Consider the following 576,716-nt stretch of genomic DNA (forward strand, 5'->3'; position numbering starts at 1 on the left):
GTGGATGAAGCAGAAGAGGTTCTGAACTTTGAGAGGTTGTCTAGGCATGCTTGAATCAGGTCATCTTTCTTTGTGATTGTGGTGATTCCACACTGTTTTGACCATTGCTTAGAGTCACTGAACTTTAAAATGGCATCGCTTTGCTGAGGTCTTCTGACTAATGAGCTTGTCTGTCTGTAGGAGGTACCAAACTCATTGCTATTCATTGCAACAAAAAGCTCATTTAAGCTCTCCCCTCCCAGTCCCACCCCCATGATAGTACTAACTGTGGCAGTCTTAAAAGAAGAATTAGAGTCCTCACTGCAAGTACCATCAAACATTCATTGTCTGGTACTCTTTGAAAGGAATAGTACTGTACCCATCATTGTGGACTTCTGATATCCTAATTACCTGCAAGCAATTCAGGTCACAGACCTCGTGTTTGAGTTTTCCCTTTTCAATTGATCTCTTGGAGTTTAAGAACAGTAATAAAAGCTGAACTGGAAACTCTCACTAGAACTTAGAAATAACAGTGGAAGGCATTTAATCTTTTCATGACCATTAGTGAGAATTTCCATTTGTGTCCACACTGATTGTGATCACATTACTGGCAGAGACATGAAAAACAAGCAGAGAAGAGACAAACATTTGTTCTTTAGTCATCCATTTTGTGGGCGTGACGTCTGAAGAGTCAATAAACCACACTGTCAAACTGATACACCAGTTTGTATATTGGTGATATGGCATATAATGAGTTTTTTTTACTGATACATAGAATCTGCAAAATAATCTTTGAACACTCCCCCATCCCCAAAAATTGCAAGGGGGCCTCTCTGCCCAGCACTCAGCAGTCTCTGATAACTATAAGAAAGCAGATTCTACCTGTTTGAATGTTTGTGTCTTTTTCATGGTGATTTTTTTAATGTGGATTTTTTTCCCTTTTTAATTTATGGGAGAAGACTAGATTAGTTTATATTTCATGATCAGTCTTTAAGCAACTAAATAAAAAAATTAATTTTGCTAATATATTTTCAATTATACTTCGTTTCTCAGAATCATAACCTTATAATTTTTCTGCTGTGTGAATTAATTGAAGTAATCCAAGAATTTTCAGTCTGTCTAATACTATGTGCATAAAGTCTATTTTATAAACTTAGCAAATCCATGAATTCAAATGATCTTCCTTGAATTTTCTTTTTCTGTGTTTCATTGGTTGGAGGATGTTATGCATTTTTTAAGTGAAAGAACAAACTTATGAGCCATTATCTGTTGCTATTACATTAATATCTTTTTAATATATCCCAAATAACCCCACTGTAACTTTATTGCATTCTCTTTTTAATATGGTTTGATTTATTATAAAAGACAAGGCTGAAGTGATAAAGCCTTGCAGCAAATTCAGGTTAGTTTAACTAATTGGCTTCAATGAAGTTAGATTAGCAGCTAATATAAGGCACCTCTTACTTCATCTATGCCACTGGCATTAGCTTCCAGTTCTGGAGACAGTAAGCAAACTAGAAGTCAAACACATAATTGAAAATATTTGTCTTGTTTTTTCTGGAGTTTCCAGATTACCTTTAGTTGTCTTTGCAGATTCCCAGTTCAGGGAGCTTGTGCCAATAACCAGTGAACCAGAATTTTCTGCTGCATGAAATGTTACCAATTTGTTGATTCATCAAAACCAATTCAGTATAATTTCTGTTTATTTTGCTGTGATTGGCAAATATGGGCACGGATTTTTATATGCATCTTGATATCCGACTGCTGTAATAGTTCCTGTCTGGGAATCATGAATAACAATAATGAGAACCATAGCCCATGTGAGAGAAATTCATGATGCATATGCATCTGTTTTTTGGACCATTTTCTTCTGTAATAAAACTCAGAAAGTCTAAGTAGTGTGACATAATGATGTAGGAAGCATGGCAAGGGCAGGCTGTGAAATGTGCTGCATTATACAAAGTTTCTTGTTGAGGGTGCAGTACTACCGAAATAGATGCTATTTATGCTTCATATTTAGATTTTAGATTTTTATTGTCAGGCTGTGTACAAAAAACAGTTTTGTCTTTCCAAACAGATTTTGCTATTTGTACTTTGCAAGTTTTTCCTTGAACTGGCTTTTGTTTCTGTGTTGAGAATGATAGGATAAAAAATGTTTCCATGGAGCAAATGGTTTTAAGAAACATAAACTGTACTAAAATGAAATTTAATTCAACCTCCATCTGATGAACCATTGAAAGTCTAGGACATTAGATGATACTGGAATATTTAGGGTGAAAACTGCATTCCACGTGGGAACATTTAAGACTAGCAGAGAATACTGAGTTGCACAAAGGCAACCGAGAGGGGTAAGAGGCTGGAGGACACACAGAATGCTGCAATGTTTTCCTATTTATATTTTTTATTTATATGGGTTAAGTTGTACAAATCTAAATGTCTTTTGGTGAATTCAATTAAATATGACAATTGTCTCAAAACTAAGTGGCAGAAATGTCCCAAGGGAAAGATCAGATATGTGATCTTTCCATAAGTGTCTTGCAGAGGCTTGTAAGAGCTAATAAGGTCACAGGAAAGCACGAGTGCAAACAACTGAGAAATTTGTCATCTCGATTTATTAGTGCTGTGATAACTTTGAGGGTCTATTTCACACAAAGAAAATGTTGAAATATGGCCTATGAACTATATAGAATACATGTCTTCTAAATAACAAAGCTGTTTCTTCTGCAGAACTACACAGTATCATTGTTTGTCCACTTATAAAAGAAAGTGGTTTTGGTGTCATGGTAGCCATGTCCAACACTGATCCAGTTCATAGTTTTGTTTGTTTTCTGCTATGTGAAAATTTCTGTCATTACATTATACTTTGTGCACTTCCAAATTTCTTCTGGCTGATGACACCTGCCCTTATAATTTATTTTTTTCGGTAGAACAGCACCAGATGCTTTGCGGAGATTCTGGTACGTTTCTGTGGTGTTTTTATACTTACTACTTCAATAGTGAAAAGGAAAAAAAATCAGATCATAATCTTTCTTCTGTAGATCCAGTTTTAATCTTCCTCATGCATTTGAACTTTGTGATCTTTTGTTACTTTAGTGCTTTCAATATGTTACTTGCTGTCAGGTTTGGTCACTCACCTGGCCATCTCATAGTTTGTTATGGTAATTCTGTATTATCCAATTTTCTGCTTTCCCTTTCCAGATTGGTTAGCCAATTGGCACCAAAACCGACCTGCATTCTTGATGACTTGCTGAACTTAATTTTACCATATAAATAATTTTTATCAATATCATTCTGTCATAAAACTCTTTGTGCACTGAATAACATTTAAAAATATTTTCTTACTTTCTATCATTGATTAAAAGTCTCATTGTTCTCTGCCATTTAAAATCTAATGCCCGAAGTGAATTAATTGTATAACTGAACTCCTTTAAAGCAGAGCATATTTTGAGATGGGGTGACACTGTTTATGATAAACAGGCTCTGAAAAGCATTAAAACAAAGGAAGGAACAGCCATAATTCATTCTTGTTCAATGACAATATTTTGGATCTTGTTCTTCTAAAACATTGGAGGTTTATTGAATTATCAAGATCTAGATAACAAAACAAATTGAAAACAGTCAAATAAGTGAAAAGTATTTTCACTCTCATTCATTGGAATATGATAATTGATGCGGTTAAAAGGAGAAATTGATGTTCATACCAGTAGCTGGACATAGAGCTATGGGTTTTGTTCTCCTGTCCTAGCCCCTACAAATGGAAAACCCAATGGCAGGAAAAGTCTCTTCCATGTAGATGCTAAATTTAAATAAACAAAAATTTCATTGAAGATGTTTTGATCATGGCAGTGCTTGAAAATTTGAGGCATAGAAAGGCTAAGACAAAGCTATAGCTTTTCTTTGTTGAAAAGTGTCACATTAAATGCAAAGCAGTTGGAGGAATGATTGTTGCTGTTAGTATTTTTACTTCAGTCTGGACCTTCACAAGGTAAGAAATGAAAAGGCAAAGAAAGAGGAGAACAAGCCTAATAGCTGCATTAAACCAAGTGGTATCTTCAATTGGTGCTATAATACACAGTGTGCTGGATAGCCTTCTGTTTTCACAACAAAATTTTAAAGCCTTTTTTCAGTGTGAAGTAAAATATTCTCTATTGCTGTGTTCCTGACAGCATCACAATAGAAAGGTATGTTCCCTCATTTAGCAAAACAGCTGAATTAATGAGTACTTCTCTTTAGGTTAGAATTATGTCACTTATAGCCATTGAAAACATTAAATGTTTTATTTGTCTGTATATGAAAGCAATCAAATATGCAATAGCTTATGAGTCCCGTAACTCCCCTAAGGGCAAATTTATCAAGAAAGGGTCACCATGTATTTGAGGTAAGGTATATTTTTTAACAATTCACAATACCAATTTGAAAAGAATTTTTTTCTCTTTAAAAAAGACTGCCTAGGCAGAAATGATCTCTGCCCTATTCCTGCTTTTTCTGTTGCTGTATGCTTATGCAGTGTTAACATCGTGTGAATCATTTGCAGATAAGGTCTCCTGGCTGTGCATGGGACCCGGTGATCCCCACACCTGTGAATTTCCCCAGGAAAAAAACACCTTCCCTTTGGGGCACTCTAGTGCTCGATGGGAAAAGCACCACTTGCTGCTCTTCTGTGAGAACACCACGTGTGGGTGTTGATGGTCCATTCAGCTCAGGGTTTGTTCTGTGTCAGTGGTAGCAGGAGGTGTGGTTTAGGGGGAGACATTGATTACCTTGTTAATATGGGGAGAGACAACCAAACCCAACAAGGCTGAGAGAATAATGGATATTATGAAATGTAACTCTTGTCAAAACTGATTTAGGAAAAGCAGACAATAATTGAGATAAATGGCTATGCTCCATTGCACTTCTTCCTCGCCCTCTTCTCCCCCCAGCACTACAGGGACATACCAATGTGCTTTTGCTTTTTTTAGTGTTGGCTTTTTGTCAAGGTTACCATTACTTGACTTTCGTGATACTGTGTTGTAAAGCTCCAGTCTAATTCCTTTGATGTTCTGTTTGGAATATAAGACATAACTTCTAGGGATAACTTCTAGGTATAACTTAGAAACATGTACTAACTGACTGGAAGCAGTCACATGCATCCCCAGAGGGACAGGAAGGAGCATTGTGAAGGAATGTAAAACTCATGGGTTGAAATAAGAACAATTTAATAATTTAAATAAAAACAGTACTATGGCTAATAATAATTATAACAATTATAATGCAAAACAGGGAGAAGGGGAGGAGAGGAACAAAATCCAAAGGGAAGGGAGAAAAGGAAACAAATCATACGCAATATAACGTTATGTTCACCACCCACTGACAGATGCCCAGCCAGTCCCTGAGTGTTGAGTGGCAGGCCCTGGTCAACCCCTCCCCATTTATATACTGAGCATGACATCCCATGGTATGGAATATCTCTTTGGCTAGTTCAGGTCAGCTGTCCTGGCTGTATCCCCTCCCAGTTTCTTGTGCCACTCCAGCCCTCTCGCTGGCGAGGCTACTGGATACCTTTCTCTATTGCACTCCACTTTTCTGGGCAACATGTACTATCCTCCTTGAAGGGATGCCTTTCCTTAACGCTTGACATGAGTCACCTCCAGAGGCTGAGGAGTTGTGTTCCTTTTCCAATTGCCTTGTCAATGCCCCCTTCTTTAGCAAGTGATCTCAGCTGCTTGGCTTCCCTATCCTCTAATTCCAAACTATTAGCCCCATTATCCCAGGACACCTAATCATCTTTGTAGCCATCTGCTGGACCCTCTCCAGTAGATCCTTGTCTTGAACTGGTGAGCCTAGAACTGGATGCAGTACTCTAGATTTCTGAGCATTGGTTTGAACAGCTAAGAAACCCAAAGTGTATGACAGAAACATGGGCTAAATTTCAGAAAAGAAACTTTTTAGAGTCTTCTTCAAGCAAAAGATTGCAAAGATTTGTCTACCAAAATAACCTGATTTAGAGAAAATTCAATTGACTTCTCAACAATGCCAGATTTGGGCTTTGTCTCAGTAATGCTCGTAAGTAACTTCCATAGTACCAATTACTGAAGCGTGTTTTAAGAACTGGAGCCTTGGAAATTGAAGTCCATCACTTAAATGCAAAAATAAACACATCACAGTCTTCTAAAATAAGTCAGAAAAGCAGCAGGTTAATTTTGATATGTAATACTGGCAGGGCACAGGGGGAAGCTATCTGTTACTATTTCTCAGTAATCCTAAAGAAGTTGAGTCAGTACCGAAAGGAAATGCGTACATGTAGTTGGGAAATGGTTCCTACAGCTGGGTTCCTTTGCATGTGGGGCCCTACTTACTGGTGCTTCCCTTCCATTTCAGCTGCAGCGTGGATTTGTGGTTTCTCCATCTTCTGGATCCTGTATGCCTGATGTGCCAGTTAGCTGCTTGCAGACCTGCCACACAGGGCTGGAAAGACTGGGGACCTGTGGGTATCTGTGTGAAAAGGTAGAAATGAGTTAGCTGTGTGAGCTTTAGGCTGCCTCTGCCATGGAAACAGATGCCCTTTCTAAGGGGGGCACGTGAGTTCTCTGCTAAGTAATTGAGCTCAGGGCAGAGAACCACTATCTTCAACACAGCTAAACAGAGGGCTCCGTAGACTTTCATTACTCTGTCTTCATGTATCCTAAACCTACTCATTCATTCATGTCCCCACTATGAAATTCTGCATACCTTGTAAAGCTAGGCCCTAGTGCTGTCTTCATTGTTCCTCAGCCACAGTATCACCCTGCTCCTTACTCACCCAGACTTCTGCATTCCCATGTCCTGACATGAGACGTACCCTCTTTAGGATAATCCCTTCCAGGATAATCTCCTAACGCACAGTACTGTCAAAGGACCCGGTGCTTTTGGATTCGCTGTATGGGCTTCCCAGAATCTGTGTCAAGCACATCCAGCTCAAAGCTATGCAATAGTGCAGAAACCAGTGCAGCAAGATCTGCACCTAAACAGCTCACAGGTCCTCAGCCTCTCCCCTGCTTCCTGGTGAACCTTGGTGCCAGGGGGCACAATCTCAGATTGCAGCCTGCTGTGTACACGGGATCCCCAATCTGTAGCTGGTGAAGGGAGCAAAAGACATTTTCCTGGCTGCTGCGGAGGGTGAATGACCAAAGATGAAGTCTGGTGGCTGCTCTGTGTCCTGTTTTTCCCAGAGATGTGTCCTCCTTTGCTGACCATGGACTCACGCTCTGTAACTCCCACCATAGACCCCAGCTCGGATCCTTCCCTTGGGCACTGGGGCTGGGAGCAGGGGGCAGGGGGCTGTTCAGCAGCGCTTGGCCTCTTTGGAGGCCTGTGTGCCTTGTGAGCTGGGCATTGGCCATCACCGCGCCGCACCTTCTCCCCAGCGCCTTATCCAGGGAGGGGTTTGTCCTTGAGGCCTTGAGATGAAACCTGGTTTCAATCCATCCTTATTGTTAAATCACTCTGGTAGCAAACTTTATTTACATTTCATAATTACCTTAAAGTCTCATTACAGCAGACACCTGGTACTTACCATCGTATTTAAGGTTGCAAAAACGTTTCCATAGCAACAGCTGTCTCTGCACACTGCAATTTTGTAGAGCATTTCCCTATTGGCTAAAAAAAACCCACAACTGCTCTCTGTCCAAGGTTTCATTTTCTAATCAATCAATTCTGAATTAATTTGAGGTGAAATAATATATTATTTCTTGTTAGGAAAAAACCCACACCCACTCCATTTTCTTCTGGGAAAAAACATTGCAGAAATAGACGGGCTGAGGACTACTAGTATTGTTTGGGCTAAGAAAAATCTTTGGGTTTAATTTAGTTCTAATTAAAGTAAAATAATACCATGGGTGTATGAGGCAGTGATTTGGTTTTGACCATTAGTTGTACGGTTGTGAGTCTGTCCTTTTACTTGACTTGCTTGTCAGTTTTAAATAGTTAAACGTTTTAAAAAAGTAATAGTTAACTATCTTAAAAATTAATTTTGTTGGCACATATTGTACTTTGAATCTTAGCAGTCCAAACAGTAAAAATGACCCAGTGTTTTCAGACTACATCCCTTTCATATTAGTGCACGTGTAACATAGTATCAGTCAAAGCTAAAGCCATGCTGGAGAGCTTTGGAGCCTCTAGCTTTGAATTTTACCCACTTTGACATGAATCAGACCCAGGATTTGCTGCTTTAAATGTTTTGAACTTAACAAACTGATTTTCTTCAGGCTTGTACTGACCCCTGAAGAAATCTATAAAGCAAATCTGATTTGAAGAAAAATACCATTTTAGTTCTAAAGTTACTTGCATTTAACAAAATTAATTGTAAACTGATACAATCATAGTAATGCTGTTTCAGATCTCATTCTATCCATGTTCAACCATTGTTTCTTTATTTTATAATTCTTGGATTTTGGTTTCTCAAGCTTTATGAAGACTCTTTTTGTTGTCTTTTTGGAGTATTCTGCATGGTCAGCTTTGTTCAGTTTGGTAGACTTTAATCGATATAAATCCCATTTAAAACATTTGAAGAATTTAAATTTTGAGCATGTATAAAGACCCAAATTTGGGGGATAGAAAAATGTATTAGGAGTCAAGATATATTTATGTTCCTTTTATCAGTATGTGTATTATAAATATTAATCTGGAAATGCATGGTCAGCTCACATGTTTATTGAGTTTCCTGTGCATCACCTTTGTGTCCACAGCAGCTGCAACAGAATTACAGGCCTCCTGTTGCACTCTCTGGTGCCTAGCAGTTCTGTGCATGGTGCTTCCAGCTTGACCCCAAATGCCCTCTTGGCCAACGGATTACAGCCCAGAAGTAGTCTTTTTTTTTTCTTTAAAAAATGCAGTGCAGGTTAATTGCACATGTACATTTTGAGAGATCAGAAGACAATAATGGTGTTATGTTTAAATTACTTTTATTATTTGCACATATATGTTACTATGATCTGAGGATATCAGTTTTATTGACGTATTGAAATTACTTCCTATTCAAACTAAATATATATGTATCAGTTTTTATACTACAACATTTTTTGTGTGAGGGAATGAGTTGATGGAAATTACTCAGGTATAAGTAGAAAATTAAATGCATTGAATTACATACTGAAAGTGTGTTACTAAAACAAATACAGTACAAAGAGTCTGAATACTAAAGCTGGTAGTGTTTATGTAATGTGACCATATTTTCTTCATTTAACATTCAAATGTATATCATTGCAATTTTAACGTATTCAAAATACTGAGCTGTAGAACTTTGACCGCAAGTCTGAGATGCATTCAGTGCATTTGAAAGCTGTTAAGATAATGATAGAGATTTTTGGAAGGAAACCTCTTTTCCAAGATACCTGTGGTCTGGGAACAAATTTTGCTCCCAAGGGCACCAAAGCACATACTGATTTCTAAAAAGACAAATGATCCAATTCTTATTTGAATAAATATTTCAGCAATTTGCCCTTATCATGTTGTAATGGGATTAATAAATGGTATATTTTGGACAGTTACATTACACAGGAAATACCTGTTTTCCCCATTTATGTTAAAGAATATATTTTCTAAATTATCAGAGACCTACACCTAGTTCTATTAAAATTCAATTATTTCACAATTTTGAACTATATCCCTTTGAATTGGTAGTTCAGCAGCAGATTAGCAGGAAAAGACACATTTACATTCACTTTTTCACCCTTTGCATCCTCATCCATCAAGTTCGGACCTTCTGGGTTTTTATCATAAATTTATTGAAATGTTAATGTATAATGTGAGAGTGCAAAAAGACACCTAGAAAATGTGAGGGAGAAAAATCACATGCATCTAAAATGACATTTAGAGTAACTAAAAAGAGCACATGGATCTTTTGTTGCTTATGTTCAGGTGCTGGCTTTCAGAAGTTGATAATATTCCTTAGTATCTGCTGAATGTGTTTATTTCTTGAGCCTGGGGGGCTATTTTTCAATTATAGCTGAGTTTCTGGATTGTTCAGTAACAGTAACATAGTTTTTGCAGTCTGACACTGCAAGTTATGTGCAATATTAAATATCTTTACTCTTGGTGTTTGAATAACATAAGCAGGTCAATAAAATAGATGAAAGTTGTGGTTTACAAAAGCAGGTCTAGCTAGAATGGCAAATTGATCTGTGTTTCATATTCAACAGCAGGTAGTGTTCCTATGAATATGGATATCCAGACATGCCTTTGTTAATGAGAGAGGATGTCAAATTAAATAGAAAACCAACACATTTTTCTTGCAAAACCAGTCATTTTCCTGGGTGTCTAGGCAGCTTCTGCAATTTTCTTTAGTGTTCTATCATTACTACATTTTTGTGTAGTGTATTTCCAATCACTTTTTATAAGATGATTTCTGTTGGAATGACTGTCTGTTGTTTGGGGCTTGATATTAGTGTTTGATGTTTGATATAGTGGTACCATCTTCTGACAAAGGCTTTTGAGAAATGAGAATCAATTCTTTTGATTTTAAAGCCAGTCAACATGTTGACCTGAGCGTGGACCTCCAGATGATTATTTGCTATGTACAAATAACTCCCAGTATTTTGGACAAACTCTCAGCTTTTGATCCAGCCCTTGTGTGGTGCTAAAGAGCAGGATAACTACTGGAAATAGGCAGGAGTCGTCTCTCCTTTGGGAGGAATCTCTGGCAGGGGCATATCTAGTACAGCCCCCTCAATACCACCTTCTTTTACGTTCTTGATATACTGGGTTTTGTTTTGGTTTTGGGTGCCTACTATGGTGTGGGCAAGAGATGATGTTGTGGTTTATTCATCTGATGTTTTGTTGGCAAAAGTCATTCAAAAAGTGATGTGTAGCTTGTGCAAATCTGATACAGCCTTGGAATTGCTCTAATTTACACTTTAGAGCAGGAACAAGCCAAACTGGGTTTCTCCAGGAATGAGAGAAATGAAAACAGCTGTAGTAATATTATTCCCAACACCCTTAGGTCTTCTGATGAGCACTTGAGGACCTTGCCTTAGGTTGCTGAAGTTAGAGATTGAATTACAGTACATTAAATTCTGTTGTATTTGTTGTTAAGTGTGTTTTATATGCACAGAAAAAAACCACAAACCAACCAGGAAAAAAGTTTTAGTCAGGGGACTGTCATTTTTGCTTAACTAGAAAAGTGAGGAGTTGACATACAGAGCTTTTTTTGCTATGGAGGTCACCATAACAATTGAAGAAGTATTATTTTCATTTCATACTGTCCTATAGGAAGCTTTGGGTCACTTCTTATATCTCTGTTAGAAGCACTGTAGAATTTTTGGCAGTGACTGGAAACATGTCCCTGAATTGAGGCTGTCTGAATAAAGATGGCAGGCCATCTGCTTAATCACTATAGGATTTACAGTTGGGGTTTATGCTACTAAGACATGATGTGAGGTCTGTCCATACCTATACCCTGGGAGATCTCCTAAGCAAGTTTTAAAAATATGAAATAGATTCTTTTCAATTCTCCATGTGCAAGCTCTTCATTTTAAGTCAGGTGCCTGGAGAAGCCCAAGTGGACTGCACTGGCACAGCTGTCTTTATCAGACTGCTATGCACCTTTCTAAAAAGAGAGCAGATTGTTTTCACAGGACCAACTTGCTAGGAAAACATCAGTTATTGTATTTAGACTGTTGACTGGCATTGATGATACTTAAATCTGTGTTGCCAGTTAGAAGTTAACTGTTCCAGGCTTTGCATAAAGCTGACCAGTTTCCAGTTCCCCTGCCACCACTTTTACTGCTTGCAACACTGCAATAACATTGGGAACATTTAGTGCCTGAGGATTCCCTTAGATTTCTAGGTTTGTTAAAAAATTGTCAGTAGCTCAGACAACTTCTCAGCTATTCATCTGGGCATGTTGATTTGAAACTTAAATTTTTCCAGATGCTGCCTTACATCTTTTATTACAGGTCATGTAATTCTGTTTTGTTCAGTCAGGTAGAATGAATATATCTTTTAGTGCTCAGTTTTAAACATAGCACAAAGAATTAAGAAACATGTCTTCCTTTTATGCATTGATGTTTGGTCGTACTAACTGTATAAAGCACTGAAAATATGCCTTGCTTACAAGTTATTTCAGAACTTGTTTTTAAGAGCATGTTCTTGATGTCTGTGACCCCAGTTGCTATTTAATTGATTCCTTCAGTGTTTTTTAACAGCCATTTGCATTGTAAGTCTTGTTACATGGGTATTAACCCTTTGCTTTGTACCTTTGTTGTTATGCTAGTATGTTTTATTGATGATTAAACTGCAATTTTTTTGTTTCTCTTGTTTTTAAATCTGCTGCATTTTTCAGATTTGTGAAAGTGAGGGTTGCTGGCATTCTGTAGGATTTTTGCCAGTGTTTTCAATTTGAAACGTAGTATTCTTAGCAGGGATGTGTTTGCTATCTTACATGCATAGGATGTGAAAGAAAAAAAATGTTTCAGGAGATAGATACTTTAAAATTCTTGTTCTCTCTTTTTTTTAAAAGCTTTTTTTTCCTAAAGAAAGAAGTTACAAAGTGTATTGGATATAGAATTAAAGAAACATAATAAATAGAGTGAAAAACCCCAAAAATCCCAATTGTGGTATAAAAATATTTCTGAAAAAGTGGGCCGATTACACAAGAGAGGTTTTATTCAGGAGGAAAAGAATAAAGTCAGGGGTGGTGGTTTGTTTTTTTTTTTTTAATTATAAGTTTCAACTTCCTAGCTAAGTACAGAAGTCATGCAAATGAGAGAAAGGTGAAGGAATTGAGTCCTTTGAAAGTGAAACAGTATATGTCTCATCTTAGAACCAGGAGGGAATTCAATGAACTATTTAATATAGACGACACTCTTTCAAGTTTATTAAATAGGATTTCTCAGTCTGTGAACTTGCACTGGAAAAAAATTCTGGCTAATGTTGAAACTATTTGCTCTATTTATGACATTGTGGTTCAGCTCAGAGACAGTACAGGCAATGTCACCCAATTGAGAGCTGACCAGAATGGGATTTATTACATTTATTGCTGTCTGGTGTTTTGAGATCTGTGGAGAGCAGGACTTGCTAGTTTCATATCTTGACTTAGACTGGAAAGAAATACTTTCACCAGAAATATCAGCTGAAGTTTTACAAAAGCAGATTTAGTTTGAATCATAACATGTTATGTGCTATCGGCAAGCTTTCATTGCATATATGTGGCCCAGATGGCAACACAGGGAACTTATCAATATGAGGCAGGAACACAAGTAAAGTATTAGTCAAACTGAAAGCTCAGTTTGTTGTTCCCAACATTAACCCACTGTGGTTAGTTAGGCTGCTGGAAAAAAATCTGGTCTTCCTGAGCTGACAGCTGTATATGGACTAGTATGTGTAATAGCGATTAACGGACCCGTTTCCTATAAATTTATGTAACTATTCTTTTTGGTCTTATATCTCTAGAATGTACCTGCTCATGTTTAACTGTGCACTGTGTATAGAAAGGTGCTTTTGGCTACCATTGGCAAGTCATTCCCTGTAAACTTCTCTGTACTACGTTTTTAGCTTTCCCTACATAACAATGGCAGTGCTGATGTTCTACCCCATCCCTCCCTCCTGCCACCTCTTTCTAGAATTGAAATTTTGTTCTGTGGACTTCAACATTGGTCATTCTCATCTCTGCTGTTCTGACAGGAAGACAGATGAAAATCCTCAAAGTAATTGCTCAACAAATTCATATTTCCATTTTCTTGACCTTTTAGAGGAAAATTTTGTGGCCCTAGTAATTTTCCCCCCTCCTTTTTATCATTTGTTTCCTTTTCTGTGCATCAATTCTGACACAATTTCTCATGTTCTTCCTTTTCAAAGAATTGAACTGTTATAAAAACCCTCCAGATTTTCACTGCTGTGAACTGCAACACAGATAATACACTTTGTTTTTCTGCTAACTGAAAGTCCATCAAGCTTGCGAATTTTGCCTCTGATCAGCCACTACCCTATCCTTGTAAAAAGGGATGAGGCTGTGCATTCCACTGTACACAGAGCTACAAATCACAGCAGCAATGTCACAGGGATCTTGAAACTGACAGAGGGATCTTGCTGCTGAAACGACAGGACCCAAAAGTTAATGTGAAATTACGCAACTGCATTTTGAGGGGTTTTTATCCTTGAATATACAGAGTTACAGCGGTTCTCCAATCTAGAAACATAAACGTGTTCAGAGAAAAAAAGAACAACCCCATTTGGTATTGTGTGGCTTACACAATTAAGGACTCTGAAACTTACTGTGAAAAGGAATGTAGACTTGTGGCTCACTCCTGCCCTTCTCTGGACTAGCCAGATGTGAACCAGGTCTAGTCTGGAAGCCAGCTGGCCTCATTGGAGAGATGTTGCTCCTAAGCTAATGTAAGGCACTGTTGATTAACTCAGTGTCCTGCTAATACAACTGCATTAGCTGCATTACATCCTGAGTGGACTGAAATTGCCTCCCAACCGCTTGATTTGGAGCACAAGCAAAGAACTGTCTGCATGGGTCAGGGTAGACACAGTATGAACCATAAATACAAAAGACCTGAATTTCTGAAAATGTAGGCTTCTCAAGTCTCTTAAGGCTTGCATATTACAGCTACATCTAAATAGTTAAAAATGAAATGAAATATCTAGTTGTAAAGCACACAGTTGCAGCAGTCTTCTGATCATTAATTATATTCTAGGAGAAACCGTGAATAGGTCTGGGAATAGAAAAAATAGAAATGTTTGCAACTAAATTACCTTCTAAATTCACTCTTAAATTGTGTAAATATGGATACTTGGTTCTTCTGTTCCTTTTTTTTTTTTTGATGATTTTGGAAATAAATCACATGCAAACCATCTCCCATTACTAAGTAGTATAAAGGTTTACAGTGTGACAGAAACACTGCTTATACTGTTATTGTGAATAGCAGTTTCTGTGTTTCGTTGCTGAGAGCTGCTGTTTCAAAATATGCTTACAAAGACTCAAAGGAAAATAACCCCATTTTCTAGAAACTTTCCAAATGTAATATTCTTCAATAACTTCATGCAATTCAGTAATAGAATGGCATGTTTGCAATGGGCTCAGGAAAAGTATTTTTACTTTTTGAAAGCTAGTATGGGATAGCTGAAATAAGGAGAGCTTGGGCTGTTTATTTTGGGTAGATATTATCTCTGAGAAATAAAAGCATAAGGAATGCCATCTGGCCTGTGAAAATATGCCTCTGAAATGATTATGGTGTTAAGGAAAACAGTCTACTAACATTTAGCAGTGTAATGAATATCATTGCTATCACTTTAAATAGGATAGCAAACCTGAGGATTTGTTAAGAGCAAGAAAATTCTCCGTTGTGAGAGGAACAAAATTCTTCTGTGTCATTTATGGCCCCTGGTCACCAATTTAGATAAACTTCTCAGCTGATGCAAGACTGTTAGCAATGCAAAGCGGGTGCTGAATTACCATTCCAGCTTTCCTTGGGATAGAAATATGTGTCTGCAGCTGCAAATGTGAAACCTCCTACAGATAGTCAGTGTTCTGTTCCTTAGATAGCTGGTGTTTCTCTTGGCACTTAAAGAACCCTGTATTAATCTCTAGAGATATCAAAGTATCGACTGTGACAACAATACATATATCACAAACTGTACAAAATGAATTTGTGCCACGTCACCTGTAGAGCCTAATAAACATACTGATAATTTCCAGCCATAGAAAAGCTTTGATATGAACAAGGAATGCCTGAATGGTTTGGAAGTGATTAGAGTATAGTTATCATTTTACAGTGCAAGCCTGGTAGGTTTTCACTTAGCCTCGTGAATGTGTGCCTGCCTCTTTCAGAAACAGGCAATGAATTTTAACCAGAAAGAACATACCAGTTGCTTCTGCTACTCCTACCTGAGTGATACTTTTGCAGCATCCTTCTCTGGCATTTACATTATTGACAAAGTAATTTTAGCTGTGCGTAGAGGAAATATGGGAAGCAAACAAACCTATTCTCACTTATTAATTTTATACTGGACTCTGAGCAAGTGGGTGAAATTCCTGTTTTCAAATGTGACTGACATTTTTAGGTCCTCCACACTTTACAGTTATCTAATATTAGTAATTTTCTTTTTCTGAATCCAAGAGGATTGGACACCTGCTTTTTCTGTTAACCACTACTTAAAGTACACTCTAGATCTGTAGAAAAAAAACCAACCCACCTCTGAAAATCAAGTAATGAAATTTGAGACATATTTGAATTATGACTTTCAATTTCCTGCACTTCAGTGTCCCCATCTGTACAATGACCATCCCAGCTGGATGTTGAGGAGGCTTCTCAGCTTAGCAGTAAGCTGGACGGAAGTCATTAGTACTGTTTTCAGATTGCACTATAAAAACTCAGGAGAGGAAAAATCCATGGTAGTTCCCTTTCCCCAGTGAAGCTTTTTCCTTGCTGCTCTGTCAGAGGAAAGACTGAATTTCTGTTGTCCTTCAATGGACTTGTCTCTAAATCTCACAGATATTGGGCCCTATGCAGAAACTCGGAATCTCCATGGCAGTTATGTGCCACTGGTGACTGTGTAAATCTTGTCAGCACAGCCTTAGGAGATCTGTACTGTCTGCTAAAGGATGCGGTGGAAACAATGATTATCTGCACACGCTGCACTTCTCCATCCTTTTATACCCATCCACCAGCATGTCTGCAGAAAGTGTGGACTATGTTTTAGTAGAGTGGCCTCTACTCAAATACACATCATGTGGGGAGCTTTTGTAGGCCCATATCTGTCCCCTACAAAATGGTTTTGATGTTGGCCAACTAATGTCTACTGCATATATATAAAAAAAGTCCTACTGTGAACTTGCTGGGCTGGCTATTAAATACATTACTCTTCTAGTTGGAATGCCTGCATTGAATAGTAAATTCCAGGGTCTATATTTACCTTTGTAGTGTCTAATTAACTCCCTGTGAAACTGGTCTTCAGGCCTCAGGTTTCTACGAGCTATGAACCAGTCCTTAATTCTCTGTTAAATGCAGGGAGTTCTCATTTTAAAAGTTATCTTTTGTACGTTGAAATTTAACTAATTTGAACATCAAATAGGCATTGAATTTTACATAATTTTCTCCCTGAGTTTTGATAAAGCAGTGAGCCTGCACAAAAGGTAAAATTGCTTCGCTGACCACCCTGAGCAAGCCATTTTTGAATAAAACTTTCTCTTTGAGCACCAGTTAAAACCTTGTGGAGATTTTGATGATACATATGAAAGGCACCTTGTCTGTGCATCGCAGCACCTCACGACTATTTGCTGGAAACTGCAGACCAAGACAGATTGTTGTGCAATGCTGGACAGCTTCCAACCCATTTCCTCCAGTGCACCTGTGCTGCAGGTAGCAGTGACTCAATCTTTGCCAACTTTTATATGGAGTTATTTTAATTTATATGAAACTCCATTTATGAAAGATCAGGTTTTCAAGCCCTTGATTGATCAGTCTCAGATCTCTCAGAAGTATTACATTCTTGGTAATGTATCTGCTCAGTCTTACAATAATACTTACAGAGTTTTCTATCATTATAGTTTCTGATTGACAGGTTTGAATTTTTGGTGGCTGAAATAGCCTGAATTTCAACTTTCTGAATTTTACAAGCTATGCTAGGAATCTGCATGGGGAAAATTTTCCACTTCTAAGGTAGGGTTCAGACAGAAAAGGTAAAACAAACCTAAAACCATTTTGATATTTTTTTTTTCTAAGTAAGGTTTTAACTAATTTATCTTACCCATACTGTTTGAAAGAAGAGTATGATACTTTGATAAATAGAAAATAATTGAATATAACAGCAGAAGTAGTTCTTTTATATTACCTTTTTGACTCTCTGTTATTGCTTGGAAAAGCATACCAATAACAGTGCAATATCCAGGGAAGTTTTACACATTTACCTCTTCTGTACAGTATCAAGTACATTTATATGTAACATGTTTATTCCTTGGGCTTACACAAGATACACCACCCCCCACCCCCCCCAAACATACATTTGCAGTTGAGTGGGATAGTTCTTTGCAAAATCCCTTGCTTAGTCATTATCAATGGGGTTGTTTATTAATTTCCTACTAAATTTCATGAACCTACCACTGTTGAGAACAGATATGTTGCAACTGGGATACAAAAGGAAAGATTATATGCTTGATCCTGTTTGTGCATGTTGGGTTAAATGAGCTCCAGTGGGGTGGTGGAGCTGTGCTTGCCAAGTCTGACTGTAATTGGAGATACAAACCAGAGAATTAGAGACATGATAATTAGAGATGTGACCCCCCTCCCAGCAGAGGAACACAATTAAGTGGTTGAGCCTTTGGCCTCTCAGTAAGGAAATTATGCTTGTTGAAAGAGGACTGTATTTTAATAACATCCCATTTCGTAAACCCCAAAAAAGCTATTTGTCCATGCTATAATTCATATTCTGGGGAAAACAGTGCTGAATTTCAGATATCTATTTGGATCAAAATCTAGCATCATCTATTTCCATCTTAAAGCTTAATTAGGTGCATACCCAGAGTAGCAGCAGTAAATTACTGATATTACAGCAGTTACTCATTTTTTATGTTTTCATGATATTAGAGGCATTTGAGAGATAATATAATGTGGAAACAGAGACAGTAGAAATGGTCCAAGGTCATAATGGTAGTACCAGTTAGAAAAAACAGGCAGATTTTTTAATATTGCATTTTATAGTCAGTTAAAGATGCTCCCAAACAGCTTTACTCATGAATATCAGTTTCTTTTTTAATAACCTTTGGGCTTCTGCAAAGCAATGACATTAGTGTGATTGTTCTGCATGTGTATTTCTAGGGCAAAGTATAATGTAACACAGAAGCAGCAAGACTATGTTCTGATTTGCTTGTTGAACTGTTCTTCCCCCAGATAAGATGTGAATGGATGAAACAGTAACACCACAATTTTTTAATGATTACTTCTGGTCTGGACAAGCAAAAAAACTTTTTTTTTTTTTTTGGTAACTTTTAGGATTGTAGTTCAAAGGTAGCAATTAATTAAAAAAGCAGTTATGATGAACAGTTATGATGGGTCAGTGTCCAGTTTATTCCATCTGTGATTATCAGTATGTGGAAAGGTCATTCTGAGATTCTGAGTTTAGGGGTTTTGTATCCAGTGAAATCTGCACGGAGCTTTGCATTTTGTAAGTAGAAAAAAACAAACCAAAAGCAAGTATAGATTAAGAGCATCCTCATAGAAGAAATCTGTTCCAATGAGATCTCTCTGTTGCCAGGTAAGGTGGTGAAAGGGTCACACCAATTGCAACTCAAGTACTTATTCAGGAAATATTAGAAAAGACAGAACCTATTGACCGCGGCCTTTGCTTAGACTGCCAGTCAAACTTGTCGAAGGGAGGAAGAAGACCCAAATTAAAGGGATGGCTTTAGGGAGCAATTGCAGTAGTCAGTTATCTTAAGTGAAACAGGTATGGTAGTGGGATAAAGACCTACAAAAGAATGAAACCTTGCAGGCTATTTTGATGCTTTAGAGATGTCTTTTTCTTCTTCTACACATCTCAAATCTTAGTCATAAAAGGCATTTTCTAGATGTTTTTCTTCAATATTGCTTGGGATGAATGTCTAAATATTTACATGAAAGATACATTGCATATAAATATTTAGATGTTAGAGGAAAGATAGTCTGAAACATCTTTACAGAAACATTCCTTTGCAGTAGTAAGATCAACCTTGTTTCTGTTTTGTAGACAAAAATAACTGAAGTTGTTTGCCTAGAAGATTCAGATCTGGAAAAAACTCAAAGATTTTTCTGTGTAAACACTGTGCTGACTGTGGTCTATCTGTTATTGTATGAATAATTTATATAGATCTGGAGACTTGTGGTATGTTTTAATGTCTTTCAGGCAAATGTATTCATTTTACAAATAGATAAATCAGACAGTTAAAAATCTGTTTCATTTGCTGTCTCAAATCACTCTGAATGGTGATTAAGTTCCAAGTTATGGCCCCTGATTCCACTGTCTTGATGCAAATTTTGCACTTCATCTGTGCAGTCTTATTGCCCTGAGGTTTTGTCTGGCAGTTGTAACTGAAAGGTGCCGGAGAACAAACCCAGTTACTGATTGTATGTGATAAGCAGAATAGAAATGGCCTTTTGCTCTGTGTGGCACTAAGTCTGTGAGCCAGTGAGAATAAAAATTAACTACATAGTCTGAGCCACTCTTATCTTCAGCAGTCCTCTGGAGATCATGGAAAATCTTAAAGCAAATATACTGAATTTATAGTCTTAGATTCCAAGTTTTTCTTTTAAGTACTTTTTCATAGAAATGCTGCTATTGGAACACAAAAAATATCACATTTCCAAATGGGAACAATTTCCATGAGAGGGTCCTTCAGATGAGGGCACGGTCATGTGCACCTGCAAACCCTTGTACATGCAGAGGTTTCCCTGTTAATGACAATTCAAGGGAACTCTCATGGGTTAGTTCAACCATGGAGGAGCATGGTACTTAGAAATGGGGGTAATTGAAAACTGCATTGTCTCTCTTATTGCACTCATTGGTAAACTGCATGTTTTGCATATTTCTGTAGCAAAAAACCCCTGGTGGTGGTGTAAGGCAGATCAAGTGACGGGCCAACGCACATGCATTTTTCACTCTGAAGCAGCATGGAGGTTACTGGGGTCTCAAATGCAACCCTGAAACTTGGTGCAGTCCATCCCAGGGTGACAACGCAGTGAGCTGTGCAGACTTAGATGGCATTGTTCCCAGAAGTGTAATCTTCTGAAGTAACTACTCTTTTCCAGAATATTAAACCCACTAAGTAAGTATCAAATGGCATCATTCAATGCAGGAGGATAGTTAAAGGAGTGGATGCTCATTCACATGACTTTGATTTTTAGATCATTATATATAAAGCTCATGAATCTTCACCAAAATGCTTCATTCACTGAAATCCATAATTGATTTTTTTTCACAATGAGAGTTGTGCTGAACAAATCAATTTTTAGCATCTGTCTAAAAGCAGAGATCATAAATCACCTGTTTTACTACAAACTCATGGGATTTCAGTAGCAGGTTTTTAAAGCCTCTTGGACTAATTTTACATGAGGGGTATATCTACTTATTCTGTTGTAAAATTTTCTTCTCTAGTAAAATCTATGTGTGCAGCTAGGAGACATTTTATTTATTTTATTTTGTTTTGGCTCAAGACATTTACTGGCTTTTATTAAAATGAAAAACAATGCAAAAATACACTGAGCTTAATATTTTATTTGTTTTTGTTTATTTTTTACAGTGTTCTGTAAAGTCCCTCATGAAATTTAGCGCTTACCTTGTGTTTGTTTAATCAGTTACTTAATTTGTATTCCATTCGCTCTTAAGTATCTTGCTTGGAGTGAAAGCCCTACTATATTAGGTGCTATGGAAATGTGAACAAAGAGGACAATCTGGTTTTACCATCTGCTACTTGGTCTTGTGAATATGCACATATGTGGCTTGTTTTATGCAGCATATACACTTTCTGTCATATTAAAGGTAATGTTTGCCATATATTAACTGAACAGATGTAAGTCTTTGCCTAAAGTTTCAGGGCTACAAGTGCTGATTGAGTAGTTCTTGGTAAGAGACTTAATAGAAGTTTGTGCATGTGTGTGTAAGAAAGAGCTGCAGATTAAAACACATTTTGGGAAGGAGCAAAAGAAAATGACAATTGCAGTGTCTATGAGTATAGGCTAGCCTCATGCATAGCTGGCTAGCCCGTTTCTTTTCCAAGTCATGAACTGTAAAGAACAGATTGTGTACCTGCCATGGAATTACCTACTATTAGCTGGCTTCCCATGGGTGTTGTGGCATAAGTTTTGCTACTGACTTGATAAGCAACCTTCATTAGCATGCTTGCAGTTGTGTTTCAAGGTGTCAGTGCTATACACCTTTGCATTTTTGCTGTCTAAATTGGGATGCTGGTATCTTAATTTGATGTATCATCTGGCAGTGAAACTGAGCAGAGTTAGAGGATTTTGCATAATTGCAAAAGATGCAAATTGCCCATGCTCTGGAACTGGAGAAGAGAGGTTCCCTTGTCTTCTGGTTCAGCTTGTGTATCCACAAATTAGAGATTATGCTTAACCTTGCTTTGTGCAAGATTTGTAACTCCTCAACTGATGCAATTCACTGGGATTATCTTCTTTAATTTTATAGGTTTTTATTTTATTTTATCCACACTCCTAATAAATCAAAGTTTTACTTTCTAATAGGGTTCAAGTTACACAGCAAATCTTTAAACAATACAAATATCAAAAGTTAATTATGCAAATAATTCAAGTACTCCACTGAGACCTTAGGAGAGTCAGACTCAATTAATCAGTTATAATTGAAACCTCTTAGTGCTTATTGTGTTTATTTTTTATTTGGGAAAATAATTTTTGAAAGGAAATGACAATCACTCTCCAGAGTGCCAGGCAGTCTGCTAGAGCACTTTCTTGGGTCTGGGAGTCCTGGGCTCTAAAATCCTCATACAAAGGAACTGAACTGTACAGGTGCCCTACCCACTGAATTACTTTTTATTTTTTAAAAGGGGGTGGTCCTAACAATGGTACCAGACCATTACATATCTGACCACATCTTCTAATTATCAGTCCTGAAATAACCAGCCCCTCTGGGTTACCTGTGGTTTGACGCAATAAGAGAGATACAGTTCCATCACTCCAGAGAATGGCTGAGATTGATCCATGTAAAGGTATGCACCACTCTGCCCAGCCTGGAAACATTCTGCAGAATTGTGGAATGTACAGAAATTCTCTGTCGAAAAGTTAGCCTTGTATGAACTTCAGGTACCCCCTGGAGGTACCTGAGGGCTGAGCTGTGGTTTTGAGTGTTTCAGTTTTTACTTCTGTTGCCCAGCTAGATTCCTTCTGGATGTAGATTTATACTGTATCCTTTAAAACCTCTTTATTTTATATGTATTTGTGTCTTTTCTATTCCTCTGTATGGAGCACTGGTGCTTTTTAATAAACAAGATGTGAATTCAATTAATTTTAAGTCTTTGTGACTTTCCTGTTACAAAATGGCTTCACTGCTTGTATGAATAGCTTTAGCACAAATATTTTGAGGACGCTTCTATCTTGTATTTCAAGTTGATATCTGAGAAGTGCTATATGTTTATTTAGAACAACAAACAAAAGCAGAAGAATCACCAGTGGGCAAAACAATCACTGTTAGTTTGGTCTTCATGATACCAAAAAAGCCCTACCCAGAAACGTTTCCATAGCCCGTCAAGATGAGAAATGAAATCGAAACTTATCTGGAAATGACAAAGATGCTCTTAGAGATGAATTCTCATGAAAATCCATCAGTGTGGCAGAGGAAGATTGTATTTCAGGGCAGTTCACCTGTCTGAGCTGGAAGGACTCTGAAGCTGCAGACAGTGACAAAATGCTGAGTCTATTATTTGCATATTTATGTCAGAGCTGAAGCTTGCCAAATTTAAAATGTCCTCCCAAATTATATCCCATGACAGGAAACTTGAAATGGGAAACAGTATAATTTTGTGATTAACAGTGTCATATATAATACGGCTGCTTCCAGAAATCTGGGTATCTTGCCATGGGTGGATTTTTCTTTCACATAGCTGTAGTTAACTTTGGTCAACTGTTATTGTATATATAACTTTAATATGAATGTGTGTGGTTTTTTAAACAGAGATATATTCTAGTGTGAATGGAAGGTTAATCAGAATCATATTCAGAATGATAGCAATACTGGTACCAAAGATAACATAATTTACACCATTCCCAAAGGCTAATTATTTTCTACATCCCATTTAGAAAAAGTACATGGGGAGCCAGCATGTGGGAAGAAAGTTTGAAATTTTGGAGGGGTATCCTAAGCCAATCACAGGGTTTTTTAATGAACAAAAGCTAATGAAAGTACTTAATATTTTACCATCACATACCAGCATACTCTTCATGCCAATCCCTCTGCTGCCTTCTAGTCTCTCCTCATCTCTCTCTCTCTCTCTCTCTTTCTCTCTCTCATGATGCCCATTTTCATTTCAATGCCTCCTTCACCTGTTTTTACAGCTGCATTATGCTCTTTAAGGCATCTGCAATTGTTCATAGTGAAAAGTAATATTAAAAAAGATGTCAATGTACCATGTTTGCTCAGAGATTATGTGATCACACCAGAGAAGCTGGAACCATTCTCAGCTTTTATCTACACAGAGAAAGAACTGAGTGAGGAAATAAATTATTTTTACATATTGGGATTTCATGGGACTGTGATACATACGTGTACCTGAAACCAGATCGAACAATATACAGTGGCAAGTGATATAAAATTATATTGACAGACCCCAATTAAGCATATTCGTTCAGAGTGATCATTCTAAAATTCCTGATGTTAACAGGAATAGATTACAATTTTAATACTATGCTCATGCAAAATTCAGAGAAGTTGTTGTCTGTATTGGTCATTGAATAAGTTTCTATTGTACTTCCTGCTGTTTGCCATTTAAACACCACCCCACACCCACACTAGCATTTCCAGGTTAAGCAATAATGTGGCAATTAAAATTCAGGATGCAACAAAGCTGGAGGTGTATTTTCCTGCCTTGTATAGTAACAGTGATTCAGATTCTTTCATTAAGCCAGGGCAGAAAGGATTTCAATCTTCCGCTTTTTTAAAAAGATGTTAAAAGTAATAATAGGTCTTGTGCTTCTCTTACAGGGTGGAAAAAGCACTGAAGCAGAAGTGAAAACAATCTGTTTTAAGTAATGTTTAAAGCTCTAATAAGTGTGAACTTTTCAGCACAGGCCCTATGAAGAGCTGTAAGTGTATTGGCATGCACCTAGTTTGGAACAGTTGCCCGCTTTGTTATGCACACAGGTGAGTATGCACATATACTCTCACAGCTAGATCCAGGTGAATGAGCTAAGAATACAATGTCTGAAAGAACTTGCAGATACAGTAATTTTGATGTAACTTTCCTTAGACCTTGCTAATGCTCCTTTTGTCCTTAGTCTGCAGATGTTTATACACTCAAATTTGGTAGCACAATATCAAATTTCAATAATTCTAATATTTGACACTTAAACAGATGGGTATCTGGACAAATTAATTTTTTAAATGTATGAATATAATCAGTGGATATACTTAAATACTTGTGTAATGAAGGCCCTTGATAACTGTACTTTTCCCTGCCCAGGAACAACAGATCATATTCAGAATATTTTCAACCAATTAATTGAAAAAAGTGTTTTAATATTTTAAGCTAAATTGTATTGAGTAATTTGCTATCTGCTTGCAGAGAGAATCTTAATTAGTTGAAGCAGTTTATTAATTACTCATTCAGCTCTGAAGTAAACATGCTTTTACGTAAAGGATTTATATTGATTAGAATGGAAATCGTGATGCCCTTGAAGCCACTCTTAGATTTAAAATCTAATGTGAGGGGATATGTAAGGTTACATCTTAAGAATCTGACTCATTAATATTTTCATATTTAGTAATTACACTTATCACATGGAATGTCTTTTATTATAGTTTTAGAATTTCCATGGTGATTGTGAGCTGAAAGTGTAATCATGGCCTTTAAATATAATATAATTGATTCATGTTTGCTTGGAAAAACTACTATTAAGAAAAAAAAAAAAAGTAAGCTGTGTCCTGAGGCTCATTTTCATTTTGAGGAGTGTTTGTAATAAGACATACCTAGATACATTGTCTGTTTTGTACAGAGTAGCATTTTCCTATGTAAGAAGTAGCACTAGATTAGACATTCTATCTTGGATTTACTACACAGATGTATTTAAGATTGTCCTTGATTCAAACTGGGTAGATAGTATCCAATTTAAATCACTTTATTGCTTTTGTTGGTTTGTACCCATGTTTTCAGAGACTTGTCCTTTCAGAAAAAAAAGAGTAAAACATTCTGCTGGGGCCAAATTCTGCACTCATCTGTTATTTGAACAATACAGTTCAAAGCAATTGTGTGACTTTAACCAAGGACATAATTTGATGTCATTTTCTGAGGACAGCTGCATATAAAGATAACAATAGAGTTACTAACACCTGTATTGTTTAAAACCATTGTTCTTACTTTATCATACTATTGTATTTATTTCACATGAACACTTCCTAGCACTTAGACACTTGAAACACCATCTCTTCCGCCAGCCTTGGTGTGTACATAAGTGATCCAGTAGAAATAGCAATTATGTCCAACAAATAATGACCAGATACAAATCAATCTGGACATCAGGTTTCAGTGGGAGACATGCCATATGGCACCAGGACCGCAGCTGTTTGGGTGTGTGAGTTGATTGAGAAAATTGAAGCCACTCTTAGATTATAATAATTTTACCTGAATATTCTTTGGGTTTTACTTGATTTTTAGCACCAGTCCTATGTCTCTCCTTCACTCTCAAGTTTTTTTTTCAGTCTCTCAGCAAAATGTGTGAGACTTTTCAGGCCTCCAAATGGCCTGATACACTTTAGATTGATATCTGTGCCACAGGTACACTTATGAACTTTGTCAGCATTTTTAAAAATGGGTACACAAGAATTGAGCACTTCTCTTGAGAACACCCAGGTAGAAATAGCCTGAGTTTCAGAATAGCTGAATTTCCTGGAACGACTCCAGCCCTTTTCAAACTAATATATTTTTTTTGTAAGGGTTAAATTGAAGACTTTTTTACTGCATAACTGGAAATGAATCTTTGAAGGGTTAACTTTTAGAAGCTTTGAGCAACAAATGCTGGCTGAAATGTTGTCTATCTGGCTCCTATTTGGACAATTTAGACACATTCTGGGCTCGTCACAAGGAGCTAGCACATTAATTTCAGTAACTTACTGATTTCTTTGATTTTATGTTCTAGTATATTTTATTTAGGACCAGGGTTGAAATTCAGTATTAGCAGCTTTTGAAATACCTCTCCTCCAAACACACTCTTTAAATAGCTACCAAAGACTGTAGAATTTTAAACATGAATTTCAGGGCAAAGCAAGGGAAAAGTTACAAAGTCTCATTTGGTGACTAAATGCTCTAAGAATTAATTGCGTACCTATCTCACCTGGAACTGAAATATGACTAGCAGTGACTGAGCTCCATGCCTAAGATTCAGAACTGTCTCCATTTTTCATTTCCTGGTACCATCCCACAGGATAGAAAACTGCTCTAGTTTTATTCCCATTTCAGCTTCTTGAACACTTTACATCTCATGAGCTGCTTATCTCTAGAGTTCTCCTTCCTCACTAGTTCACAGTTTCTGAATGTGAGTAAAAGTATTTTGTCATTTGACTAACTACTGACTGGCCTTCTGTCACACTGACACCTCTGTATCAAATCCCATAGAATTTGGTGCTGTTTAATTAAACAAAAGATTGTAAACACATAAGTGCAAACACATAAATTACACAGTAATGCAGGCTGCATTATATTATGAGATGTTAATTTTACATTATAAAGTAGCCATTTGCTAAATGAAAATGAAGGGTAAATTGCAAAAACCTGTAATGATGCTGTAAATTATTTTTGATTTAGAACTGTCTGAGACTTCTCCTTGTAACACGGTGACAGTAGCTTTTCCCAGTAGCCATATTAAAACATAAAATGTAAATGGCTGTGCAATGATGTATGAAATCAGTAAGTATTATGATGGTAATTTGCCCACCAATTCTATCTTTAAAACCTGATGCATTCGATGTTGTTTCCAGATTCAGATGTAGTAACATAGATTTTTTTATTATGATTTTTATTTCTATAGTACAAAATCTCTAGACCTAGAGCTGCAGAAGGCTGTTGGGTATGTTGTAATTTTGGCTTCTCTGTATTTAGTTGAATCCCTATACCTTTGCAAAAATCCTGGCCATGATAGGTAAAAGTTGAAAAGCTTAAAATCTGCACTCTTGATAATAATGTAAAACAAGTAGACTTGTAGCTTGTAGAATGAGCTTTTTGCATCAATTATCCAATATACTTTGCTTTTGTAATGATTTTTTCCCAATCATTTGTACTACAGACAATGTAACATAAGTTCTTAGTGTATAATGTCATTGGTATCCGTTACCTTCTAAAGTACATGTGGCATACGGAAGTCCTTCAGGCTGTAAGATAACGTTTGTGTCCATACACTTTTAGGTACATTTGATGGCAGAGCAGTTTTATTTTTTTTCTCTCTCCTTTCTTTCACTATTTTCCTCAGTAAGCTAAATTCCCTGTACTTATCCTTTAATATTCCATATAGTGGCTGTATGTCTATAGCAGTAACTGGAGTAGTACTGTTACATTGTAGTTTGTCTTGTGTGTCTCCCCTAGCTCAATGTGTGGACTTGATAATAGTGTTTGGGCTTGCACCTGTGGGATGCTGAGTGCTTTCCTGCAGGTTGGATGTTCAGTGCATGTAGGATCAAGCCCAGGATAAATACGTGAGCTGGGTTCTTTGTAAAAAGGAATCATAATGAGTTTATGGGGAAACTGATGATTCACTGCTTTGAGAAAACTACCCTAGAGAGTTGTGGATCTGTAGTAAATACAGAGCCCAGAACTTTAAAAAATGCTTATATTGATTTTCTTAAATGAGAAGGATTGTATAAATCAGCAGTTCCCACAAGAATTTTATGGCAAGTCTGTCCAGTGTCAGAAACTTCTGTTCTGAATTCATGGTCAGAATCTGTGTCCGACTAGAGCAATGGCTGGAAATCTCTGTGGCTGGAAGGAGACAGCAAGTTGAACCCTTGTTTGGAGTGAAAGTTTCTATCTGCTTTAGGTATGGAGAAGGGAAGATTTTGTGTTAAAAATGTAAATGTTCAGATAAAAAGGTGAATTGGGGAGCTCATTTTCTAACCCAAGTATTGTTTTAATGTTACAAAAGTAATAAAAATATAAGGTTAACATTGAGTAATACTGTAGCCATTGATCATGATAACACGTTGCTTTGATCACAGATGGCTCTGCATGTCCAAACAAGCATTGCTGATGGTCTTTGTTTTTTTAATGAGTTATATTATTCTTCATACTGATTCTTTTTTAAAATAAATATATATTTCTTACTAAATCTTAGCCTCATTATTATATGTGAAAAAATGCAAAGAATCAAATACATTTAAAGTGCTTTTAAAAAGTCTTATTTAAATAAGTCAAACAATTTTACAGTGTCACTGACTGAAAATCATAACAATAAATGGTTTTCTCCTGGAAATAATTCATTTAAGACTATGCCAGATGCAGTCTAACTATTTTACAATCTGTTCTGTCATATATAGGACATTAAGATTTAATATAATCTAACTTAGGACACTGAGATTTAATAAAATCTAACTTCCTGAATGTTTTGTCTTTTGGAAAGCATTTTCAGACTTTTCTGGGACTTGCTTGAAATATACAGTAGTTCCTCAGACATAATTCTCTAATTTTGAGCATCAACATGAGATGTGAAAATGAATATCTCTTCTGTAGATATGGGAACTCTATGCTTTTGTTCAAATTCTGTAAATGAAAGGGAATAGTATTTATAGTTCTACTATAAGACTAGTTTATGTCCACTTCATATATCAGAAAATACACTTTAATTTTATGATACTATAAAATTGAAGGACATGAAGCCCTTATCAGTATCACAGTTATGAAAGGTTTATAACTTTCTCCATCAGTTGCATGGGGATTATGTATATTCCTAATTATGCTGCACCATGATATTTTTCAAAGAAATTCCCTAATTTAAAGAAAGTAATGTGCATAAAGGAAAAAGTGCAATCTTAAGTCTGAAAACTATATTCAGATGCTTACCAGAGTTCTGACTGATAGCCTAACCAATTTGAAAAGAAAGTTGGAATAAAAACATTTACAGAAACTGAAAGGGATTGCAGGAACATTTAGTGAAAAGCAGCCTTTGTGGCATATTGTGTTTCTGATAGAGATATTTGTTTTATTCTGGAATATATGTTATACAGGGATTGATAATAAAGTGCAGTATTGTAAAATGGCTGTTTTACAACTTAAGTAGACCTGTTGGCTCCTTGGCTCTGCTTTGTCAACCCATCTCAGTAGGATAGGTACATGGGCATCAATTTTCATTTGGAAAACTGAGCTTAAAATTATGCAAATGTGCGTAACAGCTGTATTGAAGCCCCAAATTGAGAAATGGTATTTAAAATTTTAAAAGCACTGGACCCAAGTCTGGTGGCTTAATCCCCTGTAATCCTGCCTTGGTAGGGTTCATACAGAGCTCAGTATTTCATAAAGCAAGAGAAGTATTTTCTCAGCGGAGCTAACCTAAATACTTTATACATAGATAGTATAAAAGAAATTTAGTGCAAGCCTAGTCTTCAGTGTTAAACCAAGAACATGCCATCATTTTTAAAGTACAGATTCAAGCTGGAATGTTATCTCATCTCCTTCTGGCACAAAGTTGTCCTTAATCAGACATTTTTAATGGATTGTAGTGAGAAGTAGTCAATGTGACAGTGTTCAAAAAGGAATGATGGTGATACAATCTCATTGCCTAAAAGGCTTCCCTATACAAAAAATTTCAAAAGAATTCCTGTTGTTTTTTCACCTGAGTATTTCCTTATCTAAACCCTACTGTGTATATTTTAGCTTAGCTTCCTCAGAATATTTCAACTTTCAGTGATCTACCTTACTATTTATCTGTGTCATAATTGATGATCCATATCTTTTTGGCAAAAGTATATAGAATATTTATTGCTTTATTTCAACTTTCCATGACAATCAGAATTAGTCTATTTAGATGGGGAAAGCATTCTATTGGAAAATGCATTACAAACAAAATGTAGAATAAAATGTATGTGTGTATGCATGTGTTGTGTACAGCAAAAATAATGACATCGATTTGCAGTATCTTTGAAGGGTTGACATTAATTTGAACGTTTTTATGATGCAGATGTAAAACTTGCTGCTGATGGATGTTAATGTTGTAGGTAAGACCCAAAATGAATAAATGGATTATTTGCTGCAGACATAATACTGGATTTTGTGGTTAAGTATGCATACAAAGAAGGTAAAGTGAATGGAATGTACAGGGAGACTTCCTGTTAATTCCCTTTTTCTTTTATATTTTTTTTTTTTTAGTGTATAAACATGATGGTGTCCAGACATATATGGCATGCATTTCACATGAGTATTCTATTTATCTTATATAAAGGACCTCTTCCATCTATAATTACAGTCAGTTGTTAGAAACACTTTCTTGCTAACGTTTGATTTTTTATTAGTTGTAAAATATTTCACCAAAAAGACTTCTTCTAAAGCTGTGTCTGCTCCAGAATAATCATTTTGCTCACTGTCTCTAGGGTCAATGTTCAGGCCTTTGAAACTTGACCTGTGGAAGACACATTGAAGTTGTTTCTAAGAAAATAATTTGCACAAAACCTCCTTTTCCATTTTGACTGAAGTGGACTGGTTAGAAACTTTCACAGACCAGACCAGAGAATTAAAAAAATTCCAGTGTGTTTTTGTAGGATAGATTAACAAAAACAAATAAAAAGATTTCATGTCTTTCAGCTTATGATAAATACATATTTTTTATGTACTTCTAAGTTTAAAAATACATTAGAAGCTTTTATTTTTAGGTAATCTCTTGTACAATCTGTTTTTCATAGATCTATGTGCGCAATGTAAAGTGATCCCTATTGAAATGAGAGGATAGGAAGAGAAAACATTTTCATTCTGACAGCTCAGTCTAATGGAGAAGAGAATGACTGTTTAGTGGGCCCAGTAATTCTTCCAGGTGATATTCCAACTGACATCCTTTGTTGTATTTTCAGACCCCAAGAAGCAGATTAAGGCCAAATGAAAGATCTTGGTAGACTATTCCTTATTAATTTAAAATTTTTAATTTGAAGACTCCCTTTTGAAATGGAGGATTAAATTCAATTTATTTTACATTGATTAGCAAAAAACATAAATTCAAATTATGATTTGATTTCCATGAACTTTTATATGCAAATAAAGTCATGGCAGTTTTTTGTTTGTTTTTTGTATGTTCCCCCTCCTCCCCATTTGTACAACTAGAGCATTTTAGATGTAGTTATATATATCTCAACCTGTAGAAATGAAAGAACTAGATTCTCTAATGATGTGGTACACCAAAACATAGTCATAGGCAGCACTTTAGATGAAGCTGTAATTAATTTAAATTATAAATGTAGGAAAGACTTGGGTGACAGTAGGAAATGGTTGTTGACTTCCATGTATGATGCACCACTGAGTTCTGACAAAAAGCTGATTACATATATCCTTTGCACAAAAAAATATGCAAATGTTCTGCCTGGGGCAGCCTCATCAGTGGTGTTCAGCTGTGTCACAGCCTTTGTGTGAGTTCACAGATGGAGCTATGAACGGTGCATCCATTGCCACGGCTTGGACAGACTGTGCATTAACTAGAGGTGCTGCAGCTGCTTGCAGTCATGGAGTTGTTTTTCTTTGAATTTACCTATTGCTTGGGAAGTAATTGGCAACAAGAGCTGGTAGGAATTTTTCTGATAAAATAATATACTGAGCAGATATTGAAAATTGGTTAGTTCCTTTGCTGGAGGAGACTAGTGGGTCAGTCCCGTTCATGGGCAATAGACACTCTGGGTCACAGTCCACAGGGCTTTCCCATGACAAGTTCCCTCCAGAGATGTGGGCTCTGAATGTGTTGAATTCAGTTCTCAAGGAACGAAGTGACCAAGGGGTCTCTGTCCTGAATCCTGCTGTACTTCAGAGTGAAATTGTGTTAAGGTTAGGGCTACGAGGTTCCTGGCTCTTTGCAGCCCTGGGGTTCAGCTTGCGTGCAACATGGTTGCTGTGCCCAGTGAGCAGTGTGGGAGGAGCCCTGCCCTGCTCTCGGGGGCTTCTGTGCTTCACTGGTCCTATGAGCAAATTGTCAAGTTAATTTGACATGACCACAGGACCTTTTGTTCAGGAATACTGCAATTCAGTGTTTTTAGGGCAAATTTTTCTCAGAATTTCTGGCTTATTGAAAATTGAGAGAGAGACTGATGCCAAATCAGAATTAAATTGATGGTTTTATGAAATACCTATCTAGGCTTTAAAGCCAGGTTTATTGACCACAGGGAAGATTCAGCTCCTAGAGTTATGAAATTAATTGGAAGATAGTTGTATCTGTAGTGTGAAGTATAGTTGAAACAAAGTCAAAAGGAAAACTGATTTGTCATTATATATATACCTTACTAATAGGTTTTCTTTTAATTGATTGAGATGTCATCAGGTGAGCTATTTTGGTGACTTTTCCCTATCTTTATTTACTAGCATTTGCATCTATAAATGCAGGCAAACACTGATGTCAATTCTCATAATGCATTAGACTAATTGCATCCCATTTTTAGCCTGAAACTCAATTAGCTGAAGATGTAGCAGGAAAACAGCAATGTGTAATATGGAAGAGAACTGGAAAGTACTTATAAAATCACTGCCAAAGAGGATAGTCTTTTATGGTTGTGTTTTTTTTCTAAACTTGTAACTTAGTTTTCTTTAGAGATATGGTTGGAGTCCTGAAATATATTTAATAGGCTTCTGAATTTGAAATGTTTTAGTGGCTTTAATAGCTGAGTTTGAGCTGCTTTTGGCAGTCACAGATACGGCTGGCTGGGATGGTTTGTCAACCCAAACTGTTCATCAGGCTTAGTCTGGGAATAAAAAATGTCAAAGTTATTTGAGAAAGCTCAGCAGGACAGTGGAAGGTCCAGTAGTTGCCATTAAAATGTTATGGATGTGGTTCCAAATGACAAGGGGACAACCTTGCACAAAGACATCCAGACAGAACAGGAAAACCTTTCCAGAGAAATTGTAATTATTTTGACAGAAGATATTATATGCCAAATTTTTAAAAAAATGGCCAACTCCCAAATTGTCATAACTAGTGTCAGGAGAGATTTTACAGTTCTTGGCTGCTGGCGTTTCTCATGGTAGTGTTAAGGGTGACAGAAGTTATGTGAATCTCTGTGAGATGGAGAACAGAATACAGTAGATGAGAACTTTCTGGTAACTTGCTTTACACTTGCAGTTCAATCCAAAAGGATTTCAGTACCTTACTGGACATGTTCATCGTTTTGTAAAGCTGTAGCAGAAATCCCCAATAATCTAGTAAGCCAAATTCTGCAGCTTTGCACATTTACATTTATTCCAGTGTATATAGTAATTTAATTTTACTATTAGATGGTGAAAAGTCATTTTAATTTTATCTTAGTTTTTCCTTTTAGAAAGGAGGAGATAGTAAAGAGACATTTTTACTAAAAGATAATACTTGAAATAACTTTTCTTTTAAAATACCACTACTAGCACTTCAGAATAAAACAATTGTTTATTCTTATGTGGAACTCTTCTAGCAATGAAAGTGATGTACCTTCTCTTTGATAAGCACAATTTTTTAGGCTACCTAAGAAATTCATTTTAGGAATGTGTACTTGAATTATGCGAGGTTCTGAAGGCAAAGCAGTTTATTCTGAATATTTGAGAGTAAATAAAACCTCATAAAATGATAATGTACACTTTTCAGAGATTTTCTTGCATTTGATCTTGTTCTTTTAGGTTGCTGTCTCTTATGGCCAGTATTTGATTCTTTTACATTTTTTCTGCTTATAATGGTATCAAGTTTCTCTAAGAAGATTGAATGGAATTGAGTGTGCCTGGAGAGGAGGTTATGAAGGCTGAACTGGCAGCAAGTGGGAAGGCTTGAATTCAGAGCGGCAAGCCTGGCCTTAGAGGGGGTGGCAGGAACTTCCTAAGGACCAGAGAAGATTGGGTAGATTTTTCTGCAACTCAAAAAATTAATGACCTAGGTAAAATCAACTGTAGAACCAAAGATGTGACTGCATGGACAGTAGGCTGGGAAGAATTGTGTATAATTTATTGTGTTATGATTTCATTTTCCTTTTGTGACTTAGAAGGCAATTCTTTTAGTATAATTCCAATGAAACTTGTCTCTTTGGAGTTTAAAAGCCTTTCAGTATTCTTTTGGGAGCTTGCTACAGGTGAAGGTCTCTGCAGATGCACTGCAAAGCCCTGGCTACCACAGGGTCTTTTCCTGTTAACTTCTGAAATAATAGTGCTTGGCCTGGAATCATGCATATCCTTTTCTACTGTATGGCTTTTTTAGACTGGATGAACAGCAATGACATTGTAGATGACTCTACAGTGTTTTTACTACTCATCTAGGGAAGCTTTAAATGCTGTAACTCTGTTCCAAACAACTTTTGGTGTATATATTTTTTATTATGTTGTAAAATATAAGCTTCAAAATCAGTTGTCAAATGTTACTTTGGTATAAACACTATGAAACTTCAAGAAGGATGATATGACTGTAGCTCACAACAGTTTTTGAATTCAATTGGTTTTCTTACAGTTAATGTTGTGGACATTAACCAGTGCTAGATTTTCCTGTGTCTTTGAATATTAACTCCCAAATATATAGGCTCATTCTGTCTGTAAGATAAGCCATATGTTTTCCAAGAACTATATTCTTTGTAAAAGCACAAGTGTCTTCATTGTAAACAGGATGGGCTATGTAGGTGTGCAGTCATGACCCCATTTTGGAAAACAGTGATTTTTGCCCTGAGGGCATGATTTCTTTGCAGTGTGGTGAAACACCTCTGAGTTAGTCCAGTAGAAGTTTGAAACCGAGACTCTGCTCAAGGGAGTTATTCAGGTTGTTCAGTTAACCTGGTTCTACTGTTTCCTGAACTTACATTTGTGTTTCTCTGTCATCCTATGTGGTCTCCTCCACACCTGTCTTCAAGTCTTGTTCACTTCTGCTAGAACTTGCTGTACTGAGAAAACTGGGACTGTCAGACAGGTTGGTGTTCTATTTGACCCCAGGGTTTATGTGTTTCTGTTCCTCAGGGAAGAGGAAAACGTTCTGTGGTGCTTTTAAACTTACAAACAAAATATTTGGTCATAATTCTTGCCAAAGTAAGAAGTTTTTCACTGTGCAATGATAACGTCATCATTGTTTTCTTTGTTGTTTGACTTGTTTCACTGAGGTTTATGTGTTTCTGTAGGAAGATTCAAGGGGTGTTTTCTCAGATGCCAGGAACTGCTGCAGAAAATATTTTACAGCTCTCCTGATGGATTTCAATGTATTCTGCAGAGTGAAGGTTTGAATCTGAATGAAGATGTATTGAATGAAGGTGTGTGAAGTTCCGAACAGGAACGTCCAGAGGACTCCACTGGATGTTGTGGCACCTGAATTACACTGTCCTCTACTTTCCTCATTGATGGCAGACAAAAATCTTCCATTTTCAGTAAAGTACAGCAAATTTAACAACTGTAATATCATCTTGCTTCATGTTTTTTCCAGGAAAACCCAAAATGATTGGGGTTTTATTGGTGCTTAAAGCATACCTTTCCATGTTGAGAAAACTCATTGCTTTTCTATACCACCCTATATGTGTCTATCTGACGTGTTTTGCTATAATTTGTATTGGAACTCTGCTAATGGAAGGAATGCTTTTTTATTATTATTATAAATACTAGTAATTGTTTGTTAGATGAGCATACATAGGTAGATATATGAGGAGGGAAGAAATGATTTTTAAATATTCCAAAAATATTTCCGACACATTTTTGTTATCAAGGTTTTTTTCCGAGAATAAAAATTGCCATTAGTATGTCTGAGTAGAAAATTACAAGCACAAACAGTGATCAGTTCTCAAATGGTTCATAACAATTAGTTACCAGGAAATAATTCATAGTACTTTTGAATAGTGAAATAATAAAAAAAAAATCCCAAATTGTTTTAATAGTAATGAAAATGGAAGAAGGGATACATTTTTTCTAGAAAGATATTAATTGTGTATTGCTAGCCTAACTGTCAATTCTTCAATATTTTGAAGGCAGATAAACTTCTGGCTAATGTTGTGTTCAAAAGGGAAATTTTAATATGAGAGGATGAATGCTCACTAGATATGAAGTTGACCCATAATGTCAATTTTTGCTATGTTTGAAAAAAAGCCCTCAGATTTTGAACCTTGGTTTTTTTTCCCCAGTGTTTTAAGTAATGGAGAAAAAATAAAGCATTTTAAAGAAAACTAATCTCCCACCTGCAGAGAGGGTTAGATGTTGAGTAATGGTTATATAGCTGTTAGCTGCAAATAAGCATGAGCCTTGAGCAGTATTGCTAATACTGATGATGTCGAAGACAACTTTTTTGTTAACCTACATTTTACCTGTATTAAAGGAAAAGGCATTTTTTCTACTAAGAAAATAGTCATTGCTGGCAGAAATAGCTGGATTATTTGGGATGCTGTTCTTATTACTTCTAGGAGTGACAAGAGCAATAGGTGCGTATATCACAAAACTGGCAAACATCCAGGAGTTACCCTGAGCAGAAGAACTAATGCAATCTTTCAAAAATTTTTTTTTAAAATGTTCATTTCTTTTCCACAAACATAACACAAAGCTTCTAGTACATTATCAGCATATAATATGACTCCCCAACACAATAATTCAAGGACCTTATCATCCCAGGGCTTTATGCACCTGCTGAATGTCCCTGGTATCCTTTGGTTTGCCTTTATCTCCCTCCCGTTTCACTTGTATGTCTGACTTGCCAAGAGACAGAGCATTTGCTGTGACAGATACAGAGCTGTACCACACTGTTTGGCCAAGTGGCTGCCCTTGCTTCACACAATACTGAACTCTACTTCCTTCCTTTCCTTTCCTACAGTGCACAACTGGCTCTTTATTGATCACTGCTTCTTAGAAAACCTCTAAAAGCCATCTGTAAGAGAAAAGCTGAAGTATTCACAGGTTAACAGTTTAATGACTTATAGTGCTTTTTTTTAATCACTTATTTTTAGGGTCATTGCTGTCCATAGCAAGTAAAAAGAATATCTGACTTTTCACATAAAGATTAGTGGAATTACAGCTCACACTGCGTCTCATTTCTGTTAGACTCCAGCTAGTGTATTTGAAGCTGCTTAGAGAGAAGCTGTAGAGTTGTTATGAGTCTAAAGTAGTGCATTAATAATCCATCTCCTAGAATTCTTTGGCTGGAAGTAAAATACAAAGTTATTATTTATTTCAGCATGTTTTATTTATGACCTGCAAATGACAGCTATAGAAAAAGATTATAGGGGAACATAGAAGTTTTAAATAAGAATAATGAGTAAAGTGATTATATAGAACAGAACTGGAAACATTTCCAAAACTGCAAAAAAATTACATTGTTGTGAGGCATGAATTCTTATTTTAACTATTCATCTATTTTTAAAGGAGAATGGTTTCATTCTAGGGTCCTGATAAAATACTCTAATCAAAGCATATACTTAATCTTTCTCTGAGGAATGATTTAACTTATGGAAATTTGGCTGTGTATACTATTTTCTGATTTTCTGGATGTATGTTTTCTGAGGTCTTTGAGCCACAGTAGAGGTAACATATTAGTAAGAAAAATTTAAACATTGAAAATAATGTCTCTGCATTAGAAGAGATATCATTGTTTGGGGTTAATCAAGCAAGATATTGTAAATAATGTTTTCTGAATGGTTTCAATAATCACTTGTATAAATTCATTTTACTATACAAAAATGTGGTAACAGTAATACATTATTATGTGATTGGTAATATATATAGTAATATATTTAATGTAATCATATAATTGCACATGTTGTATTAGTATTATATCATACATAATAATACATTATAATTATTAACAATTATTATTAATATACTATTGGCTGAAATGTAGATGATACTGTTATTAGAACAGTATTGTTAATGGCCTTCCCAGTTTTTACTAAGAACATATGAGTACTAACAGTATTTTTAGTTCCTCAAATACGCTGGGCAGTTTGTTTCAGAAGCTGTGAAAAGCTATTGGAGCAGCCACTATAGATTGGCTCTGATTAGTAGGGGGGAACTAAGAAGCCAAGTTGAAAGTACAAGGTAAAAAAAAAATCATAAAAGACAGAACTCACTTCTTAAGGAAAAGAAGCAGCAGAATAATACATTTCAGAGAAATAGACTTCCACAAATTCAGGGAATTGATATGTAGGATTTCTTGGGAAGATAAGGTAAGGGATAAAAGAATGCAGCTGCTGAGGGAGATGGAGAGTTTGCTTTTGTACATGTTGCACAATGGGGAGGTGAAATAGGAATGATAGAAACAGACCATAATGGCTGTATCAGGAGCCCTTCAGTGACTTGAAGATCAAATAGAAATCATACAAAAGGGGGACAAAGAACATGTAACTAAGGGTGAATGCAAAGGAATAGAACAAGTCTGTAGGGATAAAACTGGCTAGAAATTTCAGTTAAGAAGGGACATGTAAGATAACAGGCAACAGGGCTAGAACCAAGAGGAAACAAAGTATTTCCACTACTAAACAGAAAAAGCATAAATTCTCCATAAAATCCAGAGAAGGCTAAAGTGTCCAGTAACTCTTCTGCAAAAATGCTTAGTATCTCAATATTTACGAAGATTCATGTCAACAAGGAGACAGAAGTTTAGGTCAATTTACCTAAAACAAATGTTTTGGGATACTTCAGAGATAAATGGTCAAGTTGACAGGATCTGACTAAATTCTCCTTCTGATACTTTGCAAAAGGTAAAAAGCTGAAGTAACTTTCAAATTTATGATTATCTTTTTGAATGATTGCAGCCAGCAGCTCTGCAGGAGTGTCAGTATGCTGTTTCATCTCCATCAAGCTTCCCACAAAGGCAGATGAGTTTTGAGAATCTGTACCAGCAGTCATTTACCTAAACCTTCCTTGTGTGTCACAGTCTCCGAGGGAGTAGGGAGGGGATTAAACAGGGGATCTCATCTAGCTCTAATATCTCTGGCAACTACAGTAAAATGGTACTGCCACATACAAATGGGCCAGCAACCAAACAGAAATGTTTTCCCGTCCCAACAAGGAAAAGGTTTCTCCAGGCATTGCAACTGAATTAACAGCTGAGGAGCACAACTGCTTTTCACAGTAGGTCCTATATCCACCAGCACGTCCACGCCAAGGACTCTCATAAACTTGGTGCAAAATCGGCAGGGTTGAGTCAAAAGCTTAAGTGAGGCAAACAGCTAGCAAATTCACAGTTCACATTAATAATTATTTCATTAGCTTCAAGCTAAATTAATAATACTATTAGTAGTCTGAATCAAAACCTTTCATCCGTGCACATCTGAATTCCAAAATATTTAATATTCTGATCCAGATCCAAATTCAGAGCAAGAGGGAGCAACGTGAGTCTTAATTTTTCAACTAGGAGTTGCTCAAAAGAGCATTAGCAACAGGTAATGAGACTCAGAAAATTCATACTTACGTATTTTGTGACAGCACTCAAGAATTTCCAATAATGTGCTGTCTCTGCAACATCAGCAGGTAAACAAAAAAGAAGAGTAGCACTTTGCAGATTTATATGCACTCTTAGAAGCACAGCCTGCTACACAAAGCTGAACTCTAGGCCTATTCATGCTAGGGAACAATCACCTTCCCTAGCTCCAAGGGAAGTCCTAATTTGGTGGTCTTTCATATTGGAGGTTTTCAAATACATAGTCCAGCCTTTCTTTAGACTTTCCCCCAGATTAATGGTGGTTCAGGGAGTTTTGATTAAGTCCTAAATATACTTATGAGGGACAGTGTTTCATTTGCAGCAAATAGTAGACTGGACTTGCCTCCCTTGTACTTTCTAGCTAAACGGTGTTTGTTATGCTACCTTGCTGTCTTCTAGAATGCACTTTGATTTTTTGATAGTATGGCTATTAGCTAACTTTATGTCTTTCTCTCTCTCTCTCTCTGTGTTTTGTATATCTCGTTCATTTTGTGGTGGGGTTTTTTTGGTGGGTTTTTTTTGTTTGTTTGATTTATTTTTAAGAAGTGGAAGTATTTCTTCTAGCAATGAGCAATATTGCAAGTGTGTTAAGATTTTTATGTTAAGATAAACTGGAGGGTAAGTGAAATGAAGGCTCAAGGTTTATAGTAAGGACAGATGCAGGAATCTTTGGGCACTTCTGAATACAAGTAAATTCACAGACTCTTGAAACAATAAGTACCAATTAGGGCATAATCTTGTTTTCATGTAGAAGTGTCCTTTTACACAGGAAAGGTGAAGACAAATTGGAAATTAAATGTGAAGCTCAGGAGATGGGAAGTGGAACATAGTCCAGAACATGTTTTTAAGGTATATATCTAAGATTAGAAACAAAGGAGGATCCAGTGACCAAGAATAGGGACTGAGAGAGAAAGCAGCAGGAGTTGGAGTGGTGGTACAACTAAGCGTGTACTCAGTTCTGCTGATGCCCGTTATTGTCAGTTGAATGCACCATGAGTTTCTAATTGCATCGTGGCAGAACCTCTTCATCAGCACAATTGAAGCACTGTATGTTAAGTAAAACCTGAGAGAAGGAATTGAGCTAAAAAGGGTCAAAACAAGACTGTGTCTTGCAGCTTATGGAGAACATGATCTACAGTGAGCTATTATCTCTCTGTGGTTCTTTAGCACTAATTGCCAGCCTTTTAGGTGTATTTATGCCACATGTGCTCATGCCTATTATTTCTCTTCACATAAATGTTAACTGACATATAGTTAGTGTACTGAGCTGTGGAAATGGCTGGATGAAAGCATTGACTTTTTTAAAAAAATATTTTTCTTTTGTATTAGATGCTAACTCTTTAAATTACTTTAAAGCAGTTGAATAACTCACTTGAACTTGTTCTTCTGATTGATTGGTTGATTGTTTTTTGGTTTTTTGTTTGTTTGTTTGTTCGTTTGTTTTTGGTTTTTTGTTTGTTGTTGGTTTTGTTTTTTTTTTTTTTTTTAAGGCAAGGTTAAGGATAAAGGAGGAACATATCACTGTCCGCTTTTTCCAGTACAATCTTACTGTACAGCTAGCATATAAACTTTCTCCCTGGACTAAAACATAAACATGTAGTGATTTTTTCCCCCTCCATTTTGTTGCTAAGAGTTTTACATGCTTCTCAGGATGGAAAGTCATATAAGGCCTATGGGCGGAGAAGGATTTAAATAGCCAGGAAAATACTGATATACATCTGTTGCCAGAATTAGAACATTAAATCTAGACTAGATAGTGCTGCATGTCACTATACTACTACTAACATACTATAAGTATCTAACTATGCTATTATCGATCTCTGTAGCATAGTAGTAGGCTAGTTTGAGAAAAAAAATTAAAAGCTATGTAAGGGCATCTCCTGAAAGTAATATATAAATCTTGCAAAAGGCATAGCTGTTTCTACTGATGACTTGCGAAAACAAAGAGTCTGAGAAACAAGTTATGAAATCATCTTTTAAAGACTTTCATTGAATCTTTGTGGAAAAGCAGAAACAAGCTACACACACATATTTGGAGAGCATACGAAGCACTACAGACTGTTTTCAACCTGTTCTTCGTGCTGTCACAAGAAAATCTTTGGGGAGTACCATCTGTTAAATCTACTCAGGAACAACAAATTAATTTTTAAACAGAACTTAAATCATGAAAGTAAAGCTCTACTTCTTGACACATCCTACTTCCTTATAATTAATATTTAAATGATTTGGGTCTTAAAAATTATTAATGAAAAATCAATAGATGAGGAAATACTGAAAATTACGTTTTTTTTTCCCACTTCATTTCACGGTGTTTCTCAAATCTCTGTTCTTTATTTAGATTTAAGGACCCCAACACAAGACAACGACTAGGTTCCTTATTGTGTTCTTATTCTGCTTTTACCTAGAATTTAAGCTCCTGAGGAGTGAGAAACTTTATATACCATTATAATTAATTGTATTTAGGTTTAGAAATAATGATTAAGGGCTGTGTCAGATAATGCTGAGTCTCCAGAAACATGTCTGAATTCAGTTTACTGGGATGTTCTCTGACAGTTGTGCTGCTATATTGCATCTTATAAAGCTATACTCTTTCTTGTAGACTAATTTATAGTGGTTGAATGTGAAGAGCACTGTCACCCATCTGAATATCTCACTGTATTATATCCATGGCTTGAAAAGCCCTCCATGTTGCATGATGACTGACCTTATTCTAATGTTCACAGTAATCATGTTAAAATGCAGCTTGTGATTTCAGTGTGCAGCTTAAATTTCTACTTTATTGCATAATAGATAATCTTGTGTATTTGTGAATAGAGCAGAAAAAAATGACTGTGTCCTGAGATTGTTGGTAAGTAGAGCTGCTGGAAGTTTTTTTGCAAATTTGTGAGATCTCTTACATTTTTCTGGTTTCCTATAAAAATAAATTATTTTTACACATACACTGAAACATCTGTAGGTACAATCCAGTCAACACAGAGACTTGTATGTCCTTCCCATCTTTCAGAGGAAAACTTTCCTTCTGCCTTCTTCCTGCTCTGCACTCCTCACCATTGTTTAGAAAAATGAATATGAGATGAACTCTCTTTTTAAACATGTTTTGCTGAAAGGCTTTTGCTTTAGGCTAATCTTTTCCACTTGGCCAGCCAGCCAGCTTTTCTTCTGGGACCTCTCTGACAGTCGCTGTAGTGTTTGGCAGCTTCTGGCTCTGTAAGGTGTAATGGCTACCTTTTAGATTTTCTGTTTTCTTCAGACAGTACAATATATGATGGTAGAAGTGCTATATATATTAGCTTTTTCTTCTGAGAGGCAACGACAGTGAAAGATTACTGTTAATCACATACTGTTGTAAACATTTCAACTAGAAGTAACCGGAAGAGTAGAGCAATTATTCCTACTAATTTGCTCCATATCATTCTTTGACATTATAGGCAAATCAGCATGAAAATACTTTCATTCTTCACCTGAGCAAAAAGTTTTGTGTTAGGACAGCCATCATGACCAGTTTCCTTTGCAGTCAGTCTGCACCTTTTCAATTTATTTCTTAGTGTGCTATGTAAAATATGAATGTTCTTTCAGTGGTGCATATAGCATGATCTGCTTTGTTTGTGCAATATGACATGTTTATGTGCTATCTATTGGCACTTATTAAAGTGAATTTGAGTTGTCACATGCCAAACATTACCTTTCTATTTCACAAAATGTGTGTGGAATGCTCCTGTGGCAGAGTGACTTTTGTGAACTGGGCTCTTTGACAAGTATTTTCATGCTGAGGAATCAGATGCATGGGCACCAGAGTAGAATACCATTGTTTAAAATTACGTGAACTAGAGACCATTTCTTGTTAGTTGAATTAGCGAGGTCTTTCTATCAAGTGTAATTTTGGCTTTTGCATAATTTTGCATTCTTATAAACACTGAATCTGAATTTAAGAGCAATGTAATAATCCCTGGCTAAGAATTTTAGAGATTAGAAATGTTGAAATGAGTATTTGTGATGACACAGCACATTTTTTCTGGAATTTGCAGTTTTGCAAAAGCTTGGATTGTTATTTTAAATTCACAGGCCAACTGAGTATTTCCTGGAATTTAAGTTTTTATTTCTCAGGTGTTACTTAATAAAAAATAAAAAAATACCTCAACTCCTTTTTCAAACCAAAACCCAGTTCTTCTCTGCCCCCATTCTGTCATCCCCGAAGAGCTGGTATGGTACTGCTTAGAAGTCTGGTTGGTGTATATCCTATGAAAGGGAATTTGGCAAAAAAAATATGCATGGGATGAAAACGGATGCTTTTTTTCTCTTTGCATTTTGTACAGTATGTTGTTTTGTTTTCCTCTCAGATCTAAATTTTATTTTGTGTGTTTAACTTGTGTCTTACTCTTGGCAAGGGTTTTAGCATTATATGTGCTTAAAAAAGGCATTAGTCCAAATAAAATGAATGTTTTCAGGACAGGCCAAAAAAGCAAAACAAAACTGAGGTAAGAGGATAAGTTACGGTGAGATCTTGGCAATGCTACTTGATGTTGAGAAAACCTGATCAGAAGTTAATATGTAATAGATTTTAAACTATTTTCCATTGAGGAAGAGTATGAAGTGGGGATTTACAGAGTAATGAAGTGCATCTATAACAATAGTTATTAGGGGTACTATTACACAAGGAGTTATATTCCTCTAAGAAATCACTGTAACTGCTTTATGAGTAAGAGAGAGGTTTTTTTTTCACACAGGCTACATTTCTGCTATATTTCTAAAACACACCTGTGAGAATTAAGTGCTGTTCATCTGTTGCCACTGAGCCTCAGGGTCACCTTCAGGCACTGCATGCGTAAGGCTGGAATGAAACCCTACAGTTCAGAAAGGAAAACCAAAGCCCTTTATCTGCTTTAAATTGTCTGAACTTTGCAGGAAAACCCATAGAGTGTGGGAAAGATGACTCCATAAAGGCCACCTAGTGGGATTTTGAGACAAATTATTTCTTAGAGGAATTTGCTCCAAGCCTGTAGTGTGAAAAAGAATTTGTACATCCAGGCTCTAGAGTACTTAACTGTACTTACCAGTACAACTCACACTGAAAGATAATTCTGCAGAAACAGTGGGGAAACCACATGTAACTACAGAATACCATGCAAAAAGCTTGGTGGTCATTTCAGACAACCTTAATTTCATTTCTGATCAACAGCTGTAAGCTTAACATTATTTGACCTGCTGTGCATATATTTCCTTAGCTGCTGTCTAGAAGCAGCCCATGCAGACAGGTTACTGTGAATATTGAATTATTTTTTTTTTAAGTGTTGCTTGAGTATTGTTATTTCTGGATTCCTTAGAGCTAGAAGTAACATTTGAACTGGTGTTTCTTGGCATGTCAAAATTTTTGTGTCAGACCAAACCCAAAGTATAAATTTAAAAAGAGATATTTGAACAGACATTCATTTTCTTTGATTCCTAAGGCAAGCTGCTCAGGGTGAAAGCATCAGAAATGAGAAGGTTGTTTTAGATGGAAACAGTCTGTTCTGTTTCTGTCAAGATTGGGAGTTGTTTTTTGGGTGTGTGTGGTTTTTGGTTTTTTTTTTTGTGGGGGTGGTTTTTTATTTATTTTTATGTATATATATTTTTTATAGTTCCTGAAAGTCAAGAACCCTTGTGAAGTGGTTTACTTTGGGAATTCTATTGAAATCAAACCTGCAGGGGAAATAGTAAGGGTTGTAAGCTGACAAGAAGTGAAAGCATCTCCTGCACATCCAGGTGCCTTACTCTTTAACGAGCAGGATGTTGTAAGTCTTCCCCATGGGTGGTGAGAACAGCTCAAAATGAACCTAAACTTGGGTGCAGGTCAGTAAATTCTGGCAATGTAATTTGCATTTTGGATGCAGTCTACAAATTTTTCTCACTTTAGAGCCTGTTGCTCCCTCAACACTGCTCAGTCTTTGATTATAAAAGGGTTATTTGCTGGTAGAAAAAAGCCTAAGTGACTGGCAATTACTTACTTATGGTGACTATCACATAGGTGTCTGAATGGTCCAGAGGGTTTTAAAATCTTGTTTTAAAGTGCCTAGGTACCAAAAAACTTTTGTTACTAAAAGCTGTGCTTTCTAATTCTAGAATATAAACAATATAATCTTGCAAGTTACATCACAAGATCAGTGTTACTTGAAAATATTAATATGTATATTATTCATATAAATCTTGCTGGGTTTTTGTTTCCAATGTCTTATGTTTGTCTTCATATACTGAGATTTTACAATTGCAATGTATTATCCTTCCTTGCTTTTATTCCCATCCTTAAAAACTGCAGGGGGGCTGGGGCCTGGAGTGGTCAGAAAGCAACCCCTGCTAACTGATTTTGCTACCTAGAAGTGGTGGTTTTTATGTGATGGGAGAAAGTATGAATCAGAACAAGGAGACATAGTTTATATTGGAAACAAGATCTAGTCTTTTAGGTTAAAGAAATAAAACTTATTAACTGTCTTTGTGATGTTCATGCAGCATATCACAACAAAACAGTAAAGAGTACTATTGAGCTTGCTGAAGTTCTGAGTTTAAAAACAAAAATAAAACCAACAACCCAAATAATGATTGTCACCACAAAACAAATATATCTGGATTCTCTTTCTTTAACTCTGGACATGAAGTTGTGATAAGTATGTGCAACTAACACGGGGAGAGTGCATGGTTTAGTTACTGGCCACAGCTGGGCTAAAATGAGTTAAAAATGGGAAACACCTGTGTGTCTGGGGAGGGACACAGGGGTGAGCCTTGTGCTACAGGTTGGAGACTGCAGCTGCTGTGGGGAACCCTGTTAAGGGCTGAGGAGGCGCTGGGCTGTGGGGAGACCCATTGAGGGGTTCTGGGGTGAGGAGGTGTCCTGCTGAGGGGTGCTGGGCTGAGGGGAGCCCCGCTGAGGGGCTGCAGGGTGAGGAGGTGCTGGGCTAAGGGGAGCCCTGCGGTGAGGAGGTGCCCCACTGAGGTGAGGGGAGCCCTGCCGAGGGGTGCTGGGCTGAGGGGCAGCAGGGCAAGGAGGTTCCGTGCTGGGCTGAGGGGAGCCCTGCTGAGGAGTCCTGGGCTGAGGGGAGCCCTGCTGAGGGGCAGCAGGGTGAGGAGGTGCTGTGCTGGGCTGAGGGGAGCCTCGCTGAGGAGTCCTGGGCTGAGGGGAGCCCGGCTGTGGGGTGAGAGGAGGTGCTGTGCTGGGCTGAGGGGAGACCCACTGAGGGGTGCTGGGGTGAGGAGGTGCCTCACTGAGGTGAGGGGAGCCCTGCTGAGGGGCAGCAGGGTGAGGAGGTGCTGGGCTGGGCTGAGGGGAGCCCTGCTGAGGGGTGCTGTGCTGAGGGGAGCCTTGCTGAGGGGCAGCGAGGTGAGGAGGTGCAGGTGGAGGTGAGAGGAGGCCTGAAGGATCCTCGCTGGGCAGGGCAGCACCCGCCAGAGAAGGCGGCTCTTGAGCCCTCTGGGTGCTGCTGGGGAGTGGTGGTGGTAGAGGTGGCAGCTGGATTTTCAGGGCTGGATGCCAGTAAAACTTGTGAATCCTGTCCCTAGTTCCTCGGAGTCTCCTCTGCTTAAAATGTGAAATCTTTTTTTATTAGGAACTTGACACAGGTGAAGGTGCTAGCAGGACCACCACCAAACCTGCGTCTGGCTCGGGGTGCCCCATAAAACAGGGATGTGTCCAGCAGAACTGGGGTGTGCCCTGAGAGAGGGGAAAATGGTGTCGGGGGAGGACCTGCCAGCAGGAAGATGGCAACCAGTTGAGGAAGATGGTGGCAGACGGGAAGAGGCAGCTGTCTACTCTGTATCTTTTGGACTCTGGTAAGACAAAGAAGATTTCCTTATTTTTATTTTCCATGCAGAAGAGGAAAGGAGAATTATAGGAGATAAAAGAAATGAGACCTGTTTTTGTGGTGTGAGTCATCCTCTGCTGGGTTAACCTGGTGGGAGAGGGCCCCCTTGTCCTCAGGGAGAGGGGGTGGTGTGAAACAAAATGAATCCCATACCCACTCCAAGTTTGTGTTACTATACAAATTAAAAGTCTTGAGGGAACTGTTTGAGATTCAGTAATTTACTGTTGGCATTATTTTAGAGCTACATTTTCTAACTCAAGTCCCAGCTTGTGACACAAAGTAGCATGAGCGCTTGTGAACTGAGGGATAGCAAGGAACAGGAGAAGTCTCACTGGACTCAGAGTAACTTTTTTAGTTCAAAGTTCTGACCTAGAAACAAACTTGGCTAAAATACTGGTAAATCTTTAAGTTCATTATAATGTCTAACCACTGAATTAGTCTGGGACAAACATTTATGAAATATTTTTCTGTTATCAAAAGTAGACATTTGTATTGGTACCTTTTGATTCAGTTTCCTGAAATTCTTGAAGTTTCTTGGTAATACTTGAAAATGTGGATTTATTTAACCTAAATAAGATGAGATGTATTTTTGTAAGCAAAAAGAGTAGAAAAATGTAACTGCCAGTTTAATTTTTCAGATGATGTGCAAATTTATTTATTTCAATGGAAAACTAAAGCTGCTACTTGTCACTCTGATGGCTCTGTTAATCAGTAAACATTCAACATTACAACATAATTTGGAAATAACGCCACTTTCCAACTTTGTCTTCTAACTTTGAAAGAGGTTAGCTTCTACCCTCTCAACCTTTCTCATTTAAATTCTTTCAGTGAGGGTCTTAATTGGATTTCTTTATTATGACTTGTGCTGCATCCTAGCTATATTTTCCATTAGCAAAGGAAAGAAATGACAGAATACTGGATGAATGTTGTTATGGTCTGTTGGGAGAGTATCAACTGTAGATGCTTGTGATTAAAATCGTCACCCCTTAGCTTTTAGATAATCTTAACTTTCACTTCTATAAAGTTCGTTTTCTTTTTTTCCCTGGAAATATGAAGTGATTTCTGGGGTTGAAAACTTATCTTCTACTCCTTCTGCTCCTAAGATGCTCTTTGTTATTGATGTTGCTCTGAGTAACTGAAATATTAACTGTGTAATTCCTATTTTAAATTCTAGTTGCATGGCTGTGCTGTACAATGGTAATGCAAGGGTGTCGGGATGACACCATAGTCTGAAACAGTATTTAATCAAAAAACCCCCAATCCTCAAAACAATGATGGAAAATTTAGCTGCTTTTTCTCTGAAATTTGTTTTCTGATTTGGTTGCTTTTTTGATTCTTAAGAGGCAAACTCCAAAAAATCGATTTGCATCCACCTCTAACTGACAGTTTTGAAAGTTCTTTATTAGTTGTCTGTCAGTGCAGTCAGGCAGACATCATGGAATCTATGCAGAGTGTATTTGCAAATACAGACAATTCAAATCAGTAGTTAGGCCGTCAAGTTTCTGGCAAGATACGGATGTGTTACCTTGCAGGCATTAACATCATGTGGATGACATGTTGTAATGTACTGTCATTCTCAAAAGAAATTTGTGCTTCTCAGATTAAGGAAAGGTGGGGGGCCTCAGCAAGCCTTCCTGTGTTGAAGGATGAAGAATGTGATGTACTAATTCTCTTTCATTCAGGGCAACCTACTTTAAAAAAAAAAAAAAAAAAATTGTGCAAGGCCAAAATACAAAGCTTGCGCTCAAATACTGCATCTGCACTTAAGCTGTGAATGCATTCAGGTTCTTGGGTAGCTAGATCCCAGTGCAGCAGCTGTCTGGTATGTAAAGTTGCGGTTAGTCAGATAATACATTTTCACTTCTGAGATGTATAATATGCTTCTTGAAGTGAGGTTGTATTTTCACTCCTTGGAAATCTCTTGCTTCAGTATCTCTTGATTTTGTTGTGATAAATCACTCTTAGGAATAGAAATTATGAACTTTTCTGGTAGGTTTCAAATATATTTCAATATAGAATAAATGAACATTTAATATAAACGTTTTGTATTCCTAAATAAAAATACAGAAAATATGCTTTAGTCATATCACTTTACATCCTTTCTATCCTATTGCTGTAGTTTTATTTCTTAAAGTTATACATTGTGCCAAGTCAACATGGTTTTTATTTTATAAGTAAGCTTAATTAGTCTGACAATAAATTTATAGGGGAATGAATGATACCTTTAAATATGACTTCATGCTTAATTTTGTCATCTAGCTTCCTTTTCTCAAACTTTGGACTGCTTAAAATAATGCTCTCTAGAGGCAGAATTACTTTCTAACATCCAGTTTTGGAAGTGAGCTATATTTTTATTGCTGTGAGCTAACAGAAAAGCATGATTCCCCTAGAGGCTGTTCCAAACAACTTTGTAAGAAAAGACAGAAATATTTCAGGACACAGATTATCCCTGAAAAATATATACAGCTGTCTAATAGAGCAACCTTCTCAGATCCCATCCATGTCATAGGATTTTTTTTGGTGTCTCTAATCTTCTTTTACAGAATCCAGTTTTGTATTCCATTAGTATGCATGTGTATATTCTAATAGACTATAAAAATGCTGCATGACCTACTTACAGAGAACCTGGTTTTACATCCCATTAGTGGGCATGTATTTTCACAGTAATAGACTTTTAAAAACACTGTGTGACCCATTTATTCTGCTTCATCAGTGACTCCTTATGTGTAGTGTGTATATATATCTCCTTTTTCCATTGTTTGAGAAAATACAACAAAACCTTCCAGTACTGAACAAGAGCTCTGTGCTGTTTGAACTGCTTAGACACTAATATGATACTTAGTCTGCATAAAATAATTCATAATACTTGAAGGCATTTGCAGTGTAAGAAAACAGAATGTAGATAAAGCAACCTGTACTTAAAGGAGGATTAATATTGCAATGTAACCTGACCTATTTTTAAAGGAATCCTCCTAATTTTACTGATTTATGATTCCCTGTTGAAGTCACTCATGCCTGCCTTGATCTGGTTTCCTCTGACACTTATTCAAGATGTTGAACAAAAATGGAATTTCTATAAATAAAGAAAGCATCTTTTTTTTTCTTAGTGTAATTCCCAAATACTGTGAAGGATCACATCTTTTGTTTGTTCAGAACCTGCCATCTGCCTGTGTCATTTGGTATGCCTTATTTTCCATGCCACCCTTGATTTTATAAATTTCTACCAAAATTATCCCTCAATTTTAAAGATTGAGGAGACCTTGTTGATTTTAACATAAAACTACTTAATAACTTAGCTCACTTTTGTCAGCCCTCTTTATACTTTCTGCTGTTCTAGTTTATCCTTTTTGAGGATAGGGAGACCAAAAGTTGATGGCATTTGAGTCCACCACAAACTGCATAATGGTGTTTTAGTCTGTTTCTTAATACTGCCTAATAGTCACTGTTTTGACTGCCATTCAACAGGAACATGGTGGCTTCATGAAATTAGCTGTTACAACCCCAGATCTGAAATCCAAGTGAAGGAACAGCTAAGACCTTATTGCATATACAAAGTGACCACTTCCCTATTTGTATCTTGGAATGTTATTTCAATTTAGCTTGATCTGACATGGAGGGTACTTTGGCAGATCTTTAGCTCTTTCGCACCATGCGTTTCCAAGGAGATACAGTATCTCGCAGTAGAGTGCTGTCCTTGGAGTGTCCCCAGGGTGCCATGGGTTTAGATGATCTGTGCAGAGGTCCATCTGCTTTCAGGCATGCCCTACAGTGTTTTAAATCCTGAATCAGAAGCATACGGTAGTGGTTTTATAGTATCACTCTTTTTGTATCACTCATACTGGTGAGGCGAATATGCACTGTATGAGATAGGAGACTTGAAAACTTAAGGTTATCCCTTGGGGTCCTCATCTGCTTGTGGGATAGAGTTATCCTAGGAGCAGCTGTGCCACTTAAACCTATACAGTGGTCTCACCCTGGATTGACTTATATTCTTCCCTACATGCACATGATAAACACAGGTTTATAGCCACAATGCAACTCAGACATGAGTCCCAGAATTCAAAGAGAACATAGAGATAAATATTCTAGTGCCAAGAATAAATGGGCGTAGCACAGGAGAGGAGGAAAGAGTGGTCTGGTTCAAAGGATTTATAAAACTATACGAACACTAGTAAGAGACGGTATTGTAGTTCTCTGGAAGTATTAACATGTCATTGGTGTGAAGCTGATCCACTGAATTAATTGTATTTAATCTGGGGGTTTTAAGTTGTACTTCTGAGCTGGAAGCAACTGCAAGGAGGAATTACACAAAAGTATACGATATATATATTTTTTCCCTTCTATTATATTGCAGAGGTGTATTTATTTATTTTAAATGTTATAGCTAGGTTCATTAATTGTGTAATTGGAATTTTTAGTTAAAGTAGAAGCTGATCCATTATAAGATCAATATTGTAGCAAACTCCTGATGCATAGTTAACATATTTGATCTGCAGTTAATCACCGTACACTAGTAGGGAATGGTACTGTATTAAATATTTTTTCTAACAACAATATATGACCTACAAGCTAATGTTTAGAAAATGACCATTTTGTTCTGACTTTTCTGTTGGGAACTCTGAGTGTAAAGAACTTGAAATAATTTCATTTGGAAGATGTACATTAAAATCTTGATGAAATTTACTTACAGTGACTCAGCAAAAGAGATGGGGAAAATGCTAGGAGCTACTGATTTATGACCACCTATTTAGTTTTGCAAAACACAGTGCATCTTCGCTCACATTACCGTTATATCATTCATAGCGGTCTTATGTGCCTTGAATAAACGGATATGTGACCTGGGAAGGTGCAAGATCAGGTTTTAGTTTGTCAAGGTGCCTTAGATGAGGTAGTTGATCCATTTGATATGTAGCAACGTGAGTTGTACAGTGTCTATATATACCTAATTGTTTAATTTGGACTCCAAACATTAAGTTCTTAGAGTTGTAATGAGAACATGTTCAAAAAAGTGATGGAAGTCTAAAACTGAGACAGATTTAATAGGAATAGCTGTGTTACATAAGCATATTTTTATTGCTTAAGCAAAGTCTGTTAATCATGCAGGGAAGTTTTTACTGTAGTGAACTTTTCACTACCATAAACCTGAGTTACGCGGACTTCTCAAAGGGAAAGTGAAAATGATCTATCTTTATATGAAACTGTCAGCATTTTATCCAATTGAGTTTTGGTTATATTTACCTAAATATTCTTTTACTTTTGAATGTCTCTAACCACTGATGTTGACATATTTTCTAGAAAACACCATTTAGAACTCTTTTCACATGTTTTCTGTGTTTTATTTATTTATTTATTTTCCTGACTGAGGGAGAATCACAGGAATAAGCTATCAGGCAGTTGCCAACAAAGTAATCTCTTAACTTAGTAATTAGGAAGAGTTTATAGGGAAATATATAGTAATAGTGCTCCTTTTTTGTAGTTTTTTTTTTAATAGTAGTTTGCCTTTTTTGTTTTTTAATTAAAAAAAACCCCAAACAACCAAAAAGCCCCCCAAAATAACATCTTTCCTCCTCCCATTTTGCTTCCTCCTCTGGAATGAATGTTGTTCCCATTCCTGACTGTAGGTCAAGTAGATAAACGTGGCTTGAATGGAACTTATTTGAGCTTGCAGATAGACTGCTTTTGTTATATTTTCAGCTTTATGAAACCATTAAAATAAGGGTAAGTTCTGAAGATGTTTAACTGCTCTCACACTTCATTTTTAACTTCCAAATGCTTGCAAATACTTCTGCATTGACTTCAATCTGAGGAGACAGCTGCTGTTTTGTACAGGATGAATAAACTGAAGAAGGGAGTAAGCTCTTTACTTGGCATATAGAAACATGACTACTCAGAGATTAGTCATTTGACTATTCCACAGTAATACTAACAAGTGTGTAAGGTAAAATGTCCGTTTATATGTTTTTGCTTCTAGTTTTATTACCTATATTTAAGAACTTTAGCTGGAGGATCCAGAATACTTCTAAGCCTGGATGGTGTATTGCATTTATTTGCCAATTGTTAAGAAATTTTAATATTGTGTTTATTAAGTTTATCTGTTTTATTTTCAGAACTGGTTCCTTCTCTGATCTGAGGTTTAACTAAATGACGTATCACTTCCCACTTGCCAAAATATTGACTGCTGACTAATTATAGTTTATAATGTCTAGTATTAAACAGTCAAATTCTGCTGCAGAAAATGTGATTACTGAATGTTTTAAAGATATAAAATACATTACTTTTCAGAAACACGGTCTGTTTAGCTGTGAGAATAACTTTGTGTAGGTTTCAGCAGAATAACTGATCAAGATTTCAGGTTTTCACTTAGCTAATGAATTTTTTTGAATTTTCATTTTTAATGATCTATTGGGCCCAAATTGCACATTACATAACTCCATCTAGTGTCACAGAAAATTACTTACTCCTTTCATAATATAAATCAAGATATAACATCTCATTTTTATTTAAAAATAACAGTTGATATGTAAAGACTTTTTAGACAATATTTTTGTATAAAAGATGAATTGAAAACTTAATTCTTACCATTTGTATTGGTGATTAAAACAGCGAGTATCCAATTGTCTCCTGGGATTATATCCTTTGAGTAAGAAATAACAAAAATGAATTGCATTATACCAATATAATTTGCAATTGTAGGACAAATAGCTGATCCAAATAGATTATTGTAGAGAGAGTGGCTATCAAGGGAGACAACTGTGAAAAAAAAATTAAGGATGGAAGGAGGCTTAGAAGTGAAGCTTAAAAACAATAGCATACTTATCTGGATGTTTGTGTTGCTTTCTCCATTTTATGGGTTACTCAGTGAATAATGAGAAGTAACAAGTCCTTTGCTGTTGTATGTGCACTTTCCTGCACCTCCCCCTCACATCGGTACTTTCTTCAATTTGCAAGATTGCTCTTTCTCACATAATGGAACTACTGTGCTAATATCTGTAATATTATTAACTTTATTTAACACAAAACCCTCAATTGATACAATAACAGTTGTCAGAGAGGTAGTGTTGCTGCAGTTATTTGGTTAATGTTTATTTTATTTCTAATCTTGAGTGAAGCTGATTCTGTATAACTGCAGCATAAATCAATTGAAATGACATGGTATCAGATTGTTACTTCATCTCATTGACAACTATATCAGTTTTGGAGAACTTTACTCTCTACCTCAGCATATGAACCAAAAGTTAACTACCACTAGTCAATTTCACTAAAAGATGCAATGTGTCTTTTGATACAGTATTAGTATTTCGTTCCCTAAACCAAAGCAAATGTAATTTTTTAAAAAATGTGATGTCATTGAAATAAATATTACACCTCACTTATCATAGCAGATTTTGAGGATCTATGGCTAGCCACACAAGTAGCATTGAGATGAGGAAATGCAGTCTGAAATTTTATTAATTACGCTAGTTTTTTAGAAGGCAAATGTTAAGACTGCCCAAAATGCTAAGCCTAGATTTTTCTGAATAAGAATTCAAAGGGTGTGCCTATAATAGTGTTTTAATTTATGCTTTTGAAATGATTCTCTTGATCTTTCTCATCTATCATTCTTTGTTCTACATCATGAAGTGAAGCATGCAGTTTTCGTCATTTTGGATGACTATCCATGGGACTAAACTACAAAATAAAATCCTATGAAGAGTGTATTTTGTGGTTCTTGGGACCTTAATGTCTGGGCTTATTCTGCAGATCTGCTGCTATCAGTTCTCACTGCTTGGTCATGCAGATGTGGCCAAAGTTGGGTCTATGGTTTCATCAGATCTAGTATCAAACTAAAATCACAATGTGGTGTGAGCAGTGTTGCCCTCCAGGTATGCTCTGCCACAGAGAAAATGGTCTCGATGAAGAATGTTATTAAGATACCACGGCATATTTCACAGGAACAGGATTTAATATTTATTGGCTGCTCAAATGCCAGTGTTGTCATATTTTGTGAGGAAGAAGGGCGTAACACTGTCTTGAGAAATCATGTGAGGAAGAACAAGGTGTTTAGGCTCCTTGTGCTTTTCATATATAGCACATATATAGTGTGTATGGCTCCCAGTACAACCAGTGGAAGCCACCTGAGGTGCTCTGATTTGCTTCTTCTTGCATTAGTTAGCAGAGTTTTGCCCAATATATGAGATCCCACATGTAATCCAGTGTTGTGCAGAGTCAATGGAATTCAGTTTTCACTGCTCTTTTAGTAGGAATTAGACTCTTGGTGTAAAGCTTTGTAAATATTTTAAAACTGATGTTCATCCCTGATGGGTAAAGACAATGCAACCAAGAACAGGAGGGTAGCACTTAGACGGAGCACTGAATAATGCAGCTTGATAAACACTGGCCAATAGACACTGCAGCAAATAATGATGCCCTTCTAGGGGAAGGTAAAGCACTGTCCGAGGGCACTGGGGTGGTTTAGTATGGAGAAAAGGCTGAGGGGAGACCTTATTGCTCTTTACAACTAGCTGAAAGGAGGTTGTACCAAGGTGGGTCTTGGTCTCTTTTCCCAGGTAGCAACTGACAGGATGAGAGGAAATAGACTCAAGTCACACCAGGGGAGATTTAGATTGGTTATTAGGAAAAATTTCTTCACTGAAAGGGTTATTAAACACTGGAACAGGATGCCCAGGGAAGTGGTTGAGTCACCATCCCTGGAGGTATTGAAAAGATGTGTAGATGTGGTATTTGGGGACATGGTTCAGTGGTTGACTTGACAGTGTTGGGTTAATGGTTGGACTTGATCTTAAAGGTCTTTTCCAGCCTAAATGAGTCTATAAAAACTGGTACTGTTGCAGACTAATTGGTGCATAGTGTAAAGGCACCTGGAATTAGATTAGCATAGACACCTCTTGAATAGAATTCCAGGGACTGTTATAGAAGATGGGTAATATTGCTACTGGGGTAAAAATGCGTGCTTGCTTTTGGCCTAGTAAAGTCTCAAACAGCTACCTATGCTACAGGAAAACTGGGTAACTCTTAAAAATACAAATCAAATTTAGAAAAGGAAGTTATATCTTTAAATGTTCACTTACAAATACTATACTGTAAATTAGGGTACTGGAGAATGGAGAAGAATGGGAAAAACTGTTAAGAACCTAAGTAAAACATATGTAAGGGAAGGTCTTTCCTTTGCCATTTGTCCTCCTAGGTGTATAACTTCTCAGGAAAGAACTTTCCTAAATGCTGAAAAAGGCAAAAAGTGAATTTCATAACACTGCCCAACAAAATTCCATGCTAAATTGGACAAGTTGCCTTCTCAGTTCTGTGGCACATAGCTGAACAGTTAGTTATGGAACAGATTTTTGTAATAAAGATATGAGTAGGTGGTAGCACTCTATTCTCTCAGAGGAAAAGAAACTGAGGACCACAGAAATTTTTAGTATTGATTTATATAATGTATTTATATCACACTTCATCATTAATTTGAGTAGTATTGCTTTAAATTAAATCTATTACATTAAATCTGCATAGATTACAACTCTTTGTCTAATAAAAGTTAATCTTAGTTCAAGGTTCTAGCATTTTGTATTTTTAATTAGTAAAGCCAATAGATATTTTTTCCCCTTAAAACAAAGATCCTGCATAATCTGAAGACTTCTTAGGTGCTTAGAATGAATATTAATAACAGTCCCTCAATCCCTGTAGACCGAGCATTAAGTGTTCATATTTATATAACTGCCACACTGTCTTTTTTGAAGAAAGAAGTTAATATTACAAATTTTGTCTGGAGAGAATCATTATTATTAACCTAATTCAAGCTGCATTCACTTTTGTTGATTTTTTTTTTTCTCGGTGATTTGTGAGAGAAGTTCTGCATCTTTCCCAGTAAATACCTCAGGAGGGTTAGTAATATGACAGAAAAATATTATGTTAAAATCTGCAACTGGTGCAACTCAAGCATTTAGTTTTGTTTTGTAGCTGAGCTAAACTCATTTCTTGCTGTGATTCATCTGGTGTGGGATCACATGATCTCTTCATTTAAAGTAGTAAATCTTTGATGCAACTTGAGAATGTCCATCCTATTATATGGCCAATACTGCTGACATTCCTCCATTTGAGAGCAATCAGAGAATTGCTAGAAATCTATTGCTAATTTACCTGGCATTGGTTTAGATGAAGCTACTGCACCCAGTAGTTACTGAAACCAGTCTCTTGAGAGTGAGGAATGAGGGCACTTTAGAAATTAAAACTGTTTTAAGGTGAAATGCTAGCATAGTTTCGCAAATAGGAACTGTCACTTCTACCAACAACAGTGATAGCCTTTTGAACTTATTTCATTGTTTACTCAAAATACAGAGTAGTGTAAAATATCTTGAATATATTGTTTGCAGTCTCCTCCATCTGTGAGTGCACTGTAACAGTCTTGTTCTCCATCTGTCTCTTGTTTCTATCATATGGTTGATTCAGTAAAACCTATGGTGGTGTTCTTTGGAAGAGTCTCAAACAGAAACCAAGTAAACACTACTATGTGAAATATTTAAGCATATTGCAGTTATTTTAATAAATTGTATTGCTCAATTTAGCACTAGTGATTTAGATTTTAATAGTCCTGAGCCAAATCCTGAATATAAATAGATAATTTTTTTCCCCGGGGCTTTTAACTTTTTTATTTAATATACTATAAAAAGACATTGGATCATGCTTTATTTATGTCTGAGTGCTTTGAATCTAAAGCAGCTGCACAAGTGTACCACGAATGTCAGTTAATCATTTTAGCAATAGTGGGGATGATGTGTTCTATAGCAAAGTAAGAAAAGAGAAACCAGCTTAGTTTAAGATTTATTCACTATTGTTTACGTTAACATGGCTTGTCAGTAGACAACTGATTTTTGTCCATGAAGGCAACATATTCTGAGATATGCTTAGAAAAACTCCAGGCCTTGAGGTCACTTATTCATGAGGAATTCCATGTGTTATTCTAGCCTATCTCCTTATTTGTCCTTTGTGCGTGTATTTCCACTGAAGTATGGGATGACTGATAACTCTGGAGGCTCCTGTAACATTCAAGTTAATGCCAAATGTTTATGTAATTCCTGTGAATGAAATTTAAAAATTGGATTCTAGGCTTTATTTTTGGGTACATGTCTGGCATTACTGATTTTAATGCAGATCTTTCTAATTATCAGTGTAATGACTGGGAAGATAACTTTTCCCACAACCCTCTTTTGTAATGTTTTCACATGTAATATATTTTTTAACAGCACATTCAAAGGCAGGTCTTTAAAGATGTATAGGTTAGCATCCTGTTATATCTTTGTGCAATCTATTTCTTTATTAGTTTCATAATAATACAAGATGTTATACATAGTTTAACACTTGAGGAATTATGCTGGAAAATGCAGTGGTTAAAAACATAAATGTATTCACTGTTCACTTTTCATGGACCACACTTATCTTACAGATTATTTGGGGGTAATAAGCATAATATTTGCATTTAAAATTGAAGTCCAACTAATGAAGATATTGAAACATGGAAATGTCTTGGATTTTCCACACTTATCTTACAGATTATTTGGGGGTAATAAGCATAATATTTGCATTTAAACTTGAAGTCCAACTAATGAAGATATTGAAACATGGAAATGTCTTGGATTTTCCCTTCTAGAATTGATCTACAAATATTTGTCTACAATTGGCATAATTTTTGCACTGACATATCTTCATGAAGAATTATTTTAATGCTTTTTAAAGTTTTGAAAAGAGCATATTATAATATGCTGTTTGATGTAATCAGATTAGTGAAGTCCAGTGGCTTTGTTTATTTTTTCTTCTCACATAGGCTCCAATCAGTTTTGCTTAAATCCTTTATGATAGGAACTGCTCTTGTTAACATAAAGCTCCTGTCTGATGCTTGCATTTTGCAGAGGAAAAGTTTTTCACAGTATAGTGGTGACTTATGTGTGAGGTACTTGGTGTGACAGGGCCTGCTATAAACTAGTTCTAAGTAATTCTTGCATAGCATGCTTCAAAGTGGAATTCTTGTTCCAGAGAGCAAACAAACAAAGAGAAAAAAATAAATGTTTTATATGGTCCTTTTTCCTTCTTGATTTGATGAAGTTACTGTGGCTTGAAGCACTAATCCATATTGGATAGCAAGGAGCGATTTGTTATGTGACAGAAAAACAATTGTGATTTCAGCTAGCATGGCGGGTAACACCTGTAGAGAATGTTCTGGGAGGGTGGAGGAGAGAAGGAAAATGACATGAAGTTGTCTCCTCCACTGCTATCTCAAACACTAATCTCTATCATAAATTCCTTCTGCTCTACTCTAAACTTTGTTAGTTTGGGGGATGTTTTTATTTGTTTTCCTTCAATAAATTAATTCCAAAACTTTTCTGAAGCCTCAATGTTACAGTGGTTTGAAACCTTAGAATTTCCTGCTGTATTGATAGCTTTTTTCAGGTACATTTGTATACAAATACTATTATTGGCATGTAGTTTGAAGAAATCCTTTGTCTTCTGGGTATGGACACAGAAGGTTCTATATCCTTCAGCCAGTTTTGCTGGATGAAAAACTTTTTAGTCTTTCCCTCTTTGACTGTCTTTCTAGTCTGTTTCTATGTTTTACCTAATATAATTGGAAACACTGTCTTTATCGAACATGTTACCAGAACTATATAAGATATGACAAAAGCTTTGTTATTGCCTTGTACGTTTGTATTAGTACATGAGTATGTCTTCTAGAAGTGTTTGACCTCTCCTTTTCTAATCTTCCTGCTGTGCAAATGTCATTCTGTCTTTTGTTTTCTCTTGTCACCTTCCAAGTGTCCTCTTAGAGCTGGCTTAGGCTTTTCAAAACTGAATTTTGCTGTCTCAGGGTGAAGATGCTAGACCATTCTTGGCATAGAAAGGAAAGAAGTTGAACTGGGAAGGACTGGGGGGGAAGCAGCTGGAGAGTCACCTAGGGACAGCAAGTGCTGTGTTGGTGAGGGAGAAGAGGAAAAAAAAGATGGCGGTTTCCATAGAAACATAGAGTAGTCTGTGGCAGAAGGGACTATAAGGATCAACCAATCCAACTCCCGACTCCATACAGGGCAATCTAGAAGTTAGACCATGTACTGTGCCTTCGTTAGCAGTTGCTCCCAATATTCCAGCCCCTATCGTGCCTATTCTAGCAGGCAGTGTGTCCTTTTGTGGCTACTACTCCTTCTATGCTGCTTTGCCAGAATTTTTTCTTCTGCCTCTTTGATTTTTCTAGTGTTGTTAGAATCGTTTGTCAACTATATTTTTGAATCTGTGGTTGCGTCTTTTCTCTGTGCTCTGTCCTTGTTGGCATAGCTCTGTGGATCACTGTCATCTTCAATGGATGCCTGCCAAGGTTACAGCTCAGCTGCCGGCTGGTAATCTTATGAAATAAGGCTGTAATTATACCACGCACACACCCCCCCACACCCCCCCTTTTGACAAGCTCATAATAAATTAGAAAAATTATAATTTCACACAAATCTGGAATTTTGACATGGATGTTGTACATTAGGTGTTTGGAAACATAAAATCCCACTTTGAAAAATACCTTTGAAGAGCTGCTCCATGCAAAACTTGTGGAAGTGCCCTTATTTTGCTAGCCATTGGTAAGTAACTGATGCTGCTTCTGTGTTATACATAAATGTATAGAGAGGTTGACTCTCACGTTTGTTATGCAGGAAGTCTAGCACAACAAAGCCTCAAACTTGTTGACCTGTAGGTGCTGTGTCTGTGAAAGGTAAATAACAGGGGTATGGTAGGTGTCAACAGATGGTACTACTACATGCAGTCTTTCAAGTATTTTTTTTTTTCCTTAGCCTATGAACATATGTTCAGTCTTGGAAAGACATGCTGTGTTGCTGTTTTAGCTTTGGTTATGCAAGGCTTGATATAGTGACAGGTCTTTGGGAGAGGGAGTATGAAAGCAGCAGGAGAATTTGCTCTCTACCCAGGTTTCTGATTAAATTCAATTCTTGAGGCAGAGCTGTTCTTTGAGAACTGCCCACTGCTGTTGGACTTGTTAGTGAAGGAAGAGATTGCCTGTAGGCAATTTGATAATTTCTGTTGCAAGCCTTGAACAAAGGTCCTGTGTCAACCGAAAAAGTTACATGTAAATTATACCCAGACTTAACATCATTGCTTTCTCTTCCATTAGGAAGTTGACCTGCAAAGTTCCAGACATCTGCCATCCTTTGGAAGAGCAGTGTCAGAATTAATGTTACTGTGGGAAGAAAGGGCAACAAGGAAAAAATATTTCACAACATCATACACATTGTGTATGGTATTTCATTTGAACAATCTGTTTGACAAATTCCATGGGCTCTACTTCTATTTAAGAGAGAAAGTAAAGAAAAAATAAGCAACTGAATATATGTGTTCTGGAAAGCAAATTTAATTTCATCATGGGCCATAAATATAGAATGGCTTGGCAGTACAGAGAAGTACATTCTTTGGTTAAGAGGTATAGATATTAGTGAAGGAAGAAAACATGTTTTGGTGTTTAAAGTGCATGGAAATCTTGCTCTGTGTTCACTTGTACGTGTGCAGCCTAACAATGGTCATTTTGTTAGTCGTATCTGTTGTTCTGTCATGCCTATTGTTTTGGTATTGTTCGAAAGTAAAGCTGAAAATTAAATTTTTTTTGGTAAAAAATACTATTATTCCCCAGGTTCTATTTGGAGAGAATCTGATAAGTGTATATACCTGTTAATATATGAATTCCAGTTCAATTTATGAAGTATGTTGTTATAGTCTGTCTTTTTCTTTGTAACATACCTCAACTGTTGGAGAGAAAAACTTGGTCTTTGATAGTCTTTTCCTGAATAAAAAAAGATATTAGTAGTAATTACCAGTTAGTCAGCTAGTGTGGCTCTGAAAAGTGTGCTGATGTCCTTGTGTCTTATGTTGGCCACTACTCTGTGCATGAGTCTCCCCCAGTCCTGCTTGTGAAAAAGAGTTCTGCCTGTGGGTGCCACATCATCTCTCACTTTGGGGGACACGCTGGGTAAAGCCATGCTTGCAAACATAAGACATTCTGAGAACATAAAGCCTGAGCCAGGGACTGAATCAGAAAATCAGCCTGGGAAGAAGGACAGATAATGCAGGAGAATGTGGAGACAAATGGATGAAGCATATGTACCTTCTATTTTTTTTAAATTTTCATTTTGGGCAATAATAGTTTATGAATTTTCCTGCACTGGGCAGCTTATTCAACCTTATGCCATCTCCTTGTTTGTTCTAATATAGCAAACTAATTCAGATTCAAAATAACCTTTATTTGGAGCACATAGTTACAGGCTGAAAGCCACTGAGAGAAAAGAGTGGGAATGTATCTAAATTTGCCTGGCTCCTCCGGCTAAATCCCAAAGTTTGCAGAAGAATAAAGCTCAGGATGGAAAGCTTGGAAGGGTGGTAACAGGTCTCTGGAGAGATGAAATGAATGTTCACAGGTGCTGTAGGGGAAAAGTTTGACCAGGAACATGTTATAATTCAGAACTGTGCAAAGTGAGAGAAAAAAATTTGCTCATCTATTATGCTGAAAACAGAAGAGCTTTTGGAAAAGGCAATGTTCTTTCAGCTCTGCAATTCTTTTTTTGGTGATAGGTTGTGGGGAGCCCCAGGACAGGCAGCCATCAGTAGTAAATACTTTGTGTCCTAATGAAGGAGGCTTTAGTAAAGCCGGTAGAGATGCTTCTAAGTGATACTTGGGCTTTTTTTTTTTTTTTTTTTTTTTAATTATGGTCCTGGAAGCCCTAATCAGGTTGTTAGTTGAAGTGTAAATTATCCTGAGGTATAGTTTAGGTGTATGGACAAATGAAATAAATTTGGACATACTAGTTTGTACAAAGATACATTTACAATTATGATTAAATTGCCTCTTTTGAGTTGCTATACTGAACATTGCAAGGGTTTTCTTGACAGAATATTGACAAATCACAAAGCAAATCAGAGAGGAGAAAAAAAGATGAACAGGTACATATGGAAATGGAAGTAGAAAGAAAAGGTTTTAAAACACTTTCTTTTGTGGAGAAAGTGTGTACAAACAAGCTTGAATGATACAGATGCCACCAGATATCCCAGGAATCATTTGTGCCTTATCTTACATGTATAGTGACGCAAATCTTACATGGCAAATGATGCAATAAAGCAACCAATCAAGGAATTCCTTAACTTTGGGTTTGTATACCTAGTGGGTTTGATGCACACAGATGAAATCTCTGCGCATTTGTGCGTCTGCAGAGAAGCAGGCCTTTTAAGAATATTCAATACCCAGCTTTATGTTGGCTGTATCTACAGCAGGTGTTAGTAGCATTAAACTGAATAGATTGCCTCATCATCAATATGTAAGGTTCTGTTTATCAAAAATACTTACTTTCATTCTTCCCTCTGCTCCTCTGGAACAGGATTTGAAGAGGACTTGGGATCAATAGTTCCAGAATATAGAGATTGCCTCTCCTATTTCTGTAGATATTTATGGTGAATTTTGCAATTTTATTTTTCACATCTTTCTAGCAAGTATTTGAAATCTGGCTGCATGCATTTAATCTTTTGAAATGCACATTGATCAGGTGAATTGATATATGTATAGGTGAAGGGAAGTTCAGATGAAGGTATATTTTGGAGGAAAAAAGAAAAAAAACTTCTGCTGCTCCTGGTGTGTGTGTGTATGTATATGCTTTCAGGGTATATACTGTACTGAAATACAGTTATGTATCACCCTCTTTATATTTCAGCTCTTGTTTATTTATATCAACATATTTGGATGCTCCAAAACATGTTTATTTTTTGTAATAGTGAATCAGTGTGCAGGAGAACTAAACCATGCAGCCTGGGAGTTGCTCATCAGCTGTATAATGAAGACAAATGACATGTTAAATCTTGTAATCTGATTATGCAAAAATAGCTTTTCATGACAGCAATGGCTTTGCTTTGCAGTCTGTAGAAAGCCATGCACCATGCATCTGATTAATCATGCAAAATAAGATTGAAAGGGGTGTGTGTGGGGGAAGTGCTGTGTGGCTTAACCTGGTGCTGAAAATCTTGTTCTTCATGGACAGATTTCAGGGGTGAAAGAATATCAAATGATAGTGAAATTCTCATGTTGTAGTCAGCCTAATTAAGAATTGGTTCTGTTACTGTGATTTAAAACCACCTAATCTCCAATAACAAATATTTCCCAGGATTGGTTAGATGATAAATCAAATGATGAGAACGACAGTTCTAAACTCCTGACCACTTGACTTCCCTGTGGGATCTAATTATAAAGCAAATTTGTTGATGATATCTTTGATAATAGATTCTGGCAACCAAATGAATCTAGTTTTTATTTGTCTTGGCTGGGAGGTGTATGGTTTGGGACAGTTTCTATCAGAAGCCACTTGTGGGTTTCTGAGTTTGACTTTTTTTTTTTTTTTTTTTGGTGTGTGTGTGTGTGTGTGTTTTTTAATCTGGAAAATGCACAATAAAGCTTAAGTTTCCATTGTCCTTGACATCTACAAACATTGTAATGAGAAATCTCAAAAGGTACAAGATGACTGAACTTGCTGTGTTCCTGACCCAGTGTTTAAATAAAGAGAACCACAAATCTTAGACTTGCAGGTGTCTTGTCTTGGGAGATTTTCAGATTGATGCAGTTCAGAAATCCTCCTGAAAATGAATATTCTCTTAGCACATTGGATATGTGGAGGATAAGGATTGTTTATTCTTAAAGCAGTAAGTGAAAAATTGTACAGCAAATGGCTGGAGCTGTTGTGTTTTAGGGCATAAACTAGAGTACTGTATCAGAAAGCAAGGAGAAACTGAGTCAGATGATAGGAATATGTCTTGCATTCATCCTCAGACTTTCTGTGAGCATCAGGGCAATTATACACCAAGGAATGGTAATGAAAGCAGACTGCATTACTGTGCAGCATCATAAAAACCCAAACCCAAGCACTTGATGTGAATGTTTTTCACTTATGCCAGAAAATAGCTTCCTTTTTATAGGGATTTTCTGTCACAACACAAAGCAATATTTTCTGGATATTACTTTTGTCGCTAGCACTGCAGCTAATCTCATCAATGATATGCGATTCCATCATTTCTGCATTAGTACCATGTGTATAACTACACAGTATTTCTACTGTGCTGCAGGAGAAATGTGACTTAATTTTCCAGAAATAGGGCCTGGCTGTGGATAGAAAGCTAAGGTAATGACTGCACGTTCACTTTAAGGCAGTTGATGGAACCTCAGAACCCTTGTGCAACATTTCAAGGCTGCTCTGTACTGATATGGTAGGGACTGATCATGAAAAGACAAGACAGAACTGAACAGGCTCACAATACATACAAGTGGCTTTTGGAAAGGAGGACACCCATGCTTTCTCTCCTTGTTCACACAGTCCCTTCCTTTCCCAGCTAGGGACTGCACAACAGCATTAACAGGGAAGGATTTGTAATGTGAAACTTGTTTTAGAATGCGTTTTAATCTCGGGGCTGAAATTCAATGTGTTTCCTAATGGGAAACTTTGGCAACACACAGGGGAGAGGTTCAAGGACAGCTAGCTGAAAAATGTCTTGGAATTAATTCAGGAAAATCAAAGATTGCTGCTTTCAAACTGATATGAGATCCTGTCATCTTTACATAGTTTAATTACTTTAACTCAGGTTTCTATTATCTAAATACATTGTTGTCGGAAGAATGTGAACTTGGCTTCTGGCAGTAATTAAACTACACCATGTTTTCATCTGAAGGATGCACCCAGTTTGCAGGATGATCAACAGGACTGCAAATGTACTGGTTTTGGCTTAGCCTATGTAGTTGTTCCCTGATGAATGCATTTGCCTTCCAGGGTCAAGGGGAGTGAAACAGTATCAGTGGAATATTCAGTAAGGAAGGAAGCAACATCTCCTGAGTCTGTGGAGAGGCAAAGTATAAAAGTTCCATTTGCACAGTGTAGGTTAAGAAAGTGATTGTTCAAAATGCAATAAACAGAGCATCTTTGACAGATTTGCTGACAGCTGGCTGCTAAAGTCAAATTTGGAAAGTCATCTTTGCTTTATGACAAGTGTGATATGATTCTCTGTTGCTTTGCACCTTATACCGTTATTCATACCAGCACATAAGACTGCAAAAGAGGTGTAAAAATTTGTTAGAGTAAGATTCTTATACGTTCTTCATACTGATGTTAGAGCTCAGAATTGGAAAGAATCGGGGCATGATAAGTGCTTGATGTCTAGAAACAGTCTGACAGTGTGTCAGTGATCCAGCAGACAGGAGAGAGCAGTTTGTGATGACAGGGATCATAATTTTGTTTCAGAGTCTGAATGAAAGAGTTGGTTTATTTTATGCCCCAAAATGTGGAAGATGCTGATCACTCTTTTGGATCATTTTTTCTTTAGAAATAGCTGCTCCTCTCTCTACAAGCTGCACTAGGCAGAGATTGCCTTTATGGAAGTGCTAAATACATTGAGGAAAAGTACTGCAAAGTCATTCCCCATTGTGTAGTTTTAATTGAACACCATTCACTGCACCCTCAGTCAGGAAATGGGAGAAAAGGAAGGTGACAATCTTTGTGGTTTATGTCCTATCTGTATTATCTTTCCCTTTTCTGCTTGATGAACGAATCGTCTGCCTTTATAATTGACAAAATTTACCTTAATTCCATAAATGTTTAGTTTCTTTTCTTAGGAAATGTTTATCTGGGTAAATAATTTCCTTGGAGAGCTTAAAGACAGAAAAATGATATACAAATGAATAAAAGCTTCTTGAAAAAGATTGAGCTATGTATTACTAGCAACAGTTAAGACCCTGTAAATTTAAAAAATTTTCTCTCTATGGTCTTTTCCCTAACCAGATGGAGATGGTAACATCCAGTCAACCTTCACTAAGCAATTGCCGTGAACACTTAGTATATGAGCACAAGAGTTTCTTTGTGCTCCTCAGAGATTTGGCGTGCAGTTTCAGAACAATCTCTCAGTGGTGTACAAATGTTTCTGAGTTCCTCAGGTGTGGGTTTTTTTCAACTGAACTTGGTTGTGACCTGTAAGCTTCATATATAGTTGTCTCCTTTCCATGTTTACTTGGTACAGGTGTAAAAATTCTAAAATTAGTGTCTTGATTCTGAATGTTTGTGTTTTGTATGCACATTTTTCTGTGAAATATGTTCTGGAAAGTGTGAATTCATGCAATAACTGCATAATAGTAGCTCACATATGCCTGCTTTATCTTTGGAAATGCAAAATCTATCCATTGATACCAAAATCAGCAGAGGTGAAATTGTGTCAGCAGTAGTGAGATAATTATGTGTGTGTTTCCTGGTGTAGATGGAGTCTTGGTTAGTGCTGCTAAGCTCTGTAGATTCCAACTACTAACAGAAGGATGGCATGCATAATTACTTATGAGACTGACAGTCTGTATTGACTCATTTATAGTTTTTAAGTGTATGTAAAGTGCTTTTGTGCAGCTGAGCCAGAATCTAAAACCCTTGTGAAAACATGGGAATGCAGCGTTGTTGTGATTAAAGGAAACTGATGCATGACCTAGTGGCAGCTTAGCTAACAAGAAGAAATGACAAATCATTTCTTTTACTAAGCTAAAATCCAAGAAAAGAACTTAATGGCTAGAGGCTATAGGGATTGATGTGTGGTTTAGGTATTTTCTAAACAATTAGGAAGTAAGTGTGTATATTGATGAATATTTTGAAAGGGTCAGGGAAATGAAACCATGGCTTTCTATAGTAATATAATTAAACATAATACTGACTGAAGAAAAACATATCACCCTGTATTTAGAGCATATGTCATTTTAGATCTAATTTGATGAAATTTGCTCATTTGAACATTATAAGCTATAGAGGTTTTTGGGTTTTTTTAATTAGTATTATTAGAATCAGGTAGCATACTTAGCAAATATCTATGTGGATAAGAAATAGATATATTTTTTAAAAAAGTAGAATTATTAAGCGTCCATCAAGGCAGTGAGGGTAGTGTTGAGGTTTTTTGGACCTTTTTCATGTGTTTCTGACTATTTTGTTGTTACTTTTGTTTGTTTCCTAAACTGTTTGCATGAATTCCTTTTTATCTGATCATGGTTTTCAGAATGTATTTTGATGTGTGTGTGTGATGGCGGTCTTGATTTTGCAAAACAATGCAACCTAGAACTTGTAACCTTCATTCCAATCAAATGAGATCTGTTATGTTTAATATTTGTGCAGTATGATCTGGTAGGAGCACTTCATGTGTTTCCTTTCCAGCTCTTGATAATTAAGAAGTTTGTGAAGGAGAGGTATAATGTGTACACATTCAAAACAGCTCTCTTTTATTTCAGATATACTAACTTTCAGAGGAAGAACTCTTTGTGGAGGTGGAGAGTTCCTTAGTGGGTATTCTTGAGTATATTTTGAAACAGTATCCCTAAGTAATTATTCTGAATTATTATTTAAAGAAAATTGAGGCGTAGTCAAGAAGCTATATACTAAATAAATATCTTTGGAAATAGGATACCTTTAATGAATGTGTTCTGTGTGTATATATATATATCTTCTTGTTAACAAGCTTCAAATTGAACTTTGTTTCTTAGTCTTTTTTCTTTCTCAAGTCCTTGGATTGACCTTTGGATAATTATTTTTTTGCATTTTTTATCTAAAAAAACTGCACATAAACACTACATTATACATACATCCTTCTTAAAATGGACTTACCTGCTTTGTGTAAAGATGTTACATTTCAAATAAATTTTGTGAAAAAGTCAAACTACTTAAACAGTAGTTTGTGTCAGTTTTTCAAGTGTAGAAGTTTAATTCTTTGATAGTCTAAGATAAAGGAAAGTTAAAAGTTCAAATACATCTCTTCTTAAAAAGGTGTGGGTTTTCTGCAGTGTAACTCTTGCCAGCTGACAGAATAACCTTGACAGAGTGTAGGTGTTATCCTTTGGGTATTTTTCATACATATTTATTTTGCTGTCCTAGGACCATCCAATGGGAATTAATTACTTCAGCAATGATTGAAGAAATCTTATTTTTAATCTAAGCCATTTTCTGTGAAGTTTAATTCATAACATAAAAGCAGCTCCTGGCTAATAAAAAAAAGATGTATTTTTAATGAAAAAGAATTGCCTTGAATCCTCAGCATCCAGTAGACATGCCTCTCTCTCTCTCTCCAACAATCGTAGCAGATGATCTTTGCCATATAATGTTCTTCCTTATCTTCTAATTACTGGAAAAATTCACGTTTAATAATAAAAATTGTCTTGACTGAACTAAGGGGCTTTTAGAGAGGTAGAGGAGGCTGGTTTACAGTTCAGTTCTCTCACATTAAGAAATATTAAATACATTTGGGAAGAGCTCAGGGTAGTAAGACTTAAAGTCCCTAATTTTCCAATTTGAATACAGGCACAAATTTATCAATTAGCTCTATATTGTGTGTGTGGGGTTGTAGAAATGTTAATAGTGATATTTCCAAATGACCCTCAGTTCTCTACCTTTTTATGTTTCTGAATAATTTTTAGCAGCGTTATAGTTCACAAATAGTATGGTCACAGGCCAATGAAGCAAAAAACTCAATTTCTTGAGTTCTTGGGTTGGTTATTTAGAATAATGCTGCAGCATGACTAATTGTGAAGCGTATAACCTGCAGATGATAGAACTGGCATGCAGAAGCCTGGCTGTATTCCTTATTCTGGCATGGATTTCTTGTGTGACCTTAGGCACCTGTCTCTGCTTCTGTTTCCCTTCGTTGTAGTGTGCCTTACCTGTTTTGAGACTACCTTTACCTACTTCCACTTGCATTTTCATATAGATAATAGGTGGCATATATGAACATAAACATGTTTTACTGAAACGCAAATATAAGCAGATAACTTGTTCTTCACTACTTTTTCCTAGAAAAGTATTTCCTGGGAAAGTATTTTACATAGCTGTAACTTAATTTAAAATTCAGTATAATCATAGATCAGACAGCATGCTAAGTCTGAATTAAAACCTTGACAGCTTTGAATTTTAAATTTGGATCTCAATTTGCCCCTGTAGTTTAATGAATTTAAGTAGTTCCTTAAATGTAAAAAATACTCAGCCTTTTTTTGGAATATTTGATTATTTTTTTTTTTCTTTGGACTTGCCATTTTGACATCTAGAGACAGCACATATAGAAGTACTAGAATTTTGCCAAATGAAGCAATATGTGACAATGACCTAAAACCTCATAGGTTTTTTTAAATTATTCCATATTTTATTTCTGAACCATTTTGCTTCTGGGAACAACTCCCAGTTCCTATGGTGTCATGAGTTTTTGTTTTTACATAGGAGTGTTTCAGCTAGACACCTTTAAGATACCTGGGGGAATCACTGTAGAGCTCTGTGACTGTAACTTCTAGGTGAAGTGTACATCAAAACCTTAAAAAATACTATGGCATGAGTATAGATTTACTTCTTTTGTTTTATTAGGGGAATTTTTAATTGTATTTGAGAGGCTGTGAAATATGAAGTACTTGTGTAATCTTGGTATTTGCAGTTTAGCAGAAAAATTGCTAATTGTCTTGCAGGGTTTATTGATGGCTGTGGTGCGTGCAACATCTTTCAGTTCCTAGCAGTAGCTCTTGCGTTTTTAGCTGGGAAAAGGTATAAAATTATTGAATAACCTCTTTCAAAAAAACCAAAACACCTTCTCTGAGTTGTATGAGAGAAATTCAAATAATTGCAAATTATGTGATATATTTTTTTTATGGAATAAAAATTTAGTGTTCCAGAAAACATAAATGCTATCTGCTTTTAATGGTGAAAACTCAAGTAGAATTTCCATTAGTATCTTGCTAATGAACAGTGAGTGAAAAGAAACAGATGGACTGGTCATATATGAATTGAGTCAAGAGAAAAATCAGTAAAAAAGAGAAATAATTTGCATGGTTTTGAACAGCACTAATGCCTGATTCCCACTGTCTTTTCTTATTATCAGTCCTTGTATTATGGTCAAATCTTGGGCAGCTTTACCAGCTGAAAACAAAGAAAAAATTTTAAATCATAATTGTCTGTAGGTATATGGCATTGTAACTTTAGTTTTTGCATGAAAATGACTAACTCTTTAGCAATGGTACTGGCTGTAAGCGGCAGTTGTAGAAGGTTCTGAAATGAGACAAAGAGGTTCAGATTTTACTTATCTAATTGATGTGCCTGTTCAGTTGTGTGGTTTCCCGATTCCATTCCTGGTTCCATTGAGAGCTACCTATGAGGCCCTAGGTTGAGCTGCATATTTGTGTTCAATAGTCTGCGTAAACTGTTCTCAAGTTCCCCATGCTTTTGCTCTCTTGCTGTCATTGTAATCAAAATCCCAGGAGTTATATTTATTACATTAACCATTAGGCCATATCACGCAGAAAGGGTCCATAGGATTTTGTCTTAAGGTGTTAGTTGTGCAATATAGCTGTCACTGACTGTTGTCATATTGGATCTTCAGAAGCTGTGTCTGTTTTTGGTTTTTTTTTTTTTAAAGCAAATACTGGGTATTTAGGTAAAGAAACATTATGAAATATTCTCCAGTGATGACTTTTAAATTGTGAATTAATGATTTGTTTGTCTCTGAATATTGAGACCCTCACTACAGTGAAAATGGACTTATTTTTCTTATTGATATCTCCCTCTAAAAATTTCAAGGAGTCAGATTATTCATGGGCTTTTTTTTTTACTTACTACCTACAATTACCAGAGGGCCAATTTGCTTGAAAGGTTGGTTGAAGTCTTCCTACTTGGTCTAATATAATCATTGAAGCATATCAAACAGTAAACACCCATAATTACAGACAGAGACAGTGACATACTCCATATTGTGCCTCAGGAAAAAACCAAGGTGCAATGGTTAGAGAGTAAATTCAGGAGCTAAGGCTGCCTGAATTTAAGTTCTGATTCTGTCACTGGCCCTCTACAGTTTGAACAAATAATTTAATCCCACTCCCCCAGTTTCTCTGTGTGTGAACAATTGCGATGGGACATTGCTTCCCTCAGATAATATGATTGTGCATAGGCTAGCAGCACAGGGTGAATGCTGAGAGGTACTCACTGTTCTTGAAATCCTGACTTGCAATCTTTGGCTCACTGATGGCCTAATCAGAAGTTTGTTCGTATAATACCACTGCGAAATGTGAATTAAAAAACGAGGCTGCATGTTAAAGCAACGTACACATCTGTAATGGAGACTGGAAGTTAATTAATCTACACATGGGACAGCACATCATCTTATTCTCTGGATGCATTTTTGTACTAACATCATGTTTGGCACATCTCTTTCTTAGGGAGAAGTGCAAAGTCCATTGAATTCAACAGGAACAACTCCTGTTGTTTTCAGTGAGATATAAATCCAGCCTCAGAGAGAAAAAAAATAAAAGGTAAATTCTGAAATCTAGTGGCTTTCAAAGGAGAAAATTAATTCAGTGAAATTGAATTGCTTTCTATGTACTGAGTCTGTTAAGTATCAATGTAATCTTATTCAACATTAAAAAAATATTCTAATGATATTTCATTAAAAAATGGGAATAGCTTTCATTTTCATAATTATAATGCTCTTCCTTTGGCAAAATAAAATAAAGTTTACTTTTAATAAAATGTCAATACCAAAATGTGATATAAAAGAATATTTACAATGGTCTGATAAGCTAGCAGCCAAAGTGACTTCAGCCCTTCAAGTTTTATGGATTCTGATTCTTCTTTTTGAATCTTTTAGCAACCAACCATGCTCTTATCTCAAGAATAGTTTTACAGAGCTCATTCCTCTATTGTAGAGGTTACAAATCTCATTGATAATACTTTCTTCCAGTAAATCTCATTTGTAAATGTAATTGTACTGGTGACAAACACCATGTTCATAGTTAATTTCATCAAGGGTTTTTTTTTCTTTTGTTTTAATGGTCCTGATTTTGCAAAATGTAAATCTGTTTTGAAAAACAGGTGCTTATAGGCAGGCTTTGGTACAGGGTCAATATTGCTGCTTTTGAAATATGTGTTTTTTGGTGGTTCTTTAAATAATGCAGAATTATTTGCAGGGCTGGTTTCTACAGTAATGACAAAAAATGGACAAATACCCTTACTAGGAATGTATCTTGAAAACTTCCCAAGATTTCTTTTAAATGTAGTAGTTATTAGGATTATCTTTCTCAGCGTGAGTTTATGCATCCATTTATATGTTCCTTTTGGAATATAGATTCTGGTTCAGGTAGTTTATGTTCACAGTGCTTATGGAACTGGTTGCCTAATCATGATTGCTCCATGGGTACTACTGAAGTAGAGTGGATATTAACCTAAACTGTTTGAGTTTTAACGTTGGAGAAAAATTGCCCTTTCCCAAATTGCCTTTCTCTAATTGAAGTGGGTGGCCAAATACAGAGTTAGTTTTGGGTTTCAGACAAAGAACACACCAGTAAGCTCCTGGACTGCCATACTACGCTGGTTATTACTCAGATCTTTGGGACTCTACAAAGCCCTGCTGTGCAGTAGTCTCAACAGCTAGAATGTGTTCTGTGGTACAGTACTGACGGAAAGATAAAATAAATTAAGAACTGTGCCTCATGCAGGCCCAGAAGCAAAGGCACAATCATTTGGATTCCCAGGCTGAAAATCCCATAAACTTAAAACTATGTAAGCGACCCAGCACTCCTGCAGTGTTTAACAGGTCTCTTCACTCACACTGTATGCTTTTAGTTCTGTCTAGGCAGAGTCCAGCTTGTGTTAATGGTTTTGTGGTTTTGGTGTTATCCTGTCCCACTCCCCTCCTCCCTCACAATTTTCCTTATTTTTCTGATACTATGGCATTGTCTGACTATAATTTTACATAGTAAAGGGTGCTCTGCTGTGTTTGTTGCCACTGAGTTCAATAGCTGTCTCTAATTTCTGTTCAAATAGCGCCCTGACAAAAAACCTTTTATGTGCATGGGGTGTGGGCAGAAAGAATGGGAAAAGGCTTTTGTACCACTTTCCTGTCAAATATTAGCCTAAGGAGTACTGAAAATATATTTGATACTTGATATTTATCTAATCAGATTTGTTCTTATGGAATCTCACAATGGATCCAGAACCTTATTCCTCTTGCTGGACCTCCTTCACAACATAATCTGAGGAGTTTTTTGTTTTTTCCTTTCTTACGGTTAGTCACAGTCACCTTGGTATATAGAAATCTGCTAATTATCCTCTGTCTGTCAGTTGTCTAAATAATCTGCAGTGTGAAAGTCTCAAAGGACTCTCTAGTTGACAGGCCTGATTTAGAATTGTGCAGTCTTTTTTTACACAGAAAGGCCCTTTTCTTTCAGTTCTGCCCTTCCTTCTCTGTTTTATTGCAATGTATCTTTTGGTTTTTGTATATCTCTCCTTTTTCAGTGATGTTTTATTTGATACTGTCATCCAGATGCAAACTGGTACTGTAAATAATGTTCTTCCAAGCTTGCCTCCTGTTTGGCAAGTTATGTTTTCTAATATGCTCACTTTGCTCTCTGCATAAAGAGGGATGTTCTGTAAGTATTCTAGTTAATTGTGCCTGCTAATAGAAACAATGTATGACATGCTGGATTTTAAACCAGTTCTGTGTTTCAATAAGCTGATTCTAGCCATTGCATCCACCCAGATCTCTCCAAGTTGGTGCTAGCCTCAATACCTGACTCGTAGCATTTAACAAGGGTTTAACCCCCTTCTCACAGATTATTTAGCCAGCCAGTCTAATTAATAGCATTTGCCAAAATTGCAAGCTGTTTATAAGCGCTTTGTAAATAGAAAAGACATTCAATTCCTGCAATAAATTCTGTATTTAACCTTTGCTTATTGTCTGTGTGACAGTGAAGGATATCCATTCAGAGTTGTACTCTTCATTGTTTCCAACCAATACAGCAGACAAATGTTAAATGTAAACAGTATTCCTGGTTTCTGCTTTTTCTGCTGTGGAATTTCTCCCTGATGAGAAATGAAATTCTCTGCAGCAGAGAGATGGTGTGCTGCAATTATATGGGCCATTGAACATTATAGAGCATATTTGATAGGAGTTAAGTTCACTGCTGCTACTGACTCCAGCTCACTTCAGTGGCTCCTGTAATGTTTTGTCTCTAATGTCAAGCTGAGCAGGGGAGAATGAGGGACTTGACCTAATTTCATAGTGGTCATTGTGCTGAGGAAACTCAGTCTGGCACGTGAGTTTCTCACAAATTAGATAGGAAAAGAGGGTAGCATTTTTAAGGGTATATTGAATTGATACTGTCACCTAGGTGCAAATTAGCATGTTGATACATTGACGCATCATTAAATGCAAATTGCTATTGTTTCTCAAGCTCCTCAAGAGAGTATTTTACCTAGATAATGCTTTAGTGTCTTGGATATATATTATCCAGGGAAATAATCTCTGCAGTCTCTTTAGCTTTAACTTTTTTGTGATGGCCTTCAGGCTAGGAACACGTTTATCTTTTTGTAACAGAAGGTAATGAAATGTGGAACTCCTGTATTCAGACTCCGCTTAGCACAAAAGGAGTGAGGAGACCCTCTCAGGGATCGAATTCTGTCTTGCACCTCCACTGAAATCACAATCAACAGAAGTAACTCTTGGACTAGACTAGAACATGACAAAAATACAGAGGCAGGTCTACCTTTCTGTCTGTAATATCAAAGTCACACCTAGTGTCTTCTGGTTCTGCTGTGAGTTAAGGAATGCAATCTGTGGCTGGTCTGCCTGTCAGCCCTCTTCTGCATCCATCCCTCTCTTCTCCGTCATCTTTTCCTCTGAGTGTCATCCCCATACATTTGGGAAAACACAGTGAAGGTGGGTATGTAAAAAGATACTTCACTGGCTGATTATGTTATGAAGCTGATTATGTTTTCCTTTCTTATCTCTGTAAAATATCCAAATATTCATGCCATTTTACCCTTCATCTGTAAAGCAGTCTTCTCTTCCTGCCACCCCCCTGCTGAGATTCCTTTCTCAGCAACTACCTCCTTGTCTTCCAAGGTCTTTTCTTCTACCTGAAGAACAATGATCACAGCTATTCATTCAAAGCATCCATACTGTGTCACTTCAATTGTAAAAGCAAGGCAAGGTCATGGCTTGTGTTTCTGTTTCTTTTTTTTATGTATCTTTCAAGTGTTAAAGTTTTAGTCACTAAGACTTTTAAAACGTAACAGTGCAGCTATTCTGTGTATCCAGTTCACTTGCATGTAGTGCTATTTATGTATGTCTGCTGTGTAATGCATTACACACACAAACTCTGTGTAGTTTTATGGACAAAGCCCTGCCATGTGTTGTAAACTAAAATCAAGCTAGCAGGCTTTGTGTATGTAATGCACAGTGCCTTCTCTACTCAAAGAAATCTAGAGGACTGTTATCTAGAGGAGGGGGGTGTGATCATTACACTGTAGTTTTCCATTAGCGGTCCCCTGTTCAGTGCGTATTTTCTCAATTCCCTTTCATTTTTTGATTCTGCTAGTCAGTAATTGTCATTTGTTTTCTTAGTGTCATGACCTCAGGCCTGGAGGCTTAACTCACATTGCAGTCAACTGCCATCACTCAGCAACAATAAAACCTCCTGCTTAAAAAGGTAGAAGTTACCAAACAAAATGTGTGGGGCTTCTTAGACTTCAAAGGGCTGAAAGTTAGAGCTGCCTCAGTAACTATCAGAGGAACTGCAGTGAAGCAAGAGCAGTAACTGTCAGCAAGCTCTTATATATCTAGGGCAAGTGAAGATACAGATGTCTGATTTTTGCCTGAGTACGCTCTGTTAAAGTCCATGGTGCTTACCAATGCAAGTATTTTTTATCCCTTACATATATAGGGAAACAAGAGTGTAAGCCCAGTTTACAGACTGGAGCTGTGAACCACTCAGTAAACTGGTTCAATGGCCCATAGTGCTTTCTGGGTTGTCCTCTTTGTCTAAAACTCCTAATACGGTTGTGAAAAACTAGAGAAATAGGTGTTATGTGAGATCCCAAGTGAATGCAGACTGGATCCTGGGACTCTACTGTACTTTACTACTGCACTGTCAGTACTGTAATGAAAATGAGTAACAGAAAAATATTAAAGAACAGGCTTCTTTCCTTGGATTAATGTTTCTAATTATCTTTTTATAGTTGAAAATTAATCAATGACATTTTAATGGCTTTCACTACAAACTTTACAGTATGTCCACTTGTTGTGTCATATTCTGCAGTGATTAATTTATTTACCTAAATTCACATGGATGGCTTCCAGGTTTGATTGCTGTGGTCTTTCAAATTGCACCTGACTTCTCACAGCAAAATGGTCATAGGCCATGAGTCGCTTAGGAACAGTTTGTTTACGTGAGCTGATTTTCAACTGTAGAATCTGTTTGAGAAGATCCTTTTGCCGATTTTTTTCTCAGTTGGGTTTGTCTTCAAATTAGGTTTTATAGATTCATCATTTACAAATTGATCCATACTCTGTAGCGTGTATATGCATTCACTCAGAGTAGCACACAAAAGAGAAGCAGATGTTCTCCAGATACATGCTTTAATTTTTCTTTGGTTCAACACATACTCACAGTGACATCTTTTTGATATATCCCAGTTCTGCTCATTAGTCACAATCTAATGTTTGTCTCCTTTCTTTTATAATTTCTAAAATAACGTAGACTTTTTCCTGAAAATTCATTTTTATGAATTTTTGGTAGTATTAGTCAATCACATAAATGTGATGCCAAAAGGCAATCACAAATGATACAAAAATACCATCAAAATAAGCATGTGTAAACATCTGAATACTTTGCAACAGTTGCCCAGCTGTATTTTACAAATAACAGTGAATCATTTATTTTAATTTTGTATCTGCTAGCTGAATTTAATACAATAGTTTAATGTTTTCCCCATATTTGTTCAGCTCTTTTTCTGAAGTTTTCTAGGGATGTGTAAGAAATGGGTATTTAATTCAGACTAAATTGGTAAATTATTCTTCTGGCTTCAGAGTTTGCCTACAAATTTGATTTCTACAGTAATTAGCATGAGAATATCAATGAAAGCTAGTAAAATAGAGGAACAGAAAATGGAAGTTATTGTTTCATTATTTTTCTTCTGTAAGCTTCTCAAGTAGTTCTGCTGATAATCTGTCAGATGTAAAGATATTCTTTCCTATTTGACACTAGCTGGCATGTTTTCCATACCAATTGATAGTTTTTCTTACGGAGTTGCCCTGTACACACAGTGTATATGTTGTCCAGAGACTCTTGTTGATGTTGACTCCAAAAGTTCAAGTCAGATTTCCCTTGCTCAGGGAAAATACTGCTTTTCTTGGCTTAAATATGCTAAAGTATCATCTACCAAAATCTGCAGTTTGAAATGTCTGCATTTTATTCTCCTGTTGCACAGATTTGATACCTAACATCTTTTTCTCAGCTTGCATAACAGCTTTAAAATAGCACTGAAACCTTTTCTGTATCGATCATGTTTACCACGTGAAATGTTTGAGTTTACCTTACTTGTGCTACACCTTTCCATATACTTGCATTTTGATTCATAACAATGTTTAAAACAGTCCTGTGATGCAGAGTTAACACGTTTTCCTTTCATCTTCCACATGACAAATTTTGATGCAGAAAGTAAATACTTCTCTGTTAAAAATAGTGGAACATTACAGTGTACTGTTTGAAGCTGTACATTATGAGGGTTTGCTTTACCACATTGTCTGATTCTTCTAGTGCGTGCAACTGAGGGACACCACTAAGAGCAGTAATTGACTTCCCTTGACAAGTTCAGTTATTATTCCTTTATGGGTGAATCTCAGAGATAAATAATTCAATGGGTGGTGGATACACTATGCGTTTACAGTAGAATAAACAGCTACAGAATAATATAATAAAAGTGCTCCAAATAAAAAATGAGAAGCTGCTTACCCCAAACTTTCTGTTTTATTTCAGAGCCATGAATTATTTGTTGTGGAATTCTCTTTACATTTTTCCACAATAGTGTTCTATATTGCAGGAATAACCTCATCTCTTGATTATTCCTCTTTTAATTTGAGACAAAGTCTGCTAATGTTTTCTTACATTACATCTTGGTAACTGTTAATAATTCTGTGTTTTAAGTGTCATCCACTGTAGACACTTTGGGCTATGCCTTGTAGAAATACAGTTAGGAAGCAGTATGACTTGCACATACAAACAGAAATTTATCAGGAGGCAGTATAGTACTGACTCAGAAAATCCTCTTCGCTTTTTTTGAAATTACTGGAGTTACACCTCAATTTTTACTTTTAAGTATGCCACAACACACCAAATACATCTGAAACATTAAAGATTTGCATTAGTTTCAAGATTGATTTTTGGGTCTCTAAATCCTTGGGAGAGTTTTGCAAGTATTTGCAATTACAGACAACCCATAAATACCCATCAAAATCTCCCTCTGCCGTAATGTTTTCTGCAATGCATCACTATCAGCAGGATATACAATAATAAGTTAACTTGCGTCCTATTCCCTCTGCTATGATCTTAGTGGGAGTACTGTTAACTCTGTAAAGGCTGTGCAGATCTTCTCTAAATGTCTAAATATACTTACAGCAAATCTACTTTTTAGTATTTGAGCAAGCGGATTGGGGTGTTGAAAGACATCCTTAAAATCTCATTTAAATCTCTCACAAAAAACTATCCTGGAGAGAATCTGGTTTATCTATGTGGACTCACATACTATATTTTTTAAAAGACTGGCATCAACGTACTAGCTATATGTCTTCCCTTCTGCTTATTTATTTTTCCCCCTAAGCAAAGCTGAAAACTTCAACCTCTGTTATTAGAAACATTTGTAACCAAAACCAATGACAAACACGTACTATTACAGAACATTATACTATATATATATATATGCCTCATTTATTCTAGTTTTTTAGGACACTGACTTACCAAATCTTATGCTTATAAAAGAGCCAGATGCTAGACACTGGAAATCGCACTTTGATATATTACAAAGCTATATTGTAAGCCTACTGCATGGCCTTCACGTGCACTTAAAACCTACAGGTATGTAAATAATATCAAATGATGAAACTAGAAAGCAGTTTCTTCAGGCTTTATTTTACAATTTCTCACTAAATATATTTACAGGACATGGAGTTTGCTTTAGTGCAATACATAGTAATGTTGCATAAGTACAAACTGTTGAACTTTCCTAAAAAAATAAAGAAATAAAGACTTAACTGATGTTACAGCTAAGTATGTAAAGCAACATTAATAAATCTGAGTGAAAATGCTAACAGCATCTTTTCTTTTCATAAACAACTTCTAGAAACAAACCACAAACCGGCATTACATATTCCCAACTACTAACCCTTGTACAGTACCATATCATTTAAAAAATGATTTTTTTTTAAAAGCACATATACCGTACTGTATGGCAGTCTTTTTCTACAGATACTGACTTACTCTGTTAATACAAATATGATATAACCTTGGCAGTTTTGAAGAACAAAGTTATCTCAAGATATCAAACATCAGTAACAAACTCTGATAAGCACAGCTTCTTGAGAACTTGCTTTAACAGCATTTCTTCACAGTGATATTTATGAAAGGTTGGAAAAAGATTAGCATAAAATATTTCCATCCTTTTTCAGTTTTTATGCAAAAATCATTACTTTTATATCGGTAATTATAAAATTACAAACACTTTCTATAAGTAACTGCATCTGTAGTAATGATAGAAAAAGTTGTCAGTAAGATACCTAAAATGAGGCTTGCATAAAATGATAGTTTGAAGAAAAGTAGGTACATATTTTTTAAAGTAATAATAAGGGTGGTAACTTATTTAGAATAAGCAGCACAGCAGTTTAACAGACAACCTATTAATCAATTAAAAAAGCTAATTATTTATTAATGTTAAAAAAACCAAGAAACTGTGATGAGGTGAAATCAACATTTTAAAAGATTTGATGAGACATTTACTCTTAATCTTAGTTTTGGCACTTTATTGGAACAATTACTTTACCAAAGACCAAAATATGTATAAAAGTTATACAGCTCCTTGACATACCTGGCAGATATAGTACATAAGTACTGGCAAACACTGAAAACATAGTTAGTTAAACATTCCCACAGAATTGCACATGCATGCACTATTTGGACAACAGCATTTTATCTATGTTCTTGGAGGTGACAAACTTGCATTACTTGGGTATTTTAGGCCATTTCTTCAGCAGATCTTGTTTCTGATTTAAGTCTTACAAATTCTTTAGCAACTTCATCATTGGTCCTCTGAGAAAGTATTCTAAGAATTGTTAACCCAGTTTCATCTACAGAGATGTTTCTCAACAAGGGGTACCAAGATGAACAGCTACCTTTCTCTGCTATGTTTTGCAGCTGAATAACTGTCATTCCTATAATGCGATCTTCCCTAGCAAAGCAGTAATCTTTCACTGAGAGGTGAAGTTCGTAGGCTCCTGGCTTATCTTCATTACTCAAAATGCTGCATGGATTAAAAATATGAATTTAGAACAAGGAGTTCAGTTTAATTCCCCTAGGGAATGAATGTAGTCTAGAAATCTTGTAAAAATTAAAGCGATAGTGGTAGTTTAACTTCCATAGTTCCATTTTGTTGTGACAGAGTATTGTTTATTTTTAACCTCCTACACAGTTAATCTTTCAGGTGCTACTGATGATGTAGCCTCTGTTCCCACTGACCTGAACAGAGACAGAGAACTGATCATTCCCTCAATATCGGAAATAGTTACCTTCCCCTAGAAATTAGCTGAAATGTTCAACTAGTTCCACAACTATCATAACCACATCTTTAAACCACTTGCAAAAAATAAAAATCACTAGCAGAGCCTCAAAAGGAGCTCTGTGGTCAGACACTGAGAAAGTGAACTCTGTCCTAGACAGGTCTGGGGGGTAAGGGGGGAAAATGAATTGGTCTCAGTTAGGAAAGGGGGAGGAGGAGTAAACAGATGAGACGTGCTGTTGAGAAGTACTGAATCTGAAACTCCAAGTTAGGTTCAAATTTCTTATTGCTTTAAGGATTAAATAGAGAGAGAATAGATAGAGATAAATAGAAGGATTTATAGAAGAGATAAATAATAGGATTAGCACTTGCACAACCCTTTACATATCTAAATATCTCAACAGTTATAAAGGCCCAGGTATTTAGCAGTTACAATTAATGCTTCAGTTCAGATAACTATTTGGGCAAATAGATTTTCTAGGTATATAAAGTCATTCCTGTATAGGGAAATGAATTGTACATTTTACGTCTTTTGTAAGACTGAAAGCTTAGTGGTTGTCATTTATCTTCATATAAAACAAAGATACAACTTACTAAATAATTTTGAAGTGGTGTCTATATCTACAGACTCCAATGTGTATAGTGGCTTTGGGATGGTTCTTTTATGTTTTTACCAGTTTAACTGCAAGAAATTCTAACAAAAATTGCCTAAATTATGCAATTAACAGACAAAAAATACTTACAATTGGAAAGTTTCATTGTATTTTGGTGACCAGGTGTTGCTCTTTGTCTTGGTTCCGTGTTTCCTCTTCTTGTCACTTAGGTTAGGACCTAATATGCAAACTTCCACAAATGGCCGGAACATAGCTGTTGTTTGCCAGTTTAGATTATTAATTGCTACAACTGTAAAGAAATAAAACAAATGAAGTTAAATAAAAGTCCCTTAGAAGAGCTCCAGTTAATTATCCAGTATGACTTTGTATAGCCAATGAAAGGTGACCTGAGAACTTCCCTACAGGATACCGATTACCTATCAAGCCTAGGAGGAGCTTTCCCTGTTTTCTGCCAAATAGGATGTCTGACTACTTTCAGTTACAACAGTAGAAAATATAAACATATATTTTACAAAAGCTTTCCATTAACAGCTCTTTTGTCTGCTAACTTTGCTGTAATTAAAGAATCAGCTTATACTAATGTAAATGACACTGGGTTTCCTCTGGAATTCCAGGTTGTGCAGAACAGATATTTTCTTAAAAATGGAACTTTTAAAATCTTGGTGCAGTCATTCACCATCTAGCTTTGTTACAGATTTTGGAAAATTATATTATATGCAAGCAATTCAGAAGTGTAATTTGTAATGTTTGAATTTATGACTCCATCACTTCATTAACTGTCCACACAGAGAAGTACAGATAGTACTTACCTGCATAATCATAACATCTACTGATGTTGAGCAAGGAAAAAGTATGCTCCTAATCACCTGAGGCTTTACAAGTAGTGTAATACTTAATATTTGTTATTTCATTGTTGGTATGTGTTACTTAAGATGTGGTACTTGAGGGTTTTGGATTTCGTTGTTGCTTTCTTTTTAAAACTAGCTATTTGAAACTTACCTTTTACAATGACTTTATGCTCACCAGTTCCAGGATGTGTAGAGACATCCACCTGTATAGATATCTCACCCACTGAATTATTAGTGGTTTGGCCTGAAATAATAATTAGTAGGTTAGCACACCTGGCTTCTCAATACATCAAAAGAAACAGACAATGAAAGAAGGTGAGCAGTTTTTTCTGTCAGAAACACTTAGAAATATAGAACATATTTCACACTTAACTGGGAATCTGTTATGGTTTCAGAAGTGATTTTGCCCCCAAAATACCCCTCAATTGCAAATGTCTATGTAAAGTGCCTCAGCAAAATAAGGAAACTGCTTTCACCTGGAACCTTCCATACTGGTTATCATTAGGTGCATTTGCATCTTCAAATGCAAAAGTTGGTGGCTTTGTCAAACATTGTTTGCATGTGCACCCCAAAAATCTTACTGCAAGTATGCATTTGGAAAACTATTTCTATATTGTTATTGATAAATCCTTTGCTGGGGGTTATGTCTAAGCAAACTACTAAAGTTCTGCACTAACACAGACACAGGAGCTAAAAGTAAAAAGGAGAAGGTTGTAGGTATGGCAGAGGAGCCAGGAACTTAATTTTGAAAGACTTTATTTTTGAGCGCTAATGCAGGTTCCAGGTCAATTGACACATAATGATTCCTTTAAAAGGACTTTCAGTATGTGTTGTAATGTCTTTTAATATATCAGGTTATAACAGTACAATATAAGCAAAATTGGGTATGTTTATTTGTTCTTTAATTGGATGACTGTGAACGCTGAACTCTGAACACTTGCTCCCCAGTCTAATCTCTGTGAAGCAAATACTAAAGCAAATTACCATCCCTTTATAACTGGCTGCTCTTTTTGTGGGTTAGCAGAGGAAAGATTCTATCTTCTAAATTCCTCACCCACTGGTTCCCCATCCATCTATATGAGAAGGAGAAGCAAACATTCATTTAGAAGTTTTCTAGCAGCTCATGCAGGAATTCAGGAAGGGGTGCAGAGAAGAGGGGTGTCTTGTGTAATCATACTGGGAAAAAATATTCCACCCCCCCCACCCCCCAAATTAGTTTATACCCAGAATATGTATCTTTTTCCCTTTATCACACAGTCTTTTTCTGGATTTCACCATTAGTATCTTCCTAGAAACATGTTCTGCAGTGATGTTTAGTCGTCGTATTGGCATAACCCGATTGCAAGGTCAATTAAATACTCTTACTGCAAGTGTTAGTGCTCCAGAGAACAAGTGTTTTCCCTGATAAATGTGGAAATTCAGTGCTCAATTAACTTCCTCAGCATCCTTGAACACTGTTCTGCATTTTCCAACTTTCAGGTGAGTTTGGTTTGGAATTGTCATGAATCCACATTTAGATTGTACTCAACCACCTTTTAGCAAAGTACACAGTCTCGGTATCTTAATTTGGTTATAGCTGCTGCTTCTGAATCGCAGGGTACCTGTACCAATTTCGCTGCTAGATGTATTTCAGTGTCAGCCCGAGGGTTTGGATCGCTACTGACATGTAAACAGGCAATTTGTTAGACATCAGATTTTTAATGACAAGAAGTTTAGTTTCAGTGGCAGCAATTAATTTTCTTGTTGTATTTGGACAATTACTTAAAGCTGTGGTATATGGGATCTTTAATGAAGTTACTGAATCATTCTACATCTTGTTCATAATAAATACTACTTCTTTTTTAAAAAGCATATATAAAGAGATATGAATGAAATGGACTAGAAAAGCCAAATAAAATCAGTAGAACAGCTTTATTTAGAAGAGTAAAATAAGGTATCATCTGAGTGTACAGTGAAATTAGTTTTTATTTAGAAAGAGAAAGGAAATTCTCATTTGGTCATGGTCATACAGCTGATTTTATTTGCTTTTGCAAACACACTATCTTTAGACTATCAGTAAGTAGCATAATACTGACACTGAGTTTACGCTTGTTGAAATAAAATTTATTTATAAAATAATAAAAAAAATATATTTGGAGTGCAAAGTGCTATGTAAAATTATTCTGTCCAGAAAACCAAGATTTTAAAAAAGGTCTCATTTTCATTACACAAAACGTGGTGTTTTTAATGGAGTTATATTTAACTCAGTGGGATGACTTGTGTGAAAACACCTTCCCCTATATTCATGTGGATTACATGAATCAAATGAAGGTAACACCTAAAATTCAGAAGGAAGCTTATCCAGGCTAGTACCCCAATACTATAGCTAATATATATTTTTATATATAGGTTAGTATTATTTGCTTTCTGATGCTGTGGAGTAAATCAAAGAGAATAGAGACTGGAGCTTCTAGAGCATTAATCTGTCTTGTTCTTTCATACTGTGAAATTCCACCTTTTCAAATTGTTAAGTACTGCATGGAATTCAACCTTAACAGGTTCTGGTGGACCTTTTTATGAATGATGCTTTTGATTCCACATATAGCTATCTTCAGCTATGAAGTCTGAGTCATTTATCTTTTGTTCTAATGATAAAGGTTTCATTGCCAAGCTGGACAGGAGAAGAGAACCAAGAATTAGCAACATGTAAATCATAGGGACACTGAATACATAGGATAAACTGAATGTACTGAGAGAGTGTAAGAGAAGTTCTCAAACTCTCTTCCAATCAAAATTAATAAAAATTTACCACTTACTACAGTGGAAGGTGAGTCAGGCTGATCCTGAATTTCACTGAAAAATCAATTACTTAAAAGATGTTTTGGTTTAGGGTTTTTTAAGAGAAATCAGGAATGTTTTAAAAGAAAACAATTAGCGTTTTCATTTGATAGCTTATGCAGCATCTTGTGGGTGATGGTAACAATGGAGCATGCTATGTTAACCTGTAATAGTGATGCATTAGATCTCACCAAGACAAAATTTATGAATCTGCAAGATAAGTCTTGCTCTGGCTCTCCAACTTATTAACTATGCAAAGTATATCCTTGCAAAGGTCTCCTAACTGATCTTTTTCTTTCCTTTTCCTAGTAGCCCATAATTCACAACAGTGCTCTAAGCCATATTGCAAATATATAGTGGGATTAGTCCTGTATGTATAGCACTGTTTGATAAGTTATAAAGAAATCTGTGTAAAACATCACACAGACAGCTGACATTAAAATGATCCTACATTTCACTATTGCTGAGGAAAACTCCTGCAGCAGAATGTCTCAGCCAGCAGAGACAATTTCTGTTCTAGACTCTAGTGGAGTCTGGAATATAGGCTTGGTTTCTTTCTGTTACCACCCCATCCATCTTGCATTTATCTCTCTCTGACCTGCTGAACAAACTAGAGACACAATTCTTGGACATTCAGTGTTTTCTTATAGCAGCTTTTGTCAACATTAAGAACTACAGCACTTCTTTTTAAAGTCTCTGATCTCAGAATCACAGGATGGTCAGGCTTGGAAGGCATCTCTGGAGATCATCTGACCCAACCCCCTGCTAAAGCAGGATCACCTCGAGCAGGTTGCACAGAGTCACATCCAGGTGGGTTTTGGATTTCTCCAGAGGAGACTCCACAGCTTCTCTGGCAGCCTGTTCCAGGGCTCAGCCACCTTCAAGGGAAAGATGTTCTTCCTCATATTCAGAAGGAACCTCCTATGTTTCAGTTTGTGCTCATTGCCCTTGTCCTGTTGCTGAGCACCACTGAAAAGAATCCTCCTGACACCCACCCTTAAGATATTTGCATACATTCATAAGATCCCCTGATCTGTCTATTTCTGCTGGTTTGTTTTCTTTCTTGCTACTAATTCTTGTGAAGTCACAGCAGGAGTTAGTGATTGTGATTGCACTGTGGAAAGGTCTATTTATCCTACCACATTTCAGAAGACAATTTAACTGACAGATTGCACTTTTCTTTCTTTAGTACTGTAATGTAACTAATTAGAAGGTTAACAAGCACAAATAATTCTGCTGTGTTTTTGAAAAACCTTATGGTTGCTTAACTATTACTATCTCTACTCTAAACTCTGCTTTAGATTTTATTTGTTAGGTTATTTATATGAATCAAAATACACCATACTCTCATAGGTGGGTTTTAAAGTGATCACCTGCATTTAAACTGCATTCTTTTGCAGCCATAGTACAACAAATAGTAAAGGAGAAAATATATTTCCGCTGGCCAAAGGTGCTTGTTTCTCAGTGGACAAAAAGTCTAAAAAGCTAGATTTTGATTTCTCCCTTATTTAGCATCTGAAATGTTATCAGTGTGATAGTTGTTGCAGCCCCAGTGATCTTGACAGAAGGGAGCCATTTTTGAACAAGGACCTACTCAAAAGTTTCTTAGTCATGGTAATCATCTTGGCTACATGTGCACTCAGAAACTCATTCTTCTGTCTTCTATTCTTAAGTAGGTAGGTACTTTTGGAGGTGGACTTGTAGAGAAAATAGCAGAAAATACAAATCGAAAATGAGTCATTAATATTTTGTAAAAATAAATCAGAAACTCCCTATATTCTCTAGCATAATACTCCTGCTAAATGCAAGGGACTTCTCCTGAATCAGTCTGTGATTGTGCACAAAGTACATTTCTGTGAAAGGGGTCCTTTGTCCTGCTCAATCCTTTAGCAGCAGAAAGTTTTGAAAAAGTTTTCCCATCAATCAGGAGGACTTTAGAAAATAACTACTAGGTTTGCATGAAAAAAGAACCCAGCAGAAATAAATGGGATGCACAGAAAATGAGCTAGCATAAAATTTAAGAATAGAATTTGAGACATTGAGACCTCTAATGGAGTATACTTTCCAGCTGCTCTGGGAGTTGGGACTTTGAAACTGGGATGCTTTTGTTATTTCTTGAGGAAAAGAAAATTAAAAAGGAAAATGTTAAGAGCAGGTTGTTTGTGGGGCTACTAGGAGCATTGGTATGCAGCATGGACCTCAAAAAGTGGCACAACACATCTGAGAAGCTGAGCTGATCATTGGACCGTTCATAGGTCTGAGCTCTGCCTTTCCAACCACCCCAGTTATGCTGCTAGGAATATTTAAGATAGCAAACTAAAACCAGTTTGCACTATTTGTATATTCTAATATAAAAATAGGAAAGTTTATATAATGATGCAAATTGTCATACAGAAGTATTTATGGAAGATAAAATTGCTGTGTCTGAAAAGGTATTGCTTGACCTATCTGTTAACAGAATTAGTTGTTATCTGGTATTGTGTTTAGATAAATGTTGTCATCAATCTTGCAATCTCTTCTTTTTACAGTTCAGTATAGCAAAATGTGGTAGCTATATGAAAGCGAAATATAGCAGCCTTCAAAACTAAGCAATGAAAATAAATAATTTGATGGTTTAAAAAAGTCAGACAGAAATATGTGGTACTGAACCCTAAGAGAAAAATCTGTCCGTGCACTCAGCCATACCAGCCTTCTCTCTCATCATCGCTCAATATGAGTGATCAGCAGACTTCCTTTATTGTCTCTTACAGTCACCTTTTATGCCTTCTTATAATTAGCTCATACATATTACAAAAGTTAAGCTCATTATTGGTTAGTTGCCTAAATACCAAGCCTGCCCCTAGTTTCTCTTCTGTAGTTATCGGTTCCCACCTGCAACATTCTTTTCCCACCAAAATCTTCCTGTTATTGTGTAACAAGAACAGCCAAAGACAGTTATTTTTGCTTTACTTCAGATAAGCTGAGAGCAATGTGCATTTTTGTCCAGCCAGCTGGACTATGTCTATGTGACCCTTTTCAGCTAGTCAGTTATCCACAATTCCCCTGTTTTTATTTTGGGCGACATAGGCTTGGTTGACCATTTTCAATAACAGCATTTTAACACAGGAAAATACACAGCCTGTAGTACAGAGTTTGAAAATGGTTGTGTAATCCTAGGTTAACATATCATTTCATGATGTGGAGCATCAATTATATTATGTTATGCCTTATGATAGCAATTCTTTCTATTCAAACTGCTTTAAAGATCTTTTGGCATTCATTGTATCTTCCTGCTAGTAGTTGCATGTAAAATCCTTAAAGGCTTTATTTGAGGGCCTGTTTCTCACAAGATAAAGAATAAAAGAGTAGTAAACTGTGTGTCAGAGAATGAGCAATAGATTGAGGACGTGCTTGCAAAACAAGGATTCTTCTTATGCTGCAAAGTAGCAAAAGAGGATAATAACGGAATGTTTTTATTGCTCTTCAGCCAGGGACATATTCTTTTTTCATCCAATAACAATTACAGCTTTCAATAACAACAGATTTAAATGGTTTTTCTTGTCTTGATTTTTTTTTAACTCTTGAGCTCTAGAAGCATTAGTTGTCAAAGTGATTGTAGTCTGTGTGGTATCCATTCTTGCTTAGTGATGCTTGCAGGGACAATTTTAACTCTACAGTGATATTGTAAAAGTAAGACTAACTTTTTTGCAAAATATCTAGGAGGACAATATGCAGATGTTCTCGTACCTTCCATTGTCTCTGTAACCCTTTCCCCAAACTTGCGTTGCATTCACAAAGTTTGGAAAAATTGTGGTTTATTCAGAATTATTCAAGAAATTGTTTTATTAAAAAAAAAGAAATCTTGACTGTTAAAGTGGATTGTTTTCTTCCTCTACCTTCTGTCCAGTTTATAGATCTGTTTAGCCTTAAGTATGTGGTTAAGTTGTCAGAGTGTATACATAGGAGACAAAGTAGAGATATGAGACAAGGAGGCACAGTCAAAAGTGGAGCTTTTTGGAAATTCAGGCAACACTAAATAGAAAATAAGGGTTGGACATTGTCACCAAAACCAGCAGCTGGGTGTCCAAAGCCCCATGTGGCTCTGGGTTTATGGTCTTCAGTTCAGGTTCCAGAAAACTCAGAAATATACTGTATCCCCCTCCTGATGCAAGATGTTATGGATCTCTGAGGAGAGAATTGATTCAATTTCTGGAAGCTGGAATGTATTAAGCAGTCTACACAGTGTCCAAAAGAGATCAGTGTCTGTTCTCAGGTGTTTGAAAGCAGAGCTCCTAATTTGTATCTGAAAGGCTTTTTATACTATCTGCAGTTATTACAACATAATAGTCTATTATTTGCTTAGAAATGAAAGCACTAAATGTCTGAATCTATTGAATATATATATATATTGTCAGAAGGCCTTTACTTGAATTTACTATATATATTTTTTCTTCACACAATTATATTCCGGTTTTCCATACATTCATGATTCTTTACATTTAATTGATGGGCACAAATGACCCCTAGGTTGAGAAGGTAAACATGAATTAATTATTTTCTTTTATGCAAAGAGAGTGCTTCGTTAAACAGAAAAGGAATCTGACATTTACCAAACACCCATCTGACTTTAAATACTAATATGTTTTGTACTGAACCAACCAGTGCTTATATAACAATAATAGAAAGGTAAGATGAGATTTGACGGTGATTTGGTTTTCTTTTTGTTCACCTTGGAATTTCATAATTTGCTCATGCCTTAGATTTATATTACCATGTTGGTGTTTGGTATTTCTCTTCTTCTAGTTGGCATGGTTCTATAATCAACTCTAGATTACGCACGCTGCTCCTTTCTGCCCTACTTCAGGTCTCCGATTCCCCAACTTCCATACCAAATGGAAGTGATTCTTTCTTACTGAGTTTTCCCAGCCTTTCATTTTACTTTACACTTACCTGATTAAGCCTCTCTGTATGTCTACACTGCCTCCTTCTAATGTCTAGGGTTAATATATTTTTATAGTTCTGGGGGCTAGATGTCCTTCTAAAGTCCTTCCTGGACTTTTGTAGTGACTTGACTTTCTCCCTCTCTCATCCAGGTACTCACAAAAGTTGTTGCAAGTGGTGACTTTTGCAGTATTTTTGCCCTGAAGTAGTCAAATATAACAAGCTAGGCTCTGAAACAATCTTTATAACTTTATTAAAAGTTTGTAGATCTATGGAGGTTTACATTTTTTCTTCTTTATTTTTTTAATTCTGTCTTTTAGGATTTGGGATTTTGAGACCTTCTATCTCTCTGAGGATTAGAAATCTAGTTTAAAAGAAAAACAGCTACCTGCAAACTAATCGTCATGCGTGACACGATTTTATTACTTGAGACTTAGGAAAAGCTCACTAAGCACTGTGAGCCAGGCAATAAAACCAGCTGAAGTGGCAATGTTGCCCTCTGGTAACCCTATCCTATCCCATTCGCTAGCTAGCTGCTTCGGCATAAATCTGACCATTTATTTAAATACGGCACCTATGCTTTCACCTTATTTTCTATACAGGACAAAGGAATGAAAAAGTTGAAGAAACATTCAAGCTTTCACAGTCCCAATGCTCCAGAATTACACAAGCTATGGAATCAACAATCTTACTCAGACATACATTTATCATCTTCTGATTAACGATGCCAATAAAATACATGTATATTTGTCTGGGGTTAATTTATTAGAAAAGAAAAGATCAGGGTGACTAATCAAGTTCTTTTTCACAGGACCTGGAGGCTCTATAATTTAGAGGAAAATCTTGAGTGCATGTTTTAGCATTTTTATTTCTACAAAGGGTAAGTTAAAGCTAAATTGTTTGTATTTGATTAGAAAACGTGTATCATTTATCTTAAGGATCACTTGATGTGAAGGTATTGACAGAAGATTCTGCAGCATGTGTAAACCTCTCAATTGTACAAAGCCACACTATCAAAATACATTTTGTCCTATTTGATTTTCTGTAATGTCAGACAGAGTGATATCAGAGCAGAATATTATGTTGTGAGTAGATAGTACTGGTTTGAGTTTCAGGGTGGAATCCCCAGTGAAGACCTTCCCCTTCATCTCTGTCTGGTGTATGCCGTGCTTCGCATGAGGGCTGGCAATTGCACAACCCCAGTGAGACCCTCCAACATCTGTAGCCACTTGTATGTCTATATAGTAAGAAACCAGGGATGAGCCAGCTTTGATGTGGGAGGTGAATATCCTGTTAGCATCATCCATCCATCCATATGTATGTGTGTATATATATATACACACAGTCCAGTATTTTAACCAGGCAACATACAGGCAAGTATAGCCTCTAATATTAAGAGGTTTATATATGTAGTGAATGCTCTACTAATACCATTGTTATTTTTCAAAACCGATGTCATCTAACTGATGGATAAGAGGAGCTTGTGTTCATTTTCTTGAAGACTTAAGAGAAACTGTAATATACAACTTAATTTAGGTGCTTTGTTGTTTCATTTAAAGAGTAACAAAAGGAATTTTCCATTGTGATATCCTCTTAGGTGAATGTTCTGTAAAGACCTTACACTTCACCAGCAGTCTGGGGGTTTTTATATGTGAACTTTTAAAATATTTATTTTCTGCCACTATTCTGAATGCATTTGTTTTGATATTAACATATATGCTAGAACACTCCTATTAATTGTAATTCTGCAAGTTTCTTCATTGTTCTTGTATTTTCTGTTGTTTATTACTATACATTCCTTGGAAATGTATGGTGATTTCTGCAGTTTATAAAGCAGGTCTGGTTTTTTTCTTTCATGAAATAAGGCTGTGTAACACACGATTGTGATCTCAGTTTGAAACTGCAGTGGGTGAAGCAGGGATTATTTCTTGAGGAATATACCTGTATTCTGATAGAATACAGGTAGAGCTTTCAAAATATGACACTTCTGACACACAAAAGAGCAGAAAAAAACCTTTGTTTTTTCACTTATAAAAGCTGCTAAACGATTTTTGTTTTCTATAGTCTGATGTCATCTATCTGCTTACCCAGACTTTAGCATGTTTCCTATTTTCTGTTAACTGTTAGTTTAGTACTTGAATCTGATTCAAGAAGATAGAAGACAGTGAGGTTCTGCTTTGCCTTGTACCATTACAGGTTGCAAAGGAATACAGAATTGAATTTTGGCTTGGCAGCTGAAAATAATTTATCTTCATTTTTGATCATGTAACTTCCCTATGTTGGTGGCTTCAGAAGATGAGTATGATGTTACTGTCATAGTTAGTCATTCTCATTAGGTGAATATTTTTAATTCTGCTTATTAACGTGTTTTCAGATGCTTCTTCCCCTTTTAGCTTTCAATTGCCCAGCATAAGAATGAAGATATTTGGTACAAATCAGCTGATGTGAAAGAATAGCCTTTTTTGCAGCCGTTTAAACACACAAGTAGGGGTTGTAGTATGAGCTCCATGTTGTTAGATGAGTATTGATTTTTCTGCTTAAGTAATACAAACTCTTTAAAGTCAAGCTAAAAAATATATTGCAGTCCTGCCGCTATGGATTGCTATGTTGTATACCTTACAGTAACTAGCATTCTCTAATGAGGTTTATAAAACTAAGCTGCTGTAAGTTTATAAGAAAAAATATTTTTCTATTTCCAGTAAGTAACCATTTTAGATGCAACAGTGACATTTACTTTGGAGAAATTACTGGTAATAAATGACAGCAAATTCAGGACACTGTAATGTTTGAGATGCTGTCTTTTTACGTAGTTTACTAAAACCAAAATAATTTAAAGGATATCAAAATTAGAAAGAAGATTTATGGCTGTGGTTTAGTTTAGCAAACCTTCAGTAATTTCATAAACTATAGCTTGTGTTGTGAATGTTTACATTTGGGTTAGCATCAACTCTAATAACATTTGGACAAAACTTAAGTACTCTAAAAGGTGAAGGTATAACTCAATTCAATAAAAAGGTATCTGGTGGGCTGAAAATTTTCTCCTTTTTTAGGAACAAATTTCGAGAAGCATCACCAGGATTGGTCTGAGCTTTAAATAACAGTAAGTCAAATATTCCATAGAGTAGGAAAGTTTGATCAATAGGCCAGTAGATACAAAGGTAGTTTTACTTCAGTGTTTTGAGTCTGTTCCTTTTCTTCTGAAAAGTAGAAATATAGTAAAGAGTTTATTCTTTGGCTGTTATTGTTTTGTCTTGATTGCAAAAATGTGGTTGAATTTAGCACAATTTAGTTAAAATTGGCTTGTCCTGCCTGAACTGAAATGTGACCACCTTGTCTAGAGTTGTAGGTTGACAATTTGCATAAATATACATAAATATATATGTACATTGATGTACAAATATATGTCTTTTGCAGAAACCTTTGAGTTTTCCTTGATGATATTCTGTGCTTCCTTCTAGCCATACAGCACTGAACCACCAAGTCCCTGCAACTGAGCAGGGTTTTATAGGTCAGGCATGGCAGTGCGTTACTATTTCACAACTGATTCATGGATGGCACAAGTGTAGTGTGCACAAACAATTGTTTAGTCGCAAAAGATGTTGAAAACAATCCGTATTATAGTCTGAATGTATGCAAAAATCTTATCCTTCAGCTGAATTTAGAGGACAAAAAAGATCACTTTTACAGTACAAGTGAATGTATAGTATTAGTGGTGTGCAATCTAAACCTGACAATTTACAGCTGACACAAGTCCAAAGGACACAGAATTAATCAGACCTGAACCTCAGGGGATCTGTTTGGTAATGGTGTACTGTTGCTATGAGATTCTCACTTAGCTGCTTTATATGCTCTTTGCAGAAATCTCAGTGACCATACAGTGTGTAAGGTACCAGTTACTCAGGCTTTGAAATGCACTTCACTAAACTGCCCTCAGGTTTTTCAGAATCAATGTCCATTTTAGAGACTCTAAAAGTGACCTGCTCCACAAAATGGTTCTTGGCAGTGCTAACTTTACTGTATGGTTGAGATTTAAAAGTCTTTTTTTCCATTGCTTTGAGTTTAATTACATCCAACTGTCTATTGATTATGGATTGGTTACCTGCACAAATATGAGGGCAGGTATAAATCTAATTACACTTCAGAGAAAGTTTCTGATTTGAAAACAGGGTCATTTTAAGTAGATGCTAATTATACAGCTACAATTGTGAGACTGGAGGTTGTAATAGGTAAGTTTTTCAGTTCTTTTAAATAAGACATTAAAGTATGATGAAAAGCTATGAGTCACTTTTCCTTAGCTTTCATTCCCAGTGGCTACACTTCTGATAACACTGGTGTGCAAATATAGGCATGCTAATGTGTGCACAGAAATGAACACAGACCTCAGGCTGAAGTCATGATGAAATACAGAAAATTCAAGTTTGTGGTTCAAGATTTACAAAAGATTTCTGCTTATGGCTACAACCTGGATAATTTTTTCTCCTGAAGTTACAATGAAAGTATGCATAAGAAAAAGCCAAAAATGCTAGTTATTGATAATTTTCTGCCTAAATTCATAATGTTAATCTTCTTTGAGAGGGGGAAAAAGAATCTATTCCTTATATATTAGAGTTTTATAGCAATTTTCTCACTTGTAATACATGAATTATTAACAGAGATCCCCAGTCTTATATGAAAACTGCCTAGGAAATCATTCCTTGAAATTAATCTTGGGGCAAGCTGCAAAACTCATGTTTCATGCTTTTTATACTGCAAGTAACATATTGTACTTCAGAGGTAAAAGCAATTGATTTACAGCTTAGCTACCTAATTAAATCTTCTCTGATTCTCATGAGTGGGAGCAGGGTAATTCTTTATAGATCAGCAAATCATATTCCTTCCCAAAGATATTAAGTGGCAGACAGGCCATTTTTACAAATGCTCATTACATGCAAAAGAAAACTAGTAAAGTTACTATTATGCAAAAATCTGCAGCTTCTAGAATGAGGAAAAATATTCAGCTTGGAATATAATGCACATTAGACATATAAAAGCATTCCTGTATGTACTGTAGAGGTATAAAAACACTGTCCTAGACTGATTAAAAAAAAAGGTAAGGAGTAGCTTCTTTTTGGAAACAGACGGAATCTTTGCCTGAAAGTATAACCATGAACTCTTGCCCTCTTACTGAAACCATGGAAAGTCCTCTTCTGAAATACACTATTAATGAATGGTATAGAAGGGGACTCTGCATTTCAGTTTTTTTTGCTGGGATACACCAAAATTAGAGCTGCAAAAAGTGGCTTCGGTGTTGCTGACATCCAGATTCAAAAAACATCTAATATCATATCCTTGCATGTTCTCTGTCTTGGTTTGCTTTTGGGAAAGTATCAAAATCTTGAATTTTGGTAAGCGGGCAAAAAAATTATGTGACATTTTCAGCAGGATGGTTTTGAGTCTGAATTCTGAAATGTACAAAGGAAAAAAATCCAGACAGGGAAAATAATGCTGTATTTTAGCCTACAGAAACCTTCTATTCCTTTTGAATCCATCGATGACTTGCTAAAAGTGTGGGTTCTGTAATGGGGAATCAATGTGCTACATTAAGGACGTGTTGCTCACAATTTATTGTTCTTAATCACAGAAGAAAACCTTAATGTATATAGGTCATGCTTTTTACAGTTATCTGTGATTAGTAATTAATATTCTCCATCTCTGAAAGTATCTAGAGCTGCCAATGTACTTAACAAATTTACTCTGTTTCTGCAGTTATAATAGACCCTCTGGTATGGCTTCTACAACCCTGTCTGTGTTGGAGTGCTCCCATAAATAACCCTGATACTCAGCGTTCAGATAGAGCTATGGGACCTATTCTTCCTGTAAAGTGACAAGCTGATAAATGCACTTCCCTCAGGTAAGCTCCCTTGATTGACAACAGCAGTTGATATGGGATAACATCACATGGGCAAGTTTGTGACAATAAACTCTAAAATACCACAGTGTTGGGAGAAAATGACTGGCAACCAATCATTTAAAACATTTAAAATATAATTTGACATAATTATACCTTTTTTACAGATCACTTACTTTGAGATGTCTGAGTGTGTATAAACTTCTTTATCAAAGCGTCTGTAGTTTGTGTGTAAAGGCTAAGAGCATATCTCAGGGACTGTAGGTCTGGGCTCTTTTCCAGGAAATTCTTTTTCAGCCCACTTCCTCCAGCATGGAAGTATTGCTAAGATGAAAAAAAAAATATTGTCATTCAGAGAGGCACATTATCTGAAAGGCCTCAGTTACAAACATACAATTTTAAGTAAAATTCTTGCACAAACTTTAAAAAAATAACACCTGGCATATGTAGCTAGATTTATGATTACAGCAGGTGACATAACTGTCAGCGTCTACTACACAGCTTCTTTCCAAAGGTAAAAATTTAAGCCTTTTGGGAGAAAAAAATATGCAAAATTTTCATTTTGGTCTTCATGATCTCAAGTATTTATATATCAAAACTGGATATATGTGTATTTGCAGGGTTCTTTTAGGTTGTGGAGAGTGGAATCTGTTTTAATTATACCTAACAAAAATTTCTCTAAAATCAAGGCATGGTTTACAGCACATGTAAAGGATATATATATATATATAGGCTAAACAAATTTTAAACCAATGTTTTGTTTAAGCATTTTGCAATCTATATTTCAGTTCTAGGTCTCAAGATCAATGTACAAAGCTCCCAGTGGCTAATTAGTAAAAGCAAACAAGGTTTTTCAGGAAAACACTGTGACTACTTGATGACATGAAATACTAGTCAACTCAATACAGGGCGTGTTGGGAGCTGTTAAGTAGAATCTAATCTCCCTACATTTTTGGAGTGTTGCCAAAGGAATATATGTAATATATACATTTCAGTCATATATACAAAATACTTGATCTCAAGCATATCTGTGACAAAGCAGACCTGCAGTCCACACATGTCCATTGCATGTTAGTCTACATATTTCACCTTCTGATTCTTGAGATTTTTGCAGGAGATGGAACAGAAACGTATTTTTCATAACAAAGTCATTATTTACATTTCTGTGTTGATGGCTACTGATCATTAAGGGGAAAAATAACAGTAGGAGCTAAACAAAGTATCTGAAGTAACCAGGCTGAAAATTTTTACATTGTTTTAATCCTGTGTGGGCAGTTAGTTTTCAGTTTAAGAGGATCCAACTTAATTACCTTTATCTTTTCATCATTGCATACTTATGTTAAATTTGTAACTTTCCAAGTGAATTATTTCATACTATATGTTTCCAAAAATCTCTCTTAATTGTTTGAAAGTATATTCATGATTTCACCCATGATCTTAATCGATTTATAAGTAAGTGCTAAAATCTGCTAATATTTCCTGCTATTGTGAAAACTACTACATTTTTTTTTTAGTTGTGTCTTGCAATAAAATATCTGCAGCAGCAGCTGCAAAGGACTAAAAGCTCCATGAAAGATAACAGGCATGTAAAGGAACAAGGACAGCCGACCCTAATATTCCTGAGTTTTTATGTTTTTTTGCTTTTGCCCATAAATGGTAAGTTTTGCATGCAAAACCACTAATAGGAACATATTCTTGTATGGAATAAAATGCAGAAAAATAATGAATAAACAGAGTATTACAGATTCAGTTGGACACCTAATACCCTGTTCTTTGGAGATGTAAACCTTAAAATAGTTCACTTGCAACTCATGCTCCAGGCTGAGGGGCTTCAAGGTTTATAGGTGACAAAAAGAGGCTTGAAAGTCACTGACATAGGCAAGGTACAGATACAAGTGCATGATGTCAAACATGTGGAAATCAATGCTGTAGCCACTGCAGTCCCAGCCAAAACTTGACAAATGCCACACAAGTCATACTGGGTGGTAGTTTCACTTCCTAGAGTGCCTCTGGGTTTATAGTGCTTGCAAAGACAAAAATGGAAACTAGAACATTATTATTAATATTATTATGAATGTGATCAATGAATTATCTCTGGGCTGAGATAATGAGATAACTCAGTTTGAGGTAACTGAGGCCAGAAGGACATTTCTTCTAACAGTAAATAGCAAATTAAGCTAAAAATAATAATATAAATTGCTAAGGTTCTTTTTACATCGTAGAAAGACCAATGATATGCTATATACATTTAAGATGAAAGTTTATTCCTTTATGTTCTTCAAAACATTAATAACACCATCACCTCTTAAATTCTAAGTTGCTTAGTGAATTAATTTTGGTACTAAAAATAGATCAATAAAAGGGAAAACAAAAAAAGACTGCAAGCACAGAGGTACTCCTCCACACAATCCCTTCCTTTTTACAATAATCAATTACTTAATATTTTAACAGATACCATATCCCATTTTTACCATTCTTCTTATTTGGGCCACCATTTTTTTTGTTGTTGTTTTTGAACCATATTTATGTAACATTACCAAAAAATTGTAGATTTTTATCATTAAACTTACAAACTGCATTCCTAAAACAACATAGCAGCCTTTTTCTTGAGTTAACTCACAAGGTTTGTCTTTGTTCACTTTCTAATAGTGTAAGACCAATTTCTGCATGATCAAGGCTATTTGCTTAGTATTTTGGAAAAAAAGATTTTGCCATATCATGTACTAAGTACAGTAAGCAGGTTATGTCATGTGATTGCCTTACAATGTTTTTCAGAAAGCATTATCTTGCTCTGTTTATGAATGTAGCGCACAGAGATAAGAATATGGAATTAAAAGAGGATTTTCCCTATTTCTATCATTCTCCAATTCTAGACTTTTGGTTAGTAATGTCTATTTAATATCTGCCTATGACTCTTAAGAGTTTAAGCACTGGAAATTCAGGCAAGGTTAGAATTTACATTTTCCCCTACTTTTATTTATTTAGAACAAATGCTTCGAAAGGAAAATAATTAGATTCACATACTGAACTGAGGACTCCACAGGGCTTAATTTGGGAGCACGTATTATTTCAGCATTTTATTCCATTTCTGTTTCCACAAAATATCCCCAAATATTATTTTTATTTCTGAAAGAAATGCCAATTCCACTGCAAATACAAAAAATGGCAAGCGGGTGTCTTCTCTGATACTTTGTTCTTGTCTTTTGAGACACTATTTTGTTGCATAAGACTTGATCACGAATGTGTCCTCTTTTTATATCTTCAATTTTATACTTAAGTAGCTGCCTCCTTACCTTCCTGATGTGCTGTTTCTTCAGCAGCAGACATGAAAATATGCTGTAATTCTATAAATTGATTGCTTTCAAGTTATTTACACCAAATAAAGATCCAGGCCAATGTGAAAAAGACTGATTAGTACATTAAATAATATCCCTTAATGGCTTCTTTTGACTTCAGAAACCCGGTCTGTGGAGACTGTATCAAAGTCTCCAGTTTGGTATAAAAAAAACACCCCACAACAAAAAAATAATACCAAAAAGGAGTTTGTTAATCTCTGTACTTCTACATTTAGGATCATAATGCAATAACAATAAAACAAGTGGAAGTGAAAACAAAGTTTTCAGAACATTTCATCTGGCTTGTGGCCTGATCCTTTCATCCTCCCAGACAGGTCAAATCCTAGAGTTACTTTATCAATTACCAATAAATTTATTTGTATTTCTAGTAAGGAGATTAGCACCAGGTAACGTTGGATGGATTGTCTCTAATATGGGTCCTTTAGAAATCTAATGTAAAACATTTACTGCAATGCTAAGATTTTTCTAAAGTAGTTTTATGCATTACCAATATCTATATTAATAAGGAGCTGGTAATGCATAAAATGAATTTTTCAGAAGTGGTTTTAATAGGTGTGTGACTAATATGATTTTTTGTTTGCACTGAAAAGGGACCAATGTGTAGAATAATTAAAGAGCAATTTTAAATTAATCAGATTATTTAGGAGTGACAGTAAATTAGGTGGTGAATTCCAAACTAAAAAGCTGATAAATTCAACATTGAATTTAAAATAGTGCACAGTAATGCCTGGCATTAAAAGCCCCATTTTCTGGTGTGCTATAGAAAATGTGTCACGTTTGTGGGAATGTGCATCTAGAAATAACCATGCTTCTTAGGCTGTCTCCTCCGTGGGAGAAAAAGAGGCTGTGCTGCAACATAGTAAGGGTTTTAGCCCAGGTGCTTCAGCTACACTAACTCTAAAGGAACAAAAGAATCATGGACTTTGGCTACCAATTCCTTTAAGAGAACATGTTCTGTCTACAACTAGTAGAATAGTTTTCCTAACTTCTCTGCAATCAGACTGTTAGACATTTGCTTTCAAGTCAATACAAGTAGCTCAGGATCAAATGGTTCTTGACTTATTAAAGGGATCCTTATGATTCTAAGGGACCATTCTATATTAGAATCTGTTTATGTCAACCATACTCTTGGTCATTCCAGCACAGAACAGAAAACTACGTAAAGCTGTACCTTTATAGTAGCTAGTGCTACTTCCATTATTGCACATTGCCTCAGGGTCAGGCTTCTGGCTTCCTCTCGAATCACATGGTCCTGCAAAGCAAGTCAACAATGCACGTGATTTTGAAAGACAGACAGTATTGTGGCCTGAAAAACAAATAAAGCCCAAAACCTCCAAATGCTCCCCAAGTCCCTGTGATTAATAGGAATTAATTCAAATTCAGACTTCTTTTACAACAAATTATAACCTAGAGCAATCATGTTGTTTTCTGAAAACAGAGACTGGAGAGAAAAAGAACCAAAGTTTAACACTAAACATCTGTGTAGCATTACTTCTTTCCTTAGGATGTATTAATTCTCTGTTCTGGGGTGCAGAGAAAAAAATAAATTTTAAGCTTAAATAATTATATTAGAATGATACTGAAATAATTAATTTTATTAATAAACCTGAGAGTCTAAGGATTATTTGTTAATGCTGCACATTACAAAAAAAAAAGGGGGGGGGGGGTGATTAGAACATAAGTTAGTCAAAAAGCGACTATACTCCTGTCAAATCTTTGTCTAAAATAAGCATCCTGTGATTTATTTAAGCAACATTTTAACTCCTCTAGCAAAAGGAGCAATTCATAGAAGCATGAATTACCACATTTCTGCCCAAATCTGAAACCCTAATGGCAAAATTGATTGGCAAACAACTGACATCAGTTTCAGGCGCCTGAGCTCTCCAACAAGTGTATTATAGACTTCTGTAATGTAGTGCTGATGAGTTTACTCTAGAGGTACATGCTATGTTTCAATGCACACCATAAATAATACGCAGAAAAAAATGACTAGTATTCTCACCCTAGAGTTTTTTTCAGAACCAGTTGCAGAGGGCAACACAAAGATGTCATAATTTATTTTTTTGTGATGTTCAATGCTTATAAGGCCTAATTGTGCAATATGGGAATGATATCTTCTTGATCCATCTAGTGATCACTTTACCATACAGCCATGCAGTCTTTTATCCTGAATTTGGTTTTGATGAGACTGTAAAATCATTACTCACCTGTGAATACTCACTGCCATATTTAATTTTTACTATAGTAAATAAGCACGAGGCTTGGCCTCACAGTCACTAAAATTTCTTCTTTTTTTATTTATCATTAGAACAAGTCATTCACAGCTTCATTTGGCTCCATTACCTTGAGTTTTGAGAGTTGTCCAAGATCTTTGGCTGCACTGAATATCATCTGGGGCCCCTGTAATCACATTGAAAATTCAGGAAACAGACTCACTATATAGCATGTTTGCTTTTTATGTCAACATGATCTTATTTTCTGCTAGGACACTAGCCAAAATCACTGTTTTGCAAAGCAAAATGAAAATTTCAATTACACATAAGAGATATTTTCATTCAGTTGATAAGACCAAGTATTTTAATGCCTGCGGCATGATTCCCTCCGGTACCCCATACTTGATACACATATTGCATAGCAGTTGACAGTGGATTCGTGTGCTCCTGTCTGCTCTCTCATTTTATATTTAATACTTTTAAGCTGATGCTGTGATTATTCTTATACAGTGTGTCAATGAGATTGTTTTGTCCCTTATCATAGCTCTCAGGTGCTATGAGAATGTAAATAACCATAGGGCGAAGTGAGCAACCCTGAGGAACCTGTTTACAGTGAAAACTCAGTTGAGTAACACACAGCATAACGGCGTGCTGGTAAGCCAAAGCCAAAGTTTTAAAGAAAAGATACCAAAGTATTACGAAGTTACACCAATATTTTACAATAGCCAAATCCTGACATCATAATAAGGCCAATACCTACAGGTTTGTCTTGGACAAACAGAATCCTGTTATAATACCATGCTTACATTTTTAATCAGAATTACTCCAAGAAATATTACTAGTGCAGTTACTTGGCAGCTCAGCAAGGCAGAGTTCTGAATATCTGGATTTCAGAAAAAATAAAATTTGAGTTTTACATACTTACATAACTTACATAACACAATACAGAATATTTTTTCATTAGTCTTTCTGTTCCAAAAGGTTTCAGTTTGCAGAAATAACTTTGCTTCTGCATGATTGAATTGCAAAAGATGTAATATGGAACTGCAGCTTAAATATTCATTATTTATTAGTAGTGAGAATGGCAAGATAAATATGAAAAGTAAAAAATAAACCCTGCTTCTGAATGTCTATGCCTCTTACCCTCAGAAAGAAGGTAATACTCAAGGCTACAAAAGGGAAACATCTCTTTTACAGTATTCTACTTTTTCTTGATTTTGTTTAATTGTTCAATGGTAAATAGAAGTAGCAAAACAAATGCAACAAGCTATACACCTTTCACCATACCTGCCAACTATTTTTCGTGGTCCTTAGTCATTACAGATTATATATTCAAGATATTGTATCATCTTCTACCATAAAAATGGTGAGCAAAATATGGAAAAATATGCTGTGGACAATTTTCTAGTCAGAGGCTCATATTTCTTAAGTGGGTGTGGAGAAGTCAGGATCATTTCAGGTTTATGAAGAACGGGGCAAAGAACTTTAGAAATCCCAGCTGTTGCCATTTGAAATTATCTTAAAGAGCCTTGAACGATAGGTGCAGCCTCTGCCTTTAACCAGTAACTGGCTGACAAACAGAAGCCTTCCTACCTTTAGCTACTAACTAATCTAATATCCATCCAGAAGACTAGGTGAGGGGGAAGGAGGGCTCCTTGTCTCTGCTTCTTCACCACCCTTTGTGTTCTGCCTGAAATGTGAAAGTTTTGCACTCCAGTTGTACTCCCATAACTTAATGAAGTACAAACTTGCTAAACTAATGACTGGAATAACCTTTTTTGAAATGGGCTATAACATCAGTGTCAGCTTATTGCTTGGTGTGATTTCTGAGCATCAGTAAGGACAACAGAGGTGCCTGCAGATTCAAGCAGATGAACTGAAATCTCTGTTCAGCTGGTGGTCAAAGGTTATTTTCACTATGGTTGAAAGACTAAAATATTGTTAGTATTTTTTAAATAAAATTCTACATTCAAACTCTTGAGGGGAAAGGTTTGAAAAAATGTTTTACTGTCTTAACTAACTGAGACATATTGTGCTATTTTCCAAGCGGGATTACTAACTCTTTGACAGATAATTCTGTATTCTTGGCAACCAATTACAAAAAATCAACAGACCCCCCTTAACTCTGAAACATGATGTTCCATGAATCGATGTAAAACCTGATCCTGCATAAAGCTAACAGAATGCTCATGATACCTGATGGGAAATGCAATTACCCAATTTAAATGCAGATAAAATTTGCACCAAAATGTCTGAGAAGTAAATTAAAAATCTTGGAAATATAAATTTGACACAGTCACTCATTGAAAGAGAGTCTGTTTCTAATTAAGCATTGTAAACAAAAGCATTATAGTAAATAAGAATGAATTCAGTGGATGGAGTCCTGGCTATGATTTTGTGATTAGCTCTACTCTAGAATTTTTAATATCTCAGGTTATGTCACTACTACCGTAGCACCATTTATACATGTTCTATTAGATTTCCTCTTGCTTCTCCAGCAATATTCTTTCATGTATCTTTAATATATTATAATATGATTTAATGATATGTCTTTAACATACAGATACTGATGAATAGATTTTTAGCAGTTTAACTGATATAATAGGATGTATATAGTAAAGTTGCCTGAAGGCACACTACGGCAACGTCATGATTAACTTGTCATAAAGTTGCGGAATTTATTCTAGGCAAGATTGAAAATGAGAGGAATTAACGTTTATGTTACCCCAATAGCTCAAAAAAGCAAAAAGCAATTAAAAAAAGGCACTCCAAGCCAGACTTTTTCTTTCATCCTTAGAATCAGGTTTTATGGGTGCCCTCAGCTCTGTCACCACTCAGAGTTCATGTCAGGCAATCACCCACACTGGTCTTGTGTGCAGCAGCACTACTTTCTGTGTTAACTTACAGTTTCATTCCCTCTTATTGTCAGGCTGTAAATGCAGTCCTGCCCGAAAAGGAACCCTATCAAGCCTGCTATTAAAATACCCCCAAACTTTAGAGCTAAAATTGGATTGGCTTGAGCTTCCTGGTGTTAAGTGCTGTCTCAAGATAAGGAATGGCACAGCAAGCAGGACTAGAAAATGGGATAGGGCATTTTCCTGGCTTTCTGGCAGCTGCGAAAATGGAAGCAGTTGAATTTCTGGTGCAACTGGGAAAGGCGAGGAACACTCTTGCTGTTACTGCGCATGATGAAGTCAAGACAAATCAAACTTAAAAGCTCTTATACGAAAGCACATACAAAGTGCTTTACAAATTCACTACTTTTATGCTGCAGTCATAAAAACTGCTCCAAGTTGGGGCAGGCGGTGTATGAAGGAGCAAGGTCTTCCTCACCAGCTACAGAAGACCAGCCTAGCTACACTACTTTGAAACACTATAGAGCAACACACTGCATACAGTCAACGTATATTCCTCTGGTCAAGGTACAGAAAAGGATAGTATCAGACCCCTTGGCATACAATTGATAAAGCACATTATTACAATCCTTTATAACGTGTGAACTACTGCTGGGGCACTTACGGTTTGGTCAGTCAGTGGTGGAAGCACAATTTGTTTTTCTATTTTGTTCAAGACTAACTTCCATAGCTCTTTTAAAACCCGTTTCAGAACTGTCTTCTCACAGATTTTTGCAGAGACACTTAAACTGGAATAAAACAAAAGACAAACCAGTTTCCAAAACTAGCATTAAGACTTCAGAGGTGCTGCTCAGTTTAATGGCCATTATGGTTTTAATCATCTACCAATAAGGACTTCTCAATGGCTTTGTTATTTTGCAATATTATCATTAAATATTTCTAGTTAAAAGAAAAAAAGACTTGCAGATTATAAAATCATGTACATTTCCACTATCCAAATTATTGCAGTATATATTACTGATATATATATTAAAAATGCAAAATGATGAGTTATAAAGTTTGATGGATGATACTGTTCAGCACTCCCAAGCCCCTAAATTAAAGTTTTAATATATAATTTTTTTATGTCTTAAAATAACCCCAAACATCTTCCTTGCTGTCATATTTCTACTGTGATGTAGAACTAGGTGTTGATAGCTAATGCAGATTCAGGGATACAATTTGGAAGCATTTATTTCTATATAATGGCATGTCTGCACAATCATACTATCTATTACTAATGGTAAAATTAAATTTTTGGAGGATCTATATACTTAGATTTGTTTAAATTTTATTAAAGAGTACATTCATAAACCGTCTTGTATGTATCCTAATGAATGAGTAGTGTCATGAATAAAGTGCTGCTGTTTTCAGGCACAGGAGAAAATATTTCAAAATAATACCATGCAAATGCATACATGGGGAATTTTAAAGAATTTTATCTAATAAAAAAGATTATTGTAAAGTCATTATACATATTGCATCATAAATATGCCAATTCAAATTTCTAGCATCTCTTTCTACTCTTAGTAAGCAGATAAATAAAAGCATTACTAAGAAATAACTAAACCCCAAACCATATTAATAGGATATGTTTATAATCCTGTTATATATTTGTAAGAAAGGGGATGTTCTCTAGCAGATTTTTGTTTATTTAAAAAAAAAAAAATAATTCACATATTTATTTTCTGTGCATGGGTTTAGCATCTCCTAAAATTCCATTCAACATTCCTCTGGTGAGGAATATTTGCCATTTGCACAACAATTTAAAACCCCTTTTTTTGTTTCCGTTATGTCATTATTCAATTAAATCTCTGACGCTATGAAGGCTGGTTTGAGAAATGGGCAATTTGGAATTGAACCTGACAGGAAAAAGTCAGATTACCCAGTTTTTTTAACGATGAGTTTAGGATAGCACATGTAAGTGTATAAAAACTTTTGGCTTTTCTTTAAGACTTGTACTAGGAGTCAACATTTGAACGCTAATTAAAATTTAAAACCATACTGCTTGAAAGCAACACATACTCTTCTTGTAACTTAACACATAGGACTAGACAGATAAATATATAGGTGAGAAATAAAAGGCTGACATATAGATAAAGCAGCTAAATATTTTTCAGGCTTTTCAGAACAGCTGGTCCTGTCACTGCGGGATAATGAGGAGATAAGATACCCTTACTTTCAGGGCCCAGAGTGTGTTTGCAGGACTACTGCAAAATACAGTTTTTTACCAACTGGAAAAAATAGATCTGCTCTGTAAATTTCTAATGGTGACCAGGCTTTTAGGTACAGAGAAGTGCATGTTAGTAAGCAGGGGGATGCTGGGTGCCAGCCTAGAACAAATACCAGACAATTTCAGTATAGGGAATTGACTTCTGTTCAGTACCATCTCCTTCATAGCAGAGCTTGTGGAAGAAAGACTGCATACTAGCTCCTTTGTAATGCCTCAAAGCATGACAAGAAATAGAAAGGCAAACGTGTAGCAGCTTGTGTAGAAATCACTTAGTATAAGTAAACAGGTTAAGCATAGTATTCTGCACACATGTGAATGCTACAATTACTAAAATACTACAGAGTGTTTCTAGGTATGAAATGATGCTTCAGGGTAAAACCAAGTATGCCTGACTGCAGCATCCAGTTCCTAATCTGCCACACCAACCTGTCTGCACACTTACGTTTTGTCCAGGAAATCCATGAGAGGCCGAAGCACAATCTCGGCATCAATGGCCGCACTGTTCTTGTTGGCTGCTGCATTCCCGTTTCCTCTCATTTGATTCAGTTCGTTGCTCATTTGTCTTACACAATCTTCAATAATAATTTGGAAACTATAGGATGGGGGAAAAAAAAAAAAAGACAGACTGAATTCTGGGATAGAAAACATTTATCATTTTGCATCAGGTTCTTCAACAAGATATAAATCTTGTGCAATGATGGAAAATTTACAAATGCAAGATACTGCAGGTGCTACAGACTGAAAATAATTCCTCCTAAGGATTATAGCTCATATAACTAACTCATGTACTGTTTTCATTTTTTCCGCCCTTGTTTCCATTCTGTCACTATGCTTTACATATTCGTAGGGGTGCCAAGTAATTATTTTCTGAAAGCAATGGATGTAGCAGAATCTGTAGTTTAGGGTATGATTGACTACCAGCTAGCAATGACTTCTCAAGATTTTGTTTTTGGTGTGAGGACAACAGAAACAGGTGACTATATTTTTCTTTTGGTGGTTAATATGAACGAAGCATTGACACTTTTCTTCAGGACAAATAGAAAACTACTGCTTTTGCCATGTTTAGCTCAATTTGACTTTTTCCTGGATTTCACGCAGAGTGCTGTCAGAAGCTTTGCTTACTTCTTTGCCAATAGAAAAAGCTAAAGTATTTGGACTGTTTTAAATATTATTTTGTAAATAAAGCCTACAATAGGTAGTTAGACTCTTCCTCCTGGAAGGAGTCTTCTCCACTTCGAGGTGAGTGTGAACAAATTCTTGCTCCTCAAGTTGTATCTGTTCAGCTTTTTCTAAAAACTGTTCTTTTTCCTAACTGATCTGGTTGAGCAATGTGTCTGACAGTCTTCTAGTGTCATAAATGGCTGACAGTCTTGGTCAATACATTCAAACAATGCAGAACAGCAGCTACTCAAAGTCAACAGTTCAGAGGCAGAATAAGGCTCTGCACACACGGTAATTTGGTTTATGAATTGATTTATGATGAACCAAATTGGTTTAAGATTAGTTTATGAACAGAAATGCAAAACAGAGGCCATAAACATACCAGGCTTATTAATATGAAAAGTTAGTGGCAAAGATTAATTTGAGGAAAGTGAAAGAGAATTTACTATGAGAGAAAAGAAACATTATAATTAGGCAGTAAGCTGTTCCAGCTACATGGCTAATCATAAAAAAAGAACACAAATCTCCAGGTGAAAACAATGGAAAACCTGTAAACTTTTCCAAGTACACTTGGATGTGTACTTACTTACACACTTCAGAACACTACATAAAGTCAACATGAAGCTGCTATTGAAGCTGCTCATGCAAATCCTTGGGATCTTTGCCTCCAATAAAAGTCAACATAATGCATTTACTTTTCTTGACATTATCTGTCTTCCTAACATTGTTAACCTCACAAATCCCAGCAATAAACTGACCCATGAGGAATTTTCTAGGTATCTATCTGGAGCATATCTCAGATTGACCTATTTCTGGGTTTTGTTTTGCAGGAACCTGGTTGGCTCATTTAGAAAGAACCCCTGGAAAGAAATAATACTTATGCACTGACAACGATCAGAGAACCAGGGTCTAGGAGGAAAAATGAAGCAAGACAGTACGGCAAACTAAGCACGCTCAGAAAAAGTGAACACTGTCCACACAGATGGTTCGCCGATGGATTAAATAAGAACTACAGACTTCGCTTAATGAATACCACTACAGCACTAAGCCCTCTTTCTTAGATTCCTTTCTAATTTGAAGCAAAAATAACTTGCAGCTTCTTATAGCACTGGCACTGCTGGCACAGCATCATACTCATTCAAGATTGCAGTGCACACTCTGATTAATGAAGGATTTTGAAGTAAGGCTCAGAAAACAATTTTTGCAGAGCCACAGGCAAGCAAGTGGTGCAAGACTATTCACAGTGACCATGTGAAGCAGACTAAACATAGGCAGACATTCCTGGTTGAAGCAGGCTACTTGGAGAAAGCTCTCAGTCTCAGGAAGTAACATAAACATGATCAGAGAGACAGGTTTAACACAGCATCAGTCAAGAACAAACCAGCAATTTTTGTTTTCCAAAAAGCAGAACAAAAGTCATCAGCCTCACCTCTGTAGCATGTTCATGCCCACAGATGATTTTCAGTTTTCTTTACAGTGAGGTTACTGCTACACTCTACTGCTACAGAGTCTAAACACATACACACACAAATGCACACCACTTCAGACGCACACCAGTGCAGAGGCAAGCTGCGCCTCAGGACATCCACCCACCCAGATGTAACCAACAAGGTAGGTGTTTGAAGGAATACTTAAGTTTTGCAGTAAAATAGGTTTCTTACCTTGTAGCATACGTTACGCTGAGTTCATCCAATACACTGCTAAGTTTCACCTGAAGTTCTTTTAGAACAATGCTAGCTTCAGGATCCAACTGCAAAGAGGTAAGTAATGTCATACTTCTATGCTGTGGTTTTGGGTTTCCCATAACAATTAATGAATTAGGAATTATGTGCAATGATACACTGCACTATGGAAAACCAAGTGTGGAAACACCTGTTAGAACACAGGATTGCTTTAGTAGGCCTAAAAATCCAATTACCATTTAAAGGAAAAGATTTGATTTAACGGTGAAGAATTATATTGTTAGAAATCAAAACTGTGCCATTAAACAGCAGCTTTTTATGGGATGGTGTAAATTGAATTGGTGGTCACAAGAATAGAGTTACCATTATCAGGCAAATGGTATACACAAGGCATACCAAGAGAAGGAGGCATGAGAAGTTAGTGCTTGTGTTAATAACAGCGCAGATGTTTCTATCTTTTAATTGTTTTTCTCCATTTCACCAATGTGATTTGTGTGGAAGATGTTTCCATATTCCCATCAATGCAGTGTAAAAGTAGAACAGCCCCTACTGGAAAATCCATGCTGCTTCTACTGATACAGTGTGAGGGAAGGGCATGTACTGAATTTCAGTACTTCTGTTTCTAAAAGCCATTAAGACATACATAATTCAAGCACAGAGCAACACATTCTGATGCAACAGGGAGAGCAGCTCCTGTACCCCTGATACAGGTTTTCTAAACACAGGAAAAAAGAGAATGCAAGGGAGAAATACACTTCTACATTTACGGGATGGGGATCCATGCATAGATATTTAATCAGAAAGGTACTCTGCAGATACTGATCAGCAGTTGTTTATTTGCTATGCATTCTGTTTCAAATTAAAAAAATTGACTTTTTGTCTCCTTGAGCTTTAGTGTTTAGGGAAAATAGTTACAGTCCATCGTTGGATATGATTGATGATCATCAGGATCAACAGCTGAATATGAATTAATAGCTGATGTTCCAGGTCTCTCAGCATTTTACATCACCATGTTAACTAACGATTTTCAATGATAATCCTCAAATTCTGGGCTCTGTCCTGCAGTAAGGTCAGATACAGACCTTCTGACAATTTGAAAGGAAATCGCACATTTAGAATACATAATCAGCTCTATCAGTGTCTGTGTTTTCATCTCTTTCAACTGCATGAGTAGTGTTTAGTGCTTGTTCTTCATCTGATGCTTCAGAGTACTATGGTGCAGTAGGTCAGCTCTTTTAATCATACTTTAGAGCCAAGGGGAAGAAGCTGTGTGAGAGCACATTGGATAACTTAACATGAGACTACACAGGAATTATAAGGCAAAGTAAAGAAAAAACGAACTCTGAAACACCCCCAAAGATCAACTGTGTTCTAATCTTGGACCACCCTTTCTCTCCTTAGAGGTTATGTGTGGTTTAAAAGCATAAAATCCAAGATTTTCATTATAGTTTTCGAAGAAAACCTGAAAGAGGAGACAAGGGGGATTGTCACACATCCTTTAGAAGATCCTCAGTGATGTGTAGCACTTTTCTAATCTGAGAAGCTCATATTTCAATGCCGTGATAACTTACCGATTTAGTTTTTAACTACTTTGCATTGAGAGAAGTTCTGTTGCTTCTCCACTTCATGTCTTAGTAGTTTCCCTGGCAGATATACTCTGACAGTTCATACACTAAAAGTGATTGTTTTCCTTTATATGAAAAGCAGGGATAAAAAAGCTAATTTTACTGAAATGTCTCTATTAGTTAACGAAGCTAGAGTACACTAAAAAAGGCAAAGATTTTTCCAGGAAATACATTTCACTAGGGAATTATACTGCTTCCTTTAGTGGAATACATAAAGAACACAAATTTAAGACCACTAGAATATTCACATTTAACAAATACTGAACACACAAGCATTCACGCTGAACATAGTACACATCAGAGAAAGCACAAAATACCAGGCAGGCAGAAGACTAAAATTTTCTTACCAGATCATGCACAAGCTAGAGAACCATCTTGTTACTGGGACTACAAAGGCCAATGTAGTTACTTTCTATCAGAGGTTGTTGTGATAACCAGAAAACACAATATATTTGCTAAATTCACCTGGAATTGCACTTAGCCTGGCCAAAATTTGATTAAATATTAATATCAGATTGTGGACATAAAACACATTATAGAAAGATGCATGCAAGTGCTAGACATTTTAAAGGGCTTTGTGCTCACAAATTGCATGAACAAGTTTGTGTGTGCACAGCTGGAGGCATCTGGCAGGACATCCAGCCCTGTGTATACACATGCTCATGTTTATTAATGCAGTATTCATAGGGAGGAGTGGAATATAAAGAGGTATGCGGGCTGACCATCCAGGTGCTAGACACCTGGTGATATTGTGATGGCTAAGAATATGTTAACAAGATTTTAAAAAGCTATTGTTATTTAACTACTTGAAAAATACAGTAGTTTGAGTGTCTCACTAGGACTAAACCGTGCACTTTTCATTTATTTTGCTGTGTGCCCTCTATGTGCAAGTGAGTTCCCAGGGCAAATTAGAGGGTCCTTAGGCATCAGCCCTTGACTGGCATCATCCAAATATACCACAGCCATGAGCTGCTTTTTTTCTGATATCGTATGGCTAAGATGGGAATTGTTATGATGTTTCTATACTATGAAAATCTAGAGGCACTTCACAAGTGGTAAAGGTGGTTTTAGGGTGGCCTTGTGCAGTTGAGATAAGGTAAGCCAGCTTTTGGTACCTCTGCACATCACACACACTGCCTACTGTGGATTATCTTCTGTTTAGCTCATCTTCCATGCATAAATGAATCAACTGACTTTTTAGCATGAAAAATGTCTGCAGCTATGATGCCTTACTTAAAAAGCAAAATATTCAGGGAAAAAAAAAAAACTAATTCCGCAGAAGCAGAAAGTGTTACTGTCCCTCCTAAATATTCTAAAAGGCTGTAGTTCACAACATGACTACACTTCAAGAACATCACAGTTTTGCTAAAACAAGCTCAGAAAGGAATTTTATTTGTGGTTTAGAAGGATCTATTATTTCAGCAATGGTTTGAACAACTCCTGCTAACACATTTTATACCACGTTTGTGTATTCTCAGGAAAGCATTGTGTGGGAATTGCGCTATAGCGCTGTGCAAATGGTTTGGCTTAATGAAGCTGACAAGCTGCAAGACTTAATGCAGGTTGACATCATAACACTCCCTACTTGAGACAGTAACACATAGCTCTCAAAATCACCATGTAAAGGAGGTACGTTTCCCAGCAACGGAGAGATTAATTCATTTATCAAAGGCTTTCCAGTGACCAAGAGAAGTCCTCAGCATTCTCAACTTGGCTTACTTACTAGCAAGGGAGTAATGATAAAAACAACCATCTCTGTGTCATGAGCCAATCTATTTATGGAGAGCGCAGAGTTATTATAGGACGGGAAGTGTATAAGAACTCAGGTAAATGCAATCTGTCGTTCTTCATACTAGTTGCTACTAGCAGCAGTTTAAATAAGCATGCTCAGCTGCAGAATTGTAGCCACCAGATGTTAGATGTTAAATGATGAATTTTAGAGCTAACCTAGCCCTAATGTTACCCAACTTTGCAATCAGCCAGAAGGAGAGAAGTGAGACAAAAGACAATGCTGGTCAGCATCTGAGAAGATGTCTCATAAGGATACACAGATATGAGAATCAAGAATCTACAGTATTGGAGACATTTCCTCCTCAAGTCTCACGTGCTCCATAGAATTTGATGAAGAAGGAAAAAAAATATGCCATGCCTGAACAATTTTTCAGGAAAATAAGAGGAAAAAAAGCTCTAACTGAGCAGATTATTGCTGGGGGGAGAAGAGATGAGTGTCATTAATGTGCCATATCTAATTAAGCACCAGAAGAGAGAAAAGACCATATATCCCTTAGCTTCTTGGGTTGCATTTATAGTTCACAGCATGTGCAGGTTAGGCTTAAAATTCATAGGTTACCCAGGTGTCAAATTCTGTTTTTTTCTAAAGAGCAAACTTATTTAGGTAGTGGAGATGTTCTTAACATGTAAATCATACTTTTCTACCAATTCTTAATTTTCTTGGCTTTCTTAGGCTCATAAATATTGGTTATTTTGCCATCTTTGTAAATAATACACTTAACTTTTACTCACAGCAGAATATACTCCTAAATTTGCTGGCACACTTCATAAGATCTGTTAACTATGGATTATAAAATAGCTAATTAGAAGTTTTTCTTCTGAATGCTAAACAAAAGCAGAGAATACTTTTGATGAACAGCTGAAAAAATAAGATGTTTGAACATCATTGTTTCCAAATGCCGTCTGTCTAAAATTGTGAAATCTTTTACACATACAAGCCTTGGAAAAGAGTTAAAGACCTAATGAATATGGCTGTTTTCAACATGATGTGTTAGATTGAGCTGTTCCATGTTGCAATTTAATGTGTGCTGGTACGGATACAATCTTGTTATACTGCAAATTTGGTAGTGTTTCTATAGAGATCTCTACAGAGATGCAAATTACTTTTGCATGAGTTAAATGGAACTTCTTTAATCTGCATTCCATTTATCTGCAATTTCACAGGTCTAATTGCTTATAGTTTCTTAATGGGGCCACCTGGTTACTTCCATTCAGAAAATAGTTTTACATATTGTATGTACATCTAGGAAAGATAGGGGTATTTATCAGTTCCATTGCTTTAGTGGCTCTCTGTCTCTGACAGACATCATCCTTCCTCCACCCCCACATCTGACTATCTAGGTACTGTGATTTCCATTTTGAGATGTTTGGCTGCCACTGCTCTAAATACCAGGATCACTGACTTCACAGATTTAAAGATGGACACTTCAGGACTATTCTGCTTAAGTCTGGGCCTGTCATCTCATCAAAGTCTTTAGAACCACATCTAGATTCCTGTAGGAATTCCTAAGCATTACATACAAAGTTGGAACTGAACTTAACTGGTGCAGAAATCTGATTTACCTACAGACAATGTAATACTGTTGTACACAAATAACCTGCTTTTGCTTTCCACCTTTTTTTTTTTTTGATCCTAATTGCTGTAACTCATTTCTGCCATGTTCTGCCATCTGGTGAGAAGCAACACAAGCATTAACTTTTTTTCTTTCCCTTTTATCAGCTTCCAACTTGTCAGACATGAAAAAAAGATTTAGTACAAATGTATGCACTCCTTTTGGAGGACACAAACAGGAGCTAAACCAAAATTCTACATTATGATGATCTGTTCCCATGATTTTGGACTTGATTGTTAAAAAAACAGATGGTGGGTTGGGTCCCACTACTACTCTTACTTTATTATGGCAGACTGATCATATTTATAAGAAGTACCCTTCCCTGCTTGGCTACAGCAGGAAAGAAGAGTTAATAGAGAAACTGATGTCGTTCAGACCATTTCATTTTAATGGCAGGGGAGCTGAGAGCCCATTTTTTTCTCTTTATAGAGCTCCCTGCCCTGCAGTATGCAATAAGCCTACTCTGAACATAGAGATTGCTGCTTGATTGTGGTATTTTGACTGCATAGTTGGAAAGACATACCGCTCACAATGTGACACTAAGGAGATTAACAGCATTTAATTTTTCTTAGAATTAGTTTTGTTTCAGCTGAAATAGGTCTCATTATTCGGCTGAAAATCATCTGACTTTTTATGCCCTCCACAAGAAAATATTAAACTATTTTCTCCCTGCAAGGAAACTGCTTACAGATTTTATTGCTGGCTTTGTTTCTTATAAGTACGAGTTCAATAAGGCAAATTGGCCATTAGCATTTATGGTCTTGGAATAGCTGGGGGAATAAGTATTCCAATGTGAGGACAAACATTTTAGGGGAACTTTGATTTGGGTGGCAAAAAATTGAACATGAATGTACTTTTATTTGAGAAATTCCCCTAATGAGAAACAAACAAAACTTTGAATGTATTTTTTAGATCTTTTTTTCTTCGACCATGAATCAGAGATGTTCTTAAGTTAACTAAGGAATTTTAGAAAAATATCTCCAAATTCTCTCCAAGGTTTGCATGTTGCACCACATTTTAGGAAATGTTGCTTCGATACTGTAACACCCTCAGTAATTCATCATCATTAACATCAAAAGGGAAAGCAAAAAGGATGAGAATTGAGAAGAGATTTTGAAAGAAAATGTTATGAAAAACTTTTTTTAATTCTATTTTTATTATATAAGCTACTGGGAGCAAAAGAAAAACTAATACCTTGAGGAAAGTGGAACATTTTTGAGATTCAAGATAATATTCTGGTTTGAAAATAATTTGATCGATGTAGGCATAAAGTCCTACTCAGACTTCCTCTGCCCTTGTCTTCATCAGGATTTATGGACTTATAACTGTTATGATTCATGACATCCAACATGTAGGATTGGGTCCAAGACCTTTATACAAAAGTACTTCGCACAGAACATAGAAGCATGGAAGACAAGATTATCTGTACTATTCAGAGAGTGAAAGGTGATTAATAGGGACCACAGAAAACATAGCCACCTCTGGATGATAAATATGTATTTTCAAAGTTTGATATGAAATCTTCCATGACAGCAAGGCTGCAGAAGTTTATTACATGTTCTCTGGAGCTGTAAGTATTTTTGCCATGGCATCTTCAGGAAGCTATTACTATCTCAACAAAATCTCCTCACCCTGGAGTTGATCTGTAGGTTCATTAGGAAGGTGCTATTCATTGCATGACACGGGGACTATCTTATGTGTGCAGTGTCCCACCATAGAAATGGAACATGAAATAATGTGTTTTCCAATTCTCTTTATAATGTGGTCACATTAGATCAAACTTTTACAAAACTATCAAACTACAGTTCAACAAGGAAAAGCTGAGGTATGTGTAATTTCTTTTTCAAAGCCAGCTACTGATAATAAGGACAGTATATTCATGATCTAAACATTGGTTTTTAACAAGAAGATAGGATTCTATAGCTTGGAAAGATGTTAGTTTCTTCATTAGCATTCAAAACAGTCAAAGGCTACAGTCAGCAAAGTACTGAAGCACACGTTTATGTCCTTTTACTGTTGACAGGGCTTCAGGCACTTTTAAGTCTTCTGAAATATAAAAGGAGATAAAGCTAAGCATGTTCTGGACTGTTAAGTAGCAGCTCTTGGTGAAATGGTGCCAAATCTTGAATACAAGCAGGCCCTGAGATACTGAAAAGTGCACTTTAAAAATGTTTTATAGATTTTTTAGAAACTCTGAAAGACTTTACACTCTCTGCCTAGCAAAACTTCAAATCAGAGTGTCAACTGAATGCCCAAGCATAGCTCTTTTTGACTTTAGACCGTAGGGAATTACACAAATGCATCAATGGAAATTAGTAGGAAATGTAACTGTTCTTAGCCTTAGAAAATATGCTCAGGAATAATAAAAGATGCTTACTATCACAAACCTCATAAGAGAATCTCTCTCCTTCTTTCTTCTGCTCAGTGGATTGCAAGTCAAAGGCATTAGACAAAGACATGACACATTACAGACAAAGCACAAAGCACATATTCTACAAAATTTTCAGATACAGGCAAAACATACCAGTACATAAAAAAGCAAAGTATAGTCCAATACAAACACTAAATAAAGCTGCACTACAGATTGCAACACAAAACACCCAGTGCTGGTTGAACTTTACAGATCATTAGCATGTTTCTGTGAAATAGTGTTGGGTCTTTCTAGTATTGACAGGATATTAAATAGGTCTTGTAGACTTCTTTAAAAACAGTTTGATTTTCTTTGCAAGCAGAAGTGAAGGCTGTGACTAGGTTGAAAACACGGTGCTAATGATCTCTAAGGAACTTTGAATGAACCAGGACACAAATATGATTTACCTCCTTTCCTCCCATGGACTCAAACATTTTCTCAAGCTGGACTCTTAATTGTTGAATGTTGTTCATCAAAATACAGGGCTACAAAGAGAGCACCAAATGTGAGAACGTGCATGTTATGTTCCTTTTATATACGAGTATGTGTATTCACAGCCTCTGGGCTGAAGACTAGATCTTCAGCAGCCCTACATTCCTACAATTGTGTTTTTTAGAGCAGGAGCTCAGGTTCCCAACCACTGCTGCTTTCCCTTCCTTCTTTAATTCCCATTCCTCTTTCCCAAGTCAGCAAACCCACTCAGCCAGCGACCACCCGTTGCACTTTTAAGACAGTATTGCCCCACAGGAAACTGAGTACCTCCTCCCCCACAGCTGAGCAGTTTCCAGATCCCATTATGTCACATCCTGAACATATATCCCTTGTAGTTGCTAGTAATACTGAATAGAATTACATCTAGTGGATTAATGCCGGTAGTACATTATTGTCTCTTGGAAAGCAGACACAATAATGATCAAAGTACTTCGGGAGTGAAATGGGGTGGTGGGGGGGAAGGGATTGCCAGGTTGCTTTCAAGACCAGTCTTTGCAGAAAACTGACACCACTGTAACCCACATAATGGCCGATGCTTAAGTACTTGAATAAATCAACAGGCAATTTTGTTAATAACAATAGTATTTCAGAAGTGTACATTTTGCGTAGCCTGAAAAGTTGGTGAATGAATAAGGCAATATAATTTTGTAAATGTATTATCTTTGGTAAACACATATATTAGTTTAAAAATAATGCTGTTTAAACTCATTTCTTTAAGATGGAACACAGACCTGAAGTGTAAAAGGCAACACTTGCTGGATGAATATAAAGTAAGAAGTAAAACATGGATAAAATTACACAGCTTATTACAAAATTATGGAAGAAAGGATCTATTACCAGAATTTTGTGTACTCAGATGACATATGCTAATTTGGTACAGTGCAGGGGAAGCAGTAAGACGATACTTGCTAGAAGAGTTCTGGTTTGCCAAAGTCCGTGTGTTCTAGTGCATGAGTGCATTAATCTAGACACTGAAGTAATGCATTGCAATAAAACATACTTCTTTCAGACAACAAGAAGGTGATGGCATGGTTACAGTGATTGATACTCATTTCTACCTTTCTAGTTCAGGGCATGTTCCAATGTAGGGCTGAAAAATGGTGGGATTTGATTTTGGTATTCAAAAGATCAATAATAAAAGAACCTTTAATTAGTTCTACATTACTCTCAAAGGAATTTGGTGTCAGAGTCCTTCTCAACTGAAGGCAAAAACCCAGAGATTTGATCTAACTTCTTCATACTTACATTACTGCTTGTATAATGGTTGAAATATCACCTCTCTTCCTGTCTCCTGAAAAATCCACAAACCCTATTTCTTCTATTTGTTTGTTTACTTTCTATTAATTTCTGATTGCTAAGACTGTGTCCTCCTCTCCTGTGCTTTTTCCTTTTTTCTGACGTATCCATTATTCTGGAAATTATCTACAATATCACAAATCAATGATCATGATTTCTGATGGGGGAATAAGTAGCTGAATATAACATCTTGGTTCTTTTGTTGAATATTGCTATAAGATAAATACTTGATACCGAGGCAGTTTTCAAAGTTTCCTTTGAGGCTTGCTAAAGTTGCTTTTTTAGAGCCTAAGCCTACCTTGGCTCAATGGAAAATTTTCTATTGCTGTCAGTAAATAACAGAATCAGAGCTTAAAAAAACTCCTTATCTTATTATTTCATTGTCACCCCACCCTTCAGAATACTCTTTGCAGCAATTTACAGGAATCAGACTGCCAGATGCAACATAAAAGTGAGTGGCAAGTACAATACATAAAACCAGATTTGTTTGTAAACTCTGACAGGAGGTGGAAGGTAAGAGGATGTTTTTAATTAGATACATGTCTTTGAAAAACACCTTTGATATGCTTTTATTTGAACAGTTTATGTGCACATTTTATAGTGTTTAATAAAAATAGTAAAATTATTGACTTGAAAAATGCCAAAATCTAACTTTAATCATAAAAAGTATTTGTTTTAATCTCCTCTATGAACTCTAATGCAGAAGATAGACTTTTAATATAATTGAGATCACTAAATTAAATGGTCTTTTCTTAAGCTAAAAGTATGTATTTCAAAAAGGTAGATACTGTTAAAAGTTATGTCTCCCAAAGGCATTTGATAGAATACTTTATACCACAATGAGATTAATTCCATCTAAAGCCTTAGTAAAGATCAGCATATGAGGGTGACTCCAGGAATCAATCACTCCACCCATTAAGGAAATCTTACTGGGCCAGCCTAAAGACTACACAAACAGCTTGCCTCAATGTCTCAATATTATGTATCAAAATTCATTTTTTCTAGAAAGCATAAGCTTTTTATAATATTAACATTAAACTGAAAGAAATGGAAAAAAACAACTACAAATTTTATTTCTTTTTTTTTACATTCAATTTTGAGGATAGTTATGGCTCATATTGCTCAAACACAGAGACAGATTATTTTAGATGAAGTTTGGTTTGGACTGATTGACATCAAAGTTGAAGACATGTAACACATTCACTCCTCCATGCTTGGGAGAGTGTTGTGTTCTTTTCAGCTCTGTATTTGCCCTGGGAGAGAGGAGAGGAATATGAAGAATGTGTATCTGTAAAGTTAAAAATGCATGAAGATTGAAATCCTGCTAGATTATGGGGATAAACCCTGGCAATATGGCGTGCTGGTCTGTCACACATCAACTGGTTTCTAGGATGTGTGGGAATGGTTCAAAGTTGCATCAGTGGAAGTTCAGGCTTGGCATTAGGAAACATTTCTTTACCAAGAGGTGTTCAAACACTGGAGGAGGCTTCCTGGAGAGGCAGCCGATGCCCCAAGCCTGTCAGTGTTTAGGAGGCATTTGGACAATGCCCTTAGTACCAAGCTTTAACTTTTGGCCAGCCCTAAAGCGGTCTGGCCGTTAAACTAGATGATCGTTGTAGGTCCCTTCCAACTGAACTATTCAATTCTATAACTGGTGTATTTCCTAGTGTTTTTACAACTATAAGTGATTCTCCTTACAAAGGGATTGCCAAACTTGGCCTGGTTCCTTTACTCATTTCAGATGCTGAAAAGATTTACTACTGCCAGAAGAAAGATGTGTGGATATCTACTAAAATAAGTCTTTTCAACATGTTTACTGCAAAGGGCTTCAAGGTTAAGATGATCTGAAGTGGGAAGTTAAATCTGAGACATGACACATCTATATGCATAAAAGTCACTTCTCTGTAACAACCTGAGTATAAAACTTCTACTTAAGAATAAAGTTTTGAGTTTGGTATTTTTATTTATTAATTCTGCTTTAGGCAAAATTGTATAAAGGGAACAGAATGGTATAAGTCTCTCCTAGCAAATATATCTGTGGCCTGAAAAATTACTAAGTTTAGTCTTTTGTAACGTTGCTCATAAGCAGAACCCCCAATAACTGATGTTTAGCTGCAATAGATGTCTTTCTGAATTGTATTATTGTGTATACGTTGGTCACCTGTAGATTATGACACTGTCTCATACTACAGAGAGCACTGGCAAGAACAAGCATGTCCTTAAGCCATGCACAGGGATGTGACAAATATGGCTGAGGTCTGCACGTGAGCTACATAAGGGCTGTACTTTTATAGGGGAATAGTATGAGGACGGGCTGCAATTATTTATGTAATCGTAGATTGATACAGCTGTACAAATTACTACTAAATATAGCAGACATAGTGCTACATGTTGCCTGGCTTAGGAGTACTAGCTTTGATTGAATATCAAAGATACTAAAAAGTCGGTTTACAAGAACAATTTTCATTGGTCATGTTAAGCTATTGATAATGTCTTGAAACCACACCTTTAGTATCTATATCTTTTATTTCTGAGTCCATGGCAGTCTAGTCCTTCATTAGGGAGTCCCTTGTAAGTAGTGAGGCAACAAAATAGCACATGATTTTCTCTCACTGCTGCGTGCATAAAGCACAGAGAGCGAGTGGTAGTACCAGAAAGTCTGCACACACTCCCTGCATGGGGAACAACAACCTTATAAACTCTCTAATGAATAAATTGATAAAAAGAAGCAAGCCAACACAAAAGGAAAACTCAAACAAAAGTATTTCCTTTTGTTTGGGAAAAAACATGAAAATATATTCACCATATTCACCATTGTATAAGGCTGTTATCCAGGGAGTGTATCCAGCCACCTTGTAAATTCTTTTCTACTTAAATACTGAAGTTATCAACTAGGATTCTCTAACTAATGCCACCTATTCCAGCTTTTACACAGCAATGTAAGCAGCTATGAAAACATGCTGACCTTATGAAAAAAATAAAGCAAAACAAAAATCCCTTCCTCCATACGTGCTGCTTCTCATATACCAAAGTGATTCCATTATCAAAAAGTATAGTAAATCATTTAAAGGTAATTTCTGGGGTGGAAACAGAACACAGGTTTTTACTCACCACATTTTCTTTATCACAATATGAGCTGAAGTAATTTGAAATAATTACAGCATACTGAAGAAGCACTTTGTTGATAGTCTAGGAGAGAAGAATCTTTTATATTGTAAATTTCATCATATAAAAACAAAAATAATAAAAAAAACACAAAAAGGAGGTTTATATAAATTATAGATTTTACAGATGCTTACACATTTATTACATAGTATTTTTCTAGATATAATATAAACAATCCTGTAAGCGTATTTTCAACTGCCTGCAGAACAGATGGTACGTTGTTCTTAATGGAATGTAATCTTCAATAGCAGACACACCTTAATTTTAGTCCTACTGTTTTTCAGAAGCATTGAGAGCTCTACTCCTTGCAGCGTGCTACGTACTTAATGGAGCAGTAGCAAGCTCAAAAAAATCCACTATGGTGACAATGCATAAATTAAAAATGTAATGGAAAAATAAGACCAAGGGAGCACTGTCCAAAGCCTGGCAATATGATCTTACCTTACAAATACCATGCAAACAGGAACTTTGTTTGCAAATGAAAAACTGTTGCAATGGAAGAACAGGAATAAATGTAAATGCAAACCTTTGTAAAGTCATCAGGAATCTAATGGAAATCTAAAGTTTGTGAGGAAATATTTCAATCCAAATAGAAAGCTGGCCTAACAAAGCTGAGTTTATCAAACAGCAGATGAATAAAAACTATCACCTCAGGTTTTCAACCAAAAATACTTTATTGCCATCCCACCCTTGCACTGACTAATTAGACAACTGCATTTCACTAAATTACTCCATTAATGGAATTGCAATCAGCGCTTAGCAAGAATAATAACTGATTGTTGCATGTCTTTCTAAGGATCCCAGCCAGAGATAGAAGAGATTGATTCTAAACAAGATTGGAATTACTTAGCCTTGAAGTACCATGGCAATACAATGCCACTCTCTCTGAAACTTAGTTGAGATGCATAGATTTTAATTTACCTTTGCAAATCTTCTCATTAAATGAGATAGTGCTTCTGGATTAGGACATTCCAGTTTCCTAATAATCTCAAAGCTTTGATTGAGCTGTGTGAAGACATCAACCACAGAACAAGAGAAGAGGGCATGATCTGATGTTTGCTGAAACTAGAGAGAAATGTTAAAATTAGTTAATACTTGTTCAGAGATCAAAACTGTACTAACTGATTTTCTTAGCCTTGAAATTCTTCCTTGTGTCATAAAACTTTGTACATAAAAAATAAATTTAAAAAAGTCTTACTGATAATACTGAGAAATGTGGCTTCCCACATTTCTATTACTTTCAAACCTCTTAAAAATAAAATTCTCTTTCATGACGTCAGTACTACATCAAAGTTAGGTGAAACCACAGATTGAAGTCTATGGGGAACTCGGGCAGATGGAATTAAAGCAGGAATTTATCCATGGGGTTATCTTCCCAGAACCATTACTGACTGTATCTTGTGAGTCTAACTCCGATACTGTGGGACCAAATGCACTTCTGGTTTTGCAGTACTAAATAATTGTCTTAATACTTTATTTTCTTTAAAAAGTAAAGGCTCACCCCATCTTTTTTGTCTCTTTCTAGTGCTCCATGAAGAAATTCCATTGAGACATCCTCATTTTCATCCAGCCACTGAATGACAAATGGTTCAAACCACCTGAAAATTAAAAAACAATTCCGTAAGGTAAAGTAAGTAATGTTTCATAAAGACCCTGAGAGGAGAGATGCCATATCACCCAGTAGTTTGGCATCTTGTGTCTTCACATCTGTTCTAGTTGTTAAAAAGTCTATCACCCTAGAAGAACTTTTCTCATCAAAGACACTGGCTGCCAAAAGGTCTTTCAGGCTTCAGTTCCACAATGCTTTAACTGGTCTATCCTATTCATGCAAAATTAGCAGTAGCCACCAAAGAAATGCTTTGCAGGTCATCATATTCTGCACGTTTATTTTTATTTAAGAATGTGTCTGTTATCAATATTGGTTCTTTGTTAACATTTATTTTTTATTTGTATGTGAAATAACTTGGATAAAACTATGCTTTAAGAAAACATTAGCTGTGTTTTATTTTTCTTCATTTTTTTAAAAATCAACACAATAACAGGCCCCAAACCACCTCAGCAAATCAGTAGATTTGCAGAAGATTAAGGAATGAGATTAAGGATAGCTCATATAAAAGGACAGGATTAGATGTTTTAATGGCAGGAGGAAAGGTGAAAACGAAAACAGCAGCTGAATATTAACCCAATGAAGTAAGGATAATTTCAGTAGCATATCCCATTAGCATTGTGTTTTTACCCAAATTTGGGTATGAAACAAATGCAGGGTTCTGTAACTAATACTGCTGCTGTTCCCACATTTCATACCTTCCTCAGGCACTTCTGCCCAAAATATTTTGTCATCTGTGAGGACCTGTAGTTACAACAGTTGGATAAAGTATCCTATTAAAATAGTTAATCACACTTTCAATGCCTGGACTATTTGATTTGATAGAATGAAAAATTAAAGAGGAGGAATGTGAAAAGCAAAGGGCTGTCAGAGCTATGCACCCTGAGTTCTTGCACAAATGTGAGCATAAATATTTGACCAAAATAAACCTTGCACCAAGCCCAAACTCCTGAAAGCCTTGCCTATACACTACTTACAGGGAGTATTCAGGCACTGCGTCCTTGAAAGCAGAGAGTTCTCGCACATATTCATTATAAAACCATTTCACTTTGAAGTGCAAATTCATATAATCCGTGCTTTTGCATAAGCGCTGCTTTTCATGTTCTGTAATAGGAGTTGAAATAAAAGCATTTAATAGCATTCTAACAGTAAATAACATTCTTGTGCCTCAGTGCACTAGTGACATAATAATACAGTACTTGCATTTTAAAGCACAGTTGGTTTGATTTTTTTAGCAGTGCTAGTACCCACAGTTTAAATTTTCAGGTTCTGAGTACCCTTAGGGAAACCAAACCAAACTGAGCCAAAGACCAGACCACAAGTTAGGCTTTTCAACTCTCTCCACTGCTGTGAGGAAAACTCAAAAATTTGCTGAGTTCCTGTTCTTCAGGTTATTCTTCGGTTGTTACAAAACAGTTCAGAAGCTCTATCAGGTGTCAAGTTAAAAAAGACAACGATAGCTATGTAGCAGCCAAATGAAGTAATGTATATTTATGCCATATATATGCCAAGTAGCATATAAATGCCAGTCCTATATGAATCTGTGAAATTTGCACTAGTAAATGGGCTGCATTTATCACATAAATTTAAGAAAAAGAAAGAGGAGACTCCGCTGCTCTACAGCCATCTGATTTATACGTGGCACAAATAAAAAAGCTGCTTTAATAAAGCATTTTTGAAGTTTTTCAAATAGGCTTCTCCACCTTCTCAGTGTCCTCCTGTTTTTAACATATGGGATATGCAGATGACCATGGATGGCAGGAGCCATGAAGCCACCTGTAACCACCTTCTGCATTTTTAAAGACTGATTTGATTAGTTTGGAACAAACGCCTGTCTTTCTTCCAGGATTATGGTCCTTATTTTAGCTTATCCACTATGCTCTGCAGTCTTCCCCATCCAGCCTGTTCAGATCCCCGGACCACTCTGTTCTTCCACTCCATCAGCTAACTGGCATTTCATCCTTGCTCAAGTCTTCAATTTCCTTCACCCACAGCAGGAAGCCATGGATACAAATCTTGGACAGAGTAATCCTTCTTTCACTTACTGCTCACAGCCTCCTAAAACCTCCACAGATCTCATCTGTTTGAGGTGCCATGTCGCTTGCACATCCTTCCTTAAGCAAGAGATAATCTCTCCTTTTCCAGGTCCCTTAAAAAGTGACCTAATACAGATGTTTGGCACAAATGCCATTCTTGTGTAAATAGTATGTATTAAGAGCTTACCTCTTTCAAAACTCCTTGCTCTTTACTTCTGCTTGCATCATAACATAGTATTACAGAATTTTTTCATATATATTTGGATGTGAGCCTGATTTTATATAACAACAGGAGCATCCCATCCTCTGTCACACACACTCCTGAATGTATCACTCAGTTGTCTGTCAAGGCAAATGCACTATGAAATACACATTTTTCAGATCCGACCAGGTACATTAATAGGAAATTTTTAGTTGTATTATTATGCCAAATCAGCACTTCAGTAATATCACTGAGCCATACAAGAAATAAATATTTTGAAAGCATATTATTATGCAGTGAATTACTGAGTTCTGTGGGAATCAGCTTATCAAGTGCCCCTGTGGGCTTTAAGCATTATGTTAGCACTTTCACCTTCAGTGCCTTTTCATCCTTCTCCAGAAAAATCAGGAAATCAGTTTCTGTCTAAATATTGCATTTGTTAATGCCCAATTGCTATCTCAGAGTACTAAAAATTCTTCCTAGCATAGTATCATTGGTTACTAGCCTTAAACATAACCACAGAGAGAAAGATGTATGCCTACTCTAATGGTTCTTACTTTCTACAGACCCGAGGAATCTTATTTTTTTATTCTGGTAGGAGTTTTTCCACAATCTATTATTGTAGACAGCTAGATGACCAAACTCATCATTGCTCAATAAAAGCTAGTTCTTACAAGTGAGACCAGAACAATTACCTTATTGCTGTCACATTCACTGCAAATCTACTGCTTAAGTCATTTTAAAGAAAAATCTGTCATATTGCATCCCCAAAGAGTGGCATTTCTGAAATTAATAGCATTTTTTCATTCAAGTGTTGCATGAATGGGTTATTTGATTATACAATGCAACTTAAGAATGTTTGCTATAGTATCACAAACCAATTCAGTTTTAGAAATTAGCTGCTGCCAATGATGGGCAAACTTGTCCAGGGGGTACAACTCATACAATGCCATTCACTGACATTTTGTTAAGTTTAGATCTAGGTGATAACACATCAGAAATGCGCACAAAAGTAATTCATGAATAACTGGGGTTTTTTTCTTCAGGCTGTCATATCTTGGAAAAAAATATTTTAAAAGACCCTTCTAGGATATTACTTGTAGTTACATATAAGTGAAAAATGCATCCGGAATCCTTAATATTAACCTATGAGAACATCAGAAGATACTTCACATGATCTACAAAATAATTTTGTATCCTTGCATATTACCTCTTCAGTTTATATAAACCAAAGAACAGAGGAGACAGGTGCCCATATGGAGTCAGCCCATGACAATTTTAACTGGATGGTATTAGATGGGTTTATCCACCGTAACCATGGATTTTGGTTAGACAGCATAGGAACACCACTGTAGGCATTCTGAATTTCAATTAGGACCAGACTGCTTTCTTAACTTCTGAAAAATGTGCACAAGTTAATGCAAATGTGAGAAAACATAGGATATATTTAGGCAGTTTGGAGATCTATGTCTTTTTTCCTGGAAAGAAAGCTGGCGCCATGTTTTCCTATGCATATATATCCATTTTGGACTTCCTAGAAGACAGATGTAGTAGCTGTGCAATACAACTCTTTGTAAAAAAGTCCACTCTTGCTTTGCAAAATTATCATACTACTGAGTCAGTCTTGAACTAAACCTGCCAATTACACACTGTGCAGATATGCTCAGCAGAGATCATGACCAAAATACTAGACCTTTCTCAGACTTGATTCTAGATAAATGTAATCTCCAGTATAGTAAACCCAATATTATTAATCCTTTTTTGTGCTGCTACTTTTATGAGATGTTTTTTTATATGCATCTGTTAATCTACTGAGTTTCTTAACAAGGACATTTGCAGTTCCCACTGCTGATAATGGCACATTATCCTATATGATGAATCAGTGAAAAAAAATACTGATAAGATTTCTGTAAACTGTAAAATTTTGTAATCTTTGTGTAAGGGGCACTTTAACTGCTTTTATCTATCACAGTTCCATTAAGAGTATCTTTTTTACAGAACTGATTACACTGTGGGGTTGTGGTTTTTTTAGCATCTGCTTAGGGGTAACGCTCTAATGCACATATGCGTTCCACAGGTTTTCAGTAACAGACAGTGTAACTGCAACTACAATGAAAACTGTATGAAAAGTCGTTCCATCTTAGTTGTACAAATTATGATTACAGTAACAGAAGACTTCCAGTAAGCAACACCACTGAGGAAAAAAAAAAATAAAATCTGTTCAGGTGTTGTGTAACCAAGAAAGAAAATTTTTTAAAAGACTTTATGTAGCATGCATTGTTATATGCAGTGTGTTTGGTGTATAATGAAATCAGCCATGGACCTGCTAGCAGATAATCTAATTGCAGGCAATTGTTCTTTTACAGAAAAATGTATGAAAAGACCTTGCAGAAAGGGCTTTTTTTTAAAGTGCTCTGTAGAGAGACAAGGTACTTTCCTCACAGGTCTGTGACCAAACAGCAATGCTTTGGAATCATGTATTTCTTGCTCGTTTTTCCAGTAATTACTGAGGAAACCAGAGAATATTTTCTTTAGGCAGCAAACAAAGAGAAACTGCAATACAACTATTGTGCTTTGGTCCAGTGTTTGTAGAGTCATAGCATTTTGTCAATTAAGTTATAACGATGACTTATTAAGCAGAAACATCTACATGACACTAGGGACAATGTCATTTAACAAAATGGAATAGAATCTTGTTCACTACAGAATCCTCCTTCATTTTTAACCTTGAGGTAATAACATGACTGAACATCCATGTAATTTTTATATATATTAGTTGCTAAAAAAGGAAAAAAAGGGTAATTGAACAACTTTCATAGAAGACGACCATTTTAAGTATTCAGGTAATCAACTTGATATTTTGTTCAAGTCTAATTTTCCCTTATTTGGGAAGCTAAGAGCAAATTTTTTTTTTATACAGCAGTTTCCTAGTTACTGTTTTTTGGAACAACATGCAGTTAAACTGCTTGAAGGGTTCTAATGAGATTGTTTTAAAGAATATTGGAAATCCTTATGAACAAAAAACTGCAAGAAGGAAATTTGTTTATAAAACCCGAACAAATTAACTAGATATACATAAATATGTAACAAAAAGGCCGATCCAGTTTCCAGGCTTTAAAGATAATTTTTCAGAGATTAATAACTACTGCAAAGAATATTTATGTGTAGCAAATTAATTACATCACAGTCAGTTGGTTTGACATTACATACACACCTAACAAACTGTGGGTTTATTAAAATGGCAGTAACTGAGACTAAGCATAAGGGAATTGTGTCTGGATTAACTGTGATGGATTATTCCCCATCAAAACTCAGATGCTATTTTCAACCATTGTGACGTAACTCCGTATTATTTCCCCTAATTACTTATCCATCATTCTAGAGACTACGAGCTGCATATTTTATCTATTTCTTTCACAACTGTTGTTTCAGAAAGCCTGCTATTTCCAAACTTTCAGTCGCATCATTGGGAAGTATTTGCATGGCACAAATGGAGTATGGCTAGTGGAAGAAGAGCTCTTAAGGAAGTCCTATGAGGAATGATACTGATTGAATATAAATTGGTATTCCTCCCTCTGAATCACTGTGGAAGCATCACACCAGTATGATGAACCTACGTTTTGGACAGAAGTAGAAGTTAACCCTTTGGGCATTTGATCCCAATGCAATTTCCCTATAGTACAGGGGCTGCTGGCTATGCCATTGCCTCTTTTAATGCGAGCATCATGCTTACAGTGCTCCAGACTTAATCCCTGTGCTGCTGAACTGAACTGGAAGACTGATTGAATGTAACATACTGGATCAGGCCACAAATGAAGAAAAATGTAAACTTAAACAAATTTAATAACCAACTGAGGCAGAAAGATTACATTCTACTAGACAGCTCATCCCAGGGTTCTCGTACTTTGCTAAAGGCAATGGAAGTCACTGGTTATTAATTGAAATACACAGCAGGACACAACCAATCGATAAATATGTATAATTTGTATTGCTCTTGATAACGTGAAATACTACTGGCCTTTCTGAAGGGGCTCTTTGTGTCAAGATAAATATAAGAAACCAAAATTTGAAAACCTTCTGCTATTATCTCCTTTTTTGGACTGCACTTATAACTGATTTACAACTAAAACCCCCTCTAATTCTCCTTTTAAAAATATATTGTATCCTTCATAAGAGACTTCTACATATTCAATCTTTTCTCTGCATTTACTTGGAAGTTTTCACCAAAATATCTTTGAACACTTAACAAACATAATGGATTACACCTTGAACATCTCTATGAGGTGATTAAGCTGTGCTATTACATTTTACAAATGTGAAGCTGAGGCATGGGGAGACCAAGTGAATTTACTAATGGAACATACATAAACTATGAAAGGCAGCGTAGACCTTATTCAAAGATTTCTTAACCACAGAGTCACATTTCCTCACTGAACAGAGACCAGGGAAGGAAGGCAGACTGTCTCATTCTGAATTGTGAGAAAAAATGGATTTACAGTTCTTTTTTTTTCTTCTCATCTGCAGTGGAAGCGTACTAATCAATCCTTGACTTAATGCAGTGCACTTTAAAAGCTGCTATGACATTGCCCTTTATATTCAAGGAGGAGCTGTCAAAGTGAGCGGTTGCTTCACATTTCACAGCAGGTACAAGCGAGTTGAGAGCCACCTGCTTAGCATCTGAAAAGGCAGAGCTGCACATTGCTTTGAGGGAGAGGTAAACTGCTTAAGTAAACTTCAAGGGCATCAAATACCAATGTTACATACTATCTAAGAGATGCAACGTGCAATATCATGAGAGATGTGTGAATCTGCTGCAAACAAGCCTATTTCCTACTACAAAACATTGCATTTGCCATTTTTTACCTGCTGTGTTATTATATTGCGTAAACATTTCAAATTACTTTAGGCAAATTCACTTTGGTATCTTTTTAACATGAGTTGCTTTTTTACTCCTTATTGAAAATTTAGCCTATTAGTCACAGCAATTAATTACAATTTCACAGTCAAATGCTTCCAGAAAAGTGGAACATGCACTCACGATGCAAGATAAGCAGCTTGATTAAGTGTACACTTCCTCTGTCCTGCCTGCAACTAAGACAAAGAAAAATGCCAGTACAGCAAATAATTTAGTAAGATCAACCTCAGTATAACTTTTACCCTTCAGTATCACATCAGAGTGAAATTTATGTACCATGAAAGGTAAACAGATCAATAATATTCAAAGAACAAACACTCGGAGTCAAAATTCTGTATCTGGATATACACAGCTACAGAAGGAAGTAAGTAATTGCTTCCAAAGACAAATAATCTGAATTGTGCTTTGTTACTGTTAGTGGAATTCTTGCTTTGTGCATGAATTAACCATGGAAAGCCTAAGGACATGCAAGCTATGAATGGAGCAGAAGTTGCCCATCCTATATGACATGAGATTTATGACGATAATTAAAGGCCTAGTTCTGAAGAATATAATTTCAAATACTTTGTACTGAAGTTTCAACGTTTATTCAAAGTAATCACACAATCAGAAAGTAATAGAAGACGAAAAGCAATGCTGGTATAGGAGTCTAATTTACATTGATTAGGCTTCCATAAACCTCTAATATGTATAAAAATTGCAAAATGAAGAGAGAATATGCATGATTCTTGGGAAATTTTATCACATAATTAAATGCTATATTTTAATGATTGAATCTGGGAGGGAAAAGAAATAAAGTAATAACGTAAGCCTTAACTGTATTGGGTTACTGCCGAATACCGCTGAAAACCGCTGAATACTCAACTTTGGATCTTCTATGTAATTTTTATGACAGGTTACTTTCATTTACTTATTGTTTCATTTTTTAAAAATGTATCTTTCCATAAAGGAAACATTTAGTCTTGATTCTCTGCTCTTTGCCTTGTCATAAGAGTGCAAAGTGAGCATAAAACATTACCAAATAGGCATGGTAGCATTTTATAAGCAATTAGTAGAATGAAGTACAAAACAGGAAGAATCAGGCAGCAAGATAAATGTGAGGTTGCGCTTTAATAATTAACTGTGCTGTACCTGGCTCTGCCTGTAAAGCAGAAGCAAAGGCAAACCCAGAGGTGTTCTCTAATTGTTAACCAGCAAATTGCATGTGAGGCTTATTAAAAGATAATGTGGAAACAAGCACCTTTAATGGATTTATCCTGTTCCCCTGGGGATGCTGGAACCAGTATCCAATATTTAGTTTAGAACTAATGTATTCGCCCATAAGGGGAAATGTACCTCTGTATCTACAGAGAAACAAGAGACTAGTGAAACTCTGTATGTGGGAAAAGTCCTGAAAGTAAAAGGCTGAGTCTTCAACTTAAAACAGAGGCTGGGAGAGGAACAGAACAGTTGTTTGCTGAATGAGGAAAGATTTTATGAAGCGTCTTAGTGTGAAGTTTAAGAATAGGCAGGATTAAAAATAGCATGCAGGTTGCTTGTTATTTTTAATTTTCTCTTACTCAAATGTTTTACTCTACTTGATAAAGAAAAATAGTTTAAGAAAGCTGTCATTGGTTACTGTTTCTAGAAGGACAGAAGTCTAAAAAATAATTGGATTCACAGGGTGTTTAGCTCACAGAATTCACGAAGAGGTGCAGCAGCTGGGTTCCACTCCTACTCTGCGGATATTATGCAGCTCCACTCTGACAGAGATGAGGGGAAGAAACCCCTCAAGAAATAGGACAGGGAAACTCAAGTCCTAGCTGCCGGCCTACTACATGACTGCATTTGGGGAACGTCCTGTAGGAAGAAAAGGATGAACCTTTTCTCCAACCAGCAGATGCAGAACTGCACTGAACAATGCAGGTCCTGTAAATGACTTACTGTGGGGACAAAGTCACAATTTTTTTTTTTCCTTCCCTCTCCCCACCCCCACCCCCCCCCCCCAAATGATTCTGGACAAAAGACATAACTAGTTTTTGTAAAAGTGCAAGCTGCAGTGAAGTTGTAACATCTTACTGGTGAAGAACAGTAATCAAGGACAAGAAGAAAGAAGACGTAAGTTATTCTTCTGGGCTGAGATACCTAATAAACTACAGGAGGAAGCCCTGGCTGCCCCTGGTATGAGAGCTCTCTCCCTGCTCCTGTAAGTGATATAACAGTCCCTTCAGCTCAACAGAACATTTCTCTCTTATTTGCCTACTGAACTCACTGGTGTCTGGAAAGGACTGGGCTGTGTGAGCTATAAATAACTCATAATTATAATCAATTTAGGGTTCATTTAGTGCACCATTTACAGTCTAATAAGCTATCTAGCATGGTAGGACTAGCATACGTTGACTAGTAAAATTGTCTTGCTCACAATCAGGCAACGTTCAGGAGAAGTTTATACACAAATGTTTTACAGTCAGTGACTGCCAGGGTAAGAGCTAATAACAATGTTTCAGGACAAGATTAATATTCAGTGGTTAAAAAGATTACATAAGGCCAGAGTTTTCATTATTAAATATATGGGACAATATACACTGCTATTATTGAGTGACAACTTTAAGACTAAATAATGAAGTCAGGCATTCACTGATGCACTGCAATTTTCTAGTAACATCTGCTCCTATGAATACACCTACAGTCAGACATAAAGAAGCTTTAACTTATTAAGATTACCATAGACCTGTACTGCAGTGTAAACACTCAGTAGCATTTATTATTGTTTTTCTGGTTCAATATATAAAATTAAAGGAAGTGTGTTAGGGAATGACCAAATGTTACAGCCGGCATGACCCCAAGTACAAGTTTGTGCCATGCTAGTGATCTCTGAGGTAGTCCCAAGTAAGATGACACATTGATACAACAAAATACGATGCCATGAAGAAATACTAACTTAACTCCTGGGAGCAGTTCAGTCCACTTAATCTGTCTTAATTAGCGGGTCTAATTAACTTCAACAAAATAGTGCCATTTGGTACGGCTACAGTGCTTTTTAGGCAAGCCTAAGGATCTCTGTGTTGCATGTATATAGGTACTCAGCTGGATTTTCATACTCACAAAGCTCAGCTCTCTGGCATGTACAGGATGCAGCTGCTATTAATATCACTGCCTGTTACTCCGACCAAAGAACACTTGTAACGCCCCTCTTCCTCCAATTATGTTACATTCAATCTGATCGATTATCTGCCAAGGGATAATTTTTTATTAACTCCAACCGTAACCACCTTGTCTCTGCCTTCACAGTCTCTCTGAATCCCCTCTGACACTACATACTATTCCTCAGGTCTCTGGAAAAATTAGGTTGGAATTTTGTTGAAATTCAAATATTTGGTGAAATGTGTGAATGCAGAATGAGATTCAATAAAACAAAAGCTTGCATTTTAATACTGAAGAAACCCTGCATTCTGGTGGATGCTGCCCTGCTCTCCTTTCCATAACCTCAGCCGCACCTCCCCAGATCTGCTCCGTAGTCTCCCTTTAAGTCAAGAGTCTATTCTGTCTTAAGGGAAACTTCGTAAAGCTGGAGTGAAAATAGACTTGAAATCTGTGACCAAATGGTGTGACCTTTCTCTGGGCAGCATTAGCCTTGCTTTTTTTTTTTTTTTTTCTTTTCTGTGCTGTCCCTGTGCACAGCATCAACTCACAGAGCTGCTGCTTCTCTTTCAAACCACTTTTATCAGTTTCTGTCATGAAAGAGGAATCTGTCAGAGAAACAGGAAGATGATAACTGCTTATGTATCGGGGACAGCAGCAAACTTAAAAAAACCCTACATTAAAATGGTGTAATGACTTTCTTATTCTTCTCCTGTTTTTACAAAGCCTGACACTTCAGAGTCTTCACTCTGCAGGATTGAGGCTGTTTATTACTGTATTTACCCAGCAGCTCATTCATTTCTGGCCTGATCCTCGTCTTGACTTCTGGCCACTACCAGAATTAGATTGTCATAATAACAGCCATTAGAATGTTCTCTAACAGACTGGATAGCTTTGGACATTTGATGTGACCTATTCAAAAGTTAGAGATACAAAAGATCCAAAAAAGATATTTCTGAGAATGCAGAATAAAAAAAGATAAATTTGTAATTGCATGTCTAATTTCAGCTCATTACTCTGTCATCATCTTTTAACCTTCACATCTTCATACTTGGAAAGGAAAAGATTTCTTACCATATGAAGTCAGTAACAAATCACTTGCACTGCTGGTGAAATTCTCTCTCTCTTCTCATTTGTTTGTACCAAAAATACAGAATAATTTGAGGACCAGACAGTACCAATACATTAACATCCTATAAACTCAGATATGCTTGTGTAAACTAATTGCCAAACAACAATGTATAATCTATCACACAAATCACTGTTGCTTCACGAATCACCTGCAAAGAAGGAAAAAAAAAAAAAAAAAAGAGGGCCAAATCTAACAAAGTCAGCTCTCAAAGAGAAACGTGGTACTTTCTCCATGCAAAATCTATACATGACGATAATCCCAAGCTCCTTAGATCAGAAAAAAATCAGAACCGGTGTGAACTTAATTTGTTAATGTTTGCATAAGACTTTTAACACTAAGCAAAGGCTGAACTTAAGGTGGAAGAAAATCTAGAATGACACGTTGAACTCAATACCAGATTTCAGTACAGCAAGCCGTTTCCCCCGGCAGCAGCCATCTGCCCTGTCTCATGCATATTCGCTGCCTTGGTGCTCATAGAGACACGAAGCTGCTGTGCTCTTCTCCAGCCGAAGGCCACTGCTAGGAAAGCTGCGGTTCCCTCTGCCTTCCCCATGTCACAGCAGCAGCCTCCCAGCAAGGCTGTCCTGGGTGAGGATCAAGGGAGAAGGCCAGGCAGAGCGGTGCAGTGACGGCTGGTGGCTGGCTCACAGTGAGAGGACACAGCCGGAGCAGCCACTCTGAACCGCGCTCAGGAAAAAGGGGGAAAAGGAATGCAAACGAGATGTTCCAGTGTTAGTATTCTCTTAGAGAATGGAGTTATGACATAAGCATTTCCTGAATTTAAGATGATGGGAGTGGCTGGATACATTTGGGAATATATAAGGCAGGAAAAACTAGAATCATCTTGGATGAGCTAATTTAATCTTTATCATATCAGCAATCCTTTTGCAAACAATGTTGTACATTTCATTGCTTCTTGACTGGATGCAGAAAGGAATCAACTCTATAACAAAAAAGATGCTGCTTCAGGAGATTAATACTAAATGGAATCAGGCAAAGATTGCATCCCAGCCCTGGACACTACCTATGAACAGATGGTAGCCTACGTTAGTAACTTGGAAGGCGAGACTGGCATAGCAAATGCAATGCATTTTAATGAACTCCATTAAACCCATGAGGATCGAGTGTAACCACGTTTAAGGGCTCGCTCCCAATCTTGTAGAGTTCAAAGCAAAAAATGTTATTGCCATTAACAACTGGAGAATCAAACTCAGTTTATAAAATATCCATGGAAAGCGTTAATGATTAAAACCCAGCAAAGCTGGAGAGAAGCAGCATGCTAATCTGTATTTTGTGACCAGATTTATTGAGGTTCCTGTTTAGGAATGAAACCACAGAAGGTGAAATTATGTATATTTATAATAATTTATAATTAATTTAAATGCCTCTTAATTACTATTTATACACAGGAACTGTTTCACTACTGATTCTTGGAGTGACTTAGAATTTCTAATGACAAAAATGGCATTTGCTTTCCTCAGAAAGACAGTATCCACAGCAACACTGAGATGAGACAGTATGTAGGGACTGGTTTGGAATAGAGACGGAAAGTCAAGTGTCTCCTAATGAGTCCTCTACTATCTCCCTCTGCAGAATTAGGATATTAACATTAATATCTGTTTTATTTGATCCAGCCCAGCCTTCCACACTTAATGTATTGTATCACTAACTTCTCCTCAAAAGCTTCCTGTTCTATTCTTGACAACCAAGAAACAAACCACGGCTTGAGCTGAAGCTGCGTTTTGAGTGATCAGTATGCTCTACTTAGCACACAGAGTGAAAAATCTTGTGAATTACGTTGTTGCAGTACAGAATATTTATAGTTCGATGGCTAAACCGCTGGGGTGCTCAGGGATGTCTGTGTGCAGAGCATAACTATACATTCAAAGTTATGAAAGCATGACAATATAATGACTATTAGAAATTCTTATTAATCTGTGCTAGCTATCTATGAGTGCAATCACAACATCAAGCTGCTGAGCAGCCATTTCTGATACTTGTTCCTGATTTACAGCCTCTCCTGATACAAGCTTGTTCTCACAGATGTAACCAGGAACATGTTCTAAATCAAAATAGTGGTTCTCATTTGGTCTTCACGCTTTTGACTTCTTTGATCACTCTCAAAGTCATGACTTCAATAATGATCTAAACGTTCACGTGAATATACGTATTATTACCAATATTTCTATCACTAATTAAGACCATTTCCTCAATTCCTCTCTTATGTATTTTTAAAAAGTTTCATGCAGGCATTTTAACTTGGTTTTCTGCAATAACCATATTTTAATGAGTGGCTTTCAAATCTTTAGGCGGAGATTACCTGCTATATAGAAAAAAAAAGAAAGTATATTTTACCTACGGTTAACCACAGCACTATCTTAAAGAACAAAAGGAAACTGCATTTGATTCTGTTGGAGCTAGAATGCATACAACCTGCCTTTTGAACAAAAATCCCAAAGGTTTACTTATCTGTGTGTGTTTCCTCCATAAATTCATTCCATGAATGTTTCTTACAGGCAAGTTAGCTATTTTCGCTAGCCAGAAAGTATGGAATGCCTACAATGCCCCCTGGCAAGCATATTTGTGGTTCTTCTGACATTGATGATTTTGTCAGATTTAGGTAACAAGAAGTAGCATTTCAAGTTACAGTTCTTTTGTCTCCTTCTTCCACAGATAACTTCATATAGTCACAGTGCAATGATTTTCCTCCTTTACAATGCTTCTTTTTTACTATCCTATGAAACATCTGAAGTAAGTATGCCAGAAAGCTCTTACCACCCACAGAAATCTGACGCCAGGTGTGATTTGCAGTGGAAATCAGTCTTGGTGAACTCTCTAGTGTAATTAATAGTTTGTTCTAATTACCTTCCAGCGCATATTTCATGTCCTGGGCAAAGAGAGTCCACATGATTTCAGCACTGACTTTCCCCATGTTCAGCTCTTGAGGGAACCTGCAATCAATCACATTACATCAGTTCACTTGCTGCTGAAAATTATGCTTACAGCTGCACAAATATTTCCAAAAAATAATTCCTCTAGTATGCATTTACCATATTTTGTGCTTTGTACAATTATGTGAACCATCCAGTCTTCAAATAAATACTTTCCTTAGTCTGATGTCAGGGGCCTAAGTAAGCAATTAGTTGAGTGTTGCACATATCCCCTCACATGACCTTTTACATCAAGAAATGTCCATCTATCTTGCTGATAACTCAACTTCAGATAAATCAGATGGCTTATGAAAAACCAGGAACAGTTGGTTCAGGTGTTTAGCAGCTACAGGTTTTCCTTAATTCCCTTGTTACACTGGAAAACAGTGAAGCTTTCTGTGGAGCTGTATTGGTTTATACTAGTTGAATCCAATTCACTGTTTGAAGACGTGTACCTTGAAGTATGGATAAAACAGTAAAGAATATAAAAGGTGGAAAAATGCTTAATTTTGATTCAAAATTTTAGGTGTACCCTTATGCTTTGTGTCATCTTTGAAAAACAGTTTTTATGTATCTTTTAAGTATTTTCCCACAGATTTTTCATAGATTCCAGCTGCTTCTTATTCTATGTAAAAGAAAAGCTTTAATCTTTCACTTACCATCTTCCCTCTTAGCTACTAGCAAAAGCCAACATTTTAGTGACAAGCACTGTATGTTTCACATCATATTTAAAAGGAGAGCTATTTACTTGTCCTTTTTTTAAAAAAATAAATATATAAACCCCAGTCCTTACTGCAGAGGTGGGACTGACATTAATATGAGCCGTTCTCAGGGCACAGAAGCAGACCAAAGCAGGTCACACAGCTAAAGAGCAGAAAGTACTGCACCTCCGAGCGGTAAAACGACCGTTTGTACTACAGCGGTGCAGTGAGAGCCATACGAATACACCAGCAGCTCAACGTGAATACATAAACCCATCAAAGTCCTAAAAGACCATATTCACGAGGAAACACACAGAGCTGTGTGGCTTTTGTCTTGAGTTTATCACAGCACTTTACCTGAGTAGAGAATTTGATCCAAAGTATTTTGACCTTTTAATGAAGTACTAATCAAATTCAGGAAACATTCTGTAATAATTTTTGTGAAAGTGTAGGAGGTTTTAAAGTGTTTTTTTTGCCAAAGAAAGAATGAAATGCTGTGCAATTTAAGGTTGCTAACAATATAATCTATATACTTTCCAGGGACATATTTGACCCTGATCATATCTGCAAAGTAACAGTACTTAAACAGCTCATTAGACTGTCACTTTGATACGAAGCAATTGCTAGCTCAGATCACTTATATACCTCTTTTATGCTAATTGATGCTCAATTACAGAACTTTGTTTTAATTCTGTTAACACAAAATTGTTGTTCGAAAGCTCAAAGGTATTTCAACTGTCTTAATTTCTTTACCTCCAGTCCAGTCTGAGTGCTGTCTTAGCACCCACTTGAACTTTGACAACACTGCTCTGAGGAAACGTTTAAAAATTGATTTAATATTGACATGTCTTTTGTCCATAATACAAACCTGGCCATAATGTAAGTCTGATAAAAATGTATTTGTTTGATTAGTGGTATATATGTGTATTCTTTTAACTTGTGAAAATACACACACAAACTGCAATTATGTTTTCACTATGTTGCTTAAATTACTGTAGTTCAACACAGTATCTTCAATTCATCCCATCTGACTTCAGTTAGGTACCTTAAGTTCACGCCCAGACATACTAATTTCTGTGTCCTTGAGAAATATAAACTTAAGGCATAATCATCAACGGGACATACCGATGAAATCCTTCCATCCAATGCCTAGAGTATGGATATTTGCAATTTTGTAGTTGCATGGATGCATTTTTTTATACAGCCCTGCAGGACTGACTGCCATTCCCACACATCCTGTTTCATTTTATCTGACACCATGACCTCTTGGCAGGAGATTACTGTGACAAAAATGATCATACAACAGAAAGCTCTCCGCGTTTTAGTATAAAACTTTTACTTTTCACATGTAATTAATTTGCTTCATGACGGCTATGACACCTGTAGGTGTATCCATCACAGACTCCAATAACTGATTTTTAATTTGTCCAGAGTAGGTTAGTAACGCAATGTGGACAGTTAACCTAATCAACATTTTCAGCCAGAGAAATTGATTTAACATGCTAATGAACCAGTACCCAATATGCCCGTAGATCTCATTGTGTTCCAACGTTAGCCATAAAATAAACCTCCAGCATTAGCATGCTGGGGAATGACATCACATAGTTTGCCAGAGTTCAGCTAGACTATTTCATGAAAGTTTCCGACAGTTTCATGGTTTGACTTCCAGATAACTTAATCCTGATTCACAAAGTAAAAACTACTTGTTTATCACATTATAACTACAGAACTCTGGCTTCAGCACCGTCCCAACTCCTTCTCTACACGATGACACCATTGCTTTTCCACTGTTCTAATTTATGAGCAATACTCGTATCCGAGCTGGTGGAATCCCATAAGCGATGTAAGCTCCTGCTTTTCCACACTGCCTTCACAAGTCTGAATGTTCGCTACTGCAGCTTCACCCAGCTCCGACAGGTATGCACAACAGAAACTGTGACAAACATTGTTTTCACACATTAGAAACAACCATTTCATATATGATTCATGGCTTTCTTTTACCCTATCATTCACTTGAATTGTGCTGACACAAGAAAATCCGCTTTAGTCTCTTACTCTGCTCTGCATTCTCTACCCTGTTCACTGACATACTGCCATTTGAGAAGTACATCTTCTACCACAAAACTAATTAGTGACAAGCTGCTTATTTACTACTTATAAACATTTTTCAGCAAGAAATAGCTGTTATCTACCATTGTTAAAATTCCTTTTGTAAACATACTAACTATAACAGTTGAAACCTGAATTGCATGGAGACCTTAAAGCTGTACGGTGAAGACAACTTGATTTTACGTTTTTCAAGTATTATTAGTTTACAGAGGATCAAACAGAGATTATCAAGAGTGTAACTAACATACCATTTCTGCATATATACTTGTTCTTAAATGGAATGTAAGGTCTAAATAATTTCAAATTATTTGGTCAATTTCTGACATCAAAATCCTGGGATTAGATTTTCCCCCTTGGTACATATTTACATTTATCTAAGAAATACTTATGTGTAATTTCAGTCAGCTATTCTTTTAATGACTATTGTACAAAGTGTACAGGATTAACGGAATACACCATGCATTCAAAAGATTTTCTCCCGACTGTCCATAAAAAGGCTAAGACCTGTGTCAGCAAGTATCACAGAACTGTGATGGAGTAAAATTTTGTCCTTAAGTACAAAGGCTGTAATATTGTGGCTACTATTTCAACCATTAGCTGGCCAGGATAGCTACGATTAACATGATACACTCTTTCTCCAAGCATCCAGTACTGACCACACGGACAGCAGACTTGATGTTGTTTTGAGCTAATGCAGCTATTTTTATAGAATTTTTTAACAATTTAAGCTGGAATGGACACCTGAAAGTCATTTAACTAAACCCAGAAAGAATCTCAAAGTCACATCAGGATGCTCAGGGCCTGTGCAGATGAATCCTGACTGCCTCATGAAAATGACACCACCTTTCCGGACAGCCTATTGCTGTGTTTGACCCCTCTCACTGTGGATAAGGATTTGCTCTTGTATAGCTAATAGGAGTTTCCCTACCCGAAATTTGTGCTCGTGCCTTTTACTGTGCACTTCTGGAAGTGGTTTGGCTCTGTCTTTTCCTTGTAACATCTCATTAGGAAGCTGAAGAATGCAACCAGCACTGCCCTTAGCTGTGTTCTCCTCAGGCTGTGTGAACTGCTCCCTCAGCTTCTGCTCACACATCACATCTTCCATCCCCCTAAGCTTCTTGTTGTCCTCCACTGTAGTTCCCCAGTTTGACAATGTCTGTATTGTACTAGGGAATCAAAACTGGAAAGAACCATCCAAATGCAGCCTCACATGTTCTGACCAGAAGGAAGCAATCCCTTCCTTCAACCGGTGGGCTCTGGTCTTCCTACCGCAGCCCAGTATATTACTATGCAAAATACAACTCGCTGCACTAGCAGCTTTAATCATAAGGGTAGCAGGGTTTAGTCTCTTCTTAAGGTCCTTAAATTGCTAAAATGGTAGCTGAGCTTTACATAGTACCGTGTTTTGATTAACATTCCTCTGTTGCACGAAATTTGTTTTAGTAACAAATGTCATGGTTTATGAGAGTTCCATTATCACAGTCTGAAAAGCAATTAAAAACACCCCTGGAATTAAAAAAGAATTTCTGAGATTTCCACAGATTTAAAAAAAACCCAATGAACAGATATTCAAATTACCTCTTAATTTCTTACTCAAATCAAACAATCACTTACATATTTTAAATATAAATGCAAGAGTTATCCATTGAAATAGGCATTTTAAAACATGTCAAATTATCCACTTCATCTCCATTTGACAGAGTTCTTATGCAAGTGTGGGCATACTAATATAGATCTCAAGAAAATTAAGACCTGTAGAACTTCAAATAGGCAATTTTTTAATGTACTTCATAAAACATAGCACATCAGGAACAGAAGCTTTTCCAAGTGTGTCAGGAGTGGGGTTCTTCACTCAGATAGAACTCACAGTGTCTAGCAGTGAAGCTGGTTCAGCTTCACTAGTTGTAGCAGAGGTGGCAACTTCCAAGCAAGCAACATTTTAGATATTTCTTCTACCACTTCCCAAACCTTGTGCTGATGGGCACAGGACAAAAGTCTGTTGACCTTCAGGCTGCTGCTGAGGCAAGATACTTGCTCTTGCGGCTATGTTACTGTTAGGCCTGAAGGTGCAAGCCAGCGGTAGTAAATCTCACTCGATACCACGATCTGCGTCTTCCGCAGTGCCACACAGGTAGTGACTTTGCAGATCTCATTTAGAGCAGCATCATCACTGATTCCAGCACAGGTGTGCTGAGGGCAGGCTGACTTAGACTGTCCTTGAAATCTAACATCGAACATACGTCTGCATCCCTGTGGTCAGTGTTAAGTGTCAATACAAATCCATCCTATCAGGGCAAGCAAAGAAACCAACTGTAAAATGACAGGCTTGCAAGGAATGTTTCATGCAGGGCTGTTTCTGTGAACAATGTGGCAAATGTCCATATTATTTCAATGAATATTATGCTCATTTTTGTTGATTTGATTGTTAAGAAGCGATCTGTCATAGAGTGACAAGCTGGTTAACGCCTGCGGGACTTTTTTCCCAGTCTTTTTTCTTCTAGGAAATAATCAAGAATGCTTCTAATGGCTCCCCATCTGCCAGGAGTTACTGGACAATATTGGCAATTTTCACAGTGTGCTTCTAGTCTCTGGTACTTGCTGGGTGGTTTTTACCTTTTCTAAGGGAAGCGCTAAAAATTGTGTCATGTTTACTTCACAATTTATACTAACATACGTGTTTTTCATCTCCCTAACATTTTACATGTATTTTAAACTATCTACCCCACTGTCATACCTCCACTTGTGCATTCAATTAGAGAATACAAGGGCACATGCACAACTTGAGGCTGCAGAATACTGATGAAGACTTTATGTATATATGTACTATGTGCAAGTGAGAGCCTTTTTTTCCTGTGGGGAAGTGTAACCGGTACAGCTAAGGTGTGCACCTCTTCTGCCACCATTTTCCTCAGAGATAGCTATATGCATGAGTGGTCACATTTACTTTAATTTGGTTACTAATATTTCTAAGGTTTCTCATGTAATAATAATATATTGTTTACTATTTACATTACAGTAGCACTTCGAAGCTTCTGGTAGGTTTAAGAAAATGCTATGCAGGAACTTTAAAATACATAATAAGAGAGAATCACTTCAAAACTCACAGTTTAAAAAGACAGAGAATGGGGAAGAAGACATGGTAGAAGAGACTTGCTCAAGATCCTATGACAAGTGAATGCCAGTCAACAAGAGAACTGAAACTTCTGAATCTTCTGAGCCCTCTTCTGAACCAGGACAGAGTTCTAGTTTGCTTTAATACACACACACATACATAAAAATATATATACACATACTATTGCATGAATTTTCAGAGAAAATGTGAAATAAATACGAATAGAAAATTCCAGGTTATCAATATTTTATATTTATCTCCAAGTACATAACTCCCCAAAAGCTTCGTCTTCCCTCATTCCCAGCTTGCACTTTGTCAGGATGCACTCAGCATTGTCAGACGTACCACGCTGTCTGACTAAACCGAAAGACTGAAATATCAGCATTATGAAAAATGCTCATGTTAGGATTGTATACAATAAACAGTAATGTAAACTGCAGAGCAGAACATGACTGAGATTTTATTATGCCTGTTATTTTCCGGTACTAATCTGTTCAGATTGGTTTGGCTTCTAAGTATATTATGTAAATTTAATATTTTCAACATCCTCTTCATTTTCAAATTATAACATCTGTACGTCTACAGGTAAAGAAGGAGGAAAAAAGCCTAGGCTTGAAATTTGTTGCCACTGCTAAAACTCCTTGGAGGAACTTAAAAATAGTATCTTAAGAAGGATGACAGCTTCTTATAAATTTCATGTTATATGACATTCCTTCCTGCCGTCATGCTAAAATCAGTACTTGACAATTGTAAGTACAACTTTCAGTTTGAGCTATAGATAGTTCTGGCACATCTTGAGTTTGGTTCAAAATGTCAGAAGCAGCAGTAATGTTTTTTCAACTGTAATGTATCTTTCTGGCTAAGAATAATGACAGAAGAAGCTATATAATTCTGTTTTCCCTAACAGTGACCTTCACATAGAATCCTTGGACACTGCTCGAGGAAGGCATGTATCACAGCAGTCACGACTGACTTATCTGTGTTTGGGGCCACAACTGATGGCAAATTCTGACATATATAAAAATACAGATACAATTGGAAGCAAAAATTAGTCAAAACATTAAAATATAAAGAGGAAACAAGTCCTCAAGAAGAATCTTTCCAATTCACTACATTTGAAAAAAAAGCACCAAACCCAAAGTCAAATTCTTCACAGACCCAGGCAGTTAGATTAGTGCAGAAGTTCTCTAGTTCTCTGACAAAATATGCAGCAATTAGAGTCACACACAGGGCTGATTCTCCTTTTCTTACCGAGGCTTGATATAAGAGAAACTTCATCTACAGATGAACGAGCTCAGTGAGAAACCATCTCTTAGTAAAGGACTGAAACGATTATTATATTCCAGACCAGTTACAGACAGCTCCAGGATTTCTTAGCATGATTTATTGTTGTGCCCCAGATGTTAATGGATGCTAAAGCTGGGGCTTGGATTCAAACAGTAATCCAGAAAAAGCCAAAGGGTATCCCAAGTGCTTCAATGTGCTTAAGAGAAAGAGATCAAGTCTCATATTCTAAGAAGAGCTGGACTGCATAAGAAACTAGTCAAATGGTTAGTCAGAACTAAGCTGGATGGTCTGGGGTTTATTTTTCTAAATCAAAGACTGAGATACCATCTCTAAGTTGAGTGAGCTGCAGACAGAAAAAGCCTAAAGAATTTTTTAAATGGACAGTGACAGAAATGGAAGACCAGGGGCTTACTGGGTGCCGTACTTCAGTGCAATGGCTCATCTGGTCATTCTGAGCAAGGGGATGGCTAGTATTTCTGCTGTAAGAAAGGAACCAAGAATCTGACTCCTATCACATATTTCTTACTCTAATGAAAACAGCATTTCATATTTCTGGATTTCAGATAAAGGTCTCAGCAAAAAAAGGAGAGTTATTTCTCTTTTTCCTAAGCTCTGTCTTAACTGCACTCCAGAAATGCAATTACTGGAGTAGATCCCAAGTCATCTCTCAGATTAAAGTCTCTGAAAGAAACCCAAGAAAGAAATTTAGGTTTTCATTCTATTTTGCAAAGTCTTTTACCTTGCTCAGGGGAAGGAGATCTATTTGAAGGAATATACGAGACACACATTTATCAGAAAAGATGTACACATCCTAGAATTTCTTCATGAAGTTGGAGGAAGGATAGTTAACAGTATTCACAGAAGTACTGGTTTATACAAAGGCCTTTTCCTTTTGAGATCATTTGTTCTAGAAGAATGATGGTAGCCATGATCTGCTCTCAAAAGCAGAGGCGCTGTAACTCCAGAAGCTGTAAAGCAGCACAGAAAGGAAATAGCCTCCTTCCAGTCTCCTGTGTTATGAGTATCTACCTAACATTAAACTCATTATTCTGTAATTTGGTTATTATTGGTTATACCCTCATCATCGCGGTAATGAAACACAACTGTATTTTTCTACACATGCTATCCTAAGCCTGCGATCTAAGGACTATACGTAAAAGAAAATGTGGGCTTCTTCCCTGTGTGTGAACCCCCACAAAGATTTGTGTTTTCTGTTCTTGCGGAGTCAATCTTCTCTCTGTTCCCTACGTCTAAGCATTTAGTAAAACATGTTTCCATAATTTGTATACTTCAATTTAGTGTTTATGGGTTATGTGTATACTTAATTCTAAGCTGTCTCTGAACTTGCTTTCCAAACCTCATGCTAGTTTCCATACGTATAACAATCAGAGACTGATGGGTGCTATGCAGCTATCACCATTATGGGTATTATGCAGCTATCACAGCTTCTCACATATAGCAACATCGCAACAATAACTAACAAGGCTTAATACACAACAGAAGCACACAAAATTTCCCACATGCTAAAGATAAATGGTAACACCAGCAGCTGACTTAGTAAAGGGAATGGATAATCAATGGTCAAATTCTAAAGCATCTATGTAAGTAAGGAATTTTGCGTTATCTGTATTTTATCGTGTTACTTTTAGGTAAAAAGACTTCTCTTTTGCGAACTATTTCAGAATGTGGTCCCTAAGCAGCAAAATATAATAGAAATTTCGCATGCAAACATTCACATATATTTCCTAATCTTTGTAAAAGCCACACATTTTCAAATTTCTCAGTGAAGGAAGAGGATAACCAGGAGAGTGCTCTGTTAGTCATTGTTTCCTCTTGCTACAATTATTTCTGTCTCATAGGCCATATTTTCCCAATTTCTGTGTTATTTTTAGGGAAATACTATAAAACTTCAGTATAACTGAAACATTGTTATTAAATCACCTTCCTCACTTGCATGACAGTCTCTAATCCTCAACTCATACGTCAATCATACAACACTATTTGGTGGAACTTCTTAATAAACAAAATATGCTAGGTTTTCATGGGAAATAAATTAACCATTAGGTTGCCTGTACATGATCATTTCTATCTATTTCTAAAAATACTAAACTGCTTATAAAAGATAGTAACTTATGAATGTCTTCCCTCTATTGATTTTAATTAAGTAAAAATTTTATGACAACTGTTTACATTGGCTAGCTGTAAAAAAGTGTTATATATAAAACCACCAATCAATGGAATGAAATTGAACTCAGCTTGAAAGAAAACAAGAAAAATCAATGTATGAAGCAAAACATAAATAACACCCAAAAGCACTTAACCTAAGATAGTACTGCATGTCTTCTCTAGTTCAGTCCTAAACTAAGAAATTCCAATCATGACAATTTAAAATGCTTTTTCTTATTTTGTGCTGCCAAATCTGCAGTCTGTTACATTTTTAGGAATAGTGAAGTCCCTGAACCTCAGATGTACATTCTTAGAATAGCTCGTATTCCATACTTGGTGGGTTCAGTCTCACTCAGGTGCTGGAGAGAGCCTGGTCCTGGTGTGTGAATACGCACATTTTTGTGCTGTGCATGCAGCAACAGGTTAGATGGCTCTCTCTGTGGAGTGCTGCGCGTGGTCACTGCTTCACTAGCTCTTAAGACAAAAGTTCTATCTGATTTTGGAAAATATGTATTCTATTTAAACCATGAGCAGAGTTCATTTATTCTCACTTTCTGTGCTCTATCCGCCATCTATCCACAGCTGTTTTTTTTTAACCAAAGCAATGTTCCATTTCCTGAAGAAAACATAATGGACAAGACAGATACTTCGTCCAGTGTATCTAACTAATCTGTTCTTAAAGGGTATGATAGATTGCTACATTAGAAAATGGCAGCAAGTCCTGCGAAAGAATAGAGTATTGCTTTGCTAAACAGGATACCATTTACAAATTTGATTAACTAAGTGATATTCATATGCTTCCAGAGAATGAATTGTAATTGATAGTGAGGAATATCACTGAATCAAGACACAAACCACATCAGATACACTTTCCATTATCAAATAAACATTCTAGAGTTAGCCTGACTTAGTCCAATTCATGATACAGTTGACCTGATCTTTTTTACTTCCATGCTTTTGAGTTTTTTTTCCACAAACACGTATTTCATAACTCACTGACTCATAGGTTACAGTTATGCTGTTTCTTCAATATAACTTACTGTCCTTGACTTCACTGATGTATTAAAATCCTAGTTCCTGAAGCATGAGGAAATCTGCTCCTGCACATATGCCAGTTCTTTCCACACTGTGGAATGGGAAGGGAGTGTGTGAAACCTCTTGGAGGTTTGCTTTTGCAGCAACTCTGATCATTTCCATTTCCAAACACTCGGTATCATTTGCCATTCTATGCTGAGCTGATATCAACATGCATCAGTTAGGTTCCTTGTCCTTATTCTCCTTTAATTTCTGAATGCCCAAATCATATATCAATTAAATATCATGTTTGTTGCAAAGAGAGCTCACTCCCATTGTATTAGATTTTTCTTTGCTCTCTCCTATTTTCTTTTGCAATGTTTACCTGTCTCGGCTTTTTAAATTTTAAGCTAATGCTATTTGACTTCCAAAATTTAACTTTGGTAATCATACAGTTCCTGCTGCCCCCCCACCCCCATCCTGTAGGCTCTGGTTTTTACCTTAACATTCTCTTTGAGTTGGTTATTCACTATGTCTTCCCCAAGAACATAGGGCTGAAACTGCTCCAAGTTCTCATCTCTGACTGCAAATACAAATTCCTAACAGATTTTCCAATACTATTTCACATTTGAGTAATTTCTCTAAGTATCTTTGATCAGCTTTTCTGAAACACCATCTATGCTTTCATTACCCAAATAATTAACAATATTCACTTCCCAGTTCTTCATTGAATCAGATAATGGGGGTATCAAACCTGGTAATCTCAGACAACATTAATAGCATGTGTTCTTGAACTGTAACTATGATTTTTATTTCCCTTTCAAAATGTGATTTTTAGCTATCAGAGACTAAATATTCCAAGTGCTAGCTAACCCAGTATTTCAGCTTGCCCATGCAGTAGTCACTAAACCACAGTTCTAAAAAAAAGTACTAAAGAAGTACTGAAGTACTAAATAAGGGTATGAAACACAGAGTTCACAGAGGAAAGAAAACAGATCTTTACATTGCAAAGATTTAAGTTATCAGTAAATAACAAATCTAAAAGTCCCACCAGGGCTGTCTTGTTTCTTAAGGGTGTATTACAACAACACACACGATTATTCTGAGTAAGTGTGCTACACAATTAAGGGAAAATATTTTACTAAAGATGTGCAGAGGCAAAAAGTTTAGACCTTTATTTCCAAATATACAAGCATATTTCAGCTGAAGAATTTGTTCTTGATTTTTTAATCTGTTCCTTTTAATGGAACAGATATTTTATTTTATTAACAATTTCTTCTGTCTCATGGTGTGTACAATGCATGTTTGACAAGTGCTGGAAAGTCCTAACTTTGCTTGTGCATCAGGTTCTAATCACATTTTACATTGTTTTAACTAGTAGAATGAGAATTTTACAACTTAAATAGTAGACTTCATACTTTTCCCCTCAAACTTGTCAAGTTTCTTGTGTCATGTAAGACCCACAAGTTGCCCATACAACACCCATTGAATGGTCTGGTCTGGTCCCTCAGTTACCACAATGCTTGCTGAGGCAATCACACCATGTTTCAGCTGGATTTATCATCTGATACAGTTCAAACTGCTCTATCACAGCATCCTTTTTACCTCCAAGGTACATATAAAATTAGGGTTTCCAAAACTGCTTGAGGGAAAAAATTCTAAGCCACATCATACCATTGTGAAACCCCCCATCAGAATACTTGGAGCATTTCTACAACAGGATTCAAATGGATATAGGCCTGAATATTCCACTGAGACATTGCATGGCCATCTATTTCTGATAAGGAGTCACAGTTTTGCAGTATTCTTGTGCATTTAACTGATATTTTCTCTTCTAGGACAAGCAAGGGGCAAGAGGCTTTCTGTCATTTTTCTCAACAGTTTTTACATGATGCTTTCGTATTGGGAGAAGCTTTTCTTTTTTAAAAAAGGTGTGCAAAGCAACTCTGAACAGTTTTTCAATTTCTTCCACCCACAGCATCTTCATCTCTTGCTCCTGATATCTCCTGTTTCTCAAAGACACTTTATTCCTAGTGTTCTTCCACTTCCAAAACAACAGTGAACACGGGAGAGAAGTCACAGATATAAACTCTCTCCCTTAACCTGTCCCTACTCCATCCACTCCTGATTCTCATTTCACATCTTACACAATCACTCAGCTGTGCTTTAGGGAACCCCCTAATTTCCTCAGAGGAAATCTGTCCTTTCTCCATTTCTTCCTCACATTTGGGTAAGAATATAGCTAGAACGATTTTTATGATAATTAACCACCAATTACTCTTAATTTCAGTGATGAGACTGAAATAAAACACACGTATGTATTTGTTCCATCTGAATGTTTTATAGTAAGTATATTTGCTATACAGATAGTCAGATAAAAATCTGCACTTTCATTAAGAGAGGAACTTCACACTAAGTTGTATAAATGGAGTAAATAAGAAAAGAGTGTTATTTCCTCTGTAGAGTAAGAACTTGTTCCTTAATAATGCCGCTGCAGAAAATTATTGAGCAAAGAAATGTTTCTTACCAGGACTGAAACAGTCCTTCATTTATTTAAAGGAAAGAAAGGGATCAGAAGGCAACAAACTCTTCCAACTTCTGGTTAAGACCAGGAGGTTTCTTTGGTAATTACACGGTGGGCCCATAAAAAGTGTGGTACCTTCTACCAAGAGGCAAGCACAGCTCCATGTACAGAGTGCCCTTCAGTATCTATCCTATTCTGGCTGAAAGAAACAGACTTGCTCTTGCTCCCCTTCAAACCGTTCCATTAAATGCCACTGTAGGCACCTCTAATAATTGTTTAGCTATAACAGAGATGTAAGTTTAAATTTTAAATTTTGCATAAGTCATCAGAGCTAGACTATGCCCAGATTTTCTAGAATCTCTCTGTAAAATAGCTCCGACGAGCTACAAGAGCTAAAACTTTTCCCTAGGCCTTCACCTTGTCACATTTCAATTAGTGCAACATCTGTTTCTCCAGCCTTAATGTGTGAAACATGTTCCTTTGCACTCCTCCTGTGTATTTTATTTTCAAAACCCACTACTCTATCTCTTCTTTCTGTGTTTATCGATTGACTCTCTCGTCTCTACTAGTGTATCAGCCATAAGCTATTTGACTTGTCTTGGTTATTGATTTTACCTCCCTCTCTGCTACCTGTTCACTTCTGAGAAGTAAACTTCCATCTCCGGTAAATCCAGGATATTGCTCTTTTTCAATTTTACAAATTTTATAAATTTTCAAATCAGCCTGGTCAGGCTTTTTGTCTATCCAATCATAAATTTGGAGAGTGTCTTTTTGTGAGGCTCATTATTCTTTTTACAAATATATCCCTAAAACTCTTTATAATGCCTAAACCAGTCGCAGCATAAATTGAACACCTTTTGTGCCAAGATGCTACCATAACATTAATACCCTCACATTGTTTCACTGAACGTTCCCTTCTCCCTATCCATTTAGTTCTCTTGCATAATATGTTGCTATTTAATTTTTTTGGGGGGGTGTGTGTTCATATACCACATGTCTTTAGTTCTCTTTCCATGATCAGAGCACTAAGTCTTCATCAAACCATGTCAATGTTATATCCTGAATTTTTAAATATCCCTAGCCAGATTATATTTAAAATACAACTACTGATTCAGTTGCATTTCCTGCTCTAATTTTAATAAATCCATGTTTCTTAATTTTTACGGGGAAAATAATTACTTACTGGTTCAAAACAGGTGTGTATGCCGTTTTATCTTCATCTATGATGGTGACCATCAGAGTAATAAGCTGTGCCCAGAAATCCAAATTCTTTGTTGTTGGTCCCTGGTCTTCTTTAGGAACTTCTTGTTTCTTACCCTGTTAAAACAACAGTGAATATATTTTATATTAGAAAAATTATAGAAAATATTATGGGATTTCCACCTAAAGATTAGTACTTGGTTGGAAAGAGTGATGTATTAAGACTCTTCAGAAATTTTGGACAAGGACTGTCTATCCAACTGAGACTGTGTGACAGACTATACCTGGCTGTGGACATCTATCAAAAGACATACACAGAGAAAAGACAGCCAGGTCAGCAAAGATCATCAATAGAGACTTGGTTTTTAGTGCATGTCCACCCTTTAATGAAATACATTCTTAAATTCTTGGTTGTGCTGAAACAGAGTGCAGGTAAAATTGTCTGCTAAGGCAGAACTTTAATATCCTACACAATAAATACTGAACAAATCAATGATAAGGAACATTTCTTTCTTTGTTTTGGATTATACATTGAAGTTTTCAAGCCCAACAACTGCTATGCTGTTCTCTCTAAATGAAGCAGCAGTTAAATTTCCCTTTACTTTTTAACAGCCAAAATAACTAAGACTATTGCCCAAACTATTCTGCATAGAGATTTTTCCGGAGACTCATAGATTGACTGGCAAACATCACAAACTGTGCAATTAAGAGAGGCAGAGGAAAACACATTAAGTATGAGGGGAAAAAGAATAATCCCTGGACACATAAAAACACTAGGAAAAGGTACACAGGAATATTCAAAAGAGAGGCTTGCCAAGGTGGCACCTTGCCAAAGATTTTAAAGCTATGTGCAAAACCAATCTGTTATTTGATTCAGTTTTTTATCCAGGGAAATGGAATTCTTCTACACTGCTTGTAAGTGAAGAGGACTGCAACCAGTTTTACATCCAAAGCAGAGAACCTGAGATGCCCCATTACATTTCTGTAATAATCACGAGGGAGGACAGGACACACTGATATATCCGATGGATTGCCAATGTGACTCTCTAGTCATTAATTAAAAGTTGGTAAGTAAAGCAGTGGGTTTTACTCCTCTTGACTAAAAGCCTGCTTTCTGAACCTTTTTATATAGCTGTAAATATGTATTAATATTCACCACTTACAAACATTTATTAAGAATTTTATACTTTTTAATGTCACTAAAATGTGCATTTACAGCTAGATTTTGTCTCTACAGTTTTGATTTATGAATTCTTAGTCTACAGGTTCCTAGACAAAATTATTTTTCAGTTCTTCACTTGACAGAAGGATCAGATTCCTTATCAATGTCCAATAAATAACTTCACAGCAGAGAACCAACTATGATAAGAAATATTTTCATCTCTATGTGAATGCACACATACATACACACATAATTTCTGCCGCACAGAAGTATGTCTATGCGTGCTAGATCTACACAGCTGTCAGAAAGGGGTCTTTTCACTCAACTAGCAAGCCAGAAAATAACCATGCCTATTATTCCGCAAGTTTAAACATATGCTCCCTGTACTTTGTAGTCCAAACATGACCACTCCAATGGACCCCGCGTCTCTTTGAATAGATACGACACTATACTAGTGTCATAGTGAATTAATGTTATCTTAACCTCAATTAACTTGTATCTATTAACAGCATTTAGAATGGCAGAAAGGGAATTTCAACAACACAATTGAAACTGTTTTTGTGGTCACTGTGGAATATTTTAGAAGAGCATCATTAATCACACTGCTGATCTACAAATGCTACAGTTTCAGTGTCTAAAGCAACCGAAATAAAGGTGGGGCTCAGAAGCAGTTACAGTGGACCGTGTGACGAGTATCACCACCAATTAACAACCACACATGCAAACAAGAGTGCTTTTCAAAACAAAAATTAATATTGGAATATTAATGTCACTCATGAGGGCCTTCCCTGGTGTACATTATACTTCTATTAAAAGACCTTGTTTCCATGTCAAAGATTTATTTGTAATATAGCTTTTTTTTTTTTCTCAGAAGCTAGTCCATGTTTAAACTAAACCAACAGAAAGGCAGTTGTAGAAGACCAAGCCAGTTCACATTTAGTCTAGTGTCTTATCCAAGAACCACGTTTCACAGAAAAAACCTGCAACGGCATGTATCTGAGATAGCTTTTACAAATTGTGAATGTGAATCACAGAATGTAAAATTCTGTTAATATAGATAGCAAAAGGTGATTAATTTACAAAGTAATAGTTGCACAAGGAGGTGCTTTCTACAAAAATTATCTGGCACAGAAATATTTTAAAAATCAAGATAATCTTCTCAAACTAGCCAGAGAAAGTATTTTTTAAATAGTCTCACACAAACAGATGTAGTTGATACTCTGAAAGTGTACATTCCACCCACACCCAGCTGTAATTTCCATTCTTTATCCTAAAATCTAACTAACGGCTTAGAAATGCTCAGAATCACTGAAGTTGTTTCCACATTAATTGTTATTATTGTTGGCTTTATTACTTGCTTTATGTGGTTTCTGGCAACAGATGCCTTCACAGAAGCATCATAATGAGGTGAAACAATGTTGGAAGATTGATTACATGGATTATTTGCAAACTTCCAAAACTGACAGAAGAAAGTTCCATCTTGTAATAAAAATCATCCTGAAACAGAGCTATTTTCATATTCTACAAATTTCAGTGATACAATTTGTTTGGTTTGAAAACATTTCGATTAGCGTAACTGAGAGGCATAGTAAACCGCATTACAGTGTAGAAAAAATGAGCGGGAGGACAGCATCATAAAATTATACTTATATTTTAACATATTCTTAATGCAATGAAGCACCCTTCTAGAGGCACTGAAGTTAATTTCGATACTGTTTTGCTGAAGTCTGCTTTGGTGATGTGGGTTCACCATTAGTCTCTTGCAACCAGTCAGTGAGAATGCCCTCTTATTACATAAAAAAAAACAGTTAAGCTTTTCCTGCTCTGTATTCTCAAAAGACATTCATCTGTTCTAGTTTTGTAGCTGTGATGATAACAGCTCATGTCTCAGTCTCGTGATTTGGTCCCATATCCAACCAGTTCTCAACAGCAGGTATTCTTACACGGTACAGTGTATTTAGTCTGTGCAGAAGCTGTGGAAAGGCCTTTAAAATGCCAGAATTAGGTTAGTTTGTACATAAGCAAAGTAGATGCTTACAACAATTTACACAAACAAACTTTCTCGAGTATAAACATGGTTAACTATATGGTCTATTAAGTGGAAAAAGCTTATCTTGATAATAGCAACTTTCTTTTTTCATGCAAGTGACATCCATTAGAAAGAAACTGCCAGTATCAAACGTGAACTAAACAGCCAATTTACCCAAGTACTGCCACATTGGCACAAATATGGTGACAAGATATATGAGCCACTGAATACTGCTTATCATTATAGAGGATCATACCAATACTGAGAGTTTAAAAAATTGTATCTGAAAAGGTCAAGAGGAACATAAATTCTCAATATATCAAGATGACAAAATCACTAGTTAACAGATACTGTTCATGATTCATGACTTTTCAAAAAAAATATTTTCTGGAGTTGCCTATCTTAAATTTTTGGTGGATACATAATTCACTGAACAAGCTAAAATCGCAGATTGTGCTTGTAGTAACCAAGAGAGCTTTCAGGAAGCATTGATACAAATGAAAGTTTGCCAGTTAGAAGAATCGCCTTCTTTTTCACCAGCCTTTTCACTTAGGAAAGCCTGCTTAAAATATCCTGACCCTCTGTAACAAAACTTGGGGTGGTAATGCTGTCCACATGCACAGACCTGTGACATGCCATAAGAAGGTACTGTAGTACATCCTATACTTGAAAGCTCAATAATTAACCAGCTAAAGCCAGAATAGTGATATTCCTAAAAGGCATCTGCTGACAGATCAAACAAACAGTAATACCATATGATGGCTTACCATCAAGACAGGACAATATAGGTGTTATATGCTCACGTTAATTGATTTGGCTACCTCTTGTCTTTAGGATGACTCTAAAGTTGTAGCATATCATATATCCTTTACCATACAAAAATGTCTAGCAACAATATGAAAGTGGCAAACTTAAATAATGAAAAATTTCAGGAAAAACAGACTACACGAAACAGGCATGAGAAGGAAATGTGATTGGTTGGGTACTAACAAATATAGCTGTTTGCCTCATTCTGCTTTTAAAAAGGATACATTCTCATCCCGTTTCTCCAAGATGACACAGCTCATGATTGCCAGCATGGGAAATTTTTGATCATTATACTGAAGTTCACTGTTACCCATTTCCTATGACTTAGAAAAGTTTACAAAGCAATCTGCTGCAATTATAGACATGTAATTAGATCCAGATTAGGCTTGTATTGCTAAGGATCTTAGATTCCAAATGTTCCTTTAATTAAGATCTGTTTGTTTATATAAAATCTCTTTGGTTTTCATCTCAGCAATGCCCCTGCCTTATACAGAATCTATGTACAGTGAATGTACTCAATGGATGATAAATCTGCTCATCAGGCATTAGACTTTATGGTGCATGCTTAAATTGGGTGTCTTTTTATTAAATCTTTGTGACAGGGAATACTGTCTTTACTAATAGACAGTTCTAAGCAAAATCCTACAACAGTATATTAAAACTACTTAAAGTTATGTGAAAACTTATTTGGAACACATGAAATAGGGTAATATCAAACAGCAGTCAATGCCAGGAACAACACTGGCTTCAGCGGTGATCCCACATGCGTTGGAAGAGAAAATCTTGAAGAGCATCACAGGACTAATGCAAAATACAATTAGTTCCTCACTTTCTATCAAGTGTCCCAAGCTGTTTTGAATAAAATTTCAGTCAGTTCCAGAGGAAAGAAGTTCCAATTATTTTATAGAGCTACAGTAAGTTAGATGTGCTTGCCTAAGGAAAGCTGTTTTAATTCACTTTTAGTCATTTAGGAATCCAGCCTACAGATAACCTAATGGATGTTTCTTCGTTTTTTGTAATATATTTTGTTACAGGATATTTAATTTTATTGAGAACATCATAATTTCATTGGAAAACTAGATAATTGCAAACACCGTATAAGTAAAGTAGCTTTAAAGAGAAGTCATATTATTCACTTAAGATTTACAAACAGGAAATCCTGAGGATTTTGTGGGTTTTTTTAAAGGCAAGATCCAGACTAGGTGATTTATAACTGTTTGTCTTTTGCCATAGAACACATCAAAATCAGAAAGAGGAAGAGCAAGTTTTCATATATTATGTATCAAAATAAATTCTTTTCTTACACTGAATCGTGTTTTTTCTCAATTTCATTTTACTATCGATTTCCTAGTCACCTGAGTTCAAGTACAAACAATGGATCATGTGGCACAGAGGCAGTGGCTGGAATTTTGATATTGTCTTAAAGAAAAAGAGAAAATGTTAAGGGATTTTCCCCTATATGTTCAAGAAAAAAAAAAAGGCTAAACTTGACAAGCAAACATATTTTGCACTCTGGAAAACTGGCTGAGGGTGAAGAAAGCAATCTCAGCACAGTGTGAAGCAGAATTACAATCTACATCTGTATTACCCTGAGACAAATCTGTAAAGGCTGGTCTGTCTGAGGAACACAGGGCTTTCAACTTCTCTCATCATTGATTTTACCTGTTTGCATGACAAATGTCTGGTTTTATTTTGCTTCGTCTTTCATTTGTTATGTTCTGTGCAATCAATACATGACATCTGTATGGGTGTAACTTTGATAAATCCAATCCTATGATTTCAGAAACTAATCTGCACAAAGAGTACATCCAATGCAAGCCCCAAGCTAAGTTTCAGAATATGATATTTTCTATATAAATAATGAGAGAATGGAAGCTGAATGGAAACCAACACAGTAGCCCTGATTAGCGTGAGCCTACAGACTGCAATTTTATAGACCAGTCTTAGCTGAAGATGTATTACTTTTAATGGTACTTCTGTATTTGTAAACTGCTCAGTTAATACTATTCAATTTGGATGAGGTTAAGAATCATTAGGCAATACACAATATGCACTATAGATACATAGCACACACAGATAGACATTGACATGTATTACCCACACCTATTTTTATAATTTTATATATTTTTTTATACTTTCATGTAGGTAAAGAATGAAAATTTGGCTTTACAGCATTTACTTAGAAAGGCTAAACACAGAAACCATTTGCAGGCACTCAAAATACCTTCAAAACATGAGGGATTTCCCTGAAACAGTACTCCCTACACAGTCCTACTGTATAGTAACTCCTAAACTATTTTCATATTTGAAACAGAAACCATATTCCACGTATCCTTCTCCAGTACTAACTGAACTGAAATGGAATCCTTTTGGATAGATTCTAATTAAGATTCTTCACTCTTTTTCTTTGAGGAACGGGATGTGAAAGGAGCCGATCTAATTGCTCTGCCCACTCAGGACAGTGTAACATGCACGGCGACTCTGGAGTGGCAAGGCCAGTGCTACCCTGGTTTGGTTTGCACACACCCCCCGCCAAAAAAACCCCCAAAAAACAACAAAAAAAAAACAAACCCAAAAAGCACTGTGCTTATGCAGGGAACAAGTGGAGAAAGACCAAGGTGAGCCCCGCACTTACTGAAAGCTCTTTGCAGCAACCCGTGTAACCTACCTGCTGTCCTGAAATATCTACACTACAATATTTTTAAGAACGTGGAGGTCTAATTGTAATAATACCCTGCTCTCTGCAACATATCTAGATTAAAGGGCAACTGTGGAAAAGAATGGATTCACAATAACATCATGCATCTTTAAAAATTTATTTATTATATACTATACATCATATATTTTATATGATATATAGCATACAATAAATATTACAAATTGGATGGATAGAAATGTTGCTCTTTGCAAAACTATAAAAAACCGCATTTCATGTCTTAAGACAATCTATCAGCCACTGTAGGCCCCTTGCACTGTAACATGCACGCTTAACACTCCGAAGGTTATAACGCCAGAACAGTTTACAAAGGACCATGGCTCCAACATTATTGCTTACAAGGTTTTGAATTCAAATCTACTTGCTAAACAAAGAAGAAACAATGATGTTTTAGACCAGTCATGTACAGCTCCAGTAAGGTAAATCAATTTTCTGACCCAATGAGCAGAAGGGTAGTTCTCCCTAACACTGTCTCACAGGCTGTTTCCTAATGTAAGGACACAGCAGTCAAGATCACTGTATGTCCCACACGCTTTGTCTCCTGCATATCACACTGGGACTCTGCGCTTACCTTTGCCACAGGAGAGACATCTTAAGGTTATGATAGATACTTCCATGAAAACATCAGTGCAATGATAAAGCAGCAAAGACAGCAAATCAGCCGTGAAGAATTATCAGAACAGAGCACGCAACAAAGAACATCCTTATTCTACTTTCTCTCTCCGTGGGTGATCGTATTTTGAACATTATGTCCAAATCTGGACCCTCCCCTTCTCCTCATCCTGAAAATAATATAGCAGAACTGGAAAATGCTCAGAAAAGGTCAGCAAGGTTTATGGAAGATACAGAATTATTTCCATTAAAGGAACAAATATATGAGCTAAAGTTTATATAGTTTATAAACTTTTCCTTGGCTAGAAGTTTATCAAGACATCTGCTTTGCTCACTATCAGAGACAGGATGATAAGCCAGATGAATCTTTCATCTCACGTAGCATGGCCAGTCTCATGCTCTTAATCTTTTGGCCACAATGTGATCAGAAATGAAAGATGAAACAGGGGAAGGATGGAAATGAAATGCAGTAGTGAGGACATTCAGAGGACATTCACTATTAGAATATTCTGTTTGGAAACAGAAGTCTATTTACAGCACGGATGAATACATGCATGATCACGTTAACCTAGATAGAAAGGAGGTTGAAGTACTTTGGCTTCAGCTCAAGTGTGTAATCAGGAGGCCACATGGTTTTGCATTCCTGAATTGATGCCTGTCCTGTGATTGCTGTACTACTAATTACCCCATAATCATCAACCTACAGGAAGTATGTCACAAACTCAGATGCAGAAATCTCTGTGTGTGGATTTCTCAGAATTGTCAGTGTTTCCATTTCACTCGATTCTAAGTCAATGTTTAGTGGCCATCACTCTGGAGCTGTATTATGGAAGGTCAGATTTCAATGTGCAATTGCTTTTGCCAGTATTCAGACACAAATTGGACTCGAAGCAACTGCACACAAATGGTGAATGATCAATAAATAAAGGAAACTGTTTGCAAAGAGCTATAAATCCGAACTACTTTTAAAAACATGTTTACAACTAAAGGGGCTGGATTGTGAATTAACTGCAATCTCAAAAAATATTGATTAGACTTTCATTGTTTATGAGAATCTTTATTTAAGCTTTGGGTAAAGTTCAGGGGTTTTTTGCTCATTGTTTTTAATTAATAACTAATCTTTACCAGCATTCAGATTTCAGCACTGAAAAGTCTTCAGTCTTCTTGAGATCTAACATTAACTGACAACAGTTCACTGCTATGCACCTAGGGTTAACATAAACAGTTGAAGAGTATAAGGCTTTGGATAGCAAACCAGTTTGTTTGTTCATCTCTTCTGATAACAACACTACCACCCTTCCTTACTTCAAGGTTGAAGCTCTACAGCTTTCCCTACTTTCCCTTTTACCAGCTCCGTGCTGCCACTGGATGATGAGCTATTCTCTTGACTTTCTACCTAGCGTACTCAAACAAGCTTCTAACAAGCAATTTTATCTGTAAGAATTGGTCTGTCTCTGATAGGGAAGTCTCAGCATGGGGTTTGGAATATCACAGCAAAAATGCATCTTTCTGCTGTTCTAAAGTACCTTATCAAAGGTTTTTCTATTACAGTGGCTGACATGCTGCCCATCAAAAACAATGCTACTGCATAAGGATAGGTCTCTAAGTACCCTCCGCATGCCAGATCTGAAGACATTAGAACCTTTTCAGTGCATCTACAGCAGTATGTGAATATAACAAAGAGCCTCACAACAAATATTACTTGGCACTGAAATTTGCATGCCTGAAAAATAGGACTCCCTGGTATAAACAGCTTTCACTACTGCACATACTTCATGATTCAATTCTTATAGTATTTGTATAAGAAATTAATAATCTACTAATCCTTTGTCATTTTTTATTAACGAAAAAGAAGTACATCCCAAATGGAAAAGTGACCAGGGACTCACAGATGGGTACTGCAAGACTGAGCCAGCTCTCAAAGTGTACGTCCATCCACATGCATCTACAGCATAATCTACAGCATCGTGTTAATACCGAAACTCTGATTCCCAAAAGCTAGGCTATCGTACATTACTGACCTGACCTACGGTGCTATATGTCTACGCAGAGATAAATTGCAAGGGAAGAGCACTGTGCTGCTACAGCTGTATAACACCTGGTTCTAGAACTAGTTATTGTGTTGTTAGTTCCTGGTCTTCTGCACCATGCTTCACTGTGACAACACACAGAGCTAAGTATCAGACAGAAGGAAAAGGTCTCCAAAATCAGGTTTCAACACTATTCTGCTGAGCAGGTGTCAAATATAGAGTATCCCAGTGTTTTTCTCCAGTATACTGGTGGTATCAGTCATGAAAGGATTTGTAGTGATCAAGAGCTCTTCAGAGAACAGGAAGTTTGATTTGCATTTTATTGATTTCACTCAGTGGAGAAGACTGCAAAAAGAATTATTGAAGGGACTTCGGTCATTTTGAGTGTCAGCCAAGTTTTCAAAATCTTTTTGTTGTCTTAAGAAAACAGAAACAGTGACGTATTTGTAAATTAAGTCAGAAGGTTATCAAAGTGCTTCCTAAACTACTAGTTCAAGGCATTCTTTTTTTAATATAAAGCAGCTAGCTCCCAATTCAGATCAGTGTTAATTAAAAAGAGAAAATACTGCATCTGCTGCATAAGGAATCAGGTAATTCCTCATCAGAGTGCTTTGTCTCAAATAATGAGGACATTGTCAGTATATGTGTCAGTAAGACCGTCAAGTAAAACACATGTTTTATCATCTGTAGTACTCATTTGCTTTATGTCATCAGCTGTTCTTTGTATTCTGGTACGAGACTGTTGTATGACGTTTTGCATACTGTTAACATTTACCATGCTTCACTCCAGGAAATATTGCTGTTCCCCAGGGGTGACACAGTGCTGCAAGGTATTTGCTTTGTAACGGTGGTTGTCTCTCTGGCATGAAGGTAGCGAGTAATAAAGAGGCAGTGGGAATTGCTGAGCCTATTTTATGGTTCACTTCTTACTCTTCTTAACAGTGATAAATTTTCCAAAACTACAACTTAAGCACCCTCAATTTCATCATTTATTGTTCTATTTTCACCCCAAAATCAGACAATTACACACATTCAGACATTAAATATTTTCTAGAAATACTGTGGCAGGCATCTTTAACAATTTTAGGTTGAAGACAAAAAGCAAATGCAAAAGGTTACATACAGAGATAGTACATACTAATGTGCAGGAACCTACTACTGCTGGCCAGGTTGAAATACTACTCCTTAAGTAGACTGTCTACGTTCCACTTTTTCATAATATCATCCACAATATGATTCAGGCAAGAAATGAACCATGGTAAACCCCTGAACCTGCAGTGGGCCTTGGCAGGAGAACAGCTGCCAGTCTTTCCCCTGAGTAAGAGCAGGTGGTGACCTACATATGAACCATTTCTTCTTGCTTTGGGGTTGATTGACTCCAGTTCTCACTACTCACAGCTCAAATCTCAGTTGTGCAGCTAAAACACGAACCTCCTGTGCTATAGGTTCCACCAAGCTGTATACCTATCTGTTCCTAAAATTAAATGCATACGTAGATACATTGGTAGCAAAATATAAGAGGATAATGCAGAAGGCACTTTTCTTGTACAATTCTAGAGCTGATGCAAAATTTAGGTAGCAATTTCAATTATTTTACTCATATCTATTAAAGCTATATCAGTTTGATTGTATTTCTTAGAATTGCATCTCACTTGCTGTGAAACGAAGTTTTGCTATCTGTTATTAAGATATGTGATTGTCATTTGATTACTGTTAGTGATGAGTTATTTTGAATGTGGACTAGCTATCTTAAATTTAAATTTTGCTTATTGCACATTTTCACTAAAATGTCTTGTACTTGCTAGTGATCGTAACTCCATAGACACTTGCCTGCTTCAAGTTTCTGCATACAAACTCACCTGCTGGAAATCTTGCTGAAAGAGAATAGAAAAGGCATACGAATACAGTGAAATGCAGTTAATTAACTTTTCCAGCTGAGTGAATATTTGTGGATTTTTTTATTTTTTTCAGGCCTTCGCATTACTCTATCATTAATTAAGTAGAGTTGTGTAAGAGAAAATTAATGCAATGACATTGCCCCCCAAAAAAATAAACTGGAGAGAGACATCACTTTAAACTTGTTTTACGTTCTCTACCAATTAGAAAGGCTACAATATCACTGCATTATATAATAGTTGGGTTAAAATAGATGGGTTAAACTATAAATTAAAAATAGATGGGTTAAACTATGACTTCACAGAAAACAGTGAAAATTTTAAAATACAGATAAACATTTGCATGCGTCACAATGCTTTGCAGAAGTAAGATGACTTCACTTTTAACTGTTTACTAAAACAGCTAGCATCTGCCGATAAACTCTGCAGACTTACGCGATTGTCTAGCAACAGCTCATAATATATTTAAAAGACAAGATCAAATTGCTGCAGAGTAACTGCTAGCAGGAAAACAGAACACTTCATAAGGCAAATATGTGCGATGTTTGAAGCTGCTGCTAATTTATACTGCTTCTCCATTTACAGCATCATCTGTTGGAGAATAAACATACACAAGCACTCAGAGCGTGGAGTGTCTATGGGTGCTGGTGAGAAACTCTTATGTTCAAAGCTTGGCAGCTAGAGATAAGTTTTCTGATGTGACAGGAATCCAACATTAGAAAATAAATTCTTACTTCCAAAAACTTGAATGTATAGCATGTACTGCCTCTCCTGAAATACAGGAATTAATATTTTGGATTCCAGTGAAATGTGCTTTCAGATAAAATTTGAGGTCTTTTATCATGTAATATGACTGTTCTCATCTATTATATACTACACAGCAATTGTGTATTTGCCAGAAAAACTTAATTCACCCTTTTCAAGGCTGGAATAGTCATTGAAATACCATTTTTCAGTGTACCACCCAGAAGGCAGAAGTAAGGAACAACAGGTAATGTAATAAAGCAGTGATGCTCATTTTAGACAGTTGTATAATTTTGCAGATACAGATTTCTTAATTTTCATATTACTTACAGAATAAACTCTGGCCATATTGTAGGAAAAAAAAAATCAAAAGCATTATCCAGGCTTTTGCATGGCATTTGGAATATAACAAATGCTATAATTATTTTGCATTGATAGTTCAGCCCGACAGACTAATTTTAAGAAATGTTATAGAATTTTCCTTTACTTCCTTGAAGCAATTACTAAAGGTTGGATCCAAGTATGCACCACAGGTGTTAAAATATAAGGCTGGAAAGGCAATATATAATTTTCAAAAAATTGTAATGCTTCTTTTCTAGAGCTACTGAAGTGAAATAATACATTTTTAAAATTTATTTTCCAATTACAGATCTTAAATGAACAGTAATCAATCTAATGTCATATTCCCTAAAGCCCCTGGACAATTTTACAGTTAGGTCCAATATTATGACCAAGTTGTGAATTAACATGTTCATTTTGAAACTCATTTTGTTAAACATTTTAGAGTTCATAGCCATCTGTAGGTTTATTTATGATATATTGCTCCTTCTAACATAAATGAAATGAAAATAACCTGAGTGCTTTAATATGAAGGAACACTGGAATGCTTTGTGTTTACTTATGGTAAACTAACAATAATAAATGAGCAATAGCATGAAACAAGTTCATATTGGCCTTACCTGATCAACTAACTGGAAGTAGAGGTCATAGCAATTGTCAAAAATGTATTTGTAAGTTGAGTCCAGGCAAGCTCTTACACAGTCTTTCACCACAGTACTGGCTCGAGGTGGGCTCTGCAGTTCAAGGACCTAATAAAATATTTCATAAATGGTAGACTGTCAGAATTAGATTGAACGCAAAAAATCCAAGTGTTACAATGAATAAAGTTCTGTAATACAAGATGAAAAGTGTTTAAATATAGCAATGATAAAAATATTTAAAATTGTGTTGACTTAAGGTGATCTTAGTTTAAAGATGCATTAAAACCCATATTAATTTAAGCAAGTAGATCGCATCACTAAGTTTTATTTGAAAGAAAGTATTCGTATGATGATAGAAGCATATGTGTCCAAGGGTTTTCACCTCTAGTGGAAAACCTAAAGGTTTTTCTATTATTTAGGGAATAATTAAACCATATAATTTCCTCTGAATATCAGCCAAATAGCTCTTCACTTTTTAAAGCAATAGGTTCCACTTTTTATTACACTTTAGGATACATTAATTTGAACTTCAACTTAATGGATTATTTTAATTCTTATGTAGTGCCTAATGCAGTGAAATCACATGCTTTTGTGACAAACGCTGCTTTCTGTTTCTGTATTTTCATCCAGTAATATTGATGTGTACCATTCCGTTCTAAAAATATTTTAGAAGTTGACCACCTAGATATCAACATCTGGAGTAAGTAAGGAGAGCAGAGTTATAACTACCAGGAAAACACTATTCTATGACACGTGTTCCTAAGAAGTTCAACTGAGTTTACTTTATGTGACTTGACTTTAAACTAAATAAAAAAGTATTTTTTTTGTTTCCTTCAGGAGATGTAAAAATCATTGTTAAAAATGCAAAAGACGGTTGTTTATTTTTCAAAGATAATGGCTTTTACCACATTATTAATACAAAGGATGAATAAGATGACTTTACCTCAATGATGTTCAGTAAGCTGAGAGATCTAATTTAAAACTGAATCAGATGAATCAATTAAGAGCATTAACTAGAGTATGATTTTCCTGGAAAATAAAAGGCAACAGCTGCTTCTTTTTTTTTTTTTTTTTTTTAAGCCATTGTGCAAATAAAGGACAATACCTTCATTCGAAAAAAAGTAATGCTGGTAAGCAGGTCCACAGTTGATTTTAGATCTTGGAGTCTTTCAGTATTACTGGCAGGAAAATTATCCTGGTGAATTAGGAAGAGAGGAATCAGGTAAAATTGGAGTTACAGGTAAGATCCTTGAACAGCTAAGAAAAAAAAAACAAACCGCTGGGAAAACAAAGATGCCGCTTGGAAGGATTAGAAAAGTCCACCTGTTACCTGAAGCCTGCCTGTAAGGAAGTCAGTGATAAGCACCCCTTCAACATGAATAGGAACACCTCTGGATAATGCTCCTGTATTTGTAATATGAATGATTTAAAATACTGTGATAATTCCAAAACATGAATGGAGTACAAAACACTACAAAAAGACTGGAAAATGTTGCTAATAAAAATAATTTATGGGTTCTCCATGGTACATAAACTACTTGGAGGCACAAATGCAGTAGTAAGCTTGATGAAGAAATCTATGAAACATTTGCTATGATTTCTAGATTAACAGGAAGACTGATGGGAAGCAGCGTTACGATCATGGCTTCATACTAACACAGCCAAATATTCTCATGCTCCTATATTATCTGGATAACATCCTTCAAAATTAAAAGATCCTAGGATGAACGTATCTGCTGCACAAAGGATATGGTCTTAAAAACTGAGTATGTGCAACTTCTACTACCTCTGATACCTTAAGGTTCTTTTACCTATTCCCTTTCTCCTTCAGATTTAGAAAGCAGACCAGATGAACACAGAAATCCTTGAGTTGGAGGCTGCCATTCCTAGAAGCTGAAAGGAGAGTCATAGCTGATGGAGCCCTATATGGCGTATGTATCATCCATTCATGATCCAGTGGAATGGAAAAGGAGAGGGAGTTCAGAATGGTATGATAACTTGCAGGTACTCAGTCCATGCTTCTTTCCTGAAAGGCTGGGTTTGGAGCATACCTCGGTGGAAAGAGCTTCCATAAGGCAGAAATGAAACTGGAATTCCTACCATGTAGAAAAATTAGGAGTGAAGTCTCTTTCAAGATTCCTAGGATCTTAGCATGGAAGTTGCAGCAAAGATGTGAGTCTCTCAAAACAAATACAGCAGTAACTGTAATTTGCACCACGAGTCAGTGAAGGCAATTCCCAGATAAATTAACATAATCAAGATATGGATTAATTTAACTGAAGTTGTTGAATTGTACTCTTTCTTGAATGTCTGGTCAACCTTTGAACCATTCTTAGCTTTTGCAATGAAAAGAATAACTTTTTTTAAATTGGAAAAATATTGTTGTTACACTGCTTAAATTCTGTAAACTTTTGTTCCAAAATTTGGGGTCTTACGTCAGCACTCAATATTTTCAGCTTCTATGCCAAAAAGGGATTAATCTCTACAACTTCTTTAAGCAGATAAATCCCACAGGGATATTCACAAGAAAAAACATTTAAGTTGTCCTCTAGATAGAATATGTTACACATACCCTGTATTTAGATAAATCAATCCTCAGAGAATTGTGCAACTGATCCAGCAGTTTTATGAACTTTTCCCTCTGTAAAAAAAAAACAACAACAATATGTTGCATAAGAATTTGCAGTTCCTGTAACTGGTGGGTTTTTAGAAATCTGCTTTCCATTTGTAACTAGGAAAATTGATTGTTTTCCATTGTTTCATATAGAAGTGCTTGTCTGAGATATCTGTGTTTCAAGGAAACATTCACTTTATTTTTCATTTCTATCCTATATTGTGATTTACCTGGTACACACTCAACACTGTGCAGCTGTGCAAAACATTAGTGAGGTAACATTGACTTTCCTATGCAGCATTTTACTTTCTTAACAAATGATGCATTGTTAAATAACTCAAAATATCTAGAAACTGAAAAGCATTTCCTGATGTCTCTGACCAAAAATGCAAACCCAGCATCAATTCAGCATAAAGTCCAAAGCGTTAGGTTGTGTTAGCTAGGCTTGTTAAAGCAGATAAGCTTGTTAAATTTTTATATTTGCCTTGTAATTGCCTAAACTCTTAGAGAAAGCACTTCCCCCTTCCTTTAATGTGTAAAAAGTGATGCTCATTTACAGCAGAATTTGGTGTAAAAGTATGAATGAAAATTATGCTTCAGAAACAGTGCCTTTTGTAGGAATAAGCTAAGTAGTACTATGCAGTTAGTTTTCCCTTTCAAATGTGAAGATTAATTTGTTATCTTGACAGCTGAATGCGCAGTGAAAGTATTTTGCTATGAGACATGCAGATGAGTCATGCCATCCTCAAGTAATACTAATTAGAGTTTCCAATTAACAGTCTTCAAGTTCGAACATATTCCGTAGCCCACTGCACAGAACCGCAGTAATCCTTGCCAGCCTACATGAAAGCAGGAGGCTTGTGGAAGCAGCAAGGTCTGGAAGCTCTCAGTCTGCGTGATTGTATTCACACCACCCCTGAAATACGTGCCGCACTACTATGAAAACAGAGTTCTTTGTGCACTGTCTCTCATCACTGGAGCACTAACCTACACCAAAAGGCACTAATTTGGCACAGTTCCCTGAAGGGATCAATCAAAAGGGAACTTTTTTGTCATTCTATAAATCCGTACTGAACTATTCAGCCAGTCAAATCCTTCCCAGCTGTAGCCTGAGGACTTGAATTTGAGATGTTCTTTTTGATGAATGATGTGCAGCTATCCACTAACAAATGCCCTTTTACCCAAGAGAGAAAAATAATCTAATATTTTGCCTATAAGTCAATTGTTTGAAAAAAGAGCTCCAAATCTCTATTAGTGATGCTTACTACTGTCTTTCCATCCATCTGTTGAACTCTGAATTGGATTGGAATTTGCGTCAAAGGTAAACTGGCATTAACATCAGAGAGAGGACTTAATCTCTGTCCAATCTGAGGATAAAGTAGTTCCGATCGTTAGAAAAGTGGAGAAAAAAAAGAACAGAAAATCCAGCAAAACATTCTAAATTTCAAAAGCTGGATCAAACTCAAAAGTCTAATAGACCTTGAACATTGAGAGTAGCCTTGTATCAACAGAGATGTAGAGTCATTCCATAATAAACCATTGATTAGCTTATAAAAGAAGTAGTTTATTAAATAAGAACATAGCAATATTGTGCTGCAATGGTAATACAATAATTAAATCATAAATATTCTGATAGTGCTTTTCATCTATAAAACTTTTTTACTTTATGGTAATGGAGCAATGTTAATATTCGTCTTTCAAAGCAAACTCCTAGCAGCAGGAGAGAAAGCTCCTGTTCAAGAACATGCTGTCTCCAAACTAAAGACCCAGCCCTGGGGACATTTATATGTGCGTACTTCCACCAGGTTTAACATTTAAAAGAAAAATAAATAAATTGGTATTTAGAGTAAATACTTTAAAAAAAAAATCCAAAACTGAATGGATGTGAAAACAATGACTTAATGGATTTTTAAAATTTTTTACAGACTCAATGACTTAGATTTGAAAATACATTAATATTTGTACTGCTTTAGGAGTATTTAGAACTAATGGTTGACTATTTACAGCTGTAAGCAGTAGCAGCAGATCCTAAGAACATTCAGGATTTAGCAATAATACAAAAAAAATCAATCTTTGGTATTATTACTACACAAAGTGGGTTTTATAGATACATGTTCTATCTCAAAGGTACTTGTGCATGCAATGCAAGCTAATATTTAGCTTCAACTATCTGAGACCTTGTATTAAAAAATTACGCAGGAATGCTTTACTTAATATACTGCTACAAATCCAAATTTGTTTTAGCATCCAGTGCAAATTTTCTTTACAAAACTAAACATTTATACTTTTTTCCAGGCATGGACTGAATTACTTTACTGAGCACAGTCTGATAATTGTGTTTTTGACTTCTGATGGGAAGACAAAAGCAAAACCAGAATTATGTCTTTCTTGTTTTACTACTCCAAATGTATAATTTCATAACGTTGTCTTGAAAATCCTGAAATTCATAATGTTTCTATTATTCTTAATACTGGAGAAGAGCATTATTACCTCTAACACTACTTCAAACAACTATAATTTGTATTTAATAAATTGTAATTATGTTTGATATTTTATTTTGTGTCAATAAATGATATTTTACAAAATATTATCAAGAGTTCATAGCTACTGTTAAATGAAAAAAAGCTTTAATATTGGCCATACAAATAACAGCCAAAAAAACCCCAACCAGGAATGAATGCATTTTTCAGCATTAAATTGTATTTATACCCTTATCTCTGACTGTATCACGTGTAATAGTAGTGATATGAAAGCAATCTCTTTGAATTATTGCTCTCAACTCCCCAATGAGTGTAGGTGAGCAGATTAGAATACAGAGTGAATGAATCTTATTTTTTATCATGTTCAAAGACTAGGAAGTCTACACTGTGAGATACTTACCCACAGAATGAAAGTTAGCAACAACAAAAAAAGTGCTACCACATCCTGGTATTCCTCCTACAATCTCAAATACTTACATCCAGGTTTGGACAGTGCACCATTATTTCAGCAAAAATAAGAGTCCATCATTATAGGCTGTTTTGAGAAGAAGAATAGTACTTATGGCTAAATCCATTAGGTTAATATGAGCTCACTGATGACACACCCTAAGAAAGCAAACTGCAACTGATAGTCTAGCGCAGTTAGTTTGCAAGCCCCGCTGCAATAAAACCAAAAACGGATTGTTGAAGATTTTAGTACTATGAATGTGTGCCAGTAATTTCTACACTATATGCCTTACGTTTCACTATGTAAAGAACTGAACAGTACCTTCTCCAGCTTTTATAATGACTGATTTTAGAGACTCAGGGTAAAATTTTCAAAAGCTAACAGCAACTCTTATTCTTTAAAAGACCAACTTTTAAAAAATTTTGAATTTAAAAGTTAATATGGTATCATGTATTAGAAAAAAAGAATGAGGACTAGATATGCTATTAAAAAAGTCTACTTACCCCGAAGTTAGTAGCAGCAAACCGGTCTGAAGCAGATACATTCGTTGCTGCCGTAGTATGAGCATAGAAAGCATTTATATTGGCCAACAATGTACTCATAACTGCTGGAACACCAGGGCACATATATTTAGAAGACAGACAGGAAAAGTGCCTACAATTCAAACAGATTGACAGTTATTAAAAACGGCAAAGATTCTGCTCTTCCTCTCACCACAATTTCTTTTTGGCTCCAATGATGTAGCTTTCAAGCTACCTCATGGACAACTGCACAGAAATATTTGAGGAAAATCCAGACATACTTGATATAATTGCACACTGTTATTTTCTTGTTGCACACTGTTGCAGACTGATATTTTCACATTGAACACAAAAAGATGCACATTTGCTTCTCACTCTGTTAATCCTAAATACAAAACCATGGTTTAACAATTGCTGTTAAGCAAAACATTCATTATTGAACACAAACTTAAAATCAAACATGAACTTACAATCATAAAAGGCTGCAAGAGATCTATGCTCTGGTGGAGGAGGATTTAACTGGTGCCAACAAAAAGACTCAAACCAGCATTTTAACGTGGCTTGTATTTTAGGCTACATTATTAACGAGTGGTGAGGCACCAAGCAACTGTGTTCACCTTCATTTGATTTAGGCCATATCTGAAACTGTTCCACTTTGATTCAGGCCAGTAAAATTTAGGTAATCAGTCTGTTAAACTGGAACCAGCCAAAACCAGAGCTGCAACGTAACAGCACTGTTTATCTGTTTAAAACAACAGAAGATGCCTGCTTATAACAAAGAGCTTACAACATAAAAAACATGAGATAAGATGGATAAAAGATCTAACCCATGAGAGCGAACAACATCATTGCGAAACATAAAACCTTAATTTCAAGATTTATAGTTAGGCAGGACTGGGAGGGAGATAATGGGGTAAAGAGTAATTGTATAGAGACATGAAAGAGACTGAGGGGGACTAAGCAAAGAAGATAGTGAAAATGAATATACAGTCAAAGAGAAGACGATGAAGAAACTCCAATAACTGGAGCTCTCTGCATGTCCGAAGGCCCTGATTTTGGCAGCATGCTTCTCTTTGCTGGAGTCTCTGGCTCCTCTTGACTGTTTCTCCTTGGGAGCATAAGGCAGAGCAGTGTGCTGGGCCTGAACCACCTGGGCCCTAGTACCCATCCAAGAGAAAAATTAACACAAGGTACAACTGAACTCCATCCTGCTGAGCTTAACCCACGAACCCTCAAATGGTGCCACTGCCCAGACAATGTCCCACCAATGTCATTCAAGATTTTTTGTATCTTGTATTTGGATTCCTGTTCCTAAAGTTATAAAAAATGAGCTCTTTATACTTTCTTGCAAGCCTGCACACAAACTCTACCTACACCATGCTTTCTGATATCCTCCTACTGTCTCGGCAGTCCTCTCAATTCCTTCATTCCGAGACTTGCCTTGTGCTCTTGTCACTGACCCTGTTCATCATATTCCTGCTTTCAGATATTTTTTCCTAGTGTGCCCCATGCCACTGACTTTGTGTATTTGCTGATGCCTTTTTTATAACCCTTTGAGGTGATCTGCGGTTTCTTGACTGCCAAACAACTCATACTTCTGCTAGCCTATAGTTTTTAAAAGGGAAATTGGGAAAATGGAGTAAGCCAGTAGAAGACAGCAGGCAAAGTCTGTCTTGCTTCTGCTTTTCCAGTTCTCCTCTCACGGTGCACAGACTCTTACTACAGAAGCTCATCTATAGATTCAGAAATAGGGCTAAAACATTGCTCTGGGCTGTCAGTACCTCACATCACTCCAAGCCCTCTCCAAGTTTCATTTACTTTGCAAACGAGACATCTAAATTGTAATGTTTACTTCAGAAACCTGTGTCAGGTCACAGATATGCTAAAAAGGAAGAAAACTGCCAAACTCCCCAGTGTCCAGGCTCAGGAATCAGTCTTCATTAACATACCTGATACCTAGCTTATCTGATACCTGAATGGTTATCAGAAATGAACACCATAAAATTATTGGCCAAACTGCTCTCCTCAACAGCCATAGTCAATGAAACAGACTAGAGAACCTCTAAGACATTTGAAATAGAATCAGCTGCTCTCTGATTATCAAGCTACTTGCTTGATAGTAAACACATCCACCTACAGTTAGGTGATCACTATGGTCACCACAGGACAAAAGTTTCAGACTCATCCTAGGTGTAAAGTGTGTTTTAATTACCACTGAGTGCTCAAAACATGTGTGTGATCCATAAATTCAACTATTTCATTCTTTTTTTCTAAAAAAAAAAAAGTAGAAGAGATGTATAACAACTGACCCTGTAATTGAAAAGTAGTTGGCTGGAAAACTTCTAAAATTGTAATTTTCTAACTCTTTTGCATCTCACTCAAAATAAATCCTCTTATAATTTAAGTCGTAACTCCCAAGAAAAAAAACAAGTCCTTCATTATGCATGTGCAAATACCTAAAGAAAATCCCAGCACATATTCGTATTTTACTACTTTTAAGTATCATCCAAAGTCTCTGAAGTATTAAGGACATAAGATTTCAACAGGAGTGGATACTAGGTATGAATCAAGCCCTTAATCCTACTCCAAAGCTAAACTGAGAAGCTGAATAATTTTTGGATTTTCTAGTTTACCTGACTGGGCAAGGAGACTGGAAGAGAAGGGATCCAATTGGGGACAGGAGGCAGGAGAGGCAGGCTCATATTAAAGAGATTCTAGGGCTACAATTCTCATGTATGGGGTATCTCTGTATTTGCAGCCCTTCCAGACCAAGCCAGGAGACCCACTTTTTGGGCTTTCTCTAGCATTAAACCAGGGGTCCTCAAACTAGGGCCCGCGGGCTGGATACAGCCCCCCAGGGTCCTCAATCCGGCCCCCGGTATTTACAGACCCCCACCCCACCCCACCCCGCCGGGGGTTGGGGGGGGAAACCAAGCAGCCGCAGATGACTGCCTGCCACTTCACCCACGTGCCAGCCCCCTGGTTAAAAAGTTTGAGGACCCCTGCATTAGAATCTCTTTAAAGTATTTTTGAGCTGGATTTATGTATCACATAGTCTTGCACCAATATATAGTGACACTTAAAATTTGTGTCATAGTAGACATGTTCAAAGTGCTTTGCAAATATGTCTCAGCATTCCTGTAAGATAGATCACTAAGCGCTACTACCTCTGTTTTACAAAATTAAGAGAAACTGCGCAAATCTACACAGCCAATCAATCACATGGGCCAGCACTTGAACTCAGCATTGCCAGCTATGTGGGTCACAGGGACAATACTACCAAACCTTTCATTCATTGCCAGCGTTTTTCAGAAGTGCTTTTAAATACTGCAAAGTGAACAAGTGTAACACAGCTATCTGCTCCTCAGGAAAATCTTTCATTGTATATCATGTTTATTATCAAGTAGAACAATTTCCTTTGTGTAAACTACAACAGTGATGTCAGGTGATTCTCACCAGTTTCAGGTAACCTGTAAAGTTAATAGAAATCTCACCTGGTCTATTCATCACATGCATTTTGAAAATGCGATTATCAGAACTGTCTTTTTAAAAACTGACACCAAAATAATTAAGATATACTTTTACCATTCACCTTTAATTTCCAAAAATCTTCTAGTGGACCTAAAGATCCTTAGCGCATGAAGAACCCCAAGCTGGAGTTAAGGCAGTAATAACCCCACTTGCCTTAGAGTCACACCTGTAACATGCCCTGCTGAAGGGAGGAGGCAGACAAAAGGGGCAGTCAGCAGCAGTCAGTGTGAGAAGCCATTGAGACTGTTATCAGCTGCCCACAGGAAACATGACAAACTGCAAAAATAGTTGGGGTCAACATCTCAAGTTCAGCGAGTTGTCTTATGCAGGTTCTTCTAATGACTTCACATTGAGCTACTCAAGACCTGGACTGAGCTCTTGTCTTGAAAATAGACCCAAATTGTACCGAATTGTTGTAAGGAAAATTTAAACCTATTGATGTAGTGTATGTCCTTATTACAGTACTAAACTGTTCTACCTGTAATTTGGTTAGTGAAATTGATGATAAAACATCTGTGTCAAGTGACAGGTTATGTGAATTTTTGCTTCTCTCCTTCATTTAATTAAGATCTCTAAAATTCACAGGACCTATTAAGTTTATCACAGGCAATATGGGTCATGACTCAGAGTGCTGATAACCCATTTCCTTCTGCTTGCTAAAATAAAAGAAAGAGGAAACTTCCGTGTTTTTGTAGGCATCTGAAAACAGCAGCCAGTGGCAGGAGTTATTAACCATTCCTAATGGGCATATGATGTCACAGCAACCATTGCTATGTCTCATATATTTCAGAGTAATATGCATTGTTTAAGTTAGAGTCATGTGTCTAAAACTAGGCCTGCTTGCCTCAACTTTCTTACCATGCAACTTCCTGACCAACATGCAGTGCCTGTGATTCTTCCAGTTTTTCTGCTAGTGTGACTCGGCAAAGAAAGAAGGCTAATTAATGTGCTGTACTCAGAAAGCAAATACTATCAATGAAAATTACTTTAATGGGTGATTTGTGTGCTTTTTGCAATGCAGCCACATTAACTGAAGGCTAGCAGGAGAACAAGATGGCATAGTTAATGCCCATTAACCTGCTGGAGTGAGAACTATGTTGCTGATTTAGAAGCATTAGGTTCTACCTGTGGTGACACTCTTGCCAGTGAGAAGCGGAGATCTTAATAGAGCTTTTATTGCACTTGATTCCACTACGCAGTAAATCCAGGATGCTGACATCTTGTATAATGTCAGTGTCTAGCCAAATACTGTTTTGATTCGTGCTTTGCTTTTTGCCTTCTAAAGAAAAATAGACTATGTTGACAGATGAATGAGAGGAAGAAAATTTTTTTTTTGGTGGTGGAGGCGTGGCTTAATATATGTAGATAAACTTCCAATACGATTCCTTCCAGACATTGAATTTACAGCATAAATCACCATCCATCAATACAGTCATCAAAATAAAGGCCAGCTGGATCACTGAGCTGCTGTTCTGTTTTTGTTAGTCTGTTTTCTGTCATATCTATTTTCTTTCCTATTCTCTCACACGTGTGCTTTGACTTTTGGGACTATACACATACCATTTGTGTAGTTAACAGAGTCTATGTGGCTGCTGTTTATCACAAAAACCCCACCTCTTCTGACCCATATAAGAATTGCTGTAATTTTCTTTGATTCTTTTTCCAATTCAGACTCCACAAGGAGTGGAGGAATATAATAATTATAAGAAGAGTGGATTATGGAATCTATACAGTCAAGACTTTTCAAAAAGCTGCAGTTAGTGCAACACATGCAGTCTTTGTATTGTATTTTGGATTTGGGTCAATGGGTGATTTTATATTCACATGAATTCCATATCTGGTAACCTAACAGCATATTTCTGTGCTTAGGAACTGGGCAGTTAGAATCCATATCTTGAGAGTAAGACATCCCATCTAAGCAGGCATCCTTTAGGGAAGAATTGTCTCTATTTAGTTTCATAAAAATGTAGACATCTCCAATAACGGGTGCAATCACACTTGAATTCATTCTCTTTATAAGTTTAATGAAAAAGGTCTCACTGGGGACAATGACTCAAGCAGAAAAGTAACCATCTATATGATATCTTTTCAGTTGATACACACATTCCAGTAGATCTTTGATGGTGCACAGGTAACCTCCCTCTGATCTAGACTAACTCACACGTGGCATGTTTTAAATCACAGAAAATGCAGAAATTCTTTGCTGATGCTGGTTGAGAGAGGAAAAGAGCTTGAGCTTTATGTCTTCAGGACTTTTAGTCAGTCACCTATTGGACCGATTTTCCATGAAGCGGTCAGGCACTGAAACAATAAACTGATCGAAATTATTGTTTATCTTTGCTGAGCTGCCACAATTGTGGTTGATGAGTATACTTGGTGTATTTGGAAAAATCAAGGCTATCCTTTTGAAATATTATTTCTGTGCTCTAAAGGAATAAATATAAATAAATGTTAACGTGAGAGCCAGAAACAAATCACTGGGGTTTACTAGGATGGTCACAGATAAAAAAGCTGCCAGTATGAACCTGCAATGATAGACAAGTGGGGTTGTTTATTACCATAGCAGAACAGAATGCCAAATTATTCTAGGAAGTGGTACTGTAGGGAGGCTTAATCAGATTTACGTTGTGTTCAGAAATGCAGAATGGCGTATGTTCCCACTCCAGCATATGCTGTCTACCCACATCTAAAAGGGTCAAAACTGCCTACCATTAAGTGGCAGTAAAACTTTATATAATAGGTAATTTAAAAACTGCAAACAAATATGAATTTAAAAAATTACATTCAGACAAAAAGAACACCTCATTAGCAACACCCTAAAATTCACTTCAGCCTGATACAGTTCATAAGAAGCACGCGGATACTCTCTGGGGTCTGGATCATGGGCTATCAAAGCACACTCAGTCTTGCATTTACAAATGCAAACATTTTAATTTACAATGTTATTATGAGAAATGCAACAGAAATACTCTGAAACGAGATTCTCAAGCATAAAATGCTTACATAATATTCCTTTGGGCCAAGTGATTAAATTCAAATTCTGTCTCTGTTGTATGGTAGAAAATTACTTTTACTTTACTAGAAGCACATCATAACCAAATGGAAATAGATTATTCTATTTTCCAAATCAAGAAGCTGCACATTTTCTCCCAGCCATTAATGTTGTTCCAGGAGAATAAGGTGATCTCATAAACGCAAATAAAACCAACAGATAATAGTCCAAAAGAAAATTCCCCATGGCAGAACTACTGTCTTCACTACTCTCGTCCCCAAAGTCTGCGTGCTCCAAGAGACATGTCTGCAGATTAATCAGGAAAACAATGCACCTGGATACGTATTCTTCTCCAAGTATTATTTGAGATTACACTGATTATTGATTTTACTCCTAACTTAAATAGGAAGTGGCCTACCCCTCAAATAGGGGTTGCTCATTGTTAACATGCAACATTTTAAAACATAAATGGACATGCGTAACAGGGCAACGAAATCTTAGCTTTTATTTCCTATGTAAATTACCTGTGACTACCAATACTGAAATAACTTTCTTATTACACCTGCCTTCAAATGCCTGGTTTGCAGCTGTTAACAGCAAGGAATTTTGGTAGAAAAGGTACAGAAGAAAGCAAGAACAAAAAGAGGGCAAACCAAAGTGGGTCACTCAATGTGAAATGGCTTGGTTAGAATTTTTGAGTAAGCATTCCTGAAAAATGTGTTGCAGTCCTTGCTCAGCTGCATCTTAGATGTGCAGACTAAATGCACTTCCTTTTCATGAATATCTGGTATATTATGTTCTGTAAGAATAAAGTATCTTTATATGACAATGTAACTTGTCCATTTCGAACACTGTTAAATAAAAAAATCTTTTAACACTCACATGTCAATTATATTGCTATTTTTGTAATGCTGACTTTGAATTTCTAAAATTAGTTTCAAACTTTCTCTGGAAAATTTCAGAGTACTGGCATTCATTAAGAGACGAAGGAAAAGAAACTTCAAAAGAACTTTTCAGTTGAGGTTGTCCATCAAAAATACAGGCATGTTGTATTGAGATAACCAACTACTGGGGTTATAGTTAAGAGGAAACACTGATGCTAAATCAGTCCTGCTTTATTTCCTAAGCAAAACAGTAGTAACAGCCCTCCCTTGGCATCAATAGCTCTTGAGAATTCATCTCATAAAAATGAATTCATTTTGATACATACAGCAGGAACAACCCTACCATTTCAGAGATTAACATTTTGGTAAAAATGGCATACCAAATCTAAATTATAATACTGAGATAGTTAATAAGTAACACCACTTAATCAAGATGTAAAGACATACATGGCTAAAGAGAAGTGAAACACAAACCCCCAAATATTCATGAAACTCAATGCATGAGTTCCTTCATAGGTAGTACAGATAGATATACAATACCACAAAGGAACCTAAGCTTAATTAATTATTTTGTGCAATATTGTTTAAGGTCCTTGGAGGAAGAGCATTAAAACCCTATAGATTCCAAATACATGCTCTACCTTTCTATTTTATAGAGGTACAGTACAATAATTTACAATAAGCTATATAAACATGTCCATTGCAACAGCAGATGGTGTTGTCATATCCTGCAATAAAAATAAATCTTCACATGTTTACGTGCCCTTATATTTAAGATAGTTTTTTTAGTATGTACTGTAAAGAGATGGAGGAAACAAGATACATGTTCTGATTAAAAATTCCATATCAGCTTTCTAGAGGGAAAAAAGTCTGTATTTCTTCTTTAGAGGACACTGGGAGTCCTCTGCTTTCCTATGGCTGCAATAGAAGCAGAATACAGTCTTTTTTGCTGGCAGACATTTCAATGGAAAAATTAAGAATACATGAATGGAGCTTTTGTATCCCCAGGCCTCTATGCTCAGTGGTGTTGTGTTCTAAAGTGATCAGACAGCTACTTTAGTACAGATAATGTGGCAACAGGCTTTAATACCATCAAAAATGGTTTGCATGAATTATTTACGTATACTATGGAAGTTTACTATAGCCATTGCTGGTGTTCTGTGATGATTTCTGTACTCTTAGAAAGGCGTACAGAGTGAAACCCTGTTCTACCATTCTAATCCCATCTGAAACAGCAGAAGTCCTTCTGATCCTTGCCACATATCAGGATCATAAGTATTGAGAAATGCATTAGTGGTAATACTAGTAACAGCTTATAAATTACTTTAATCCTATTGCAGGTGAGAAGCACTTCAATGAGAACCAGATGGACAAAAACGATAAGAATTTTAGATCAGGAATGGGAGTGAAATGGAGAACAAAAGCATGAAGGCTTGAAACCCATCACTTCCCTCAAACACATTCTTGACAGTTGAGCAGAAAACCAAACATTATACTTACGTCATAGCTTGATAAATATCTTCAATTCCATAGCGCATTGCAAATTCATCCACAATTTCTTGTGCAGCATCATCAAAGTACACCTTCCAGGCTTCATCACCTCTCACTTCAGGGATTTTTACAACACCATTAGATTTAACTTCCGTCAAGTAATGGAACAGATTCTAAATGTAAGAAATATTTCAAATAGGAATTTGCAGCTTTTAAGTAGCAGTCTGAAAGGATATCCTATATAATAGGCATCAATATGTTCATTGTTGGCTGTTTGGGGTTTTTAGTTTCTTGGTTTTGTTTCTTTTAAATTTGCTGAAGAATGGCAGTAACTAGTCATCATTTGATACAACACTCCCCCCCCCCCCCCCCCCCCCCCAAGACTCTAAACATGCTTTTTGTAACAGAACTCTGGTAGTGCAGGCTTGTGATTCAGCACATTGATCCATCTCCTTGATATAAGGTCACATCAGTTAACTGGCACAGAGAGACTACAACATAAAATTGTGCAGAAACTTTCTCTTCTCTATCATATGCCCTTGCTAATGAATGAAATTGTGATGTTTAAAATGCTCACTACATAGTCTTTCACCTTCAATTGGATCTGTGACCAATAAATTTAAAATTCATTATTTAAGAACTGTAAGTTACAGGAAACATATCAGAAATAGTGCATAAGCCTCTCAGGTAGTGAAAGGCACGCTATAAATTTTAGATTTAGCAATCTTAGGACCAAAGCTAGTATTTAATTTAATGTTAATGTCACAGAATAATTCTCAGATTACCTTGCTCCATATGTATCTAAAAAATGACCAACAGACTTTTATTTCCAAAAAAAACACCAAAATATTGAAAAAGTTTTGCTTTTGGTAAATAGACATAACTGTCACGTGGATTACCTTAAAGCAACAACATTTTGCCATTTATGTCACAGGTTGCAACTTTACAATATCAGGTCAAAATCTGTGAGCACAAATGCCCTAATATATATTAGTGCTGAGCTTTCAGCCATGTACTAGTACCAGCCTTCAGAAAATACTTGTATTTTTTTAATAGAACTTCAATGCGCATCACTGTTTGAGGGAAGAGGAATCAAGTACAAGAAAATCTTTCAAAATACACATTGGTTTATCAGTGATGATTTTTTTTTTCAATATTGAAAAAATTAATCTAGACAACAGGAGAACAAAATTTTATATTGTGTGTACTTCTGCTTTTTCTCACTCTCTGCAAAATATGGATTAACGCAGCAGGAAAGAAGTCCTTTACAATTAATAGCTATGTTTCTATAATACACAGAAATGGTTGTATCTTCCTGATGTTAGCAACAACGTATGGAGCACCAAAACACTAAACCAAAATACAGCACAGGGAGAACTTAGCTGACTCCCCCTCTTCTTATTCTGATTCCTGCTGGCAGGAATGATCTGTTGGCAATACATTGTTCTGCCTTTGACTCTGAGCCTGGTATGCCATCAGCAGTACAAGGTGGGATATCTAACATAAACTTGTCCTGCGGCGTAGATACTAACGTTCTGTAGCTTTTTTTCCTTAACTTTGCCAACATACCTCATGTAGACAGGTGTACTGCATGTGGTAGGGAGCAACTTTCTCCTCTCCTTTTATTTCAACGTTGATTTTCAATCTAATGGCACCAGAGACAGCTGATTTATCTGTTCGCTTTTCTGAAGAGAAGAAAACCAATATATTAGTAACTACCAAGAACACATATATATCATATGAGCTTGCATAAATCATTCTAACTTAATAATGTTTTTAAAGCCAGAAAGACCTGCTGTGAAAAACAAGAGATTTTTTTTTAATACCTCCACACATGGTTCAAGCCATTAAGCAGAATTCCAAACTATGAAGGAAAGAATCTTTCTTATTTTATTTGCCAAATTCAAACCAGGCTGCACAACATTTTATTTGACACTTTCCCCTTTTCAATAGAAATTATTTCTATTTTCGAGCTGGTAACTGTACTAGTTATTATTATTTTCATTACTGATATTTTCCCTTAGTTATGAGGACTTTAGCGACAACCTGAACCACTGTGTCTGGGTGTGGTGGGTTGATCCTGGCTGGACACTGGGTGCCTGCCAAAGCTGCTCCATCGCTCCCCTTCTCAGCCAGCCAAGGGAGGGAAAATATAATGGAAGGCTCGTGGGTGGAGAAAAGTGCAGGGAGGGATCATTCAGCAGTTATCATCAATGGGCAAAACAGACTCAACTTGGGGAAAATTTAATTTATTACCAATCAAATCAGAGTAGGATAATGAGAGCTAAACCTAAATCTTAAATCTTAAAGAACATCTTCCCCCCACCCGCCCAGGTCTTCTTCCTGGGCTTATCTTTACTCGCAATTTCCTCTGCCTCCTCCCCTTCAGCGGTGCAGGGGGATGGGGAATGGGGGTTGGGGTCAGGTCAGCACATGTTTCTGCTGCTCCTTCCTCAGTGGGAGGACTCCTCACACTCCAGCTCACACCCTGCTCCAGCGTGGGGGGTCTGTCCCATGGGAGACAGCCCTCCAAGAACTTCTCTAACCTGATCCTTCCCACAGGCTGCGGTTCTTCATGTACTGCCCCAGTGTGGGTTCCTCCTGGTGGGTGCCATCCTTGAGGCACAGACTGCTCCAGCGTGGGTCCCCCAAGGGGTCACAAGCCCGGCCAGCAAACCTGCTCCAGCCTGGGCTACCCTCTCCACAGGGCCACAGGTCCTGCCAGGAGCTGCTCCAGCTTGTGCTTCCCATGGATGACAGCCTCTTTTGGGCATTCACCTGCTCTGGTGTGGGGTCCTCCACAGGCTTCAGGCGAATGCCTGCCCCACCGTTAATGTCCATGGTCTGCAGGGGACACCTTCCTCACCAGCCTCACCATGGTCTTCACCACAGGCTGCAGGGGAAGCTCTGCTCCGGTGCCTGCTGCACCTCCTCCCCTCCTTCTTCGCTGACCTTGGTGTCTGCAGTTGTTGCTCTCAGGTGTTCTGATCCCTCTCTTTGGCTACAGTTGCTGATCTTAAATATTTAATTAGAGAGACACTAGCACCATCCCTGATTTGTCTCGGTGTTTGCCAGCAGCAGGTCCATCTCGGAGCCGGCTGGCACTGTCTCTATTGGACACAGGGGAAGCTTCCAGCAGCTTCACACAGGAGCCACTCCTGTAGCCCCCTGGCTACCAAAACCACACAAAAATGTTCTTAGCAGAACTTGATCACAGAGCTAAGATGAATATCACAGAGGAAATTATACGAAGAACTGTGTTTATATGATCTCTACTGGTCTGTTTAGTTGGTGTTGCCCATTCTGGAGGTTACTGATGTTCTTTGGCTTCAATTTTCACTTCTCCAATCCACTCCAGCAGTATAGCTGAGTCAATAGGTATTAGAATTTTTATGATTCTTTCACAAAGTGCTGTGATGCAAGTGGTGATGAACAGTACAATTAATAAGAATTGGCATTCCACAAATCCAAATGTTTTGAGTGTTTCACTCCTCTTTCCTCTCTATGATGTGAAGTACTGCGGTTGTGTCAATGTTTATCAGAATAAAACATGCCAGTCTTTTTAGAATATTAGAATTATCATGAGCCATTTACCAATACTTCTCTTTAGATGCTGACTGAAAGGTTTTTATTCTAGATTCTTCCTTTTGCAGAGCACATAGATTTTCAATATTATTAAAATGCTTCCAGTCAAATCAGTTCAACAAGCTTTGTTTTAAAAATCTGTTTCATAATAATTTATATCAGTTTAAGTCACTGAAATTTTTGAAGGAATAAAATTCAGGATTCATAATGACTCGATTTCCTTACCTTTTAAAAAAATCTCATTTATAAATAGGAAACAAAGCAAGGCTTTCTTTCAATTGTCAATGAGAACTCAAATGGTTCCCTGACAGATCTATAAATGCCACTGGGAAATGAAACTGGGAAAACAAGGACTGTTGGTTCGGAAACAAATGCTCTACAATTTCAGAAAGTTATGTCACATAATTCACCAGAAATTTTCAAAGAGCAGGCAACCTACATAAAAATGTTAATATCACTTTTTTTGTTATCAAATATAGGAGACTAACTTTTAAAGAGCTACTCCACAGCATTTAGTGCACCCGAAGAGATTTTTAGAACTGAAGAACAGTTGCATGCTTAGATTTAGATAAAGGAAATACATTCAGAGACATGCTTTCATTGATTTATTTCCGGTTGAAAGAATGATACTTCTTAAGACCTGTCCAGACAAGCAAGTGCAGTCATTAAGCACAGCAGAGAGCATTTTGAGCTCCAGCAGGCTGTCTTCTGTTTATAGACACATTTGACATGTACAGAACATAAAACTCTAGCAAGCAAGTTTCATGAAGAACCACAGGTGTAACCACTGTGAAAAGCAAAGATGATTAGACCCAGAATGGTACATAATTTTTAAAAGTATATGATGAAATGAATAAGGACAACAAGCAAAATATTTGCTAGATGTAACTTTGTAGATGTATTTCCCACAGAATGCTACTGTGAATGAACTAGTCTGAAATATTGGGTTTTCTTACATATTCTTAATTTTTCATTAAAAAGAACTAATTTTCTTTGATATTGTGATTATTCTGCTTTCTGTAATTGTCATAACTCTGGATCAAACCCAAGAATGTATCTTTCATTTTTAAATCAACCTGTAATACAGAAGATTCTAAGGTATGTATTGGTACCAAAGGTATATACTTTGAAGTCCTAAATCTACAGATGCTGAGATTCCACCTAAATTTGTTTTTAAAAAATTAGTAAGACTCATACCTAAATTATACCATACATCCATTTCTCCACTCAGTGTTCTTACTTCAATGATTGTTTGCCCAAGGAAGTCATCTGATTCCTTTTTGAAATGTTGTTTCACTCTAGATTTAATGTCGTCATCTTCATCCCATACTCTCACTTTTATTCTATCTGTGGAATTATGGCATTCACTGTAAAAAATAATAATAAAATACAAAATGTGATACATAAGCTACATGCATTTGTACTGCTGTCTAATTCACTGTCCTTGATTTCCATATACCTGCTTAAATGCATAAAGTGACAGAATACAAACAACCTGCAACATTTAGTGGAATAAAAGGCGATAGCACACTGCCAGGGACAAAACTACAATTACTGTATATAAGAGAAAGTAAAGAGCATAACTTGACTGAATTATATATACAAATGGATTGTATTTAGGAATGTCTATTTAAGAATGTAATGAACTCCTCATTAAAATTATTAATTAATTTACAATGTGTATTTCTTGATACTATTATTTAACAAATATCTTAGAAAACATACTGTTAGATCAGGTTTATTCATTTAGGAATGCTATGTAGTACATACAGCAGACTGCAAAAATAGTAGCCTATAATGTTATAATAAAAAAGTGAGAAAATCTTAAAGAATATTTCCAGTATCTGGCAGGTTTTGAAAAAAACCCAGCAAGTATGCACAAACTTCACAGCACAAGACACATAATTAAAAAAACCCCAAAACCTAGGGAAATAAGTAACTGCTTTCTTTAGAAGATACATTACTTTTCTCCAAGACCTCCATGCTCTGGTAAGGAGGAGTAGGGACAGACTGCCATGTGCTAAAAAATTCCTTGCAAATTGAAGTGGCATACTAGCTTCTCATAAGCTGAGTGGATTTAAGAAACTACTGGATGTATGAGAGTGAGGTGGCTTCACTTGCAACCTGCAGAGCTCCTGGTGAATAAAAAATTATTACTTCCAGCCCATACTGCATGTATTTCCACAAAAATGGAAAATAAACTTTACTGCTGCTTATTCCTATAAGCCACACTGAAGACTGTTCACTGTTGGTCAGTGTTGGCTTTTGATGACTTCACTGAAATATCCCAACATTGACTGCAGAAATCCGTGGTAGTGAAAAACTTTCCAATGACTTTTTAACAGCCAGTACAGATCTGGTGGCAGTTATAAACCATGTCATACTCATGCATCTGTACTAACTGGATGGGGTTTATATCCATTCAGTAATACTAAAAAGTATTTTAGATCTTATGAATGTTTGTGTATCTTTAAATGTAGCTTTAAACTGTAGCAGCAAATTTTCATCTTCAGCAAGGTCTTCGTTTGACACTAGTTTAAGAGTTCTGACTTGAATTCTATTCCAAGCACTATCACTGCTCAGTCATCTGTCTCAGCGTTTCCAGCATTAAAAGAGTAATACTATAACTTATCTCCCAAATGGCACCCCTCAGGGGTGTTCTAAGAATTAATTAGTGGTGGTAATGGGCTTTGGAAGTATAAAGTGTTTTAAATGGTATTATTACTGTCAAGGCCAATCAGTCACTAAAAATGCCATGCACAGCTTTTAATCTGCCTCACTGTGACATCAGATACATTCAGTATCACAGAAATGCTTGTGCCTGTATTCCAAATTTTAACACTGCAGATATCGCCGATAATTAAAAACCACCTTGTTCTGTGATTAGCAAAACTAATTAAGCTTAATTTAATTTTATCTTATGATTGTCTTCCCTGACATCTAACAAACTGCAGTCACATACTGAATCTTCTCCCATAATTGGGATTTTCATAATTACTCCTTCATAACCCTGTCGATTATGGGGTGAGCTCATACTGAGGACACTACTAGGATCTCATCTCTGTCTGACCACCTATTTTGATAGAACATGATGGATGTAGTATTAGGCAATCTGTGAAATTTCTCTGACTGACCAAAAAATTCAAAAGCTATAGGCAAGGACATATAAAATATAGGAAGACACAGATGGATCAAATAAACCTCTTTGCCTTAAGAAACTAAACTAAACCCAGAAACCATTTAATTTTCCTGAAATGTAGTCCTGAATTATTTCTTAACATTGCTAAAGTCCTGAATTGCATTTAGCTGTGCACCCTGTAGAAATATTAAACAGGGGATTTGTAGAGTGGCTTAGGGAGATCCATCGCTGGTGAGGCCATCATTTATGTGACCCACATCACTGTATATGTGCTATTAGTAGAAATCTTGTTCCTGCTTTTCTTCTCAGGGAGATGTTGCATATAAGAAGTCATTAAATGGTACTTCAGTACAAATACTGTACTTGTATTCTCCTGAGACAACATCAGTTTTCTTCTGATGTACACTTAGCTGATTAAGGAATATTTATTGAGATACTCAGGAAGACTGCACCTTTCCCTGATATCCTCATTTGTCTCTCCCACATCTTTTTATCCATTAACCTTAGGTTACTGAAACATGGTGAGACCTATCACAACCAATGGGTTTCCTCAAATGTTCATCTTTGTGTCTAAGCCTTTAGCACTGAGTCAGCTCTGCTACAGGTTTGTAATGTTCCTGTGCAAGACCCCCAAACTACCACAGATTTGTGACGCAAGAACAGAAGTGTGGATGAACACATATTTCTACTGGTGTACCCTGTGCCAGTGAGACTGCAGGAAGATTTACTATTAAAACCACAGAGCTGTCTCTGCATGATTCTACTTACCTGCCCAGCCTCTCCCAAAAAGCACTATATAATGAGGTGCACTTTCTGCTTTGGTCACCGATAACATCTGTGCAGAAGCTCTGTGGCTTTGCAAAAAGCATTGGGTGGAATTCCTGCTTCTGCTTAACCTGCCCCGGAAAATGAGCTCAGGGAATTCAAGGCAAAGACAACATAGGCTATTTTCATTGTTCCTCTTCTAGCCACTCTGCTTTATATGCTCAGTAAAAGTATTCACTAAAGTGTGATATAGGAAGGTGAAAGCGAAACGCTCTTTAGCATACACAGAATGAAGATACTGATGTGTTTGAAAACTGGAAAAGCTGCAGTATATTCAGAGATGTTAGACAGAAGAGATTGTTTTAATAATTTATCAGCAATCTGGTGATGCTACATTACTTCTGCTTTTACAGAATAATGCACAGACATGAAATAATCCTCACAGCATTCCTGCTTATTCTAATGGCTAGAGTAATAAAAAACTGTAATAACAAACTATCTTTACTATAGCAGCCCAATGTAAATTTAACATTAGGTGCACTGCCATGGCCTTACTGTATACCTCCTCTAAGAGATCTTCACCCAGTGTTAAAATAACAACTAATTGATACTATGCTAATTTCAGTAAAGAAATAAATACAAATTAATAAAGAAGCTGGTAAGGAATGTATGGAGAATAACTACCCACTGCCAAAATTAAATACATTCATTATAACAGCATTCTTACCTTGGAGTCTTCAGTAAAAACTCTTACATCCACTAACAAATTTGCATACTCCAAATGTAAGTCTAGGTGGAGAGGTTTGGTTTTTTTTCCCCTACTCTAAAAAAATGTTATTTCTATAATGAGAAGAAAATTATTTTTCCAATAAAATAAACTATTTTGGTGAAATTCTGTAAGCAATCAGCAGACAAATGAGGCTACATCTGAGATATAGAAAACAAACTTGACTGACGACTTGCCTTTGCAACACCTTTGCCTGCCCACTTCCAGTTTTGCACATTTTGTAGCTTACCTTTTTTTTCTAAATCAACTTTTAATCAATCATTTCACAAATGAGTAGTCTAAAAATCACACATACGCTACTTTCAATCAGACCTCCAAAGAAGAGGAGAAAAATCTTTCCTGTCAATAATAAGACAGACATCTCTTTAGAACTGGTCTTGCATTCCCTGAGCACTCAGCAAACCAGTTCAAGCGTAGACAGCTAGTGGTAGAGAACCTATGAAGAACTTGCACTCTAACAGGAAAATTTTTAAATGCCACAATGACCAGGTTCTTTCTAAAAAATATTCTCAAATGTGACAGAACCAAGAAATGTAAAAAAGGGAAGCATTACACTATTCTTACTCCAGTTTTACAGCTGGGATAATGATTCACAGACAGATTAAATCACTCTACAACCATCTTCCTTACTTCTTTCTCATAGTGCCCGTTCCTCCTTTTCAAAATGTATTTAGCTTTTTTTTTTCTCCTGAAGCATTAGCATACATTTTTATTCACAACAGTGGTGAAAAAAAAAACACCAGGAAAGTGTGAGATAAGTTTCTTCTACACTATAAACATTCGCTCTGCTCTCCAATAAGGATATCCAACATCCCAACAATATTTACCTATGCAACTTTCCAGAAAGGTCAAATCCAGAGCCAACATGACTTGCCACATTTCCAGAGAAGTCACTCTGGTTGCTGATGGACAAACCTGAAGATCTTTTAATTTGTCTTTAACAGGCTACTTCAGCTGAAGACTGCCAGCCTGCCTATGTAAAAGCACTTTGTGAAGAATCGTTGTGGTCTACTGTAACTGAAGTACACAGCCTTTGGTTTTTGCTGTATTTTGTTTCCAATTTCTTTTTTTTGGTAGCTTCTATTTCTGTTTAGCCTGTTACAAAAGTACTTAAATTCTTTTTGGACGTATACTCTTAAGCCATTTAAAGAAAACATGCTATATACCACTTTGTGATACTAACCATAGATACACTCATATTGTTATTTCAGATGGATGTTGCTTTAGCTGTAGACCATTACATATACCTAAGATGTCTTCCACAAACTAAAGGAATAGATTTTGGAAGACAATAATTTGTACTTTTAAGTGCTATATTCATTCAGTGAGTCAACACTGATGTAATTGGAAAGCAGATAAAAATCAAGGTGCCACTTGGCTGCATGAACTATCTATGAGAATAAGTAGCTCAAAACATAGCAGATTTAAAAAAAACCACAACCATAGCAAATAATGGATCATTGTGTTTTTTAAACCACTTTACACACAAGCATAAGAAATACATTTTGTATAGCAGGTAATGCATGGAAAACAATTCAAGAGTTGAACCTTGCTAAAGTCTTAATTTTATTCTCTTATACTAAAATATCTTGGATGTCATACAGTCTAGACAGAGAATGGAAAGTGATAATAGAGATTTTGTCCTAAAAGTATAAAGAAACCCCACAGTTCTGGAAGATAGTAGGAGAGTGAAGTGCAGGTATTACCCTCATGTTTATTATTATTGCCATTACTGCAAGCCAGAACCAGATACGCCCACGGCATTGCTATAAGAAGTCTGTCCATTGTTGTTAAGTGTTCAAGGTGCGTAGTGTCTCAGGAAATCTATCTGTTCTATACGTCAGTAGCCCCACTGCTGGCAAAGTTTTTCTGAAGTCTGATTTAAGCCTCTCTAAAAAGAATTTGTGTCTATTTCTTCTTGTTCTACTATAATAGTAAGCAAGGAAAAAAGATTGTTCCTTTTGTCTTCACAGGAGAAAGGATGTGTTTAAAGACATCCTTACTTTCACTACTTTTCTCTAGCCTGGACAGTCCCAATTCTTTTAACAGTGTGGTCATGGGCCATGCTTTCTGATATAGCAGAATGAGACTAATTATGCCTTTTTTTGCTTTAGTTTACTCTGTCATAACAAAAAGAGATGTATAAAATTAACCTAGATTGACAGCAGTTTGAAAAAAAAGACTCAGACCAAACACACTGTACTGTGAAACTGAAAAACATTATTGCTGAACAAACAATTTATCATTTGAATTGTTGTTTAACAGTGTTCTGCTCTGTTGTTTGGGGCTGAGGCTGTGAGATACAGTTATTTTAATTAGCAGGATGTCTCTCAGCGACTTTACTGCTTATTGAAGAATTCTTAGAATGGAAAAATCCAGTAAACTAATTTGTATTTTTCTACTACCCAACTGGTTTTGTGTAACATAATTCTCTTACATACTCTTGCTTATGAAACAATCCTTAAGCTGCTTCAATAATTCTTACAAGAATTTGGAGATGTGTGCTTGCTAGACAACACTGCCAGAAAAAGCAGATTTCCATATTTCAGCAATCAACCATTGAAAATAGTCAAGAAATGAATGACAGTGGAGAACAGTTTTATTATAGAGTATAGACCCAGAAGTCTGTACAAAGCTGAAAACTGTATCGCCAAAATCTCTCTTCCTTGTAACTAAAAAATAAAAATGCAGCCCCTCTTCCTGTATGAGATGCCACACCCAACCAGAAGAGGGAAGGTGACAGACAGCTTGTAAGACTCTTCCTTTGCTCTGGCATTGAAAAAACTCTCCTATCACTGATGTTTTATTGAAAAAATAAAACCTGCTCTGTTATCTCCTTTTTAATAACGCCAATAGAAAAGATCAAAGCCCTTACCACCTATATTACATTCATTAAGGAGCATCTGCTGGCCTATTTACTTCTCTATATTGTGTATAAAAAAATATACATTTCAAGGAAAGAAATATTCTTGCTCTGATAGTCTTGCTTTTCTACTGGGGTGCATGCAGCTGTATGTAACCTCTACTTTAGTTACGGTTTATGAGTTCCCATATTAAAATCTATGCCAATATCCCATGGTCATTTAGCAGAGTGTTACATTATGTTTTGTGAGAAATATTCACTCTCTGCTTACCATATAATTGTATCAGGTTTATGTGTGATTCTGCAAAGTAGAACACACTCTTACTCTATCTGCTATGAGAGAGCAAATGCACAGTGGGGAGCCAGTCTTTTTTCCAAGTCCTTGTTTTGGAACAGATGAGGAGATTTAAATGCATGTTTTGGTATTATGAGAAAATATACGATTACAAGACTTTGAGATACATTTTATTTCTGCAATTTATCATTTAGGAGTTATAATGATGATTAGCATTTGATTTTAAATAGGGCTATCAAATATCACCAGTAGAGCCTAATGAAAGTTCCTGAGTCAATGAGATAGTTATATCGATCTACTTTAGATTTAATCTTGTAGTTAAACATCTATAGTTTACTTAATACACTTTAGAAATTCTCATATACTTTTAATTGAAATCCAATGCATTCAATAATTCAGGGAGATAACTATTTTAGAAAGTACAAGTGCTATAAAAATGATTGAAAATGTATTCGGTTCAAAGCAGTTACTCAGGAGATTTACGCTATAGTAAGGTTTGGTGGTTGTGGGTTTTTTATGTTATTGCTAGAGCAGAAAATGATAGTAATACTTAATGCTGGGTGAAAAAAATATGTAGTATGTTCACGTTTCCAAGGATTTTATGATAGCTTTGCCCACATCTTTGAGAAAGTACATTTACAGCTTCATGCCAAATTTGCTGACCTGATCATGCACCTTTAACCCTATGCAACTCATGCAATTAAATGCTAGAGAGTAATTAATCTCCTACCTTTCGTTACTCACAGTCATTCAATGAGCTAGACACTTCAACTGTTACTGAAGTAACACAACATTTGAAAACATGATCTGTATAGTGGAAGCCTGTAAAAAGTTTCCGAGTGTTTTCTCTGAATTAACAATTCATCTTCAGTACTGGCATTTGAATCTGCGAAAGAAATGGGCTACACCGTTTAATATAGTTGGATTACCTAGTACCACTTCCAGACAAATAGAAGCGGCATATTTGGTCATACCTCCTTCAAACTCACTAGTAAAATTATAACCTGCTCACCAATAGGGTAGCAGATTTTAGTAAGAAAACCCAAACAAACAGAGAAAAGAAAATAGCTGTTGTGCTACATGCGGTGCTTAGGGATATGGTTTAGTGGTGGACTTGGCAGTCCTGGGTTAAGAGTTGGACTTGACGATCTTAAAGGTCTTTTCCAACCTAAATGATTCTATGATAACAAGGCAACTTCTCGTGTTATGACACTGCAGCTCCTTGAAGAAAAGAGACCGCTATTTCAAATGCCTGATCCCTAACAGAATATTTTTCCATGGCTAATGTAGGTAGGAATAATGACAACTGATGTCTTCCATACAGTAGGAAAGAAATGTAAGAAGAAACTAAACAATGTTATAGCCTGAAGACAGTTATTTTACTTGTGCTGAGTGCTTATTTTGAAACTGTCTGTTGCACAGGGATCCTGAGCTGTTCTGCTGCTTTGTAAATTCAAGGTTGCCTAAAAAAAATGACACATCATTTTTATCATCACTGACACATGATTCCATCAAGTTGTATCAAATTAACATCTAATTTTGAATAGCACTATTAGGCATAAACATATTAGACTTCTATAACATAGTAATGAAATGTACCACTATCATAATACCACTATTATAATGTGTCAACAGCTTGCATATATTCTCAGTAAAAATGCATAAAAACCCTTTGTATTTTAGAAACACTGAAATTGTATATCCTTTTTTATTATTATAATTTCATATTTTTATAATTTACCAGGGGTTTCACACAGCTTCCATAGAATACATAAGAACTTTGTGTGATAATACTGTGGTAGATGATTTCAGGGTAGGCTGGAACTTTTCTGAACAATTTTAAAAGTCTGCCTAAATAAATAGTTCTCTTTCACTTAAAATTTTCCAAAGGAAGCCTAAGGTTTACATTAGCTTTTTGAAATCCCTGACTGGCTTTAACAATGGCAGTTAAGTGCACATCATGTACTGTGGCACATATAATCAAACTGAGCAAAGAATAAATGCTGAAATACTTTTGCTACACGTAGAGGAATAACAGCGAGCAAATTGATACTATTCTCAGTCAGGTATGTGTTGTATCCTAAGGCAGTATTTTCAGGGAAGGAACAGCACAGTACCTGTGAATTGGGATTTCCTGCACTGTAACATGTCTTTCCAAAAGAAGTTCTAGGAACTAAAACTGGCATGAAATCATATTCAAACCTTAGTCAATCCGGTACAGACTGAAACATCTACTTTGCAGTCCAGGTTGAACTCCTGTGATATGCTGACGCCAAACTTTACAGTATTCAGCTCAGAGGCTGTGGCCAAAGGAAGGAGAGAGGATTGTACCACACCCTCGTCACAGCAGACTTCCTGACAACACTCAGTCTTGGAAAGGAGAGGTATTACAAACAGCCCTGCCCAAAGACTGAAGCATACCAGTTACTTTCAGATACCTTACTTTCACCCGGGAGAGTTGCAATGTTGAATAAAAACACCTTTAACTTGCACGGTCAGTATCTGAGATGTAGGGAGGCATTTATAATGCAAACGTTTGGTATGTAAGGTCAAGGTCTGAAAACTGTTACTTAAGTTCCCTAAAAAATTAGAATAGACACCACCAGTAGATGCCCCAAAAGACATAATCATGAGCTGTATGACTGCTGTATGATAAAGTCACAATAAATTTATATGCTCTTTCCATTCAGAACTTGCTAATTTATTAATGCTATGAATATGCATAGTATAGCCAACAAATATTTTCAAATTAAAGTAATTATTTCACTTGGTAGCATTATTTTACCTAGACATAAATTAAAAACCCAAGAAACTACAGTATCTTCTATACTTACAAATAGAATTTTTCATCCCATACTGGATTCAGATTTCCAAAAATAGTCTTTGTTCTCCGCTTGTTTTTGCCAACTTGCACAGTAACATACGGGTCACTTGAGCCAGTTTTGTCCTTAGCCTGTAAGCCCTGAGCACAAAGAACTGCAACAAAAGGAGGGAAATGTGCTTTAGCCCTCATAGCCTTTCATTGCCAAGAAATAAATGAGACAATGACAACAGCAACAGGAAACAAAGACCTCAAACTGAGGGCTCCTGAAACAAAGCTTTCTAGATGAATTTTCCCAACATCTGTTACCCTGGAGATAGACAAGGCTTGTCTAACTACCCTTCTGGACTTACAAAATTTGCAAATATAGTTTAAAAGAGTAATACATTTAAAGATTCACTACAGAATGCAAAGCAAATACTTTTCTTACCATGCATAATTCAGATACTCTTCTCAAACTTTGGTTTAATCAACATGGCAAGTAACACAATGCTGTTGTATAACTTGGCTTGAGTCTAATAATTCCCTAAAATTTCAGTTTTCCCCAAATAAATAAATAATGATTTAAAAAAATTCTCCAAAGATCCAAACTAAAGTTTCCAAAATAAAACCTCCAGTTTTCAAAAATCTGCACTGTAGATTATGTAACTAAACCTGAGGGATACGATTATGACTGGTTTTCCTCATGTGAGAGATGAACCACGAGGATTTTCAGAATAGTTCCTATTCTGTCACAGACAGGGTGACAGTTCAGATCAATTATCATTAACTGTTTATGTATCCATCAGTCTTTCTGACAGTTAATGTTGGTGCATAATTAAATTATATGTATTTTGTGGCAAATAAAATACACACAATTTGATTTTCCATCATAATTCACAAAACTGGAAATCTCAGGAAAAAGCAGAACCATCAAATAGCAGCCTACCAAACCCAGAGAGCTGCAGCTAAAACACCTGCCATGGCTCTTGGCATCAGCAGAGCTTGATCTTATTGTTTTGCACGTATTATTTAAATCCTCTCAAGTGATAACATTTAGTTAACATTTTCTTATGTCAATCATTTTGAATAATGAGTCTCCCTTAGTGCACTCAGAAAAATGATTACATAAAAATGGCACCTTCTTACTCAGCAGATCAGCTCCCAGTGTGGGTTCAGACATATCTGCTGACTTCAGTGAAAAAAACGTAAGGTTCTGTTACGTTTTTCACATTCCTCATTCCTGAAAAGACTAACTCTTAGGAAACTACTAGAGCATATTTTCTCTTCCCCATTCACTATAGATCCAAAGGAAAATTTTTAGAAGGCAAGGAAGTATTCCTCTCCTATGCGTGCAGGAGATTTAAGTGCCAGCTTAGAACATGTTTTCCAGAACTCCTAACTATAATGCTGGCCTGAACACAAGGCAGCCATGAGTATGCTTTAGAGGCCTGGTGACAGTCCCAACACTCAACAACTGTTCTTTTGAGTTTCATGCACTGTCCCACACAACCTTCAGAATGGCCTCCCTTTTTCCTAAACCATCTGACTCACAATCCCAGATTTTCCCTAGATTTCTTCTGGCACATATCTTCTCTTCTTCAGCTCCACGTACAGTTTACGCACTGACCCAAATGTGACTGGGCTTGAGTCTGGACTACAGAGCTATGTGTAGCTAACAACACACCTACAAACTCTCATGGAGTAATTAATTCATGGTCCACTTGACCAATGTTTTACTTCTTCCCCTCCTGAACGCCAGCTTTACATTTCATCATTGGAAAGCAATTCAATCTCTCAGTGACCCTTCCTTGATGCATAAAAAAGGTTGCCATGGAATCTAAAAGTACTATAGTAAAATATTTCGAGCATGTAGCCCAAATACATTTATCGTTTCCAAATTATATACACATACCAGTGTGCTAATACATTATGTACATTCAAAACCACACACAAAACCAGAAAGTAGAAAAAATGTGAGATTAAGACAAAATAATATTTAATTTTTTTAAAAAAAATTAATGTCACAGAAAAGCTTTGGTTCTCACAAAAAGCATATTACTAATAGTAATATTTTTAGTGAAAGCAATGTGACTGAATATGCATCATTATTTTTGAAAATATTGATTTAACACTTTGTGATACAGTGATTTGAAGATCTGGGTGTAAGTCCAGTTTGCTTTTATACTCAGTTTTAATGGCTGCCATAGCTGAAAAAGATATGTCACAAGGACACGTAGATCCAAATGGAAGAACTGTATCACTGGCTGCACTTACTAAATCACTACACTCATTTTTAAATCACATCCACCAATTACACAAAAGTTTTTGTTGAAATTCAGCTGGTAAATTTCTGTCTTGCCTGATGTCAACCAGTTGTTCTTGCAAAGTAATGGGAAAGCGTTGCAGATTTATATTTTTAACAAATAGGTTCAAAACCCACTGGAACCTCTCATTTGGAAGATTTTTAAACAAGGTAGAAAATTCCATATCCAAGTTTTTTAAATCCACAGGTCAGAGTTTTTGTAGGTGACACACATCGGTTTTGGCAGCAAAATCACATATGGAAACATTTCCAAACACCCGTTTTCATAATGCCCTCACCATAGCATAAGTTTCTTTCAAAAAGCAGTTACTTTCTCACTCCTTGTTATAACGTCACCTTTACCTCGAAAGGACAGTTTAAACACGTTCACTTTTTCAAAAATATCTGCTAGGTAGCATACTACTGACAGCCAGCTGTCATTACAGAAAGACAGGGAATTGGAAACGCTTCTCTTTTTGTAAGAGGAAAATGTGTTTCTCATCTTTGAAAACCCTTTTACCATTTGCTGAGATAACCAGCAAACCTCTGTGCAGTGCAGAGGGGTTTTATTGTCACTCTCCCATCTCATCACTAAATACTGTAAGGACTTACTGTAAAGAAGAAAGACTTCACAGAAGCCATCAAGTTTGACTGCAGCAAATGCATTGAAACCTGGCTTAGGAAGTTTGGGGTAAGGGGTAAATGCAGAAAAACCTCTGATGTATTTATTTATTTATTTATTTATTTATTAATGATGAGTAGAGCATGATGCCAGTCAGGGAAGGAATTTACAGTCTTCTATAACTTAGGACCCAACATACGCTAAGCTATTTATGTGGAAGTACGTATCTGTGAAACACCAGCAGGAAAGACTACTGCTGTTGCCTTTCCAACTTGTTAATATTTTGCTCCTCAGGAAGCCTGGGTTCTCTTTCCATCTTTCTCTAAGAGCCAACAATTAGCTTAGGTTTGCCTCTAACTTTCTTCACTTGGTGTGGGAAATTCTCTTCAGGGTATAGTTGGCAAACTGAAGGAAGTGTTCACTTGTACCTGTTTGGCACCTGTGAGGCCACACACGGATGAAATATTGCTTCTGCACTTTGAAGGTCCCCAGTAAAACAGACTGACAAACTGGAGAAAGTCAATAGAGAGTTGTCAATTTGGTTAGGAGGCTGGGGCACATAACATATGGAAAAAGGCTAAGGGTCTTGGTTTGCTTACCCTAGAGAAACGAAGACTAAGAGGAGATCAAGCTGCAGTCCTCAACTACCTAAAGAGTATGTGGCAGAGACAATGAGTTCCCAGACAAGCCCCTCTAGTTGAGGATGTCCCTGCTCCTTGCAGGAGGGTTGGACTAGATGACATTTAAAGGTCCCTTCCAATTCAAACTGTTCTATGATTCTATGAAGCTGGACTATTCTCAAACCACACAGTGAAATAAGATGTCACATCCGTAAGCTGAAGCAAGAGATATCACAGCTGGATATAAGGAAAATGGTTTTACAATGTGAGTGGTTAATAACTGAAAAAGCTTTTCCAGTAAGCAGGACAGATTTCCCAAAGAGAATGTGGATCTCCATCCCTGGAGAGTTTCAGATCCAGTCTGGACAAAGCCCTGAGCAAGCTAATCTAACTTTGAAGTTAACCCTGCTTTTAGCAATTGGTTTGAATATACTGTAGAAATCCCTTCTAGCATCACTTCCTGAATTATTCTATGATTCATTTATCAGGTCATAGTTCTGAAGAACTCAAGTGAGTATGATTTTTACTTCTAAAAGAGAAGAAACAAGCCATTCAGCAATACGTGAGTTTTGTATCAACACTAGTAAAGTGATGTTTACCCAGCAGATAGACAGTCTGAAAACATTTACACATTTATGGAGTAACTTGTTAGAATGATGCCATCCATCTAGTCAGGGTATCCTAGCCACTTGTTTCATAAACAAAAGAGTATTTTTTTACAGAGTGTCTGTGTTTGATCTTACAGAGGATATATGAAAAATATCTTGTAAAATAAGTTATGAAAATTACCATATGTACAGATGTGAAACACTGGGCACCAAGAACTGACTTAAACATATCTTTTATGCAAGTTCCTGTTAAGTAGTGAGAAAAATGCATGTGTTACTTAAGCATACACCACTTATTTAAAAAAATATAGCTTTTGTTTCACTCATTTTTAGAAAAACTGACTAGTAAAATCTAAGAATAAGTTCCTAAAGTTAATCTCCTTATCCCACATAACAGGAATAATACAAATCCTGGAGAAAGGGTAAATATTTGATTTACTTTTAATATCAGAAAAGGGTTTATTATTTTTCATTACATTAGAACAAAATTGAGGCTAATTTAGATGTGAAATCTAATCAGTCCTTTAATGTTTCACATTACTGCCTTTCAATTCTTTGGTCTTTTAGCTTAATCTCTATTTGTCTCTAATCCAATATCACATAGTCAGGTTGACCTCTGTAGTCAGCTGAGCTTTTATTTAGATTTTCTGTGCTGAGGTTTTAATTCAAAAGCTGAAATGTCAGTCAGATGGCCTGGAAATCTTCATGAGCAACCAGGCTAATGCGGTTGTAAGCAATCTTGAGTATGTTCTGGGTGCGCAGGTTTCCCTGGCTCAGCATCACTAAACTGAAAGAATGGATGATGAGTTTTAAACTAATGGGGTCTGGAATTGCAAGCTGCAATGCTCTTAGCATCACAGCCATTGAAAACCCATAAATGCAGTTGTGGACTTTAACTCTTGCAGTTGATGACAAAAAGTTAAGCACTAGCACAGGAGATACTGGTAAGAGATAGAGGAGACACAAGACAACCATTTACTTACATGGCACATAAAATAATTTTGCCAACAGCTGTAGCTTAAACCTCTTCCAATTAGCATGCTACAAATTCAACTATTTATAGATGCACCAGGTATGCAAATGAACACACAGTTCCAGGTCTAATTATAACAAATCTTATTCCTGAACAAGGGGACTAGGAAAGAAAGAGATCCTAAAGCAAACATTAGAAAATTTACCTGTAATTGTTATTTTTGCTGACCATTTGGATGTTCCATCCAAAACACTTTGTTTTGCTGCTTTTGTATATTGTACAAAATCTTCTTTGGAAATATTAAACATTTCCTGGATCACTTCAAACACCTCTGGTCTATTTTTTTCTCTAATCTTCATTCTTTCCTTCATAGCACTAATAATATTCTGTGTTTTATCTTCTGCACCATGTTTGGAACTTTTCTCAGCAGCTCCTGAAATGAGAGAAAAAGCCAATACTTTTATTAAAAAGTTGCTATTGTATTTCTTTTTTTCCCCCTAGAGTCTCCAGCCAATTCTCGGTACTGCAGTACTCAAAGAAGATATGCGTTTCATGTGGATAATATCAAGCCTCCTGTATTTTTTCCTTGTGATATGTAAAATTATCAATTCATTTAGTTTAACATGACAGGTTGATATTCAACTTCAATCAAGTATGTGTTAAACCTAGAAATATTTATTGAATCAGTACTATTCAGTACTAATCGGTACTGTGAAAACATCTGAATATTTGAGTAACTTTTTTTACATAATTAGGCATACTGATTCTTCCAGAAAGGTGTGTAGAATTGTGCAATATCTTGGCCTGTCTGCTCTGTCCTTTGCTTCTGTTACTAGAATACGTAATATATATAAAGTACATAATATATATTACTATATATAAAATAACAGAATATATATATGTAAGAATATTTCTTTCTTTTTTTTAAGTCATAATAATATAATGATGTTTTCACTGCTTGCTTTCTCTCCTTTTGGAGTAAAATGGTACAAGAAACCATACCTGGTTCGTTAGGACAACCCACCCCCCCTCCCCCAAATTAGTAGAAACAATATTTAAGCCAGGTGTTTTCACCTCATTTTTCAGAGAATTTTTTGTTTGGCAGTGAGGCATTAATCCAAACTCTTGACATGCTCTCTCACAGTGGAGATTTAGCAAATAGTAGAAAGAAAGATGCATAGCAGCTTCAGACAGTTTCTTAACTGCTTAAAGATATATCTCAATATTTGCTGATGCTGTCTGCACTCATGGAAAGTTTTTCATTCCTTCCTGGAACATTGTTCATTAAAAAAAATATAATTATCACATAAATCCACTTAATGAAGCATTAAAACATCTACTGAATGTAAACATTCACTGGATTTAAGCATTTAGATTAGTTTAGGACTACCCTAACTGTCAAACAGTCCTGTAACACTGATGACATCCTCACTCTGGATCAGCAGTGCACTCTATCCCTTCTTTAAACATCGTGCATGAACAAAGGAGTGCTTCACAAAGCTCCATGTTAACAGTGGGATCTTCTGATGGCTATTTAAGGGGCTCTCCTATGCCTAGGCTCCTAAAAAGTAGACACGACATTATACTCGGGTTTCAGCTGAATAGATTAAAAGGAATGCTTTTCCAAGAACTCTAACACCGGAACCACCCAGGGAATTTCTGCAAGGAATACTGCGTCTAGTAGATGCAAAGAAGGTTCTGGGAAGAGTGAGATGAGGACAGAGAATCTTATGAAATTTAATTTTGCAAATTCATTGTGTTAAGAGTGATGTGAACCTGCATTACCCTGCTCTTAAGAACTGCAGGCCAGGGATAGGTTTATGAAATAGAAAGATGCAGATGTACTAATAGATGTAAATATTGTGGCAGTAGATAATAGAAAACCATCTAACTAAAACGAATGTATTTTCAAGAAAGTAATACATCGCTTTGCTTCAAAGGCTTGTGTCATGCAGCTGGAAACCTAGTGACAGAACACAGGTATTGCAGGGTCAGTTCTGAGATGCAGCAACACTTGCCCTCTTTTGCCAATACACTGGCAATTATTCACAGCTTGCTCCAAGTGCAAAATGGCTGCATGCTTTGTTTTCACATTACTACAAATTACCAGTGTAAAAAAAAAAAAAAAAAAAAAAAGAAAAATAAAGAAAAGAAAAAAGGAATCACTAAATTGTGGTATTACAACTCAATCATTAGACACCACACCTGTGCCGTAGTAGTATTAAATTTTAGGGCCTCTTGAGTGACCACCCAGAAAATAATATACCACAGGTATGGAACAGACAGGTTTCTCTCTCCATTAAAATTGTCATTACTGATAATTTCAGTAAGTAGATAAGGATGGTAGAAGAATTCAAAAGATATTATCTATGTGAGAATAACTTCTAGACTGTAATAACCTGAGGCGGTATGTCAAGTCTACCCTTATTTTATAATGTCTAGAAAACAAAGAAAATACTCAGGTGATTTGCTGATTTGTCTGGAACATCAAACCTACCACAGCTTTTACTGTTTAAAAAAAAAGATTATAGGGAGACCATGCTGTCACAGGTTTTATTCATGGTTCTTCCCAGGAGAGCTCTGAAGAGATTTCTCTCCCTAAAAAATCATACCTGGTCTCAGAAGCCCTTGAAAAGCCGACATGAAGTTCTTATAAAATGTCCTTTGTCTGTCAGAGGAAAGCGTTTCTGATCAATGTCTCTACAATACATGTTTTATTGGAATAACCTAAGTGTACTCTTGAAAAAAAACCAAAAAATGTCCATCTTGGAGCTGAGTAGTAGAAGAGAAACACTTGTCTAGTCGGAAGGGTATTAAAATGCTGAAAGCAAAAATTTAAATTCCTGCAGTGCTCAACAGGCCATTTTATCTTTCAATAAGACTGACATATAAAGCAAGATGGAAGAACACTACACATTTTATAATCAATGACACATTAACTCTTGCTATAGGTATTGCTAAATTTTAGCTCATGTTGTTAAATACTACTTGAGTGTTCAAGGAACGGAGTGTGACCATCGTCATCATCGTTATCACTAGCAGCAGTAAGTACTTTACCCTTCCAAAAGGTTGTGAAAACCTCATCCAACTAGCCATCCTCAGCTCCTGGGAGGATCAAAGTATTATTGTTCCCTTTAAATGGACAGTAAAATTAAGTTTAGAATTATGCTGAACAATTTGCTAAACCATTAGAATTCAGATATCTCAATAATGAAGAGGAACATAGTTCCTTCTTTACAATGGCATCAAACACCACTGTGTTCTTTTGATGGCGTTTTTTTGCTAAGGCGCTCTCAGCTTGCAATGACTAAAGAAGAAACTATTAATACATCTGTAGCACTGGAAAGGGTTATCTTTCAGCTTAAGATCTCAGTGAAGTCTTACAGAACAAATATTTTATGCTCTGGTTTCTTAACTTTTTTTTGTTATCTGAAGGTTTCTTAACGAGGATGAAAAAGAGGGAGAAATAAGGCATAATGCCGTAATATTGGAAAAGCATGAGGTGAGATACCAGATACCAATGATTCCAGATTGTCAAAAGGCTGAATTACATGGCTTCTTCAAGTTCCATGGCTACTAAATCTTGAGAAATCCTGATAATCTCAGCCCAAGTATCTCATTTTTTGAATACAGAAGAACAAAGTTCTAGGGATTAAGGCTTTTCCATGCTGAAAAATTACAAATTAGTAGAAAAAGAATTAAATGCTACCATGAAACCAAATACCAGTTAAAGAATTCTCTGGCGATTTTATCACAAAAGAGATGAATGCTGACCTGCCCAGAAAGCATGACAGGTGGCTCCTGCAAGATGTAGAAGAGCAACATCTTTAATTTTCTATTTTCTGCCCTTCCTTAGCAGATACAAAATCATAACCAAGTGATAAACTAGGGACACAATCTGAATAGCAATAATGTATTCCTGTTGAAAAACTTGCTGATTTTTGAGAGTACAGATAAAATTGGAATATTTGTTCAAACACAGCTTCCTTTAGGTTTTACTGAAAAATCGGCACAGCCTTCTATTTACCCTAAATTATTTATTGCAGCCATTTTTACATACTCTATTGCTGACAGTCTACCAACAGCTCTTTTCATGCAGCATTAAGACTAATTAAGACAATATTGTTACTTATATTGCATAGGAAGTTAATAAGCCCCTTTTACCCTAGGGACAGATACAAACAGATACAAACTCAACATGATTGGAATCAATTCTGATTTAAGATTGCACCTACTACGAGGAAAGGGATATCTTGTTGAAGATGAGAGGTCTAATGAAAGTACTACTGATTTTGTTTAAACCTAATTTAGAGCAAGTTTAGGTATTGACTTTAAAGAGCTTAAGATGTTGATTTTCTGCAGCCTACATTAGCAATCATTACATATATAAAAAATAAAACCACAGATGCTTGGAGACCTAGTGATTATGAGATAGCCAAAAGGATGACTGTGATAAATATAACCACAGTGAACCACACACATTTCACTTTATGATACTGTAGGCATCAGCTTTCTTCAAAATAGATTTATCTCTTAGATATTTCTTAGAAAGAGATTTAACCAACTGCACCGGTCAATTATTTTTTTCAATGGAATGTTGAACATTTTTAACATAAATGAAACAAAGCACATGAACCTCATTTTCAAAGTAGTATAACATTCCAACTCACAGAACAATTAATCAGCTGCAAAACATATGACAAGATGCTCCAAAAGGTTTGCATACCCTTTGCTGGGTAAAATGTTGGCTGAACAGCCAAGCCCAAAGAGTGGTAGTGAATGGAGTTACATCCAGCTGGCCACAAGTGGTGCTCCCCAGGGCTCAGTCCTGTTTAATATCTTTATCGGCAATGTGGATGAGGGGATTGAGTGCACCCTCATTGAGTTTGCAGAGGACACCAAGTTAGGGGCCAGTGTTGATCTGCTGGAGGGCAGGAGGCTCTGCAGAGGGATCTGGACAGGCTGCATCAATGGGCCGAGGCCAATTGTGTGAGGTTGAACCAGGCTCGGTGCCGGGTCCTGCACTTGGGTCACACCAGCGCCACACAGTGCTGCAGGCTTGGGGAAGAGCGGCTGGGCCCTGCCCGGCGGGAATGGGCCTGGGGGGCTGCCTGGGCCGGCTGGGCATGAGCCCCCCGGGGGCCTGGGTGGCCAAGGAGGCCAGCAGCGCCTGGCTTGTGTCAGACACAGCGTGGCCAACAGGGCCGGGGCAGTGACCGTCCCCCTGCGCTGGGCACTGGTGCAGCCGCCCCTCGAATCCTGGGGTCAGCGCTGGGCCCCTCACTGCAGGGGGGACATTGAGGGGCTGCAGCATGTCCAGAGCCAGGCAGGGGCTGGGGCACAAGTCCTGTGGGGAGTGGCTGGGGGGGCTGGGGGGGTTCAGCCTCGAGAGGAGGGGGCTCAGGGGGGACCTCATCACTCCCTACAGCTGCTGCAAGGGGGTTGTAGGCAGGTCTCTTCTCCCAGATAACAAGCACTAGGACAAGAGGAAAAGGTCTCAAGTTCAGATGGAGATTTAGATTGGATACTAGGAAAAATGTCTTTACTGAAAGGGTGGTCAAGCATTGCAACAAGCTGCCCAGGGAGATGGTAGAATCGTGTGGATGCAGCACAGCTATATGGTTTAGTGACGGACTTGGCAGTCATGTTAATGGTTGGACTTGATATCAAAGGTCTTTTCCAGCCTTAATGATTCTATGATTCAATTTCTAGACCATTGACCATTATGTATGTAATTACACAATTACACATAATACTGTATAAAACACTTGATAGTTATCTCTTTGCCACAGAATAGGTCAGCATTTTCAGGAAGCAGCAAATGAGAGTCCTAGCAAAGAAGCTCAAAATCCAGCAATAGCCCGATTCCTTGAAGAATGTGCAGACAATTAGCTTCAACTAGATTCATTGTGATCCATAAAGATTTGCTTCAAGACCCTCCTACAAGATGAATTTCATTTTTGAGAATATCAGAATCAATTCAGTGCCCCTTCTCCATGTTTTCTTCCTCCTGTACATAAACAGTGCTAAACAAGATGTGCATAAGGGGACAGATTAATTTAGGAAAGCTATTTCTACTTCCTCCATCAACTTAATGAGCAGTTAGTTGGCAAGTCTCTTGCACGTATCCTGTTACCAGCAGAAGTCCAAGCTCATCGTTTTAACTCATTTTCATGTCTCTAAGTCCAGGTAATTCCTGGTGATTCCCAGAAGAACTACGGTGTCAAAAGCCTACCTAAACTGGAGAGATCAATGGGCTGATGTACAATTAATTCTTTTTAGCTAGTTTTAAAATATACATAGAACAAAATGGGACAATTATTCAATAAGAGTGAAGAGGAACTGAAATGATGAAAGCATACCTCCTTTTGTTACAGTCCAGTTAAAAGAAGTTATTTGCACTTATTGAAGAAGCTACAAGTATATTCTTTATAACTTCTGAAAACTCACCACCAGAAATCATATTAACACTGCACAATATACTTTTATAATATTAGATTTTCAAAGCAAACATTCTTTTCTCACTTGTGAAACTGTCAAAAGCTTAGCTGTCAAACACTGCCCAGTTTCAACCGTAGTGTTGAATCACAATTAAACACAGTTAAGCAGTTTGATTTAGACATTTGTCATTGATTTATGCTCCACGGGGTCAGCTGCTCTGGGAAATTGTGATTAGTCCCTGAACAAAAGGAAGAAAGAAGATTTGACTGGAATATCTGTGTACTTTTTCTACATGTAGAAGCTAGGTAAACTCTCAAGACATTAACAGTGAACAATGTGGAAGAACTCCAGAGTTGTAAAAGCCCCTTCCATTCCAAAATCAAAATATCAGAAAGTTTATAGGTCTAAATTTTTTGTTGTTTCAAGTCTCGTGTAGTATTTATATTGCAACCTCAGATATTTTTGGAGGGGAATGCATGGTGGCTGGAATCAATTTGGCCAATGAAAAAGCAAAGACAAAAGACTTCCTAACTATTTTTTTTTTTCCCTTAAACATACATGATTTGATATTTCGAAGGGACAAGATCCTATTTAATGTTTCATATTTTTGTCTATTCTGTAGCACATTAATATGACTATAATAAGTATTAGGAACTTTTTTTCATCTTTGTTTTGACATTTCTTTTGTTACGAGTTAAACAAAACAAAGAGGGTTTACATCATGTAACAAATTACTCTAGATGTTGCCATAGGCAGTGGAAAGTAAATAATGCACTCATGCTACCAAGCATTATTTCGTAACTCACCAGCAACGTTTGGCAAGTTCCAAGGACAAAAGCAGAATTAACAGAAGGTATTTAATGAACTTTCTGGCTAGCTCCTCAGCCAATGAGTATCAACATGCCTTCACGGATGATCTGGCCTTTCATTTCAGGAAATGTCTGAGTGTGTGCACAAAATCAAAAGGTGTGAAGTATTGCAAAGCTTTAGCTGTCAGGAAATACTCACTCTGCAAACAGTCTGCGTTTAGGAGATCTTGGCACTTCTCATGACATTTTACACCACATTCGGTGCACCTCATGCCTTGTCTAGCTATGCCCCAAAGTAGACCTTCACATTCATAACAGTATGTGGGAGTTGTAGCTGTCCAAACTTCAAAGTTATGAGGTGTAGTTGATGATATTGGATAGATCAAAGCCTGCAGCGTCTTCTTGAAGACATGTATTTTCTGTTGGGTAAGAAAAAAAATAATCAAGACTTTGGCTGAAGTATTGCTTAATACAAGTGAACTGGAGGCTAAAGTATATGTCATTACACTTACAATGTTGCAAAATACCAGAGTATGCATTGAAGTATGAACTAATTTGCAAAATACTGATTTATTCATTTTGCCTTGCACTTTGAAGACAGAATAACTGGATGTACATTTTCACTGATTACAGAAACAGGAGAATTAAGTTGGAATCAAGTCAGTCAGTTAACAGAGTCCTATGTGTTTTTCCTATTTTGAGGCAGAAATTTAAAAAATCATAAGTGTTGCACTCACAGATGCATTTTAAGTAACTACCTAACACATTACTTCTGAATATTTAAATACTTCCTACAGGAACTCAGACACACTGCACAAAATTAACCTCAGTTATACACAGTACTATTCTTTAATATTTTGTGTGTATATAATCTCATCAAATAAATGCAGGCTAATTCTGTGTTTCCATTTTGTCTGTATCCCTATAATAACATTCTCACAACTTCCTTTTTAAGCACCAGGATGCTTTTTAGCTATAAACAATAATGATCCATACTCTTAAAGTTCCACGCCCATTTCTTGGACCGTTTAGCTTAGGACACATAACTAGTTCTAGCAGAACAATTATTGGCTATTTACTAATTAGTACTGCAAACAACCTGACTCTTAGCTACTTAGTGCTTAATAAGGTGAAACCAAAGCAGTCCCTGAAGTTTTGTGTATAAAGCACAGGCTTAGATGGCCACAATGGTCTGGTTTGTTTATTCAAGCTTTGTTTTTAGGCATTCAGATATAAGTCCTATTGTTTTATTTGGAACAAGAAATACTCAGCAGCCTGTAGGCCGTACTCAGCACCACACAATAATACAACCTTGGCAGTCTTTTTTTGTTTGTTTGGGTTTTTTTTTTCCCCAGTAACTGCACACATGCCTGCCATAAACGTATTAGAAGTTCTAGATCCATTCCCTTATAAATGAATACATTATTTTTTCACAAAGAAACCATATTAAAAAAGGTAGCACAGTAGGAAATGGGATATTTCTTAAAGTCTGTCCGTCCTACCACCTCTTCAAACTAGGGGACAACATTTTGGAATTTGTGTGGTTTGTCCATATCAGCTTTAGCATCACCGCCACAGTTATAGATAGCATAGAAAGCAAGGCTAACTTATTCCATTAAGTATTTGTTAACACTACTGTAATTTTAATATTCAATTGTGGTAAGTATATGCCAAATGCAAGATATTAGCCTAAAAACATGCTGACATGCTCTTGGTTTTATCTATCTGCATCTCCGCTCAAACATATGAAATATTCTTCTAATAATAAATTGTCTGATAGAATATTTTTGTGTGCATATCTGCATAATGTTGCACAGAGTCATCAATTAAGGGAATTTTGCTACCCCAGAAAACTATTACCATGTAGTCACAAATCTACTGATTCATAGGTTCAGGCACTACAAATAGAAACAAATATTAAGTACTCCCACAGCTCTTACTGAAGTTCATAGTTACATGCTAAAAACAACATCCATCCTGTGAAGCCTGGCCAAATAAATGTGGTCAGACACTTCATGGACGTTTGATCCTAGCACCTCTGAGAACACTGTAGAACCAAACTTAGAAAACAAGCTGAATATAGCAGGACAGACTAATACAAATATTGAATTGCTCTCCAGGGTGCTTTCTTAGCCTTTCCTCCACAATTAGCCACTTAGTAACTCCCCTGAAAGCAAGCAAACATCTGCACTGGTTTGATTTTGCAGACCCTAAAAGGGACTGTGCTCGTCATGGACACCTAACTTGGCAAATGTCATCCTGATGTGTTTCTCACACCCTTGCCTCCCATGTCACAACTTACCAGCTACAGGGATCAGAAAGAAAATGTCAAGAGCAACCTAAAGTGAATTTATGCAGCTTGTTGAGGAATCATTTTTCTCAGAAACCACCAGGTCTTTTGAAGATTCCTTTGCGGACTACAGTCTCACACTCCTGAACTCTAGTAGTATCTGTACAAATCTTACCCTTTCATACTGTTCAGCTTTGATGTTTTTTCACCGTATAAATAATTTTAGAATTTTGCCAGTAACTTTTGTCTGTTTCTGAAATGGCAGCAAGTATTGAAATGGCACAGCTCAACAGGCCTTGAAAAAAACATCTGAGGGTAAATGAAGTTTTCAGCTGAAAGACATAATTTGTAGATCAGTTTTGCTGCTGAACATGATCTTTCCCCTGTTGTTAATAAAGAAAACTACAATTGTAAAGAAGAAATTTATCTTACTGTCTAGAGGCTTTCATTACTAATACTCTTCTCTCTTTAAATGTATCTATTATATGCATTTACTGAGCTCTGGGCATAACATTTAGCACTGTTAATATATAGGTTTATTTAGTTATCTGCTTATCCTCCAAAGTGAAGTTTATTCCTGTCACATATACTTCTTCAGTATCTTTGATGTATTTTCTTCACAAACTTGCATCTCTTTGTTCAGCAAAGCAATTAAATGAATGCTGAATTGAAAGCATACGTTTAAGCATCACTGAAGTTAATAATTTGACACTGCTTAAAATGTCTTTGGATCGGTGCCTGAGAACATAAAAACTTTTTGTGTCATGAATGTGTTATACCAGGATAACAATGTCAAGTGGCAAAGCTCAAATCATTTAACTCCAGGTTTTAATTGTTTGAGTAAGTGGCATTTAATTTTTTAATAAAAGGCATTAGTTCAAAGAATTTCAGTACTGATTCTAACCTGCTTCCATCAGAGCCACTAATATTCCCTCCAGAAAAAGCTGAGGGAGAGTAAAAACCAGAAAAGCCTTAATCGGAGGAATAACTTGCCCAAAGGGGATTTTCTTCCTTAACTCTCGCCAGTGTCTGCACTTCATCTGGTTTTGTGGAGAGTATCCAGAGAGTTCTTTTATGCCTGAAAATGTCTGTTCTTTTTGTTTTCAAATGTTGCTCTACCCAGTCTTAATGGTGCCTTAGGGCATTAAGTTCTGCTGGCTACTTACAGACCAAGTAGAAAAGTATTACTTTTTACTTGTTTTAAATATCTTGCAAGTAGTTTTACTGGCTGTACCATTACATTTATTTTCAAAAGAGTATCCGCTTCTTTTTAGTATGTTTAGTAAGGGCTGGCATACAACAGGCTTCTCTTAGTCACCTCTTCTCTGAATTAGCTTTTTTCATTTTCTAATCAAATAAGCTTTTATGTATCTAAATTTTATTTGTTGTCTGCCTTCAGACTTTTGTCTTTATTTAAGAATTTATTAAGAAATACCTATTTCTAGTACACAATTTTTCATATGTCCTCGTTCAAACTGAGGCCAAAAAGCATAATGGCATAAAAATACATCCAACTTATTTTTCCCTTTCCTCCTGAATCAGAGTTCAATATTCTCTCCTGATTGACAGCAAGCATTGAGAAATGATTGCACTAAGCTCTCCATTGGGATCTGCTGTCTTCTTTTTTCCTCCTGAACAGTATCACTTAAGTCAGAATCTATAAGTGTAGTCCTAATTATTCTTTCTTGTACTGAATTAGTTGGCAACTAATATTATCTCCAAAACTTGCACCTTTAGCCTTCCAAAGTCAGTCTGGTAGTTTTTTGCACGAGGGGAGGCATGTAACTGTATTTGTTGTCATAAAAGGTGGTAATACTTGTAAGTGGTTTTCCTAGTGTCACAAGAACGGTTTGGGTTGGAAGGGACTTTAAATATTACCTAGTTCCAACTCCCCTGCCATGAGCAGGGACATCTTCCACCAGAACAGGTTGCTCAAAGACCTGTTCAACCTGGCCTTGAACACTTCCAGGGATGGGGCATCCACAGCATCTCTGGGCAACCTGGTCCTGTGCCTCACCACCCTCACAGTGAAGAATTTCTTCCTAATGTCTAATCTAAATGTACCCTCTTTCAGCTTAAAGCCATTACCCCTTGTCTGATTACTACGTGCCCTTGTAAAAAGTCCCTCTCCAGCTTTCCTATAGGTCCCCTTCACTGGCAGGTGCTATAAGGTGCCCTGGCACCTTGTCTTCTCCAGGCTGAACAACCTCAACTCTCTCAGCCCATCTTCACAGGAGAGGTGCTCCAGCGCTCTGATTTTCTTCGTGGCTTCCTCTGGACTTGTTCCAACAGGTTCATGTCCTCCTTAAGTTGGGGGCCCAGGGCTGGATGCAGCGCTGCAGGTGGGGTCTCACGAGAGCGGAGTGGAGGGGCAGAATCCCCCCCCCCCCCCCCCGACTTGCTGGTCACACTTCTTGTGATGCAGCCCGGGATAGGGCTGGCTTTCTGGGCTGTGAGCGCACATTGCTGGGCCATGTTGAGCTTCACATCTACCAGCACCCCCAAGTCCTTCTCCTCAGGGCCGCTCTCAATTCATTCTCTGCCTGTATTTGTGCTTGGGACTCCCCTGACCCACATGCAGGACCTCGCACTTGGTCTCGTTGAACTTCATGAGGTTTGCACAGGCCCACCTCTCAAGCCTGTCAAGGTCCCACTGGATGGCATCCCTGCCCTCCAGCATGTCAACCACATCACACAGCTTAGTGTTGGCAAACTTACTGAAGGTGCACTCAATCCCACTGTCCATGTCATTGACAAAGATTGCTGGGTTTTGGTGTTTTTTTTGTCTTTTTGACAAAGATTGTCATTGACAAACGGCACTGGTCCCAGTACTGACCCCTGAGGAATGTCACTCATCACTGGATTTGTTTAGAAGACATCTTTTAATAAAGATATGGAGTATCTTAGGGTCTTTTACTGAACTAAGATATTTTTGTAGCAGCTGTAACATTGATGGAAAAAGTCTTTATTTTGTATCACTTGCATGGCATAATTTCATTCTCAATAATTTTCCCGCAGCTTTTAACTTCTTTTTAAGATTCCATAGTTCTTCTCTACTTTATCAACCTTTGTTGCTATTTTGAGATAGCAGAACTAAATACCTACTGCTCCTACTGAAAGATCATTTCAAACACCAGCTGTTTCCTACTCATCAATTCACCTCTGAGCACTACCTAACTGCTCCTTTAGGATCACCATATAAACACAGAAAGTTCACAATAAATCAGAGAACAGTAATGGACGTGTGTATACTTGTGCTATGGGTTTCAGTTTCCAGAATATCTGTCAATATATTCTGCTCTTCCAGTTCTTAGCAACAGTGTAAGAAAAATTCAACACTTCATTTCTTTCAATTTAGGATACATTCTAGAAGGCTATGTTTCACTAGCAATTTAAGGAACATGAAAGAGGCCTTTATTCCTTCAAATTTGTGCTTTTGCTTAGTTCAGCCGTGTAAATCTGCTTGCATCACACTTTAAGTATCCCTGAAGAAAATGGCACCTGTTGTGTTTTTGTTTAAAATTAATGTCTTTTGCAGAATATGTTAAGTCAATAAGGGAAAACCACAACACAGAGGTTTTACTAGCTGTAAGAATACAATTTTTTTTCAAAAGGTTCTTCTGGGCACTTCTTGTATGAATTAAATATTTCCTTATCTAGAATCACATTGTTATTTAGCAGCAGTTACATTTACAAAATCAAATAATGCCTGACCACCTATAAGAACTGGGGAAAAAAATAATAATCACACAGAAATCTTATTGCAGAGTCCTGTCATTCTAATTGTACTCACGATGTGAAGAGAAACTTCAGGATGCCGAAAGACTGCAGGTAAAGCATGGTGCAGCTGGACTATTTAAAACAAAACATTTCCCCAAGCAACTACTTTGTAAAACAGAAATTTCTTGCTTAGTCTCTTCTGACCATCATTGATATGAGTCAGCAGAAGCAAACCTGGTCTTGTCACTGTGAACCATGCAGCAAATTTTGCTCAAGATCCCTGAAAGTGGCTACACAATAAATGGAATGCTTGTACACTCAGTTTTATCCAGTTTGGAGTGTCGAAGGCTGAAATAATTTCTGAAGAGTTTTGAACAAAAATTTCTACATTATTTAAATGACTTAAACCTGCCATTGAAAACACTCACCATTTCATCATTGTTTATGGAGGTCCGGATGAGCATGGCCATGGAAATACCAGATTTTCGGGCTGCAAGTGTCTGTTTAAAGCAAATGCGAAACTGTTAAAAATTATACTGGTAACTCCAGTTGTTTAATTTAATGGAAGGCAAGAAGTACTTGACTATGCTATTGAATTTAAGCAAAACTGTAAGACTTACAAAACCTTTTAGTTAATGTTTGCAGCACACAACTTTTAAGGTTTCAGTACATAACGCAAGCATGATTTCTATCATCATTACTGTTTATTTCAGCAGTGCCCAGCTGAACTGCCATTTCTAATATAAAACCTGTTATTCAGAGGTTTATGACTCATTTTTTTTAAATCACAGGCTGTCACTGTTTTTCCGCTTTGCCAACCAAATTAATGTGGTACAAGGATAGGCATCCTGCCCTAATTTGGGAGCTGTCTGTGCCTGCAGCAACATGGGAGATCATTTTGCAATAGTCTTATGGTTCAAGTTGTCAGTCCAGATATTTTTTTGTAAATCACTAAGCACTTTTAAACTGTATGTATGTAGATAAAATGCTACTTGTCTTAAATAAAAAGTCTTTGGGAAACCTAAAAGTATTTTTTTTCCACAAATACAATATTTATTCAATACTACGAATAGCTATATGGAGAAATAAAAAAAAAAAATGGTTCTTGGAAGGAGGAAACCAGGATGGAATTCTGCCTCAGTCTGTCCTCTTTTGCCCACATGATGTTATGGGTATAGGAACATCTCCCAGTTTCGAAGACTACACCCCATTTGCTCTAGTATAGTACATCAAAAGCACACAAAATAAAACATTTTTAATATAGAGTAAGGAAATTTTATCTACCCTACTGCAATATCCCTGTAATTTAAATGGGTCCTTAAGAATGAATTAGAGAGTATAGTGATCAGAAGGAAAGAGACCCCAAGGAAACAAGTTCTGCGTGTTTTCCAAATAATATTTCAACTCTGAATAGCACCTCTGCTATCGGTAGTCCTTTTCGCCTGACAGAAACAGGTCAGATTTATTCCACTGTACAAAATATTAACCATACACTGCTATACTACTGTATTTTACCAGCAAAATTGGGCCTATGCATCCCTCCCCCTAGTCTAAATCATCCCAAGTGTGCCTGTATACTTGTGCTTTATCTCTGTTCTTCCGTAATCCAGCGTCTGCTTTGTCACGTATTGCTGCTCTCAGTCTAGCAGTGGGAGGATGATCAATTACACCACCCACTAACCAGAAGTCTGTTGCCTTTGTTGCGAGGATACAGACTTTCACCTTACCATGAACTGGGTCTCTGTAGTCCACCATTATAGAGTTTCAAAGATATTTTGCATATGACATTCTTATTTTTGTGAAATATATATTGGGTCAGAAGCATTTTAGGCTTACACCAGCAGAGGAATTGCATCATTAATCTTTGGATGGTGAGACAATTCTGGTTCCTTCCCATTTTATACTTTTAAATACTGACATAATTTAAATTGATTTTTTTTATTTAGAGATATTAAGACTGTTAATTTTAATTTTAAATGTTCACTTCCCCCTGAGAATGTACCCATTCAATTTTCAATACATTTCCCTTGATGATAATTAAACTTGCAGACAGACACAAAATTATTAATCTTGTGAAACCAATTATGGGGGTAAGAAGTCATCCCCGGCACAGAAATATTTGATTTGATTCATCACTGTCCTGCCACAGTTACCATGGCATGCAAAGACGCCCCCGCCCCTTCATTTTTCTTTGAGCAGTTTACCAAGTCTATGCCATTAATTTGCTATCAGTTTTGCCACTTTTTTGTTAATAAATAAATAATCGTTTGCTTCTCTGTGACCACCTTTCCCTTCTATTTCCGTGAATATGAGAAATTAATTAGTGTGCACCAGTGAGATTGACAAAGTGACAGGAAAGATGAAACAGTGTCCAGGCTTTGCTTTTTCAAACTTTTTGTGACAATACCTAATGCTACAGGACCTATGCATCAAAGTGAGAAGTGACAAGCAAAAACGTGTTGGGAACATTAAGAAGAAAAGAAACAATTTTCATAATCGGTAGAGTGTTATGTTTAAAAAGATTAATTTTAAAAGCACTCATCTTCTCATCCCTCTTGAAGCATATTTCTTCCCAAAGTCTTGGAAAGTAGTCATTTACATTTACTTGCCTGCAGTATATTGTATAGTTTTGACCTCTAGTCTTCATGTCACTTATACTTAGAGAAAGTGATTTGATCCTTTTAGGTCTAAAATACACAATCCTAGCTATTTCAGGCTATAGAGCAATATGGACTACTTGTCAGGGCAGGAATACAAAGGGCAATAATAACATTAACCTCATATATAAGGCAGTGAATCCTACTGTGTTCTGTCCTCCAGCAACATATCAAAGTACACGAGGCAGCAGGAGAACTGCAATTTCATGCTATCAGTATAAGTCAATAAACAGATAACTATTTCCTGAGAGAAAAAGGAAATTTAGGGAAGAAATTCTGACCCTGTCACGTGTTCTTGAGGCCCAATTCTCCCACGGACTACTCCCAGAATCACGTAGCTTAGCCTTTTTGCTCCTTAATCAGAAGTGTGTCTAAAATCATAGTACAGTGACCTATATAAAATAACAAAGTCTAATAGGAAACAGATAATTAGGCTGTTCTTAATAAAGTGTTTGTCATGCTGAAAGGATAATAAGAGAAAGTGATACCTAGAGGGATTTGTGATAAACCAGTAAAGTTAGCAGTCATTAGGGATTAAATTTACAGGGGTTTTAGTGAAAGAACTCACAAGAATTACTTCCATTTATGTTTCACTGTCAGAATAAATGGTATCTTCAAGAGAAAGCCCATAAATAAAATGTTTCTGAAATACTGTAGTTGGTGATAATTCAAGAGCTTGAAGCACTGAACACACAGAGAATAGTGTCTGTTCTTAAGAATGGAAAGAAGCAAGGAGGAATGAGTATTTTGGAAAAAGAAAGGGAAAAGTGCTGCCAGACTCATTTATGGGAAATAAGGTGACAGGTTATGAATGTAGCAAGACAATTTTTCCCCCTCCTTCCCTTCTGTTTTTAAATAGTAGCAGGGAAGAAAGGTAAGTGCAGGTCATCATCTGGAGCCTCCATGAAGAAAGTTCAAATTGCCAGAACATCAAAAGAACATAGTGAGCAACAGAAACCTGAAGCCTTTCCATACTGTCTTTTAACAGGACACAAGACTTGTTCAGCAGTTTACACTTGCTCCCTCTCAAAGCGAAGTTCAAACACTACCTCACGTCTTTCCTTACATGGGAATTTGACCTACAGAGGTTAAAGATCTCCATGCAGGTACTATTGTGTCATAAACATATGGAGAAATTTATACAAAATAACCCAACAAAACCAATAAGAGAAGATGATAAAGCACAGCATTGTCTATTTAATTTTTAAATGTTTTAACAAATTCCTGATACATGATGTAAAATAACTTGGCTTCCTTGGTGCTCAAGTCCTTTTAGAGCCCCTAATAACTTGTGTCTACACTGTCTTATGCATCACCTTCAATTTTGCCTTAGCAGCTTAAATAAATAAATTAATATAACTGGAAGTCATTCTAGCAAAAAAAGTGGTAACCATAAGAGAATTGGACTCAAGCTACAATTAAACATTAAATGGAAAATTATGTGGGTGAAGAAAGAGCTGCCTGCCACAATGCAATAAAAGAAAGCTGTGTTTTGAGCAGCTGAAGTAGCGGGGAGGAAGGAGCTGTCAAGCTAACGTTTTGCAACTGTTCATGAGTGCTGGTTGTGCCATGCAATACTCATTCCTCATTTTTTACAGAGGGTTTCTGTTTTCCTGACCTTTTTTTCTTTCACAGTTTTTTTCTTTACAAGAATCTATAGACTGCTATCACCAGGGGAAAAAAAAAAAAAGTTGAAGGCAAAATATTTGTTACCACTTTACCGATCCTGTTATATTTTTAATGCACTGTAAAAGCTACCCACTAGAGGTGAATCTGACAAAAAAAATACCGGTTTGTGCATTTAAAAGTTGTGCGACTTCAGAACTGTTTATTTTTGAGCAACTACAGGTAATTTATCACTCTGGGGATCTTAACATTATTATTTTGAAAGGCAGACTTACACTCTGTTTTGGGAGGGGGGTGGGGCAGAGGGGAAGGAAGAAGAACCCCCTCAAAAGGAAACAAGCTACTGTCCAAAATTACTTACCCACCTTCCATAATTTTTCTATTAAAATTTTGATGTCTGATCCTGAAATGTTCAACAGAACTGCAGTATTAAGGCCAGAAAACAGATTTAGAAAGGCAACGGCAATTCAGCTGAACACCATGATCATTACTGGCCACCACTGTAATACCATTGTACTTTTTCTTCATATTTGTTTTCATAGAAGAGACTAGAGCATGCCCCATCCAGCCTTTAAGTTTACCTTGAATATTAAGGTTAGTCAGAAATAGCATGGAAAACAACAAAAAAAACCCCGAATCCATCAATAATTTCATAATCTCTCCAAAACTAGTTCTTAATTCTTGGAACACACTGGTGTAAAATAGAGGAATATAATCATATTATTATGTTTTCCTTTTAGTTGAATTAAAAACCCCCACAAATATACAAATACTGTTTGATTATTTTTATGGTTTATCTATTTAATGTATGAACATTAAAATATTTAAGCCAATTTCTCTATTAATGATTAAAGAAGTTAAGAAAATGGAGTGCAAATAGGTTTAATGTAAAATAGTCCAGATATTTGGCTTTTATCTAATGATTACTCTGATGATGTACAAAACCTAAGAATATGGCAACTGCAATTTATATGGATGTCTTCAATCTTAAAAGAGTTCAAACTACCATAATCGAGCTCTAGCCTCTATAAAGGCTTTTGTTGAGGAGACATTTACATAAAAAGAAGTATCAGTGCATTACTGTTTTAGATGAAATGGGCAGTTTTCTCATATGGTGTGTCCACTTCAACAGTACGAAGCAAGCAGACTGCTTCACAACTGCAGCAAAGATTCACAAATTATTCCTGCGTTCTTATAATCAAATGACAAAGCTAAGTATACATTCTTGAATGACCAAAAGAAGCAATCTGCCTGATTACAGTGATTGTAAAATATAAAGTCACCTTTAAATCAAATGAAACCAGGAATTTTCGAGAGTTTCCGTAACATTTGAAATGATGACTTGCATTAACAGAAGCAAAGACTAAAGCATAACGAGAGGAAAAAAACAGAGCTAAATACCTTTGTCTATGACTGGGCAGATCACCACACCTACTTGGCCATCGGGAGTTAAGCACTTCTAATGTCCACTGTAATTATTGTTATCCCTCTCCCTGCCTGCAGTTCCACCCCAAATTAAAGCTCTAACTGATATAAAAGAGAGAACATGTTTGTTTAAAAGTAGAAGTTACAGCAACTCGACTCCGTTCTGGCTCCACATTAAAGAAGTCTGTTCAAGCTCCCTGTACTGTTATTCTAACAGCTCTCTGTATTGTTCCTGCACTTGAAGGATCATTTCTCCTTCTGTTATTTTTCCCTCCTATAGCAGATATATTCTACTAGAACTCTAATAATGACCCATACTGAAATTCATCACTGCAGCAAGGAGAACTGTTCCTGGAAATGGATTTTGACTGCCTTATCCTCGCTAATGACTCCAACCAAAACAAGCAGGAAAAGCCGTCTCAACCCATTAGTGGAAAAACTTACAGATTTAGGAGGAAAAAAACCCTAGTAAGGCTTCTGTTGAAAACTGGATTTTTCAAAATGTAAATTTAAGGAAACAAATGTGAGTCAAAGATACCAATTTAAGATTATGTATTTCATTTTGATAAACGTTACATTGAGGTACCATGCTGAAAGCATGAAAACTAATGCAGAGAAACCGGGAGTTCAGAGGGACTACGAAAATAAGAAGGGACCTTTACAAGTGCCAGAGTTAGTGGAAAAAGAAAAATATTTCCATGAGTCATTAATCTACTTATCAGAAAGTACACTATCATACCTGAGATTCGTTTTTTTGCTTTGGGAAATTCACCTTTTACAAAAGAGATCAAAATTTTTGTTGATTGATACAAGAAGATTTAAAAGCAGGGAGCACTTTCAACTCTTTATCTAGGTATCTAAGGCTGTTCCACAGGGGAAGCACTGCAACTGGGTGCTAAACAATCTGCTCGTATCATTAGAAAGGATTTTGGAATACACAGATAAATTTCTAACATAAACTTCTCCTAACATTTCTGCTATAAATGATGCCGAGAATAAGACATTCACATAAGACACAACTTCACTTAGGATAAAATTCTTGGTGATAAAATAGTTTTTCTATTTTTCAAATAAAAGATCATCATAAATTATGACATTCACAAATGCCCTAAGAGTTATTACGACAATTTTAGAACATTTATCAGTATAAAAGCACTTACCATAGCCTGAAAAATCCAGCCAAGATAGGAAAGAAATTATAAAGAATATTAATAATTTGTCAGATTTGTTGCAACAAAAAAGAGATATAAAATTATATTTATTTCAATCAGTGTCAGAAAGAGTCTAGCACTCAATTACAGCAATATTATTTCAATTTTTCTGAAACAGCCATATAAGTAAACATATAAAAAGATAATTTATTATGTATTAGATCTTACAAGGACTTGAGAATTAAGTTACTGATTTAAATGAGATGGTTTGGAGTCGATCTATTATAAGTTCAGAGCTCACAGGTGACTGCTTGAAATGCACATACCTTCAAACACAAATAATGTCTCATAGAAGATGACCTACACTAAGTCTGAAATAAGTTCCTCTTAAATTAAAAAAAAAAATTACCAGCTGAAGATCTACAACTGCAGAATTGAATTGTTATATAATTTACTATTTTAAAGAACATTTAGTTAAGTGCTATACTCTAAGTCCATAATGATTAAATTCCGGAATAAATTTCAGTTTTAAAACTCTGCAACTTAAACTTCTAAAGGTAGAATTCATTCAGGAAAAGTTATCCTTCAACAACTGGACATTAAAGTAGTAATCATAACATGGTAATCATAAACATATTAGAATAATAAAATAAAAGTTTTATTCCACTATTCAAAATGTGATTTTTTTTTTATTTGATAAATATTATGTTTTTCAAAGTTAATAGTTAATATTTAGATTTTGATGTCTTAACTTGTTCAGAGCTATGCCTATCTGTAAACAGTTCCAACAGTTATGAATAAAACAAAGCGCTATTTACTATGCATGAAAGCATCATAAGGCAGCTGTCAACTGTACTCATGTATAATACAACTTAAAGTGAAATGTCTACTATAAAAAGATGGTTTCAGTGAATACAGGCTCTACTATGTCATGAATTGCAATTTTTCATTAATTTCAGAACAAATTATATTCTAAAATGGTTGCTGTGCTTTCTGTTTGTGACCCTTCAGATAGTATGGTATATCGCTGTAAAGGAACTGAACAGAGTACCTAAGAATATGTTGAGCAATAATTTCACAAAGATTGATCTTTTAAAGATATCTATAGTAATAATTTACTTTGGCTGACTCCTTATAAATTTCCTTACAATGAGAAATTGGTTTGTAGGCTCACCACCACCCAGAGTAAGTATGTATTTTATCAAATTATGAATTCTGTGTGTCAGTAAAAGAAAAACAGAAATGTGAATGGCCCTTGAAATTCTTCAGAGCAGAGAGATTCTACTTAATCTTGTTTAGACTAGAAGTCAGAATAAATCTCAAAGGAACTGCAATTCTGTTCATCTTTCTGAAATTGATTTGCCTAGATTATTATTTTCTACAATAACTGTTAAAATAACATACCTCATCTTGTATCAAAAGTATGCATAAATCTTTAAAACATTCATACTGAAACAGAGTTGCTTTTTAAAAGGAACTTTCTTCCTCTCACAGTATTGTAATAAATCAAGTCAATCAGTATCCCAAGCACTCAATAACAGCTGTGTTCATAAACTAATTCAACACGAAAATGAGTAGTTGATTGTACAAAACGCACATTACTTGATTAACAAGTAATATCTAAATATTTGATGAGATACCCAGACTTATCTAGTGCATTGTAACAACTGCATCATTGACTTTTACTGGCCTCAACCCATTGTCTCAAGATACCTTTTTTCCATGAAACAGTTGTTGACAAACTATCACTCACATGCACAATAGTAATTACACGAAAGTCCTAGACAACTGACAAATGAATCAACAGTTTGATAGCATCAGAAGTTACTTACCACATCTCGAACAATGGGAAAAGATTTCTTTCTACGCAGGTCTGGCATACTATCAATTCCATACAGCCCACGGCCAGCACTGTAGGTGAAAAATCAAAGAACAAAATAAAAACCTGGAGCTTACAAGTTTGCATCCTTAAGAATGCATTATAATTATATATATATATGAAAATAAAATACTTAAAATATCTATATTTATAATTAAAATAAAAATTAGCAGTTATCAGCTAAAGAAGTTAAGTGTTCCAATTCTTAGGAAAAAATAATTAGAGTGTTCTCGGTGTGGCTGTTTTTTTCTCCTAACATTCACCCAAAGCAAAGAGCAGCTGAAAGACCGTTTAATACCTCCTAAAGTTGTTTACCATGGATTTAGACGTTTTAACAGCAGCTTTCCATCAAAAGGACTTGTATATCTGATAGCTGAGATGGAGCTCAACATTGTACAGGATATCATTGCTGTCATAAACTTGGAGCCACTTCGAAGAATGAAAAGCTGACACACCAACAGGATTTAAAAGAATACACACTGATCCAGGAACAACCTGCCTTATCATCCCTGACTCTTCAGAAAAGGTAACAAAGGTATTATGCTCCTGAACTTTTTCCACAGTAGATGTTGGAAGATTGCTATATACCTTGCCAAATCTAATTCAGAGATACTCTGAGATTCTCAGAGAAGCTAGGATACCGTATTTTTCCAGACCCAACATTTTCCCCTCCATGCTCCTCGTTCAGCACTTCTCTGAAATACCCTTTTTAGTTGTTCTATTTCTATCTCTGTGTATAAAAGTACATGTCACAGCAAAGAGTTTATCATCTGAAAGCCCTGGCTTTCTTTATATGCATCACAATTATTGGGTGAAAAGTGATTCAACTGAAATTAGTGACAGAATTTTCACTTGCTTTGAAGGGTCCGTACTGTTCCAAACACTCCTTTGCTGACTTGCGAATTATAACCCCCCACCAACAGTAGAGTTGACAAATTCTATATTTATTTAAGCCAAGACTCTGGCTGATGATTCCTGTTGGATATAGATGTTACAGAGTTCCATAGTTGCAGCTAGATCCAAAAGGAATTATAAATCATAGACCTCAGCTGTTACAATTTGCAGCCTAGCATATTGATATAAACTGAAATCAGTGCTGGGCTATGCTAATATACCAGACTGTAGGCAGTTCGGGGACAGACTCTATATCTCCAGTGCCAATATCTGCAAGATGAATCAACACAAGCCAACAGAACCCATCAATCAGAACTATAAATAAAGAGAGGTGAAATACATTAATAGAATCATTAAGGTTGGAAAAGACCTTTTAGATCATCAAGTCCAACTGTATACCCTTCAGAATCACCTACACATTCTTTTAATCTTGTAATACAACATACCTGCAAAGACCTTGATAAAGATCTTCCAGTGTGTACACTGATATACACAAGATTCAATGCCCAAAATGGATGGGTTTAACAAAGTCAAGAATCTTTCTCCACAACTTTAAATCGAATTGAGATTAAATTCTAAAAGCCCCATGCCCAACTCTCCCAACACCAACAACCATTTAGACTTCAAAGATCCTTCCTGTCTTAATAACTCAATATTCTTTTTCATGTGATGCTAAATTTAGATGATGAAAATGCTATTTTTTCCCTAATGAATTATAACTATTAAAGTTTTTTCCAGAAATTGTATAATTTTCCCCATTTGTTAAAAAAAAATAAAATAAATCACATTTCATTAACATTTTGCAAAGCAAAAATTAGTTTCACATAGCCAGAAGGAGTAAAGCTGGTAGGAAAGCAAATTTTATTTCCTAATAAAGTTCTCCTAGGAGAACTTCTGAGCTTCTCAAGCACTGATGTTCTTCAGGGAAACCCTGTTCAACAACAAATTTTCACCCTTTCCCTTGCAAAGAAAATAATAGATATATTTTAACTCATGACATGTCTCAGAAATGAAGCATTACTTTCATCCTTAAGTTGTATATTGTTATTTAAAAAAAAACAACAGACATTTGATGTTAGATTAAATTGCCTGATTCTGAGAGATGACAAACCTCCTCAAACCCTTCACAATGGGACTTGGTCTTTTGGCACTGTGCAGGACCGAGTCACAGATCACACTCAGAATGAAGTGAAGAATAAGGGTATAAATTGATTCAAAATACTGCTTTCTTAAGATACTACAGCAAAGACAATGCAGGATCTTTAGAAGCTGACTAAGGTGAAAATGCTTTTGGGTGCTCTTTCTCTGTGATGTTTTCAAGTTTTGAGGTGCTTTATTGTTAACAGATAAGGTCTTGCAGAAAGTTTCTTAAGTTTATGTCATTAATTGGCATCGCACTTATGGGGTGTATTGTGGGCAATATAATAATAAAATATCTGGAATACAGATAATTTCCTATTATAGGGGCTTAATTAAAGTTTTTTTAAGGGATGTGAGTTGCTATTAAGCTACTAGTTCCCAAAGCAGAAACTTGAAATAAACATGAGCTTTATATACTCCCCAGAATGTATATAACATTTAGCTACAAGACAAGGCCCAAGTTCTTCTTTATTGTATTAGCACCTATTAGTTCAGAGACAATTTTGTATTCTGCAAAAATTGAAAGTAATTTTTGAGCTTTAGGAAAAGTTTGCAGTTTCATTTAGATCCATGTTGACCAAATCTAATTAAAGATATAAAAACAGTATATGGGAAGAATTCATTCCTTGTTCTAGGCTCTGAAACCCCCCTGATGTACAAAAGGAATTATTTCCAAGACTTTGAAAAACGAAAGCTTAACCTGAAGTCTCTAAAAGAGATAGATTGGTAAATTTCTCAATACTAACAAATATGTACAGTACATACTACAACAGTATGAGGTATTCTTCTTGTTGAAAATCCTTTAACCAGAAAAGAATTCAGCATGTTCTTTCATAATAGCCCTATTCTAAATGGTTGATATTACTGCTAATACTTCTGTACAAGTACTTAAGTTTTAACATGAATGTAGTCATAGTCATTAAAAAAAAAAAAAATAAAGTAGTCAACAAAGGAGCTAAGTTTGAAATTACTGTTTAAAATCTTTTGGTTGATAGAAGGTCATTTGTTTACCAATGCAGTAAGGAATGGAGAACTACAAGCTGACTTCATATCAATGGCATTAAGGTGGATCAATAAATTCTGAGCTATTCACAGCACTGGATAAAAGATACATTAACAGCTGTGACTGACTCAGTAAAAAATTCCTGTACAGAATACAGGCCAGTTGGTCCAAAGGAAATTTGTAGGCAAAAGGACAAAATAATGTATAAAAGACATAAACTTGTCACATGAGAATCATTAATTATTCTTCTTATTGCAAAGAATTTGAAAGGAATGGTACAAATATTCCTACACTTACTGGAACTTTCCAGGTTTGGTGAACTGGCGTTTCTTATCTTTTGCCCATTAGGACATTTTTCTCTATACTCAAATGAGAACTTAGTGCATGTATCATACACTGTGCCTGAAATTGATAACTGCCCATATCATGAACAAGCTGCCTAAGGCAGCAGCAAGAAGTTTATGCCTAAAACTGATCCATTCTGCTTCACAGTCTTGAGCAAAGCTTGAGTGGACCCATTTTCCGTGACTCTAGATATAGCACAGAATACACTGATGTGTTATGTTCACACAGATAATCAGATAAGCTGTCACCCTACACAATCAATTGGCTTCACTTCATCTCCACCAGTGACTAGACAACAGAAAACTCATTATTCTAGAGTTTTACTAAGTCAGGACTGATCTACTGGGGAATGATTTTTAAATTTCTTTACAAATAAACTGGGAGCTGGTAAAATCGTTAACTCAAAATGTCACCCAAAATCCAATAGGATATGGAGGTGAGAAAAGCATAAATACATTTTCAGTGCAAGGAGATTGCAGGTCTGGTGCAATTTTCCAGAGAAAATTGGATCTGACTTTTGGTGTCACATGATATTTTAACATAATTTGGATTGCACCTGTCTGTACTTATGAAGAACAATTCTTCATAGAGATTACCAAATATTTAGGTTGTCAGTAGGATGCTGAAGAAAGTTAAAGTCACATGAATAGCTTTAAAGCATTATAATAAACGATTTCCACTTAGTCACAGCAGCAACAATAATACCTTATTTAGTCTGATCCTGCTAGTGTTCATCAGGCCCACACTGTTCACTCAAATTATTCTTTCTTCTTTATTACAGACAAAAATACGACTTGAAAGCTATAATCAAAACATTCAGAATGAACTCTGATGAAAAACTCTATCTTCCACTAAAATCTGAACTTTTTCTAGACTGGCAGTTTAGTGTAGTAGTTCAGATGCAACTCCCAACAGTAAAATATATAACAATTTCTGTTCTGTAACCGGTAGGTAGTCTGTATGGCGAGGAACGTGACAGATGATCTATATGTATGCACATATATATATACACACACGCGCGCGTACATATAATTTTTTTGCAGATGCAGAATTGATCAGCTATGTTTTCCTTTCAGCCCATTTAAGCAGACTGTTCCTCTACTAAACTATTCAAAACCCTCGGCGAGGTACTCTGCTGTATACTTGATATATTTAGCTGTCCAAAAACTTCCAACCTTTTTCCTTCCAATTCAGTCCTCAGTTTCAGAGGACTGAATTACAAATTGAGAGCTATGGCACTGCACGTATTCACTAGCGATTCTTAGAAAATCACAGTTTAAGTTATAGTAACATTACAAATATTCAACAAATACAGTTTTATAAGAGGTATCAATTTTATGTCACAAAACCTGTATTTGATCAAAGTAAATCATTGCAAAAACATTGGTATTTTTGTCATTAAAAATGAAACATCTCACTATTTAATATAAAGAGGTTTTTACTTTTTCTTCTTTTTTTCATTCCTAGGCATAAAGATTTTGGAAAGAATCACAGCCACTCTTTAAGGTCTGTGTAAATGAGTTCCTCTCCAGATGAAAATAATCACAAAAATGAAAAGGTGAAGTTTCACTGTTTTGTTTTTTAAATCATTCAGTATTGAAGATACATTTTAGGTTACTGGGATACTTCATTGTCTTTAAGTTCCTAGGATTACATAATATTTCAGATTAGATTAGTCTGTTTTACAGCCTAATTAAGTTTATTTAGTTAAATGTGATAAAACGCCTAGACAGCTTATAATGCTGGTCTGATATCATGAAAATTGAGATTAATTTTTTTGAGAATTGAGCTGGGGGTGAGGAAGGGAAGAAGAAATGTATCACTGCTGTATATTATAATCACAAAATGTAGCCAGTGGCATTTGTAAAAACAAAAATGGAGCCATGTAATTTAATGAAAATAATTCTGAGACAGCCACACTGTCTGAAGACCCACAAATCCACACTTGGGTAGCAATTCATACTTTTTGCTGGAGTAGAAAACTAGAATTCGAGGTCTACAATTGTATATGAATACTGGGAGAAAATAGTCACATTAGAGAAGTACAGGACTGGATTTACAGCTTTTCCTGTTCCTCACTATATTAAAATGCCATCAAAGAAATAGCTCTGAAAATGAAAGTTGGATTAAAGGAGTCTTAATATGACCTAAAAATACTATATTAAGAAATGAAAAATAAAAAATAAAAAATGAGCAAAATCTCTCCATAGGAAAAAAAACCAGTTATCCTAGCCAATTCAAGAAGCTGTCAGAAAATTTTGGGGTAGACTAGGCTACACTAAAAGACTGTATGCATTCCAATTTTGACAGACTGTGTGCTCAAATGAGTATGTATATTATTGTCATGGAAATTTTGAAATTATGTTTGTGAGTCATATTTCTGTAGTAAAGATTTGAATTAATCACACTCAGGATATACTGATGGATGCTCAGGTTCTGACTGAGGCAGAAAACCAGACTTTGTGACTATAGGTTTGAGCCTCTCTCTGCCTTCCAATCACCGATCTGTTCAATGTTCATTCCCAGGTGCAAGCCAAAGAGGACTAACAGATATTCCAAACTGTGCTAACAGGCCTCGGGGACCATCTCAGCTTTTGGAGAAAACAAAATCGCTTGCAGAGAAGTTCTTACTTCATTTCTTTCTCCTGTCATGCTTCTTGTCACATTACAGGGAGCTGATGCTAGGTAACTAAAATGACTTTAAGTTAGCTTCAGGCAATTTGGCCTCAAAGTGCCACCATTTCAACTTGTAAACTTTTTTCCTTTATATTTTTTCAACATTTTGAAACACAAAAAACCCCACCAAAACCAATCCAAAACTAACCCATGCAAAACCCTCTAAACACTAAAATTATTTCCTAAGGCCCAAACTAAAAAAATGTTATTAAACCCCAAGCATTAGCACAACTGCATTAAAACTACTTTTGCTGATATTCTTGACCATTACACCAGAGCAAATAAGTAGTAACACTGATGAAGACAGAGTATTCACAGTGCTGCAAAAATTGTCTAGAAGGAAAACCTCATCTCAATTTTTATAGGGAAGAGAAAAATCCAAACATCCTTCTCAAAATTAACACTCCCTTAGCAGAACTGCTGCAATACCATAAAACCAAGGATTCATTTTGAATTCCCTCTACCATCCTTGAAGCCTATGTAAATGGTTTCCTTAGTATCAACATGGCCATAATGAAAAGGCATCAACAAGGGAAAGAAAAAAAAAACAATTTGCATAAAGCTTGTGAGAATTTATAAGGTTGGGATAGGAAGTCCTACAAGACAAATTAATTTGCAAAAACAGAAGACCTTCCTAGACCCAGATGAGGTAATAACACGCTAAGCTTAGTTTACCTTTGACAATATGCATCCCTGTGTTTGTCATTAACATAGGATCATAGCATCTAATCAAAATAATAATATAAACCTACTGGAGCAGAAAAGATAAAACAAATTAAAAGCAATACTAAAACATCAGTGCCAACCTAATGAAGGTGGTGAGACTGTATCTTAACAAAAAAAAAAATCCCCAAAACCTTAATTTCTCTTTTAATTCCAGATATTTATGTAGCTGTGAACTTTCAGCATGCTGTATCATCATGGAATCATGGCCAAACAGCTTTACAATATTTCCATCTCTGATATTAATTAATAATTTCTGCAGACATGGTATCACATGGATTTAGGAACACATAACTAACTGTTCCCAGCCTACACATGTTTGAGTCTAGGTAGCATTCAACTAAAACTTCTTCAATAACATCCAAGACAATTTATTTCTGCATCAGAAAGTCTTTGATAAGACAGTTAAACATAAAACAAGGAGAGTTAAGCCGAAATGAAAAGTGCAGAGAAGACTTAGAATCTGGGAGGCTGCAAGTTCCTTATCGGTGTGGATGACACCTAAAGCACACTTCAGCTGGAAGTTAAGGGGATGGGTGAAATGGGAAAAGTCGAGAAATCAGCAAGAGGCAGTAGACTTGAAACATGAGAAACAAGAACAAATTCTTGAAAATAAAGAGCACAGCTTTAACTGACCTGGTAGTAGACAGTAGGTGGGTGAAAAGAGTCTTGAACCTCTCAGAGCAAATCTAGACACATCATTCTTGACTTGTAAAATTTCAAACAAGGATTCTTGAAAAAGTAAGCAAGAAGTAAGCAGTTCTACTAACTTCAAGTTATGGCTGAAGTTTGACAGATATAGCAGGAGAGAGGAGTCTAGCTCAAACCAGTTGGGCAATTTGGATATTTTTTTTAAAAGCACTGTCTTCAGGATTTACATCTAATTCTTCTAACGCATCAAGTCCATATTGACACATTTTTTTCCACAGAAAATTCCCAAATTGCCTGTTGGCTATATTAAAATCCTCAAAGGCATCCCTCTAGTTTTCTTTGTAGAGTTCCCTCTAGTTAAAAGAGAAAAAAAATGGTAACCCTTTCATATCTTAGCTGAAAGGGTAAAGCACTTACCTAGAGTACAGGAGAGTTTATTTCAAACTTTAGAAGCATTATCACGTTCCAAACACTATCCTAACTCTTACCCTACCAATTTAGGAGATAAAGTGTTTCTCCCATACCTTCTTCTGATGCACCTGCACCATTCTGTAAGAAAGCAAAAAGTATGCATAGAGTGTTTATGCATTTCCTTTCTATGTTCACATAAACAGTCTTTGGTGCAGGGTTTTGCTATTAGAATTTTCTTTTCAAGAACATGAAGATCAAGGTAGACTGCAACTTCTAGATACATCTACAGATATCAGCAAAAGCATGAAAGCAACAAAATAACATTTCTAAGGTTGTGCAAAGTGGATGTACATAGACTAAGAGATAAACTCAGAAACTCACATTCTGAAGGCTTTTTGTTATTCAGGAGCAGTTCCATCAGCAGTGAATAAAACTCATCTTGTGTATAAGGCATTCTTATGCCACAAAGAGCTACTTCTGACAAGCAACGTCCATAAAATCACTCTCATCTATTATTCTGCTCTATAACACAAAATATGACTAAAATTGAGGCTCTTACTGGACTTCTATTACTGATCACTAAGGAGCAGCATATAGAAAGGAAAAAAAATCCACATTCAAGAATAGTTAACAGTCTTCTAGGAGAAAAAAATTTATATCTGGACTGAAAAAATGGAAGGCCAAACATGAATACCATATAGAGGTATATTTGTGTTTATCTGTAGAAGCATTACCAAGAAGGAGAAAAAAAAACACAAAACCACACCAAACTTGTAACACCTAGTCTTTATCTTGAAATACAAATAACACATTTATTAAAAACTTTGCTGAAACAAGAGATTTTTCAAGTATCAGAGATATGTTGACTGGGGGGAGTCTGAAGCCAGGTTAAGACTAGTTATTGGTTAATATTTCAACTGCAAACAACTAGGAATAAATTACTATCTGAATGCATTCCCTCACTTCAGTAATACTGACTGAATATACACCCTGTAGAGAAATAAGGCAATTGTGGAAAACCTCTAGACATGGTTTGGTGTCCAGAGTGTTTCTAGTTAGCTATGTTCTAAAAATCTCTTGATCTTGTTTGTACTCGGCACCCACAAGTTTAATAGTAATTCTGGGTTAGTGTGCTTCAAAACCCACTTCCAATTGTCTTTTGATTACCAGTAGGTATTTTAACAGATCGGCTTATAAATGATAGAGGAAGAAACCACAAGACAAGACGTTTCCAATTGCTTTCATCGTAAAGGGGTACCCTTCTCTGTAAGAATCTAGTGAAATAATAATAAATCCTGTTTTCCACATGAGAAATTTATGTGTTCCTTATGGTAATAGTTGACTGGAATCCAAGGAATTATCTGAAGCAGTTGCTTTACCTGCAGGACACTGAGGCTTGTATTGCTTAGTAGTCAGTGTTCTGTGTTTTGACATGAATGAACGCGTTGTCAAATTTTCTCTTTCAAGAAGGAAAACTATACTCTTGTCTCTTACTTCTCCACTACCTTATGTGGTCCCTGGAGCACCATTAATTGCTCTCCCTGCATTCCTGATGCGATTAAGCTTAGTTACAGGCACAACAATTCTCAACAAGAAAAAAAACCAAAAACCAAACAACCAGCAAAACAACCAGCAAGCCAAATCACCCAACCCCTCACTAAAACCTCAAATCTATGCTTGAATTTTTTTCTTTTTGAGGGAAAGAATATTTCTTTCCACAACTGCAGCACTGCTTCTATTTTTCAGAACTGTTCTCCAGTTTTACTCCACAAAGTTTATATGAATTGTCACTTTATGAGGGACTTCTGAACTTTTCATCAATCTTCGAATTCATCTGGGTCCAACAGCTGCTTCTGCGTAATTTGGGATAAACAGTGACTCTTTCTTTCTTTTTGAAGCCTAAAAAGCAACAGGGAGAAAAGCAGCTTTGGCAAGGGTTTGCCTGGAGCAGGTAGAGGTGGCCTTGCAGTGGCTTGAGATGTCAGGATTGTTGGAGGGGTGGGATTCAATGGAAGAGAATGACAACAACAGCAAAGACCACATTTTTAAACTGTGGAGGACCTAATAGTATGACAGGCTGGAACGAAGGAGGCTGGAGCAGATGTGAACCTGTGCATCTATGTTTTGGGTTTGGTGGGAAGAGACAGAGGGAAAGTGCATAAGCAAGGTAACATGCTAAAGAAGGGCTACATCAGAAATTCTGATCAGTGCCGCTTAGGGTGAAGACTGGTAGTCTGTGGATACAGGCACATATAGAAGGAGAACGGTAATAGCCATTGGACTCCTGCATATATTGGGAGGGGAAGCAATTGGGGCAGTCGGCAGGCAAGTCATTTCCATGTTACTCCTGGTAGTAGAGCAGGAATATCATTTTATATTCTTTAAAATGTTGTTAATTAGGTTTTGTCCCTGTAACCCTCACTATAAATATTTAGTTAGAAGCACTACAGGAAAGAAACAACAGAACTAATTAAACCAAAAAATCATTTCAAGTACACAGAACAAACTAAAAGATAACAGCACAAGAGGGGATTGGTGCACAATAAGGTGCACAATATCCAATAGAGACATGGAAAGGCTGACCCATCAAACTCTCCTATTTCACAGACAGATAAAAAATAAATGTACACCTGCCTAGGAAGATACATTTCAGTTTTAAGTGGAGAGTAAGAGAATCCCCTGGGAGATCCAGTGGGAAAATACAGTTCCACTAATACATATGTGCGCTGAAAACACACGTCAATTTATTCTTGGAGAACTGCATATTTAGTACTTTTTCTTGCATCTTTACTGAAACAGCCCTGACTTTGGGAATATGAACTAGAAATTCTCCTATGCACAGATTTTCTGTACAAGAACAAATTCAGTCCTTCTAATAACATTTAAGAAGACCATAAGTACGCAAAGATTGTTGGCTATCAGCTGGAAGTAAAGATTAATACACTGATCTGGATTGGGAGATCAGATTTGTTGAAAAAAGGGAGAATAGCTACATTACCAAAACTAACAAACTGGGCAATGCTGTATTGACAGTGAAATATTAGTCTCTGCATATAGTCTTTGGAACATTAAACACTATAGCCAGAGACAAACTGTTATTTAGGTTTCATTAAATTTACATTATTTCATATAAATTTACAATTAATTTACATTAAACTCTCTACTCCCCTCCCTACCTCCAATAATAACTCAACAACATCTTGACATAGATGATGAAGTTGAAGGCACACAAGTTATCATTCAAGGGAAGAAGGAAAACCTGTAATGTTGGTTATTTTTTGTGTGCTTCTGAAGATATTCTGCATAACAATCATCTATTTGAATTTGTCACAGAATTCAAGAAAAATACATTTGTTTTACCATTGAGAATATGCCACTGAAGGAAAACAGTGATTGTTTGCATGCAGCACCATCTGTGAACCATTAGCAAATTTCAGAATGGATTAGGCCATGTGGTAAAATTATCAGTCTCTGATATGACTGACATCAGACAAGCAATGAGTTAATAGAGAGCAAGTCTCTGGGAAAAGTAAAACAGTACTACCCTAGATAGATATATCTGATGAAAAACCCAGCTGATGGACATATAATTTTCAAAAATACTGAAAGGATGAATTCCTAACATACCTCAACTTTAATAAAATGAAGAAGAAAAATTAAATTAAGAAGATGTTATTTGATACTGGCATGGAAAGAACAGGAAAAGTGGAGCTTTTGCTTTTAACAGAGAAGTAGCATAAGAAGCCCTGGACAACTGTATTTGGTCTTTGCCTTTTCTTTCTTGCCCTGGCTTTTCTCTCATTCCATGCAGCATAGGGGTGATCATTGCAGAGAATGAAGGGTTGTGGTATGTGCCACAGACTCGGAATGTGCTGGTGCGTGTGAGGTGGGTTCACAGCATTGAACTATGAGAGAGAGGGAAGAGTAAGGCAGAAAAGAGGCAATTAAGATACTTTTATAAAGCAAGGTATCAAGGGTTGTGATGAAAAGAATCTCCCCTCACTTCAAATGGCACCTTTTGGGGAGAGTAAGAGGGAAGAGGAGTCATAGCTAAAGCTGCAGAAAGTTGTGCTGGCAGTGAAGAGGCTGAGGGATCATAGAATTCAGGATTAGTTTTTGCATGCAGGAGAAAATGTGATTACAAGAGGCACAAAAGTCTTTGAGGTATCAGCGTTCTTCAGCTGAATGAGAAGTTAAATGAAAATGGCATCACTGTTTTCAGAGTGTGATAGTGAAACAGGGGCTTGCACAAAGATTGCAGACAGCAAAGGGAACAGAGGCCCAGTCCGAACTTTGTCAGCAAAAAGAGTAAGGTTTAATCTAAAAACATGAGCTAGTATTGAGCTACTGTCAGTCATCTGAAGTAGTCTTATGCAGTGGTTACAGGATACCTGTACAAGGGATTGACAATTTATACTCAGAGGACTCAATAATTCAATTTATTCACCTGTGAATGGAAGAGAGGGCATAAAAAGAGCAACTTCTGTCTGTATAGTCCTTGTCACGGGCAAAAGGTCTCCTTACATCTATGAGATTATTTTTTGTGTGAAACCCACAAAAAATAAGAATTCTATCCACTCTTATATTCTAAGTCCTACATCTACAAGGAAACTGTAATTAAGTAATTGGCTAAGGAAAGTAGTGCATACAGCAAAACTGTATGATCACATGCAGCTTCCTGCATGCATAGATATCATTACCTCATTGTCAGTTCCTACACTTACAGAATCTGATTGCAAAATGCTATTCCTAAACTACAGAGTAACTAGATGTTAAACTATTTCTCTTTGGTTTGCAGATTGCAAGCAGTTTGATAGAATGAGCTCTCTCTTATTAAGCTTACTTATATGGAGGGCACACAATAAAAGGAAACAAAACAACAAGAAGAAAGGAAAAAAGAAAAAAATCATGTGAAACTGAAAATTTTCCTTAATATTTTGGTTATATTAAGAAATCATTCTTGAGCTTAAGCAGTGAAAGCCTAACCATATGCAGTGAGTGAAACTGGGTCATTGAAAACCACAGATATTAAATCCAAAACAGTTTTGGACTAGCTTTATTTTCAGTTTCAACTTTCTGACTTTTCTAGAGGAAAAAAAATATTTCTTCTTATTCTAGGAATACAGCATTGAATGTCATATACAATTCTGCACTGAACAGCACCTGTAAAACTATCTCAGAATGCCAATTTCTACACTGTTTCAAGAATTTGAATTCATGTTGATGTTAAATGTTGTTCTCTTATTAGTTCTGAAAAGTATACATCAAATTCTTAAAAGCAGTTATTGAAAGCTATGAACAGCTATTATTATTATCATCATCGTTATTATTAATACACAAAACTCAGAGTTTTGTGCCAGGCTCACACACTAATGCTTCTGAGTATGAGCATCTTCAGTTTCAGTAGACCACAGCTTACTCTGTAGTTTTTAAGATGTCAGATTCCTGCTTCTCAGTCGTGAGGTACATTGCTATTAGTGGTGTATCAAATTATAAATTACTGAAACTTGAGGCCATCAAAGCCTATGACTAAAAATGAATTGACACTTCATAGAACAAAGGAGAAAAAAAAGGATTTCTTTGCCGATATGACAAAGAGAATTTGAGGCAAATATCAGAAGCTGCCTCTGTGATGCCTTCTGGTTCTGATATGCATTAATGTTTTCCAACAAAGAAGCCACCAAATACAAATTGTCAGGCATCAAATCAAAAGGTTATCGCCATAATTTGCTAGCACAGTTGCAATGGATCCGATGAAAGCCTTCCATGGTTCCATTAGAAGACTAATATGAACGTGAGCATAGAGAGCTTTTGTAAACATTTTTGTGGCTAATACATTGCTGAAAAAGTCAGTAATCTAATCAAGAGGAAAAAAAGTTGCTTCAGAAGTGGTAGTTTCATGTTGACAACAGAATTCCAACAGAAATACTAAAGTTTTGCATTTGGAAGTTGGGAAAGAAAAATCACAGCACTTATATTGTTCTGTTTTTAAAATATAGACAACAGAGTAGTTAGAAAATCCCATTCAAAGAAGCAGTTGTTTTGGCATAGTGAGAAATAGTGCTGATCAACAGACAAGGCAAAAGTTGTTATCATTTTAGTGCTGAGATATTTTTGACCTTTTTGACCTTACAAGAGAACTGTAGCTGATCAAGATGAAAGCAATGTGCAGTTTGTGAGCCAAGAGAAATATACTATAATTTTATTTTAATACAAAGAGCATCTTAATAAAAAAACCCCAACACATCAAATATCTCATACAATATTAAAAATGTTTCATGTTGCATTCATCAACTAATCCTGTACAATATCACATATGGCCTCACACTTTTATAGCAACTGTGAAGTTTCTATGGGCTGGAAAAGGAAGAAATACAACGCTAAGGTACGCCAAACTACATAGAAACTATGTAAGCTGCTGAAAAGCTGAAGAGTGTTTTTAAATTTCTTTAAGGTTTAGCAGTAAGTACAAATGTTATTCTAACTATACCTTCCACAGCAGCATGTGAGCGATATTAGAACAAATTAATACCATTAGTACCTTTTAGAGATACCATCCACACACACACCCTCCCCCGCCCCCCCAAAAAAAGGAATCTAAATGGGAAACTTGATAGTGTCTAGCATCTGCTATATAGAGGTACAAATGAGAAGATGGAAGATAAATTGATTTGATCTCATCACCTTGTCTTTCTAACAAAGCATAACTATAGCAAACACTGTACCAGCAAGAGGATAATATTCCATTTAAATTTTAACTAATGTAACTGATAGATTTTACCAATGTTTTTTACTGGGTTTTTTTCTCTCCTAACTGAATAATAAAGAGGTATCCAAAATAGGAAAGATGGATTTTCCTTAAAGAAAGGAATCCCTGGAACTCGATGTAAATTAACTCTGTCTGATGACAACCAAACAAAATGTATAGGTTTCTGTCACATTCACTCTTAGAAACTGGAAAATCTTTTTCTCGTGACCTTTTAGATTCCAAATATTAGACTTATATTATTATACTCCTACACACTAACTAAATGAAGACAAAATTAAATTACAGCTTCAAAGGGCATTTAATTTTCATAAAAAGAGGTAAAAAATCTTGCCATCCCATTGACCTGTGCAAACTGAATTTTATTACTTTCTTAAAAATTGAAGACTTAAAAATTAAAAGACGACATAGACAATAAAACTGACTATCTTCCTTTTAAAATAATTCAGTTTCTTCGAAGAACAAAGCTTAGAAAAAATACCATAACGCTATGAGGCTAATTTGCAGATATGCATAACAAAATTCACAGTCATATTGGTACTTACCCACTAAATGCCTGGACTGCATAAAGCTTGGAAGTATCCAAGGAACTTCCACTTATTATCCGAGCCTTTAATAAAGACCAAAAAAAGTACAGTTACTCAGTTGCTCTTAGTAAGTCTTGGGCACAATTTAACTGCATCAAACATATAACACCTAATATGAAAATGCTTAGCAGGGTCAGCTCCAGGCCAAAGCTAGAGTAACTATTGCTTTGGAATACATTTTTGTAGTGTTCAGCATTTAGTGAAACACACTGGAAGAACCCATGGGAAGATAAGATATTGCTTCCCAAATATTGTTGTCCTTTAAGTCCTATAGTGTATGCAGTGTAGATGATAATTAGAGTCAAAAACCCCAGATATCATGTTTGACAGTAGCAGACCCCTGTGCTGGCAATTATGATAAGCACAACAGTGAGGGTTATCCTGTTTATAAATGCAACAGACTCGCAATACACTTAAAGGAGAATGAAAAAGTGGAAAGCTGGGAAAAACATGCAGATTTCACAACTAAAATGAAGGAACCAAACAGGTCAAATAATTCACAAACGAACATCAACAAAATACATGATCCCTATAGTAAATACATGATTTTAAACCTTTTCATCCACAGAACCGCTATCTGAAAGAGAATTGGGAAGAAGGGGAATATAGGTTAGACAGAACAGTCTCTGAGAAAATATCTTATACTATAAAAAACTGTCTGTGCAGAGCAGAATCCAAGTAACACCTGTGCTTAGCTTTATTATTGCAGCGAGACCACTGTCACTACATTTTAAACAAGCAACAAGATGTTTTTAATAGATAAGAAGCCCTGCCGCTTATGCAGGACTGTGTAGATACCATACAATTTATATATTGTATCCCACCTCAACATATATTTTAGGATTTTTAAAAGTATATTTAATATTAATGAATATATATTTAATACAGTTGCAGTATTCAAAAAAATAGCATTCTATTTTAAAGGAAAAAGCAAATGTTTCTACTTAGGGTATTAAAGAAAAAAAGCCAAACAAAACTTCTGAACTGTAACTATTCTATCCTACAGAAATTATCCCCAAATGCCAATAGAACTAAAATTGTCAAAGTACAAGATATGATATATACATCTATATGTCATTAGAAATTGCTTAATGCAAAAATGTTATGTATTCACATTTACTATCAGACAGGAAATATTTGCTGACAATGAAAAGCTACCCGTATATTATTGTCTTGTCAACTGAAAAATACAAGCACATTTTAAATGATTTTCATATAGTATTTCACCAAAAGTGTCTTTTTTTTTTCTTTTTGACACTTTATAGTACAGTGCATATATGAAACAGCATTGTTTTAATTGTCACTTTACTGATGTGTCCATTTTTACTCCCCAAATGGAGTACACATTCTACAGCCCCTTTAAATAGTTCACGTATTTTTAAGATATTTGAAGATAACTCACATTACATACAGTACAATATAATCATTTACAGCTTAAACACACACCACGTTTCAGTTTTAAACCAGTTTATCTACAAGAAAATATCACATTCAAACACACACATGAAAAATATATTGACAAGTGTAAAGGTGCATACAGTACAGTAGTGACGATCCAGGGAACTAAAAGGCTCTATTGTTCCACTAATTTTAGAGGCCACTTCTGTGATCAAAACAAAGCACATGCACAAGAACATGCAGAATAAAAACTGGAGTCAAAACAAGTTTTACCAGTCAGATTATATCTGCTTCTGTATTATTTAAAAGCGTTAAAGAAGACTGAGCTACTAGTTATCACAACACCGAATTTGAGTCCACAGAAAATGTAACTGTGCTACGGTCTCTTCACCTTTGTGAGACCACAAAACTTGCCAGTTTCTTATGTTTGACCACAGATCTTAGCTTCTCTTTCACAGCTATTGTGAACAATCCTTTTAGAAAGAGTATGCCTAAAAAAATGAACTATAGTTTATTGCTCCAAGGAAAACTTATGTTTTGAGTTACACAGAATATTAAATTAAGGCTGTTACTAATAGTAGATGCCACGCTTTAGTAAAAATAGAGTGACCACATTTCTGTGCATCAAGAATATCTGCTTGCCATTAACTGATACTTTTCACAGTTCTTCTGAATAGAAATCAGCATGGTATCAATTTTTAATGTCATATTTTAAAAGAATCCATTACTATTTTGTTTCTGCTGGGACATGACCTGTTCTGATGTTTTCTCACTTCAAAACATCCCCCCACCCCACCCCTTCAGAAATAATAGAATTTTTATTTCGCCTTAGAAATGAATTCTTGACTAAAACCAGCTATAGCATTTTAGTTGTCAAATTACCATCATTTGACTGAGTAGATTTATTCAAGATTTATTAAAGTTTTTACATTTCTTTCTTTCCTATTTATGAATGTATTTGTCTGACAACATCAGATATGATTGGCTCCTCCACGAGCATATAAAGAAGATCTGGACCACCATATGATCTTACTTTCCCAGTATAACATTATAACATTTTCACAAGCAGGGTAAGAGCAGAGCCAGGAGTAACTAGATGACTGTAGGCTGGGCTGGCTGTGGAAACAAAATGGGATATGCTTTTATGAGGGCTAAAAGAAATAAGAGGAGTAGTTAAAACCAAAGTGCTGGAGCAGCATTTGGACAGGTGAATGCAGGGAAGAGATCAAGAGAGAGGATATACCAAGGACTCTAGGCAGGAGAGACTGAATTAATTCTCAAACTTGTAAAAAAGACGAGCCCAAAAAGTGAAGAGAAATTTGGGGACTAAAGGAAGTTTTAAGCATGAGATGACTTGTAAAGTAAGAAGCCTCACCATAATCTGTTCATGCCACCTTCTTTCTAGAATATCGAATCATAATAATATTTGTAATACTGACATTTAAAGATGTATCATAAATCTTAGTATTATTTATGAGCAATTCAACGTTTAAAGTCTGCAAGTACTTTGCTACCGGCTGCCTAAAGATTCACATGAATTATATGTTTAATTCACTTGCTTAGAAAGTTATATTAGAAAATACCAAATCGTTGAGACTTGTCTTCCACGTTAAATGGAATTTTGTATTTCAGAGCATGAGAGATGGACATATGAAATTTTCTTTACCTCTCTGGGGTTTCAGCCAGCTTCATCTAATTTCACTACACTTCCTTTACTGAACCATATTTTGGCTAAATTTAAGAAGGAGAGCAACAATCAAAAATTAGGAAGGCAAAAATGGTATTACATTTTTGGTTTAACTTGTTTTCTTTGCAGTTGCTACCTAAAAAAAAAAATTAAAAAATGCACCAGTCTAATGGCCTCTTTTCTCAATAGAAGTTGCATAAAGCAGACAACTGATGTAAATTTCCCAAAATGAGATTTTGAGAGCATCTCTTCTTTGTAAAAAAACGACTGCATCTTCAGAGACAAAAACTTCATTTTTTACTGCTTCTTCTGAACTTGCCATGAGTGAAATTATCTGAATGAAGGAAGTGTTCTCTGTGTGTATGAGAGCACCAAATCAGGAAGTGCAGTCACCAAGCAATTCACTTCAGTAGTCATTAGGCTACCAGAATAGACAGCAACATTCCTTGATGTAGATAAGAAATTCATTGTGATTATGTAAGAGACCACTGAATGTATTTTCAAATCAAGGATACAACGCTAGACATCTATTATACTGTTGAATGACAATGATTTACTTAAAAGAGCTTATCTTCATAGAACTCACTTCTGTCATCCACACATTCTATGGCAAACAACTAACCGAAAAAAAATTATGAACATACTAAGAACAGTGTAATCACTGGCTCATTTAGTTAACCCTATGGGACACTTCTTAATTTACTTATATTAGTTTGGTTCTCCTTAGGTGTTTAAAATTCACTACATCCTGAAATACCAGTATAGCCTTCATATTATGCCTCTATACCATATGTCATTTTAGATAACCAGAGGGTGTTTTGCTAGGATTATAGCAAAAATCCATGGAATCATATTGCTCCATAATTGTTGCTATTTCAGCTCAGCGCACTCCCTATGAACAGTGGAATGATGAAGAGTAGGATGATCATCCAGCTATTTACTACTGAAAATTATATTTACAAATGTCAAATATTGAAGGCAAAAGGAAACACCCCCAGTACCCTCCCGCTTTTTTTTTAGGCACTCTTATAATTGCAGGCTCCATTATATTCAACCAGGTAACTGGTAAAAAACAGGGGGGAAAATGCTCTTAGTTAAAGATATTTTAGTGGTACAAGGTTTCTGTGGTTCATTTAAGTTTATAGAATTATAAAAATTAATACAAAAAGAAAAGGTAGCATATCATTAACTACAGGAAAGAAAGCATGATGATCAGCTCTCATACCACATTTCTCCAAATAAGCTCATTTCCTATGCAAAATTTATAGAAGTCAACAATAGAACACAAAAACTTTAGGAAGGAGAGGACAACCTTAAGGAATATTTGGCAAACCATATTTTAAAGTGCCCATTCTTAGCTAGAAAGTTCTCTCCAGCTCCATACCATTCTTTAGCACTTATCTCTACTCCTTCTTTACTACGACTCCCTAAGCCTCCCATAAGGGGACATAGACTTTGAGGTAAAGATAGAATTAAAAGTATTCACTAGTTAAAATTAGTCTTTAAGGTTCCATTAATAATAAAAAGTTCCAGATATTTAAAGGCTGTATAACACTCAACATGGCCATTAAGCCCTGGCTTCTGCTGAAAACGGTTCACAAGTACTCACTGAGGTAAGTTAGTCCCCAGATGGGGAGAGGAGTGGGGAGTGTGCGTGCAATGAGGGAGGATTATTTGGCATTCTTTCAGCTTCCTCAAATAAACCCCAAGTTATTTTCTGTCCACATATCAGTTTAAAGGCTTTAAGAAGGCTAAATAAAATTTCCAGCAAGTGTTTATTAATGGTACATAATTACTATTCAAACTCAGTCTGGAAAATGACTGTATAAAAGTTGAACTTTACACTGTTTTCAACTGTTTTCAAATCAACACATGGTGTGATTTACCCATTTTTAATAGCAATGTTGCCACCTGTAACTTACCACACAATATAGGAATTCATCATACAAGATAACTAGTTTCTATACCCAAACTTCCTAGAAAAAAAAAAAAAATCTCTGAAGGATGTTGAAAACACAGATTCTTCTAGCATGAAAGATAAATTAGCAAGGGAGATACCGAAGTGAAGACAAAACTTTGCTTTTGTAACTTACAATACCATCACAAATACAACTGGACAACGGTCTCATCATTCAGCAGAGGTTTTTATACCAAAGAAGTTCAGAAGATTATTTCCCCCTATCGCCCACAATCAAAAGCCTCCTTCAAGCCTTGTGTCCTACTTCTCTCTTGCATTTTTCTGAGCAGCAGAGCATCATCCTAATACACTTCTCTTTCTTTAATGATTGCAAAACCTTAGTTCACCAACTGTGCCACCATAGCACAAGAACTGCAATAAAGTTGTAAAATTCTGAACTCTTAGGAAACCCTATAATTAAAATAATATTATGTGTGCTACCTTGTTTTCCCCCTCTTGCAAGTGTGCACCAGTGTACAACACCAAATTGGAAAAAGATTTAAAGTTCATTGTTTTCTGAAAGTACCATTTTAATCTGTAATTCTGCAAAACAGTTACAAGAATGTCAAACTGACTGATGATTACGTCATTCCTGGAAGCAAACCCTTTAAACGTAGTATGTGCTGGATTAGGTAATAATACAGCTGTTCCAAAGAAATAACATGTGTAAAGTACCCAGTCAGAAGTATTTTGTAGTCTGAGCCGGACAGTTCTTATTAGGTATGTGTTGCTAAGAAAGAAAATAAAGGATGACAAACAGCATAAAATAAAAGCAGCACATTAAAGAAGTAGATTGTCTGTCCAAAACAATAACACAAATTAAGCCATGCTAAGATAATAAATGTTGTACCCAGAAGCTAATATTATCACTACAGAACAGAATATTACAGTATGTAAGCCTAGAGGAAGTTGTGTTGCTGAAGCATATTCTAGGAAGATACACTGCATAACGCTTGAAAGATAATATTAAAGCTAGCACATCATAAGAGATGAGTGATGCTTGTCTGACAAAGAGAAGGTCAAACTTGAATAAAGCTTGGTTGACAGGAGAAATAGAAGAATTGCTGCCAGCACTTTACTAGCAGTGATGTAGAAAAATTGCTAGCGGATACCGTTGAGAGCCAAAACAGGAGGTTATCTTGGTGAAGATAAAAAACTGCATTTGTGTCTTTATTAATAAACTGGTCTGCAACACTGAAACAAGGGGACGTGTCTTAAGAACATCTCTGGTATTTAGAAATTGAGTCCCATTAGACTTCTAATGGCTCTTGTTTTCTATTGTCTTTCAACAGTTACTAGATACTTCTATTAACTTCTGAAATTTACCTCTGAAAGCATAAATTGGCTATCAAAAAACCCAAGTGGTTATGAACTGTGGTATGATACCAATGCTTCTTTATTTTTGGTGGCCTCATAAAACTACAGTCCTCTTGAAGACCAGGCCTTCTTGACAGCATCTGGCTTACCAGAGTGATGGTAGGGAATAAAACGCAGAATGCATTTTAAGCACTTTATTCCGACCCCAGAACACATCAGAATGCTAAAGCATACATTATCCATAAAGGGACATATTTTTATCTCTTTTGATACAAATTATGACTGTAAATACAACCAAGTAATTAATTATAGCCTATGAAAGCAAACAGATATTTGATTATGGCAAGCCTTTCCATTCCACACAGCCAACATCGCCACAAAATATTTGACTTGGACCATTATATCATGGTCTTACTTGCCAGCTGAAGTCCCACTGCGCTTCTTCCAAAAAAAAAATCCAAACAAACAACCACTTGGTTTGACACCAGCTGTGAGAGTAGTCCCTCAGGCCTAACAAGCAAAAGCATGTTCCTTGGCACTCACACCAAATAGGAGGATTTCACCGAGACATACAAGTTGGTTTGTGGTAACAGCATAGACGGAAGTGACAGTAGGACAGGAATGTTAAATGCCTGCCTGGGACACAGCAGCAAGCTGATGGCCACCTTGGCCAACAAACAATATATGTGCAACAGCAAATAATTTAGTGTCATAAGAGCAGAGCAGAAGGCCAAAACAGTTGGTGCCAAAGACACAAGTGTCCACACCACAAAGGTTTTGGGGGTATTTACTTCATGTCCTGTGTACTGAAAGCCCATTAGTTGCTGAGCATGTCAGGGGTGATTGTGGAGAGCAACATCTGGCTAGTCTGCATCAGTAAAATACCTAGATCACACTCAGGCATTCCAGTGGTCAAAGTAAATGTGGTGAATTCGGAAGACTGAGAGATCTGCTTCAAAAGAGTATCCCTGCTGTAAAATAAAATGCTAATGGCGGCAACCCTATAAATTATATAAACATCCTACTGTTAAAGACCAAGACAATATATACACCTAAGATCAAGAACAAAGGAGCAGAACATAACATCTGGGGAACAGTCACATATGTCACAGGCTATGACATTTATAGCTGCTGTTATTATGAAGTTGTTTCTTCTCCTGTGGAGTTGCATCCACTTCCTAGCCAGTATTTAAGGAACTATCTAAAATAGTCTCAAACAATTTAAAAACTATCTTCAAAAAATTCAAACTAGGAGACTAAAAAATTGAGATAAGCCAGACTAATTTCAAGACTTACAGTAGTGAAAGAAAAAATGAGTCAATGTATAATCACATACAGAATAATAAGATGACATCAGCCAATGTTGTTTACTGAGATAAGACAAAGAAATCAGATTTTCTTCTATCAATAAGCAAAGCAGCTTAACTGATACGAGAGAAGAAAAAGACATTAAATACCACAACACTAATATGATTTTTGAAATTTGTTTTTCCTGACATACCCTATGTAAGCAAGTTAAATATAGTAGAGGTGAAATTGGTAGAAAATACTGTACAGTTGTATTGCAGTATTTGGGAGTAATTCTTTTGATGGAAGTATCGTGTTGGGTGTCAACCAATATCGTACAGGTCTATTTTAGCCAATGTTCTCACCAAGCTAGATGTAGAGAATTTCATAGAGTCTGCAGAAGACACAAATCTGGAATGGATTGGCAACACTTGAAAGGATGGAGTTAGATTTCAGAATGTTCTTCACATATTATTGAACTCACTTTCCTGCCTCAGCATTACTGTAAAAACTGTTTCTATGTTTGGAACAGAAAAGGAAAAAGGCAAAAAAGTGATTAGACAGCAGTACAAGGCATATAGCATATTTGAAATTGAAATAATTGTTGATGGTTGATGTAATATTAGTGCCAAAAAGGCTACTGTCATTCTGGAAAGTATTAGTATGTGTCATGTGAGACAGTCAGCTCTATAAGCACCTGTTAACTTCAGCTGAAGTTGTTTTTCCAGTTTTTGGAATCACACTAAAAGTAAACAAATTGAATAGCAAGAGGATGATAAAAGCCAGAGTAAGCAGAGGTTCACAAAACAATTTGTGAGGACAGACTGAAAGGATTAGGGTTTTTTTGTCTTATTGAGAGACTAAACTGAGGAGGAAGGTGGTGACAGTGATTCAAATGCATTAGAGTAGAACAGAGTAATGCTTTCCTTTTCTCCATGGCTAATGATGTTGGTTACATATTAGATGTCAAAAATCAAAAACAAAAAACCGGGCAAGAACATATGCTTAGTCACAATTACAAAATATACAGGTAGCATTCATGTCATGAATACTGTAAAGCTCAGCACACTGTGTTCTGTAATTAATCACCTTTTAACTGAAGCACCTAAAAAAAGTCTTAAGATAATTCTCAAAAAGGAGACTGACCTTAACAAAACATTTAAAAAGCATTTATTTTTCCCACTGTTAGCTTTTATGCTGCAGGTAGAAACAACATCAAATTACACACTGTTTCAGCTCTGCTTGAAAGTAATGTTGGAATAATTAGGCATAAACCAATGAGACTCACAGATGTTAAGAGCTACAGACTGGTACACTGGAATTCAAAGCACAAGTTTGGGTTCTATTGGATTTTTCTGCCTCATGGGTATGCATAAATCCTTTTGATTCCACAATCTCTTTTTATAGTTAATGGGAAAAGGTATGTCTCTTTGTCCTCTGCTTTGATTTTTTTATAAAAGAAAATTTCAACAAACATGGCTTTTAAAGTTCCCAAACAAAATTTCACTACTTTGTTTGCAGTATTTTCCCTGCCTCATGGAGGCAGAGAAGCATTAGCTCTAGTCTGTTCATGATAAATGGAACAGGAAGACCTACAGGTTAAGATTAAAAACTGCTTAAGTTCTTAGTCATTCATTTTATACATATTCTTCTCTTCTGGTTTATTTTACACTCGGTAAGTTCATCATGTCTCTCCTTTTTCCATCTTGGTATATATGTAGCTGATGGACAGGAATTCCTTTGGTGAGGCTGCAATTACCCTGATGATACCTACACCTACACATAGTTTGTGTATCTGTGCTGGCAGTGACAAATTACCCGCTGCTGTTTCGCCTCTGATCAAGAAACTCAATTTCTCAAGGAGAAAAATCAGAGTCAAAAAGATGTTTTGCCACATCACATCTCTCAGACTCTAATGTAACATAAACAAGCCCAACTAGTTTCAGTAGCCAGCTCCAGAGAAACTACCAGCATATCAGTCAGCAGCTTGCTCTTTACCACTACTTGTTTAGTGACAACACATTACAGGCTTTTCTGTGTTCAGCAGTGTTTTCTTTTTTTTTTCGAGTCAACCTGTATCTTTTTATAACACCATATTCTTTATCATAGCATCAAGGATGTTGTTAAACAGCTCTATCAGCAGCACAATTAGAAGGCATGGGCTATCTGGAAAACCCGCTCTTTACATAGGTTTTAACTGAAAATTACTAAATTTTCAGTGGAGTAAGCTTTACATCAGACAAGTGCAGAAGAAAACTGTCTTACAAAAATGGTATGTATTAAACAATGTAAGAGTGTGGGCATCTGTACGTATGCATCTGTGTTTTGCTAGAATTTATGTATCAATCAATCCTGCCTTTCTTTTCAGGTTTACCAAAACATCTGATCATGCAAGCTGTCTTAAGAATACTCTCTACTGATCAAGGAGGCAAATCTCACGGTTGACAAAGTTTCATCACTGTAAACAATAATTTTGCATCAGCAGGAACTGGAGAGATTTCAGATATTTTCTCCCATTTAAAGTCCCAGGGAGACACCTGTGTAGGTGCTCCACTGATCACCTGAAAAATGTGCATGAAGAGAAAGTCTGGCACTAGTCCCATGAAAGCAGTCAGAAGCTTGCTTTAGCAGCAAAAGAGGGAATCTCTTTAGTTTTACACTTCACTGTCATATTCTACTTCCCTAATAGATCAGAGGAAGATTTGAACATATTTATGAACTCATGTTTTCTTTGTTACTACATTTTTTAAATGCGTATCTAGGTATTTTTTCAGCCAGCTGCTTTAACAAGTTTCCTTTTATCCTGAAGCTGCATTACAAAATGATGCAGAGTTATTTCTGCTTCTAAAATGCAATGATATAAAGGAAAAGCTTAAATGTTTTACAAATGAAAATAGAAAATATTTCTTAATCTTGGTGATAAAATACCGGTTTGTGTTCATTTCCACAGCAGAACCAGTGTAAGTCAGTCCTTGGAACTAACATTCCCGCTCTGGTTTCTCTCAGAACTAGCAAATTTATTTTACATCTGTTTAAGCACAAAAATGGCAGGCAAACTGCATGAGTATTAATCAATCTACATTAATTCTAAACTCAGTGAAAATAGTGTTGAATAGTCTCCTGTTCTTGTAAGGAGTAGACTAGTACTTTTTATAAAGAAAACTAGCAGTTGTAATTAATTACTTTTCTTAAAAAAGGAAGTAATTTTCTAAACAGAAGTGGTTTGGGGTGGTTTGTTTTGGGGTTTTGTTTGTTTGTTTTTAATAAACAGCCAAAATATGGATGACTTCTGCTAAACCTTACTGATTAAGAAGGTAGGGGGTGGGGTTTTGAAGGTTTTTATGGTCAAAGAATAGGTATAGGTATTCCAGCAAAAGGGCATCTGATAACAATAGTTGATTTTTTTTTATTCCCAGATGGTTATGCAAGTGTATACGTGACACACATTTTCCTGATGTAATGCACACTGATTCAGTAGGAGTTACTATGCTAAATTAAACTGTTGATCTTCAATTTATTTTGTTACGATCCTTTTTTCAGAGACGCAGTATTACAACCTAAGATTTTCTGATAAACAGAAGCCTGTAACTACAGAATTAAAACACAAACAACTATAAGAACACTATTATGTTTTCTGAAAGCCATACTAAACCATTTTTTAAAGAATTCTTTCACTTACGGTTTCTAAAACATGGATTATTTTTTTAACAGACCTTGGGAAAAAATCTGTAACTTCTTGTTAATAAGGGTTTGGTTTTATTTGGATGGTTAGTCTCTAAGATTATGATCATTACTCTCAATATAATCTTCCTTACTGTAATCCCTCTTTTGATGGACTGAACATGTAGTAGCAGCAAATTCATCCTTTTATGATGTCCTAACTTTAGAGTAGATGGTGAATATAACTACTCACTTCCACAGACAAAAGATGGATGTATCACCTTTATCACTGACTGATTAGATTTCTTTGCATAATTTTTCTAAGGCAACCTTTCTATACTTCTACTAATCTTGAGCTGAACAGACTGCCATTTACTGTCTTAAAATCTCTGATATCCATTTTCCCCATCAAAGGATAGAAAAGAAGTGGGAACAGAAGAGTATAAAGACTTAGGCCTGACTCCAGAATGAAACCAGTGGCAAGAAAAAAACCCGCATATACTCTTGCGTGCATGAAAGAAGTACACGAGGCAAGGACTCTGTCAAATCATTATATTTAGTTCACCTGCAGCATATCTTGACTGAACTGATGGAGCAGTTAATAACTATTTAGGACACTTTTATTTCCTGTAATATTACTGGAAGATTTCCAGAGTGCGCACACACTCACAATATATATAAAAGAAAAAGGATTTTCTAGAATTTTAGCTAAGATAGTTGAGTGCAGGAATATATTGTATTTATCAATTCCTACCCACATCATTAGTTTCCTGCCACTTCAGCTTCTTACCTGCCCCCACCCCCACCAAAAAAAAACCCAACACAACAGACAGTTGGAAAAACTGGATTATTACATTCTGTAGTTCATTGAGTTCATTGTCATGCCCAATGCAGCACCAAAACAGATGCCTTATCTTGCAATAAATCTTGTTTCCTCAGTACCACATACATATTCAAGTGTATAGTAAGGGTATCCACTTTTTCCCCAGCTTGTTTATACAACATGTCTGTTCCATTGGCACCGTCTTCTGATGTGAATATGGAATAGAATTTACACTGATGAAAAGTCTCTATAATCTATCTGTTTACAATATTTACATATGAAGAAAAGAGCAATAGATGATTCAAATATGAAAAGTATTATGTCCTCAAATCCAGCTCTCAGTACCTCATACATTAGATGAATATATTTTTTTTTTTAAACATTGCAGATCAACTATATCAGCCACACAAAACACACAATCAGCTCTTATATTAATGCAGTCTTCTGTCACTCCACGTTAGAAAAAAACAGTAACAAACTTTTAGGGATATGGTAGAGTACAAACACCTTCTATATTAAATACTGTGGTTTCTATACTTAGAAGCAGAGAAGAAAATTTTGGAGCTTGGTATTACTGGTAACTTCTATTAACTAGAAGTGTTCCTTTCTGGGCTATTCTTTCACAGTTACGCAAAGACTAATTGCTGTATACTCATCCATTAACTTTTTCCCATTAGATTATACCTGAGATTAGAAAGATGGGAAATGCCATTTAGCGCAGGTTAGCATCTGAAAGGGATAATATTTAAAAAAAAAAAAGTTTCATTATTTTGTACAAAGTGATGCTAAACTGAAAGGAAACACAGTGTACCCACAACTTCGCTTTAAGCCTTCCAGTGGGGGGTTCTGATGAGTGTTTACAGTGCAGTACACCTAAAGCCATATAACGCAGGTAAAAATGATATCAACTTAAAGCTGCATTAGTTCAAGACAGCTTTCAATATCTATGTCTAAGCTTTCAATAGTGCCCCAAAACCATTTTTCACCAAAGGATAAGTATAAACTGAAGTTTGTATTTAGAATTTTTTAACAACAAAATACTTGAAGAAATAAAGTGGTAATGGTAACAGTGGAGGTCTTACAGATTTCAAAGAATTCCCCACAAGACAAACATACTTTTGTTATGACAACAGCAGATTGATAAAAAAGGGGAAAAAGATGACTGTCACCAACAACCTCTTTTATACTATGGTATGAACAAGACTGACTGGCATTAGCTGTTACTACTGCCAATGAAGGAATTTGCATGTATTATGCCAGGCTGACCTGCTAATATACATGTTCTATTTTTAATAATTGCTGTAGTATTTTATACACTAAACTAGAATTCTGCCATCTGACTAGACATCCTTCCCTCACCCAAACTGCACCAGCAGCCTGAGAAGGAACTTTACTTTTAAGGAAAAACACCTGCAAACCCAAAACCAATTCACTATATTTTAATCAGCCAACATACTTACCTCAAGCAATTAAGAAATAAGATGGGATATATGTCTACTTTTCATTTCTCTTTCTACAAACAATGGTTCTCCCTGAAAGTCCACTTCCTAACACAACCAATGTAAATCAGATGTAGGAGAACTCTTCAATATTTAAAAGCAATTTATCTTTCTAACAGGTTTCTTATTTCCCCATCAGTCTCACCACCACCAAGCAGGCAATTGCTGTGACCAAGGTAATGTTTTTATTTATCCTGTTTCCACCTGAATGGCTATAAAATGACCGAATTATTTATTAAATAATACCAGAGCACTTGATTTTCATCTGGGCCACAGCACCTATCATATCAAGTCCAACTACAAAAAATTATATTCCCACAACAAAACTGGTACAATGCTACTAGCTATAACTATTAGTTACTAGTAACTGTGCACCTACACAGGTGCATTAAAAAGAAACATGGTGGAGGTAAGACATAAAGGAAACAAAAGTCCGAGTACCACAAGACAGGGTTAGATTAACTTCTAAAGCCTATATCCTTTGGGAAAATGCAGCTGACTCAGGCAGTTCCAGCAAACAGTTATTACAAAAAGGCTAGAAAAGCTGTCAAAATAAGAAAATATATACTTGTTTCAAAAGAGGTAAGTTGGAATAGACAGAGTTTGAAATATGCATTAGTAATATACTTATTTTGCTGACAGCTTTGCTTAATGTGGAAGCAAATGACCACACTGCAAGGGGAGTGCGGTAATACATTACTGATTCTTTTGGTTTCGAATGTTAGCATCACACTTCCTCCTTCAGGCACGCACAAAATAAGGCTGTACTATACTGATACTTTAAGTTCTGTTCTTCAGTCACACACTACTAGATGTAATGCAAGTCCTTCCTGTCAAACAATAGAAAACACGCTTTTATCGACTGTTAAAGAGGCAACCCCCATCTCTGGCCCCTGTAATCTGACTTCATAAAAATCACAGAATGGTTTGGGTTGGAAAGGACCTCAAAGATCTTCTTAGTTCCACCCCCCTGCCACAGGCAAGGACATTTTCCACTAGACCAGGCTGCTCACAGCCCCATCCAGCCTGGCCTTGAACACATCCAGGGATGGGGCATCCACAGCTGCTCTGGGCAACCTGTTCCAGCATCTCACCACCCCCACAGTAAAGAATTTCTTTTGTACCTGTATGTATGTATACAGTATGATAAGTTCACCCATCCTGACACCATAAACAATCTACAGGTTACTCTGTGGCAGAAATTTCAGACCAAAGGCTTTTTAAAATCTGACCAATCACCAAATGATCAGTAAGATCTTCATCAACTAGCTCAAGAAGCTATTGCTTGTAAACTACCATTCATACAATAAGACTATATTATTATGAAAAGCAATTCAGAATACTGCATGAAACTCTGGAAGTTTATCCAGAGCGAGTTTCATCAGGAGAGAGAATGATGCTTATTCTAAGTCAAAGACAACAAGATAGGCATGGAATGAAAGAAGCCACTAGAGAAAAAGGAAGCTAAAAATAACAAGTGAGGACTGGAACAATAAACAAAAGGGTAAGAGTTGTTCTAGATTAGTGTGCAAAGAAAAAAACCACTTGCTAGCATTTATTTGATATTTTTCTAAAGAGCCATCAATCCTTCCATTAATATACATGCATCATCACAATTCCTCTACGTTCTTATGGAACTTCAAATCCGAGAATTACTTATGTACCACTAATGCCTCCTCTCATCCATATACCTTATTACTTTCACTCCAGTATATCTCCAAAAACACACTGTAATAAATAATACATAAGCAATCAGCTCATAGTGTATTTTTTCTCTCCAGGTAGGGCCAAAGAATAGGACTATTCAACAGGGCTCTTGTACACTAATAAATTATTTATGTACCAAAGTTTCAATGACCTTACCTCAAATGTTACCAGAATGAAAATAATAGGACTCTAAACTTTTCATTTGTAATAAACTGGAGAAATAACACTAGCGTATTATCAAGCTATATCTCTGGCTGGCCAGATTGCTATCTACCTGCTCCTGCCTACATGGAGAGATGAAACAACTCATTAAACAACAGGTTATATTTTGGTTATGTAACGATCAATTCAACAAACCTGATCTGCAACTAGTATTTTTCCATCCCCAAATAAGAAATCAGAAGTTGACTGTGAATGAGTTAAAGGTGTAAGAGAGTTAAAAAATCAAACAAAACCATAAAAGTAATTTAAACCCTAGATCAGCTATTAGTCACTCTGCTTTAAAGTTATTACTGCCTGTGTAAATATTAAAAGGAAGGTATAATACTCCATACTACTATTTGCTTAAGTAATAAATTGGACATTCATGAATCCGCAGGTAAAGAAGAGGGGGCAGGCTGTGAAAACTGAGAGGCTACAAACTGTACATTTTTTGTGTTTTATAGAACTCCTTTAAGAACTGATTTACAAAATGTTTTTTCCTATACTAAATCAAAATTGACGTGCAATTCAAGTAATAAATAGAAGTTAAGCATGTTTTGTCTTAGAGGACAAACTGACATTAAGACAACTTCATTCTTCAAAGACTGCATACAAAGTATTAAAAGAATGTATTTCCTTATCACAGAACACTTGTGGCTGGAAGGGACCTCTGGAGGCCATCTTATCTAACAACCCTGTTCAGGCAGGGTCACCTACAGCAGATTAATTGGGACCATGTCCAAATATCTGCAAGAACTAAGATTTCATCTATGGACTCCATTATTTGTAAATATACTTTCTATAGTATCAGTCTTCTAGCTCACTGAAAGTAAAATCAAGAAAGATTTGGCTACAGTAATACTGCATGTCAGTCTGCAGCAGTTTTTCAGCTAACACATTCTTTGAGTAGACTAACTCAGCTAAGAATCAGATCTTGCAAGTTCTGCAGACATTAAAAGGTAAAATATCATATTAATCCATTAGATACAAAAAATGAAACACTGTTCTGTTAATAAGTATTGCCAGGTATGCTACAGGACTTGAAGATACATTTGCAACAAACCAGTTTGTGACTGCTGAGTCAGAATCCCTGATTGAAACATGTCCTCTCTTTTGGTGTGGAAAACTAAGTACAAAGAGAAAACACAACTGCTACTCAAGAGGCAATGCACACTGTTTTCAGAATAATCTGAGAAGTAGTGTTGTCATAGCAGTACATCTGTAAATTCCCTTTAACCTCTTGCTGTATTCCCTTCACCTTTATTTCAGTAGAAACAAAAACTGAAGTCCTAGTATGATGTCTTATAACCATGCAAACGCTTTATGTCCCATAGACCACACACAATAACACACTTCCATAAACTGGCCTTGGTGTCAGTTGGCTTCTCTGTAAATATAGTACTAGAAATGCTTCAGTAATTCAGAAGAAAAAAACCAAGAGACTGAAAGAGGTCTTTAACCTGCTGGGTTTAAAAAAGAACAAATACATTTAATTGATAGAACTGATCACATGAGATAGAAAATGAGAACTAACTTTGATGTTACAACGGGCTATGTTATCTAGTAATATACACAAATGCACAGACTTTAAATAGTGGAACCAATTTAAGTTTCACTATTTTGGGTCTTCCCTGTGTGCTCTATTTAATAGGTTCTCAGACCTTTATATTCCTATTTGTACAATGATGACTATGTCAAATGACTGTGGTGCCCCTCTCCCATGCCTCACAAAGACATGGGAAAAGGCATGAAAATACTAGCTATTGCTACCTGTTTCTTCACACATACACCATCTAGTGTCTAATACAGTACTTCAGAAAAATATCTGCAAAATGCAAATCTATAATCTAATATCATTGTTTGAAATGTAAAAATAGACTTTAAAAATAAACTTTCATGTCAGCAATATTCAATTGCTATGTAACATACTTTCAACTTGACTATACGTTTAATGTAAAAGTAGTTGTGTACAAAAGAAACTTTATAGTAGCTCAAGCTTTGGATGCTTATTATTACTAAAGACACTGGCTAAAGGCACAATTCTTCATTTTTAAAATTAATGTATCAGATTATAATTTTTTCAAGGTAGATAAAGAAAGCAAAGATTCAGTCAAGGTGACAATGGTAATTAGGTGCTCCCAATTAAATGCAGCACATGCAATATTTTAACATTAGCATTACAATGTATGTTAATATTGAAAATCTCCATTAATTACTAGAGGTATTAAAGTTATGTATATGACTATCTGCTTTAAAGTCTGTTAACATGGAAGATAAAGATCATGAATAAATCTGTGTCAGCACCTTCTATGGTTTAAGTTCCTTTCTACCACCTCTTCATACACGTATGCTACTATTAACATCTTCTTTTTCTTTCCTCCACACCCTTCTCTTCCCTTTTTTGGGGGACTGACTACTTGTTTGAGGGCTTACTGGGAGTATGACTAAGGACAGAATTCAAGTCAATTCAGACTTGCACTCTCACAAGTTACAGGTTGCACACAGGATGCAGAATGCTGCTCATCAGTATGAATACAGAACAAACCATACCTTGAAAACTGTTAATGCACTGTAATACCTGAACACTCCAGATTACTCTTGTAAAGTACATTTACAAAGCTATAAGAAAATCAATTACAGTGTACTGTATTTGTACAGTACAGTAGTTCTTGTTATAAGATTTAAAACTTGTGAAATTTAATTTTCAAATTACTGAAACTCAAAGCAATACAAGTGCTTAAAAAACACGTTTGATTAAACATATTAAGAAATTCCCTCAAAACAAACTTGTGAAATGTTAACCTTTTGGCTTCCACGGAATTATTTCACCCTATAAACAAAACCAGACAAAAGCAGATTTTTTTGTCACCAAATTGAATGGAAGCAGATCAAGTACCACACAGAAATTAACATCTAAGTAGAGTAAGAATAATGTTTTACTTAAAAGATGACATTAAGATACTATTACCTCCAGCAAGGATTTTCTCTTCCAGATCACTCATTTGTTTCCTGTATGCTTTTAAAGCAGCTTCCTTAAATGAAGGTCGTATTCTTTTTTTCTTTGGCATTTCAGCAAGCATCTCTGGGACATTCTGATTTTCATCTTCCCTTACTTCTATGTCAGCAGCTATGTCACTTTCAACCTCCAATATCGCTTCACTGACCACACCATCAAACTGTGCGTCATATTGCTCCTCTGGTAGTATTGCATACGGAGTTTCATACGAAGGCTGCCCCAGTTCGTATTCTTGGACCTGCTCACTAGTTTCACTACTATTAGTTCTGTTTTCTAGTTTAGCAAGTACTTGTTCCATTACTTCTACATAGTCTGTTTCATTCTCACCAGGTGGTTCAATTAAGTCTTCCTCATAGTCCACTTTGTAGCAATAAGGCTCGGCGTAAACATCAGAATCAAGTGTTGTACTGGATTCATTTGCAGTAGACTGAGATAAAGTTCTAAACCTTCCCATGAAAGATGATCCACTGTCTTCATACCCACTTAAACTTTGGGTACTTTTATTCCAGACCACTTCTAAAGCTGACTTAGCACGCTGAAGTGTAGATCCAAATTTAGGAAAGCTGAAAGTCTTATCAGAAAGATCTATGCTTAATCGGCTATGCCATGACTTAGGGGCTGTTTCTTCTGAGTCATCACTCGGTAGTTCACTCTGACTTCGGTACATCATAGGCAATCGGTTTTGATTCTGATAAGGGGAAATAGAATTTGTTTCCTGATAATCATCATATTGACCAGTCCACTGACTTTGTGATTCGCTATCAAGGCCTGGACATGATGGAGAAGTACCGTCAAGGGTAAAATCATAGCTTTCAGTATCGTACTGGAGGTCAGAACTCTGGCACTTTCCAAAATCTGATGTCTGTTGATCTGAAGGGCTGCTCATATCATACACAAAAACTTCCTGTGTCGATGAGTCCAGGCCCAGATCTGCCCCTTGTTGCAACCGATTCCAGTCTTTCCAGGAAGAAAGATCATGTAAAGAAAGCTGAGAATCACCATAGTGGCTTCTGTCTCCAGATGCACATATTATTCCATTGCTTACTCCACTATCAACAGTTTCTATGTTCTCCACTTTATTTTGCTGTGGATACTGTTGCATATCTTGGACAAAAGTCTGTTCCTGGGAACTGCCATACCAGTTTGTAGAATCATCTTGCCTTCGCTGCCAAAGTTCTCGATCAGAGGAAGACAAGAGTGAACTGCCATTTGTTCTGCTAAAATACTGGTTTTCTGAAAAATCCTCAGAGTAAGACTGACACAATTTTGAGAAATCTGACTCGGAACGGCTAAGTTTTGGTGTTGCAAAATCATTCTGTAAATGCCATAGAGGAGTCATGTCTGAATAATAGGTCTTTGATTGCTTTTCCATGTTGTCAAATTCCGGTGACTGATTCCCGTAATTTCTAATGTTTGAACAGGTGCTATTGTCAGCAGTTTTATTAAGGTCTTTAGTATCTGGGGACTCAATACTCCCCTTTGTAGTGCTTGTTTTTATTTGAAGTGCTGATTTAGATATCTTTGCATAACTGTTCTTATTTATGTCCGATTCCAAGTCTTTATCACTGTCAGGTGACTCCCAGTCGTGCATTTTAGTTTTTGTCTCCACAGTTAAAAGCTTCATATCCATACTCTCGTATGTCTGAGAGGAAGGTAGTCCTCTTTCTTTTTTTTCTTTCATTTCATGGGAAAATATATCTGTAGAAATTCCAATGCCAGTTCCCTTAAGTTTATATGACTTTTTTAAAAGTAAGTCTCTCTGTTGTGATGACTCAAAGTAAACAAGAATAGGTCGTGGCTTTGCATTTGGACAGTCTCTTTGTTGCCCCAGTCTTTGGGCAAACTCAATTTTAATAGTGCTTTCTGCCTCTGAGAACCCCATTTTATCTATCAATATTTTGTAAACTATGCTTTCAGTTCTTTCAAGCCTCTCTTCCGGCACATTTAGAAACCTAAGACTTGCTTTGTTTCCTGGGTGGCCTATCTGCTTAATGTAGTCATGTATGTCCCGAGTTTCTCTTCGGGACTGTACAAATCCAGTTCGCAATTGTTCAATTTCATTTTGTACAACTTCTACACTACTAGAAATTTCATCAATTGATTGTTTCAGAGCATTAACATGCCCTCTTAATTCAGAGAGTTCTGTTTCAATCTGACTTATACCCTGAAGCTCTTTAAAGATCATTTCCATAACATCATGGGTTTGACTAATACAACCTGTCGAACTAAAACCAGGTTCAAGAGTATTTGATTTCTGGTGACGGCCAGTTCTGTCTAGAGATTTACTTCTTAAGCCCCATGTTTTCTTCCATGTACTTAGTTCTGAGTCTGATGAGACACATTCTTGGCTCTTCTTCCATTTCCTTAGTTTTCTTAAAGCTCCCAGCTTCAGGGTGTGTAAAGTGCGTTCTCCATCTGAGCTTCCATCAGATGGTGCAAGGCTGCTTAAGCTTTTTCTGTTGCGTCTCACAGGCATCGTGTGTGATAAGTATTCGTTTTTCTTGCTATTACTTTTTACCTCGCTTAATGACTCAGAATATGAACTATCATTAGAAGACAGATCTGGAACTATATCTTCATTATTACTGTTTGTTACCAAAATATGCTTTTGCAGTCCATTGGCTATGGCAACTCTGTAACTGAAAGTTGGAGAAAGTGAAAATTCTCTATTACTTTCCTCTTCTTCAGTTGATAAGTTGCGAGCAGAGGGACACTTGGCAATTTTTTTAACAGTGCTTTTTAAAGTATTTGAAAATTTTGGATTCTTTGTTTGTCCAATCTGAGTTAAGTCTTGTTCCTTTTTGCTCTGACAACTCTCTTTCCTCTTTGTACTATTTCCCGATTTCTTTGTGAACATTCCTTTGCAAATCTTATATATGTAAGATGAGGTCAGGCTCTTTAAGAAGGCAGAAACCATGGGTTGTAGTTTATATTAAGCCGTTTCCATAAAACGCAATCTTTGATCCAAACAAGTATTTGTATCTCCAAAAGGGTCATCAGTAAATATCTCGTCAACAGATACTGTAGACATATAAGCTACTGGTAGCATTTGACAGAAAAAAATAAAAAAAAAATAAAAAAAATAAATCACACATCTGCTTGTCCGAAACCAAATCCTGAGGGTGTTTTGTATGTCTTGAAAAATCTCACTCTGCTGCACATGGTTTCTTGAAGTGTCTAAAAAGGAGGGAATGACATTACAATGGCTGCCAAACAAACTTATCATTCAATAATACTCATTTTGTTTTAACTGGGTTACAATGGAATCACAGAGGAGTTAAGTATTTATTTATACTTTCCCCATAAATTGTCTGAACAGAATTTTCAATTAACAATTAAAGCTAAAAGCTGTTATAGGCAAATATTTTCAACATAAATGAATAAGCTATACTTATTTACAGGCTTCTTTGTCCGGTTTAATTGTCTGACTTTAATTGAGATATTTGGTATTAATGCTGTCTGCTTTCTTTCGGAGTAACAACATTTCAATGTAGATCCATATAATATACAGCAGTGGTAAAAAAAACCCAGGGGAACAAGGTGTTACTAGCTAGTAAAATAGAAGTAGAAAGGTCTCTCTTGGTTCAACTTTTGGAGCAAGGCAGGATTCTGTGCAACAAATAAGTACTGCATTCACGAAGTACTGTTCTATATTGAGACTGAATTATACATATGACTATGATTTGAGAAATAGATGCTTTCATTATATAGTAGACTTTAACACGTGTTATGGTAAGCCAGGACTTGAAGTGGGCGTACCTTCTTGGTTTCTCTTCTTTAAAAAGAAGGAAAAAAAAAAACCCAAACCAACCCAGAAAATCATAATGACAATTGATGGAACATTCTCATCCAGGTTACAAAATTTTACATCATTCTGGTCACAGAAAAAACACTCTACACAAAATGAGAGAAAGAGGGAGAAACAAATATGATTTACAAGTCTCAGGACAAAAACCGGTGCCATTACAATGGGAAAGCAATTTGATCTAAAATACAGAAGAGTGAGAAAAGATTTCATGAGTCATCTGGAAGCTTCTATACCATAAAACAAAAGTTTGTACTCCATAGAAATGTAGTCAATGCATTTTAAAAATATGAAAGTATTTTTTTTGTACAGCATATCATTCACCTTTCTGTCTCATAGCCGCAGAATAAAACCAAGACAAATAGCTCAGAAAAATCCAACAAAGTAGCAGCTCTTAAAATGGCCATTTCAGTTTCTAAACCAGCTAAAAATTCTTTGGCAGCATAAGAAGTTTGTTTAGATACAGGATATATGAAGGGTTAAAATTTGCTCTGTGTGTCTTAAGAGGAGTAAAGGATATGAACTGTCCTTGTCTGAAAACAGTATGGCACTGTGTGAAACATAATGTTCCACTCACACACCTCAAGATCTGCTCTTTTTGTTACAGAGTTTGTCTTCACTGACCTTACTATTATACTCATGTTATGGTCAATAATAAACACTAACTACTGATTTATACTGCAGCAGCAAAATTCAGTATGTTGAAGAGAGGCCAACAAAAGCTGGTAAACCCCTGGTTGGTTACTGTTACTTAGAACAGAGAATATAAATGGGACTTACTTCTTTCCTAGTGTTAACAAAATTGAGATGCAGCCCAAGAGCGAGCAGAACAAGAATAGACAACATACTTCATCCTTCCCAAAGTTGCTGCCTGTTATTTTATAAAAGATGAAATACTGTGGAACACGAATCACATTTTCAACACAGATACATCAACATAGCTCATGACTTGTTTTTCTTCCAGGCTTATGTCTGAAATCAGAGTATTAAGAGTGAATTAAGAGCAAGCAATGTTTGGAAGAATGCTCAACAAGACTGCATGCAATTTTCAAGGCATGAAAATGGCATTTCTCAGACTATTACAAAGCTTTCACTAGACCCAAGGCTGCCTTGCATCCACATATTAGAAGAAGGTGGAACCATCCTGGGGCACTTTTCAATATCAAAGGGATGTTTCTAGATGTAGAAACACTTGTTAACCATTCAGCCCTTAACACTGAGTGTTTATTGAACCATTTATTGAACAAGAAGTTGAAGTGTGACTGCCTGCCTCCTCTGCCCACACAACCACAGCTTTTTAAGTGCCCTCTTATATAAACTTCACTCAGATGACTCAGGCATTCTTCTCATTGAAAAGACTTCAAACCAACAATGTATAAACAAGCTAGAAGGTTTATTTACTGGCTCAGCCTACAAAATATCAAGAAATAATGAAGTTATAATTGGAACCTGGAACATTTCCATTAATTTTAAATAAGATTTAATTCTTCTCTGTAGAACAATCTTGATTTCATAGCCAGCCATATATATGTTTTATCCAGTGCCTAACCTATGCCTTTTATCAGAGGTAACTGTAAGTATTATAAATAGCTGCAAATTCAGCACTCAATTTATGTAAACTCACTTTCTGACAAGGCCACAGTAAATGAAAAGTTGTACAGAGATCTGCTAAATGGAGCAGATTTATGTTCTCTCATGCGAGTTCCAGTCCATCTCAGCTGTATTAGTCATGTGATCTGTTCATCAGTTTACAGCCTACCATTGCTCTGTCAAATACTCATTTTTGAAAATTGTATATCTCTACACATGGAATCAAGTTGGAGTCACTACAGGTCTCGTCCATTTCTTTTTGCAAAGATTTGCATAGGGTTGTTCTTACCATTTTAAATCAGTGTAGGTTAAAACTCCAGGAAATAAGGAACAGTCTTTTGAGAAGCACATAGGACTAAGTCACTTATTTGAATGAGCTGGGAGTTGTCATTCAGTGATTTAACCAGGTCTCCCAGTAAACCACCATGACCTCATTTTTTATTTTCACTTTGCTTGTTTATCGATCTAAATCAATTTATATGATAAAGTTGAAGACAAATAAGTTAACCCATTCTAAGCACAAGGAATCAAGCTGAAATGTTACAGCAGTAAAATATAGACTACGCTAGATGGTTATAGAGCAGGAAACTGGAAACTTATGGATTGTGAGATTAGAAATAAAAGAAATTGGTTCCTTCTGTAAAGAAAGGACACAATGACACCTCCTTCAACATTTTACCCATAGAAAATCTGAATATAGACTTCTGTCAATCAGCTTGACAGTGAACAGTCAATTTGGACTGATTTCAAGAAAAATGTTGATAAAGCATTGTCAAAATAAAACTTGTCAGTTGGAAGCATCGTGCACAAAGGATCTTATTCCCAAGCCTAAAACTAATGTGTCAGGTAGAAGGCGCTTAGAGTGGGCAGGTTTAAGAATGATAGCTTTAAGTAACGCAAGCAGTATATTTTAGTTACATGTCTGAATACTAGACCCTCATAGATTCCAATTTTTTTTTCATTTTATCAAATCCAGCCCTCTATTTTTACAAAGAAATAAAAATTGAATCATTTTAAAATTAATAATTCCAGTATTTAAAAATAATAGCTGGATCACTGCTGACCTTCTGTTCAGATCCCAGTAAATGAAGCCATAGAATAGCAGCCCTCGCCATTAGAGCTGTCCCCTCAAAAAAGCAAGAAATAGGCAGAACCACAGCCTTGTTTAACCTCCACACTTAATCAACTACAAAGGCCCTGTGTGTATTGGAAGGGGACAGGGAAGGTGATGACACTGAAGTGCAGTCTCCTTCTATAAAAAGAATATACGACAGTTTGTGTTCACGACACCAAGACAGTAGGGGAAAACAAAACAAAACCAAAGTCTTTTTCTGCAGCAATAATGCTCTACATTACTACCAAAGTAGTCACTACTGCCTTATAGGCAGCAACATCTATCTGTGATATGGAGAATGCGTCACAGAAATGAATCAATCGCACATGACAAACAAAATATAAACAATCCACCCTGCAGCAGCAGAAACTGAGGCTGAGAGGTTCTCTTACCATCAGGAACATAAAGAATCACTAACAAAATAACTAGAACTTGGATCTACAGGTTTCTCAAGTATGATCTTTTATTAGACTTATGATTGCCTGGGAATAAGGTTATCCTGACATAACTGTACTTACCATTGGTGTATATCTGCTGGGCAAAACTGATGCTACCTTTCTTTAGACAAGCGTAACTGTGTATACTCCAGATTGCTTCGTTAGTTTACTGTAACAGTAGCATTATAATGACAATCATCTCAGATGATCTAATTCAAAAGAACTTAATTTGGAATAATTCCTTTATATTCTTCTTAAGTTCTCCTTATATTCTTAAATAATGGCATTTTTCATCTGTGTTATTGGTGAGTTTCTCAAGGTAAAGTGATACTCAACATTGCACATGCCACACAGATGACCTGCCTGCAGACCCTAGCAAAGACAGGGATAACTGCGAGAAAGCAGTTCTGCTTTCTCTTTTAGATAATTACTCATTGCTCCAGGAATTCCTCAGTTTTTCACCAGCAGATTGGCTAGAAAGCTATTCCTGATGTCTGTCAATACCATTTTGAAAGATCACTGTATCCGCTTGTTTATCTGGTGATATTTCTTTATGGATCCTGCTATTAAAGTATCTAACCACCATTAAAAACGCTGCTTTTCTATTTATGGGAAATGTTACCAACAACAAACCACCAAACTGCTTTTTCAAACCCATTGCAGGAGACTATAATATGCTTATTTTTTAACTCACAAGGACTATTACTGTCCTGAAGAGCTTGTGCACATGCTCATCAAATGCACTATGGAATCCAATCTAAATATTTAACAGTCACATTGCAAGACTTGTCATTTATAGCTGTTACTTATCTGTTCTTTCAGCATACAACAATTGATTTTAAGGATAACAACAGATGCAAGCAGCACATGCTTGAGACTGACTTTGGCTCATTATGATTTAGAACAGCATCTGAAACAGAAACCATATATAGAACTTTGTGTATCAGTGAATTAACCTAGTGGTTTAACATTTATTTGTAATCAAACTATTTTGTGATACATAGAAACACATTGTCTTCAAGACAGGTTAGAAGAAAATGTAAATTTCCAGCTAGCTAGGATGAGTAATTATTTTGGAGAGAAAAGTTTTCCTCACCGCTTCCCTACTGCTATGAAAACTTTGGGAAAAGAGTGTTTTGGTTTTGGTTTTTTTTTCAGAATCAAAGATGTTTTTTTCTCAATTACCGTTGAAGAAATACATGAGTTTTAGAAAATGAACACCTTTGTATTGCAATAATTTTTCTTACCTTTTTGGTTACCCTATTCTTTGCGCCTTTGTGTCTATTTATAATATTCACATTTCTCTCTGAAAAGTCTTGTTACAGCAACTGTGATGCTGAAGTTGCCAATTAATTATTTATGAACTACTAATAAAATTGTTGAAGACATTTAGAACACTTTGTTTCTTTAGACACAAATGTGTAGTATGGTATTTATATTACAAATATGAAAATTTTATGTGAACCATTTGTCCTTAAAGAACAGTGGCCTTGACTAGAACTCTACCCAAAAGGAAGATATTTGCCAAATATAGTAGATTATTATTTACATGCTAAAAACATATTGAACGGATTCCTAAATTTAAGGTGTGCACCATTTGGAGAGTAGTAAATAGCTTAGTATAGTGTTGTTGAATATGTTAATGCATAGAAGGATTAAGAGACTTTAGGTGATTTGGAACACAGCTTGAATGTTACTTGGCTAAACGTACTAACTTTTTTTCTTTAATATTTCTAGTTGTTTCCTCAACTTTTTAGGTGAAAAGAAGAAAAAAAGAGACTGTCATGTATAAAGAAGGTGGCAACAGAAACTGAGAGTCCTTTCCCCAGCCTTTTACAGCTGTATATATGATATATGCTGTCCTACATAAACTTACTTTTAGTCAGTGCTCTCACTTCAAAAGCTGCTAAGATTCAGAGATAACTCCACTTAACAGTCCATTCTTATTTAAATGCAGGCTACAAAAGGAATGGAAAACCTGGAGAGGGAAAAGTTATTTGCTAACAATATGGGGATAATTGTATTACTAAGTCAGTACCAGGCATATTAGCTTCTAAGCATGAACAAGACTATTACATGCATGCTATTATGTCAGATTACCAGAAATATATAACAAAATTACTGTATAGAGTACAGAATAATCAGAACCTATTTAATGCCTTTAAAAAATAGAAAGCATCAGCATGCATTTGACCAAATCTCGGCTCTGTCCTTAATTTTTTCTGTGTTTTTAATAGTTTCTTCAGAGCATTATACCCTGAGAGCCCAAGTGATTTAAATTTACACTGAAGTATAGCACACATGCAGAAGACATATTTACAATATACTGAGTGTACACTCAAAGTTTGATGTAATACTAACATTTCAAACTTTCCAGCAACTTTGAACAATCTCTATAATAATTCCATCAGAAAATAAATAATAATAAAAACATATCCCTCCATTTTCTACAAAGTATGGAACTTTAATCCTCTAATTGTACTGGCCTGAGCCTTGGGATGGGCAATTCTCTGCCCTGAATTAGATCTCTTTTGGACAGAGACCGTGCCATGGAATCTGTGACCAGGTGTGCACTACATCACTCTATATAACACAGATTATGTTAGAGAGCTGTGGTTTTCTTGTGTGGTTGGTTTGGGGATGGGGGTGTGTGTGTGTGTGTCTTTTTTTAAACTACTTACAGAAATTCTCTATGAGACATCTAGATTAAGGGAACAACATTCAATGGGCAAAATATTACTTGTGAATTCTCTGGATTCCATTCTTCCACCACAAAAAGTTTTTAAATATTTTCTAAAATATAGTTAAACTAATAATTCTATTAAATTTTTAGAACACAATAGTATGAAATGGACAGTTTTTTATAAAGGTCTTTTATTCAGTAAATGGTAGCAACCATCTGTGACATTTAGATTTGAAAAATGCCAGAAGCACAAACCACTACAACTACTGCTGACAGCGACATACATTAGGATGAGTGGCACACACAGAGCCATGCTTGCTAACCACCTGAAATGATGTTCATTGATAAGAACAGTAGATATTAAACTTAGTTCTAGTTTTGCTGCAGAAATTTTATACGAAAAAAATTTCTGCTTTCTTTGCTTCGATATACCGACAGCTATGGAGTGATACTTAAGATTTCCCCAAGAAAGTAAAAACCTCGGCTTTAGAGCTATCAACCTAATTGAATGACACAGATGAGAAAAACAAAACCTGTACAAGAACCTTCTTAGGTGCCAAAGAATTTTTATGCTTCTGAGCTTCTGTTTTACTGTAATGGTCTCAAGGCAGAATCTTGTATACTACTTCATTCTTCCCAGATTTTTCACAACACTACAGTCAAAAGAAAATTGGGAATTTTCGGTCCTTCTTGGTACTTTAGTGAACTGGGAGACATTCTGAGCTATCAGTCTTTTCCTCCTTGATAATATTCTGGAATACCCAGTACTTCACCTATGATTTCCTGAGTATTTCCACAGCAATATACAGTCATTAAGATAATGTTGTGCTGACATCACTGCAGAATCAAGCAAATGGTATAGTGGCAGAAAACCTTTATACAACTCTTTTTCAGGTTGTGTAAATTCCACTGAAAAAAACTCATTTAACTGACATTATGACTTCTTTCTATACGAAAGGTCTACAAGATGACAGATAACCATATTTTCTATCATAATATCCTTTACAAAAGTAATTTCTGATGAACAAAAGATGTTTTAACCTTAAATATTGCTTCTCATTTTTAATGCTTTTAAACTCAACAGCATAGCATTTTCTCAATGCTTTTCTCAGTATGTTGATTTCTATGGTAAGAATTAGCACTGATTTTTAGAACACTCAAATGTGTCAAGTAACCTTACATTTTCAATTGCCAGATCATAGTTGTGTATTACATACAATAAAGGTATCTATTTACATAATCAACAGCTTCATTCAGGAAACAAGCAGTGTATCACCTCCTCTGAGAAAAATAACTACAAAATAACTACAACTACTATCAGAGTTTATTTTGACATCAGTAAGTAGTTAAATAATGTTATACTAATGAATGCTTTTAAGGGACAAGAATTCCTGTCAGCCAAGGGTTAACATCAGTATTAAGATGCTGGAACTGATATTAACTCTTTTTGTATCAACATGTTATTAAAAAAATATTTACTTTAAACTGGGCTGCATTCAAATTAGAAATGCAACAGAATTGTTTAAGATATTTCAGGACTACTGAACATTCAGGTGAGCTTTATTTTTAATTTCTTAAATGTTTTTAAAATTTTTCCTAGACATGCTCATTGTAACAGAACTATTAGTGTCCTTTTCCTAAGGGCACATAGCTTTATGTTCTTTTTCAATTATTATACATGATCAGTAGTCAACTGAAAGAAAACAGTAAGACAAAAAATGCAATAGGATCCAGGTGACTACAGAAAGTTGGAGGTTAATTAATACAGTCAGTTTTTATATCTGCATAATTCTCCCTCTTAAAGCAAAATGAACCATCAATCTCACAGTAAGAAATTAGTTTCAGCTACTATTACTTGGCCTCTGGAATTGCAGAGGGCAAAACACTAATGTTATCTTCTTGAACGTAAAAGCAATGATAAAAAAAGTATTAAATAACTATGGGGGGGGTTTAGGCTGTGGATTGGGGGAGGTACATGAGAGAGGGTATTCTAACACATAGGTTTAGCTGAGGAACAGAATCAAGCATGTATTCTAAGCAAGCTGCCTCTTCAAAAGAACGCTGCAGGGTGTTCATCTTGAAGATTAATCAAGACCCAGAAATACATAAGCATCTGTAAAGCTCAATTTATTACTAATCCTACTGTGGACTAGGAAAAAGTACCGGCAAATATAAGCAAAACACTATATTTTCACCATGTATTCATGTATATAAATTATTTACCTTTTTATATCAATTAAAATGTTCCAACTCATTGCAAAATCAAATACTATATTGTCTTACTCATACCATGAACTTACCAACGTTACAAAATAACCCCCCATACTTTTTAATGAAGTGTTGATTCTTAAGTCTACAAGACCAGACAGTTTCATCAGCATTATAGCATTAGAAAGCAAATCAATTACAAATCAATGCATTGCATTAGCTAGAACAGCAGGAGGTACATTCAGAATGAAAATAAGGAAAGGAAACAAAGGAAACAGAAAAATGTATGTAGACTACATACAAAAATACAAAGAGGATACATACCTGGATTAAATTCTTCTTAAAAATAAAATACAAATTACATACCACCACCTTTATATTATTTTCCATTTATGCAGAAATACTGTACGTAACTCCATTACTATTTTGCCATTCTTCCTTCAGCCTTAAAAACGGTACAATACAACATGAGGCTGCTTCTCAGTGATTCAACTCAAGTGCAATGAGGCATGCTGTTAGTCCGCAACGGTATCTGTTCTAAATTCCACCGTATTCCCTAGGCAGCATTAAACGGTTTTTTGTTTGGGTTTTTTCTGGGGGGGTTGTTTCTTTTTCCCTCCCTCTCTGTTTTTTTCTCCCCTCCTACAACTTGTGCTAACAGCTAAGAGCAATCATGGTGTTAACTACTAATTCATTCTGCAGCTCGGCTTTATTTCTCCTCTGTAATAGCAAAATGGGAGTCAGTGTCCTACTCCCGCTCAAATACAACATCAACGTGAGAGAACAGTAATCATCCTGGGCTTATGTGCTGGTAACTTCACCCGTTGCTGTTTCCTCCTGCCACTGCTTCTGAATGCAGTATTCGCTGCAATAGCCACAGCCCTCCTGCTTGGAAGGCAGCCCCTCTGCTTCACAGATAAGAGTAAAACAGGCTTATTGAGAAACCCTGCTCACAGAAACAACACACACAGCGCATCGTGAGAGCAAGCAGGAGTGTCAGTGGCCACAAGGATAACTGTGAGATACTATTTCCTGCTTGGGAGGGCCATGTTTCAACCAACCTTTTATTTATCAGTCTGACATGACCCAGAGAAACAGTTGAACAGCTTTCTTTCAGCAGAGCCTTCACCAACAGCTGATAATTTTTGGCAATGAATCTGCTAAATGGATTCATAACTATTTTCATTCCACGATTATTTAAAGATGCTCCATATAATAAGCAGCATATCACTGTTTTTCAGGAAAATAGTTTTGTATGTTCCCAATTAATACCTAGACAGTAGGACTCGGTCATTTGTTTACTGGCATTCAAATAGCAGAATGGATTATTATTGCGCATGCAGTGAGTAAATTCTCCTGTACAGAATACAACGGGTGTTTTTTCAAATGCTGGCTGATTTAATAGTGTGCGTAACTCCGCATTCAGCCTTACATGTACTGAAGTATACTTAAAACTCTGGCACATGAAGAAGTACAGAAATACAACCAGAATGATCCTATATAAAACCATTCTACATACAAAGTACACACATAATCTAAGTGTAAAAGTTTCATCAAGTATATGTACATGCATAAAACCACAGGTATACTATTATCCCCTTTAATCTTGGGAGGTAGCAGAAATGCCATACAAAATCCTAAGTTTTCAGCTAGTAAATTATGTTTCCTGTATAAAAATACACAAAACTCTGGACTTTCTGGTAATACCTGAAAGCAACTTTTAATTCAGTTATTTACTTCATAAATATATTAAGGATACCTTGAATAAAAAGCTGCACGTAGAAGTATTTAACAATTTTTAGTAATATTTATTTACAGCTTATTGGTCGTAGCTTTCACTTTCTGCAGTCCTTGTATTATTGTTAGTAATGCAATCTTGGGATACGATGCTTTATAAGTACAACTTATAAATGGAACATTTCTAGAACAAAATCTCTTACAGTGGTAAAATTAATATTTTGCAATTTTTTGTACCTCATTGCAAAAATAATTACATACCACCATATTTATTATGTCCGGCTGAAATGAATACAACCTGTAAATACTCCATTAATTAGATTTATAGTTAAGAACCAGATGAATGAATGGTTTATTATTCAAACCCTATTGTAATTATTAGCCTGTGGCAATTACTTAATATTGTCTCAACTTAAACTGATGCTTCAAATCTGCCACATTGCATACCAACAAAGAATACAATAAAGTTTTTATCTAAGTGCACAACAGGAAATTTCACTGATATTAATACTCATGTGATGTAATAATAATGACTCTCAAAATCACCAGGACTGCTCATGTAAGGATTAAAAAAAAAAAAAAAAAAAATCAAGAAAATTGAGGCAGCCTAATCAAGCATGGCCACCCACAGCAGATACACACTTACAACAGAAATAAATAGGGTTTTTATCAGGATTAAGCAAATGGTCTTGAGACTACAGATGGTAAAACCAGTAAATATTGGAAATGTTTTCCAAAAATATAAGGGTTTGTCATTTAATAAAATCCGGTTTGTAAGTAGTGTTAATTCATGACACTTCAACTAATATCGTCATCTTCAAGCAAGACTCTGCTTATACTAATCTGTTATGTCACCAGATGTTGAATGTTTCAGTTTGAAACCACTTATTTGATAGCCCAGCATAAGCAGGGAATCTTGCTCTGCCAAATGAATCATTCAATTGATATTTAAGATGGAAAACCAAAACCAAACCAAAAATCAATCCAAATCCTCAGAACTAATCACGACTTATCTGCTCTGGAATTAAAATTCCACACAGAGCTTGGCCAAGCCAGCAAAAGGCTGACTTTGCTTGTAATGATGCTGACCAATCAAGAATCTAGTTTCATGTGTAAGTACATACTCATTACTTGCAGCTGGAGTTACCTTTGCAACAAAGGTATGTTATATCTCTGTGTCACACAGCCCTTTCATAGATATGATGCTAAGAACTTCCTATAGTAAATATATGAGTAGAGGTGTTCATTCTGTATGGAGGCTAGAATTCTCACAGTTCTGGTAGCCCAGACACTTGTAAACCAACAACTGAAAGGAAACTACTATTCATCAGCCTTCAATAAACCAACACAGAGGAGCAGTTTGCACGCGCGGGCTACCTGCGTTTTGTTACTTGCCAGTAACCTCACATGTTGATGAAGCTGGCCTTAAAGAATCACACATTTAAGGGTTCACACTGATTTACTGTACTTCACAAACACAGTGTTAAGGAGAATAAACCCCACACGTAAAAGGAACAGGAGAATACTGACTGTGTACAGAGATGTTGCAGTTTGTTACAGAATCCTAGCCAATCCCTATATCTTAATTGAGAAAAACAACAAAACCCACCAAACTGAGAAAAACAACAAAACCCACCAAACTGAGAAAAACAACAAAACCCACCAAACTGAGAAAAACAACAAAACCCACCAAACTGAGAAAAACAACAAAACCCACCAAACTGAGAAAAACAACAAAACCCACCAAACTGAGAAAAACAACAAAACCCACCAAACTGAGAAAAACAACAAAACCCACCAAACTGAGAAAAACAACAAAACCCACCAAACTGAGAAAAACAACAAAACCCCATCAAACTGACAACAAAAACCCACTAAATACCCCTGTCTCCCCCCCAAAAAACCCAAACCACACCCCAAACAAAACACCCAAGGCCAATGAACAGCTATTAGCCTTCATGGAGAGAACAGCTATTCTGCCTGCCTGTTGCCAGGATTATGTGGCCATGGCTTTCAGAGATGATTCTTGGCATTTTTAGGAATACAAGTCTTGCCTAGTGAAAATGTTTCACTAATTTCCATTGCTATGTTCAAGTAATAAACCCAGTATTAAATAACATATAACTGTTATAGATATTATTTGACTATATTGAAACAGTGGCGATTATAAACCGATGGAACAATTTGGAAGTCATTTACATTTCATGATGGATTTTAGGCCGAAAGTTGAAAAAGCTGCCACAGAATTAAGCTCTTTCTCTCACCCCCCGCCCCACCCCCACCCCTCACCCCGCCCGCCCCAGTTAAGGGCTGGCTGTTTCTTTGCTTTCATGGAACGAAAGGCAGTAACTGTGTTAGTTCTGAAATCGTAATACTCTGACCTAACCAGAGTGGGGGGGCGGGGAGGAGCAGGAGGGAAGCTCCCCCCGGCCGCCTGCAGGGTGCCGGGAGCGGGGAGGGGGATGGTGGCGGCCGTGCCGCTCCCAGCGCGCCCCCTGCTGGCGGCCGTGCGGCGCGGCGGGCGCCGTTTCAAATGAGGTAGCAGCACGGTCGGAGCCAGCCCCGGGGAATTCAAGAGGCGATCACATTGCCGAGTTTTGTTTTGACCTATGGAAAGTTCTCCTACAGCTCTTAATAGATATTCTACTCTACAAAAAACAGAGGGAATTGTCTAGAATATTGCATCTCCACACCCTTTTTTTTCCAGCAGCACACAGAGTTTTAAAGATATTTTTCTCCACACAAGGTATTTTTTTCTTGACAATTATTATTTTCTTTAATGTAAAGCTTAATGTTTCCTTCTAAGGAGACGACTGTAATAAGAGGGAGAAAGAAAATATAACTATGCATGCGACAGAAATCTTGGTATTTCATAAGTGCACAGGATCCACCAGCTGGTTTGGATTTTACTTCAGAAGACTGTCCTAAGTGTGTCGGAGTTCCTGAAGTTACAAAGGCTAAAGCCATTTCTTATTCCACATGAAAACTTTTCCGAACACTGTTTCCTTAAACCAATTGCTAGGTTTATAAAATCATGAAGTTTGAAATCTGTTAGGTGAAGTAAAACTACTTTGGGGATTTTTTAAAAAAATAGCAATTAGCAGACAAAAGGCAAACAATTTACAATCACGATGACACCTTACTGTGGGCTGCAATTTAAACAAAAGTTGGCCCTGATTTCAGAAAGAACCACAAGATGGGATCAAAACAAAAAGCAAATACAGGGGGGCAGCCAGGGGAATCCCAACAACTACTAAAAGAAAAAAAAAAAAATCAAGAAGGGCCAATAACTGAGCCTATGTCAGGAGGATAAGGGGAGCTTTCTCCCCATCCAGATATACAAGCACCCGGAGTCATAACGGTATGTATTTGAAGTGGTAACGTTCTCCTGAAATGTAATCCTCTCATTTTGTGCTTTCCTTATGACTATTTTGTTCTTTGTTGCTCTCTAGGAATGGTTCAATATAGAGACTACTTGGGTTTCTTCTAGGAATGTAAAATGTTTTCCAAAGAAGGATTTTAAAATTAAGACTCTGACTCAGTTGCCACTTCTTGTGTAAGGAACTGGTTTTTGCTTGATGCTTTGCTTTCTATTATTGTGTCCCTTTATGCTTTGCCATAATTATAACATCTTCTGCAGTAAGTGATCTCTTACAGATACTATCATTAGAGCATTAAACTCTTCACTAATCATAGAAAAGACAATATTTCTGTTTTGAAATATCTAATCAGATTATTGTTCTACTAAACTGTCTCTGATTCTGGAAGAAAACACCAAAAGGTTTGACAGAATATGATCTTCATTATTCTTCCACAACCACAATAAAACTAATTATGCAGCTTTGTACTTTATGCAGAAGAATAAGCTGGTCTTTAAAGAAATTAATGTAAAATGGCCAAGGACTCACATTAGCATTACCTTTCAGGAAAAACCTTACCTTTTTATCTTTTATCATAAAATTGTCAATTATTGGCTACATTATTCAATATTTATTTTTACTCTCTTAAAATTATGTATAAACTTATTACTGGTGATATTGACAGGAAAGTATAATGAATTTAGAGTAACATAATTTATCTGCTTTTTCACATTTGCCCCATTATTAAGAGGGAATAATAAAAATTGACTTGTAAAGTAATTTATTTGCACTGATTCTTTACACCTTGGTTCCAGACAAAACAGCCCTTATAATATGCAAGTGCTGCCTCATACCTAACTACATGCATTAGACTGTCCTGGAGCTTTCCTGTCTCGGGTCTATAGGTGCATGCATTCCAGTCCCAGCTGAGGAACTGGTTGTTACCTTCAGCCTGGGATTTCATTTTCTTTGATCCAAGGTCTCCTCAAATACAGTACAGACGTCTGACTTCAGCTGAGCTTTACAGGGGAAGCTGTAATTATGACGTGAGCAAGACAAGGACCAGAGCGGGAGACCAAAAAAAAAAAAAAAAAGGGGGGGGGGTTGGGTAGGGTGGTGGTGGTGTAGCTAGCAGCTCAAGAAGAGGTAGCATACTGATAAGAAAAGCAATAAAATGGGAGAGGAGGGAGAAAAGAGAATCTAAGGATGGCAATTCACTATCAGCAATGATCAGCCCATTTCAAGGAGTGGCAGAGGAAACCATTCCCTGCTTTCCCATCCCAGTAAAGCATGAAAATAGAGCAGAAACACTCGGTCTTATCAGGGTGATGCACGTATCAATGACTAGCCTAGTAACCTCCTAATCCTAGCCTTCTGTTGTTCATATTAAGTACTAAATAGTTGTTCTACACTCTGAAGTCATATTTATGTTGTTTGCAGAATCTCTTTGCATATGGTAAAACTCACTGGAACAAAACTGACCTAGAGTGGGAGAGTTCAGCATCTCCATTCCATACTTAAATTCAAGTATATACCTAACAGCACTACGAAAAGCACTAATTAAAAGTAGTCTCGAGACTTGCCATGACTGGCAGCAGCATGGAAAGATTCAGCAATAAAGAGCACACCACCCAACTGGAAAAGAAAAATTTCTTTGGTAGTGAATTAGAACAAGAAACCCCACACATCTGAAAATTGGTAAGGAGTGTAGATCACAAGAAAGAACTGTAATGATGAAGTAGGAACTCTAAGGCAGACGCTGCAAGGATAAGCTGAATGCTTGCAACAGTCCTGCTCACAGTGCTAGGATTGCCAGAGAAACGGGTTACATCAGTAAACCTGGAACCAAGGTAGTTTGCTGTCCTAGATATCTTTTTTTAATATTTTTTTTTTTCTCTGAGCCATTGCTTGGATTCCATCACTGTATTTCATTAGCTTTTCAGTGTATGACCAGTCATTCTCTTTGTCAAGATCCTGACTTTATTAGTGCTCCGTTCTTGGCTACTCTCAGCTTTCTTTCCTATCCTAGATCTCCCACTGACATGATTGCTTGTCATTCCAGTATTTCTCTCTCCTCATCCTGGGACTTCTTTCCCTTTCTTGCCATCATGTTCAGTACTCCACCAATTCTTATAATTAACCACCCCAACTTTCTTTAATGCCATGGATTCTCACCTTTGCAAACCTACATATTCATCTTTCAGTACCTTCAGTACTGCATTTCAAAAGCCAGCTTTTGCCTCCACAGGATGGTGCCCTTAAAGAACAGCCCAACTGATTAATACTAATTGGTTTATTTTTCCTGTTTTAAGTGAAGCACACATTCTCACTTGTAAACTTTCTCTGATAAGAACCCTGCTGAGTTTCAGTCTTCCAAGGATTGCCTCAAATGTTCACAAGATGCTCTATAATTCAATTACAAATATGCTCCAGGAGCTGTATAATTCTATAGCACGTTGACTTAGCTACAGGCTACCAATAAAACCAGTAATAAGTCATTTAACATGAGTCCAGAAACAACCTGCAAAATGCTGTAACATGGTTACTCAAAATAGATACTGAAACAGAAGGAAAGGGAAGAATGTTACCATGGTCCCTTTTTGAACTCTGAAGCAAAGGACAGAATTGAAATTCAGTTATCGAAGCGAGCATGTTACACTTGTTTATTTTCTCTTATGACAGTCAAAAGAGAAAGCTTAGTTTTCTTAACATCTATCGTGAATCATGCTATCTCACTTTTTGAAGAGGAAAGCAAAGTGATAATTCTTTTTTCTGACCTTGCTTAAACAGAATTCTCAAATAATGGTGCAGCAGCTCATAAAGGTTTCTTCCAGGGTCTATCATTCTTAATACCTCCAATTAACTGAAGAAAGCAATTTTTAACTTTTACACCAATTTAAAGGAGAAGAGGAATAAATCATAAAATACCTAAACTCACAATACCATAAAAGTTAAAATAAGCCTTCAAATAAGTTAACTTTATTCTGATAAAAGGCATCTCCATTTTCTTTTCTTCAAAATTCTTTTGTCTTTTTGATACATTTTTCCACTGAGAAACTTTCAGAGGAAGTAATTCCAAGGGAAAAAACAAACAACAACAACAAAAAAAGTGCTAGTGAGTTTACTTAAAAAGATAGGAAATAAGAGAAACAAAATCAGGGGTTTTTGTCAAAGTTAAGGTAAATGTGATTTTATCATTTTACGTAGTACATATCCTACACAAAAGCCATAAGACATGAAAGATAAGGTGGTAGAATAAATTTTAAGTTAAAACATAATCCAGTTACAGTTAAGCTTTGCTAGATAATTTACCAAAAGGGCAGCACAAAACTTCCATACAACTAGCAGTTAGATGTATTGCTTTTTATGACTTTCCTTCATGCCTCTGATAAGAGGGTTGTGATCCTGACCTATTAGCTGAATTTCTAATCCATTATCTCTGCATAGAACCATGTATTCTAGGCTGCAATCAGGATGAAGTCATTGCATGATTTTTGAAGCCATAAACGAAGATGAAATCAATCTCACATTTTCTCTTTGAGGAAATAATTGATGCTATTTGCAAGCACTGTACTCCTTGTTGCGTGTTCAATGGCCACAACACAAGTGAGATACACTCTTGAACTTCTGCCTTTATCAGTTTTGTCAAAGTAAACTTCCTAAATTCCACTTTTTGAAAGCTGCAGGGTCAACTATGAAGTGATCTTAGAAATGTTAGTCCAATCTCCCCACAGTGACCTTTTTACCATCTTCATGTAAACTCTAACAGTTCAGGCACAAGATAGTCAAGATCACTTGTACCACAGTAGTAGAACTGCTTGATATAACCAACCAATATCTTTCTTCACATAATAACAACAAAAAATAAGCGATTCATAAAGAAAAGACATCCCAGAAAGTCTTTTAACTCCTCAGGTATTTTGAGCTTCCTCATAGCGTCAATTGATATTTTAAAACATTGTCAAAATATCTTAAAATTGACAAACTTACACTGATACTAAATTCACTTAATTGAAAAGAAAGTGCACTTCAACATCTCTTTGTTTTCAAATTGTCAGTTTGCCACTTTTTAAATATGTCATCCTTGAAATAAACTCACAAAACTTTAAGAAAAGAAGCTTGTTTGCTGACAGCCATTTAGCCCAATCAATATGCTGCTTGTCACTTGAACACTCATTTCTTTTGAATTGCATCAGGATACAAAATATCTATTATTAACACTTCATGGAAAGGACATACCTGTTTATTCCCACTTCAAGACACATTTGCATACAAAATATTACCTGGAATGCAGCGTTCAAGAAATTGTTCAAATGAAAGATGGCTTTTAAAAAAATAGCAATTTCTTTCGGCCTATTGAAATCTTTTAAAGGGAAGCTTTGCATTAATCTCAGAGCCCCATAGCTCCCAAACAAAGAATGATTTCTGGTTACCCACTCCTAAACTCCTATTGATGTCACTGTGTAATTCCTGCTTTACTATTAGTTTATCATGGCTTTTCTCTCAATAAGACAGTAAATCAATAGTGCTGACAGAACTCAGCTACTGATTAACTTCTCTCTGTTAGTTAGTGTTCTCACACTGAGCATCACCACTGCATCCACCATATAGTTAACCATGAATCACAAAGAACAGCGTAAGAACAATACACAGTGAATAGTTAATTCTATATAATCTTTTTCTAAAATATTGTAACACATACCAATATTTTTTTAATTTAATGGCATAAACTATATACAGATATGCTATACTCATTTTGCAAACTAAGAAATAAAGCAAACAGGGAAGATTTGCCTAGGCAAATCTGTGTCAGTATCACTGTTGAACTCCAAGTTATAAGACCAGTCAATATAGCGCCACTATTTTGTCACGTTTTGTTTCCAATACTCAGCACAGCTGTGGAATGATACAAGGGGTAACTCACATGAGTAGTCTCCTGCTTATTGTTAGCCTTAGGAATCAATTACTATGCTCTGTATTTTATAAAAAAGCACATCCATCTCAGAGAAGTGACCATTATTTATTCAAGTGAGTCAAGCAAAACAGTCTCTACCACACATAGGATTAGTAGCTAAAGATATAATCGAAGTGATGTACAAAACTGGCGTCGGAGAGAGGAAAGGGGAAAATCCATTTGATAGTACTCAAGGCTACCACTGTGTTAAAAAAACAAACAAACAAAAAAACCCCCAAAACCCCAAACCTCTAAATGCATCTTTTTATAATTATTGCCAGTACTTCATATCACTCATTTCAAATCTGTTAAAGAGCTAAGGCAAACAAAAAAAACCTCCACCTGTTACTGTTTCTAGCAGCACAGTGAACATGAAACTGAAACACAGATACTAGGATTGGATTACTGTAAAAGAATTCTGGTTTGGATTTTTGTTTTTTTTAATCAATAAGCAGAGCAGCAATTAAAGAACCCTATCTAGTCCTGCACTGTCTTTTTAAAAGCTATTCATTTCTGATTTACAGTTTTCCCTCAAATGATTAACTCCTCTCCCCTCCCAAACATGGGAGGGATTTCCCCAATAGTTTTATCTTAGTATTGCTATATCCTATATGATTGCAACAAGGTCTAACTATTGTTATTTCAGAGACACCGAGGCAATTTATCATAGAGAAAGATACATTCTCCAACAACAGTTTGGCACTTTTCCTGTCTGGTCATACAATGCCTCTGGTGAACCACTGGATGTCATCCCACCTTTGATCAGAACTGCCTAATTCAATTTCTTATTTCCATAGGTTAGGATCAAAAGCATGCACTCCAAATATTCTTACTGGAACTTAAGCCACCTGTATATTTTCTAGTACAGTAAGAATTCAGGTTTGTTTCAGCTGTGAAGAAATACTTGAAGCAATAGTGCTCCACTACTACTTCACGGGAGGTATTTTGTTATTGTCTATTTTAAAGATCATCCACTTGAGAAAACTACACACACACACACTCATCTCTGTTCCAAGCTAAACCTACGTTCCTAAGCCTCCAAGAATAGTTAAAAAATACAAAAAAAAAATTACCGTTACTTCTCTGTTCTCTAAAGGCCTCCAGTGATGGATATGTTACCTACACCCTGCTCTAATGCTTAAAAGCCTTCCTTGTGCTTACTAAAGGTCATGATTTCTTTTTCCAGTTCGTTAAGGATAGTAACAGTTCCCTTCTTGTGGAAGCAAGATCTTACAGCATAAATACCTACACACAGGGATTACTTTCTGTGGAAAATTACTTATTTTGCTTTATCTGTTCATTTGCCTCCGTTATGAGGCTCTATGAATATTACATCTTCTGTAAAATACATCAGGAATGTTTAGTTTCCTGATCTTCTTGTGCTGCTTGTTCTTTTTGTCGATGGTCCTTTTTTAGCCAATTCCAAGAGTAAAGCTTATTGTGATTAGGCATTGGCAGAGATTCATCTTCCATGCCTCTCAGATTTTCTAAGCAAAGAATAGCATTTAATGTCACATCAATTGTACTAAATCAACGATGAGATGTTACTAGTATGTTTCTGAAAATCAGTTTATCTTCAGGAAGAAAAGCCAAAAGACCAAGGCAACACACATAACTAAGCCACTGAAGCATAAAGCACTAAGATCATAAGCATATTTCAGGCACAATAACTTTATCAGAAGAAAAATCTTACTCAATTTGTAGGTTAAAATGAAGTTAAATAAACTCTTAATGTTAAAGCAAACTACTAATCTGTTATAACAAGCAATCAGGCCAAACATTTTATTTTGCTTTGTGCAAGGTCTCTTAATGTGTGCACAGGCCCAGAAAAAACAGAAGCTTGGTTGAATAAAATGCTAGCATGTAACTTTGCATTACAAACACATCTAATTTTCACTAAAAAAAGGCCGCTTATTAAGACAAGGTTTAGAACTAAGCTCTGACTTGCCTTCAGCATTAGGCATGTGCTTGGTGCAGGCATCATGGTAAGAACGTAAGCCACCCAACTGAGAACACAAAAGGTGCCCATTTCCCTGTATGACTATTTCTATTACCATGGGAAATTCCTAATATAATGTTCAGTTAAACAGCATCAGAACGATTTAAATACTTTTTAGATTAAAGTTTTTCCCCTCTAATATCTACATGTCTCCTTGCAAGACAACTCAGCTGTTCAAGAGCTGGGTTTTCATAGTCTCCAATGTCCCAAATTAGAAGCATATGAAGACCAAAATTTAACAAGCTTACAATGAAACAGTAATTCAGGATTTAAATGACATTTTAAATATTTACAGAAATTTTCCACTTCTTTTCAGAAAGACTTGCACATGAGATATTTGATTACATCTCCCATCCACCTGATATTCAAACTCTTTAAAAGACTTACAATAACTTCATCACCATCTTTCAGCCCCAACGTAATACTAGATTAACTGCTGAGTAATTTTTCCTTATTTCAGTGCGGTGAGTTAATCTGACTACTTTGCTACAAAAAACAGTTCAATGGCACAGTGACAACCCAAGATTCCCACTCATGCATGCTAACTTGTTTACTTAACCATCTTCTAACTGTCAAACTCAAAACTACTTTGAAGAATGGCAGTAGGAAGAAGCATATTAACATTCCTTCATTCAAAACTTCTTTCAAAATATGAATGAAATGCAGCTGATTCATCAAATCATGAAGTTACTGACCACATCACATTATTTATTTGCTTTTAAACTTGGAAATAAATTTATCCCACTGACTAGACAATTAGACAAAAGGATGACTGTTCACAGAGAGATTCTGTAAAAGCATCTTAAGACTACAGTAGTCTCCGTCTACAAAAAAACCTGGATTCTTTGGCATTTTGATGACAGTTAGGCCAGGACTTGTCCTGCCTACTTCCTCTAATGAGCTAACATTCAGCTTCAAAAAAAATAAAATTAAAAAAAAATCAAACCAGTGATAAAGTAGGATGCAGAAACTGAGATCATGTGAATCAGAAAAACACTCTTCCCACAAGACCCCAGTATAAACAGATCTTTTTCCCACTTTTTTCACACAGGCTCAGTCTATGAATTATCACAAAGGCAACAGAACTCAGTAAAAAAGAAAACTGAATTGATTCCCAAAAAAGCAGGAAAAAAATAGCTCAAAGGAACTGATGAAGCTGCATCTCAGATGGGTTTGATTAGTATTTACCACTAAACAGGTTTGGCTTTACTGTAAAAGCATAAAGTGGCACTGGACAGCACGGCACTCAAGAACAAGCAGTATTTTCCAAAAAGCCTACACACAAGTGAAACAGGAAGGTAAATCCGTGACCTTTAAGTTTTTTGGTAGGTCATTGTACACACTAAAGACAAAACTTCTGTGTTTCTCAGAAGTTATCAGCAGTAAATTTGCAGTAGTGTCAAGGCTGGAAGGCAACTGATGGCATTCTTTTTCTGTATTTTTACTTTCGAACTCAAGACACAACTCCCCAGTATAAGCTAGTTTCCTCCTGTACAACAGACTGTGTGAACGCTGAACAGGAGCAGATTTTAATCCACAAATTATTTATTAGACCTTGGGGAGTTAAGATCCAAAGTCTCATACAACTTATCTCAAACTTCTTTCAAAACACCAATCCCAAAAAGCTGTGTGAAATAATTACCACTTAAATACTGGACAGTGGAGACAGCTGCTTCATAAGCATTGCTTCAAAAAGGCTTGGTTGCTTTAAAACAATTGATGTATTTAAAAGGAATTACAGAAAAAGCAAAAAAAACCCCCAAGAAAACACAAAAACCCCACCCAACACCACACCTTAAAAAAGCCCATTTAGTTAATGACAACAGATAATTATATATTGCTACTTTTAACACTTTTTTACCCCCAGAAACATAGAATATTTTTTTTTAAATACAGGTGTTGCCTCATGTAGAGTTCTGGGAGTATCTCTAGTGTACATTCTCTTGGATTGCTGACTACCTCAGCTTAGGCACATGACTTCTTCCTGCTTTGACCAGTGATATTCACTGGTCTCTTTTCCTTTTCATGGAAAATTAAGAAACATTTACTTAAGGCACTAATGCCCGACTTACAGCAAATGGATTCAGTTCCTCTAGGTCTACAACCTTCCTGCTACATACAGCCCTTTCAGAGAGACTAATACTGACTGAGGCTGCCAGCACAGGGAGAACAACTTTGTTCCATGTAGAGCTGTAACTGCACTGCGAGAAAGAGCCATGTGGAGAGACCACCCTGCTGTGCTTGCCTGCCACACCAAACCTTACCAGCAGCTAATGTCAAACAGTTCAGTGCAAAAAATGGGATTTTAAGAGTTGGATTATTAGCTCCCTTTCATTAACCAGGAGTGGCATGGAACTGACATAAGAGATAGTACTACTTGGCAAAACCTGATTATGTCTGAATTCCCAGCTGCTCATGTGAGGCCATAGTTTGTACAGTTTCGGAGCAACAGTGAAGAAGAAAATACTTGGTACCTATGCTGACCACATAAACAAAGCAAGTGATCAGGATAATTTCCCTTAATTATCACATCTAATAAAAAAATGTTTGCTTAGGCAGTGGTATCATCAGTAGATCTTACAAGATATTTCTAGGAAAAAATATCAAAACAATGTTTTAAAACCCATTTATATTAAATATTATTGAAGTACTGATGTTTCTTAATATAAAATTTTTTTCAGAAATAGATGCTGAAGTTATGGTTTCTGGATTAATATGCAACACAGATAAGATGGCCAAACTATAATCATTTCCCATGCCTCTAAAGAAAGTTTCAGAATCTCATCCTCTTTCTGTTTCAGAAGAAACAAAATACCCCGAGGCCAGGGAACCACACAGATTTAAGGACCAATGTAAGGAACTGTCTCTACTGTCAGAAACTCAGTCACACCCTCAGATCCCACTGTAACTGAATAGCGGTTTACAGGAACTAGAAACCTTACACTAAATGCCCCTTCCATCTGAGAAAATTCTTTAAATTATAGTAACACATCAGTAGTTTTAAGAGCAGCTCTTACCTTCTGAATAGCCCTGGCCCATCTTGCTTTTGCGAAATTACTTTCATCAGCTTGATCTTTATTTCTCCTGGAGAAGTGGGGGCAGAAAAAAAAAAGTACTTAGAACAGCAAAGTATGGGGAAAAAAAGAAATACTAAAAGACCTTAGATAAGTCTATGGACAAGCAAATCAAAGCCAGCTAGAACCATCATCCATTTGTTCTGTATTTCCTCTGTATATAGTATCCTCTACATACTGGAAAAAATTAGCTCTGTGGAGGCTATTCTTTACATAAAGTCAAGAAAACTTATCCTGGTAATTAGTGTAACAGTAACTTTACACTTAGTAGAAAAGAGCTGATCCAAAGTCACACACTCATCCTCCTACTCTATATGACAGGCTGTTCAGTAAGTACTGTTTCAGCACGTGGATTCACAAGTGCCTTTGCTTTGTCAGTACCAAATCCAAACAAACTATGCAAAATAATGGAGGAAAATACTTCATTATGATCTATTTAGCCATATTATTTAATATGGAACATTTATTTTACTCATGTCCGATGAATGACTTGACACCATGAGCTAGATCAATATTTGTTGCAGGGGATGACCAGGTTTGAGATAATCTTCTAATGTATTTTTCCATTATTGACATCTATTTTCAACTCCAGTTCACTTTCTCCAGAAGGTAAATAAAAGTAAAAATCTCAGAAAACCTGATATTCCTATTTCAAACAGCTTTGTTTCTCTCCTAGGGTTTGAATGTTAAAATCAAATATAACAAACTGAAAATACTTAAGTTTTTATAACTACTGTTTTGTCTTATTTTCATTACAATTGAAGATAAGGGTAAAGAAACACATTTCTCTTCCATCTTCTCCCTATTAATTTCAAACTGCCCCGCCACACTCTACTTGGGCTGTTAGCTGATAAAACAAAACAATGTTTACAGTGAAGAGTGCCCAGACCTGACAGTGATTTGGCTGTAAAGTTAGAACACAGCATACATATGCTTGGTTTAGTATACAGGAAAAAATAAGCAGGCACTAGACAGTAACTACAGTGAAACACATGGCAGTATCTCCATATGCTGATTTGCTCTGCTGTAACAAAAATATTAAACTGCAGTTCTGAAACAATTCCCACCTATTCAGGCATTCTGAAGCAATCAAGCTATATTCAAGCAGAGAAGACAGACTCGCAGTATCCCCTTTGGATTACAGGGGGTTCCATTAATTTGAAGAGTATACTGGCTTGAAAAGACATGATTTCTGTTCCATATATTATTAACATGCTATAAAAAAGTATTGGTAAAGGAATATCTTTCCCAGTTATAGTGGTTCATAAATCAGGATTACAAGGTCTTTGACACTGAATGGCAAGAAAAGAAAACAGCAACAACAAAAACCACTCAAACCACCAAGAGAGGAAAAAAAAAAAAGAAACCTTTGAATTCCTTCAGTAAACGCATATCCTTTTCAGACACAGAACTAGCACTGTCACCAAGTCTTTGCAAGCTGCACTAAGTGTGTTACTAAGAAGACATCAAGACATCTTGGAACCATTTATTCCTCTCAAGGCTTGGAATAAAGCTCTACAAGGGAAGAAAAAAACCCCACAACATTCCGAAACAACATGCCCGCCCCCCCCGAAAAAAGCCACCACAACAAAACTTACATTTGATCACATAAGCACCATTAACAGAACTCTAAAAAATCTTTGAAATAAGAATATGTTATGCAATCTGTTGCCCCCACGCAGAAGCTGTACAGTTACACAGGCCCATTATAACGAGGTTTCATTATTCAGCGATTTCACCACACCTGTGAGGAATGTTGGTTGAAGCTGAAAAATGCCAGTTCAGTTCATGGCTGTTAAGGACAGGTTAAAATTAATTACCTATTACTACTTAGTATAGCCTCTACCACTCTTGCAAGAATCTAATTAAAAAAATACTGCCTTGTACAATAACAGTTAAGTAACAATATCAAAATACACAGTAAAATTCTATAGGTACAATCTATAGAAGACAGTGGCATCCCGTCTATTAAGTAAAGTTGCAGTATATTTATATTATACCTCAGTGATATCCCTGGGTTCACACATTACTGTCTAATTATCTTGGACTTTTGGAATCATGCTCTTTTATCTGAGGAGAAAAATGTTCTCTCTGATAGGCACAGCTGAGTGCACATGATGCAAACTAAGTATGAAAAGGATTGTCTTCCCCTGCCCTTGTCTCAGAGGCTGAATATTTGCAGGTTTAGCCTTTTTCCTTTTGACATCATTCACTTTTTTGTATTGTAAGGTAAATCAGCCAAGTGATACTAGTAATTAGCCCAACCTATCCTGCAGCTGTTAACTAGACTGGAAATACTAGTTAATAATTAACCTTAGGAATTCTGAGGGTAATTAACCTCAAGGTCAGACAGAGAGCTGGTTGTCAACATTGATTGAGAAGGAACAGAGAAAAACAGCTCTCTCTGCCTTAACTGAAAGTAAATAGGGTCGAGGGAATTCTTAAGTTTTGAGGCAGACAAAAAATATTTAACTGGTTTGGGAGACTTTTAGAAAGTCATAATTCTGTGATCAGACTGCTGAGCAGTGCAGACAAGGCAGTTCAATACATTTCTGCTCGTGCTACATAACGACTCGCACAGACAGGCACAGTAGGAGCAGCTTCTTTACCTGTTCGCTTCCTGCTGACACAGCAATAGGTCCAGTTTAGTCAACAAATGATTAAATTTCTATACAGATCTATCAAAATTACTTGGTCCCCTGGCAGACAACAGTTTCTCAATACTGACTGAAGCCTCCAGATGACTTGCAGTTTACAGGAATTCTGAGTAGCAAAGACCAGCAGATACTACTGGGAGCGATCTGTACTGCTAACTGAACAACATATGAGGAATGTGTTTTGTTGAAGACAAACACATCACTATAATTTTTTGAAACCAAGAACAAAGCAGAACCAGAAGATTAGGACACAAGCATTAAATCAGAAGATATGGGAATCATAGCTGATAATTAGAAGACCATTAATTCGCTGTGGCAGACAACAAAAAAGTTTGGAAACCAGACAAATGCCTTAAGAGTGCCTGAAAATCACACTGATTGACAGTTTCTACAACATAGTGCCCAGCTGTGGTCTCTGAACCAGTGCAGTTCACAACACAAGAACAATCAGAAGGGGAAAACTGGAAGAGAAGTCTCATAATGAGAAGACCAGCAATATTTGGATATGGCAAGCTAAGCGAAAAGCCTGGGTCAAAACTTTGACGCATTGTGCATCAAACTTGGTAGGTCTCCACATCTCCTAGCCATAAGGACCAAAATAATTAACCTTGTTGCAGTCAATTTACCAACAGAAGACAGTTATGTGCAATGGAATGCACAGGCTGGATAAATGTAAGGGCTGTTCAGTCTGGTTTATCAAAACCCAAGGATTTTTAATAGAAAACAAAAGTTACACTGACACTTTTACTTAACAGATGTTTTCCTCTCAATTATGCTGCCCAAATACATTAAAATTGGTCTAGTATTTCAATGATGATTTGCATTTCCTGTAAAATTAAATCTCGCTACAGAATTTGGTGTAAAGCAGTTAATTATATAGCAGTTGAAGTGTGGCCATATACACACAAACAATGATATCTTCTAAATGTTTGTTTGCAATAGGCAGTCCTGAACATCTGCATTGATTCCTAACCATTCATCATTAATGTTGATTTTGTCAGCTTTGAATATAACTGAAAATAAACTATGGAAGAAAAATGGAAATAACTACATTCTATTATGATGTATTATGACTTCTTAAATCAGCAGTTCCCACTCCCCACTAGCAACAAGTCATGCTGGAACTAACATCTTATGCTTAAAAACAATCTGAAACAGAAAGATTAAGCAGTTGTACTTGGGTGGTATACTGCCACACAACTGTGATTTTTTTGTTGTTTTGCTTTCTTCAAATACGCTTTTCAGGAAGTTGTGATAATGGGCATTCTTGTAAGAATATGGGATAAGGATGCTGATGGTGATTTCTAGTTTTATTCTGCATTCTTTTGTAGTTAAGAAGGATAAGAAAGAGTAATTAACAGCTTCTGTTCTCTAGAATACCAAAAAAAGTAACTTCTGAAACATGCACAATTTAACATGCATTGGAAGTATATGATATGTTCATAAGATACTTGAAACTTCTGAGGGAGGATTTACATATCTGTTACTCATTTATACCGCAGCAGCCCAAGTTCTTTAGGAATATCTTTGTGTGCAGTGAGGCCCTAGATGTAGAAGCTGCTACCACAGTCTTGCATATCAAGCCAAAGTGACATTAGCAATATTACATACACCTGGGCTACAAAAGCTTGTCCTTGTTATAGCACCTGCCAGATGATCTGAAGCTGACTGCACTGAAAGAGCTTCCAGCTGACAACAATCTTTGCATCAGTAGCTTTCAAGTCGACTCATGCACTCAGAAGGGAACACCGTTCTTATTGGAAAGTATATCTAGGATATGGAACTCTAAAAATGGCATCCCATTAAGGATTATTGTACTATAAAGCTATAATTCCATTTTAACTAATTTCATAGTTCTCGATTACACAGTACAGATAGAAGAATCAGTACAACATTAAAAAGGAGTAAGTAGCAGTTCAGTAAAGTTTAGGAAGAACTGTAAGCAGTACATGTCCATCTTGGCTATAATCACAACTTGATAAAATTGCAAAGTAGAATTAAGCAAGCCAGACTTCCCACAGTTAGCTATAACACAGTAAGGCTTACTCCTTTAAGCCTTGCATATATTCATATAACTTAGCATTACCCAACTACTTCATAGAGATATTTTTGTGTGTCTTAGTGACAACAGAAGGCAGGCTTTGCTCCAAGATACTTTTTTTGTAGCATTAAATCTATATCCCTACACAGGTTCCTATTTATAGATGCTCAAGTTGCATTTGAAAATTTAGTTTTCAAACACAGGCAGAGAACAATAGGTCAGCAACCAGTTACTAATCTCTACAGTAAAGTTTTAGTTTTAAATTTAACTATACTTTCTCCTTTTGCATTTGCTTTCTTACGGTCTACAATCATAAATTTCAGTAGCTATATGGTCATCTTCAATCATATGTTTATATCAGTTATATTGCTGCTGAGTTTCACTTGAAATAGTTTGCAGTTCTGAGTTCTTGGTGGTTTTTTTCTGTTTTAAAACTAAAATTGTGAGTCTTTGTTTGGGACAAAATATTTGATTTTATCTTCACTTGTATTTTGAGAGCAACATTATCTACAGTAATGAAATAATATTTTCTGATTTCTTTGAGATCACCTTGTGTACCTGCCTAAAATACACAGTACAGCAATAACATCCATCTTCTAACCATTCAGATACAAATGCTTAGTAACACATGAACAGAAGCTAAAATAGGCTTACATATGCTTTAGTTAAGTTCTTAGCCATTTTTATTTCCCTAATTCTTTTTCTGGTTAATTACCTAATCATTAAGAAAGTAAGTCTTATATAAGACATACACCTTTTGACTCACCTCTAGAGAAAATGAATGAAGTTTCAAGGCATGCATTTATCCCCACAATAGCACTCATATTTTTCCAAAGTATGAATATTTCCTCCACTTTTTTCAAGGTTTCCATAGGTATAATTTGTATTGATACTGATCTTGATATTTTCATGAAAGATGTCTATTCCTGCTTGTTTTTTAGAAGTAACCTGAACCAAGTCCATTACCTGCACAGCTGTTAAAGATAACCCATCAATGACTGCAGCCTGGTTACCCCTCCTCTTCCTGGGCATAATTAACTACTTGTTGCAAGGGAAGTACTTGTCTCTCCCTAGTGTGTTTTCATCCTTCAGACTATACATTTACGGGTTGCTGCTGTTAAAGCTGATTCAGGAAGTCAGAGCTTGCTTTAACAATTATTTTCAAGTTAGGTTATTTTAGTATTCTGACTTACAAACTTTTGTTTCATATCAGGTAAATAGTAAACTAATCTGTGTTGTTGAGAATGGATACTGGGAAAGGGAGACAATAACTGCTTAAATCTCTGTATTTGTCAAAGTCCTTAATTTGGTACACTATGAATTTAGCATGTAAATTGTGCTTGTCCTGAATTTTACTACCATAATTATAATTAATAACAATTATAGTTTATTATAATTAATTATATATATGCTTTTCTGCCTTCTTTTAAGTAAGACCCATCATAGTAGCATTCAAACCTCTTGCACAGGCTTTGAGGCATCCTGTGATGTACCCATGGACACTAGACCTGAATTTAGTGCTCTAAGCATTTCAAAGGATTGACTGATATCTAGGTGAAATACAAGTTTTGTCACTGATGTGAAAGGAGGCAAAACCTCACTCTAATACAGCTTTAATTAATTGAGCTGGACAAATCACATGAGCTCAAGATTAAAGATAGTTTCCATATATGAACAGGACAGCAGCCCAAATAAAAGGTCAAACTAAAATGAAATCAGATAAATTCTCTTTGTGAACATAATCTGAAACTGCACTGACAGAAGAAGCAGAGAGGTAAAATCAAACATTTTGTTGGGAAATGGCAATTTAGAAGGATTAAATTGGAATCAATAGAGGAATAGGGAAGAACAAATTCTGAAAGTGTTCTATAGCTGAGGGGTTGTGGATTATGAAGTTTCTTTCATCATCTTTGAGTACTTTTTTTTTCTAATGCAAAAATAAGCAGAGAGACATAAAACCAGTTGTCATTCAAGACATACTGTTAGATCCTCTGTGAAACACCTTAATTTATACTGCCGTTTGCATGTTATGATAAACTAAACACTCTGAGGCACAACTCTACAGTATGATAGAGGAATTCTATTTCACTCTGACAGCAAAATGCTGAAAGATCTGTTTGTGAATCTCAACAGTTAGAACTCCATCAGTGCAAAAGCTAACATACACAAAAAGGCAAGATGTTTTGTATAGAAACCTCAATTCATATTGAGAACAAACACTTAGACAGGGTTTACAGTGACAGCCAAAGGAATGTGACATTTTATTATACTCCTGAGACAACCACAAAATTATTTAGGAATAAACTTATCAAGTGCATAGATTTTTGTTTCTTTTACATCACTCCAAATGATGTAGATGCCTTTTGGATTCAACACTGTGAAATTTTCTTATTATTTGATGAACTATTTTTCTCAAATATTAATGTGCACTTTTCTCAAAGGGCTTGGTTTGCAAAACTAAGTGGCACTTTCCTTTTCATTATGCTGAAGGAACTTATGCAATTACATTAAACCTGTTCTGAAGAACCACTGCAGTTGAAGGCCTGGTGCTAGAGCGTGTGAAAACAGATGTACAGTAATCCATGCCTAAAATATTTAAATTCCAACTCTTGCCACTCAAAGATGTGAACTGGACTGAAAGCTGTCATTCTCATCAGTCCAAACCACAGCTTGTGATTTTGATCTTAGTATACTTAGTATCGTGCCAGTAAGTAATAGCTCGTATTTTTCCCTATATTGCTACAGAACGGTATCTTTGAAGACAGATTCTATTTTTTTTTTTAAAGTGTGCCAAGACAGCAACTCAACGTCTTACAAATTAACCTCCAGGCTTTTCTGGTGGATACAAGGGTACTACAAGGCAGTCTTGCTACCTAAGAAGTCCTCTCCAGATACATTGTCTCTTCAGTGCTGCAACAGCTACATTAATTGTTTCCCAAGTGCAAGATATTTATCAGAACAAAACAACATACAGTTAGGGCAGAAACTGACTGACAAGACCAAAGGCTAATCACAGAAACCAGGTGACACAAAGAAGTACATCTTGGTGTAAGACACAAGCATGACACCGTTCTGCTGCCCAGTGAAGAGCCAGCTTCTAATCAATCCTGAATCTGTCAGTGTCATCTTGGACTGTTCCCAGAAATAGAACAATATTTAACACTTACAGAAATGTTATGGATTACTCCAGATTTTGCCCAGGTTTGCTGGGTTTGTCACTACGCAGCATTTTTTTAGTCATCTGTTTCTCACCTATTTCAACATGGTATCATTAAAACCATTGTTTTCTTCTAAAATGTCCAACTCAAAAAATAATAATGTGGGTACAATTTGGAAAGACATTTTTCTTTATTCAGATAAACTCAATCTTTCTTGCATGTTATCAAGTCTCTGTATTCATAACCAATGCCTAATCTTTCAAAGTTTTTCAAAAAAATCAAAATCTATAAAGTTTTTGATTGTATATGCATGCAATAAAAAAAAAGTGACTTTTAGAATTAGGATGGGCCTACAGAGCGTGTTACATCAATCTCCCACATCCAGATCTCTCTCTCTCCATTTCTATATCAATCTTAGAAAAAATATCCAAAATATCCAGTATCTTTCATGTCAAAGACAGTGTGAAACTCATTATTTGTAAGAGAAGTTTCACAGAAGATGCTGTACCATGATTATTGCCTGAACCTGGCCTCATGCATGAAACTGTATGAGTACTACAAATTTATCGCGTACCTCAAATAGATCCTTACATGGATTCAATCCATCTCTACTTCTAAATTAAGTGAAGCATAGAAATACATAACTACTGATAATTCCATCAGGTTGAATAGCTGTAAGATTTTTGGCTTATTGTTTTAGTTAATGAAAAGATATAATAATAGTAGGACATAATAATTAATATGTAATAGTTAAGAAAATAAGAACAATTTTTGGAAGAATCTGTTCTTCAGAAGCTCTCAAATGATTTAAAGAACAGGAAATGTCCTTGCACTCCACCTGTACCAGGACACTGAACGCTTAGCTAGTGTCCTACTATAATCCTTACCTACTGCAGCAAAATCCAGAACCAGATTTGCTTTAGGTAACTAACGCTGTTCCTATTTTCTCCTTCTAGCCAGCTTGATTTGCAACCAGTAAGGAAGAGAAATAACAGAAGAAACTCCAGTGCTCCACACAGACTTCTTTAAGAATATTTTATAATGGAAAATCTTATATGAAAGCATGTGTACTTACCTGCTGTAAATTAGATCTAATCTGCCCATATTTAAGTCATCTTTAAACAGACTCTTGCACTGCAAAAAGCAGTTGGGTTTTAGTCCAAACTTTATCTGTACCTGCAGCATCTGCACTTACGTGATCAGTGTTTTCCCTGACTTTCAGCAATTGCTGCACCATGAAGGAAAAAAGCTGCCTGCCCTCTCTCCACACCATTGGCATATAGGGCTTTTCGAACCTTGAATCTTGATATCCACGTCAGAAATGAAAGTGTTTCCAAGGGAGATGATTTTACAGTTTGGGTCTACAAATGAATCTACTGCATAGTAACTAAAAGGAACTGAGCTCAGGAGGACAATTAATTCAGTGAACTTGTTTAGTCATATATCAATGATTGCTAGTCCATGGACAATATGCTAGAAATGTCTGCATTGATAATCCACATCAATACTTGAAATTCCATTTGAAAAATCCATACAAATAGGTAATCAGTTAATGAAATGAGGAAAAAAAAATAATATGAATTTATAAGCAGCAGCTTACTGCTTTCATTGCAGACTAAACAAAATTCAAGACATGAGTTTGTAACCAAGTAATTGCTACGCAAATGTTATAAATTAATTCTCATGAAGTTTACCCTGCATGTGAATGTGTTGGTATCTTTCAGGGAACCAGCTTAAAGATGAAATATGGCACAGCACTAGGAGCCTAATGAAACTTCTCATAAACACTTGGTCCTCTTCCCAAGGGAGCTCTCTTTTCTCCTCTGTTGTATAGCGCTTTCTGTAGCATTCTTGTACCTCTACCTGAAATGGCTGCATTTTCCTTTTTTTTTTTGAGACCTAGTCATACAGACAAAGGGAATTGCCTTGCACAAGTATCGATACCCAACTTGACCATTTTAGCTTTTCCATAAATGAACAGCTTTTCTAGTAGTTTCAAGGGAATATTTGCACAGAGGTTGAATATACATCTTCTACACACAGCTGTAAGTATTAATCAGATAAACTGGTTCCCAGAAGCTGACAAGGCTACTTAAATAAATTACTACTTCTGCAAGTAAGGTCTAAGCAAAGTCTATTAACCTATATGCGATGTAAACTTTTGGGGAATGAAAGACAAAATAACTGCATAACAGTAAAGTGTTAATACAGTTACATGAGAACAGAAATGCATAAGAAGGAATAGGCCTTAATCTAGGACACACAAAAAAATCCAAAAGCCCTTCTTATTCCATTCACACCTAAAGAATTCATTGTGAATAATGTTATTACACAGAATCTCAGGGGAAGTCAGAACGATTTGTCAATTATTATGAAAGGTTGTCACCATAACAACAATACAAGACCATGAATATTAATAATGAAGTCAATTAAAGCTCAGTATCAGGTCACAACAGGATGCAAAACAATCACCAGAACACTTCTGATAGCCATAAGCAAAACAGACATTTGTGAAAAGATTTAAAGAAAACAAAGTTATAACATCAGGTTACTGGGAGGAACAAAACAGGATATAGACTGATAGGGATAGATACTGAAAGAAATTAGTAATAATCTCTGCCATGTGGAAAAGATATTTATATTTTAGTTTAATACATGAAGTATTTTATAATTACGTTTTGTAGGCTTATTTTATATGTACCACAAACTTGGCTGTATCTTTTGTGCCAGAACTAGACATTATACCTCTTTTCCTCTCCTACTGGAAGATTGTCCATGATTATCTCATTCCTAGATTGGAACATAAGGTCATGTTCAAAAACAAGGTATGACCTGCAGAATGTGTATATTTAAAAATTGTGCTGTATTAAACCCCAAATACAAAAATCTGATTTCTACAAGTTATTCAGAGGACCCCAAGCAGAGCCACTGAACAGTTCTAATTCCTTCTAATTCTGCCACAGAATGCCTGTCTTTACAGAGACGTAACATAGATATATATAGATATATATATCTACGGATATATAAAGCTCTCTAATTACATTTTCTTTTAATGTGAAATAATTTGGACAGGACCATTAAAAGAAAAAATTCAGTTTTATCAGTTCCATTTATCATCAACATCTCAACAATTTAAAAAAAATGCGCAGCAGTAATTTTCTATCAATATTGCCTGCCTCTCTATCAGGGCCCTGAGTGCACCAACAGACACAGTAAGACCAGCCCTGCCTGGGGCCTCTGCAGGGCATCCATGAGCCCCACAGCTCCACTGAGGTTCAGCCTTGGTGCTCCAGCCGCTGCCTGAGGTTACCTTAAAGGAGTGACTGTCTCTAGCTCACGTGCAGCACTGCCTGTGTACCCATGGGTCCAGACCCTCACTCCTAGATTGACTGCCTGGCTTGAACTTGACCCTGCTTCACTGTTACTGACCTGCCTGGTGATCACTGTGTTGTGTCTTACCCGGGTTGCCATCACTAAACCTGATCCTGACTCAGCAGTCCGACCTTGAACCTGTTTCATCACCACAAACTTGTCTAGTCATCTGCAAGACTGTTTGACCCTCGCTGCTATTCCCAGGCTCGCCTAGGGATAGTGGGCTGGGGCACTGGCTGGTGAGGCCGCTGCCCTGCATGCTGTGTTATCCTGCCTGACTGCCCACCCCCTGGGGAGCAGCTGGCTGCACTGCCTCATCTTCACTTACCTAAGGCCTTAATTCTGCATGCCATATTCATAAAAACTCAGTTGAGTATGAAGATTTTTGCTTTCAGTGTGCCATGAAGATCAGATTTGTAGCTGTGCACTAGTTAATTTTACAGCAAAGTTTTAAATAGATCCTACTAAGAACTTCATGATGTGAATTAAAGCATTTGACTTTAAAACCAAACAGAAATAACCTACCAAAATCTACTTGGGATAATTCTAGGAATGAAAATGTACATCAACATGTCATATTAGCTCACCATCATTTGTTCTAAACTGCAATTTTGCCCTGCCAAAGTAAATGTGTTTTGTTCCCCGCTACTCTTAGGAGTTTTACACATAATTGTTTTTCCTGACAGAATTGTCAATTTCCTACATGTTTTTTGTCTCAATTCTCTCAGTGTTCTTTTTCCTCAATGTCTTTCAAGTAGAATATTTTCACTGCATACTTCTAACTGTTAATTTATCTCCTTTTCCACATTTTTTCACTCAAAATTTTTGAACATCTAAGAATAAAGCTGGTAACAATTGTAAAGTTGACAAAGTAGAGGCATATAACAAAACCCATAAAAATCTCTTAATCTTCAAATTCAATATTTATGGGACTTAGTATTCTCCAGCTCTAATTGTAAACTTTGTCTATACATCTATACTTTTCCTGCTGTGGAGACATACTGCAACATTCTTTAGAATTCTGAAGAAGTGTGTTGGCTTTTTTGTTAAAGTAGATTTTGAAAGAATTACTTTTGCTCCATTCAAGAGCAATAGTTCTAGGCCACAGAAGATCTGAAGGAAAAACACATTTGAGAAAAGCTAGAGAATGGAACTGAACTTGGAAAGGGCAGCAGAGCAGGAAAGATCATCAATGAGCACGTTAGCTTGAGTGTCAGTTGAGAATTAAGCCTGAGAGAAAATGGAATGAACTCTCAGTGCTACAGTGATATTCAAAAGGGCTTAATTTTACATAAGGCTGTAAGCCACTATTACAACAACTTTCTCTTATTGAAAAGATCTGCCTTACTATGATAAAATAAATCAATAACATAATTTATTTACAGTTTTAAATAGCCGATCTACAAACCTAAAGCAAATATTACATAAAGCAGAATACCTTCCTACCCACACTGCTTTCTATAAATCAAGTAGAAAGCAGCTGCCCAAGCAGTCAAAGAGCTTAGAGGAATGTTCTTTAACATATGAAAACAGTTCGTATTCAGGGAAGTCACTCAGTTGGCAGGTGTTTTATTTACACGGCCATTTTACCTTGCCTTTGGAACACAGAAGTATCACATGAGTTAAACTGTTATCTAGCAAAAAATAAATAAATAAATAAATCAGCTCTTTTAGAAAAAAAAAATCAAAGAAGATATAGTTACACCAGCCACTTATCAAGATTCATATTCTCTTCTGAAGATCAGATGTTTCTTCTTAGGTTTTTTTACTCTTAGGTTACCTTCAAATAGATTGTGCTTTCAGAAAATGCACTGATGAGCGTCTCATACTACAATACCGGCTTAGAGAAAGAATGCCAATCTAAAGCAGATGATTTTCAGCTGAGAAGTACAACAGTTTTTGCTAATATTAGGTCTTAACATCTCTGTTTAGTTAAAAAAATCTGCTAGTTGTTCTTTATATACTTTTTCTATAGCTAAGGAAAACTCAGGTTACTTCACCTACCTATCCATTAACATAAATAAGTGTTTACTCAATATTTTTTATTTGCATTTAAAGCAGAGACTCAAAACCAGCCATTTGTGCTGTAGGAAATAACCACATATTGTAAAAACATTCATATTAAGCACTGTGCAGATCCCAGATATTCTATCACACTAGATACTATAGAAATTAAAAAAATACTGTTTCTTTTCATCTTAAAGATGGGTATATTGTGCTATTAATGCAAACTAGAAGATATCATGATAAACTAATTTTCTCTTTCTATGTACTGTGAAGATTCACATATATCAGCTATGATTTCTGCATCCAGGCTCAGTCATTATCTTGAAAATAATTTGATATAGCTCAATTAGTTCTAATTGTTTTATCTAGACATTTTCCTAATCAAGAAAGGGTTTGAGGAGGAATAGGAGATTTAAGTATGTAATATTGTTTTGAATCTGGGAGTTATATCCTGAAGAAGTTACAGGGAAATTTCAAATGGCAGTGGACACCCATGTTTAGCCAAACTGAATTCTACCAGAGTCCCTGCCTGAAAACTGTTCCTTGGAGGCCCCCCTCCACCCCACACATAAGAAAAAAGAAAACAAAACACCACAGATCCCTGTAAGTACAGTATGTCTGAAAGTACAGTATTGTGTTGATGGAGCAGCTTAACCACTTAGATAGAATATGCACTTGTATGAAACATACTATAAGATGTTCCTCACAGCTTTCCACAATAAATGAAGGTGCTTCCTTGGGAAGTAGTAGTTCCCTTCTTCAAATGTGTGGAAAAGCATAGTAGCAGTGATGAGAAAGAAATGTGCAGTGATACAACTGGAGCTCAAAAACAACGGCACAGGGACTGCGATCACATAACATGGGGCTTCATTTTAGAGAACAGTCTCAAAACAATAATTAAATGCAAAACCCCTCATGAATTACAATGTCAACTGTATTTTATATTTTAGAAAGTAATATGCCAGTTCTGAAAGGCTGGGAACTGGTGGACAGTCATAGCCAAAAGGCTTATGCATGACCTAGTCCTACATTTTTTGTTAGGCGCCTCCTCCTTTTCTTTCTTTTGGATTTTACTTCTTTTTGGTAGTAAATATGAAAGGAAACAATAACACATCAAGGAAAGCTATCTGTAATACAAATTTGAGGAACAATCTGTCACTGAATGACCACAACAGAAAACAAACGTATCTGGACAACCACTAACTGCTTAAACAGCTACACAGTGGAAATACACTTTTACTTGCGGGAGTTCCTGACATATAGCCAAGAGGTGGAGGTGGAAATTTTCATGGTTTAGAAATAATTTTATGCATGTCTATCAATTTTTCTCTCATCTGGGTATGAATAATTAAACAGATTACTGGACAAATGGCTGTAAATTGATCACTTCAAATGAATTTAGACCTTAGCAAATCTTTTCTTCTCTGTATTTAAAAACAGGGAAGATTAATTACATTTTTAAGAGGCCATTTAACTCTAAGAATGATTCAAGCATTAAGAAACTTCTAAGATTACCACATTTAAGCTTTCTTTTCAGTTTTCACCCATTAAAAAAAAAATCTTGTATGTTTCTGTCATACCACATTAATTCAATTAATAACACTTTAATGACTATTACATTAAAATTAACAATGCTAGCGGTTACAGATCATGAAGTCAAATTTTAGTAAGATATCTCCTCTTAACACTCAGCAGTTACCATCACCCAAAACATTAGATTGGAGGAAACACTGTCAAAGCCAAACACTTTGGAAACAAATATTTAAAACCAACTCTGTCCATAAAATCTACATAGGTCTAGTATGATTCTGTAAGCAGCATACCCCTCCTTCATTTCTTGTACAAGGCTGTATGACAATATCTACTGATACGGCATATGTAGGTAGAAATAAACCTGAACAATGGACATTTTTTTAATGTAATCAGGTTGGGGTTTTTTCCTCTTTGTCCAATAATTGATTTACAGGTCTGCAGAGAATACAGTAACATAAGACATCAATATTCTTTTTGAAAGACAGATCCTTATCTGTGTTACCATACTTCCTTAGGTTTTGGGTTTATTTGGGATTGGTCAGTTGCTTTTAAAAATAAATATTTTGTTTAATTCTGCTTGTTTTGAAAATGCCCCAATCAATTTTATGCCATTCAGTTTACTTTCTGATTGACAGGCCCTTGCATGGGAATTTCTTTGTCTAAGTGATTAACTGCAGACCGCAGCATTAATGCTTTTCAACTATTGTCATTAATATCGGCAATGTATTTGATCACTGCTTTTAAAATACAACAAACGTATTTAATACAAGATTTTGAGGGTAACATTTTCAAATGCTGAGTGACTACGATCCTTTGAAAATGGAACATATCAGCTTACTTTTTTGATGTGTAGATTAATGGATTGGTTTCAATTGTGAAAAGCATTCTCCATTTTAATTTTCCAGTTAAGTGAAATGTCTCCAGAACAAACACTATAAACTTACTGAGAATACAAGCACAGATTGTACTATTTTAGTGTTCGTGTGTTTCAAGTTGCAAGTCTGTGAACTGCATAAACTAATTTTATGCTAACGTAGCTTGACTGTAAATAGAACATAGAGTTTTCATCTAAAGCTTTTTATCAGCTTCAGCATTTCATGTAATACTGTATGTACTTTATTCACTATCTGCAATTCTAATTCCAATCATTGTAGCTTAAGGTAATTACGTCATATGATACAATAGATGTACATGTTACTTCCTGAGTATGCTGAGACACAAGAAGCACACATGAAAAATATAATCTTACTGAAGAGTATAATTCAAGTACTTATATGCATATTTTTCCTGAAGCAGTAGCACATAATTATATGAATTACTCACTTGTGTTCTTCTCCATCATTTATAGATTTTTAAATTATAAGGCCCTTTTTTTCAGTCATTCTGGTGTAAAATCTGTAAATTTCTGGCTATTCTGGATATGCAGCAACATATTTGTACCTTAATGGTACCAAAGAGATTAACCATGAAATCCTTACTCTTGCAAGCAGTAGCATTCAGCACTGGATATTAATAATGCATACAGAATGAACCAATTGATGTATCATATGGTTACTCTACACAACTGGAATGAAATATATATCAAGGTACTTAATTGCTGAGTTTTTTAAAAAGTTACAGTCATGTGTTCATTAATTACATTCCTTGGAGAAATACTCAGATTATTTTCTTTTTAAACAGTATTTTCCCTTTCTTTCTCTCAGACTCTGGCAGAAAATATATTGCTGTAATAAGAAGTCACTTAATCATCTACCACATCCTTCAAATTCTGATTTAGATAATTTATGATCTATAGAAAAAGTTAATCAGTTACACTTAATTAGCTATCATTCTACATCTAGAGTCAACTGCCATAAACACCATTTATATATATAACCAAAGAACTGACAAAAAAATATCAGTGTAAAGAACAGATTAATGAAGAAATTTTGTTAATTCCTTAATACTTAAATATTTACAGGGTAGTTAAATTTGGTGTTTAATATAGCCAGTCAAAACAAATAATTTAATCTACTTCTGTAACTTCTCAGGTTTTTCTTACATATTTTTATAGTACAACACAGTTATTTTGAATAAATACATATCTTTATCTTTAGTTAAGCTTTAAAATGATCATCATCTTTCTGTCATACTCTTTAAAATACCTACTACTAGATAAAAAAACTTTCCACTTAAAAATATTATCTTGTAATTCAGAGGTGACCCTCAATTTAGTAACATGAAAGTTCATTTAAATTCAATAAAATTATCTGAGACAGAGGCAAATAAAAAGAATTCCACAGTCAGGTTAGATTAATTTCTTTTGGTTTAGCTTAACCTACTCAGAGGCTCAGATCTCTGTTGAAAAAGACATGTCAGCCCAGATGATATGCTAATGACTGGACATCTACTTAGAAATATACAGAGAAATAGCTCTTGAATACTGCCATTACTGACAGCTCTCACCCTAAGGAAGCACTTGTACTTCTCTGTAAATATCCTGCAAGAACTTGCCAGTAAATGTAAACAGCCAAAAAGATGCTGTAGCACCTACATAGAGTCTACTAGCTAACTGCATCCATAAGCTTGATGATCTCTTTACAGATTCCTTTACTTCCTAGTAATTTTGTGTTGGAGCTACATACTGTACATGAAAAGGTCATTTATGTGCATACACAACATGCTATCCTCTCAGAGAATACATAACTTTGTAAATGTAATAACTTTTACCATCTTTTCTCTTGTGTTTGAGCTATATTTCTGTACCACTGCTGCTTGACATGGCTTAAACATAAGCTAGGTGTCTGACACACCGTATATTATTGCTGCATTTCCCAAGAGCCTGTTCTACCTCTCATCAGGACACCTTTTTGAGTGTCAGCTGGTCACAGACTGTGTCTTTCCGGAGTTACTACAGGTAGAGGACACCATGAATGAAAGGCAACAGAGTCTGCGAAAGCTGATGTGAAAGCCAAAATTAACATTAAAGAGATATAGCTTTTTTTTATTCCTCAATTTGCCTTTGCAAGCAGAGGGGAAGAGAAGTGATTTTACCAACACATAGAAAGCTCTCTCTGCTCAGACACCACTGCTGAGTGATATATTTAGAGGCTGACTGGCCTTCCTCTCAGCACTCAACTCCACTTTACTTCCCTGCCATCATGTTCTGTCATACAATTGTTGCCACGTCATTCCTTGCCCCTTCCTCCCATTGTGCATCATCATCTTCCACACTCAGGGAAGCAGAAAGACAGCAGTTCTCTTTCCCTTATCTTTTTTCCCCACAGCATTGTTGCTTGTTCAAAGCAACTAGATAAAAAAAAATTTATTCCCTTCTGGAAATCTTCCAGAAGGGTGTTGTAGCCTGCCTAGGTAAATACACCAGCTTCAAAAATGGAACCAAATGCCTTTCGTGCTCTAGATGCAATCGATTAGTTGCAACACCCAAACCATGCCAGGACTTGCCCCCATCCTTTCCTAAGCTTTCAGAAAGTCACTATTGAATAGCTGAACCCTATGTAGACACACGCCCAAGGGTAAGAACAGGGCAGGCACACAAAACCAAAGGCCAACTCTGTCAATAGGTCCAATTTAATTTAAACTAAGTATATACCGAGTTGTGAAACACACTATCTTTAACCATTTATTGTTCATCACAAAACCCTGTATCACCTAAGACCTGTTGGGCAGAAGCTTTTAAGCTTTTTTGCTTCTTTGTTTTTTTTCCCCCAAAAAGGGGACACATTTCATTATACATTTCCTTTTTGTTCAGACATTCTTTTGATCTTCTTACCCTAAAAAATATCTGATGTTCTTCCAGTCCAGCTTTCTTGGCACCGTCTTGGACCTGGCTACACTGATCATCTCACTAAAGCCTTAAGCTTGAGTATCAAGACCGGTGATTAAGAGCAACAGCTACACTGAACTGCTGCTCTCCAGAGTCTCCCCGGTCTCCCCTCCCATACAGAGGAAGCAGATCTAACTGTAACCCCACTAGGCAAAACACTAATCTCCATGAGCTTTTAAGAATCTATTATCTTTCATGGCAGGCGATCAGAGATGAAAAATATTGAATGACCAGAGAGTGCTCCTAAAAGAAGATGACAGCCTGATGGTCATCATCTTTCACTCACCAGCGTCTTTAGTTCCACACTGTTTACTCTGTACCTCAAGAAAGCAACAACTAAGCATTTCATTGTTCCAGTGTTTTAGAAAAACAACAAATTCATATGCTTAGCTTATAAATACAGGTGGTAGTTGTTAATCCACCTAGATGAGAGGCAAGCACTCACCTTACCAGCACTCTTCTGTCTCCTCTAAATCTGCATTTCAACAATACAAAACTGTTAGCAACAACTCTAACCTTTTCTTCCAATCACTGCCCCTTGTATCTGTACCTATTCAAAGATATACTAGAAAAAATATCTGCAATAGTCACTGCCAAATCTGTAAAACTGTTTTGGTAAAAATTTACCTTTAAAATAATCAACCTTACAAATTTTTTCCTTTTTTTTTTTTTTAAACTAGGATGAGGGCAAAGATTTGTACCACCATACTCAAGAGGACAGAGCTGAGATCAAAGTCAGGCAATAGAAATTAAGCCAATTCTGCTTTTGAACACACTACATTGTAAAATCATGGCCTAAGAACATACAGGGAAAGGAGAGGATATAGCAAAACCCACCTCCACAGAAGGAACTATCCACCAGTGTAGGATCCATAAGAAACCAAAACCACTTACGTAATTTGCAGCATACCAAGTAGTCCAAGGAACTGAATGTAACAGTTAAATTCCATTATCCCAACACTTCCCTCCTTATACATCCATTTATGTATCTGAATCACAAAGGCATTTTTGTGTCTCAATACAAACAAGGCACACAGGAAATGTCTGCAATACATACTGCAACAGTATCTTAGACTTCAGGACTTGTACAAGGTAGCTGGAAATTAACAGATATTATCTAAACAATAACATAACTACGAATTTGCATCAAGCATCATTTCATTATTCAAATCCCAAAGATCAATTGTAGTCTGAAGAAACAGATTAGAATTTAGTACTTCTGCTCTTTTTTGCTACTTTTAATTCAAGAAGGATACTTAATTTCTGAAAATATGTAGGAATATAAATCCATCACTGTTCCATTTGTGCTTTTCAATTTTATGCTGCTCTGGGTATTATAATTTCGGGTCATTAGTACTCCTAATATAAACTGCTGTCACATACAGTACAGTGTTTACAGAACATGTAGCTACACAACAAACATCTTCACATCTCACTGCTCCTATAAAGAATTCTCCTTTGATCAGTTGGAATACAGTTTTCAGTTTGTGGCAGGGTCCTTGAATTCTTTACCTTAATTTTGGTTGTAAGCAGTTCTTCACATTTTGTGTAGCCCTTATTTTAACTTTGCGTGAACTGGATTTTGTTGCATCCATGGCGCATGGTCTAGGCAGGGAAGAAGCAGCCTTCCTGCTCTTTGTGAGACATCACTGAAGACTGGCTATTAAGGAAAAGTAGGGCTCCCAATGACCTGCTGAGGTGACTCAGCTGTGTAGATTTTCCAGAGGTGCTTGTTTAAAAAGTAAAAAAATCTAGACCTCCACACTCACAGCCAGTGAACACTGCAATTCTTTGCATTGTTAATACCACTGAAGCGTTCTCAATGCTTAGCCACATTGAACTAATGTATTTTCAGCAAGACAGTAACAAGGAACTTTACAGACCATGCATGTGTCAATTTTGCTGACCCATTAAGCACTCCAAAAATGTTATTTGTTCTTCCTATTTGTCTCAGTTCTAATTTCTTTAATGTCTTGTGGACATTAAATTTAAAGTATCATGCAGGCAGAACACTGCGTGTGGACCACCACCTGGAAAGTCACTGTTAATGCAAACAGGAGTAACGTAAGACTTCCTAGTCTCCTATTGCAAGATAAAGTTATATTGTCTGGAGCTTTGTCAAAAACTACCTGTTTCATGTGTCACTATGTGTCTTATTATTTAGACTGCTGATCCACTAACACTTTCAATCAGAATAAGCTAGAAATGCCCCTGCTCTTCCTTTATGCCAACACAAAATATTTGAGCATCTGCTAAGTTAAATTGACGACAAAGCTGAGGCAACCTGGCAAAATGTTTCTGGTTTTAATCTAGATGTGTTCTCAGTCTGGTTTGCTGAATGGCAAGTGGAACTCTTATGACCACCCAGGGAGGTGGACAACACAGAGAAACCAGTGATCAGCTGACAGAGGGAGGAATGCTGCTTCTTTCAGTGTTCTCCATTTATCCCTGAACGTATTCAATTAACACACAGAAAACTAATCAAGCCAGAGAGTTGTGCTTCTTGTTTCTCATTTCAACACAGGGCTCAAGACAACCTGTTTCAAGAAAGTAAGTTCCAGAAGAGATGGAAAAGAGGAGATGAGAGCAGCCCCATGGCTGCAACAGGGGGTTAGAGATGAAAAGAGTAGGAATGGTTAGAGACAAGGATGCATGGAAAGAGCGACTTTCAGCTCTGGTGAGATGTTCCATTTATTTGAAAGAAACTTGCTTTACCATGTATCTGCCATTATAGGACATAAAAAAGCTAATAAATACCTGTATTGTCTTTAAAATATTATTTTTTAAAACACTTTCAAAAAAGACCAATGAACCAACACATTTGCACTTATGAAGCCATCTGTATATACCTAAAAATCTACTGCAAAAGATTCTAGGGTGTTATTTACCCCTTTTGCATCTTTAATAGATTACATTCTCATTTTGTAGGAATTTGCCAAAGATATTTCTGGTTACCTTTAATATCTACATTTTTTGTAGGCCAAAATTCTCTTTTCTGACTACCAGTGCTTCACTGAGAAGGCACACATATTTGCAAACTGGTTTGGCAGGATATAGTATTATTCATTTTTTCTTTCAATAGTTTATGAAGATTTATCATGCTCTGTCCCACCATAATAATGGAAATATATGCCTTGTGGTTTTATATGTTTATAAAACTTCTAGTCACATTATTGCTAGAAATAATTGTATATTTATCACAGTATCATTCAGAAATTTTAAAAAATAAAATTCAATAAATGTTATATTGCATGTCTGATATGAACAAATTAAAATACCTTAGTTCACTTTCTTTTATGCTGAGACCACTTTCCATGGTTGACAGACTATCATACGTATCTTGGCGTGAACATCTTTCACCTTGGAGGGGTGTCCCTCTGTGCCAGCCTCTGCAATCTAAATCTTTTTGGGTATCTGTAGAGGAAGAGAAAGCTGCTAGAAATCTTTCAGTCCATTTTACAGAAGAAACTTCTATAAGAGGGAGTACACATTAAATTAATGAAATTAATTCATTAGATTCATAGTAATATGGAATTAATCAAGTAATTTACAAAACATTATTATAATTAAATCACTTTTTACAAGAACACCAGAAACAACATTCCAAGGTCACCTTCTGATCATTGCTCTGAAAACTTCAAGAGGCCTAAACCAGTTACCATTTTGTTATACAAACTGGAAAACAGTTCGTTTCACAATTAAAAAATGAGCTACTGCTGGATTGGGAAAAATGAAAATTAATCTCCTAATTTTCCAGTCCAACTTCAGTTCTTAACTGGCCACATATTGCTTATGTATCCATGCATAGCATGCCTAGATGTGTGTGGGGGTTGTTTTGGTTTGGGGTTTTTTGTTTGTTTTTGTTGTTGGTTTTTTTGTTGTTGTTTCAAGTAAGGGATCAGGGTTTACTTTAATTCTACATGCTATTGGCTAAGAACTGACCTTTTTTCAAGTTCTTATTTCTTTGGAGAAACCTGGCAAGTCTCATATGCAATTAGAGGTATAAACTGATTTCCTGCAGAACGTTTTACTCTATAAATTGGCCTGTTAGCTGTAGTGAAAGGAAAGGATTTATGGTCGGGCCCTGACTGTGAGGAAATTTTTTTCCATCCTGATTAGAAGAACTTGTGTGCCCATCTTTTCCATTTTTGATGTTTTGGTTGCATATTAGGAACTATGTTTTGATTAATTTCTTCTCACACTGTTTACTCACACTTGGTTTGTGGTCAAAAAAGTAAATCTGTGTCATATCTTTTCACTCAAAATAAAAGCAACACTGCTGTGAAACAAAGAGAAGATAAAGAAAATACTTCGTAAAACAACAGGATCTTGTGGTTTTCCTACTGCATAGGTTAATGCCAAACTTTAGGTTGCAAATAGAAGTGAATTATCACACTAAGGTGCTCTGTATTTGGAATTTTATACTTTGATGCATAAGTTTTCCCAATCACTCTGCCATGATTTTTCATGACATTATCTTAGACTGATCAAAATTGTATCAGAAAAATTAATTTTCTCATTTGCTTGGTGTATCAGTGAATCAGTATGGTGTCTAACGCAAAAACAGGGATTTATCTTATCATTGTTATTTTGTTCTTGTTACCTCATATCCTCATTTGCTAATTAATATATATGGTAGAAAGTGATAATGAGATCAACCTCAACAAGACTAAGAGGTGAATACCTGCATGGCATTTTCCAAAATTATTCATGAAGTCCTATTGACTTTCCATAGGCTACTTGGCAAAATGAGATCTTAGTTCCCATGTCACACAATTACTTTAAAAGTTATAGCTATTACCAAACACATTCCATTTAGGTAAAACTACCTTCAATTTCTTTAGCTTATACTCTCTATGTAAAGTATAATTGAATGTTAAGAAGCACAATATATGTCTCTAATGCTGACTTTAAGAAAAAAATAAGTGATGTCTTCTAACTTTTCTTCTGTCTTCTCATACAAGAATGACCTAACACATTTGAATCAAAATTATTGTATTTCATAACAGAACCTGATTATCCTTTAAAAACTTGACTTCTAGAAACATTAAAAATGTTTGCAATTCCACTGCAGTATTCATCTAGAGTCTGCATTTTCTTACTGTGAATTTGCTTGCAGAATTTTTAATGTGTGAGATCCTCATTTTACTTTGCAGCCTTTTAATGGACCTATGTGGTCCAGATGGCAATGGTGAAAAGACAATGTCGTTGTTACCACAACTACTATTAGATGATAGTTTAGAAAAAAGCAGTCATGAATGAACTAATGATGTTAAAGCACTTCCCTGTTGCTACATATAGCATTTCAAGTCCAAATGAAGCCCTATTGGTAAAGCAGCGTGGAAGGCTCTTATATTTCTACTAAATATCTGGCATTCTCATATGGAAATCTTGCAGGAATGTGTGAAAAATAACTGCAGTCTTCCACCTAACTAATGTAATTGGTCATAACAAAGAGGCTGTACTGATTGGGATAGTCAAAGACAGATTCTCAGCGGGTCACAGCTAAGCTCAGAGTCATTCAACAGAATAAGCAATCAAAATGTAATGCCTTAGTCAAACTTCAGGTAGAGGATAAAGCTAAGTGTTTTTGATAAAGGTATCTGGCTTTCTCAATACCCCAGCCGCGCTTCTGCATGCTGCCCTCTGCACAGAAAACTGCAGTGTAAGGGTGACCTCTGCAGGACTTAAGCAGTGCTCCATGTCTGCAGGCCCAGGGACCGTCTTTAAAACACTCTTAAATTTATTTGGGAAAAGAACACAGGCATCAACCTATAAACCAACACTCCCTCTACGTAGCAGCCTGAAATCAGTAACAATCTGAATTTGCAGCTTGTAAACGCAGTTAGATTTTCTGTAACAGACCTGCACTGCACCAGGTTTCTAGATATGAAACTATGTAAGCACACACTAAAAACATTCTGCTGATTCAAAGGTGGTTTCAAGCAGAACTCATGGCACAGGATAAATACAATTTGTACCAACTTTTATCCTTTGGTAACAAGTATTCCACTGTTATTGCACAAACTCTTGTCCTTTCTTGTCATCTTTATAAACCACTCCCTCTTTGTATTACTATTCCCTTTTCATACTTAAGGACTCGGTCCATTTGACACATGTACACTTTCTATCATGCTTAAAGGAAATAAAATTGTCTTAAAAGTGAAAATAATCTAGATGGAGGCACATGTGAATAGCAAGAAAAAAGTTCCTCCATACGATTTTTTTACTCAGAGAGTTGAAAATTGCCTGTAGCTGCTGGGGAAAATGTATCAAATAAACAAAACCCAGGATGTGACTAGGTCTTAGGTTAACTTTACAATGTTTTATTGGCTAAGAAGTAGTAAATAAAGAGTGATTTTGGCTAAAAATAACCCAAATAACAAAGATGTAGGCCCTGTTGTGACTGAAAAGAATTCACAGCATTCCACAGTTACTCTGTGAAAAGGGATGCATTCCACCCCATGTATTAACAGGAGTGCAGTCACACAGACTACACCCAGAAACATCAGAAATAACCAGCTTGCTCTAATCAGCATCAGCTGTATTGCCCAGTTCCATTTCAGACAATACATTTTTAAAAAAAAAAACATCAAACAGCTGAAGAACAGATTTTTGGTGTCGCTTCTATTCCTCCCTTTCAAAAGATAAATAATGTTCTCATTCACATTTCTTCACATTTTTTTATTCTTGTGTAAATGTTAGAATTGTTCTTTTTAGCCATAGTTCATTAGACTGTTTAAAGAGTAAAATATTAAGCTAATTTATCTTTGTGAGCTTGTTTGGTACTGATAATCTTGCTAAAGTCAATCTCTTTGTATTATATTTGTATTATATTTGTATTGTATTATAGCTGGAAATAGTGTGAGGTGATGCATTCATCATTTGATGGTCCGTTTCCATTTCTACTTTCATATACCCTATTTCCATGCACAGACATGCAGTTTCCATCTGCATATGCACAATTCATAAAGGAGACAACCTTTGTTAATAAGAGTAAAAATGCTGTGAGGACCTAGATTTTACTAAAATTTACATTGTACAAGCAGCTGGTCAAAGCTGACATGATACAAGATCTGTAACACACAGGCTTTAGTAGACTGAGCCTTAAAGAGGTACTTTCTTTAGCTCTACAATCCACATACGGATGAACACTAACCAGCGAAACAGCTCATCCAGCTTCTCATAGGAAGTGGCTCTCAGAAATTCCATTATTTACCAGTATCCGTTATACAAATGCTCAAGTGATTAGTATGTATTTAAGATTCTATAGAAAACTTACTATTTGCCACTATTTCAGGAACTTAAAGTGAAACAGAATGGTTGGAAGGTGAGACCTCAATGCATAACTCACCAAATGGTAATGCAAAGTAGACATCCAGTAAGATCTCATGTGAAGTTGGTGTTTTTGTGCCTTGAATCTCACTCCCGTTTTTTATTACTTCAGAATGCAGTGTCCACCATGAACCTGGACCTTCCTAGGAAAAAATGTTCTGAAAGTTACCTGGGTAGAATTTATAGCATTATCCACTTTTTCCTAAATGAAGGTTTGCCCAAGTCTATAGGAGTTTCTTTACGATAGCAATAGGCTTAGGATCCATTCCAGACTCTTTCAACTTTTGTTTATGTAAATAGTAGTTAGTACTTCATCAAGTTTTCTCAAAGGCATGGAAATCAAAGTAATAAAATATTTGCTCTACAGTATAGGCAAATATACATTAAGATGGTCAGATGATTAAGATTCAAGAAATATGAATATTGAAAATTACTCTTAACTGAGATTTTCCAGTTCCCCTTTGAACTGGTGCCAAACAAGTACATTCTAGCAAGACTGAGGCAATCAATATATGCTAATAACCAAGCCAAAAAAGAGTTTCTGAAGGAACGCTCCCTTATAGGTTATTTCTGAGTCATAAAGCCCAGAGCAGAGCTGCAGGTTTATGATGAGCAGGATGAATAAATAGGAAAGTTCCACAGCGGCCTAATTATAAATGAAAGCTTAGAGGGTCTGAGGAAAGCACAAAACAATCTCTACTCTTGTATCTTTGTTTATTTAAAGTTTCAGTATTTACTGTTAAGCCACAGCCTCTGTGTCAGCAAGTTTAACTGAACAACAGCTAGGGTACCAGACCAAAACAACTTGCCTTGGGGTCTGAAATGGCGCTTGGCAGCTGTGATACAGAACATCTAATTTAGGCAGGAATTACTTTCTTCCCCTGCTTCCATTCTCCGAGTAGAATAATTGCAATGTCAGTTCAATGTATACATGAATATTTATTAGTTTCTATAAAGAAATAGCTATAGAGACTGATGGCAGATAGTGTGGGAAGAAGTTTCCTCATTCTCCCTCCCTTATCTCAACATCAATTGCCTTTTTTATTTTATAAAAAATTTAAAGAAGACAAACTTAATTTTATTTACAAATATTAAAATCATCTCCTCTAATTCAGAATCACTTTCTTAAAAATAGACTCCATGGACTGCAAGTGGGAAAGTCCATTTATGAATGAGAGGATTGTGGAGTATTAGAACAAGGTACCTCTTACTTTTCCCATTTCAGACAATTCTGCAGCACTTGCAGATTGCTGCAGTATTTCCACACTCCCAGAAACCTTTTTTCTTTATTTTCTAGCCTACTGAGAGCAAGCATGCTCGTTCTGGTGGCTAACTATGACTATGGTGGATACATGACAACTCTTGGGCTGACCCGATTTCTCCACTCATCCTTCTCTACATGCTCATTGTATTATTAATTACCTCCATAGTACTACTGGGCAAATTTCTCTTTTCCTCTTTGAGACAATGACCGATTCTCTTGAAAGACAAAACAACAGTATTTTGCCCATTTTAATAAAAGATATCCAAGGCCACACAACGAAGAGCCAGGCTAGGAACCTCAATCTGAAACTCCCTCAGTCTAATCACGTAAACCAAACTGTCCCTGCCTCCCTAATAATTCATGAGTGCAGATGAACTCTAACCCACTTAACGAATTATACCTGACTCAGTATAAGCAATTTCTCCAGGATATATGACTAACACATATCAGTTGCCATGTTGAGAGTCACACGTGCATTATACCTCAGTATTACAGACCGAAACAAATGAGATAGAAATATACATTGATCCTAAATGACATTACAGTATTTGGCTAAGAATGAGAAATTGGTTGGATGTTACTCATTGTTTTATATTTCCACAGAAAGTCAACTTACATCTGTTGCATATTTCACAGTCGCAAGGGGAATCCATAAAACTCCTAAAATGCTATCCCAGAGCAAGCCTTTCTTCCACAGCTCTATAATGAAGCCCTTTCCATCAGCACAGATTTCACTAAAGACAATGAATACACAAATCATTAAACTGACAATGCAGTCTCAACCGCTCAGTAATCTATTGTAACTTGGGTTAGTGACTTACAGCAGATACAGAGGTGTTTTGTTTTCAGTACTCTCATAAAATGCCAGATAGCAAGGCATGACACAAAGGTTAGACAGGACAAGCCGAGTCTCATTGCTCACAATTGCTTTTACAAAGTGATGAGGACAGTTCTGCTGGAAACACGGCACAGAAGTCCCAGTTGTCAATAGCTTTACTTTGCTACAAGACTTGGCCCTTCCTGGATATAACCCAGGAAGAAACCAGGACCATGAAAAGCCTTTAGTTCAGCTTTAGGTTCTTCTGAGCACCTTCCACATATGGAATTCCTTAGTTGCCTCTGCAAGACACTGGTCTCAGGACAGCCCTGAAGAACCTACATTCTCAGGTTCCACTGTAGCTAACTGGTTAGGTGCAGCAGTAGTATAATATAGCTAGACTTTTGTCAGGAGAGTTCTTTTCGGTAAAACTGGAATCCACAAAAGCGATCAGGCTTTCAAACATAAAACTCAGAGGAACATTTTCAACGAAACAGTAAGAGTCAGCAATGTCAGCTATGATGGCACACACTGTCAATCAACATGGACCATCAGGTAAGAATGATCTATAATGGTATGGGCAAAATTCCATCTTCCCTCACAAAAATCTAGAGGAAGAAAGTGTCAGACCATTTACTACAGGAAATCAAACCAGTTTCTTGTTTTCATTGTAAGGAGACCAGGTGTAAAAAAACATTTGGAGCTTGTTCCCTTCCTTAGAATCAAGAAGATGCACTACACAACAAAAATGCAGTGGGAAAACAGCTCTCAACATGAAGAGCTGCAGATCCAGGCTCTGTAAATTCTACTTATAGCATGCATGCATTTTGTTACTAGCTGGTTTTGATCAAAAAAATACCATACCACAACCTTATTTTGCAAGAATTTAGAACAAAATTTTGCCAGGCCATATAACTTACCTTTGACATTGAACTAAAATTAAGAGAGAAGTTATTTCCTCATGGAATGTCTGGCATTTTTTTATGTATTACTATAAGCAGCTACGGGTCAGTTCTGTAAATATGAACAATATAATAAACTAGGGATTGGTGTGTCTTCTGTGACTGATTGTATGTAATCTCCATTTGACCGAATCAATTTTGAAGTACTAAAACTAATCTTCAACTGATTTGTGTGGTGTACCACAGTGAATTATTGTGTACTTAAATTTACCAGGAAAAGGACAAGTGAATTCTGAGAAGGGCAATGCGTGCCACTCCCGAGACTGATACTGAACTCATCACATGGCTCTCAAAAAACATTATGTTGGCTGCCTCAATATCTATTTTTCCACTGTCCTCATGCAGTTGAATAGATACAGTGAATTTTTGTTTTCTTCAGCTTCTCCTTTTACAAATATGTTTTGGAAGGCAGATTGCAATTCCTTATCTTTTGGTACTTTTGGACCCCAACTTTAAAACTGTTGCACTAACTGAACAGTGAAACTGCATATTGAAAGCTTAAACCATGTAATTTTTAAAACGCAGGCTGGTTATATCTGTGTGTAATGGAACAGATGTTTTACAGGCATAGGTGGAGAGAGCACCTTTAAGAAAATGAATTACAGTATGACTTGTAAAAGTCTACATAAATATATTTCTAAACGCTTATTTATAATACCTTTTAAAAGTCTGCTGTGTTGTATAATTGAGTAGGCAGCAGATGGAGCTACAAGCAGTCTCACACATTTGTGTGGTTTAATATTCTTTGGTAACATTTAAATTGCAAACTAAGAAAATAATCCTAATAAACTGCTCATGGAACACTCATTTGCATACAATATGATTAAAAGCAAAGCATTTATACAGCAGCAGAGCAAAGTTATTAATACTTTAACACATTCCTCAAGAAAATTTAGAGTATAGGTTTCACACACTCACTTTAAAAGGATTTTTAAATTGCCTCCTGCACTAAAGGTAACAGGGCAAATGCTGAAATTTAATTGATCCGTTTCCTGATACACTATTACATTCTCATCCAATCCATGTCCAATGTTTCATAGAACTATTATATCTGGATCAGCAAAGTGCAAAAAAAAATAAAAATTAACACAGTATTGTCATACAGAAATGATTCCTCTACACTGAAACATGACAATCTTTTCTACAAGTCAAAGCTGCAGTATAAGAATGGTATTTAAAAGGGCTAGCTATCAATCTTGATTTTCCTTTGCATTTTCAAAGACAGATACAATCCTCCTGTTTGGATAATTTAGGCTGTGGCTCTGAACAGTCTGCTAGAGAAGCCTGATGACTGGGGAGTGGAGGAGAAATTAGCTCCAGATGAAGATTACTTTTATATGGTTAGAAATTCTGAAAACTTCTTTGATAAGTCATTACATCGAGCCATAAAATGTCATGTAAACAAGCTATATATATGTTGGCTTAATATAACAGGCTCTTCAGTCACTCACAGTCTTCAGTTAAGCAAACCAGTAGTCTGCTACAGTTGTCTAAGAAATCAGTTGCATGACACCAAAAAAAAAAAAAATCCAAATTCAATTAATAACTTTAGGAAAAAATGGTGATGAAGGTGAAACCCTTAAATAAAATTAAGAGCACTGCGAAATACAACTAATTTACATGAAAGTTCTATGTAGAAAAAAAAATGCAGGTTTTAGAAATGCTGTTTTCAATACAGAATAAAATTAAATGGGGGAGGTATTTCAATCAAAATGTCAGTTTCAGCACATGTAGATCCTGTCAAAAGATATTTATGTGTTTTGATAACCAGAAAGTATGGAAAAGTGATTCATAAGAACTAATTCTTCTGGCAAAATATTAAAATATTTGGATTAGAAAAAAAACCCAGAATTGTAAAAAGGACATTTTTCATAAAAGTAACTAAAACCAATCAAATGTTTAATTCTGTAAAAATATTTCTGCCAACTCTAGACCTTAGTAACAAAATCTATATTTCTACAAAGAGGATGTGATGGCAGAGAAAGATTTGCGCAGGGAGGAAGGAGGGACCAAAAATAGTAGAGATTAACATACTATCTCAGCATCTAATGAGTTTACATATTTGTTGGTTTTATCGGCTTTTAAATTGAGACTTGAAAGCAGGTTTCCTCTGAATGTCAGTCAGTATATAAGTATTTGGACCCTCCTGACCAGTGAGTTATATATAAGGCTCTAGAGAAAAGAGAACAAAGACGGAATAACAAGATGGAGAATTGTGGGAAGCAGACAAAGGTCTGCAGACAGAAGTGAGAAACAGTACGTGTCAATAATAACTGGCAGTTATTATTGACCTGATATTGATAGGTAGATATTATCTACCTACATAGGTAGTTAAGTAGATAAATGAATGTGTAAAATATCAGTCATACTGAAAGGAAATTGAGTAAAACAAAAAACAAGTTGCATGAGGATCAATTTGAGTTCTCCTCGTTCCTGTATTCCTAAAACATCACAGGAAATTAAAGATACTGGAGAAAAATATCATCTTCCCCTTGACTGCTAGCTTTGATCTGCACATGGCTTGCAAAATTAACTTTTGTTCTGTTCCTTAGAGCTAACCTGGCATTTTTTCTCTGAGCTGGACATTTTTTTCTCACTTTTGCAGTCTGCCCATGGTCTCAGATTTTATTAATTTCTCTAACTATCCAAATGCAGCAAAGATACAACAAAACCAACTGATAAGAATACCTTATTACTTACAACATGAAGTCCTGTTCCCAGCAAGGTTCACTTCCCCTTCTGTCTATTGTAGTGCTTTTTAAATTTTGGACTTTTAAAACAACATAGGTTTTGAATGCATCTGAAAAAGAAACAACCAGTACATTAAAACCCACTTTATTTCTTCCTAGAAGCTGGAAACATTCAGCTTCATGGTAGCAGGGGTTTAACGCGCTCCATACAAAACAGTCAGAGGTGTGGTTCAAATACATGGCTTTGAACAAGGAAATTCTTAGTCATTTTAATGGGACAGGAAAATCTCTGTCCATTGCAAGTGGGAGACAACATAATCCTAAATGTGAGCAAGTATTTTAAGGATCAGCTTCCAGACATGGTTTCTCAGATTATTTGTCAATCTCCCTGACAGATCTTGCATGAAACAAGTACACCCTCCCTTTCTGCAAATTATTATTTTGTTTGCTGTTCAGTTGGTATAATGTTGGTGACTGGCTAATAGGCTGTAATTTCCAATTAGGACAAGGCCACAGACTTGGGATTCAGTCTTGTGTTTGTATGTGAATCTAGTTTTGTCTATAAATGCAGCAGCAAAATGGGTTTCAGATGCAGTCCCAGATGAACTCAAACATTTTTGTACTCAGAGTATATTCGTAAAATTGGACCTAATCAGCAAAAAAAAATTTTTTTTTTTTTTTTTTTTTTAAATCAAAGTGCTTGAAGATATCAATGACAGGAAAAAGCAAAAGAACTAAGGGAAAGCTCTACGCTTTAGGGCCTCACACAGGAACTAAGGCACCAAACGGCATATTATATCATCTTGATAAATGTGGCTGTGCAGAAAAGCTTCTCAGCTTGCATGCATGTCATTAGCCTCCAGCATCCCACATAAGGATCAACACTGACATATGGTTTAAAAAAAAAAAAAAAAAAGATACTTTTTCTTTTTTAATAGAACTACTGCCAAAATATACATATGAAATGTAGGCAAGAACAGAAGCCATTTTTGAGCTGTGTGTATTAGCCCCCCGTCAATCAACAAGCCCGAGCTGGAGGGAAGCTGTCACTGTCCACAATAGGCTTTGAATAGGTTGCATCAAATTACACTGCAGTTAAGAAAAAGTGCGAAGGAGAAGAGTTAATTCTGTACATCCTGTATGTAGATCTTATCGATTAGGGCTGAAGATAATGTTTGACAAAAGAATGTTATGTAATGGGAACTATTCTTTTCAATAAAAAAAAACACAACAGTGATCAATGTTATCTATTTTCTGTAATTCAGTGCACCAGTCTTCTCAAACATACCTCTTTGTCCTTACACTGAAAAAAATTGACAAAGTCAATACAGATTTAGAAGAATGTTGACTTACTTGTAAGAAATTGTGTCAACAATGCATGATTCACATACCATCCTATTGTTCGTTCTGTGTAACTGAGGCAAACAAATCGCAAAATTTGCAAAATGTTTTGTAGTTGCATAATTTATTTGCAGTTTGGAGGCTTGCAACTCAAGGGTTGAGAAATTTTCAGAAGAATTTCCATTAAATCACTTGGCTGAAAAATAGCAACCTCCAGCGTTTAGCTATTTTGAGCACCCAGATCTGTATTTACATTTAAATCAAAAATACAACCACCAACCTCCCCCCAAAATAAAACTTATCTTCCTTAAGTGAAGCCATAAATGACAAGATACTTCTTAAGACATATTTTTAGTGGTAATCTGTTTCATTGTTCTATTATCTTTATATTTTTCTATTATCTTTATATTTAACTCCTTAATTTCTTTCACATGTGAAAATGTCATGTTCCTATGTCTAATGCCAGGTGATCAAACCAAATCATCTATCTTTCCCCAGCTCCTTTTCTAGCACAAAAACTAAAGAAATTTCAGACTGCCTGCATTATCATTGCCTTGCCTGGAACCTTGTCATCTGCCTTTTAACTTTTTGTGAAAACAAAAACGGCAGGCTATCCTTTTACTCATATCTTCAGCTTTCCACCCAAAACAGAGCACAGCAACTTCATGGCAGCTTCCACAAAGTAGTAAATTAACCACAGGAGAATCCCAGAGTTTTGAGAAACATGCAGGAATCTCAATACTGCTCTTAGTCACCACTTAAATGATTTTCTGCCCAAGAAAACATGACCAATTATCAGAGGATACACCACTCAAACTCTATTGCCATTACTTACGGCATTAACACATCTTCAACAGCATTCAAAGAAGATTAAAAAGTCTTAACTTTCATCAAATAATTGTTTGATCATATTTTTTTGTAAATTATCACCTCTTTTGAGCACCAACAAAATATAAGATTTGCTGAGCCCTGCAGACCATTTGTCTCATTGCATAAGGATTTCAATGAAAGACGAATGTCCAGTCTATACTTCATACATATACGTCACAGCCCACGATGATGACTGCCTCACAGACAGTTAGAAGCATCATGTTCCCAGAAAGAAGCTTAACCTGTGCTATTTCAGGTTACCTTTCTTTAATCAAGATAGATATAAATGATTTGCAGAGGTTACTTAAATGTGTTAGCCAGACATCTACTGGCAAATTTTGCCACATTGGTCAGGTTGTTACCAGCTTCTCCTAAGAACTAGTAATCACAAAGATCTTGAAGGCCCCAAGTTTATAGTCCACCTATGTGTGAGAAACCTCTGGCTGAGTTTGGATTTTCTTTCCCACTCTGGCTAAATCTTGGTCCTGGGGGCAGACTTACAGTGTCCTGGGCAGCTTGGTTTTGTTCACATTTATTGCCCAGGGCCTATACCTGATCTCTATAATGGTCTATTAGTATTTCCCATCTGTATTTCCTCACTGGGAAAATTCAGAAACCATTTTCTCCCTGCCCTGCTGAAACTAACATCCTGCACTCTCTTTATATAAAAAATAATTTCTCTTGACTGCTGACCCATTTAGGTCATCAAACTGTGTAAAAACTATTTTTAGTGGAAATATCCTTTAAAAGCCACTAGTTTCAGTTACTAATTATTGTCTCTCAAAATTACACAGTCTGAGGCCACAGTCTTGTTTGTTAATTTGATCTTTAAAATCTATGTGTATTTTTAAATTCTTTCCTCATTTGTTTTGTACTGAGCTGTTGACGAAATGCATTCAAGTAGTCCCAGGCCTGAATGATTCTTTAGTGTGATACACACATGCATGCCCAAGAAATAAATACGTTCAAGCAGAAATTAAAAGGTAAATCAGACTTACCAGCTGCTTTATCCAACCTTCCTTTTTTCACTATTAAAAAAAAAAAACAACAAACATATTCAGACAATACCTTAACAATGCTTGTCATAAATTTTATGGGGAAAAAAATACCACAGAAAGGGATTTCTGTGGTATAAAAAACTTCAATCAAAAATGAAAGCAAGTACTCTTAAAGAAAATCAAGCACCATTGTGGTGAGATAGTATGATTATTCTGAATTCCTTGGGAAAGAAAACATGTGGAAAGTCTTTGCAGTTACAGAAACTTAGTAAATAGATGGATACAACACAAAGGGCATAATGGATACCAGATGACCAGGAAGGGCAGTATACTATCCATCACCTCATAGCGCTAGTTCAAAATGCTTTTCAATAACAGTCACAGAAGGCTCACAGACGGCTCACAGACTTCAAGTAACCTAAAGTAGCTTCGATCACCTTACAAAGAATCCTTTATTACATTGTATTTATTTTGACTATTAGAAAAGACATACTGCAGTAAACACCTTATCAATTAAAAAGTGAATATTTCAAATCCTAACTTTGTTCAACAGCCTGAAGTTCCATGCTATGGTATCCCTTTCATTAATGAAAAATGCCCTGAAGCTAATGGGATTGTGATTCAGATAGTCATCATAATTAAGAAAATCCAACCTGGTCACCGTTTTGTATCCAGTGTCTGACTACTAAAGTTCATTGAATTTAGACTTTTAAACAATATAATTAATTATTCTTTAAATTTTCCTACCATATCAATGCACATAAGGGTTCAATTCAATTTGAATGAAACATCACTGCAGTCCTACAAAAATCAAACCTCCTTTAAGAATATACTCATGTATATCATATATTTCATTGCTATACTTAGGAACTAGTAAGTGCCAATAAAACAAAACCTTGAGGCCACAACTTTACAGTGCAAAGGTTCCCAAAGCTTACTATTGTTTTCCAATGCCCGTCCCACTCGCCTAACTTCACCTACCTTCCTTTGCCTTATTCTTTTTTTCATCTATCCCTAGACAGCCCTAAGCATTCTATGGAATTGCATTGTATTTGCAGAATGTCTATCTGACAGTCTGAATAATTCCACCACGCCTCACACTGAGAAAGCTTTCACTTTCAGCGCAAAAGGGGAGAGCCCAAACTGTCGCTAAGCCACCAGCAGCATCCAAACACTGCAGCAGTTACACTGCACTGCAAGTGTGCAGAATTTACACACTGCACCTACCTGACTTCCCTTGAAAGAAGTAATGCAAGAAATATTCCCATCGATTAAAATGAACGATGCACATCTGCAGTCTATGAAGTTGATTTTTATAGACACCTACTAAACTTTTGTCGCATTAGTGAAGGAGCTTGTGTGATAAGAAAAACCTACCTTTTACAGAGAGAAGTTCCATTCCAGTAGAAAAATATTTTAAAGAACATAAATTTGAATTAAAGTTGTTTTACAAATGCAAAAAAATTCATTTGCCTTGAAGACTGTATTACTCTTTTCCTCCTGTTTCCTCACTGCAAGTGTGTTTCACTTTTCCTGCACGCTCCTCCCAGGTTTCACATGGAGGAAAGCCAGCCAATTGACAGAGCAGTGAAAGACCAACAATGAATTCTTTCTCCCTCATACACACTGAGATGGAAAGGAGAAATTTTACAACTGTTTCCTCACTCATTTCCTCAGCTTCTATCTGCTGCATGCAGCTGTCTCTAGTCTAAACACATTTCTGAATGTGATCTTTGCCAGCAATAATAAATTCAGTGGAACTATTTTATTAAGAACATACTTTGGGAGTTCTTAAACTTTAATATTTGCAAAGCATCTGAAATGGTATACAGAAGGGTTTTATTATTCTTTTAACAGACTCACATACTCATTTTATTGTATTATCTATAGATAACCATAAGTAAGCTTCATTTTCTAAAATAAAGTGTGACTAAATATTGCATAAAAAGAAAAGCTGAATTTTAATATACTTCGTTAATTTCTAATTCTACTGCAGCACTTCACTGGACAATAAATATTTTCATACAATGTTAAAATATTTTACAATACTCAAAATGTTGAAATAATTATAAAAACTGTGGTGTTTATGACTACTCGTTCATGTTAATACTGGGGTTTTTTTCTTTGGTTTTCAGTTGTGGTTATTATTATATATATATTTCCACAGGCATGTAATATTTTACTTTTTAAATGTTTTGTTCTCTATCATATTATAATTGTAGCCTTTGGTCTTAGGTCTTAAATTCAAGTAGGGAGTTTCCCTGGAGCAGAGGGGAATGCATATGTCTGAGTTCAGGATTGGCTGTCTGTAGTTCCGAGAAACTGGGGTCCGAATGATAGCCGTATCTCAAAAGAGAGGTGAGACCTAAAACTGTTTAGCCTGGATAAAAGAAAATTTGGGGAGGTGGGGTGGGTTTATTGGTGTTTGTAAATACCTGATGGGAGGGTGTAAACAAGACTGACTCTTCTTATTGTTGCCTAATAACAATATAGTTGTGAAGAGGCAATGGGCACAAATTGAAACTCATAGTTTCACCTGAACATAAGAAAACTCATTTTTACTGTGAGGGTAGTTTAACACTTGAACAGGTTGTTCAGAGAGGATGTGGAATCTTTGTCCTTGGAGATACTCAAAACCTGACTGAACACAGTCCTGGGCAACCTCTTCTTGCTGACCCTGTCTTTAGGCAGGGATGTTGGACTACATGATCTACAGCAGTTCCTTCCTTGTCATTCTGTGGTAGCTCACAATGTCAAAAATCTGTTAAGTGTGACATTGAAGAAAATGCAGCGCAGGATTTAATGAAACTCTACAGCCACTCTACATATTGTGCGTAGTCTTGAATTTTTATTCCCCACGCAAAGTGTCTAGTACTTATGATGCTTTAGGAACATGGTACTATGTCATGTGAAGTTGTTAAGATACTACTTTTTGGTCTTGTGTTTTATATTAATATATTTGCATGTCTCTCTTCTGAATTCTATTTATTCTGAACAAGTCTCCCACAGCAATCTGAGTCTTGGAGCCTGGTTTTCACCTTATGCAAGCAATGGGGTTCCACTGAAGTTAACAGAGCTAGCCTGGTACACTGCCTGAGAATCTGATCCCAAGTGTGCATTTGGGTCAAATGGAAAAATATTTACTTGGAACAAAAATCTAATCACTGCTGACAATGTTCAGTAAATAGAGTCACAAGTATACTTTAGCATGAGTCAAAGTTACACAGCTGCATCTCTATCTTTCTGAAATTCTGTTAACTTGTCTCCTCTTCCTTTTCTTCACTCACCTTCTCAAATATCAGGACCCTTGATATGGAATATTGATTTTCTCCTTGAATCCTTGAAATCCAGCAGAAACAGCATTCACTGGGGTTCATCTACTTTGCTGTGATGTTATGACTGTTTCTTACATATGCAACTGGAAAAGACAGTAAAAAATATGTTGAGTATACATGAATATAGGCAGAAGGTCATGTGGACTGAGAACAGAGCATGGCCAAATGCTCTTCCACTTGGAAAGGGCATTTATTATATTTAGCAAAAGAATAATGAAAAGCACTGAGCTGGAACAAGCTGTCAAGATGGTGTTTGGCTAAAGGGTGTAAGAGTCAAAGCCGCCGTACAACATGCACGTTTCACAAACTGATAGTTTCAGTACCTCAGGCAATTACCCTATTACTTAGTCACGCCTTCCCCAATGTTTTCCCTTTTCTGTAACACCATTTCTTATTTAATGCCTGATATTACATTTCAGTCCAATAACTTGACTAAATTTAAAAGGTTCCAACATTGGAGATCTATATGCAGAATCAAGAATTTAGAAAGGCATTGAAAAAGTAACAAGATTTTTCTTACATTGCATTTTTCTCTAAACTATATGAGAACTGCAGATACTCTCGCCTATTGAAAAAAGTGGAGTCAAAGTAATGAGGTACAATTTGTTATTAAGGATGTGTCATCTGATACCTGACACTGTTGAGTACTCTGCTTCCAGAAAATACATGTAATTATTTTTCAATCTAAATGCTCAACTGATCTAAGGAGGAGATTATTCTTTTCAATTGTGAGCTTACATATTTATGTTTTAGTGAGAATCTGCTTTTTTTTAACTTCTCTTTCTTTATATGAATTTATGTAGCATACATTAGCAAATTGAAGCCTGACAGCATCTTTCAGTTAATTCATCAAAAGCAAGGAGATTTCAGTCTGATGATTTACCCCCTTGGCATTAAAACTACATATTGTTCTTCTCAGGAAGTTCCTCTTCCACAGGATACTTGTAAGGCAACAACTATGGTCACGAACTCATAGATTTTAATATAATATCTTGTGAGAGGAAAACAAGGAACAGAGCACATTTGAATACTGATTGCAAAAACATGTGGAATATAACTTCTCAACTTTCACAGGGAAATGAAAACAGAGTCCATTACTGGGTTTAGATATCTTAGTTAGAAAATATTAAAAAATAAACTGAGGGGGATTAGGCAAATTTCTATTGATATTACAAATATAGTGTAGGAGCAGTTTTCTTGCAACCCCTTACATCTCTATATGTGAACATTATGAAGCCAGCTTTTCTTGACTACTTATATGCTGACCCATGTACGTTTTGAAAGAACTTTTGGCCATGGAACACTGACATTTTAACTATCTACCTTCTGAAATTCTTCCCTTGAGAAGAAAAGGAATTTGCTCCTTTGCAAATTAATGTAGTGAGTGAAATTTTCAGCTGATCAACATTCTTAAGTATCTCCTTATACTAGCACATGAAGAAATATGCCAGTCACCTCAGTAGACTAGGAGATAAACTGGGTTTTGCCTTCCCCTTGAAGTCAATCATTGGCTTAAATTGAAAGCTAATGGGAGAAGATTTTTGTCTATTATGGGACAAAATTGCACACTCTTCAGACCAAATTCAAAGAGAAACAGGTATTCTCATTATTGTGATCATAACAACACAGGAAGCTGAAACCAACGAGAAGGAATTCAACTGGGAAAGCAAAAAAAAAACCAAACCACCCCCCAAAATATCAGTTTTTCCAAGGAGTTCATTTCTACCTTTCAGAAATATAGATTCTGCATTCTCAGGTGTATACTCTAATTTTCAGTAGACTCCATAAGTGATAAAAGATAGAAATAATGACCTCTGTAACAAAATATGCTATCAAGAGATACATCATGAAAGCAACAGGATAAGCAGAAAACCAATCAGCTGTTTTTGACCCTGAGAAACTATGAGCAATATTGAAGATAGGAACTACAAATTAGATCAGTTTTGTCCTTGTCTCCAAAAGATAGGCACAACTGTGGCTAGGGATAGTAGGTGATGTGTTCTGGGCTTCACAAGAATCACCTTGATAAATGAGTTCAGTGCACTCCATTTACCCTCTTCCAACAGGAAACAAAGGAAGGGCTCTCCTTCAAAATGTTACATGTCATTAACCAAGTACATAGATAAATGTTTTATTGAAATAGCTATTTGTTAGTAATCTCCAAACCTGCAGTGAAAGGTCAAGCTTCAGCAATTAAAAAAATCCTGAAGTTTTAACACAAACAACTTGTCATAGACTCACATTCTGTCATATTTGTAATAGTGACAGAACCTGTGTGAAATTGCTTGCTGTCACACAAATATTAAATTGTGCTCATTATAATTAAGAAGGAATAAGTTTCAAAAGAAACTTAGCCATCAGAGGACAAAACATTTCTACTCAGTAACCAATCGTTAAAAGTGCAGGTTTGTTCCTTACGAAAGGAAATGTTTTCCAGCCCCTTGCACTTCTGTTCCATAAGTTCTTACGTAGCCTTAGCTGCCTTCTTGACTACTTTTATTTTACATTTAGAGACACCTAGTGGCTCGAGTCTGATTTGCTCTGGAAAACAGCAATGATTTCTCATTTCCAAATGAACTTCAGATTTTTTCGGATCTTATTTATCTCAAAACACAGCACAGTACACATTTGACTTTACCCAAAAAAGTACTAAAACACAGAACTGTACTTCATAGTACACATGAAAAGTATGAGATGACAAAAGAATTTTGTCCCTTTTTTCTTGCTTCAAATACACACATGAACAGTAAACATTATCTAGTATTTAGAAAACATACCTTGATTTTTTTTCTTCAGAACATTCAATATTATTCATCTTATGCACCAGATTTGTTACTTGGCTTCTGTATGTCTTCCTAAACATAGATCACAAGCCAATTTTCATCATGTACATTTGTACTCATCCCATCATCTCTCTGAATTTCTGATTTAGTGGAGTGCTTGGACCCAGATGGCCTTGGTGTCACTGAACTTGCTCTACATGCAAAATAAAAGTGGCAGAATAAAGCCCCTACCAAGAAACTAGTCAAGGCTCAGTAACTACTTCACCTCCACCCTTAAACAAAAGAAACACGTTTCTAAGCAAACAGACTAACAGTCTTAGTTTCACTACTCTGTGATTTAGCAGTTTTCTAACCAGTCAGCCCTGGTAATCTTATGGGTCTACAATGAGTTACATATGCTGCAAATTTAATGTGCTTTTTCTTAATCCTTTCAAAACCTCTCCATTCCCGGGACACCTAATGATTACCTTTAATCTGCACAAGCTCTGTATCCATGCTTCTAAATCTTTTCTTCAGCTCACTTAAATACTTGCATTCAAGAAAAGCCATGGAACAATAGTGGAAACTAAGAAGTATGAGATACCTTTATTTCCTGTATCTCAGTTTAATGAACATGTAGGAAGTGCTTAAATGAATGTTTCTAAAATATGTGTAATAGCTCAGCACTCTCAGCCTTTTTTTTTTAAATCACTTTATACATAAAACCACATTAAATACAGATCTACCAGAAACCCATATATTTCCTATCCTGCTTCTGTAGAAAGACAGAATAGGTAATGTCATTCTCCTGGATTTTCATGTCCCACAAAAGTAAGAAGCAAGGAACTCCTAGAAACAAGTATAACTGCTATAATTGCCTATGTTTAATGGTCTTACAGGAGGAAGAATACTGGAAAAGGTGTGGTCATGATGCTTATTATGAGGAATTGTCCTTGTTTGCACTGGAATAGAGTTAATTTTCTTCCTAGTAGCTGGTATAATGCTCTGGTTTGGATTTAGGATGAGAATAATGTTGATAACATGCTGGCATTTTAGTTGTTGCTAAGTAGTTTTTACACTAAGTCAAGGGCATTTCAGCTTCTCACACCACCCCAACACCAAATAGGTTGGGGGGGACAGGGGGACACAAGAAGCCAGGAGGAGACACAGCCCGGACAGCTGACCCAAACTGGCCGAAGGACTATTCCATACAATGTGACATCACACTCAGTATATAAACTAGGGGCAAAGCTGGCCAGGGGCTGCAGTTGAGGAACTGGGTGGGCATTGGTCAGCACGTGGTGAGCAATTGCATCGTGCATCACTTGTTTTGTATATTCCAATTCTTTTATCATTATGATTATTATTATTATTTTCCCTTCCTTTTCTGTCCAATTAAACCATCTTTGCCTCAGCCCATGAATTTTACTCTTTTCCCCCAATTCTTTCCCCCATCCTACTTGGGGGGGTCGGGGGGCAGAAAGCGGATAAGTAGCTGTGTGGTGTTTACCTGCCTGTTGGGTTAAACCATAACAGGAATTGTAAAATTGGTAAAAATTACAAAAAATTACTCTATCTTTTTCTCCTTTAAAATATAATTTACTATTTCACACTTTTCCTCAGAAAAGCATAAACAACAAAACCTAAACCCATTTTATGCAGAACTTGCAAGGCAAAAGTGTGAAGTAAGTCATTATAGCAGGGAAAAAGTCTTTAAAAATGTGAGAAGGACAAAACGAGAAGGTTACTTCTACAGGCTTAAAACGTAAACTGCAGTACAGCAATAACAAATCACATTTTCGCATTCTGAGCAAAATTAAGCAGTTAATAGGATTTAACTTTCCTCCCTGTTTTCCCTTTGCTCCCTCTAGCGTCTCACAGGGTATAATACAGACCTTTTATCATCGTAAATAAGCAAACCCGTACTTACTACTCATATTTAAAAATTAATGATATTGTGAAACTACCTTATTGCTGACCCTAAAAGCTAAAGCATTATTAATTTCTGAGAGAAAAAAGGCAATAAAGTACAGTTTACAGATCCAGTAAGAATTAGGAGATGGAATTCTGTATCAACAAACACGGCCTTGCTTTTATTCCAGGATGTAACAAGTATAGACTTATCTCGCCCTTTCAACTGATAGCAATTTGTGAAATTGCATTTGGCCTCATAGAGGAACTGTTTTAATCAACAGTATTCTTAAGTTTTCAGAAGTATATCCAATGCTGAACATACCCATAGTTTATCTTTGCAAAACAATAGCTCCATTGACATGAAATATGACATTTTTTCATCAATATTTCATCACATTATACATAAGATAATACAATAAATTCTCAGTACTTGACAACTATCCCCTAATGTAATCTAAGCTAATGCTGTTTCATATTTCAGTATGTGACATCTGTCAACAATGTTGTTAACCACTAATTGCTCTTACTCATCTCAAGAACATGCCTCGATTGCTAATTGAGGCCAGATAAATGTTTTCGTTTATTGAAGTTACTTTGCTACCCATCCAGATAAAGAGGGAAATCTTTAAAAGGAGCTGAAGAAAGTTGGAGAAATTAATTATTGGATGACCACAATCACAATAGAAATAGAAATTATTATATGGTCTGAATGGTTAATAAGTTAGCGAGCCAACACTATTTTTAGTGAGAAACTAATGTATACACGTACCTATACAACCCCAGATCATAACAAACAGACCCAGCTTTTTACATTCATAAAAGCTTTTTTTAAAGTACTTTTCATTAATAGATTTCAAGGCTTTTCATAAAGGAAGTAAATCTCCTTATTGTTAAATTACACATAAGGGTAAAAAAACCCACAGAGGGGAAATCAGCCACACAGTATCTTCAAGTAGGCCAGTACTGAAGTCTGCAATGCAACATGGCATTTCTGAATCTAGCACTAGCTCAACTAAACTAAAATAAATCCTCTTCAACAAAAGAATCTGAAAAGTACTTCACAAAACCTCATTTTACCCCTTCTGTTACGAACAACTATGTCTGGATAGAATGACATAAGTGGTCTGCATGTCAGACCAAAAATTAGGAAAACTAGAATTAGAATGCAAACCTTCCGTAAAAGCATGTGAAAGTAACACCAAATACAACTAGCAACTGATGACACTAGCTTTGATGCAGAAAGTTCGCTTTTGAAAAGACGTCTATTTCCTTCAGAACAGATTCTTCCCATGCCTACATCATTCACCATCTACACCCTTTCCCTTTGTGTACATACGCACTTGTGAACTGCCCTTGCCTCCTGTGTGGAGATCCCACAGTCCAGGACATACCTTTTTTTCCCAGCAGAATGAAGTGATCTTTCTTGAGCTCAAGCACGTGACCAGTTTTAATTACTTCTCTCTGTGCAGATTCTCCCTTTCCTTACCAGTTGTTGGTTGTGATATTTCAACTTTTCATACATTTAACCTGGACTATGATTCACTACAGATTTAAATTCAAGAATATTCTACAAACATTAGAAGTTATTAATAAAAAGTATTCTGAGCCAAGGTAATTCTTACAGTTTCTTTTCAGATGCAGACTCAGCTGATATAGCAAGTAAGTTGATAAGTCTACGTTTATTCTGTTTTTCCCATAATGCAGATCCTTGCTAAGAACCAGTGCCACAAAACAGGGAAATAGATACGCTTAACCTTTGTAATTTTATCTTCCTGTACAGGTGTTGCCTTTGCCACAACATTTTCAAATTCATGTTGAAAAACCAGTTATTTTTAAGCAAAGTTAAATCCTATTTGACGTCACCCCTATTAAACTAGTGCAGAAAAAATATAATTTGTGTTAAGCCACAGCTGTAAAAATGCTATCTTAATGATTTACCTATTTTAGCTCTATAGCAGTTCAATCCGTCTTTCCAAAATGAATTATTAAAATGAAAACTTTACACATATTGTACAAGGTACAGAAGGTTTTAGCTTTAGGTAGGACCAGTTCTTTAAAAAAACCAAAAAAGATATAATTTGGGATGCTACCACAGCCACCTGATATTAAAACTTTTATCATTTACAGCAGATGAAAAGCTATCTCTTTTGTCTTTTTAAACACAACACATTGTAGAGACAGGGAATGAACCAAAACCACTTGGTTTTGAGGGATAGCTCTTAGTATCTGGATATGTAAGTAGTATATATAATATGTATAGCTTTCATAACCAGTGTTTTTAACGTGCATCTGTAAATATATTTAAATGGTATGGTATTAATATGTGTACTACTTTTATGGAATGATTTCTTTTTACCAAGGTAACAAATACGGTTTTCAAAGACAAAATAGAAATCACATAGTTTCATGACCCTCTCTGAGCATGAGATGCAATTCAGGTCTTTGGAGTGACCTTCCCATTGCGTCAAATTGTGCTAAAACGTATGTGACAGTTTTGCTTATGGAAACCTCCATGTATCGATGATTAAGGAGAAGCTGTCAAAATCATTTATTTAGGTTCACAGGCAGAATTCACAATTCACATGAAGTGCCAAAAAGCAAGAGCAATATCTAGTTTATCTGTTAGGTTACTTGGTCTCATGCAGTTACTTCACTTTCGGGATAAGCACCTTTTGACTTACAAAAACTTTAGCCGCAGTTTCAGGTATCACTATTGATTTAAAAGGGCCAGTGTTCACCTTTTCTGAGAAAAATAATATTATGGTTCTCCAAGTAATTTGACTTGCATCATCTTATTTAGCTTTCAACGTGATTACTACCAAAACCCCAGAAGCCAGCCCATAAAAGCGGTACTGTTGTGAGCTTTCACCTAAGATACCATATTTCAGTGTTTTTCACTGGGCCTGATGTAATCTGAGCAAACGTCCCCGTTCCCGTTAAAGTTCTACTTTCAAGTTTTATAACTTGTCTGTCATAAAGTGAAACTGATTAAGTAGTCTCATCTTGAAAGGTTTTTATTTTAGTGCATTAACAAAAAAAAAAAAAGTCGTCAGAAATCTGAACTACAACTGCTATAACAAAACCAAAAATTTTGGAAAAAATTGTTTCAGAAGCTTACAAACTACACATGCTCCCCCCTCCCCCCTTCACTTACCTCTAAAATGCTAATAGAGCTTATTAGATGCAGACTATAATTACATGAATACATTTTAGAGTATTACTGATTACCTCAAAGCAGATGCCTCAGGGAAATAGTCTTAGTGGAAATGTGAACTCAATAACACTAAAATAAAACCCACATACTTTAACTACCATACTTGTTATATTAAAATAAAGGAACCACGGACACTAAAAATAAATCTCTCAACATCCTTACAACTCCCTACGCATTTCAAAAAAGCATCAGGCAAACAAATTTAGGAAGTAATGGTTTTAGAGAATGTAACTTTTTTATAATGACAGTGCTTATAATTTTGCTTGCAGCTCTAAGTATTCCAGCAGTTAAGACGGACTTACGTGTGCACTATACAACCAGCTTGGCCCAGCTCCTCACCAGAATCTTTACGGCCAACAGCTTCTCCATGGCTAACCTCGGAGCAAAGGGAAGGCAAACTATTGAACAAACAGGCATCGCGGTTATTTTTCTTTCCGTGCTCACTCACGGCAACGTATTTATTGTTTTTAGACAGAAATACTCGAAGTTACGAAACGCACCCCTCAGACCGCGCCCAGGCGCTGCTGCCCTCAGGCACCGCCTGCAGCCGCCGCTCAGGGCCGCACCGGCAGGAGGGTGGCCCCACCCCGCCACACCTGCCTGCGAGCGCCGGCCGCGCCCGGGCCCTCGTTAGGAGCAGCGGCACCGCCTGCCGCCCGCCGGTGGGAACGGTGTTTCTGCTGCGGGGAGAGCGGCGCGGCCCCCGAGGAAGCTCCCTGTACTTGAGCGGGGCGGCCCCCGGAGAAGTTCCCCTGCGCTGTGGCCTCTGGCTCCCGCTTCCCCTCACGCTTTCATCCTGGTCCCTCAGGGCGGAACGCTAGCGCGAGGCGCGGGCGGGCTGCGCGAGGCGCGAAGGCGCGGGCGGGCGGCGCGGGGGCGCGGGCGGGCTCGTACCGGCCTGCGCCGCCCTGTGCTCCGGCCGCGGCGGGAGGCTGAGGAGCGGGGAGGCTGAGAAGCGGCCGCCGTCCGGCAGCCGGGGCGGGAGCAGGGCTGGGTGTAGCCGTCTCCGAGCGGGATAAAAACTCGTCCCCGGCCGCTCCCCTCTACCACAGCGCTCTGGTTGCCGCCGGCCGGCCTTCCCCTACGCGTGGCGCCCGGGAGCCGCTGGAGGTAAGGGGCTGTGCCGCAGCGGGGCTCCAGGCGCGGCTCGCCTCAGTACCCGGTTCTTCCTCCGCGGGCTGCCAGCCCCCCTGTCCCGCCAGCAGAGCCGGGCTGAGGGCGGCCTGGCCTCAGCTCCTCGGTGGGAAGCCCGGGGCCGCACTGTGCAGCCGGTCCGCGACCTCGGCCTCCGCTTCCTCGGGCGCTCAGCGAAGCGGCTGAGGGTGGGTTTGGGCTTTGCTGTGCCTTGGAGGAGCGGTAATACAGGGCACCCCAAAGCTCTTCAGAGCCTTTTTAACCGGTGTGACGTTTGTTCTTTCTCACTTGGGCAAACTTCATCAGTTTCTGAGAGTTGGTTTTTTTTTTTGTTGTGGTTTAGTTGGTTGGGGTTTTTTTGGTCCCCTGTATGTTTATCATCTACTGTTTCAGCTTTGATACCTCTCTGATGTTAGATACCTGAAACTTGTGTTTCCAAGATAATCCAGTGAATTATATGTATATTCAACCAGTTGTGGAACTATACTCACTGGATTTCTTGGAGAAAAGCAGTAATGTGAGGACACGTCAGAGTTCAGACTATTAGAGAAAATGCTGTTGTGTTACTTTAGTGATGCCTTACTGAGTAGATGCAAAACCTTACGGTAGAAATAAATCTGGTTTACAGCAGTTTTCTCTAGAAAATAGTTCTGGTTCAAGATTTTTTGAGATTTGCTCAATTATGAAATTAATCAGGGTGGCTCACTTAGAGCCTTGTGTTTCTGTTACAATTAACTTTTCTAGTCACTGCTAGGAACAGTAATAGTGTTCCTATTAATATATTACGTAATTTTAGCATATCAGTAGTGGCACTGGTACAGAACTATGACCTTGTAGGAATAGTCATTGCAAAAATGGCTGTCACGGTGAGCTAGTTCTGATCAAAAGATTTGTGTCAGTTGGTAGGATTGATCACATGACCAGCAGGTTTTTCTCATTAAAAGCTTTTAAGTGTTAAAATTAGAAGTTTGTTGTAACGAAAAGTGCAATCCATGCATTGCAATGTATTGAATCAGATTTGGACTTCAGTTCTGGCTCATAGTGAGCAGTGTCTTCGTATTTAAGCAGATTTGATTCTCTGTGTGTATACATATACATAATAAATTTTTCAGTCATTTACAGTAAACAGCTGCATGCCCCATGGCAAAGAGCACTGCATAGAGGCCTGTTTGGTAATTAAGAGTATTCAAAGAGCAAAATGGAAAAATAAGGAGTTCTTGTTGTAGAAGTTTGGATATCCTTGGTATGATGCAATTGATTACACCACTGATTAGTGATTATTACATCACTATCCAAAAATGAAAGGCTGAAATGTTTAGTTGTTTTGTTTCCAGGATCTGATTCCAATTTTGTTTGTTATTTAAATATTCCAGAGTACAGTGTAGCTGAACCAAAAACATTACCTCTGTGATCAGCCAGGGTTTTTTTCTTAAATGAGTTCAAGGTCACTTACGGAAGACAAAATGAGTGGCTTACAGGTCTGGTGCATATTCACTGCCTCTCAGTTTGAGACTTTTGTAAGTTTTTCTTCAGGTGTCATGTGTCTTGACCTTACCAGATTTTGTCTTTTGTGTTAAAGCACTGTAAATAAGAATGAATTCTGTAGGCTTAATTATAGCTAGTTACAGAATCTGATATTTCATAAAGATGGAAGTTGATCAGAGGTTTTGTGGATTACATGTGGCTTTTGCTTGCATCTATGGGAAGTCTTGACACAGACTTAAAAGTTTATTACTCTCTACACTTTTCAAGTTATGTAGGCCATAAACTTAGAATTGACACCACCTTAACAGACCTTGTGATTCATATGGGATTATGTTGGGATCACTGACTCTTTAAAGGATGTAAATGTCTCTGCTCAAAAGACAATTTCTAATTAAGAAAACGTAAGGGTTGTCTCTTTACATAGCATAAGGAAGCAGCACTTTCTCACGTGGGAAACTGTTACCTTCAATGAAGGTCAGCATAACTTAATTTATATAAAACTAAGGTTAAAGCCTGTCTTTAAGTTGGTAGAAATCAAAGCTTACATCCTGCAGAAACTGATGGCCCCTCCTGCCATGTGTGCTTTTCTGTAAGAATTGATGGGTGACTGTCCCAAGCCTTGATTAAAGCTGTGCTTTGGCAAAGCATTTCAAGATTCGAATATGATTAACTCCACTGAAGATGACTTAAGTGATATTACTTGTATGCTTCAGGCTTTGGAAGTGGCAAATAACTCACATATATGCAGTTCTGTGTAGTGCTTAAGCACAGTTTAATTTCCTGTAGATAACTATTCTTGTAGTTGATAGGTTGTTGGGACACTATTTCAGACAGTAAAACCAAATGTGGTTATTTTTATTTTAAAGACATCTTTTATGGCTCCAAACACGCTTATATAATGTATTTCTTTTTCAAATAAACTTTGTATATATACAGGATCTTTGATACATCTCACTTAAAACCAAGCTAGCTAGCTTATATGAATTGTCTAACATGTTTAAACAGCTATTATATCATCAATTGTTATTGTTATTAAAGCCTTTAATGCTAGTGGAAGTGGGAATTTATATTTTTTGCACACATTTTTAATTTTTCTGCTTAGCAAAAGTATCGTGTTACACTTTTCTCGCAGACTTAAAATAATGTAGCAGTTTGTGGGGTAAAACAGTAACTTCAAGGAGTTGAAGATTATTTTACTGTACCTTATGACAATGTGTAAAGCATTGTGTTCTGACTTGCTGATGTTTTCACTGCCCCATTTTCCAGCTTAGGTGCAACATAAACAATTTTAATTAATGTTATGTCACCAAAAGATTTTGAGATGGCCAATTGAATTCTGCCAAGATAGAGTCTTTTGATGAAAACATATCTTTATTGATTGTAGAAGAAGAAAATCATTCTTAAAATGAAATCCAGAGAAAAATCATATCCCTCGGAGAAAATTTCTGAGTGGCAGGCTGAGATTAACATCATAAAATTGAATTTGTGCTGCAAACCTTTGATGTAATCAGCAGCTGGGAGATGGTGTTGCCCTTACTGTGCTCCTTCTGATTGTGGTGAATTATTGTGTGGAATGAAATAAGTGTTTCTTGTGTCACTCGTTCACGAAATACAAACAAGGTATTACTAGGTGGTTCTTGCTAGTTAAAATGGCTTGTATTGATTCCTGGTCCCAGTCTCTTGCTCCCTTGGACTGCAAAAGCAGTACATTCACACCCCAGGGGAGAACTGGGTGTCACTCAACGGTGACTCCTCTGGCCGATTAGGGTGTAGCCCTGACAGGTCTTGAGGGAAGTCCCATTAAATCTTAAACTGGAAGTGCAGTGGTAGGCAGGCAGGCTCTCCAGGATGGAGCTGCAAAAAGCAAAGAGGAGGAAAAGGTGTGGAATACGGAGGGCTCTGGCAGAGTGTGTTAAAACACAAGGAAGCGGGACATAGGATAGACATGTTAATAACGGGAGTATTTTAATTGTTGCCTCTATCTGATCAGCTATATTAAGACATTTGCAATATAGGAACATTTTTGCTGCTGTACTCACAGAGCACAGGCTCTGTATCTTAAAGGAGCCAGTTATTAGTTCTTTTGTATGATATGCTAATTATTATTTTTTATTATCTTTTAAAAAATCTCTTGATAAATCTTTCATTAATAGCGAAAAGTGAATTATATTTTCCTTTTTTTTTTTTTACCTTTGTCTTGTCTTTCTGTCTTTTCTTTTTCATTTTTGGTTGTCATTCCCTTTTCAATTACCTAGCCTTTTATGTCATCTTTTTCCTTTTCCTACATTACACACCCTGCCTTCTCTCTTCTATCTTTAATATTTCCATTTCTCTGTTGAGCGTCTTTCTCACCATCATAGTTCTCTTTTCTAATTTATTCCATTGCATGCACCTATACAAATGCATGTGTACCCCGCTGCTTCACAAATTGAAAGTATTGTTGACCTGTATTTTCAGATTCAGGGATGCAATAGGCTTCTGAATAGCAACTTGCTAAATAACAAACCTGTGAACAGCATCATGAGCATCAGTGTGGTACATCTGTAGGCTTACAAAGGCAGCACTATGTTACTTCTGTATCTGTAGATACTTCTATCAAGTATTTTGTAAATGAAATGTATTTTATTATTCTTGCCTCCTAGATGGACTTTTTGTATGTTGTAGAGAGCGGGTGAATATAATTTTTCAGTTTGGGAAATGTTATATCTTTGCGGATTACCAGAGTGCCATATGTACATCATAAAGTAAACTGAGAAAGTTGTGAAAGCAAGGTAGAATGGATCAGTACACTGCACATCAAAGCTGTTTTTAAGGAGAATAATTAATTTTTTATTAGCAGTACAAAAAATATTGATGGAAGTTTTATTTTCTTATATTGACCGTAAGAGAGACTATGTCAGATAAAGCCAAAGAATAGACAGGAACTGGAGAATCGGGTAGGTTAGGAACTCACAAGCCTTAGGAATTTGTCATGAAAACCTGCTGGGCTTTGCCTAAAATTTACTTCTGAACACTTTACTACAATGATGAATCTAAAGGTGGTGTGTGTGTGTAACATTTTTCTTGATGGACAAGTAAAATAAAGTAGCCTGGGCAAACAGAATTGTGCTAGCCTGAGAAGATATATGGCTACTCCTGCCAATAATTGTTTTTAATAATTTTGGCCCATTATCTTGTTTTCTTGTTGTTTTTTTTCTAATATTTGTATTTTTAATACAATATGAACAGTTAAATGCTGTTCATCTTTTAAAGCTTTCAGGACTCTAAGGCAGTTTCTATAACTTCTTTGGGACTGCACTGATTGCCACATGTTTAACTGGACTTTGGTACAACTGATCTTGTATCGATAGGTCAGGCTGCATAGGAAACATGAAATAAGTATGAATATAAATTCAGGAAACTTTTTTTGGCAAGTTGACTGTTATCTGTTGAGTGATCTTTTGTTGTACAAAGTCTGTTCTCCTTATATAAATAAGCTATAAATTCCTGTTTGGTAGCTTTTGTTACGGGCTGTAACTATGAGGAGAGGGTTTCTGTTATAACCAGTGTTTTATTAATGTGACCTATTTGAGGGTAGGTATCTAGGGAGTTCAGTTCCTGGGTTTAAGGACCTTGATATATGTGAGAACTAGTAAGTTCTAAGTTCATTTAAAAATCAGAGTATGTATTTTCTTTATCAAGGAATGTGATTCCTTAATATCGTTCAGCATGTTTCATACAGGAAAGCTTCCTTTATGCTTTTGAGCAGACTCTGCATGTAAACACAAGGACCAACAGGGAATGTGAGCCGCAGACTTCAGTGGGGACAAAACAGAACCCAGATTTTTCACTTCAAATCACTGTGAGCACGTGTGTGTGCATGCTCCCAAGTCCTAAGCAACTCTTCCATTCTAACATATAGGTACCCAAGCCACCTATATTAGGATTATAATTTTTATCTTGAGAAAATGCAGCACAAGGATGTGTGCCTGAGGTTAAGTAGTGATTATGTGACAGTGATTGGAAGGTCCGAGATAAGCCGAATAGGGAAGCTAACAAATATTATATATTTTTTTAAGGTCAGTAGAGAAGGCAGAGTCAAGTTATGCTTACTATATTGAAATTGGGGCTCTATGGGGAAAACATACATGGAGCTGTTATGGCACTGATTCATTATGGTATAATCTGACCTTTTTCATTTCACTCAGTTCATGACCAGTCCCAGTCAAGAAAGCTGAGTGGTGAGGAAAAGCCCTTTCATTAATTTGTACTTAGAAAGGCATTCAAGGTCAGGTCTCCAGCTCTCTGGCCCTTTAAAGCTTTTCACTAGCCTTAAATACCTCACTGCTACTGTAGAGTAAAAGGTTTTGTACTCAGCTTTCGAAGTGAAACTAATACTGTACAAATGGTCCAGAGTTGCTAAAGTCCTTAAAGCTGTGCAAGTTGAGATAATTTTCCAAGTTAACAGAGGTTGGTGGCGTGGTTTCCCTGTGAAAACTGATCATAGAACTAGACAGGATGGTAGAGGTGTGATGGTAAGTTAGTGATGGGATGAACTGGTATGGTTTTAACTAAGAACAGAGAAAAATTTTTTAGTCGTGAGGGAGTTCTTTTTGGTGGTGTGATCATAAGGACAGGACAAACAAAGTTTAATAAGGTTTTAAGCAGGGAGAAATGGGGAGTTGGACTGAGGAACTTGATTTAAAGTTGAATTATGGGTTAATACTGCAAATCAGGCATGCTTGAGTGGGCAGAGCTGGAGGAATTTGACATGTGCTGATAAGCTATGTGCAGCTCAGATGTGCCTTGGGCAATAGTTGACTTTGTGGAAATAGTTTTTCCCTGTTTTTTAAAGGAACAGTCTGACAAATATCTGTTGATTTCATTAACAAAGTTTGCTCTAGGTGCCATCAACATCACTAAATAGCTTTGATGAAGCTAAATATCTTCATACAAAATATGGATATGGGCATGCAGTATTTCTAGGGAAGTCATAGTATTAGAAGGAAAGCTTTCATGCAAAGTACTTGTGCACCAAAGTATCTTAAAAAAGAAAAGTTCACCAAGAAATTAGAGGAAAAAAGTTAAACACTATTATATTAACACTGAGGATCACATACCTTCTGTTTTCCATGTAACTTATGCTTCAGTCATAATATAAAGGGAGAAGTACAAAAGATTATTGTAACTTTTAAGTCTAAATTAATTCTCTTATATAACCCATGTTCTCTGCTTAGTAGTAGCTGTTAACTAATTCATGGCCTTCATGGATATAAAAAAAAGTGTGCAAATAGATCATCTATGCATTACAATTTTTATCATTTGTTCAGTTTTTAACTTCTGTTGATTGTCTGAGTTCTCTGTTACTCATCCCTTGCTCAGCAGTAGGTCTTCTGCTAGGAGTATCGATCTTGATTCTGTGCTGCTTTTAGAAGAAAAAGTAATTTATGACTTTCTATTCAATGCAGTACAAACCCGAATTCTGCTGCCTTATGGTGTTTTACACTAATTGAGCACTCCTACGATACAAGTATAAACGTCGACATGATATGCAAGAAAATGCATTTTAAAGATTCAGGATTTGGCTTATCAAACTGTTAACTTGGCAGCTACCATTTTATAAGCCCTAAGAAAACAGTGAATTTTCGTTGCTTAACTGATACCTAAACCACATCATTAGTATTTGGCTAAAACAACTTTCTCTTCAGGGCATAAACTGAAAAGAAAAGGACTTCAATGTTCATAAGTAAGCATAATACTTCATATTACTAGATATTTTAAAAAATCAAGTTTTAGAAAAGTCAAATTCTAAAGCTGAGATAAGTAACATCCCACAGTATTTTGTGATATGACCACAAAAACCTTTAAAATGAAACTAGGTGTGATTTAGCCTTATAAACTCTTGACTTCAATTAATTTTCCTATATTCTTCTTCCTCTGCCTTTGAAATTCTGGCTGAGGTTGTATGGCAGGACCCTGATAATGTACCACACTAGTCATTTCAGCCCTTCATCTCATGATCTTGTCAGGCAGCAAGAACATTCCTTTAGTTCTATGTTGCTTAAGGCTTTTATTAGTAGTAACGAACATACCTCTTCACAGAATGGTCAGGGTTGGAAGGGACCTCTGGACATAATTTAGTCCAATTACCACTAAAGCAGGTTCACCTTGAGCAGGTTGCACAGAATTGTGTCTAGGCAGGTTTTGAATATCTACAGAGAAGGAGCCACATAACCTCTCTGGGCAGCCTGCTCCAGTGCTGTCACCCTCAAAGGAAAGAAGTTCTTCCTCATATTCAGATGGAGCTTCCTGTGTTTCAGTTTGTGCTCCTTGTTGCTGGGCTCCACTGAAAAGAGCCTGGCCTCATCCTCCTGACACTTACATCCTTAAGTTATGTGTAGGCATTGGTAAGATGCCCCCTCAGTCTTCCCTTCTCCAGGCTAAACGGGTCCAGCTCTCTCAGCCTTTCCTCAGAAGGGAGACGCTCCAGTCCCCTCATCATCTTTGTAGCCCCTCACTGGACCCTCTCCTGTCTCTCTTGAGCTGGGGAGACCAGCACTGGGCATGGCACTCCAGTTGCGGCCTCACCAGGGCAGAGCAGAGGGGAGGGTCACCCCCCCACACCTGTTGGCTCGTGGGCAACCTGCTGTCCCCCAGCAGCCCAGTCCCTTCCCCGCAGAGCTGCCCCCCAGCAGGGCAGCCCCAGCCTGTGCTGCTGCGTGGGGCTGTCCCTCCCTGGGCAGGACCCTACGCTGGCCTTGGTGGCACTTCCCCGTGTCCCTGTGCGCCAGCTCTCCAGCCTGCCCAGGTCTCGCTGAAGGGCAGCGCAGCCTCTGGGGGGGCAGCCGCTCCTCCCCGTTTGGTGTCACCAGCAAAGGTGCTGAGGGCGCGCTCTGCCCCTCCACCCAGGTCACTGGTGAAGGAGTTGAACAAGGCCGGGCCCAGCACTGACCCCTGGGGACACCGCTGGCCACAGGCCTCCAGCGCGACCCTGCGCCGCTGGTCACAGCCCCCCGAGCTCTGCCGTTCAGCCAGTTCTCAGCCCACCTCACTTTGACTTCGCTGTGGTGTTCATCACCAGGGCACCCACCTCATTCAGCAGCAGGCCCACATTTTCCCTACTCATACTTTTGTTGTGTCGTCTCTTGTCTGTGTCCCTACTTTCAGGTGTTGCTGTGCTGGGTTTAGTGATGGTTTCTATTAGTTTCTTTAAGCTAGCTTAAAAGGCTGCTTCTGTCCTTTGGTCTTTTCTGAATTGTTACAGGAACTGCTCTTCATGTCGCTTTGCATCATTCTTGTATTACTTCCTTTGGCTGGCTGTTATCTGCTGCCATGCATTTCCTTCTACCCAGTTCCTGTCTCTTCTCAGAAGATTTTGGCTTTACTGTCATGTCTTTTGGCTAGCCTCTCCCAACCACACTGTTCTAGCACCCTGTTACTGACACCCCTTTGATTTTAATTATCTTTGCTAAGGACGTGCTAAGGGTTCTGTTGTCTCCCCTTTCTCCAGCACAAATAGGAGCTTTGTGTTTCTCTAAAAGGTGAATTTTGCTTAGTGGCTGCTCTGAAGTATCACTTCAATGTATTATTGCTGTTTGGATAAAAAGTAGGTGGCATAAAATATTTTGAAAAGAATAAATAAAATGTTGATTTAAGTGATGCTAGACAATGATGCATCTGATTAGCTTAAAATCTGTTTCTTCTTGTTCATTCATGCTTGGGCATAACATGTTGATGAATAAAACCAGTTTTGCTGTTGCTCAATATCTGTCAGCTGTCTGTCTGTTCCATGAATGCTGGTGGTAGTCAAAACTGTCCTCAGTGAAGTTTAAGAGAATTTCAGTTTTCAGAGTCACAGCTTCATAGGCACAAGTCAACTTCATAACCATTCCATCCCTGACAACAGTTGGAAGCAGGTGACAGCAATCTTCTTTCATTTTCTCCAGAAAGCTGAAAGGGAAGGGAGGTAAACAGAAGCTTTAGAAGCATTTCTACAGGCTTTCTGGAAAAATGGATCATCATAGGATACAGGGGAGGAGTGCTGGAGGATGTTGTACATTCAAGTTATTTTGGGAGTTTTGATACAGCTGACTTGTATACATGGGAGTTTCTTGGCTAAGGTAACCACTGGCAGCTTAGTGTAGGGCTCTTTCATGTAAAGACACTGATGCTAAAGGTATTGCTCATCTGTGTCTGTCTTCGGCAACCAGTCCTTTCACGTAAGTTGAACCAAAAGAGACATACTTGTAGGATGTGTTACTAGGTCCCCTGGAAAGACTTAACAACAGGGCATAAATGTTCGGGGTTTTTAGGTGAGTTGACTGTTTAAGTGCCAAATTATTTATAGTTAGATACTTAATCACTCTTCATTTTGAAGATATTGTTGAGAATACTCTAGAAATATGTTAGACACTTAGGAATGTGGGAGTTTGAACAGCAAACAATGTGACAGAAGGCTTGAGAGAACTGCTTTCTCAGTCACCTCTCAACGTTTGAAGCAAAACAAGTACAAAATCCAGCCAGCAAGCAGAGGTGGTTTTAAAATGAACAAGCATGAAATTTAAAACCAAGTAAAGTAGAACTTTTTTAATAAGGAGGGCTTTAGGGTATTTTTTAAGTACTGGTGTTTGAATGGACACTGAAATAGCTTCCTGGAAATGCAGTACATAAGAAACTGTATTGACCTAACTAATGACCAGTAGTCATTTTGGAAAATTCCGTTAAATCATTTTTTTTGCAGCAGTCACTAAAATCTATTGTATGATACATTTTTTGGACAAGGGACTTATGAGTTGAGCAGCAGAAAGGGTCTGTTTACTTTCCCTGTTTCCCAGCTTGCAACTCTGCTTCCACTTTTCTTCTGGGTCTTACCTGTAGGATAGTGCTAGTTAGTCAGCTGATAGTGTAGGGTATAGTGCTTTGTTGTTCTGGGCCTTGTGTGGGTTTTTTTTCATCCCTGACCCACCAGCTGTTGTTTCCTTCCAGCCCTATTGCCTCTTTCTCTTGCGTTATCCTCCTAGGAAGGAATGACAGACTCTTTATTGACAACTTGCTCCTGTGCCATCTCCATGCTCTGGCAGTTAGCTGCTGAGAATGAGCAGCACTGCTGGTTGGAGGCAATAGAGGAGGCACGGTATATCCACGAACCAAAATTAGGAAGAAGGTGACAGTGACGTGGACCCATCAGACCTAAGCCAGGTTTTATGGTGCAGCACACAACTCCTGTTGCTGATATTTCAGCATTGTGATCTTACAGGTCCCTGGTAACTGGTTCTGCTTGGTACTGCCTAGATTTAAAATGGTGGCACATCACTATCCTGCTGCATATTTAAGCTGTCACTGGATAGCTACCTTAAAGTGTTAGTGTGATGTTGGCAACGGCTAGAAAATGTTTTAGTGCCTCACCAACATTTTTGCAGCAGTATTTTGTAGCTCCCCTTTTCAGATCTCTATTAAATTGCCTTTTGTTTTTTCTTATGTTTCATGTTACTGAGAACTGTTGTGACTTGTTTCTGCTTTCAGGTGCTGACTATGAAGGTGTCAGTACAGGCTGTGGCAGTGTGGGGGAAAATAGCTCCTTCTCACAGCATCACTGCTGTTATGATTACAGATGACCAGCAGACTATAGTTACGGGAAGTCAAGAAGGACAAATATGTCTCTGGGATCTTTCATCAGAATTAAAGGTTTGTATCCACTACAGACTTGTGCTACAGTCTGCCAAGTAGACAGATAAGAGTTTTATGTTTCATTATTAACAATGGGATAATCCAGACTTTCCTTTACTTAGATTAAGTTTTAAAGGTAGTGTGGTATTTGTTGCAGGAAGCTCATGAAGCAAGAAGTGTTGAAATGCCTATATGAGCAACCAGTTATTTGCAGACTTTGGAAAATTTTTCATAGGTTATCATGGTCTGATTATAATTTGAGGTGGTGTGCTGTGAGTAATAACAGCAAGTAAACATGCACAATCATCATGATTCCTATCTTGAAAAGTCTTTTTTTTCTTTAACCAATTGCTGAGCATGGCCTGTCATTTTAAGGGGGGAAAAAAAACCCCAAAAAACCCACCCCAATTACTTATAAAAATAGAGCTTTCTACGAGGTTAGTAATGAAAACGTTTGTAGAAAGATGGAAGAAATAAGATGACATGTGTATTGTTGGTATAATTAAGCTGCAGACCTCTTGGCATATTATTATTATTGTTGCTTTGAATTTTGTATTTATTTTCCTGAGAATAGAACAGAATCGAAACAGTTCCACTTTTTTTATTCGGCATTTCTAGAACTTTGGTTCTATTCTTTTTGGATTTAGCTGTCTCATTCAGATACAGGTTGAAACTTTAGTTTGTGCTTTAATGGGGCTACCTTTTACCATTAAGACCATTGCATGCAGTGAAGCTAATCGAAGGGATTACTTAAACACATTGTATGAAACACATGCTTAAGAGCTTTGCTATATCACTTCCCTTCTTCTCCACTGCTTCTGCAACATGCTGAAGGCCAGAGATATTCTGCACATTGCCTGTTTTATAACATTTGGTGCTCCATAAATTCTTCAGAAGGTGCACTTTTTAGGCTACAGTGAGTACAAAGGCTGCTCTTTATGCAAACTGCATAATTCATCCACATGTTTATACATTCCAGAAACATGACTGAAGAACATTAAGAGTATAAAGCAGATTGACAATTACTCAAACATCTACAAGTAGAATTTTCTTGCTTTTAGATGTCCTTAACTTGTATGGAAAATATTATGTTTAAGTTAATTGATTGTATTATTCTCCTAGATTTCTTCTAAAGAAATTCTCTTTGGCCATACTGCTTCTGTAACGTGTTTGGCAAAAGCAAGAGAGTTTGAGAAACAACCATATGTAGTAAGTGCTACTGAAAATGGGTAGGTAACTGAATATTCAATTATTCATTTCTAAAGTCATGAAATGTATGGCAGGTGTAGGTCAGATTCTGCATTTGGCACAAGGTTTTTAATCTACTTCTATGATATGAAAAGGATAGCAGCTACTTACAATGACTGTATTGCTTATATATAATAGTCTAAGAGCTCATCTTTTGCACAACAGAAGGGTTTGACAGATTCACGGATCCAGTTATTCAGGAGAATTAATTGTTCAGAGGGTCAGCTAGGCCCCATTCAAAGGGAGAATAACAGGCTATTGGAGAGAATCAGCAGGTTCAGAAGCCTTTCAATATAGTGATGCTTTTTTCTGTTCCTTCCTGAGCTCAGCCTTGAGAATTGAATCAGTGCAAGAGGCTAATGTACTCTGATCCAGGTTATGCTTGCTCAGTGAGTATGTATGGATGCACAGAAAAGACTGCCCTTGAATAAAAGGCATATATGTTCCTTGTCTTTGCTTAAATCTAACTTGCTATTTTGGAGTATATCCTTTTAACGGGCTCCTGATATTGCAGTTCTTCTCTGTTGTGACTTGGCCCATCACTTGAGTCAAACTAATTTCTACAGCTCTGCTAGGTTAGCATTCAAGTTTTTTTTCTCTCTGAATATTTGATAATCTTTTTAGCTGGGGTCTGAAGCCCATCTGTTTAGGATTTCAGCTGCTGAAGGGAGTTAGGGCTAACTTTTTACTTCCTTAAGGCCTTTCCTTAAACAATTTTGTCTTGCTGCTTAATAATATTCTCTTCTCATTTTGGGTTCATCTTTTCCAATTAGCAGGACAACTCTGTTAAAACCTCTTAGCACCTTAGGACTACTACTTGCTTACTAAGGGGCTTGTTTATCCTTTCCAGCTGCTAGGATCTCTTGATTCTCTCCAATCATGTGTATACAAGAATGGGATAACTTGAACAAACTGATTCAGGCTTCTGAATCTTCAGAGGTTGGACTATCCCACTGCTCAGACAGTGGTGAACAATTCAGGTTGTTATGTGCAGAAAGGAGGACAAGAAGTCTATGGAGTTAGTTTTGTATTGGCCTCCTACATTCTGCTCAAGGGCTCAGAGGTGAAACTATTTTTTCATCTTAATTCTGAAGTTCTGTTAGTGCAGTACTGTTTCCAGATCATACTGGGTGAAAAGATACTGTATTTCGAAAAAGCTGGGGTGAAGTGTTAAGAAAAAAACCAGGGGGTTTGGTGTAGACATACCATACAGAAAGATGTTCACATCCAAAAGGTTCTGCCTCTGAAGGGATTGTTTGGGTTGCTTGGAATGTGTATATGTAGGACTGAATGATCTTCTGGCCCCTTTACATGTTCACTTTTACTGAATTAACTGCTGACTTCTCATCTGTATTACATAAGGGTAGAGCATCCATCACCGATTCCTGGAAGGTTGCAACGTGAAGTTGAGATAATTACAAATAGGGTGCCTCATCTTCAGGAGATGCAGAATTGTTTGAACTGCATTTTCTGACCTGAGAATCATTCACTTCTGCCATTTTCAAGGCTCCATCTCCTTGTATGGAGGGTGGAAGGAATTGTATGGAAGATGTTACTCTTCCCTCATCCCACTTCATAATCTCTTCAGTGTTTGTATAACTGACATTTCCCAGAAGGATGAGTATTGAGCAGGGGTTTTTGTACTTTTTATATGGAAATCTATAAATTAATCCGTAATGATTCAGAAGTTCTTACTGATTTCCCATGCATGTGTATAGTAAATGCTGTAGTACAAGTTTATCAGCATGTGGTATCTCTCCTTGTTAGTACACACACTAAATTCAGTGCAACATGCAGAAGCTGAAGCTATATTCTTGGTCTCATTTGTGCATGCTTGCATGCATGTATCATTGTAATGTAGCTCAAGCAGTTGATTGTCAGTCTGATATAGACAAGGAGAAATTAACGTGCAGCATAAGCATTCTGTTTAAGTTATGGCTCTTGGTCTACCAACTCTGATGCTACGTTACAGACGTGTAATTTCGCTGTTCTTGCTCAGCTCAAAAATATAAATGAAGTAATATTTTTAGATTAACATAAAATGTGAAAGCGTGTAGATAAAAATGTAAATCACTAAGCGGTGTTTCTGATAAAGACCGGATTGGGGAAAAATAATTTATTATAAGTCCTCACACAGAAGATATCTTGGAATGTAACTTCAGAAGTCATAAAATGATTGTTTCAACTGTGGAAATACTGTTTGCTGTTTAAATAAAATCTGAAGGTATCAAAGTTTAACATTTGATTGCTGAACTGTGACAACATACCTCATTTACATCATCTAATTTGATCATGTTTCTGTTGCACTCTAGTCCTATAGAATGTTTAATAACGTCTAGATAGGGCAAACTGGTTAATGCGTTTCTGACAAACATTACCCTTAAATGTAATTAAGCATAGCTACAATGTTGCGTGGTCATTTGCGTTGTCAGGCGGCAAGTGCTGTCTCAATAACGGGTTTCGGGAATAGCCTCATGGTGGCACTGTTTCTTCTTAAAAGAAGTTGAGGTTCCTCTCAAGTCTCAAAAACTGAAGTCTGCTGCGACAGAAGATGCGTTATGTTTTTCAAAACGTGTGGTTTAAGTTCAGTGAAATGAATCACTTTCAGAAGGATGTAGTTCCAATGACAGATAGTTACAGTGATGCCTTGACGAGCTGTAATGGCAGTATACCTACAATTTGTTGTAGACCAGAGCTGGCCTTAAAGTCAGGTTTGTTGCAGGGCAGCAGGGTGTAATTGCCAAAACAAAAAGAAGCAGATACTGTATGTCATCCCCTGCTAATGACCACAACATTTCTTACCCAGTAATCTGTAACAAAAAGCCACATAAACGACCAGACTGCACTTAAGTACACCACTAAAGAAAAAATTGGTGGTACAAAATTATTCCAGCCAATTGAGTGGAAATGACAGAGAATAATATGAAGTTATCTTTGGCAGGGAGATGTGTGTTTGGAATGTCACTAGTGGACAGTGCATTGAGAACGCAAAGCTTCCTTATAGGCATACAGCCATCTCTGTAAGTATAGCTACTTTTCGTGGAATATCTTTGTTCGTTACAAGAGGAGCTTTTCTTTTTTTTAACATGATATATTTCAGAAACATACAATTTTAAATGTATAGATCATAACATGCTTAATAGGAGGGGGGGGGGGGGAAACCCTGGTTTCAATATAAGTAGTTTTATGTTTATTTCTCCCTTTTTGACTTCCTTCGAAGAAAAGAACTGAGGCTTATGTTCCCCTGAAGTAATTAAATAAAAATGATTCTTTTTAAGCTGCAAATGTTTGGAATGCAGTATCAATTAACTTATTTTAAGGTTTGGTCATTGGGTAGCAAAGTGAAACTGTCTTTACTCTAGTCCTGTGTTAAAATTGCGTGGAAACTACAAGTTTAATACTGGCTTTATGGCGATGTATTTTTAGAAGTAAAAGCAGTCTAGCCAAACATTGTGACGCAATCTGCTGAAGGTCTTTGTTTCAAGCGTTTAAAGGTTTTGATGCCTGACTACTGACCTCCAAAAGACTGCTGCTCTGCCTTACTTTGAAAGATACACTTTCATTCATTGCAGAACTCAGGACAGATCACTTATTTTCAGAGGCCAAATTGCTTGAAGTATTACTTCAGATAATTTCAAGTGTCTGCTTTGAACTGTATCCAGGTATACTAGGCATCTAGATGTTGGAGTGTGAGGGTGTGTTTGAAATACATGTATGTATATGATTGAGTAGCCCAGCATATATGGATTTGATTCGGAGAGATGGCTCATTTCTGGATATATTAGAAAAGCAGCTCAGGGCTCCTAGGTTAATTACAATGCTGTCTGTCTTCAGTGAGGAAGTCTAGGGTGGAACTAAACCTCCAAATGATGAAAATCTGGGACCTCTTGTGACTCAAACTGTGGCCAAATTCAGAATCCAAATGTTTTAAAGCTTCCAGAAGAAACACTGTTTTTCATGACACTGTTTTGGTTGACATGATGACTTCACACGTAGTTGTTAATGATGAAGAGAGAAAGCTTGGGTAGATGACCAAATAAAAATTATAGAAGAAACACTTCTTAATAAATGTTTTTACATATGTGTGTGTATATATTAAAAAAAGCATAGACTGTTAAAGAAGTTATATAATTTTTGTGCCTATGTTTAAAGCATATTCTCTTTACATGTGCAAGTATATGCATACACAAAAGAACTTCAATTATAATGTAACAGAGGTGTGGTATGATCTGCTTTTTGATATTGCTTAATTAGATTTTAATAGTTAGTTATGGGGGACTTCTGCAGAACAGGAGGCAGATCTGACCTAGCTGAATATCTAACATTCTCTGTACGTTTTTGTGGAGATCAGAGGTAGAATCTTCTTTCTTACCCTTCAAGTAGGAAAACCAAATGCTTTTAGGAAATTGTTACTTCTCCTCTATTAAAAGTAAGCTAAACCTAACTTTGGCTAGATAACTATTTTTGTTCTACAACTTGGGCAAGATGGCTAAATGAAAATAGGAACATGTAACAGGAAAACGGTCTTAGGAAGAAGACCAAATGTTGCTGGGAGGGAAAACTATTCTTAAAATGTAACCTTTAGGTCTTTGTAATAAATTGGGCTTTTTGTGAGGGTTTTTTGGAGGATGGAGGTTTTTTGTTAAGCTAGTTTTTTTGGTTTTTTTTAGTCTGTTGTAGGGTTTTTTGTTGTTCCATGGTAAATGATTGCTTGGGGTGTAATAGTACGTGAGAGAATATAATTTCCTACAGAATGTTGTTGTCTAGAAGGCTTAGTTCACACTGATTTTTATTTTTTGATAGCATCACTATTTAAAATCCCTGCTTTATTTTTAGTTAATGTTTTAAACTTTAATTAAACTACTAACCTATCTGGTCTAGTAGGTTCCTTTTGTTCAGCATACATGATTCAGCTATGAATGCCAGATGTCAAGCAGTGCAAACTGAGTATTTGCTGTTTGAAATGAAGTTTAACACCAGGGTCAGCTCTTAACTATTTGTGGATCTTAAGCAGAGTGGGATTTTCTCAGAGGACTAACTGTGTATACAAATCTTCCACGTCTAGCCTAATTTAAGAGTAACAGTAATTACAAATAGTTTCTACTGCTAAGTATTTCTGCCTCTAATTCCTAGTATCTGTGGAGATACTTGTCCTATTCCCAGTTATTTATGCTTCTTTTGTTTTCAGGCTTCAATTAGCTAACTGATAGACCAAGAATTATCTAAGCAAAACTGAATGTACAAAGAACTTGTAGGAAACAAGGCAGAATTTTCTGTCTGTGATATTTTCTTCTGACTGCATGGTTGTTCTCTTAACTTGAAGGATAGTACATACTTGTAAATTCCATTTGAGGTTGCTGCTTATACATTTATAGCAATTATGTGTACAATTGCAGATAGATCTTACACAAAATGCAAATGTCCTTGCGTATATAAAACATGCAGCAAAAAAGAAATCTTCATAGTCACTCTGCACTGCTGTCATCTCTGTTCCATAGTACTTTGCTATGTGTCTTTTTGTATCTACATGATTGTTGAGAAAGAATGAATCTTCTGGACACTGGAGCATTTAATGTCGAAATGAAGACTATCTCATCATGGAACAGAAATTCTTCTTGGAAAATAATGGAAAATTATGAAAATATTTATTATGGATCTTCTGCATTTTCCCCTGAATTATTTATCTTTATGTACTCCTTGATAACTGGAGCTTTATCAAGTATTTGGAGAGAGACAGGGCCTCTCGGAGAAACAAGTCTCAAACTGTTTAGCAATTTATAATGGAAGTTAACACCTTGATTGCTTCTAAAAATTCTAGTATTAGGGCAGGGCAGATACTGCTTTCAGTATGAAGCACATCTAAGCTGTATTCCTATGTTAAATTGATATATATGTATGTGAAATACTTGTGTCACTAGCAAAATTCTGTAGTCTTGCATATGCAGTAGTCAGTAATGCTATAAGTTTTGATTATAATTCCAAGTATGACATGCATAATATGAAAAATGTGTGCCCATTTGTGTAGCTCTGTATGCTGACTCTCTTCTTTCCATTTGTACAGTATTACCACTGCTCATTCCGAATGACAGGTGAAGGCTGGCTTCTTTGTTGTGGAGAATATCAAGATGTTCTTATTATTGATGCTAAGACTTTAGGTGTTCTTCACACTTTATCATCATCTCAGTCTTCTGATTGGATAAATTGTATGTGTATTGTACACTCTGCAAGAATTCAAGGTATACATTGTAGATGTATTTATGTAGGCCAATTAAATTGTGATAAAATACTTCTGTATACATAGTACAATCCTACTAGATATAATATCCAATCATGTTTTACAGAGTTCTTATGTACAAGATATTAACATTTTATTGGCAGCGCTTGAGGTGTTTGTAATAGTCCTAATGCTGGTCATGCCTCATTTAATGTTTCTGAAAGAGAAAAACAAGCAGCCTCTACACTGGTTGCAAGCAGCTCATTTCTTGGCTATAAATACAAACTAATTTTGTAATATTGGGGAAATAAAGGACACAAACCCACTGTTCTATGCCTGCTATTAAAATGTATCTGATTGGATGAAATAATTATTCACTACTTGCTTGCATGTTTTGTCTTTCTGTACACCAATTAGTTATTTTTGTGTAAAATTAATATTTCATCTAAACAGTGTCCTGCAGAATCCATGTTTTAGTGCTGTATAGAACAGCAGCATCTATGCCAAGGTTCTGTTTTGGCATTAGGTGCTGTTTGAACTTGGTTTCAAGTTGACTGTCTCACTGTTAACTTTTCACAGAAGACTCATTGGTTGCAATGTCTGTAACCGGAGTTCTTAAAGTGTGGGACCTATCTTCGTCTTTGAATAGCATACAGGTAAGTTTGTATGAGGTGTGAAACATGTCAACATTCAAACTACTGCGTGTAGTAGTGTTCTCAAGTGAAGGATACATCGAAGCAGAATATGAATAAATTAATCTTCTGGATATATATTAAACAGATTGATTAATTTTGTCACAAAATTCTGAAAACACACCCTCATGTTACTATTTTAAATCAGGTGGGCTATTAGACAGCTCTTGCCTTGACAACTGCAATGTCTCTTGCCCAGGCTTCTTGTCTTCCCGTGTTTCATGATGCTGAAGTTGTAATGCTTTCCTCTTGTCCTGATAATGTTAATTCTCTTAACCCCTTCACTCTGTCCTTTTAAACTTAAGGCTCCTCAAAATCAGTCTTTGTATTCCCTCTTCACCCTTGTTACTTTCTTTAAAATGGTCCTTTAGACTTTATTTTCTTCTGTCTGTTTCTACAATGCTGTGTTCACTTGGGAAAGACTTCCTATGTTAAGAGCCCTATTTCTCCATCTTCAGCTATGCTATTCTGTACCAACTTTTCCATGTTGATACTCTCAGCAGCTGTCACTTGACATGCAGAAGTGTTAGAATTAGAATACAATGTAGTGGGTTTGAATTAAACTCTGAGAGCTAGATTCACAAAGGGACCTCTGTCTTACAGCTGAGTACTATGAATCATCAACAGAAATGGCAAAATGTCAACAATCTTCTCTGAACACCCGTAATAGATTACTGCCTTGCTCGATAAACTGCAGCGCATGCTGCAGCACTACTTGTTAACGGGTAGAATCGGGCCCCTCAGGAGAGTGTGTCAAGGTTGATACCATACTAGTGCTTTTGGTTTATCTGAAGTGGTTTTTTTGGGTGGGGTGAAGTGGGTGTCTTTTTCAACATTCCTAGGAGAAGAAATACTATCATGCTGTAGAAATTCTGGGGACTGGAACAACTGATTACAGACATCAGAGAAGCATATATGATACAGTGCCATCCTTTAACTGCCTGGGGCTTTCTTTTAGGAAGGGAGGAGTGCAGAGTTAGTAACAATCAGGCTACTTTATATTTAAAAGAGCAGTATTTTAACAAATACTGTTGGATATAATCAGAATTAGAGCTGCAAGTTGTAGTGAGACAGTGGTTTGCGGTTTGATAGCCATGATTCAATGACCAGCATACTTCTCCCTTGAGTTGTTTTGATACTGTTGGTATCTTTACAAAACAGAGGATGTCAGTGATATAATCAATAATTAATAAAAATAATCCTAATATAATAATTTTGAGCATGATGGCCTTTGAGAAGTCTGTTATTCACACAAGAAGGGTGAAAACATATGTTTTTAAACCATCCGTACATTCAGCTATATAAAGCTAAGAAAATTAATTACTTTTCTACTACATTTTAGAGTTGTTAAGTTTAAACAAGACATATGACAACACCATATGTCTCAGACTGTCCTGGTTGCAACAAGGATGAGATGGAAAGCAGACTATTCATTAGCCATTCTGAATCTGATACTGTCAGTATATAGGTTGTTGTAGCTATATTTTTGACGGAAGAATACTTAACAGTTATTCATTACAGCAGATGCTATTTATGACCTACCTTTAATCCTTCTCCATATTCATTATCACTTCTTTAAGTGAGATCAAGGTCTGAACCATGCTGAATGTCTTCTGTTTACATGTTACTTTGAACTTTGCTGTCTTTCTGTCTCACTTCTAATTAAGAATTATATGTTGCTTTGCATTTTGAAAGTGTATGTTAACAGGGTTGTTTTCAGTGGGTTGTTTCTATCCAAAAGTAAAAGCTCAGATATCTAGAATAAATCTTACGGCTTTCTTCCCATGTGCTATAAAGGAGAGACAAAGTGTGTGTGAGAAGGAATCAAAATCTCTGGACTGTATAAATTGTCGAGCAGTACGGTTTTGTACTTACACTGAAAGGCTCCTTCTAGTTGTGTCCTCCACATGCTGGCAGGTACATTATTGAGCATTATACTTTATTTTAATTCTGTTAATAATTTTGAAAAGTTAATGTGACTTTTACATGCAGATACTTGTTTTTCTCCTCAGCTTAATGAAAATTTTCACTAATTGTCAGATATAATAGTGCGCTGTATCCCTTCTCTACTTATCTTAATTGCCTGACTGAGATGAGGTGTTTATTTTTTATTAATGTATTTCTGCTTTAAAAGTTTAACATGAAATTGGCTGGGTAGAAAGGGGATTACTTTCAGTATTAGACAGCTTTAGAAAGGGGATTACATTATTAGTTTTAGAGCACTGGATGCATTATAGTCCCCTGCACAGTGCATTTCAAAAGGAGACAAAGATACACAAAAACTGTTTAAGTATGACAGAAGTAATCACAGTTGGCAAGCCCTCAGTAACCCAGGGGCCTTTGTTCCTTCAGGGCCAATAGCCTGAGTTCCACTAATAGTAGCCAACAAAACTAAAGACCCCAGACTATATAACATTTTCTTGTAGATGTAAAAAATCATCATCTAGTTACCGAAACCATTATTAGTTTAAATTTTAGTTAAACTGAACTTTACTGTTAAAATGCTGTATTTCTTTTTCCTAGTGTTATGACATTCCTCTTAAAATAATCCTGAGCTATTAGTGCAACATATGTACCTGATCCAAACACCACTGTGGGGGTGGGGGATATGGAAGGGCAGGCAGACAGACAGCAGTGACAGCAATTTCATGTACATCTGAGTCAACTTTGAATAATACAATTTTAGGGTATCCTTGAGATTTCTCCTGGGCTATTTAAAAAAAGTTTCTACAAAAAAACTGATAAAGAAATTCCATCAATAGAATGGATAGGCTTTTCAGGGAAAAAATGTGTAACATGCATTGTTTTAATTTCTAGATGTTTTTCTGTAGAGGTGCATGTTTCTTGTAATATCTCCATTTGCGTTTGAATGCTTAAATTTTACTGTTTAAAGTATTGTTATAGATACATAAGTCATGTTGGATTTCCAGTGTTTGTTTCAATGAATTTAAAGCTTTAAAGCAAATTATGATGATCTTAGTCCTGAATTAGAAAGTATGTGGTATGTAGCATAGCAGAGATTGACATCTGTGTTTAGAGTGGCTCCTTAATTCTGCAGTAATGAAAATAGAGCAAATTAGCTAGAAATTAGCTAATTAATAGTAATTAGCTACAAGAAATTTGTAGAAATTCTCATTCTGAAATCTATTTCCTCACAATGTTGGAATAAACTATAAAAATATGGCTATGAATACTCCCTCTATGAGGCCACTAGGAACACGAACAAGCAGACAATATCCTAGGTTGCCCTAGTCATATCCTGTTTCAGCTTAAAATGGGAAGGTCAGAGGAAGCAAACGAGGCATAAGTTTTTTTACCAGCTTTAGAAATGGAAATGAAAATTCTTGCAAGTAAAGGGGATTGTATGTTCTTTGCTTTTAATTAATTTGTGAAAAAGAAATCTCCGCTCCCCAAAGAACAACAGAAAAAGTAATCTTTAAGATGTGTACTGTGATTATGCCAGCAGATCATCTTGTTAAAGAATACAGACAGAAATATTTATTGCTTCTATTGAAGTCTTCCATGTCATATTAGTGCTAAACTCATTATCTATCTCTTCACAGGAAATTAATAGTCCAGTAAATAATAATAATGAATACAAAGCAAACCAAGCTAAATCCCATCCAAAATGTCCTAATGTAACAGAAGGCTCTAATGCTGCTTTTATTGGCAGTTTCTTTGTCTTTGAAATACATGGTTTGATTCTGACTTTGCAGTAGTCTGATAGTTGAAAACTGCTTTGGCTTTAAAAGACATAGTCAAACTACAAAGAGTCAAGCTAATGTTCTATTTATTAATCCATTGGCCCAAACCAGCTTGAATTAAAACTAATGTGCCAGTACTATTTGTTTATATTTTATTGTTTTTCTGAGCTTAGGTCTATGACTATTGTGATTTCTCCTTGCTTTGTACTGAGTTCTGTAAAAGTGGTCAGTGCTTTGCTGGTGGAGAAGTACTAGCAGCTTACAGACTTATCATCTGGACAGAAGATGGCCACAGTTACATCTACCAGCTGCTAAACAGGTGGGCTCAGATGGGAAATTCACACAAAAAGTTCAGGTACAAGATGAACTCTGGGAGGTTTATTATGGAAAATCTCTGCATGTTGCAAATGATCAAAAACCAGAACAAAACCACTTTGGCACTCAAAGATTTACTCTGAGTTTGACAGCCCTCAGTCTTTGTTTGACACAGCAGGGAACATAGGAATAAGATTAGCCATGTAGAACTTGGGCAGCTGGTGCTGTGATTTCAAAAAGTCGCTTGTAATTACTTATTTGGTAACTTCTAATTGAACTTGTGAATCTTGGATGTTACTGTTCTGCTTTCTAAAAAAATATGACTTTCTAAAGCTTTTAACTTTTTTTTTTTTTTCAAATTATGCAGTAGGCTTTCTAAAAGCATATATTCTGCTGATGGGAAAGTGATGAAAGAAACTGTTTATCCTCATTTACTCTGCTTTACTGGTGTGAAGGAAAATAAGGTAAAGTCATGAAGGTTTACAGTAAGCTTCAAAAATTCATTCATTATTTGTTTGCAATTACCTGAATGATGCCTAAAAATTGTTGAATTCATCAACAGATTTAATTGTTCTATGAAAACAAAGAGCAAGACTTCCCTTCATTTTAAAATTTTTATTTAACTTGCAGATGCTTATAACATGTTTTTGTCTTAAATTCTAGCAATATTTACTTTTTTCATGTGGCAAAAGATTCCAGTGCTTTCAACTATAGATAGGCTAATTGTTGAAGTGATGTTTTTTCTAATGTTAGCAAAAAGTTCAGAACTTTTTTTTAAGTTATGTGGTCTAAAATAGCTTTAGAAGCTTTTACTTTCACGTCTGTAAAAAAAAAAAAAAAACAAAACAAAACAAAAAAAAAAACCCAACTGAACAACAAAAGAGCCAACCCACAAGCAAAATGTAAGCAAGTTGCTTAGTTCTTGTTTTGTTAAGAAATACATGCATGTTTTGGTGTAGCTACATAAATACGTTGCTTCCCGTATGTATCCATCCTAAATTAAAGGAGGTTGAATATGTGACACTTCATCCATAATACGGTGAGCAGACTGACAGTACCCACAGTGCATAAAATTAGACACACATGACTTCAGAGCCATGGCCTGTACTTGAAAAAGCCTCTAAGATCAAGAAAAGCGGAAGCTGAAAAAGTAGGTGATCTTTATACTTCTGATTGAGAATTCATGTTTAGCCAAGCACATCATACCAGTTTCAAATACAGAAGTTACTGCTTAGACAAAGTAGCACAAGCGGGCTCAGCTATGTTGGAAAACCTGCAGCTTGACTGACTTTTTGAGTATTCTTTGTATGACCACAAAGAAATAGGTAAGGAGAAACAGTTAATTTAAACGAGTAAAAAATTTCTTAGAATTAAGTAGGAAAAAATAAAAATCAGTGGCAGGGGTTCTTACTTTGGCAAAATGGAGCCAAAACAAATATAACACTTTTTTTCTGTAGCTTTGGTTCTTGTTTTCTTGCTAAATCTTATCACTAATACTGTTTATGAAACAGTAATCATTGGAAGATATGGATTTAATCACTGCCTGCAGTTGCATTAGTTTTATGTATATATGCATGAGACTGAGACCTCAAACAGGTCTTTAAACAGTTTCTGAAAATATGCAAGAGACACATTTTTACTTGTACCTGACTAGAAACACTGTCAAATCTACGACTGTGTAAGGTTTTTCAGTGTTCTTTTTTCTTTCTGTTGATAACTATAGGCTCTTAGAAAGTATTTTTGTTGCATACTCTTGTGAAGCCTGACAGATATAATTTTCAGTTGAAGGGCAATAGCACAAGCCATTCAGTGTTTCCCCCAAATGCTGTGATCTAAAATCAGATAACTGCTGAAGGATGCCAAAAGATCCGATAGCATGAAGGAAAAGAAAAAGCCAAAACACATGGCTTGGCAAATTATAGGGTTGTAGTGGTGGTAGGAAGCTCATACATGCTTCTCCCAAAATGTATGCATTTTTGAAATAATATCACCTGCCCTTTTCTAATATATCTGCTTTAATATTTACCTTACTACTAACAGATATGTGAGACAACAAAACTGCCAATGTGGTGATCTGTCTTGATCTTCATTCTTAGATAATAAACTGAACTGCATTGCAGTACAGTTACTTATTGTGGAATTTACTCCCAAACTTCAATGTTGTAAATAAGATATATCCAGCATATGGGGATGTTATTAAAATATCTTGAAGGAGCAAACAGATTCAATCTGTGTACACTACCTAAGTAAAGATGATGTGTGGAACAAACCTGTTTGTGCTGATGACCTTTCATCCCCACTTTCTACAGTACACGGTGTGCTGTAGGGTTTTTTTGGTGTGGGTTTTTGTGTGCTCCTGCACATATCTTCCCAGTTTACTTTCATGCAAAAATGATCCTGATTGGATGCTCCAAGATAACTCCACAACACAAACACTTCCAAAGTACATGCCTGGTGTAAACTCTAATATACTAGTGTAGAAATACCTGGAGTTTATTTTTCTTGACTTCTGTGGGAGTTTTGAGCAATTAGAAGCTTCCCCTTAGACATCTCACCTGTTTTTATAATAGTTGAGAACAAAGTTTATGTAACAACTAAGCAGGATGTTCTTGGCAAGTCACTGGTAGATTATCATGTAGTTTGGTTGTTACTGATGTGGTAATATAGAATTATCTGTGGTGCTACGCTTATGGACAAAGAAAGCCTACAGACTTCTAGTCTTCATGGGAGAATAGAAACATGGTGTTTGTTAAAGATAAATACACTGTAATAAGTTTTAGCATTGACTAAATGAAACTAGGTACCTGTCAGTAAGTCTGTTTATCAATTATATTGTACGTCTGTAGTTCTCTTTCCAGATGACTGAATGATGGTGTTTTAGACTATTACCTATCTATGTAAAAGCATAATTCTTACCTTTCGTTATTTGTAGCAATTTAAGCTATCATGATCGAAGTTTTACTGATTTTTTTTTTTTTTTTTTTTTAATGTGAAGATTATCAGTTTTTCACTGCATCTTTCTCAGCCTGATCTTGGTACTTATGCTGCTTTTTTTCATATTTTTCAATAGTATCACTGGTGATACTATTGATAGATTCTCCATTTAGAGACAGTGAACCTAGGGAGCCCTCCCATTCCACTTTCCGTTTGGGATGTAGGCTTAGCCAAGCATACTGGTAAAGCAGAGGTGATCTTCAAGAGGCTTGCACCAAGCAGAGTAGACCTGGTCAGAGCAGGAGTTAGGGACAGGTGAGGATTCAACCATTGTTTTATGTTTCTACAGCTTTTGGTGTAAAAACAACAAAAAAAAAAACCCCACACCACAAAAAACCAAAAAACCCCACAAACAAACAAAAAAACACCCTTTGAATTTGCAATTATTACATTACTTTAACAGCTCATTTGTATCAGAATAATTATTTCCTTTTGTTTTGACAGAGTTTTCCTTTTGTCATGGGCTTTGTGAATGAAAGGAAGGAGCCTTTCTATAAGGTTCTTTTTTCTGGTGAAGCTTCAGGAAGAATCACTTTGTGGCATGTTCCTGATGTCCCTGTGTCAACGTTTGATGGTTCGCCAAAAGGTCTGGCAATTCCGTGCCCTTGATAGAGTCCTTTTAATGATGTCTTCAAGTCAATTTTAATGAAAACTTAAATTCTCATGGAAATATTTTCACAGTAGAAGGTGATGCTCATTCATTCATTGTGTGATGATTGCCTGTAGTTAGGAGTGAGACACTAACAAAGACGAGTGTCTAGAAAATCTTCACAGAACTGAACATATAAATGTTCCAATTTCCTTACCATCTGCCCATAAATGTTCCTTTACCATGTGTCATGAAAATTTTCTTAGCTGGGCCTGCTTAAGGTTGTTCATGGAGAAGTATAAAAGAAAGGATTTAGTGAGATGTGATCTAATATTGGAATAGCAGCTGCTGACTTTCCATCTTTAGGCTGCAGGAAGGATAGCTAAGGAAAATGATAAAGAGATGAAAAAATATATTTTGCTTTGGATGTTTATGGTTTTTAATAATAATAAAAAAAATTCCTAAACACTTCTGATTTTCTTCCCCCACCCCTAGAGATCCCAATTACAGCAACATGGAGTATTCAAGATAACTTTGATAAACACCGTTCAATGTCAGAGGGCATTATTGATCATCTTTGTGCATCTAAAGATGGAATCAAAAGTGCAGTTGTCAGTTCCTCTGTATACATACCCAGTCTTGATAAGCTTGTGTGTGGATGTGAAAATGGGAGAATTTTTGTAACAGTAGGTTTAAAAACTGCAAGAGCAAGACTTTTGGGAAACATCTCTTTTGTGAAAGGTGAGTTTTAACAATTTTTGTTCAAATTCATCTTAATCAAGCATGGAAGATTGCATACTTCTGATATCCCCTTCAGTGATCCCTGTAAAAATTCTTTGAAAAACAAGTGTGACGCTCAGGGATAGAATGAGCAAAATGGAAGATTATGATGCCCTCTCTCCTTCTGTAGCTGATATGTTAGATCACAGCTTAGTACTACCAAGGTACTTTGCACTGTTAGGACTCCTGGAATGGCTGTTGGAATGGAGCCACCTGGAAGTGAGATATGTGGTATTTCATGATGTGGGCAGTAGTCATCTTTGTCATTTTTGCCTCTAAAAGGTCATTCTGCTGAAGGAATAAAAACAGTAATCTCTGTAGATGAAATTCAGAGTGAAGACCTTTGCCCTCCCTGTTAAGAACATGTCCAAATTTCTTTGATCCTCATGTAAAGGATTGTTGTATTTAATTTTTTGAGTCGCCTGACTTTCAGCAAATATAGACTTTGAAATATAGAACCCCTATTCTTAAGGAACAGAAATAATTTATGTATCATCTTGTTCCAGATAATCTACCTTATAAGGTTCTGAATGGTCATAGTAGCAGAGTCACTTGTTTACTTTATCCTCATGATAAATCGGTAAGATTTGATCCAAGCTGGCTGTTATCAGGGGGCCAGGATTCTGTCGTGATCTGCTGGGATATATTTACTGGAGACATCTTACACCAATTTAGTCTGCAATCTGGTCCAGTGACAGAGCTCTTGCGATCTCCAGAAAACTACAGAGTAAGTGAAAGTGTAACAAATAATGTATAAAAAAAAAAAAGTCTATATACGTGTGTGTATGTGTATATACATATGAGATAAAAATCTGTCTGGCAATACTTTTATCCTGCAGCACTTTATCCTTAATTTACATTCACTTAATTGTATTGCTTGAAAGTTGCTTTTAATTTCAGGGGGTTGATTTCTTGTTGGGTTATACCTACAGTGATTCAGAAAAAATGATCCTAAACCAATGATGTATTATATTGAAGCACTTGACATTGTTTGCCACTTTTTATATCATGATTATCAATCTGTATGTTATTCTGATTATCTCCTAACTTCTGAAGTTGAAAAGTGTAATCGGTTATGCTAGGGGTTTGAACATAGTGAGAAATTATTTGGACCAGTAGTATTGTAAGCTAAATTTGTATGCTTGATTTTGGTTCCTGACACATCCTTGTTAGCCATTGCATGTAGGCTTTTGTGGTTTATGAGATCTGGAATAATTTCAGGTGTTTTTCTTTAAGTGAATTTTGAAGTAAAAATTAGAAGACTTACTGTACTCTGAATGCTCTATGAAACTTTGATGAACACGTTCTGTCCCCATGGTATTCCATGGGGCTGGGCTTTAATCTTTTTCTCCTTAGAAAGCCTGTGAAGACATAGTTGATACTTATGGTTGACTTAGCTCACTTATGAGCCAACACGAAGTAGTTCAAAAGATGTTTTGCAATGGCTTAGGTTCTTAATGCTTGTAAGGCTCCCTTTAGCCCTTTTTCTGGAAACTAGTTAGAATTTAAAGCCTGTTTGGGTGGTGTTTTGGTTTTCTTTACAGGGCTGAATTTGTACATAAGGGTGAATTCCTTCATGTGTCACCAAAAATTACTTGCAGGAAAGGAATGCTTTGCTGAATCAGGTCCATAGAATGTGAAATGCAGTTGTAACATACCCAATTTTTCATTGGAAATACATTGCTCTTGGCTTTTGTGTCATAAGACCTGACATAATTTTATATCATGAAAACAGCAGTTTGGTTTAAAGGTTAATTTTTTTACTGCTTTCTCTTTTAGGATGACACTTACTCTATATTTGGTTATATAATTACAGCTTTGATAAGCCAAGTATTATGAATAAATGTTATTAAAATTAATATTTTTTTAAAATTTGAAAAATCAGAGGAGATTATATGTTTTCCTGTCAGGAGATCAGTTGTACAGCTAGCCTGTTAAAAACAAGTTGGAGATGTGGGCTGAAATAAAACAGAGTTTTCTAAAATGGGTGTTTTCTGGAATAGAAATCGCTGGGCAACTTTTACCAGGCTTGTTCAAATGATATGGTTATGACTGGGGTTACAGTATTGAAACTGAAGTTCTTTATGCTTTGCAGTTAAAAGACAACAATATAGTGTGCTGCGTGTGCAGTGATCACTCAGTAGCAATTTTACACCTTCAGAAGAGAGTATGTCTCTTACATGCCAGAAAGCATCTGTTTCCTGTGAAGAAGATAAAATTTGACCCTGTTGAAAATCTGCTAATTGTTGGATGTGAAGATGATTCAGTTTATATCTGGGAAATTGAAACAGGTAATAAAAAAAAATAAATAATAATCCCCCTGTGTTTACTTTCCTGCAGTTTTGTTTGTCATGTTGTGTTATACAAACCTAATTTATAGAAGACCAAAGCAGAAATGCTAACACATTGAATATATTTATAGAGTTTAAACGTTATATAAAAAAGCAAGAAATAAAGACTTCATGTGGCTCCAGGTATGTCACGAATAAAATAAATAGCTTAAGTCAGATCCTAACAATCAGATGATTAGCTGACATTGCAGTGAGCAGAGTAGAATATTTCTGGAAGCTATAAATAAAGCTAACGTTACTCTCTTTAGCTACTAAAAAGAATGACATTTTGAGTCCTAACAATCCTAAGTTAGACCATGAAGTGTTCTGCTTTCTTCAGCAAAATCATAATTTGAGAAACCTTTTGAGTTAATTGATAATCAGTTAACAGTGGAAGATAATTGCAAAGCTCACAACTGTGTAGTTAAACTAAAGCTGAGTGTTTCAGGTTAAACGGTAGATTGCCAGGTGATTTGAGTGTACAATGCTGATTTCACAAGGGGAATAAACATAGTTATTTGAACTCTGACAGACAGAATTATTAGAAGCTGTAATGGTACTATATATTACAATACAATGTTTTCATGTGATTCAGAGCCATGTGTCTGGGGGTGGCGAGAGGGGGTGGGTGGGTGCATAATGAGTCTAGAACCACTGAAATGCACAGCATATTAATGAAAACAGTTTTACTAATGTAACTCTTGAGATCGCACTTTACAACACACTGTGTAGGCTGTCTGCTTTGGACAAAAGTCCCTTGTTTTAAAGTACAAAACATCTGTATTTAGTGAAGAAGTTGGCAAAATGAGCACAACATAAATTAAAAGTCTGTTATGTTAGTAAGCTATTTAATATCATTAATCTGGCGTAGTAAATGCCTTCTGGTACTTATTTTTTTTTCTGAAATGTACTGAATTGCTGCTTTAAATAAATTTAATTTATTCCAGACTTTTATCTAACAATATAGTCAGTTAAAAACCATAGTTCTACACTGGTGTTTTCCTACAGCTACTCAAAAATAGGAAGCTCTTTTATAAAGTGCTCCTATTTTTGTATTGTAGTTTGAGATTTAAAAATTCTTTTAATCTTTTTTGTTCAAAAATATCAATAAAAAATTGAGGAGGTGTGACTGGTAGATTGTATGTAGTGTTGTACTTATTTTTCTTGGTTGCCTTATTGTTGCTGAGAGGGTATATGACAGTTTGGCTTAGAATTTTAGTTTTAGTTGCACTGTTGGGGAAAAAAAAATACAAGGTCCCAGTTTCAAAAGTAAATACTGGACCCTAAGTTAGGGTGCTCTAAACTTATTATCCTGCTTTTATTAGTAGGTCTTTCCTGCTTAACTTTGAATTTTCTTTTCTGGTGAATCTAAGACTATGTGTAGTCTACAATTTATGTAGATGCATGATATTACAGTTCTGAGTGCATTTTGTCCAGTCAGGTGGAGGCATGGGTTCTACCCTTCTGATCAGTCCTCTTTCTGGAGGGTTTGTGGGTCTCTTCTTATCTTTTCATTCCTTTAATTGCTTCATTTTACTAGTCGCTGTTGGCACATCTGCAATATTGCAAACTACTTTCCTCTTTTACCTCTAAAAGGAAGAATGTTTCCTCTACAGTGTGTTCTGTTCTGTTCCTAAAGGTATTACTAGATCTCATGATTACTTCCAGCCTGTAATGACAGCATGCACATTTTCCAGGCGAATAGTATTTCTGCTCCATAATTATATCTACCCCATACTTTAGCATAATGTAAATAAAACAGCAAAAATGAGAAATTAATTTGATTCTTGTCGTTGCCTAACTGCTTGTTTTGTAGCAATTGCCAAAAAGTCACCTTTACTAGTGGTAAAATATTAAAGGTAGAATGGAAAGTTACTGTACTAGATCGCTGTTGTAACTACAGGGAAACTAGAGCAAGGAGCTGAATGTTGAGCAACTATTAATACATGTTTTCATGGAGAAATTGGTAAAAATGCTACCAATTTCTACCTTTTCTATCTACATCTTCATTGCTTTTTAAAAAATGAATGTTAAAAAGTTGAGAAATTTAGGTGGAGTATATAGAATGTTTTATTTCACAGCTAAAAAGGACACTTCTCAAAAACACGTAAATAGGCTGTTTCGTATGTGTCAGTTTTAGAGTTGAGACATCCTTGAAGGTCATCATATCTAAATGTTTATTAGTATTTCTTGTAGAGTGAACTTCTAACCAAAGGATTAGTGTGCGTTTGAAACTCTGCAATATAATTGAGCAAATTTAGTAAAGGACCACAGAATATTTTGTTTCATTATAAATCTCTTGTCATAGCTATCATTTTAAACTGGTATCCATGTTATTTTCTACCAGAACTTAATAATGTTAAAAAAAAATAAATAATGAGATTAAAGCTCTAAAACACCAATGTTGAGCACGCAGTAATTATTTTCCATACATACTACTTTGATGCCTTTGCTATTGATCCATCATAGTCTGTGCTGTTGTTATATTTGTAGGATACAGTGTAACAGCTCCTCAGGTGCTCCTATGATGTGAATTAAGGTTTAAGTTCACAAGGTGGCAAGTCTTAACATGCTTCTTGACAAGACATTGTGTTTTAAGGGGACTCAGACCCCACAGTATGTCAGCACAACACTTGATTCTCTTCTTAAAAAAAAAACCCAACCAAAAACCCAAATAAACCTCTCAAACCAACCAACAAAACCCCCCAAACTTTAAGCCAAAATAACTATGCTAATGACGAGAGTATAGTTGAATTCATCATAGTACAAAAGGTTGAATTCTTAACGCTTATTTCTAGAGCTATGGAGGCATTAGTTCATCTCAAAGCCTATCTTTAGCAGGACTTGTTGCACCCTACTGTCTGCAGGAGGACAGTGGTGTACAACAGAACTGTTCTTCTGTTGTGCGCTGAAGGGATTATGTTTTGTACTTCCCCATTTTTAAGACAAACCTAGCTTCTTTATTTTCTTTGGTCTAGATTTTTCATGGAAAGTGTGTATACTCTGGTTAAAATGTAAAGGTTTAAATATATTCCTCATCTGAAAAAAAAGTGCAAACTCCAAGCTTTTTAACTTTTTAGCCTTTCAGTATTCTTGTAACTTCATGGAATGTATACTATTAGCTAGAAATAGTGCTGACAGGTCATAGGGATTCCAAACTTCTGGGGCAAGTAAATAATTGCTAAATAATTCATTCTGTCAGTTTCAATTTTAAACTTTTGGCTGTTGATTTGAAGAAGTCATCTGTGTAGACCTGAGAAAAGACAGTTCCATGTGTGGTGTTAGAGAAGGCCAGGTCTGCACTGCTCAGAAAGGTATCTTGCAGGATTAAATGGTACTTCACCAGTGTATGCCTTGGGATTAACTCCTGACAGTGGGGATACTTCTATCCCGAGTGTGGTGCAATGAGGGTCTTCCTTAGTTTAAAAACAAAACAAAAAAACCCACCCAAAACCAAAAAAACACCAAAAAAAGCTTTCAAACAAACCCCCTCAACAACAAAAAAACAAGAAAACACTAATTTCTTTCCTAGATCTCTGGACAGTAAATACTGTGGAGTGAATTCAGTGTTGCTGCTGTATATGCGTAACATGGAAGAAATTACTTTGACTCGTTCTATAGGCCAAAATGCCAATTGTTGCACTCAGTATAAGAACTAATAGTTTCCATCACCATACAATGCCCAAGGCAGCCCAAAGAAGTCAAGGGTCTGCAGAGAGAATTTAAATCTCAGATGCAACTTTATTTAGTACAGCTAGATGACTTCACACTGAAGTATAGTGATTTTTTTGTAAATTAATGAGATTTAGTAGCATAGGATTGAAATGGTACCACAGAGACAAAAATCAAAGTATTTTAACTGTCTCTCCTTTAGCTGTAAAAATTGCTGCCTGTTTCAAAATTAGAGAGGAAGTAAAATTGATGCCACTGCTTGTGTATATTACACATTCAGAAAGGGTGCAGATAGCTAAAAGTGTGGTTTCTTTAATTGCCGTTTCTGTATCTTTTATTACTAGTATAAAGCAAGAATGAGAGCTACAATTGATACCTCTTAAGCAATAGCTGGAACACAGAAAAGGGTGCAGTTATTTTGCTACATTAGCCATTAACAAATTTTGTTTTGTTTCTGTTAGGTATTGGTAACTAAAAGATGCTATCTAGGGTGAATACCTGGGAAAGCCTACTAAGATGTACTGTAGCTGGTTAAAAGTTGAATTATATCTGTATTGTGGGAGAACACAAGTGGTCATAGCATGGATCCTTGAAACTGGCCTGTCCCATATCAAGAGCCATGTAGACAGATACCGAGTGACACTCGGGCAGAAAAAGCATTGTTCAACTGTATGGGAAAGGTGTACACCGCATCACAGACAAACCTGCAGAAACACAGCAGCCTTTCATTATGATTTTCATCTGTTGATGAGGCAAATGAACAGGCAGCTGTGTATAGTACTTCTTGGCTACACATTTACCTGTGAGCATGTTCTGTGACTCAGTTAAATAGAATAAAGTCTATGGTGGTAGCCTTGTGCTTGGATTCCATTTCAAAAATGGACATAAGGTAAAGGTTTTGTTTCTATAGTCAAAAAGTGGTTTTCTTTTATTTTTCTTCTGGCTGTGAAGGTAGCTTGATGACTGAGGATTTGCCTCTTTAAGTGAAAGTCAGTGGAGGACCTGATTTTGTCAGACTTGTATATCACTGTTTGCAGTTCAAAAAAAATCTGAACAGTGTTACTGTATTAGAGTTAATGGATAACTGGGAAAACAGCCAATCTGTTTATAATTTCAGTTTGTGGATTAAGGAATTTCCATGAACATTTCAATATTTACACTGTTGTAGTCAGCAATAACTCTGTGGAATTTGACAGATGACTTTACAAAAGTTTAGGGGCATCGAGTACCTATGACTGTCTTTCAGTTGTACCACTTTAGCTCCAAAACTGTCTTTCCACCAGGTAATTGAGAGATGACCCCTTAAGCAGATGAAGGACTTACTATATATAAGTTCATCATCCAATTTCCTGTAACAGTCTGACACACTTTTTTGAAAAGTATTTAAAAAAATTTTTGTTCTTTAGCAGGCTTTTGTTAATAGGTTTTTTCTACTTTATGGGGTGGTTGTTATACAGATGAAAATTGAAGCCAGTATTACTTCATGTGCAACTTGTTGTACCCTCTCTTCATGAGATTGCAAAAGCTGCCTTATTTTATGTAGTCAATGGGAAGTTGCAGGAGTACATTGAGCAGCCTTTATTCCACATAAATAGGCATTTCGGCATATTTATGCTGGAATGTGTTAAATACCAGGAGTGTAGTTGACTTAAGGTTAATTCCTGAATTCCAGTTTATCTAACTTGAGACTTCTGTCTATACTTAAGACACCTATGAGCTAGTAGTTCATGTCGGTTTTGTAATAAGCAGGAGGAAATAGGAGTAAGTAAAAGTCTCTATCTTCTCGCCACTAACTACAAGGGCAGTCTAAAGAAGGTGTGGGGGGCAGGGAAAAGCTAATTGCCTGCTGCTATTACAGGTCTAGAATAAGGCAGATTGAATCCCATTGTTTTAGGCCTTTGGTTTAGAGTGCCAAGTAAAATTATTCTGTCTTAAGTTTAAATGTTGTTGCATGTGCATGTGGGTAGTGATATAGAAAACCATACAGAAGCCATGAACTATGTTTACTGTGTTTTACCTAAATTTTAATATATGGATACGACAACTTTCCATTGCAGTGGAATATCTTTACATGACGATAAATATTGATTTAATAATACATTTAGAACATTAATAGAGCGTGTGTACAGGGTATGTTCCAAACTTATGTGTGCTAGAAGACAAATATGAAAATCAATAACAAATTTTATTCTAATTAAAGTGTAGAATATTTCTTCCAATAGCCACCACTTGAAATCCACTTCAATAAGGAAATTAGCTGTTATCTATATGGTTTTTACATTTTCCTTAAGCAGTCGGTGTCTTTGCTTTTTTTAAAAAGATGAGTATCAGTATGATAGCATGTAGTAACAAAAGATTCATGGAGGTTTTTTTCCTGTATACAGCATATGGTAGCGTGTCTACTGAGCCATGTTTCTATCCAAGAAGTATTAAGAGTGAGGAAGGAGTGGGTAGACTTTGTTCAGAGGTAGTAATCCTCATTTATTAGAGGTAGATTTAGTCTTTCAATTAGTACTAGTTTAATATGAATTTCTTGACATGCATCATGCTCGCACTGCTGATTTTCTGTTATTTCCTTTTGCCTTGTAAGTCTTGTCCTGTTTTATTGGTTTACAGCATGCTTGGCGTGAGTTTAAAAATAACATCACTTAATAAAACTTTGTTCAATTATAATATGTGTTTAACTTTACACTGGCTACTTTCTATTTTTCATAGTCACTCAGGGAGCGCAAATTTTGAGAACTTTCTTGCGTGATGCAAGCCCAAACACAGAAACAAAAATTGAAACACGCCTAAAGAGTATGCCTGCTGTCAAGATCTCCTGTATAGTCAAAATTAAGTGTATACTTACAATCCTTACTAGAAAAGATCAAAATTGTTGATAAAAAATAGTTTGGATATGCATAGTTAACCATGTTTTTGGAAGACTGTGTCCAGTTCAGTCAGTCAGGTGGCAGATAGTTTGAACCGAGAGTGTACAAGGTATTAAGGCAAAAGAATTGAGATGTGTTTGGGCGTTACTGCAGTTCACGTTGAGAAGATGTCGTGGCTCAGTTGTCTTACAGGCTTATCTGAATATACTGGGTATTGTCTTACTGCATTGTTTTCTATGACACTGTCATTACTGTTATTGCTAATATGCTATATTAGGATAAATTCAAGTACAGATACAGCTCACTTTAATTCATAATCAGTGTAAACAGTACCACATATGACAAGGAGAATCTGTCCAAAATGCAGAAAATGTCTTCCTTTGATCTTTTTCAGGGGGCCAGTGAGGGTGCTTTTACACGTTAATGTAGTCGTGCCATTTATTATTTTTCACTACTTCTTTAGAAGCTGTTTTTTAAAAAAGGCTTGTGAGCTCTAAAACTGAAGTTCAGAAAACTTTGTGCTGTGTTCGAAGCCCCTAGCATGGGGGAACTTGCCTTTTACATACAAAGGAACAATTATTTTTTTTATACACAGCCTGATGTATTAATTTTGCAAAAATACTGAATAATCTGAAAAAGTATCCAGTCCTTCAGGAACAAGAAACTCCATTAATTTTTCTGATTGAAAATATCTAACACATTTTTATAAAACAGTTTAGATAAATTACTCGTATATCACTTTCAAATTCAGTACAGGTGGTTTTTTCCCATGTTGTGCTTGCTTTCTGCATAAGAGCGATGGTGATCATAGTGATTTGTTTTTTTAGTATTTGATCTGTGTTTCTTTTAATGACAGTGGTGATTTTCCTGTATCTGCTTGAAATGTGCAATGCTGGGAAATGTAATTCATCAGCTGATACTTGATTATAGATATTACAATAAGCTTTCTATTAAGTACTTGCTTGACTTCCTTTTTTGATGACTATCCTCACCTCTGAATTGTTTATGGAGGCTTATCTTTTACTTGTTAATATTCTGTAACATTTAATTATGTACGAGATAAATTAATAAAAAATAAAGGGTGTAAGTAAAGTTTTCTACATAAAATTGAATTGTTATAGATAATAAAGTTATTAAAGTACAGTTATATAACTACACTTAGGAGATGTGTTCGAAGGAAAATAAGTTTATGAAGTTAAGCTTTGAAAAGCTCAGAGGTGTTAAGGTTAAGACCATTTTTGCAAATCTAATTGCACAAATTGGATTTGTGAAATTCTGCATTTAGCTTTCTTTTCATGTACCTCTGAACTCTTGAGGTTTATTACTAAATAAATTTGTATAATATTTTGTTTTTATTTACACTGTTTAACATGTATGCTTTCCCTATTTGTGTCCTGTTTGAATCCTTTTCTGAATATAATACTTTTCTTGTATTTTGTTTGTATTTGTGTTGATTATCACTGAGTGCTTAGTAACAATATTTCTCCCATTTTCCAGTCAAGTGCAGTAGCATTACAATTGTTTGGCTTCGAACTTCTGCATCTAAACAAAGCAGAAATCCTAAAAATGACAGTGCTTTCTATAGAATAATTCTTGGAATGCTCTAGGGGTTATGTAATTTAAAAAAAGTTTTAATGTGTACACTGCAGCAGAGGCTTGCATAAAAGTGCCTTCTACTTCAACTCAGAGATTATTCTTTGCTATTACTACCTGTCTTTGCAAACTTAGAATTACATTGATACTTCCACATAACTTCCTACTTGTGTATAGCTTGGGTTTTTTTTAATAGAGGTAAGGGAAAGACTATCACTTTGATTCACTGTGATAAGATTGACTGTATGTATGTCATCACGTGGGGTGCATTCTGTATAGACCTTTCTTGATTGAGCAAAGTTAATGGTGTTTCAGTTAAAATTGTCATTGTGGTAGGAACAAGACATCAGCATTGACAGTGTATTTCACAAAGTGTGATGTTCAGCTTTGAGTCCATACTTCAAGGCATGAAGACTTTATGCAACACCCATGCGTTTCATGACTTTAGCCTGAACAATAAAAGTTTTGAAACATTTCTGCTGAGAAAAAAACAAAACCATCTTACCACCTTAAGATATCTGTCAAGTGTAGAAAAGTTTAGCTTAATCATTTAAAAACTACACAGGTGTCACTAAATTAAAACAGGCATTTAATGAGATTGGCAGCCCTCATAAAAATATGCAGCATCTAACATTAGTCAAATCCATCTGTATGATCACTTCTATCACAAAAATCTTTAAAAAAATAATTAAGAGCTCAGAAGGACTCTGAAAATATTTCTTACAATGTTAATGCCACATTGAGTAGTTTAAACTGTTACATAAAACCTGTTGTATTTCAGAAACATCTTTGCTGTGGAGAAAATGAAATTACTCTGCATGTAGTGGTCTTATAGATCAAACCTTTGATCATATTGATGGTCAGACATGCTGGAACACTTTCAAACACTGTTTTATACGTAGTTATATATGCTCCAATATTTTTATAATTGATGCTAACAATAATAAGTCTTCTAAAACATCTGTTAAACTCTGTGCAAGTACTGCATGAGTTGCAGAATATGTGATATTTTGTTTGGATTTGGTTGTGGGGTTTTTTAAGTAGACCCTCACTTAGTATGGCTGAAAACTTTTCTCATCTTGGAAAGAAATTAGGAGTTAAACTGTTTAGAAGACTGAGACTTGGGTTTCATCGGGTGGCTGTGAGGAAATAAATTGCACAGTTTTTATGAAACTGTTACAATCGTACCGAAGTGAACTGCCATTATTTTACTATACATTTATGCCTAGATAATTGTAGAAGCAACAATAATTACACTTCTGTGACACTGTTGTCCCTGCAAAATGTAGTGATTTACAGTGGAGTTTTTGATCGCTTTAGTTTTCCCTTTTTCTTCCCCTCTCTACCATCTTTCTCTCTTTTTCTTTTCAGGTCATTGGTCAGAATTAGAATTGAGTGTATGAGTGTGGCCTAGCTGATAAATCCTGTGGCTGTGTTTCATATGCTGGAGGCTGTGCTGTAGCTAGGGTCAAAGTCATAGTGGTCGCTACCTTTTTTTTTTTCTTTTTTTTTCTTTTTTTTTCTTTTTTTTTCTTTTTTCTTTTTCTTTTTCTTTCTCTTTTCTTTCTCTTTTCTTTCTCTTTTCTTTCTCTTTTCTTTCTCTTTTCTTTCTCTTTTCTTTCTCTTTTCTTTCTCTTTTCTTTCTCTTTTCTTTCTCTTTTCTTTCTCTTTTCTTTCTCTTTTCTTTCTCTTTTCTTTCTCTTTTCTTTCTCTTTTCTTTCTCTTTTCTTTCTCTTTTCTTTCTCTTTTCTTTCTCTTTTCTTTCTCTTTTCTTTCTCTTTTCTTTCTCTTTTCTTTCTCTTTTCTTTCTCTTTTCTTTCTCTTTTCTTTCTCTTTTCTTTCTCTTTTCTTTCTCTTTTCTTTCTCTTTTCTTTCTCTTTTCTTTCTCTTTTCTTTCTCTTTTCTTTCTCTTTTCTTTCTCTTTTCTTTCTCTTTTCTTTCTCTTTTCTTTCTCTTTTCTTTCTCTTTTCTTTCTCTTTTCTTTCTCTTTTCTTTCTCTTTTCTTTCTCTTTTCTTTCTCTTTTCTTTCTCTTTTCTTTCTCTTTTCTTTCTCTTTTCTTTCTCTTTTCTTTCTCTTTTCTTTCTCTTTTCTTTCTCTTTTCTTTCTCTTTTCTTTCTCTTTTCTTTCTCTTTTCTTTCTCTTTTCTTTCTCTTTTCTTTCTCTTTTCTTTCTCTTTTCTTTCTCTTTTCTTTCTCTTTTCTTTCTCTTTTCTTTCTCTTTTCTTTCTCTTTTCTTTCTCTTTTCTTTCTCTTTTCTTTCTCTTTTCTTTCTCTTTTCTTTCTCTTTTCTTTCTCTTTTCTTTCTCTTTTCTTTCTCTTTTCTTTCTCTTTTCTTTCTCTTTTCTTTCTCTTTTCTTTCTCTTTTCTTTCTCTTTTCTTTCTCTTTTCTTTCTCTTTTCTTTCTCTTTTCTTTCTCTTTTCTTTCTCTTTTCTTTCTCTTTTCTTTCTCTTTTCTTTCTCTTTTCTTTCTCTTTTCTTTCTCTTTTCTTTCTCTTTTCTTTCTCTTTTCTTTCTCTTTTCTTTCTCTTTTCTTTCTCTTTTCTTTCTCTTTTCTTTCTCTTTTCTTTCTCTTTTCTTTCTCTTTTCTTTCTCTTTTCTTTCTCTTTTCTTTCTCTTTTCTTTCTCTTTTCTTTCTCTTTTCTTTCTCTTTTCTTTCTCTTTTCTTTCTCTTTTCTTTCTCTTTTCTTTCTCTTTTCTTTCTCTTTTCTTTCTCTTTTCTTTCTCTTTTCTTTCTCTTTTCTTTCTCTTTTCTTTCTCTTTTCTTTCTCTTTTCTTTCTCTTTTCTTTCTCTTTTCTTTCTCTTTTCTTTCTCTTTTCTTTCTCTTTTCTTTCTCTTTTCTTTCTCTTTTCTTTCTCTTTTCTTTCTCTTTTCTTTCTCTTTTCTTTCTCTTTTCTTTCTCTTTTCTTTCTCTTTTCTTTCTCTTTTCTTTCTCTTTTCTTTCTCTTTTCTTTCTCTTTTCTTTCTCTTTTCTTTCTCTTTTGAACTCTGCATAGCCCCAAGATCTGGGCTGATGCAAAACTCCAATTTAGAGTCCTTGGTAACTACATCTGGCAAGTTTTTTGTGAAACATGCTACATACATATTGCATGCATTTTTTACATGCTTGAGAGCCAAAAAGTGTCATAGTATTAGGTTTCTGTGAAGTCTCTTTATTAATTCACTTTTTCCTGGCTAATGAAGTTTGCCTGTAGGGTCCTATGCCCCTGGTCAGAAATCAGTCATTTATATATTTGCAGGAATAAGATGAGGTAACTGTGAAATGGCTTCGTTAGGAAGTGCACCAGGCTGATCCCTATGCAGTTCGTATGAGTAGAGCAGCAAACTGCATCTTTAACTGATGATAAATCATAAATCTTCAAGAGTGACAAATGGCCAAATTTTGCTAAATTTTAATTGATAGAAATGCCTATAGAGTTGTTTGAGTGAACTCGTTAGGCATTTTTAGAGTAAAAATAACTTTTGATAAAATTGCCATATCTTGTGTGAATGAAAACATGCAAGGATCGGAAGGCTTTGGGAGAGATGCTGTTTTTTCAGGAAGAGAAAGTATATGACAAACTGTTTCATTAATTTCTGCGTTTTTTCCAAGACGGTCTAAGTTCGTGTAAAATTTCTCATTTCATTCTAACCCTATGCTTTAAAAAGAGTCCCATCATTCAGTCTTGTACACACACTCATAAATTCTACACATACTCAGTTCACACCCCCACAATATTTTTGCTTTCCTTCATTTTAGGTTTACAGAATGTAATATTGGTAAGCAATTGTTTAAATAAGATTTATCTTTAGTCAGATACAGTTGTGAATGCATGCAGAATATGTATGGGCTCTAAAGTCTGCTTGGTTATACAAAAAACATTTTTTGTGCTTACTCTTTCTGATATTAGTACAAATAGGTCGTTTGATATTCCTAATAGTGAGTTCTCAAACAGTTATATTGCACCTAATTTCATAATCCTTTGTGAAACTATAAAAAAATAGCCCTTACAAAACTATGGTTCATATGTTAAGTACCCTGTTGCATTACTAGGAGGTGTTAATTAAAGACTATGAAAGGCTGGTATCTCCCCTGAAGGGAGTTTTTCATATTTGGAAAAGGGCTGTAGTAATTTAGCTCTTCTGTTCTTAGGTCATAGTCTGACCTTCAACATTAATAGTCAGGGCAGATGCCATGTGGGTTGAGATCTTGATTTCTCCCCTCCCCCCCCACCTTCATGCTTAAGAGGCATCCTTAGAGAAAGGGAGAACCTGCAGGGAGTGAGTTAACCCAGCTGTGCACTATTGAACTGAGACAAGGTAACTTCTTGGGCTAAGAGTACTGTAGCCAACACTAAACAATTTCTCATTTAGACAATCTTCTTTGAGAAAGCAGCTCAGTGAAGAAATTCGAAGTATGTTAAAGGTAATGTGATACAAATGATAACATGCAATAAGATGTAAGTTGTCATTTGACTAGTTTCTCTGAGCATTTTATGCTGCCACTTAAATACTTTTCTAGAAGACGTAAAGGATAAGGGAACATTCGTTAGTGTATTTTGAAAATGTGAATTATTCAGAATAAGTCAAAAGCATGAATATATGTTTTGTGGAAGCTTAATGTTTGGATTTTTTTGTTTTAATTTGTCAGTCTTAAGACAACTAATGTTTTGCCTTTTTTATGGCATACTTTTCATACATGTAAGCCTCTGGTCATTCTGTAGCTTGCATTTCAATATTTCATAGTTCTATAAACTTGAGTCATTTTTCAGTAACTACTTACTGATGTAGAGTAATAAAAGGTATTGGAGCTTGGAAAAGTCTGGCTTGGAATAAAAGAGTCATCTATTGCCCAGTCTCCAGAAGTTAAGGTCACTCATTTACACTGAGAATAGTCAGGTATCTTTGTACTTACGTGTATACGTACAGGCACATACTATTAGGTATTTTGTACTAGGTGGAACGTGTATGGAATTTAGCTGTATGTGCCTGTTTAAGAGGACGTGTTTCTTACAGAAGATACTTGATCTTCATTCTTGATTTATTATTAATGAAGTAAGATTTCTCATTTTTACTTAAAAAAAAAAAAAATAAACTGATTGGCATGGTCAGTGCAGGCAGAAGAGCTCATATCAGGGAGGATTTTCATTCCAGACATTAAGGGATTCTCATCCTCATTCCATGTTTCAGATGATGATAAAGAAATAGAAACTGCTCACATCTCTTCCATGTTCAGAGCTGTCCTCTTTTTCCATTCAGCCCAGTTTAAGTTTAAGACACACAGTATATCTCAATTCCTGTTACAGGTTTGCTGTCCCTTGGTGTTTAGAATAGCTTAGATTTGAGCTGGGGAGTGAACAGGGGAGGAGTATTCATGTCCTCTCTTTCAGGGTGTTGTGTCTGCAGCAGAAATCCTGGGAATGAGGACTGGCTGCATTGAAGAACTGCTCTTTTTGCCTACATATGTAAACCTGCATTGTATGTGATATTTCAGTAGTTTTATTTGTATTGTTCTTCACTGATTTCTTTAGTTGAAGGATATTCTGACAATAGTTTGTTAATGCTATTCTGAAAATATACATTCTGAAGAATGTCGGTAATGCACAGCAGTTGGACTACACGACAGAAATCTTCCAAATGCAAGAATCGTTGAGTCTCTTCCAAGACGCTCTACATGCTTCTGTATACATACTGTAGACACAGGGAATCTCCATTCTTAATGTATTCCTATACGTAAAATATCCTTTTAAAGATTATTAGATTTTAATAGGCTGGTTTTTTTGTTTGCTCTATCCCATTTCTGTTTTCTAGATTGCATTTACTTTTGTCTTAATATTAATAGGAAGCATATATGCTTACTTAACGCAATGTTTGTTCCAACTGTTTTGGGCCATTTGATAGAGTGGTAGGACTTGCAGCTACGAGAAATTTGTCAAGGAAAGTGCTTGACCACTGTCTTGGAGCTGGACATGGTAGACTCGTAAAATTCAAGCATCTTCTAGTGAGAACATAAAACTTCTGCTTGCCTGAATCTACCAGCATAGAAGGAAGTGTGTGAGTTTCTTTTAAGATGGAATAGGTGCTTATGGAAAGGAAGATCTTGACAGAAAATAAAACAACTAATAATATAAGTGATACTTGTTCTGAAAGGTGGGGTTTTTGTTTTGGATTTGTTCTTGACCACATGCTCCTTTTAAATAAAATCAATTCTGAAACCATTTTTTATTCACAGATCACTGCTATGCTGTAATATTCAGCCGAGTTACTAGGTCACAGCAGCGCTGCAGTATCGAGGATTTTCAATATTTTTGCTGTGACAGCGAACAGAAAGCACTGGAGCCTGACGATATGACAGGTCATGTGATGTCAGTGAATACCTTGTCTTGAGGCAGGATAATAGGCATGACCCACCCAGTAAAAATGCATCATTCAGTAAGAGCAGAACCTAGAGAACTGTATGGACAGCGCTAACACCAAGAGACACAATTTGTAGTACTTGGTCCAGAAGAAGAATAAGATGTTGTAACAGTCTCTAACCAGTCACATCTGGTGGTCCAAAGCTGCCCAGGAGAGTGAAATACTCCATTCTTATCTGTTCCTGAGACTTGGTTGCCATGGTCACAGCTTTAGAGAGATAAAGACTTTCTTTTCCTGTATTTTGTATGTATAGTAGGGGGTCGTAGCAGTGGTGTTGCTGCTGTGTAGAAACCCCTATCTTTCCCCTTTTAATTCATTGTTATTTTATGCTCCCTAATCAAAAGGTATTAGGCTTATTTGTGTTTAAAATACTTCAGGTGTGATAGTTGTCTTAATTTCTGTCCTCTTTTCTGTACCCCCATGTACAGGCTGTGTCTTTTCTTACTGTTTGTATTTTTGTTTTCCTTTAAAATCAGAGACAGTGTATTTCTACAAATAACTGTTTCTGGAACAAACCTTGTCCTGCCCCAGTACTTTTTGACTGTCGCAGTGATCAGAATGTCTTTGTTGTGTACATAGGTTTCTCTATCCTTCCCCCCACCCTGTTTGTTTCTCTTAAAGATGTAGTCAGGAATCACAGAATACAGATCTCTCCCTTTGTTTTCTTTCTGCCACCTACTCACTCTGAAAAAATGAGGGGTTTGGGCTCTTCAGAAGTGTAAAGTACACTGGATAAAATAAATACTTTGTAATACTTTCATGATCATCCACTCCCTTCCATCATACCCACTTTCCTGTGCACTTTGTGCCCTTTTATTGCAGACCCAGATGTATACACAAATCTGTATGTGTATACAGACACATAGAGATTTATGATTACAAACTTTATGCAAGAAAGCATATTTTCTAAGGAAGGAATCATCTTCTAGAAGGTGCTGCTTAGAAGGGATTTGAGATACCTGTTATGAAACATATCAATAATTTAAAGAGAGAACTCTCTTTTTTTAAATTGATTTTATGATATCATAGCCTTCTGTCACTAAGAAACTAAGCTGGTTATCCAGGGCATTGTTTTCTATTCAATGTTCCTGTCTATAGATGTGCTTTAAAAAATAATAATAAAATACTTTAACTCCTTTGCCTGAGAGGCTGAGGCATATTTCTTGCCTCCTATGAACCCAGAAGGGATTTTTTTCAGTTGATAAGTTAAATTTCTCTTCGCCAAACTATGCATTAAAATGCTGTATTTGCTATGACATGATCCTGACACTGATACTTAGAAAAGAGTATGGTAGGTAGCAGAATTATTCAGTAAGTTACCAACGTCTCCAGTTGTTTCTCAGTTTGCATCCATAAGTCTATAATACATAGAAGCACATCTGTCAGCAGGTAAAAGTAAGATATGTATGTGTTAGTGTAAAATATATAAAATACTAGTTTGCTTTCACATACAGCAGGAATGCCTGTTTATTCCATTCAGGCCATGGTCTTCAAAGGTAAAATACTGCTGTCCCCGTTTTCTGTAATTTTTTACCACTTATTCTGGTCTTTTTCTTTCAACTAAAAATTTTTCCTTCAACCCAAAGTTGATAACTTAGCTCTGAAGCTGTTGCCAGGGATAGAAGCTCTGATACATGAAAAATAACACGTCTTAAATATATTTTCATTTTTACTCCTGAGTGTATGTGCATATATATAGGAGGATAAAAAGTCAGGCAACTCAGATCTTCATTTTTGTTAGAAAAACATGCTTTTATCCTCTTTTGCCACTGTAGTATGATAGCCTTAATTAACTTATTGTGTTCTCTTATATATCATCAAGATTATTCCACAGAATGGACTGGCTGTAAGGGATGACTGGTGGTGAGGCACTCATAGATCTATCTGGAGCTAATAAAACATGTTTTGAAGTTCTGTCTAATGCTAAAGAGTATGTATAGTCAGGTCTTTGAAATTCAATACCACGCCCACCAAATTCTTGGATTTATTAAAAATGTATCATAATCTTTGCCTTAGATCCTTGCCCATAAAAATAACAGGATACCTGGTGATTTCATAGGGATATTATAACAGTCTTTCTGAAGTAATTGTAGTACTCCAGTAGTGAATTGCACAGACAAAAGTAATACAGAAAAGAAGGATGGTTATATATGTGCTTATACATATAAATATTCCTCATATAGTGGTCTTGCCACAGAAGGTAGTAGAGAAAGCTTAGTCCTTCATACTTAATAAGGGAGAGCAGCTACTTTCTTGGTGACTTTTGTTTGTCTTTTGCTCTGAATGATGCACGGAATTCTGTTGGGAAATAGGACATGCTTATAGCTTGAAAGACTACATTGCATATATAAAGAGGCCAAAATAATATTTGCTGAGTGATTGTATTATTTCCAAGGTTCTTAACTTTTCAAATGCTATAGTACTTTTAAGAATGTCTTTGCTCGCATGTCTAGTATGAATTGTATAATCCTTCCTTGTAGGCATCTATTTATACGTTTTTTGTGTTCCTGAAATATCGAGATGTTACAATATTGGGAGTTTTGTAACCAGTACTGTTTTGAAGTATTTTTAGACAACTGTAGACAGTTGGACTGCTAAGAATCTTTAGGCAATTTGCTTTCCTTCCAGTAAATATTCTGTTCTGTAATGATCCCTGATGCTGCAAATTCTGGGGAGGGATGAAGAAAATGACATATTAAACACAAATGAGGCTGATCCTTATTTTTTCAGTGCAACATTATAGTAATCTACAGTATTTAATACATTTTGTAGGAGACAAAGAATTGGTTGCATTACTTTTTCTGCTCTGAATTTGAAGACTCTTGGTCATATAGGTAACAAGTGATACTACAGTGAACAGAAATGGATAAGTTTCAGAGAAATAATTTCAGATGAAGAGATTTTATACACACATACACACACAAACGCTTATTGTATGAGATCCCTCATTCCCAGTCCAATATTTTTAGTAGGTGTACCACTGAAGTTCTATCAAGTAACACATTTTTTCTGGTAGCAGCGAAAAGGAAAACTCATGTTGTATTACTTGAGGCTACAAAGAATTCAAACTTTAGGGAAAAAAAACATTTCACATTATAGGAGATATTTAATACTTTTTAAATCCTTCACATGTTTTATCTCTGATACTTATAGGAAACACGCAATTTCTTATGAGTTTAATTCCTGTAAAAAATGCCTAGTATACAATAGAAGCTCATTTCAAATACATTTAAGCTCATTTAGATCTCTTTAGTGTTAATTTTAAATTAATTACTATTACTAAAATTATTACTAAATAAAAATATTACTATAAATAATATAGCTGGGTATAACAGTTAAAAGAATTGGCTTGCCTAGAGCCACACAAGTAATGAAATAGTTTTTGAAACATCATATTTGTATTCTTGATTTCTAAGCTACTTGTAGTATATTCAGCTGTTTAAAAAGTGTCAGAGGTAAAGATGGGGTTTAGGAATAGAAAAAAATTGAGCCTTCCCTTGCTATTTGTAATCTAGAACACTAGAGGACAGCACTAAAATATTACATAAATTTGTTATTGTTTACACTGTTAATGATACGATACTCTGAGGGCTTTGTGAGAAGAAAATAAATCATTTGAACAGAGTTAGGGTGAGTGGTATTCTGAATTTCATTTGCTCATTTTGAAAGCTGCATCTGACTTACACATTATTCAAAATACCTTAAGTTTCTTGTGGTCTGGATCTAAGGTATTTGCTGCAGTGATTTCTGTAGAAATTAAGCTTTATTTTTTTTAATGTAGTAATAAATTGTGTAAAACTACGTTTTTAAGGTCCAGAAAATGAGGAATTAGCTGTCTCATCTATAAATGTTTCACGATTTATCTGGTAATGTGAAACGTACTATGTTAATACTATAACAATTACATTGTAATATGAAATAGTGTAGTTCCTTGAAAAAATTACAGCTTCTGTTGTGTTTCTCTAGGCACATTGGAACGACATGAAACAGGTGAAACAGCAAAAGCAATTCTTACTTCCACTGAAGATTCAGAGGACTTAGTGGCAGATGCTTTGCTTCCTGTATCTCAGGAGTCAAAAAGAAATAAAAATGCTGGACAAAAGCACTCTAGCTCTTATAAGCATGGCATGGTCTTTTACAGTCTTACTCATAACGAAAAATCTTCAGATAAGGTAAGAATGAAGTGTAGAGCGTTTCTCAAGATCAATGAGTTGTGGTCCAAATTCTTTACCCTTTCACTTCACTAATGTGTAGTCCTGTGGAAGTGGTACGGAGGGTTGGTTTTCAGTTTGTAAATGCTTGTTCCAGCTGTCTCAGTTCTTACACCTTCAGCCCCATTTCATAGAACAAATGGGGAAGATGGGGGGGTGCGTTATGCAAGATCACTAGCAGATCATCTCAGAGATGTAGCACCCATAGTTAAACCCTATTTCCTTGTGCCCCTGGCTTATGACTGCATCTGTACCCTCAGAACAGTTGAACCCACCAGTTCAGATGTATGTCTTGAGAAAAAGCATATCATGGTACAATGCTACTGGCCTTTCTGTTATTGCTTTTCTATGAAACCACAGATTCCTGTTGTTGTTCAGTGCTAGTTTTTAATGGGTGGGTTGTTGGGGTTTTTTTTCTGTTTTCATAGAACAGAGTACAAGGGCCTTATATTTACACTGGGGCAGCAAAGCTGGTGATGGGTCTAGAGCACAAGTCTTACGAGGAGCTGCTGAGGGAACTGAGGTTGTTTAGTCTGGGGAAGAGGAGACTCGGGGGATCGTATTGCTCTCTACAGCTGCCTGAAAGGGGCTGTAGGCAGGTGGGAGCAGGTCTCTTCTCCCAGATAACTAGCAACAGGACAAGAGGAAACAGCCTCAAGTTGCACCAGGGGAGGTTTGGATTAGATATTAGGGGGAATTTCTTCACTGGAAGGGGTGGTCAAGGCTTGGAACAGGCTGCCTAGGGAGGAGGTGGAGGAATCACCATTCTTGGGCGTGTTTGAAAAAACACGTAGATGTGGCACTTAGGGACACGGTTCGGTGGTGGACTTGGCAGTCATGGGTGAATGGTTGGACTTGATCTTCAAAGGCCTTTTCTAACCTAAATGATTCTGTGATTCTATGATTTATATTAAGTGCAATTAAATTTGGTACTTTATTGATTAAAAAGAGAATGGCCATGTTCCTTATGAAATTCTGGGCTGCAAATAGGTATGAAGTCTTCAGGAGAGATTTGGCCAGGCATTGTACTTAGCTTTATCTAGCAATTTTTTTACAGAAGTCATTTAACCAAATAATTATGATTGATGGAAAAAGATATACTCTTTGTTTTGAAAAAAACAATAGAGGGAAATACCATTTTGAAACTAGTCTTAATGTGCTGTTAAAGTTGAGAAAATGAGTACAGGAACACTATATAATGAGAAGTAAGGTTGGAAGTGCCATAGTCATTCTGTTTGCTTGTGGCTTAGATATACCTGTATTTTTATCAGTTATTTATAGATAAGTAAAAAGCTGGTATCTGCTAAACGTAAAACCAGTTATTAAAACTGCCTCAAATTTAATCCAATCTCAAACTCATTGAGGAAGATAGTACCTTATTCAGGTTGGAAGGATAATAGTATGTACATTTTTCTGAAAACCCAGTTTGTGCATCAGGAGTGAATATATTCACTGAGCTCTTGATATGAATGTATCTTAAGAATAGGCCCTCGATGTTGCTCGTTCATGTTTACCACTTTTTAATTAATGGGGTTTGGGAATTCCATTCTTTGCAATAAACAGAGGAAGTCATATCTGCTGTTCCTCAACCCTGTATGTAGATAAATACCTTCCCATAAGTATGTGAAGATGAAAAATGCTTTCCCTCAACTCACATGTGGAAACAGCCTTCAAAATATCACTAGCCTTTTTCTGGCTTTATTAATTATGGTAAATGAAATATTGGGTATTCCAAAATTCTGTCTGATGAAGTACAGCTTAATCCAAGTCCTCATTCTTGAATTTTCTGGTAGTCGTCTTTATTGTAGCTACAAATTTACATAAAAATTTGAGTTTATAATGATTGCTGTTTAACTCTTAATGTTTCTTTGACCTTTTACTAACCATAGTCTGATTTCTAAAGTTCTTTTTGATCCCCTTTTCTGAAAAGTCTTATTAGAGCGTAATCCTGATGAGCATGTTGTGGGGCAGATGGTGCACTAGTTGGCCATTGACACAGAATCTGATCTCACTCTTTATTAAAAGGAATAGTTTCTTGCCTTTTTAAAGAGGAACAACAGCAACAGCAGTTGTGTTTGGAGTGTAGTTTTGGTCATAGCTATTAAACTGAAAATTGCATGGATTTAACAAAGTGGCTGGAAAGAAAATGTCCTGCTCATGGAATATGGGAAAGTAGTTTTTGGTAAATTTTCAAGTCTGGAGTTTAGCTTTGGGAATTATCATGATAATATCACAAGTAATAATAAGTAATATCACAATAGGAGACAGGGGAGTTTTAATAATAATTTACAGCAGTTTTCTTGATCAGACATACATCTGGCTGCTCTCTCAATAAAACATTCTATTTTCTTATTTAAACAGTGTTCGTTAATTATCTTGTCCCAATGAAAACTTTTTATTGAGAGAATATTTTTTGGTCTCTTAGGCTTACCTATGACTTTCAAAATATGCTTTTTTATTTTACCTTTTTGTCATTATAGACCTGTTATTTAAGTCTAGTTTCCGAACAAGTGAAGTTCTATACTTGAGAAACCACTTTTCATTCATCAAAAATCTGTCATCCATTACATCCAGCTTTCCATCCCCATTAGAGTAGATTCTGTAGATTGGTGTGGAAGATGCTAGAGGCTAAATGTATAGGACGTAGCTGAACGTGAGAAGAATATAACTGTGGTGGTCCCCTTAATGCTTATTCCAGAAACCCAATGTGGGCTACACAAAATAAGGGTGGAGCTCTGCAACTTTTTTTAACACTCTTTTGTTACTGCTGAAATGAAGGCTTGTTATGAAGTCCACTGTGTTTTTTAGTTCTTATGCAGGAAGCTGCTTTTAGTTTTTACAGAGTGCCATATTGACTCATTTGGGTCATTGTATTTTAGCATCTTGAAATAGTCTTTTGAAATCCAGGTCTCATTGAGTTAGTGACAGTTCTGTGGGTACGAGTTCAACATCCCATACCATGTTAATAAGTGTATAATGACCACACAGACGAAACTATTGCAAAACTTTCAGATTATCAAAAGGTTTTAGTATGTTGTATACCATGACTATTTCATTATCAGTTTGCTGCTTTAGCCAATCGTGTATTAGGAATTTAACAACACACTGAATTGTTAATAACACTTCCATTTAAAAAAAAAAAACAAAAAACAAAAAACAAAAAACAAACAAACAAAAAAAAACCCCAAACAAACACACACACACCAAAGTGGTAAATTTTAGCCTCTTTTTAAGAATTCAATTCCAGATTTGTTAGTATTGCACTTGAGTGATCCTTATTTTGTACATGGGATGATCCATATGAAGATCACAAGTAAGATTCAGCTTTTTTTCTTAATATTCATTATTGCATTCTTTTATCATTGATATTTAAGTCAAAATAACATTTGCAAAGTAATGATGTCTTTTTACTCCCTCCTAAGAAGAAAAAAGAAAAATATCCTCACATAGCGGTTTATCTTCAAAGGCTTTCTTTCAAAACATTTGTCATCATGTAAATCACAGATACAAAAGCAGAATGCTTTGATTTCATGGTGTTTTGACCATTTTAATTCTTTTATTGTGCTACACGTGCCAGTGGGAGTACCAATAACAGATGAGTGTGACAAACGCAGTTAACACAAGATCCATATTAATGTTGTCAAATTCCCTTGATATATTTAAACAGATTTTAATTATTTTCAATGTCAGAAGACCCAAAATATATTGCTTAATAGTTCTTCAAGAAAGCTTTACTTAATATGTGAATGTAAAACCTCTCATAAAAATGAAACTTTTATATTGGCCTTAGTCATTGACATAGGGTATTCATCAAGTCAGCAATTTGTGTGGCAAAGTGCCATTTGAATAGTGTATTGTTAGAATACTTATGGTCCACTTGACAAGGGCTCTTGCTGTAAATAGTGCAATTTGACTCCAGCTGTTAAAGAGTGGCTTTGACAGCAGCCAAATAGAATGGAGATGCTTTACTGCACTGCAGAAAAATCAATATTGGGTTCTTGTTCATAGTAACCTGTTTTTTCTTTTTTTGCAGTTTTATACAAGACTATCTAGAGTTCATTTGTGGAAGTTTAAATATTATTTTAAAAGTGGATCTGTTTTATTTTCAGATTCATGTCAGCAATGAATGATGCTTGTGTTTAGTAAAAGAAAAAAAAGACAGTACTTTGTGGATATACATAAACAGTGTGGTAATGCAGCATTATTTCAACTCTCAGCTTGTATGGATGGATATTAGGATGTGGCTGCATAAGTTATGTAACTAATGACAAAAAATGGCCTTTCCTTCCTCTCTGTATTTTTTTCTTTTTGTAGTGCTACTGTAGTATCCTTGTCAATTTTCGAAGCATAGGGATTTTTAAAGCAGATTTCTTTGTTGTTCTCCCTGTAACAACCCCCACAGATGTTGACAATCTGTAGTGCCATTGTAGATTTTCCTGAAGCATAGTCTTGCTGGTGCTGAACAGTTTTCCAGCAGTATTCAGTGACACAGGGTTGCTATGATACCTGGCCAGTAGCAATAGGTATTGAATCACTGGTCTTAATTACAATAGACTACCCGCTAGATTGTGTGCTCATGGTGTTTATGTGGAACTAGCTCTTATTATACCTTTAAGTCATAGTTCTATTTGAAAATGGAGCTGTGTGAAAAGCTGGTTGAAAAAAAAATTAAAATGCTTCAGTGCATCATATGATGATTTCATTGATGCACATAAAAAGCTGGATATGTCTGGGAGTTGTTTTCCTGATGTTCCAGAAACCTTTCATGTTTAAAAGTTTCCTAGATTTTCAGCTTGACTAATTTGGATATAAATCTGTGTTTATCATGCACTGATATTTCTAGTGATTTCAATAATGTAATTAGAGCTGCTTCTGGGTAAAAGTGTTGGAGGAAGAACAGCTTCTAAAATTTGTGCAATAATTGCTAAACCTTGAACTGTTGAATTATACTACTGAAGAGCTAGACCAGTAAAGGGAAATTTTTAGTGTGTATAAGGCAAACAAGATAAAGATGAGGGGGGGGATGTATTTATTTATATATGAACTTTTTTAGGATTGTTAAATATATTTATTTATTGATATATTCACTTGACAGTTTCTTAAAATACTGTTCTTTCAGCATTAATGTATGGTGCAGAAGGTAGAGTCAAAATATCTAAATAAAGGTTTACGCAAGATCTGTAAAAGTTTGGATTTATGCAGCTATTAGAAACAATTATGACCAGCTTAGCTAAGTACCAGATACTATAGAACTTGTAAATGCATTTAAAATTGACATACCTAGTATTACTTTCTCTAAAGAACTTATTATTCACTTATGTAATAGCAAAAAGTATGTAAAGGCAAGATGCTTGTGAAACAGAGATATTTTCTTAGTAGAAAGGCCAAAGTTTATATTTTTGTAGTTGCTTAAATTGAGAAACAAGAGTGTACAGAAATATATACTTTGTTACATTGCTGCACAGAATGTGTAAAAGACAAATGAGAACTGTAGGACAGTAACAGTTATTTGTTTTAGTATAGTAAAGGATGCAATTTGAAAACAAAATTGTTATTGGAAGCTTGGAAAATCACTGCTAGTTAAATATTACTGATGGAAAAATTGATAGAAAAAGGGAAGTAAGTTACAAGCACAAATACCAAATAATACTTATCAAATATGAAATCAGGACTGGTACCATTAGCAATGGTATGCTAGATGTGGATTTCTTTTATTTTTTGCCTTTTCTAATATTTAGACTATTATTATGAGGAATTAGAAATCCTGATAATTTGAATGAAGTGGATTATTAAGAACAAAGCAAAACATTACTAGAATATTTCTCCTAAAAGTTGATAATCTTTGTTATTGCTGCCAGGGTATTTCTGTTTTTACTGGGACTAGTGTTCAGAAGCTATATTTAGTAGTGTATTAATAAAGTGCAATAGGGAAATGAGTGAAGAAACAAAGGCGTGTGTGTATATATTTATTTCCTGTAACTCAGATGCAAAGCATTTCGTACTACAAATTTCCTGTGAAATTTCACAATGTAATATTTTATCAAGGGACTAAGGTAGCAATATAACTACAGTGAAGTTGTAACTTTAGAGTTATGAGATAAATTGTTACCAGTTAAAAGGCATCATGATCCTGAGAGAAATTGATAGCTTGAACCACATGTCAGCTTTGCTGAAAGTTACTGCAGTTTTATGAGTTGCTCCACCAAGTCAAGAATTGGTTGATTTCAGTGTTTTCTCCATTGATTGCCTGACAGCAAAAAGCTGCCATTGTGGTATTGTAGCACATTTCACTCTTGCAGATGTGGATAGTAAGTAACACAGGCTGACAGAACTATGAGAATAAGCCCTAAGTATTTATTTCAACACTTTGGACACGGTTTCTATATACATCTATAAACTTTTTTTCTCTGTTGTTATACTCAAGGTGACTGACTTAAAATTTGTTTTCCCTGCCAAGACAACTAATTGGAACCTGTGCTAAAGCTAAAGAAGGTGCTACAGTGTCCTACTAGAAATAATTCTAAGGTCAATATCGCTAGTCCTTGTGAAGTATTTCATATTGAAGGACCATTTATTGAAACTAAACTAGCTGTTGCTGTTGTCATCTTTGTCTTCTCCAACACGTCAGCTATCATGCTGCAGTTCCCTTTCTTTGTCCCTTGGAAACTGTAGCAAAGTTTATATTTTGTTTTTTAGGGATGTACCTTCATGGATGGAAACACACGGTTTCTGTCTTACTGAAGTTCTGTTCATGATGTCTTACTCTCCACTTATGACTGTTTCTTTTAGCTCTGTGTGTGGAGTTGTATACTGTTTGAATTTTCCTGTTTTCCACTTTACCTTTACTACTTTCTGGTCCCTAAGATGGAATTCCTTATGTAGATCAGTCTCATTGATTTTCTTTGTAAGCGCTCTATCTAATTCTAATAATTCTACAATAAGCTATCTTTATATTTTCATGTTGTCCAGTGATGATCTTGAGAATTCTTCACTATTCATGACAGGAGGATGGTAGAATCTTTACACTTGTGATAATCATCTTTTCTATTCTAAACATTAAGTTCTTGGCCTCATATAGTTTAATTAGTATTATTTTAGTGAAGTATCAACAGGAATTCAGATCTTTGAGAATTTCCTAGGTGTCCACCTCACACACCTATAAAAAAAAAAAAAAAAAAAAAGAGCAGCAACTTTTTCAGAAATACATTGGCACCTTAAATGCAATTATAGAACTAGGTGTTGCAACACCTAACCTTACTCTGCAAAAGAAAGGCTCACTTTCTGCTAGCTTCCTTCTGGCAACTAATTGAATCTCTTGTCTCTGTTAAATATCAGAAATAAAATACTAAGGTAAACTGTGGTTAAGTTTAAAACAAAGCAACAGCAGTGGTTGTGTTTCCATTCTCCTAACATGTTTTTCTACATATTAATACTCAAACCTTAATTTGTTCTGGTGGTCACATTTGGTTCTTGCAGTACTTATGGGAAAGGATGAATCATCCAGCCAGATAGATTGAGTTTGCTTGTTTGCAAATAGTGTCCTTATAGAAGCCTGTGCATCGCTACTGCCTTCAGGAGGATTGAACAGCTTTCGATAAAAGAACAGTTTGAAATCTATGGGTAGAGACTTCACCACTTGTCCTGATACATCCTAGAATGGTACAGCATCTGAAGAGAGTCCAGCTTGACTGTTCCTGAGTTTTCAAGACTGGCGTTTTCTAGGACAGACAGGATTTTAATATCTAAGAAACTAATCCACAGGTTTTTTGTTCTTTAGTAGATTGTCACTTAGGATTTGATTTAGTAATTTTTATGTAGATAAATGTTATGAGTGAGACTCTTATAATTTGATATGGGAAATGCACTATCAGAGCAGCCCAGGGCAAATGTTTCAGTTGGAGTCAGCAGCCAGCCATGAGTTGGTAACTTAATTTTTATATACATCAATCCTTCTTAGGACAAAGCAATATTCTCCTGCTTTTATCCTCCTTCTAAGGTCATGTTGGCAGTATCTCTGTGTTCAGCATTATTCTCACAGATATTTGGATGTTCATTCATCCAGTAAATTGTTCAGTGTACTAATTCTTAGATCCATGAGTCACTAGTCTGTGTTTTGTGGATTGCTATAGCATTGTTTGTCCAGCTGATGGTCTAGGAAACAGGAGATGTTCCACCTTACGGCTTACTCAGCATCCTAAGTGCTGAGTAAGGTTGAAAATGTTTTGGCTACCACCAGTCGCTAGGCCCTATATATTTCTAAAGATACGGTTCTTTCTATGCTTTCTATAATAAAACTGTTAGAAGAGACTGTCAAAGGTATTGTGTTTAGAATTGCCTTTCTGATAGTGTGCCCAGACAGGTAGTGATACTAATTCTAGTGCAAAGCAAAAGTTTTCTGTATAAAGTTATCTATATATTATATATATTTATTGAAGTATTTTCCGGGGGGGGGCGGGGAGTAGACTTCGCTCCTGCAGTTGAGAACTAACTTGAAGAATATTCCGTGGCATGTGGAATATTAGGGAGCACGTGAACATAGGTGGCATGTGAGAGCAAACTGGGGTACCACCACTGACTCCAGGATTTTTACACTTAGTTCTTTGTATGTGAGTACTGAGGCTTAGAAAGGGTAAACGAATAAGCTTTACTTACCAGCTACTCTTTGATATTGTGTTACGATTTGTCTGAAAGATCTTTTATATATACACTTGCATTAAATCCAATGAAAAATTAAAGTTGAATATTTGTGAATGGAGAGACAGACAGTGTGGACATGAAAACAAAATGTGAGAAACATTTAATTTTCATACCAGGTCCTTACATTGAGCAATGGATGTGTTAGTAATTCTCCCTGAACAATTAAAAACTTCTTGTGCCCAGAAGATCCATCTGGCCAACAGTCTGCCTGATGGTGACCTTCCATACAAGATAAGAAGGGGAGGTTTATCCAGTTGTTTTGTCTTATTCATCACACAACTAGAGGTTGATGATTCCTTGGCTTAACTACTTACATTGTGCCACAGACTCATCAGGAGTGATGCCGCAATTACTGTTCAGAGTGCTGCAAAGATAGTAACGTTCTCCACTGAGACTAAAAAAGAATGAAAGCAGAAAGATTATAGTGTTAGAAGTAAAGAAGCTGACTCTGCTTATGTTGCAGTTAAATGAATAGACAAATGTTGATGATGCCAACTCAAAAAATATTGTAGCCTTTTATCTATGGGAGATGGATTCTTAGGAGAATCTGGGCATCTTCAGTAATATGGCCAGAGTTGTTGTAATGACTAATGAAAGTCATGTAAGGCAAGTTCAAAGTAGTTTCTTTAAACTAGTTCATATGGGAGAACTCATCATGAATTGACACCTTTGTTTGGGACTGATTTGTCCAAATGAAGAAGCCTCAGGTCAAGCATAGGTGGCATGTGAGAGCAAACTGGGGTACCACCGCTGACTCCAGGATTTTTACACTTGGTTCTTTATATGTGAGTACTGAGGCTTAGAAAGGGTAAATGAATAAGAAAAAAGTTCTAAACGCCCCCCTCAAGGGGATCCTCTGTCCTGTGACTACATGAAGTGTCTGAAGGTAAGGAATATGAATGACCTTGGTATAGTAACACCTTTACTCTGTATGATCCTCACCCTATGCATAAGGCCAGCATTGCTTTGGAGAGGGTAGGCCTGACCTGTCTGCCTGCTTTGGGAGGCTATGGATACTTTTAGTGACAGGAGCTGTTCACGTGCTCCCTGAATTCAAAGCTCCAGGAAGCAGGCAGGAATTAGACTCAGGAGCGTGCATATGTGGATTGCCGATAGGAGCTGTTAGTTTAGAAGGTGCATATGCTCTTTACAGGGAGATGAAAGTGTAGCTGGTAATTTACATCCTTTCTCCTATGCAGGTTCTTTTAGTGATGGTGCTTAAGAGCTTTTTTAATTATATACCTGCTGTTTGTAACTATTTTTAACTAAATGCATGTTTGCACATATCCTGGATTGTTCATCCTTTCAGCTGAGCAAGAGTATGAGAGAGCTGTGTATTTGCATCTAACAGTGGGATCATTGTTAGTAAGATTGTTCTGCATTGCGGGTTGAGTTGGGATGATATTAGAATGAAGGACTAAAAAATGTTTTGGGGAGGTATTCCTATGAAACATCCATGACATCCTGTACAGAGATACAGATCATAATTTTACCTCTTGAGAATTTATTCTTCTGAAAACCATGCCAGGCTTTAAAAAAAGAAAAAAGTATCCCATGGTTTTATCCAATTTAAGAGATTTTCAACCCTAAATCTAGTTAAGCCTGTAAAACATTTGTTACTTAAGGTTATGAACTTAACAAGGGAGGTTTGCTGATGTGATTTAGCTCAGACAAAAGACTGTTTGATGTTATTGTTGAACAATAGATTATTTTGCAGTTACAAACACAAAATGTGGTCTTGCGATCACATTTATATCTAATTATTACCAGTTCTTCAAGCATCACCTAGGGAATTTGAAGCTTTCTCCTATGTGGTGTATGGCTAAAATTTTGGTGCAATAATTTAGAGTAAGGGCTTTTACAGAAACTTAGGGGAACTTGAAATGAAGGTCTAAGCCTTCTCTGATGGCTCTGTAGTATCCAAATGTTTCAGTATTCTTCCAAAGAATGGTCTGTTTGATCATGTGCTATATACTGCTCTGACTGACTGTCATGGTAAAAGGCTATATTAAATTTTCTTCTTGCTTGTCTTTTAATCATTAAAGTAATTAAATCAGGCTTTCTAAATTCAGAAATGACTTTGTACTAACTAAACATCTAACTTGTAGCAAGTTCTTAGTTTTATCTGTAGAAGCTACAACAAAAAAAAAATGCAATTTCCTAGTAGATAAAGGTGTTGTGTTCACGGTATAAGTTTAAGATGTACTATTTGAAATCTGAGATTTTTGTGGAACTTGCTAACAATATTTTATGCTCATAAACCAGTTTGAAGCCCCAACACAATTTCATTTATCTTTATATTCTAAGCTTTATAGAGTCTGCAAAAGTGTCCATCTGTTCAGCTGAGATTGCTTCAAATAGTGAGTGGTCAGAGAGACTTAGCTGATAAAGGTCAAAGGAGCCTCTTGACCCTGTGATACTTGCCAAAGCAATTGGAGCATAGGGACTGATATACAGTTAGATATAGCTTGCTAACGCGATCTCCACTTTAATTGGTAATGATAGCAGGAATACACAGTAAAGTCATTGCTGAAAGAAAACAAAAAGTATCCAATATAGTAATTTATTACCAGTCAGTGGGTTTCACACACTAGGTTGTTTTACCCCTGCAGTGGTCAGAGAAAGCAAAAAGGTACTCTAACACTTAACTGAAAATGGATGCCCTGCTGCTATCAGAGATGCATGGTGGTCAAATGATTGCCTGTGCCATTAGCTTGGTAATGTTTTCTCTATTGTAAACTCAGCTCCCCATGTTCTTCCTGTGCATCAGCTGCAGATTGAAGGCTTTCTCGTTTGTCTTCTATTTGTGCTGCCAATCATCAAGCTGCTGTCCACCAAGCACGTTTCAAGGAGGCAATTTTTTTTTTACTACTATCGACTACCATCTTTAGCAACTGAGGGCTCAGAGGATTTAGAAATGAATTTAATGCTTTAATTTACACCGTGCCAGCCATTTTGTGCATTGTTTATGTATTTGTTTTCTGAGACAATTCCAGGTTTCATATTTTGCAAAACTGTCTGAGATGGCACCTGCAAAGATGTACCCAAACCATAATTGTTTTTCTTATGTATGTTATATGTAATGGTACTATTTCTTCTGAGAAGGTTAAAGAGAAAAAATGTCTAAGCAAGTAAAGACATTTACTAAGCTATTCTGTATTTTAAAAAAAGCAAACCCAACCCAAACCAAACCAAACACAGTAACTCTTCCTACCATCAAGGATAAAGCATTGTGGAGAACAGAACAGAGCTGTCATTGGCAATGTAAGTTAATGCTTAAGACCTCTAGGTGTGGTAGCCATGCTTTGGTTAAAACAGTTCTTCCAGATCCATGAAGTCATAATGTAAGAGACGGGATAGGAGTAGCTAAATGACTTTTATAAGCAGCTGTGTGACATGCTTGTTTTCTGTGAGCCTAGAGCCAGGCCAATGATGAGATGTGATTCTGAGAAAAGCTGTGAGCTCTGAACTTCTAGTGATGTCCCAATGACTGGCATGATCAATAAACAGAAGATTCTTAGTCCTCAACACATTTTAATTGGCAAATTCTACTCCTCCACCCTCCTCTTTTCATTTCTGTAACCGAGTGGTTTTTTTTAAAAAAAATCCTATTTATTGCCAATATTATTGATTGCCACAGAGTTAATGAACAGTAATTGATTCAAACATGTAAATACTCTTTAAAGTTTCTATTTTCTTTGTAGTATAATTAAAGGCCAGATTACAGCAAAGACAGATGACAAAAATAAGTGTTAATTTCCTTGAAATAAGCATATTGAAATTGTATTCTCAGACTTCATTGTGATATTTCAGAAACTGTCATATTGAGGAACTTCTTAAAGACTATAAGATGCAGTTATTTTAATGATTCTATATTAGGTTTCGCTTAAAAATTCTTGTTTGAAAGGGTGAAGTACATGTACTTTGTTCATAGGATGTCTTCACTGAATACACATGAACAGACAGTAGGATGGTGGTATTGTACTGATTAAATTAGCAGATTTCTTTATAGTAAGTAAATTTTGGCAATGAACTAATTTTTCAGAGGAAATCTTTCTTATCTGACAGGCTTTTATCATGTGCTGAAGTACACTATTGTATTGGGCCTGTGTTAAAACTCAGTCTAATGACTGTCAAAATAGAAAGGTATGAATCTGCCAAAAAACCTCAGACAAATAAGAGAGAAAATCCCATGCATGCGCACACACACACAAAAAATCAGCAGCATTGCAGCTTCTGTTAATGAAAGAATCTTCCAGTGTCCTTTGATAACACTTCCATTAAGCCACCTTCACCCTCCCTCAAATCTAACTAAAATTTCACCTAAAAGTAAGTTGTTCAATTTTTGTCTTACACTTTCCTGAGCATTAAGTAGTGGATAAAGAAGGGGACAAATCTTTTTTCTAACTTGTGTAGTGTTAATGGATCAAAATACTTTGTCTCACAAGAGAAAGCTCAAAGGAACACAATTAAACCCCTTGAATGCTACGTAGTTTAAAAAATTATTAGAATCAGCAGAATAGCTCACATTTATGCTTTATACAGCATGCTTAATTCTCCAGGCACTGGCAACTTTGGGGTCTATTTTGTGTCACTTTTATCCTGTTATGTTTTGGGATAAAGTGAGAACACAATAGATAAGTAAGGCCAAAAGTCTGTAAGAAAAAATCATGCTTAATGCTGCAGGACTTGTTTTATGTAGAAGTTGATACTACCCATACTGTACGAACTGAGCAATTTATTTTCAGTGGTATCAAAGTGACATCTAGGTATATTTTGAGTCTGGTTTGCCTTCTGAATATCTACCATGTGATTTTGCCACTTTATTTCCTTTATGTAAAATGGTGTCAAGACCATTCTTGTCAAATCTGTTTTTAGCACAAAACCCACAATACGATGCATCTGGTAAAGAAAGCGGGTGTGTGGAGAAAGTACATACATATGAGGAGCCGAAACAGTATGGGAATCCCTGCGAGCTAATGGAAGTGTGTATTTTAAGTGGAATAGCGTTCCTGGAACAAGTTGTATCCCAGTGGAAAAAGGCCTTTAGGGATGAGAAGGCAACTAAGTAAAATAACACTTGAATTGTACTTCCCATGAAATTTTTATGTGATATGTCTGTCTTAAACCTGTTAAAGATAATGGCATAGGTTGATGTATTTGGGGGCCGCAGTAAGGACAGCCCCCTGCCTTCCCCTTTCCATAGACATGGGTAAATTTTCCCTTCAGTGCTAAGGTGGTTTGGTAAAGATGTGTAAAGGGAGAAGAGGAGAGGGAGAAGAACAGGCTTGTTAGTTGTGGAGCAGCAATGAATTCTATGCCAGAATAAATCAATTAAAGTGAGTCTTCAAAGTCTGTCGCTCCAGCTTTAAGTTTGCTGTCCCATCCTTTAAGAAGAATGTGAAGGTCCTTGAATGCATCCAGAGGAGGGCAACAAAGCTGGGGAAAGGGCTGGAAGGAATGTCCTGGATCTTGCTTTTTCCTGAAGGTAGAAAACTTGTTCAGCTGTGGGTCAGTCAGAGATATGATGCACAAGATGTTTGTGAGTCTCAGGGTATAATTTTCGTCTGTAGCCAGACCTCTTGCTGCTTTAAAGTTTGCAGGTGAAGGCCTCCTAGGGAGCCTTATCAAGCAGTGCACATCTGTCCAAGCAATACAAATATTCGAACTTCCAGTTGTTAAGTGGGAATGTTGTCAGCACCCAAATGGCTTTATTTTGAACAAAGGTCTAGCCTTGTTACTAAAGTATTCGGCTTCAAACTGTGATTTGCTAATTAAAAAAACCAGTAGGCTATTTTACTTAGAGATTTGGAAAAGTTTAAATTGAGATCTAATTGATAATTACAGTAACTTCCTGAGATATACTTACTAGTTGGTTTTTTTTGTTAGGGACTAGCCAATATTTTAATGTGCTATTAGATTAATTTTGAGTTAATACATGCATACACAAAAGTGCTTCCTATTTATTAGTTTCCAGCAAAAGTAAGTAATAAAGCTGTATCATGACAATAAACACCTGGATTTAGCCCTGAGCATGGAAATTTTTACACTTTATGAAAACATGACTTATTACTAAAGTTTTTTTTCTTGACTGACATACACGTCCTTCCCAGTAGCTCCTTGTTAGACTTACCACTAGTGATGCACAAAAAAATAGAGGTAGCACGTTCTACTAGTTTTCAAAATTGAACTACAGCAGAGGACCTTAACATTTATAGCCATTTTAGATTCATACATTTAGACAACACAAAAAGGGCAAAGATCATCTTTTAAAAATCTGGATAAAATGACTGAAGCTGTGAAAAGTCATACAGTTTAACCTCTCTATAATAACTTATTATTAAAGTATTAAAATATATGTTATTATATATAAAATAATATATATAATTATATAAATTAAAATGAATAACTGAAAAAGTCTTCCCACTTTTTCAGCTAATTAATAAAAGTAGATGGAATATTGGTGATCGGGGGGACCTGTTAGTAGAGGGAATCAGAAAGTTGGCCATGTCAGAAACAAAATTTAAAACTAGCAGTGATAAACTCTGATGGATGGCTCTATACTGTCTTTCAAAATGATAATCAAAATATGTAGGTTATGTTCAGTACGTCATAGTGTGGTGGTCATTTAATTTACAGAATTGAAGGAAGAATCTGTATTACTAAATTATTTTTGGACGTGATCATTTGAAATTCACTGGGAGAACAGTAAGGCTTGAATGGCCTGATACTTGGATGTATTCCCTTAAGCAGTTCATGTTTGCAAGACAATCCTGTGGTAAGAGTTGTGCAAAAATTGTCAGAAAAAAAACCAAAGGGATCTTTTCATTACTGAAGCCATCGTGTTGGCAACAGGAAGGCCTCAAAGTGGGACTGTGTGGTTCAGAGACAAGTCATGCTTTGCTATTGTTATTAGTCTGGTTTTTGACAAAGAGTTACTAAACCCTTAATGTGTGTACATTTGAAAAGAAAATAAGAATAATGGCAATATTTATCTGAATGTAGTAGGATTTACTGTTGTGAAATACTTCTGGAGAGTCAGAAAAGGCAGAGTACAGAATGTAAATATCTGTTAATCTGCTTTTTAGTAACACTCATCAAATGCTATTCCCAGCTCTAGTTCATGGTTAGTTTTATGGGTTTCCTTCCATTTTCTGTCATCTTCTGTTACAGAGAATAGCTTGTCCATATTTCCTAAATAGTGTTTTATGTCTAAAGCTTTAGATGTCCACCTTCCTTCAATGGAATGAAATGCCTATGGCACAGAGCTAAGATAACTTGGTAGATGCTTCTCGGATCAATGTCAATAAGCTTTCATATTGCCAATAAACATTTATTGTGGCTTCGCACACAGTAGTATCACCAGATGCCTCAACAGATTGACATTGTCACGGTATTCTCCTTTGTTTGGATGGTGATTTTCCTAAAGGTTCCTAAATGTTAATCAACCAAATTTAAATGTATAGAATAGAGAGAATGAAAATATTTCTATTAATGTTAAAGCTAGCTTGTGAATTCCAGTGTTTGCATTTCATGGGGTTCTTTCTATGTATTAGGAAACAGCATAATTAAAGATTAAATTAATCCTAGTGCTTAACTTCAATGTATTATTTTCTAAAAAGGAAAAAGGAAAGGGATAAAAAAAGACCTGAACAAGCAGTTATAATATCTTACTTTTGACTCCCTATGGAGATCTTTAAAAAAGATTATGTATTTAGCGTGCATCCTCATCTGTTGGCAGCATTGTTCTCTAAATAACAGAAAGCCAAATTATGTTGTTATCCAAAATTAAATAGTCAAATAATTTACAGGTTATAGAGAGTAATTTTTTTTCCTTGTGTTATTTGTAACTACAATGGTAACAGTTTAAAAACAGCTAATCCTATAAAGTCATAGTTTGTTACGTAAAAGGAGTTAGGTAAGGGGTGGTCTTGAATGCAGTGTTAACTCATCTTTCTCAAGTTAAAGCCATCTGCTGCCCTGTTTACAAACACTACTTGATGCTTTCTTTTAGGATTCAGCTATTTTCAACAGAAACAGTTCTTTGCTTTAGTGGAATATTTCTAATTATCACAAGAAAAATTAACGTAGTGATCTAGAAAAGTCTATATCACTTGTGATACGAAGCTGGCATAATTGTTTGCAAAAGTATCACTGGGCTGAATAGTTGCTACTTGGTACTATCTGCTTGTACATGCTTGCTTGTAAAGGTGAAATAGCTAAGACTGAACACGGTGCTGAGAGCAGAGGCTTGTGCAGGACAATGAAAACATACCAGTCATAAGCACTTAAAGAAAAGGGCAAAAGCATCAACGAGGAATTTCTCCTCTCTCACGTCTGCTGTTCCCCTAAAGGTAAAAGATACCTTTTTAATAGATACAGCAGGATACTGATATGAGATGTTGTGTCACAATCTCATAACTTTACCATTGGATGATCCTCCCATTACCTTTACGGAATGCTGCTTGCTAGTGCAGCACAGGGGTTCCTGTGAAAGTAAGTAGTTGCTCTTCTGCAAACTCACCTGGAGTCTCTCAGACAAAAAAAAAAATCAGTTTTGTCTTTATGATGGAAATTTATTGGTGTTTTCTTCAAGATTCAATTCTGTCATTTAGTTCAGTTTCTGATATGTTTAAGTTGCATGCAGAATAGGATTTTTGTTTCAAATTATAATTGGATATTTGTCATGGTTTTCCTCCTCAGAACATGAATTCTGAAATACTAGCAGTTTCATAAAAATATCAATGACATCAAAGTCTGCAGAGCAGGAGGTTCGATGAGGTGATGTACAGATATTCCTTCCAGTAAACATTTCTGTGATGTCTGTGATTCTACCTATAAAAAAAAAAAAAACAAAACCACAAAAAACCCCAAACAATTTTTGAAATTCATAATGGCCAGTCAACATTTACAAAATATTTCACTTTTTTGCTTAAAAGGAATTACTGCTCCAGACTTTATTTTACGTTTTAAAATGAAGCTAAAAACTAAAGTTGAGGAGGAAAATAAGTTTTATTGAAAGAAGGTTATCCTTTTAAAATCTGAATATTTGTCATTAACTGTAACTTGTAGCAGTATTATTGCAGACTTTTCCTTGGGCGGTACATAGGTTCAGTCCTTTAATAATAGAAAAAGGAGCAAGGAAGTAGCAAAAGAGGCTGATATGCTACTGTGCCTCCCCTGGTACACTTTTCCTGCTTTCTGAAGCCCGCAGAAGCTCTGTTGTAAATTCTGTTACACTGGGTATACACAGGCACAGAAAGTTGTATGGGGAGAAGGACAGCAAGAATATGAAATATTTTTTTTCTTAATTTCCAGATGTGTATTTCTCCTCAGAACTGTATGTTCTGATGTAATGCTGGAAATCCACTCTTGCAAGTGGATCTTAATTGGAATATGGAATCTGAGGTAACTTGCTGCATGTCCTCTCCCTAAGGATTCAGAAATTGGCTGGCATAGGCGGCCAAGACAGAATGTCTGTCCTGAAGTATTCATGGGAAACGAGGAGTGGGGGAAAAGCAAGTATGGCGTGTTTCTCATATAGAGAAATATCTCAAGGACTACAGGGCAGATTTTGGAATTTCCCCCTCTTGACTTTTTCATCCTTAGGCGCTTATTTCTGCCTGCATGTATCCTCCATTCACATGGATTTATATGAATATTTTTCTTTTTGTATTTATTCGTGTTCTCTCCTTTCCACAGGTTCCGCTTAGCAAGTATCTAATCTATAGAGGTTATGTCCTAGTAGAAAAGACTTTCTTATCTTAGTTTATCATCTCAAATATTGCATTCTTTTTGTAGGCTTAGACTATATTCTGTCTAAGATTCTAATGTCCAGGACAGTTTATTTTTGATGGGCATTTGTGGGGCAAGTTCTTCTGTGATATCTGTATAAGGAGCTGATTTTTAATGTGTCCAAAAACATTCCCCTCAGAAGTTTGTCACAGCATAGTACCAATCCTATGCCAAGGACACTGGCAAAATAAAATTATTTCTGATTCTAAAAGATGAAAGCTTTTATTCTGCATGGTGATTTATCATTTAACGAATGAAACTACAAGAGTAAAACTGAGTTTAAAAGAAAATTTAAGATTATTTTGACTATTTCCTCATGTTGATCAGCTGACACTATTATAGATCATCATCACTGGGTTACTGTTACTGTATTTTAACATGCCAGTTCAAAGTTGTGAGTAACTGTAGCTGTTCTCAGATCTTTTCAGACAGATTTTAGGAAAAACTACTTTCTTTGGGTATTAATTAACAGCAGTAAGCAGATGTGTATTTATACCAGCACAATTAACACTTTAGTATGTGGAACTGAAATGCTCTGCAAATCTTTAAAGCTGTTGAAGTATGGTGAATTCTAGAAAGATCCAGATTGGAAATAGGGGTGACATAAGGTGAAATCAGATGTTCACAAACATTGTAGTAGCTCTGTAGCCTTTTTCTTTCAATTATTTTCATCTATGGTAACTAATTTTGTAACTGGAGATGTAATTACTTGTGACTATAAGTTATTGTTGCTGATAAAGTATGTGTGACAGCTTAGAATTAAGTAACTTTAAGATAGTTTTGCGTATTTTGAAATGGGAAAAGGCATAGTCCCCATCTCAGGCACATACCAGATTGCTACAAGGCATATAGATTCTCAAGGCTTGCAAGAATTTTGCAGCATCATAGGATTTGTGTTTCCCTAGCTTTATTTTTGAAAAAAAGCTGTATTCTTCAAAACTTTCCTCTAAATATCTTCCAGCTTGAAATGAGACCTAGCAGAAGTAGTACCAGCCTAGAGTTTTAGCAAAGATGTATGCAATCTACAGTGTGGCTGTATAATTGAAGATGTTATAAGGAGCCTGTATTTTAGTGTTTACAGGGCTCTGTGTATCTTAAGCTATTAAAAAAAAAAAAAAGCTGAACTTTTTCTTTAGTAAGAAGTGAATATATAATCAAGTTGAAATGAATGGAGTTAATAGGTTTGGTCTGTTCCATAAGCAATTCTATGCTTATATCTTGAAAACTGCAAAACACTATGGATTTTTGTTTAGACACTTCATATTTTTCTTTCAGTTAACTGATACCAGCTGCATCTACCAGCCTTTTACTATTTTACCAGTTAAGACAAAATGGAGCAATGCAAACTTTCATATTCTCTTATTTGATCTGGAAAAACTTGAGGAGCTTCTGCTGTCATCTCAACTCAATGGATTAAAGTCATCGAATTCATTCCACAGCTATGACATTCTAGAAAGAGCCAAAAGTACTACTGAGAAAAGGGCGCTGACGTTAAAAAGAATTAAAACTGCTGGCTCCATATCTCCAGTGGATGGGCAAGTAGATACTGTTAGTTCAAACCAGGTCTGTAGGGATAATAGTGCAGCTAGGCCTTTGGAAGAAAGTGGTGGCATGAAAAGGCAAAAAAAAATGAAGAGTTCAAGAAAGATTAGAATGCAGCCATCAACTAACATTGATGTGAATGTCACCACTGATACAGCTAAACTGCTTTTGTCGTGTCTCTTACCGTGGGGTGTAGATAAAGAAATAGACAATCTTTGTGTTAGACGCTTAGATATCTTGATGCTTCAGTGTCCTGTTTCTTTTGGACTTGTGTCAAATGAAAACCACCTATCACTAATGTTGCCAGGATGGAAATGTACTGATTGTTGTGTGCTAGAAGAATGTGCAGTAATCAACTTGTTTTCAAAGAGAGTGCTTGATTTATCAAACAAGTACCTTGCTGCAACTGAAGGACAAACTGGCATGAAGGATGGACCCGAGAATAACGTTTATGGAACAAAGGGATTGGAAACAGTATTCTTCTTATTTAGCAGAATAGCTTTAATCAACAGGATAATTAACATACCTTCAACAATTACAGGTGAAATTGAGAGGTAAGAACCTTTTCATTATGAGTCTTTACTTCCTTTATAGTGGTTAAAAAGTGAAAAATGAGAATCAGACATTTCTCTTAAATACAGACTTTTGCAATGCAGTTTACGTTCTTTCTCTAGGGCTTTTTTCAGAGGATGTTCTTTGAACAAATGAAGACTGGGATAAAGTTAAGTGTTTTTATATTTTTCTATTTAGCAGATTAGAACTGATGCCAGAATGCTTTTTCAACAGAACAAGACCTGAAATTGTCCAGGTTCACACCCTGTTTTTCTGGAGATCACTCTTTTCCTCACAGTTTAAACTAAGTAGAATAATGAGGTCTGTTCAGGCACATTGGGAGGTGTGCATGAAGCACATTTGTGCTGTTTTAACTTCCCCTCTCTGTAAGCAATATAATTCCTTTACCGCGAAATCCTTGGCTTACTGATGATTAAAACATGAGACAAAACAAGTCTGTCCTGGTTATGCTATCTAAAAAGTACAATGCCCCCAGTAATAATGGCAGCTACTGGGAATGAATGCCTCATCAGTCCTTAGATTGTGAGAACCATCCCAAATAACATTTATGCTACTCAAAACAAATTTATTGACTAAATGCTTTTTTCAGCATTATAGGAAAAATAGCATGTGCAATGTTACTTGACCAAGCCAAATAGAACATACTAATCAGGCAATGCATATTGTCTACAGACTTTTGTTGTTCAGCAAACCTAGGTTGGTCTGTATTTAGCATTTTAGGGACAATTAACTTCAGTGTTGGTGATGCTATGGCCCTGAGGCAAGAAGGGGAACAAAGAATATTGATCCTGATGCTGCAAATACCTGTGCATCTTCCACAAAGCTCTAAGCATTCAGCATATCTCAAGAGATATGCACAATCCTGCAGGTCAAACACGTTTCTCAGTTACTTTTACTGCTAATCACATTGCTTACTGGTCCGTATTTGACACAAGCTTTTATATTAAAGGTTGTTTTCAGGATTCCAGCTTGAACATGAAGTCCTTTCGATGCAAGACAGGACTTTATGCTTGCATTGTGTCTTACAGTACTCTGTTGGAAAGACACTGTGTAATTGAAGTTAGTCATCATACCAGTATTGAACTTTTTTCCCAGACATACACATCCTGCTTTTGGAATATATCTCCCATAAAGTTATAAGTATTAAAGTTGTTGCAAGAAAAAATGCACATTTTTTTTTTTAAACTGTACTACAAATTTTTATTCAGGAAATGTAAAGCCATAAAAGCTAGCATCTCTTGTAGAACTATATATTTTTTTGTGCAAAAGATGGGAAAAAATTGCCATAAATTTTCATCACAAAAAGGCTATGAATTTTATTCAAAGACTCTGAAATGTTTTATTTGGGATTATGCCATGTTTTGGTTTAGATTGCCTTTTTTTCCAGAGCTGAAGACTATACTTATTTATAGATGTCTTGTAGCTAAGTTTTAGTTTGATGCCATTTGTGATGTTTTAACATGGGCTGCTGCCTCCTAATGGCCTCATTTGGATAAAAGCAGTTGAGCTGTATTGGTTCTCTTCTTGAATCTTTTTGTTTGTTTATGGGGTTTGGTGTTTTTTTTTGTTGTGGGTTTTAGTTTTGCTTTTTTTCCCAGAGCTCCATAGTTTCCTCTTGAGTTCTTAAGCAGCCACTGCTAGCGCTATGGGTCTGTACAGAGACAGCACACAGTTCTTCTTCCTGCACACACTTGCCTGCTTCTGAGGGTGTACTTTCTTCATCCTGCATCTCTTACACATTCAGAAAATAAACAGACAAATAGCTGCAATTTTTATGTTATTGAAGGTTAAATTGTTCTTTCATAGGGAACTTGATCAGAACTAGACTGTATTTGCTGTGTTTTATCAACACAGACTTCAGGTTTTAGTCACCTGGACATTTTCCTCTCTGCTGCGCTGGACAGGACATGGTTTTTTTTCTCATTATGGCTCTGTCCCGTAATAGCACAGAGTTTATCTTTTCCCCTACCCTCCAAGAACTGTTTCAGAACTTCAGACGTGTCAGTCATAATTAACTTTATTTTTTTCCCAATAAATAAAGGTAAGAGCAGTTGAGATATGTGAACAATTTTGTGCTGTTTTCTAACCTCTGTAAAACTGCATATGTCCCTCTGCAGTCAAGAACCATCATTTTCACATAGAATCAAAGTTGTGTGGGCAGAAACAACAAGCCAGCATTACTGTGTTAGCATTAGTGGGAGAAGTGGATTAAAGCCATGGGAAAGAATTTCAGTGCTTCAGACACTTAAAAAAATAAAATACTGATCTTTTTATTACATGATGTTTAGTACGTGTTGTACTTTCACGTGATAATATCATCGTGTCTGAGTATTAAGGCACGGTTTTGCTATCTGAAATTGCTATCTGAATGTATCCATACTTTCTGTATTGCCTCAAAACCAGTTATGTGTATGCAAAGTTATCTCCCTCTCTCCACCTAGGGAAAAAGCTCAGTTTCCTGTGAAATTCCCTGTACTTCTTCCCCAGTAATAAGCGTAGCATGAATAGGACTTGACCTGTTTGCCGCTATCTTAGGATTCAGCCATTTCACCTCTTCCTTTTGCAAGTAATTGGGGTCAGAATCAACTGTCGTGATCTGTGTTTATTCATTAACTCTTTTAATATGATTTATATATCTTTTTCACCACTTATTCTTTATTCAGGCTTTTCTTTCTTATGATGAGCTGTTAAAATAATGTACTTCTGCCTAATTAAAAGTTTGGAAGAAACCAAACAAATGTTTTGTCTGGTTTGCCTTCTAAATGAACAGTATGTAGCCAGATGTCTTGGGGCAGTTGGTTTAGCTAAAACTACTGCATGCTCAAGGAAAAAAACTACGTATTGAATTCTAATTCATCAGAGCATTCATGGAAGGAGTTAGTAAGACAGGTTTCACAGCTGGTAAGTGTCCTAGTCTCCTAAGTATTACTGCAGTACAGATAGCTCTTACTAATTCAGTTACTAATATGAAAGAGAAAATGCATTCTGATCTCCTCTCAGTAGCTTATTTGTCAGCAAAGCCATGAATGTTTCTCCATTTTGTGAAAGCTTACTTTCTATTAGTACAGTGGTACAAACTCCAAAGCTTTTAAACTTTTTAAATTTAAAACAGGAGAAAGAATATCTGAACAGATTATCCAGTGACTACAACACTTCACTTGCTTAATATGTATGGGGCTGACGTTCATATTCTGCCTACTTCGTTGGAGAATGGGCAGTGGCACAGTGTCTAGCTACTGGTTTAATAATTTTGCAGTTCCAGCTTTCTTCTGTTAATGCTGGCCCACTTTGCATGCAGCAATGAAATATTCATTGGGCTGTAAGGACAATCATTTTAGTGTCAGTCAGCTATGGCCTTGATCTGAGGAATGTGATGGTAAAGTTTAAATTGCTGCTCTTTGGCATATCCAATGATTTTGCTGTTACAAGAGAGTGAAAGGAATTTCTTTATTGTTAAATAAAATATATACATCGAATATTGAGAGTCAGAACTGGAAAAATGCATTTGTTCAATTCATAGACTATTGGGTATTTTTGGATGAGTCTAATATTCTCATTTTGGGCAGAAATTCTGTCTTTGTCACTATATATATTGTTCTACTTAAACCATGGGTTTGACAGATCATCATTTCCCAATGAAAAATATTTGATTGAAAAACTCTTGACTAGTTGCTATCACAAGTTTTCAGCTCATGGTTTGATAACTCAGTAAGTTTCAGGTTATAGTATTTCTGTGAACTATTAGCTATTTGATTGGATAAATAGACTCTGGAATGTGAAAACAGTGAACAGCGAATTACATTCTTGCAGCACACCTTATCAAACCAGTACTACTCTGTTTTTTCTGGGTTGTTTGTTTCTTTTTAAAGAAAGAAAAATCAATATTTTTTAACATAATTTGAACATCTCAACAAAAACATGTTCATAATCCAAAAAAAAAATCAAGTATGAAAAACATGGCTTTGGAAAAACTTGGACCTGAGTCTTTAAGCGGTTGTTTGTAAATGTGTTTGTACATCTGCTGAGGTTTTCACAACTTGACCCAGACTGTGAAAATCAAGGAACCTGCAGTAAAATGTGTCAGATTATAAAGTGGGACAGAAACAGGAAGAAGCTAGTAAGAAAAGATCTTCAAAGAATTTGTTTTCTCCTGCCATTTGAGATTCGGATCTGTAACTTAGAGCTCTCAAGCTGTAAGCTTTCAGAGATTTAGTATTGCAAGGCTTTTGAATGTTGTTACTTACTGTTGTTTGTAGTGAATTTGAAAGGTGAAATATATTATTTTTAAATGACAACTAAATATAGTCTGTTCAGGGTCACTACAGGAATGTATTTAAAAGAAACAGTTTAAACTAGTGGACGGGTTTGGAGAGGTTTTTCACTTCCTTTCCCCTCTATCCATATCTTTTGTCTTCAAGGGTTAGGTTGCCGAGTTCATCCATGACAAAGTACTGAAAAGCAGTAGATACACACACTAACTAGCCTCCTAAATTGTAACAGTCTACTGAAATCCCAAGTATTGCAATAATAATCTAAATTATTTACCACCATGGAATAATGGAAGCCTATAAAATAAAGCTGCGAGTTTCCCTTGAACTTTTTTCCAACATAATAGAAAACACAGCAAAAGTCCTTTGTGAAAATGTTTTGATTCAGTTCTTCGTCTGTGTCTTTGTTTATTTAATACAACGTAAAAGTAAACTATAGTAAGTTTTGAGCCAAATGTAAAGTCCCTGCATATAGATGGTACTTTTCAGTATTTGTGTACCTATGAATGTTTCAATACCAAGTTGTGGGCAAAAGAATGCAAGTGACTTTTGAAGAGAAGCTAAATTGTAGTTGATAGCAATTGATAGTAGAGTACCTACCTTAAAAAAACCTACCTTAAGACATAAGATTTTTGTAAGTACGTTCAGATTTTGTTTAATAATTTCATATCCTTTTAGTCCACAGAAACCAGAACCTCTATATGACAAGTGGCGAAATGTAGAAGCAGGAACACCTTCATTTCCCAGTTTTTATGGCGAGTTATCAAGCAGTAAGTATATGGAGGAGTGGCAATATTAGCTTCTAAATATTATTTTTTGCATGCTAAAATGCATCATTTAATTTCAATAATGAAAAAAAAAATCCCTATATTCTCTAGCTTTGAGCAGGTCCACTTTGCAAATACAGAATCTGGATTATTCTCTTGTTTTCTTTTGTGAATATCACAAAAGCATGTAAACAAAATGTTGATTATTACATAACACTGAAATCAAGGATATTTTTTCTGTGACAGCAATACATTGATCTGAGTTTCTAAACATGTTTTCTAGCAATCTGAAAAACAGAAATTTACTAAGACAAATACTGTTGCCTCCCCCCTCCCCTATCTCCCTCATCACCATTACATGCCTGTGCGATGATATATACGGCCCTTCAAGCAAACTGTTGCCTTAGTAATACAAGAGTCTTCTTGACTGTTCAATAATGCCCTTAGACTTTTGGCTTGGGGAAAGAATAAAGTAATCTTTTCACGTTAATGTCCCACAGGCAATTGTTCACCAGTCTTGGCTTTGCAAGCCAGTCTGAGTTTATGTTTACAGTATGTAAGTAACCAAAGAATGTTTAAATAAAACCCGGAACAGAATACGGCTCTTTGTCAGTATGCGTTAACTAACAAATATAGTGTTCCTGTTATAGGCTAGATCCTGTCTAGACTGATCACACAAATGCTTTCAAGTCAAGTCTTGACCCTCTGCTATGTAAATAGCCTTCATGTCCCTATCTAAAATCAGGTTTTAGTGTACCTTTTCTTCTGTTGCTCATATTCACCATAACTGTGGAATGGCTTGTTGGAAGAAAGATGGAACATAAGGTCAGGTGACAATAGAAAATAAGTAGGTGAAGGGTGGGGAAATGGTGTAGAGGTAACTAAAGTATTTGTGGACATAAAAATAGCTTTACTGAGTGACCTAAAACTTCTGAGGTAATGTAACTTGTATCCCGTATCTCCTATTTGCAAATTAAAATCTTCCGTAGGAATTGCAGCGCTCTCAGATGTTTTAGGAATGACCAGTTCTTTAGCATCGAGGACATACTGGACAGTAGAACAGGCAATGCTAAAACTTGATTCTGCTGATGTTTCTGGACTTTCTGTACATATTTACATGTGTGGAAAGAGATGGGAACAAAACCAAATTTAAATAGGAGGTTTTAATGCTTTTTTGCATACAGAGACATGAAACTTAAGTACTGCAACAGAGGACAAGGATAAATGATAGGTACCATGTTGGCTGTACTGTTCTTCATCAGCGGGCACACTTGCTGAAAGACTGTTTTGTGTTTAAACCAGAGTTAGCCTCAGGTTGGTTCTTGAATCAGTAAGAACTATAAAAGCTATTAATTCACATTGGCGTTGCTTGACTCTTTCCTCGCATCCAAGATTTTGGTGACCTGGTTCTGTCCCACAGGGGAAACTCAACTGTAAACTCAGTAGGTTCATACTAAAGAAATTAGTTGTAAATTGTGGGGTGTAGGTTTGAAATAATAACATTGAGGTTCGACACAGCAAAGTTTCCAAAATGGGAGAGAAAAGAAAACAGCATAATTCTTCCTGATATATAAAGAAATCACATAAAACTCAAATTAATACATGAGAAATGTAGAGGTTAATCTTTGACTGATCAGTTCTGTGTCTCTTATTTTGTCATCCCTTTTTATGTTTTCGTATTAGCCTTTACATTTTGTATTATGGTAACATGCCATGTCAGCTGACAGAGATAGAAAATAAAACATTTGCTTTTATCTCATCTTTCTGTAAAATTATATTAAATGCTCTAGTTTTCTTTTTTCCTTTTTCATTCTTTTTTTATCATACCTGTGTGTATGTTTCTACATATGTTTATATATTATATCAGATACTCACAAAGTTAATACAGTCATTTACTGAATAGCATACTGCTCCCATTCAGACTACATTAGCGTACCTGTAGAGGAATGAAGCTGGGTTAATTAGCATTGATAATATACAGCTGTGGGTTGGCTTCAGGGGTAGCGGGTTGGCTGATGTAGACAAGGTGCAGCTGTGGCTGGTTCTGTTAAGAGGTTGGGCAGCCAAGGAAGAGAGAGGAGGAAGAGGCAGAGAGAGCGCGTGAGTGCCCTGGATGAGGAGAGACTAGGAGAAGGCAGCAGAAGGAGTAGCATGAAGAGTATGCTGGTATGAGATAGTAAAAGACCTTGTTGTAGCCAGCTAGTTTGGAGAGTGCTGTGACACGTACCCTCTTCACTTTGCAAGATGTAGGTACTTATGTGGTTTTTTTCAGACCTCAGTCCTTGCTGCAGGAATCCAACATTTAATCAAATGACAGCATTGTGTGATCGGGATGCTTCTGAGCCTTAGTGTTACTGCAGCACTGACAGCTGCTATTTACAATTCAGTTTCTGCTTCTTGAGACATACAGTACTGGCAATCAGAGATTCTTGTGTGGATTCAAAGGATCGTACAATCAATTTACCCAACGTATGTGTCTGGCAACAAACATTGTATTAAAGTATTGAGCTGTCACACTTGTTTGTCAAAGTCCAAATGAAGAACTGGACTAAAACAGTACAGCTGCCAGTTCAAAGTATGCCTTGCTGTGACAATAATCTGAAATTCAGGATGGATAGTAACAAAACTCACATGCAAATCCATAAATTTAACATCTTTCTTAACTGCGAGTGTAACTGGTGAGCCACCAGCTATGTGACATCTTGACCACAGCTAGTATTGTTGCCCTGTATTAGAAAAGTAAATCAGAAGGAACTGTAACTACACAAAATGTTATTGAATATATTTTTGCATAGACTGTACTACTATGTTTTAAAGGTAAAGAAACACTTACTGAAGTAGTTTTAGAATTTGTATCACAAAAATCCATCGTGAGGTAGTCCAAATCAAAAAGTATTTTCAATATCTTTAAAAAATTATTATGAAAACATACTCTGTGGTATATCAGACCTCTGTTCAAAAAAAAACCAAAAACCAAAACATCTTGATTTAGGATAAATGTTCAAACAATATATTGTCTGAACACTTTATGCATACTTTTTCAGATCTTTTCAGGTATGTTGCTGAAGTGAAAAACTGAAAATGTTAAATATCTTTCTATTTGCGTACTTCTGTGTATATTGTCAGTTCACAAATTATGTATGTGTTTTTCAGGTAAAAGTAGATATCATTCCCCAGACTCTGGGAGTGTTTCATTGCTGAAACTCATTTATTGTTGGAGTGACCAATCTATAAAGGTAGGAAATAGCCAGTGTCATTTGTTGCAAAGTTAATCCTTAAGTAACATTTGCTGTAACTTAATATTTGGAATTTGTATACTGACATAATAGTTATGGATTTATGGTGAAATTATTACATGAACTGTGCTGTTCAGATCTATGGGCAGCACATTATCATTTTGGTATGATATATGCTACTCATGAAACTCTTTTGCCTTAAAGTACATGTTTAGATGTGGGAAAGTAACGGTCCTACTAGTCTCGAATCTAGGTGATCTTGTTCATAGCATGCGTTTAAAAAAATATGTTTAAATTGTTTTAGTTACCTGTTCTCTAACAACCGGATGTAACTTGCATTACAAATGCCATTTTATGCTCCAGGAAAATAAAGGCCAAAATAAGGAAAGTGTCGCTATACCAATGTAGTATTATAGAAGAAACGGAAAATGCCTTCTTAAAGGGATAAATATTTAATCCCAAATCCTTGTTTATTAGAACACTCTTCAAGAATAACTTAGTTATGTATTCCCAGCTCAGATGAAGCTCATGCCTATTGTTAGTGAAGAATCTGATGTCTTGAGAAGTAAATTAACGTTTCTTGATAGTTGACCGGTAACTGTGAAATAGTCTGAACAGTGAAATCTAGAGACCATTTTTCATTTTGGAAACATGCATTTAGATAAAGTATTTGGTAGCTTGAGCGAATTAATGTTCAGGAATACGAAACTCAAGACAGTATACTAGGACCACAAGAGATTTTACGCCAGAAAAGGGAAGTGCCTGTTACAACTTTATGATACTTTTAAAATTGCATGCAACTCTCTGCTGCATCTCTAGTGCAAAGAGTATTTTCCAGACCGGAGGTGTGCAGGGGTACTGCAGTGATAGTCCCCTGTTCTGTTAGATAGCCAGTAATAGTTTCTGCAAATACTCACATTCAATTGAATTCAGAGTTTTATCTTGACCTTATCAATTTTTTGTATCCCCACTGTCTGCACATCTTCCATATCATTTCAGCATTCTACTTCTCTCACAAACTATCCCTGTTGCTCTTAAAATAAGTTTTTTCCTTTTTTGAATCCTTTTAATAATAATAAAAATAAATGAATACAGGACCTCAGTTTCAATAGTTGCATTAGTCATGTGAAATCCATATAATGTCTTGCTGACCTGGTCAGCCACTGAAACTATGGAGTTCAATAGCCATGAAACTTGTATCTGTAGGGTCACTGACTATGTGGGATCTGTGTATTCATGTTTTCCGATTACTTTAGTGACTGATTAGTTTATACAATGATAATAGTCTTTACTACAGAAGGTTATTGGGCAGGAAAATAAGACATAGAATAAGCTACCTCACACTTTTTTCATCTGAGAAGTTTAAATTTAAGATGCTGAAATTGTCAGGTACTGCATATATCATGCTGTCAGCGCTTCCCAAATTTTAGCATTATTCAGACAGTAGCAATAAGCTTTGTTAATCTGCTTTGTAGTGCAGATTTTGGGTTGCTTGCAGCCAAACTGCTATAAACATTTCAACATTCAAAATTATGTCTGATGTTGGCAATAGATGTGGGTATTCAGCAATGAATGATTTATACAAAATTATTATTTTTGTTGATAGTAGGGTGGCTTTTTTAAACCTTCCTTTATACAAACACAGATTTATGGCCAATTTATTAATCCTGAGCAGCCTTATTAAGCACTCATGTACACTTACCCAAAACATCACTAGTTACCCTGCTTTTAAAAACTTTCCTTGTTGTTATCTTCAGTGGAGGATACTGGCTCTCGGACATGACCAAAAGGACTTGTCATTTATAGATTCCTCATCTCCTTACAATGCTGTAACAGCTTCTGTGCAAACAAGGAAACTGAAAAACCTGCTGCAAACGATTGATTGGGGGTTTACTGACTGAAAGTTGAAGGGTGGAGGGAGCTCTCTTTCTGTCTTAAATTTTAAAAATGCTTATATTTTTAAAATATTTTTAGGGTGTTTTTTCCCCAGATGATTTTAAACAAAAGGCCATCTTCATGCATTTTGCTGTTCTTTCATATAAGATATAGCTTGTTGTTGCCACATTCCCATCCCGCCCAGAAGTCACTTAAGTGTACTCATCTTTTCAGATAGATACAAAGAAAAAAAGCTTGCCCTGAAACTTTTATTATGAGGAAACAGTGTTTGCATTTCTGACCTTAATTGTCCTTACTCTATATTTAAAATAGTCTGTTCCTCGGTTAAAACAAAGACCTGTCACAGATTTATTTTTTTGTATAATAATAGTATATTATTGAAGCTTTATGGAACCTTTTTGGCTGAAAAAGTGAACATTAAAATGAAACTTCAAAAAAAAGTTATCAGACTAGTCAAACTGCAGTCCAATCAAAATATTTTGCCTGTTGTTGACTCTAGCAGATACAAGGATATTTTCTTCTACTGGAAGGATTTCTTTGATTCTTATTTCCTTGCTCTTCCTAGCTCCTTAGTCTTAAAATCATAGATGTTAAAATGCCTTCTCCCTATGTCTTTATTCAAGCATTTCAAGAGGAAGAGTACAATAGCAAATAATTTGCTTCCTTTTTTCCTGCTCTATGAAGTTAGTTCTTGTTAGGTTGACTTTCCTGAAGATTAAATTCCTTTATCTCTTCACAAAAATGATTATAGGACAGGGTAAGCTTCCTTCTGCAATGTATTTTAATTCCTGAGCTGGACAACCATTTGCAAAACAGAGTAAACAACCCTGTTTCCAGTGCCCCCCTTCCGTTTTCAGCGCTAATCTCGGCAAAGAAATTCAACACTAAACATGGCAGTGAGTTTTTCATTTAAACTTTAGTAGGTCGGTAGTTTCACTAACATCGTATTAAGCATACAGTCTTCACATCTGTGGTCAAGGATTTTAGTTACATGACATGTGGGCGATCTGTCATACAGGGTGCCCACTGATGGGACTTCAGCAGTTTGCCTTTCTGTTATGTACGGCAGGGTCAGGGCTCAGTGCCGTGACGTACTGTGGAGCTTTAGCCCAGCTGGTGCTAAGCCTCACACAGCCGCTTGCTCACTCCCCCCATGTCATGATGGGGGAGAGGATTGGAAGAGAAGTGAGAAATCTCATGGGTTGAGATAAAGGCAGTTGAATAGGTAAAGCAAAAGCCGCGCACACAAGCAAAGCAAAACAAGGAATTCATTCACCACTTCCCAGCAGCAGGCGGGTGTTCAGCCATCCCCAGGACAGCAACGCTCCATCATGGGTAACAGTTACCTGGGAAGACAAATGCCATCACTCTGGACACACACACACACAACCTTGTTCTTCCCCCAGCTTTAAATGCTGAGCATGATGTCCCATGGTGTGGAATATCCTTTGGGTCAGCTGGGGTCAGCTGTCCTGGCTGTGTCCCCTCCCAGCTTCTTGTGCCCCCCAGGCTGCTTGCTGGTGGGGGTGTGAGAGGCAGAAAGGCCTTGGCTCTGTGTCGGCACTGCTCAGCAGGAACCGCAACAACACTGTGTCTAGCACAACCCAAAACACAGCCCCATACTAGCTACTGTGAAGAAAATTAACTCTGTCCCAGCCAAAACCAGCACACATACCTGTATAATTATCATTATACATTATCAGATCGATTACTTACACCTTCATAATCAGTAGGAGTTATACTTCCGTTCCTCCTAGTCCTGAGTTACCTGGACATCGAGTCAACTCTAACCTTGAAAGAGTCCTGTAATCTATTGCCAACATCAGACATAATTTTGAAAAGAGTCCCAAGTAATAAGACCCTGTTAGAACCTGGATGCATTAATTCAGGAGCTTCATCAGAAATACAGTTTATACAGCTTCAGCATACAACATTTAGGTCCTGATTCGAAAGTCCTCTACTGCCATCCTAATGTTGCAGTATTCCTTTTCTGTACAAGAAAATTTGTTTCCTCTATTATCAGCTAGCTATTTAGTAGTGTCCCCTTAGGAAAACTGTTGATGCCATATTTAGAACTCTGACATAATCATCTGCATTAGGAATATTTTAGCCTCCCTCTTTCACCAGCAGAAAAAGATACACACTGTGGAGGGACTGCTGAGATTTTGAGAGGAATAATGATATCAGGACTTCCTCATCTCTTTCTATTGATTCCTGCAGTGCACCTGTATTTTTTTTTTCACCTCAGTTACTTCATTTCTGTTAGTATCTAAAATAAGGCGGGATGAATCTGAGATACATTACAAAGGACTTTACTTTCAAAGAATAAACCACTTCATGTTAAGGCCATTGCAGAGACTAGTAGTAAGAAGCTAGTATCTTCTTTCCTGGTGCTCAACTTTACAGTAATTTCTCCAACAAGCTCTAAATGCATTTGTTTTTACAGCATTTGTGTCTACCTGAAGCCACCTGACTTCAGTATCAGTGTGTAGACAACTTTTCTGACAGTTACTGTCCAGAATTAGAGGAAAGCAGACTGAATAATAAAAGTCTGATGTTTTGTTCTGTATTTTTTTTGGTTCCTAATGCAACTGTGTTATGGAGGCACCTGGGAGGCAGTTTCTGCAAGGCTCAGCCCTGTAGAGGTTACGGCCTGAGCAATAACCAGGAATGATGTCTATTGACTTCTCTCCTTAGACCTACTCTTTATAAAGAGAATAGTAATCCTTCAAAGTAACTGATTACGTTATATCGCCTTTCTACACGTTGTATAGATGTAACAGTACAGTTTGCCTCAACTTTCCTTCCCTTGCCTTTTCAAATTGTTCTCTAGTATTGCTGCTGCATTGTCAATTATCTTTCACTCCTTAATATCTGCATTTATAGTTGGACATATGCTATTTATACTTCTCATGCATAAAAGAAGCATGATTTTTGTCGTATTTCACAATCCAGTCTATAAAACAGCTAGTATTTACAACAGTGGTTACAATTACGGGGAGGGGGGGGGGAAATGAACGTGTATGTTAGCAGGCAACAAGGTAGCAAACATGTATGTAATGCAGAAGGGCATTAAAGGAAAGTGTAAACTGAGAAAATGGAAGGTGCTCATGTAGATTTTTGTTAGAAACAGGCAAAGCTTTTGGAGACTTTTATACTTGGTGATAAAAATAGATGAGTTATATGAATTCTTGGGAAGATGCAGCGGGAGGATAAAACTGAATGTGAAAGTCAGCATTGTGGAAATGCAGATTCAACAAAATGATAGACAAGTATCATGCAGAGATGTACGGGTGCCTCTATAGTATCATGTGTTTATTTTGTTTTAAGATGTTAGAGGAAATTACATTACAAATTGTATCTGGCTGGCATGCACAGCAGTGGTATGGGTAATGAATATCTGATCCAGATTAGTGACAGGGTCTTAGCAGATCAGAACACCATGAAAAACACATACTGTTTGTAATTCTTTTGTGTACCCTGTAAGAGGTGGTTTGGCTTTTTTTTGGTCAAAAATTTTCCCAGGACAATGGAAACGTGTCTGTGTTTCTTTCTCTTTCTTAATTATTGTAGATATATTGTAAGAGTCTGCTGTAAAGTCAGGCTCTGTAATCCCCAAAGCTTAGGTTGTACGGATGTGAGGAATTGGTTTCCGCTGTAAAATAAAGTGCTATTTTAACAAGATGAAGGTTTGTGCTGTGTTAAAGCACATAGGGCTGAGTTCACTTGCTGTGAACTCTTACGCTGTGGACCTGACTATGGTATACTTGGCTGCGATAAAGGATTTTGTCACAAAGGACACCTACAGCCTTTGTTCTGCTTAATGATTTGAATTTACAAGGGCAGCTAGAAATGTGATTGAGGACAGCCTGCGAATTCACTGTACTTGATTAGTGGGATGAAGCTGTCTCTCTTACAGGCAGTCTGAGAAAGCCTGCATACATCAACTTCAATTCATACTAAACTTAAATATTTTTAATAGACTGTTTCTAAAATAAATATAATGTAAATGTAAAATATTTCTATATAAACATATTTAACTTAAAACATTCATATTCCATTTAAGTTCATATTTAAGTTGAGGTGGAATACACTGTTCTGGAAACTTCAGATTTTCTCTGTCTTTCAGGAAGTTTCTTGTACTTGAGAGCGAATACCTTCCTGAGGGGGGAAAACTGTATTTCTTTTCTGGGGGAAATACCAAATGAAGAGAAGGCACACGTGCTGCCATTCTGCAGCATGCTAAATTTTAGACTGAGTAAGGATTGCAAAAGTTTGGATCTGTTGTGTAAGGTGTTATAAACATCTCAAGTCTTTAAACTTTCTCAGTTCTCCTGGGGCTTCTCTGCTAAAGTAAAAAGAAAAGTGATAACCCCACCATACAGTCTCCACACTGCTTTGTCCTAACACTCATACGTGGTGCGTCAGTTATTGCAAGTGTTTTTTTATTTATAGGTTGTTCATAATTCAGCAGATGTTCCTTTTGCATAAGAGAAGTTTGAGGAATGGTATTTCTCTTGGTTAGACAAAAAAATATCGGTTTATCATGTTTGTGCTAAAGGAATTAATAGAGGATCACCACTAATAGCAAAACATTCTTTAAGCTTTTCAGAGAGAGACTAAATATCAAAAAATCTTAAAAAGTCAAAATACGAGGTCCTTCTGCAGTCTATGAAGCATTTTTCTACATCAGAAAAAATGAAGATATTTCTTATCAGCTGTTACCACCATGTACTTTACTAATTTATATTGTCATGATCCTTTGGAATCAGGGAGGCAGTAGGCAGGTATTCTGGCTTTGAGATCAAAGAAAATGCATTTTTGATTAGTTGGAAGCAGGCATGATTGACAACTCGGACCATTTGATTGCTATCCAGTTAACTTCTTTTTCAGTATGTAAGTAGAGACACATGATTATCACTGTATGAAAGGTATTGGTAAGTGTTGACTTTCTAATGACATTCACTAGAATAGTCTTAAAATTTTGTAGTAGTTATTTAAAATTGTCAAATGCTTAGATAAATAATTGAAGTACTGATATCAGCCAATAATGATTTGCATTTTTGACAGATTATTGAGGCAATGCAAGCGGTGCTTCTGGCAGAAGTTCAAAGGACTATGAATACCTTGAGAAAAACTGCAATCTGCAGAGAGCCATTGGCCATAGTAGAAAATGGAAGTGGTAAGTTTTGAATGGTGCCAAGGACTAAGGAGGGGGATTTGCAACACATTAAAAATGTTTCTTTGCCGCGTAGGTGGAAAATTTACTGGTATATTCTTTTACAAGAACTTTCTCTAGTACTAGGTAGAACAAGGTAGGAGTAAGAGTTCATAATATATTATTTCTGTGTAAGACAAGCCAAACGGCCTATTTCTGACCTTATCAGGCGATGAGTTTTCTCATGTGATTGTCAAGGAGTTAAAGGACTTTCATACTCTCTCATCATCTCTGAACATTACAGAAGAAAGCAAAAACTTTCTTTGATTGTATGATAGTTCTGGTATTGTAGATACATTTGCACATAAATGAAGCAGTGTTTTTGCAATAGTATCAGTAAATAATAAAAAATTTTGAAAAGAAGTTTTACAAACTTATCAATGACATCAGAACTTACACAACACTAAAAATTAATTGCTTAAATTTTATAACTTCATAATGTAATATAGAATATTTTATTTTTCTTTTAGAAATAACCTCCCTGCAAGGAGATATCAAATGCATTTTACAATTACATCATATCTTTTTATAAGAAGCTTACTCTTTGCAACTTTACAATGGTGCTAATGTTTATGGTAAAAAATGATTGAACCTGAATTTATGTTATGAAGTTATACCTTTTTTTTTTTGAGCCCATTAGCTGAGTCTTAAAATTAAGTGACCTAAATTTTAGTTCCAATCTTATTAGTGAGCCTTCTCTTGGGAAACTAATTTATAATCTCATTGAGTGTGTGTCTGTCATGAAAATTTGTTACCAATCTGCTTGTTCCAGGATACTAAAAATGAATAGTGATACTTTGCTTCAGGCCACAAAACAAAACGGTGTCTCTATAATTTGGACTGTTGAAATACAGTGAAACTTGAAACACTTCGAATAATTGTCATATATGTGTTTATACTTTGCTTACACGGGGAAGATATCTTTGAATCATTTCATTTTTATGTGGTTTGGGAGAAGATGTGTTCTAACCAAAACCCGCCCAGCTGCAAAATTCATATATGAATTTGATTTCAAATGTCATGAATTTTCAAAGTGTGTTTCTATGTGGTGTTTTGACAAGGGTTACAACAAAAACGGAACTGGAAGTTGCAAATGCAGGTGTCTGCAAATTCCAGATGTGTTTAGGTCTTTGGGTTTGTTTCAAAGCCTTCTCTACTAGATGAAAAAACATTTCTGTAAAGCAGAGTGCTGGAATGATTACAAGAGCCTAGTTGTCAGTTGTTGCTTAATTCTAATTAAGTATTAAGGCTCACGCAAGTTGTGAATTCAGGGGAGTTACTTCAGCTTTCCACTCTCTGAAAGGGGGATTTGGTTGTTTGTGTGTCTAGTAAAAGATTTTACCATCGTTTTGTTCTTAACCCTATTATTTCAAGGTTATTCAACAAACAACTGGAAAATTGCTTTGCTAGAAAGAGCACAGTGTTCATACTGGCTAGGACTTCTTCATACTTCATGATTTGAACTACATAAATATATCTTGTAAAGCAGAGTGGATTTTCTACACATATTATTGTTCAGCAGTCTAGTATATTCTGGAATAGACAGAAAACATCCAGGAAGGCTGGGAAAGAGATGTTACACTATGAGCGTTTAATATCATACTAGCTTTCTTCTTGTTCTCATTTCCATTCGTGTTTTCCCTTGTTGCATTATTTACCACAGTATGTAAATACCACAAATGTTCTTGTTTTGGTTTGTATGGTTTTCTAATATGTGCTGCAAAACTTGATGGATTTGTTTGGAATCAAACACATTTTTTTTGTGATCTCTAATATGTTATAGAGTAAAACTATTTGTGGCATGTAATGAAATACGGTGGCATACAGAAATTATTAAAAACCCACCCAGGTGTAAGTCCACAACCAGTGTAATTACCAAGATAAGTAATCATTTTCTGGGTTTTAGTCATTCATCTGATAGGTATGTAGTCTTATATTTTATTAAATATTCTGTGTTTATGGGTTGTACAGTAGCTGTCATCTTGTGCAACAAGGTAAAGGTTAAATATTGTTTCGGGTTTTTAAGTTATAATTCAAGACTGGGAATCATGCATTCTGACCCAGAGTAAAAGTATCTGAATCTTGGCAGCCATAGTCATTGTATTGCATTTGTGTTTAACTGGAATTAATAATTTGGTCTGGAAATGTGTAACTCAATGAATTTCCACTGAAGTCAACAGAAATTTTCTTTAAAAAGACAAACAGAACTTTCAGGATTTGACCTTCAGTTTTTATTATCTTCAAAGTTTATAGCAGGGGTCCTCAAACATTTTAACCAGGGGGCCAGCGCGCGGATGAAGTGGCAGGGAGTCATCTGCGGCTGCTTGGTTTCCCCCCGAAACCCCCGGTGGCGGCAGGGGGGTCTGTAAATACCGGGGGCCGGATTGAGGACCCTGGGGGGCTGTATCCAGCCTGCAGGCCCTAGTTTGAGGACCCCTGGTTTACAGTATATTATGTAGTTGTTTTTTCAGAAAGAGCCGTACTCCTTAGGAAGCTCCTGCATCCATACTTCATAGTTAAAGGTGATAGCATTTAGACAACAGTTTCACTTGTGGATTAATTTAAAATGCCATCATTTTCTCTGTGGTTCCATACAGACAGAATTGTTTGTTTAATTGAATTTTTGAAAAAAAACCAAACCCATAATATATTTTTTTCCAGAAACAAAGATAAGGAATTAAAAAAGCTATTCATATAAAGCATGCCAGAGAAAGGGTTAACTGTGTTCTGTCCTAGTACCTTCTCCCATTGTTGCTAAGAGGAAATATAAATGCAAACAGTTGCAATTTCTTCATGTTAATGTCAGAGATAATAATTTTGGACCTATTCCAAACATATTGATACCAATCTTACCATTGATTTCTGAAAGCTTTGCTTCAGTTCTTCAAAGAAACTGAGGTTCTTTTCAATTTCTTTTGAATTCATCGTAATTTTGACAAGAAGTACATTGCAATTTGTGCCTTCTTGCCTTTTTCCTAAATGCTGATAATCTCAGATTAAGGGTACCATTTAACAGCTTGTCAGTGTGGTATTGTTTTCCACTGCCATGTGAGTCAGAGGCAGTGATTGTAAAGTTTTAGGAATCTATTTATCCACTTCATTTACATAAACTAAGAGGAAGTAAATTTGCTGGCATTCTTCCTTCGTTTTTCATTTATTGTATTTGATCTTACAACACACATACCTCATCCATACCCAGCCATGTGCAGAACTTCTTTGATCAGAGGGAAAAGGGTGGTAAAACCACCACTCTTATTCAATAGTCCAGTGATGGGGTACAAAGAAATTGGATAGTCCCTCCTGCAGTTGATGGGAACCATTCCCTTCCACAACAGCAATTCATTGCTTATCCTCAAGGCATTTTGCAGTGAGTCATCTACAGGATTTTTTCCACTTTTCATGGAGATCTCGAAGTATTTGCAAGGGTAAGAGTTAGAAATGAGATTCCCTCACCTCCAGGTGTGTGGTGCGTGTAGGACTGTGATCTGCTTTTAGCTACTGCGCTGAAACAGTTTCCTATGTGTCATTCTTGAATGCCTATTTCTTCTAATGCATAGGTAGCCAAAACTGTCTCATCTGAAACAGTGTTATAGCATACAAGTTCTGGAATTGTGTGCCTCAATTTTCTGTAAAATGTGAAGAACTGGATTTATTTACCTTTTGAAAAAAAAGTGAGGATAAATATGTTTAAGATGTTAATGCTCAGATAATAAATTGAGGAACTGATGTATGTGATATTCTAGGAATGCCAAAAACTGGAAAAGTGAAAGGAAAGCATGAAGTATAGGATGTATTCCTAAATGCAGATATTATTTTAACTGCCTCTTATATTTGTGAAAAAATTTAAATGTAAAAAATCACACCACTAAGACTAGCTTGTAATAAATTCTGGTTACCACTTAAAAATTCCAAGTTTAAGTAACTGCTAATGTTTCAGGCTTTTAGGTTTATTTGAAAGCTATTTAGCTATAACCTCATCTTTTGTATGTGGTTTTGGAGCTCTTTATTCAATTAAATAAATTGGTTCTTGCAGGAAAAAAAGCTTTTGCTGATAAATACTAGAGCAAAATTAATGGTGGTAATTGAATTCCTTAGGTTAGTGTAAAGAATTGTCAAAGACTTATCTAGAATATAACAATATGTTTTGTTAAAATGAGGAGTCCACTTGGTAATGGTAAATCAATGAAAGGCGGGATATAACAGCTTCTGTTCACTAGAAAAGTGTAGTGACCTGCAGCAGAGGGTTTCAAACACTTCTATTGTAAGGGTTTCAGAAATCTGTCCAGTCGTGGATAACTTTTTTTATGTCAACTCTTAGGAAGTCATTCTGTGGCTGTGTGTCTCTCTAAAGCAAAAATGAATCTTGCCTGCCTGCAAAGTCTTAAGCTTTTGTCAAGGTAGTGCAGATAAGGAGAAGGGTTGTTCTGTCTCCGATACTTTTTTTCGTATTGCTATCGTGTTACAACCTAGTTCCTTTTCCTATTAGTCCAAATATACGTTCTAACTCCGTATTTAAAAACAAAAGACACCTAAAAGTCAACCGTGAATCTGAGTGTTAGTCGATTTGGACCACTGATATCACAAAGATTACACAGAATTTCAGTGAAAATTCATCCTTTTTTGCCTGATCGCTGGGGAAATAACTTTCAGGGGTGTAAAACGCATTGATACTCTTATTTAGTGTAACTATAATAAGGTAATTTGTGTTGTTTGTGTTCTGGTGAAATACCACATGCCCAGAAAACTTTGAACATCATCTTGAGGAATCAATGTCTGGCTTAACATTTTATGTTCAGATAAATGTACATTTGTCCTCATATCTTTACATTTCCCTTACCATGTTAGTTTCAAGTTTGGATTTGGGCTTGTGATGCATTCAGTCTTTGAAACTGCTTGCCTTGCTGTGGCTGGGTTCCATATCCCACACGAACCAAGTAATCAAGTAAAATCTGGAAAAAGGTGTCAGGACAAAATGTGCTGGAGTCCTAGAAACTCACATAACCAGAAAATGAAAACTGTAGGTTCAGCTTTTGGGAAATGTTTCTCTTGTGGATTGACTACTTGTACAATCAGGGATTAAATCAGTTCAGGGGAGGGGGGGAACTTGTGGAATGATTTCTGATAAAAGAAGAAAAAGCTTAAGGGAAGAGCAGATTAGGATACAAAGGAACTGGATGTGAAAAGAGAAAAATCTAGGAAAAATGGAGAAGAAAAAAATATAATAGAAGCATGGTGATACGAACACATACAAAAGATTACCAGCTTTCCAATGGAAATCACAACCAGGAAACTGGTTGCTGATTAAAAAAATTCAAGAATAGAATTTGATCCTATATCTGATACCATGAAGGTTATTGAGATTAGTTGGAACCAGGAAATGAGGAAATTTTGACAGTGTGCATTATTTTGGATTGAAAGAAATTGTGAAAAAAAGATAATTAAATGCACACAGTTAAGAATCCACGTATCCCAGCAGCATAGATTTTGAAAAGCATAAGAGAAAACACATCTTTTTTAGGCACATTCCAATCTCATGAAAGAAAAAAAGACAGTTCAGTTGTCTGGAAGAAAACCAAGTACAGTAAGAGGCATCTTTCACTATGACAGATATCCTAAAGAAAAGTGAAGGTTTTGTGTTAGTTTTTATAACCTATTTGTTAAACTCACAAATTTTACTGATTGTGTGTGTGTGTATATATATATAGATATATATGTATACGCAGATATTTGAAGGAACCTAAGGTGATTTACCCTGTGCAGGCTGTTTACAGATTTTATTGCTTTAGAGGAACCAATAGTACTTCCTGCTGCTTTCTCAGATGAGTTTGTTTTTTCTAGGGTATTGGGTTAAGTATCTTCTGTTTGGCATATGATGATCTAGAGTATGTCTCCAGAGCTTATGTTTCTACTGGCCAAAAAATAAGTGCAACAGGGCTAATAGATTGCACTTAGCAGTGATGAAATTAAATTTGCATGAACCCACTCTTAATTCTTTTCAAGAACAACATTTCCACTTTATATCAAAATTCTGTTTACAAAATATATTGGAGCTGATCTGGGTAGGTCAGAGTCCTAAGTCATATTGAAATATGAATCAGGCCACCATTTTTGTGAGGTAAGCATAGGTTTTGGTAAAAATGAGTGCGAATTTTGACATGAAGTAGTTCTTTACACTTCAGGAATTGTTTTCATACATGGAGCCTCCAAAATGTTCTTCTGAGCCTCACAATGCCTGTGATTAAAACATGTAGTATTTCAAATTAAACTGATCAAAACTGTCCCTCTTCCTATGTAGTCTCTGTGTGCTTTGAACTATTTCTGAACTTTAGGATTACTTTTAGGGCAATATCTGAACCAAACACTCCAATCATACTTTCTTGCAGTTGTTATTTTTCGACTGATTTGACTTTTGGCTTCAGGTACCTTCCTGCCTGGCATCTCTCACATCTTTCCAGTTCAGCCCTCTTCTCCTGTTACATGTTGCATATTCAGCCCAGATTCTTCCAGGCTGTTTTATTCCTTTACATTCTCATCTTCCACTTCATCTTTTCCTGAGAAAAAAGAATGTTAAATATTTTCTGCAAAATGAAACTTCCTTTCTTTGTCCACTCTATTCTTATTAGTGCAAATATTTCAGCCAGTAAGAACAGAAAGTTTTTTAGATGGAACTGAAGTTTTGTGCTCTTGGACAAGTTCACACACATTAACAAAATTCATTAAACTATTAGACTTGCTTCAGGCTGTTTTAAAAAATTCTCTGGCAGGCCAATTTTGTGTGTGCGTGCAGTAGCAATAAGCAGCATAAGAAATGATTGTATAATCAACATTTCATCACTATTAATGAGAATTAGATTCATCTGTAATCTCGTTTTAGTCTGTGAAACAGCAAACCAATTAATCTAGCATTTTTTTGATGAATGGACTTTGAGTATAAGCTGGTGACAGCAGTAGCTTTCCTCTGTACTGAATATGCATTAAAAATGAGTGTATTATATCCTAGTTTCATATTACAAATATTTCCAGTAAGAGAATACAAATCAATGTTACATTTTACCATCTAACCTGCAGTTTAACTATACCACTGTATCATGTCCTATATATCCAATTAAAGCTGTATTTTGATCCAGTAGTCTTTAATATTAGTGGTCAAGTACTAAAGGAAGTAAGCTTAAAGACTTATTCTAGAACTACAGCTTATTTCATTCCATGCGTCATATATTTTACCAGAGAACTCCTTAATGTAGCAGAAATCAGATTTGGTGTGTATTTTTACACAAAATCAAATTGTACAGGCGCCATCTCGGACTCCTCCAAAACATTAGGAACAATAGGATTCGCTGGTCAAGGAGAGGCAGTAAGAATGGCATGTATTCTAAAATCAAATGCACAATGTAGTTTGGATAGTTTTATTTTCTATGTGATTTTTTTCAGTGTTTGCTGAATGGGAAGGATCTCTGATGCCTTCTATTTCGATCTTTAAAAGTAAGCACACTCTTTTGGGAGGCTGTTAATACAGACATATAAAATTATCACTGGTTCATTTTTAGCCTTTTACTGTTTATTTAGAAGTTCATTGGGTAAAGGCAAATACAACACAAGTATTCCAAAGGTTTGAAAGCTGGTTCTGAGTTGGGGCTTCAAAATAACAAGCAAAGGAACTGCAAGTACTCCATGTTTAAAGCAGTGTCCCCAGCTTTTTTGGAGCAAGCCTGGTCTCTGTCTTCTGCTGGTTTTTTTTCAACAGCCACTCCGTGTCACACCTCCGTGTTCTGGATGGCTCCTTGCCTATATTGTTCTTCTTAGTCAAACACAGTGTTCAGACTTGCTAATAGCATGTCATTTGTAATCCTTATAGTTTAGTTGGAACCCTGCTTTTTTTAATGACTAATATAGTATACAGAGCTGTGGGTCAAATAAGCCTCCTGATGTTCCCTTAGAACTGGAAGAGATGTAAACATAGCATGGAAAATAAGTAAGTTACAATGTACTATTTTAATTTCTTGTATGTCATGCTTTTCATCAAGCTGTGTCTGTATAACATAAGTCTTCATCCAAAACATAGTAGAGAGAACAGAACCTGTTGCTTTTCACTCTGGTTTGGTTACGTTTTGAAGTTTGTCATTCTCATATTTTACCTTAGCAATGCTTAGAATCCTTAACCGGTCAGATTCTCTCCTGTCCGTTGTCCACACTGTTAACTCACAGGCCTTAATGGTGTTTCCCTGTTTCACGCTATTTGTCCTTCTTTCACTCACCCAGCTTCTGTAAAAGCTTGTGAATAAAACAAAGAAGAAAAAAAAAAAATATTTTAGTAAGTGCCACACTTCCTCTAGAACTTGTTGTGCTAATAACTCTTGAAAAAGCTGGACATTTTCTATTTATGAGAAGCAGACTGAGGCGGGAGAAAAAAGTACTTCTATATATAGTCCATTATTAGTACTGAAACAGCCCTGTGCCTATAGCCACAGAGCAGGACACTATCACAGTATTAGAACATCTGGTTTGTATTTATAACACTCGATCTAGGGTTTTTCTGGGCTGTATTCATGTTCTGTAAGCTCCAGCCTCCTGTTACTATTTTTATTAATTTCTTCCTATAAAATTTCTTTGCTGCTTGATGTTCATGTACAAAGTTATGGGTACACGAAGGTCAAGAAAGACTTCAATAGGTCTTACCCTAGAAGGACTGGAGAGATGGATACTTTTCTGAGAAAAGAGGGGTTCAGAAAAGGATGGAGAAGGGGGATGACCCCCAGGTGGAAGAGTTTTCTTCTCCATATTATGTAATTATACTGCTGCCCTGCTTGGAAAAGGTTTGCAGGAATTTGGCAGTATTTTTTTCTTTAGGCTCTGTTGCCTGGCTTTGGCTTATTGTGAGGAGTAAAATCTTGCTGAGAGGTTTCAGTTGCAGTTAGCTATGACTTCTGTTGTCTTGGGCTGTCGGTAAGCCAGAGCAATCTGCAGTGTGCAGTTAACACTAGTCTTCTTTCATGTGATCAGAATAGCGTTTATTTAATATTGCTTTTTAGGATATGTGAAGCAAAGTACCCCCCAGTGTTGGATCTTGTGTATTTGAATCGTCTGGAAGATACAGAATTGGTTCCTAGACTTAGTCTATAACTGTATTTGAAATGTTCCTGTCCCTGAATTTCAGATCATCTGTCTCCCCTAGCTTATATGAAAGGAAATTATAAAATAATATCAACTCCATTATTTAACTAAACAGTAATACAATAATTATCTGGCAGTAAGACAGGTTAAATGCTTTAATAGCATTGTTTGTTTTTTAAAAAAAAATCCTTGCAGAAAGAGAGAAATTACTTCAAACTACTGTTAATTTTCAGTAAAATGGAATTTTTCCATTATGTTTTTAGTGAAAAACACAGTGAAAGGTGGAACTACTTTATTTATACAAATCTTCTTTATTAGTATTGAAGTTGAGAGTCTAGCTAACACTTATCCAGCAGAGCAACACAACTTAACAGTACTTGTCTCTAATAATGAGAGCAAGACATCAGTCTCAGCAAACAAAAAATGAAAGTAACTCAAAAGAAGGCTTTCTTGCCTATCAAGCTTATCAAGAAAACATTGAACCAGTTGGAGGTACGTATATAGCCATCACTATGTAGAACATATATCAGCAGAACTGTTACTTTTCGGGACAGAGAATGTGTTCACATCCTTGTGTGCAATTCTACACCTTCATGTATTTTTAGAAGTCTTAGTACATCTATTTATATTTTATGTCCCTTCTGTAATCCAGAATCTGTTTTGCTTTTTCTATAAAGATGAGCTCAGAGTTGTTTCAAAGCAGATAAAAATTACTAGTAGAAATATTGTTTCACATTTGCATGGTACATTGAACGAATCAGCACAAGATAACTTCCAAATTCTGAAATTTAGTAAGGATATTGTTTAGTATTTTCCTCTCTCATACGTTGTTCATATTTAGTGTTTCAGCATATGCTTTATTTTAAGACCCAAAGTTAGATCCACCAAGTGTCCCATCTTCAGCATTATATTTTAGTTCTTCAATTGTATTTACTAATAAAGATGGTAACTCAAAATGTCAATGAATACAGAAACCTTTTCAGTACATCAGAGGAAATTTTTTTCTCAAAATCAAAGTTGTATCAGCAGAAGGCTCCCCCACCCCCCTCCCCCTACTCTTGGAAAAATTCAACTTGTGTCACACTTAAGATACCTATCACTAACTCCCTAAAGACCAGATGCCTGTATTGTTCTCATATGATGGATGCTAGTCACATCACCTGCTGCACTACTAGAAGATGCTCAGATAGCCTAGTGAAGAGGGTGAAGAAAGAACCTGAATCCAGGAGGTATTTTCAGTACAATAATTAATAGCTGCTCTATGTATTCTTTTCTTCTGTACCACCCTTGAATGAGGATAAGTTTTGGATTTCCTTTTTCCTTTTCTTTTTTGCCTTAAGCTCCAGAAGTAAATTAAAAAAGAGAGAAACAAAATATATCTGACATAAGTAAAGCACGCCTGCTCAGTTTTATGTACTGATAACGTTCTAGTGCTAAATTTTCTGTTTCTTTTGGAAATGAAGAGCTGTCAAGGTTTTGCATCTTACCAGACTGGAGAGTTTAGTGCTGACAATGAACATAAATCTTTGTCTTGACTGAAAAGACAATCTATTTTTTTTATTATGTAAGTTAAGCAGGCACTGGTTTTAATTTGTGTTTTCAGGAAACAGTAGCATTTTGGTATAAATCAGGAAGGTCTTTCAAATATGTGTGTCCCAGATAACCTTAGCAAATTAAAACCATCCTCAACACACAGGAAAGAATTTGTTATTTAATTAGTACGTGTCTCTTGGAAGGTTCAAAAGGAGCCCCTTCCACTAGTAACCATTGTTATCCATGTCAAGGTATGATATATAGTATATTATATGAATTACACTGCTGGCAACAGATATATTAAGGAATAGTAAAAAAGATCATGAGTGTAAACCTGTGCTTTTCTGTAATGACATTTAATGGATTAGTTGCATGGTTAGGAACGTTTTAATACAGGACCTGTATGGAGTTGAGGACTTATGTCAGTGACAAGCACACGGTAAATAAAGCTAAAGCATCAGTAGAAGGTCTGATCTAACAGGCATAGCAAGCAGATGCACTTCATGCGTACGCGGACAGCAAAGCATGTCACAAAAAAAGAATGGACTGACAGACAGGGCAGAACCATTGTTTCCAATCTTCTTGTGATAACTGCACACAGCAGCAATATTTGCAAAACAATTTCTGTAAAGTTCCATGGGTTATAAGGAAGTAGTTTCCCTCAGTCTGGAGTAAGCTGGTTTTTTGTAAAGGGTCTTTAGTGGTCAGCACAAACGTGTGCTGGTTTTTTAGTTATGCTCTAATCCAGTTCACAGATGTTATAAGGCAGTGTTCTTTTTCACTCATTGACTGTGCCTCTTAAAACGTGCCTTTTACCCTTTATTTTCTCCTGCTCTACTAAAGAGGATTTAAGGGATAGGGCTACTTTGGAATAATACCCCCGGTTTCCTCCACTGTCCACCCCCTTCCACCCCTACAAGTCCTGCCAGAGTTGCTATTGCAGTTTGAACCTTAACTGTGTGATGCAGATGCATTTTTCCTAAATTGATGAATGAATAATGTGACAAGGATAATCTACTTTATGGAGAAGCAAGATTGATAATTTTGGGATCAGTGGTCAGGTATATTGCAGTATATTTTTTGTCTTAAAAAGAGACACAATATAATATATTTGTAGAACCATTAGATAGGCATATAAGAATACAAAATGAAGAATTTTCAGTATTTTTCCAGCTGTCTGTGATATTTGCAATTATATATTTTAGAGTAGAATGTGGGGGGAAGCTGCCCCTTTTATAAAAGATACTGTTGTAGTGTTCAGTGCTTTTAGGAGTCAAGCAGTAAAAGCCTTGCAACAAAACAAAACCCTTTAAGAACCTTGTTTATTGAATTCTGTTGGCTAAAACTGCCAAAAATAAATTAATAGCCGTTACTACTGCAGTGCTTTTTTGTTCACAAGAAAAATACCTTGACATATTTTTTCATTTTGTGATTGGTGCACATTTCAAGGGTATAAATTAATCTTCAAAGGATCCTAGGGAATATCTTTCCTGGACACTTCACTTATACATCAAGTTGGCCATGTTAGCAATCTAATCACAAACCTGTAATTCAGTGGACAACAATTTCTTATTGTGAACAGTATAGCAGCTTTTACTATCATTTAGGTCAGCCTAAGATTGCTGATGCACCATATGTTTCAGGCCATGGATGATGGATGGTATCCTCTGGTGCCCATCCCTAAGTGATTGGAAAGATTGAAGACACACAGTTCACTTAAGCTTGCTTACTATTACATCAAGTAATCAGCGTGATAGGCAAACCTGTGCTCTTTATGTCACACTGCCCAACTTTCTGCAGGGACATTGTGTCAAAAAAACAATCTAAGAACATTTCCAGATGACAGGCCAGTTACTAGAACAGCCATTTAACAACTGGATTCATCTAAAAAGCATAATAACATGGAAAAGTCAATACAGGTTTTTAAAACACCTTTATTTATATGAAACAGACATGGGGTTTTGTTTTTAAAGGAGTCTTATTCCAAGATTGAACTTAGGCAACAGAAAGATGTAATAATGCAATCGTTATCATAGTTCAGCCTTTAGGATGTCAAAACATGGTGTTCCCAATATTAACCAGAGAAAAACACTGCTTTGAAATAGTTTTAAATGCTTTAGAGGTTTGCTTAAAATTTTGTGGCTAGAAACCCACGACATCAGTTTAAATTTTAAGACAGAAATCTTTTTTTATTTCCCAATGCCTGTCTCTACTGATAGCAGTCAACATTATTTTCATTTTACCCAACTCCATTGGACCAGTGTTTAACCCAGGGAATTGATAGCATCTTCCCTTTTATCAGGTTGTACTGTGGTGAGGAGGCTTCTGTATGGTGCAGGAGAAAAATTCTAGATGATACTCTAAATCTCATTTTGCATAAAAATCCTGCAAGACTTGCAATATGTATGCCATCAGTCAGAATAAATCCAACCAAATGGATAGCAATTGATGTGTTTAAAATAAGTTAAAACTACAACTGGTATATGTTATTGTATAAATGGGTAATTTTTTTGTTGAAAGTTGAGTACATAAGCCAAAGTATCTACATATCATATTGACCATGAAAAAGGAGCTAGGCACTTCTGTGAATTCAAACTCTGTAAAATCTCATGTAGCCTGTCATTATTGAACATATTTTTGTGTATGCGTTTTCTGACTGAAAAGCATGCCTACTGCATGAACTTGGATTAAAACATTCATAACTAAAGTAACAGATGCTGTTTATTTTGAATGCTAAATTCTGGCAGATATTCTGCTGTTGTTTTTTAATACTATCTCAACTGCTTTGCCTTATTTGATCAGTTACTGTTTTGACAGTTCTATTGACCTAGCTAGGTGACTGTGGCTGGCCTAATACTAAAATAAATACATTTTTCATATTTAAAATGTACAGTTAGTGAGAAGTGCTAGTAAAAATAGTTTAAACGCATTTGAAAACTAGCCACTCCAAAGTCAGAATTTCAAGGCAGGCTTCCTCTTGTCAGTCCTTTGACAGATGAGACACTGAATTCCATAACCAGAGACAATTTAGGCAGTGGCCTCTAAAGTAAATATTAAACTAAGGTAATGGAAAGACAAAGCTACTCTGAGGAAGAGAGTTTGAGGAGCAGTGATTAACACTGACTTTAAAACCAAGGCCATCAAAGAGGTGGAGAGGAAATGTGCTGTTAGCATTTAGCTGCAGAGAAGAAATTGTTAGAAAGCAGAATAATTTTTTTAGACATTGCCTGAGTGCATGAACCTGTCTGTGTTAGAACTGCGCTTTTTGCAGTTGCTGACAATTTGGTTGCTTACTGAGACACCTCCTGCAGAGAGATAAGTTTAGCGGGCTTTACCATAACTTGTTCTGATGTGAGGATGCTCCCATTTAACCACTTGTGCTGACACTGGAGCACTAGATGTGAGAGAGGAACACAAATTGAAGTATACAAATGAATATAAGGATGATAGAAAGCATTTCAAATATGAAATGCACTAGACTAGCATAATTCATTTGGAGGGGCCTACAACGATCGTCTAGTCCAGGCCACTACTTTGGTCTTGTCAATGAGAGAGAGAAGACCTATAATTAAGGAAAAATAAATGTCCCAAAACACATTTTTCTCAAAGCATACTTAATGAGAGTGAATGAGAGGAACTTCTTGAAAGTTACCTTAGCAAGCCGGTGAGCCAGGTATGCAACAGGGATTTTAACAAGAATAGGGCACACTGACAGTCAAACTTAAGTACTCTGAAAAATTCTTTGTGGAATGTTTTGCTTTTCTAAAATCAGAAGTATCAGTCAATGTGAAAATGTCTACAGGATAAACAGTCATAGTCCCAACAGCTCTTCTTTCTCCTTTCCAACTGTTGTGACTTGGATAACTGGAAACATACTGGTAGTCTCGTTTGAAAGTACCCTGCAGAAGTTAAAACCACCACCTAAAACTGCACTGAGGTATCCAGAGTGAAGTTTGTGGAGAGAGACGCCGGAATCCCTGTAAACAGGGTTTAGATATTTAGGCAGTGAAGAAAATGTCGTTAGTTTCCTATACTTGTGTTAATATCAGAGAATAACGTGGGGCTCAAGCCTGTGCATTGATCTTAAATGTTGTGGTCTGTGCTTGCTTCACGTCATGACTATTATGTGACATGGAACAGTGACAAGGATAGGCTGGAGTGGGAGAACCAGAGTCCTGCATGTAGGAAGGCTGGAGTGACTGGCTCATACTATTTGGCTCCGAGTTGAGGCTTTCAAACTAAAAAGGCAGTACAGCCTCAGCCAGTGTGAATCACAGTCAGTGAAATAAAATACCTTCAAAAATCTGAACAAAATACCCTCAGTTCCTAATGCAAAGAGAAGTCACTGCTCTCACCTGAATTTAATAGTGCCCCACAAGTCAGGATTGTTTAGGTGACTGTAAACGCTTTATATTGGTCAGGCAGTGTTGGTCCTTTTGCTTAAAAGCAATGTTTCCTAGGTATCACAGGCATGGAGATAAGCATTCAGGTTTTGCTAAGAGCAAATGCAGTGTAATAATTCTCAGCTTTGCGAATATGTATTCTACAGAATTAGTAGCATCATGTCAGTGAAGAATGGAGCCACACTGAAGTTATTAGGAGCGTAGAGTTACATTTTGGGGAAAGTAACTAACTTCATTTCTGAGGGAAGCAGCACAGCAGGTAGATTTTGGCTGTTATGCACAACTGAGGTTTTCCTGTGTCTTTTAAATGAGGCACTTCTCCCTGAACACTCAGCCCTACCATTGCAATAAGAAGCCGGTGACAAAACTGCTTATATTTTTTTCAGGAGGCAAAGCTTTTTAACTACTGCAATCTGCTGTCCCTTTTAAAGTCCTGTAAAGATGGCAGACACTTATGTTAAACACAGTGGATTGTTGGTGAAGTTAACCGTGTGCATCCAGAAGTGGCAGAATATGGACTAAGGTGCAACCTCAATCTGTGCTGTAATAAAGTAGCTGTTCATCTGTGGTCAGAGATCGTCATGAAAGACCTTGAGTTCCTTCACTTTATTTTCCAGAAAGGCCATCAGACAGCTTTGCATCATCTAACTCTATCAATCAAGGACCTCAACCACTGCTTTCTGCTGAAAGCTTTCCTGTTTGGCTCTGTTTTTCACAGACAGCTCAATAACTTGTCTGTGGAGCTGTGATAAATGTACCATGTGCTTCTAAACTGTCTCTTTAACACTGAACTGAATTTCAACTTGTAATGCTTGTGGCTAATTGTTTTCCTCAGAAACATTTTATTTATTTCCAGTTATTATTCCGTAGTCCCCAATTATATTTTTTCCATTTATTCTCTGGCAATGGTAACATCAGAAGGATGCCCTGCATACAATGGACTGCTAGAAAACTGGATTTTACTCAGTAAATAAGTTGCATAGTATAAAGAATAAAATTAAAGTGAAACTGTATGAACAAGAAGTATAAATTTCTAATACTTTGTTTTTGTAGCAAAGTGCATATTAAGCCTGTTTAGATTTAAAAACTTACTTTCTCTGATTTGTGAGCCAGTCTGAAGTGAAACATTCCTGTGGTTTTTTTCAGTATATATGAAACAGGGCTGGTATCACAAAACCTCATGCTATTTGAACACAATTGTCTGGTTTTGCTGAGGACACCCAAAATAGAGCTATTACAGCAAATGAATAACTTCTCACTCTGAAAGAAGGTGGTTCTTTTAGATCAGGTTGTAGGTCAATGGCAGGGCAGGGTGAGGAAACTCATATTGCAGCTGTCTGCAAATGAGCTTCACTCCTGATACAATATAAAAAGGACTTCAAGGTTGGTAAAGGTTAAAAATTGGATATGGGAACAAATATGTAAAACATGGGGATGCAGAAGAGTCTTCACAGTAGGACACAAACTCTGCAGGAAATTACATAGCTCATACATTTTTAGCACTTTTAACTTATGATCTTACAAAATCCAAAAGAGAAGACTGAAATTAAGTGCAGTTTAATGATTGAGAAAGTGTGATGAATTTGGATGAAAAAGAATGTGAAATGTGTTGTAGTAAATTAAGGTCCTAATAAGGAATTCAAGTAAAAGCCTTATGATTTCGTTTCTTAGACATCTTGCAGCTTGTATGCAGAGAAACTGTTCCTTTGAAATAAAAAAACCCGATTGGAGTATGTTTACCACTGTGATAATGTGCAAGTTCTTAGAAATCTTAGAAAATCCTCAGCTGATTAGTTAATGCAACTTGCAAAACAGTAGTACGCATTCAGCATCGAAGTAAAACATAATCTTTTTCAGGGGAAAAATGGCATATCAAATGACTCCTTGATAGAAAATAAAAGCCAGAGATGGCAGAATCTGTTCTGGGATGTATTAATCTGGCTCCTGTCAAGCATAATTGTGCTAAAAACTGGCAACTAGGGCTTCAATTTAGCCCAAAGTTAGATAAAATATACCAAAATGAAGAACCAGTTTTCTGCTTTTCTCTGTAGTGGTTTCAGTAGGAGAAGGAGAAAGGGCATAAGGCATGTTAATTGCTTTTGGGAATACACTATTCCAGGTTAAGAAGAATAAATATTGTACACTCTGGAAAGCATGTTGATTTTTAGTGGACAGTACTAATTTACACATTCCTCATTTAGAGCACAGAGCTAATACTAAAAATGGATCCTTTGATGGGTGTAGTTAAAAAATACATATATTGGGACAATTCTCATTGTCCATGTCACTGCATAAACATGCAGAATAAAAAGTAAAATAGAGTAGCTTTTTTGTGCTGCATGAAAAGCGGGACAAAGTGGTGGAAAACAGCGGCCCATCATGCATTAGCTGTCACTAGGATGGCATCAGGGCAGAGGGTACGTCAGAGCAGGGCTAGGAGATTTGTTTAACAAATTTAGTGTGTAGGACCTATCAGGGATGGGTTTCTCTAAGAGAATTATTTCCTGTAATGACAGTGCCTTTGGGTACAGTAAACTTTCTGACTTCTCCTTCCCATACTTACACCCCTGCAAGTCCATAGTGAGATCCGCTCTGTAGTACACGTTTTTTTTGCTTCTGCTGAGCAAAGCTAAATTTTCTGCTTATAGGTGATCCCACCGGGTGAATCTCTTGAGCTCCTCCTCTCACTCTCTGACTGAAGCATTTTTAGATGTTGCTTAAGAGGTGTATCTCAAAACTGTGAATCTAATTCCAGACTGTACTGTTCTGCTTCACACTGTTTTACCAGTAAACAATTAACATAACCCCAGCTGATTTATATAATGGCAGATTTATTCTGCTAGGCGGAAGCTTCTGCTGGTGCGTAGCCTGTTAGGGTCTTGTCATAGGAAAATGAGTATGAAGCTACTGTGCAACTCCTTTTTGACTTCCAAAATGACTTGTACTCTCATAGCTATAAAATAGAGGCAGCCATAAAATAATCTGGCTGGGGTTTTTTTTCCCCTTTATGGTATTTTTCAAAGATCCCAGTTAAATTTCTTTTTGAAGAGAGGTGCACCTTTGGAATATCAAGGGCACTGTTTGGGGGGGGGAGGAGGGAAGGGGTTAAATTAGGAACACAACTGTATATTAGACACTGGTTGAACACTATAGAGTTCATGTCAATTGTAAAGCAGAGTGAGTGTAATGTCTTTAAGGAAATCTAGCATACTTACAAAAATACGTATATCTAGTGGCAGGAAAGAAATCAAAGCAAGACTAAGTACATTTTACTGGTGCACTGGATGCAGTAAGAAACTCCCTTGTGGAGGCTACTGCTGTCTTAAATACATGAAGCAAAGCTACAAGCAGATTTTTGAGCAACTTTTATAATCTAATCTATTTATAATCAGATTTTATTTCAATTGCATGCAGGCTGGGAGTGCAGGAGCTGGTTACTCTTACTGGTTCCTTAAATGAATGTGCTAAGATTTAGAAGCTGGGTTCACCAACAATGAGTTTAATTGGTATCTGCACACAGTACTGAAGTCCCAAAATTGTATTCTGGGCACACACTTGACTCGGTGAAAAATTGGGATAGATTATGTAGAGACAAGTGTGTAATTCCCCTTGCAAAGTCCTCACAAGTGCAGAGGGAGGACGTGTGGTCAAGACAATCCCTCGCGCTAGCTACCCTAGCTATTGGCTGCTACGAGGTCTTTAGAGGCAGTGATAAATTTGAGGGTAGTCATCTGACTTGCCTTAATCAGCACTGATTAAAAAGATCTAAATAGCTCCTGGCAGCCACTGGATCAGAAGGATACAGATGCGCTCTCCCTAGTGGTATGCCAGTCACCACCGTGGAGGTAAATTCCATCTATAAATGTCAGGAGCAGCATTTCAGTCAGAAGTTGTACAGTGGCACTCAGAAGAGCTGATACGCTGTGAAGGTATAAGATGAATGTAAATAACACTGCAAATATTACAAAGTTATTATGTACATTGATTGTGGGGCCTGTTGGGGAGGTCATGTTCTTTTCTATTGACTCTCTGTGAAAAGATATGGTATAAATAGAGGAGAGCTAAAAGATGGGTAAGAAAAATTAAGGATCCTTTGTATAAGTGTAATTTTAAATGTGGTTACTTTAAAGAGGAGATAAGTAGGAGGAAATGTAGAAGTATGCAGAATTACAAATTGTTTGGCGAAAGTAAATCAGATACTCCTTTATCCTTTCTCATCATTCAAGAACACACAGACATGCCATTAAACTGAAAGGTTGAAGCTTTAAGATGCTTGAAAGAAAACGTTTCTTCATACCTAACACGTCAGATTCCCCTTCAATGAAATGAGACAGCACTTTTTCTCCATCTCCACCCAATGCTGAAAGTTTTCAAGTTCTTAAATGCTAGTTGCTATGTAAGTTAAAATTATCTTATGCAAAGTAATACAGAATTGAATAGAGCACAATAACTTTTCTGTAGAATTTTTAATGTAGCCTCTAACTTCAGCACCCAAAAGACATCCTCCATAAAAGACTGGTGACTTTAAAAAGATATATAAAATCTACTATAGCTTTTGTAGTTCCTGTAGCTAATTGTATTCACGGTGAAGTATCTGGACTTCAGGAGAACCTAAGCAGTTATCTTTCCTTACAAATCAGATCTCAAAAAACCCTCCAACAATGGTATTTAGAATTTATCCTTAACGTTGCTAATTCATGCAGAACATAAGGAAACTTGTAGGTATATTCCTGCCAATTCATGCAGGCAGCTGTAGCATACCTGAGGAATGAGGTGGTGGTTTGTGGAGCTCAGACCCAGCACCCAGGGTGAGGTCAAAACTCAGAGTTGCTGGTGTCTGGAGTGGAGTAGTGACCCTTGCCCATTTGCACAGTGAAATCAAACGGTGGGTGAGAGAGTGAATTATAGCTCACTGCTCTCTCTTCTTTGTGAACCAGCTACTCCATAACTCTTTGAGTGGAACTGTTGATGAAGCGATCAGGAGAAAATCATTCTTGGCCTTGCTTTCGCTAGGCTTGTCTTTTACTCACTGAGGAAGGAAGATGTTAGCTTCAATTTAAATAAATTTAAACTTATCTTAAAAGTAATTCTTGTTGACTTGTATTACATGAGGTGCCAAACAAATACACTATCAAATATATCTCTTCAGAAGTGCATCCTTTGAATGGGAACATATAAACATGAAAAGACCTAAAGGGAAACATTAGTCAGGTGTTATATTTTGTGGTTAAAGGCCATCTAGGAGAAGCAGCAAAATAATTGCTGGAGTGAGGATTACAAAGTATGTCATATTACACCTCACTGTAAATATCATTTTAATTTTTTATGGCACAGATTATTCATAAGTTTATTTTTTATACTGCATAGCACTTAAAATATCACTGGATCTAAACCCCTTATCCAGGAAGCTCATTAGTTGAGCTGTCTGCGTATCTGCCATCAGCATCTGGTGAGAGGGCTCCTGCTGACCCTGCCAGACTTGGGTCATGAGGTCAGCAGGTCTCATTTATTATTCAAAATTGCTTTCTGACCTTTTATCAGCTAGGTCAAAGAATGCTGCATTCTCCTTGGTTGAATTTTATAGTGAAATCAGTATCATGCACAGATAATATAATTACCAGTTCACATGAATCTCATGCCTCTCTTTCCAAAAAATGTACTTGCTTTGAGGTTGACACAGTTGGAAGAGTTGCCTGTACAATGCATGTATATACAAGACCATGTGTATACCTTGTCATCCTTGTGAAATAACTCCTGTAGCTTCACATCTAATTCATGCTTCAAATTATGCATGTGCTTTCCACTGTTGTGGTACTGAGGTAGCTAAAGGCAGAGCTCCATGGTTAACAGATGACCTTTCATTTTTACCACTCCCATTCTTTTGAATAGATTCCTTTTCACTATTTATATATTCAGTAGACATATTCAATATATTTTTAGGTGTAAGTATATTTTCCCCCTTCAGCTACACACATGTATCAGTTGAATATAGAACTTAAAAGAACTGTAAAGTAAGAAAAGCCAATAAATACAAAGACAGTTTTCTTGGAGATTATGACAGATTTTGGAAAGAAAAAACACTGAGAGTCCAAAATGCTTTTTAAATATTTTCTGATTACAGATGCCATCTAGATCGAGGAAGTCACTGGCCACCACGATTTCGGTCCCAAACAGAATCAAGAGGGACCCTGCCAAAAATAACAAAAGAACTGATGATTTGAAATTTTCATTCTATGGCAAATAAGTAGGAAGAATAAATGACATTACAATAAGAAAAATTTTTTTTTGGAATTTTAGAACACTAAAGTTTGAAAAGAAAATTAGCCATCAGATCTTAACAAGCCATAGTACAGTATGGAAAATTGGAAACCATAAATGGCAGATTGATTCTTAAAGGGAGCTGTGCAGTGCAGTGTTATTCCTCTGGAATGATTTCATCCTTTTTAAAAGAAGAAGCCAAAGGTCACATTGGTCTTGCCCTTGAAGTAGACAATATGAGATGTCAGCTTGTGCTTTCTGACACTGCATATGATGAATAACCTTGACATAGTAATAAACAAATAACCTGTATTAACATTTATAAGCACAGTGAAGTATTAATGCAATATATACTTCAACAATATATTGTGAATATACAGCTTTCATAGAAACGGATTTCCTCTAGTAATACTGTACTAAATTTATGGTTTGTTAAAAATTGCTGTAAAATACATATTCTTTAAGTAACAGAATGTATACATATCTGAAATATGGCCAGCCATATATACATAAACTGAGAAGTACTTTAAACAAGCAGGCACTGAATTAAAATTATGCAAAAAAAAAAAACCCTGAACATCTGTATTCATAGAGATACTCAAATTGTTGTGAGTATTTTTAGTGTTTCAAGTACCTGTAGTCAATTGTCTTTGTAAGCGCAGCTCTGCCATAAATCAGTATTCAGTGAGGTTATCAGCTATTTGCTTTTGGTATTTCCAGTAGCAGAGAAAAATAGTTGTGTACCAGTATGATGTCAAGGTTTACGTAACATTTGATGGGAATGAGGTGTTTTCTTCTAAGTATGGGAAGCTGGGAGTCCAGTTGTTGTGGGGAGAGCATGGTGTAGTAGTCCTAACAAATTCTGTATCTTTAAGAACAGTGTTCTCTGTAGCTGTCTTGATGGCACATTGAAGTTTTCAGTGGTTGGTTGTGGGGCTTTTTTTAAACTGAAAATTAAAAAAAGCTATTGGACATCAATTAAATGCGTGCTAACATTACAGGATAGCACTAAGCCCTGCGCGGAGTTTGAGGTACAGGTATTAATTATGAACAAGAAAAACTGTATCTTGTATGCACCTGTAGCTTGCATATTATTCTGTAATTTTATACATAACTGTTTGATTTAAAATACACGCCATGTTCCCAAGCAAGTAATGTATTTCTAGTGTAGATAAGCTGTGTTGAGATTTCTCAGTATTCTTTCTGAATCTTAGAGACATCTCCATGTACTTACATGTGAGTTAACCCCAGGTCCTGTTTCAGCCTTTATTATTTCACAAACTGTTATAACCATGGTACAATAAATATTTGCCATGTGTGACAGTTTGGGGAACACCTTCTATCTTAACACTTGCAAAATACCCTAGCACATATCCCAGTGTACTTTATGAAATGACAAAAGGCATTTGTCATTCCTCGTTCTGCATGTTATGAATGTTATACGCCCATGAAAGATGATTTGCAGGAGGTGTGCGTATAGAAGAGATAAAGGATGTGTTTCGTAGTATCATTGAAATGTTTCAAAGGTCCTAAAATTTAGATCAGAGACGTGGAGAATGGCATGCCATTGCTGTAGATGAAAGAAACCAAGGCTGCTAGTTAGAAGTCAGAAACGATTGTACAATAATACTGTAGAGATTAAATGATAAGAAAAATGTATAGAAAACAGTACAAATAGATTAGTGAAAAAAGTTTATCTTCTTTTAACAAACATTTAGCTGCTCAGACATTGATGTGTTAAACAAGTGATCGATACTTTACATGTTTAGATCATTATTCTGATCGTTTAAGTATGGTTATAGAACTAAGTGGCCAGAGAGAAAGGACAATCCTTTTATTGTCTTTACATTGAGTGTTAGGTGAAACTTCTTAAGAAGTGAAAAGTAAAGGAAAGAAAATTAATTACATCCAAAAGACTACGCAGTCCCAAAGAAACTAGCAATAATAATAAAAAATCTGCTCTTTAGTTGGTGCATTTTAAGAATAAAAAATGAGACAAGGGAAGTGAGCCCTTACTATTCATTTGCACTCAATAGTTGTGTTCATGAACTAAAACAAACCAAGTCGTTGGTTCTTCTAAACCACATTTTCACTCTCGTTTGGCTATGAATGATAGTGATTCCCTTGGAATGGAGCCTGAAGCAGCAGCTGTGAATGCAACTATAAAAGTACAAGATACAGATAATGTGTTTTATAATAATACAGTATGGTAATACTGCTGTGATCCCAGTTTTGTAAACCTGAATTTAACCCTTCACATTGATAGAATTATTTTTATCTGCTCTTTAGCCTGTCAGTTTTTCCTAGGAACAAACTGTGTCTCTAACTGAATTAACAAACCTAGGTACTAAATGCCTTACACAAACAGCAAATCTTTTTGCATGTTCTTGAAGTTCAGCAAGCCACATGCACTGTAAATATTCTTTCATATACAAGAATTCTTGCAATTCTGTAGCAATGCAAAAAAAATGTAAAGTGGAGCTCTCTTGGCAGAGGTGGGCTCTTCCCTCTGGAAAAAGCATTGGGTTATGGGAGCAGTTTATAGCCAGAAGCTTGCCCGCATTTGTCATTTGGCTGTGATAAAGGATGTGCAGAGACTGGGGTGCCTGTGAGCTTCAGCAAGCTTTGTGCATTTAATTAATCATTGAAATCAGGTAGATTGCTATGCTACAGCTGTGTAGTCTCAAATCATTGGACTAAGAAGGCTGAGGCTTTACTCGGGAGCTGAGGGTTTATTTGGGTTATTTTGGAAGATTAGGGCGATTCCAGAGTGCCAGTTATATTCTGGTGAAAGTGAACTTCTCTCCTGTTCTTTTGAAGATAGATAGGGAAAGTTGTCTTATTTCTGCAATATCTGTTCTAATCTTTTCTACATATCCATTAGAATTTCTGCACTGCTTGCTTCGCCTCAGCTACTTTGGCCAAATTCAGGTTGTGGTAAATCAAGAGCAGCTCTACTGCTTTTTATAAAAGTGCACCTAGTTAACACAGAGATGAACTCGGCGCCCTAAGCAGGGAGCGAGCATTCTGTGATTTATTTTCAAAGAATGCTGTGTTCTCTGTTAATTATGCTACAGCCATTGCACTGGGCTTTTGAAACTGCAATCAAGGTCCTGCTGCACATTTGTACCTTTTTTGTGCAGGAGCCCTTTTGGCATTTCCACTTCACTCAGCTTACAAGCTGGAGTGCAGCCTTTAGTGGTCTCCTGAACTGGCAGTTTTGTTTCCTGAAACACTAAATTTGTTTTTATCCTTCCATACGTAGAGGACTATATATGACTGTCCCTAGATTCACCTCTGATTGTGCAGACAAGCTGGTAGTTGAAAGCATATAGGAACAGAAACAAATCAACCAGTAAAAGAGAAGAATACTAGCAGTACAATTTGAAGTATCTGCAAGAGACAGGACACTTCCATACAGAATTTCTTCCTGAGGACTGGATCATTTCCAAACAGCCAGGGTATGCCTCTTTTCTGTGTGTGAATTGGTATGTACATGTGCACAAATAAACAACACCCTGGAACAGAGAGATTTCAGAATACCTAAATAAAGATACTCCAGTTACTTTTGACTAGGTACATTGCAAAAAGCAATAGAAATCTTTGCTTTCAGAATTAACAAGAAACTAATGATCAGACATCAATAAAAATCAAATTCTAACCAGTGACTTAGCTACCACAATAGTACAGCTAGTGAATGTAATGTTGTTTCACCAACCTTCATAATTTTATGGCATATCTTATGGTACTTTGTTTCTTTTCTGAAAGTCCTGTCCTTAGAGCAGAGTGATATATGAAAGTATTAACTCTCACTAAAAGCAGAAGAAACCCAGATAAAATTCCTTTTCTTTTGGGTGTCCCAACACCCAAAAGGCTAACATTTCAAGTAAAAAAAGTACCTAAATAAAAATACTTTTAAAAAAAAAATAAATCATACCTCTGAAGACGAGTCTTACACTGAAAGTGGGAAGTACCAAAATTGATTGCAAACTTAAATTTGGCAGCATTGAGCAGCAGGCTCTTGACCAACCTTAAGTGAAGTGCAACGAATTTGACATTTTAAAAAATCCTGCCACTTCTGCATCTAGATTATTTCTGCCTCACACTCTCATGTAGCACTTGAATGTACCAAAGAGAGCATGGAAGAGCTCACACTTGTGTTACCCCTTGGCTCTTCATCCCCCTGTGGTGCTTAACTCCAGACAGAACACAATCTTGTACTGTATTTCACCTGTTAACAGCAGATAATCTACATTTTTTGGAACCATGCTTTTTAGTTCCTTGCACGTGTGGTTTCACGCAGCCTCTGAACCCCAGACACCAGCCACCTCCTTCGATGCCCATCTTCCTGGAAGTGCCAGTGGTGCCTGTCTTACCTCTTTATTACCCACCTCAAAGTGGAGAGTCCAGGCTCCAGTTGTCCACTTACAGATACATCTTGCTGATGGCCTGAAGAATAAAGTTGACCACAGGTGAATGGAGTGGAGATACGGCATTAGACAAGGCTCATCTTTTACCCAGTAAGAACTTAACAGCTCCTTGCTTATCTGCTCATGTAAGGGAGTGCCACATTTGTTTTCTGGAGATACATCCTGCGGTGCTGAAAGGGCAGAGTCTGTTTCCCAAACCTGTCTCTCTATTGTGGTAACTCAAACAGATGGTCCACATTCATTACCAATATAATTATGTGTCATCCATCAGTTCAACAATGCACCTTTCTGATACTTGTACATATCAACCACTATTGCGTACTAATTCACAGAATAGCAAAGTCTAGATTTTGCTCTCAGTTGTATCAGGAGAGCAGCTGCCTTAAAATTAACCTAGATTCATGCTTCTGTAACACAGGCCACAATCATTGTCCATATATTCAAAACAGACTTCCAGCTACACAAAAAAAGGGACAGCAGCTCCTAGCGGCTGGTGTTTGGGAAAAACCACAGAATTATCTAAATTTGTCAGATACTGGTTTGCTGCCCTAAATACCAGTTCACTACAAATCTTAACCATGTAACTGGAAATCATTCATTAAATCCTGTGCAGCCAAGAATCATGCATAATGTAACATGGCTACTGCAAACAGTTCGCTCCTGATCATTTAAATTTCCTTCTTGCTCTTACAGCCATGAGGAGCCTGTTAGTGAGGTAGTCCCTGATGAGATTTTGCTTTTACATCCTTGAAGAATGTCCTTGTGCATATTTATAGGACAAAGTAGAAGGATTATATATGTGGATTTTTCTTTTTACACTAATACAGTGTAAAAATTTTACCACTAATACAGTGGTATTAACTGTAAACATTTTTAAAAATATATACCTGGGCACAATATGATCAAGCATGCACACCTCAAAAATCTTATGACTGTATGGAAAATAAGCAGCCTAATGCTCTAAGCCTTTAGGTAATACCATGATTGGGCCATGCGCGTGAGATAGCCACTTTTAAATTGAACATGCAGTTTCATCTGAAAAAGGGGATTTCTGTATCTTCTATTAATTGTTATGAAGAAGATTTTAGTAAACAGCTAACTGTGGGTCAGTGTTACTTCTATAGTACTGTCAGATAGTGGTGAGAATAGATAGGTTACTACATCGGCACTGTTAATGTTCAAAAAGGCAATTTGCTTAAAGGACAGGGACAGAGGAAGAAGGAAGTGGACTTCATAAATTTCAAACTGCACAGCAGTTTCACTGCAAACCATCTACTAGTCATACAGTACTATCCAATTAATCCATTGCTCTTAGAAGAGGAATCCCTGTATATCCAGGTACAATCCTTGCCAAATATCTGGACACAATCATGGGCTTTTAGGATTACAAGTAACATAATAAAGGATAATGATCAAAAATCAAGCACACCAATACAGAATGCTTGGGTTAACTGGACTTGCCATGTGCACTATAAGGCAGCAGTCTGTTAGGTTTAAAGTGAGATTAAGGACTTGTGTAACCTGCAATTATGCTGTTTTTCATTAAAAAAATAAGATGATTGGACTCAGTAGGGTCCTTCCTTATATTTACCTCTGTTTAATTGGATTGGGAACTGCTTAAACATCTTTGAGTTGGAGCTTATAAGAAGATGATCAGAGCTGTTTTTCGAAGCTTAAGACAGCAGGCAGACAACATGATCATGTCAAGACTCATACTAAAGCCTTAATCCTACTTTTTCATCAACTAGCACTACAGCTGAGTCTTTAACCTCCTAAGTACTAAATGTGCTTTGGATCTCTCACAATACATTTGCTGTCAAATGTTAATGTCTAATAATATTAATTTTTGCTTCCTTTCTGAGAAGCACTTTAAGGAGTAGTCTCTGTCTATCTGAATTTGGAGAGCTATAGTGGAAGTCTGTATTTTCAGTCCTTTTAAAAATACAATTTATAAGCTTACATCTATTGCAGTCTGTTGCACTCTGTGGAGGTGAGGAATTGCATTGACCTGCACCTCACCTTGTTTTAACGTAAAACCCGGTATACTGGTAACTTACTTTTTCATTGTACTAGATTGAATATTATTGTGTGTTTTGTTGGGGTTTTGTTGTTTGGGGTTTTTTGGTTGTTTTTTTTTGGGGGGGGGGGGGGGGGCAGCAGCTTTAATTTTATTCGTGTCTTTTTTCCTAGGAACTGTTAGCATGACCAGATTCCTAGCCTCAAAACTTGCCGACCAGAGCATTATTTAGTTTTATAATCCTGAAGTTGCATAAAGATTAAATGTTCTAATGAGTTTTTCCTGCATCTGTTAACGGTATCCATGCAACGCAACAATCTCCACTCTTCAGCCTCGCTGCTTCTCTCTTTTCTTTTTCTTCTCTTCTCTCCTTTTTCTTTTCTTTTCTCTTCTTTCTTCTTTCTCTGTCGGGTAGTGCTCCGATTTGTCCTAGTGACACAGGGCTGCCAGCAGGAAAGCAAGCGTAGTTAATGCTCAGCTGCTCAAACCAGTCAAGCAAGCTAGCAAGTCCCAGCTGTGCTACTTGATGTTTTTTGATTGCACCTAGTCCTCAATCTGTGAACTGTTTTCTGGACTTAGATTCATCAAGCTCTGCCGCTTTAAAAACTCATGCAGGCAGGCATCCTAGGATATGCCATTATAAGCTGCTGCCAGGGGATCTTCTAGGAGATAAATGGAATCTGTGTGAAGTAAATTAGTGTGAACCAGTCAATCTGTGTGTCAGCCTTGAGCCACATCCATGGGTAACTAGCTTGCTGACTGAAAAGTCCACTGTCTTTTGCCAATCAGAGGTCTCAGCCACCAGGAAGCAGTCCTATACAACATTAGTTTCTTGGAATAATGCCTGTTTGACCAGCTAGTGAAACTCTTCAGTATACAGTACTGTCCTGCCTGAGTTTACTTATTGCTTACAATTGAACTGAAAATCTTTTAAAGTCAGATAACATTTTAACAGTAGGGAGCATCACAGAAATGTCTTGGAAATAAGTACTTCCACTTTCATACAGCAGCCATTCAGCAGAGTCCTGCTGTGCTGCAGTTGGCTTTACCTCCCTATCGGTAATACATCTTCAAGACTATAATGCAAAAGAATAACAATAATCTGGGTAGAAGAGGTTAATAAAGAGGCTCTGTGTATATTTTTTTTTTTTCCATGGATTAAGCTATTTGGGCAGCTTTGATCGAGAGAAGGGAAGAGTATGCAAGCTATAACGTCCATGTTATGCACAGGGTTATGTCAGCAGCATAACCATGCTGCACACTTCCGTTTCATTTTATTTTCAAAAGCAAATTCAGGCAATCTACAGCTAGAATTCCTCTGTAGAAATGGACTGAACCATAATCCTCTGAAAATTCCCAGATTAATGTTTTTAGACTTGAATACCAAATGAATCTACTGTCATGAAAATAATAATGCCGGTACTGTCAATAATGCAATTTTTAACACATGCAATATTTCTTTATTTGTTTGTTGGTCTTATAGAAGCTACTGATACCCCAATAGGCAGTCATATCTGCAATATGTACGCTCCCACACCATTGATCTAACGCGCAGAAACCAGGGGGAATCTTGCTATTTATTTTTAGAAGATTGGACAGGTGAGGAGATGCTATATACTTCAATTAAAAAAAGAAACTAATCGTCTAGTAACTACCAGAACTGAATTTGGCTGCCTTTACTAATTCCTGTAGAAATTCTTTTGCTATTGCCTCCCAATTGCTGGTTGAAAAAAAAAATAATAATAACGAGAGAGGGATAAATAATGTTGATCAACTGTGATCAAATAATTCAGTCATGCCAGATTTGGGTAAAAAGTGCACTACCGCGCATTTAGGGAAATTGGGAAAAAGAAATTCGGGCTTTCTAGGCAGAGAGGACATTAAGAAGAAAAAGCAATGTATAGTGATAGAAGAATTAATTAAAGACCGTTTGGGGTTATATTTTCCTTTTTTAAAATCCTTCTGACTTTTACAGAAGCATACGCTTCAGAGCTGTGCAGTAAACCATGTGTGGGATTTTATGAGAAAGTATTTTATTTCTTGCAGCAGAACCCACTGAGACAAATTTAACTAGTTAGGCGTTTTATTATATATACTACACAGAATACATGGACAGATTCTGGTATAAATCACAACTAAGATCAAGACAACTGCTTTAAAATTGAGTGAATGTTTCATTGCACTAATGAAACAAAAATGTGATGTCCTTTGAGATCATAATTTGTTACATGTCATTATATTTTAGTTGAGAGAAGTGGGGAAGTCCCTCTGGGTGAATAAAACTTCAAGGTATATTGGGAAAAGAATCACTGAAAATTTCAGATTTCCTGTCTGGAGTAATGCTGTCCTCAAAGATAAGGGTGGGGAGGAAAATGGAGTTTCAGGAGGTTTTTGGTTTAAAATATGTAGAAACCTTAAAAGAAACTTTACACTTAACAGAAGGAAAAATTGTCCTTCAGTTGCTATTCGCTTGGCGAGTGGAATGAGCTTTGTTTGCACATGACTGTGCACAGTGCAAGAGCAAGCTCAGGCTTCCCCAGGTGCGTGGGTTGGTATTTCTGCAAACTGAGCTCTGCAATGTGATGTTAGGTCCTGCTTCTGCATTCACTGTAGTGGATTTAAATTGCTGTAGCTTCCAGTTTGGCTGGAACAGGGTCATAGAATCACTTGCTCCATACTGGCTTATTTCAAGGACAGTTCCAACTTCCATATGTTGCAGCATTCACTTTAGAATAATAATGTGTTTCTCCAGGTTAATTTCTTAATCTCTCTTTTCAAAATCAAAATATAATGAAAACTGGGCCGGTGAGGTATTTAATCATCAGAAGATAACCAGGCATTCTCAATTAAATGACAACTACATACATCAGGGCAGGTTCTTTTAAACGACACTAAAAATTATGAAATGACCAGCAACTGATGTCTTCTGTCAGTGAGATGAATTAGTGGTTTATATGGCCTGAGAAATGGTGTGGAAAAAAAATAGGGTTCAATTCAATAAGGACGAGAGCGAGGATCTAGACTGAGGTAGGATTAATCTTCCACAAAGAGACAGGATGGGGAAGAAATAACAAGGCAACAGTTTCCCAGGAAAGAATCTGGATCACAAGCTGAGCATGAGTCAACAGTGTTCACGCTGTGGCAACAAAGGCAAATGCCATAGCGGCCTCTGAAAACAGGAGCATCACCTGCGAAACCTGTGAAATAATCCTGGTGCTGTACTCGGCACGGGTGCCACCAAGGGCACATCCCCAGCTGAGCTGATCCCTGCCTGCTGGCACGCTGCTCAGCGGAGAGCGCCGTCACCCAACCGGCATGGTGGGCTGACTAGGGTAACTCCATCATTTGCCTTTTCTGTTTCTAGATGGTTGTGGTGAGCACTGATAATATTTCAGTTGCCATTTCGTGAATGTTTTCTGTATTTCGTATAATGTCAGTAAAATAACTGTATCCTTTCAGGTTGGCATAAAAATGCGTGGATAAAGCTAAGTAGGATAGTAATCCTCACCCTGGAAAAGAGATGGTTGAAAGAGGATAAACCACAGGACTGTTCAGTCACAAGTGTCATGGAGAGAGTACGCAGGGCTTGTACACATGCCTTTTCTCGTACAATAAATGTCACACTCGGCTAATGGGGACAGGCACAAACAAGAGGAGACGCCTACCTGCGTGGCAGCACATGGGGCTTGCCATCTTAAGGCAAGTTAGGGTGTAGGGTGTTAAGGATGTGAAAGTTCTATGTGCTTAAGGGAAAATTGGAGGAGTTTGTGGAACAGAAATCTATCATGAGTTATTAAATATTTAAAAAAAAAAAAAAAAAAAAAAAAGTTCTGGAATTCCCCAAGTTTCAAATTGGAGTTTAAGAGAAAGTTCTAGTGAAGTATTAGTGTATGGTTGTTGGACTCTTACATTGATGATCTTTGGTCTCAGCAAGTACAGCAGTTCTTACGCTTTTTATGATATCTGTGAAATGTGCTTCTTAAAATAGTACTCAAAGCATTTATTGCTGAGCTCTCTTTCAAGCGTTTTAGGTATAGTAAGGTATGTGCCTGTAGATCCCATACATCCCAGAAGTGACACTGCAACATAATCATTTTATCCATTTATGAAAAGAATACCAACATATTTTTTTCCTTTACAGCTTTTTTCGTGCAGTTTTATTTAGATTCAGGTTGCTTTGTGGTTTTGTATTAGATCTGAAATATATTTATCACCTATAGCCTATCTTGCCTAATAATTTTGATTGAAAAATATTTTTTGTTGCCCTAGCTGCTGTTTTGAATGACAAGTAAGTTCTTGTTTTCTCCACAGACTGTCTGTAAGTTACTAATCCACCTTATCAATAACAAAGGCGTCTTGTCAGAAAATGCTGACTGGTTTAGTCACCTGCGTTACGCAAACTTCTTTCTCCAACGTGTCTGCCCTCTGAAAATTAGTATGCGGAGCAGGTTATTTAGACTTCAGTGTGTGATATTTCCAGAGTGGAACAAGGCTTTTCAGAGTTTAAACAGAACATGTATAAATAAACGATAGCGAGGAGTTGATGTTGTAATTAGTGGCTGGTGTACATTTGCGAAGAACAGCTTATCATTTAAGAGTTTGTTCACACAAAGACTCTTGTTTCATAGACCGATCACCAATCAGTCTGTGATCTCTTTTCAGAAATAGTTTAATTTTGTGGAATTTGAAATATTTTGAAACTATTTACATGTTTAATTGAATACTATGATCTTATGACATTCTTTTACTATTCTAAATTCTATACCTATTTTTTTAAATGTCTTTTTCTGTTTCAATAATGTAAGAGAATGGGTATCAAGTTTGACAAACAACTCTTCAGAGCTTATTACGATGTATCAGAAAAAAATTCCACAATTCTCAAGATTGGTCCTGTACAATAAAGATTTATGTAATTTTTATATGCTAAGTTCAAGGTCATTTGCCTCAATGAAACCTGCCCTTTTACCTTACTTGCATGCTAGCAAAGGAAATCTCTACTCTCCATGTAATAATTTAAATTACATTGGCCTGAATAGAAAGAAAATATCATTGGAGTTATTGTATCAGAAGTTGTTGTTTCCCAACTTCTTCTCTGACTTGTAGATTTGGGGCTCATTTCTACCCCAGTCATTTACATCACTTTGGCTACACAAATTATCTTTCAAGTGGAAGCAAAAGTAATTTTAAGGTCCATTTAAACCGAAAGTGGGACAGAGTATACTCAGAACGAAGAAAGATCATGCTGTTTATATTTAAATAACTTAAATTCCCTCAGCATCCTAGGTATAAACATATCGGAACAATATTTCCCCTATTGACATTTGAACATAAAATCCTATTCCCCTAAGAGAAAACATAGTGAAGTAGGTGTCAGTGTTAAGATTGTTTTGGGGTTTTTTTCATGATTACATAATGCCATTTTTTACTTTCACTCTTTATTTGGGCCACACTGTTCTTCCCTTATTTTTAACTTTTCAGTTCCCTTTGTTCTTTTACAGTATTTTTAAGGAACCTGCCCCTTCAAACTGAGCGTATAGCATGATGTTTTGAAAAAGAAAGACTGAAGGTCTCTGCCTAGCTCCCTGTCTGGCGCGCTGCATGCACTCATTGTGTAACTTCATAAAGCGGGGTGCTGCGAAGCTGATCTGCCCTGGTGCTGTCTGGGGAGGTGTGGGTACTTCTGAGGAAGTGACAAGGCGGAGATGCGCATCCCTCGCACCAGTGACCCGATCCTAGCCTGTCCCAGCCTGTCTCCTGGTTTTGTGAAATAGCATTTTCCTTCCTTCACTTTTTCCTGCTGAACCTCACTCTGTGACAGCCTTTCTTGCGCAAGTTGTCTAGAGGTCTGCTTCTCTGTCCCTGGGAAAACCCTTTCTATCCATGCTTTCCACTCCCTTTAAACTGTTCCCGGTGACTCCTTGCCACCAACTATTTGTGCAAGTGTTTCATTGTTTTTTGTCATTTTTCAGCCATATCAGCTCTGCCTGTGATCCCTTTTTTCTCTTTTTGGTCTTTCTTGGCTTCCAGTGACTCCACCCCCCTTGAATCTCCCCAGCCTCTACTCAGGCGTATCGACTGGAGATCCTCCTGTTTTGTCCAAGGATCTTGCCAGCCTGTCTTAATTTCTTGTTCACTTCACACCTCCCTTCTGATGTATCTCCTCTGTGTATGGACCTGCTTCTAGCTGTCTTTTATTCATTATGTTCAGAGTTACTCCTCAGCTGAATCCGTACCTTCCCTAAAAACACTGCTTCGCTCTGCTTTGTCGTAAAATCAAGCAGGTCACTTTAAATTACATGACTTAATGCTGATGTGTTCTGGGACAGATGGAGAGCACCTGAACAGGTTTGTCCTACTCCCATTCAAGATCAGATAGAGCACAGACTTCCAGCAAGGGAAGTACCTGCGACCTCCCGAGTGCGGGTGATGCTTGGTGTTGTGAAAGTGTCCCTGCTCCTGGGTTCACTGTGAGAATTCTTCATTGGGTGAAAATACACCCTTCATTTTGGATGGCTGATTCTGAATTTTTGGTCACTGCTATGTTTTTTAGAGAGGACAGCTCCTGTGGTTTCTGTCTTTCTCTGCAAAGGCATAGCTGTACTTTTTGTTTTCTCCCTTTTATCACAATATACTCTTTTAGAAATTTTCCTATTGTTCTTCTTCAGAGTAGTTTTGACTTTTAAATTCATGCAGCTGTAATGACTCAATCTATCACTCAGCACAGTGGAGCCAACCGCTTAGTGGGAAGAACTGTTTCAGAAAGAATGTTGTAATAAATTTGGCACAAAACAATGTTTTAAAGAATATAACGTGCACACTTGTATTTTCCAGTTTTTCTTTTTTGAAGTGGGAATCCTGGCCTTCAGTTTGTATATTTGAAAATTATTTAAATGTTGTGAAAATCGGAGAAAAGCACAGATTTCTTTGAAAACATTTCTTCCTGCACGTATTGTAGCGTTTTCATGCGTGAACATGAACATTTGCTATTTATTGTAAGTTGTTCTTCCGTGTCAACTCAACTCATGCAGATTATCATGTCAGTGTTTCCTTGGCAGAGACAAGGACTAAAATTCCTCTTCATGTGGATAAGATGACCATTGATACAAGTCCACTGGCTTTTTGTGAGCTCAGAAATTTAAGTGTTCCTGCTCTACCTGAGCAGGGTTTTATATACTAGTTAGTCGCCATCCAAGGCAGATTTTTTAAGCAAAATGTAGTGCTTTTTTTTCAGGTGAAATGCATGGTGTCATTATCATAGATTTTATTATTTATTACGTTTTAATATTGCATTTTCAAGGATCTAATCCCCCAACTGTATTGAAGCCCTGATTGCTTCAAACGGACTCTGTGTAGATGCAAGAGTCAAGAATGATGGAACCTTTTGGCGACCTGGGATCAATAGCTGCAAACCGATGGAAAGCGCAGAGCACTGGAGTGGAATATGTGTCTTTTGAGCTCTTCCTGTCTGAATAATGCCCTGAGGCCTTGCTGATTCACTTATAGTTCTGGAAAATTTAGATGGGTGTTTAAGTTCAGTAATCCTTCAGCAAATATTCATCTATTAAAAAAAAAAAAAAAAAAAAAGAACCCATCAAAAGTTATAAGGGAACAAATTTCTTATTTGGAAAACAGGACAAAACTACGCTGAGATTGTATCTAGCCATTAGTATCCCCATCCATATAGAAGTTTGGAGCCTTGCTTAGTTTTCTAGATATTGGAAAAAAATCTAGTATTTTCTAGTGACCACTATTTTCTTAAGAAATGGGATCATCTGGGAGCTTTAATGGCACTGAAAAATTGAGATCTCTTCTTTACTGTGCTATTCTGTATTATATTGTTTAAGAATTCTACTTTATCTTCAAGCTGTATTTGTGGCTCCATATGGAGATATGGAGCAGAAGAGAAGGAAATGGGCATTGACAAGGGAAATACGTCTCTCCTGTTCAAGGAAAACTTCTGTGGGATTTGTTCAAAAGCCAAGGGAATTAAAAAGTCATACACAGACCATTGTTTCCATGAAAATATTTTCCTGCTCTGAAATGAAAATGTTTTGAGCAATTAAGTAAAAGAAGAAATCAAATTTGGTAATCTCTAAACTGCAGCTCAGTCTGGTTTTTACTGTACTTTGGAATATCAATATTTTTATTACACATTCTTGTTTGTTATATACAACGTACTTTCATCTTAAAATGAACACCATTTCTCTCCCTAGTGAATGACTCTAGTAATTACAAAACCACCTAATTGATCTTTTGTATTGTTTACTGGCTTCTTTGGTGAAACAGACAAGCACTTTTTTATGGCTTCTGAATTATTTTATTATTTTAGAATTCTAAGAGAAAAACCTGGGTTTTAACTTGAAAAGGATCACCTTTAAGCTGACACCGCAAACTTCTCCCTGAATGAATTCTTGTCTATAGATTTTTCAGCTGTGCTATGTTGCATAGAAGTACTTTGAGTTTCTGTTTTATTTCAGTCTGTTATTCGTGTTTACAAATTATGTCTTCAGCAGTGAAAGCACTGCAGAAAGTCAAGGGGTGTTTGTTTCTGAATACATTACATTTCTCCCTCCCCCTGTTTTTGTTCTTTATTGCTCCAGTCAGTGCGCCGAAGCATGAAAGGAGCTCCACCTCGGCAAACTTCCAAGACGTGGAGGATGCGCCTGACAGATGTGTCCTGGAAGAGCCTGAGAGTCCAGGTGAGAGGCATTTAAAGACAGTCACCAAGTATCAAGCGATAAATCTGACACAGCTTTTGGGTCTGTAAAAAAAGCACATTGTAATGCTGTTTCCTTTTTAGCAGCTGCAATGTCAAATTAATGGTCACCTCCAGGGGTCACAGTGTGGAGCTGTTATCCTTTTCTCTTTCATCAAGAATTCAGGTCTTAGAAAGGATAAAGGCTTTATGACCAAAAAGAAAGCTGACACTACTAGTTCATTATAATTAGTTTTGGACTACAGTGCTTACTTAATATATGTACAATGTCTGACCCTTGAAGGTAGCATGAGATTATGAAAAATTAGAAGGACCGCATATACTGCAGTTGAATGTAGCGGCAGACATTCAAACGCCGTATCTCTGGAGGAAAGCAAATTGGTGGCGTTAAATAGCTTGATTCTTTTCTTTAAATCAGCTCAGAATCATTATTTCATTTTAATGGCTCTTAACATTGATTCAGCTAAATACAGGAACATCCATAAAGTGCATCCTTTTTGGTGACTAAAAGATTTATCTTCATGTAGTTTCATTATCTTTCTCGTTATGGAACATCTACAAAATTTATTAGATTAATCCCAAAGGGAAACAATTAAATATAAAGTGTATCGAGTCACAGCTGATTAAAAACACTCTGTGTGACTAAATACTAAGATCTTTTAAGCAAACTCTGAGCTTGACCCACATACACCATATACGTAACCTGCATGTAGTCCTCATTAGTGAAAGAGTTAAACATCTTTCTTCACTTGATATTTTCCTTCCCCGCTTTATCTGGTTCCTGCGTACCCTCTTGCATCTTTGTGTGCTGATCCGTGTATCATATTTTTGATTCATCGTCTCTGCGGCCTGTCAGCTTAGTTAAGAGATTTCCAAATCTTGCAGCCTGTGCTGACAGGGGGCAGCTGCCAACAGTCCCCTGATCCTTCCCCAAGGAACGCTGCTGAGATTTAATTTTCAGTCAAAGGGTGCAGTCTGAAATCCATGTCAGGTCCCCTAAGTCATCTCAGAACCCAGATAGGACCCATGTCTGGGGGATTATATTTCAGCACGCTCCACTCCTCCAGGATTCCTTGGGAGTTCAACCGCTGTGATATACTGGATTCAAACTACATTCTCTTTTCATCTTTTCCACGGAAATGAGCACCAGTATATGTTAGAATAATTGAAAGCAATGAATTGTAAATCTGTACTCGTTTGAAAGCCACCTAGGCTTGACTCGAGCTGTACAGCAGAAACTAGTGTGAGATTTAGAAAGAAATAGATAATCTACTCAGGAAGGGGTCGGGTTTGATCCACAGCGCACCTATGGTCGGTGGTGCGTCGCACCTCCTTCGGAAACTGTCTGTGGTCCCTTCAGCAACCATTATGGGCAAAAATGTGGATTGTCCCAGTTCTGATCTGTTCTGAAGTGAGAAAGAGTTAAAACAAGGTGGCACTAAAGTGTTCAGGTGGGAATGAATGTACCTTAAAGACAGCATTAATTTTAACCTTAAATTAATTCCATGTGGCCAAGTGTACACATTTGGACAGGAACGTGAATTTCCAATTCTGCACTCTGCATGTCTGTATGAAGTAATGGAAAGAATAAAAGCCTGTCAGGAGGTGAATATTGACTGGCAAAAATACATGTTGATAAAGCATCTAAACTTAAAAACTGAGTTCCATTCGGTCCATCTGACATCATTAAACTAGTAATAAACAATGAATTACTCTGGCTTTTGTTTCTGTCCATTCCTGCATTTTAAGACATCTTGTCTTATAGGTCTGAAAACCTCAGGAGATTTCACTACTGGTCTCACTGCTTTCCACTGAGAATTTGTGGCTTGGTTGTCATGGAGACATCGTATTTCTCCAAGAATTGCTCATATTGATCCGTGGACAGGCGTAAATGGCCAGGCGAATGTGAGGAGTAAAGGGGGTTGGGCAGTACTATAAAATGACCAGAGGTTATGGGTCGGAAATAAGCTCATAGCAAACACTTAGGTAAAGAGAAAGAAACAGTTTCATTTTGTTTCAGGATTTCGTTTTTGCACTTTATGCCATTGTCTTCTTTCACTATAGACTGAAAGAAACTTGTTAGTCACTTGTCATGTCAGATCTTTGGTGCTTGTCCTGACACAGCTGTCAGCCTTCCAGCTCTGTGCAGTTCAGGGACACACAACAAAGAGCTAGGAACATGAATTATTTATTGCTCCTTGTGCGGATGAAATTCTGTGATAAGAAATTAAGACACTTCTGACAGAAGTGTTTGTTTGAAAGGAAAGATTTGGTAACACAATACATTTACTTAAAACTTACCATTTACTTTTAGTAGCAAGCATTGAAACAATAATATGACATTCAGTTGGCTATGATTTTCTCTAGTGTTTCTCAGGTGTTTGAACTTTGAATCGTATCTCGGAATCTGAGAGTGCCTGGGAGGTCAGCATTGACTTTAGAATCTATTGCACATATTCAAAGTCTGGGCAAACTTACAAACTTCATTTAAAAGTTTTTATTTAAAAGTCTGTATGTGTGTTATGCAGAGTCTCTTGTGCTTCACTTACAATACATTGTCATGTATGCAAAACTGATGTTAAAAAATATATTGTTTTACTACCTTTTCGAATGAGGAAAAGGTGAAAATAGGACAACGTACCTGCAAGGGATTCCAGCTATTCCTAGAAAGGGTTCTTCATTACAACTACCGCAATCAGGCAGGCTGTAGAGCAGCCCTTAGCAGACATAGCTGTGCATTGTATTTGCTAACAGTGCAAGGTGCAGTCTCTAACCTTGACATGAGACTGAGAGTTATTTTCAAAGTGATCTTAATTTTCTAAAACCACACAAATCTTACTCTGCTTATTTTACTCTCACGTTTTCTATGTGTCTGCACATGTTCCCACTGCTCCGGATGCGGGCCTCCAGCAGTTGTAGAAAAAGGCATATACTTTACATGAATAGCAGGAATCCATTTGACTACCCAAGACACCAATCTGAGATTTACCTGTGATTTCTTGCGTTCAATGTGTGATCTGAACTACTGTCAGATAGGTAATGAAACCCCTCAGCCTGCACTTTTCTCTTGGATAATTCACAGTAAACACTTTTCACATGTGATGGACACAGGTAAATATCAGAGTGCGTTTTCTTGTCTAAGTGAAATGGATTTTAGTTGCTCCCTTCATGTGCCTACAAGCTGCCATTATCTGTGATAGTGGCTCGTGTCTATTTTAGCCCACACACAGAGGAGATGCTGGGCTTCTCTCCCAGATGCCTAATAGTAGGTTTATCACTGCCATTTTCCCCACATGCTGAGGACTACTTCTGTTCAACATGCAAAGCCTTGGCTTTTCCAACTTGTCTCTGGTCTGGCCTTGAACATAATAATCAGATAAGAATTACAACAGCTTTTTGTAGAACTTGACTTTTAATCATATCAACCTCCTGTAAATAATTCACTATCCCTCAGAGTGCCTCTTTAATATAAATAAAGATTCCCAGCAGTGTTTTCCATTTTATCAGACAGATTTTCCACATGTAGGGAAACTGAGAAAGAGGCTGAAACTGAATGAACATGGATCTATGAGTTAGACTTAGGGGTCTGAGCTATTCACGTGAGCGTTCTTGTACAAACAATGGTGGAAAATTCACACCTCCAGAGGGCAGGTCCTCTTGTCCAAAGGGAGCTGCTTGAGATGGGTTTTAAGGGGATTGAAGATGCTCTGAAGTTTGTGAGTCAAAATCTGAGAGGATGGTAACAGAACTTGGCACAGCTTGAGGTGTCTTACCTTTCAGAGGCGGTGCAGTCCCACCAGAGGGTTCTGCAAGTATAGCTTTTATGAGGAAAAGGACTGGATTTGAGCTGAAGTCACAAGAAACAATGTAGGCACAGATACTTCTTGCCTCTCCTTTACTCCAACAGAAATATTGTAGTTGACTAGGCGTTAGACTATCACTTCACTTGGTACTAGAAGGAAATTGAGCCTCCCTAATGGAAGATTGAGATGGAAGCTGTAGATGGAAATTACAGAGTGTTTTCTGTCTTTTGGATGAAACCCATGTAAATGGTGAGAACCCTGTGAGCTTATGGCCTTGCGTAGCCAGAGAGCTCGACCCTGCCTGAGTAAGCTGGTCCCTTCCACAGCTCGTGGTTTCTCCCATCCCTTCACTCCAACAATTGCTCATATTAAATTTTTCCCTCTTCATTTTTTGACTCTTCAGGACAGAATGTAATTCTGGGTGTGTAACAGATACTAGTGAAAATCCAAGCAGTTTTCACCGTCTTGCTTAGTTGCTTGTCCTAGATAGGCCTTAGCGTAGAGATGGGAAAGATCTCTGCCTGCCCCTGAAGTACAGTCTGTGAGAGACACAACTGCAGCAAATAGACCTGGGAATGTGTCAAGAACAACAGATTGTTAGCCACAGTGTGCCTAAAAATACAGCACTAAAATTGTGAGTATCTTGCATCAGGCAAGTTATAATTACCCTGTCAGATACTCACCAGCTCCAAGTTCCATCCACTGAAGAGTATGTTATTTAAATCAGCACTCTGTCACCTATATGGCTGTTGATCAGTACACAGAATGTAAAAGTAAATATTCAATAAATTTCTAAGTATGAAGCACCCTAGAAAAGCATGATTTTCTCTATTTTCATCATCACAAAAAGTCAGCAGCGGTAAATGAGGACTGATTCAGGAATGGAGCGCTGGAAGTCGATGGTGATGATGATGATGATGTATGAAGAAGATACAATACATGGGCATCCCCACTGGTCACAGACACTGACAGCCCTTACTGCTCAGCAGCTGCGTATAAAATGCTAGTGCCTAGGAATTCTTCCAGAAAGAATTTCTCAAATTTCCAATGTAGGCACAGGTGAATCCGTAGGAATTTCACTGCAGCAGAGGTAGTGCCACATCTTGTCAGCATCCTGGGTTACTAGTAACATGACTCATGGGTTTTGCTTTGGTTTTTTAAAATAGTAAATCAAACTGTTAAAACCAGAAGGCTACATGGTGGACATCAAGAAAATGTGTATCTCTGTGTCTAGGACACAGCTAGACGGAAAGATGATAGATAATGTGATAAATTTGCAAGATGTCCGTTAGACTGGGAAAAAAGAGTGTGTGCTGCTTTCTCAGCGTTCATGGACTCATGAAAGGTGCTGTACCTCTTTAAGCAGTGTTTCTAATACAAGTAATATTTAAAATTCAGATTGTATATATTACCATACATATGTCAAATAAGAAGTCATGAAGCTAAAAACTGATGATTGAGGGTGCTTTTATGTGGAATTCTAATAAGCCATGACAGAATTAAAATATAATACCTTATTTACTTCTCTGAACGGCTATTGTAGAATTATTTCTGCTGTCAGAAAATTATATTTGCAGAGAAAACATAAACAGTCTATTAACATAAAACAGAAATTATCTTTCTGTTGATCCACTGGAATGTTTTCCTTTAAAACAAAAAAAGGAAGAAGGAGAAGACTGTTCAGGGGAAAAGTTTTGAGGAACACCATACATTCTCTTGAGCTGTTTTGGGTTCCATATTGCCTCTTGGAGTACAGCAATTTATAATTTTAAACAGTCTTCTGGAGGTAATTCGTGTAATTTTTTAACAGTAGCATGTTGGTGCTGGAAGTTTTCATTCCATTACAAAATTATACATTTTATTACTCTACAGAAAAATGCTAAAATAACTTATTTTTAAAAAACAAAATCTTGCCTGTTACTTCAAACTGTAAAATCATTAAGCCAGATGAATACCTTTCTTTTCCAGATGACATGAAGCCACATCCCTGGATATCTAAGGTGTGCTCCTGTAAGGTGTGTTAGAAAAACCTGCATAGCCGAAAGAACTAGAAGATGCACAAGACCAGCCAAGAAATAGGATATATGTGGTGTGGCCATGAAACAGCCAGTTGTATTTATTATTGTGTACCTTTAACAATTCATTTTCAGAAGAAATACCTTCCGTAAGATCAACTTCGTTTTGCTGATTTATTGGCTTCAGTTCACACTTCCATTTCTAATGGATTTATATTTATTCAATTAAATTTAGATAGTTCTAACATAGAAAATATCAACTTTTTATTTTTAGATGCTTTTCACTAGTTTATGTAGTGATACCAAATCTTACAACTTTGATTGACCATAAAAGCTTTGCATCAATTTTAATATTCTTTTACATATACCAAATTTAAATTTTTATCTCTCCTTGCTTCTGACTTTTGTTACCAATAACATTTTAATACTCAGCGAAACTAAATGTGCTTGAAATAATTAGAATGTTTGTTTGCATTTAAGGGAAGAATGCACATTTTGAAGTAAACATGGAATACTTAGAAACATCTAAAATACAAAGACCGTTCTGTGCACAGGAGAGCAAGGGAAGTTGATTATAAGTCTGGTCATGTCTAGGATGTAAATTTTCCTCTTCTATAAAAACTGCCATCACCATCATCTGTAGAAATGCAGTACCAAAATGAAGTTGGAGAAGCCCATTGGAGTCCTCTTCTGAAATTATATACTTCATTGAATTTCTGTTTGTGCTCATTGGGAAAAGCAGCTATACATTTTTATCTTTAAAAAAAAATATATGATTATGTTTGAAGAATATTTGCAGCTTATTAGACTCATTTATCACCTTACATGCTGGGGAATTTATGCTGGTTTGACAAATAACAGCCACTTAGAGCAGTAAGCTCACTTTTCGTAGTACCAACAGTCAGAGCACTAATGGAGTCAAAGGGACTTTTCTGGATCTGTGGTGGAAATCGTGGTGTGATGTTATCCTTCCTAATTGTCACGTAACTAGGAAAGTGAAGATTTCTTCAGTGCGGAAAGATCCTCTGGCAATGAATCTCTTTCTTGCTTGTGGGGAAAAGTCACGGCTGCAGGAGTGACAAACCAGGTTGCTGTTGCCCTACTGTGGCTTGAGACAGACACGAAATCTTCTTTCTTCTGCTTTTTTATATTCCTTGTGTCCGTATCTCTAAGTGCAGTGTATGGCAGTGAGGTCTTCGGAAACATTGAAAGGAAGGACCTGCAAATGCGGATTTCAGGTTTTATTCAGTGAAATAATTCATTAAAATTAGTTGCAATCCAGAGAAGATATTTAACTTTACTTTTCCATAATTTTCAATAACATGCAGAAAAATGACATCTTTTTGCAGTAAAGTCGCTGTTTTTTACGCATCTGTTATTTTTCAGAAACAATTTTCCTTATTCTTAGAAGGCATTTTCCTATGTAAAACGTACCTTTTGTTTGTATTTGAGTTGTGGTAACCAAACAGTCTGGGTGTGGAGAGTTATGGCTTCATTGTACTGGATGTCTGGAGTAATTTCATTTACTTATTTAACTTGTACAATGCAACTGAGAGCAGAACGTGTCTTAAGCTGGCATACATCCTCTTCTAAACTTTGATCGTTCAATCAGAGATGCAAACATCAAGAAGGTAAAAATAAAATTGCAAATCTAACTACAGGAATTTGCTAACACTACAGGAACCTTGCAGACAGTAAAAGAAATGCCAAACAAAGGATGGACCTTGCTGTCTCCTTTGGCACACGTCCTTGTCAACAGTCACCTCTAGTCTTCTACTGGCACCGAAAAGTCCATTTCCCTTCACAACAAACATTCCGGCTCTGTGTCAGCACCTGCTCACTTGGGCCTACACTGTTCTGAGTGCCAGGGGAACAAATCTCCTTAAAACTATTTCTAGTAGGTATTTTAAAACCTGATGTGTTCAGAGAGGTCTCATAGCTCAAGGATTTGGCGTTGTCCCTAACACCCAGCACTGCTATAGTAGCAATTACATTTGTGCAACACAATATTTGATTGCTTGTCTTTAATTCTGCAAAGCAGTGCACATCAGCAGGCTGCCAATACAGACAGCCCTTTGGAACGGTTTGTGCGGTGATGACTGGTGTTTGGCACATGCTTGTGCGTGCTTTGTGCTAATTATAATTACAGTATCAGTAAGGTAAGGCAAAGAACTTTTTTTATTAGGTACATTTATTTCCCAGTAAAGCAAATATATTTCCCATGTGGTCTGGATGTCTTTCAAACAACCAACTTTACAGTATATGCTCAAGATGAACCCTTGCTTCGAACAATCTTTTTGCATCAAAGTGACAATTTTAGAGCCATATACAAAAATACATATTAACCTCCTGCAATTGTTTCTTGTAAGTCATAATTGAAGAAGCATTTCTATACTAATGCAGTCTGATGTACCGCTGTATTCATGCTTATGGAGATTGATTTTACAACGAAGTTGCAGTAATTAAGAATATATTTTTCTATTGTGTTACACTGAAGGAATCCTGTCAAAAAGAATAATATGTTAATATTTTAGAGTGGTTGTCTAAATTTTAGATATAGGGTAAAAAAATCATTAATACCTAAACCACTTAATGAACAAGATTTCTTTTTTTTCTATTTTCTTTATCCAGAAGTCACAGGGTCCAATAAACTGTGTGGCTCAAGTTGTGGTTTCATAGCCGGGACAAATTCTCCCCACTCCAGCCATGTGCTTCTATGTCTCCTCACTTAGATGTGCACTAATTCTTGTATGACCAGGCCACATCAAGACAAGCACTGGCCTCGGCGCAAGGAGCAGAGGAGGAACGAGCAAGCAAGGGTAGGAGGAAGGCAGAGATACCATGTGGGTGTGGGACAACGTACACGTACATCAGCGTTATCTCAGCACGAAATTAGAATTTTAGGGTGCTATATGCAGGGATCTTTATTGAACACAGATTTACAGCTTTCAAATCCTATAGGCATCTTTTTATATTATCCGCAAAATTCTTTATATTATTTAAAAAAAAAAAAAGTTACTGATCCTTTAGTAGAAGCCCAAACCAAAACTCATTGACATCTCTTTGATTTGAGGGATAGTGAGTTTTCCAAATTACTCATACTTGCTAAATGGTCACTCACCTAGATTCCTGCCTGGGAACATCCCTAAACTTTGAGCTATTAATTTATGGCTCGAAATCTAAACATTATTTTTTGAAATCTCTTGTGATATCAGCATATTTTAAATCTGATCATTGATATTAACTGCTTCCAGTCTTGGGTTGCATTTTGTTAAGCAGTGCTTTTTCTCAGTCCAGTGAAAGATGTTCTGAAAGCAAGCTGGCACGGAACTTGAAATATATATATATGAGATCCAGTGTTTCTTTAAAAAAAGAGATACTTTAACAAAATCACTGTATAACAGGGCTACAAGCTCCAGACAACCCCAGAAATCTAGCAGGGGAAACGATTTTGCAAGTGTGACTGAGGTGAAGTGTCGAAAATTCAGCAAAGAACAGGACAGGTTCAATACGCAGCATTACCTCTTCCCAGGTTTTTACTCCTTTTGGAAGAGCGTGTTTGCTGAAGGCAGACTAGGGCCGTGAGTGAGCTCCAGCACCAATCTCAAAGTCATCGTGCCAGTGCTGAACAGCATTGCATGCAGATTCCTGATGGAGGGATCTGTGAAGACAGTCCTGCTTCTCACAGTGGATATTTCAGCTGAATTTTGCAGGCCGTTCTTCTTGCATGAGAAGAGGATGCAGAGGGATTTCAAGGGCTGGTCTTCCCCTTTTTTCTTTCTCATAGGATACACAGTCTGAACTGCTAGGCACAGCTCTTCGAATTATTACTAGAGTTTGAGTTGGGTTATAATTTGAATTCATAGATCCCCAAAGTGAAAATTCATCAATCTTATTCTTGAAGAAGTAATACTGAACTCAGACGCAACATCAAATTCACACAATAAACCAGAATTGTCTTATTGGGGACCATGGGAAGTTTGTTTCTTGAATGACACCTGCTGGAAAGTCTAAAGTGTGTCTGTGAGCTGTGCTGCAGGACAGAGGCACGTCACAAAAAGACACCCTTCCCCACCTTCCGATGAATCTGAGTGTCCTCGATGTGGTGTGATGGTGATGGGCAAGTACAAATACAGCCGTCAAGGTGAAGCCATGCAAGTTGCTAAACAATATTAAACATTATGAAACTTAACAAACATCTGCAGTTTTGTATAGTGGACTGTGCATTTCATAAAATTCTTACACAGTACAGATATGATTGCACTTACCTTTTTCTTTCATGTATTCTTAGAAACCTTAGCTTGAGAAGACAGCAGCCTGAATTTACATTGTGTCTTGCAAACATAGGGATAAAAGCTGGTTTTCTTCTTCTGGCAATACCCTCAACAAGGTAACTGTGAAAAATAGCATCACTGGAGTAAGTAGTATATGTCATTTCATAATATACATTACTCCCTCTCTTTGTACAGTAACTGGGAGATTTTTTTTTAATATTTTTTTTTTTTACTGTTTGAAAGCTCGATATTCAGCAGAAAAAACATAAACAATACCCAGCACCAGCAAAATAATAATATTTTCCTTACTTATTCTCAAATTGTATTTAAATAATGCATAAATTTCTTGATAATAAGGTCCTGGGGAAATTGAACTCTAAATCATTAATGATTTTCCACACAGAAACTGAGGGTAACAAGCAATTCTGTTCAGTTTCAGAACTTTATTTTCTATAATCACACTGGCAAACAGACCTACAGCCCTGCCCAGCAAATGCAACATACCCGTTTTTGTTTGGTTTGGTTTATAGTCTTCCTGCCATGTAGATGGCAGCAGCACTCAAGCCTTGAAATTCACTCCAGCTTTTTCTTGAGTTTATTCCAAAACACCATGTTTAAAAATATTATTGTTGAGAATGGACTGAAAGCATGATTACTTTGAAGATGGATATCAGCTTAGTTACATATACCTTTAAAGAAGCCTTGACTTCATAATACCAGAATTTAAAAGGTGATGTGTCTTGTAGGTCTGTATGAACATAGTTGCCGCTGCTTAGTTTTTTGTACATTACGATGTATTTTCTTTCTGTAAATTAAATTGCTAGTATTTTTTCTACAGCACTAAGTTTCAGAACACACAGGGTGTTTCTGAAAGTTCAAAAATGTTAAAATTTATTAGGATAGTCCCCACATTTATTTCCTTGCAGAATGTGAAGGAGCTATCAGGTACTTGGGCAGCAAAGCTGGTGACTCTGGGCATGCTTGTCAACAGTACGAAGAGGAAGGACAGAGAAAGGTAGTGGGATGCATAGTGTAGGATTTTGTGCTATGGGCTCTACTAACCGCAGTGCTTGATAAAAGATATCATGAATTATCCAGGGGGAAAAAAAAAAAACAACAGGGGAAAAAAAAAAAAAAACATTTTGAAGGTCCAAATGTCTTTAGCTTGGCATAGCATGGAATTGTGTGCACTCTGACATTTACTTTGGCTAAGAAGTAGAGAGAGGTTTTGAAAAAGAAGCAGCAAAACTGAGACCTGGAATCAAAGCTGTCTGGCAGCCTCGGTCTCTGCAGCATCAGCTGAAACCTCGGGAAGGCTTTGTGGGATCATCTCCAGGCCCTGGGATATGAAAGCAGGTGTTACACGTGTGACTGCACAGAGGAAGAAACTAGCACCAAAAAGCATAATGATGGTGGTTCCTTGAACTAGGAAATACTGTTTAAATGCTGGAGGCAAATGGCAGTGTTTCAATAAGCTGTCAAACGAAGTAGATCAGCACTAACTCCCTCAATGCTTCTTAACCAGTAGCAGCTGAAGTAACAGGGAGATTAAATATCCAATGAACAGCATTTCTCATTCCGTAGGATCCTGTCTGGGGATGCATCTGGTGGAAGCTTAATCCACACTGAGCACGGAATCGGCTAAGGTAACTGGGAAAGTGGGCAGACCGTGGCACTAACCATCCTCACCCAGCTGCCAGCGCTGTAGGTTGGAGAGGTCTGTTCCAGCCTTCTGCAGACGCTGGGAGAGAAACAGGAACCAGTACCCCGCTGATGCTCTTGTCATGTGGTATGAGGCAGAAACCCTTGGCCCAGGATGTCATCCAGCCATTTGTAGTCAGGCAGATGATCTTCAGAGGATGGAATTCCACACTGGAGGGCCCGTCACAGCTTCAGGCTGGGCTCGGTGGATGATCTGTGACCAAACGTGCTCCTAACGCCTGATGGGGCTGTGGCCAAAAAGCCACTACGGGTGCTGTGATACCTGTCCTGGAGCTGACAGCATTCCTGCTGCTTATCTAGTGCTTCAGGTGAAGGACTAGCAAAGGGAAGGTATGAATTTGTGGCTGATAAAATTTGTGACAACAGTAAAAGTAGAATTAATGATGGTGAGAAAAGAGCAGCACAGGGTACGTGTCCCATCAAAACACTGCGGTAGCCAGCTTTTGTCTCTCCCTCACGCTGTTGGGGACGATGCTACAGATGCTGCATCGCACAGTGCTAATGGGAAAAACACTTCCCTTCTTAAATCTCTTCCAGATAAATACATGCCTATAGCAAATATATTTTAACCATTTATAGGGTATGTTTTGGAGATTTGGTGGGGGTTATTCTCCACTTCGTAGCGTCCATTAAATCAATCTTAGATTCCATTCCAGTGAGCAGGCAGTTGTCAGAAAGCTGCTTCAAGCTTTCCCAAGTCCACATGGCTTTTTTTTTTCAATATATTTTCAAAATGATGCCACTGCTTAAGTACTAAAAATATCTTTTTCACCATTCCTGTACCACACTGGTAGTACACTCAGTGTAGTTACAGGAGAGTTCTGTGCCTTGCATTTAAATTCAAACAGAGTTCATATTAGTGCTGATTGTTTGTGACCTATAAAGAATACATATTTTAAAAGCTCTTGGAAACTTAAAATAACTTTCTCTGTTGTTAGTGTTTTGTCCGTGGAACGGAAATATTCGCGAGGCCCTACCTCAGAGAAATTTTCTAAGAGATTTTCTAAGGGCTGTGTGGGTGGTCACAGCATTTTTTAAGTAAAATACACCACCCAATCTACCTAATAAAAAGCTTGATAGATTTTTGCTATCCCTGCCCAAACTTGTTAAGTTGAATCAACAAAACGACCTAAGCAATATGATACAGAATCTCTGGGAACTACCAAACATGGCTTTCCTTAGAGATATTTTTGCAGAATAACCTTGGAACATAACTGCTGCTGAGGAGCTTGAGATTTACAGCAATAAGATTTCAAGCTTTTAAAGAATTTGATGAACAATTTTAATGGATTGGATGCTGAAAAAAACATCAGAGAACACATCACAAGCAAAGACTCATTCCAGGCACTGTGTCCTATATTTGTTGCTTCAGTTATATGGAGTGACAGCCCAATGAATCACTGGGTGGTCTTTTGGTCTGAGAATTTGGGTATTGTCTGAGCAATTAACAGGCAGTCAGCCAGTTACAGTGGCTAGTGATTAAATTACAGAGGTTCTTTGGTGGTTTCCATAAAGAAATCTCTGGGAAGAGTTAGGTGGATCCACCATCTATCATATGGTGAACATGTCTTGTTCTGTTTACATGTTTGTTCAACTAAATACTTAAGAATATTATGTCACTTGAGAAGAGCTGATATTTGAAAGACATTTCATGCTATTGGCTTCTGCTGTGCTAACTCTGTGCATGAGCAGAATATATGATACTGTTGGGGAAAACCTTTAGCTTTACATTTTTTTTTTGTAGGAGATCTCAGAAATGTCTTTCCTCATGTCTTAAGCCACATCTCTGACTACTGCATGAGTACTTCACTGGTTTCATTGTAGATTTTTTAGTTAAAAATTGCCTTCTCTGTTACTTAACTCTTTCAAGCAGATATTATTGGTGTTAGCTTTTTGCTTAGCTCACGAAACATGTAGTGCCCTCTGTTACTCCACTTTTTTACAATGTCTAAATCTGTAGATGCTCTTCCCTGTTTCTGCTATCCGGCTGTTTCTTTTTTCCCTTGTGTGTGGGACAAGTCTGTCACACTCTTCCCAGAATTTTGAGGTTTTTCTTCCTCCCATGGCAGTGATAAACTTCCACAGGGAGAGAACAAGGTAAAAGCAGCAATAAGGAAAAATAAAAAGAAGTAAACTCTATTAGCAAGAGTAGATATACCAGCATGGCCAAATTATGATCACAGTGACCTCCAGGCTGCACTCTTGATCTTTTATGGTAATTCTGAGCTGAGCTGCTGAAGGTAGATGGAAGCCAATACCCTAGGAAGACTGGGAATTTCTGGGAATTTGCATAGGATACATATAGCTGTAACCACAATCCTGCAGGTGTTGGGTACCGTACCCGCTGCACTGAGCTCACATGTGGCCTTCTTGAAAAGGGGATGGGACTATAAAGTGAATCTCAGCAACTTTACATTTTCTTAGGCATTTAGCCCTTTTTTCCTGGGGGTAATCTTTCTGGATTAGCCATGAAAGTGCCCTTGCTGGCTGCTAGAGTGGAGAGGAGGTAGTTCTTTACATTTTCATGGTTTTACAGCTTCTGTACTACAAGATACTGGGAATAGGAAGGAAGCTTGTTTGGCTTCTTTAGAGATAGATTCAGCTCCCTTGCACACAAAGGTTTTGCCAAGGTTTTGAAAAAATGAGTCCCCATAGTAGATTACTCCTATTTTCTTATCCAGTATTCAGCCCTGTACCACATCCTCCAGCAGTTTTTATTCAGCCAAAGCTGCTTCCAAAAGGGCTCAGGGGCATCACTTGGTCAGCAGCAATCAGTGGGTTAATACAGCCTGGCTTCTGCCTCTCTCAGATGTTCAGGAGAAGATAATGAGGCAGGGATAGAGCCTGCAGGTTAATGAGATACCCCAACTGGAAGACAGAAATCTAAGAGGAAAGACTTGGAAAGCAGAAGAGGAAGGGGGAATGTGAGGGTCTTGATATTCAGGTGCTACTCGGTTTGAGAGAATTGCAAGGACGGGATGGGTTTCCAGTATTATAAAGCGTATTTGATTTGTTAGAGCATAGCTGAAATGACTCATCTACCTGGCAAAAAATAGTCTGCCTTTTACACTCCTGTTAAAATCAATACCAGACTATGTTCGGAACTCCGGTATGCTAGAAAAATGTGCCTCCTCCCCGAACTCCAAACAAAACACCAAAATCCAAAGGCACTCATGTTAGGATAAACAAACAGTGGAATCTCACTAACAAATTCTGACAAGTGCTTGGGTAAGCACTGTTAGAAAAAATCTGTCATGCATTTGAATAAAATCTATTAATAAATGAATGAGTAGAACTTAAATATAGAGAGGTAATACAGTAAAACAAATGGCCCTAGTACAGGAAGCTGTTCTACTACGCTGTTTTGAATAGACTCATGAAAGCAGCTTACCTTTTTGCTGAATCTTTTCAACAATCCTGGGTTGTAAAAGATGCAGTCATGTAAATAACTCTGACAGTTGCACTTTGACCATATAATATGAAAAATAGCTAGTTTTCCATAATTGCATTGTCAAAAAAATCCTCCTTCTTATCTGTATGCGACCTCCCACTACAGACAAGCAGAATACAGAATAAGCTGCACAGTCTGCAGCATTCAAGATGCTATTCTTACTGTTATTATCAGCAATGACGATTATCTGTAAATGTTCAACAGTAAATCCAAAGGAATAAATGGAAACATTTCTCCTAAGTGGTATATAACAATACGTGACATTTATATAGCACCTTTCATCTGTAAGAATCCCAAAGTGCTTTACAAAGTCTGCTGTGATCACTTCACCCACCACTGAAATGTAGCTGTCTCTATGTGTTGAAATTCAACTTCTATTCCACACCAATGCCATTGCAGAACAGTGTTTTTGAAAAAAGTGACAACTAAGTGAAATGCATTGAACTGTTCTTGTGAAAGCTATCATAGGATCCTCAGTGACAGCCAGTGGTTAAAGCTTTGGTTTGGCATCTCGAGCAAAACCCAGCAGATACTTCATCCTCCTCTGGCCTCATACGCGTCGTTCCCAGCCAGCACTCTCGTACTCTCATTCTGTTATTCTCAGAACACTGTGCCCATGGTGAGAAGGGCAGCTGCAAATATACTGACAGCACCCAGGTTCTGACTTTGCTTTTCTTACCTTTTAGCAGCAATGACTATCAGTTGAAGAACTACTAATGAAATCACACTGGTTAGCCTGGGTGTCTGGAGTTATCCGTAGAAAGTAAGGAAGAATGAAAATAGAATGATTAAAAGTTTATAGGACAAAAATGGGCATAACTAATCTGCAACTGTGCTTCTCTAAAAACCTTGGTCTGTTTGAGCCCAGCTTTATGAAATTAAGTACTAATCTGTCTGTCCTTACGAGGTTTTATATTCTTTTGCACAGTCTTAGTACTTAGTATCTATGTATTTACGTGAGGTATGCCTGGGCCCTCACTATGTGGTGACGGTAGGAACAGGTGCTGTGTCTGTACTGATAAATTAGAACAAGGGAACATTGTCAGGTATAGGAACTCATATATATTGATAAAATGATGGAACATTCTCCATGTTCTGGATCTACAACAGCTAATCCACTCCTGATGACCATACCTTCTAGGAAGTGTTTGAACATGTTCATGCTCTTCTGGAGGGTAAAAGAGTTTTTCACTCAACCTTTCTTTCAGCTCTCCTCTGGCAGTTGGCTTTATTGCCACAAAACAGTCCTAGGCACATTGAATTTTTATATATATACATATATATACACAAAAGTTATGTACAGAATAACTGAGTGCATGTTAAGTGTAGCATTTGTGCATTCCTGGATGTGATAAAATCTAGTATAAAAGTGGATTGAATCCTCTTCAAGAGAAACACATTGTACGCAGTATGAGTCATCTTGAAACTACTCTACCAATACTAATCAAACCATCGCACTGAAAATACATGTTCTTGCTGGAGGTTCCTATTACAATTTTCATCTTGCGGAAGGATGGGAGCAAGCCCAGGCAGGAGATCTGAACCCTGCTGAATTTTGGAGAGCTTAGCTCATGCTGCCGATACAGATTTGATAACTCCAACTCAGATTTATGTCCGTGATGTGTCACTTTAAAAATTCAAGGGCCCATATGTGTTTGTTCCACTGCAGTTACTACTTCATCTTTTGTGTCATCTCTTCTATGGTCTTGGCTGTTCTTTGGCAGAACATGCATTCCTTTCCTTTTAAGTGTAGGGAAACATTGGACATATGTTACCACTGAACTACAGAATGTGTGGGGACATCAGCTAAGTAGACAGACCATTTTACTGCTGAGAATGTTGTGGTCTCTGCTCTTCCACAGCTACAGATAAGGAAGAGAATTAAAAGTGTTATTTTGGAAGATGTTACTGACCTTTCTAAACCAAGCTGTTATATTTCTCTAATAGAACAAGTGCAGGTAAACTGATTCATATAAATTCTCATTCTGTACATAAATAGACAAAATGTAAGTGCTGTATTTGATAGGATACACTGAATGACTTGGTAAAGGTAGCTTTTATTCTTGATTTGTTATGTAAATAATAGATGAGAAAGTTACCCATGTTTCATTACAGCTTTTACTTGGTAGCTATATAGCAATAAAAGGGACGAAACTGAAGTGAATGTAATATACTGTAGCAGGTCACTTGAAATGTAACCTGAGCATAAGAACAGTTTATAAAGACATGCTCTTCTTCTGAGCTGAAATTTAGAAGACTTGAGTTTGATTCAGGTTCAGACTTCAAGTTCAAAGGTTTGTGCATCTGATGGGGGGGGGGGCCGGAGCTAGGTAAGTATGTAGATAAATAAAATACCAGATAGATGCTATCAACCGCTTATTACTGTAAAAGTAAGAGAAACTATATTAAGTGCTTAAATGTAATTTTCCTTCTCTCAAGAAGCTTCAGCACACTTTAAAAATAGAGACAAGCATAAAGTAACAGCTGGATCCAACATGAGATATTCTGAGTGGCATCTTAAGAAAGCACAGTGTGAATACACTACCAGAGTTCATCTTGCACTTAAATCCAAAAAATTCTACAGTCAGATAAGTTTATGATGAATGTTTGATCTCTGAAACATAGACATTAGGATGTAAAATATCTCTTATTAGAGGTGTTAAATTAAGATGCTTAATAGGTTTTAATATTTTAAAATTAAAATTTAAGCTTGTCAATTTTGTATTAAAAATATCACATTTATTAGTTGTGACCCCACTGAAACAGGCTCACAGATTCTAGTTTGAGTTGTCTTGTATGTGTGTGTATGTATATGTATTTATTTATACCTGCTATTGTATATTTCATATTGAGCCCTATTTTAAAACTGAATGTGAAGATTGCAGCTACATTATGAAATGTCAGCTATAGGACTGCAGAAAGAATGGATGTGGCAACACTTAACTCTACCCACTGCACGTGTGTGTTACACACCAATCTTTATGTGTATTAGCCCATGTCCATTCATGATCAATAATACTGCCTCATCAAACTCTTCTATACTTTTATACACACATATGTTTAGCACTCTTCAAGATATTTTAAAGATAAATGGGTCTAATTTTGGTCATGACAATTGGACCAGAACAATACAGTTGATAGATTTGGCTCCACATTTGAAATGTTAACCCATTACAAGGCAGGTCATAGCAAACATGCCAAAAAACAAAAAACAGGGAAATCTTACCACTTATTTTCCCAGTCTTCAAAGACTTCATCTTTGAGGCAGGAATTTATGATTCTGCTTTTTATATTTAATTATCATTTGACTAACACATCTTCAGTAAAAGCCATATCCTCCTTAAATTTTCCAAGGTGTTTTTTTTCTTAGTTGACAGGCAGTTGCTAATCACGTGTATAATACCCTGAGCAAATTTCAGGCCATATGGGAATAGAATAGCTTCCTGCATATTTTACCCCCTTCCATCCTTATTTTTACCACTTTATATGAAAGACTGGTTCGCATTTGTGAATGAGGGTGTGTTTTGTCTGTGATAAGAAGAGGGACTGTGTGAATGTTAAGCCTTTAAACACAGGTGGTGAAGAAGCTTTCAAATTCACACATACAAAGACATTTACTGCTCTCTCTGCCTGCTTTGAAGCGCTCTGCAAAGAATCTGCCATGTACACACAATAAGATGCTCTTTATGCCAACCCTGGACAGAGATTTTGCAGGTTGCCTGGCAGAGAGGGCAGGGTGGCATGCTGTCCTCTGAATGCTGCACTGGGCTTTGCTGGTGATGTGGCTGCTGCTGTGAGGACAGGGGCATCAGGGTCTTCAGCCACTACCTAGCAATGACATGAGACCTCCAGAGAGTTTCTTTTGAGAACGGTCACTCACTCCTGAGGCTGGATTCAGAGTTTTAAAGCTTTTGCATATGGATTTTGATCTCCGAGTTGCCTTAACAAAAAGCTAATTCTGTAACTTCCTCTGCAAGGTCTGTTTGACTTTGCTGGACGAGGAACACTTGTTCAAAGCTAGCCCAGCAATCATCATTCATCACACTGTCAGTCACGTTCAGATACCAAGGTACCTTCAACAAACATTGTAACCTCTTGGTTGGTTATTAAATTAGTGTTTCCCACAAAGTTCCAGTAGTCATAGAACATTTTGTGAACTTTATGGGATTTATATTAACTCATAGCAATCTTTACAAGGTTGCCAGAAGGTGTAGAGAAACTAATGATTAGCTAGATTCTTCTTAGTAATTTAGAAATATTGATGAGTGCTAGTTCAAGTTGCTGTTACCAGCAGAGTACCTGCAGTCCTTGACTCCTGCTAAGAAGGAAGTTTTCTGCACTCAACACAATCTTACTTTTCCGTATTTCGTATTTCTTAATGTACAGAATACTGTTGTTATTATATCCGTCAAAATTAATTTTCAGCAGCTGCTGAAATCTTCAAGTCCTGCCAAAGACAGTCATCTACTACAAAGTGATGCAGTATTCTGCAAAATGCAAATGCAGTATTCTCCTCAAAAATTATTGTAAGTAAAATATTACAATAATTACCACTGATGTTGAAAAAGTCTTTTAATCTAGTATCATATGAACCAATTTCAGAAGCAGTTAATATGGCCTCATAACATGTATGTAGGTTATCGTGGACTCCAGATTTAGTCTTATTTTAGCACATGAAGAAAAGTTTAAGAACATTTAGACTTTGTTCAAACACTGTCTTATGTACAGTTCAGGAAAAGGTACATGTCTGATGGCATAATGACAGTACCACATGTACCTGTTCCCAGGGAAGGCTGTTTACTTAAGGCCTGAAGCATGGTTCAATTTTGAAGAAAACTTGACAAGGACAATTTCTTATCTGCCTTTACGAGCTGACAAAGCACAATAATAATAATGATGGGTGGTTGCATTCCAAGCTTCACTCACCTGAAATACCACAGAGCAATTTATGTATATTTGTTTGCTTTCACCATAGTATTACACAGCTAGGTGGGATTTCTGAAGAAACCCAAGAAATAAAGCATTCTGCTCTCAGAAGGAGTTCCTGAACTGTTTGAAGCTATATTCATTCATAGAATCAAAGGATCATTTAGTTTGGAAAAGATCTTTGAGATCATCAAATCCAACTGCCAACCCATGACTGCCAAAGTCCACCGCTAAACCACATCCCTGAGCACCACAGCTACTCATTTTTCAAACACCTGCAGGGATGGTGACTCCACCACCTCCCTGGGCAGCCTGTTCCAGTGACAGACCACCCTTTCAGTGAAGACATTTTTCCTGATATCCAAATGAAACCTCTCCTGGTGAAGCTTGAGGCCGTTTCCTTTTGTCCTGTCACTTTTTACCTGGGAGAAGAGACTGACGCCCACCTGTCTACAGCCCCCTCGAGCCCTGGGGAGCACCACTTGGGACCAGCTGCCAGCTGGATGGAACTGTCCACCACCACTCTTTGGGCCCAGCCGTCCAGCCAGTTTTTTACCCAGTGTAAAGTACACCTGTGCAAGCCATGAGCAGCCAGTCTCTCCAGGAGATGCTGTGGGAGAATGTGTCAAAGGCTTTGCTAAGGTCCAAGCAGGCAATATTTACAGCCTTTGCCTCATCCACTAGATGGGTCATCTTGTTGTAGGAGATCAGGTTCATCAAGGAGAACCTGCCTTTCCTAAACCCATGCTGGCTGGGTCTCCCCAGTTGTCTTGTACATGCCGTGTGATGGTGCTCAGGATGATCGGCTCCATAACCTTCCCTGGCACTAAGGTCAGGCTGACAGGCCTGTACTTCCCTGGATCCTCCTTTCTGCCCTTTTTATAGATGTGCGTCACGCTGGCTAAGCTCCAGTGTTCTGGGACCTCTCCAGTTAGCCAGGAGTGTTGATAAATGATGGAAAGTGGCTTGGTGAGCTCCTCCACCAGCTCCCTCAGCACCCTTGGGTGGATCTCATCTGGTCCCATAGACTTGTGCATGTCTAAGTGGAGCAGCAGGTGACCAACCATTTCATCCTGGACTGTGGGGACTTAATTCTGCTCCTCGTCCCTGTCTTCCAGCTCAGGGGTACTGGTCTTACTATTAAAGACTGAGGCAAAGAAAGCATTAAGTACCTCAGCCTTTTCCTCAGCCTTTGTGGAAATTCCCACCACACACCCCACCCCACCCTGTACCCAGTAAAGGATGCAGATTATTCTTGTCCCTCCTTTTGTTTCTAATGTATTTTGCTTCTCTAATCCTCACCCTCATAACCTTGCAACATCTTACAGTCCTCCAGAATTGCCTGCCCCTTCTTCCAAAGGTGGCAAACTCTCCTTTTTTCCCTGACTTCCAGCCAAAGCTCTCTGGTCAGCCAGGCCAGTCTTCTCCCCTGCCAGCTCATCTTTCGGCACATGGGGACGGCCTGCTCCTGTGCCTTTAAGGCTTACTGAAGAATGTCCAGCCTTCCTGGACCCCTTGGCCCTTTAGAACTACCCCTAGCAATGCTGAGTTTTTCTGAGACCCCGTGCTTGGGAATGGGAAGACCATACTCCTGGTGCTTCCTTGCATCACTCCACTCTGGGATATTGTCACATGCATTGGGCACTTCCTATACATGGATTTCTTTTGTCTCCTGACTTAGAAAGGCTCAGCTAATCCTCTAGAGCAGTTTTGCGCTTTAATCCATCCCACTCCTCCTCTTTTCCCAAGATCTAAACCCTCATCTCCTTCTGCCTTTTGCTACATTCACTTAGCTGTGGGTGTCTGAGGGATATGAGAGATGCTTTGCCTGCTGCTCTCTGAGAAGTATCAACACAGAACTGCTCCCTTGAAACCTCATCGCTGGCAAGAGAGTGATTTTCTGCTGCTATCTGGCCCTGATCTCTATATGGTATTGGGAACAAACACTTCATCCTTCCCCCAGCATTCTCTTTGTGCCAGTTAGTTCTGAACTACAAATACAAGAGGTTGGTGTTTCCTGATCAGCTTTGTCATGGACATTCAAAATATCTAACAAGTAAAAAAGGCATTTATTTAGCTCTGGAAAATCTGTTTATAGGTATTTTGGGTTGAAGCAAAGTATTTTTTACTTGCTTGTAGAGCTTTTTAACCAAGATCACATACTAATCCGAAACACTGAAGTAACATCATTGCAAGATCTGCCATTTCTGCATTTTTGTCCCATAATCTTCTACAGAAGACAGTTCTGTCCTAAGTTTAGACCTTTATCCTTTAGCTGGACAAAGAGCCCTGGAGAGTAATTGGTTGCTTTTGTGAAGGAACAAGGATTGTCTGAGCTCCCTAACACACATCTTGTCACATTCAGGCAGTAAGGTACAGGATTTTAATGTACTTTCCCCCACTTTTCACTATGTGTTTTTGTAGTTTCCTACACCAGATGCTAAAATCTTTTTCCATGGATTGAACATTTTTGTATGGCGAGCTTGTGTGCCCAACTGACTCACCCTCTAGTTTTGAGCTGTGGATCAGTTTATCCATGATGCCCTTTGAAAGACAGAGGTATCAGTTGAGCAATCCAGAGCAAGCAGTTTCCTGTAATCATCTATGCCATCATCTGTGCTGGATCATGCAGCGGCTGATCAATAGAGGAGTATTTAAATATGTTAGAGCCTGAATCTGATATTCTACATGTTTAACTGCATAAACAGATCAATGGCACAGGATTGATCTCCATTGATATTTGGCAGTTTTCAAATACAATTAAACCACATTTGGAGTACTGAAAGCACTTGAAATAAACAACTGGGCACTATTTATAATTTAAAGAGCTACTCAAAAAATTTAATAGATCAAGTGGTTGTTTCAACAATGCCAGTGTCAAGGGAAAAGTTGAAATCCATATGCTGTATATAAATAGCAAACTGAAATTAATGGCAAACTGAAATCCAATGTGTTCCTTAGCACATATTATTATATACAAATATTTCAGTATTTATGATGATAAGGATATGCAATTAAATTGTCATTAACTGATATATATGAATGATTATGCCTGAGCAGAATCTGAGATTGGAATTATTTGTACAGGGTTTGCACAGATTCTTCAAAAGTATAAATGGTGCCATTAATAATTGGCTAAAAGTAAGTTGCCAGTTTATGAATGAGATGCAGTTGATAAAATGGCAACCTTAGCTTTCTCACATCCATGAAGCAGTGGAATGCAAGAGTTACCCAGCTGGTTTTTGGTTTCACTGATCCCTGTTGGCTGTATTCCCACTGTGTCTGACAGGGCTTCAGCAATTAATTCTCTGTATTCCAGAGCACCTCCGAAGGCTGACAGCTGGCATCTCTGTTGTTCCTTCTGAGAGCTTGGCACTAACATGTTTAGGCTACCATCAAAACTTGTTTGCTCAACTAGTGACAATCTAGGAATGTCCTTGGGTTGCCTTTGAGGGTAATGTCGTTGTCACCACAAAGGCACATCAGACGGCCAAAGGCTGCTGGGAGAGTTTGACTCATTGACATGCCAAGTAGATAGATACTGGAGGTCATAAAAAGAACCAGTGCCCACAAGTTTTCTCCCTGGCCAATTCAACTAAGTCACACCAGAGCTGATCAGAAGAATATTCATTTTGGGAAATAAGATTTATTGGCCGTTCTGGTCTCCCTCTGGGAGATTTGACACAGGACCACAGATGCAGTCACAACGAAACCTAGGGTGAGAGCTGTGGAGCTGATCCAGAACATGCAAGGTGATCAGGTTTACTTTCTAAAGAATTCTTTGCAAAGAAAGGCTTATGGTTTAAAGCAATTTTAAATACATAAAGGAAACACGCATCTGTAAGACTACTCTCTGCTATAAACCAAGAGCAGATCGCTGTAAACCCCTGTTTCTGTAGACATAGACCTGATCCATTACAAGGACACTGATTGTCAGCTCAGTAGTACATTTACCAGCCAACTTCATTTGAGCACAGGTAGATGTATTTATGCACTATATGCTGACAACATTCTGAAACGTATCTTGAACAGTATCAATGTATTTTCCTTTCCCAGACACTTTGAAAAAAATCCCATGTTTGTGCTAAGGTCTGTATCCTGAAAAGTTGAGCAAGAGGGGAAGAGATTTCCATGTGTACCATTTCCTTAATCCAATGCCAATGAAAAAAAAAAAAAAAGTTTGCCTTGTGATACAGATTGAGAAGAAGAAAATATAGCAAGCCTCTTTTGCCAGGAAGAAGGACTGGTTAAGAGTGTATAGACAGTAGGGATTCCCCATGTACGTTTGTCAGAGTGGGGACACTGCGGTCCTTGACTCTTCAAAGCTTCCCAAACCCCTCCTAGCTTCTGGAGGGTTCAGGACATGCATAAGAGTGTGTACCCTTCTACTGAAAGTGCATACATATTCTTCCCAAGGGAACTGCTTTTTCCGTTAATGATATCAGAATTACTTTTATGTGAGAGGCTATTACAGGGTGAGATCAAGAGGCTGTGTTCAGTATTAAACTCTGCACTGTTCCAATGGCCATGAGTACATCCCACCTCCAATCTGTGTTGCACAGAGCAGCACAGTGAAAACTGTACAACAGAAATACTTCGGCATTTTACCTGAAGAGACATGGTGATGACTTATAGTACACCCTGAATAATATTTCTTCTCTGTGCTTTATCTGGCCCAATAAATGCTTATGCTTCTGGATGCAGGAAGAGCTGTTTGTTCTCCTCAGCTGACAACCCATTAAAAAGAAAATAAAGTAAACATATCAGAATTAGTCCCCTAAAGCTTCCATCAAGCCTTCTGCCATGAGCACTTTGCTGTTGGTTTTGTTTTTTTTCCATTGCCAGCTTTTGGCACTCAGGGGCAATCTATCTTTGGGAAAGAGAACAGTGTCGGTCTTCTCTAGGATGTACGATCCGGGAACTGAAAACAGACATTACCCAGAACAATATCAGAGGGCTGCATAACAAATAAGTAGCCAAAATTGTTGAAGAAATCTTCTTCAGGTGGTGAGCAGTACAATATATTTAAGAAAAAATACAAAACTTTGTATTGAGCAATTATAAGGTAACTAATAAAAAGAAAAATTTATTTCCTCACCCCACCCAGTAGTGATTAGTTTAAATCCTAAACCTGGGGCGGTTTTCACAGGATAACTCTGACAAATTATCTGACTTTTGATTATATTTCCTAAAAATAACGTTCCGGTTTTATTGTTCATCATCAGAAGGTAAAGAAAGAAGCATCAGCAGCAGAAAAAAAAATGAGGCGCTGTTTCACCTGATTTTTCTGTAGTGACTGTCAAGCAATGGGCTTTAGGACCTACTGGAAATGCAAACCCTCTAACAGCTTTCAGGCAAGCCCTTGTTTTCAGCTGATCATTACTAGTTCTGACCTTTTAAATCCTCTGCTGCTAAGGGAGAATCTGGTCTTTACAGAAAAGCTGTTCTGTATTCCATTCATAGACAACGGAGAACTTAACTATATTTACTGGTATTTAACATATGGAGCATATTTGCCTGGAAGGTAGATGAAATCTCCAGCATTTAAGATCAAATCAATTTGAATTTAAGGTCACATTTGCAGAAGTCAATGTTCCGTAAAATCAAAGAAGAGCTTAATTCTACTATTTTTTTTCCTGTCAATCAACTGTGTAGTTTCACACAGCGCAGTTCTGTGAGCCTTCCTCCCTGAAGGAATCTTTGCGCGCACAAACATTCAGATGGGAGGCAGCAGGATGATTTGGATCTTACTCACCTGAGTGGAGCTACGAGTGTTTAGGTCCAAGTCAAGCATGAACTGCGTTCTGCAAACGTCATGGTCTTAATTGTTGCTCCCACAAATAGTCTGTCATATTTCTGAGACTACTCACACAAGCAAGTATCTTGCCTGCTTAAAGTAAGGCTCTCAGGATCAAACCTCTTTTCCTCAGATGAGATGTATCCAATTTGGAACATCTAATTCATGTGCACCCAGGACTAAATAGAGAAAATAGGTTCATGTGATTTCAAGGTGAAAGTGTGTGTATCTTCGTTCATAAGCAAGTGCTGCTACTTCAAAGGAGAGGAGATTTGCAGGAATCAATGATCTGCAATATCTTTTTGCTTAAGGTGTAATTGCCATCTAACAGCACTTAGGGACTTTGCTATTGTGGAGGTCTGGGAAACACAAGCCCAAAATACAACTTTCTGGTTGGGAGATTTCTAATATTGGAACATTGTCTTTGCATGCTACTAACCTACAGCCTTTTCCCCTGGAAGTCTAAACAGGAGAGAAGAAAATAGGAGCTGCTGTTGATTTCCCCTTCCACTTTCCCTGTGAAAGCGCAATACAGCAGGTCTGAAAAAGACATTTATGTTGTTAATAATAATATTTTTGTCTTTATTTTTAAATCAAAATATTGATTACTTAGCCTTGGTGAAATAATGAAAATATATAGTCAAAGTGTAACAGAAAAAAGAAAATGCAGTATTAATTGCTCCCCCATGGTCTAGAATAAGAAGGATTTTTTTTTTTTTAACACAATGGAAACAAGAACAGAGAAATAGTGAAGAAAAGTGGGAAAAATTTGAAAATTCTTATTTAGTGGATTTTTAAGTGACATTATTCATACTGCGTATGGGATAGCCAATTGAAATGTGTCTAGCAGTACCTTCTGTTCTGATGAAAATTTGTCAGCTACTTGAGAAAATGTTTTTGAAAGATAAAAGAGAACAGGACACAGGACAAAACACTATTATCACAAGCACATTACTAACAGATTCCAGAAAAAGTTAACAGAAGCATCTTGCTGGCTGCTACTATTTAGATCTTAGTGTAACACATGGAAAACTGTAAACTTCTCTTTGTATTTTATGTTGTTTAGTTGTTGTAGTTGTTGGGGTTTTTTGTACTAGATGAAATAACTATTTATTTGAAGAAAACAACTGCTTGAGCATATTTTAGGAAGATGTCTTGAAGAGTATTTTTGAAAACCAATGTTGTCTTCGAGTAACATGTGGAGGAAATAAGCAAAGAAACAAGAGTTTTTGAAAGGAAAGGGGTGGGGTGGGTGGGTGTCCCTGTATGAAATGCCATATATTTGCAAACACATTTCCAAGCCAAGCCTTCTTCATTTCTGGGTGTGCTCTATCTTCCAGGAAAATAAGGATTCCACTTTTATTCACAATAGCCCTTCCTAACCTAGCATTCATTAGAAATCTTTCCTATTGCTGAGTTGAAAAACCACTCTTAACTCATCTCTGGCTGCTGGGATTTGAATCTGTGCTTCCATTCAATCTTCCGGGACAAATTCACCTCTGATGTAAATGAGCAGAGTTCCATTGAAGTCAGCTGTGTTTCTTTCTCTTGCACCAAGGCTTAATTTGATCCTAGATGTTCAGATCACTAAGCTATCCCCTCTGGCTTAGCAATTCTCCAGTTGAAAGATTACTTTCTGACTGTGAATGCCAATAGTCTTTTTACTCTGGTAGCTGAAGAAGTAATAAGCGCATGTAAGAGTTTCATGAAGTGCTTCACAGGTGGAGAGAGCCCATTGCGTTCTGGAAGTGTCTCTTACCCTTCAAATGAAGAAGAGGAAGTCTGAGTGAATGAAAGATTAGTGTATTTTTGTGACTTCTACATCAAAACCAAACAGTTTGCACCTTTAGAGACAAGGAGGACCATTGTAACTCCTTTCCCTACAGCACTCATTCAGCTCTGAATCAACAGAGCTTGTAAGCCTCTGACATACAGAATGACCTGAGGGAGAAGAGGGAAAGAAGGATGTAATTGTGACAATTAATCTGGAAAGGCATCTGAGAGAACAGTGTCTTTAAAGAAAGCCTGTTAATGATCTTGGTTGGACTACAGTAAATCTAGAGCAATGTCACTGAAATCAGAAGATCATCCTGTACTTGTTGGTTATAACCTGGATCAGAATTTGGCCTGGATTTGGTTATTCATACTGGACTAGCCTTGGTAATTCTAATCACAGCTCTCTAGGGAGAACGTCAATAGTTGTAATTAATAACAAATTTTAAACAAAACAGCAAGTATTTTCAAGTGCATAATTAAAAATCCCCAATGAATTAACAATGCTGTTTTGCTACTTTTGCATTTTGCTACAAAACCCGCAACATATTTTGAGAAGGGATTTGTGTAGTGCTTATCAAGAGGGGAAGCAGAATCCGTAACATGCACAGATCTGATCAGTAGGTTTATTCTAAGACCTGTTATATTCTACAGAGGAGTCAGGTCATCAGAAAGCAAAGCAACATGATCTCCAAAGCAGAAGGAAGACAATGAGTCATCTATCATTTTTATCTATTTTACATTAAGAGATTAACAAGTCTGGGCAAGAAGAAAAATGTAGAACAGGAGTACATTCCCCTTCCCGATAAATGAGAGCATTTATGAATCCAAAGGAGCTCTACAGCTAGAAGCAAGAGGAGCTCTCATATGCTGCTCCCTTTGTCCATGCCTCCTGTCCCACTGATGCAGAAGCAAAGCCAGCCTGTCCACTCACTCCTCCCGTAAGAGGGGCTGCAAGCCAAGGAGGGAGGTGCAGAATCCAGTCTGTGGCCTATGTATGTACCTACAACAGAGAGGACTGCGAGCAGGTGCCTCTCATCCTGCCAGTCCCACTTCCTGATGCAGGATTTACTGGACTTAATGGAAGACACACTGACAGCAAAGCCATAGCTAACACATAATTTAAATAATCCCCGATTAACTAGTGAAATGATAATTTTAGGAAGTATTGAGTGAATTGGAAAGTGTGGAGTCCCACTGAAACATAATATTGATTTGATGCCTTTTAGTTTGTTAGAGATTGTAACTAGCAATTCTGCTCACCTATTTACTCTTCCCAAGTTATTTATTATTGACCAGAAATAGGTCTAGATAAGAGCTGTTAATACAGATGTGCCAGATACTGCCTAGATCTGAATGGGGGAATGAATGGTTGGAGGTGAACCTAAGACAGGTCTGGGTTGTAGTCAAGGCTGTTTAGTTCCATGTTTTCCAAGCCTCTCAGTCTTCTAACTTGCATGTTGCAGTTTCTTGGAATAGTCTCCGCATAAATATGATTGTTCAAATGTAAATTAGAACACAATGTCTTAGCCCCAAGCCACTTCTGACACCCTGGCATTAACGATAGCCATTGCTGGAAACCTTAGAGATCGTATTTTGAAATGGTAGTAAGCTTTTCAATGAGAGGTTGTACTGCTTGGTGTAGAGGAAGGGTTTGGGAACCCTAGCTTCTTGGCTGCCTTTAGCATGGTCACTTGTATGGGCTCGATTGCTCTGTGGGCAAGGAATCTAACATAAAGTGCTATAACCGAAACTTCCCACTCGCCGTGTCAAGGATTAGTCCTAGCTGATAAATGGAAGCCTAGTGGAACGGTATGAGCCTGTTAGACTCAGTGGCTGCTGCCATTGTTTCTCTGACATTGCCCGACACAATGAGACGTTAGGTCTGGATTTTAATCCACCTCTGTTCTTAGGAAAAATGCAGTTGGGAGATTTAAGATCTGGTCCTGTAAATTCTGTTTCACATGAGCAATCTCACTGCAGATTAAAGACTAATCATAGATGGATTTGGAGGATTGGGCCCTTTGATTTCTCTTCATGTTAAGGCTCCCTTTTATCTGGATCATCCTGTTGATTATCCTTCTCCATCTTTTGCATAGGGCATTAGAAGTAATGAGAAGGAAATAAGATTTTCTGACTTCAACTTAATCAGTAACATGTGTACTTTGAAAAGTTACATTTTTACATGACAAAGAACGCATCATCCAAAGCAAATATCTCCAAGGTATTTGGACTTGCTTCTAACCGACAGCTTGGGCATTATCACAACTGTGCGGCTGCTGTTTGTTCTGACTCACAGACACTGTGACTGTTTGATAAATGTTACCTTTTTAATTCTTGATAACATTATGAAAATGTTAAGAAATGTTACAGCAGATAACCTTTCTAGACCAAACAGCTGCATTAACTATGTGAAGTTAATAACTGACTACAGGACATTTACTTAATTTAGCTTTAAAACAAGTTTTGCTCACACTACTCAAACTTTCCCTTTATTTTTATCTCCTTTTCTCCAAGGCCACAGATAAGATTTTCCTCTTTCTTACTTGCAGGTCAGCTTTACATGACACTCAAGTCTACCTACAACCAAAACCAAATATTTATGGGTATGTGGGTATGAAACACCATAATGATAAATGTATGATAATACACCAGAATGAAAGATTTCAAGACAACAGTGTTTGCTGTCTGAGCTGGACATTTACTTAGTCTGCGTAGCCAGGAGCAGGTACTTTGATATAAATCAGATGAAGCGTTTTTGAATGGATAAGTCTATAGCCTGAAGTATGACTTCAGGGATCAGGACATATGGGTGCACAGGTGTCATTTTGCAATGAAAGCTGCTAATGCTTTCTGTGCATGTCTAAAAACACTTTGTTTCAAGGTTGTGCTTCTGAGGATATAGCTCTGCAAGTTTCTTTTAAAGAATAAAGTGCTAAATAATGGATTAAAGGCTAAAAAAGGATTTGAAAGGTCTTCACCATATTTTTAGCACATTTCAGTTATACTTTTTACTCCTTAGAAGCACACTTCCAGACTGTATTTAAATTTGAAGCATGTCATGGCATTGCATATTCTTAGAATGATCAGATAGGCTTGGAAAATTTAATGTTTAACCTTCATCAATTATTACACAGAGCTCCTCTAACAAAGCAGGTGCTTGATTTTAAGCGTGTTAGTAGCCACACTATATTTAGTCTTAAACACTTTGCCAAACTGAGCACAAGTGGACTTTCACGAAATTCACAATAAGTCCCGCAAAAAGTATTATTGTATCCTTTGTTTTATGCAGATTTGTAATGAATGTGACTACCAGAATGTTCAAATTCGCTGCTTTTGCTGCCTGACAACCTAAGTAGAAAATCTCTTCCTCACTTTTGTCATTAACAAGAACACAAATCATGTCCTTTCTCTGACTATCTCTCAGGAATTCTCACGGGAATCTGACAGTCAAAGCACAAGTTTCACTGGTGTTGAGTGTTTGTGAATGGGGCCTTGTTACTATGAAGTGCTCCGTGCTGGAGCGTGGCATTGTTTTACACAGCGGGGAGCTAGGTTTGAGGCTTTAAAAAAAAATATCACTCTTCAGCTAAAAAGAAAAAAAAAGAATAATGAGGTGTTGCAGTATTTATATCATATTATACTTCTCATATTAGGGGAAACCCCAGTAGTACAGCAAGAAGGAAGTGATAGTTCTGTTAACTGAATTTGTTAATACTGGCTGTCTTCTGTCATCCTCATCAATGTACTGACTTCTTGTTGAGTCCTTATACTGCAACAACAAGGATTAAAAATGTCAGTAATTGCTAACTGTCCTACCAAATTTTTATCATTTTATCCTGCTGTGTGAAAATGGCTTAACTTACCAAGGAAACATTTCATTTCTAGGCATGATTAGTTGATTTCCATAATTAAATATATGAGAAATATGCTTGACCGTTGTTGCTCAAGCTGTATTTTGAGGAACTGATAAACTTCTGTCCTATTTTTCTAACAGATATTAGAGTCAGAGGGTCTATAATTGGTGGCTGAGCTCAGCTCCTATGTTTTACTGAACTACTAGTATACAAACAAAGGTTCTTACCTTTAGATTTAACAAAGATATATTTGATATGATTTATTATAATCCATGTCAATCCAATAATACCGGGGCTCTGGTCCCAAAAATGTGCTGACTCAGAAACCTTACTTTCAGAAAAGGTTACTTCCTTTAACAACATAATGTAGAATTTGTAATTTACTTGCCAAGAATCACCACGTCTGTTTGAATTGTATTTCTGATAATTGTACTATAGATCCTCAGGGAGCCTCCAGTATACTCCTGTATTGCAGAAGCTCAAAGACATAAAATGCTTGTCACCTCATAGAGTTCATGTTACAGAAGTTTTTTGGTTTGTTGGTTGCTTTTCTTTTAAATTATAAAACATGGGAAAAAATGGCTGTTTGGCAATATAGTACATGGCGTTACGCTGATGGCATTATTCCCCAGGCCTGCAGGTCACTGTTTATTTTTGGACAGTAGTATTCCATTTGCAGAAACAACAGAGGCTTCTCCAAAAGAAAGTATGGATACAGCCAAGTCAGGAAAAACTATACATTTAAGTGACCACAATCTGGTGCTGTCATTTCTTTTTCATATCCCACTATAGAATCATGCCAGTTTATGACACCTTACATAATCATGCCACTTGGGACATATTTGGACATGGCAGTTTGACGGTATGGGTCAAGCACAAACAAGGAACATCTTATCTACTCACTATACCAAACAGTGCTTAATTGGTTCTAAAAACCTAGCCCTGAAAATCTGGAGCCAGTTTGATGATATCTTCCTTCAAAGAGTCTAACTCATTTGATGATCTGGTACCACTGATTTTGCTCTTGGATCCCAGATAAGCTTGTAGGTATCATAGAATCATAAAATCATTTGGGTTGGAAAAGACCTCTGAGATCATCAAGTCCAACTGTTAACCTATGACTGCCAAGTCCACTGCTAAACCACATCCCTAATCACCATATCTATGCGATTTGTAACACCCCCAGGGATGGAGATCCACCACCTCCCTCTGCAGCCTGAGCCAGTGCCTGACCACCCTTCCAGCAAAGACATATTTTTCCTAATCTCCAATCTAAGCCTCCCCTGGTGCAACTTGAGGCCGGTTCCTCTTGTCCTGTCACTTGTGACCTGGGGAAAGAGACCAACCCCCCCTCGCTGCAGCCCCTTGCAGCAGCTGTGAGGAGCGATGAGGTCCCCCCTGAGCCCCCTCCTCTCCAGGCTGACCCCCCCCAGCCGCTCCCCATGGGACCCGTGCCCCAGCCCCTTCCCCAGCCCCTGCCCGGCTCTGGACACGCTGCAGCCCCTCAATGTCCCCCCTGCAGTGAGGGCCCAGCGCTGACCCCAGGGTTCGAGGGGCGGCCGCACCAGTGCCCAGCGCAGGGGGACGGTCACTGCCCCGGCCCCGCTGGCCACGCTGTGTCTGACACGAGCCAGGCGCTGCTGGCCTCCTTGGCCACCCGGGCCCCCGGGGGGCTCATGCCCAGCCGGCCCAGGCAGCCCCCCAGGCCCATTCCCGCCGGGCAGGGCCCAGCCGCTCGCCCCAGGCTGCAGCGCTGTGTGGTGCTGGTGTGACCCAAGTGCAGGACCCGGCACCGAGCCTGGTTCAGCCTCACACAATTGGCCTCGGCCCATTGATGCAGCCTGTCCAGATCCCTCTGCAGAGCCTCCTGCCCTCCAGCAGATCAACACTGGCCCCTAACTTGGTGTCCTCTGCAAACTCAATGAGGGTGCACTCAATCCCCTCATCCAGATTGTCAATAAAGATATTAAACATTTTATTTTAATGTTTCAATGGCTGCAATATTGAGCCACCAGCTGAATGGAGCTCCATTCACTACCACTCTTTGGGCTCGGCCATCCAGACCAGCTTTTTTACCCAGCATAAAGTACACCCGTTCAAGCCGTGAGCAACCAGTTTAATGCAACCAGAATGCACAACCTACTAGATTTGCAAAGGTAAATCCCATTATTTCCAGATGTGGATGTTATTGCAACTGGTTAATAAGAATGATCTTTCAGGATTTAGCAGTTTGGAACAGTAGCAAAGTCCAAAAGCACCAGAAAAAACTATGGGAGAGAGGCTGAGCAGCCTTAATTTTATTTTTTGTTCCCTCTCTGTCTTAAGACAAACCCTATTATACTGGTTTCTCAACTTGTTCTGTAAGCCCACTGCCATTCTTGCAGCATGATATGAATGACACCATATCCTCTTTATATTTTTGTAAAGTTCAAAGTACAACAGAGATAGAAGAGCTGGAGAAGATGATGGTTTTATTTCCTAGAAACTTTACTATCAGTTACCAACAGGGCTTGAAGGATCCTATCCTATTTAGATTTCTTGAATGAATTAAAATTAACATTGGTATCTGTTCTTATTTCCAGTGTGGCAGTCCTTAGCCTTTTCAGTTGTAGTTTCTTGATTTTTACTTGGCACCATTTAAATTTTAACCTGAAAAAATAAATTATTTCCTTTTAGCAGAGTTCTGATTTACCTTGTATATACTACTATGGCATCACTGGAGATGTGCTTAACTGTGGTGACATATTACATCTGTTGAAGTGAACATCAAAAAAACATTTAATCACTTGTAATGTTTTCTCCTTGTCTGGGCCAGGGATTTGTAAGGGTAGGGTTCTGCTAATGCACACTTCTGCCGGGAAGCTTCCCAAGGAGGGGCACAAGAGATGCTAAGTGGCAGAAGGAGGATGAGTAGAAGCCATTAACATTTCCCCAGCAAGGTCAGATTTGATGTTTCCTTTGTTTGTAATATCCAAATTAAGAAGATGCTTCTGTGCTCTGAGTGTTGCCTCTACATAAACATACTCCTGGGTAATCTCAGGCTGGTCACATCTCCTTACTATTAGCCACCCATTAACAAGCTGATTGAAAAGGACCCAACACAGCTTACACAAAGTGCTGACTATTTTCCAGGAAGACTGAATTTCTCATCAGCTTCATCAACACTTCAGACTATCAATATACAAAATAAACCATTCCCGTTCCGAAAGGCTATGATCACAGGAGAAACCTTTGCATTCTTTCTTTTTCTTTTATTGCAAACATCTTGGGGAAAAAAAAAGGTGTTATCTTGCTTGCTTTTTTTTTTCCTTTTTTTTCCTGAAGCCAGTATTACCAGCCATTTTACTTGTACTTTACTATTATTATCTAGGTGATGGCTGTGACATGTTGATCATATATGGCAGTGAGAAAATTGATTTCCCTCAACAGAAATGCTTCCAATTTTCCCAGGGCCATAATTTTATGTCCACAACAAAATAAAAGGGTCATTTTCCTTAAGATGAGGGAATTGAAATCTTTGATAAAAGCCATAGTAAATGTTGTACTTCTGATTGCGGAAACTGCAGTTTTCACAAACATCTCTCCTGTCTGTTCTGTGTGTATGTGCGTTTCTGGAGAGTATGTGGGGATGAGAAAAGGAGAGAGAAAGGAGGCAAAAAGCAGCTTTTGAAAAGACTGAAGTTGCTTTAAGAAGTTCTGCAAATCTACAGATTCTTCCTGGACACAAACATTTGTTTTCTCAGGAAAATTTAGGACTCTATTGGTAGCTTTCAGTCAAGCTTCTCCTTTTCAAAAATCACTCTAGTTAAAGCCATACTTCTCAATCACCTGTTTTGAGATATGATTCCCTAACTTTCTGACATGATTTTAAACAATAGATTTGGAAAATTTTTATATATATAAAATTGTAAAAACATGCATTTCTTAAGAGACTATAGCCACAGTACACCAACAAAAAAGGACAATTAAATAAACATAATATTATTTTTTTTCTGAAGGAGGATCTCTTCTATCCTTAAACAATTCTGTAGCTCTATTTACTAAATTACTATCTCTAGGGAAATACAGGAGCTATTGGCTGGTGAGACTAAAAGCTAATTAAGACTTATTAAGCTAATTAAGACTGATTCTTCTGATAAAAAATTCTTTAAACATATACTAGACATCTTTTAAGTGTTTGTTTGTTCTCTGACTCTCTACATTGGCAAGTAGAGAATGTCTGGGAAGTTGACCAGGCAGTCTGCAAGCAGGGTTTTTTTCATTTAAATTGGATTTGTTCAACAGTCTGAACAAAATGTATGCAGAATCCTTGAATATTCAGGACATCCTGAAAACTGACCTTTTGGTACTCTTCTACGTTGATCTTTTATGTCCATAGTCCCATGTGTAAGTGCAACGTGATAATGTCTCACTAGAAGTTTTTGCCTCTATAAAACTACACTCTTTGATACCTCACTTCTACAAGATGAAAGATTCCCATAATTGGCCTCATCTCAGTTTGGTTTGTGCAGTGGCAAGGGAATTGTGCCCAATCAAAGTTGTGCTTCCAGAATTTACAGTGAAGGAGTGTTTGAACAAGAGACAAAGCATGAACGAGCCTTTCCCTATGAGTCTGACCTAAGTCTAGTACCTAGAGCCAAATATAAAGAATAGCCATTATTCTGACTGAAGCACAGTATCAGGTAACTATGAAGTTTTCTTTTACTTTCGTATCAGTGGGAGAGAGTTTACTCAGTTTGACGGCTTGATGGTTTTTACTTGGCTGCATTTCTTTGTACATTATGATGCTCCACATTTTCAAAAGTTGGTGGAAACTGAAATGGTTGATATTCTTTAAATCAGATTTTTTTCAAGCTTTCCTGTGCTTATAGATAGGGACAATATATGCAAGAATCCAGCATATAAGGAACACAGAAGTGCAAAGGTAGATTAAGATGCTGAGATGCTGCTAACATCTAAAGAGAACAGTAGTTTGAAAGTCTGGCCCGTCCTTGCATGTTATATATGTATTGTTTGCAACATCCAGAAGATGTGTATTTAACAGAAGAGTTAATCTTGTGATCTCTTTGCTTTATTTCGTCCGTACTCAGAGGGGAGAGAGCTGGAGGTGAGTTCAGAGGGGTAGGTTGTGACTGTTTCACCAGTGACATGAATAGGAGGCAGTAAGTCATGTAACAAGGGTAATGATGAAAAAAAATTCAGAACAGCTTTTTTTGAGACAGTAATTTTCATAGAGCCAAGAAAAAGAATTCTTTTTTCTTTTTGACTTGGAAGGTACTTTTTGATTAATATCATATTAATGAAATCATAGTTCTCATAGTTTTCTCTATCATCAGTGAACTAGATTGCAGCAAGCACTGAAAAAGAACTAAGGGCATATCTTTTACAGAGCTAGTGCTGGGAGAGCTTAGTTATAAGAAGACTTTTGCATTTGTGTTCTCTGCATGGTATATGAGAGAATAGATGGGACTAGGTGTCTGGTTTGCTGCTGATTTTCACTTTTTTACTGAGGTACCCCACACAGGTTCCCCTGTGCATGATTTTTACATGCTGAACTAGTGGAGAATATACGATCAAGGGAAGTACATCTTAAGGAGAAAAGAAATTCTGCACTGTGTTTAGAAGTGTTGGGAAAGAATCACCAATAAAAATGGAAAAAGCATGTGCAATCAAAAGCAAGAAGCACTTTCTGCTGGAGTGAGCAAAAGAGAGGTAGACAGGTTTAATATGACATTATGTCTCATCAGATAGAGCAAGCTCTGTAGCATAAAAAGAAGGCACTCGAGAGGCAGAAACAGATGCTACATAAGGCTTTTCTTTTTCTTCCTAGAAAAGACACACTCTTGAGCTCTCCTCTTAACTATTACTTCAGAAAATAGTACAAGAAAGAAAAAGTTTGACTCTGAGGTGACATTGATACCAGCAGTGACAATATTGCTGACTTTTGCTGTCCTGCCTCAGAGAAAAGGAGGACTCAAACACACTGAAATTTTCCTGGATAGCCAATAGCAGCCTAATTTGATCTTGGAGACTAACAAATATGTTTTATATGGACTGTGTTTTGCCACTCTTTGTTAACTGTTTGGAAATGTGAATTGGAGTCTATGGTACACTGGGAGTAATCACCCATTACAGCTGAGAGTGGGTGATGGGAAACGAGACGGCAAAAGGGAACAGATAGTGCCAGGGATGCTTGGAAATCTTAGGGTTACATGGTTATGCATAGTCTGCACTCCCTATCCTCCTATTCCCCAAACATTTTAAGGGCGACTCTTGCAGCATCTTTTCTTGTGCAAATGCAAAACCATTTTGAGATAGCAAATAGCTTTGTGAAATGGTTTTCAGTACTGGGTAGGGCAGGTTCTACCACCAGTTGCATCTGAGCAATACTTTTCACTGCAGCGAGCTCACACACATGTAACTGAGAATGGAACTGGACTGCTTCATGTATGGAAATCAATAAACATGTTTGTGATCCAGTTGGACTCTGGCTCTTTAACAGATCATTTCTACATGAAACAATTTCCTAGAGATTTTTCCAAAAGACAGGGAATGTATTTGTCAAAGTACAACTCTTTAGGGTTCCTTGGACCACTGGAGACTACCTAGTTTGACCCAACAGGCAGGATTTTTTTTTAAAAAAAGCTGATGAATATGTACCTCATTAAATAATAATAATAAGGTTATTGGTTATTCCTAATTCCACTCAAATTTACCACCTTAAGTCACCTAGATCCCAGATTTGTCTGGCTAAGTTCCAATAGCCCTTACAGGGGCCAGATTTCAACTAGCAAATGTTTTACAACAGGCATTGTTTCTTTGAATATAACTGTGATATAAATAGCTGGTATTCATAGCCGAAATAGGACAAATGCATTGGGAAAAAAAGTCTGAATTGAAAGGATAAGAAACTGACGTTCTGGAAAAGTAAAAAACCATTTTGCTACATAGTCATGCAAAAATATTTATGGAAGTGCTCCTTTCCAATGCTTCAGTTCACATCCTGTGCTATCTCTTTGAAGGAAAGTAAAAATACTTGCCATTGCCATCCTTAACATTTGTCTGTTACTTTCCTCACAGAATTTGCATTCTTAAAATGGCTGGTCATAACTGCTTTTCACTAAAAACCTAGCTAGACAGGACCCCAAATAGAAAAAAATCTATTTGAGATGCACGTAATCCTTGAGCCTTTGCAGTTCTCCATACAGAGGTGGATTTTACCCAGAAAGTTATGATTAGTGAGGGTTAATCATAAACAAAGAGATTAGTAAAAAGCACCCTTTTATCACATAAATTTGATAACATGAGAGTTTTGTGTATTAGATCATTGTTTTGCAAATAGCATAGGACCTATTTACAAGAAAAAATTCAACCGGTATGATAGAATTTTTTTTCCAAAGTGCTTTTATTTGCAAGGCATACTTCCCTAAATGAAATTTATAAAATGAGAAACAATATATTTAGAAAAAGAGAGCAGTGTATGATTTCCAGATATGTAACTGTGGCTGTTGCCAAGGCACTCTCTCCTTTTGGAAATTAGGTCCAGAAAATCAAATGTAGCATACACAAAAATAAGCCTCACCCAGCAGGGTTGTTTCTGAAAGTTTGGGTCTGACTGAAACATAGGTCATCCAAGCCAGAATCAAGGAACTGAATTTCCTAGTTCCCATTTTATGCTCAGCTCTTCCAGATATATTTCTTGGTGGGCAGTTTGCCAGCATGGGGTAATGTTACCAGAAAATATTATTTCTTTCTCTTAGTAACCAAGAGAATCACTGAAACAAAATACGTTGGCAAATGAGAAACAAATGATCAGGCAACACGGCTGGTCAGGCAACATTTAGACTGATTGTCTAAACAACAGTGGGCAAGTGGTTGGCACAGCCAAGGTAAGAATCAAGGAAAAACCTCAGAAAATGTTTGAAAGACTAAGGCAAAGCTTTTTCCAGATCTCTTGAGGGGGTGTGCTTTACTGCAGTATGCTCCATCTGTAACACAGGTTCCCTCCCTCTCATCCTGTTGGAAGCTGTGGAATATCACAGGGCTAGTAAGCATGGACCAAAGCAGTAGACTGCATTATACATCCATGTAAATTATTTGCTATGCATCTCAACTAATCATATCTATTAGGTTACTAAGCCCTTTCTGCTGATGGAGCTGTGTAAATGGGACATAATGGAAGAGAAAATTTAACCTCATATAAGTAATAATGTTATACCTATGTCTCTGTATCCTGCTGTAGTACTACAGATTGTATACTGTTTCTTGTTTATCTATTTGGAACAGTGCACTGAAACCTTATATAAGAATAAGGCTTTATTTCTTTTGTGATTTCTAACTGATTCTTCTCTGTTTCTCCTCAGTCATCTCGTCCAGCCATATCTCGTAATTATGTAGCATCAATTTGGTGAAATATTATTGTATATTTTTCTGACAGACTGGAGACAGAGGTGGTGTATTTGGGGCAAGTAAAATGTCAGATTATCACTTAAGGAACTTACAGTGGTGGTCCTACCATCAGGTACGCTGGTACAAATTGTTATACAAGAGAGGAGCCTGATTGCTTACTCCTCACTATATAGAAAAGAAATACCTAAATTCAAAGCTGGAGGTTGGAACCAAAAGGACAATTCAAAAGCTAAAGCAAAATCCTGTACCTCTCCTTTTTTACAGGTAACAGGGCTCAGTAACTGTTATTCGAAGTCATACAGCACCCCAACATGCAATAGGCATAAAGTGAGATTTTTCAAAACCACTACACATCTAATTTACATTGACTGAAGATCCCATGAGACACCTAAATACCTCTGGACAACCTTACGGTGTTAATCCATAAAGCTTGCTTATCTTCCTCTTTCTCACATTGTACAAACTCCTGAGTTTTACCTTGTGAAACACTACAAATTCCTGTTCCTTTGATTAGGAGGCCAGTTTCACATGTAAACAATTTTCAGCTATTCTGGGAAACCTTTGTAAGCAATGCTTTCTTTTCCTTTTAATATTTGGTGCAGTTCTCTGCAGCCATCCCGCTGCTGAGCATGCGGATCAAATTCAGATCAAGACAGTGCGATGCAACAAGCTGAATTTCTTGACTGACCTTCAGGTCTCTCCCTCCATTGCAATATACAGCTTTCTGTTTTGCTAAGTGAAAGTCAAGACACAGAGCCCAAGTGAAAAGTGATTTTTTTTCACTCTTCTGCAGAAACAAAAAGGTTGCTTCTTTATGTGAGAAATTCTTTTGCTTATCTCTACTGGAGACTGAATTGTTTATTGTATTGACTGCACATCATTGTGGGCTGGGTTTTAACAGATATGACAATTTATCTGTATCAAGGTTGGGGGTGGGGGAGACTGTTTTGATGTATTAAATACCTTTGCGTTCATTTTTTTCTTTCTTTCTTTCCTTCTTTCTTTTTTTTTAAGCACTAAATCTCAGCATGACTGTATCCTGCAGTGGAAAATTACTACCCATTCAGAAATGTGCCTTGTTGCATTACGGTCGTATATTTGAAGACTCAAAGCTCTATCTGCAGCACAAAGGCAGGCTCAACAAATGACTTAGCATCTTTGATCCTTTACCACAAATACTTTATGGCAGCTTTTTGTACTTGTTACAATCAAGGTATACTTGTGAAATTAATATTTTTTGCTCTTTAGCTTATGTAAGTTATGCATCTTCATTAAAATAGGATATTGCAGTTAGTATCTACCTGAATTTGTTTCTTCTAGTGTCTGAATTACTCTCTGAACGAATGAACAAATGAATGTTTTTTCAGCACCAGATGACAAAATTTACCACGTCCTATCTCTTTATCAAAAAGGTTGCCTGGGACAATGTTTAAAATAAGTTATCTTTTAACACCAAATGCAGAGGGGCACATTCCTTCTCAGCTCTGAATGTAAGATGCAAAAGGTAAGAGTATCCAGCTACACCTACCCTTTTTGGGGGTTGATTGTTAAGAATTTCTCTCTCAATATGCACTTGGATCCACATTAGAAGCAGTCGGAAGCTTTTAAGGGGAGAAAATCTCAGGACAGTGTACAAAATCAGAGCCAGGGTCGTGACCTTGACTATTGATCCAGCCTCTCTTATTTCCACAGCTTGCTGAGGCTTGTTCTTCCAACCTGCTGGTGTACATTAGAGCAGAAATCCATAACATGGCCATGTTCATCCAAGCACAGGAAGAAACTAAATTAAATGTTAAAAAACAATCTGAGGCTAGAGTTGGAGACAATTCATCATGATCCTAGACGTCAGGCAGGTAGGATGACCAAGAGTTCCTCAGCCAATAGACCCCAAACAGAATATGTTCTCTCACTGCCTCATTTGTCAGGTACAGCACAGATAGTCGGAAAAACACTGAGGAAAAAAAGTCTACCGAAGGTCAGCATTTTAATTCCCAACCATGCACAAATATTCATCTTTTGGAATGCAGCCTGTAATTGAGGTTTAGGGGAGAAAGGGAGGGAGATGAAAAATTATGTGCCAATAATATATGAGCAGTCAAAATTAGGAGAAAATAAAACTTTTGATGGAAAAAATGTGCTAAATATTGGGTCCAACTGAGTTCCTACCACTTTGGAACCCAAGTTTCGGTGAGAGAATTTGACTACAGACTTGAGTAACCTATTAATATTGGCAGTCAGTCACTTTTTCACTTTCAAAAGTTATCTCAGTGGAGTCCTAACCTTTCTTCTTGATAAAAGGGGTTTGAAAGTATGTAATCTGTGATTCATAGAATGAACTCAGCATGTTTAATAAGAGAGAGGTTCTTTAGGCTGGTTGAACTGTTTAGAAACTGCCTTTTGCTGCTTCTCAAGCTGATGTTATTTGTACTGGACACAGAACGTGTTCCTTATATACTCATCCAAAACCTGTAACCTAAAGAATACTTCACAAATGGCAGTTTTTTCTTCTGGGAACTAGAAAACATAACATACCTTGAAAGTACCGTGCAAATACTATAGTGATTGAAAATGGTCACAAACCCCACTGCAATCCACATAGCTGCTGTTCTAATTTAGCTAGCTGGTGAAAAGAAGAACTTGCCAGTTTTGTGAACATGAATTACATTTCCTGTTGTGGTTGAATTGTGTTCTCTCTCAAAACATTGATAAGCAGGTATCCGAGCTGAAAATAGTCTACTGCCCTTTAATTTTATTCCTAAGTTATGTTACACCATTTGTGCGTTATCAGCATGTGCTGTTAAACCTCATCATGCTGAATGCCAATCTGATGAAACATAATAAGACATAACACAGTTTGACAGCTAATATTTAAAGAAGAAATCTTATCTCTCACTATCTAAATAGCAAAGGGCTCCCATTCAGACACTTACAGATTCTTAGTGGATATCTTGAGAGAACAGTTAACCCAAGCTTTCTTGGAATGCTTCCCCAGTATAGAAAGCAGCTTTGTACATGTGTGAGCTTAAAACAAAACGCACTGTTACAGATTGTTAAATTCACACTGAACAATTTCTGAACTGCCTTTTTAATTTCTAGCACTCTAAATAAGATTGTGTAGGAAATATGAATGAACTGATGGAATTTTATTCCCTAGACCTCTTTTACCAAATACTCTGCAATATGTAAATCAGAAAATGTATTTTAACAAGTCAATAAAACCTGAGGTAATTTCCAATTAATAGAAGTGGGAAAGATTTGACATACATTAGGTAAAGGAGTTTGCTGAACATAAATTCCTAGATGCTGTGCATCACAATTTGTTCTGTTTTCTTGCCTGGCTCTTTCCAGTTAGTCCAGGGTGATTATAATTCCATTTTCCTGCATTATTGTTACTCGACATTCACACAGCCTTACAAAGTACTTCTCAGTCTATGTAATGATAGAAGATCTGTATTCTACTGTTAAGGGTTTATACTTTGCCATATTTTTCAAGTGTCTCAGGTTTTGGATTCTTATTTTCATCCATCATTAGCCTGATTTTTACCACCCAAAACTGACTTACACTTAGTGCTGTTAATTTACTGTAATTTTGAAGTATAAGAAACTTATCAGTACTTATGGATAAATACCAGGGCAAAAATACCTTGTGTTGAGCACTTGATACATAAGCATTTGAGTTTCCCTTATTTGGAAAGTTTTACTTGAACATATCTGAGTTTCATTATTAACTTTTTAAATTGTAAAACCCTGCAAAAGCAGTCAAGTTGAAAGGAACTTCAATACTAGTGAAAAGATCCATCCGCTTCTGTGGTTTTGTCTTTTCTGAAAATACAGGATCAACTTTATACCTGGCACAATCAGGCATGTTGTGTCATATGTACCTCTACTGTCACTGTATTCCTGTATTATAGCACATCTACTATACTGTATTCCAGAAATACCCCTGATCCAGACTGAATAAATAACTTGCATGTCAAGATTCTGTGATAATCTCTGTCCAGATAATAAGCTGTAGCAAGGGCAGTGCCCACCCAGAACACCACTCCAAAAGAAGAGGTGTCAGCATGCCACCTCCTTGTGATACCTACTGCCCTCACCTCTGCTCACACCTGTCCTACACAGCGTGCACCTGCAAGTACCCAGCGTCAGCTAAACTTGAACCCTTGGAAAGAGCAGAAACAGAAAGCAAAGCCATTCTCAGTTCAGCCAGGTAGGATCTGTTCTTGTGGCAGTTTTGTAGCATGCTATAGGAAAGGGCTGCTTCCCACTTGCGGTAATAATGCTCCATGGCTGTTCCCTGCAAGCCTTTACTCATGACAGCGTTTAACTTTCTAGTTTTCTAACAACCAAAGAACAGAGAAATGCACCAGCAGCATCTGGGATATTCTATCAGGGAAATTCAGGCAATTTTTGATAAATTCAGCAACCCTTTGAAATATTATTTTGCCATAGGACATTAGCAACTTGAATCTATCTAGGTGTTTCTGTTGTCTTAATGGTTTTTATTTTTACATATTACTACTGTATTTGACTGAGAAATAAGATACAGAATAAAGCAGAAATCTGTTAGAAATTGTGGCTCTGAGAAACCTCTGAATAGCACAAGCTAATAAACTAATATTTAAACAATAAATCAGAAACATATAAGTGTTTCTGAGAAACTTGGTGGCATATGCCAGCCCTAGACGTAGGTTAGAGGGATAAAAGCACCAATGGCACATGGCTTGCCATTTTGCACTGATTTTGCAAGTTACTGTTAAACCATAAAACATATAAACATACATTTTAATAACCTTGATCTAGTGTTTATAAAAGTTTAACCCCAAAAATTTTGCCAACTTACCTACGCAGTCTTAGGGTACCTCCAGCTGTGCTTATTTTCCATAGGCTGAATGTGATCCTACAGGTTGTTTCACCCAGTCCTGAAGTAAGAAAATAATACATGAATGATACAGGCATTGGTTAGCTAAATATAAAAGTTAGTTGAAGTCTCAGTACTAGACTATACATTTTACTGCATCATACAGAGACTCTTGGACATTGTTATTTGATCACATAGATTTCTGAAATACCATAAAAACCATTTTCCCATTTCATTTGGAATTGGTATTCTTAACTTTTATACCCTGTTAACATCTCAAAAAATAGATCTGAAAATAGTTTTGTGGTACAGTAGTTAGAATGAAAATCTCGAAGGACATATTATTTTAATTGTTTTCTTAAATTAGCTGTGAAATTTGACTTGCCTTTTTATCGCACTTGAGCCCACACTTCCTCTCAAATACATCAGTGCAGTTCCCTACTGCTAGGTAACAGGGAAGAGTGTATCTGATAATTTACTTCATTGGAGTCCTAGTATTTTATTTCTTGCATGAAGGAAAGTGGCATCAGTATTCAGGTGTGCTGCATTAGAAGCAGAACAGGGTTTAAAAGTAAGACCTCAATTCATTGCGGTCTCTTTATGGACTATAATCCAGTAGAACTCAATAATATTTTGCAGTGAAAAAAATACCATGAAAAGTAATGTTTGAATCTTTTTTTATAGTATTGCACGGGTTTGATTGTCTTTTTTAAGACATCACAGAGGACTTAAAGGACCATGACAGATAAATGCAGTCTTTAAAGCTACTCATGCATTCTTAATGGACAGCCTGTTAATTTGAGGTCTAGGTCATGAATTTGAATGCCATTCACTAAACACCTCTTTGTCAACAAAAGCTAGTTTTCCCTTAGGATAAATTGTAACTCATTAATTGTAATTAAATTAAACATATGCAACAACTAGAAAACCCAAGGTGCATTCTGTGAGGTACATCAGTTCATGGCTGAGTTCCGAGTTGTTCAGGGGTTTTGCAAATGAGAAGAAAATGTAAGTCTGTAGTTTTAATAACAAGCTGAATAAAGAGGGCAATTATTAAATATCTTGCCCATTTTATAATTTTTAAATTTATTTCCCATTGGATACTAAATATAACAAAATTTACAATTAAATTTTAGAATTTAAAGTCAGTTGATTTTTTTTGCAAGTTTTAAGTCAGTAGCCATGATATTCAAGATATTTTGCATCCTGTATTCCAACCCTAAGAAAATATAACCAATTTTAAGCCTGTATTTATGTTTATAGCAGTGATTAAACTATGTTAACAGCAGAGACCTTTGTATTTGGAAGCGCTGTATAATCCATTCTCAGGTCCTAAGTTAAATCAGTTTGGTTGTCAAAAATGAGTCCCTAATGGGCAACGGTCCACATCACAAAGTCATCATGTAATTGCCACTATTTGGCATATTTGGCAGTTCCTATTAGGAGAGGCCCAGGCCTGAGCTAGTACACTGAAGCGTTACAACATAGCAGATTGGAGACAACAAAACAAGAACTGGGATGAAAAGGGTATACTAGCTCAGACATTTAATTTCAGTGAAAAAAGTGTGGAAACACTTTTTTATTCCGGATATTTGAATGCTTTTGCCACTTTTCTGCACGTTGAAGCTTTCTTTTTTATCTAAACTGAAGTATTTGGCTTTCAGGTTTCTTAACATTTTCATTTTTACAAAAACTATTTTTTTCCAATTAATTTACTAAAATTATCATAGATTAATTAAATGCTTCACACATTTCAGGGGAAAGAATGTTTTTATTAGACTGTTGGGTCCACTTCAATGTGGCAAGATATAGTTGGCCCAGTATCAGGGTTCTGAAGTCTGACACACATGAGGACAGAGATAGCTATGGTGCATAAAGATGCTGAAACTGCAGTTGCGATCTGAACAGTAAGTGGTTAACTTGAAGAGAGAGGACGTTCAAAAACAGTAGATAACTGACCTTGTGTTTTGTGTTTTTTGTTGAGCTGAGATATGTGCTTATAAAAATTCAGTTAGCATGCTCTCTGCAGTTTCCTAGCTGCAAGTCTGTTGGGAGCACATGTCTCTATTTAAAACACGTGTGTTGTTTAGCATCGCTATTTGTATCAAAATCCCCAATGTGAATAGTCAAGTGACAAATATTAAAGTGGGGAACCATGTATAAACAGGAGTGCCAGGCCCCTTTGAATGTGTTTGGAGAATGTTAAATGGTGTGTAGGGGGAAGATATACCTCATCTCTCCCCTATGTTATTTACTCAGGAGAAACCTAATAGTGTGTGTTATTAATGAACAACCCAGTACTGCAAATGCACGAGCTCTACATGAAAACTCCATGAACTCCTATACCTTCAGCTTCTTTCACATTACTAACTTTAAAATCCAAGGCTCTCCCTCACCTTCATCATTGTCCTAGTTGTGAGAAGTGTCTCATCAGCAACAGACATATCATTTCCAAAAGTTCTGACTCAAAGAGGCAGTTTGACTAACAGACTGCCAGCACTGTAAAAAGAGTTTAAATCTGTCCCTGCTGTACAAAATGCAAGCTACTGTGCAAGTGATATGAGTACATGAGAAATGCAAACTCCCAAAGAAGGCTGCAAAGCAGAGAGAAACAGGAAGATAAGTGTCAGATTTGCTTCCTTCACTGGCATTAGAAACATAATCTTGAGGAAAAGCCATTGTCTGGGAGCTAAGCAAGCCTTGATGCAAATGCTGGCTCTGTCACAACTTACTTCTGAGGTCTTGGAGCTAATAACCCTGCCTACCACAGGGAGTTACTTTTTCCTGCTTCAAGTTGCAATGTAGCAATGCTTAGATAATACAAGAATGACTGCCACAAGAGTAGGAATAATTCTTACAGCTGACAAAGCTTTGTCCAGCTTTCATCCAGCTCCTGTAAAGGAGCTTGGCACTAACCTTGTTTATTTTGTATCCTCTGTTTTCTGCTTATTTCCTTTGGACAGCTTTTCATGTAAAAAAAGTGTCTGAGAACTAGTGGTTTAAGCTCCAGAAATCTGTTTACTAATAGGTAAATGGAAGCTGGATGGCATTATATACATGTCAGTCTCAAAATCAACCTATGAAATTCTTTGGTGTGCCCTCTCCGTGATAGGCTTATCTTTCGCTTTCTCTGTCAGCGATCAGTGTCCTATTGGCTCAAGTCTATCATCTGTCTTACACATTGTATGTTTGTGACTAAGCAATGATCAGGAAGTGGCACACTTGTTCTGCTTTCCAAGGTGTTATGGGCTCCTCCTTACAAAATGTGTTCTTGCTGCAAAGTACAGTGTGGCTTGCTTTGTGCTCTTCCCCCCCCCCCCCCCCCCGCCCCCCGCCCTCTGGTTTACTGCATATGAAGAAAAATCAATTTCTGACTCCTGACATTCACACACTCAGTCACCTCTTCTCCTGCTACCAAAATCAGAGAGAGAATGCCCCCTCCACTGGATTTCTTATATTCTTTACCTAAATCCACATTTTGGAAGCAGTGGTTGGGAATTTGTTAAGTGCTAACACGATATATAGTGTGATGCTTTGCCTTATCTGGAAGACAGGTAGATGTAGAAAATGCTCCTCATAGTTCTGCAGGTACCATTCCTCTGCAGCCTGGTTGAACTGAAGCTTTACAGCATATTCTGACCTTGGGTGGATGCAGCCTTGAAGCTGCCCATCCCTTTTCCTAAACCTCAAACTGTACCTTAACATTCAGCACTGTGGCAATGGCCCTTGACCATAACTCCTTATCTAAGCAGGTGGTCATAGGCCACTCAATCACATTGGCCTTTGTTACTGAAAATGACCTTTATTCATTAAAACATGCCATTCAATTGGGACACATTTCAAAATTTAGCTTTTGAGTCCCATTGGCTCTGTTTTATTGATGCCACAAAGGAAGAAAAACCTGACTAGTTTTAGCCTATCTGGTCATCTCAAGAAAACCCTTTTTTACCTCTGCAAATACCAGACATCCCATAGCATGTATCATGCCATTTGTAATTACACCATGATGACAGTGATCATGGCTTTATCACTGTGGTCACAAGAAAATAATGGAGGTTCAGTAAGTGCAAACAAAATACCCCTTGCTGGCACCCTTGAGGGGCTGCTTGTGACCAGAATCTAAAGTCAGGAAGGACTGCAGTGGACTGATGAAGGAGTGGTCACAACCTCCTCCCATCATACCAGCCTAGTCAAAAGCTCCCTCTCCTCCCAGACTGAGCGTGGGGAGGGAGCAGCAATGCCATTGCTTCTGATATCATTTAGTATTCTGTAAAATCTTCCACAGATGTGAAGAACAGGAAATTATGATTAGAGCTAGTAAAAGAAAATGGTTCAAACTGAAAGAAAGAATTGATACAAGTAATACATCTTACTCACAGGTTGGTGTTAGGTTGCTTGGGGGTGTTGACTTTCTGGCTGTCTAGCTGTATGATTGCCATTGTTAAGATCTGTCAAGTATTTGTGATTTGATGAATTATGTGAGCGCTCTACTCCTCCATAAAATCAAGTTTTATGCAGGTACACCGGTGCCATGGGAGATCACTGCTAGGCTGTTCCTCCAGTGCAAGCATCTCCTGTCCAAAACACCAGATGTTGGTGAAAACACATTTCAATTGGAAAAAAAGAAATGTTGTAGATGATTTCTGTGTCTGTAATAAGTCTGAGAAGCTATTTGTAACCAACAGTATTAATATTTCCTTTCCTGTGTCAGGAATTGATGACATTTTCTTATGGGAGAGTATGTGTGTGTATGTGTATGAGAGTGTATATGTGTGCACCTCTATTAGACTGCTTCTCATGTCAAGAACCTCCATGTTTCTCGGCAATTTCAGACAAATCTAATGTTCTTTTCTGCTTGCTTAGTTTATTATTGAGTGATCCCAAATAAGAAAGACGAGTCTATGGAAAAGGAAATTATTTCTGAATGTGCAGAGAGTATTAGCAGCCATCTTTGGCAATTTTTTTTTTAATGGTTTTGCAGCAGTTCCTCATATTGTCTTATAATGACAAATGCAGCCTTAAAATTTCACACTCTCAAGGTGGCACAGAAAATTTTATGTCATGAAAGCTACATACAGGATAAAGTATGCCTTGCTGAGACAGCCAGTGCTTGCTGAGTGCTGACCAGCCTCATCTGTAGGTGCAGCTGGAGCCCCCCTGTTGTCACACATCTACATCTCAAATATTTTGCAGACTCATGTCTTAAAAGCAATTAAAAAAAATGCAGTAATTAAGGTTACTAAGTCACTATTACAAATATGAAAATGTTTCCCTGGTGAATACACTGTGTTAATTTGGAGAAATCTCCATCCAAGACAGAGCTTATGTGTTGTATCGGTATGATACAAATGCCCAGCTACAACAGCTTACCCGGGGACAAAGCCAAGGCCCTGCTCACCCCAAGGCCCGTGTCCACCCCGGACACGCCATGTGGCCCTGCGGGATGCCGAGGGACCGGGGTCTGGGCATGGCCCTGTCAGGGCACTGCCAGGCCTTGGGGGCACCACCCAGCCCCAGCCGGGACCTCCACACAGCCTGACAGGGGAGGGTGGGGGGCCTGCAGCTCCACATCAGCCTGACCCTGCCACAGCCCCCCGGCCCTCCCCCCCAGGCCTGCCTTCCCCCTCAGCCTCAGGCCTGCCTTCCCCCTCAGCCCCCCAGGTCTCCCCCCCCCCCTCGGCCCCCCCAGCCCCCCAGCTCCCCCCCCCCCCCCCCGGGCCTGCCTTCCCCCTCAGCCTCAGGCCACCTCGTTTCTGTGGCATTGCCTGAGGGGGAGAAAATTCGATGGGCTGCAGAGAGGTGCATAGATCTAGAGCCTGCCTGGTGTGCACCGTGTGGGCCTGAAATCACCTCAGATGTGGAAAGAAGACATACTCAAATCCAAACACCAGGGCCAGGTGGGCTTGCTCCAGCTGCTGATTTTAAGAAAGTTTACATATGCGCAGCATCAAATCCTGTCTGAACGCTAACAGAACAACCCAAACATTCACAGTGGCAAGAACCTTTTCTTTCCTTCAGGTGACACTGGGGTAACACCCTGCTGCTGCAGGGGTTGTCGGTAAGTGCAAATGAGCTAAGGAGCCTCATCAGCCCCCCCCCTCCTGCTCTGAGTACCTGAGGCAGGCTACAAGGAGCAGCCCTGTCAGGGGGCTGAGGTGAGCTGCGTGTTCCTGAGGTTGCCAGAGCCTGTGAGGGCAGAGGTGCTGCCAGAAGACAGCTGACAGCAGCCTCGGGAGCTGGTCTGTGCCATGAAAAAATTTCTTGTGTGCTCAGCATGCAGCAGCCTTGTGCTGTGGGGCTGCTCCTGCAGCTGTGTGGGTCCTGCCTTGGTGGCTTCCCAGCATGAGGGGCGGCTGCTGTGCCTTTGTGTGAATAAGCTAAAGGCCTCGCTCTGGAGGGCTGCGTAAGCCCAGCCTTTCCTGCTGGCTCCTGCCAGGCCACGGGGCCCGCCATGGCCCAGGCTATTCATCTCCCGGCGAGGCCCTCGTGGCTGAAGTGAGCAGCAGCCTCGCCTCTCCTCTGTCCTGAGGACAGAGCTCGCTCTCAGCAACTTATGAGCTTGCAATAGTGGCCATAATGACTCTGGGACAGAAAAAGAAATACTTCAAGGAGACACAATGACAAAAGAGGACAGATAAAAGGCATTTTATGCCTTTCCATGGCAGACTGCATAAGGACACTTGAAAGCTGGAGTGGTGCGAGGTACCTGCTGGGCTGTCTGAGGAGAGCGGCTGAGGCACAGGTAAGAGATCTGTTGGGTGCTGTGGGTGCTGGCTTCTGGCTTTGGTTCATATATTCCAGTTCCCCTGGACTGTGGGAATGTGCAACACCATGATGAAAAGTTATAAGCAGTGAGGCAATCAATGACAGAAAATATTTAAGAATACAGGGAATGTAGTGGAAATAAAGGGAGCAGAACTTTGTTACTACTTCTCTAGCTCCAGTATCATTCTCATGTTTTGGCTTCTTCAATTTGTTTTCTTGGATGTTTGTTTATGAAAAGCAAAGGCTAAGCAATTCAGTAGCAATGGGGTATAATTAAAGCAAGGCATTTCACCTGTTGCTGGAGTTCTTTTTTGCTGTAAAGTCAGAAGAAAAATATTTTAAAAAACCCTGATCTTCTTAGGGGTTGATGCTACAGTACAGATTAAGGGTTAAGATATTAAACGGCAGAGATATTAACTGTTTTGCATCTGGTTTTACAAATGAAGATGGTGGAGATTTACTTAAACTGCATCAGATGTTTAAGGATAACAGATGAAGAATTAGGAAGTGTGCAGATTAACACGAGTGATGATTAAGAAAAGCTTACAGGCTCTAAACCCTATTAATGTTTCTGACAAATGACAAGTGATACAAGAACGATATGCACAAATGTGGCTTGAAGGGGCATGGAAACAGGCAGAGCAAGGGCTGCTTGGTTCAGTTTTGGGCCCTGAACATCACTGTAAGGATAAAATTCACTTGACAAACTCCCAGCTCTGTAGATGCCCTTCATCTATCCTCTTCTCTTCCCGTGACCTGTTACCTCTGAATTTGTTCATTATATGTCTACAGCTGGTTGCACAGTATCAAGAAGCACTCTGTGGCCTGCAGGGTATTTATTACCTGGTTTCCTAAGACTGCATAAAATCAGACTTGAAAGGGAAGCCTGGGTCATCTGGTTTCTAAATAACAAATAGACCATCTCCTGGCATTCCATTCTTGCTTCAGCTGCAATAAAAAAGGACTTATAATGTGCACATAATGTGTTGTTGAATAAATCATTGTTGTCAGTGTAAAATATAAAAGTATGGCAGAAGTTTTACAGAACTAACAGAAACAAGGATTTCTGTGTTTGAAAATGGCACTTTTACTTATTGAGCAAGAAGTGCCTTGGCATCCTAGAACTCTGACAACTAGTATTTGGGTAACAGTCATACCACCTTTTTTCTGGGACCTGCTCTATCCTCCTGGAGAAAGCAAAAGGAGAAGGCTCAACCATACAGCTGGTCTCAGGGCGTGGGGAGGGTGGTGGTAGTGGTGGGGAATGCTAAAAGGAGCTTGTTTGAAATTCTATAAAAAATAGATAAGTGTCTGTAAGAAAAGAGTTTCTGAAGTTTTGGGGGAGGGAGATGGTCAAGCACATGTGCCTAGAGATAAAAAGCCTGAAATAAAGGAGGGAGCTATAATGCATTTGGCCAGAGGAATTTCATTTACTACCCACCAAGCCTGGAGAGGAAGACTGTAAAGGTAAGAAAAAAAGGCAGCTGCAAGTAATGAACTGGTAACTATTGTGAAGGAAGTGGGAAGGAGCTGGTGCCAGTGTAGCACTGGCACTGGTCTGGCAATGTTGCTGGGATAAGTGAAAGGGGGAAGCCCTGTAGCAGGGCTGCGGATGCAGTATGTTCTGGGCTATTGTATGGAAACTATTAAGATCTGATGGAGAGGTATATTTTGGTGAGAAAATAAACAATGCCAATGCAGAGTTAAATGCTGAGGTATGAGGAAATGAAGGTGGGGTGTCACCCTCCCCTATCCTCATGGGAGTGGAAAGTGGAGTTAAAATGGCAGACCTGGTTTTCCTGATGCTTTCTTTTCCTCTCTTCCTTTCCAAGGCTGGATAGTCTGCCCTGCTTGATAAGGGCCCAAGGGTTGTGCTGGCTTCTTTCCACCCTCTCTCTAGTCATAAGCTTGTTTCTTCTGACTCCTTTACTCTTGCTCAGTGTTGTTGTTATCTGTCCCCGTCCCGTCCCCCCACGCACACACACATCCCTGAAGAGTCCTTTTGTGTCTGTGAAAATGCAAAGTGAATTAAATGTGTGAGTAGCTAAGGGTGTTGTCCTCTTCTAGCTTTCATGTGGAAACTTCTACTTGCTTTTTCCTTTTTGCACTCAAAATACTACTACAGGGATATAGTATACTGTAAAAATGTTACACAGCCTTATGTACTCCCCAATTACAAAAAATAAAAATTGGAAACCAGGGTGACTGTTAACTGAATTCACAGTTAAATTTAATGCAGTATTTTAAAAGTACTACAGTTATCAATGCTTTCTAACAGTTATAGTTAGAAAAATAAAGAGTTGGTTCTCCCCTGTTGTAACCTAACTTGAGCAGGGCCCCAGCAGTTACTGTCAGGGAGTCCTGGCTCACAGTGCTGATCAAGAGGGGGTTTTCTCCTGAGACATCATTGGAAATATTCCTTCATTTTTGTAGACTGTCAGTCATGAGTCAAAAGTGAAGTATCACTTTCCTTTTTTCCTCCTGAAATTGTTTTTTTGGTAAGTCTTTCCTTTTTCTACTGAAATTGTGTATTTGATTCTCTTAATCCAGCCTCTTCAGGTATTGCCTCTTCTCATGTCTGTGTGACACACTAGCTGAGAAACAGAATTGCTCTAAGGTTCTTATACAGTCCTAAGCTACATACCCTGAAAAGTGGCTCTGATGCTTTTGTTCATTTGCAGAGATAATAGTTTCAAGGCAAATTTTTGCTGAAACGGTGACTGAATATTGCTACAAAGAGTTGGATCTGATCAGAGAGTTTATACTCTGCATTTTGCCTAGGTATAGGTAACACCTTGGCTTGCTACATTATATTCAAGTTACTAAATCTCATTGAATGTTTTAGAAGTAATTACCATGTTATCAGAAAATGTGCTTTACCATAAAACTACATAACAGTGAAGGGGTTTTGCCCTAGGGCATATGTGCATATGCAGACCATATGTGTATTCGGTGATTGAGCCCAGACTCACAGTATTGCCTTTCATACTTTGATAACCTTGGTATTCACATTATTGACCATGCTAAGGGCTCTTCTGCCACATATGCAGTGTGAGAGAGGACTGGGGGAAGTGGAGTTCTGCTTCCTCTGTGCTGGATGCTGGTTTAGCTGGATAAATGTGGGAGCTTGTGGGAAGCTGTGCCCCTGTCTGTAAGGGCCACACTTGCTGATCTCCCCCTGTTCTGGGGGCTAGAGGAGAGCAGAAGGTGGCCTCCAGGCTGAACAGCAGGAGGAAGACAAGACATCCCAGAGGATATTTGGCTTCTGTCTCTAACGTAGGGTTGGTGCAGAACCTGCCTGCCGTTCAGGGTTACGGTCTAGAGATCCTGTCAGTTCATAGAGCGTGGAGGTGGTCTGTGAATCTAAGATTGTTCCTACGGGAAAGTGAGTATTACGTCATGGCGATGAACTGCTAACTTGGACTACAGCATGCCATAAGGCCATAATTGAGTTTGTGTTGGAGATGTAATGGGAAGTTCGGCTGCTGGGCCAAGCTTGAAGGGTACAGCATTAGAGGGAGACATACAGTTTGCAGTAAAAATCTTTCAAGAAAGGTTTTTAACTGTATTTGTTTTCCCACAAAAGTTGATTTGAAGAAGGGAAGGAAAATTTTAAAGAGAAAATGTAAATGAGTTTGACTATTCCATGGTTCAGGTTTGTTTCTTAAAACTGTTGTGGTATTTGGAATGTGTTAAAAAGCTGAGGGAAAAATTGTGAAAGCTCCTCTAAAAAGGGCAAATAAAATTGGAAAGCAAATTACAATACAAATAAGTGGTTTTTTTTTTCTTTTAAGCAACTACAATAAATCAGTACAGATACAACTTATCAACAGGTTTAAATATATTTAACCAGAAAACACATATGGGAGCACCTGTGTTTTAATTTGAAATTGTGTTCCCTTCTTGGTGTGGCAGTGATCATAGCGTCACCAAAGACTAGTGACCAGTAATGAATGTGTCGCACTCAAAGATCCCTCCAGGGTTCTGATTCAATCTTTTGAGTTATAGGATCAGGACAAAATGAACTATTTTTCAGGCTTGTAAATATGTGACAAATGACAGTGCAGGAACTATTGATTCCAATCGTACTGATACAATGTTTCATAGTCAGGACAGACCCGCTTTACAAATTACTTGCAAGTTGAACAGCAAAGCCATACATAACATGCTTCAAACCGTATCAATCTTCTAGGGTGTTTCTGTCACTAGTTGCCTTCAGATTTGAATAAAGTGCCCAAAATTGTGTGTTTTAAATACTTCTCTGGATGAAGTCAGTGCAGCAGTGCTTTGACTTGAAGCCAAATCAGACAGTGGGACTTGGGCCCTTTATGTAGGGTTGGGGCTCTTGTACAGCAGCAAGCACATGCTGTCATTTATCTGTTTTGGGCAATGATTAGCCTGTAGATGTGAATAACGAACTCCCCTCTCTGTAGAGATTGTTACTGCAATTATTGCAGTAAAAGAAACATCTAAAGATGAATCTAGGATGCCTCTTCTGACTTTGAGGAGCCAGTTAAATTTGAGGGGAAAGTCTTTAAAATCTCAGCTTGAGAAACGCATAAAAAATTTCAACCATATTTTGTAATCGTGCCCACTGTTTTAATGTGGTGTAATCTTGATAAAGCACTTTATTAATAATTTTAGACTGCAGGCTAATAGAAAACTGTTACCCTCTTGCAAAAGTGAGACAATAATGAACAAAAAAAATCATATTGCATACAAAAGTTGACTATACAACTTTCTTCTGGGAGATGCTCAGAGGAACCAACCGCATTGGTAAGTTAGTAGTGTCACAACATATTAATGAAAACTGCCTAGGTGCTATGGTAATGAAGACAATATAGTAACGATACAAAATGGAAAAAACATCTCTAGTCCAGTGTCTGTTGTATAAAAACAGGGGTGGGTTGGTGGAGTGGCAGTTATGTTATAGCTAGGGAGCTACGCTATTGCTAATGCTTGCAATCTCCTTCTACTGTGTAGTGAAGTCAAACAAGAGTTGAAACTAGAATACTTTTAGGTTTTATTGGTTAGGGATAGTATTACAGGAGGTTTAGGAAAGCTCATTTGATTAAATGATAATAAATGGCCTACAGTGCTTTTCAGTGGGATATGAATAAACAGCTTCACCTGAGAACAGCTCTTGGTCATTAGTAGTAATCTTCAAAGTTAGTTGGAGCAGGAAAACAATAAAAAGAAATAGCCATGTTCCTAATTAATTATTATTGTGCACTTTTGGTTATGAAAAGGGATGCAATAATTTGAGCGATATAACTATTATTTGTTTCCCAGCTTGCTACCATTATCCAGAATTCAGCCTTAGTTCACCATACTTATCACATACTCATCTTAAAGGAGCCCCGTGTGATGATTTATTATAGACCTTTTTCCCTGCTGCTTGAAGGAACAAGCCATCTGTGTACCATAAAGGTATGATAAAAAGCTTTACAGTGTTGTCTGTGAGGCAGATCTAGACAGTTATTACAGAGAGCAGCTCTTGTTTTAGAATGTACTTCTGCCACTGAGCTCTGCTGGACCAGCTGGGATGTAGTCCCATCCTTTGCTTCACACCCTTTCCCCTCATTCCTTCTCATCTATTATTCTTTTCCATTAAAGTGTGATAAACCAAAAGGCAAGAGAGGTTAGGGAAACAGTTAATACTACAACCAACCTCTCATTAGAAAGTCAAGCTCCTGGCAAGGCTCTAATTAAGTAGGGTTTTGTTTGGCCACGTAACTGTATCAAACCCTGTCATTGGCTCAGTCTACTCAAGCCAGGTCAAGCTTCATCTACTGACCCCACTAAGTGGAAATCTTTGTCTGGAAGCTGTTTTAACTACAGCATGCTGCTAAATTTAGGTTGTAATTGCCTGGAGTTTACTTGGCTGTGCAGGCTGCAGTTAAACCCAGTCAAAGAATTCAGCTTTCCCAAGCCAGGTCAAGCCAGGCTTGCAGCTTCCCAAGTTAATTTTTCTTCAAGCTGGAATCCATTTTTTTACTGCTTCACTTGGTTGATCAATGGGTCCCATTCAATGGTAATATTGACTTAGAAAACTATCTCAGAATGTCAGATGAAGTTCATATCGCTCCGGTCTGCAGGAGGCAATGGTAATCATCAGCACTTTATAGAAGTGCAACAGCACAAAATGAAGAGAGGTTTTGTTTAGTTCTTTCCCAGATCTACAGGAAGATGTTGTTCCAGTGCTTGGTCATGGGAGCACTTAACTGCAACTCTTCCACTAGCCTCTGTTACTCCTAGAATGCTATGCTTGCTATTCTGTTAAGTGGCTAGGCTCATAATTTCAGACCCAATATTAAAAGATGAATTTTTTGTTTGGTGTTGTATGCAGCGATTGGTTTTTAATCTGTTGCAATGTGACATTTCATGTTGGCATCCATCCTTCAAAAATGGAGGTTTACTTACACCTTTTTGTTTCAAACAGCAGATAAGAATACAGTAGCATATTCCAAATCCTCTTTACAAAACACCTGTAAGGGTTAGAGCAAACAGCAGGAAAACACAAGCTTAAGTATCACAGGTTCTTACTGTTCTCTCCATCAATTCAGATTCACATTCTGCATTATTATGGTGATCTTTATTTGATGTTAGCTAGTAAAAAAGCCTTAAAGGATGAGAATAAACATATATTCTCCCCTTTCCTTTGAGTTTTCCACAGAAGTTTGACATTTCTGAGTTTCTTTGCCTCTGAATGGCACAGTACACAGGGTAATGCATACTGATGCAAAAGTGTAAGAAACAAAAATCTCTTCTTACTCCTTTACCATCCTCAACAACATTGCTGCTGGTAAAAAAAAAAAAAAAGGCAGGCAAACAAAACAAAAAAAAAACCCACAACCCAGCTGCTGTGGGAGCTCTATAAGCAAATGGATACTTAGCTCCACTTTCCCATACTCCACTGGTTGTTTCAGCTGATGCACTGGCAGAGCTCACACTATGTATAAACATGGCAAAAAAAAATTACAGTATTTCTGTGGGAAACCTATGGGAAGGGGAAATAAAGCAAGGCTGTGACCCTTAGCTCTTATCTTCTCAGAAATACATACTGACTCCAGCTGAAAGCTTTCAGGAAAGCCACAATTAAACCTTTTTCTACTTACAGCCTACAGAGTGTGTATGATCTGTTTGCTGTGTGTACTTGGGTTGGAAATATTGGCATCAAAAAGCTCTGGGAGGTTGTATGGGTAAACTTGCAATGCCTCGGTGGATAAGCAGTTTCTACATCTGCCATCTGGTGTGTAAGATTCAGTGTCTGAAAACTGAGTTCCTAATTAATATAAACTTACAGCTTTTTTAACAATTTGATATATTACTCTTAGAATCAGAGAATGGTTGAGGTTGGAAAGGGACCTCTGGTCCTACCTCCCTGCTCAAGCAGGGCCACCTAGAGGCAGTTGCCCAGGACAGTGTTCAGATGGCTTGTGTATATCTCAAGAACGGAGAATCCATCACCTCCCTGAGCAATCTGTACCAGGGTTAGGTCACCCTCACAGTAAAAAAAGTTTCCTGATGTTCAGACAGAACCCACTTGTGTTTCTGTTGGTACCTATTGCAGCTTGTGCTGCCACTGGGCACCACTGGAAAGAACCTGGCTCAGTCCTGTTTGCCCCCTCCTTTCAGGTGTATATATATACATTGACAAAATTCCCCCTGAGCCTTCTCTTCTCTAGGATAAACAATCCCAGCTCTCTTAGCCTTTCCTCATAGAAGACATGCTCTAATCTGTCAGTCATCTCTGTGGCCCTTCATTGGACTATCTCCAATACGTTCATGTCTCTCCATAGTGGTAACTTGTCAATTCCTGGACCCTTGGCCCAGATCTGTGCCTGTACATCATGTTTGGGCTTCTAGCCTGCCACCTGTTTTCCTTGTAGTGACCCATAAAATTATAGGAAAACAGGTACATGTGTTTTCTATAACATTCCATTTCCAGCTGTTGTGCACTCAGCCACACAAATACTTACTTGCTAAACTTAAGCAGGTAATAAGAAACTGTTAAGGTGTCTTTAAACTCACAGCTTTGAAAAGAAATCCAACTTATTGTGGCTTTTTAAATGTGAAATTACAGCCTGGATGCAGCCACATTAGTGAAGTGAACACTAGGGGATCCCAGCAGCGGCACCCAGAGTCCCACTGCTGCTTGAGCCCGTACTGCTGGTGAGAAGGGATTATGTCCTGGCAGGGGTTTTTTTACAGGCCTAGAAGGGATATCTTCTGCCTCTGAGTTGGCACAATTGCAAGGCTGCTCCATCTGCATGCAGACCTTGGGAGCAGCAGATGGCTGGCTGCTGTTATTAAACTGTGCATCTTTCCCTGAAGAATTAAGGTTGTCCAAGTGTAATAACCTTTCCTTTTTCTCTCAGGCTTGTTCTCAAACAACAGCTAAAAGGTGGCAACTGCTAATATAATATTATCCCTTCATCTTGGCTACTGTATTTAGATCTTTTGTGAATTTTTTTATGATGTAGCCAAAGAAAAATATAAGTATTTACTTGACAGCAGAATTGGAGGAAAAGCAAGGAAAAAAGTTCAGTTTAAATGGAAATCAAGTGAATTGCATGAATAAAGCTCTGGTGTGTAGCCTTTCTACAATTATTAAGAAAGAAGAGAGCATGTACTACTTAGTATCACTTTAGTGCTGCCAGGATTTTTATAACATCGCTAAATGATCCTCCCATAACCTCTGGCTCCTTAGCATTTTTCCCCACTCAGAGGGAATGTTCTTTATTATCCATGGAAACATAAAAAATTATTTCATTTAAAATTGGACATGTACATCCTCAGGTGTCTGCTATATTTCATTAATACTGAGTAATGTCACCCTTCTGATTAAATGCATCTCTAATAGAGCAATATTTTTGAAAGATATAATAAAGCAGCCTTTGAAGTGTCCAGTACTTGTAAATTCATCAGATATTGCTTTAATTTTAATGCCATGAAGTCCCATAACACTCTGTTGCTCATTTGCTCAAGACTTTTCTACTGAGAAAAATAATTTAGCATAACTCCTATTCTCAAAATTCAAATCTGTTTTTCAGTTTAGTGTTCCCAGAATCTTGTAATATGTGTATATGTTGCTATTTTATTCAGTGCTTAAGGCAAGCTTATGTACATGATTTTGCACAAATAGGTAATGTGCCATTACTAATAGCCTACTTTTAAACCATATCAAGCAACTTCTCCCAGCATGAAACAAATTAACTATTGGGGATCTAAACCAGAAATCATTGATAGATCATAGTCAGGTCTTCAGGGTTAGCTTGAATCATAGTGTCAGGGGTGAAAGGTCAAAACTTCAAATACTTCCCTATTTGTTATTTCCTTTCTTAATAATGTTCACTTAGTTACAGCTGTTACTACTTCTAGGCCCAAATGTTTGATAAAGATAAGATTTCATTCATAAAAACCTATATGCTGTTTCACCTTAGCTTTGTAGCTGAAGCACTAAATGATCAAACCAATTGCTAGGTCGCTTGTGTGCACAGCCATCCAGTGCACCATTGCATGCATGAAATCCTGAGTAGGACAGGGTAGAATAGGGAAAAAACTCCCTCTGCCCTTTGATAATGAGCTGTTTTGAGTCTATTGAACTAAAATTAGCTGAAAATTGAAGGACTTGATACGGATCCTTGGCTGAAGTTAATTTCCTCATCCCACTCATGGGGACATCCTATTACTGTGTAAAGACAAGTTCACGGACTGCAGGCTGTACTGGTACACAAGCCCTTGTAGAGGTCTGCTCTTTAGAGGCATCTTTAGGAGCAGAAAGGACATTAGCAATGTCCAATAATTCCTTCCTGGCAGAATGGGTCCCCAAGGGGCCAATCCAGTTGGCATACATTAGAGCAATCCGTTGGTTCATCCAGTGTTTTATGAGGTTGCAGAGAAATTAAGTCTTAAAGGGCTATTTTTGTGAGCGCCTTGTCCTGGAGTATAGACCTTCTGTGTGGCTTCTTGCCTTGGAGTAACTTGCACAATTTGTCAGAAGTGGGATGTTGGAATAGTTTTGTAATGGAGGCGGAGTGGCATTTGTAGGGTGCTTTCCCAAGAGAATGTAGTTGTTAACGGTTGCCTTCAGGAAGGAAGGTTTGTTTTGGAACTAGTAGTCTCTTAAAGTAGTATTTTGTTATTTGCCTGTGTCAATGTTTTCAGAACCTTAATTTAATCAATAGTTTACAAATGGCTGGAATTAAATGTCAAGTGAAATTTCAAAATCTGGGTAAATGCATTAACTTTAAACAGAAGCTCTCCTTTCCTATTTCAGGTAAGCAATTAGTGTTTGCCCTTCTCTAATTTTGTTTTTCTTTCATGTGTTTTATTTCCCCCTAAAATGTTTTGTTCATCTTCTGATAGGAAATATATCATGTTCTGAAAAAACAAAGCCATGGTACTTTTGGTCGTTTATTTCATTTTGCTTATTTCAGTCTCAATCCACCAGTCCCTAAGCTATAAGACACTTGCCTGTGGTGCAGTGCACCCCCTGACTGCAATGGCTATTGCTTTCTCCTTGTGAACCTCTAAGGGTTAGCTCTACATAGGTAACAGGTGAAAGCACACCTGGGTCCTGGCTGCAGCTTCCACCTGGAAATTCGTTGAAGCCAACAAAACATTGTTCTCCAGAGATAACATTGTATTTTTACTTTCACAAAAAGGACTCGCAATTCAGTTATTGGCTAACTGCTGCCATAATGTAATTTGTCTACAAAACAAATACTGCTTGTTGTTAAAATCTTGGCCTCCTCTTGCTGTTTCTATCAAAGTCCAGATGTGTCTTTAGTCTATAAGAACTGTGTTACCAATCAGTTTAACTAGCTGAGGGATTCCTCGTTCTTCACCACACTGAAAGAATAAAATAGGTACCCAATAAAAAGAACAACTAGCATACATTGCAAGTGAGTTTTTTGAGACACATCATACTTCTTTTTTTTTTACCTCTCTGCTGAAGACTTTGTTCATTAAATGGTTTTTGTTAGACATACTTTTATGTGATCAGCTGAATAGATAATTCCATGTTTGCTTCTACCTCTGAATTTGTTTTGCCTAGCATGGCACCCAGAATACTATTGTTTTACAGTTCAACATTAATTCCAGGGAGTATCTAACATTGTTTTCCTGTCGCAGTGCTATAATACTTCCATTGTTTTTCCTCTTGTTTAGTATATTGACTCTAGAGACACAGTGAATGAAACTTGCTTTTAGCTTTTCTAAGCAGAAACATGTGAAGTGCCACTGGTCAGTGGTAGCAGTAGCTATGTTCCCAGCTTCATAACTAAAAGTTGCATAATTTGAAAGAGAACAGAAGGCTATTGAAACATATGGTAGGTCATTCTGATTGACCTTACAAGCATCCAAAGTGATTTCAGGGCCAAAACTTAATCAATAAATACAGTTTCTCTCTGGAATAAGTTTATTTCTGTCATTGTCAGGAGGTAATCTGTGTGCATCTGATTTCTTATCAGTGCTTCCAGGTTTAAAATTTTGGATGCACATTGTGCTCTCAAGCTGAAACTTGGGATGTGACATTGCATTGCACGCAACCAGAGTTGAGGTCAATAGACAAACAGAGCAAAGCTCATGTGCATATAATCAGTGTGAATTGAAACACCAATGTGTTTCACTTAGGTATAAACTATTCAAGCTTTCACTATGAGGAAAATAATAATCAGAGTATTAAAATGTTAATGTAAGTAAAACAGAAATATTCAAGATTAACAATCAATGAATGTTATATGACAAATCTCTAAAATTCTGATCTCTGCAGTATGTAGTATTCTGTTTCATTTAACTTCAGAGGGAGAATCAGATAGAACAATACTAGGAATCAGGTCTTGTTTGAGTAAAGTAGAAATTATTAAATGAAACAACTAGCATAAATTATTTAAAACTGAGGTTAAACAAATCTGTAGGCTGTAACTGCTGTCACCACAAAACCTGCTTCTGCAGAACAGCTAATGTTCTGAGATACTAAGGAAACTATCTGGTTTAAAAAGTTAAAGCTTGAAAAGAAATCAAGGAAGAATTAAAGCTACATAGTATTTCCACAAATTCTAAATTTTCTGTAAATACACACTAGTGCAAAGACTTAAAAGGAGTCTTTCCATCCATTCTTTTATAATGGGATTATTCCAGTGTACACTATAGAAGGGATTTTCCCTGCATCAGCTGCTATTGTACGACCATACGTAATTGGGTCTAAGTGCTTACATCAGCTGTCTATTATGTGAAATTAATTTTTGGAACATATGCTGTTGTATTTATACCATTGTTGTTTTATGCTAGATTAATTCTTCAAGAGTTATAATCACATGACACTTATCATTTTAATTATGCCTCTTTAGTTGCAACATATGACAGCTTTTGACTTCTCACCCTCTCCTTCTGCATGTGCGACAGATAAAATTATTAATAAATGCCTGTTTATTATGTAGTTATGCTGTACATGTCCACAGGGTGTAGGTTGGCCTCATGTATTTTACCCAGAGTATAGTGTCAGCAGAGCCTTTGTGGTTTGCTAATGAGCTAAATCCCACTAACACCACACACACTCTAAACTGCCGAAAGCCCTTTACACATTCAAACACATACAAAGACTCAGCTGGGTCCTTTGTATAAAAGATTAACTCTTTATTCCAATTAAAGATGAGCTGGCCTGGCTTGGTCCAAGCAATTAAGAACTGGAAGTAATGAACAAAAATGATGGACAAGATGATTTCATAGCAACATTCAACCTTGTGATAGTAAACAGGCATTTTTGCAGATTTTTGAACCTGATAGGGAGAAAGTTACACTCCTGAGAACCTTTTTCTTCATGCTGGTTTCTGAGATGAGATCTGCCAGACATCCTGGTTTTGGCAAGTCTCATTTCTAGCAAGAAGCTAGTTTTAACTGTAAGCAAGTAGAAAGGGAAATGTTCTGGGATAACTTAGTGCACTTAAACCCTGATATTCTCTGCACCATCACTTCCTACTGAGGTCTGAGCTGCATGTAACTTCACATGTTCAATTAAGGAAGACTTTCATTAGTAATTTCAAGCATTTTGGCTTTAGATAAAAAGTTTGAAAATGTTGGCTTCAGAGTCTGCTGGCAAAGTTTTTTTGCGTTTTTTCCATTTCTTTTTAAATTTTCTTTCTCTCATTATGCTGAAACATCTGAAACTACTAAGTACATATTTCATTGAACTGTTGTCTTGGTAAAAACTGGCTGAGTCATGGTCAAGGGCAGTTGACTATAGGCAGTGGAAATGAGAAGCACGCACACAGTGCCGCCCCAGATATGAAGAAACTGAAATGCCTTTTCAGCAAGAGCAGTATTGGAGTGGCTGATGATAGTAGGAAGTACCTTTCCAGGCAAAAGTGTGATTTGTGTGTTTTTAATTGACATTGAAAACACTCTGACTTACCCTGTGCTCAGTGCCACCAGGACCCTTCTATACTCTTGTGCCTGAACTTCATTGCAAACAACGGGTAGTTATATGCCATGGATTTCAGGTACAAATTTATAGCCTAAAATAAGTGTAGATTTTTCTGATCTGTTTAGAAATCCCTCACTTGTGTGGATAGAGGGATGCTCTGGCTCTGCTTGCTTTCAGCTCATCAGGGCTGTCAGTCTTCAGTGTCTACCTTCCTTCCAACTGGGTACCCTGTAGCTCAAACAGAAGAATATTTTAAAAGCTACTTGGCCAAGATAGTGTTTCTTGTTAAAGCCTTTTAAATAATTTCCCAGTCATATGTGTATTAGTGCAGTTTCTGACAGACTGAGCAAAATATTCTTATGTGCATTGCATGTTCTTTAAAAAAACTTTAGAAGTATTAATAGAAAGTTCTATACAACAATACGTGATTTGGCAGCCTTAGGAAAAAAAGATACCCTGTGAATTAAACACTACCTTCAGTGAGACATTTGTTATCTCAAAATATAAAGCAAGCTTTATTTGTTCTTTCTGAAGACCTAGAACATCTACTGTTCCAGTTACTTTTGTCTTAGCAGGATAAAGGAAAGCAAAACTTGACCTAATGTGATACCATTTCAACGAATGGAGTTGTCTGATCTGGAGGAAAGCAGAAGTTCATGTGTCCTCCTAGTATTTGAAACTGATTCTACTATTTTCCTTAAATGTACCAATAAAGGCAGAAAAATCTCCAATCTGAGTCAGACCTGTAAAGTTATTTACAGGCAGAGAATGCTGATGAGATGACAGAGGGCTTTTCAAAACTGTCACTAATGGGAATTACATGTCTAGGCTCTTTTAAAAATCCCACTGGGCACAATCTACTGTGTTAAATGTCTGAATACCTTTAAAAAAACCTAGCTTTCTGTAGGTTAAAATCAGTGGAAAATTCCTGTGTCTTAATACTTTCAGGGCTGGACATAAATATCCATTAACTTTTAATGAGACTAAGGTTTTTTCGAGACAGTTTTTTGTAACATTAGTATGTTATTGTAACACTTGTATGTCTTATTTTATAATCACATAATCCAGTATATTTCATTGTCACTTTGAAGGGTGGCACAGAATAACCTTCCCAACGCATCAGTTAAAGCATGTCACTAGCAGCTGGGGGGAGGGCTGGTTTTCTTGTTCTTGTTCTGCTTTTTTTACGTGTTCTGTTTTTTCACCTCCATAACCTTGTCTGATGGGCATCCCTCACATTTACAATGCCTGATGTGCTTCCTGACATCTGTTCAATTTGATTTTCTATAATTTCCATTGATGCCCCTGTTTTCCTGCCATTAAACTAGTATATTGCCCAGCTGTATTCTGGGTCAAGAATGGGCAATCTTTTAAATCTAGTATAAGGTGAAATATGACTGTGGAATGGGAAAGGGAGGAGGGGGAAGACAAGGATTATAAAACTGACTGAAGGGCTATCTGTCCTGGAAAGGGAAGGTGTGTGTTTTATCTGGGAGAGCAGAAGAGAGTAAAGGTGCATGTATATTTAAGGGAAGTGTATAATATATTTGGTGGCACTGGAAGGCTGTGCATCACCAGCAGCTGAAATTCTGCTCTGTAGTTGAAAGGAATACAAGTAGACAATATCAGCCTTTCTACCCCACAGTGACTAGCCATTGACCTTAACCCTGGAGGAAAGGGGCACTCTCACTAGGGGAATTGCATGCTTACTCAGCCCTAAGCCACATCTGAGCCGAAGCTGCCAATTTTGCCAAATTGTGTGATGCTTTTGAAATGTGGACTATTGTCCACGAGGGACTAAGCTGAAATGACCGAATTAATTTCACTTAGGTTTTCGATGGCAATAACATTATTTTAAAAAAATACCAACTATAAAACATTTATCATTCTGATTTTATTCATCTTTGTCATTTACTTATGTTTCATAGTAGTTTGTAAAAGGCAGTGAAGTTAATGTCCCATTATTTCAAACCCCCAAGGTTAGATTTTCAGGCTTAAATTGAATTTAAAAACCACATGTATAGTTAATTCGTACATTAACAAAATTTCTATCAATCACAAGAGCCTTGAGCTCTTGCAGGTTTTTTTCATGTTTTACTGAAATCATTAATAGCTGAAGAAGAGCCTAGAGATAGTGAGATGAGTACTCTGAAATGCCTCTGAGCAACAGACACAGAAAGGCTTCCTTAGGTGAATCTTTGCTATTCTGCACAGCAGAAGAATGCTAGACAAACTTAAGAGCTAATGCACTTTTAGGTCATTGGCATCAGTACTGTCAGAGCATCCTCTAACGGTGTTGCTAGCAAGTGTAGTAACACTTAGAACATTGTGCTGGTGGTGTGATCGATTTACTTATTTTAGAAAACAAAGCCACAGAGCTTTTAACTGAATTCTTTGAAGGACTTTGGTAAATAAACTGGTAAATTTTAAAATAGATGCTTTGTCAGGAAATCTATCATTTTTTCTTCCATTGAGAAATTTTTACAACTGGATCTGTCATGTTTTCTTGGAGACAATGAAAATCGGTCACAGAACTCATTGGTCTTAGAATGATAATGTGTTTTGTATTAGCATTTTAAAGAAGTCGGACTTTTTCAAAGGAATAAGGTTTTAGGGAAATTTTGCTGTTTCTTTGGTTTTGAAAGGGAATGGGAAGTGCCCTTCAACAAAAGATGTACCACAAACTCTGTCCAACATGGGTGGAGAATAACGCTACTGAGTATGTTCTTCAAGGCCTCAACTATGAGTCCCTACACATACATTTGTAAATGCCTATAAAGCTGCCTCTCATCTTGACTTGAGCCGCAGAATTAGGGACAGCATTAAACTCTGGTTTGCTTCAGCACCCTTCTAAACCTGTTTGAGGCCACAGAAGCTCTGAGGAATCAATTGTTTGATAGCCTATTCCTCTGTGGTCAATTGCTTGCAACACAAAACTAACTTTTTGGCAGAGCCAAGGGTGAACAGAGGTAGAGGCATCCAGCCCAAATGTGTTCCTTTTGGACAAAGAATGGAATATGGGAACTACCCTGAAATAATCAAGGGACCAAAGATGATCTATCTATGCTTTAAAAAAAAAAGTCTTCTCCTCAAAACGTCCTGTGTTTTCCACCTCCTACAAAAGGCCACAATGCTGTCATACACTGCTTTTTCTGGAGATCTCACATTGCTCTGAAGCAAAAAGCTAATAATGACCTGGTTGACAAGGAGACAGTTGTCATTGTTGTTTGCATAATTAGTAATTGAAATACTCACACCTTCACTGTCCTATTGCCTGTATTCATATTTCCAGGAAATTGTACCTGAGTAAACTCGTTTCTATAACATCTTTCCTGTTTCCTTTTACCAGGTATATTTATTTCTTGCACTTGTATTTATTGTGGGTTTTAGAATCTAACTTCTAAGGAGAAAGGAATATGGCTCCTTATGCTAGTCAGCTTCTAGCAGTAAGAACACTGCTCAAGAAAAAGGGCACCCAGGTCACTACTCCAGCAAGGCAGCAAAAGCCAATAATTGTGGCAGGGACTTTCTGAGAAGAGATGGGTCAGTTCCTGCTGTATTTTATGGTGTATGGAGCATTCCTTTTCCATTCATATGAGGAGAAAAAGCATAGAATTTGTGGTTTTCAGATCTATGGAAATTTCTGATTTGTATATATAATCATTTTAGGCTTTGGAAGAGAACTGGAAATAAATTACCTGCCCAGCATTTTCACTTCAGTTCATTTCAAAGCCAACTTCTTGTAGTTTGGTAATGGTTAGAAGAAAATTAATTTGGCCTCTTGCTGATAATCATGTTTCTCCTTTGCATTACTTAACATTGTGGTAGGAGTGAAAATTAACCTCCTTCCCCAGTTTTAAACCACCTTGACATTAAATAGGTAGCTGGCCTTTGAGTCAGCTGTACTTTAGGAAACATAGCGTGATGGTGATGTCAGGCAGCTTATTAAGATGAGTCCTTGCTAATATGAAGATCTGCTGAGCTGATGTTGCTCATCTGACGTTGCTCATCCTGATGTGTGTCAGTTTCTGGGGTACATCAAGATCCACCAGACCCTGAGCAAAACCAGAGTGGGCAGCAGCCAACACATGCTCTTCCCTGAGAAGTCCCCAAGTTTCGCTGTGTGTGCTTCTACACTTTGGGCAGTGATGGCAGGTAGGCCTTTGGGTATGTTAGGGGAGTTATGTGAAACTCCAGGCAATGGAATTTTCAGAAATTGCATTTTGGGGAAAGCTTGGAAGGGGAATGTTCCTGTGTTATTTAGTGCTGCATGTCTTACTGTTCAGATGGTCAATTTTTTCTGCTTGTTATTTCCCTAAGTTGTAATATAATCCTTATCTAGAGTTTAAATAAAGAAGCTACAGGCATGCAGTAGAAGGAACAGGAGAATGATATGAAAGAAATGTAATTTCATACCCATCATTTTTCATCATTGAATTATGCTGCCTGAAAAGCTTCTACCTATCCCCATCAGAATCTCATTACAGGTCAACTTGCAAAGTAAAGTAATACTTAGTAAAAGTGACAGAGTTTCTGAGCTGGCAGATGTCCCAATTCCACAATTATTCACCTTAGATAGTAGTCATGTGAATAATACCAAAGAGCTTGTTAGTGCTTTACCAGCAAAAGTGATTAATTTTCACAATGATGTGCTGAAGAAATGGTTCTTTGCAATTTGGAAGCAAAAAACATACTGTTTTCTTGTCCATTTAATTTAGATTGACTGAGACATAGTGAAATGCAAGAATGGCCATACCAAGACAGCCTTGAGGTGATTCTGAACCTATTATCTGGTCTGAGAGAAACCAAAAGCAGATACCTAAGAAAGTACCACAACAGGGCAAGCATGCAGTAATACTTCACCAAATTGATCTATCCTGCTGTGATTTGTAGCTTAGAGAGGCTAATGTGGTACCTTTTCTATTCAGTAGCTCCCGAAGGAATTTTTTTTTTCTCCTTCCGTGAATTTGCCTTGTGTTTTGACCCTGTGTACCTATTACTAGCTAATAAACAAAACTTTTGAATCTGTGTTCAATCCAGATGAAAACTGCTTTGTAATCATTGAGTCAGACTGAACAGAAATGTTGATTTTATTTTTTAACATTTTTTTTAACCAAATTGTACTCTACTAGAAAGATTCATGAGGCAGACCTAGGGAGGTTGGTGAACGCTGATACCGCCTGCCTCTGAATTTTCTCCAGCACTGAGGAAGACAATGTTGTGCAAGCATAACTATTGAACAAATTTTAAATGGGTTAATAAACCTTACATTTTTGTACGTAATTGAATACTAGCCAAGCACAGAAATAAGCAGGGGGCAGGGGACACTATAATTGGAAGACATGGAACATTTCTGTCTGTAATACTCTTTATTCTGAAGTAAGTTTGGTATAATATTTTAGAAACCAGAGGAAGTCATCTTGAATTAATTATTTCCAAAGAATAACATGCTTCCAAGGAAAACAGAGGAAAGAGAATTCCAGGAAAAGAGTGGGTTTTTTAAAGTATATAAGATCCTATTGCAAGGATTTTGACTAATGCTATTTTTAATGAGTCCTTTTTACAGACTAAACTTCTTGCGTGTGTGCTCATGTGTATGGACTTGATTTTATTAGCTGCCTATAGAAGTTTCTGCCTTTGTAGAACCTTGCTGATTCCCTCAGGCCCAGTTTTCTTGTCTGAGGAGAGTGATGCTTCCCTAGAGCTCTGCTGTTGGTCTACAAAGCTGGTTGCTTCCCCAGAGATCTTCTGCTTCCCCATAGGATTAAAGCCACTTGTCTTTAGGGTTTTGTCTGACTGAAGATGTTGAAAGCTTTCATGTCTGCAGTCTGTGAAAGTTCACTTTTTTGTAAGGATTACTGTTTGCCTTACTTGGCTTATTTCTTTAGACACAGACTGCTTTTCCTTACTACTTTAATTTTGGCTGTAGATTAATTGCCTCTTCCTAGAAAGGAATAAAGATGAAACAATAATAATCCTTCTGTCACAAAAGAATATTGTTTCTGGAGTTTATTCTTACAGACAGAATAGCCTATTATTTAAAAAAAAAGCAGATTGTCAGCCTAGTATATTAGCTTCACTTGAATCTTTACCATTCCATGGTATTTCTATAAAGGGCAACAACACTAACTTTTTTGATTTTTTTTAATTATTTTTTTTATTAGTTCTTAGTATGCTAAAATACTTTTTGGTTGGTTGGTACTCTCTGGTTCTGAGGGTACAGATTACTTGACTCTACTGTTTGACAGGTGCTGTTCCTACAACCAAATGAGAACACTTTGCTGAAAATATTTTGTTGTTTAATGTCCTAATTGTGGATTATGAAGAAATTTGAGATGCCTTGGTTGTTTCACTTTGTTAAAATTAGGACTGTGCTTTTCTACCTTTTCTGGGATCTTGATAATTGTGTCTAGTTGCTAACAGAACTGTTTCCCTTCTCCAGAAACCTTTCTGTCCCTGGCAAGCCAGCATAACGGGGAATGTTTTCCTTTATAGTCCCTGCTCTTTTAGCTCTGCACCCTAACTGAGCTCATATCCTCCTTGTCATAATCTCCAGCCTCATGGGTAGGCCAGGGATAAGTTATGCATGACTGAAAGCACTAAGCCAGGAGTATTTCTCTTTCCCTTTTTAATGATCACATTACTACAAGACAGATGAGATATTTTAACTGTGTTCATTTTTCAAGATATGGTTCCTTCATCTTCCTTGACAGTGACAAACATGCCTCAATCAGGAAATGCAGTGATTATATAGTTCTTTTTTTTTTTTAGTTTTCAGACAATGATTCCCCATTGTAAAGAGAGGGTTTCTAAAGAGGCAAGGGTGGCAATATCTAGAAGAGAGAGAGGTGTCTGAACCCAAGGACTAGAGATGCTGGGGGGCTGCTATTCCTTAGGAATACACTGTGACAAAAGCAACACTTTAGACAGGTGTATGTTGTTGGTTCCAATGATTTCTCTGCCTCTCAGTGGATGCTGTGTATCCATGTAACATCCCCCAGGAGTGAGAATTTTACAAGGAGAAAAGCCCCACTCACACTGCAGGGCCCTACCAATTTTGTTTTCAAGAAGCCTTGCTTCATAATCATAATGTGCAACTCTTGCAATGAATTCAAATACTATACTGATGAAAAGATGAACAGTAAAGTTCATTTCCATTTCTTATTTGCATGTATTTGGGACATAGACCTTCAGGCATCTAAGCATGTTCATTGTGAGCTCAATTTTTAATAAGTAAATCTCTGCTGGTACTATCCTGTCTGAGCTACTGCCTGCAAAAATGATGCAGTTTTCATTTTATTGAGCTTATTTATCATAATAAGGGGAAATGCAGTATTTTCCCCTCAGTTCCAACTTCATAAGCACACACAAGTCCTTTTTCAGCTCCACTTGAAATCAATGTGAAGAAATTGATTTCAAAGCCCAGTGAATTCTATAGGAGTTACTCCATTGACTCTTAATGTGCTTTCAGGTGTACTTTGTAGTAGTGGTATGATCACACCTGAAACAGGAAAAATTCAGTTTTAAAATATGCAATACAATGATGAAATTCTTATTCTAATAAGAGCTATCTTGCAAGGTGGACTCTTGGGGTAGTGTTTGCCACAATGTTAAGTGTATGCAGCCCCCACTGACAAAGCAGTCTTTTTCAATCAATTCACTGACTGTAGAATCTGAATCCCCAAGGGCTGTGGTAGGCCTTCTATAAATTTAAAACACTTAAAAAAGTATTCTTGAACATCAAAAGTGAAGGCAGTACTCTGGATTCTTTCAGCTGTTTTTAACTTGCTTTAAGTTAAATTAGGTAGCCTGTTGCTCCGGTACCTTTGAGGATGCCAGTATGTAAAAGCAAGTATTGACACAAAAAAAGAAAGAAAAACAAGATTGGGTTGTTTTTTTGTTATCAAAGTGGGCTATGCTGAATCCCATCTGTATTTGAGACAAAACATAAGTAAACATTCAGTCTAAGCTATTTGGAGTCTCTCTTTTCAATCTTTGTCTGAAATGTTAAAGCAATCTTTTTGTGCTTATGTATTTAAGACCTTGAGCCATTTGCAGATACAGCATTATAGCACAGCTTTTAGGGAACTGGACCCATTCACACCAGCTTCACAATGACACAGACACCTGTGTTATTCCCTCAGTGTTCAGCGTTAACCCCTTCTTCTTTTTTTTTCTTTTCCTGCACCAGGGTGTGCATAACTGTATCTGCATATTTTTTCCAAAGCAACCATAAAATCAGTGCAGCAGGCAGTTGCTCCTGCAAATGCTAAAGAGATGCACCCCAGTGAACAGGGCAGATATCATCTGTATTGGATCAGGCTATAGGTTATTGCTCTTCAGTTAAATACAGCCTTCAAATTCAAGCTTATAATAGCTGGTGTGGAAATGGTTGTGAACATGACAGCCCAAATAACAGTATATATAAATATCAGTGCCTGTTACCAGGTTCAACTCTGAAGACTTTCATTGGTTTCCTTTGTCTCAGGTGCAAGTCTCATTAAGAGACCAGAAACTTGACTACAAGAATGCCATCTTCCATGTTACTGATTAGTTTTAAAATAAAGCAACTGGTTCTTCAGACAAATAAATGAGATAATTTGTGTCGATTTAACCGGAAAAGCAGTAACAAAAACTACTAAGGTTTTCTGTATGTCAAAATGATGGGCTAGTTCTTATACATGCAATCAACTTTAGTTTCCAGCCCAACCAGAGCAGTGATATACGTTCCTTAGCTACCTCCCAAGATGAGTATCAGAAGGCCAGCCACTTCAAGGTTGTGCATGGCTATTGTGCATCCTTTTGCACCCTCCTGGGTAACCTGCATGCTTGATTACCTCTCTGAAATGCCTGTACACCAACACACACAGCACGGGAATAAACAGGAGTGAGAGTGTCTGTGTGCAGCTGCAGGGCCATGATCTCATTGCAATTATAGAGACATGGTGGGATTGCTCATGTGACTGGAATGCTGTCGTGGGTGGCTACATACATTTTAGGAAAGACGGGCCAGCAAGGAGAGGTGGTCTTTGTGAGAGACTGTGAGATACAAGTGGAATGTATCGAGCTCTGCCTAGGGGTGGATGCAGAATAACTTGAGAGTTTAGGGGTAAAGATTAAGGGGCAGGCCATCATAGGGGACACTGCTGTGTTTGGCACAGGCCATCTGATCAGGAAGAGGAAGTTGATGAGGTCTTCTACAGACAGCTGGAAGTAGCCTCATGATCACAGCCCCTGGTTCTCATGGGGGACTTCGACTTGATATCTGCTGGTAAGACAACACAGCCAGGCACACACAGTCCAGGATGTTCCTGCAGAGCACTGATGATAGCTTTTTGGTGCAGGTGGTGAACCAATGACGTGATGTGTCCTCTTAGACCTTGTATTCACGAAGGACTGGTTGGGGGATGCCTTGGCCCGTGAGGTGGTGGAGTTCAGGATCCTCTGTGGAAGAAGCAGGAAAACAAGTAGGATTGAATCCTTGGACTCCAGGAGAGCTAACGCGGCCTCTTCATGGACCTACTTGGAGGAGTCCCATGGGTTAGGGCTCAGGAAGGTAGGGGGATCCAAGACAGCTGGCTGATATTCAAGCATCGTTTCCTCCAAGATCAAGATCACTGCATCCCCATGAGTAAGAAATCAAGCCAAGGGGCAGGAGGCCTGCATGGATGAGCAAGGAGCTTCTGGCAAACCTCAACAGAAGAAGGAAGTTTACAGAATGTGGAAAAAGTGGCAGGCCACTTGGGAGCAATAAAGGAACATTGTCAAGAGTGCGCAGGGATGCAACAAGGAAGGCTAAGGTCTGTTTGGAATTAAATCTGATGAGGGAGGTCAAGGACAATAAAAAGGGATTCTGCAAGTACATCAGCAGGAAAAGGAAGACTAGGGAAAATGTGAGTCCACTGCTGAATGTGGTGGGTGCCCTGGCGATGAAGGACACGGAGAAGGCAGAGTTACTACATGCCGCCTTTGCTTCAATCTTCACTGCCAAGGCCAGCCTTCAGGTTTCCCAGACCCTGGAGGCCAGAGAGGAAGTGTGGAGAAAGGAAGACTTTCCCTTGCTCAAGGAGGACCAGGTTAGAGATCATTTAGGCGAACCTGAGACCCACAAAACCATGGGCCCCAATAGAGTGCACCCCTGAGTGCTGAGGGAGTTGGCAGATGTTATTGCTAAGCCACTCTCCATCATCTTTTGAAAGGTCATGGAGGCCTGGAGGGAAGCCAGTGTCACTCTAGTTTTCAAGAAGGGCAAGAAGGAGGACCTGAAAAACTACAGGCCAGTCACCCTTACCTCCATCCCTGGAATGGTGGTGGAACAGCTCATCCCAGAGGTCACCTCAAAGCACGTGGAGGAAAAGGAGGCTATCAGGAGTAGTCAACACGGATTCACCAAGGGGAAATCATGCCTGACCAGCCTGATAGCCTTCTGTGATGGAATGGCTGGTCGAGTTGATGAGGAGAGAGCAGTGGCTGTTGTCTACGTTGACCTCAGCAAGGCTTTCGGCACTGTCTCCCACAACACGCTCACAGGTAAGCTTGGCAGTGTGGGTTAGAGGAGCGGGCAGTGAGGTGGGCTGAGAACTGGCTGAACGGCAGAGCTCGGGGGGCTGTGACCAGCGGCGCAGGGTCGCGCTGGAGGCCTGTGGCCAGCGGTGTCCCCAGGGGTCAGTGCTGGGCCCGGCCTTGTTCAACTCCTTCACCAGTGACCTGGGTGGAGGGGCAGAGTGCGCCCTCAGCACCTTTGCTGGTGACACCAAATGGGGAGGAGCGGCTGCCCCCCCAGAGGCTGCGCTGCCCTTCAGCGAGACCTGGGCAGGCTGGAGACCTGGTGCAGAGGGACACGGGGAAGTGCCACCAAGGCCAGCGTAGGGCCCTGCCCAGGGAGGGACAGCCCCACGCAGCAGCACAGGCTGGGGCTGCCCTGCTGGGGGGCAGCTCTGCGGGGAAGGGACTGGGCTGCTGGGGGACAGCAGGGTGCCCACGAGCCAGCAGTGTGCCCTGGTGGCCAAGGGGCCAGCGGTGCCCTGGGGTGCACGAGGAGGAGCGTGGCCTGCAGGTGGGGGGAGGTGACCCTCCCCTCTGCTCTGCCCTGCTGAGGCCCCAACTGGAGCCGTGCCCAGTGCTGGGCTCCCCAGTTTCAGACAAGGAACTATGGGAGAGGGTCCAGCAAAGGGCTACAGAGATGATGAGGGGACTGGAGCATCTCCCTTCTGAGGAAAGGCTGAGAGAGCTGGACCTGTTTAGCCTGGAGAAGAGAAGACTGAGGGGGCATCTTACCGATGCCTGCAAATATCTTAAAGGCAAGTGTCAGGAGAATGGAGCCAGACTCTTTTCAGTGGTGTGGGGCAACAGGCACAAACTTATGAGTCTCAGAGTCACAATTTGACTTGATGTACATAAGCTACTATCACTTCTCCAAATCCTGCAGGAGAAAATGAAATTTGCAATGCATCCTATACTGTTTTTTAGCATACATAATTAAATTTTACCTCAAACACCTAACAATATAAAATATTACAACCATATAGTATACTAAATAGAAAATGAAAGTGAGTACTAAGATGAGCCTGAATAAACAGAAAGCAGGTTGATTTAAAAAATTGTTTCTCCAGGCAGTGTTTGCATAATGAAATACAGAAATTTTGTTTTATTTCTGGTATTGCTTCTGTAAGTTTTCTATAAGTAAGCTTAATAAATATGAGAGGTATGAGGAAATACCAGAATTTTTCTGATTGAATTTCAATTTCTAAATACTTTTAGCCAGTAGCACTCGCAGAAGAAAGACTGGAAGTGTTCTGTGCCACCTGCCTCAGGTGGACAAAGCTTTCATTTGTTTTATTGAAAAGGTTTGAATTCTAGGAAGTTTCTTAATCACTGTGAACTGTAAATGTGCCTAGGTAGATGATAACTCTACACCTTCTGTTCTTTCTTAAGCTAAGCCTGTCCAATGGCAGGATCAATACACCATTGTCAACAAGTTCTAGCTCGAATTTTATTATGCTCAGATATTCAGCCGATTTGTCATTCATCCCTTGAAGAATGAAAAAATCAAGAATCTCTAGAGTGTATAATATTTTCCAGTCAACAGTTCCTTGGAGTTCAAGGTCAACACTTTGAAAACTCAAACTCAAACACTTCTAACCTGGGGCTTCGAGCAGAGCAGTATATAAAGCTAACAATGTCTGAATTCATGTTGAAGTAAATGATATTGCTCAGATTCAAAGGAAGATGCCTTTATGCGGAGTAAGGGTTCGCTGTTGTTTAAGTGACAGAAAAGTCCATAACTGCGAAATAAATAGGAGCGAGGAGTAAAGTCTGGAATGATAGCACAAAGAAATCCTCGGGGCTTAGTCTTGGAGAGGTTCTTGTCACCACCAGCTGGAAGCTGATTTTTCCATTTGGCATATACACTCTGAGTTGTGCTGAGTAAGGACGGATTAATGCCCAGCTGCAGACCTGCCAAAGGGAAAGGAAGAAGCTTATTCTTGTAAACACAGCATTCCCATAACCACATGGGTCAGGGAGTGTTTGTCTAATACATAAGGGGAAGCTGCAAAACACAGCCTTGAGGCAGCAGTTCTTTAGTTACTCTACCAATGCAGTATACTAAAAAAAAAAAAAAAAAAAAAAAAAAACCAACTTAGCAATTATTAGTACTCCTTATATCACAGCGTCTACAGCAACTATTTATTTTTGCAATTAATACGCTTGAATCAATTCTTTAAGCATCTTTCTGTTATGATTTACAGGGGATATTGAGCAATCAAACCTGTCAAAAGCATTAATCTTTAATACAAGGGTAATTCAGTTATCTTGTCAGAAATTTTTAATTAGAGAGAAATTCTTCATCTCTATGATGTTTAGCTGCATTAATCTTTCTGCATCTGTGTATCAAATTTTGGCTGCAGGAACAATGTTTTAAGTTAATTCTGAAGAAAAACGTCACTCTGAAGATTGAGCTTAGATCTCATTTGCTAGACAGCTACTTAGTGCCTCTTCTGCCCTTGAGTAGAAACTTACTTTTATAAATTATACTAATTGGAAATGCTGAACAAGGTTTTCTGAAAATATGTGCTTATAACCTCAGAGTGGCTCTGCATGTGCTGACAGGATAGGGAAGTGGCTCTAACACTTCCAGGTGAGCTCCATAGCACTCCCTAATCATTACTGGGACTAGGAACTAGGGCCTTTAGAGAGCTGATGAATGTGGAAGACTTTCTACAACAACTGTAATGGTCAGAAATGGTAGTGCAATTAAATTTGTTTTTGTCACATGATACATTATCAAAATGAGAATTTTTTTCTCTTTCATTCCAGGAAAAGATTTTAGACATTATTATTGTCAATATATTAGTGGTAAACCTTGATTTAGATGATTTGCACAACAGAAAAGCATATTTTAAAGTTACTAATTTAACCTAAATTACATTATATAGAAGCTACTATTTTTCTTTAGTAAACCAATTGCATAAAGCAAGAAGGACACTTGCATTAAATGGAGAAAAAAAACAAAACAAAACAAAACAGAAATTTCAGGTATTTAAAAAAGCTCACAAGAAAAAAATCCCCAATCTAAGAATGATCTAATCCTGGCCATATATTTATCTATTTCCCACAGTAGTGGTTATTTATTGTAATTGCTGAGTTTCCAGGAAATTGTTAGTCTATTCCTATCTGATATTAAATAACAGATGCATATTTCCTTCTAAATGTTTAAACACGCCTCTTTCAAGTGTCACATTTAATTTAACTGTTATATCTTGCCTCTTTCCAACCACCTTCCAAGAGTTAGGACATGAAAATAACACAAGAATTTACTGCAAATAATTTTTTTTTGAAGTATTTTAAATGTTTGATATGCAATCAGGAGGTTTGTGTGTGGTTTTTTTTTTTAAAAAAAAAGGTTTTCATTCTCTGAAGTTTGAAGTTTTGAAGTTTTCCTCTTCTTGAAGAACCACTACCTCGAGGAACAGATGTCCCATGACATTTCTCTTCCAAAATTTGCCATACAAATATTCTTACTTCCTTATGTATTGTAAATCTGCTCCTAGCAGTCATCTACTTGTACTTCACATTTTCCTGAACACACTAGTAAATTGTACCTGTATCAAAAAGTCCATCTGCAGTTAGAGTTCTTGGTTTCATTCCCTTCCCAGATGATCAGAAATATCCATCATGCCTGTATCTCAACCTTTGTCCAAGCCCTTCTTAACTTGATTTGCCAGAATAGAAAGATGGAGGTACATGCCTTATTCTCAATTGTGTAGGTCTTTGGAGAAGCTGAAAGTATTTCAGGAGTAAAGTTTCTGCCTTTCTCTGGTATCTTTGGCTTAATTTCTTGGCTATAGCCTCTTGATGCAGGATATGTTTATGCAAGCAAACAAAGCTATTGTGGAACATCAAGACAATCCTTCACCAGCAGAAATTATTTCACTATATCAAATGTAGCTGACATGCCAACAAAAAATGCCTGATGTGAGTTTTCAAGCAAGTTGCTTGACAAGTGTAATTCCTACAGTCTAGATACATTCAACTAACTATAGTTTGTTCCGTTAGCTAATACATGTACAATGCTTCTTGCTTAGGTAGTGCCTGCTGGAGTATTTATGTTTGGGAGGGAATCTTTCCTTTAGATATGAATGTGTACCTTTCTGAGCACAGAGTTACAGCTGAATAAAAATAAGTTTGACAGGCAGGTATCCTCCAGGAACCAATATGCATTGGGTAGAATATGAAGGACTACTAAAACTTAGGACTTGTATCTATCTTTCTCCTTATCGTATCTGCTTGGAAACCTTCATATTTCAGTTAACGATTGTTTGCTGCTCAGCTAACTGTTGCATTTCAGATTACTGTTCATCTAAGCAGTAAAAATGTTACCGAAAGGTGACAGTGGGGCCAAGACTGACTTATCTATACTGTCCTATATTATGTCATTACTCCTGACATTAAGCTTTTCAAGAGCCACTGTATTTGTTTGCTGTTCTTGAAGGATTATTACTTGTTTCAGGCAGTCCCATTCAGCATGTTTCCAGAAATGGTATCATTTCAGGGTTGTGTCTCAATAGTCCGTTATTTAAAAGCTTGCTCAAGCTACTGACTGTACGTGGTGTATCTTCAACAAAAGGGATGCCACATTTCCAATTAAGGTCCAGTGTTTACATTTGCAAGATGTATACATTCAGTCTTCATGTCCTGATTGCATCAACTGCCAAGATCTAACCAGGCTTCTTAATAATGAGCTGGATTTTGAGAATTTGACTGTCAGAATAATGCTAAAGTCTGGATTAAAGGCATTAGGAAGTGAAGTTCAGCTTCCAAGAAATCTGTGCTGGTGGTCGTTGTGCAGTTAAATGTTTTCATCTAACTTATCTCAGCTCTGCTTGAGGCTAGATTTTTGCCTCCAATCCAACTGATACTATGCTATGCTATAAGCATGGTGTATGAGGCTGTGTTCTACATATAACCAACTTTTTTCAACATTTCATTTAAATCCAATGGAATATTGCTACTAATGTGCTTTTTGGGGGGGAAAGGAAATAATTGTGATATAAGGAAAGTTATGTGTTTCTGCTAGGACTGACCTGTGGAGTTGGTCAATTCAGTTGGCTTCTTAGGCCCTATGGGAAGCTTGTAATAAGGACAAACAATGAAGATGGACCAGAACAATGTGCTTCATGGCCAGTGAGGAGCAGACATAGTAGTGTACTGAACACTAGGCTCTGGTTTCATATTTGAACATGTCACTTGAGAGACCTCTAATATGGAGTAATGAAACTAAAGGAAACAGGACCTTACAGGTTGCATAGAAATCATTGTTCAGTGAGAATTATTGTATTTGATTGACTTGTACTTGTGAGACAAACCATGTCTAATGCAGGTGAATAGGCAGAAGAAAAGTTGGAATAATTTAAAATTCTTTGGGCTATTTCATTTTTTCAGTGCTGAAAACTGAGTATCCAGCTTTCCTAGTCAGTCTTCAGTAACTCTTGCTATCGTGATTTCTGTTTTCAGACTGGTTTGCATGCCAAAGTGTGTTTGCTGGTGTATTAAATGAGGTATGCTTTCAAATTACTTATGATGTAGAAAAAGGGTAAACATGCTCTGTAATTTCTTAAACTGTTCCATTGCATTTTACAAGTAAATCCACAAGTTTTTATCTGTTTTTAAAAAAGTTGCGTAAGTACATTAGTTTGTCTGCACCTCATCTAAAAACTAGATCCTAGGCATTCAATTTAGGACTTATTTTGCACTAATACTTTATTTTCAGAAACCCAAGTCTATGAGCTATGAAGAAGTATTAACATATATGAGATACTGTTTAATTGTTGAGAAATTAAGTTGTTCTGTAAGGAAGTAAGAACTGCTTTTCTATCAGTGGTGAAACTAAAAGGCTGGATTCTTAGGAAGTTTGGTCCCATCCATCTCCCAACACTGGGTATCCCAACAGTCCCATCTTGCTTTCCCTGTTTGGCTATTGAAAGCTATTGCTATGTCTGATTTGGAATTGCATGCATACATATTGATTAAAAAAGCCAGGTGTATATATGGGGATTAGCCAAGTGGCTGTTGATTCTCAGAATAGAAACAAGAACAGGATATTGAACACTCCTTTTCAGTGTGGAGCACTAATACACGTTTCTTTGTTCCATCTGCTCACTGGCTTTCACAGAATTGCTATTTTTATAGTATTTTTTAGATTTCTATTGTTCTACCAATTTTTATTGAAATTGGCCATTTTTAAAAAATTGCAGGACCAGCTAGAGGGCATGATCGCAAAGTTTTCCTTAAGAAACCCTGTAAATAAGGGGTTTATAGACTTACTTTTTTAATAAATTTTATAGATCCCTTATTCTGAAGTTCAGAAGTCTTACAGTAGTGGACTTATATGGCATCTTAGTCATTTAAGTCATGCTTAGGCTGCAAGTTGCTTTATAAAGGCTGTAAAGCTTGTAGTGAAGTTTGGAAGAGGTACAGAACTTCTTTTCTATAGATCATAGACTTGAAACGGGAGGACTGGTATGGACAGAGGTTTGTTACGCTTTCAGTAATAGCAGTGTCACTGTAGCAGTATATAGCATTTGTACATTTTCCTGTTCTGACTGAGAAGTTCAATGGCTCACGAAGACTTAACTTTTTTCCCTTCTAGAGATGGGCCCCAGGTCAGGGCTGAAGCATGTTGAAATAGCTCTTCAGTAAAGTAGCTACTGTATACTGCGAGCGTTCTCTGTAGTGTATTTGCACGGTGGATCAATGGCTTACATTTTCAGTGTCATCAATCTGGAAGTTCAACAGCTTTCAAAAGCAATGCATGCACTTACAAAAAGTAACCTAATGGTTGAGTAGAGATTTCAGTAATGGGATCAACAGTGCTGGTGGAAAGCAAAATAACAGGGAAGGTATTTTCAAGCTGAAGAAATCCTAGCAAAACAAAACATTAATCAGATAAGGCAGATTCATATAAATACGTTACTTGGTTTTTAAATGCAGATATGAATAACTCAATACTAAACATTCAGACTTCATAAATAAATGTGCTAATAGGCACTTGCCAAAATACACTGCAATGCTTTTGCATGCTTTGAAAACACATAACCTTGAAGACATTTATGCATTAGTTAAATAGATGGTTAGATCTTATACTTGTAATTCCTTTTGCTTGAATACTTGTGATATGGGTCCAGACACTGGCTAGAGCACTTGGGGATTTTAGGCACCCAAGACAATATTTAGAGCAGAGGTCCTAAACATGGCTAGCAGCAGAAGTATCAAAGAATTACCCCCTGAAATCTAAATTATGATCAGTTTGTACACATTTTTTAATACATTCACAGGAATGTAATGTTCCTATTGGTTTTGGTGTACGTTATGTTTGTATCCTGTTGCCTTCGGAGGTGTGGCGACCTGGCTCAGGAACGGCACGGCGACCAACACCAGGCCGCTTGGGCCATCAGCTCACAGACACCGATGTGGTGGATGGCAAATGGCGTTTATTGATAAGTGGTGCGGCCTTATATAGCTTGGGTTTACAACGTCACTTCCATCTGCTTACGTCATAAGCTAAACGCTATTGGCTGTTCGGAGAGGGGTCCTATATTTCCGTACAGCACAACATCTTCCGGCCGCCAGGCCCTAACTACCTACATTTCCCCTCTCCCTATGCTTAACTAAACAGGCTAAAATAGTAATAATAATAAATATTTCTAAAAAAGAGTACAAATAACGATTTCGCGATAACAAATATAAGGCACACTGGGCAAGTGGTAATTGGGGGGTAAACTGGGGGTAACGGAGTGTAACTTGGGATAACTGGGGAAAAACTGGGGTTTTTCCCTAACTACCTACAGTATCCTTTATTCACCTTTGTGGATGGCAAATAATAATAAAACTGTATTAATTTTCTTGGCTAATTGTATACTCTTTCCAAAGCATGAACATGATACAGGCTAGTATGTTTATGTGTGTGTGAAAACAGAATCCTTCTATGGATTTAGTGTGCTGTATCAAGAAATCTTCAAACTGCAATATGTATAGGATCCACTTTCCTTATAAGGCACTTACTGATATTATTCTCTTTGAAAATTTTTTGAGTCTCAAATACTGTGTATGAAGGCCTATTACATTCTCCTTCATTACAGCAACATCTCCTTGTGACATTCAAAATTCTTGTCTTTCAAGGATGCTGTTATAATAAGGTCCAGAGTGTTTCTAATAAATTCACAGGGATCAATGAGTAGTTCATGAAACAGCTTCAGTCACTTGTGTGAAGCAGCAGTGCAGCAATATAAAAACCAAGAAAAAGCAGTTGCATAAAAATTAAATGTTGCTTTTCACATGAAATTATAAAAGATTATGCTTCTCTTTTAATCTATGTATGTTATTTCTGTCTTGGAGAGAGATCCTCAACAAATCACTGAAGATATGGAGATACTGAATTCTACCTTTCTCTTGCTCTGGGATTTCAAGGATTCCCATATTTTGATGAAAATGTGCTGGAAGGAATAGTCATATGATTGTTGAATGCTTGGAGTCAGTTAATACAATACCTCCTGTAACCCTTGACTCTGTGTTGCTAACAATGAAATTTAGGTGACTCCTATGCCAGGTAATTACTCTTTCACTATTTCTGTATATCTGGCTTACATGAATTAAGAACCTGGTGATGATTTAGCAGTGCCCATGTAAATAGATGTCATCATAAGATTCAAGCGGTGTTTTGAAGGACTGTATTTTTATACATATACAGGAGCATTCTTAAATTTTAGAAAGGACATGCATTTGTGCTGTTCAATATAACAGTTATTCATTGTTTAAGTTTTTTTGTAAAAGACACTCTAAAGTAATTTTATTGATGATACATGCCTTATAAATAAACAAAGTAGTTTGACACATAATGTACTCCATAAGCATGCGGTCATGGATTATGGCAGTTAAGGATATTGTCATGCCAGCACTGCATGATTAAGTCAGAAGATGATTCTAAATGCACAAACTTTGAACCGTGAGTGTTTATTCTTTAGAAAGCAAATGTTAAATTGAATGCATGGAGATTAACTGTGTAAAAAATTTTTAAAAAATAATTATTTTAATTAGAAACAGCTAAAATTATTCATAGTTAAAACTTTGTGAAAGCACCTTCTTCATACTTTGTCTAGAAAGCTAGTATCAAAAGTGGATATTTACATGAAATAGTGCTGAAATAGAAACACATCAGAAATTCTTTTCTCACTCATAGTTAAACCCATCTCTGCTGCTCTCTAAAACATCTAAACTGCTCTTGATTTCCAAAGATGGAGTATCACTCTGTTTTACAGTTGCTTTAAGCCAGTTTTGCTCTATAGAAATCCAGGAGAAAGAAGAATGAGGCTGTGTGGGGTTTTTGTCTACCAGTCTGCATAATCAATAGTTGACACAAAAGGACTAATTGCTCTTAGCATTTAAAAAGAAGTGCTTATTAGCACAAAAGCTGTGTATCCTCTTATTGTAGTTAGTAACTCTACTACTCTGATACTTATCTACAGTCACAATCAGATAAAGAGTTGATTTCAGCCAGGATCTGGGGAACAACTAGGACTCTAGGAAGGTGGGAAGAACATTGTTAGAAGTATAATCCAGTCTGTCAAGAAGTCTCTCTTTACTGTTATTGAGGGATTGACCTGATGCCTTTCCATTTTACCCCTATTGTTAATGTTGAAATCAAAATAAACTGAGATTTTATATTTCTTGAAATTCAATTAAATAACACTTAGTTTTTAGTGTTTTGAAGTATTCTGCCTCTTAAAATTCTGAATTTGTGTCTCTTCTGCATTTCCTTCCTTATCTGGGAATCTAGAAGTGTAGTGGATTTGTAATGAAAAGCTAATACAATTGTGAGACGTTTTATTTTAAAACAGTGAACAGGAATAGGCATAAACAAAATGTAAAGTGCCTTCCACTGGCTGACTACATAAGATAATACTCCAGACAATTGATTTTGTTGCTTACGCTTATGTATGAAGCAACGTGTTGGCCTGATTCAGCACATATGTATCATGAGGTTATGGAAGAGACTAATTCTACTTGCCAAAGGGGTGTGTGTATGTAAAGCCAGATTAGTGTACACGAGCACAAAAAAAGAGAAAATTAGATTGACTAAAGTGTTTGCCAATTAGGTGAGACTGCTCAAGCTTTCCTGCTGTCATTTATATCTTAGAAATTTACTGCACTTAATGTTTTTTGGAGTCATCTCAATTTTGAAAGCTTTCTGTAGAAAAATTCCTGAAATGTTAATTAGCAATGCAGAAACTTAAGTGCCTTCTACACCCAGTTTTTTCATGTTGCTCCACTAACACACACTGAAGTCTAATTAAATGAATGAGAATATTCTTGCGAATTTCTGTGATGTTTTGACTGGAGCCCTGTTCCCTGCAGCTTGTGGCAGGGAAGCAGTGTACAGCTTGTTGAAAGTAGGACACTGTGCAAAAGAATGTATGCCATTATCTTGTCTTAAAAACATAAGTATTGAGATGGCAGAAGCAAGGATGCAGAACCTGGGTATTCTATTTCCTATAGAAGCAAAGTATTTTTTGTGCCCCAAAACTTTATTAAGCACTGACCCTTTGGATCCCTGCTGTGCCATTCCCCAGCTTTCTGCCATCATTTCCAGGTGTCATTCGCTTTATAACTACACAGCAGCTTGTGCTGCCACGACAAGGTGGGGAGCAAAGGGGCAGAAGCAAGAGGTTAAAGGGTGGGACTGTTTGCAGGATTGTTCCAGAAGGTCGAATTGCACAGAAACTCTACTTTCAAATTGCTTTTGCCTACCACTAAATGTCTAAAACCACATTTAGATATCCAGATGGACATTATCAGATAGCTCCCCACTCCCCCAGGATCCCTGAGAAATGTAAATGTACAGCATGTACAAAAATAATCTTGTAGATTGGAGGCCTAGAAAGACTTCAGTCCCAAATTTATCAGTGTTAATCAAACTCTGATTGGAAGGTATCTGACCTGCTATTGCAAAGGAAGAGGACTGTAGCACAACAGGACTGTTTCTTCTGTTTATTGAGCTATTGAAAGACAATGAAGTGCTTTTAGTTGAGGGATGTTTTTAAGTTGAGAGCCAGACCTTTTCTGTTGTAAAATGGCATAGTTTCATTTATTTTCAGATGAAGAGCAGTTGGTCTTTATATTTAGGAAAACTTTTCAAAAGATCTGGTTTCATCAATGTTTTCTTTACTGTACCATAGCCCTTTGTGACTGTGTGGTTTTTTTCCTCGCTAAGTTTCTTTACCTTTTCACGTTCTCTGTTGTTGAGCATTTTGCTGGTGTTTCAAACTTCTTCCTTGGGGTTTCAGGGGCTTAGGTTTGGGGTTTTTTCCACCAATTCACTGTGTATTTTTAATGTTTTAACTGATTTTTATTTTTCCTCCTGAATTCCTTCTAAAATAATGGTTTGCAGTTCTTTAGAAGCTAAACAGACAAATGCTTCATATTTTTTCTGTGCTTTTGCTGGTACACAGTATACCTGGTATCCAGTTCCACTGTCTAACACTGTACTTGATGTGACAACATTGCTACCAGCACATCTAATTCTAATCAGAAAGTTTCTGATCTTTCTCCTTGATATATTGAAAAAAGAGTATATAAATTATTACATATTTTTTTCACAGATGATTTAAGATATCCTGTGACTCACAGGGCTGGGAATGTTTTCCTATGTAGCTACAGCTAACACAACTCTCAACTTGCTCCAGACTTCATCAAATTATTATATAAAAAATCGGAAGCCCTGCTATAGATATCTACGTTATAGAGAATAAACACAGCCTGGCTAATTCAGGACATGAAATGGAGAAAGCTCTATTTCTTAACAATAGCTTTTTCAGCAGTGTCCCTGCAAAAGTAGGATTTTTCTCCCCTTCTTTCCTCTTATATTTATTCCTAAAGACTCCTTCCATCAATGTATGATTAAGTCACTCTTTTATCTTGATTTTTGTGAAGAACTGCTTTCCTTTATGGCTTCTTTTGGCCTAGAGCTTGTGAACCTTCAGTCTTTGTCAGTATAGAGTGAAGGAATACAAAATTTTCTGCAAATTGCCCCAGTGTATTAGCACTAGAGCTATGTGAACTTTCCAAGTGTGATTTGAAAGGGTTACTTTCAAATCGTAACTTCTGTGGGAGATCCAGTTCATATGGGTTCACAGGCCAACCAGTTAAAGGAAAGGTTTCAGGCTGAGCCACCCCCTCCCTTCTCCCTACACGTTTTCCCATGGGTTGGATCTCATTACAAACCCACAGGCAAGGTACAGGGTCAATCACATCATGTTAATTCATACAGGTTGACTGGTTCACTGGGACTGGAAGCTGGATTAAAGGTGAGAAGTTTATCACAGCAACAGAACTCTGATCTTAGAAAAACAAACATCTCTAAAATAGGTCTCTAATTATCATATGAATCAAAACCTTAACTAAAACCAAGATCATTTTAAATAATTGAGGGAATCATACAGGGAATCAATCTTCCCCTGCCAGGAATACTCAGAGGTTGGCTTCACTTCTAACACAACAAGAACTCTGATCTCAAGGAACTATTCCTTTCTGAAACTTGGGTATAATTACGTGAGCTGAAATATAAAATAATGAGTCAGTTCTATATACCTGGGAGAATTACAGTGAGAGACACACAAGGGAAGGAAATATTTTAATGACTTTTCTGGCTGGAGATGAACTCGGCTGAAATGCTTTATCTTTCTAGGGGGAGGGAAAAAAAGTAAAATATCCTCAGCTGAGCAGAAATGACACTAGGCAGCTTTGATCCCATGCATTAATTTTAACTAATCAGGGAAATGTAAGAAGCATGAAATACTTTTCCTGCATGAGCTCTCACAAGGAATACATTTGAAATACATTGAGGATCACGAGTTTTACCGTAGTTGGTCTGAAAGCAACCAATGGCATCCCAAATGCTTTTTGCTTCTTTTCTGTTTACTTACTAGCATTGTATTACAATCAGACTGTATTATAAGATTATTGTATTAAAAGTTGTTTTTTTCTCTCTAGACCTAAGTTTGGTTTGTTACCCCTTAGTGGATGTCCATGCAGATTGGTACACCTCCTTTTTCTTTGTGCCTTCACTTAACTAGACTGTCCTCATCAAAAAAAGCAGTTCCGTTTGATTTGGATATGTGCTATGCACATGTGAGTTGTCTTTGGCAGCTATGAGGATATTTAAAAAGGGATGTGTGGTATGTGTGCGTATGTACTGTACCTAGCATATACAGTACATACTAGCAGCAATTGCACTAGTTATGAAGGCAATACTGTACAGTAGATTTGAACCTAAAATGGCTGACTAGTTTCTAAATAATCCCCTAGGAAACAGTTTAGTCTAGGCCATTATCTTGATAGTTCATAATTAGGTTCAATAATAAAGCTTGTTTTGCTGACCTAGGTCAGATCATGGCGTCCACCACATCTGTGCGCAGTGACCTTGCTCTGAGAGTGTATTGTTAGAAAATCCATTATTATCATCACATACACTTCGGAGAAGTGGCTGTTTTGTGAATTGATGGTGTGATGTTGCCACTTTAGATAAAAGAATCCATGAATTATTGACTTAATGAGTTAATGTTGCTTGATTTCACAACAAGGTTTTTTTAGTCTGGATGCTATTTACTGAACACATAACCACAACACATGAAGGAAGGCACAGATAATAGTACAGTGTATTTACAACTCTCTTCACTTCTAATAAAGTGAAATGTTAGCTAGGAATTGTTCTGTTTCCTTTAGAAAACCATTAAAACATAAGTAATTATAAGCAATTCCTGTTTAAACAATTTAACAAATAATGTGTTTATTTGTCACGGATCTCTTCTCCCTTCCTTCTGTTTGGTTTAAGGTCTGTCAACGAGAACTTACTGATTTTTTTAGAACCTAAACATATCTTTGCCCCTATGACTAAGCCTAATGCTGCTATCACATGGAGGTCCAGAAAAGGCTGTTAAAAGTCAATCTATGTCATCCAAAGTTCATCATATTCATTTTTTTCTTTCAAAGCAGAGTTTTCTGGTAAACTTATGATATTCAGAAAGCTTGAGAATATAAAGTTTTTATTACAGAGTGTAACTTGTGAGAGGAAAGCGAGAAAGCATACAGAGCATGTCCTAGAGCAGATATTTTAATAGTATAAGCATCAGTTTTCAAACATGTATGCTCTTTTGATCCCAAGGTGTGAATCCCAGCTCTGTTAACTGCTCACCCTTACAAGATAAAATAAGGTCTGTGTGGAGTGTCTTATGGAAAAGTATGTCCTATGGAAATGTAACTCTCACTAAAATTGAAGGGAAACTTTTTTTCACAGAGACCAAGGACTGTAGAATTCAGCTCCACATACAGGTCTTTTGGAGGGGACCATATCAACCAACACCCTTACATTCTTCTGCGACTTACATTAGTTCTTAATTGACTCTATGCAAAACCAAATAACTGCATGGAATTGTCCCAGTAGGTATTTATCTGTATCATGCTAGCTATGTATGACCTGAAATATTGTCATGAGAAAACTTGATTCTGGTACTCAGTGGGTTATTTTTACATCTCAGTCTTTGAATAGCAATTGTATCATCCTGTCTACTGTTGTCTCAGCGATCTAAGGAGCTGCCAGAAGGGATTGTGTCACTAGTGGTGAACGAGCTGGTGCTTACGTATATGCAAAACACACAGTTTAAGGACTGGATCTCATGTTTGCTTTCGTGTTTCTTTGTGTTCAGTTTAATATTTTCTGTGTGCCACAAAGGACTTGGGTCTACCTGGAAAATAGAATGTGTGGGGCTGTAAGTCTGGAAGTACAAATGGCAACGGGGCATTGCCCTTGGCAGTGTGGTTGTGTGTGGGAACCTGGCAAGCAACCATCCTTGGCTTTCTGGAAACTTTTTGGGGTGAATATTCTGTGAACTGCACCCATAGTTGCTAAATCCAGAAACCAATACTATACTACAATCATCTTGTCTACGATCATTGAAACAAAGCAAGCTCCAGGACTGTATCTGTGATAGTACCTAACAAGAACGACCTCTCTAAGCTTGCCTGAATCACTGAGAAAATCGTCAAGATTTCAAATCTTTTCAAAATGTGTGGCTTGCAAATGGTTAAAAAAACCACCAACTGTCCTGCAGGAATCCAAGGATTAAAAACCTGAGAGTACACACCTGACCAGCTTTGGTCACAAACACACAGCTGGAAGCAACCCTTGAAATTCACTGGAAAGCAAGGATTTGGACTATCCATACATCATATGTTATTATAACCTAACACTGATTTATCACGGATGATACTTACTAATTGTATTTATTTCAAAGTCAGGAATGATCTGTGTGGAAGTTAACTGCACTACTTCAGACATGGTGAAACTTTTTTAATGGAAAAAGGATTTCTTTCCAGTCTTCAGTGTTAGTCTATCAATCTCATTCCTTGATCTTCAGTCTTTTAAAATTCTCTTTAAAAACCTGTCAGTATCACACTAATGTCACATTAGTACACTCTGATTACTACTGTTAAAATGCAAATGGTTAATAATGATTACCTAATTATTTTGAAGTGTCATCATAGTCATTTTGAAATATTGCTAAGAAGAAAGAATAACTAATTTTATTCACTTTCCACAAACCAAAACATAAAGGAGGAGGAAAATATTAGGGCTTTAAGGAAACTCTCAACCAAGAATCTTCACATCTTTGTGCTTACCAGTTCTGTATTACACAGCTGTTTGGAGGAGATAATTTAGGTAGTTATCTAACTCTTGCAAAAGTGGCTAGATTATTTTGCTCTGTTTAACAGTATCCCTAGTTATATTGGGATTTTTAAAAAAATAATAATTTAATTCCAAGAAGGACAAGATGCAGTATCTGCACAAATCATGTTTCCTAAGAGATGGTCAAAAGGAAGTACAAGTACCTCAGGTGCTCGTGAAGTGAGCTGCATCAGCAGGGACAGCACATGCAAATTTGCTTTTCCCTCCTCGGGTACTGCCTGGGCTCAGGGCGGCTGCTTTTGCCTGGCAGGTAGCTCGGCACTGGCCCAGCACCCTGTTCCGCAGGCTCCTGTCTCCTGCTGCATTAGGAGGAGGGAAGGGGTCGGAGCAGACTCTTGCCCATTTGTCATCCTTCCCAAGTGTGTGCTCTTTGTAAACGAAAGAGGGCAATCAATAGGGCAGTAAGGAAGGAGGACAAGAAGCCTGCTGGTATGACTGCGTGGGAAGGTCTGCTTCTTCCCGAGGTCTCACAATTTGCTGGATCACACTAACTTGCCAGTCGTAGATCAGGGAAATGAGACTGGTAGTGGTTTTCTTAGGAGTGTTTGTGAGAGCTTTGGAATACATAAAGGCAGTTTGTTGCTTTATAGTGTCTTATATCCTTCCATCATGGTGCATTCCACAGAGCAGGGAAGGGAGGTGATGGTTTCATTGGTGTTTTTGTTGAACGTTATCTCTGTGTACAGTGGAAGGATGTGCTGCTTAGCCCAAATTCACAATGAGAAATGTCTGCTTTCTGTTGAGGCAGAACACAGACCTTGATTTCAGTAGTTGTCTGTACATACATGTAGCTACTGGAAATGTTGGCAGTGTCTCCTGGTATTTTGTTTATGCCATGGATGAAAAAATATCCAAGGGTGTGACAAACTATGTGGACTTCATCTGTACTTGGAGCCGATTTGATGTGAAAATAAATATATATGAAAATATATAAAGCATATATCCCTGTAGTAGTAGATATATTTTGTGTTTTTTAAGGATCACATATATGTGCACCTTTCTCTTTAATTCCTTTGTAACAACGTTCCTCAGTACTATGAAGTTAGTTTTACAGGTCTTTCAAGGCAGAGAACCTGAATAATTAACTTTAGAAGATCTAAGTGTGAGCTGAGAGCCTTCCTGTGCCTCTCAACATTGCAGTTTGGAAATTTGGTATCTTATGATCTACCAGGACTAAAATAAAAAAATTTACATCTATTAAAGCCGATATTGAACAATTAGGGGTGTGTGAATTGTAGCTCTTCCCCATTTATATAAAGTACTTATTTCTAACCTTCAAGTGTTCTGAGATATTGGATTTTAAACTTGTCAGTACTCTAAGAGTGCCCTGAACCTCAGACCAATACATTTTGGGGGAAAAGTCCTCATTTGTAGGAAGGAAGAAAACATTTTTTTTAGCAGGTTATTATCTGAAAAAAATGATGGTTGTCTGCAAGCAGCTGATAGGTTTGGAAGGTTAGAGGTAGTCCTGGCAAAGATGGATTAGTGGGCAGAGTGCAGGTGAGGTGGTCAGAGGTGCTGGAGAAATGCAATTTATCACTTGGTTTTGGAGTTTAGTACATGTATGTCACTGCTGCATATATGGCATGTGTAATTTTATGTGAAGGATAATACTGGTTTTAGCCTTGCTGTAAATGGAAGTGGTGTCCTTACTAGTTAGTTGATATGAATTTGTAGAGGGATTGTAATGATATTAACTGGAAACCCTTGCTAGAAGCTCTGACCAAGCAGATCTCTATGCTTTCTTAAAAATGTGTTCCTCTTATTTGCCAGTTTGTGTATTTGCAAAGCTGAATCTTTATACTGAGGTTTGGGTTTCATTCTTCATTTGTGTTATACATTCTGAAAAAAATCAGTTACTTCATTAGCCACACTTTAAATCAACTCTTTGCTTGTTTCCCTGTTCTAGTGTCCTGCAACTATATGTACTTCTATTTAGCTACTATATTAGCCATATTCATTTTGGGCTATTCTGTCTTCTAGAAACTTCAAGTTCTTATACTAGGTTATGTTGAGCATTACTTACGCTCTCTGTAAAAAATATCATTTTAAATTTAGATGCCTCTAGTGAAAGTATTAGTCACTGTAAGCAAAAGTAGCAAAGTCTAGCTCATTGGCTTTACTAGAAGTAAGGATTTTTTAATTTTTTTTTCCCTGCATTGGTTCAATTGATACCTTCACAGCTAAGATACCTGTTGGGTGTCAAGGAAGGTGCTAAGGGCATCAGATGGTCTTTCTGCTCTTTTCTAATAAAATAATAGTAACAGAAATCTGCAACTCTGGCTGTGCTGTTTCTTTGTAGTTTTCTATAGTAAGTGTTCTGCTTTTATAATTGTGGGAAAAATAGTAGATTACTTTCAGAGAGACAGTGTTAATAAGAGCACATCTGCTTTTAAAAAGCATCAATAAATTATTCAAAATACTAAAATGCTTCTTGTTCATTCCTACCTATAACAAAACAGCACGGTGTTTTGTTGCATTTCTCTACTTGTATAACTTTTATGAAAACTGCCCATATTCTTTGATGGAAATTGGGATCTAATGTAGTTTGCAGACAGATTAAACTTACACGGTGGTGGAAGCAATAACATGTTTGACCAAAAAAAGCATGTAGTTTGGATATAATTGTGTATGAAGTACAGTCTCTATTTTAATTTAACTGAAATAATTTCTTACATTATATAACATAGGAGACTTTTTCAGCCTACTAGAAGTCACCTTGTTTGGATCTCACAGGTTTCTTATGTTGCTTTTCAGGCAAAGCCTGAAGTCAGACACCTGTCACTCATCCTCAGAAAAGCCTTTTAAGCATCATTTGACAACAGCCGTGCCTTCGCAGGGTATGCTCTATTGAGTATATATTACATCTCACTTACACTATGAAACTATCTTGTAGGGGGCAAATGTGTAGGTAGCTAAGGGCGTGAATTGCAACTTCGTGAGAGCATTAATACAGATGGTCTATTATTCCAATGGATCACACATGAACAATCTATTACACATTATAAACAGCGTAATAGAAATCACAATAAAACTTGATAAATTAATTTTTAGGGCGGGGAAAAAGCAGTCTAAACTGTCTAAACAAGTTTTCAAAAGGATTTGTCATCTGAGAGAAGACAATACCAAGTGTAATGCACACTTCAGTTCTCAAGTGTAAATCAGAAGCGGCTCTATTCTGGTTTGTTATTTAAGCCAGCACAAGCAAGGGAAGACTGCCTTCTGACTCTTCTGGTAACCAAGTAAATGGCTCCTGACACGGTGCTACCAGGAGCCAAATGTGATCACTGTTCCAATTACATTTTGCTCAGATGTGGTCCATGCCTACCTGTCCCTCCACCTACTCTTCAATGACTGTATTCCTCATCCTTTAGTGAAGCTTTTCTTTTCACAAGAAACTCAACCATGAGTTCAATCTCGACCACCAGTGAAACACTGAATTGACTCACCATAGTCAGGCTTTACTGTAGAATCCTTTTGCAGATGAAGATGTCAAAAGGCAATCTGTAGTGAGAATGACAGCATGATTAACCAGAATGAGGCCTAAGTCAGAAGTAGCATGGACCACTGGGAAATTAAGGCACCAATTTTCACCGACAAGATTGGCTGTGATAGGGCAGTATATCCTAGCAACAGCAGAAAGCTTAACCTCACCATCACAGCAAAAACTAATTTTGTTGTGTTATCTGTTCCAATATCTTTTAATCAAAAAAGTCTTTAAACAGAAAGTAAATACTCACATGTCACTTTTCCTGGAACTGCTTTCTTCTCTAATTGGGAAATCCCTAATATAGTGAATTAAAGGTTACAGAGGCTTTAACACAATTGTCATTTACCTTACCTTCTTGAAAAAGTGTTGTGGGGATAGCTCAGAATGTGTCTTTGCAGCTGCAACAGGTTATGTAAAGTTTTAATTGGTAACATGGTTTTAATTGTGCTTAGGATAAAATATGTATCTCAAAAATCCATCTTCTAAAAATGCATGTTATAGGTTGGACCCATTATGTAAACACTATTTAGAGAAATTATTAGTGGATAGTAAGGACAACTTTCATAGGAAAGAAGCTGTAGGATTAAACCCTATATCTTTACAAAGGGCATATACTTCATATATGGTGGGGAGTATAGCTTGAAAATCCTTTTATTTTAAGGATAATATAGCTGTCTTCAAAGAATGTGTATTAGTTTGCTTTTTTTGCTTAGTAAAAGATTTCACAATCAAATAGTCATTAGTGGTTTACTTTGCACACTTGAAAAAAAGTACTGTAGTAATGTCACCGTCTCAGCTATACAGTTTGCTGTGTTAGCTTTGAGTGACATTCATAAATCTTTGGGCAGGGCTTAAATCATTTTGGGTGAACTTCCATCATCCTAAACTTGGATGGACATAGATTTTCTTCAGTTAGTTATGCAAAATATCTCTACTTTCACACTGTATTTTTCTGATGTACGTGTATATGTTTACACGTATATACATAGGTATAATCTGTAAGAGCAGACTCCTCTTCCTTGTCCTGCCAGTTTCAGAGTCAGTGCCGCAATGAGTGCATGAGGCCAGGACTGGAGCAGCAGGTCTGAACCTTATTTGATTTCCTTTGGGCAAGTTCCATATCACAATCTGAAAAGTGGGCAAATTTTCAAGTAGAAGGAGAGTTCTCTGGGGTTATGCTGCAAGCCTTTAGAATGTGGTTGGTTTTAGTCTGATTTTCAAGGAGATAAGGCAATGTGTCTTGGTATTTCTGAAAATCAGGCTTTCCGTAGACTTGATATTAAAAAGACTGCCCATGGATTAAACTGGTATGTACATGGTAGTATCAATGACACAAACGTTTATTAATGTGTTCATTAATATTTCCAAATTTTGGGCAGACCCCAAGAATATAGTATTTTTATCACACAATCCAAACATCATAGCTTTGATAGTAGTAGTTGTGGCAAGTCCTATACTGATGAAAAGTAAACGAGATCTTCCTTTTCAGCCTACCAATTCTGGAAGATCAGAGCCACCATTTTTTAAATTTTACAAGAAAACAAAATAGAGCCAAAGAAGTATCCCAGTATTGTCCTGTTATATGGGTTGATTTACATGTGGAACATGTATTCCCATGAGCTTCCAGGAAAACTTTGAAAATCTAAATCTGAGTTTGTCATGCTCTGAGCCAGCTGTCCCATACTGATGCAAAAGGGAGGAGGGAAAAGCCAAGAAAACGCTTTAATTGATTCATCAATGCACCAAAGTGTGAACAGGCGTGATGAAGTGTAAAGAGGGATATGACACTAGTGTGGCAGAGCTGTCACAGTGGAAAGGATTTCCTGTAAAAGTGATGGCACTTAAATGTTATCTAGGCCTCCTGTCTGAGCTTTTGTATTCCCTGAAAACTTATGTCTTAAGGGAGGTGTCTGACCAACTTGTGAGCAGCCAGGCATCATGCCATCTCAACAGACAAACATACTCAGGCTGTGAAGAACCCCTAGTTGTATCAAGTTTGGGAGTTGTGGGGAGTAAGCAATCTCAGACAGATCCAAACAGTAACCCATCAACAGATATAATCTTGGGGGAGAGGTGGTGATCATTAGCAGTGATTCTATGTGGTATGTTTTTGTTCTGAAGCATCAGTTTAAACAAAGTTTAAATTGGAATCGATATCCTCAGTATTAAAATGATGCCCCCTCCAAGGTATAATGCAGCAGTTTCTAAGCATTGTATATTAGACTATATTTCAGTATGGTAAGGGAAGACTGTGAAGGAGCGGCTATTGCTAGTGAAATATAATTGTAGGAGATGGATTTGAGCCAGAGTATTGTACTGAAGAGTTGTTTCAAAGTTCTCAAAGGGATTTTTACGAAAGAGATTGTAGTGTGCATCTCATCCAAAGAATAGGAAATCAAAGAGGGTGGAAGCCCTTAGAGTCACTCTGAGGTTTTGGCTCTGGATTCATTTGATTAACTGGGTATGAATGTTACTGGATTAATATTGATGCTGCTTACAATAACTAAAATCACTGCTGTGGTTATATTTAGTATGCTAAGCTTGCTTGTAGGGGATTAGGCATGTGAATTACTCTGAAAGGGGTTTTGCCACCTTTGGAGAAATAAGTTTGGGAAGGAACCCCTACCATTATGACTTGGGTCATTTACTTTTGCAACAGAGATGCACCAGTTCCTATCTTGCTCTGGGAAACCAGAGATTCAAATACAGTCTCGAACGAAAAACATTGGCAGAAACACAAACGTAAGCAAGTGTGTATTACTACTACTACAGTTACTCTGCCACTTTGAAAATCACTAGTCAGACTCCATTTGGAATATCTGCAATTCTGCAATGTATTATAGGAAGGACATTGCTGACTGAGCTTGTAAAAGTGCAGTGGAAGGCAAACAAATGCATGATTTAGGGTTTTGAAAGTGTGACTTATAAAGAAAGATTGACCTAACCTGTATTCTGTAAGTTAAAGAAAAAAGATTTGAAGGAGTGAGGAGTATTGTTATGGGCAAAAAATACTGAAGTCATCTGGAGATAGATATCTGTTCTAGCTCCACACAGATCATATAGCATCACCAAATCAATGGCATGTCTGAGACTAAATTAGACCACTATTAACTGGATTACCATAAGGTGGATGACTGCTGATCCAGGACCCTGTGCTTGGTGCTGTGCCCAGTCAGAAAGCAGGCAGGAGAATGGGAAACTGTGAGGTACCTTGGGCCAGAACAGCAGGCAGTAGCTTAGCACTGACCTAAACTCATTTTATCAAGGGCTTGGCTGTCGTCATAAGGAATGGGATTTAGATGAGACTGATGAAATCACTCTATCTTTCCAGAGGTTCCTGGAAGGCCCAACCCAACTGAGAGGGACAATGCAGGAAAGGTTGTAAGGGCTTTTTTTAAAAAAAGACAAAAAGAAGGTGATGGGATGAGATGGAGAGGCAGGAACTGACCTTTAGCAGTGAGAGTCAGCAGATGTGGGGAAAATAAGGCGTGCCTCATAAATAAGAAAGGAAAAAGTGTTTTTTCTTTTATACTTCCAAGAAGATGGAGCCAAACCAAGAGTGTTAGAGGAAGTCAGGCAAAATGGAAAATTACCTAGAAGTAAGACCCCAAATAGATACATAGAAAGTATGGTGTTATTTGAGTGTTGCTATGAAGAAGCATAATGCTGCCTAAGAATCTAAGAGTTCAAAGCAATTCATTTGCTTACTGTTTGTACTCCAGCCAAATGGAAAGACAGAGCCTGAACTCATGGGTCTGTATGTTTAGGGCTCTAATTTCTTGTGCAATTGTAAAGACTGGTGCAGCAGGGGAGGACAGGTGTGTCTACCAACCAGCTACACATTTTTTATCTTGAAAGATATGTATGTGATTTGCCATTGCTCCTCTGAGTAAGATTACACAGTGTATTTATTGTGTTGCAGCTCTACATTATCTGTAGTGGGAAAGATTTTGAAACAATTCCATCTATGATTTTTTTTGTTCTGTTTCCAGAAATCTACAACAGCATAGATGCTAAATGAGCTTTGAGTGATTGGACATTTGCATCAACGTATCACTTTTGATTTTTCTGAAGTTTTAAGGTCTGAAACTTTGTGTATACAGAGACAAATGCTCCTGTCCTGTAACATGGTTGTGAATCCAGGTCTTTAAGAATGAGGTTTTGAGATGCCTAAAAACATTTTTTGCTGGTAAAAATTGATTTCCAATCAGTATGGTATCATATGAAATTGAGTCTTTCACTTAAAGTGAATTTGTACAAAGACCAATTACCATTGATTTCTAAGTTCCAAATTGTACCAAATTTCCTTCAAATACAAACATAGTAAAGACAGTGATAGGGGCATAACCCAGAAATTAGTTTCTCACTCTGTCAGTAGTAAGAAGATAGCTCAGGTTTCCCCACTGTACAAGGAATTGCTGGTGGAGATACAATTCCTCACCCAGCGGTTTTCTGACAGAAAGCAGGTAGCAATAAGAGACATTGTTAGAAAAAATCACAAAGACAGGTACTGGGAATGAAAATGGGAGAAGGCAAAATGTGTAAAAGGTCTTTAATTAAAATTTAAGGACTGCTGCTTAAAGTAAGATTATTGCTTTGAAGAGGTGAACAGAATTTTGTGGCATGTGAGAGAAGCTGGAATTTCAGGACTCTAAAAGGATACTTGCATTCATCTGAGGAACAAAGTCAGTACAGACAATCTAAATAATCTAGCTTTTTCTTGATTTGATATTCATCAGTCTTAGCAATAAAATGGTCCCTTTCCAATAATATCTGAATATTCTACAAACATTAATATCTATCTCTGGGAAGTATTGATATGCTATTTTTCCTTATTTGATGTCTGGAAAAGTGGATGGAAAAATGAAATGGTGTGACCATGATTACAAAAAAAATTGTGATAGATGGTATAGCTTACTCAGACTAATACCCTGTTTCCCTTTACCATCATCTTATGAAAAATGCTGATGTATCATTTTGGGCTAGGGATTTCATGACTGGTAAAGCACAGGTACTGTATTCTGCTTTTTTTGTCATGTGTTTCTATCCATCTGTCAAATGAAACAGACAAGGACCAGCTGGCTTATAGGCAATAAAATTAACATACATCACCAAACTTGGAAGACACTGAGAGAATAAATGGCATTTGTAACTTGAAAACACTTCAGCAGCTAAGGTATGGTTTCAATTCATGAAACCATCGTTCAGTGCAGAATCTGTAACAGCGAGCAAACATCTGAACGTATTTCGGCAAGCAAGAGCACAAAGAGCAAATTGAAAGAAGGTCTATATCACTAAAAAAGTGCAATATCATGTCAGCTTTTGCCAGTGAACTGGCCTATATTAAACTGGTGTTTTGTGTTCTATATTCAGCTGATATTCCTTATACTGCATTAATAAAGGAGATGGTTTGGGTTAATACAATGTCTAAATCTCCTGAAGCTACAAACTGCCCCCAGTCACTCACTACTTCTGCATGGCAGACCTTCATGAGCTGTAGATGCATTGGGGACTGCTTGCCATAATGTGATTTATGGGACTTCTACTTCTTCCCATGAGATGAAAGTCTCACATTGTCCTGGAGAATCCCTGGTCATAGAGCCTTTCCCAGGCAGGTGCGAGCTGACTGAGCCAGGAAGGAGCTGGGATTAATCTGAGCTGCAGGGATCTATGGCAATGGACAAACCAGGCAAATACGGTGACGCAGCTTTTCACATGGTGCCTTGTGCCAAGGACAAGCCAGGCTCCGCTGCTCTAGAATAAAGGATTGGCAAAACCTATGCCACTAAGTTTCTATCCTGGGCTGTCCATCAGTGCTGGATTCCTTCTGCGTATTTTTTTTTTTAATCTACAGTAAGAATTTCATCATTGTTTAACTCAAGATTTGTTAACTATGTCACTGTTTTCTGCAAAGCACAGTTCCTGTAAGGACACTTATTTGTCCTTTTGTTTTTTTGTTTGGGGTGTTTCTTTCTTTTGTGTCACACATTTACACAAAGGGAAAGCATCTACAGCTTTTTAAAAATCTTCAGAAATGTCTCTGCTCTGTGGTCATGAAGAACCCCAATCTGTTAGCTAGAAAACAGGGGACATTTCTTCCCAGTAGGTCAATAAAATGATAGATGGAGTTGAGTAGAACTGCATTAGAGGGCACACACTTCATTCTCTGTAGAAATAGCTGAAAAGACAAGTTTATACTGAAGTGGATAATATTGGACTGTCTTGCAATGCACCAAAATAAACTAGAGAAGATTGCCAGGACTATGCATATTCACTTGCATCAGCCTTCACATCTCTGTGTAATATATATTAGGGTGAGTGGCAGTTTTGGATACAATCTCCAGCAGGAAAAAAGTAATGGTAACTGGGTTTTTGTAAATGTAGTACATGTTGGATTTCTGTTTAGATACATCAAAGTCTGATTTTCTTCTCTCTGTGATCGACCGCTCTTGATTTCAGAAGAGTTATTCCTGATTTATACTTGCGGTGAGAAAAGAATCCCACTTCTGAGACTGATTTTTTTTTTCCCTGTTATCCACATGCTGAATGTTGTTGTTGTTCCTGCCAGGTGCTGAATCCCTCTGGGGTTGTCTCAGCTCTCACTGCAGTACCCAGCCCACTGTGAATTCTGAATTTCAATCCTGCCACATTCTGAAGTCCTATGAAAATGTACAAGTGATAGAAGATTAGCAGGCAGGATTATAATTCAGCAGTTAAATTCTACTTGGTTATAAAACAAAAAAAAATAAATATTGCTGCTGACTTTTCCATACACTGTTTTGAAACTCCTCCGTGTCTCTGCACAAAACAGATTCTATTACAACATGACATCAACAGCAAAGAGAATTTACTTAAAATATTAAGGACTTTTATAAAAAAACTTTTCTCAAGCACAATCAGTACTGACCAGTGATGAGCTCCATTCTCCAGGGCAGGTTTACAAAAGAACATAGGCATTTTAAGATGTTAGGGAAAATCCATGGTAGATGGGCACAAATGCCTAAACAGACACCTATCTGGCATCTTAGGCACTTGTGTACCTTCGATTAGTGTGGCTAGTCTACAAGTATATTAACTGAGATAAGGTAAAGAATCGTATTTGAAATATGTCAGTATAAATCCTCAATTGAGTATGCTGTATATAAATATTTGTTTAAAGAGTTTAAGATAGCAGCATCAACTAAAGTTCCAATTGCAACCTATATATGTATGTCATCAAATATTTCTATTTAAAAAATGTCTAAGCCTGAAAACTAAACCCCTAAGCACCAAAAACCTGTAAGTCGTGCTGACCCAGTGAAAAAGTTTGAAAAGTATTCAGTAGCTCTCAGAACTCTTTCATTTCTTGCCCTTAAAGGGCTGCTTTGGCCATTAGAAAGAGCTGCAAATTAAAACAAGTAGATTCTTGTACAACCTCTGAAATGGCAAAAAGTAACCTCAGAAGCTATGGTGGTTAGTAGAGCTGTTTTCACCTTGAGTGGGAACATTACTCCAAAGTAAATTTCAGTTACCACATGCCCTAGGTGTTATATGAAAGCTGCCTACTTTCAGCACAGAGCAGTTGCTGCAGCATCACTGCCCGGGACCCAGGATGCAGTGTAAATTCATAACAAAAAGGCAGTCTCTTTCCCAAAGAGCCTCTAGAGCCTCCACAGCACAGTTGATGTGCTGTGAGTTCAAGCTATGAAAAAAGCTCTCAGGTGTTGTAGACATCTTAACTGGCGTTTGCTTCACTTAATGGGCTGACAAATGCTTCAGCTCTTGTGATAATGACTAGAACTGAGAGAGCAAGAGGGTCCTGGGACAGCTGCTGCAATGTGCGATGGGGATCTGCTTGTTCAGTGCGACTCATCCAAGACAGATAAAAATAAGTGGTGGACACAGTCTAAAAACCTCAAGCAGATGGAAGCGTTTGTTGTTCCATTTTACATTTACAGATTGGAAACTGCAGCTCCGCCACTTAAAAGGCAACCAAATGAAAGAGGCTGTTACTGTGCAGCTGTAGACTCACATATAGATAGAGGAGTTCCATCTCCATTAAATTTCTCCCCAAGTGTTAAGGGCAATGGAGCTGGGACGGGGGGGACGGGGGGGGGGGGGGGGGGGGGCAGGGACATTTTGTCTCTTCTGAATCTCTCTGCTCTTGATATTCTCTATCTGCAGCCTTATGTGAAGGTTCATTGTCTTTAAAGGTTGTGTATCTTGTCTTGGATAGTGTCTTGAATATGGAGCTTCTTTTCTCTATCACCATTATATTGCAAACATCACCTGTTTCAGGCATTGAGTTAAGGTAATCAAGAATAAAATGTATGAATGTTGGCCAGATTTTCTGTTAGAATAAGCAGGTAGAGTTCCACTGACTTTAATGGTTTCTGACAGTTGTGAATTTGATCCCATACCTTCCTTGTATAATAAGACTTAAAATAATGTGAGTTTAAGGTAGGGCAAGAAGCACTGGATGAAATATCTTATTGCATTGATTTGTCTCTTATTTTGTGTCCTATGAGAATATCCAAGTTGCAAATAAAGGGTCAAGAAGGACATTTAACAATATATGGTCTATACAGTATTAAAAGACCATCTCACAGTTAATCATATGATTAATTTCTACTAAAAGGCTCCACTAAGTCTGCAATAAAAAGCAGTAATGAGGTTTTTAATAAAATTGAAAAGCTTCTGTGATGTGCACAAAAGGTTTTTTTATATGAAAAGGTAAGAAAAATCAGATGCCTTCCTTTCAGTCCATAGATCACTCCAGTAGCTTTCTCTGTGAGGGCTCTTGGGCTGTGGAATGACAGCTAGCCCTGGCTTGAAATTGTCAAGTAACAGGGCCTGGTTTAGGACCCTTTTTCCTTTTGGAAGTGTATTTAAAGCATGAGAGGAGGTTCACAAACTGTTTAATGTACTGTTATTAGGTTACTGGCATTTTATAGTAAGAGTTGTTGATCTACAGGAGGGTTGACTCTGAGGTGTATAGGATGGCACTGTAATTGCATAAGAACTGCCTGATTCCTCGGAGACTATGTGGAGGCCCACATTCACATTACAAATGGCAAGCAATAAATCTTACTGCAATGCTACAGTAGCCATTGTTGTAGTGACTTCACACTTATGCTCTGTATTATAAGGATTTTCAGCAAGCACATTAAATTCCACTGAAAAACTCAAGATGCGTGTAAGGGTACCTGCTTTCCTGGGGACTAGAAGGATCAAAAATCTTTGAAAAATGCATAATTGAAGCTGAGTGCCCAGAATAAAGCAGCTGAATACTAATCCACTGGCAAACCATGCTGTAAACTGGTTTTATTTGCGTGCTACAGAAAACCAAAGGGAGCTCACTTACACAGAATCCAAATCATGAGACTGTAGGGAGAGAGACCTCAGCTTGTGAACCTGGTACTCAGTTCTCTGCTCACCAGAGAAGAGAGCAACTGTTGAAAACATCAAGGAGGTCTTGTGCTTTCTGTTGGGGATCCATCCAATAAGGTATTTTAGAGCAGCACATTCCTCGCAATGTGCTGTAGTCACTATTTCAGCTCATAGGAAGCAATTTTTCTGCTAAGTCACATTTGCTGTCTTCCCATTTAGGCTATTAATAGGCTTGACAACGCACTCGTAGTCCAGGTGAAGCTTGTTTTGTCTGTTCAGTGGATTTCAGCAGCAGAGTACATTTAATGTGTATGGGTATACATTTTGCTAGATTTACCATGTGAATCTAGTCACCAGTGGTTGGTCAGTATATAATATTTCTAGGACAGCAGTTATTGTGCTATCTGATTCTTAATGTTCCTTTTCACAGGTAGTTAAGCTACGTTCTGGATACCTCTTTGTAGGTAATCAAAACAAAAATATATCTGGTTTGTGCCTTTGGCCAGTATTTGCACACAGGCCACAATGTAGAACATATTATCTAAAGTTATCAAAGTCTCCCAGGCTCTAGAAGACCAAGCATTCCTGACTGGAGCAAGCCATTAATTCAGTGGCATGCTGCTTGGCTGTAAATTCAGTAGTGAAAAATCTGCAGAGACTTCCAGTCTGGTCCTCGGGGAGAACCAAAAAAGTAGTCATAAGGCCAATCTGAGAGTCCCACTCATTCTGACTCTGAAATTCTTATGGTTTATGGACATGAAGGACTTGAGGCATTTCTAAAGATTCAAATACTGCTGAAGAATTAGGAATGTTGTGCACAGGAACCAGTTTTCACTATTTGGAATCTTTTCTGATTTTTTTCCTCAGCATAACTTTGAACACTTGAAATGAGGTTGTTGTAGGTTTCTGGCTTTTTAGAAACAGAATGTGCTGTTAATATAAAAAGAAGAATTTCTCCCCTTTTATAATAAATCTGTGTAATTTTCTAATTTCACTCATGTAATCTGTCTTTTGTGTAAAGCTGTTAATTTAAAACATCTACTACAGGAATAACTATTTCAAAATTTATTCATTTTCCTTATTAAAAAAAAAAAAACAGCCAAACCAACAACCATTATTTTGGCCTATCTCTATGCACAAGAAGTATTTTGGATTTGACCAATCTGTGTGTTTTCTAACAAAACTCTACACAATTCCAGTTTTAAACCCAAAGATCCTGCTTAAGTTTATAGAGTCTCTTTTAAGGTCAGAACCACAGTTGGAGTTGAAAAGTGTCTTATTTTGTCTTTTGGTAGAATTTCAGGAGTAATGGAAAGTGGAAAGGTCTTCAGGGAATTCTGTGATAACTCTTCTTCAGAAAGACCACCAGAATCTGATATCCATTGTCCTGGTTTCGGCTGGGATAGAGTTAACTTTCTTCTTGGTGGCTAGTGCAGCGCTGTGGTTTGAATTTGGTGTGGGAACAGTATGGCTGGGAACTTTGTGGTTTCTCAGGATTTGCCAGCAGAAGGACTGGAGTGGCACAAGAAATTGGGTGGGAACACTAGCCCAAGAGGTATTCCATACCATGGGATGTCATGCTCAGTATATTAACTGGATGTGGTTGGCCAGGGTGGCCAGTCATTGCTCGGAGGCTGGCTGGGCATCAGTCAGTGGGTGGTGACTATTGTACTGTGTGTCACTAGTTTCCTTTTATCCCCTCCCTTTGGATTTCATTCCTCTACCCTTCTTCCTTTTCATTATAACTATTATTGTTATTATTAATATTGTTCTTTTGGGTTTATTTTATTTCAGTTATTAAATTGTTCTTATCTCTGCCCTTGAGTTTTACATTTCTTTCTGATTCTTCTCCCTACTCCCCTGGGTGAGGAGGGAGGGAGCGAGTGGCTACACGGTACTTAATTACTGGCTGGGGTTAAACCCCAACATTCATGTAGAAAATGTCTTCAGGCAGATTGAGAATCTCTATGAACTTACACACAAAGTTTCTTCCTTTAGTTTACCCTAAACCCTTTTTCCCCTCTTAAAAACAAAACAAACAAAAAAAACCAAAAACAAAACCACCACCAAAAAACCCCAACAAAACAAAACACACCACTGTACAGGCAAGATGAAGAAATGGTAGGCCTACAGAGTTGGGCAACTAGAAGAAAAGCATTGAGACATGCAACTAATAAATAAAGCAGTTTAATAGACCAGCCATATAGTTGCATGTAATTCCAAAGATTTACAATGAAACTAAGCTAAATACTTTTTTAGAAGCAACCAAAGAATTGCAGTCACTGTGTGCAGGTCTCAAAAAGCACTTATGATTGAATATCAGACAGAAACTGATCTCTGGATTTGTAGTTTTGTTTGCTATTATGGCTTTTACAGCATGCTGAGATAAACTGATGTTTTTGCTAAAGGTATTACGTGCCTTGGCAATCTCCTGTGCTGCAGAATCTGGCTTTAAGAAAGTGTTTCTTAAGAGATCTACCTCAACGCACTGACTAAACACCTTTTTAGATTGAGGGCAGACTGGAAGTACTCTATGATCCCTTTTCTGCATTGCTTAATAACAGTAGGACAAATCCCACAGTCCTTATAGAATCATTACTGAAATCATTAGGTGTTTTGTCTGATTAGGGATCGACTCAAAACTGACCAGAGGCTTCGTGACTTTTCCTCATGGGATTCCGAAGGCTGATCAAAGTTAGATTACTAATGCTCTGTGACTTATTCCCTTACAACTAAAATTTAAAGGACACAAAAACAGACTGAAACAGGAGACAGTCATCAATTCTAAAATATTGGAAAGCATATTAATCTAAGAGGCACAAGTGGAACATTTACATATATATTTTATTTTCATGTATTTCATACATGAGTAAACATGCACACATTTTCATTCTTATCTTTCCTGTGTCACCATGAGCACATAAGCATGTGAAAAAGTGGAACAGTATTATGTTGTGATACTGATGTTGATGAAATACTAATACTGAAATGCATAACAAAACAATCATTGTCACAAAAACATCAGGAATACAGTGCTACACACACCACTTCAAACTATGGAAAAATAGTTCACATGGGTCAAAAATTACGGAAATTTTCCTCTGTGTATATATGAACTCTTTAAATTGTGCTATAAAGGATGTAGGCAGCATGTATGATGAGAGCTTTTGTGGGTGAAATCCTTGTCCATTGCTGCCAAAGAGAAAATTTCAATGTGCTGTGGCCATAAAACTTAATTATTTGTTGTTGAATCTGCCCTGCTGATATTAACATTGGCTCCTTTCCCCAAACTACATGAAGACGTAAGCAGTTGGCAGTCCTGGTGACAATATGTAAATTACTCATAGTGAACCTAATCTTGTATAATAAATGCTAATTTGACTCTAAATTTGTTAACAATATTTTAATGTGGTAATTGAGGTCAAGGGAGACTCCAGTTAAATGCTAAGCTATCTATAACTGTCAATGTTAAATAGTACTTAGGTATCCTTGCTGAAAATCAGATATTCAGGTTAACATATATCATTGTTTTTTTGCAGCCAGAAATCAAATAAAGTGTATTAGTCTTGGCAGCATGTAAGTATATTAGTTTATAAATGTGCAGCTGCAACTATCTATAGCTTTTTGGACTTGTTTTGTATTACAATGGACTAGTAATTGCACTTTTTCCTGTTCTGTATATAATTTTGATTAGAAATCAAGTAATAAATACATGCCTAAAGGCTTCTGGAAATTAACTGGCATGTTTGTCTTCTGTCAGCTGATTGGTGAGGTTCAATTTTAACCAATTTTATTCATGGTTTCACTTACCATTGCTTCTTTAAAAAGCTTTCCAAACATTGTGATAGACATGCAAGTGATGAACTTCTATAGCAACTACACTGGACTGAAAGGGTTTTGTCTATTAAAATGTTCTGATTTTTCCTGAAGATGTTGGCATTCATCAAAAACATTTAGGTAATTGTGAGTTAGTGTGTGTCCATTCTCTTGTTACAGCTTGGATGTAACTGCAGCAGGTATGGGAGGAATTTTTATGCAATAATCTCTCTCATTTCCCCTTCATTTAGCAGAAAGTAAATGTGAAGGGTCCTACCTTCCCCTTATACCCAGGAGCAAATTTATAATAGGTAATATGAACAGATAATATTATTATTTATTTTTTTAGAGTCCAGGCTATCTAAAAATGTCTTTTTGAAAATGTGGAAAAGGTTGGGATTTTTGTTTCAGTTGGGTGCATTTTTTTGTGAATGTTCCAGCTGAGTATTATTTCAGCCAAAACAGACTTGTGCCAATTTCCTTATCCTAGTTTTGTCCCTTGTCAAATGGTCACTATGTTCAGCATAAGAGAACATCTTCTCCAATGGAAATCAGCCTCCTTCAGTGCCATTAGTCCCCAGATTTGCAAGGGAAATCATCAGCTGAGTATAGTAGCCTGTGCCCTTACACTACACATGGTAGCATCCAGCAGCTCTGGGACCACCAGTGCAGCCTCCTGCACAATGTGTGTGGAAGAGATTATGTAAAAAACGCAGCACAAGTCCCTCGCTTTCCTTGGTCCCCCATAAGAACGGTTTCCTTATGACAAAAGCCTGGGAAATCCCCACACATCCCTTTGCACTGACAGGGACTTTCTGTGCACTGTGGGACAAGTTACAGAATTTCTTCACAGCACCCTCAGTGTGAGAAAATGCAGAGCTATCGTATTTTACATGCACAGGTAGCGCTCTTTGAAAAAAGTCCTCAGATATTTCATACTCAGAACGCAGGGAGCTACTGATGAATTGGACTCAAGGCTATGGTGGATTAGAAGAGATGGGTTTAAAATACTACAGAATGGCAAGGAGTTTAGTAATGAAAATAATTTTAAAATAACATATGTGGAAAATGTGGTGGTGATAGTTCATTTGGTCCTAACAGCACCTGCATGGGACAGACAACAGCTTCTTCAGCACTCCCTGCAGCTGGAGGCCTGTTCTTAGTGGAGGACTGCATCTGTTTAATGCCCTAATAATAATGATTTCCAATAGGTTTAGAGGAATTAGTGTTTATTAAGGTTTGAAATCCTGGATTAAACAATTCCTGTTCAGTTTTGATCCCAAGAAGGAAAGGCAAAAATCTTATTTTATCTGACTCTCTATATGTAAAACATTATCTTCCATTCTGAACACTCAGGACTCATACTTCATAGATGGCATTATCACATACGATTACCCTGAAACCTATCCCAGTTAATCTGGTTGGTTTGGGTTTTGTTTAGCACCTTGTAAACCTTGCGGATCTTACACATCTGCACTGCCTGAATCACCAGATAACAGCTTCAATAAAATCTTCTCTGGTGGAAAGACTTCATGATCAAATTTACAGAACGAGTAAAAAAATTTTTGTATATAATCCTTTCCCTCCTTAATGCTCATACAGTATGACACTACTATAAAGCATGTTTATTCAGTGAATAAAGGTACTGCATGATAAACCAGTTAACAGAAAGCTGATGTTAAATTTAAGCTGATTCTATGATTTCTGCTTCTGCTGATTTCAGGCTCCCATTGCAGGCAGTGGGGATGTTTGTCTGGAGGAAGAAGGGAAAGACTGGGCAAGGACTTTAGGATTCAGCCCCTGGGCTTCAAAATAGATTTAATAAAAACAAGTAATAACCTGCAATACACCATAAACTCTGCAAGGAATAAGGAGAGAGAGAACGTTTGCTGCAAATGACTCTACTTTTCAATACCAGTGTAGTGTGGGCAATTCATAGTTAACATAGTAAACCTAGACAGTCTGATTCAAATTCCATTGAAGTCAGTGCTTGTTACACAGACTTTGAATCAGGTGGTTGGTTTGTGCATTCACTGGTTAGCATAAGGTTCCTAGAATCGCCAGTCATTCTGTGTTACTGTGGCTGTAATTTCACTGATTCCCAAATACATTAAAAATGTAGGTTCACAGATGTTAGCTGTTAATTAGTCCTCATCTGCCTGTTTGCAAATTGCACTCCTTCAAGTATTACTATGGCACCTGAACAAAAGATTGTGATGTAATCCGTAGAAGTGGTACTGTCAAAGTCCCCATAAAAATACACCAAGACTGAATGCAGTTTCTTGATTATCACACTTTCATATGTCATTTAAGAATAATGTCCTTGTCTTGATTGGGAGCCAGGGGTGACATACAAAAACATTAATAGTAGCTAGGCTAGAGCAGTGCGATGGCACTGAATGCAGGAGCAGTTCAGACACAGAGCATCTTTTGTCTAGTGGTATTTCCTGCTCATCCTCAGGGGAATCCAACCAAACCCTGGACATTCAAACCCAGAAAATTGGTCTGGCCTTGGCTAGACTAATAGAAGTCAAAACTTCAATCAGGCACTTATTAGTTACTTTGTGCACGTGATATAAGGTGCCTTTGTTGGTGGCAAACAAGTGCAATTGCAGCTTGGAATTGACAATGAATTTTTTTGCTATCTTTGACTGCTCAATATAAGGTTAGGATTGGGTCATGTACCAGGGCTTTTACCAAATTAATGCTATCAGGGGAATTAGGCTTAAATGGAATTCTTTCCATCTAAACAATTTCATCCAGTTTTTTCTCTGTGTTTTCTCTTTGTCTGTTGGTATGAGCATATAAAATAATTCAGACGGGTCAACAAATGAAACAATACATAAAATATGTTTTGAAAGAGAGACAGTGGTGTTTGCATCAGCTCTTGTGCTGCTGCTTCAACCTGAAAGTTCTAAGCAGCTTCTTCTTTTTATCAGTCTTTGAATATGATTTTCCAGCTTGCTTCTTAATAGGAGATCGTAGTTTAAGGTAAATCTAGAATATTTCCCTGAATTTAAAAAAGATGATTTGCAGTTTTATTGAGCCCTAAGCAACATTGTGAAATATTTACCATGAGCAATTCTGTACTGCTATCATGAAAAATTATTCACACACAACTCAGCTAAATGCTACTGCAAAGTTGTAGCCACATAAAGACTGTCTCTTTCTAAGCGATATCTGCAAGAGTGCACCCAAAGCTGCACCCTGTGCACTTGCCTTTCAGGACGATGCTTGATCACATGAAATGATAAAGCTGTTCTTGCCCCAGAGGTTACTCCAGGAGTAGATCATTTCCAGAAATAGGAATGAAAAATACCATATAAGTAATACAAGCATTTAGTGAAGTTCCATGACAGTATCTGACTTCAGATACCCAGATTAGAAGAACAGACAAGTTTGAGCATAGACTTTCTAACTCCATAGTTCACGGACTGATGAATGCAGAGCTTCTATTTGACTGATGACAGTGCTATCAAAAGCAACCTACTGGAGTCATTTAAATCTTCCAAGCTTGTTTATCTCAGGTGGAAGTTATAACTGTTATTCGTGTTTCCACAGCTACCTCTCTGTCATCTGAGCTGAGACTGCCAGGAATCTGCAATATTCAAATGAAAATCGAGTTTGCTCACAATTATATTTATCGCTTTATTAAACTTAGGGTGTGCTTTGTATCTTGCCTTTCTTTTTTCAATAGCAATTACACTGGCAATAGACAAAGATAACTAAGCAACAGTATAAGTGAAGAGTATTTCTAATAGAAAAAGAGAATAATTTTCATTGAATAACATGTCTGTATCAGCAACAAGGAGGGGGGGTAATGTTATGGAGGCAAATCATATGCTCTGAAAGTTTAAAATGAAAGAAAACTGAAGAACAAAAAGAAGTCTGGGTGATAAGGTTCACAATGGTTTTTCTACAGATATAGCATAAAGCTAGCTTTCAAAGCCAACAATAGATAATAAAAGGTATAAATGCTCTACCAACAGAAGCTCATGTCCTAAATGGCAACATACAGGTTTTCTATAAGTGGTGATATTTCTTCTTTATTATATTAATAACATTTTGCATGTGTTAAATCAATGGACTTTTAATCAGTTAACTTTGATTGTATTTGTGTGCTTATTTTGATAAATTATTTTAATATACTTTAATGTTAATTATTCAAGTATAGGCTCATAGTCAATGATCTTTAATTTGAAAGGAGTGCTTTCACTGCTGACAAGAATTTAATTAAGTTTTTATATTCTTCATGACTAGGAATGAATTCTTTATTATCCTACCACCTGAATGAATTGTGCATGATTCTGGAAGATAGCTAAGACTTTTCTCTCAAAGTATCTGACAATTAAACCCCATTGAGAAGTTAAAGTACATCTACATACTGGTTGTGGTTTGACAGCAGTTCATAGATTACTAAAAATTTCTGTTAAGATAACAGTGTGTAGTTAATACTCTTCATTAGAATATCATACCACTTGATTATTTTGTTAAATCTTATTTGATATTCTTGGAACAAAAAAAAAAAAAAAAGCCAAAGGTTTCTTGCTAACAACATTTATGGCAGCGTCTTCTCCCAGATTGTGTGAAATAATTTTAAAACGCTTTTAGATTATTGCCTTAGAACAAACACTTCTGTATAGATAAATGTGAACATCTGCAACCTAAGAAGTGACAAAATGCTAGAACATGCAGGCAAAGAGTTGGAATCAGTTGTAAGTGATTTCTTTCTAGGTATATTTGCCCAGTGTATACATTAAACTAACGTGATGCAGCTGTTCTTCAGCCCACCTTTAAAAGCTGAACTTCCTCCATGCATCATACCACAGAAGAGGTAGTGCAGGCAGTAGCATGGTCTGTGTTTTCTTATCTCCCTGCATTTATTGCAGACTTTCTTACCCTACTAGTCTCCATTTCTCAGTAGTACAAGGATTACAGGTGGGGCCTCATGCAAGTCCTTAATGCTTAGTGCTTTGTGGTTTAGAAAACAGAGATGATCTGCTGGGGTGACACATTGGGTCTTCACTGCAGCTGCAGGTTTGAAGTCTTGTTCTTCTACGTGCTCTGAGGTTCTCATATGCTTCTTGATTGTCATCTGGGAATTCTTCAGGAAAGAAAAGGAAGGGCTGACTTCTCAGACTCCCCCGTGCTTCTGCATATTTCCCTGCAGTCCAGTCTCTAAGTCTTTTTCACCGCCAATTCTTAATATTTCTGCCACTGCCTCTATTATCTGGACCAACCATAGAAGGATCTTCGCTTCTTGTCACTTATCGAAATGGGTTTCATAGAGGCTGTCCTCATCCTGGATATCTATAAGATCCTCAGGGACTAACTGCATTTTTTGTGTTCTGAAGTCCATCAAACTAGGATGCACTGGTTGACTGATTTCTGTTCCCTGTAAGAGCCAGTTTCCTGAAGTATTTCGAAAAGGGTATGTCTTAGAACAAAACCTTCTGTGAAAGAATGCTCAGAGCTGAATATAAATCTGGCATTTAGCAACACAGAGGGCGTTAAGCCTATACAGTGAGAAACAGTTGTGTTTAATATTATTTTGTGACATGGGAGTAGAAAAGAAATCATAGAAGAATCTACAGTACCTAATTTTGAGGGTTTGATAGTTTTCCTTAGACATTATTGCCTTCAAGGTTTTGTAGTTTTGTATTTCTGCTGTCTCCAAGCAATAGATGAAGTTTATAATCTTTTGTTCATTTTGACAAAAGTCACTGTGCAAAGGAGCTGTACCAAAGATTTACAAGTTTAGGTATTTATTTTGGGCACCTCCACACTGGTGCAGGTGAGATAGGTATATATTTTCGGATGAGAGTGAAGATTATGTCTATTATTGGCTGTTAATTGTGGCAATATTATGCCAGAACCTATAAAACTCTGACATCAGACTCTTTTTGCACGGACACCCCATGGTCTTGATAAAATTTCCAATACCATTATTTTTCACAGAGCTTTTCTGTATTTCCTTCTCTAATTTCTCTTTTGTATGTATCCCAGGAAATATATATGTTTGGATGGGGTTAGTTATGATAATTTGTGCAGATTTATTGACTTTCAAAACATAAAATGGCTTAAAGTGGTGTTTTGAAGTATCAGTAACAGGTGTTATCTTGCCATTATCAGAGCTGGCAAAGTATAAAAAGAACCTCTTTTACACTAGTAATAAACTTCTGGGAATTTGTGTTTAACAGCTGTACCTTGAGCAGGCCCATTTTAAATGACTTGAAAATTTGCCAATTTGTTTCCATGCACGTAAAAAGGAAAAACATTACCACAGACAACGCAGCTCCAAATGCTTGTCTTGAAATCTAGCGCTATACAGTGTGATCTACAGACATTACATCCAAGTTTGTAATGTTTTCTTCTTTGATAAAACTTGATAAAAGTCAAGTTTCATCCAGTATTGAATTTTTATGATTACTTAGAAATGCCTGAAAGTTTGTTTCAGAATTGCTGCTGACAAGACCTTTTAACTACAGAAGCGCATTAAATTCACTATAATCATAATAAAATTGTTAGATATATATTATAAAACAACTATGTTACTGCCTGTGAAATACTATGAAAGAAAAAAGGAAATAAAAATTGCCTATCTTAAATAGTAGGAAAACAGTGATTAATCATCCTGTTCATGTAAACAGGGTTATTGTTCTTTTTATAACACGACATCGAGCCAAAAGTATGTGATTGATTTTATAAATCAGTCACTACCCTGTTCATACCATCATTTTTTTTCTTTTAATGCACTCTGCATTAATATCCTGCCTCTGGCTTGTTTCATTGGATTTCTTCCTTGCCAGTAGAAAGTAAGCAGCTATGTATGTTTGAAGGCAGTAAGCACTTCTCTGCAAAACTCACTGGGAAAAAAAAAAAGAAAAAAAAAAAAAAAAAAAAGAAGCAGCAAAACACAAGAGAAGGTAGAATTTTGGGAGCTTCCAGTGGGAATTCAATGATAAGCACAATAAGCTTGTATTGTGTTTGGAACTGAAGAGTTAGATTTTCTGTTAGGCTTTCAGAAATTGCTCCTGCAATAATAGCTTTACTGCTGTTAAACCTCTCGCATAATATGCAACACCTTTCTGACTCTTTATAAGGATTTCCAATATCTAGCAATGGTAGATAACACTCAAGACTGCATCCTGACCTTCAGCTCTATGACTGACTAGGCCATTTTTTCACTGTCCTTGCGTCCTTGTGAAGCACTAAGCTTTTTCTCAGCCTTTGTTTTTATTCTGATTGCTAACCAGGCAATAATTCAGCTAGCTTCTTACTTGGACATAGAAACAAGGAATTTCAGCAAGGCGTAAAGCCAGAAATCCAACCAGAGGGGATTTGAACTACAGTTTGAATTCTGTTTTATTTGTGTTAAACTATTTATTGACCCCCACGTGCTGGAGCAATCCATAATCCAATTTATAAATTCGTAGTAATTATGATAAATAATTAAAGTACAGATTTGTTTGTTGTCACTGGGCCCCTTTACTTAACGTATTTTTTCTTGATCCATTAGTAAAATGTTTTTTCTACTTTATGTCACTGTACCCCTGGTCTTGTAAGAATGAAGATACTGGGAGCATACATTTTAATAGGCGCTGAATCAAGAATATATTGATAAGAGTATCAAATTATTTTCTAGTAGTCTGTAAAGATCTTTTAACTTCTGTTATCTATTGAGACCACCTACTTTGGTCTGTCTTGTACTGTTGATATGGATTGCTATGTTTAAGTTGCTTCTAAAGTTTCTCTGGGAAGTCCTTTTATCCTCACAGTTGTTGGTTTGCATTTGATAACTTCTAATTCTTTCTACCAATATCCAGGGTCTACATCCTAATCACACTCAACATGACCTCCTAATTCTGGAAGGGACAAGTTGTTGGCTAAGATTTATTTAATTTCTTCTTTCGTGATGAAGTATCTCCATTTAACATCCAGTATCTTTCATAAGTGCATATATTTCAGAATATGTCTCTTTTCCTGCCTCATGTATTAGATCTCCACTTCTATCCAGCCATGTGTTAATAATATTTGTGGGATCAGTAATTCAGATTGGTCTTGACAATGGGCCCTTTCAGATGTCCTCATACTGGTCTGTTAAGTCATGATGCCTTGGCTTGATTTGTTGTTGACACTGCAAGAAACATCTGGAATTATACTGAAGTGAACCTGAAGAAATGCAGTATAAAATCATCTTGCAATTCTTCTGATGTACATTTCTAGAAACACCATGGTAAGTGAATTGCATCAAGAATCTCTCATTCCATTTTGGTGACAGTATGGTATAGTGTTTATCTATCTGTGTATTTTTAGAATTTCATATTCTTTGTGTCAGGAAATTAGTCTTGTTAACTGTTAAGAAACCTTAATTTCATGTTAATTTCAACACATCTGGTTGAAAGATAATGGTGCCTCTGATAGTCTTTTTAATTATTCTGCCTTCAGTTTCTGGGCTTTATTCTATAAGCCTACCAATCTCTGCTCCACGTAATGTTTATATAAAAGCTATTCTTCTGCCTTTTCTTGTGCAACTTTATACTTCTATTATACCTCTGGATCTTGTGAAAACTATTGATTTAAGAGCAGTGCCTTTCTCACATTGTGCCCTTTCCTACATCTGAGTTTCATACCTTATAGTGCTTCCAAAACCTTAGTCTTGCTCTTAAGACTCAAAACTGACTTGGAAATCATTTCAGTACCAACTTGCCTGGGTATGTACCCATTTATATTTTCCTAGAGTATACGGCACAACGCTCATGTGTCTATCCCTCTCCTTATGTTGTAGATCCCTAGGATGTTCTCCCCAGGAAAATATGAGCCTCTTTCTCCATTAGTCCAGCTGCTTCATTGCCAGGGCAGTTGGACAACATCTGGTGTGCGTATGTACATCCAGTGAGACTAAGATGACTGCAGAATCCCAGCTGAGCCAGGAACATTGTTGCCACCTGGAAAAGCCCTTAGACCTTTGTCATTTGCCCAGTATGCGAAATGTCTCTCACTTTCATTGTGGTGCAGTGTACGTGCTCACACTCGGGAAAAGTAGCCTATTCCTCCTCTTCAGTTATGTATTGTTTTATTTTATGGGATTATTTAACATCTGCTGGTAAACAGCTTTTACATAGCAAAAGGTGGAAGATGGCATGGTCATGTTGAAGTAGCAGGCAATTTTGGGGTTTTATGTTTGGAATGGAAAAAAGGCCAACAGCTTACTACTAACCACATGATCAGAGTAGTTAAATGGACAGCCACATATTTAAAGCTGTGGCAGTAGGTGTGGGGCTGTTTGTTCAGTGCTATCCCATCACAGAATTACACAGCTCGCTGTGGTTGCAGTCTGATAATTATTATTGATTCGCTCTCAGGCTGTCAATCTGGGGACAGCGCTAAAGCAGTCCATGATGGACAGAAAGAGGATTGGACAGCCACCATCCAACGAGGAAACTTCATCTTGAAAATGAACTTAGATGAGATGGTGCTAGTGGATAAGGGTAATTGATGATTGTTTCAGAGTCGAAGAAGGGAAAAAGGAGAGATAAAAGATTCCTCTTTGGCATTCATCCTTAGTGTCCTGTAACACTCCAGGGACTGTCTGCAAACTCTATAAAGTTTAAAGTTTCTATTTTCAATGTTTAGCCAAATATACTGCTCTTGCTATTAGTACTAATTAGCTTAGGGTCACCAGGATCCATGAGAAAGGCAGGACAGTACCTCAGGGAAATAACTTTTCCCAACCCAGATGTATTATCTTGATCTACTTTTGAGTTCCTAAACATAAGCAAATCTTAGCACTTTTAGGCTGGTTAAAGCACTTAATACTCGAGATGTAGATATTAGCACTATGGATCACTATACTAAAGCCTTGTACAAGCAGTAATGAGAGTTATACATTATATTTTAAAGCATCTCTTTATAAATATATAGTATAAATACTAGAGTATTTCTTTATAAATCTGCTCTAATTAACTGTCAACTCGTGAGAGAGTAAACAGTCATAATAGAAGTGCTAGGCAGTGTAAGCTATCCAGACTCTTATTTTATGATGTGGTTGGCCTTTGTATTTTTAGAACACCATATAAAATGCTTGAGATAGAGCAATGAGTGCCAATGAAATTAAAACCTACCTACACATCTTGATCTATCCTTTTAGCTGAATTCTGCCCATGCTTTTATTTCAGCACTGATAATGCTTCATGTAATTTCCTTTGCTTTTTTTACTAAGGTAGGTTGAGCTGTTGTGTTTCAGTTGGGGATTATCCTCGTTGGTCATCTTGCATGTACAGGACCTGGAATCACAAATCTCCTACAAACTCCAGAAATCACAGTGTGTGAATTCAAAAGTGCCAGCTGGAAGGAAGGACTATTAACTTGGCTGCCGGCTGGTAGGGAGTATCTCTGAGCCTCTCCTGAAAAATAAACCTCTGAGCAGAGGGGAGCAAATGAGGGCCCTTCCTTCTTCAGAAACACCAGATTTACTCTAAGTGCTGTGGAGAGAAAACTGGATAAATAAAGATCTTTTGCAGCTCTGATGTCTTCAGCAGGCAGGGAGTGCTCAGACCTTCTCCTCCTCCTTGGCAGGGCAGCAAGGAGGTTGCTTGCAGCCCCAGGATTTGAGGTGAACACTGCTGGCTTGCTCATAGGGGTGACTTCTTATTGGTTCTTGTGTACGAATATTTTCTTTATGTTACCTTTCAACCTAGCAGCTGCTGTATCAATGTAAGTATTTTCCCTAGTATTTCCTTGTCATTTGACTGCTGTAATATTAAACATCAGTTGTAACTGAAAGGGACCATGTATTGGGGAAAATTCACTTGGATTTTCATATAAGCCCCAATAGAGATGTATCTTAAGTGCCTAAGCTATGAGGCCAATCTTTCAAGATTTTTAGAGAGGAAGAGATGGACTCCTGCAGAGGACAAGTCTCAGCAAGTGTCTAATTTATGTGACTTAACTCAATTCCTTGAAGAGCTTTTCTGTCCTCTCACTATGTAATCAGAGATTGTCAGTAAGAGCAGAGATCTTAAGGCAGCTCAGATGAACAGCAAAAGCAACCCTTCCTTTCTGGTGTCTGTCATTGCTTCCAGCTGGTGATATCATCTTCCACAAAACAGTATGGAAGAGTGAAATGCAACCAAGAATGTTCATCTCCCTTCCTGACCCACTCAGTAGACACATGGAATGGCACATCCACTCTTACTGGTGGTGGAAGGGAAAAAAAGGATTACTGCCAGGGCCACAGGGCTGCCTAAAGGAGTGCCAGCAGAACAGAAGGTGTAAGCTTGGTGAGAAGGATTTATAATCTTCTTTGCAGGTAGCAAGGAAGGTTTATACTCTGGCATATAGGTGGAAAATGGTTAATCCTGCTTTCCTTTGATATTCTTTCTCTTTAGGTGATCTTAGGATATCTTAGGATAAAGCAAAATTATATTAAACTTTTCACTCCTGTACTTCAGAAATAGCAGAACCACAATATTTCAAACCTGATAAACATTTGCAGTCAGTCTGGGGCTAATTGTACCAGCCATCAGCCGAGACGAGTAAGTTTATCCTCAAATTTTATGATAGAGCAGATAGAGCTTTGAAATTAAATTGCCTGAATTTATGTGGGGAAAATGAGGACTGTGATGGAAAGGACATCATTCTTTCGTTCGTGACTCCAACATTTCCAGGGTTTACCTGGATTGCCTGAAGAATTAGCTAGGGCAGATGATAAGGCAAGATCTTCTGTGTGGCCACTTTTTTCAGGTATCTCGAAGGCTTCTAAATGCAGTTGTTTTCTTAACTTGGCTCCATGATCCCCTACTGTCCACAGTGCAAATTCATGTTTGAATTATTCCTGCTCTTCTGATTAACATCATCTTTGGGAAGTTAATACTGTGGAATGCACAGAGGAACACTGTGTAAAGGTTCTCTCCTATCTAATCCCTTTGCATACTGTCCCTACAAAGGCTAAGGATGAGACCAAGAGAAATTTTCTTGTTTGCATCCAGGGAGAGTCACATAATGCTTGCTCTGGTACAGCTCCTTGGTTGCTGTTCAAACTGGCCACGGCTTTACCAGAGTCCCCAAAGCAACAGTCTGAGCCTTCAGCAGCAGGAAAGGGCCTGAGCAGGGTGTGAGAGGAGCCCTGTTCTCACAGCAGACACAGTAATGCCATAGCCCATCACGATCCATGTGTGCAAAGTGAATGTGTTTTCTAAAGAGGATTACCAAAATGTCATATTGGAGTGAACAAATCAAGCCAAGCCTCCCCAAAGACTGACTTCTTTAAAGCTGTCGTAATTAGCAAGCATTTTAGGCAAGATGTGGAGATTATGGTGTTCTTTGTATTTGGATCTTCTATTTCATTGGCCCTAGGCGGTGCAGTTTTACTTCCCTGCTTTGTAGTTAAAGGCAGAGCTAGATGTGGCATTAGCAAGAACATCAGACTGAACACAATGGGACACAACTGAGGTGTGCAACAGAGCGTGCCCTCCATGACCAGAGAGGCTGTCCAAATGTTGACAGTTTGTTTACCAGGGGGTTTTAGTATGGGTCAAGGGATATTTTCAACTCTTCCAGGCTGCCCCATTGTGTTTGCATATACAACCGCTCGTACTGAATGGCTATGATGATCTGTATCTTAGAAGTCCCCCTTTTACTCAGATTTGCTGACTTTCATGGTGATGGCAATGTCTGTCTAATCTCCCGTCCTTTCCTGGAAATTGTGAATTGAATAAGGCTGTGTAAACTGAAGAATTGTTTCTCTGATAAGATTGTGGTTTTTCACTGTTGATATTAATTTGTATCTTTATTATTTATATTAACTAGCTTTCTTGGCTATCCCTACTTGCGGCAACAATAACTGCTAGTCCTGGGTCTGGGCCAAGCTGCGTAAATGCCAGGAGAAAGCAGTCAGCTGTCCACAGACTATTTGTGTGCCACTCAGAAACGGCTTGGATATCACTGTAGGTACTGCAGCCTTGGAAACGTTGGCTTCAATACCTTGTCTTATGACAGGGTTACCTTGTGACACAAGCTATTTGTTTGCAGCCCCCTGTACCAGCCAGGCTGCAAACCAAGGAACTGAGCTATTCTCGGGGCACTTCAGGGGGAGGGCTGTGGCTCAGAGAAATGCAGTTCCTCCCATCTTTTTTCTACTGGCCCACAGAAAGGAGCTGTGACTCTAGAGATGCTCACTTCTAGGAAATAACATCCCATCTTGTGAGCTTGTCAGCCTGGCTCTGCCCAAGCCTCTCAAATCACTCCTAAAATGAGAGAGGTGAGGGGTCTCTGAGGCCACATGAGGATTGTGTGCTGTGAGGAGCAGGTACAGGAGGCTAGAGCAACACGTTTTACTCTCCTGCATAGGTTCATAGAGAAGATCATGCTCTGACTTTAGGGGCCATTTTCTCCAGTTATAAGCTGTGACTTGAGGACTTCAGCAGGAGCTAGTCCCATGTCCTGGTAAATTCTTCCAAAGGCAACATAGAGGAGTAGAGGTGAAGGCATGACAATAGCGGTGATGGCTGTACTCCAAATGCCGTGCCAGAGTAGAGGAATAATTGACTGTATTGGCCAAATGACAGGAGATCACCGTGCTCTGACAGGGAAGCGTATGCCCCTCTCACTCATAACCACTGGAAATGGGAAATGGTGGGTATTCACTGAAACGAGTAATACGAGAAAGAGACTGTTCCATCAGTTCCTTTGAAGAACACCAGTGATTAATGGGTGTCAGCACCAATATTTTCTCCTAGCACAAAGACTGCCTGTGTGCTCTTAGTTGTGAGGGGTACAAGGTTACAAACTGGTGTGTGGGGTGTATTTTCTGGAAGCTAGAGGCCTGCAATTGCTGGGAAGAAAGCTGCAGCTGAAAATATTGAATTTCTCTAGATCCCTAAGCAGACCTGCAGGTATAATAATTGATCACAGAACACTGTAGGCTGGTCTGAGATGTGCAGAGATGAGGCAGAAAAAGGCACGATTCCTCATCTGCCTCGTTCTGCTTCTTGCTCCATCATCCTGTTTGTGTCACATCTGCTGTTCTGGGTTTTTCAAGCATCTCCTATGCCTCTGACCATCATGTGACATCTATTGCCAGATGATGACCATCACTAGAGGCTCACCTTTGTATCTGTGTGCATATGCATTTTGTTAATACTGTAGTGTTTTAGATGAGTCCTTTGAGACTGAGACACCATTATTTTTCTCTTACAGTACCAATATAGTATTCTGTGCACTCATTAGGAAGCAGGAATTTTTTAGGAATTAGGAAGCATTTTTTCTAAGGCTCAGTGGTCTAAAAGTAATGTTCTGCACTGAGTAGTGTAAAAAGTGTCAAAAGTTTTTTAAGTAGCAGTATTGCTGCTCTCCTAGAACAGGGTAATAATCCAAAATAAGACTCCCATGCCACTTTAAGTATAGAAACCAGTGTGATATTTATTCCTTACATGTTGCAACTCTGAATAGTCAGATCTTCCACAGAAGCTCTGTCTCCTGATTTCTGACCTGATTCAGTATTGGGGGTGGGTACCAGCCTCATGAAAGAAGAGCACAATAATCCTATAAATGGTTGGGACACACTTGTACATCATTTGAATTGAGACTGTGTCAGTCAGCAGGTAAGCAGTTTTGTAATAGAAAAGAAGCTGGTTTGTGGGAGCTACCCTGCAGTCCCACCACTTGGAGCAGGTGTTACGATAAGATAATGGTCTCTTGTAGTAACCCTTGTGAATCACAATCCTTGAGGAAAAAGTAGGGACAAGCCCTTCAAATTGGGTTTCAAAAGCATATAAAGAGTTGACCTTACAGAGGTAGTTCAAGGAATAACCTAATCTTTCTGTCCCATATCCCCCCATGTACAAAAGCTTGCCTGAAATTGAAAGGGGGGGCAGGGGGGAGCGAAGCTTGTAAAAGCAATGTTGATACCAAATAAAGAGACTGGTGTCCCCACAAAATCATTTTACAGCCTCTCTCTGCAATCTGCAGAGGATTACAGGTTTGCAGCATGTTTATGTCTGGCTAAGACCAAGGAGGGTTTGCTGCAAAATGGTTATCAGTGTAGAATCAAGGCATAAACAACAGCACTGAAGTAAAAAGCCTAATGATTTGAATGAATTGAGTGGGAGAAATGATGTGTCTTAAAGACAATGTTGCTTCAAGAAAATATATTTTCTGCTGTGGTTTTTTTCCCATTATTAAGTTATAGTAAGCTCATATATACTCACAGACTTGCCTTCTGCAAAACTAACATAATTTTAACAATTAAAGATTGAAGTGTGGACTTCTGAGATGATCCCTTATGACCTACACTTTATTAGATTTATGTTACCTTTTGATATGTTCTATTTGCTGGAAGCCCCAGCATCCTATCATTATGATTCAAACAGGCTTTGCTCTCTGCTCACAAATAATTGATGCTCCCTTTGCACAAGGCATAGTTTTCAGCTGATAAGCAGCAGGGTAATTGGCACCTTCACAGGATATTAGGCAGGGGAAAAAAAGCATCACACTTAGCAGACAGGAAGCAGACAGGAGAAGGTAACCAAATAATTGTGGCAGTGTAATCAGGGCTAAATGCTACTTGACAAGCTCTATATGTTTGCACTTCCTGTAGTAAATATTAAGATTTCTATTTATCAGCAGAGGGGTGGGAGGGGGGAGCCTTTGCTACATGAACATTTGTAAGAGAGGTGCATTGTTAGCAGTATCTGTATTGAATATGGTTTATTCATTTAAAGACACCGTGCAGTTGTAAACACATCTGTGTGAAGCATCTCTGTGGTCCCATGTTAGCTAGTGGGTGTGACATAATTAACAGCACTGTCATATCAGATAGGTGGCTATGAATAATACTAAATTGCAATGGATTCCTGTGCAGCTGCACGTTACACATTGTGTCTACAGGCTTGCAGCCTTAAAAACAAGAAAAATTAGGTGTATTTGAGGGAGCCAAGAAATGCTTTCAAGTCTAAAGTCTTACTCCGATGCAGATAAAAAGCTTCTTGGCTGCAGTCACTGGCAGTGTCACTGTGTCTCTCGAAATATTTTTAGTTTGTTTGACTTTGCAATGCTATTCTGGTACGACTTTTGTGGTGTCCAGCAGCTAATAGCTATACATTTATTTTGAAATTATCCTTTCAAGTTCAGCCATGTACCTGTTAAGACTAAAACCGTCGAACAAATGAGTCATATCAAATGTGCAATCTCATCAAATTTAGCTTCTTGAGCTGTGGCTGGTATTTTTAACAAGTGTGGCATTTCTCACCGGTAATTGCTTTTTCTTTATTTTCTTTGTATAGATTATGGACTTCATAGTAAATGTATTGGTGCATCTTTAATCTTGCGAGTCACTCAGATACTACACTGAGTGCACTGGAAATGTGTATAAATAGAAAGGTTAAAAATAAGTGTAACTATGTAATGCCATGCAGTATTTCTAGCAAAAATATTTGTTTACTAAGATCTACTTTTATTAGCCGCTACTTACAACTTCCTTATATGCTG

General features: G+C 37.0%; 3 protein-coding genes across 4 annotated transcripts; 1 reads left to right on the top strand and 2 right to left on the bottom strand.

Moving 5' to 3' along the window:
- Nucleotides 1-81,012: 81,012 nt before the first annotated feature.
- Nucleotides 81,013-259,738, bottom strand: UNC13C (unc-13 homolog C). 2 transcript variants are annotated; one of them, XM_056347090.1, is made up of 32 exons: nucleotides 256,739-259,738; nucleotides 238,789-238,811; nucleotides 238,193-238,257; nucleotides 222,992-223,070; nucleotides 214,729-214,800; nucleotides 208,490-208,709; nucleotides 201,246-201,473; nucleotides 195,947-196,088; nucleotides 186,461-186,630; nucleotides 183,248-183,363; nucleotides 181,688-181,851; nucleotides 172,763-172,913; nucleotides 169,290-169,358; nucleotides 167,823-167,912; nucleotides 166,697-166,825; nucleotides 153,726-153,859; nucleotides 139,565-139,650; nucleotides 126,272-126,398; nucleotides 125,190-125,286; nucleotides 124,610-124,753; nucleotides 123,635-123,712; nucleotides 119,143-119,220; nucleotides 118,713-118,742; nucleotides 111,276-111,364; nucleotides 108,896-109,045; nucleotides 106,846-106,969; nucleotides 103,457-103,513; nucleotides 102,285-102,365; nucleotides 97,934-98,081; nucleotides 84,285-84,377; nucleotides 83,415-83,574; nucleotides 81,013-82,416 (listed from the first exon to the last, which is right to left on the bottom strand). In XM_056347090.1, exons 1-32 carry the CDS (start codon nucleotides 259,701-259,703, stop codon nucleotides 82,131-82,133), a joined length of 6,645 nt encoding a protein of 2,214 aa, XP_056203065.1. In that variant the 5' UTR covers nucleotides 259,704-259,738; the 3' UTR covers nucleotides 81,013-82,130. The 2 variants fall into 2 exon arrangements, with proteins under 2 accessions (XP_056203065.1, XP_056203066.1); XM_056347091.1 differs by lacking the exon at nucleotides 118,713-118,742.
- A 123-nt stretch (nucleotides 259,739-259,861) lies between these two features.
- On the bottom strand, nucleotides 259,862-320,237 carry LOC130152876 (protein unc-13 homolog A-like). Its single transcript, XM_056347092.1, has 8 exons — nucleotides 319,995-320,237; nucleotides 318,618-318,647; nucleotides 315,419-315,518; nucleotides 311,556-311,673; nucleotides 309,695-309,818; nucleotides 305,619-305,754; nucleotides 283,690-283,756; nucleotides 259,862-259,963 (listed from the first exon to the last, which is right to left on the bottom strand). The coding sequence occupies exons 1-8, from the start codon at nucleotides 320,014-320,016 to the stop codon at nucleotides 259,874-259,876; spliced, it is 687 nt and encodes a 228-aa protein (XP_056203067.1). The 5' UTR covers nucleotides 320,017-320,237; the 3' UTR covers nucleotides 259,862-259,873.
- Nucleotides 320,238-330,790: 10,553 nt separating this feature from the next.
- On the top strand, nucleotides 330,791-460,208 carry WDR72 (WD repeat domain 72). The gene is made up of 20 exons (XM_056347661.1): nucleotides 330,791-330,952; nucleotides 341,963-342,124; nucleotides 343,229-343,335; nucleotides 346,296-346,374; nucleotides 349,416-349,590; nucleotides 350,148-350,224; nucleotides 352,058-352,177; nucleotides 354,138-354,283; nucleotides 354,647-354,743; nucleotides 357,718-357,859; nucleotides 358,358-358,603; nucleotides 359,149-359,369; nucleotides 360,738-360,933; nucleotides 379,471-379,676; nucleotides 399,483-400,303; nucleotides 405,269-405,360; nucleotides 408,511-408,593; nucleotides 415,560-415,671; nucleotides 452,060-452,158; nucleotides 457,947-460,208. The coding sequence occupies exons 2-20, from the start codon at nucleotides 341,972-341,974 to the stop codon at nucleotides 458,000-458,002; spliced, it is 3,228 nt and encodes a 1,075-aa protein (XP_056203636.1). The 5' UTR covers nucleotides 330,791-330,952; nucleotides 341,963-341,971; the 3' UTR covers nucleotides 458,003-460,208.
- The last annotated feature ends 116,508 nt before the right edge of the window (nucleotides 460,209-576,716 follow it).

Source organism: Falco biarmicus, chromosome 7, assembly GCF_023638135.1.
Source record: "Falco biarmicus isolate bFalBia1 chromosome 7, bFalBia1.pri, whole genome shotgun sequence".
NCBI lineage: Eukaryota > Metazoa > Chordata > Aves > Falconiformes > Falconidae > Falco > Falco biarmicus.

Excerpts from the sequence above, each read along its gene's own strand:
- UNC13C (XM_056347090.1), bottom strand. The coding sequence starts at position 259,703 with ATGGTTTCTGCCTTCTTAAAGAGCCTGACCTCATCTTACATATATAAG. Across the intron at positions 123,713-124,609 it reads TAATGAGAAGATTTGCAAAG|ACTATCAACAAAGTGCTTCT; the intron begins GTAAATTAAAAT and ends CTTCTCTCCTAG. Across the intron at positions 82,417-83,414 it reads TACAATGAAACTTTCCAATT|CATTTTGAGTAATGAAGATA; the intron begins GTAAGTATTTTT and ends TAATCCATGCAG.
- LOC130152876 (XM_056347092.1), bottom strand. The coding sequence starts at position 320,016 with ATGGAACTTCTCTCTGTAAAAG. Across the intron at positions 311,674-315,418 it reads TGGGAACAGGACTTCATGTT|TGAAATCTGTGCTGATGGAA; the intron begins GTAAGTAATAAG and ends CATTGTCTTTAG. Across the intron at positions 259,964-283,689 it reads GGGCCAGGGCTATTCAGAAG|ACACTTCAAGAAACCATGTG; the intron begins GTAAGAGCTGCT and ends CCTCCTTTTTAG.
- WDR72 (XM_056347661.1), top strand. The coding sequence starts at position 341,972 with ATGAAGGTGTCAGTACAGGCTGTGGCAGTGTGGGGGAAAATAGCTCCT. Across the intron at positions 349,591-350,147 it reads ACACTCTGCAAGAATTCAAG|AAGACTCATTGGTTGCAATG; the intron begins GTATACATTGTA and ends AACTTTTCACAG. Across the intron at positions 354,744-357,717 it reads CTGGTGTGAAGGAAAATAAG|AGTTTTCCTTTTGTCATGGG; the intron begins GTAAAGTCATGA and ends TTGTTTTGACAG.